Below are 575,434 nucleotides of genomic sequence, written 5' to 3' on the forward strand. Positions count from 1 at the left end.
ACTCGCTCCATCTGCACGGAACTTGAAATAGGCCCGCCTATCCTGGCATCTCGGCAATGTTTCCATCTTTCATGTATTTCTGGGCTGCATCCAGCTGAAAATAGTAAGCACTCACCTTTGACAGTTACGTAAAAGAAGGATGGTGGCCTCAGTTCAGCCTCCCTGGAACAGCGAGCTGCAATTTGCAACCACGTTTCATAACAGTACCTTTATTGGCAGGATTGCCAAAGAGGCCCGGGACAGGTGACCTTTGCAAATGAATAACCAACTTTGACTTTAGAAACAGTCTTTCATAATGAAGTTGATCCCGGGAGCACACCCTCTGCCTACACTGAACTTATTTTTCAGTAACTTTAAATCCAAAACTATGTTTAAGCTATTTAAACTGGGCTTAAAATTGTGTGTTTCTCCCTGTATAGGATGCTAACATAATTAGGACTACGGGTCATCTGCTGCATTTTACTAGTTATATTGAATACAAACTCCTAAAAATGCGTGTCTTCATTGCACAAATGCTTATTGACAAAATATCATTTCTTAAGCATGTCTTTAGGTTTCAAATATAAGCTTGTTCAACTCCTGCTAAAAAAGAGGCCAAAACAATAAACCAGCTCAAATATTCAAAACCCATTAAAGTAGTAAGAATAACAAAATAAGTAAGAATAACAACCTACTGATTTGTCAGGTTCGATTTTTAGTTGCCATTACTCAAGACCTTTTCTTCCAGATCTCAAGGCTAAAAGGTAGCTACTTCTTGTTTCACAAAAGGATACTCACAAAAAATGCCATCTATCATGAGACAAATGACAAAGCATGAGTCAGCAAAATTGCCCCAAAGCTTTCTCAGGGAACTTGTATTTTCTTCCAGGTTGTTTTTTGTGTGACATTTGTGTGACATTGCCTGAAACAACTTCCTTACACCTTGGGAGTTTAGCTGAGAGAGATGACAATAGTCCCTGCTACTGAGAGTGAATTAAACACAGTAGCAAACTTAAAGAGGCAATTGCTCTTCCTACACTCTTCCTACAAAGGAGGGGAGGAGAGGGAAGAAAGGAAGAACTGAGGGAAGGAAGACTTTTATTTCCCTATTTATGCATCTTCTACCCGGTAGGATGGGAATCCAGGAGAAGATTCTCACTAAGCTTCCTGAAAAAGCAAAAACACTAACAGCAGAGACAGTAGCTGGGGAACAGTATTAACATGAAAAATATGTAAATCTGGATATATATGAAAAATCCATATATACACACTACTCTAGATTAAATATATATATGTATATATCTCCTACAGCCTCCCTGTCTGATTTTCAAATGGGGTACAGATTAACCTCATTCACATCCATACAAACCAGTTTTAGCAGATCCTTAGTAGTGGTTAAGGAACAAACTGAGATTGTGAAACTGTTTTAATATGTTGCTATAATTATTGGAAAATCTTTGATGGCCTTGGTCAGAAATCAATACTGAAAAAAAAAAGAACCAATCCAAAACCAAAAGAATAATTTAAAATCCAAAAGAAATGTGGAGAATACCAAAGGTTACTTTGTTAGTTCCTCCTTAGCTTCAGCATTCAGTCCTGTGTCACATATTCTTACCGGCTTTCTCCCTTCTAAAAACACTGGTGGAGAAGTTTAGGCCTACTGAACAAACTCCTGACTAGATCTTTGTAAGAGCTCAGCGAAGGCAGCCATTCCACTCAGAAGATACATTGTGGCTGCCTGTACACAGTGTGATGACACACAAGTACAGGTAACAGAGGCTCCTTGGCTTGTGCGTCTCTTGGTGTTCTGCACAGCTCATTGAACCACACTCTGCTGGTCACACCCAGGAGTAAAAGCAGGGCCAGCAGCTTGCGGCAACCAGGTTCAAAGAATGATCTACCAGTGAGGACAGAGTTTCTGCATCAGTGATGAAGCCTCTGTGCACTCAGGAGGCGTTGGGGCTTTGATAATCTGAACAGGGGTTATACTGCAGAGGTGAAAAGACAGCAGCCTGGGGAGTGTCAGGAAAGCCTCTGGCACTGTTACTGCAAACTGGCTGAGGCAGTGGCAACACTTGGACACGGCCTCTTGCTCCACGTGGCACAGTTCTGTCCATTGACCTGTGGTGCAAGCCCAGAACCCTGCTGCACTCAAACACCACTTCCCAGAGTGGGGGTGTGGGGCTCCTGCATGGGCAGCACTGTCCTGCCTGCTCCTCTGCTGCTCCATGTTGCGTCAGAGTTCATCTGGCTTTCAGCTCAGAGATTACAGACATGTTTTTCCCTGCAAGGCTCTGCCATGCTCTTTTGTATGTCAGCATGACTGTGGCCCAACAGCCATTAAGGGTCTGGGCAAGCTGTGCTTTTTTTTTTTTTTGTTAAGAAAATCAGATGAAAAACCCTCAAGGGCAGCTGCCCAGAGCAAGTCACATCTTACAGGAGCCTCTCCTGTTGTGTAGCCTGGTCAGTGTGCATGCATGTCCCCATGGTGTCCTTCTGCCATTCATACCCTGAGTTTCACTTTCATTTCTCCGTGGCACTTGAGTTTCAGTTCTCTTTCCACGCTGCTCTCTGTCTTGCTGGCACCTCCTCCCTCAGCTACTGCAATACTCACAAGTCCACTTGCAATATCTTTGTTTTCTTTTTGCTTTCTCATGCTATTCCTTTTACTTTTTCCTTCCCCCCTCCCCTTCCCTGACTTCACGTCTTTCACATCTGTTTTTCTCAAGTATCATAGTTTAAGCTGTTAAGAAAGAGTAAATTAAGAATGGATGAGTTAATTGGGTTCTTAAGCTTATTTGTGAAACTAAGTGTCAGCTTGGGAACTATCACAAGTATATTCTGGACTCGTGGAATGTTACTTTCAACTGTTCCCTTCATGCGTGTGCAATTTACCCCACCTTTGTGGATTGATGAATAAATCAGCAGGTCTTCTCTTTCTGTCAGCCCAGCCCCTTCCTCCCCTTCCGCCCAGATTAAATTCCTTTTCACTCTCCATGGTGTTATCTGTTTGGAACTATCATGCTTTATTTGAATCAGGTGCTGTTAAAGTAGGAAATGTTATTTCCAACATTCAGATCATTGCAATTCTGATCCTGCAAATTCTCTTAAGGCTAAATACCTGTTCAAATTACCAAGCAGAAACCTCAAGCCTTGTTTATGTGTTTCCACAGTTCCAGCTTGGCACATTCCCAGGGACGGTCACGGTGCTTTTTCTTTGAAACAAAAATATGTAATGCCAATAGGACAAGAACTGCTGTAGTTCTAGAATTGCTGCTTCATAACAATGTAAAATATCCTGGGGTGTTGTGATGGCTGCTTTGACTAATAACTGTGGGGATCTGGAACAATTCATGGGTACAGCCAGGCCCTAACCAGCACACAGCATGAAAGAAAATGGGTTTATGGGACTTCTTGGGTGGATTCTTCACCTTCCTGGTCATTAAGGGTCTGCAAAGAACTACTGGCAGTCTGGGATGAAAGGGTTCCCCACTACACACTACATGTCTGAGGGCAGTGATAGCGCTGCTGTGATGCTAATGAATAAGAGCTGCAGTGAGTCAGGCTGAAGTCCATTTCTGCTACTGCCAAGTGGCAGTGAGGTGTGTATAAACCTAACACATGCTAACTACAAGTTACTCCTTTTTTTAATAAAATACAAACATTGCTGCACATACACGTATATAAACCCAGGATGTGGTTTAGTCTATAACTACTGCTCAGGACTGCTCCGTGGCAAATCCGAGCAATGCATGTAAGATTGTTACAATCTGCATGACATTTACTCAGCCGTTTGATAAGCTCTTTCATGGTAGCACAACCGGCTTCTGGACACATAGATAAGAGCAAGTCAGCATTAGAAATTTGTACTTTGTTGCTGTAAGCAGTTTGGGGATGCTGCTTGGCACAATTGTAATTAAAACACATTTTCTTTTCCCGTGTTATTCTGCAAGCCACATGCTTGATTCTGTTTTCAAATACACTTTCTTTATATAAATGTGTGGGAAGCAAAGCAAGGAGCATTGCAACTTTCTGATTACTCAGAGTACTGCTTGATCTTATAATTATAGGCTCTTCATCGTCGTGGATCACAGCAGCTGGGGACAGAAGAGGGGCAATGAGAATGAAGCAAGCCTAGTATTTCATGATGGACTATCCCTTGGCTGTTTTACCATACTTTTTTTCAGAAATGTTCCCTGTATTTCCCTACCATAAAACAGCCTGGTAGAAAGCCACATGGCACTGTAACAGTAGTAATTTAAAAGTGAGGCATCTTACAACAGCAACAGTTTCAATTGAATTAGAAATGTAGAAGCTGGCAAAGCCATGTAACTAGCATTGGTTCACTTGCGCAGCACAGCCCTTCACCCGGCCCTGCCAGCCGTGCGTAAATCCACGTGCCCCAGCACTCCGAAGGCTAATCATCAATCCGGCACGGCCTTATCTCAGGAAGCTCTTTTAGCTACGAGGAGAGACGGAGGTTTGCTCCTCGACTGCTCTCTGGTGAGCCATCGAGCTATTCCCATTTGCGTGCAGAACTGTACTCATGAAGCAGAGGAGGCTCAGACAGGTGTCAGGCCACTGCCATGGGTCTGCCGGCTCCGCAGCCACATCGCCAAGCACTGCCCCTCCTCGCAACTCCAGCTGGGCCCGGGGAGCCGCACAGCTCCGCCCACTCCCACTCGTTAAGAGACGAGAACCGGCGTCGCCTCCCTTGCTCAAGGGCCCTCCCGAGTACGAGTGGTAGCGCAGCTCCAGGCCCACCCGCCGGCACGGAGCGATGAGTGGTGCGAGCTGTGCCGCCCCGCTCGCGGAGAGGGCAGCCTCCGCCTAAACACGACCCGGACGCGGAGCCAGCGTGACCCCAGCCCTGGCCGCCCAGTCCGGCCTCCAGCGCGCCGGCTGCCCCAGGCCGAGGCCGATGCCCATGCCCGCCGCGCACGGCGGCGAGCGCGCTGACGTTGTCGGCGCCCATAGGCGGAGAGGCGCGCTCCGCCCGCCCCCTGCCGGCCGCGTCTCGCTGCCCTGCCCCCTGCAGGGAGCTGGGGCTCAGTCCGCGCTGGCCGGGGCCGCGAGCGCTAACGGCCGCCTCCGGCTCTGTGCGCGCTCCCGGCCGCCGGGGAAGGGGGGGAGGGGGAGCCGCTGCGGGAGCCACCGCTGCACGCGAGGCCCGCTCTTCCCCCGCCCTCCCGCCCACTCCCCAGGCGCGCACCCGCCGGGACCGTTGCCCCTGCGCGCGCCTCTCCCGCGCCGGCAGGGCCGCGGCAGCATGAGCGGCTCCCCGTGAACGCCGGCCGCGACCTCCCGCTCCTGGCCGGGCCCCCACCCGCAGCTGGGCCCCGTCGGATGCTCGCGCCCCTCCCGCGCCGAGGATGCTGAAGATGAAGCTGCCCCTGAAGCAGACGAGCCACAAGGCAGCAGCAGCAGCGGCGGCGGCGGAAGAGGCGGCAGCGGCTGCCGCGGGGCTGGGGCTGAAGGAGCCCGGCGGTGCCTTGGACTGTCACCTCCAGCTGCAGCAGGTGCCCCGGGCGCCGGCCCGCGGGGGCGCCGCAGCGGGGAGGGGGTGCGGGCTGGAGAGGCCGAGCCAGCTGCACGGCCTGGGGCCGGGGCCTGGGCCTGGCCCACCGCCCCTCGCCTCCGCGCCGGCCGGCGGCGGGCCCGGCTCGGCGGCGGCACGCACTGACAAGGAGACAGTGTACGAGTGGTTCGGGCTGGTGCTGGGCTCGGCGCAGCGGCTGGAGTTCATGGTGGGACTGCTGGACCTGTGCAACCCGCTAGAGCTGCGGTTCCTGGGCTCCTGCCTGGAAGACCTGGCCCGCAAGGACTACCACTGCCTCCGCGACTCGGAGGCGAAGGCCAACGGGCTCAGCGACCCCGGGCAGCTCGGCGACTTCCGCGACCCGGCCGTACGCTCCAAGCTTATCGTCTACCTGGCCCTGCTGGGCTCCGAGAATCGTGAGGCTGCCGGCCGCCTCCACCGCCTCCTGCCCCAGGTGGACTCCATACTGCAGAGCTGCCCGGTGCGAAGGCCGCAGGCGGGCGCCGCCGAGGAGGAGGGGGCCGAGGAGGAGGAGGAGGACGTGGTGATGGTGATGGACGGAGCCGGGGAGAACGGGCAGGCCGGCATCCCCGCCGCACACGGCCTGGGCTTCAGCGCACAAGAGGAGTTGCTCCTGCTCTTCACTATGGCTTCGCTGCACCCGGCCTTTTCTTTTCACCAGCGGGTCACCCTGCGGGAGCATCTGGAGCGGCTGCGGAGGGCCTTGTGCGGGGACCAGGAAGAGGAGAGCTTCGGCCGCCACCAAGCCCAGGTAATGCCGCCTCCTGGCCTCTTCGCGCTGCGCCATCTCATCGGGCGGTTTCCTGCTCCTTCACCTCCTTTTTCCTTCACCGCCTCCCGATTTTCTCCGAGCTGAGGGCGGCAGCTTGCCTTTCCCCGAAGCCCCTCGTGGGATCTGCTCCCTCCCGTTTTGCCTGGTAGCTTGTCCTATTCCCCCTCATCCCCTCGGCAGTGTAGGCCCCGACCACCCCCACAAGCTGCTGTAGTACGAACTGGGGAGGGAGGGAAGACCGCTTTTTGTGCCTGCCGTGCTTTCTGGAGCACTGCTTTTTGAACCCTGCCTTGCTGGAGCGCAGGGTGCAGAGTACTGCCAGGCTGCCTCCTGTTCTGTAGGCCACTGAAGTAGTTGTACCATGCAGAAGGACAAGCAATAGCTTGACTAAACTTGCAGTGATAATAATGCTAGAGAGAAACCATACGTCCTAAGAGAGCATTCTCTAGGGGCTTAAAACAATAGAATGCCTTGAAATAATTATTACGTGGACCCTGTTCTTTCCCTCCTCTCCAAATGAGATTTGTCAGGGATCAAGGTAGCAGTCAGGGGTCATCAGCTCTAGGTCTGGTTCTGTGGAAGGCCACATTCAGTAAGGTGGCTGATGATGTCTGGGAAAGGGTGGTAATCATTCTACTAAAGCAGCACACTGAAATGTCACAACTGGAGCTTCTGTTCAGAGGAAAGCTGATTTTCTGTGTGGCTGTCAGGAAACAGCAGAGCACATCTTGAAAACAGATGTGCCACTTGTTGCTAGAAGGTGGCTGTCACCAAGAATGAAGACTTCAAGTGGCACTGAGGCATTCTCCCGTGCAGCAGCAGCTATGTTTAGACTGAGGTTTCCCCCAGTGCAATTCATTGCTGCCCTTTTGGTGAGCGTTGCCTTTAAAATCTGCCCCGTATTTATGCAGCCGAGCTATGGTGTTGAAGCTCTGCAGTTTCTGCTCTGTTGATGGCCTGTTATGCAAAGGGGAAGAAAGGGCTGGAAGATGGGGTGTTTATAAGGCTCTTCAGCCAAACACATCATAGTGAACTAATGTGAAAAGGGTACAAAGCAGTAAGGGTTCTGGTTTTGGAATTTACTTGCAGTGCTGTCCAATTCATCCACTCTGAGAGGACTGTTTTACATTGTCTGCCACACAAAACGAATGGCTCCTTTTTCTGAGTGCTAAAGACAGGATATGCTCTTAAGGAATACCCAGAAGAGATAGGCATGAATTTCTAAGCCTTCAAGTACATTAAGTGAATTCTTATATCATTTTAAGGCCAAAGCACATTTACTAGATAGATAGATAGACGTTACAGTACTGAAATAATAATGAATTCATAGGATAAGTCCCAAAAGTATTTATTTTGGCTCACTGGCCTGTATCAAGTGTAGCTCTATCCCAAAATGAATCCTAGAAGTCCATGTTGAGAGGGAGAAGATGAGTGGCAGGAATTAGTAAGACTGGACACTGTTCTTTCTGGGTTTGAAGTGCTGGTAACAGTCCTTGGCCAAAACTGGCACATCGGGGTAGCATCAGTGTGTCCCACCAAATACATTGGGAGATCAGGTTCTCATGGACTACTGGAGTTGAAGTCTGTTTTGTGCAGCATACTGACTCTGGTGTAAAAGCAGCCTTCCAAGTGGTGGTGGTTTTGTTTAGTCGGGGAGCACTGAGAGGCCCGAGTCAGCTTGGCTGAACATGCACATCACATATTCTGTAGTCCACACAGGACCAAAATGGCCCCCCTAAGTGCCTTCAGGGATCTGCATGTGTGAACGAAACCGGTTCATAAAGACATCTTTGAATTTTCCTCTGGCCTGCCTCGGGTCGAAAGGGCTGGGCTCCCTCTTGGGTTGTGACCCGCTCCGTGGCCGTGCCAGTAGCAGCTCTGCAGCTCCGACAGCTTCACCTTCCGCCCTCACCACGGCTGCTGTGCCGTGCCCCGCGGGGCCAGCCCGCGGGCTGCCGCGCCTCACGCCTGCACGGGAAATACCCGGAGCGGGCGGTTCCTGTCACGTTTTGGAGCGGCCGGACCTGGAAGAAGGGCTTAAACTTTCTCCTCCCCGTTACACAGAGACAGCCGGGCCCTGCGGGGGCAGAGCCAGGGATAAGCCTGGGCGGGGGGTGGGGGAGCGGCGACCGCACCCCGAGGAGCCCCGTAACAGCTGCCGATTTCTCCGCTTTCCCGGGCTGAGAGCGGCCGCGTGGGGGGGAGGAGGGGCGGCCTCTCGCTTTGTTTGCGGGAGGAAGGATCGATCATGGGCCCACGCCTGCCGGTGAGGGCGCAGCCGCTGTCCCCCTCGGCCCGTGCCCACCGTGCCGGTGGGTGCGGAAAGGCCAGTCTCCGGCAAGGCCCGTCCCTGGGCAGGGCTGCGGCGGCCGACGGTCACCGCCGCTTCCCGCCCCCATCCAAGATGGCGGCGGCGCCTGCGCTCCTGGTCACGTGCCCGCAGGGCGGTTTCCCTCTGTCCCGCCGGTGGGGGGGAGGGAGGCGCCCGGTGTTGCATAACGGGACCGCGCGCGGCTCTCCCGCACCGCCGTAGCCGCGCGTAGGCCTGGTCACGCGCGGGTCCCGCCGCCTCCGTATCTCGGAGGGGGCCTGCGCTCTCGGCCGCCCAATGGGAGGGAGGGCGGCGGGGCACCGCCACACGGCACCGCCACACAGCCCCGCACCCGCCTCCCCGAGGGTGCGCCTGCTGGGAGCGGGGCAGGGGCGACAACGGAGTTGGGAAGACCCCGGGGCTTTGCGGGAAGGTCTGTCCCAAACGGGGCAGTAGTGCTGGTGAACCGCGGGAGAAGTGGTGTGCAGCGAAGGCTCAGCGCTGGGCTTCCCGGCCTGCCGGAGCTCACCCTGCTGGATAGTCTGCAGGTGATAGCAGAGCTGTTGTGCACATGACCCCTGAAATACTCTGTACCTCTGGAGAGCACCGTGATGTGAAATCAGTCTGCACGGGTGGGGGAGTGCAGACCGGGAGTTGAACCACGTAGTTCATTGGTCAATTTGAGGTGCTCAGTTCCTTACGGCAAGGACTGGGCTACTGCATGTGGCATAGCTAACAAAATGGCCTGGCTTCAGGTTTTGAGAAACTATAATATTTAGCTACAGTGAGTTCACCTGTAAAGAATTTGTACTGAACAGATACCTACTACAATGTAGAGTGGTTTGCTTTCTGTCATGGTTGGGATTATGATTTCTGGGTAGGATCTGTGCCATCTGGTAAGATTAAGCTTGCATTAAAGTTACTTCTTGACAAACAATTAATAGGATTGTTGCTCTTCTTGGTCTCCTGTTTTAATGATCCTTTGAGAACTTAACATTTCTTAGTGATACATACAAAAGGTTTACTGACAATTTCAAAACTGTAGGAGAGAGGACTGTTGGCTCAGGATGGGCTAGGAGTAGGATTGCCTTATAATGGCATAAACTTTGTTTCTGTAAGAAATTTTTCTGATTTTTTTTTTCTTAAGGTAGAAACTCTACATTTTGCAGATTTTTAAATGGACATGTAATTTGTAATAGCACCTTTTGGAAGAAAGGTCAGTGGTACACTAAGCTGTGCCAAGTATGAACTTTGAATGTGAAGCTGAAGTGTAAGAATAAATCTGCAGTATTCACATCTGTAGTCATAAAACAAGTATTGTTCAGAGAGTCTGCTGCTACCACTATATATACTGGTTTAAGCAAGAGATCACATAGCTCAATTTTTGTGTTAATTATATTTGTTTAATAAGTGAATCGGTATCAAAGCTGTTTGTATCTTGCTCCATTTAATCTAAGATCTGAGATTAGAGCACTGAAAGGCTGAAGGAGATCTGAATATGTGCTAACATAATATATGTGGCTTGCATTAGACATTGGAACATTTAATCAGGCATACTTGACACTAATAGAACTAAGGTTCTGTTGAAATACTCGATTTCCTGGAGATAATGGTTTGCTGACTAGTGTTATAATTAGCTGGCTGGAGGATTCTTTACAGAAGTCTCTACTTATAAACAAAGGGAAAGTTTCTATTTGCAGAGTATTTTTCTTAGTAGGCTTCTAATTATAGTATACTTTGCAAATTAGAAGAGTGCTTTTATAATTGATCTTCAGTCATTTGCAGCAGAACAAGGTAGTAGAACTTGATTTTAGAATCAAAGACCTCTGTGAGAACAGAAATAAAGGCAATCTCATTTTGAAGTTGCAATATACTCTTTTTTTAGTGGCATAGAGTTAAGGAAAAATGCATCTTCAGAGTCTGCCTTAAATAAAAGACAGAAAGATAAAAAATGTCATTTGACTCTTGGCAAAAATCTTGTAAATGGTGGTACACTTCAGGAAAATTTAAAAGTTTTGCCTACTGGGATAAAAAATAACACCCTTGCCTCTGAACATGAATTTCCCTGACTCCAAACACAAGGATTTCCAGAAACATTACTGGAAGTCTTCCGGAAAGGAAGTAATAATTAGATAAAAGACAATGCTTGAAATGAAAGACTCCTGGCTAAATGTGCATGCTAATGTTCCAGGAAACTGTGGAGTGAAAACTTTCACTGCTCTCTGTTTTAGTCATTTCTTTCTGAGTATGAGGTGTTAGGACAAGTTTGTAGCCTTGCCCAGTCCCTTTATACTAGGGTTAATCCATGCCAGTTTGTTCTCCAACATTAAATGAGCACTGAGCACATATACCCATGACTTCCTGATGCTTGCACTTAGATTACTGTTGTTAAGCTGTGGTCCATTTTTGAGTGTTGCCCACTGTTGACTTATCTGTAGATAGCAGGATGTCCCTGGGCTTGGAGTACCAGGGGCTTTCAGCTCTTGGAGCTGCAGAAGAGCATGCAGACAGCAGCAGTAAGATGCTTGTATTTATGAAACCACTGAAGTCTGCAGGATTCTGTCTACTTAAATCTGTCATCTCATTGTGCCAATATCAGTGTCTAGCCATAGCTGCCCTAGCAAACACTACAGTTGATTTTCCATTAACTACAATTAATACTAAATGTTTGCTTTTCCTCCAAAACTCAGTGAATTTCTCTAAGTCTGAGGGTTTATACTTTCAGAGACTGAAGCTTACAGAGGACAAGCTCAAAGATCTGGCCAGAAACTGTATTCCTTTGTGAGCTTCTTGCCTTTCTTCAACCTCTTAATCTTGTCCTATTTGAGAAAGTAAAAATACTTTTAATAGTGAAAGGAGAATTAATGTCTTGGGAAGTGTCTTAAGAGCAAGATAAGAACATGACAGAGAGATTTTCTGTTATTCGGAAAGCCATGCATGAAAGAATACCTTTAAACTATGCTGCTTAGATCTCTTGAGTTCAAGGGTTGGACAAGATGACATATTACTCTCTACTGGTAGTTAAAAGTAGTGATGAAGGCATTGTCTTTTCTCAGTACTAATCATACTTCAGTGAACCACTTGTAAGGGGCAAATAATTTTTAGATCTTTCCATCACCCTAGACCATTGTGAAAATAATTTTTATATTAGTCTGAAATGACACATTCAAATAATTTTCTTCTTACTCAGCATAGAATTGTAACAGTACTGAACTTACACAAAGCTGTTGGATGAACAACCAACTGGTGATGCTGTAACATCTGAACTGTTGCATCGCTGGCTTTAGCTTCAAGTTCCCTACTTTATGATGAGCTAGATAGGTTGCACTGAAATTGTGTTTTAAACCCCGTTAAAAGCTTAGATGAAGATGAGACTTGGAGAAAGAATGTGCTGTGTTTCTCCCAGCACTGTAAATCGTTGCTGTAGCTGACATGTCTGGTACTTAAGTGTAATCACCCCAGGCCTTGATAGCTGAAGTTGTTAATGCTGTCTAAGAGGTCGGTATGTCCTTTGTCTTAGTCAGTATGTGATTGCTGAAGCTGTCATATGGTGTGCCTTTCCTCCCTGAATCAGCTGATGTTTTTTCAGGTTTCTGTCTCCCTCATAGTGTGTTGTTGCTGCCTCTTACAGCAACTCTTAAAATAGTTTCACTGAACAAATACGCCTTAAGGTACTCTTGGGCAACTGTGTGTTCTCTGCAGTCCAGCTTTCTTAGGTACAAGTTAATAGGGCAGTTGCATATTACCCATTTTGAACCATATGTTCAGCCAGGCAGACTTTTATTTCACATATTATGGGATTTTATGTTTGGTCACAGAACCACAAAATGACTGAGGTTGGCTGGGACTTCTGTAGGTCTTCAGAGGTCTCAGAGGTGGTGGACCATGTCCAGATAGCTTTTGAGTATCTTCAGGAATGGAGACTCTGCAACCTGTCTGCAAGTTACCCTCACAGTGCAAAAGTGTTTCCTGATGTTCAGAGGGAAACTCTTGTGTTTCAGTTTGTGCCTATTGATTCTGGTCCTGCTGCTAGGCACCACTGAGAAGAACCTGGCTCCAGCCTCTTTGCACCCTCCCTTCAGATGTATATGTATCCATTTTTATATGTGTAGGTGCTTCTCTGCAAAGCTACTTTATAGCTGGTTAGGCCTCAGCCTGTATGGTACCTATAGTTGTTCCTCCACAGGTGTAGGACTTTGCACTTCCCTGTGTAGAACTGCATGAGGTTCATGTCTGCCCATTTCTCTGGCCTGTGATTCCATTAACAAGTTAACAAGCAGCCATTTAAGTTGATAGTTGTCTGTGGCTAAAAGAGAGAATTTTTGGTAGGTCTTTGTGGTGGTAGATCTTGAGGCAGATTCCATTCTTAGTCTTGTAAGACAGCTCTCTGCATCTTAAGCCAGTCAGTGCCATTGTGTAGTTCAGAAGCTTGTGAACTGAAGCATAACTTAGCAGCAGTGTCTGTAGGGCAATCATCTTTTAAGTCTTGATGTTGCATTTAGCTAATAGCTTGTCCAAGACAGTTGTGGATTTTTTGCATGGAAGACAATTTGTTGCATCACAGTTGTCAGCATTAAACAGATTTTGAAGCATTGCTGCTGTGTATGCTTGCATTTGTGACTACTAAATCTGTGTGCTGATTTCCATTTAAGTATTACATGGTATGCATGTTCTATTCCTGTATCCAGGCAACAGCAAGAATAAGGTGGTGGGGTGCAGATGCAGTGGCACACAGTCCTCTGCTGCTGTTGTCGTCAAGAAAGGGTTTAGCAGCTCACAAGTATATGTGCAGTTTCAGCTGACTTGCTTCTTAAAAGGTGATGTTTAGCATTTGTGCTAACGTAGCTGCATAGCTATGTATCAGCATATCACAGCTGTGAAGCAGTAAGGGTGGTAGCTTATAAGGATTGTTTCAAGCAAATCATGGCTTTGGTCTTTGAACTGGCACCACCTCTATTAGTGGTTATTCTGACATCACTCAAATTTGTGTGAGGTACAGATGCTGGAGTTGGTAGCTCATGATCATGTGTTAGACATTGATTCTTCCAAGATGCCTTCTTTGATCTGGTTTTGTTTGCCACTTCCCACCTATAAAGGAATGGAAGAGCTGTGCTGGTTTACATCTGTACAGCTTGCAAGGCTGACTAATGCTCTCCCTAACAGCACATTTTCTGAAATCTTGCAGGAAAATAAGCTTTCATATTTGGACACATAGAACTAATCAAGTGATCCAGCTGCTGTAAGCAGGTTTCCCTTGTTAGTGGTCATCAGAGCTGCTGCATGAATAGTTCTTTTATGAAAGTGCAGTGCAAACATCAGAAGACTTATGTGCATCAATCATTTCCTCATGATGATTAGTAGGTTATTAAATAACAGATTTCATTACATATTGCCAAACCAATACCAGCATGACATTTTTTGATCAGCCATCTACATTAATAGAAGGCAGAGTCTGGGCATCTGTCATGTGTAGACTACCTGAGATTTGCTCAACTCACATATGTTAGTTATGCAGAGCAGCATCCTTCCGAGCAGGATGGCTCTCCACTTTAGACATTTAGGGCTTGCCTTTACAGACAAGCACTTCAGGAGAGCAGACTTTGGCCTCATCGGGGATCTACTTGATAGAATACCATGGGATAAAGCCCTGGAGGCAAGAGGGGCCTGAGAAAGCTGGTTAATATTCAGGGATGACTTTTTCTAAGCTCAGGAGTGATGCATCCCAATAAAGAAGTCAGGCAGAACCACCAGCAGGCCTGTGTGAATGGACAAGGAGCCTCTGGACAAATTCCAACCCAAAAAGGAAGCCTAAAGATGGTGGAAGCCAATGACAGGTATCCTGGGAGAAATACAGAGAAATTCTCCAAGCAGTCAGGAAACAGGTTAGGAAAGCTAAAGCCATGGTGAAATTAAATCTGACCAGAGACGTCAAGGGTGATGAGAAAAACTTCTATAGGTACATCAGTGATAAAAGGAAGACTAGGGAAAATGTGTGTAATCTCTGAAAGGAAACGGGAGACCTGGATACATGGGATATGGAGAAGGCTGAGGTACTTAATTACTTTTTTTGCCTCAGTCTTCACCATTAAGTGCTTCAGCCACATCACCCAAGTCACAGAAGGTAAAGGTTGTGACTTGGGAGAACAAAGGACCCCCTGCTGTGGGAAAAGATCAGGTTCAAGACCATCTAAGGAACCTGGAAGTGCACAAGTCCATGGGACCTGATGAGATGCATCCACAGATCCTGATGGAACTGATGGATGAAATGCCATCAAATTTGAGAAGTCACGCAGATCGGTGAAGCTCCCACTGACAAAAACGAAAAAAAAAAAAGGAAATGTAACACACATTTTTTAAAAAGGGGGAAAAAAACCCAAAAAACCTGGGAAACTATAGGCTGGTCAGCCTCACCTGGGTGCCTGGCAAAGTCATGAAGCAGATCCTCCTGAAAACTATGCTAAGACTTGTGGAAAATGAGGTGATTGTGAACAGCCAGAATGGCTTCACTAAGGGCAAATTGTGCATGACAAATTTGGCCTTTGTTGCCTTCTACACTGGAGTTACAGTGTTAGTGGACAGGAAAGAGCAGTAGACATCATCTACCTGCACTCGTGCAAAGCATTTGACACTGTCCTGCAGTCAGAAGAAAAGGCTCCAGGGACACGTTATAGCAACTTTCCATTACCTGAAAGGGTCCTACAAGAATGATGCAGAAGGAATTTTTCCAGGGGCATGTAGTGATAGGACAAGAGGAAATGGCTTTAGACTGACAGAGGGTAGATGCAGATGAAATATAAAGAAGAAATTCTTCACATCAGTGGCAAGGCCCTGGCACAGGTTGCCCAGAGAAGTTGTGGTTGCCTCATCCCTGGAAGTGTTCAAGACCAGGTTGGATGGGGTTTGGAGCAACCTTGTCTCACGGAAGGTGTCCCTGTCCATGGCAGGTTGTTGGAACTAGATGATCTTTAAGATCCCTTCCAACCCTAACCAGTCTGTGGTACAGTCCCAGGAAACATCTCAGGTGATATGTGTTTTTTAAAATATGGTTGTTACTCTCAACTGTCTGAGGAAAGAAGTCTTGGATACAAAACTCTTGTCTAGGCTCTGAGAGCAGACAATTTTTAGAGTGCTCTCTTGGCTTGTTTCAAGGACAAACACAGTTAATCCTCTAGCCTGCAACAAAGATCTATGTGATTATCTAATTATCTGGCAACTGGGTTGGGGCCACCCACATTTCTTGCTTCACTGTATTTTAATCATTAGAAGCAGCTCTGTGAGCTGCAGTGAATCCTTGCATGTGAAAGCTTTACAGCGGCAAAAGCTGATGCAAGAATTAACTTTACACTTGTATGCGTTGTGTGAATACATTTTATACATTGACAGGAAATGATTAGCACTATTAGCTCTATACAGCATGACCATCAACAGGAGCTCCTTGTCACCATCCCCAGTTTTAAAGGACTTGTGTTTGCAGTGTGACTGGCACAGGTAGCAGCCTGCAGTGTCATTCCTAATACTCATTGGCCCTCCAGGCTGCTTAAAACTTTCCAGTCACTTGTGTGCTGGCGTTGTCTGCTTCGACAATGCCACTTGTGGTTTTGTTACTTGGGAGTGTTTGATGTAGGACTGTCACAGTAGCTAACACCAAATGTGAAGAGTTGTAATACAGCTTAAGATAGGATCTGGAGCTGGCACAGAAACAGCTCTTGCAGGCTGTAAGGTAAAGCAATGACTGCCCTGGATTACACTAGTGACTCCTCCTGTTGTTCAGTTGGTATTGTGAAAGCTGTCATTCACAGAGTGCACACAGTACATATTACAGGTTTAACCTTGTAGGTGAAGCATTTTTCAAGTGAGTAAATCCTGATCTTCTTTACAGATATAATGATTTATAAAATCATTGATATCAGGACTTGTTTAAATACAGGTCTGAACCCTGTAATAGTTTGCAATTTAGAGGGAGGCTTCAAATGGCGATGTATTTTGCCTGATACAGAATGCTGCCAAAATTACCAAAAGTAACTATTCTGGAGTAATTGTCTGCAAAAATACCGGAACAGTTACAAAGGTGATACATATGCTAGATGAGAAGGGGTGTTCTGGTATTAGGAGGTCTAGAGAAATATTTAATGCTGCTTTGCCATGAGCGAAGTACCTCTTTGAAATCTCATTTCCACACCTTTCTTCTAAAAACTGCTTACAATTTCTTTGACTTCTTAACTAGCAGTTATTTATTGGAATAGACTGTAATTTATTTTTCCATTAATCAAAACAAATAGCCTGACTGAATGCAAAAGGAGGTCTGCCTTTACATTCTGTTGGGTTTAGATCCATTTGTTCATTTTAAAAAGTATTTGATTAGGTGGAGGTCTCAGCATGTTCCTTAAAATGAATGGAGCATTGCCTTCAGTGCTTATGCTGATGATTTCAGAGGTGGAAAAAGACATCTTAGAAATGTAAAAGAAATTGAATAGTTTGAGAGCCTCTGTCAGAGTTAATCCAAATGTCTGTTGTCTTCTGCATGCCCTGTGAAAGAAAGATAAGTGCTTTTGACAGAGTGTGTGTAGTTTTTAAGGAAGATCTTACCTCTGCCAAAGAATTGGCATTGATCTTTGCTAGAAATCTTGGTTTGGTTGTTTGATTTCATGTCGGGAAGACATTCACTCATACCAAAATACATGCTAAACTCGTTAGCTTATGTAGTTTGGGTACAGCCAGTTAATCATAGTAGTAGTGCTTTTTATGGACAGTCTTAAATGAGTCACAGTTTTAACAGGGTAATTTTAATGCTTAAATGCCAACAGTTTTGTGAATAATGCATGATCAGAAGTTAACACTTGAAAAGTGAAGTCCTTGGGTTTGGTTATGTCCACAGTTACTGTGAAACCTCTGACACAACAGTATCAGTGGGAGTTCTGAGGAGATCTGAAAATGCTCTCCAGAGCATGCTTGTGGGTATTTGTATTTTGTTTATTGAACTAAACTTGGAAGTGTGCTAAAGCTGTTAAAATGCAGTCTCACTAATACACAGCCATTTTCCCTTTTTATTCCATGTCTAACATTGTGCTGACTATATTAGATGTTTGAAGCATGAAATACTGTTTTGATAAGTTTGCTGAAACTGTTTACTGAGTGGCTAGGGAGTTTTATCTTGAGGAAATAAAGCATTCTCTATATTTTAAATCTGATTATTTTGAAACCTGAAATTGCTGACAGGTAGGATACAAACCATACACTGATTTAGATGAAACAGCTAAAGCGTCATTCAGTTCCTCAGCCCACTGCAATGTGATCTAAGGGCACTTAGATGTTCGCTTGCTAGATGTGTACTGCGGTTGATGTGACTGATGAAATTAACAAGATGCCAAGGGCAGAGTTGATGCCTGTGTACTTACTGTTCTAAATGAGTTGCATGTATTGTTAGGAGCTGCCACAGTTGTACCAACACTATAGAATCATAGAATCAGCTAGGTTGGAAAAGACCTTTAAGATCATCAAGTCCAACCATTACCCCAGGACTGCCAAGATCACCACTAAACTATGTCACTATAGATGCTAAAAAATTGGTTTATTAAGATGAAGCCGGCTTCAGCTGGTACATCTGTCAAACCTGAAGAAGTTCACTGAAGAACTCTGAAACTGCAAGGGGATTCCAATGTCTTTTGACACCTCTATGCTTCCTTATTCTAATGTGCCTCATGTGACAGTCTGAGGGACCTCTGTAGCAAACAATGTATCTAGTCTTGGCTGCTGGTTTGTCTGGTTATGTTGCAGAAGACCTTCAGAACCAACCCCCCCCCCCCCCCCCCCCCCCATGTATTCTTGGACTTATTTCCAAAATCTTAAGCTTCCTGTACTTAAAAATGAGAGAACTCCTTCAAGATTTGTGTTTTCCCCTTTGGTGAACATCTTTCAGTGGAGTCATGTTCTTCATCCTGAATGAGAGGAGTAGACTTTGAACTTTCAGTACACATCTACTCCAGAAAGTATTAATTTCTCCCAGGTATTTTATTTGTTGTATAGATCTAATAATAAGATAGATATTTATTGACCTTCTACTTTTCTTGCAGACCAGTTGCTAAATATTTGTGGTGCATTAAATGTCCTCTGTTTAACTTGCTTCTTTTGAAAGCTTTCCTAAGAAACCTACCTCTGTTTTAGCTTCCAGTGCTTAATAAAAACCAGCATTTGTGGTGTTAAACAGAAAACCACCTTCACTCCCCCTGTGTGTTGCTGCCACTGCTGCTGTCATTGATGTGGTATTTACATATTGGTGGCATTTAGATACTTGCTAAGCTCAGATGTTATGCTCCTTGTTACAGATAAATAGAGGTGCTTCACTTAAAATAGGTTCACTAGTAACAGCCAATGTTTCCTAGTTCTCTGTGGATACATCTTTTAAGGCAATCTGTCATTTTCTTGAAATGTGAATTGTACTGATCAGCTGGCAAACCTAGTTGCATCTGAAGTCTACAAGTATGGCAAAACAAGGTTGCATCGGACATTTTTAAACATACAGACTTTCGTTACTCTAGAAAAGACACTTGAAGCCCATGCTCATCTAATACTTTTCTCCAGTTTGTCATCGTTAGCCTAGTTTGTTCTTTTTTCTCTTATCTGTCGTACATGTTTTCTTGTTCTGGTCCCTCCTTATGTGCTGTGTTGAAACAGTAATAATATTTGGCATGTGATTTTGAAGTCTGCATACAAATGTGGGGGGAAATGAGTTTTCAGTCTGTCCTTTTCCCCATGCAAGAGAGGGTGTTGATGGCAACTGGTTGCATTACGAATGTTTAGTTAGTAGATAATGCATGGATTTAGCTGTTAGGACCATATGTCCTGATTTCCTATATATTAAAGGTGTCAGGCTGAAGATACGGTGCATGAATATAATTGAGGAAAATATGTTTAGAGTATAAGCAAGTAGATGACTTCACAGGTTAGTAATTGACAGAGGTCATACTAACTGTAAATTAGTAATGAGGTTCTGAGCTAATAGTATTGTCCAGCTTGAGGAACCCTAAAGGCACATGATTTGTTCCTCACTCTGTTCTGTTTTTAAAATAAGGTCAGTGAAACACTGGAGGTTAGAGCTGACATTTAATAAATAAATTTAAAAAGTAAGAACTGAAGTGGCTGATGACCACCTCTTTGCCACCATAAAGAACTTCATTTTTTTCCCCTGTAGAATACCAAATAAGGAACTTTTTTCTTTGTAATTTCTACTGTTTAATGCCAACTTTATAATACATTCCTAATAAGACTTTTTTTTCCCCCTTTTTAATTTAGAATGACTTTTCGCATACTGAGTGCATGTCAAGTAATGAGACCAGTTTGCTAGAACGAACCACGGCACCTCACGATGGACTGCCAATGGCTTCTCATAGACCTCAGCGAGAAGGTATATTTGAGATTTCTTTTGAAAGGGTTTTTTAATGTAAAACTGTCCTGGTAGTTGTAGAAATCTTGCATCTGTCTTGCTGTTGATTTGAATGAGAAACTGCAATGATTGGGAAGTATAATAGCTGCTCTGCTGCCTACTTGGTCTTTATTATAATGAGTTGTCATTCCTGTTTGCTGCTAACCTTTAGTGACTGCATGCATGAAAATGGATTTCCTCCTGAAAAAAAGAAGTGGGATTTGCAAGAAATCAAGAAAATTTTAATGCAATTTTATTAATGGTGTTTAGATTTTCTTTTAACCAAAACTTAACATGAAGATACTGTGAAATACTGGAAAGCTTTTGCCACTTGATTCAGTTGTATTTGATTAGTCTTAACCCCCCCCCCCCAAAATAAAACACACACTTTGGGAGATTTTGTAGCAGTGGTAGTTTGGAGAAGTGAGAGGCTTTCTATAGAGCTCAGTCGTCTTTTGGCTATGTTAGGGAGCATGAGAACAAGGCTTCTGAGAGTAAACAGAACTCTTCTGTGCAATTGCCAGCACAGTTTCTTCTCTTTGAAGAAATAAGCATTATTGAAAACAGATTTATTCTTTCCCTTTATTCTCCAACAAGATTAGCAAATCACCTCTCAAAATTAGTCTATGCTATCCTACAGATAGTGAAGAGCTGGCAACCTGGGAAAGCTATTGCTATTCCTTTTTTCTTCATATATGTTCTTTGTACTGTGGAGATTTAATTACACTTTGAAGGCAGGCAATTTGAGTTTTAATTCCTAGGGAAAAAAAAACCACTCAAACCCCAAAAATCCCCAAAAATAAAAAAAAAACAAGACAAAAACCAATGCAGAAGGAGACTGTGGCAGATGACATAAACCAAACCTGTTTCAAATCCTTTTAGAGAGTTCAAAGTGTTCGTACTCACAAATTAGAAACTCTCCTTAGCAGTTCTCTTGAATTAAGTAAGGGAAGGACAGAAAAGTTGAATTATTGAATCTAGCAAAGAGGTTAAATATTTCTCAGCTTTTGCATTATCATAGTTAGAAACTACAGTGAAGGATCAGACTAATTTTGTGGTATTTGATGAACATGTATGTGATAGAGAGCCCCTGCTACAGAAATCTTTACTGGGTTAGAAATAACCCTGATAATAAAATAGGGGTTTTATTTCCAGCTATCATGAGTACGATTTTTAGAAATACTGACTTATACTTACAGTGATAGCAGTGTCATGCATACATGCTTGACTTAATCTTCCTGAATGCATGTGTTGTGTCCAAAATAGTTGTAGAGGTATGACGTGCCTCACTGGCTTGTATACTCAAACATTTCTTCTCAGTGTAGCCATTTAGAATATTTAAAATGTGATTATGGAAACAATTTTAAAGCTGTCTGTTGAAACTGTGGAGCTGTGCAGCAACAACACTATGTAATTACCTCTTGTATCACTATGACAAAACATGCAGCAGCAACAAAAAGAAGTTAAGGAAGCTGAAGGTGCTACCATGTGTAATAAAATTTATTTATACTTGAGAACAAATACATTTAGCATTGAAAACATTGAATAGTTTAAAATAATCACACACTCATTAGAAAAGAAGTTTGTCTTTGAATGTTAATGGTGTTCGTTTCCATAATTATGTATGTTAAATGTATACATATAGTGAAACACAACTTCAACCATTATTCTCAGTTCCAGCCATGGGAATCAACTTTTTAATTACCTTACAAATATCAACTGAGTTGATAGTATCAATTTTAACATTGGCCATTAAGAAACTTTACCACAATTCATGTTATGCCATAGTCCTTTCCTAACAGTGCTTTACCAGACAGGTAAAAATTAAGGTCACTAATCATTCAGCTTTTCATGGTATATTGGTATATGTTATGGTCTTGCATTCTTAGCTGATCTCGGATGTCTGCTTTGTAATAATGGATCATAGAATCATAGTAATCTTCATTCGCTGATAAAAATGAACTGATCTTCTAGTGCTCTGACTCCCAGGTAGAGGGTCACAACCAGTATACACCAGCATACTCAATATTTGTCAGTCTTTCTACGGAAGGAACTGGAAGCTGTAAGAATATAATTAGGTTTATACACTGGCTTATTATTTCTTTCAGGAAATTGCCAGTACTTGCTTCTCTTAGAAATGGCATGTTTGATGGGGATGATACTTTGATAGTAACTTCAAAAAAGATGGTTAAGATGTTTAAGTTAGATGATATGGTAATTAGGTAATCTTCAATAATAAACTTTGTAACATGTACTTTTAGGAGGTTGATTTTTAATTGTTTATTGTTGTTGTTCTGAGTAGTTTCCATGTATGTTTATAGAGTTAAAAATTGAAAGGGAAACATTAGCTTGCAACAGCATTGTCCTCTCACCCTCCTCCAAAAAAAGAAGTAATTTTAGAAGCATGAGAAGGAAGCATTGATAGTGTAGGGCTGGTCAAACCATCGTTTAAATAATTTTTTTTTTTACATGTAAAGATGTGCTTGTAAAGGAATAGAATTCTGTTGAATTCTTAGGACAGCATAGCAGGAAAAGGGAAAAGGCTACATGAGAGTTTTCATGTGGAGTATTACCTAAACAATGTTACGTGCCCTCAAGAAAATCTCCAGGCCCTGAAAGCCTTAGGGTACTGCTTCATACCAGGTCACAGCTAGAACTTGCCTATTCCTGAATATGATAGACTTACGTGCAGGAAATGTTAAAGTAGCAAGTACCTTTCTTCCTTTTCAATTCAATTTAATGATACTCTTTGCAGTATAATTGTAGTAGCCTTCTGCTTCTCCTCTTCATATTCTGGCTGCTAACTCTCATTTCTGTTTCCTTCAGGCCTTCCCAAGCATTTCCTTCCACCTCAGTGCCTTTCAGAAATGTGTCTCTTCTCCCTCAGTTTGCTCTCATTACTACATAATATTTCAAATATGTGGATGTGGAAGCTTTTATCAGTGCTTTTTTACTTTCTTTTATCATCTTATAGTGGTTACATTCTTGTATTTATGTGACCTTTTGGCTAAGTAAGTTCTTAGTTAACGTACAGATTTCCGTTCTCTGCAGTGAGGGTTTTTAGTCAGGCCAGAAAAATGCTTTATAGAGAACAAGACTTCACCTGCCCTCTGCAGTTTGTTATAGAAAAATAGCATCTGAGAAAGAGTGGGGTTGTGTGAGTCAGTAAATACCATTAGTGATTCTCAAGAGCAGCTAGGAGGAAGTACCTACATTTTTAAACTGTAATTTTTGCATGTACAATAAGGTGTTTTTCTTTCAGCTGTACACATTGAGAAGATAACCCTGAAAGGAGTACCAAGGAAAAGGGCTGACAAACATTTGGAGTACACATTTAAAGTAAGCAAATAACATCCAGAATATTGAAGTAGTTGTCTTAGTGATATCTGTGTATTGTAGATATATACAGCTTGTTCCAACTACCTGCTTAGAAGGCAATTTTTATTTAAGTTAGTCTCTGGAGATTCTTGGAATTATCCAATAATTACAAATAATTCTAGAACTAGCGAATTGTTTGTTCAGGTGGCATAGGAATGAAGTTCTTGTGTCTGTAGCTATATATTGCTTGGAGTCGTATGGTCATCTTAGATCTTCATGAATGTTTACCATAAGAGGATGGCTCCTGTGTTTTTTTACAAAACCTGGGGTTGGTTAGTTTGTTAAGGTGAAAGCAAACAAGCTAAAATAATGTCAACAAACTCGAAGGATTACCTAGTATAGTCTGCATGTATTGTGATAGCCAGAGGCAACATCCAAAGCAATTATGTGAGTGAATTTTAAAACTGAAACACTGCTTCTTACTACTTGGGAAGTAGTAAGCTTTCAGTATTGAGGTCTGGTATTAAAGGCTGTAGGTGTTAAATAATAACTGCTAAGGCCTTTGGTGGTGATGTTCTAATTGAATCCAAGTAATAATTTCCTTAGCAAGGACTGACTAACGTTATGAGTCATTTGGCCAGTAGATGTGAGTGTGGTAATATACCAGATTTGAACAGAGAGTTAAATTCTACCTTTTTCCCTCAACAAAAGAATGTTTTAGATCAAATATTGTAACTAGTCGTTTGACATGGGGCTCTTTGAAGAGCAAATTAAAAAAAAAAGCCATTTTGTGCAGAAACCTGATGTATTGATCCCAAATTTTGCTAGTGTTTTGCCTAAGTGAAGGTAAATTTAAAGTTTTGTCTTTTCTGGTATTACTAGAAGTTTCTTAAAGGCAGTGTTTAATTGACATGTATACTATTGCTGATTTTGAAGTAAAGTAATGGCAACAGACAGTTTGTTGTTGATAGTGCCTGAAGGTGAAATTTGCAAAAACTTCTGCACTCTACTTTCACTGAGGACAATAACGTGGAATATGTAGCTGCCAAAGGCTTAAAGGTTAACTTGCCCAAGTATTTCAACCTTGTCCCTATAATCTGTGAGCTGAGTACTAGGTAAAATACAACAGTAGGTAGGAGAGGTTTGTACAGAATGCTCATATGAATTCTTAACATTTAAAGTCACAAAACAGTTTTGGAAATTCAGCACATAGACAGATTTGACAGTGGTTTTGAATTTCTTTATTAAAGGGGGAATGTGGAGATACTCTGGGAAGTATTTGAGTAAACTTGAAACTTCTCCACCTCAGTTCTTTGAGGAAAGAGTTTCCTCTCCTCATCTGTGCAGGTATATACTGTGCTCCTCACTGCAGATCATTTTGTGCTTGCCCAGACACTGCTTTTTTAAAGTATAACAGCAATTACAGTCATGGCTTTCCAACTGAGGGCACCAAGAGTAGTTGGCATTTCTGAGGACTAAGTTGAAGGCAGTTGGTGGTTGACATTATTCTGTCAAGTCTCGGGAGTAAATTAATGTTTATAATTGCCATATCCACTCCCATTAGACAGAATCTTCCCATGCATGTAATGGGAATCTTAAGCCCAAAAGTGGGTTTAAAGCCAGGCAGCACCCATCTAACCAAGCTTACTTATTTTTTTTCTCAAAATATGCATGTGAAGGTGCTGGTTCACTACTTGCATGTTGTGTCAGAACAATAAGCTACTGAAATTTTATACAAGCATATACCAAATGCTGTCTGATTCTTGAGTAACTTCTTCAGTAACTTGCAATACTTAATTGTACCTTACAGCAACTTCTGTATGAGCACGTAAGATTCAAGCCTGAGGCAGACAAAATTATTTTATAGGCAAGAGAAACTGAGATTTTTTTTTCCTCTTTCTTTTTACTCCTGATAATGGCAGCAAGAGCACAATCCAGTATATCTGACCTACAAGTGCTTTTTTCTCATACCTGTTTATTGCAGTTAATAATGTCTGATGATACAAGTCCCATACTTACAGAGCCTTCTGCCTGGCTTCATTCTGACTCACAAAGTCAGTAATCTTCAGGGACTTCATTGCATTCTTCTGAATTTGTTCGTATTCCCTTTAGCCACAAATAACATGAAGGTGGTCTTTAAAATGTACCCTCAAAATTAGTTTATGTCTTTGAAAAGGCATACCATTATCCCTGTTTTGCCTGGTATCTACTTACCTGCAGGTGTTAACTCTTATACTGAGATCATCAGATTTATGGAAATGTTAAGATCTAGCTGGTATGATATTTGGAAAAAGAAATTTCATTCATTCTCTTTTCCTTGCTTACTAGGTAACCTGGTCTGATCTGTCGGTAACATGTGTAACAAAAACACATCAGGAGCTTCAGGAATTCCTGCTAAAAGTATGTACTGAAATATAAAAGTAGTGTTTACACATCAGATTTATAACTTCAGAAGTAGTCTAAGAGAGCTGTGATATTTAGGATGTAATTACAGAAACAGAGGCATGTTACCAGATTTTTGTACTTCCCAATTGTATTAACCATTTAAATCATGTATATTGTGTGGTGGAGCAGCTTGACAGATGAAGAAACTCAGCAGAGTATTTGGGGAGTTTCCCAGGAAAAGATAGCTTGTCTCATCTGAAATTGCTCATATAGTTCTAATTGAACTACCATAAAACTACCAGATGACTTTTTAAAATTCCCTGCAGAGTTAATGTACAAGTACAAGCACTGCTTGTTTACTTATTGGTGTCCCTGTTAGAATGACCTCAAAGAGTACTATGTAGTTGTTTTGAATTAATGAGGCAGAGCCATAAGCATAATAGTTCCTAATTTTACTGTTGTATTCTTTAGTAGAACAAAGGCAGACATATTCACTGTCACAAGGAGTTAAATTTGAGGCAAATGTAGCACCTACTTGTGCCTGTATGTGTGTTGGAAAAAAAAAGGTAAAAGTTCTTCAAGTTTTTCTCCCCTCATCTCAAACAGGGAATGTATTTATGTGCATAGGCCACATGTAGGCCTCGTTAGTGTGATGATCTCAAACTGTGTATTTCATTGCCAATGTCTATTTTCAGTTCCACCTATACTGGGAAATTCTGTATTTAAAATCCTCACTGCTCAGGGCACTAATGAAAGATCTGGTTTGAGCATGTTTTGATAGCATCTGGTGTTCTTAACTGAGGTGTGAATTGCAAGTGGAAAGCCATTTACTGTACAAAGGTCATTGTCTTGTTCACTCTTTCAGTTATCAACATTATATTTTCCAGTGTTGTAAAAATGAAGCAGTGAGCATTCACTACTGCTTTAATCTACTTGAATGAAATACCTAGTTTGAAGTGATTCCAGAGCTTGATTTGTAAGGATTTGAATTATGGATGGCATGTCAGGTTGCAGATGGGGTGTCCCACAACATAGAATGCCTGCATCTGCTTCTGAAGAGAACCTTAAAAGCAGGACTGTCATACGGGATCCCATGCAGCTCTGAGAGGAGTGTTGAACTGCATGCCTCTGGTTCTCCTACATGTAAAGTAAAGAGGAGCACCAGTTTCTGAAATGGACTCTCTAGTACCTCCTTGCTGCTGGGAGGAAGGGGAGCCAGGAAAGCAGACAGGATACAAAATACTGCAGAGCTGTCCAGTTTGACCGATGTCAGCTCTTCAGATGTGAAGTGTTCCATGTGCTGGCTTGACTGCTCCAGCAGAGAAGATGGCAGGACAAGAGGAGGATGGCCACAGGCTACTGTGAGCTTGCTGAGGTGTTCTGTGGAGAATGTGCACAGCTGGAAAATTGATTTGGGTTGTGTTGGCTTGATAACCATAAGTAGAGAAGAGAGAGAGAATTGTTAAACAAATTTATTTACTGTTAAATAAATTACAATGCACAATTTTCTAGGGACAGAAAAGAATGATCAAAATACTTGATAGGAAATTCCAAGGTGATAGGAGTGATGTAACTGTAAAAGTTGCTTCAGGATAAGTAAGATAATAAATGGGATAACTTGGATGCTGTATATTTAAAGAACACCTTCTCTTAGGTGATAAATATAAAAAGATCTTTGCATGAAGGCAGTTACCCACACATGTGAAGGGACTAATAAGCTTGTTGATAACAAGGCTATCTCATTACCTGAAGTTAAGCACCTAATCTTGGGTTTGTATAACTAAATCTTTAACTGCAGAAGGAATTGAATTATTTTATTCATATTATTTTATGAATATGAATTATTTTATTTATATATTATAATCATAAAAGTTGTGACTGTTTCTGGAGATGAGTTTAAATACAGGACACCAGGCCAGGAAGCTTGCTTATTCCCTCACTTCTGCAGGAGCTTTTTTGGTACCTTTTGGTTAATACTGACTAATTCTTCAGTCAAAGTTCCTTAATTAAAGCTTATTAAAGCCAAAGGAGCCAGTTAAGAATAGCTGCTTTCAGCACATCTCTCTGGTTTTATATCTAATATACTTCAGGTGCTACAGCACTGTACTGTTCTAACACAGCACCTGTCTGTCTGCATTCCAGAAGTTCCTTTTATGTATGTTACCAAGCAATTATCTACATTAGACATAGTGTTTCTCTATTAGTAGCACTTCATTCAGTGAAAGAATTACTTTGTGCTTTGCTGTTGTACCACTTGCAGGATGTAATATCCAGCTGGCACTCTGGGTTGAGTGTATTCCAGATATGCAAGAGGAACATGCTGCTCCAGTGTAAATCACTTTGTGCTGTTGATCATAACTGATGGTGGATGTTAACCAGACTAGCAATAGCTTTTAACATTAGGAAAAAGCATTTTTGCCATGACAGTTTAATTGCCCCCAAATTAAAACACTTATATGTGCTAATGTATTTGGTCAGCTTTAACGTACTTAAGGGCATTATTTTGGAAGTTGTAAATATGAACATTTTTTGTTGTGGGGAATATTTTTCATTTGAAATAGACATGCTTTTTAGTAGCCAGAAGTTTGTCTTCTGAACTAGAACACTGGAAGATCTCACTTTGTAATAGTACATTGCAAACACAATGAATTTTTGTAAGAAGCTTCAGTATTAATAGCGGCTGGAGAAGGACTTTCTATTGATGAATGTCGGTGTTGCCCAGCAAAGTCCAGTGTATTATAAAACTGGAAAAATTCCCTTTCTACTCCTGTTTCTTTAAAATAATTTAATCTAGCTAAGTAATGATAGTGAGTACAATGCATTCAGTCCTCTGTGGTAATTGTTAATGTTATTTTCAGACTTACTTTCTATGTGTGAAAGATTCGAAGAAATATGTCAAAACAGGCAGTAAATTACTCTGGAAAAAGACATATTTTTGGTATATTTCTGAATGTAGCTCTTTCAAATAGAGCTTTAAGCCGTCTTAACAGCTGGGTTTGATGTGAGGATTTACAGCAAAGTGTTTCTTTAGCAAAACTAAATTATGATGATTTGTTCTACCTTTGGTCTGTAAATTACCTTACTCAAACTGGAACAACAGAGTTTCTTGTTGATGCCAAAAGGTATAAAAACTGACGGTGATCAAATCCAGATTTAAAATGCCAACTACTCATTTTTCACAATAACCTTTTTCTCAGCTCCCAAAGGAACCATCTTCTGAGGCATTTGACAAGACTATTTTAAGAGCACTAAATCAGGGGTTTCAGAAGAGGGAAGAACGAAGGCATGCTGATCTTGAGCCCATAATCAGGTAGGTATTTTAGTAAATAACCTGAAATGTATCACCTGAAAAGTTACTGAAGATTTTAGGGACTGGCAGTTCTGCTGCCTAAATACAGTTTGTGAAGAAAACGGGAAGGCAGTGATGAAATATATACTCCTGACTCTTTTTCTTCTTTTTGTCTTTAAATTAAGACTCTTACTAAAGCTTAATGGATTACTTCTTTAGAAGTAATCATACAGTTATGAAAACTCAGAGCCTGTATGTTCTAATTTTACGACAGGATAGAGTGTGAGAACAGAATTTGAGAAGAATAAATAGTAATAGTGAAGTGTGTATATAAAAGGTAGCTCACACATTTGTAAGAAAATAGCCTGTACCTCATAACCTACTATTTAGTGGTGAGAGTACTTGCTGCATGTGGAACTTGCAGGTCAAACCCTGCGACTCAGAACAGCAATCTGAATTTGGGTGTGCTTCCCTGTTCTTTCCTCACTACAAATGTCTACGTATGTTCTTTTCTGTCAGGGCTGTTGAACCTTACTCAAAGCAAGTTATTCATCAGATTAGGCAGCATCTCTTGAGTTAAGGTACTTGTTGAAATAACAGGCACTGTTTTTCTAGCTCCTGCTCAGAATTTACTGTGAGTCCAAGCATATCAGACCTTCAGGCTTTGTCTCAATAGCTTAGCTAAAAAAGATATGGAACCACTGTGTGCCTCAGTCTTCCACTTCTCAAGTTTTGTTTTGATCAGTAATATTATTTGTCTGTCTTTATTGGCTTGATTGTCAAGCCAAAAACTACATCTGTGCAAACAGTTTTGGCTAATAAACATTCTGTTCTTAAATAGACAAACTTGTTTAATAGAGGTTTACTGGAAAGGATGTGTTGAAATATAGAAAGGCTGTGAAGCCTTACTGCACAGTAATTATAAACCCAAGAGATTCAGTTTGAGGGTAACCTTTGAACATATTCAACCATGTTATAATATGGTACTAGAATTACAGTTTTCAAGTTATGTTCTGGCTATACTGAAATTCTGTGTATCCAGAAGGGGGTAGTGCTTCCTGGAAAGGAATAACTGAAAACTTGGTGTGGCATGTAAAAACCGTTCAGTCTTGGCCTGTTCTCTTATCTGAAGCTAATAGAGTTTGTGATGACCTGGGAGCACTAAGTTTGGGAACAGACTCAGACCAGTGCAGAGCAATATTGAGAATGCCACCTTTGCTCTGGAGATAATGATGAAACTCAAATACTGACATTATAGGTAAATTCATCTTTGTATGAACCAAATAAGTGTATTTAAGGAAGAGATTCATGGTTTTGGGAAATTTGTTATTAGTATAAAAAAAAATTCAAATATAAGGTCCAGTGCTTTTTGACTCAGTCCAGACTCTTTGATGAAGTGTTACCGGTAGCTAAAACATTTGAATTGGCACATGGCCTTTTAAATTAAAAGAAAATCAGTCATACCAATCTCTTGTGCTGGCTGTACTCCCACTGTGCACTAGCACTGAACAACAAAGCTCAAAAGTAGCATTTGACATTATTTATGCTAAACATGCAATTCAAAGTGTTTGGACTTCCTAAGAACTGCCTACTTGGCTCTCAAATGGTACTGTAGTAAAATTTTTTGTATTCTTCTTATGGAATATTACTTGCAGTTTAACAAACTCTCACTTAAATTTCAGGCAGCTATTTTCAAATACATCGCAAGCTTTTCTGCAGAATCAGAGAGTATACAACTTCTTCCAATCAATTTCATCAGAATCTTTGCACACTCACAGTAAGAAATATCCCAATACTGTTTTATATAACAAAATGTCTGTAAAAAGCTATTCTTCCTGTTGTGACTAATTACAGTATTACTAATTATGTGTTGTATTGTATTCCTCTGGTGGTATATGAACTCTCTGCCAATGAATACTCACTTCATCAGATACTTTTGGCAGTGGGAACATGCCACCTAGCATCAGCTTCTGTTTTTTTTAATTTCTTTCTTCTCCTCTGTACTATCAAGCTATTAAAATAGGTTATTATGAATTGAATCTCTGCAACAGTTTGGGACTTTTTCCTTTAAAAAAAAAATCTTAAACTTTGGAACAAAAAGCTTCAGCTGACCCAAACTATCACATCTGGTTTTTATTTGGTTTCTCTCATAGATGAAGCATTTGTCTTGATATTAAACTAAGATCTGTTTTGGGTACATGCTACATAAATAATGGAATGGCCCTAATTTCAGAACATACTGAATCAAAATTCAGAGTGCAGAATTCAGAGCATTTGCATTGCAGAGATTTCTTTGGTGGACCACTTACCTACTTGCGTATTACAGATTGTTTGTGTGACCTAAGCTTATCTTGTTTGTATGGATGCCTTAGGATGTGGTCTTTGTTTCTGTTGAGTCTTTCCTTCTTTCAGTGCATGCTCTATACCATAACAATTAAGGCACTGACTGTGGGGCCACTGCCTCAGAAGTTACAGAAGATACTAGTAAGGGTTTGAATAAGTTGGGAGTTTTCAAACAGACCGCTCATATGAGCTTGGAAGAAAATCATGGAATGAGGGCTGACTTTAATTTGATTGTATGATTGTGTGATTGTAACAAATGCATTCTTTCCATGTTGAGATAGAGGCGTTGTGATTTGGGTAGAAGCTGTAGTTCATTTTGTGCCCTTTTTTTGTTTAGTGACACTTAGGACATTCTTAAGTGGTGGTTTCTTGAAAGTGTTAAGCTAATGATGTCCAGTACGGTTGTGAAACTGGTTGGAATTTACTGCTGTGAACATTCTCACAACTATGTTGTACATAGAAGTCTACATGGGGATGAACAAGTTTCCAAAGTCCAGATTCACATTACTAATAGGTACACTGCACAGAGTATGCATATTTTAGTCTGTAGACTATGTCTTGGTAGGGAAGACTTGCAAATACATTGTTGTATCCGATTATAATTTGAAATGGTCTGAAAAAGAACCACTGCCAGGTTCCGTCACAATAGACTTGACTGGGTTAATGCAGGGCAGAAATGTCAGCAGGATAGGTAGATCAGAACAGTAAAATGGTCAAATGTCAGTTCTGTAGGAAGTCTTACAGATTATAATGTGATCATAAGTAGAAGCTAACTTTTATAATAATAAATAAATTGGGTACATGAAAGTTTGTGGGAACTTCTCAGATGTAGAATATGTGACAGACAGGGTGAGGAACTTAATTTTTTAGCAGAGAGGAGAAAGGACTCTAGTGGAAGATGACTTAAGTCTTCAAATACCAAAAAGTGATCGTGTAAAGAAGATGATCTGTTCTCTCTGATGGATAAAACAGAAAACACTGGGCTTAACTTGCTATGTGGGAGACTAGTACCAGGGGCAGGCCGAGAGTCTGGTGGTTACCAGACAAGTCCAGAGCACTGAGGCAGATCTGAGGTCAAAGCAGAAGTACAAGTCAATAGGTCAGGGTTAAGAATAGGATCAGCGAGGTACATGTCTAGGCATAGACATGGCTGCAGTGCACTTCAGGCAAGGACATGAAGTTACATGTGGATCCCAAGCAAAAGGATGTAGTCCCCAGATGGGGCCTCTTCCCAGTTCTTTCCCCAGCAGTCTCATCCAGAATTGCAAAACTGCACTATATCAGATTGGATCTTATGCACAGGCAGGTGAAGCTGTTGGCAGGGCAGGGCAAGAGTTTGCAAGCCTGTTGGTGTGGTTCAGGGCCCTGACATTGAGTTAGATATTAAAACAGCTGAAGACAAACAGTGTGATAAATTTAAGCATAGATTTTCTTTTTAGAAGGGGGACTGGGTGACTTCACTGGGGTAGCTCACGGTCACTTCTCCTAAGTCATCTTCCACTGGAGTCTTTCCTCTTCTCTGCTAAACAATTAAGTTCCTCACCCTGTCTGTCATGAGTTTCAGACTAACAGAACCTGTACTAAGATAAAAGTACTCATCCCGCTCATTGCCAAAATCACAGTTAAGTTGCTCATGAGGTGTTTTATTGGTGGCCTCTGTGTTTTTCTTGGTTTCCAGTTTGGAATTCTGGGATTCCTGCTAATACTTGCAATTGAAAGTTAGCCTGTGGTGGCATATTTTGACTGTGGTGACTATGTTGGGAGAGGGGGGAGGAGAAGGAACCAGATCTTTAAGAAAAAATCTCATCATGGTTCCCAAATCAGATGTGCAGAATTAATTGGCAACAAAGCATTTGTGGCTTAACTTGGCCTTCAGTCGCTATTTAGTTGGGGATAAAAATATCTCTTCACGGAAATACAAAAATATTCACTGTTTCTAAAGGATATGTGGAATCACATTCTGTGTTTAGCGAAGGGCATTTATACCTTAAATAATAGTTGGGATCTCACACTGAATAATATTTTCAGTAAGTGTAATCATGCCACCATGATTCCATTAAGGAGGAAATCAATTAGCTCCCCCCTGGTCCACATCAGTTATTTTAGACACTTTCAGGTTGGAGTACCCGTTTGATTCTGCAGGCTTCATTAGAGCATGATTTCTGGGGTCTTAGTATCTTCAGTGCAGACAGTATTCAGAAGGATCTTCCTAATAGTATTTCAAGTTCCTAAGCAACAGCTTTCAGATGCTTTTACCTGCACTAACTTGGAACTTCTTCAGAGGGAAAGAGTAGACTCCTAGAGCTAGATTAATTATACTAAATCCTTTTTCCAGGTATGGCAGTGGTATTTTTGCAACAAAACTGTATTATTGCCCCTTCTTTTTCCATCCTATCTGGCATAAAAAGGCAAAAATTATGCATGAATGCTGTGTTAAGGGCACTGGAAGGCTTTAGCCCAAATTAAGTCACTTTTTGCAAGTGAATGATTTGATAATGGAGGAGTGCAATTTGTTGCAGAAGAATTCTAGTAGCTAGAATTGGTCTCCTCCCATTTACCACTCTAACAAAAAAAGAAAAAAATATCTAAAGTGCAGGATACAGAAATATTTCTAACACTGTAATCACAATCCCAACCTTTGGGAATTGCATCACAGCTTTAAAATTGTTTTGCACACTCTTTAATAAAAATAAAAGTGTCTTCATGGAGCCTTTACTCCTGGAGATTGCCTGCTTTGAAGGAGGTGATGTTCAAATTATTGCCACATACAAACCAGTAAGTCCAGTCTTCCATTTCCCTAGCTTCCAGTTTACTGCAGGCATTGAGGAATTGTGTAGTTGCTCAAGATCTGTAAAGTTACTACATGAACTTTATTCTCTGCAGGTAACTTACAACCCTCTTTGAAGACGGTTAAGGCACCAGAACACTTCAAGGAGGACAGTTCAGAAGCTTCAAGTCAGGAGGAAGGTAGTTGTGTACCTAAAGGTGGTTTTTCTCAGAGAAATTTGACCACACTCAGTTCTGGAAATCATAGAGTTGACTCATTTCTTCGTTGGTACAAAGCTGAGAGATTTGAATGAAATCTGCTTATGTAAATGAAGAATTTTTGTATACTTTCAGCAGTTTTCTCAGGAGGTTGCTATATAATTCAAGGAGTGGGAGTGTTTATAGACAGCTCAGAAGCAGAAGCTCACAGCTGTGTTGAGCAACCAGGAAGATACACTTTACAGTTTACTTGAGCCAAGATTGTTTGTAGGTTTTCATGGCTTCACCTATTCTTCAGTTAGTGATGTTCAAAGTTGAGTGCAATGTTTCAAGAGTAGCAGACTGTTTTGCATTAAATGTGCTAAATTTGTCTAGCTTTTCCTTTGTCATTGGGTGCTCAAGCTTTCTTATTCTTAACCTGTGCTGCTCTTATACCCTGGACTGCTAGTAAGATCTGTTTGGGACTGTAGTGAGTGTATTGATTACAATTTGAAAGCTGGTGTATTCCAGATACCTTAAAAACAGTTCACATGCAGAAGCAGCAGCCTAGTGGCTAGTCAGTAATTTCATTCTGAAAGGAATGCCAAGTTTTGCATCACTTTTGGTAGTGAACAAGTATGAGCTCTTCTGGTAGGTGGAAAGGATGAGAAATGGGACTGCAAGGTGAGCACAGACCACCGAACACTTACAGTAGCTTTCACAGAATGACACCACTCTTATCCTGTCACACATTAAGAACTAGTAAGAAGCTTGCAGTTGATCTCATGTGCATTCAGTAGTGCATATACAGAGTCCAGACAGTTTTTTTCATATTTTAAAAAAATCATTGCTGTGTTCTTCTTCAGAGTTCAGAACACACCAAGTAAATACACAGCATATTCGGAAATTCCTCCAATAGTGTTTTATATACTTGTCCTTAAAAAAAAGGCAAATCTGTTCATCTGATGAACCTACAAATGCTTTTCAGAAAAAAACTTTGTCATTTTAGTCACGTACTACCAGAAATTTAAAAATTGTGATGGTGTGGGGGGGTTTTGTTTGTTTTGGTTTTGGTTTGAATTTTTTAATTCCCCCCATCATAATTTGGCCTTATGTACAGCACTGAGAGGAATTCAGGCAAAGTGAAAGCTACTAAGAAGATAAAGACAGTCAACAGTTGGAATCAAGACAAGCTACTTCTGTTAAAATTTAATGGTTGCCTTAAAGAGGGTAGACCATGTCTCTGAAGTTCTTGTTTCTTGTTTGAGGCAGTATCTCTTCTTATGTCAAAGTAGTTTGTAAAGCTTTACTTGCATAGTGAATTTTTGAGGTTCAGAATGCAATAATTCTGTGTAAGGCTTGTCTTCATTCACTATTCAGAATGTGCAAGACCATTCTGAGATGAATTTTAGCAGTTCAAAAAAAAAACCCCAACAAAATTCTGTACTTCTCTGACTGAATCATTTCTTCTCTCTCCATCCCTTAATTCTGGGTGATAGTCACACATTTAGTCCTTATGATTAAATATAGAGATGAGCAAACATAAATGGTTGTTATAGTGCCTATTTTTCTGTTTCATTCTACTGTGAGATGGAAGGTAAAGAACCTTGATTATACTGTCTGTTCACACTGATCTGTCCTCTATGCAACACCTGTTAATTTCAGCACTGTAAATTAAGCCTAGCCTATTTAATGGAGATGTTTTCTACTGAGTGTCTGATAGTGATGGGCAGATGAATTTATTGGATTGACCTAAAAGGAAATAGGAATTGCTATTGAAATTATGCTTTGTTTGTTGTTATTTTTTTCCAGATGTAATGCAACACACAGCAGTTCACAAGAAACATAATGGAAAAAGTCCTGTTGCCAAGTAGGTACTAGGATGTAATGTGACTGTGCTACGTTTCTGAACTTGCTTATATCTCTGTAGTCAGGGCCTTGTGTCTGAGACCTTGGGTTCTCACCATTTTCTTAAACTTGTTTTTTTTTTCATTTCTTATTGTACATCTTTTAAGTAGTTTGAGCACTTACTTCCAGACGTATTTGGTAAGTAGCTATTGGGCCTTCAGCATGTCACGTGCTTTGGAGTGAGCTAGATTTCTGCCATCTGGGAACTGAGAATCATTTCATATTGCAGTAACCTTCATGAAGCAGCTTGCCAACAGCCCTAAATTAAAAGGCACTTTGAATTATAAGCATAAGTATGTTGATAAGAAGTTGAGAGTGTTAAGTCCTCCCCCTGCCCCTGCATGCAGATAGTATTAGGGCGTGGTTTTGTATGATAGCTAAAAGGTTTATAGGTTCATGTGCCCTACTGACTCTATCAGAACCCTGACTGTTTTTCCAGCAGTCTTTGTTGACCAGTGCTCTCAGACCAGCTGCTGTTAAGAGAAGCTTCAGTGGAAGGCATCATAAGGTCCAAAGTAAATGCCAAATGCAACTGCCCTTTCCCAGCACTACTCAAAGCTAGCAATCCTGGTTTCCAAGCACTACTCAAAACTAGCAATCCTGAAGGTAAAAATACAAAGCAAGATGACTATTTTGAAATTCAAACAAACACAGCTGCAGTATGATCTGTAAGTAGCCATGTGCTCCTTTTCTTAAATGTCTCATGAATTGTGGAATAGGGAAGTAATTCCAGCTTTGTCATTAACAATAAGGAACAAAGAAGATGAATTCAGAATACATTTTTATCTGGAAAATTTCCCCACGTTTGGTATGAAAAAGGCAAACAAAACGACTGTGTGCAGAAATATCCATGGAAACTCTTCACCTAAGTAGTTTTTTTCACAAAGTCTGTTGTTCTGACTTTTGTGTCAAATTCTAGTAGACAAATGAAAACGGAACTCCAGTTACATTCAGATCATTAGCATCATTTTAGAGCACAAGAATCTCAGAAGCAGTGTGTTGAGAATTGCTAGGGTTTTCTGAATGGAAAGTACTGCGGTTTCCCAACATGATGCAAAACTGCAGTGGGTAAGAAAAGCCTGGAGGTTTGTTCGCATCAGTGTAACTTTTTGGTTTTTCCTTTCAGCAGCACTAGCAGTGCAAAATGTTCTTCACTGGATAGCCTTAACATGCAGCACTCTGAGCAAAATGGGGTAATGGACTGGAGAAGAAAAAGCTGTGTTGTCCAGCAGCACCCAGAGCACTGTACAAACCTACTTGACCAGGTGCGTTGCTGTTTTTCATTTAAAGCAATGTTCTGAGGCACTTGAGAAGACTGTCCACTACTCCCTTTTGATGAGATTTAGCTTTAAAGAATGAAGAGCCTTGCTGAAATTGTATAAACAAGTGTTGAAGTTCAAGTTGCTACTGACTTACCTTTATTAAGAAAAAAAATCATCATTATTACTACTCTCATAAAGTTGGATATTTTGTTTATGGATTTGTAAATAAAATTTTCCAGTAGGTTGTAAGTGATCAGAAAAAAATAGTATTTGTTTGTAATCAGACACAGAATCCCATTACTGTAACATAATTACCAGAGAGAGTTTCAGAACACCTGGGGAATTTCTGTGTTACTGCAAAGGACAAACTAGAAGCTGTATTAATAACTAAACCATATTAATGCAACAGTAGCAACAACAGGTTAAACATTGTTTCTCTTACCTGCATTATCTAAGTAATTTAAGCATTAATCTGCGTTGTAAAAAGTTAATAGCTAGGTGCATATACAATTTTTGTGAGATTTGTGTCTCTTCAATGATTGATTTTGGTGTGAATATAGTTGAGAAGAGTAATTACTTGTAAATAAGATCGCCTACTGAAACTGGGGGAAGGTTGTTCACTGCTTACATCTGAAACCTTGAGTGCTAGAATTGCTCAATAGTACTCCTATTCTACAAGCAGAATTTGCAGAATTATTGGTTATTATGTGGGGAATAGCAAGCCAAACAAAAGCAGTTTCCGTATTTCACAAAGCAGGGTAATGAACTGAGATTTGCTTCTGAAGATGAAATGGTAGACTGCATCAAAGCTTGACATACTGCAAGCTTGAGGCAAGAAAAAATTAATATGCTAAAGAAGAGGAGAAGCCTTTAAGTACGAATTACAGGGTGTCCAAATACAGCATATTCAGACAGAGATTGTTTCTGGGTTTTCAAAGATTTCACTCCTTTGCCAAATACGAGATATTACTAGCAGCTAGTAATAGTATACTTAAAGAATTACGCAGATGGTATGTTATTTCTTACGTGCTTCTAGGCTCTATTCTAGAGTTAAGTTTAGCAGCAACCTCCAATTTAAGGCTGGGTACCTGCTTTGTCACTATGTAGAAAAAATTTGCCACATGTACTTCCCATCCCTCAACATCAAATAATTCCACACAAATCAGTAAATTCTGTAGCCTCTTAAGCCTTGTGATTAGCCTTTTTGGTGGGTATGTGAAGAAACATGTTTGATTTTATCGTCAAGAGGGAAAACAGCATGCAACCAACCATGTGATTGATATCTTTGGCATATTTGCAAGTAGTGATTTGCTGAGTGTTTTGCTGGTAATGGCATAAACATAAACAAGATGCGTTATTCTAAAGTAGTTGTTCATATGGTTATAGCACATGTGAGCACACTAGTTTTGGACTCACAGATCTGTCAGTCTAAGGGTTTTTTTTAATTTGTTTTCATAATACAAATTCTTTTGTTTGACTGGCATCTTTGTATTTTCTGTCTAGCATACAGTGGAAAAACGAAGTCTGTCTACAGTAAGCAAGAAGAAAGGAAAGCCACAGCTGGAAAAGTACGTTTCAATGTAACTAGTAATGCAAAAATAGTGTAATGCTTTCACTCTGATAAATGGAGAGTCTACAATCAATTAGGTGCTTTGTTTTGCTATTGTGGAACAAGAGCTGGCATATTTTGAAGCCAGTCTACATAAAAATCCTTATTTTCACTTCTGAAAAGAAGTAGTTTGAAAAAACAGACTGTAATTGTATGCATTTATTTCTCAAAATATCAGTTGTCATTTAGTGACAAGATGAAGGAACAGGAATAGGTTCTTAACTTATACTGAATTGCCTTTTCTCTTTTATATTTATTTGAAAGTTAAAAGGTATAAAGCTGTCCAGAAAACAGTGAAAATCAAATAAGGATTGGCAGCAACCTTTAACATTATGCAGTTGGTGTAACTTGCTGAAATGTTTTATTGAAGATAATTTGCACCTCAGAGGGCTTCAGAACTTCCTATGGGCTACATAGTCATGTACTATGAGGAAGTGAAAACATTTGCACCCTTATCTAATACTCTTCCTATTTCCAAGTTGACTTTTGTAACTCCGTAGCCAGATGCTTTTACACTAGTCTGGTATAGGGCTGCATTACACATGTCAGCTTGCAAAGATGACTTCAGTGTCAGCTGCGCAATTACTTTTTTGCCTGTTTTCTTTTTTATTTACTGTTCAGTAACAGTGCTTGCAGTTTAGTTCCTGGTACCCTGCCCTAACAGCCTTTACCTATTTGCTTATTATATACATTTGTTGTTATAGCTGTTAAATATACATTTCTGGCCTGGAGTCATTGCCTTTGTTTACAGTGGCATTATATGTTCATTCATGTTTGCTTATTTGTGCCCATGCATTTGGAAAAACAAACAACAAAACCACCCAACAAAATCAAACATGAATATTAATTGCACAGGGAGAAAGCAAAGAAAACTGACTGCCGGCTGAATAACAGGACTAACGGAGTTAGAGTTGCAGCATCACAGCACATCCGTACAGGAACGGCAAAAGGTAAGATGTTTTTTCCCAAGAAACAGAATTTAAGGCTTTGCAGATTTATTCATTGTTCTGCTGTAAAGGGAAAATCACAAATCTGAAATCTGTTTCTGTACAAGTCAGCATGTTGGTTGCCTAGTCTGGGATGTGACTTGCTGTATGCTAGACTGAGTGTCCTGTATGCAATTGCTTAAGGTATGTGTCTTCATGCATAAATGGAAAAATACCAACAAAATCTCCATCAGGTTGCTTTATGTGGAGTAGTAGTTGCAGAAAGTTACTGTCAGGCTACCTCTATAGGAAATTTAGCAATTCAAGTGTGTGGAACACCAGCATCTAGTCCTTAGTGACTAGGCCTGAATGCTGGGAGCTGGAATGCTAGGAATATAGGAGACAGATGCAATTAAGTAGGAACAAACGAAAATCTGAACTAGCATGAGATGCGAGCAGACCAAAATAACCTCACTTCCATATACTGAGATTAAAAATAATTCCAATTTTTATTTTTAGATCTGAATTTGGATGCTGGATCCGGTCATGATACATGTGGAGAGACATCATCTGAAAGTTACAGTTCTCCTTCAAGTCCACGACATGATGGGAGGGAAAGCTTCGATAGTGAAGAAGAAAAAGACAGAGGTTGTATCTATGGCGAGTGTGCATAAACATCTTTTTTCCTAGACCAATCTCTTGTATTAATTTTAATTAGTTTCTCAGTTTTATTAGCTGCTTTTATTTCTGAACTAGCCACAGAACACATTTTGCTCTGTGGATTTCATGAGTCAGCAGAGGCATAGCTGTCTTGAGATATTTCAGCATTACAGTAATAGGAGAAACTTTTATCATGAAAAGGATTGGGTTTATATCAAGTTCTGTGTGGCATGTCCGAGAGGTCCTTCTCTTTGTATTAACAGTTAAATTTGCCACTTCTGCCACATTTGGGTAAGCTGTGTTAATGTTTTTCCAGGTAGATGAAAATTCATAATTCAGTCTGTGTCCTACTCTTCACGTTTACAGATACAAATCAAAGCACAGTAGCTAGTTGGGCAGTTGGGTATAGGCAAGTGGTGGGATTGACTTAGCTTGATCTGGGTGAATGAAATGAACCTCAAAGTTGTTACTATTCAGGAGGATGAAACTATCATTTGTGTCACAAAGCTTAGGAAGTTTTATGTGGATAAATGATTCCAGGGCATAACTACGTTGTTTCAGATTCATTCTTCTGACTGACAAATGCTTTTGTCTCCACAGATACAGACAGCAATTCTGAGGACTCTGGGAATCAAAATACAACCAGGTTTACAGGCTACAGTGCCGTCAGTTCATCAAATATGAACAAATCATCTGCTCAGATCTCTTCAGTGAATAATGAAAATGGAAGCCTTTCAGAAGATCCATTGAATGCAAAGTTTCAACATATTTCCTTCATGCCTGCCTTACACTGTGTGATGCACAGCGCTGCCCAAAAGCCTGAAGCAGTTGTCCCACCACCCATATCAGCAGATGGTAAAACTATGGGGATGCTTGTTACCACGCCTGTTGCTGTCTCGCCAGTGAGAGAGTCTGCAAATTCACCTCCTGGTGGAATGGGCCCAGTGACCTCTGGTGAACCTGAGAAACGCCTTGAGCTGATGCCTTCCCCTTTGCCAGTCCCATCCACTTTCCTTCCACATTCTGTCCAGCCTGGTAGCCCTGCTTTGCATTTGGCAATACACAGATTGAAAATGCCCTCTCCACAGGGATCATCAGAAAGTTGCACAGTTAATGGACCACAGCAGCCGACAGGAAACTTAAGTATTGGATCACCAAATACTGCCTTTATCCCAGTCCACAATCCAGGTAGTTTCCCAGGATCCCCAGTTCCTACTACAGATCCCATCACAAAACCTGCAGCCCAGGTGGTAGGACTGAATCAAATGGTGCCTCACATTGAGGGAAACCCAGGAGCAATCCCTCAGCCTACCAATCTAAAGGTAGTTCTTCCAGCCGCTGGTCTCTCCACAGCAGCACCACCACCTCCACCAGCTTCATACGCTTTGCCAGGCAGTCCTCATGCTACCAGTGTGTTGCCCAACCAGAATACAAATGTGCTAAACACTGTAGCAACTTCCTCACCACCTCAGTCTGCTGGTTTAGGTGTTGGTCAGGTCCAGTCCACTGTTCCTCCTGCAATACCTACACATACGCCAGGCCCTGCCCCTAGCCCGAGCCCTGCTCTAACACACAGCACTGCACAGAGTGACAGCACATCCTACATAAACGCTGTTGGAAATAATAACACTAACGGGACAATGTTACCTCCACAGCAGTTGGGATCTGGTCCTTGTGGTTCTTGTGGACGTAGGTGTAGCTGTGGGACCAATGGAAGCCTTCAGATTAATAGCTATTTTTATCATAACCCACTTCATGGACAAGTCTACAGAGTTCCATCTTTCTTCACTCTGCCATCACTTTGCAATGGCAGCTACCTCAATCAAGCACATCAAAGCAATGGAACACAACTTCCTTTCTTCCTGCCTCAGTCTCCATATGCAAATGGGCTTATGCATGACCCAGTGATGGGGAGCCAAGCCAACTATGGTATGCAGCAGATGGCAGGATTTGGGAGGTTCTATCCTGTATATCCAGCACCTAACGTAGTTGCCAACACAAATGGGTCGGGACCCAAGAAGAATGGGAACGTTTCATGTTACAATTGTGGTGTAAGTGGACACTATGCGCAGGACTGTAAGCAGTCATCCATGGAGGCCAGTCAACAAGGTAATCATGATAACTCCCAGCGGACTTGCTTTTGAGTTTAGCAGTTTCTCTTTACCTTTCTGGATGTGCTGTTTCTGGTCTTGCAGAAAGGTGTGCGTGTGTGTGTATGTTTTGTGTAAATGGTTGTGCACTAGTGACCCGCTCTAGAACTGCAAGTATCTTATCTCTGCCTGAAAATTCTGTAGAACAGTGCAAGGGAACAGGGCTCTCAGCGTGGAGTTGAAAATGGGTGTGATTTGGAGCTGGGAAGTCAAACTGTATCAGTCCTAAATTGTTATTTTTTCACTGGTTCGTTTTTGGCATTGTGTTGACACTTGCATGTTGTTTCAGTTTCTCTGTTCCTGATCAGCGGGGTTTTTAAGAGAATTCATTGGCAAAAAGTGAAAGATACTAATTACTGTCTATGGCACGAACTTGAGTTCTTAAAGCTTGTGGGAATTTATAAAAACACCCCACACTCTGGCCATTTGGTAATTTAACTTTTCTAAAGCTTACCTTTGCACAATCAGCTGTTCTCTTGTGCCCCATCATGCAATATAGAAATAAAACATGCTTTAACTTTTTGGACAAGTTGCAGCAAACAAGCAGAAACCAATTGGAACTAAAAATGGAAGGAATGGCTTCAGTCGTGTATGCCATTTCTCTCTCCATCCAGAAGAATGGGGAAGAGGCAGTGTTTGCATAGAGCATAAGCGAGTTTGATTCTTGGCCTGTGCCCATTCTGTCTTTCCTTGTTCGGTCAGACTGGAACAGGAAAGATGAACCTTGATGGGGATTGCCTTTCCTTTATGTTTTTCTGGTAAAGGTGAAGCCCTGTATCAGCAGTCCGTGTATTTTTTTTTAACTTAAGAGTTTTAACAAGCAGGTGAAAGGATGTAGTATAAAATCTTAGGACCTGCTTTAGAAGGACTGGAGGATGATAGTGCCTTTTGAAGAGCATGTCCATTTTGATACCTTGTAGTGGTTTTGTAATCCATTTTAATTGTAAGCAGTGACTTAGTAGTTCTCTTTCCCGTTTTAGGCACTTACAGACTGAGATACGCACCTCCCCCTCCCCCTTCCAATGATACCTTGGATTCTGCAGACTGAAACAAGTAAACATTGCCTACTTAAACTGAAGCTTGGGAAATTGGGGGAAGGTGTGTGTGGGAGCGGGGGGGGGTCGGTCTTGTGTTTTGGGACATTCCCGGTTTTATATTCTTTTGGAGTTTTTCATTGCTTTTGCACCTCTGTTCCATACAAAAGAAGAAAGCTGAGTCCCTGGTCTCCTCCTGGTTCTACAAAAGGCTTGCGTAATGCATGTAATTCAGACACACAGCCAAACAATCAGAAAGAGCATTTGAACCATGCTTTTGCACTGAAGACTTGAGACATGTGCAATGTTTACTGCATTTTTTAGAAAAAACAAAAAAGTCCTCTGACCTCTGAGATCACTGGTGGAGCAGCCATATGGTGAAAGAAGAAGCTTGGTCATGTTCCCCACCACAATCTTCTTCCCTCCCTCCCTCTTCTCCTTATGCTGCTGTTTTGTTTTCTTCCCCTGTTTGTCCACGTGAATTCGCTGGACTTGCATGAGTGTTTAGCAGTTCATACAGACCCTGCCCGTACTCTAAATTAATGCTCATGAATTGAGGGGAGATATTCCAGCGCCCTGTCAGGAGAGTCCAAAGGAACACACAATACTGTATGTGTACTATATCTGTTAATAATACGTATACACAGCTCTTGAGAGTCCCAAATACATGAAAAACACGTAGAGCAGGAAGGGGCTGAAACTGTGTGGACTGGAACAGATTTAGAAAAATGAACGAGCTTAAATTGACAGATTTTTCTTCCATTGTAGCCTGTATGTTCAGCATCAAAGGTGAAAACAAAACCTGGTATGAATGTTGTACTCAGTGTGTTTGCATTTGTAATGAAAGTTTGACAGCATTTTTTTCCTTTTTTAAAGCTATTCTACATCGTGTCAACTCAGAATGAACATTACTTGATTGAATATTTTTTTCCTAAACTATTACAGTGTTGCATTGTACTTAGAATGTAAATGTTTTATTTCAAACTGAACAAAAGCTATGGTTTTCTACAAAATAGTCAGGTATTAGTATTAGAACCTGTCTACCAAATAGCAAAGTCACTATTTTATAACAATTTACCACTATGCGTAATTACGGTATAATGTGAAAGACTGAAATGAGTGTTCAGATGGTATTAATCATGTCAGTATCATGAGTAAGTAAGTTTAATGCTGCTGTATTTTTTATTTTATTTTTAAAAGCCAATATATGTACTAAATTGCTTCCAGGTAATATTTGATTTCCTAAAGTGCACTGAGGTTATCTGGAAGATGAGTGTATTTTTTGACTGCTGCATTCAACACCGATGAACAACTACCACTGTATATCCATAGGGTTTGGCATTCCTCACAGTTCATGGCAGAGATGTTTTTTCTTAAAATCAGACCTGTTGTCGGTAGAGGGATGAAAGAAAATCAATCTTTGGTTCAGTCGTCTAATAAATCGCTAAACAGACAAAAAACTTGAAGAAAAAAAAGCTTGATTACTACATTTCTTCATAGGTAGCATTTATATTTATAGCACCAGTGTACATTTTGAAACTTTTTTCTTGGAGGGGGGGATGGGGAGGGAGGTAGATGAAAGCTTTAATTTAAAAAAAATCTAAAAAAAAAGTTTAAGTAGTAAATGAAAAATTATTTTGATTAAAATTTTTATTTGATCTGGGTATTTTTGGACCACTTGAAATGAATGAACTGCGTTTGAGTTGAAGTGAGGGTGTTAAACCACCAATGGACTTGTATTGTGAATTACCTGCCAGTTGTACTTTATGGAACTTATTTTATGATTTAAAATACTGTACTGTAAATAGGAGGTATGTTACCTTCTCTTTATTTGTATGTTTACCATATACTTTGATATTTGAAATGTACTGGAAAGGTCACTTATATTTCTAGAAGAGATTGGATTTTATGCAACCTTTTTCCTTGAATTAACAGCAATAAAAAAAAGGAAAAAAAATTACCTGTGTTCAAGTACTGTCCTTGGTCACTGAGAACAATGCAGTGAGTGTGATGCTCTGCTCTGGGTGTAGGGATGGGGTTGTGGAACCTCTTGCCAAGCCACCATTTTTGTTAGAATCTGTCACTTTTAAGACAAAGCTGAGATTATTTGGCTCAAGGTCAGTCCTGTGTCTGAAGCCAGGACACTGTCTCTTGATTTAAACTTCTTTAAGATGGTCAGATGGATCTCTTGGGGGAAAGAGGATGACCTTGTGTGACAGTCCCAGGACTTTGACCTAACCTCTTTCAGAACAGTTAAGCATTTTTTATATTATGATGATTCCTGGATTTGGGCTAAAACCCAGTTGAAACACACTTTTTTTGAGTGCAGTGTTAAGAATATGTGTGCTAAGGATGTAGTAACTGGAAAGAGAGATCTTTCTTCTATCTGGTAAACTAGGTGAAGAACAACAGGAGTTGCCAGGAGTAGGGAAGAAGCTTAGGAGCATGCAGGTTACAGCTCAGGTGTCTGATGTGAATGTAGTACTTGACTGTGCTCAGGCAATGCTGAGAAAGAGAGAGCACTAACTACACTGTCACCTTGCTTTACTGTATAGGTAGGGCTTCTAACTCCTGCTGCTTAGCAGCAGCTTATCTGCAGAGCTGAGGGCCATGGGCTTTATTTCAGGTCTTTATCCCAGCTGACTCCACAGAGTTTCTCACTTCCTGAGAAACCAACAAAGGTGATGGGAGGGCTCAGAGTTACCAATGAGCTGAACCTCTTCATGCAGCTCCCACAATAACTGGTGGGTATTGAACCCTGGTGTCATGCAGACATCGTTATACAGCATTCATTTCTGCAAGTACCTGGACACGAGGCAGTGCACACATGTGTCCAAGGAACTGGTGAATTACTGTGTTACCCTGAAAATGCACTCTACTTACCGTTCCATCCGAGCTGCTGATACTCTCGTTTGCCTTCATGCTGAAAGCAGTCCTGACTTTAATAGATCCTGGTTGGATATATCAATTCAAAAGTCTTAAAGCGCATACTCTCTGGCACAGCAAATGGCATAAAACGCCTCATCCTGCTGATGCTTCCTTGCCTGGAGACTTCACAGTCCCCACACCTAGCCGTCCTCTTCAGCAGCGCCGCTACTACCCGGACCATGGGGTAGTAGCAGATCAAGGGATTCTCTTTCCCACTGAGTGACCTGGAAACTGTTGAACACCCTAAAGATGAACGAGAAAATCCCACTGGCTTGTGCGGCCAAGCAGCTACCTGAGCTGTTCATCAGTGACTTCCAAGTACTGTACTGCTGCAGTGCTGCTGCACATGGAAGCCTGTTCATACAAACCATTTAATTCCTAAAGCTGGAAGAAAAAAGGAACGATGAGGAAAGCGTGGACAGGATTGGAAAGATGAGAGCATAAGGGAGTGTGATGATGCACACTGCTTGCCTGGGAGTGAACAGATGGCTTCATGTTCCCAGCTAAGCAACCTTAGGATGAAAGTGATGGCCTAAAGCCTAGGTTTTGACTTAGCTGATACTACTGAAGAGGTGAAGGAAGAGAGCCATGTGTCGTGCCAAGGCAGAGGGAAAGTGAAAAGTGCAGAAAGGTACACAGAACTGTGAAGCTCAACCAGTGCCAAGCTACCTTAGCTGTCAAGAGGTGACAAATGTCATTACCATTGTAATTTGTTTGGTTTGCTCGTGGCTGTCTCCAGAGGTGTGCTGACCCCAGCCTCCTGCAGCTGCTCTCCTGATGAAGTAAGGTTGCCTAAATTCTGCACGTACAAAAAGAGCAGCTTTGGGCAATAGTGCTTCCTAGTCTATTGGCTGGTGACTACAGCTGCTAGAATCAGGCATGATATATCTAAAGGGTATGTGGATTGCACTTGTGCTTGGGAGGAAGAAGGACAAGTCCTAAATGCATAGCCATGAGTTTATACTGGGGCTTGAGTGCTGTCTCAGCTACTAACCTACCATCCTTGTGCTCCTCTAACAAGGGAGGAAGGAAAAGCACATCTCAAAGCTTTGCTGCAGGGAGAGTGTGCTGCTGCTCCAGCTGTGTCTGTTGTATGCCTCAGCTGCTAACTGGGACAGAGAAACAGGGTTTCAGTTTTGATCCAGCCCCTGAGCTAACAGCAGCAGACAGTTGTGTTCCTGAGCCCAATTAAGCTGTACTGTGGAGCAGATCAGAGTTCAGAATGTATGAACAGCTGCATTTGGTCCGGCCGAAAATACACCGGTGCATGCATCCTGTCTCCATCAACCATCAGTGACAGATAGTTCAGAAGAAAGTACTTGTAATACAAAAAAAGAGAAAGACAAGTGGTAACTAATTATTGCACACATGTTGCCTAGCAAAAGGAAATGTCTTCCAAGTTCATCTTCACAATAGGTGGCAGCATAACTCTACCAGTGGAATTCATGGGTGCTGCTGAGGCACTGCGGAAGGTGCTTCAGTTTAATTTGGTTTTAACATCTTCAGGCCATCTAAGGTTACCTGGCTGACTTCTTTGACTTGCAATTTTGGAACATTAGTTTCTGCAGGGTTCGATGTATTTTCTCATATGAACATCATGCTACTTGTTGTCTCTCACAAAAAAACAAAAAAGCACCCTAAATGCATACCTAAAGTATTAACTACCTGGAGAAATACATATCTAAAGTATTAACTACCTAGAGCTAAAATAGCCCAGGTCCACAAGGAACATTGAAGACCCAGAGGATTGCAGGCACATGTGAAAGCTGTGTCTTAAGAAGTACTGAGCATTAAAATAGTTCAAGATACTTGTTTTCCTACAGTGAAGAATGCTTTCTGAGGACCACACAGCTTTTTCTGCAAACTGGAATAATTCCTGAGGGAGTCTGGCTATCTTTCCTGATAATGACATGTCTTATTTGTCTCTCTCTAGTTAGTCTGAAGGTCCACAGATCAGATATTTATCTGGGTTATCTCATGCTCAGGAACATGTTACCCAAGAGACGGAACATAATAAAACCATTATTTCTAATATCGACACATGCTCCCTGACTAGTGCAAAGGGTCACTGTTGTATGAATGGGTCAATAAAACAATGCACAAAAGCACAGGCTGATAAAAAATGTGCTGATGTTGGTAAGGACGGCATAGCTCTATCTTAACCATTAGTGCATTCTTTGTAGAACTTTTCTCTCTGATCCAAGGTGACCAATTTTTTACTGACTTATGAAGTATGTTTTTTTCCTGAGACAGAGGATGTTGGTGGTTGATGGAGAGTTAAGAGTTAGCTCCTACTGATGCTCATTGGTGTGACTAAGCAAGGAGAGGGATTGTTGCTTAAAAAAACTATTTGCCATTGAAGTTTGGTGTCCAGGTACTGGTTAGGACTTCTTAGGAAAAAAAACAGTATTATATATAATAAAATATTACATTAAAATAGTCTTATTTTACATAGTGTATAGCTTGAGAGTTGAAACCATGACAATTTCAACAGCTTCAGATTATTTTCTTGTTTTGACTGAAAGCAAGTTTTGAAACTGATGGCATGTTTAGATAGAGTAGTCAATGTAAGAGTAATTGTGTTGCTATCAAAATGTTCTTTTTCCTTTTGTTTTTAATGTTTTGTTGCAGGATATGCACACGCCCCAGCAAAAGAGTGGACAGCTTAGCAGTGTCAAGACTTCTGGATGAAAACATCATAGGACTTTAATTTCTCCTTAAAGACCAGATTGGCTGTGAGGTGCATGTCGACCAGGACTTGTAGGTATTTCACTGTGAGCGTGTAATCCTGGCCTCTCTCAACACCTGAAATAAAAATTGCCAATGAAAAGACCAGTAACGTGTCAGGAGGGAGGGGGAAAGGAACAGCAACACCAAAAAAATGCCAGCAGGCACTGGGGTGTGCTTGAGGTGAGGCAGTTTTTACCCATCACTCGATCTCTTACCACAGCTCACATCCATTTCATAGCAAAGAATCTCACAGGGCAAGGCATATATTTGGTACAAAACCAGCTGAATTCTGTGTTTCACCACAGTGCAGCTGACCATATCCAATTCATAACGGAGAACATAGGTGCTTCCAGCAACCTGCACAAGGTTATGTAGATTTGGAACAGGCCATAAGAATACATTTCAAATCTGAAGATGTGCATAATTTGTGCAGTTACACAGAGTTATCAGGTAGCTAACATGCCCTTTAGAGTGTTGTCTCCATTTGATTTTTCTCTCTTTAATTTATCTCTTTGCCTTTTTTTAATGTATCTTGCTTTTGTCCTGATTAACTGTTTAACCATGCACGTGATGGAGAGCCGTTTGAAATGCCTTAATCCAGGGTATGCAAACCCCCAAACAATAGTATTGGAAACTTGCTAATGCAAAACAAAACAACCTGTGCAAGAGGGTAACTCTTTCAGCATGAGCCTGTGCCAGCACCTGTCCTTGTAAAGGCAGCTAAAGAGGGACTGGCACTTCACATTGCACTTTGAAACATCACATTTTAAATCCTTCCTAAGGAAGGATCTCTTTTCTAGTGTGTTCTTTGGCGGAGGAGGCAAAGCATGGGATGTTTATATAAACATAGACAGGAAAAGAAATGTGCTTGGCTATTCTGCAACTAAAGCATGATGCCCAAAGGCTGTCAGGCCTCCAGTGCTGCTGCAGAGCAGCTACCCTGAGATGTGACAGAGCTGTCACTTCGCCCAAGCCAGAGCTGTCTGGCCAGGCTGCTTTGACAGCACCTTCCTAAATTCTGCTCTTGAAGAAGGGAATACTGTAACGCTTTCATTGCCATCTGTTGCCATCAGGTTCCCAATGCCAGTGCCTGAGCAGCACTCTGCCTTCAGGCTAAGGACAAGGGGGCTGCTGCCCAAAACCTAGTGCAGGATTTTAAAGAGGATGCTGATGTTCAGTTTCTGAAGTTTTTTTTCAGGCACCTGGGTGACCTGTGCTATCATTTGCACTGACAGCCCCTTCATTGCTGGCAAAAGCAGGAGGTGTTTAGCAGTTGAAAGATCAGTTCACTTCAGCAGTGACCATCATGTGGCTTACAGGTTACATAGAATGGAATGGAATGTGTAGAAGGGACCTTAAATATCAACCAGTTTCAAACCCCCCTGCCATGGGCAGGGACACCTTCCACAAGACCAGGTTGCTCCAAGTCCCATCCAGCCTGGCCGTGAACACTGCCAGGGACGGGCAGCCACAGCTTCTCTGGGCAACCTCTGCCAGTGCCTTATCACCCTCACAGTAAAGAACTTCTTCCTAATATCTAATCTGAATCTACACTTTTTCAGTTTAAAGCCATCCCCCTTTGTCCTATCCCTACACACCCTTGTAAAAAGTCCCTTCAGATTTCTTGTAGGCCCCCTTTAGGTACTGGAAGGCTGCTATAAGGTCTCATAGAGCCTTCTTTTCTCCAGGCTGAACAACTCAAACTCTTTCAGTCTGCCTTCACAGGAGAGGGGCTGCAGCCCCCTCCCTGATCATCTTCGTGGCCTCCTGGACTCACTTGAGCAGGTCCATGTCCTTCTTGTGTTGAGGGCCCCAGAGCTGAACCCCAGTACTGCAGGTGGGGTCTTGCATCTCAACAGGGTGACCTGCCCTGACCACCCTGCTCTTCCCAGACCACCTCGGATCCCCTCAGGCAGGGGCATGCCACCTCCTTGGCAAGCAGCAGGTGACAGGCACTGCTGCTAGTTAGTTTTAAAGCTGGTTTTGATTCGTGCATGGGTGGGGGTACATGCACACAATGGCAGAGGAGTGGGTGCTGGGGTCAGGAGCCATGTGTGGAACAGAGCTGCTCAGTGGTGGTCTGTGCTGCAGAAGATTTGTTCCTGAACTTCAGTGGTTCCTGCTTTTTGTTTGATTTTGAAAGCAGAAACCCTCCTATCCAGTAGTCATCTTGCAAGCAAGTACAGCAAGGGCTGGACAGAGTAGGTCAAACCAGCCCGACAGTATCGGTGGCGTGTACAGCCAGAGTGTGGGCACCTAGAAAGCTTAGCCACTTATTTGAGCCTGCCCTTCCTTCCCCCTTCCCTCCCAGCCTTCTTGGTTAATGCCGTAGAGTTTCATCTTTCAGCTCTTCAGCGCACATCTTTAACCAGTTTTAGACAACTCCCATATTCAAAAGGCTTCAGGCCTTGAGGCACCCTCAGGCAGAAGGAAAGCTGTGTGAGCCCTCTCCCCCACATTGTCATTCACCCCCTCCTCTTCAGCCTTTGTTTGGAATTGTATCTAGTTTCCTTCTGAACTCTTTAAAGCTCCTCAGTTCAATGATGGACGTGGGTAACGTATTCCATATGCTCGCTTCCCTTTGGTCGGCGAGCTCTTCCCGTCTCTGTCTCTGATCCAGGGCCATGCCAGGCTCCTCCTGTTGCCACTTGAAAGCTGGGAAGCGCCGTTGGTTGTTTAATGGAATGAAATGAAATTAATTTCACTTCAAACGTTCTCTCTTTGGAGCAGCACACAGCATTGCTCTGCTCTGCTGAGGTGTCTGCCTACCGTGCCCTAATTGTTTCATCTGTGCCACAATGGTATCTTTATAGCTTGATTCAAGGAAATGTAAGAGTTTAAAGGCAGGAGAGGGAGCTATGGCGGGGGAGCCACCACAGCTGCCTGCACCATCCCTAAGTGGGGGGCCATGCTTCACCGACCCACAGGCCAGGGCACCAGCGGGGTGTTTTTCCAATGAAGGACAAGGTAAAATGAGGCAAAGCTAATGCAGAAAGGAAGAGCTGGCATCATCAGGGCCTTGGGAGCACTCACAGGCTTATGGAGCCTGCCCAGCCTCCCATGGAGCCCCCATCCGCCCTGCCCTCCGTCCAGCAGCCCTGGCTCAGTGCAGCCGGGGCCTTGGTGCCTGCTGCAGCAATGCTGTCCCTGCACCGCATCCTGGCTGAGCAATGGACGGGTCTTCCCAGTGGGCCTCAGACCCATGCCGCAGGTGACCCCCTCCCCTGCTGCTCTTGCCTGGCCCAGGTCTGCAGCTGTCAGTGGACCTGTGCCCATCAGCATACAGGGGCCTGTGGCGTGGCCAGGTTGCTCTGCCTCATGGGACAGCCTTGCTCTCTGGCTCCCTGGCAATCATGGCCCAGTGTCTTGCAAAACTCATCTATTCACATTGCATGAGGTCCCTTCCGGGGTGTGCTGTCTGAAAACTGCTTCCAGGTAGGTAATGGTTTCCTTCTTACTGTATCAGCAATACACCAGAGGACAGTGGGTGGCAAATAGAGAGAGATGGAGGTCATCCAGTTTTCAGAAGACATCATCTGAAGTGCTTGATAATTGCAGCAAAACTGAAGAGCAAAACACAGCTGGGGAAAGGGAAGATGAAATGGAAAGAATCAGACTAAAATGTAGCTATTAGATCACTAAATATTGTTTATTTGAAGCTGGTTCAGGTTCAAATTCAGCCCCAGGTACTCTTGTACTAATTTCTGTCACGCAACAAATGAAAAGCCAAAGCAATGCACTGCTGATTGTGCCAGCTGTGTCTCTCCAGTGAAGCAAACACTTTTATGCAAGTACTTCTGCAGCAGTGTGGAAGCTGTTAAACTGTGTGGTTATGGATTTCACCACTCATTGGAGACCTATTAAAATAAGGTATTACATAGCGTGCCTGGGGCAGCAGGGACCAGTGAAAGAGGGCAGGTTTTGCACCAGACCGCCATGGCCTTATCAAGGAAAGCAAAATACATTAATTTGCAGATACCATAGCCTTAGCTAGAAACTCGTTTGCCAGTCAGGGTATAAAATGTCACTTGTCCCTCCTTAAGGCAAAGAGCAATAATAATCCCATGGCACTGCCTTGCAAACCTGAATGCAAATGGATTTTAAGTGAAGGTTGTTGTATTACCAGAGGTGTTTCAAGCCTACGGACTGTTTGTTCCCAGCCCAGGGCTCTGCCTGCCCGTTGTTTTATCTGTGAGGAGGCTCCAGCTGGGCTCCCACAGGTGGGGTGTGTGGATGGCAGCTGGGAGGAACAACCTGAGATCAGCTGGGCACTGTTACCCAAATGAAAGATGAGGTCATTTGTCCCTTCACCTCCATTTCCATTGCACTGCCACTGTTGGATCTGTTCTCATCTGATCTTTGGCCTCAAGTCCTCCTGTGCTATCACCTTCCGCGTCCTTCCTTGTACCTGTTTACATCCAATGAGGCAATGGGATCAGGTGCAAAATCCTTGCTTCCAGGCCTGCCACGGGGTATGTTGGACAGAACTTTCTCTTCTCCAGGTACGACGTTTTTCTGTGGTTTCTCTGTCCCATCCCCTTGTGAATGCTGGACTCTGCTGGTTGTCTGCCCTGTGCACCCACAAAGACCTCTCTCCGTCCTGGGTTTTTTTGGCTTTCACTAGCTGTAAGCTGTTTCTCAGCTGTCTTTTTGTATTTTTATGCTGTGTTGTTTAGTTTAGCATCGTATTATGTTAGAATGATGTAATTTCTGGCTCAAAGAGCTTTAAATTTCAGAAAATGTAATCAGGAACAAGCTCACACTCTGGATCAGTTTTCTTCTGAGCATCAAGGAGACTGGCCTTGTCAATCCTTGACAATTGTGGTGAGCACCATTTATAGTGGGGAGACAGGGCTTGCCCATGTCTGAGGCATAGGATGATGGATAGAAGCATAGGTGTCAGTTCTGTCCCTCATGGGATTGAAGTAGAAACTCAGGTGCAGGTGAGGTGGCCATTTTGGTGGTCACTGGAGCTAAGGGGGTGGCAGGAGAATGGCTGCCCTCTAGACTTGCATGGCACAAGGTGGAAGTGCATGTGTATTCAGGATCTTTCTGCTGCCCAAGAGAACAAAGCAGAGGGAACTTGGCTGTGGTAACAGCTCCTGGGAAACCTGAGGCTTCGACACGAGCAGCAATGGAGACCTCATCCTGCACAACATACAGATCTCAGTGGCTCTTGTCCTGCTTCCTCTGCCTGGAAACTGTTTCTCCTCCCCAAGGTATTTGGAGCATCTTCTTGGTGCAAAGGACCCCTGAAGCCACCACTGGTATGTGGGGTTGAGGCTCTTCTCCCTTAACAGGGCTTTACTCTCTCCTTTTAAAAACAAAACCAACTTGGTTTTTGAAGATAGGCTGAGAGTGCTGCTTCTTTCCTCTAAAACACTGAAGTGCCAGCTGAGAACAGAACACAGCTGTAAAGAGCTTCCAGATGAACATACACAGGAAAATCGCAACCTAAGAAACACACTTCACTCCTTCCATGCCCTGCCCTCAATGTGCTGGCTGGCTTTTGCTGGTATACCTCTTGCAGCTCCCAGTGAACACTTGTGAGGTGGGAATGTGTCTCCACCTCCTGCCCCAACACAGCCAGCATGGCTTCACTAAGAGGAAATCCTGCCTGACCAATTTGGTGGCCTTCTATGATGGGGCTACAGAACTGATGGACAGGGGTGAAGCAGTTGACGTCATCTACCTGGACTTGTGCAAAGTGTTCGACACTGTCCCACATGACATCCTTGTCCCTGAATTGGAGAGACATCAATTTGATAGGTAGAACACTTGGTGGATAAAGAACTGGCTGGATGGCTGCACACAAAGAGTTGTGGTCAACGGCTCAATGTCTGGCTGGAGACCAGTAACAAGTGGTATCCCTCAGGGATCAGTGTTGGGACTGGTCTTGTTCAACATCTTTGTCGCTGACATGGACAGTGGGATTGAGTGTGCCCTTAGCAAGTTTGCAGATGACACCAAGCTGTGTGGTTCTGTTGATACACTGGAGGGAAGGAATGCCATCCAGAGGGACCTTGACACACTTGTGAGGTGGGCTGATGCCAACCTCATGAAGTTTAACCATGTCAAGTGCCAGGTCCTGCACCTGGGTCGGAGCAATCCCAGGCACAGCTACAGGTTGGGCAAAAAGGAAATTCAGAGCAGCCCTGCAGAGAATGACTTGGGGATGTTGGTCAATGAGAAAATGAACATGAGCCAGCAGTGTGCGCTTATAGCCCAGAAAGCCAACGTATCCTGGGCTGTATCAAAAGGAGTGTGACCAGCAGGTCAAAGGAGGTGATCCTGCCCTTCTGCTCTGCTCTCGTGAGACCTCACTTGGAGTATTGTGTGTAGTTCTGGTGTCCTCAACATAAAAAGAATATGGAACTGTTGGAACAAGTCCAGAGGAGGGCCACGAGGATGATCAGGGGACTGGAGCACCTTTCATATGAAGACAGGCTGAGAAAGTTGGGGCTGTTTAGCCTGGAGAAGAGAAGGCTGCATGGAGACCTCATAGCAGCCTTCCAGTATCTGAAGGGGGCCTACAGGGATGATGGGGAGGGACTTTTCATTAGGGACTGTAGTGATAGGACAAGGGGTAACAGGTTAAAACTTAAACAGCAGAGGTTTAGACTGGATCTAAGGAAGAAATTCTTTACAGTTAGGGTGGTGAGGCACTGGAATGGGTTGCTCAGGGAGGTAGTGAATGCTCCATCCCTGGCAGTGTTAAAGGCCAGGCTGGACGAAGTCTTGCATAGGATGCTTTAGTGTAAGGTGTCCCTGCCCATGGCAGGGGGGTTGGAACTAGATGATCTTAAGGTCCTTTCCAACCCTAACTATTCTATGATTCTATGTCCCCCAGGACCGCGCTTCAGCTGGTGGCCTCTCATTCCCACCATGGATATATCCCAGTGCCCTCTGTAAGCATGCAGAACAAAACCTGTGGGACATCCCCCTTCTAGAATCATGACGATTCCTTAATAAGCTGCTGTCTTCTCCTCTCCTACTTAATGCTGTATCTGTTATGGTTGTAGACAGGGCTTGATTCAGTAGCTCACACATTGATGTCTAGTGTCATTTGCGAAAGCCTGGCACACCCCAACAGGCCTCCAGCTGCCTCTCCAGACATGTTCATGTCTCCTGTATGTCTTGAGCCACATTTTCTATCTCTGAGTTGCAGCCATAAGTAGCTATGAGTGCCTTGGGTAGCAGTGAGACACCTGAGTGCAGGCAGCTGAAGGAGGTCCTCACTGCACACCCTTTACAGTGGAAGCAATTGGCAAAAATGAAAGTTCTTGATTTATATCAATGTAATTTAAGGCTGCTGGCCCCTCTGTGCCCTAAGATACACAGTGCTCTGCACCATCCCTGAGGACCATTGCCTGGGTGGGTGCAGCTGGGGTGGCATGATGCTGCAGCATGTATGGTGGTGGTCCTGGGTCCTCTGTGCATTTCCCAGACCCATGTAGGTACATCCCTGCATCCTCAATGCAGTCAGGGGAGTGGGAAAGTCAGGGAAGGAAAGAGGGGATGAGAGCACGTGAGTCAGATGTCAAGTGCAAGGTTAAGGAAGGTCTTGGGAATTGCAGTTTGCAGGAGATAACTTCTTGTCACAGGTACTCAGTGAGGCAGCTAGGGATGCTGCCCTCCTAGACTTGCTGTTTGTGACTAGAGAAGAACTCATGGGGGATGTGACTGTAGGTGGCTGTCTTGGCCACAGTGATCATGAAACAGTTGAGTTTAAAACTGTCAGTGTAATAAGGAAAAGGGACAGAGTTGCTACCCCAGACTTCAGGAGAGAAAACTTTAAGCTATTTCAGGGGGGTATTTAGTAGAGTACCCTAGGAATCTGCCTTACAGGGTGTAGGAGTCCACAGATACTGGTCAGTTTTTAAGCACCACCAGAGCAGTGGCAAGAAAGCAGGGCAGTGATGGGGGATGAAGGGCCTGTGCTGAAGCCTGAAGGTAGTTTGGCACTGTGTGAGCTGCTCTTGTTCATCTCAGTGAGGTTTCTGATCAGAAATCTGCTTCAAATACCAAATTAATTAATTCCCTGCCTTAAATCTGCCACATGAACCTTCTTCCTTGCTGTATGGGTAGACACAGCTGCTGAGAGAGGGCCAGTGCACCCACTTCAGCTGCACCATGAGTAACTAACCCAGCACCCGCTCCCCAAACTTAGTCCCTTCTCCTCTCTCTGAAACCCAAAATAAGAAAAGCTCCTTTCAGTGACAAAACACAGAATAAGAAATCAGCTGCTTTGCAGACAAAACTGGCTGCTCTCTCTTAGAGTAAGCTGGTGGTGGCTTCTGCAAATGCTTCCCAGAGCTCTTCCTTACAGCTAACGGCTTGAGCCTATAGAATACATAGGCAGCTCCACCATGCGCTTAGTCTAAGGTGCAGCATAGGCTGAATGAGCTGGGTTGGCCAGAAATAGAGGGCAGGTTTGGCCGTGGCTGTGCGCAGCCATTCAGGATGGTGAAAGGAATGCACCAATAATTGGTTTCATTTCTGCACTGCCTCCAGCCTGCCTCGCAGAGGGGTTTCTGTGCTATTACTCATGGCAATGGCTCCTGCAAGCCCCGGGTTGGTGATTTTGTGCACAGGAGCCTCGGCTTTCATTTGCTTCCCATTCAGAGCCCCTTTGCCAGTGTAAACCCCAGCTGCTGGTGCCGCTTCCTTGGCTGCGTGTGGTCTTTTTGCCGAAGCCTGCCGGGTTTTATTTTTGGTTACCATCAGAAAGGAGCTGCAGAATAATTGCTCTTTCACTGTCCTCCTAAATAGGCCACGCTGCTCGTCTGCATAAACGTTCTCTTCATGCTTCTTGTCGCTCTGCCTCGCAGGCTTCCTTGGAGGGGAAAAAAACCCCAACCCACTTAATTTCTTAAAAAGATGCCTTTTCTTCCTCATGAATCGCCGTTGCTCTTTACGATAGCCAGCAATTGGCCCCAAAGGATGAATACTAAGCAGCTTTGCCAAGGTGCAATTCAGTTATAAGACATCTCATACATCCGGGGCTGTCCTGGAAGACCTTGAGGGCAGCGGGATTGAAGCCAGGGAGGAAGGCCACCTTGGCAGCTCCACCCCGCTCAAGCACTTGACCTCAAGCCAAAGCCAGGTTTTCGCCACTGGTGTGCAAATCCTGGTGACACGGGGGACTGCCCATGGGTGCCAGTCAGTCTGCTCCAGGATGAAAGCTTTTGCTGTCAAGCTATTCAAAGGGAAACATCCTGAGGCTGAATTCTGCTGGTGTGCACCAGTTCCTGCTCCGGAGGACAGCCTGTGCCTCGGCTTGCCTCAGACCTGCAGGAAGGGAGGGAGGGATTGAGGGAGCCCTGGGGGAAGGGTAGAGAGGAGCAAAACAGGCTTTACAAAGCTGCCCGCAGTGCCCCTGCCCTGCTGCTCCTTGCCTGAGCTCCCAGAGGCAAACGTGATCGTCTCCAATGCAATAGGATTTGGCCAGAGCATGCAAAGCTCCTGCTCCACCATGAAGCATAGCACTAAGGCATATTCCTTCCTTGCTGAACTATTTGTCTGGAGAGATCACACAACCGATTGTGTCTAATACCATTTACGTGACCTGATTATTTATCAGAATGAAAGCTGGCTTGGTGCTGGTTAGCTCTTATTGTGATTTCCCAGTGCACAGAGGCCACCCTGATGGAAACATGTGGGGAAGACTGGCCCATGCGCCATGCTGGGCTGAAGCCCATGTCATTCTCACAGAGCCAAGGTGGAGCTTGTTACAGAACAGAAGAAAAAGGTCTAAGTTGGGAAAAATGAAGCACGTGGAAGAAGTGGATGCATGTGGGAGCAGCACCCATGCCTGGAGGGGTGAGGAAAGTGGTGGGTGAGAAGCTGCTTGGCTCACCTTGTGTGACTCTGCATATTCAGAGGAAACAAGGAGTGGCACAAAAGCATGACTTGAGATCGCTGCCGCAGGCTGTGCTTTGCTTTACAGGCATTGAAGGAAGGGCAAGCACAGGTTTTATGTTCTAAACTGGTGAAGAGGAATGTAGGGGCTTAAGAGACTTCCTGAGATTCCACTCCAAGACCACAACCTATACTATCAGCCATAGCTCACTGCAGACTTCTGTTCCAGACTTCCCAAGCTCCATAACAGAGGTAATTAGGATGGACTTTGTCCTTCTCTCAGTAAAAAGTTGTTCTGGAGCCAACTTGCTCTGACAAGTAGAAACCAGATAAGAAGATGGGAGCAGCCACGTGGGGTCAGCTGAAGGATCCTTCTGAGTGTCATATGTCCAGCATTAGTCACCAGTGTATTCAAACAGCAAAACCAAAATCTCTCAGTAGAAGTTAGAATATAGCCAAACCAAACAAATTATCAGCCTCCCTGGCAGAAAATACTTGTCATTTAGGTATTAGATTTAGGTTAGATATAGAAAATAAGTTCTTAACTGTAAGTGTGGTGAGGCTCTGGCACAGGTTGCCCAAAGAAGTTGTGGCTGCCCCATCCCTGGCAGTGTTCAAGGCCAGGTTGGACAAGGCTTTGAGCAACCTGGTCTAGTGTGAAGTGTTCCTGCCCATGGTTGGGGGTTGGAACTGGATGAGTTCTAAGACCCCTTCCAACCCAAATCATTCTATGAGTTTATATGCTTCTATGATTATGAGGCTACATCTAAGTGTACTGTGTCCAGCTGTAGGGTCCTTAGTACAAAAGGAACATTGACACACCAGAGTGTGTCCAACAGAAAGATGTGGTGTACCAGGAGAGGATGAGGGAACTGGGTCTCCTTCCAGCCTGAAGAAGAGCAGGTTAAAAGGAGACTTTCTGTCTGTAATTCATTTACAGGAAATACAGAAGCAGGGTCATCTTGGAAGTGCACAGTGAAAGGATGAGGGGCTCAAACCAGAAGTTACATACAAGGGAATCCACAGAAACCAATTGCTCTGAATTCACTGCTGTCTGAACTCAGCTGCATCCCACTTGGTTAAAACGGCTATGACCTCCACACAGCCCTCTCTGTGCTGCTTTAACTGCATCAGGTGAAAAACATATATCATGGGCTCTAGGGCATAGGCAAGCCCTCCAACATAACTGTTCATATTGTTCTTTTTGCAGCCTGTCCTCTAGCCCTTTAATGCAGAAGGCAGCACTTAAAACACACAATCATACCGTACCTAAAGGACCAACACTATCACTTGTGAACCCTTCACGAACCCAGGAGAAAATCAGGGGTTTAAAAAGGCCAACAAAACCATATTTCACATCCTCTGTGTCAGCAGATCTGCAGGGCAGGGTTAGGCATTTGTGATAAAATAATAAATAAATAAAAATTGTAGTGTAGTATTCCCTGCAGGGGATGAGGTTTCATTTTAAAACTTTAACCAAGCATGGAAATCTTAGCATAAGCTTCTTGAAGATTAAGTATTCTGGCATGAATTTAGGAAGAAAGAGCATAAGCCTGGGCCTCAAGTGACTTTAGGATTATGGTCTTCCCTACCAGCATGCAGACTGCAGTGTGACCATCTCCTCCTTTGCTCTGCCTTCTCACTCCAGTATGAACTGAGGACATAAGTACAGTTTAAGGTCTATTTGTTCAGCTTTCCCTCTTTCATTGCTGCCTGCTCATCTGTGGGGTGTTTCAAGAACTCTGGGATGAGGACTGGTCCGTACGTGTTTGTAAAATGATGAGCTCTGATCTTTATTGCTCTTCTTCAAGGGACATTAGAAAGTGTCGAGTCACAATGTGCTGATTTGGCTTGTCCAGCACTGCTGGCCACAGCTGGAGGTCTGTGGCTGTAAAGAGAGATATCGGTGTTAATGACACAGAGCCCTGCTCCCTTCACAGCTCTGCATCCTTGTATGCACATCCACAGCACTCATGGGAGGAGGCACGGAAACTAGGCGTCCCCTTCTTCTTTTCAGCAAATAAAAGAGTTTTGAGCTAAGCTTGATTAGAATAGAAAACCCCTCACAATATCAGACTGTGTGCTCCCACCACCACAGTGAAGTGGCCACTCACTCAGTTCCACAGCCTGGCACCTGTGACCTCCATGTGCTTTTGTACAGCGGTGCCTGACTCACTTCCTTCTCCCTCATATGACCCTGGCTCCACTGCATGTGTGAGGGCAGCAGAAGCAGGTTTTCTCCTGCTCTTTGATGTGACATGATGTGAATGACCCAGGGTTTATGAAATCTGGGTGGAAAAAGTTGGGAGTGGAAAGCAGAGCCAGCCCAGTAGCTGCAGACGTGACAGGCAATTTGTGTTTCTTTTGCAAGACTCATTCTGGGTGCAGGGCACATAGGGATTCAGTACTGCAGGGCAAGGGCTGGCCACCTTTCCTGTGTGTAAAATGGCATCCATCCATACCGTTCAATACAAAATCAAGGAGGCCACAGGCCTCCTTCAGCTTCTGACCTAATTTTCCTCATACTTTGCGAGGAAAGGAGGATTGTTCCATTTGCCCAAACAAGCAAATAGTGTTTGGTGTGTGTATCTGTACACAGTCGGGCAGGGAGAGGTATGTATGGTGTACAAATAGGCTCGCGCTTGCAATGCAGCTTTGATTGCACAGTTGTATTGCAGATGGACGTGACACCAAATCATATTGTGTAACAACAGAAGGTTTTTCCAGAGTTACACAACAGCTGGATCCTGTACTGGAGATCAAGAAACTCAAACTAGTTGATTTCAGGTAATGAAGCACGCTCTAGGCACTGGGAGCTTCATACGTTACATACACACCCCATCCCTTCCGCCCTGAAACTGTCCTGATGTAGATGACAACATTTTGATTCGGTTTGCTTCAAGGTTAATGTGTTTGGTGTAATTGAGGGAACACAAATAACAATGCTGAACTAACACATGGTGTCTGCTGCAGTGGAAGATGCACGGTGTCTGATAGCCCTTCACGGAGACCGCAGCTGTGAGCAACAGGAAAAACAGTCAAAGCAGCAGCAGAACCCCAGCCAAGTGCATCAGGTGATGATGACAGCTCAATCAAGCACACTTGCACATGTGGTCACAGTGAGGCTTAAATTTACAGCTTTGAATAGCCAGGGGAAACCTGTTAAACCCTTTGCTTCCCCAAGATATATCGGACATATCCAGGGCCACTCATGCCACCACAAGAGCACATCCTAGGGAAACAAACGGGGGTGAGGGGGGTGGGGAAGTGTGCAACATGACTAAAACACACTAGCTGCTCCTATTTATCTGGCTTATAGAAAGAGGGGCATTTTAGAGGTGCCCTGGTGAGCTCTGGCTTTGAATCCTTTTTCCATTGCTGTAAATCCCTTGCAGTCACAGCATCTTGATTATTTCAGGGACACAGATGATCTTGCTATCTTCTGATGTGTCCCCAGTAAACTCTTCTAGCTGACAACCACCTCCAGGAAGAGATACTTAGATTCAGCTGGGAGCCCCACGAGGCCAGACTAGGAGGACTGAAGACATAACATTTCTCTGCATGACAAACGTTGCAAGGCTTATAGCAAATGCACCATAGATGCCTCAGTCAGTGTTTAACCTCTCGCTGCAAAAACACCCCTGCAAGGCGGCACTGGTGGCAAATACAGATTTGGTGATACAAAATACTAGAATGGTTTGGCTTGGATGGGATCTTAAAGCTCACCCAGTTCCAACCCCCTGCCATGGGCAGGGACACCTCCCACTAGACCAGGCTGCTCCAAGCCCAATCCAACCTGGCCTTGAACACTGCTAGCGATGGGGCAGCCACAGCTTCTCCGGGCAGCCTGTGCCAGGGCCTCACCACCTTCACAGTAAAGTTCTTCCTTATATCCAACCTAAATCTACCTTTTGTAAGTCTGAACCTACTACCCCTTGTTCTATCACTAAAATAAACCCCACACACCAAAAAACCAAAGGCAGTGTTAGTACAGAGACTCGAGTTACTGGCTACTCCAGGAAATGCAGAAAATTATCTCTGCCATACATGGAAGCCAGGGAAAGCTTGGCACTGGAGTCAGGTGAGGAAAATGGACAAGAAAGAGGTCACACTCCCAAGTGAAGCCTTCAGCTACCAAATGCCCTGCTAAGGAGGTGAGGTTCATGAAGATGGGGAAGTCCGCTGTTGTGATATGAGGTTTATTTGCCCCTGGAGCTATAGCACAACACTGGTGCATATAACATTAATTGAAAATGTGTGTCAGGACTTATGCAATACAGCAGCAAATACTGAAGTCAGGAGTTGTGCTCCATCACAAGAGAGGGTTCACATGGAGTCATGAGATTTCACCTCTTGTTTGCAGTCTATGCGTTTTATACCAGCTCTCTTTGATTAAAGTAAGCATACATCATGGTTTTATAGGACAGCAGGAGCTTTTCATAAATTGTCTTGGCGAGAAAGAATTCCTCTCAAGACATACAGTGAAAACAGCACGGGTTTTTCCATAACCACAAAATAATTGTTCTAGATAAATTACTGTGCCAAACAGAACCTGTTCTCTTTATATCTTCTGTTTCTTGGTAAACACAGTGCTCGCTGCAGTGAGGAGCATTTGAAAGGCAAAATTTTGTGACAGAAGATGTTATCAGAGGTATATTTGTGTTCACAGGGCACATTACTGACAGTTGCTCTGTGATTCATGACAAGCACAGAGAATAATAAATTACCAGGAAAATGTTTCTGTTCCATAAACCAGTGTTTATGCCCCTCTGTCAGAACCTGACCATACTCCCTACAGCTGGTCAAAAGAAAGAGTTTTCTGTGTATTTTGTAACAGCTTGGAATTGTTTTTACTTCCCTGCATTTTTTTAATCTTTTCTTAAAATACACCACAAAACCCTTTCCAGATCCTGCTGTCTGACTGGTTTTCAGAAGAAGCACAAATGTCAGAGGAGGATGTTACCAGGATTTACATTATACCAGTCCAGATCTGCATTTTGCCTCAGGTCTAGCTCCCGTGAGCACCTGAGGTTCAGCCAGTGATGCCATTCTTGTTTTCCTTTTTGTCCCTTTCTTGGAGCTGATTCACCACCTTCATCATCCCAACACACTGGGTCATGTTCTGCTGGGAGCTGGAAGCCTCACTCCTGCTGCAGAAGAAGGTACACAACTGCATGTGTTACAACTGGGATGAGAGGTTAGAAAACTGCTTTCAGACAGCTCTTGTTGCATGGGTACAGTGTATGTGGAAGCAGGTAAAACCCCTCAGGTTATAATTCTTCGTCTCCCTCATTTTTTTATTTTCAAACCCTAAATGACCCAGATGGAAAGAAAAGTGCCTGTGCTTTGCTCACCCGCAATTAAGGAAGGAAACAAGTTCAAACTCCGTGTTTGTGTGGGGTAAGGGGAGGACTCGTGCATCCCAGGCTGCCCCCAAAATTACTGCTAATAGCCCTAAATAGTGTTTTGCAACTGGGCTCTCGACAAGCAATATACTGCCGTCAGAAGGCACGCCTGCATACTACCACCAAAATGGCAGCGTGCTTTTGCATGTATCATGCTATTGTTATTATAATGGAAAATAACTAGCTGTAAACAAATTATATGGCTCGATACATCCCTTTAGTGAGTTCAGCTGCATACCTAGTGGTAGGTAAAAGGTAAAACAACAGCACTAGACAAATCATTTCTGGACCCATTACAAGTAATTTGCAAGCACAGGCATCCCAGTTTCACAATCTCACTCATCTTCATTTCCTTCAAACCCTGTGTCTTCTTGCCAGTGTCAGTGTGCTTCGGCTTCTGTTTCAAGAAGCTTTGCCTCTGCTCAGCTCTCCTGCTCTGCCTGTGCTTGCACAAGCACTGATAAATGTTTAACTGTATTGATACTCATAGCCTGAAGTAAAAGAGAAAAGCCAGTCTTCTATGGACACGGATTAATCTTTTCCCTTAAATTTGCCCGTTTAATTAGTGAGTGGATGAATTAGGGTTATGTTTGCCTAAAGGTGCTACTTTTGTTATGTGCTTCACAAGTGCCTGAAGTTGTGGCTCTAAGCTTCACCAGGCAATTTTAGCAAATCAGAGCATGTTTCTGAGCTGTGCCTCACTGCTTACCCCAGTGCCTCATGCTTTCGTAATCTGCCCTACATGCAGGGAACTGCCTGGCAGAGAGCTGCAGTGCATAGAGATCCTGATAAATGAAAATGAAAGCAAAGGGACACACTTTGTTGTGCAAAACCCTGCGAATCTGAGCTGTGGGAGCCAAAAGGTGTGCAGGCTCCTGGCAGGCAGCTCTATGAAGGGGGAGTAGGGGCATGAAGACAAACTGTGGGAGCCCTTGGGAGCCCCAGCCTTGCTGTAAGGAAAGAGGAAGCCATGTGCCAGCAAGCAGTCATCGAGTAAAGTGGCACACCTACACCTAGGATGCTGGGGGAAAAGCCCATCAGTGGCAATGGCACACTGTGCTGTTTAGGGGATGTGGCAAGGCCGTTGGTTTGTTTTGTGTCTATGGGTTCAGGACAGGCACATATCTTTGTACTGTAACACAGATCAGTGTAAAGAGAGACCTGTTCCTGTCTGTATGGGCACCACAGAGACCCCAGTGTAGAGGCACAGCAAGCCTGGAGCACGCTGAGTCTTGCAGGGGGTGGCATGAGAAAGCCTGGTGTGATGCAGTGCCTTCTGGCTTCACCTCCCTGGGAATGTTCAAACCTTTTTGAACTGATAGCCCATTCCCTGGCCTTTATAGGGTATTTTCTTAACATGTTTCCTGGTACTCTGGGGGAAAAACCCAACGCAAAACAAACCCAACCAAAGCCAACCCTCCAGCACTGTGGCTTAGAAGAATTACACTGGCTCAGCTGATCTTACCCTGGGAAACACTGGCTTCTCCCAGAGCAGTGTGTGCTACAGGAGGAAAAAACAGAAGAAGGAAAGGTTGATATGAATATAAACACACAGACATTTTACACTAAGAGCTTATGAACATTCATCTACAACAGCAGCACATGCACCAGCCCTGAGCACAGTGAAAGCAAGTGGGAGCCGACTGCTGGGTTTCTGCTTGTGCATGGCTGCAGGCGCCTCGAAATGGGAGCGAATCCCTCTTCAAAACTTGGCTTTGCTGTCTGGGGAAAGGCAGGCACACACGCGGTGCAGAATGTAGGTCAGGACCATGGGTAAGTCCTGGGGTGCTCTGCAGGGACTTGTGTGATGGACTAACCAAGTTGCACACAGCAAAAACATATCAAGATCCCGTATAGCTGGCCTCTGTTTGTACCGCTCGTTAAATATTTGATGAATGTTAACTGTCTAACCTACTTTACCCCTTTTGCCTACCATGGCATTGACTGGCTTCTCCGTTTTCTTCTGTTTATTGATGTGTTTTGAGGAAGGCACTGTCTTGCAACAAAACAGTGATCTTGGGTATAAGGAATGAAAAATGAGGTACAAAGGAGGAATGTAAATCAGAGACAACACTGGGAAGTGGGCAAAGGAAAATACAAACTGACTGGCAGGATGCTATCACCAGTCTACAGTTGAAAGGAAACCAGCAATGTCTGGGGATTAAAGTATATGGATCACACAAATTTTCTATCCCCTCCTCAAAAATATACACATGCACAAATTTTATTCATATAAACATACAGAGGAATTGCAGAAGAACTTCATTCCATATGAAATTGTTCACTGCAAGATTTTAAAATCCCATACTAATTCAGAGTATATCTAGTTTTGCCACCATAAATATTCGTGAAGGAGACAGAAAAGGGGGCGCAGGTAGGACTGCAGAAGGCAGAAAGGTTTTCATGTGACAGATGCCTCGGTAAGGTCAGTCGATGCATGGTTCTGCTTGTACTGCTGAGAGCCAAGGTGCTCTCTGGCCTTATCAATATCAGGAAAAACAGATGAGAAGCAATAAAAAATAAGCCCTGGCTATATTAGATGAAGCCCCACAATAGCCCTTGCTCCAGTGTTTAAGAAGTCAGGGTTCAGTTTAATCAAGCATAGGTCTCCTTAGAGGAGCTGCTGATGGCACACCTGGGGATGGGTAGCTGCAGCTCCATCAGCAAAGAGCCATTTTATCTTGTAATTAACAAAACATGGTTGGTTTGGGTTTTTTATCAGCTAAAGAGATGAAAGAAATTGGTGGGTAAGTGGCAAAGAGCAATCACTAGCCTTTTCCAAAGATGAAAACCTGGTCTGGTGGGAGGTGTCCCTGCCCATGGCAGGGGGGATGGAACTAAATGATCTTTATGTCTTTCCCAACCCAAAGCATTCTATCTGTGATTCTATAATGTCAAAAACCTGTATGTTGTCACTCCTGCTACCCACTCCCCACCTTTCCCTGTGCTGCCTCAGGAATGTCCTTGCTCACAGTTCAAAACACCACAACAGCTCCAAGTATTAATCGTGTGCCTGAGTGCTGAATTTCCTTATGGCTGATTTATGCTGCCATAGAAGAGCATTTTTCATTCTGAGACAACTCCTTTTAGTGCAAACATCACTGTAACAAATCAGCCTTGTTGGTCCTGTGAGCAAGGGTGGCCACTGCGTGCATGGGATGACCACCTTTGTGTGGATCTGTGGATGCATGTACCTGCTGTGCTGGCTCTGTGGGCTGTGTGCTTCCATGAAACCCCATGGTTTATTGCTTTATTTCTAGTGACAGGTCACAACACATGATTCACTTATTTTCTCTCTAAAAACTGCACCTTTTATTCCTTATTTGTTACCATCTTCCATCCCTGGCACCAAAGGGAAGTGCCCAGGAAGAGGAGACTTGGTGAGCCAACAGGCAGCACATACAAAGCATTGTCCTGGCATGCAGGGGCAAGAAAGGGCTGAGGCGTAAACCAAAGTGGGATTAGCAAGGAGCATCAGGAAGGCCAGGTATCTTTCTGTGGTCTCTACTATAAGGAACCTTTCATTGCTTTCCTTTCTGTAGGAGAAGCTTTTAATGCCTTGTAGTTTCTACTTCTCTCCCCCAGAACACCAGTTACATGTGGGTGGATAATGCAAATACCAACTGCACCAAAGGGTAAGAAAAGTGCCTCTAATAGGAAAGAGAAGGGGAAGACCTTGATGCAGACATTAATTATTTGCAAATTGGCAGCTATACCTCAACCTCAGATACTTGAAGACCTGGCTAATGACACCTCTGGTTCATGAGTAGTTACTTGTCCATAAGATTTGATGGAGAATCAGTCAAGCTGTCACAGTCAAGAAGGAAAAAATAGGGTGGCTGCCTTTGAAACTGGGGAGAAAGGAGAAAACTGTCCAACTTAATTTCAGTGCCCAGGAAAATATTGGAGCAAATAATCAAATGGATTAGTTCACACTTGGTGATGAAAAGAACAAGTTCTAAATGAGCAAAAGCAAATTTATTTTCTTTTCCAGCCAGCCACCAGTCTTACAGAAAGGAGAGAGGCAGCGAATGTCATGTATCTTAGCTTCTCAGTACTTCTGACAGCATCTCTGATGTCATTCCCATCATAAGTAAGCTCAAGAGAGGGATTTATGAGAGGGTGACACAAAGCTTGTTGGAAAAGCGTAGCAAGAGGGCAAGTGGCAGTGAGTGCGGTGGTGAGATGTACCAGGAACAATGGAGCAGGCTGGTGCCAAGGCTGGCACCGCTCAGCATGGTTGATGGTGCTGCTGAGGGCAGCAGGGACACCAGGGACACCAGGCTGGTCTGCACACCCACCCTACAGGGTGGAATAGGGGGAAACAGAGAGTGCAATTCAGAGTAGGGACAAGTTCATATGAGATGGTGCTATCAGGCAGGAATGACAGACAAACCCAATCCAGCTGGGCAATAGCATAGATGGCAGATGGCTGGACAGCCTGGCTTATGAACTAAAGCCTGGGAGCACCGTGTGTCTGAGACAAAGGCAAATGTCCTGCTGTGACGTACAAACAAGGATATGGCTCACAAGGTGCTGGAAGAGTCCTTTTTCCTTTACCCTGCAGGGGCAGAGCTGCCACTGGAGATGAGTTGTTTTTAGGGTATGGCACCCTGAGAAGCAGTGTACCCCAATCAGACACTGGGGGTTAAACACAGCTGTGGGGCTGACAGGGGGCTTGGAGAACATCACCTACAAGGAGAGAGCAAATGCACTGTAGTTGTTCTGCCTGAAAAAGGAAAGATTATTTCAATATGTGGGGCTGCAAAGTGGAAGGGAATTACTCTGCTCTTGGCCTGTGGGGCAGCACGGAAGTTTCTGGTTAGCCATTGGGAAACAGTTATAGTTGGTAAGGGCAGCAAGGCAGAAGACAGACAATAGCAATGGAGGCAGTGGATCCTCCGTCACTACATATCTTTGAAGACAATTGTCCTGGTTCAGCAGTAGCAGTAATTTTTCTCCTTGGTAGCTGGTGCAGTGCTGTGTTTTGACTTTCCGGCTGAGAACGTTTGCTGATAGCAAGCGTGTTTTGAATTACTGCTCAAATGTTTGGTCTTGTCCAAGGCCTTTTCTGAGCTCATGCTCTGCCAGGGAGGAGGAAGGCCGGGAGTAAGGAGAGACAGGACACCTGACCCAGGCTAGCCAAAGAGGTATTCCATACCATAGCACATCATACCCAGGATGTAACCAGGAGAGACCCGGGAAGGGCTGGAGCTCTGGGGGGATGGAGGAGGTATCGGTTGGTGCTCGGTCGGGCAGGGTGGAGTGAGTTATGGGTCGGTGGCTGGTAGGGTGTTGTATTCTCTTCACTTGTTATTGGCTGTATCATTATTATTTGTAGTAGTAATGGCAGTAGTGATTTGTGTTATGCCTTAGCCATTAAACCGTTCTTATCTCAACCCGTGGGGGCTACATTCTTTGGATTCTCCTTCCTAACTCTCCAGCAGTTGAGGGAGCAAGGGTGGGAGTGAGTGAGCGAACTGTGTGGATTTGGTTTAAACCACGACAACAATCTGTTGGAATAATGTGGGTGCAGTTTATATATTATTATTATTATTATTACTGCTACTATTTACATTATACTGTAAGTTTTTTGTATGACATATATAATACATTGGGTCAACAAGAGACAGTAAACATCCTAGTGAAGTTCCTTCTTTACTGAGCACAGCTTATGCTGAAATTCTACACGTTACATGTCATTTGTAGGAGAAAAATCACTCATATAGAGCACAGTGTGAATGCCAAGTGGGAAGTATCCCATTACAGTGCACTAGCCTGTGCTCTCCAGGCCATGAGACACATCCAGCTTTGGGGTGTCCATCAGAAGTTCCAGTGAGTTGAGTTCTGTACAGAATGAACCACAGCAGAGCAAACCCTGAACAAGTACTAAAGCTGCACAGGCCAGGCATGGTGCAGAAAGATTTGTGGGAGGTAGCAAAACTGTTACCAATAAGGGTTTGCAGGTCTTAGAGCAAGCCTTGTATACCCTTTCAGATGCATCCTCCTTTCTGAACAAGCAAACATGGAGTTTAAGTCCTTACCTGGAACTGGAGCTTTAACAGAAACAAAGTAGTTTGTGACTATAGCTGTGGCTGCTAGATGGTCTATAGTTGCCTCTTCTCCTGCTCACATGCCTTGGGCAGACCCAGTTCGACACCTGATTTGGAGGGGTGGCCTCAGAAGTTCAAGTTTGATGTTGGCAAGAAGAAATAAATTGGAAATCTTGTTAGCTGTGTGTACACAGCTGGTCTGTGCTGCTCTGATTTGTATGCTACTACAAACAGCAAACTCTCCCAAGAATTACGCTTTGAGCCTTCACGTTTTCACCGGCATTTTGATAATTACGTCAAACATAAGGGAAACATCTCTGTAGTTACTCAGTGACTAAGATACTTTGTCAACATAGAAGTGACAGGGTTCTTATTGCCTGGTTAGTTACTCAGAAAAAATGAACTATTTACAAGAGGCACTCAATATACTGCATTTGCTAATGCTGCATTTCAATGATACAGCCATGGAAATCAAGATGACTTAATAACCTTGAGTTTGAATCACGGTGGAGCCCCTTTAGAAAAAAAATAATGCTTGCAGGGAATACTTTATATTTGCAAAGCGTATTTTATTAGATGGAGAATTGAATTGATGTGGTGAATCAAAGGACACTGATACCATACAGCTACTGATCTTCGGCTCCCAATTTCCTTCTAAAGACATGCACTGCTGTGTGGGAGCCTACACCAGCAGGGGCACCTGTAGGCCCATGAGTTTATTTAAGGCAGGGCAAAAAAAGATATTTCTGGTAAATAGGGCAGAAGAAAGAATAAAGGTTATTCACAGAGGCCACCTTCTGTCTGCGGGGTCGGAGAAGGCACCTCCTCCTAAGCATCAAGAAAAGGAAAGCTCAGCTGAGAGAGAACAGCTATTTAGGAGGATCCTTTTAAACACAGATCCTGGCATACTGCTGGGAGGGTGGCTGGTTTTAATCTTTTGCTACTGCTTTTTGATTTATTATATGTACTGTTCTCTCTTCCCCTCTGTTTCAAAATGAATGAAAGAGATTAGCTGTGACAAGCAGTATGGGGGAAACGTGCACGGAAGAGGTGAACCTTTAAAGTATGAAGCAAACCACAGTATCCAATATTCTGCAGCTGGATTTAATTAGGATAATTAATTGTTGATCTTTTGCAAGTGGAATGAACTGTGCAAAGCCACAGGCCAAAGACAAGTGGCTAGATGGGGCTGGAGGAAGGGGGAGGAAGCCACCAGCTCCACAACAGCCTGAAGAGGAGATCTCACCGCAGAGGGTGCCATAAATCACTCTGCCTTCACAGAGCTCGTTATAACCACGTCCTTCTCAGACCACCCTGCCACACCGGGCCTGGCCTACAGCTTCCTGAGCTCACACACACCTTCCTCCACCCCGGCAGCTCTCGGATCATGGGCACAGTCTGGCAGCAGAGCATCTCTTCAGACAGTCGAGGGGGAGCTCCCTTTATTAGAACTCCCTGCAACTGGCAGCGAGCAGTATTATGTAAACAGATTTCAGTAAAAACAAGGAAAGGAGGAAACCATAGGAAAAGAAATTACAAGATCCCCTGCTGCTGTGAAGCAACTCCCTTGCTTTTTTGAAAGTAGGCTGCATAAATATTGATCTATCCAGGAATGCCCTACATTCATTTGCACAGGCATTATAAATGTGCTTAAGAATGAGAAATCAATCTTGTTTTCCTGCACAGTAAACAGCCAAGAATGTGCAGAGATAATGCAAATCAGGGCTCTCAGGCTTGCCAGTCAGAAAAGGTATTCTTAGGGAATGCATGAGAAAAACATCCTTTCTCCTACTTATTTCCAGGTATTTCCATTAATCCCTATAGAGACTGTTTAAAACACACTCCCATTCCACTAATTCTAGTTATAATCTATCATCCAACTCATTTTCTTTATTTTACTTGCTGAATTTGTTTAGGTTACTTTTTCATAACCTCCTCCAAACAAGGTGAGGTGTAACCGTGGGCATCCTATTGTTCCCTCCACCATCAGCCTTCTGTCTGGTTGTGCATTGCAACACCACAACTGGAAAAATCATATTATTAGGTTGCAAAAGCAGTAGAGTTCCTGCACTAGGAGAGCCACGGGGTGGCTTCTGAATCACTGGGTGATTAATAATTAATATGTAATTGTTGGATAATCTGTTTAGACAGTCACAGAGTAGGAAATTTCTTAGTATTTTCTCTGGGGAGCATTGCTACTGAAACAATAAAATTTTAACAAGTCCCCTCTTGTTACAATCCTACTGAACTACCAAAACAGTGCAAAACTGCCTCATCTTGCTATACAGTGTAATGAAAGATTCTGCCTTTTTACCAAGCACAGTGTATGTGTGTTTGTAACGATGAGGCAGACATTAGGCAACAGAGATAAGGATTTGCATGTTCACCTGGACTTTAAAATGATTCAGCTCTTTCTGAAGTATCTGATTTACCTTGTTTGAGCTGCCATTTGGCTGATTCCACTGCCAGCTTTATTGCCTTTATTCATTATTTTCAGTTATTTTCAACTTCATTTGCACATTCTAAATTACATATTCTCTTTGGAAAACACTGAAAATGTTCATGTTGGTAAAAAGAGAGAAAAAAAAGAAACTAAAATGCAGAGTCCCTTTTCACACATAACCCCAGCACAAGGTGATGCAGTAAATGAACGGAGTAGGCTTTAGACGATGAAAACGGTATGTTTAAAGACTTGGTGGAGGCAGGAATTAAAAATGAGTCAAGTGATCCCTATTTCTTCTAATTACTCACCATGCTGACAGAGCTCATCACCGTTGGCCTCAAAATGAAATAATTGTCATGCTGCATTTCAAGGCTGTGATTCAGGAGCTGCAGGATGTGTCTTTCTGTTCCACAATGTTGTTATATATGGAGATACATATACTGTGAGGATGCTGAACCTAGAATATTCCTATGTTACCTGAGCGTGGTTTAGTTGAACACTGACCAGAATATGCACAACTTGATAATTTATCAATTTACTCTTGGTGACTCATGATCTTGTGTTAAAATACTAGATATTCTTATAATGGGCAGATGCTCCATGTTATAAAATGCAATTTGTTCAGCTGTACATTCAAAGTGATTTGTAGCTACGGTGCAGAAGCAATCCAAAAAGATAAATTTGCTTACTGAAGGCAGCTGCGAGGCTCTACTACATGGAGGAGCAGAAACACCAGCTTACAGAAAGCAGTGTCTTCCAACAAAATGGTTTCAGCCAAAGAAATGGAGCTTAGAGAATAATGCAGTGTTACAGTTGAAGTACTGGGATAATTGAGCCTGTAACATCTGCTCAGATGTAGTGACACCAAAAATAAGCACTTCAGTCCTTGTTATTCCTTGTTAAAGCAGAGTGTAAACATGTGATATGACCCCAGCACATCAGGGAATTTGGGAACAGAAGCAGCTTGCTATCACAATTACCCTTCCCATGCCAAAGAAGGAGTTTTCTCAGCAAAACTTTTATCAAAGACATTGTTTGGGTTGCTTTCCAATAACTTTTAGAAGGAGGAAAAAGGGATTATGTACTTAATTAGACCCTTTAATAAGGGATGTTCTTGAGTCTGTTTTGCAGCTGGAACAAAGGGTTATGGTGCTTGCTTGATTTTTGCCTTATAGCAAGAAATTTTACTGCATCATTGCTGGAAGGAAGATAGGCAGTGGGGGAGAGAAAAGGGTAGGAGAACATCTTTAGTGTGTTATAAGGACTAACTTTCCTAAGTAATTGTTCAAGATTTTCCTTTTGTTTCAAATTACTATTGAGTTTGATGAAACAGAACCCTTAATTTGCTTATTTTACTATGTTGCAATTTCCCCTGGTTTGAAGCATTGGGAAGCCAATCCTAGCCTGAGTCCAGCAAATTTGCTCATAAATTCATGCTGCTACTTTCCCTTCCACAGTATGAACACAAGGGAACAGTCAATTAAGGGTAAAACTGGTGAAAAAGAAATAAAACTTTTGCACAACATGCAGTTATTCAGCTGAATTCCTTCCTTCCTAGTATCATCACAACCAAAATCTTAGCAGGAGTCAAAAGAAGGCTGGTAATATATTCATAAAAGTAAACAAGATTTGGAAGGGGTTTACACTCTCGTGCTTCTGGGGAGAAGCCATCATACAGCCACTGCAGTGTTGGGAAAAGGTTTCTGAGGCTGGTTGTCCCATGCCATCTACCATCACGCTCCTTGCATCTTTCCTTGACATGTGTGCTAACAACCACTTAGCAGCAGGACACTCTCTAGGATGACCACTAGTCTAATCCACTTATATTCCTGAAAATACGTGAGTAGGAAATCTCACAAATGATTTACGAATCATTTCTATACCTCAGCTCTCGTGAAAAAAGCAGTTAGGTAATTGACAACCTGTCATTACACTCGTTCAACAGCAACCACATCGACAATTTCTTGCCAGACGACTCAGCCAGCTAAGTTCAGCCTGGCAAGTCTTGTCTCACTTGGGTTTTGTGCATGATGAGGCGATGTGATCTCACTTTGACATTTGCCCTGCTCTGAGAAGGATGACTTCTGGACCTCCTCTGGAGGTCATCCACCATAATGTTCCTTACTTGTCCATACTTCCCCACTGCAGTGAGATGTGTTCATTGTAAGTTTCATATAGAAGCTTCCAGAATTCCTTGGCTTCCTTCAGTCCATTCCTTTGGGACTACACTTTGGTGCTGGAGCAGCCTGCCTTTGTGCCTGCCTGGCCGCTGTCACTACATGGTGACTCCAGAGCAGTATGACTGCTTCCTCTGACAGGTGGTAGGCATGTCAAGGATGAGGGAGTTATTAAGAACAGCCAACATGGTTTTATGAAGGGGAAGTCATGTTTGACCAACCTTATAGCCTTCTATGAGGAAGTAACTAGGTGGAGGGATGATGGTAGAGTGGTAGATGTGGTTTTTCTTGATTTCAGTAAGGCATTTGATACTGTCTCCCACAGCATCCTCATAGATAAGCTAAGGAAGTGTGGGCTTGACGATCAGGTAGTGAGGTGGATCAAGAACTGGTTGAAAGGAAGAAGGCAGAGAGTTGTGGTCAATGGCACAGAATCTAGCTGGAGGTCTGTGACTAGTGGAGTCCCTCAGGGGTCAGTGCTGGGACCAGTGCTGTTTAATATTTTCATCAACGACCTGGATGAGGGAACTGAGTGTACCCTCAGCAAGTTCGCTGATGACACTAAACTGGGAGGAGTGGCTGACACACCAGAAGGCTGTGCTGCCATTCAGCGAGACCTGGACAGGCTGGAGAGTTGGGCAGGGAGAAACTTGATGAAACTCAACGAGGGCAAGTGTAGAGTCTTGCATCTGGGGAAGAACAACCCCATGTATCAGTACAGGTTGGAGGTTGACCTGCTGGAAAGGAGTGAAGGGGAAAGGGACCTGGGGGTCCTGGTGGACAAGAGGATGACCATGAGCCAGCAATGTGCCCTTGTGGCCAAGAAGGCAAATGCCATCCTAGGGTGCATTAGAAAGGGTGTGGTTAGTAGGGCAAGAGAGGTTCTCCTCCCCCTCTACTCTGCCTTGGTGAGGCCGCATCTGGAATATTGTGTCCAGTTCTGGGCCCCTCAGTTCAAGAAGGACAGGGAATTGCTTGAAAGAGTCCAGCGCAGAGCCACAAAAATGTTTAAGGGAGTGGAACACCTCCCTTATGAGGAGAGGCTGAGGGAGCTGGGTCTCTTTAGCTTGGAGGAGACTGAGGGGTGACCTCATCAGTGTTTACAAATATGTAAAGGGTGGGTGTCAGGATGATGGAGCCAGGCTTTTTTCAGTGATATCCAGTGACAGGACAAGGGACAATGGGTGTAAACTGGAGCATAGGAGGTTCCATGTGAACATCAGGAAGAACTTCTTTACTGTAAGAGTGACAGAGCACTGGAACAGGTTGCCCAGGGGGGTTGTGGAGTCTCCTACATTGGAGATATTCAAGGCCCTCCTGGACAAGTTCCTGTGTGATGTACTCTAGGTTACCCTGCTCTTGTGGGGAGGTTGGACTAGATGATCTTTTGAGGTCCCTTCCAACCCTTGGGATTCTGTGTGGTACATGCCATTGACAATAGGAGGAGTCAGCAGAACCCTTCTAGCCACTGCTTTCTGCATGTTCCTGTGCAGCTCCCCTGAGAGTTCTTGAGCCTGGCTGCTGATTTTGGAGAGCTACATGGTCTGTCTGATTCGGAAGAACATTAATTCTCAGAGTAAGCAATGAAGAGCAGACATGCCCAAAGGTAAATGCTCCCTCAAGGCAGCAGATCTCTGGCTATAGCACCTGAAAACAAAGTGTCACATGCCGGGAATGAGCAGACACATTTCGCAAGCAATGCCACTATGTGGGGGAATGATGTGGTAAATGATTTTCTGCCAGTCACCTGAGAATCCACTGCAGGTTCCTGTATAGCGTGATATCGGATATGGAGAGAATATAAAAGGGCAGCCAAGAATGGTAGGATGCAAAATATCTGGCTATCACACAGGAATGTATGAAGCCCAGCTGTGCTAAGCCATGACAGATGAGCCCTGCCAGCAGCTTGCCTGCAAATGCTGTGCAGCAAGGTCTTATTTGCTATACTATAGACCAACTGCATGGAGAGAACATCACTGCTGTTGATTTTTGTACAAAGCCTGGTTGCTCATGGTCACAGGTACCAGGACAGCTTTCTCTCTCCACCTCTTCAACTCTACAATGGATGCCCTCACCATATGCTCCAGGCGACACCGTTGTCAGAAAACACATGCTTGAAAGCTTCAGTTCCCAGCAGTATTGAATCCCGGATCCACTACCGGTGCAGCACTGACCTCTTTGGTGTGGCAAAGAAATGTGTCAGGTATCTGGAAGCTGAAGTTTATGATACTATTATGAAAACAGCTTGCTGGTATCTGCTGGCAGTAGCAATGTTCTTAAAAATTTATCTGACTTTAAAGCATGACACTTCCCAGCTGCACAGGGGCCACTGATGGGTTTTCACTTGCTCATCACCTGTCTTCTTAAGAGGCTGATGAATACTTTAACCACAATACATATCTTGATCTGTGGAAGTGGGTCACAGGCACTGAGTGTCCTAAACAGCATGCTGGTCCCAAGCCAGTTTCTGCACTGAGAGGATGGAGCAGAGCCTTCCAGGGACCTGGGTTACTGTGTGGGGAGCCATATGGTCTGTTGGTGAAACTGTAGACTCATTTTCCTGGAAGTTTTGTTTAGCCTCACCCATGAATACTGGGCTCATTCCTATCATTCTAGTGTGTTACTAAAGCTCTCTTAATCTCATGCAACAGCATGGCACAGCCCTATGACTCCACAGTCACAGCTGAAATGGCCAAGCAAGTGAGCAAGGGAGGGGTGGAGATTTTAAGTGGAGGCATCTTTGGTAGGCATGCGCAAGTGCCCCTGGCATGGCACAGGAGGGCAGTTCTGCGCAGCCACCCACCTAGGAGTCAATGGGCATCTTGTCACTGCAGTAGCTAGTGAAAAAAAAATGTCTGCTCTCCTAGATTTAACTGCTTCTGGTCCTTTTCGTCAAAGACAGCTCAGGTATGTTCCCCAGTGATTTCCTGAAAGCCTCTTGAGAGGGCTGCTTGGGGAGCTGCAGATGTGACAGTGAGCTATTTTAGTATTAATGTCAAGGTTGATCCTGCCAGTACTTTAGTTGTATAAGGCTTTACTTTATTATTCCCCTTGGAGGATTTCTATGTTTACTCTTAACAAGATAGGTGTATCTATCTTGTTAAAGTTAAAAAGGCTCCTTTAAAGGGCATAACATACATCTTTGTTTATGCTTCTAGTAAATTACTGTATATGCAGCCACTGTATTAGGATAAATCATCAGTAACGTATCTTGAGAGTTTAGCTTCCACTATGCTATTCTCACTTCAGTGCTTATGCCATTCACAAATAAATAACATGTGTTTATGTGATAGATTCTTACTGCATTAAAGCAATACCCAAGATCCTTAAGACATAATTCATTTGAATACAGAGCATTTCCATTACCCAGCTGGAACGCTGGAACTCTTGAGTGGGCAACACACCCTGCAGAAGCGGCAAAAACAGATGAGTTAGGGTATGAACTGTCTAAGCCAACTTTGTTGCCAAACCTGCTGTATGGTGGAAACATATCCTCAGTCTTGCATGAAAGGCCTTTATGTACAGCCTTTTAACAACAGGCAGTACCCTCTAAGATATTTACAAGGGAATTAATGGGAGATGAATAACCTCATGAAAAGCTGATATCAAAAATGTCTGAATCTCTTGGGTCACTTCAAATATACCAGTCATGCTGTTTAGGGCTACATATTATGTAAAACCATTGCATTCAAGTCACTGCGTTGGCTGCAGCTTAATGAATCCACATTAATCCATCTCTATCAGTAGTGATGAATACTGTTCCTTGAGGAGCTGTAGGGTTCTAAAACAAAAAAGGCTTAAGACGCCATATGAGCATGAAAGATAAAAAGAAATAATTACAAGGATGGATTTACAAAGTTCTGGGAGAGAATCTTCTAGTGCATTAATATCTACAGGCTATGAAGATCTTTTCCTTAAAAAGAACCCCAAGAACAAACAAAACATGTAGCTTAAAATGGAAGAGCCAAAGACACAGTAAGAGGATTAGTGTATAGTCGTTGCTGAGTCTACTGGCAATTATAAGATCTGGCTTTGCAATTAGTATCAAAACAAAACAAATTAAAAACAAAATCTGTAAAATACTGCTTTAATTTTAGTACAGTACTTGATATAACACTAGAATATATAATACAGACCTGTAACCAATCTGGGTAACAAAGCTCATGTTTCTTTTCCTCAGATTTGTTTCCTCTCTGCATGGCTTTCAGCCATATGCTTAGCTCGGTGTCAGCTGCTCCTTACCTTCAACAGCAATGGAAATGCTGCTATTTACTTCTGTAAATTGCCTTCTCCAAATGTGGTGGGAACAAGAAGATTGTGCTGGAGAAGAAATTCCCAAATTTGCTAAGGAAGCTGCACATCCCAGCTGCTTAACTCCAGTGATAACACAACTCAGCCTGGGCATGTCACGATGGGAAACGTTTGTGTAATTAAAGAATCCCCACATCATGCTGCTGACAAAGAAAAAGATTTAAACTTAAGAGTTTCCTTGAATAAGCACCATCCTAAAAGCTTTACTACATTGAAGGCCTTTCACAGTTGTGCCCAGATGAACACAACTAGCATGGAACCAATACAAAATGTGCTCACAGCTGGAGCTGCAATCAACATAAATGTTCAGTTCCTTGTTATCTGCATGTCCAATGTGTTCCCACAGCTGTGACAATTGCACATACAGATGAGGGATACAGGTGCATACCTAGCATTTTAAAAAATGAAATTAATCCCTACTGATAAAATTAAGTATTATTCTGAGAACAGCTTCCATATGATAGCATTCAATTCCTCTTTACAAAGAAGGAGATTATTGTATTGTTTAATTTGAAATGGTTCCTTTGCTCATTCTTCTCCTGGTCTTTGTACAGTGGCAAATTACTTGTACAGTGGCAAATGTTTTGTCTTTTGCTTCAGCATTTGACATTGAAATAAGTCTCCCGCTTCCTTGTCTGTAGGGAAATTCTCCCTTATTGGAAAAACAGGCTACTGAAGAAGAGAGCTGAGTAAGCTCCCCAACATTTTTGCAGGGTTGAAGGACATTAAATTTCTCCTTTCTAATCTCCCTCCCCACCTTCACGTTAACTGGAATCACTGAAGTGATTCATACATCTTGAAACACAAATGAACATTGAACAGAACCATTGATGATGACTTACAGAAGCGAAAGTATAAATATAATCCTTCCCACACTAGTATTTCTCAGCACTCATCTCAGCTTTTGATCCAAAACTGACTTGTCAGTCAAGTTTTCTGTAGTCAAGGGCTGAGAATTAAGCAATTCCTGTTTAATGAGGGCATATTATTCTGAAATGATACCTCTGAAAAAAAAACTCAAACTAGGTAACAATTGCGTATTTGACATAAATAAAAGAGTTCTCTTTGAGTATAGTTCATGTTAAATCTGAGTATACAAAGGCTGTGTGCTTTTTTTACCTTCCCATGGCAGCAGACACTACAGAACAATTAGACAGTACAAATAAGTCATCGTTGTATTGCCCAGCAAAATATTAATTGTAGCTAAACCAAGCGGTTACATGAAACAAAGTGGTATAATGTTAACAAAGAACAGAACTGGCAGTTACACGAACAGAAGCTAGACCTGGTCTTCTCTTCTACATTCATAATGAAAAACTAAGGAAAACCACAGACATCAGCTGATGCCCATAATCTGCCCCTCTCCTTGCAGAAACATCTAATAACAGCAGAGTATCCCCGAGGGCTTTACAGGAATCTGTGAGAGTCGGGGGAGGCAGATCTCTGAAGCAGCTGAGCAGGAGCCAACATACTCCAAGCACCACTGCAGTTACTCAGTCAGCTCCACGGCTGCGTACGACAGCCTGATGCTTCCTTCTGTAGCTGTAGTAGCTGCCGGCAGAGATGTAGGCAGTGAAGATCACAAAAGCTCCAGCCTCTGAGAGGATTTCAGCTAAGCTTTGGCCTGCTTTGTTGCTCAGGGAAACCTTTGGTTCTGACAGCTCTGGATGTAACATCATCCACAAAAGTAATCTTGTGATTTCAAGACCTTCTGGCATTTTCCTGCCACTATCTGTGGGAGCGTATAATTTGTCCATTCAGTAGAAAGAGTTCTGGTCTGGAGTCATTTATAGTAATCTGCAATAAATTACCTTTCATCCGCTTATTTTCTGTTGACAACTCCTATAATCAGAAGGCTCATCTTCAAGATTGCCAGATTCTGGTTGGAAAACTGCAAATTGCAAAGCATCCTGTTTCATTTTACCTGTCATCCAAACAGCTGCCATCAATCAAATTTTAGAAAAGGGAAATGTGTGTTTCACCCTTGTACTTCCTCCTGACAAACATCAATTTCATAAGTTCCATTCCCATGTCTCACAACAGCAGTTAATCCCTATCAAAATTCACAATTCCAGAAGAGTTTAAAAGTATCTATCAGTTACTGGGAAACGGAGATTAGCATAGTTTTCTCATAAGCCTGAGAGTTCAATTTAAATATGCATATGCTTACAGATTGCACTTCCCTGCATAAAGCAAAAATAACCAGGCTTAGTACCGCTAACATTTGGAGATGCTGGGTCACTACAGAAACTGCCACCCTCATACTTGGGAAACTGAAGAGCAACAGCATGGTCCCTTTTCTCCTTCTGGCGCAACTCAGGATGCTGGAGGCAGTGTTCTGCTCCCAAATACATTTCACAGGGCAGTGAAAAACCCAACAATTTTCCCACCCTCAGGACTTCAGTACTGCTGCTTTGTGTTTTAATTGCACAAAGGCCTTCATTAGCGAGGCTGCTGGCAGTGGTGAGTTGGCCTGGCTAGAGGAGAGCCAGGTCAGCTTGGTCTCCAGCCACGTCTCCAAGTTGTATTGCAGATGGTGGCTGCTCTGTGCAGGCTCAAAAACCTGCAGTGTAAATCCAGAGCTAGAGCTACCCCAGTCTACCCCACAGAGGATCTGTCACAAGGCTATTTAAATGACCTTAACTGTGTGTTCCGACACTATGTGGACTATCTCACAAGAGAAGACAAAAAGAATGTGTTTAGTCTATCAAATGGCAAATATGATGCCTGCCTTGGGATACTATTGCTGATTATAAGTACCTTGGGGGTAAACATTCTGGAGTTAAAAAACAAAATATTTGAGTCAAAGGGCAGTACAATGCTGGCATGTGAGCAAATGGGTATAGGCACCCAAGTGCAAAATTCAGGCTGAAAACTGGAAGAAGTTCACAACAGCAAAGGCAGCTGGGACAGTCAAGGGCAGTTGAGACAGGCCAAAGTGGCCCTGGGACAGTCTTTCAGTGAGACTAGGGAACAAATCAGCTCAGCTCATTTCAAAATGATATTCAACTTGTTTCTCTATAGTGTTACAGAGACCCCACTAACATGTAGGATGTGATTATCTCCAGGCACAAGGGAGAAAACTGGATGTCCCACAAGTCTTCTTCTTGGTTCTGTGTTCCTATGTAATGCTGGAGAATCTCTGTGTTCTCGGAATTTTTCTGTGTGTGCATGAAGATTCAGGTATTTGAACAATTTGAGGAAAGCAGAGCTTCACTCTCCCTGCTTCCTCCAAAGAAGGGAAAAAGACTGGAAAACTGTTTTATAGAAACTCTGTTTTAATTTCAAGTAGTACTGTTAAAAATGTCCCTAGAGCTTGCTCTTTCCTTCTTCTGAGTGTGTTTGCACATAGAGTATCTCTCTTACATGTTTAAATAAGGAGAAGTAACCTTCATGAAGTAGGTGGCATGAGGGTGGTGCAAAGCTGTAGAAATAAAGCAGAATGTATGAAGCAGCCAGAACCAGAACTCAATATACTCAGCACTGCACTTCTGCTGTGTGCTGCTACTGGAAAAGCAGGTTTCGGGCATCAGTTTAAGTTTTAATGGCCAACTGTTTCCGTCATATTCTGTCAGCCTGTGCTCTGGACATGGTCCTGGCCCTCTCACACAGCAGGAATTCCAAAGATGCTCTTGCTCGTGATTGTAACTGTAGATACGGGCCAGTGAACTGCACAACCAGACCATAATTACAGATTGTTCTGTTCAGAAAGTGGGTGGTTTCCATATAAAAGTACAACATCAGCTTTGTTGTTATAGAAACTTTTAAAAGGTAGTAACATATTTCCATTGCAAGCTCCTTGAGGAATACCTGTTTTCTGTTATGTGTTTCACCTGCTTTTATGGGTACAATGACAGTAACATGGATGCACGGAGGAATGTTTTTAAGAGGCAATCTTTAGTTTTATTATGGTTCTGGCTTATTTTTATTTCATATATTTTATGTATGCTCTCATACCCCCCAATGACTAAAAATAATGCTTCTCTAAGGTTTTATCTCAGGGTTCTTAGTCATGATTTATCACCCCTGACATTGATGTAACTGGTTAATTGCCCAGAACTCCCACTTTATTGCAGTCTATAGCATTTCTGATGAATTATCTGGCAAGATGTTTCACTGTGATTTTACAAAATGCATTATAAAGGAAAGATCTCAGGCAGTTACAGCCCTACCCAGCCAGCATTACTCAGCTGAAACATCCCCAGGAGCATAAGAGTTTTTCCCAAATAAATGCTGTAGTGTGGTGTCCTTACAGCATGAAAACTCACGCTTCTGCACTGCTAAATTTAATTTATTCGATTGCAATTTCCCTTTTCAGAAATTAATTAAAAATCACGTCTTTGGGGCAAAATAGCTGCTATTTAATGGCTGCTTCTAAGCAATTTTCAAGAAGTAGTCACAGTAACTTTAGTCCCTGGAATACAGTCAGACTAATAGCTCTGAAACTTTCTCTGTGAGTCTGCTCACAAAGCAGCTCTTTCTCAGAGTGTGTATGTGTGTGTGTATGTATTTCCCATCCAGGTTTCCATGTCTCTCTCCATCTTGGATCTGAAGAGAGCATCTCCCTCCCTGGATGAGAAGGTTGCCCGGGCTCAGTGCCTGGGCTCTGTGCTGAGACAGCCAGCGGGTGAACACGTCAGATTGGAAAGAGCGGGATGGGTACGGTCACTGCCCCTGCAAAACCATTTCCTGTGCGCTGCCAGGTGGCCATTAGCCAGCAAGCGCTGCTGCCAAGCACGACGCTCCCAGCGAGGCGCCGATCGAGGGTCAGCATGCACAGGTCTCATCCTCAGCGCTCCAGGCCGCACACAGGGTTTCATTTGACCAGCGGGGGGTGTAAAACCCTCTGACAAGACTTCAGGAATATAACGCCCAGCACAGGACAAAGTCCTGCAATAACTTTAAACCGGGTGCAGCCGCATGCTGTAACGAGCGATGTCAGTACACTCCCCCGGGTCACGGAGGTGACTTCCAGCATACTCCGCGCTCCCACCCTCACGCCTGGCCGGTCAGCGGGCTCTCGCCCGGCCTTAGCGCAGGGCACGGTGGGGGCTGAGAGGCCAGAAGCCTGCTGAACAACGGCGCCGGGATACCCTCTCCTGAGCGAACCGTTCCCATCACCCCTACAGCGGCAGAACCGCCGGGCACGCCGTGAGCCGGCACTGCCGGGAGCTGTAGTCGGCTGGCTGCGGGGAGGAGGCGTGGCCGCCTCAGGACTACAACTCCCATCAACCCCGCGCGACCCCGCCATTCCCCAGCCCCGGGCGCGGTCACGCTGTGTTTATCGGCCGGACTCCTCCCCGCCGCGCGAGCGGTGTCGTCACCATCGCGAGCTTCCCCAGTTCTCCCGGCGGCCCTAGTCAGTGGCGAGGCGGGGGCTGATTAATATTCATGAGGCGCGGGGCGCGGGCGGGCGCGGCGGCGGGCTCGCTCACTCGCTCGCTGCCTGCCTCCCTAATGGCGCTCGCCACAGGCGGGGAGCGGGGCTGAGCCGGCACCGGCGGAATGCTCCCCGCCGCGACCTGACCCCCCATCCACGGGACGGGACGCGGCGCCGCGCTCCGCTCACCCCCCCTCTTGACGCCGAGCGGCGCTCCCAGCAGGGCGGCGGCGGTGGCATCCCCGGCCCCGCGGGCCATGGAGCCCGCGCAGCAGCAAGCGAGAGAAGCCCCGTCGGCAGAGGCGGCGGGCAGCGGGCGGGGGGAGCCTGAGAGCGGCTCCCCGGGCAGGAGGAGCCAGGCGGAGACCGGCGTGGAACCGTCGGGCGGAGGGCAGCTGGACGGCAAAGGGGCTGGCGGCCCGCGACGGAGGCGAGGGGTGGCCGGAGGCTTCGCCCCCCCTGCTACGCTGACGGCCGGCGGGACTCCTGCGGCCCCCGGCGGGGCCGGCAACGCTAACTCGCTGCTGCTGCGGCGCGGGAGGCTGAAGAGGCACCTCTCCGCTGCCGCCTCGCCCGCCGCCGCCCCCGCCGCTTCGCTGGGCACCCGCAGCTTGGACAGGAAGGCGCTGCTGCTGAAGCCGCCCCGGCAGCTGCAGCCCCTGCAGCCCCCGGAGCGGGACTGGGTGCGGCGGGACCTGCAGCGGGGTTGCGTCCACGTCTACGAGCGCCACATGAACTGCTACCTGCGCCCGGTGCTCTGCACCCTGGAGACCACGGCGGCGGAGGTGGCCGCCCGCCTGCAGCAGCTCGGCCACCGGGGCGGCAGCAGCGTGGTGCGGGTGCTGGGCAAGGCGGGCGCGCCGCCGCTGCAGCAGCCCCCGCCCGAGCCGGCTGCGGCCCCCACTGAGGTGCCGCCCGAGCCCGCTACCGAGGGGCAGCGGCCGCAGCCGGAGGAGAGGCCGAGGAGCCGGCGGGGGACACGGAGCGGGTTGGCCGGAGGAGACCGCGGGGAGGCGACGGCGCGGCCCGGCCGCCTGCCGCTGGGCGGCAGCGCCGAGGAGGGCGACTCGGCCGGCGGCCGACCGAGCCCGGCGCCCTCCGACTTCAGCCCCGGGGCGCCGCCGGCCGAGCTGTACCTGGCGGGGCCGCCGCTCTCCTGCCCGTCCCTCCTGGGGGAGCTGGGGCCGGCCGGCTCCGACACCGAGAGCTTCAGCCCCAGCGCCGAGAGCGTCTCTGACCGGCTGGATCCCTACAGCAGTGGCGGCGGCGGCGGTTCGTCCTCCTCGGAGGAGCTGGAGGTGGAGCCGGTGCCCCCCGACGGGGCTGAAGCAGGTGCGGGGCCGGGCCGGGCCATCCCTAGCCCGGGGGAGCTGTCCCCGAGGCGCGCAGCGGGGGCGCCGGCGGGCGCGGCCGGCGGGCGGGAGCTGCCAGCGGGGCCCGCTCCGCCGGGGCCGCCCGCCCTGTACGTGCAGCTCCACGGGGAGACCAGCCGGCGGCTGGAGGCCCACGAGAAGCCGCTGCAGATCCAGAACGACTACCTCTCCCAGCTGGGCTTCCGGGACCTGTGGCGGGTGCAGGAGGAGGGCATGGACTCGGAGACCGGCTGCCTCATCCGCTTCTACGCCGGTGAGTGGAGCGGGCGGGCGCGGGCCCTTCCACCCATTCCCGGCCGTGGATCAGACAGGCGCCGCGGTGAGGGGCGGCCGGGCGGGCGCTGCCCCTCTGCCGGGGCTGCTCCCGGGGCAGGTGACCCCCGGGTGTCGCCGCGCCGGGGGTGGGGAGGGCGTGCGGGGAGGTCTTGGGGGGAGCGGCGGGCAGGGCTACCCTGAGCCGGCTGCTGGGGATGCCGCGGGGTTATGGACGCTGCGGAGCTCCGGGCTGCCCCAAAGCAAACCCAGGCAGCCTCCCCACCCTTCAAGGCGTGAGGTTACGAGGGTCGCTTCTCTGTTGTTTTCCCTTCCCAGCAATGTCACTGGGCGTTCGAGGTTAAATCAGCCTTAATCTGCTGCTGTTCCTCAGAGCAACGCACCCGTGACGCTGCCCGGGCTGTGAGGCCAAAGGGTGTCTCAGGTGCTCGCAGGATGCGGGCAGCTCGCTCTCGGTTTGGGTTGAGCCCTGTGCTCCGAGACTGCCTTATAACGGAGCCCGGAGCAGGGCGGGCTCTTTCGGAGCGGGAAAGCTCTTCGTAGTTTTGCTCTGGAAATAGGTTGTCACCGTGCAGAACGTGCAGAATGGTGAGTTCCTGCCATCAGAATCCTATACTGAACTCCCCGTTTTATTAGCACTTGTGATCCATTTGCCCCTTTTGTTGGAGTAATGGGATGTCACCGAGAGACTAAGGCAATAAGTGCACAGGTACAGGAAGGACATAGCCTTTGGGAAAAAGGTAGTCGGAACCGTTGTAATGCTTTCAAATGCAGCTTTGCTGTTACAACTTACAGTACAGAATGTGGGGAGTATTGGATGGAAAAGTTAGCTCCCACGTTGTAATTATGCAACCTTCTGCAGTTTTAGAGGGTTTTAAAAATACCTTGTTTGTCAGTTGAGTTGGTTTGTATTAAATACTTAGGGTAATCTTGGAACTCCTTGGTTTTTAACTGTCCTGTCCATCTCTTCAAGAAAGAGAAACTGTTTAATGTCCAAGAGTTCAAATACCTATTAAGTTTTCTTATGGAGTAGATAGATGAATGTGGTATCCAAAGATAAGGTCATGTTAGCTAAGTAGCAAATGTCATCCATCCTCTTGCTGGGTTGGCTGAGCAGAGTGGGCCTTCACTGAACTGTGATAATTCGGTGCTTCAACTCTATAAACGATACCGAGATCCTTCTCTCCAGTGAATTCGGCTGAATGTCAGAGAGGCAGTAATGGCAGGGTGGGAGGGAGAGCAGTACACTGGATAAGTGCCCTTCTGTTTTCAGAAGGGAATGTGGGAGTGGTGGCTAGTGGTCAGTTCAGCTTTTCTTCACATTTCTTGGTCGGTTGTATAATGACCCCAGCATAACGAGTGCAGAAGTAGTATTTGTTCAAGGGATTGACAGAAGTAGGTTAGGTATGTCACAGTTAGAAATGAGCTCAAATATATATTTTTTTTGAGATAGCGATGTCTGTATGTTTCTCTGCTGCATTGTTGAAGGTGGAAGTCAATAGGTGATGATGGAAGAGATGTTGCTGCCCTTATTTCCAGTCCCACTGTTAGCTGGAGATGCACAGACATGTTTTAAGATGGGACAGCTTTGCCTCCTTTCCTAACAGGATGTGTTCTGAGGAAAACAGTCAACGTGGCCAAGTCTTACAGTTAAGCCCATTTGCATGTAGTTTTTATGCATTAGGTGATTAATTCTGTATGTTAAACATGGACTTTCCAACTGTATTTCAGTGTCTTAACTTGATTGCCAATGTAACTCCTGCATTTTGGACTTCCTTGTAGCTACTAAGTAAAAGGTATTTCAATAAGCATACATAAGGTTAAATTAATGCAAATTTCTTACGCAAGTTCATATGCTAAGAAGTATGTTTCTGTACTTCAGAAGTGCAGTGTTTTTTTGAAATCCTTATCTCTTTGAGGGGATCTGTGATCAACAACTGAGACACCTGTGATCAGGTGCTTGTAGCAGAATGGTTGCAGCATCTAATGTACCAGACCAACCCAAAACAGCTAAGAAAATATTACTGACATGTAATCATACTGATTTTATGTAACTGTCTTGGCAAGTTGTCTCTGCTTCCTTATTTTATACACACCCCACTCTCCCCACCCCACCCCCGAAGATGAAAGAGAGGGAAGGAGACACTTAAAAAGAATACCCATTAAATTAAACTGGAAAGGGGTGCGGTTTTTGGCCCCAAAGTGAGGGTGTTTTGCTTAGGAGAAGTGTCTTTTTTATAAATGATCCTTCAGGATCGTACCCTAAGGAAAGCTTTAAAACAGTGATTTCCTGTTTGCCTGGGACTTCATTGGTTTAAACAGCCTAGCTTGTCCCAGTGGGTAGAGAAAAACTAGCATCTCTATCCCTGTAATTTCCTGCAAGCTGTCTCAGTAGGATTTGGTGATCCTGGTCTTGTACTGATGCAAAGTGGCGTAAACCTAGGCTGGATTTACTGCATCGCTTCTGAAAAGAATTCTTTCACCTAATCCCCTTGGAGTGGGGAGAGAAGAAGAGAGCACAGTGGTGACTTGGGCTTTTTTATTTCTGGGGAGAGACAGTTTTAAGACTGGAAGATACAGTATGTAAACCTAACATTCCAAATTCCAAGTAGATAGGTGATACACCCAATGATTTTAGTGGTTACTGTAGGTTGGTAATTTTTCTAGTTGTGGGATTTGGAAAATACAGATGGAAAAAATATTGCTAGAACTGCAGAGAATCAGGACTTTTTTACTGTGGCAGCACAGCTTTCTTAACGAGTAGTGGTCCCCAAACATTCTGTAAGTGAGATAGCTGTACTTCTTATGCAGAATTCAAAATATAGAAAGATCTCAAAGCCAAAATGTGAAACTAGGAAGGTAAAACTGCTTCCTGTACATTGCCTTGGTTTGATTCAGAATGTGCATTAATGCATCCTTATTTTGGTATCTCCTGTTTTTCTTACTTGGAGTGTGAATGTGGTTGATTTCTCAATCTCTTGACTCTGAGCATAAAATAGATAATGTAATTGGTAAAACAAAGTCCTTTACAGCTTTAAGGGTCTGATCCTACTCCCTGTAACATTAATTTAAGCAAAATTGGGCATTAGTGGCTGGTCATGCATGTAAACTGTTCTCTGTTGAAATCTGTCTCAATAAAAGATACTGACCTCAAAGTTTGAAATACTTAATCTCTATTTAAAAGGGTATGGTTAAATAGCTTTCTGCTGAGATATTACATTACTGAGTTATGGAACTGTATAGGAATCCATAGTGCAATTACAGTCATGATACTGTCGCTGAGAGACCGATTAGGTCAGACTTACTAAACTATTCCTAAAACCATAAGAGTGGCTGTGATCCAAAAGGCTTCTCACAAACAAGTTATACTATTCCTTATTGCTGTGTAAAAATAATGTTTTGTAAAACACAAATAGTCCCAGTGGCCCAGACTTTCCTATAATTTGCATGTAGAAGGAAAAACAGACTAATACACTAGTACATGTTATTTAAAAACTGTAAAACTGCATATTTGTTTTGAGACTTGGGATCAGAAATGAACAGGGAAAAATATATGCAGTGCTGAGTTTTGGAGCATCTGCATGACAAGCAGCATGAGTATCATCTTCATCTTGAAGACTGGTTTGGTACAATGGACGCTTGAGGCTTTTTTGTTTTACTACTGAACGGTGATGTTGTTTGTGATTCTGGCACTTTCTCACCATTAACTTCTCTGCTCCTTGATGTGACATGGGGCTTCTGCACCTGACGGTGTCATCAAATATATCTCTTTTCAGTAGATGATTGCCTGTAGTCAGAATATCAAGAAATGCCAGATGTAGTTAGGGGTGTTGATTTTGCAGCTGGCTGTCAGGTTTTACTTGGGAAGAGATTCTTTTAGATCATGGGAGCTTTTAGAAAGCTGTGAGGAGAAACACCTGTGTAGATGTGTTCAGCTACCTTTTTGTAGTTCATTATGAGAGATTTCAGTCTGTCCAGTATGAAGGTAAGGGTAGGAAGATCAAGTGTCAGGATCAGTTTTGGTGGTCTAAGCAATTGTTTGGCTGTTTTAGGGTGTTTTAAAAAGTGCACTTGGATGGGGTCATGCTAAGACTTCCAGCTTTATGGATGGAAACATGGTGTTAGATGCTTATTTTACATGAAAACACTGTAGGCCTGGCAATGCTGGGCTTTGTGGAATGTAACGCGGATTGAATTGCTAGCTGCTTGTTTTGCTACTTGGTGAATAACTCAGTTCAGATTAAATGCATTGGTAAACTCAGTTGAAGATGACTGAGTGCCGCTTAAGAGGGGGAAATATGCCAAGGACAGACCCGCTTCTTAATGGAGGGTAGGAGTACAGCTATGCTGTGAAGAGCTGCCTTTGGAACACTTAGTTCTGAAATCCAGTATCTTATTTAACATGAAACAAATTAATTCACGTTAATGTGAATGTGTTTTTCTGCAGATGTGGTTGGACAGGAGAAGTCTCTGAACTTGCCTGAGACCAAAAGGAAAAACATCACCTAAGTCTGCCAGGATCTTTATTTGTTTGACTTTTTTTTATATTGCTAATGTGACTTGGATGTACATCCTTTTACCTTGTGGTCCTTTATGTGTTGGCATCTCCTGCAGAGAGAAGTAATACCTAAAAGTTGCCATTTTGGGGAACTGTCTCATTTCACTTACATAGTGCATTTACATCCAAGCTTGATCCTTGGCAGGACCAAAGTAGTGAAATGTCTAGTCCTATTCTACTGGATAGTTTAAAATGGCTTCAGCGCCTTTGGGTTGCTCCACCTGTTCATATGCATAGCCCTTTGCTTATCTCTTTGCTGTTGGAATGGGGTCTTTCTAAGGTAGGCAGCTTTCAGGGGCTCTGAGGGCACAGAGGCCTCTCCTAGGCAGGAGGAGCCGTGCAGATAATGCTGGAATGCTGGTGAAACCGCAGCTGAGCTTTGGTATGTGACAGCTGTGAAGTACAGCGGTTTCTGCAACTTTGAAATTCTGCTGTGCTCCTGGCTAGCATCCATAACTTAAGTACGTGTGAAGTACCAACATGGGAGACTTCACTGTGATGTGCATAAGAGTTACTATATATACTAAATATGTAGTACCTAAATTGGTACTAGGAGCTGAATTTCCTCACTGCTGGAATGCAGCAATCTCTTGTCTTCTCTCTTGATATATTTTGATACTATCCCTCTTTCTATATCTCACCATCTATTTTCCTAAATAGCTCTTTCGTTTTTTTGGGTTTTTTTTTGTGTTTTGCACTGTGCGTAAACATCCTGTTGATGACAGAACTGCTGGTATACCTAAAAGCCCTTCTGCAATTAAAACATCCATCTGTTCTGTGAGGACACTGACAGGCTGCTACACATCTGAAGCATTACATGCTTCTTGGGAAGATACTGCTTAATAGCACCTACAAAAATAGAGAAACGTTCATTTGAAACAGTGTTAGCAACTGGTATTTAGCTCTTAACTACTAAAAAATGCTTTGTAGTTTTTATAAAACAATATAAAGAAGGATTTCGTTAAGGGATCCTCTGGTAGAGAAGCAAATAAAAAACGCTGTGTCTGAGATCAGTTTGAAAAGTATATGCATATAGAATTGAATAAAATAGAAGCTTAGAGGTAGAAATCCCAGAGTGCCACTTGTTACACTCAGCCTTTTAACTTGGAGGGAGCCTGTACCTTGCATGCTTACAGCTCTGCATCCCTCTGTGTTTAAGGGGTGGTTGTTTTGAATTAGCTGTTTAATAAGCTGTTAATATTTTGATTTAGGGGAAAAAGAAACCAAAGACTGACTTTCTGTTTGACTTGGGCAGTAGAAGCAAAGACACTGACTTAGTCTTCAGTGTTCCATTATTTTACTGCCTGTGCAATGGGGCACACTGGCATTTTTGAGCAGATAAATCTGTTTTCAGCTTCCCTTGACTCAGTGTTATTGCTCTGTTTTAGAAGTTCTGCTCAAATGAGGATCTGCACTCTGGAAAGTTCTGTGTCTGAAATAGCCCTTTAATACTGTAATAACTGTATTCTTTGACCCAGAGAACTGAATGTTGCATTTACTTTCCAAAGACTGGATTTCAAGAGACTTTGATGCTTGGAGTCAGTTGCAGTTTGGGTGGGGAAACTAACCCAAGTAAAAGGGATGGGTGGGGTGTGCCAAAGTCTCTTGTTCTGTCTCTTGGCCATGCAATTTCAGCTTATTTTAACCTTCTCAAAGGTGTTTAGGATAAATGCATCCAACCTTTGTAAGCAACTAGAAAGTTTTCAACTCACTGAAAAATGGGTATCTAAATTTTTTTCTATTTGGCTGTAAGGCAGGAATTCTGACACACTCAGCTCTACACAAGATATTAAGAAACTTCACAGGAAGACAATATCCTAATTTGAAAAATAATCAATAGTGTCTTGCTCATGGTAATCATCTGTGAGACTGGAAATTTAAGTTAAAATTCCAGCTGCATGGCAGTGAGAGTGAAGGTAGTTAAGCTTTACAAATTCCATGTCAGAAAGTTCCTGTGAAAATTTTAGACTATGAGCTTCATCTTTTGCTCAAAAGTACCTGGTTTTCTTCTTTTTGTGACTTTTAGCTTTTCTGGGCTGTTGAATTAGCTGTAACGTTACTATTTGGGGAGGATGATTTTTACATTTTTCACTATTAAATAACTTGTATTTGCTATAAAATATTTTTTTTCCTATTAGGCTGGCATTTGCCCAGCATGCAACTTAACATAGATACCATTTTCCAAAAATAACTAGTGGCAAATTCTAATTGAACGTTTTCCTACTGATTGCTGTTAAATCCTGAATTCATGTTCAGTACTGGAGGGTTGTAAGCTGAAGTCTTTTTATTTCTGGTATCTTTTAGTTGAATCTTAATTTACTTTTCATCATATGTGTGTTATATGATAAAATCTTACATGCAAAGAATAGGCATCACTTGGAATGTTGGAATGGAGCAGCTGTCGTAACAGCATGGAGGGACGTATGTGGGTTATAAATGAATAACAACACAGCATCCTGTGGAAATTCTACCCGGGGTTGCAGGTAGGCAGAATGAAGAGTAAAACCAGTTTTCTGTGGTGCCTGTGCTAGCACACCTGCTTTGGTGTTTGTGTTTTCAAAAAGAAGCACTGGCAATGATTGCTGTTCATAGTCCTAAGTTACCATGGCTGTGGTCATCCCCTCCATGCTGCTGCCACTGCCACATAAAATCATTTAGTTATGTAAGCTGATAGTCCAGATTCTTTATACCAGTTGCCACAATTGGGATTCCTCTTGCTGCCCTGTTCAGCTAACTTAGTTAGTCCTGACCCTTTGGGTCTAATGGCTGAGACTTTTTGCTCCTATGATTGTGGTTAAAATACATGGAAGAATGGGAATGTTGCCGAATCTCTTGTGGGTTTTTTGTGTGCCTTCCCCTTACCCCCTCAGTTATTTAGAAGGCAAAAATTGTTCCTTGAAGAGCATTGCATTTAAAAATGACAACTGTTAAATTGGGAAGAAAGACCTCCTGGAGTGAAAAGTCATTTAATTTTGCAACATGGCATTCTATTCTTTGAAGCTTTTTCTGTGGATGGGGAAGTAAAATTTCTTCCAGCTGGCTTTGACTTGTTTGGAGGGATGCTGAAAATACGCATTGCCCAACTAACTGTGTGTTCCTCGATTTGATGGCTGAGAATAACTGTTTACATCTTGATGCAAAATACTGTGTTTCAGGGGATTTTTTTTCTCCAATTTCACCTAGTCTAATTCCTGGTGTGGAAGGAAAATGAAATTGTCTAAGTGGGGAAGATTTTTAGGGTTTAACTCAACATTATTTTTTGTGAGCCAGGGGTAAATTTGGCTCTCTGCAGGGTATTAATTGTTTCCTGGTCTTGTCCAATGATAACAGGGATCTTTGAACCAACTTCACTAGGCTCTGAACTGTATTAATAATTCTCCAAACCCCATAATAGCCACTTGAGCCGGTTCCTCTCATCTGCAGGCACTTCAAGTGCCGTGCCAGCTTATTTAAATAAAGACAAAGCCGTGGGCCATGATCGGAGGGGTAACGAGGAGCCGGAATGCCTTTGAAGTTCAGGACCCTAGGCTGTAGGTGCGATTTACATAAACCTCATTATGTAATCTGAAAGCAGGTTCTTTTCCTGTTTGTTCGATTTATGAAGCTTTGTGTCCAAAGAGAAAGAGATAGCAAGACCTGTAATTAAGATAAGTAGCAGGCCACTCCTTTTCTGAATACGTGCTCTGGTGAGGAGAGAATTTCAGATGCAGCATTGAGGGTAGAACAAAACCTGTGATTCAGGCACCTTCAGTTGATGAGAATAATACCAACTCCTTTCCTTTCAGAAAGCTGCATGCTTCTTTGAACAATAACTGTGCCTAGTCCAGCCTATTATTTGCTTTAAAAAAACATGGTACAGAAAAGCTGAAAGTTCTTGCAGGCAACAATTTTGCTTTCATATAGGTCACAGATGGTCTTTAAGCAGCTCTCATCAGTTTTAAAGCTACCATGAAACTCGTAAGTTTCCAGTGGACAGTGAGTTTTCTGACCAGAATTGCATATAGTGACATTTTATTATTCTCAGGCAAATACTTGCTTTTTCTTCCTGTCTCATCCTCCCTAACTTTTCTTCTTTTAAAGCAGGTAAGAAGTAGCAGCACTGGGTTTGTGATAAGAGTCCTGCAAGCAGCAAACCTAATTATATCTGCAGCCTGCTTGCTCAGAAGATGATTGGTCAGATCTACCAGTGATCTATTATCATCAGTTATTTTATGATTATTGACTCAAATTGTAAGTGATAGAGGATATTTTTCCTTTTACTGTGTGTTACTTAGTGGGAGACCTCTAGGGGCTAACAGTCTCTGTTAGCTGTCATTTTATTTATGAAACTTAATTATGTCTGAAACAACCTAGTACTGTGTGTCATTACTGGCTTTCTGCATCTACGTATATTTGCTTTCATGCTATAAACCTTGCCTGTTGGAATAAAAAAGTCAATGACAAAAACTAATGAATGAAGTGGTGGAACACCTGGAAGAAGGCTAGCACGTGTAATGTACTGAAGTTAACAGGTTTGGAGCTCTTGTTTTCTTCTGGTATTACATGGCTACAGACACAAAGGCAAGATAGTTTGCAGGTTGCAAACAGCATGTCTTTCAAAGTGAAGTTAATCACATGTGTAGGGGACACAATTTCAGAAGCATTTGAGGAAGACCAACAGTAGCTTGTGGAAAGCTGTGTGATGTGTAATTATACAAAAGGTGGGTTTCTTTCTTCCCTTTTCAGAGTTGAGGATTTTTTAATGTGCTTCATGAAAGTGTGGAGCTCCTAATGTGATTGTGTGGATTAAAATTTCAGTGGTTAAAAGTAGACCAGAGTTTGTCCTTTCAGAGCAAGCAGATAACTTTTTTGTCTTGGGTGTCCTAGCTAATTAAAGAAAGGACTGGCTGAAAATGGGAATCTGAACTCTTTCAAGTATCCGTCTGAGTTGTCTTCTTGTTGGGTTTTTTTTTTTTTTTGGCATGAAAATCATGTCCCTTGTCTGTATCAACCGAAATAGAATCTGTTGTCTTTATATTCCCTGTGAATAAACTGAAGATCAATGTGATAAATTTCAGACTATTGTATACAGAAAGTGTTTCAATTTCTTAACTTCCAGAACAATTGTACCATCTGTATTAGTATATGCATTCCCCTTAGATTAGACTGTATCACTGAGAACTGCTTGCTGTGTCTCTTCAATCTTGTTAATCAAATGACAACTTTTAATTCCTGCTAATGAGTGCATTATTTCATTTTGCTTTACAGATTCCATCTTGGAAGTGTCCCTTGTAAGAAAAATGTTTCGAAAGGTTTCTTTTCTGACTCCATGTGATAAAATATCCTAGTTTGTTTTGCAACTTTCAGCTTTTTCCTTCATAATTGAAACCTAGGACAAATATGTTGATCAGTATTGCTAGGTATCATAGTACAAAGATTAAGGTGCTTCGTAGCCTGCAGTGGACTAAGTCATATTCTTTCTGTCAATGTCAGAATAATTCTCTGGAGAAAATGGTGTTCTGGAGCCTGGGCTGTGTGTTACATTTACTTTGCAACCCTTGGTTTGGTGTGATCATTTGTATAGTGCTCTACTGGATGGTGAGCAGTTTCAGCACTTCATGCTGCTTCAGTTTTGCATTAACAGGAAGTGTATTTTGAGATCCTGGCAAATAACTGATTACTTTCTTACTCTGTGGAAGTGGGAGAATGTAGATTTGTCAACTTAGTTGTAAACTGCGCTGTCTTGAGACTGTCAGCAGATCTCAAAGCGCAGGTCAGCTGCAGGTCCTTTAAACATAGAATATGCAGCTGAATTCACTTCTTCCCTCGGCTTCTTGGCATTCTTGGTTGCGTTTTCCACTCATTCATTTTGTATAGTTTTAGTTGTCTCTTTGAAGATTTTGGAGTTTTCTCCAAAATGCCCATTTATCAGTAAAAATCTTTGGTGTTGTGTCTGTCTTCCACCCTGCCCATATCTAAAGGGCTATGTTTGAAACAGTACCACTGCATTCATTACTTGTGGAGAAGAGCATTCATTCTAACATGGCTGCAAGAACTGATAAGCAAAATGCTCTCCAGAAAGTCACAGCACATAGCTATAACAAACTGCCGCGTCTGTATGAACAGTGTAAGATCAGGCAATGGTGTAGTCAAAAGAGGTAAAAAGAGCAGACCCTTGAAGAGGTTTAAGGTATATTGTACCTTTATGTTGCAGAAACAAGCATCTGAAAGGTTTTTGGTTGCTTTGTTTGTTTTGTGTCTTAATAAAGTCCTGTGTCACATGCATGTTCTTCACCCAGCAGTGCATCTTTTACAAATGTAGGATTTTAAGAGGCAAAGGTTGTGGCCTGCATAATGTTCTCAAAGTCCTTGTCTATAATTTGTGAACTGGTTATGAAAGAAAAAGGCTAATCTTGCATAAGCTGACAGTAAAAGAGCCTTTGAACCTAGAACTGGGAGTACTGAATCTTCACATTAGACTGAACTGTAAACAGTGGTATTAGATGTGGCGCATCTGTAAGGCTTATGCTTTTTAGGAATATGCACAGCAAATGTGGAGGAGATTCAGCATTTGGCACTGCTTCTTGTCACCAGCTTAGCTAGACATAGAATCATTGAATAGGTAGGGTTGGAAGGGGCCTTAAGATCTAACTCCACCCCCCCAGCAGGGGCATGGACTCTGCACTACACTGTGTCACCCAGGGCTCTGTCCAACTGGTCAGGTTTAAACAAAAACAAACCAAAAGGCAGCAATCGTTGTCCTTTCTGATTAGTGAAGGATGGTGCTGCTAAGGAGATGGGTACAGGGCAAGTCTAGTCTTCTCCTGTAGCCCTGGAGAAGGATGGATTCCTTGTAGGCAGGTTCTGGGAACTCAGTGTGCAGACATCTGTCCAGCAGAGGAGTGTGTATGTGTACTTGTCACTCGTAAAATAAGAACAGCTGTAATTTTGATGAGGGTGCACTCTTCTTGTGCCTATGCATTGTCTTCATTCTTTGAGGTTCTTAACTGTATTCAGTTTTAAGAATTGATGAATTGCCTTTTGAGACATAGTATTGTGACTGCAAGTTTGTTTGGATGCTGTGCATACTGGCAAGCCTGAATCAGAGATGCTAATTGACACTCTTTGAAAAGTCCATTGGCCATTATCCCTTGGCTCTGTATGGGTTTTTTCGTTGCACTGGCTTTTTTCAGCCAAGTTTCACTTTTGCTTAGGTCTCTATTGTTCACATCCACTAACTTTTCTGAATGTCTGGGGCATGTACACAGCTGAAAATCCTTTCAGCCTTTCTCTGTAGACATGGCTGTACTCCTTTGCAACAACATGTGGAGTCGTTCAAAGACAGAGACTAATGTCTAACCTTCATACCTAGTGCAGATGCTGTCCATACCAAAACAAATGCTGTGCTGTAAAGTTAATACCCACTAACCTTTGTGTAGCAGAAATTTCTATCAGTATCTTCATTGACAAGAGGCATGGAGTTAGGGCAATATCCTTATTTCCCTAATGAAAGATTAGGCAAACCTTGTCTTACCATTTATACATAAACATCTTGTTTTGTCTTCTCGCATTCTCTTGGGCATTTGCCTGTCTGCGCTGGAGTTACTGTTGTTCTTTTGGCAACTGAGGCTTAGGAGAATATACCCCCATGGGACTGTCTGCAGGCAGGCATGCCTGGCTGCTTTGCTTTGATTGTGCATATTTGTTTCTCCTCTTAGTAAAGAGCATGGCAGTAGCTAGTTATAGGTCTCATTAAGCCACGTAGGCATGGCCACTAAATCTGAACATTTCACTGTGAGTTGAACTGATGGGGGGCTGTCACCTTTGTGGCAAGGCACAAGGATGATGAGGTGCTGGTATTGGTGGAGGTGGCACGTGTAACAGGCTGAGTGCCTGATTCATAAGTGGGGCTGTTGAGCTGTAAAAATGAGTACACTGTGCTGTGGGTCACTTTGATCTTTCCTTCTATGTGCTGTTCTCACCCCATCCATTTTCTTGCATGTTTGTCAGGCTGTTGAGAGGTTTGGTGAGCATCAGAATCCTCAATCAGAGGAAGCTGCTTCAGTTTTGTTTCCTGATGATCTCTTAAGGCAAATTGCTGAGTGCATTTGTTCCTTGCTAATTCAAGGGTTAGGGAAGGTAGCACATGATTGGAAAAAAAGTAGATGTTTTGTCATCTCACTTTGCTGGTGGTGGTTATTCTTTTTAACGTGTGTGCTTTAGTTTTTCCTGAAGGCAGCTGGGAGTGAAAAGGGGATTTGAATGCTGCAGTGTGAGTGTGTCTAATCAGGGGTTGAAGGTAAATACAGTTGTAGCTTTCTTGCAAGTGTCACGAGTTTCCTGATGAATGAATAGCAAAGGTAAGAAGAAGAAAGATGTGGTAGAGCAGCACGGTTTGTATGAAGCTGCGAGGGCTCCTGCCTCCAGGTAGAGCAGAGCTGTGCTGTGGCTGCTGTCAGCGTGGTGGTGACATCACCCCGGGGTGAGGGGGAAAGAAGGCTGGGCAGAGTCACTGGGGCTGCTTGTTCTGCACAGGCACTGGGGAAAGGGTTTCTTTCGTATGCTGTCTAATAGATTCAGCCTTTTATTTTATAATATAATTAAATAACCAGGCCTTTGTGAGGCTCCTGAATTCCTTTAATTTAGCGGCAGCACAGAAGCTGAATTCAGAGCATTCATGGGCCTGTACTATCTCCCTGACTACTTGCCAGGTCTATTCATGCTGTTCTGAGTGCAGGAAGTTCTCACATTCATTCAGGGTTGGGGGGTTGGGGTGGTTGAAGGCGTTGTGTGGTTGGCTTCTGGTTTTGTTTTTTTGTTGTTTTCTTCTAAGGCAAGGGAAATGGTTATAAGGAAAATTCTTCAGCGATTCCTGGGACCAATTTACCAACTGTTAATCTGTGAGTAAATAATGTTTATACACTTGGCAGCTCTTGAGAAAGAGCAAAGAATCATGAGAAGTTCACAGTCCACAGCCCCGAGATAGCTGAATACTTTGGTATGTTAGGATTTGTCTGAACAGGGTCAGGCCAATACTTTTTTGTTAGCACATGTAATCATATATTCTGGAGTATCGAGTTTGATGAAGAAAACTTTACTCTGGCATGTGGTAGCTGGCTGCTTGTACTTGCTCAGGTTAAATAATTCATCCTCTGCTTAACACTCCAGCCAATACGTTCATCTCCTTTTACAGACTGTTACTAGTGCTCTCTCGAGGAGGAGAGGAGGAAGTGTATTTACTGCCTGGTGAGGGGGAAACTGGTAACAGTGGCTTTCCTTTGGTTCAAGGGAAGGGTAGAGATAGGACAAGAGGTGAAACAAAACTGAGAAAGTAAGGACTAAATCAGAGTGAGTAGACAGGAAGTACAAAGTGCTTTGCAAACTTAAGCGTTCATTTTGCTTCCCAGGAACTGTTCCACATCTCTAATCTGTGGTATCTAATCTTTATAACTAGATACCACAGCAGTAGGCATAATTGACATGTGGAAACTGCATAGGAGAAAGGAAAGTGCGTTCTCGGTGTGGGTTTTCTTCTGGTATAGCTGATGTGTTGTGGGAAGTGTGCAGCCATCTAGGGTGAGTATAGCAGCTATTTGACAAAGTTGCATTTTCACACAAACAAACAGAATTTGGATCATACAGACTCTTCTTCAGAGTTAGTGTTCATTGTAAACTGTGCCTGATCCTCTGTTGCTAAATGGAAAGAGAGGTGCTTGACCCGAACAGTGCATATACACCATTTGGTAACTGAGCAGGAAAGTCCATATCTGAAAACCTTTTTATGTAGACAGTGTGAGCTATATCTAACAGATTTCACTTGCAAGCTGAATTGGAGGTGGGAAACGCAAAGTTCATCTCTCAGGTTCATAGGATGCACTGAAGTACATGATTTTATTCTGTGATATAAACTTGCAAGCAGATGTCCACTTAGAAATAATGTTTTAAACATAATTACCTTAAGGCTAAGTAATCACCTTTATAAGATTCTGCCTTTGTTGGGATTGTGGCATGAATAGGAATTAATGATTCCCTTGCTACAAGACTTAATTTGCTACTCTGATGTTGTCCTACAACTTCCTGTTCTGAAAACTGAAATGGGTTGTTGAGTAATGTTCCTTTCCTTTGTAATTTCTATAAGGAAAAGCATTGCTCTTATACTCTGACAGTGAGTATGAGTAGTTTTCTGAAGGTGCCATAGTTCTTGGAATCACAGTCTGTTAAGAACATTTACGTATGGATTTTATGGCACATGTTACTACACGTGCAACTGTGTGAAAGTAATGCCAAATGTCTGGATTGTTCTAGCAAAAACAAGGAAACAAGGAGTGTAAAATTACGGCTGTTGGATAACTCTTCATATTGCGATTTTTTTCCTTTACTGTAGAACTGCGTTTTGATTTGTTTTGTATTACAAGTAATGGTGCTGAATATCTATGGCAGATTTTTCCTTTTTGAAACAGCTTACTATTCGAAGCTGTAAAAGTACTGTGACAGCTTTGCTTTTTAGAGATTTATATGAAAAACCTTCTTGCCTGTATGTGTAATTAAAATTACATATCATATGTAAGTTTTGAAGGTCTTCAGAGTTTAAGAGGTTATTAATTAAAATTATTTTGTGAACCCACTTTAATAACAGGACTAAAAATGTATGGAAATGCACATTTGCTTCAAGGTTGATTTTCTGTTATTTTTTAACATCTTGTGAAAGTCTTCAGCAAAATGAAGATAAATAGCATCAGCTGTTTCCCATGTTCTTGAGTAGTGGAGGTAGGGCAATATGTCAGTTATGGGGAGGTTTACAAGTTAAACCTCCTGCTGCCAGGCAGCCCAAGAAGTGAGTTGGCATCACTCAGAAATAAAGCGACAGGTTGATGTTGGAGCAGAGTGGACAATGGAGAAATAGAGAAATTGGAGAGAAATTTAACTTCTTAAATTAGCTTATTTCTGCTTTCAGAATAAAAAATGTTAAAGAGAAAGTAATTATCTTTGAAAGTCTTTATTGTAAGAAGAAAGCTGGGCCACACTGGAAGTGTAATTGCCTTCCCTTTTTTTATTGTTGTAGCATTTTATGGTGAGTTAATGACTGCTGGTACAAAATGGGTTGTTTGAACATGCGTAATTATACTGTTGCTCCTCCTAGCTGTGAGTTGTGAGTAGACAAATGCTGAAGAGTCACCCTTTCTCCTGTAATGCCAAGTCTTTTTGTTTAGCTTCTGGCATATATAAGCAAGCTGAGCATTTGCCACAGCATGCTATGGAACATGCTACCACCTGTAAGTACCAGTCTCCATAAGATTGTGGTGTTCCCCCTGCCTTTCCAACCTGGTGTTAATGATCCATCACACAGGTAAACTTGCAGTCAAAGACTTCTTTCTGGATGAGCTTCACCCATAAAAATGTCTTGGTTTTAATGAAAGCCTTTGTTACATGTCTCCTTTCCTCACCATCCCTGGTGTCAGTTTTGTTCTGTTGAAACATATGCCTTTGTAAGATTAAACTTGTCAGTGTGCATGTGTTTAGCAGAATGTTGTAAGATAGTCAGTAATTAATGCTATAGCCATCATGTGAATGGAAAATATTTCTGCAAACATGTCTATATATCTAGATACTTAAGAGGATAAAATTAGGCTTTGGAATTTCCCTCTGCTCCTGTTTAACTTAGTAAGCTCTTAGACTCACTTTTATTATGGTGATAATGGCTATCTGCCATTGTTTTACTTTTAATGTCAGCGTTGCACTGTCCTTTGCAAGAGTGTAGTGTGCAAACCATTAGCAGTTGGTGCAAATCAGGACAGTCAGATGGAGGTTATGTTCTGTTATCTGGCAAGTTTCTTTAATTTCTTCAGTTTCCTTGCGAGATTAAAACCTTGTAGGTGTTGCATTGTACCTTTCTTGAAGATGTTTTGATATTTCTACTTCAACCTGAAAGCTGGAAAGTACAGTATTACAGGCATATATTCATCCACTGGTCTTCAGTATTCGCATTTTATGAGTATGAAAGACACCGGTTTAGTTGGAACTGTAATTTGGCCTAGGATTCTTGTGTCCATACAGGATAAAACTTAACTTACAACAGTGCTGTGTCTTTTTGGTCTACATGATTTTGTGGGGGGAAGGATTGGTGTAGGCAGCCCTAGTGGATGCACCATATTGTCTGCTTTTCAAATGATATTTAACTTTTGCTTAAGTATTTTGAGATGAGAAATTATTTAGTGAAGGTCTGGGCTAGATAATGAAGTTCGTGGTGCCTGGTCCTGTCCCCTCCATGTTGCTGAGAACTGTAAGCATGAATGTTTTTAGCACACACATTTCTTCCATAGTTCTGATCTTGAAACTATGGGGCGGAAATGGTGAATGGCTTTTTTTCCCCCTCTTCCCTTTAATTTTTGATGTTTCATCTCTAGCAGTAAGCATTTCTCAATAATAATAAAGAGGTAATTCTATCTTCATGAGCAATTGAACAGGAGAAAAATAGAGGTGACAAGGTAGTGTTTTTTGATGGCCCCTTGTGAAAGGGGAAACATGATGGTTTGACAAGGCAGTGGCAGCCACAAGCAAGGTAGATTCCTGATGGCGTTGGTAAAGCATGAGTGTGATGAGAGAATAACCTCTCTAGGCTATACACACTGTTCACCTTTGACTGTTGCAAATACAAGCACTGAAATCCATTGTCCCAAGAGTGCCTGAGTGCTAACTTCATTCTGTACTGAAGCTTTTCACCCAACCTATCTATGATGTGTCTTTCTGCACCTAGACAGAAGGATTCCTACAAGTCACAGGGATACTGATGAAAAGCCAACTTCCTTGCTTGCATAAAAAGGAGGAAAATGTTGTAAAAGCCTGTTCTGCCTTAGCTGACTTGCCCTTCGCAAGCTGTATTTGCATGGGGGGAGTGTGTGTGTGTGGTTTTGTGTCCTTGTGTCATGTTCAGTGCATCTGCTTGTTGCTTGTTGCATCATCACTGCTGCTGCTGTCCTGAGCTCTACCCAAGCTTCACCTGACTGGGGTTTTCTGTAGCGCATTCAGAAACCTGGTGTCCTTCTGTGGGGAGTACTCTCTTGGAAGGTGATGGAACCACATGCCTGTGATGTGGAAATCCCCCCACTGTGTATGACTCTTACATGATGGAAAGTCACAAGAGCAGCAGCGTTTTGATTTCTGCAGTGTGTGCCTGGGCAGTGCTGCAAGCAACAGCATCATCTGTCTTCTGAGTAAACCTTCCCATGAATCGGCTGAGCACAGTGCTGTGCTGCCACACAGTTGTATAAAGCAGTCAAGCATTCTTCTATTTTAATGGACTGTACTGTCAGTCCAGAGCTGCATTCAGGTTGAGAGTATTAACACAAATGCTTCATGTGGTCCTGATCCTGGAACCTCTAGTGTTAGCAAGTTGCTAGGCTAAATCATCTAAAACCTCAGTGGCTGCAAATCTTCTGTTTTAATAAAACCTTCTGTTACCTTCTAATCCAGTGTGTGATTAGTTGCAAGAAATCACTGGAGCACTTTTCCAGAGTCTTAATTTGCTGAGGAATCAAGTTGTTGCTTGAACCCTGCCCTTCCTTTCCCTTCTGCCTGAAAAAAAAAATAGATTTGGGTGCTTAAAAGAGTCTAAATGTAAAATTTAGAAAAAAAAAATGGAGGGGGGATGGGTTTGAAAGGCAGAAATTACATCAAGTCTTTAATAAAACAGAAAGGAAAGAAGTCCTTTTGTAACATCTTTAAACTTCGTTTCTGCCTAAAATCATAACAGGATAGGTAAACATTGCTGATCCAGTATGTTACTCTAATTTTTGTACATGTTAAACCTTAATCAGACTTCAGAGCATTGCTTTCATGCTCAGAGGCAATTATCTAGATTACTGAGATTAAATATTTCTGATTGTTGGAGTTTTAGCACAGCTTTTGGCACTGTGTACTTTCTACTGCGGAAGAAAAACAAATGCAGTCATAGGCAAGGGCATGACCATTGTAGTGGTTTTAAGGGCAGACAAGGGAGGATGCAGAGAGCAAATATAGAATTTGCTGGAGGGAAAGGTGGTGCAGGTTGCTCTGCCATCTCCATTGCCTTATTACCTGTTAAAAAGGTTTATCTGTTCTTCTATTTAATCAAAAAATAGTAATTTTTAATAATGGAGCATAGTTTGTGACAAGGTTTACAGCAAGGGAAGGGTCCTTGATGATTTGGGTGATATGGTTTAGTGTGAGGTGTCCCTGCCCATGGCAGGGGGCTTGGAACTAGATTATCTTAAGGTCCTTTCCAGCCCTAATTATTCTATGATTCTATGATAATGGTTGTTGTTATTATTGTAATTATTTCTGAAGAGATCTTGAGTGCTGTCCTGAGTGGCAGTTCTTGGAGGCTCTGGGGAGTCTGTCACTGTTCACACAGCTTTGGGGAAACCTGACCCTTGAGTGCCAAAGGGCTGGTCTGGGCAGCATGAGAATGAAATCTGCTTCCTTCCAGGGGATTTCTGTACTGAAGACAGTGCTCTGTTACATTTCTTACAGAAGACTTCTTGAAGCAACCGTTTTCCTAAGGCCTAGGTTTAGCTGAGGCTTTTTGCTCGGCTCTTCTGGGTATCCGTTAAAAAGAGAACACACTGTCCTGTGCTTACTAGGCTGCCAGGCATGGTTAAGTAAAATTTACATCATCTGTGACTTGAGGAATCTTGTTATTATTTGTTATTTCTTTCATCCTGTAGAAATACCTGGCAATGGGGTAAGTCTTCTGAAAGAGGGATTTTGGTATGTCAGACTCGGTGTTTGCGGCAGTGCTGGCTTGATTTTTGCTGTGGTGGTGATGTAATAATTCTGTGCTCTGTTAACATAGCTTTTTCCTCTCTGTTGTGGACTAATAAACAGTAATTTTTTTGTTTGTTTGGTTTTTTTTTAACTTAGATTTTGGATGTTAGCAGATTTACTTATTTATTTATTTATTTATTTTAAATAAAGGAATTCCCCCCCCCCCTTTTGTTTCTCCAGTTTCAGTAACAAGACCTTGCTTCAGAATCAGCCAGAAGTGGTACCTGGTGTTGAGCTCAGTGCAGTTGGTGTTGCATGTCATCATTTGTCTGATGCTGCTCACTGGGGCATGACACTTGTAGGGTTGCCTTCCATAGCCAAATTCTTCCATCCTAATGTCTGTAAGACACTGCATCTGAAAAGCATGTTTGGGAGGGGGTCAGATGTGTAGTGCTTAGCAGGCAGTGCTTCTCATCATCTCCTTTTTGCAGTATTGGTACATAGGGGCTATAGAGAAATTTTAAGGTAAATGAGTGTCAGTACTATTACCTGTGCCAGTGGACATCTTTAGCATAGCTGAACAATGAATAGCGGTGTCTAACTGTGCTCTATTGTGCATGTGCATTTTGTTACTAAAAAGGTTTTATATGATGGTGATTGCAAAATCAGATGGTACTGATGTGATGACGTTTTGAAAACATCTCAAAAATCTTATTTTTGAAGTTCTTGAGGGGAGTTTGCCTCTATCTACAGCAGTTGTTGAATTCCCACAGGTTTCTAACTTAAGCCTTCTTAAAAATAAATGTGTAAATATTTACATGATAACTTTTTTCAGTGAGTGTCCTCCCACATCTCCTACTGCATACTGTCCAATCCACAGGCTTTTAGTAATGCATGTACACTTATTCTATGTTAAGTATGATAATTGATTTTAGCACTAACAAAGAAAAAAGTTGTAACATAAGGCTCCTTCACCATTGTTAATTTTAAAGTGTGGGTGCTGAAAAAAAAGACAAGTTGCATGCAGTTCAGTGGCTAGCTCTTGTAGGATACAAAAGGGATAAACTAGACCTCAAAATTCACTGTCTTTGCTTCACATTTGAGATGCTTCTGTTGGTTGGGCTTTTTATATAGCGATCATATGAATGTGTATAAAGGTTGCACATCTAAAACAGAGGAACAGAGGGAACTGCATCAGTATGATGGGTGAAAGGAACTTGTCTTCCTACTGCTAAGAAACTCATCAAGGAGAGAGTTAATGTTTCCTTCTCACTCCAGGTGCTGCATTGTCACCTTGCACAGAAGGTTTGCTAGTTGTGTAGTTAGTGTTTTGCAATAAGTTTAACTCTACAGAAGATTTTGTTACTATAGAGTATTGGATGATGTGTTACACCTAGAGAAAGCATTTGCAAAATTATTAAATGACAATAAAAAATGAACTAGTGACATGGAGGAATTTGAAATAAAGAAGTCTGCACTTCTAAACACAAAAATTGAAGGTTAAGCCTGGATGCCCTCACTTGCATAACTTTTAAAGACTTAAGCTCCAGGCATAAACAAAAGAATCCATCTTGCTCTTCTCCAGAATAGCACTTGGTGCAGATTAGAGAATCGCTTCAGGGTAACTTGCACAGTAGTGGTAGTATCATGTTGACATATCTCCTGGCATACTTTGGATGCAGAACTCTGTAGAAAAGATTCAAAGGTAGGAGAAATTGGCATGATATAAAAAAACAACCAAACAGACAAGGAAGCATTTTGCACTGCTGCTGGTACTTGTACTTCTCACTTGTTTCTCCACTGTGCAGATGGCTGAAAAGTTTGAAGAAGGTCATTTCGCTTTTTGGTCTGTTTGTTTTTCCTGGGAGACCCTAAGAGGACAAGGTTCTTCTGGCCTTCCTTGCTGAAAAAGAAAGCAGAGAACCAGATAGAAAATTCTTCGGCAGTAAGAAGTCATCTCTGTTAGATCTATTAGATCTTTTGGAGTTACATATTTCAGTTAAGTACCTGGCTGGTATTAGTGCCATGGGGACTTTTTTTGGGAGGGATTAAAAACAGCCTAACTTTGGTCAGTATTTGTTAAGGTTTATCTAAAATTCATCAGCTTGTTTAAGTTTACTGGTTACTAAATAGTGTTGTATATGTAACACCTTTTGCGGCAGTTCTGTTTGACATGCTGATAAAATGCTCTCACAGAGTTGACTTCCAGAGCAGAAAGTGTTTGCTGTCAAATGCGTATTTTAAAATGCAAATTAAAAATGGTTTGTTATTATATTAATCAGATATGCTTGCTCACATTTAAGGCAGATGTATCCTGAGAGATTTAAGAAGGTTTTTCTTTCTTTCTCTGTCTGAACCATAGTGAGAAGCATGTTGGGGTACTTACATTTAGCACTGTTGGATATATTCTGTTCTGTGTATTCTCCCAGAAGGATGGCTAGATAGAGAAGGGAGAAGGGAAAGGCGGAGAGAAGGAAAGAAAAGAAAAAGGCAAGTATGTGTTATGTTGTCGTTTGTCCTCGCTCATCTCCATGATGAACTGTATTGCAAAAACTAGAAAGAAATGCTGTCCTAAGGCAGCATTGGTTAAGGTGTTTTATGTATAACAGGGCAAAGAGATGTGTAGTACTGATCCCCGCAGAAGTACTACATATACTGCTAGTTCCAAGCTGTTCTCTTTGAGTGTGGGTGACTCATGCAGAAGAGAAACTTTTAGGGTAATTGAGAAAAAAAATGTACAAAGTGGAAGGGGGGGGGGCTTTACTTTAGATGCTTGCAAATAGAGTTTGCAAGGATTTGATCTGAACCTAAATGCTTGTGGTTGAATACAGTCCAAAACTCAGAGTTCTTTCCTCTAACGCTGTGTTGTTTCAGCCATCTCTGAACAGTGAATTGAACTAAAACATAAACAAAATAGATGTGATTTGACTCTTATCTAAGTGAACATTTGTTAGGAGTATGTCTGTCTCAAAGTTTCTCAGCTAGTTCTCCTAAGATTTTCAGAATTAGCCTGCCTTGCTGACAGATGAGCTGTGCAGGAGAAAAGTAGACATTAGTTTGAGTGTGTTATACTCTCTTGTATTGCTAATGTCCTCTCTCAGTGATGCACCACTTAGCATTTAAGGTCTTTCCCATTTAAAAACATGATTTTCAAAGTTTTTCTACTAGGGAAGAAATGAATTTTGATGATACTCTGATGTCAGTAAGGACGCATTTTACCCCATTAAATGTAGCTGGGTTATCAGGTAAGGATTAGCAAACTCATTCTTGAAGGGAAAAGTTTCTTCAGAGGAGGATGTACTTTTGCCAGGCAAAGGAGTTGGATACCTCCACACTGAAGACTGAAGCAAAGGCATTGAGGCATAGGCTACCTCAGCCTTATGTTTGTATTCCCATTGGTCAGCCATGGTCCCACATTTTGCTTAGTCAGTCTTTTGCGAGATACATAGCAGTAGAACTGTACTTGTTGCCCTTGATGTCATAGAATCATAGAATAGTTAGGGTTGGAAAGGACCTTAAGATCATCTAGTTCCAACCCCCCTGCCATGGGCAGAGACACCTCACACTAAAGCATCCTAGGCCAGGCTTTGTCCAGCCTGGCCTTGAACACTGCCAGGGATGGAGCATTCACCACCTCCCTGGGCAACCCATTTCAGTGCCTCACCACCCTAACAGGAAAGAATTTCTTCCTTATATGCAGTCTAAACCTCCCCTGTTTACGTTTCAACCGGTTACCCCTTGTCCTATCACTACAGTCCCTAATGAATAGTCCCTCCCCAGCATCCCTGTAGGCCCCCTTCAGATACTGGAAGGCTGCTATGAGGTCTCCATGCAGCCTTCTCTTCTCCAGGCTGAACAGCCCCAACTTTCTCAGCCTGTCTTCATATGGGAGGTGCTCCAGTCCCCTGATCATCCTCATGGCCCTCCTCTGGACTTGTTCCAACAGTTCCATGTCCTTTTTATGTTAAGAACACCAGCACACAGTACTCCAAGTGAGGTCTCACAAGAGCAGAGTAGAGGGGTAGGATCATCTTCTTCGACCTGCTGGTCAAATTGTCCATTGCAATCTCGCAAGCTTTGGCTTTCCTAACACCATCTCTGCAAGTTGTCAGTGTTTCTTAATTCCTCCTTTGGAGCTTTGTTCAGGACTTCCCTGCTTAAGCAACCCTTTTTTATTTTGTTACGTCTACTTGTTTTCCTGAGTATGGGGATGGGGACTGTGCTTGTGCTTGGAGGGTGCTGCTGTTAAAGCCCTGCCAGCCTTCCTCAGCTCTTATGCCCTTCAGAGGTGCCTTGCCAGGGGATTCCACCTACCAGCTTCTTGAGTAAGCCAGAGTTTGCTTTCATGTAGTCTAGGGTATGTACTCTGTTCCTCTCCTTCCTCACTGCCTTCAGGATCTTGAACTCCAGTGTTTCGTGGTCACCACAGCCCAGCTGTTGGTGATTACTATAAGCCTAGTCATCAGCACTCTGGTGAACAGCAGGTTGAAACTTCCCTGAGGAGGCTGAACCTGGGAAGTCAGATTTTGTATCTGGGTTCTTCTGTGGGTGTTTCCAGTGTCGCTAAAGAAACAGTACTGAAAGCATTTCAGTACCTGATTTGCTTGTAGAATATTTCTCTTTAGGTTCTAGCTCCTGTTGAAATTTACTACATGCATTTCATAGTTCACTTCTGCTCTGTTTCTTTCTATGTATCTACAGGAAGTAATTGGTGACTAATTGAATGTTTTGCTTACTCTTCTCCCATCCCTTAGTGTAGTTTGTATCTTGTGTAACAGTGGGTTTGTTGGTGTTTTGTTTCTGGGTTTTTTGTTGGTTCGGGTTTTTGTTTGTTTGCTTTTGTGTTGCATGGTTTGGGTTTTTTTGGAGGTGGGCTGGGTTTTGTTCTGTTTGTTTTAACGCTGATCTTCACTAGCTTGCAGCCCTTGTTCAGCCTTTTCTTTTTCAATGGGTAGGGGAGGAGGAATGCAGTGTACAAAATTTCTTAACAGGTAAGTGTTGTGGGAGCAGAAAACTCAATGTTGTCTACTGCTTTGGTCTTGGGAGCAGGGTTTTGGTTTCTTTTACAATGTCTAAAGTCATTGAAACTTATCAGAACTGTCCTAGGACGGAGAATGGGGTGACTTCCTGAAATATAGTAATGGAGAGGAAAGGGAATAATGTGTAGTACCCTGCTAATGTATTTAAAAGAACAGATAAATAAAAATTGTGTGTATATGTCTGTGGAGGATCAAAATACAAGTATAAATCTACAATTTTGTACAAGTTGGGTTGCTTTCCTAATGCTTAGGTCTCTGATCTTTTTGAGGTTCCAAGGAACACACAATTATTCTGTTGCTGCAGAGATGGTCTTTTATGAGGAGTATCCTAGATAAAGAAGAACTTGGGATACCTTGGACATCAGACTTACAGTGAGGGTACCTAGAGGTGCTTTCTTTCAGAAATGGGGGAAAAGGCCTATTTTCATCAATGCTTCTATAGATGTTAATAATACTCTATGTAGTTTCTGGCTTTTATACCATATTTTGTCTTGTTTCTTCTAAGGTGACAGCCATCTGTAGATAGTAATGGGTTTGGTGACATAGACAAATATGTTGTTTACAAATACAGATCATTATTTATCTTACGAACAAAGGTTTAGTTGATGCATGCCTATTTAGAATAGAATGGTCTTAACTTAGGGAATGAAGGAATGCCAGGCCAGAGTCTTCAGAAACGTGTGGCAGTGATGTGGCAAAGCTGGAAGTGCTTTCTACACTCAGTGTCACTTTTCCTTTTCTTTCCTGTTTCTGTCCTAATTTTGTGGAGATTCAAGCACTTAACAGCATCAAGATTTATGTGTCATCATGCAGAATGTTCTCTGCCTTTTTCCCCTCAATCCAGCCAAGGATCAAGTGCTTCCTTCTTCTGGAAGCTGATTTCTTTTTAACCTGGATGTTCTAGACACCTGTTAGAGGAATATACCCTCATAGAGGCTGTTCATCAATGTACAAAATGTTGTGCTATAGGAAGGCAAGGCTCTGGAAAACCACATGAAGTCTTTATATGGCAGTGAATCTTGCTTGTCTAATGAGCCAGGTCTGCTTTGCTTCTTGGGCTAACTGTGCCTTTCTAGTTGCTTTTAAACAGAAGTTACATAGGTGCTTTGTCACTATTAGTGTTAAACTTGTGTGTTTCTTTCATTGGGAGTAAACAGACTCCTGTTCTTTCCCCTTATCCCCTAATGTTAAGGGTTTCAGGCAGTATGAGTGTGTACTTCTGTGGTGCTGTAAACACAGTGCCTGAACATTTTGTAGCTTAGCTGGGAAAGCTGAATTGGATTTGAGATTCAGTATCTTCCAGCAAGGTCATCTCTGACCTAAAAAACGTGTTTGCATGTAAGGTGTCTAGGACTGTTTCAATGTGCTTGTCCACCCTGAGTCATTGTGTGTGGGGTGGTAGTTCCTGGCTACTCTCCTAGAAAGAGAAAATAAAGTAAAAGGCTTGTAAGGATCTTTGCATAGTTACAGTTGCAAGTAGGAGATACCTTGCAGTAAACATCTCTCTAATGAGATTCTTGAATTTTTCTTCAAAGATGGAATAAAGTGAAATACATTTTACTATATTGTTTCTGCTGGATTCATTAGGTGCTTAAAATGTTATCTTTTATTACCAGTGTGACAGAGCAGATGTGTCCTTGAGGCTGTCAGTTCAGGTGTGGACTCAGGAGTGTTTCCAACTGGATTCTAAATTTCTGTTACTTCCATAAAGATTATTTTAAGGGGGAGGAAACTAAGTGGTGAATGAGTGATGACTTTGGCCAGCCAAAGGGATAAGCTCACTGTGTAGAGCCTGCATGAAAAGCTCAGGATTTTGAAGGAAGTAAATTGTTCTAATCAACATAATGTAGAAGGGGTACTGCACAGCAAAAAGAAATGAGTTGGGTGTTTGGGTTCTTGAAAATAGATTTACTTCTCAGCTAACTCCTTGCAAATGAGCTATGTGTGTGCATGGAAGTTGGCTCAATGTGGTGCAGAAAAAATTGGAGACAGAATTGGACAGACTGTTTTGAGGCTCTTCCAAGAATAGGAAGCAAGAGGAATACCATTTGTATGTGTGGAGCTGAGGGGAAACGGGATGCTGTATCAAACAGATCCAGCTACAAGGTGTCCTTGGAGTTCTAAGAAGTAGTGTCCTGTGGTGGATCTTCTACCTTGGTGCTATCAAATAATAAAACTCCAAGATTATGAAAGCTGCACGTTGGAGAGAGAAATCCCTTTCCAGGTTACTGATGTTTTTATTGTTGAATTAGATATTGTTTCTTGTGAACTGAAAGTTAAGATTCATTAGCATTTCTGCATGAAAATATATTTTATCATCCAAGTTAGTACATGTGTGTTTACGCACAACTTCTTTCAAGCCATTTTAAAGAAAACTTTCTATGTTGGTGGATTAATTTCTTGGTATTTTTAGAATACGTTTTTCTGCCTTTAAAAGAAATTAACTATTTCAGAGTTAAAGAACAAGTATCCCAAAGAGATTTGAAATAACTTTGTGGAACATTGGCAAACCTTGGAAATGCATTCTACTGCTTTTGCTGCAGTAATTTGAACTGCAGGGCTCATTCTCCAGCACGACTGTTGTAGGTCGTCTTTTGTTCTGCAGCTGTTTTACTGAAGTAAGGGAGTGGGGAGATACGTGGCAAGTCATTTGTATATTGAAGTTCACCATGGCTTTATCCATAGCTGTGCCTTCTGTAGAGCTCTTGTTCTCCATTTTTATTACTTAACAATATACATAAGAGGTGGGTTTTAATAGCAGAAGCTTCAGCTGGAAAATCTAGGCAAGTAACTTTGCATTCTCACAGGAAGTGATAAATCTGACATGACTGCTGTAAATGACCCTGTTCAGATAGTTTTTAATAAATAAGATTAGTAAGGAATTGCTATTTATTTTGATGACTTTGGTGAATAGTGTCCGTGTCAAAAATGGCTGTTAAATCAGTGTGGTCTGAGGTCACAGCATCCATTTCCTTCCAAGTAATTACATTTTGTTTTCAATTACAAATATTCTGTATGTTCTTTAAAAAAGCTTGCACAACTCTTAATAAGTGGTTATTTAATCTTTATAAGGACCTGTCTAGGATTCATCTTACCTTGGATACCATGAGTAAGCATGCTCTCCTTGGTGTGCTGTGGTAATTAAATCTTAGATAAACCAGTTGAGTTTTCATCAGTTTACAGCGTTGGTATCCACTGCAATAGAAATGATACTGCCTTTACTTGAGTATTTTTAAATAGTAATGATATTTAATCTAAATACAGGTGAATTCAGTATTCATTTACAAAAATACCCCAACAAAACAACAAACTCAAACCAACCCCAAACCGAAACTTGAAAATGCATAGCTTTGAATGGTTTGTGTGCTTGCTTTATCTAGCTAAAGAGCTCACACCCATATCTGTTGTCTTACAATGCACATGACTGACTTCACATCTGTGGGACTGTGTCAGGAAACACTTTAAGACTGGCACTTGCTGAATTTCATGACTAACAAAAATCAATTTTAATTTTAATATATGAATACAGAAACATATCTTTGTCTTTTAAATTTATTTTCTGAGTCAGGCAATGTATTCCATTAGAAGAAGTACAGAAAGTGGCATCAGAAACAGATCAGAAAGTGGCATACAGAAAGCCACCTAAACCTTTGCAGTAGTGGTTTGGTTTGATTTGTTGCTATATTCCAAAGTAATGAGACAGTATTACAGAAAACATCAAGGATTAAGCTCTAAAATACTACAAATCCATTAAATTTACAGTATTAATACTTTATGTATGATTAAAATCTCCCTTTTAGATGGGACTCTAATGTCTGAGATGATGACAAATTGCTGCTTGAATTTCCTTAAGGTTTTAGCAAAGGCTTAGATGTCAGTTTTAACTGATGCTGCCTTTAACCTAAGTGACTCCATCAGAAACTTAGTGTAAATTTCAAACAGGGAGCCCAGTTGCCTGGCCCTAGTGGGTTAAAACTTGAATGTGCTTCACTAGCTTGTGAGCTCATGAATTTCCAGGAAGAGAGAAGAGATTGAATCAAAGTATTCTTCTTTATTTAAAAACAGAAGAACAAACAGTATTTTGAAGGTGCCATTGCACAAATTTTAAGCTCTTGAGAGAATACTTAAGCTTGTCTGGTTAGTGGTGAACATAATTGATTCACCTTCTCATTGTGCAGAACATAACTCAATTATGGTAGGAACAAACAGTGTCTCCAGAGATACAAGGTTGAGTGGATGTATGAGATCCTGGCCTCCATCCAGCAAATGATGCCATGACTTTTCTTACTTCTGGTGCTTAGAATCTTATATTAACGTCCTTCTGTGGGAATTAATGCAAACAGAGAGGAGGGGGAACTCAGGCGGTGTCTGTGCAGTTTTAGCTGCCTTGATAAGACATTGCTGTCAGTTTAAAATGTAACATGGAAACTTGTTTTTATCTATGTCCTTTCAGGATGCTTACTTATCTCTGTTGGGTATGCCAACAGTCAAGCATGAAGGTTTTGTTTGGTGGCATTTTTGCTTTCTTTTTTTGTTTTCATGCATGAACACTGTTTTGGGACCTATTTCTATGGGGTCTTGACTGCAAACCAGGGAGGCTCTTTTTGTTCTTTTTTCTTCACAGTCTAAATGCATGTGACATACTGAACAAAATGGGCTTGTTGCAAGAGTCCAGTAAAGAACTTAATGTTATCTCTCCTCACAGCACCTCAGCTGCAGGTGGGGGTGAGGTGTTTGGGTTTTTTTGTTGTTGTTAATTCCTGCTAGGAATTGAATTGTGAAATTCTTTACTTGAGAATACATTTTTGAGGCTTGTTTCAGAATGACTTGTGAATCTTTTAAGCAAAGTTAATTACTGTCCTTTTCTACAGTTTTTTTTTCTGTTGTGGCTGTTAGTCCATTTCATCTGCTGAAACCAGCAGGGTGCCAGAAGAATGACCTAAAGCAAACCCAGAGTGCAACAGACCTTTTGTTTTCATTTATTAAGAAACCAAAGAAGACACCATCAAATGGTGGAATAATTTATGTCAGAATAGACCTCTGGGCCTCAGCTGATCTCACTTCCCACTCAGAGTGGGTCAGGTTCATTTAGATCAGGTTGTTGAAAGTTTTGCCTAATGAAGTTTGGAGTTATTTCCATGGAAATGGGACAGCCTGCATTGAACTTTATACTGTTGAGCACGAGCCTTGAGCCTGGTGGCATTGTTAACTTATTCAAGCCATATCTCAGGGAACTGCCTGAGGATGCCATTGGAGACCAAATAGAAGGTTTTGGTAAAATGGCAATAAACAACATCCGCTGCTCTCCCTTTGCCTGTACAGATCCTCCTCATGTCCTAGAATACAACCAAGTTGGTTGGGCACAACTTCTTGCTGTCTTTCCCAGCCATGTCCTTGTCCTTCACATGGTAGCCTCCAGGAAGATTGGCTCTGTAGTGTTTTGGGTTGTGCTGACTGATCCCAGGTCTTCCTTCTTGCAGATGGGTGTGATATTTGCCATCCAAAGAGGATGGTGGAACTAATGACCTCCAGAACTCTGCACCCAACCAGCATGTCTGGTCCTACACCAGTGGGGTTGCCAGTGAACGTGGGATTGCATATTGCAGTTTATGCTGCTGGCACCTAGAAATTCTGAATCATAGAATGGTTTGGGTTGGAGGGGGCCTTAAAAATCATCCAGTTCCAACTCCTCTGCCACTGGCAGGGACACCTTCCAATAGACCAGGTTGCTCAAAGCCCCATCCAGGCTGGCTTTGAACACTTCCAGAGATGGGGCAGCCACAGTTTCCTTGGGCAGCCTGTTTCTGTACTTCACCATATCTTCCTGATATGTTATCTAAATCTACCATCTTTCAGTTCAAAGCCATTCCTCCTTGTCCTGTCACTGCATACCCTAGTAAAAAATCCCTCTCCAGGTTTCTCGTAGGCTCCCTTTAGGTACTGGAAGGCTGCTGTAAGGTCTACCTGGAACCTTCTCCAGGCTGAACAAGCCCATCTTCCTCAGCCTGTCCTCACAGGTGAGGTACTTCCGCCCTCTGATGATCTTAGTGACCCTCTTCTGGACTTTCTCCAACAGGTCCAATGTCATTCTTAGTTTGGGGCACCAAAGCTGAAGGCAAGCTGAAGAATTGTCCTGCCTAGCCTCCAGAGCTGAGGTACCTTGTACACTTTTTAGGCTTAGTTTTTTTCTCCAAGAACTGATTCCAAAGTAGCAGAAGTTTTGTCTTGGGAACATAATTTTAATGGTGTTTTGGTTCACCAAGTAGATAAACCTTACACAGATTTAGTAAGGAGCCATAGTTCTCTCATAACATGTCTGGAGTTGAGTTACTGCTAAGTACAGAAGTAGTCTTGTTTTGAACCTACAATAAAAGGTATAGAGAGTGAACTTGATTAAAGATCTTTTATGTTTATATACTTCGGCAAATGCTAGCTTGTCCTAGATAAAAGTACAATATGGAAATTGTACCTGTTTTATAGGCCCTAGCAAGAGCTGTAACTGCAGGTGATTTAGCTTGAAGTCTGTGCTTTTGTTGGAAGAACCAAAATACAGACAGTTGTCTTCCAGAGCTATGGGTGTTCTCTGGCAGGAAGTTGTGAGGAGAGCGTTATGACTTGTTGGGATTTTTGGAGGAACCAAACTCTCTGGGGAAGACTGACTTCTACTTTAAAATAAACTACACTGTGATGCAGATAAAATGGCATAATTGTCCAGTAGTGGTACAGTTGTTACGGTAGCCTGCTGAGAAGTATAAGAAGAAAAACAGCAGTTTATTTTCTATGCCTGAGGTGAATGCAGAAATAAGCCTTAACTAAGGGTGTTCTGATTATTCAGGATTTGTAAGCTTGCTCAAACTTGTGTTTGTATTTCTGACTGTTTGGAAAAATTGGTTCTCCTTTGTGAATGTCCTTCTGGCTTCAGGGATCAAACTTTCAAGGCTGAGCATGAGTAACTTGAAGAGTGCTTGTTTAGTCTGTTTGTACTGTTGGGGTTTGAGCTTGTAATAACATGTTGAATCCAGTGTTCCCTTCTGGACAAGTATGTGTTGCTGTTTTGTGGGAGTCCAAACAAGTATTTGTATTCGGCTGATTGCATTCCTTCAGCCAATGCTCAGCCTTTAAAAGTAAAAACTAGAGACTTAGATATACTTACCCCAGTAAATTAAGCAGAGCAGTTAGTCTCCTCATTTGGAACAGAGTACGTTTGGAAAAAATACTGAAGACTGTTAAGCTCTGGGTGGGAGGCTACCCATGGATATCTGGAGTAGGTATTTCTGAAATTCCTCATTTCTGTTGCTCTCTGAAGATGGGACAGGAATCCTTGTAACACAGGATAGATGATGCTTTTTTTCATTTCCCACGCTGTATCTTGGTGATGTTAAACTGCTCTCTTGAGAATCTTATGCGTGGAAATACTGAGGGGACTGGCACCTCACACGAGTTTAACTAGTGCTTTTCAGTCTTACTCTTCATGTAAACAAGGTAGCTTTTAAAATGCTGCATACTGCTTTAAAATACTGAGTCTGATGCTTCTTAAAATCTGCCTGGTGACGTCGGGTAACAGTTTTCTCAATTTGAACCCTAATGTGAGTGAATTTAGCGGTGTTTTTATAATAAAGTAGATATTGGGGCCGGATTTGTGTGACTGTGTAAAAGTCTCTGAATTAGGAAGTCTGCTGTGAGATGCATGGTGAGTAAAGGAATCTGAACTTCTCACCTGGGAAGGGTGTGGGGAAGTACCGCGTTAGTAAGTGGTAAGCGTTTCAGCATTTGAGATGAGGCTTCAGTGTGGAGGAATTTGTGAGGCACCTGAGCAGAAGATTCTTGTGTAACCACAGACTTATATCTTTGTTTCTGTGGGTTATGGACTTCTGAGTTCATACTGAAAAGTTGCTTCTAATGTTTAAACACATGGGCACTCTCCCTCTTCACAAAGCCTGTGCTCTGCTCTGCATGATACAGCTTTCCTGACTCGCAGGCACTTAACAATGATTCAAATATTTTTCTGCTGCTTATTCTCTGACCAGCTATGCCTAATACTTCTGAATTGAAGCTTTGATTAAATGTATGCTCAACCAATAGATTCCTGAGTGGTTAAATTGAGTTGTGGGCCAAGCCTCAATTCTGGTGTTTGGGTTTTGCCTGTAATTTCTTACAGATAGTACATTTGAATTCTCTCTTTGAGCATTTCTTGCTGTCTGTTCTCTCTGTGATAGGCTTAGATAAATGCTAGATTGTAACACTGATGGTAACAAATAGCTATTGTACTTAGCTCTCCAGCATGAATGTCTGCTGTGTTCTGTAATTACTCTGGGGTAAAAGAGGACACTTGAGTTCTTAAAGTAAGCCATTTTCTGCTGCTTTGCTGATTGACAGCCATCCAGGCTGTAGAAAGAGCTTGTGTTTTGTCACTTCATGCAGAAGAGTATGATACAGGTTTATTCCAGCCTACTTTTCTCTAGCCGAAGGTGTAGCAGAGACCTTCATGTAATTGGATTTCATGCAAGTTAGTGTTTTGCTGTTGGTTTTGGGGATGTGTGTGGGGCAGTAAGTGGCATGTGACATGGCAGTAAAAAAAGCTATCTTTTAACTCCTACTGTGGCCTGAGACTGACTGTGTATTCCTGTCTACATGATTCTGCCCGTGTCTTCCTTATTGCTGTGTGGTTTCATCTGGAAGAGTTCTGTATTGAGGCAGTTGAGCATCCAGGCTTTGGGCTCCTGATCTTCAGTGGATGTTGCTAGTCACTATGTCCTCACTGACTGTGCAACAGCATGATGGATCTGTCTTCCCGGAAGTAGTCAAGGTGTTCAGTACATACATTCCTTTGATACCTTAAGTGGTAAATCATTTAAGGATACCTTAAATGAGCATTTGTTTGTGTGGTGGTGGTCAGGAGAATGGTTCTTGATAGCATTTACAACATCTATGTAACAGCTGGAATTTGGGTCTCTCTGTTCTGGTGCTGTGCTTTTTGCCTTAGCTGTTACTCTGTGCAAGAACTAATGGGTGTCCATATGGCATGACGGATGCCTTGCACATACCAGAAATGAATATTACATTATGCCTCCCAAAAGATAATGTGTAGTCTACTAAGCAGCTTTTTTGCAGCAAGTAGCTCAGCTTCCTGAGAATATCACAGCTTCCAAGTGTTTGTCCCTTGCAAGGAGGGAGGGCTTGGGATTCAGACTCAGGAACTGACAATCTGTGGTAATCTAATTCTTGCTCATCAGTCAAGGGGTGGTCAGGATAAGCAGTGGATCCAATTCTGAAACGATCCTTAGTTACTGGGAATACCTAAGCTTACTGCTTATGTTTTTGATATTAGTTATTTGCAGGCTTTGGCAACATAGCAGCATAACATAGAGGTAAAAGAGGTTTGTTGTGGGGGGCTTTTTTTTGTTCTGCTTGTTAATTGGCACTTTATTTTGAGGTGTGGTTTTTGTTGGTTTTTATGGGTTGTTTGTTTGTTGTGGTTTGGGTTGGTTTCCCCCCTCCTTTTTTTTGCCCCATCCTGAAATGTTCCTGGAAATCAGTAACATCTTTTTTTTGTCAAACTGCTTTGGGACAGGGTGAAAACACTGGGAGTGCACTCCCTGGCTATGGTCTCTGATGGGAGCAGCACTGAAGTGCTGATTAGCTGTTCTGTGAAGAAGTTACTTACCATTGAGTTGGAAGCACTGTTCCTTTAGGAATGAATACAGTTTCAGCAAAGAAGGGTTAAAAGAATTTCTGGCTTCTGCTGGTAGGGGATTTCAAGGCTTACAAAACTGGGCTGTTTTGATAGGTCATCACAGACTCTCCAGCCAGTGCTCTGGTTATAAAAAAGATTTTCTTCTGCCTTCCTTCACCTACTGGGGAAGTGCAAGGATTAATGGGAACAGTGGCTCATTTTTCCTACCTGAGTCCCCACTTTCTCCAGGCATCCAAGTGCACGGGAGCATGCTGAAAGGAACAGGCGCTGTAGAGTGTCCTCCCCTGTCGCTGAGCACTGTGGAAGAGCTGTGATGGAGAGTGTTGGGCAGTGCGGGACAAGGTCTGTTCCCCAGCCATGTGCTGAAACTGTCAAGTTGCTTGAAGTCCTTTCCAGGAGGAGTTGAGGGTATAGTATATAGGGCAATTCTGTTCTGATCTCTACTGTAGAGATCATGCTATGCAACTTCTTGTGATCAGCATTAGAGGCTGCTTATGTCCGTAAATGGTACTGGTGGATATGAGTTGCAGTCACTGTCTCTAAAGATGCTTCTGCTTTTATTTTAGGTAGCTAAAGGCTGACCCTCTCTTTAGGGTATATGATTCATAAGTACTTCTCTCTGTTTTGATTGATTTCATCTTGTAAGTTAAAAAAAGGAATGGAGAAAACTTTTTAATAAAACACAGACCACGATGTCTGGATGTACGTCCTCTGCAGCAAATAGCCAAGGCGGCAAAGGATTAAAAATGGGGTCTTTGAAGCAATTAAAGGACTAAAACTTTTCCATTTTATGACTTGTACAGTGCAGTAAAAACTGGTTGTGATCCTGCCTTTGTTTGCTGGCTTTCCACTGTAAGAGAGAGTGGTGCAGTTGATGTAAGTGTAAGATGGCCAAAGTGTTTGGATGTATATTTTCCATACAGAGTGTTTGCTTTATTCTGAATTATTTTTAGAAAACATCAAGAAAAATATTTAAACTACTTCCAGGAAAGATTAAGACACTTAAATTTTGTGCCTGTGGAAGAGATAGGGCTGTATGTGTGCGTGGTGAGGGGAGGAGTGTTAACAGCTTTAGCACTTTCGTGTTCTGGAGAAATAAAACATTTGCCAGACGGTGTGTATTCTACTCTTGCAGTGAAAATCTTCAAACTCCTATATCACTTTTCAAGCAACTGAAAATCTTTACTGTATACATACTTGGAGGGAATGTAGTTTGGAAACTGTGTTCTTGGAAGATAGCATCTGCCTTGAGCTTCTGGCCCCCTGAAATGCTAAGAGGATTTCTCCGACTGCATGCAGGATACAGAAAGTGTTATTTTTGTACAGGATGCAAGTGAAAACAAGGATATCCTCGTACTTCCTTTTTTAAAAACCATAAAACTTTTCAAAGGCAATATTGGGGGTTACAGGTTTGACTTTCTTTCAAAAGGAAGTGAGAAACCATCTTGGTATTGCCTGTAAATTGGAGACTTTTTTAGACATACATTACATTTCTGTGGCTGGGTTCCATTGTTGGACTTTTTGGCAGGTTGTAGAACTTGACTTCCCAGATGTATGTCCTATTGCTCTATTTTCATCTTTACTTGAACGTCCAGCAAAGGTTTTGAGGTGTAACCATTTTCTTCGGATGAAACGTCTTCAGTGCTGTGATTTGCCCATACTGGAATCTCATTAACTTTCATAGATATTTTAGCTTTCAGAAATGATTTGTGCTTCGTGCAGGCATCAAAAGGTGTGCCAGTGACAAACTCTTTCTTGTGCTACAGCTGTTGGGTTTTGTAGAGTAACGGATGTTTCATCCTCAAAGAAGAGGAGGAATCGCTGCATGATTTCTGGCTAAATGCTTAATGCAGTCTTACAAAATGAGTGAGCTTGACATGTGTTTATTGTGGGAGAGGCTCCCCTGGTATTTGTTATTAAAGACTGGAATGTAAGTCCAGTTTTCTCTACCACAAAAAAAGAGTCAGTTGCAGGCTTCAGATGAGTGAATTTTTAACAAGATTTTTTCCTAAGTTAGGCTGTTTCAGCTAGGCTGTTCCTGGGTTTTTATTGCTGCTAGTTTCAAATTGAGACCCATTTGTGTCTACCCTATCTCCTGTAGAGATCTTTAGACTGTCAAAGTGTCTTGAGATTTGGAGGAAAGAGGAAGAATTGTCTCACTGTCTCAAATCTTTTAAACAAATTTAACAAGTCCAGCCCTCTCCAAGACAGATGAGCCTGATGAACAATTAGTGCGTTCACTTCTGTGCTGTTTATAGCAACAGAACCTCCAGGAGTCATTTTCTTTTGTATGCAAACCTGGAAAAGTACTAGTGTCTAAGCCACAGACTGAGTGGATTAGGCTTCAGAATGTAACTGTGTCACTCGCCAGGACACACAAACCGAACAGATTATATGGTACTGTTTTTGTTAAACACTTGTGTGGTTTCTCTTTAGATGTAGCTTCTATAATTTAAAAAAAGGAATAGGATTTCTGTGAGAAATTGAGTAATGAAATAATGGAAAAGAGAAGGAATGGGGGGGGGAGGGAATAATTCCTTTCATCTTCTGTGCAGCTCTTCAATGAGAAAAGAATGGTATTTGATGTCCCTGGGATTCTTACTAGTGTGTGCTCTTGCTAGCAGTATACAGAGTAATGGAGAATTCTAGTAATTGGTACCTTTCCTATTTAGGCTTGCAAAGACTGACAGGTTTTTAACTCTAATTGCAAACCCATGTCTGAATGTTCTTAAAGAACTCGTTAGTACCACGAGCTGATGGGATGCTGGTTTCTCTTGTACAAGATGAAGTTTTGCCAGCAATGACGTCTTGACTGCTATACACAGTCCTCAAGATTGTGTTTTATGAGAGAAACTTGGATGGGTCTCAGCAAAATCTTCATCAGGCAGTGGAGAAAATCTGAGAACTCCTAATTTGCTCCCTGTTGTTAGACTTAAGGTCAATTTTCATTCCATGTCAAATAGCTGCTTCAGAGTTTGACACAATATGAAGACCAGATTTTGCTGAACTTGACAACATAACTAAGCCAGTATTTGGTAAGTTCTTAAGCTGCTTCTTGGTTTGTTTTCTGTTACTTACTGGGGAGACTGCTGTTCTTGAGAAGGGAAAAACTGTAGTGAGCTGACCAGTGTTGGAAAGTTGAAAAAGTAACTTTTTTTTCAGGCTGGAAAATGTGGGGATTTAAATAGATGTTCTTAATTGTTGAGTGAAAGAGGAATACAAGTCTATTTCACAGACAGAAGGAACGATGAAAATAGCCAGAGTTTGCATGCTTGTTCTAACCAAACTCTGCTTTGTCCAAAAAAATGTTCTCATTTCTGAAACTGATTTTTTGTAGTAAGGTGGAGGAACACTGTGAAGGTGGAAGATTGTGCTGTTTGCTAGTCCTCTTCTGGTTGTATATGTGGCTCTTCAGAGAGTGGCAGCGAATGGGTTCTTGTTCAAGCCATAGAGTTCACAGGCCTTGTGTAGCTGAGGCTCACCTTCTTTTAATTTTTGTCTGTTATTTCATTTTCTTTTATATATGCTTCTTCATTCTGTATTCAGCCCAGCCATTGTTTGCTGGAGCTGATTCTTACATCTTTCCAAAGGACTGCTCAAAGCAAGTGACAACAGGTGAGACCTTTTCTTGCTTTGAATTATTCAGTAGTGGGTCTCTAGTTGGCATTTCTACTATTAACTTTTAATGGAGGCTTCTGTCCTCGGGTAATCCATCTGGATTGCTTGATTGCGTGACAGATTTCTTTTTTCCCATGTAAGTCATGAAATCAGTTAGTAGGAAAATTTCTGCAGCCTTTTGTAAAAGGCTTAATTCTGAATGTCACCTAATTGCTCTTACAGCAATAAAGCACAGAGATTTTCTAACTATAAACCTGGCTGGTAGCTTGTAGCAGGTCACCAACCTTCTAAGGGAACAGCATGAAGTAACTACTAGTGATATTTATTAATCTGGGGAGTCTTCGCTACATTGGCCCACTCCCCTCTGAGAGCAGTTTTCATCTGGGTTCCTGGAGTAGCAAAGCTTCAATTCCTTCTACAGAAGTCCCTCTTAGTGAGGAACAGGCTGATTATCATTACCCCACTGGCTTTCTGTGCAGGGCTGGGTTGGCTTTTTTTGCAAATAGGAAGCATGTTTGTGTGTGTTTGCACTCCTGAGTTGTGAATGATGTCTGTGAATGTAAAGCTGAAGGGAGGAAATAAACTTAATAATGCCATCAGCCCTCTGGGAATTGTGGCTGGTATGTCCACTGTGTCTTGTAGGGCAGCTTTTAATTAATGAAGGAAAACCTTAATAGACTGTATATAAAGGCAAGTGGTATTGGAGCAATGCAGCTGACTTTTTGTGTAGCTTACTTGCTTATAAACATAGTTTGACTTCATCTGTTGCAAATAACAAACTTCTATGTTAGACAAGTAGCAGAAGTCTCAAGTCAGACTGTTCTATGAGACAATCAGTGTTGTTCTTTAGTGCATAGGGTGCTGCACCAATAGCAGATGGGAAAAACAAAGGTTGACAGTTATAGCTGGAAGACTTGGGTAACTTCTGGTGTTTCTCTCACAGCATCTGGGACTCTAGAAAGCAGGAAAAACTTTAGTGAAGGGTATGGAAGAGAAGAGACAGGAAAGATGAAAGAAAAAATATGCCTTTTGTTGTTGTCTTTGGTTTGGGTTGTTGTTTCCTTTTTTCTCCATTTGCACAAAATGTACAATTTCCATTAGAGCCACACTGCTATGAAAGCAACTGCTACTATTTCAGGGCAGTATTTATTAATATTGTTTTAATTTAGCTTGTCATTTGTGCCATCGAAGTGCAACATTTTGCTTGATGAGGAAAATAAAGCCTTTCTCCTCTTACTCTGGAGACAATAAAAAATAATTGTTACTTATTTTCAACTCTGTCACATCAAGAGGGAAGTAGTCCAGTGTGCGCTGCTTTAAATACTGTGTGCGCTGCTTTAAATACTGTGTGCACTTTAAACACTTCTTCGACTGCTGCCAGCAGAACAGTCTGATGGTGATGTGGAAATCCTACCATAGACACTGCAGTTTAAAATGGACCAGCCAAAGTGTGCAGCTGAAGGGGCTCTTGCTATTTCTGTCAGCAGAGATGTTGCACTGTGTCAGGGTAGCTTATAAAGTCTAATGAGCCACATCAAAGCTGTAAATCAGTAGGTAAAAGCTCTAGTGCTACATCAATACTGCAAGCCTTGTCAATCCAGTCATATGCAAAGCATTTGCCAGCTTAATGTGTGTTGGTGTGTCATCTTCAAAGAGTTGAAAGTATATTTCCAAAAGTAGCATATTTTACATTTTTAAAAAGAAAACTTCATTTTAAATGTGCAGTGCTGTCTAGAGCTAGGCTTTGCTACTTTTGTTTTTTAGTCTCCTGTTTCTCTACTGCAAGTGAATTATAGAGGTACAAGAACTGTAGAAGCAGACTTGCATGCAAATTGCCGTTAGAAAGGAAGCATTGCAGTCACCAAGTCCTGAAATGCCCAAGTTTCATCCATTCATTATGTAAGTTGTACTAAAAATAATACTGTTGCAGTCAGCACTTGGAAAACGGAAAGGGAAGCTAATACTGATTTTTTTTGTGGCATTGTGATAGTCCACCTTTTTCAGGCAGTATAGAAGACTTTCTGTGCACAAATCAGGCTTGTTATCTCAGGGGGACAGTTGAGTTGATGTTTTTTGTGATAGAAGTGAGACATGCAGTGAAATCTAAAGCTGGGACTGCAAATGAGAGTGGCTTTGTAGTTAGCTTCGTAGGAACAAATTCTTTTATATCCTTATTTTCTATCAAGGCACTTCCTAAGTTATGTAAACCACAGGGTTTTTTCAGTTGCTTTTCTTGCTTTCTAGATCTTTCTTTTAAATTAGATGCACTATAGCAAGTCAAAATACCAATTCTTAACATGGTGGGAGTATAAAAACTTCGCTGTCTGCAGGAAGGAGCTGAGGAATGAGAGATGATATCCTGCTTCTACCACTGACTCACTGTGGCCTGAGGCAAGGCTGTCTCTCATCTTAACCATCTGCAGAATGATGAAGATGATACTTGTCTCATGGTGGTAATTGGTAGCATGTGAGACAGTTAATGTGGTGTTGGAGAAGTGTTCAGTGTATCTGAGGAGTAAATAAGGCAAAGGCTGCTAACTAGAAGAATAAAAAATACTTTGGTCTCATTTCCAGAGCAAGTTCCCCCTTTCCTGAGGTTAGTGCTTTACAAATAAACTTCTTTCAGAGGTGTGAATGCTCTTTGCGGAGCAGAAGATTTGCCATGCAGCGTTTCTTTCCCGATCTCTCTCCTGTATACTTAAATTTTAGCTGATAATTTTCAGAACTTTGAAGGCCTGACTGATGCAGCCTCCAACATGTTAAATACTGCTCAATGTAGCATGTGACTTTTTAACTTCGGGAGTTGATGGTGGTAATGCTTGCAAGTGCAGTGTGACCTCTGCTGATACTTAGCAAAACTGATGAGCAGGCTTGAGTATGTGAGCTCCCATTCAGCACATAGCACATTAAGGTGGATGAGTAATGGAAGACAACAGCTATAATGCTTGTGGAAGGAAGGAACCATATGTGAGACATGGTGAGAAAAGACTTAATATTTCTTCATGTGTTGAGTCCTCTTGACATCTGGGTAGTAGGAAACTTCTGTTGTGCAGTTGCTCTTAGTATTGACAGAGTTGATCTAGAGCTTCTTCTAGGTGGCTGCTGCTTTGGCAATTCTCATTACAATGCCCTAACCAGAAATTAGAATTAATGTTTTCAGAACTGTTTTCAGGGAAACAAAGAACTCATGACAGACGTCAGCTTTCTAATATAGGCCTAATATGAATCTGACTTTCAGATCCTAGAACAGGCAATTTACTTGTGTGAAGATATCTTGGCAAATTCAGAAACTTGTAGTTGATGGGAGAAACTCTTGTTTTCTGAGAATGCTTGAGAAGTTGGAAAACACTTGTATGTAATGTAATGGAAAGTGTGAAAAGGGGTATGTGCTTCCGTTCTGCTGGATTTTGTGGAGTGCATTTGGAGTGTGCACAGTGTGATTTCAGGGGATATAAAACCAGTAACTACAAACTAGATTTGCTTTGATAGTTAGTTGTGTTATAGATGAAGATCCAGGTTTGTTATGTTTTTCATAGGAACATGGAGGAACTCAGGGAAGAGATGGCCTCAGTAGAAGCAAGGTGTTTGGGACAGGCTTGTTTTTTTGTGTGTGCACATGTGCCTTGGGGTTTTTGTTTTTGTGGGTGTAAGTTTGCTGCCTGTTTTAAGATGTCACCTAGCATAGAGGGTTCCTGTGCTGTAATGAGGATTCCTAGGTGTTACAAAGCAAAGTAAGTACATAGGAACGGTTGAAGCAGATGGCTCAGATGAGAACTGTTGAGAACAGCGGAGGCATTAGCAGTGTGGTGAGAGCACGGTGGATAAGAGTAGTGAGATATCTTTAATCATATCTTGCTGGCATGTGGCTTTTTCCTTCTTTTGCCCCTCTTTAGAGATCAGAAGAGTTCTGAGCTGATCTACAATGACTCATTTGAAGTCATTTATTTCTCTGGGATTCTGCATGTAGAAAGTACATCATTTTAAACCCTGTTAACCTTCCTTTTGCAGTCATTGGCAGTCTTCAAGAGCAGCCTATCCATGTAAAGATAATCAATGGAGTTTAGTCCTGTAGCAAAGAGCATTGTTTCTTAGCTTCATGAAACTAAATGGAAAGGTGTAAGACTTCCCTTGAGCTCCTTTTGGGTGTCTTCAAGGTTCCTGGCACTTTTGTATGCTTTTAATTTACAACATACTTGATAGGAGGGAGACTGAACGTAAGTTTTGTAATGGTAAGGGAAGGTAATATACTAATTTTGAATTAATTATCTGGAATGTTCTCTGATGGCTGATTGACAGCGTCAGCACTAATTGTACATTGTCTGGGTTACCTGGCTCTGCTGCTCTGTGTTTTTCTGCGTGCTAAAGCTGTTTCTGCTTTCCTAACTTGTCTTCTTAAACACCAGAAAGGATTCTATGTGGGACCATTTTCTTCTGCAGTATCCTTCACTGGAAAAAAATAAAAGAAAGCAATGCCTTGCTGATACCTGGAACGGACTGTATTTGTTCTTGCAGCAGTCCAGTCTGATATGAAAGTAGAGGAGATACTGCTGCTTTTTTGCTTGGTGGAGCAAGAAGCAGAAAGGGCATTGGATGCTGCTTAGATCAGAAGGTTGATAAGGAGATTAAGCGTTCTAAATTCTAAGAACATACCTGTGTGTGTTATCTTGTCCATAAAGATTTTCTTCTGCTTTTTTTTTTTATTAAACTGAAGGGGGAAACATTAAAATCCACATCAGCTCTTGGTTTAGGTGGAGTATTAAGTTCAAATCTGAGTAGTGTTGTCATTGCAGTTTCTAATGATGTAGGCTCCTGAAAGGAAACATATATTAGCAAAGCACATCTGGATTTTTGTACTTCTACAGTTGTTAGAACAGCCGGATGCTTTGGTGTTAAGGTATTACACACATGGGAGAAAGCACTTCTCTGTTCAGTAAATCTTTCTAGCATCTGTGTTAGAAATCATTATAACAACTTACTGTTGCTTTGGTTGGTAATGATTTTTGAGTTCAGAGTACCTGGGCTTGAGCACCATGTTTGCTTTAAGTCTTCATGCATTTTCAGTTCCCTGCTGATAAGCAAGGTTCTCTTCCATTAGACTGCAAGAACAAATGGTCAGATGCATAGTAGAAGGGACTTACTATGAACTAGTATACCTTATTGTTTCAGCTGTTCTACTCCTTTACATGGAGTTTTGTTTTGAAAGACTTTCTGTTTTAAAGAAGATCCTAGTACCCAGTCGAAATTGCAGTGTGCATGTGTGTGTGTAAAATGTACTTCTGTATTCTGTATGATCTTTAGAGGGATTTCAAGTAATTTTACCATTAACAAAGCACATATTTTGCTTTGTCTTGTAGTCTAAATATGCATAATTGCAGCTTCATCACTGTGTATTTTTACATATTTCCTAGACTCAACAATAGTTCTTGAATTTTTCACCTAGTGTGGAGGAGACTTGAAGACTGAGTTGCCCTTTTTGCCTTTTAATAGGCTAAATAGATCAAACTGTTCATGAATTGAATTTAAGGGTGGACCTTCAATCTTTTTTCTTGAATCAGATCTCATTTCAGGCTTTGAGCTGTGGATTTCAGACCTGGTCATAGTATTTCACTAGCAGTTGTACCAGTAATGCAACTCTTTTAATCCTATTTGCTATTGTCTATTTATATTCTCAAGGACAAAGTCAGCCCCTTTGACCTAGCAGCATGGAGCTTTTATGTGGGAAAACAGACCAGCCTCATTTACCTAAAATTCGTATACAGGGATGTCAAGTCTGACCTTTTGTTAAAACCACTGTGCGTCTGAGTCTAGCTACTATAAGTAAACTCTGCCTATCCTGTTTTTATTTTTCCCTGAACTGTCTGGAAGTAAAACGAGGTCACTCTGAATTAAATAGCTTCAAAATATTTCGTGTAGTGGCTGGTAGCTGACCATCCCTCCTTAGCCAGAAAGATCTGAATTTTGTTTGGGAATGTTAATAGCTTTGTGGAAGGCAGGTTTTGTGTTACCTTTTCAGAATTGCTGCTTTCAGCTACTTGCAAACTTGCCCTGCTGGAAACAATTCCTCCCTCCCCCTCATTCATAGTCTCCAATTATTAGGTCTTCCACTGGTACCATATCTCTCTATTTGGCTGAACTCTATTTGAGTGTTTACAAGATCACTTTTCCTTATGCTGCTATGTGGATTTATAGTGGTGTTCCACTAGAATTACCACCCACAAGACTGACAGTCACCAACTGAGGTAGTACTAGTAGTTGCTGATCACCTGTAAGGTGATCACCTGTAAGTTAACTGGATGTGTTATGGCTGTCCTCGGTACACTGGCCTCTGATGCCTATTCAGTGGGATCAGCTGGTTTGTCACCTGAACTTGTGTAATAATCTATGGCTTCACATTTTACACATTGACAATCACATGGTTTCATCCTCTGCAGCTAATCCAGTTGAATCTGTATTGATTACTAGTCTTTTTAGTTACTTGCTGCTCTCTCTGACTTCTCTTGTTCTAGCAACTGAAACCACACCCACTGGCCTGCACTAGATTTGCTCTCCTTGAGTGTTCTGCATCTTCTGTGGTCTCCTGACCAGTTGCTTGATGCTGTCTGCCTGCATGGAATGAAGAAACTATCAAAGGCCTGCTGGAAGTCTTACTTTAGCAGAATTACCATTTCCAACAACACATGCAAAAAAGATCAATGTTTCTAGAGGGATGAGTGTGCCTTTATTTTGGTTAAAGACATGTTGATTCAGTATGAATGGGCTTACTTTACTATCTTCAAAGTATGTTTGGGGGACTGTTTCAGCCTTGAAGGCTTTAAATACCTGGTTCACTTGGATAAAAATGCGGCTTTCCTCCAGTGCTGCAGAGCTTTCCTGTTTTTTGTTTTTGTGGTTTTTTTCCCCCTATAATTTCTTCTAAATCATTCGTATTGACATAAACAATAGCTATAAGATGGGAGTGAGGTGAAAGAATATTCAGACCAAGAGTATTATTTTTTTGAGGAGAAATTGAGTGTTTTGGGGTGTTTTTTTTGGTGTGGTGGTGGTTGTTTTAGTGAGTTTTTCTCGGGGTGGCGTTTTGTTATGTGGTGGTTTTATTTCTCTGTTTTTTAATTCAGGGTTTTTTAAGCCTCAAAGTGTAAGCTGGCGGTTTCAATCACTGGAGTCAGGAGCAGTGCTTTTGCTGAACTCTTAATAGCAATAAAATTGGTACGTATGCAAGCTGACATTTAATAACATATGCTGCTGAAGTGCTTATGAGTAATTGGGATTGGGTTCCTGCAATGTTAGGCATTGTACAAAATATTAATTCCTGCCCTTGAGATCTCTGTGTAGGCAAGACAAAAGAAAGGCAGTTGAAGCAAGCATAAACAAGCAGAGTGGTAAATGCAGTGGGACAGACATATTTGTTAGGCAAGCTGCTTTGCTTTCTGGCCTTGATTAAGGGTAGATTAACTTAATGGAAAGAGGTGAAGGTGAGTTGCAGGAAGGCAGGATTGAAGGTCAGGAGTAGTGTTGCAGTTTGATATGGAGGAGCTCGATTTGGAAGGAGTAGGAGAGAAGTCAGGTCTGGCATTAGGAACCAAGCCATAGTCTCTCAGTATGCTGGAGGGAGGGCCAGAGGAGGAAAAGGAGTGAGGTCAGGATAACTCATGAGGACAGTGACTTCCTTGCAGTCTGAAATGACTGCACTACAAGATATGCTCCTTTTGTCCTTTGGACTTTGAGAGCTGTTTCCCCAGCTTTGTTTACTCTTCAGTGTGAGCTGTGGCAGTAAAAACATTTGCAGTAATTAGAAAAACTAATCCTTTATGGAAGCAGAGGCAGTGATTATACCATTTACAAGTTGTCCTTATGCGCATCCTGGTGTGATGAAAAGCAATTGTTATGTTGTTCTCCTCAACCCTTTCTCAATTCCCTTGTTCTTTGATATTTGAAAAATAAATACTTTCTCCCCTGGCTATTTTACAAATGACTGTTTAGTCGCAAAGATGTTTCCGAAGAACTTGCTTCTAACTGGGGGAGGTTGATCAGTATGATGTGTATAAAGGATGAGAAATTGAGCTTTCCCTCCCTCCTGGCTCACCATCCCACATGGATGTGGTTCTGAGCAACCTGATTTACTTGAAGATGTCCCAGCTCATTGCAGAGAGGTTGGACTAGATGACCTTTGAAGGTCCCTTCCAACCCAACCGTTCTGTGATTCCATAATTAACAGCAGTGAATCTGGAAGTACCAGTGCTCTGCAGGACACAGAGATTCCCCTGGAGCCTCCCTTCTTTTAAGGGGCCTACATCTGAGTCACAGTTGTCCCTCTTGTGGTGCCTGTGAGTCATTATCAACTTCCTAATGATGGAACACTGGTCTCCTGTGGTTTACTACAATAAGATGAGTCACTGAGATGTTGTCTAATCACTACTGAAATGTCTTATTTATTCTAGAAGTGATGCTCATATTTGTCTTCTGTAACTTTGCATCTATCTAGCTCTGCAGAACCACGTGCAGTAGGTGCAGATGCCATGGGCTGCTCTGACTGCATTGGGCTCTAACAGCCAGTGTCTTACCTTTTACCTAAGAAGGTGACTGCTCAGAGTGGCCAGAATAATTTAAGTGTCATTTGCATTTCTGTGGGTTTGTAGGTCAGGCATGATGTTTCTCTCTCTGTGACTGTGGTATCCACACACTTCTGATGGGAGGTGAAGTTGGAACCTGTATAATTCTCAGGGGCAAGAAAATGATTGCAAATTGAGGATGTCTGTAAGGAATTAAAGGTCTGCAACAATAGACTGCCCACATACTCTTGTGACCCTTATTCTTCCCCTAAAATGGGAGACTGGATGTTATGCTACTGGTTGTATTTAAAGCAGTATTTGAAATAAATTTGTGCAAGCTACCTTGAATGTGACTGCCATTCCTTGTTGTTATTTGATGCTTTTGAGAAATGAGATGAATGCACAGAAAGCTTTTTGTAAGTTCTGTCAGACCTGTTCTTGGTTTGACGTGATTTTTCTGTACCCTAAGCTTATTCTCATGCCAAAACTAGTGGGAATAGGTGAGGTTCCAGGGCAGACTTCACTTGGTGTTGGAAGGCAAAGGTGATGAATTCACTTCTAAAGAGTAACTTTCTTCCTAGCAGATGGAGTGATTCTAGTGTAGATACAGTGAGCTAATTGTATATTTTCAGCTCTGAAATGCCTGGTCCATTTTCTATTGCTTCTGAGAGAATGCCATTTATTGTTCTGTTGCATAGTGGATGGAGAAGGCTGCTATGTATAATCTCACAGCCCTGTGATTTCTGTATTTTGTATTCCTGTGTTTTAGTTGCATCATCTCTTATAGATCAGTGATGGAAGAAAGAAGGCTGTTTCAAACACTCTGTGCTTGTCCAAAATATGCTGCAAATGCTATAGTTAGCAACTTAGTGCCGAGAGGAAACAAAGGTCTTAGCTATCAAAGCTGTGAATCTCAGAGCCTTGGTGGTTTTGTGGTTTTCTTTTATTTCTCATGCTTGTACCTTAGGATATGAGGGCAGGGGGTATCAACAGTGAGCAAATACATGGTTGCGTGAGAGGGCTCTTTTGAGGGATATTGTCTTCAGGGAAAGTAACAAATTGATTCCCCTTCATCTTGCAGCATAGAATTGTGCTGTGTGGCTCTACAAAATCAGAATTGCTGCAGGGTAGAAAACGCATTGTAGTCAAGGCTGTAGGGCCATAGTGCGTGAGGGGTACCCAGCTCTCTGGTGCAGATAATGCTGCTAAACCTGGTACAGTATTTTTGGTTTTCTTCACTCTGTTTTCTGCAGATAAGTCTGTTCCCTTTAGAAGACTCTAGTGGAGCATAATTGGCTCAAGACTAACTGCACCTGTAAAGCAGTCTCTGGTGTGTTGTGCTGTTGGCACTAGGCTAAATATTAAAACCCAAGCTTAACAAACAATGGGACGCAGCGCTAGGGAGCTGTGTCTGTTAATCTGACTCTTTGAATTAATTCTAGAGCCCAAAGAATAAGTTTGAGGGCGAGCAGCCTGGGAGATGAAACAATAAATTGCAAATGGAGAAGTGATACTTAAGAATTTTGGGAGTGTCGTGGTGAAGGAGTAACGTGCTTGAGGTGTGCTTGTGTAGATGAAAGCCTGGCTCTTCTGTGGATAGCTGATTTAATGTTTCTTAGTTTTGTTTTCATCTAATTTTTTGTTGTGCCTTGTAATTGGGTTGTGGAAGAGTTTTAAAATTTTATCTGAATTCATTGATTTTTTTCTTGTAATCCCAACAATTTGACGAAGGAGTCAGAGAGATCATGCTTTCATTTAGATTTTCAGGGACACCTTGTCAGACAGATACCATCATTTTGCACTCAGTATGGAAGAGAAGGAACACTTGTTCCAGATGCTGTAAGATTTCAAGGGGGGGGGAGGGGGGGGAAGAAGGCACTAAACACAATCAATGGGAATAATGCTTGAATTCATTGTTTTGTATATGACATTCAAAACTCCCAAAACTTTGGAAACCTACTTGTATCTTTTAAGAGGTTCTGTAAACTGATTGATGCAGAATAGTGAATGCAAAGTAAGGTGAGTATACCAGTGGAGGAAGTCCCCAAGGCTCCATCTGTTCTTAATTTCCATTATCCTTATTGCCTAGCTACTCAGGAGAATAAGGAAATCATTTGGGGGATACAGGAAAAATAATGAATTTAATATTTTTGCTGTTCTGTTTCTGCTCTTTGTTAGTCTTTCTTATTCCCTTGAGAGTATCACACATCACACACACCTAGTGTAATGTGTGTCCAGATTATGAAAGGCCTCAAACACACCTAGCAAACTTGCCACTGTTCCTTCTCCTTAGCCTGGACTAAAGCCAGTGTTAGTTTGCTGACCAGAATTGCGGGCTGTATATTTTGCCCTTAGATAACTTTAATAAATCTCTGTAAACCAAATAACACAACAAAACCAACCAACTCAAAACCCAGTGCCAAACCTACAGTGTAAGGTGTCCATGATTTTGGAGGTGATAGACAAATATGGCTGGTGCTTTTTTCTTCACATTAGTTTCTGTGCTAAGACCAGTAAGACCCAAAGTCTTTGCAAGGTATTTAAAATGAAAGCTAACTTGGAGTGAATGTAGAAGAGAAATGATGAAGGAGGAAGTGTGGAGGTGCTGCTGCTGACCCTGCAGGTAGAATGGGATGTGTCTGTTTACAGCAGTATAAAAGTAACCTGCCAGGGCACATGTTGCCTAGGCAGGAATATCCATGCGACTCTCCTTTATAGCATTCTTATGCAGAGAGTACAAACTTTATCTGTTGATCTGTGTGCTTATTAATCCACTATAAACTGAAGTTAAATATCTGATACCTGAAAGAGCCAGACTGCTGTGAACTCTCTGATAGAAGTACAAAGCTTCCACAACCTTGCTTTTCAGTGACTTTTCTAGCTGCTGTTATTTTCTCTTAGTCAGTTAATACAGTAGCACACTTTTCTGGCCCAGCATTTGTCGGGGCACTAAACCTATGGGCAGGGAGCCCACAGAGCATTCAAAAAGCAGGGCATGAGCTCCTTTTAGCCACTTCACGTAATGTAACTTTCTGCATTGCTATTCACTTCATCAGAGTGACCTCTTAGCTCGGCAGCCTTTCTGCCTCAGAGAATGGTTTGACACATACACTGCACAATAGCTTGCAAATTGAAGTATCAGCTGGGAGGGTTGTTTGTTTGAAAAGAGTGATACAGAGACTTTTGTTGCTAAGGAATAAAGACCTGCATTGGAATTGAGGTCTGGAATGTGCTAGTTTTAATGCTGCTACTTTCAGTGGTGCTTGTTTTGTAGGCAAGCTTCTTGTTGAACAAGTTTTCTCAAATAAAATCTGCAATATAATGAAGACTTGTGGTTGATTTCTTCCTTTTTGAAGCACTATCTTATGTAGGTTTTGTGATCCTTTCTATGGATAAGTAATTTTAATCTAAAGCGTCTTTTGTGGAAGTGTTTGGGAGTTTCCCTAGCTGTAGTTTGGAGATCAGTGTGTGCTTTGTACATGCCCTAAGCAGTGTCTTGGCATGGGAAAGATTCAGATTTAGCCCACATGGTTTGAGTACTTTACATGTAACTGGCTGTAATTCTTTACCTTTTTTAACTTTGTTCCTAGATCTTTAAGATTATTTCAGCTGTAGTTGACAGACTATGATTTGAATGTTGACATGTAGATGAACCTAAGACCGATCCCATATAGCTCCAGAACTTCTTGCCTGAGTGTTTTTCTGGTTAATGGAAGGTTCTCCTTTGTCATCTACTAGTGTTTCCTCTTAAAGCCACACATTTCTATCACTTCTGCAGACTGACTGCAGTGGTATGACTTTGTATGGTGGGAGGGCTGGAATGAAACTTTGTGTAGTGGTTACGGTTAGTTTAGGGATTTAGACTGAAAGTAGTTGGATCATGAGGTTGCCATCCGACCTGTTGTTTTCTGCCTGAATTTTTACATGCTGGGGAAGTCACCTGCGAACAGCAGGCATGGAAATTAAACATGGGAAGGAGGTGGACAAGGTGTTGGATTGCGAAAGGATTCAACGAGCAGTAGTAGCTTAGAAAAATTCAAAGGAAAAAGCTGCTCTGTAGCAGGAAAATTTCATAGTTTGACTGACTGTGTGTTCCCATAAACAACTGTACTGTCACAGCTATGGGTGCTAAGGGTCAGGAACACCGAAAGTGAACTAAAGAAGTAGGGGTAGAAGGGACAAGAATCCTTTCCAATGATCTGCTGGTGGATTGGATGCATGTTGTCAAGAAATCGTTGTCTAAAGGGAAGGCTTGCATTCTTCTATTTGGAGTGCAGAGGCAGTATGTAAAATATTTTTATAGGAAACGAATCAACATTTATTTTTTTGGGGAGGGTGGAGGGTGGTGTTGGTGTTTATGCTTGTTCTGTTTTGGTACTCTAAAGTTAATCATTCCCTTGAAATTTCTGCTTCTTGGTGAGCAACATGCAGCTGATGGCTGGGTGTTTCATGGAGAGATAAGACATGTAAAGAGGAGCAAACACTCAGCAATCCTTTGAAACAGGAAATAGGAGAGGGGGAAAGTGTTGCGGAGGTGAGTTTGGGGAATAGCAGCTCTGTGGTGGAACAATTTAAAGTGCTTGCATGGAAGAGAGAGTCAGACTTCAGTTACCCCTCTGGAGAGCTTGCATGACTCTGCTTGCCTGGATGTGAAGACAAATGACTGCAGCAGTTTCCAAACCTTGTATTAACACTCTTGATGCTGCTCTACCAAGACCTAGCTTAAGTGCTTTTCTATTGAAATACTATTAAGATATTACTTGACTGCTTCAGAAGTTGTCTTCAAAAGTGTTCAAGATAACTAAAATAACTTCTCTTACATAGGAAGATGAATTAGGCTGACTGTACTGTAAAAATTTCTGAGGCTCCTACATAGATAATTATTCATTATCAGACACAGAGGCTTTTAATCCTCTCCCTTAACTGCTCCTTTTCCACCCTCACCCTCCCAGTGAAAGTGACTTTCAGTTCAAGGGAAATGGTATTGTGGTTTATGCTGCAAGCTGTTGTGTGTACGTGGAGAAATGCTGGTATAATCCTAAGCGTTTGTGATCTATTGCGGTTTTAATTAGAAAAAATGAGACATGAGAAAGATGACAGCCCTTGGGAATTAAATGGGTAAACTCAATCTGCAGAGTGCAAAAAGCAGGAAATTTGTAATTTTTGAGAGGCTGGAAGTGTTTAGCAGTTACACACATCAAAGGACAACTGTTCAGCTCTTGAGAAGATTTTTTTGTTGTTGTTGGGAAGGTGGAATAATCTGTTTTACACCTTATTCTTTAGTCCTTTATCTTATAGTTTTCAATGTATATGACAAGGCAGAATAAACTTTGTCTTTTAAAGAAAGAATGTAGTATTGCAGTTCTCTTTCTGTTGTTCTTAAACTACTAATGAAATACAGTTCAGAAGGATTTTTATGTGTATTTTTTGGTTGGTTGGGTTCTTTTTAACTTCCTCCCATGTTATTTGGCTAACTCTTGTTAAATCTGCTGACACTTCGATACTTGCATACCTAACTTTCTCACCTTCTGAAAAAGTTTCTCACTGATACTGTTGTTTCTGATCTTTGCCTCTGTAATACCACTGATGTGTGCTGGATGTTAATGTGATTTCTGTAGTTACTTCTGTCTCCATTCTTCGCTAAGAGCTGTGGAAGGTGAGTGAATAAAAGACATCTCTAGCGTTTCACATGGCAGGTCTTTGGTAGGAAGGCTGAGAGAAGAGGCAAGAGGACTAGCAGACTTGTGTTTTAAACCCCACTTTAATTTTAGACAAAACAGTGAATTGCTGCTGAGTTGCAGTTGTGAGGTTTTGTCTTCACTGGTAAGTTGGCCCTGGTCTCCTGTACCATTTATGTGTTGTAACTATGACTGTTAAGGTCCTTGCATGCAGAGTCCTTTTGTTGCTTTGATATCAGAGGCTGAGAAATCAAAGCGATTAAACATCCTCAAGCTGTCCTCTGATCATGGAGTTTCATTGTTGGATTTAGGCTGCAAAAAGGAAACAATGGGCTATGTGACTTGGGTGGCATTTAATGTAATTTAAAAACTGCATCTAAGCCTTTTCAGTCCAGGAAAGCTATAGTCTGTGACATCAAGCCCAATATAGTTAAACTGAAGTTGGTATGAAGTACCAAAATCATTGAGGAAGATTTCCAAAGATAAGGTAGATGGACAGTAGCAACTCAAGCCAACAAAATTTCACTTGTGATTGCTTTGGAGTAGCTTATTTCCAGTTCAATTGTGACATCAATAAGGATTTTATGTATTTGAATTTATGTAATCTTTGGCTGCAATAGGTGTTGAGATTTTTGACAAGCATTATTGCCATTTCTACCTAGCTGAGAGCTCTGCTTCCTCTGCTGCTGAGTGGATCAGTTATTTCTGCGTGGGCAATGTTTGCTGATGCCACTTCTAAGGTGGCTCTGAAAATACTGAACATCAGCAGCTTTCAGCTTTTGGCTTTTTTTTCCCCTTTTAAGGTGGTGAAGTTGATCCACCACTTTGAAGTTGCCAGTGTGGTTTAGGAATCTAAAGTTATGGCTGTGACTCATTACTCTTTTTCTGGCTTAAGAACATACAGGAATTTGGGAGCAAAATGATGGTTTGTGAATGTGACAGAAGAACATTATAGGCAAAGATTTTTGTTTGGAACACGTCAAACTTGCAGGTGATTCGTTTTCCTTGTGTTTTACTGAATAAGTTTAGGTTTATGTCAGAACAAAAATGGCATTACTTACCTTGTCCTTAATACACTGTGCACCAGACTTTGAGACTGCGCTCTTATATAATCCCTAAACTTGGGGATGAGTTGGGCCATGTCCCCTATTCATCTAGACCATAAGCATTACAAATAAGCTGCTTTTGCTAAAGAATTGTGGTGGTTTGGGCTTTGTTTTTTCTTTATATATAGTTACTTTGAAGTTCTGTTGCAAGCATACTTCATGCTGAACTTTGAGGCAGCTTAGTTCAGGAAAAGAAGCATTATCTGAGTTGGATTTTTATCTGCGGAAGTTTGTCAGCATCAAGGCCCTTCAAAGGACAGGCTTATCTTTCTCCAAGTGACAGATTTGCTTTCTGTTCCTCAAAACCAGAAGATGTACTGTGGAATCTCATCAGTGTTGTCTGAAGTAAAGACATCTTTCATCTGAACATGGAGCTGTTCATTTAATGCTTCTGTCTTTCACTGCCATTTCTAGAGCAAGTAACATGTAGGAGCTGTTTACTTGTGTTTCCTGGTTGAGAAATAAACGTGGACAAACTGAATTTAAGCTTTCCAGCTTTGCATAATTCTGTCTTTTTGTGTAGGCTTTGCAAGCCATGAAGGCAGTCAGTCTCAAGAGCTTTATCTTGAAGCAGGTGACTTCTCATTTTCTCACCTGCTTGTAAGAGTTTAATACCTACTTCCATATGCTTGAAGAAAGAAGTAACACATTAGTATGCCACATAAAGCAGAGTCTGCAGCTAGGTCTTCATCTGTATGCTCTTCTGGTAGCTGAAATCATTTGGGCATCATTACCTGTTGTCTGAGTGCCACTTCTCTCATCCTGGTGTGCATCTCCCGTTGTGCATCATGAAGGACTGCTGTCTCCTTCACTCCTAAGAAAGAGCTTTGTGCCTTCCTGGTAATCTCTGCAGGACAGTGGCAGCATAACCTTGGACAGCAAAATTTATGCTGTACAGGAGATGGAGTAAGAAGCCAAAAAAAAAAAGCTCATGTAAACCAATATAGAGAAACTTGACAGAACCCTTCCAAATCTGAAGCAAGATCCTCAGAATAGATTTTCCTTGAGCATCTTAAAGCCTTGACAGCCGTATGGTACTTTGCACTGAGGTGGCTGGTCTTGGAAATTCATCTTAGTGCTAGAAAAATGGAAAAAAATGGAAACAGAGGGAGACTATGGTGAGGAAGGGTCTGTGGCACTAAGTTTTGGTCTATTATTTTCTCCCTCCCCCCTTTCTTGCTATCATGTGACCTGGTGTACATTTATATTCCAGGTGCTAGGCTCTGTCCCATGGCATACGGAAAAATAGTTTCATGTAGCTGTGAGAATAGAACATACCAAAAGGAATGATCTGGAAATAGCCAGGCTGGTCAGAGAATGGGTATTTAAGATGCCTGTCTGGATGTATGTCTGTCCCTTGTATTAAAGAAAAATAAAAAAGGAGAGAAGTGGGGAGTATTTTGGGGCTTTGCTTGCTTTGAGGTTTGGAGTGGGATGTTTTGGGATTTTTGAGTTTGTTTTTCTGCTTGCTCTGTACAGCCACCTGACTGAAGTTACTGAATTCACTGGGCCCATATTTGGCAGTACATAAGCTCTGGAATCTTATGCTTTAATGGAAGGATAGAAAATGTATGCAAATTGACAAATGAAATAGTGCTCAGCCCTACAGTCCTGAAGTAGTGTCCAGCAAAATCTGATGCTATCTCTTCTGTCCCCAAGTTCTTAATCCTAGGTGAAAAGAGCGACCATTAAGTATGGAGTCCCACTTCTGGTTTTAATATCACAAGTAGGGAAGTCCAAACTGCATGGCTTGCCTTTTGTGGATTTGGCTCTTTTACGAAAGAAGCCCAGGAATGCTAAATGCAGACACAGAATTGGAAGTAGAACCTTACTTCCAGGGTTTTTGAGGTCCAGTGACTCACACATTTGGGTACCACTAGCTCTGTTGTATGTATAAATGATGGTGGAAGCAGCACTTAGTGCTTCAAGAATGGGCACCCTTTGAAGAGCATTGCTTTATTACAAAATGTGATTCGCTGTTAGCTATTCACTAGCCTTTTTTCTTGAGCATTTTCTTTCTGCAGTAAAACTGAATTGGGAGGAATTACTTTCTTGAGTACTGGAACAAGAGTGGAACTGACTCTTATATTGCTGGCAGGGAGTCTTTGGAGGAAATACATCTTCACTGACAGTGCAGCCTCTTGTCTGTTTCTGCGTCTACCAAAAAAGCATAGTGGTCTTGATACATGGATTTGTGCAACTAATGTGGGGGACTTGAGGGTGGTTTTCTGATAAGCAGCACATATTCCTGCTCAAACACAAATGCATGGTTCTGCCAACCCCATCTTTGAACTTAAATAAATATGCACAGATATACATGCAAGGAACTCTTAATATAATAGATGATACTTTAAAAGGCCTGTAAGCGGGTAAGCAGGCTTAGGCCAGGTTTTGAGTCCCTGGTTGTCTTTGGGAGTCTCATTGTGGGGAGAGTGTGAGAGTGCTCTGGTATGTGGGGCTTTGCAGAGCAGCAGGGCCAGGCATCAGGGCTCCACCACTTGTGTGCGGCTTGTGCTTGTATTATGAATCAGAAGTTTCAGTGACCTTGAAAATACTGCTTGCTTCATAGATGGGCAAGAAGGGCAGTGACTTGGTTAGATTTGTTAGTGTAGTCTGACCCAGAACCACACCAGCTGCAGTTACGTTTTACAGTATCAGTAAGTGAAACAACCACAGAGCTGGTTTGCCATTTAGTTACTGTGAGACAGATATTTAGATATATGTCCCTATCTGTCTATATATATGTATGTATTGAGCGGTGGGAACCAAGTGTAGGATCCCAGAATTAAAACTATCACCCTATAAAGTCTTCCCCCCCCCCCCCAGTTCTTAAATTCTGTCTGGCGTACATACTGCTCCTTGTTAAGTGCACATCCATAACCTCTGTGGTTTCTCACAGGAAGCAAGTCCAGAGTCTGTGCTTGTTTTCTGTGGAAAACTTACCATCTTAAATAGGTACATTGAAAAAGTACCTCAACAGAAGAGCTCTGAGAATGTACCCAGCAGCTCAGGGAAGCCGCTTGCTTTCCTCAAATTCAAACAAAGGGCAGACAGTGTATATTTGAAAGCTTTTTTATCTTGAACCAGATCACTTGTCCTAGTTTCCAAAGGCTGACTCAATAATGTCAGCTTGAGACTTACAATGGGATATGTCAGTATTTATTCTACCTCTTCTCCACCTCATAGCATCCTGGTCCCATTATTTCATTTGTGCTCTCTTCCCATTGTTAAATAGCTTGGTTCTGTCAGGTTGAATAAGTATCTAAATTCTGTCCACAAGAGAATGGCTCAGTTTCATCAGCAGATATAAATGACGCACAATTTGTAGAAAATGGAGCAGCACATTGTTGCTGCCTTTGTCTGTGGGCTGCCCCTCTGCACGAACCCACTAAAACCGAGATGAAGTGATGAGAATTGCAGCTCCGGGTGGTATCCATGGGGTCTGCCTTTTGTGCTCTAAGTGAGCAGGCAGTTGTGTGAGCCTAGCACCCGTGGGCTATACTTTGGCCACCCTTGTGTTCATATATCATGGGTGATGGTAAAAGAAATTGTTTTAGCTGCTGATTACTGCAGACATGCTGAAGTAGCATGTTGCATTTTGTAAATATGATTTGGAGCTAATGAAGCAGATCAGAGAGAAGTAGCCTTTTACATAATGCCATTGCTTCAGCACTAATATGACTAATCTGTTTGGACAAGTAACGAACTTCTGAATGGCTTATTGCAGGATGCTTGAGTAACTGTTAGGAACAACAACAACCTTTGTACTGGAATTATAATCTTTTTATAATAACAAGTGGCTAGGTTCTCTTCAGAAGTGTACTATTTTTGTTTCAGAGCAGTGGGATGACAAGTCTTGGAGGAATGTATTAATAAAAAGGAGAAAAAAATCAACCAATCTTCATTATAATTGCAGGCTGGAAAATATTACTTGGATCATCGTCTGGATACAGATGAGAGGGGAGAATGGGACTGGGGGTGCAGAGTGATGCAGGACTTATGCTGAGGGACAGATAAAACTGCAAATGACTGTCTATAGAAAGTGTGCTCCTTTTGTTTGAAGAAAGCAGAAGTATTTCATAATTCACCCATAAACTAGGGAAATAATAAAGCTCAAAGTTTCAGTGGGTTTTCACAGAATCTAAACAAATCTGTGTTAGTTTCAGGTTGAGGGGTCCAGTGGCTGACTGTTTTTGTATTTGGTATATTCACAGGCTCCTTTAACCTTTCTGAGTGTGTACATCTGGCATTATTCTTCTAGCACAGCACATAACGTAGAAGACAGAATCTCTGATGATACTTAGACTGAATGCACTTTTCCTTCACAGATTGGTGTAATCCTGTTGACTTGTCTGCTTTAAAATGTTACTTTTGATGTGCTTTCCTGCAGTGCTGGCTAACTCTTAAGGACAGGAGACAGTAAGTCAAGTAGTTTCTATATTATATAGAGAATAAGACTTGGTTATATCTGTATAATTTTGATAAATTAAAACTGCCTTTTGTTGATAAGAGCAGTTTTGTGGCTCTGTGTTGCTTCTATTGAAGCTGGGTAGGTTTTTTTTTAGATGTGATAGCAATACAGTGTACCAGAGGCAGAAATTCTGGTTAGTTGGGAATTGTACAGCAGCAGCAGTGCCTGTAGCATTCCCCGTTTTTCCAGCCTGAAACAGCCTTTGCTTTTGATAGGGCTACATCTGCAGCAAGAAGCTGTCTATACCATGTTGGGTAAGTCTTGTACTTGATAGCATCTCTTTCAGTAATATACCTCTGAGAAATGTATTAAATGTGTTTTGTTCCTCTTTTGTTTTCATTAAATAATACATTTAGAAATCCCTTGGAGCGTTACTGGCCTTCAGCCTAAGGAGGAAGTTAGAAGAGTACACCGAATAATGGACTTATTCAACAGGACTCATATTATTTGCTTAAGAGTTGTGTAGATAAAGCTGAAGGTGACTTGATAAGGAGTCCTGATCTTCGAAAGGACAGATTTCCAGAGAGTGCTTTTTTCTTCATTGCAATCTCTTGGCCTGATCTCTCTCTAAAACTGCTGCTGTCACATTCTTACCTTTCAGCAGACTTCCTTTTCAGAAGAGTTATGAGCCTGTCTGGTGCATCTCTGGGAAGATGATTATATTTAGTCACAGGGAATCTGTCTGTTGCAGCTATTTCCAGGAAATGTAAGAGCAGTCCTGCGCTACTGTACTGAGGTTATCATTGTGACAGTACCTAGTTAGGGCAACCAAGTTTGCAAATAGATTTTGAAGCAAGTCTGACTTGATGTATTGAATTGTATTAACTTTGCTCCCAAACAGATATTTTTTCCACTAATGAGAGTTGCATGAACACAGCTGCTCTGCTTGCAGCTCACATAGAATGCTGTAAAAGTAATTTTGTCTGTGTGCTTTTTTCATTCATTTTACTTTCTTATTTTTTCCCCCTGAAATGGTGAACAAAGCATAAAATTTAGACAGCAAGAAAAACTGGGGATAGAAGTTCGTATTTCAGTCTGGTATCCTGAGGCCTTGCACAGTGCTCTCAGATCATATCCATGATCTGCACAAGCAGACTTTACTGAGTGAACACGAGAATTTTCTTTCCATGCATTGAATCTTGTGTGGTGAAAGCATAATGCTATGTGTGGATTCAAAATGTCTTCTTACATTAGCTTAAAGAGCCTTGGAAAAGAACACCTTCATGTTCTTCAAGAAGTAACTACTTCTAGTTTAAAAAAAATGTATAAAAAATGCCTACACAATTTTTGCAGAGGTCTTCTTATTTTAAAATTACTGAGTTATGTAGATGTGGCTGTTTCAAACTGAGCTGGTAAGACCAGTCAGTACCTCTTTCAGCTTAGATTTTGAAGAAACAGGTTTCTCAGTTAAGAAGGAAAGAAATTAATCCAACAAGAAGTTGTGTTTCCTCTGATCATTGGGTTCTGTTGGACTGATAAGTTTATTTTCCAAAGATAGTAAAAGGATTTGAAGCCACGTGAAGTCCTCAGACTCCATGATGCAGTAAGACAAGAGCTCAGTGATAGCTGCTAGCTCATTGCCTCCTTGGAGCTGGAATCTCCAGGTCCAAATTCAAACAAAGCCTATTTTTTGGAGGAGAATGGGCAGTTTAGCTTCCTTAGCAAGCTCTGGTTGGCTTGCTGTGCTTGTTTCTGACTAGTAGAATATGCTAGCCAGCTTTCCTCAGGTGTGTCTTAGAAATGAGTGCCTTGCTTCCAAAGCTTGTTAGGACAAGCTTTCAATTGGTTATTTCATCTGTAGAAATCTGTTGAGCCTCTTTGACTGATGGTATGGTACTCTTGGTTCCTGCTTGAGCCTTGGTCTAGTAATGTGCTTTGCATCTTTTTTATCATGAATTAAAGGTAATATCAGGAAAATGATCTGTGCCATGTTAAGTAACTGTGATCTTGGTTTATGTGATAAACCTTTCTAACAGGACTTTGGTCTGGTCATTTCATCCTTAGGGAACACATGAACTGCTGGAGTCAGCTTGTGGAAACAGTGGTGAGTTCTGCCCTGGAAGTAACAAAACGTAAGGCGAAGGAATAGTGAAAGCCTTTCAAGGAGGGGATAAAGAAAGTATTAACTAACAGTAATTATAGGAAAAGGCCTCCCTGAGAACAGAGGCCAAGAAACTCACGGGAGTGTTTTTTGTTGAAATGCTAAGCTGCATAAATGTTTGAGTACAGCTACTATGCTTGCTCAAAGCCTCTCTGTTTATGAACAGCCAAGACAACGGTATGCTTTTGTAGGAAAAAGAGACAAATAATTGAAGTAAATGCAAACCGAAATGTTTTTAAGCTCACCTCATGAGTTCTCACATTGTATTACCAATTCTAATGACAAATAGTCCAGTGGAGCAGCAAGAAAAAGTATTTCTAAACAGCTTTTTATATTATGAGTTAGTATGCATAATGCAAATGGGATGAGGTGAACTGCACAGTTCTTTTCCCTTAATTACATTCCAGGTCACTGGCTTACTTTGCTTCAAAAACTAGTGGGAAGCCACTGCAAAACCTCAGATTTATGAGTGGGGGTTTGAACAAGACAAACTGGGGCAACTGGGGAAAGTGTTTCACTTTTTCACTTGGAGGCATATTTCTCCCCCTCATCCCTCCTTCCCATTAAACCTTTTCAGATGTTCCCCTGGTGTGTGACTGTTTGTAAGCCTTCCTCTCATCATCTAGATTTGGTAACAAAACAGAAATGCCGGTGTCCCTTGCAGCTGAAAGCAGTTGTAGATGACCACAGTTCCTTTTTCCTGTCTTGCTGAGCAGCTGGTTCCCCAGGCTCTTGGAGCAGTGCTTTTGCTGGCGGTAGCAGCACGATGTCCCTGCTTAGTGCTCCAGCCAGAGGGAGCCTGCTTTCTGGGCCTCATCCTTCTCCCCATATGCATGCGCAAGCAAGCACACAGGCATACAACCACATGGAACAATGACAGTGGCAGTTCCCAACTCCCTTAGCACAGACTCAGTTATTTGGGCAGCAGTAGCTGACTGGGCAGCTGTCTCCCATTTTCTTGCAAACCAACATTGGCAGGGGTAATTTGGCAAGCTTGGCCTGTTGCCTAATGCCCTGAGATGTGTTTACCAACACCAGTTTAGGTTTGTGAGGGCAGGGTAATGGACCCACTGTAGGGACTTACGTGAGTTGCCTATATTCTGCAGAGTGCTGTGAGTTTCATGAGCCATTGAGCAACAGGCTTAATATGAATTGCTGCTGATAGAATAATTATGTCCCATTCTTGCTTTTGCAGTATCCTTTCTTAGAGTGCCATCTCCTCATGTATGCCTTCACACTTAGTATGCTAGCCAATGTACGAGCTTATGGTTTTTCTTCTATTCCTGCTTGGTTTTGCTGAAGACTTAAGGGAAGCTGTTTTCAAGCACACGTGTTCCAGTTTTAGGTTTGTGCATATCCAGAATATGCATCAAATAGAAAATAAAGCTGTTCACTTACTTAATATTTTATGGGGTTTGGTAAAAGACTTTCCATTGAATAATTCTATGGTGTTTCAGCTTAAGTCTCGTGCTTTAAACAGCCAAATGTGATCTGTCTAGCTAGCTATAAATCATCTACTACTCAAAATGCCTAGAAATTAGAGTAGCTATTAAATCAGCTAATGTGGGAATACTGTAGATGAAACTTCCATTAAAGAAAGAATAAATTATCAATATGAATACTGCTGATCTGTAGCATAACAGAATATGTTTGGAAGTTGGCAGTGTTCGGTGTTTTGCACCCAACATGCTTCCGTTGGGCAGAGTAAATAGCTTGGCTGTAATTAAAATTAACGATTGTTTTTCTCCTAATAATAAATTTCACTGAACAGATTTTTATTTCTGTGATATTATATATGAAAGTAAAGTGCTGATAATTCATGGAGGGTTAAAAACCAGCTTGCAAGTATAATACAGCCTTGACCTCTGCCTTCCCTTTCTTACCGGGGTGGAGATGAAGATATTTGAAGCATAAATAAACAGTGTCAAAAAAAATAGAAATGTTGAGGAGCCTCAAACTTTGGAATAGAAATAGAAATGTTGAGTTCTCCCCCAAAGGAGGGTGAGTGGGCAGAGGAATCAAAAAGATAGTGTGTTTGGAAGGAGTCTTTTAAAATAAATCTGTCCAGATTTTTTTTTTAAACTTAATCCTGCAAATGCTGGTGAATGAGAGCACCGCAAACTTTCTCTGCTTTTCAAGGCCAGTGAAGCTTCATACGTGGTTTAGAGAGGTCAGCTCTAGAAATTATCTCTGAATAATGCCTTTGTGTTGTGAACCTGTTGCTGTGTCCAGTCAGGCAGTATGTCTCTGATAAGGGGAGGCAAAGGAGGGAATTGTGGTACACCTTCTCTTGTTCCTCCTCTCTTCAGTTCAGTGAAGTGGTCAGTGAGATGGCACAGGAGAGGGTTTCTGCTATTTGGGGTACATGGTCATAGGCTCCAGGCCATTTGTATTCCTCTGCATGGAAGTGATTTGTGAAATGGCTCTCAGAAAAACAAACATGATGCCACCACTCCTTTGGAAGGACCAAGACACTTCAGGCCAATTAGAGGGAGTAGATCAAGATGGAGAGCCTGCTTAAATAAGATTTTGCATGTTGTAGGGTTTTGCCCGCTGATTACAGGGTGGAGGGTTCACTACAATTTTAATAAGTTTAAGATGTGCTGAATTTTAAAATGATGTGCATTGAAGGGGAGTGGTTTTGGTTTTGTTGAGGAGGTTTTTGTTTTGTTTGTTTCTAACTGCTAGTATTGGACAAGGATGGAGGGTGGAACACTTTCAGTTGCTTTGCTTTTTTTTCCAAGTAAGCAGTTTAAATACAATGTTTCTCTAGCCACAGTGTTTTTGTACAGTGATAGAGAAAGCATTCATTTCTGTTGCAGAAAAAATGAAATACTGTTACGGTCTAACCACAATTTGGATGTCCTTGTGCTATGCATTGTACTGAACACTGTCCAATTGGACTGTTCTCTCTTGGTATTGAGAGGTCTTGATTCAAATTCCAATAAAGAAGGTGCTCAGCTTTCAGGATGAGGTCCTCAGTTAGATGGGCACTTCACTTTTCTGGGTATTTTCACATTACAGCAGAAAGCTTTGACAAGTAGCCCCAGCTTAAAGTTGATCCTACCAGTGTTGTGCCAAATACGTGTGATGGGTATTTATGGATCCCATTCTAAATTACCATAAACCAAAGTGGTGCTCTGATGAATTTTCAAGTTCCTGGGGTTGCTTTTAGCACACTCACTCCCCTGTCAAAGCTGAATTTACAAATTTGTTTTGATTTCTCCTAGATAGCTTCCTGACTCAAAAGAGGCTTCAGGAGCTCTAAATCAGACTGTATACTTGAGAAACTGTACCTTTGCACAGGCTTTTCCCCTTGCTATGGATGTGGAAATTTTCAACATTTTTCTTAAATGGATATGTAGCGTGGAACAACAGACTTGAGTGTAGTCAGCCTTATGAGCTAGCACTTGTCATTGTCTTTTTGCAGACCTTTGGAGTGCTTTGGACAGAAAACTGATGGGTTCGAGGATGACTCAGATGTGTGATAGCTAGTTTAATTTAAAAAGGGAATGGAAAAAGCCAATCTCTTCTGTTTTTTCTTCTCCTTTGTAATAAAATTGCATGACATGCTCTCCTAGACAATTCCCATACGCTATCCAGTTACTTCTAGTCTCTGTGGTAGAAAAGAGAAGAAACAGTGTCAAACTTGATATCTGTGGGCATGAGATAAATCTTTGCCTCTCTGTCCAGCAGTAGAAAGGCATTGGGGAAAATATTCTCTTTCATGCTTCTTCAGGATATGTATCTCTCACTCCCCACTGTTTCCTTCTTCTCACTTTATAAAATCAGCTTTCCATCATCTTCCCCCCCCCCCCAACTGTGATCTGTAGTACAGTTTTGATGAAAGTTGCCTCTTACTGCTGTGCGTTCTCATGCATTGACGTACAAGTTTAACATATGTCAACACAATCCAACCTTTGTCATGTAAATATTAAAAAAGCAAATACTTGAGTGACAGAAGTTGATTTAGAGCAAATCAAAGAGTGCACATTCTTGAGCAGCAAAACAAGGTTGTCTGCTCTAAGCAGGCAGAAATCAGGGTAGGGAAGCTTTCCAAAGGGTAGCTGCTGATCCTGTTTTTTCCATCATCCAGGCTTCTCTGATTCTTTGAAGCTGCTCTTGCTGATAAGAGAGAAATAAAAAAGAAAGGGCTGTAACGGGTGTTGTTAGGAGCAGTCTAGCTATGGAGTCATAGGAGAGAGGGGGAGAAAGAGGCAATGGGAGAGTCCTCCAGGCTTGCTGCAGCCCATCCTTTCTGCTGAAAGGAAGAAATATCCTGTGCTACTCATTGAACTCAAATCTGCAAACCAAAAAGATACTTGCTTTGATTAGCTGTTTGATAAAAGAGGTTTGTATAAACATACTACATAAAATCACACGCACTCACAAATGCTGGCTTCTGTTATGTGGGGAAAGCATCTGAGCTATAGACACAAAATGTACGAGCTAAGCTTACCTAGCAAGTTATGAGCAGACTGGCTGATACAATGAAGTAAGGTTGGCTTATGGGGACATTGCACAGCCAGAATTCCTTCTACTCATAGCATAGAAATCTCATGTTAATGAAGCTGAATGTGAAACGTTTAATATTTAAGTTTGACAGATAGCTCTCTCTGACTAACGTGCTGTTTCTTACGGGTTTTGTATTTTTTTCTTTGTGCAACTTAAAGCAGGCGCTTAGTTTTTACCTACTAGTTCCTTTCCTTTTTTATTTATTTACTAGGTAATGTGTCTTTTGGTTGTAGGTATTGACAATTCCAAATCAAGCATTCTGGCCTTTTTACAGTGCTGAACTTTGGAGGGACTTGGTCAGATAGGATATACATCTTTCAGTATTGTTCCGTATCACAATTATTTGGGATTTTTTAAACTAGACCTAATTGAGATATGCTGGGAATAGCCTTGCACTACTGTACAGAACTGTTTTGACATAAGCTGCTTATCAGCTGGGTCCTATGATAAAACTTGAGTTTAGGTTTTGTTCTATACGGTAATGCTGGTACAGTAGTCTACTGTAGGAAGTATCATACTTAAAATACCTTTACAAGGATTTAGATTACTGCATGCTTTTAGATATGTTGTAGAATATATGACTTCTTTCTTCTGATGAAAAGGAAGCAGAAAATCATTCTACTTTGAACTTGAATACATGTAACACGCAAAATAGTTGTCATCTTGCAGTTGGTGGAATTTTAGTCTAGAATATGTTGAAAGGTGGCATTTGTGTTATATATAAAGTTCAAAGAAACAATCCTTGATCTAGTGTGCATAGTTGTTCCTCTGTGGCCTCATTTTTGTTTTTATTTTGTTTTAAATTTGACTTCCCACATCTTCCATTCCCAGGGCAAGGCAGGTAGGTGCAGGGCTCTGTGGGGGGTTTGCTCAACTTTTGCTGGTAAGGCGCATGGATTTCTGTCTTTCTATCATAGTACTACAAGACTTGGGATGAACTTCTGCCAGGGGCTGTCATTGTTCCTTCTTGGAGAAATGTGTGTTCAAGTAGCTATTTTGAGCTTGCATTGCTGTGCTTCACGTTGAGCATCTAACACTGATAAAACCTGAAAGACCCTGTTAACTTCAGTGGAGTCATCAATGTGATTTTGCTTTTGAATTCCATCAAGACTCCAGCTTTGCCTAAAACAGTTGGTTAGTTCAGAGCTTTTGCCAATACAGCAATTGCTTTAGACAAAACAAGTACCCTTTGGGATGCCAGGGGTTTTACTGTGCTTGTGGCTTCATTGTGCATTGGGAGCATAACAAAATTCAATTTTGCATGACTTCCTGAAAATAAATGTCCAGTTCCAGCATTCTGTTCAGCTGTTTTATGGGGGCTGAGTTGGAGAGAAAAGGGAAAGTTCGTTTGAGCACTCATTAAGTTCCATCTTACAGAAACTATATATGTTGTTGTGCAAGTGGTGGTACTACTGCCAAGTTGGTAAGGTTTAGTGTTTTAGCCCATTTCTGTTATATTTTCACCTCTTTCATGTGAGTGTATACAATTGTAAAACTATTCAGAAAGTTTCCTGAGGCCATTTTAATAAGGGATCATTTAAAGTGCATTGCTTAAAGTATTCTTTGTAATATATATATGTAAGGGATGTGATCAGATACTAGCACACATCTCTGTATGAGACTATTTCTGTTTTAAATTTACCTTGAGCAGAAATACTTGGTAGAAGATCTCATTGGAGAACTTCAATAGCTTCCTTAAATGAATCCTAAGTTCAGGAGGAGAGAGTTGATTTAGATAGTACTTTCTGGAAGCCTCTAGACCAGTACTGCATTTTTACATTTTTACAGCTTTGGTAATGCACAGGAAGATGATACCTTTTTTTGATAGTTCCTTCTCAGGATATTTCAGTTATTTTTCCTTGCAGAGGTGGCATATGGTGCTTTCCCAAAGGAACTGGTGTTGAGTTTTGCTAGTGAAGAGCAGGTGACTCCTCTCATCTTTGAGCTTCCTTCAAAATGAAGTATTTGAACATAGCAGCAGCATTCAGTCTGCATCTTATTATATTTTTAATGCAGGCAGAAGCTGGGACATCAGGGGTGCCTTGAGAGCCTTATTATTTTGCTGAAATAAACAAACCTGTCTGAATGTAACTTGCTTGGATTTCCTGCAGACATATGAGAGAGATGGGAATGTGTAGGGCTGGGGGTTTGAATGTGAAGGACCTGTGTTTCAGCTGCAGGAGTAGTCTGTAGGGATAGATGGGATGAAGTGTTTGAGAGGTGGAGTTTCAATCTGTTTTGGGGGGAACAGCCTGACTTTCTGGGGTTTTGCTTATACATGCTGTACTCAGCTGTAAAACATGTCAACATATATCAGAGCACCTGGACATCAAATTCACTACAGTTACAGTCACAACAATTGGATTCCAGGGTTTTGGATTTGCTGCCTCTACGTAGTAATCCAGATGAACTTCCACTGTGCTTGCTTACTTTTAATTGTAAGTAGTGTCCTCCTCACCACTCTATATCCTACTTTAGCCTGTTGCCTTTATTAAGTTGTTATAGTGTAGGAATCTGGTTAACGATGACTCTTAAATGAATTCTGCTGAATCACTATTAGGTTTTTCTTCAAAAGCTTATTAGCTTATGCTAGTTGATATTTAGCTTTTGACAGTAAAGCTGTTGCAGCTTTTTTTCCACTGATAAATATGTGACACTTGATAGAAAAGCCTTTTAAACAAAGAAGTTTATGTTAAATTTTGCTTACTGTATCTTTAAAGTGTTGATACCCATGAGTTTGAGGTTCCTGTGTGAAGATGGTGAGTTTTGTAAGAATTTCACCATGTGAAAGCACATGGAATTATCAAGTGAACAAACATTGAACTGTGTCTCATTGGAGCAAAAAGAGAGGGATGTTTGCTGTATTATGAAATTCATACAGACCTTTTCTCCAGTGAGGATTTAGTATAAATGGAAGGCAGGATCATTGCTATAAAACTAGTAATTATGTTTTACTGTATCACATCATATAGTGATGCTTGTCTTTAAGAATGTTGTAAAGTGGGAATATGTTTCACAAAGGCTAAAAGCTTGTTTTTCTTTTGTCTTATAGTGAATGTTTCTTTTAAGAAAAAGACAGCATTGTTCAGTAAAATCCAATACTTGTGGTCTGCTTTTGTTTCTCAGGTGACAAGGTAATAGCCTTCAAGTAGTAGAGCTTGAACTGCAAATTTCTGAAAGAAACTACTTCAGAGTTTCCTCCAGCCCCCATATTAAAATGGGGTGCAGCAAAATGAGTATAATGAGCAAAGTCTATGCTAATAGTTACATGCCCATAAGAAGAGCCGAATGGTGGCCAAGTCCCTCTTCCACAGAGTAATACAAAATCAGTTGGCAGCCATGTGTTAAACCTCATGGGAATTTTTAAGGGTCTGAGATACTAGTGCAAAAATTCAGCTGCTGGTTTTGGAATAGCTGCCAGATGGAATTTTGCTATATATGTGTTTCATCTGTTCCTTCACAAAAGCATCCTCAGCTGGTTGCTGGTAGAATCTACAAGGTGATCCTTGAACATAGTTGAACATAAAACCTGCTAATTCTGTGCCTGTCCTTAAATTATGACAGCGTGGACCTTTACAAGTAAAATTACTCCTAATAATCATGTAACTGTAAGTAGTCTTTCTTCAGAAGTTTAAAATAAAAATGAGAGCATTATAGTTTCAGACTTTACATGTGCTTTTCTACTTCCTTGGCCACCCTTTTTTTTCCTTCTTTTTTACTAATCCAATGTGCTGTTTTATTTTTATACATCTCATTGCGCTGAGCCTTGCCTTGAGGTCATCACCAGTGTCCTTGGTTTGACAAGAATGCAGGGGGAAGCAGTCTTACATGATTGAGAAGCTTCAAAAACAGTAGTTTCATCTGTATTGAATTGAAAGGGTTGGGCAAAAGTAGAGATCTGCAGAGTGGTCTGGCAGTAAAAGTTCAGCAACAGCTATTGTGGCAGTTTCTCGAAGGGTGGCCAAAGACACTCAAAGGCTTTCAGCATTTTGAGCTAATTGAGGCCTCTTTGCACTTACATTCAGGCAATACCAGTGCTGAGCTTCAGTTTCCAGTTTTTGCAGGTGAGGGGAGTGTGAGGTGTTCCTGATTTTGGTTCAAAAGGATGGTGGAGGCAGGGCTCCAGTTGTGAACTGGGAGGCTGCCACCCATCCTGCTGATTTCACCTGGCCATCTAGGAAACAGTCCAGCTTTCCAGAGTGGATTCAGAGCAAAATCTTCAAAACTGACTGGGTGGTTTTGGGGTTTTCTTCTTCTTCTCTGCATACAAGACTTGATGTTCACAGAATGTTGGTGTGTGAAATAATGTGTCTGAAATGACTTGCTGAAAGCTGTGGGTGGGTTTAATTACATATCCTTTTCGGCAGCAGCCACTGTGTTACAGCCCTGGCCCCTATGTGCCATTTCTCTGTTCTCCATGCTACTCTACTCACCGTGAGCTGTCCCTAAGGCCTCTCAGTCAAAGAGGCACAAGACATTAAGGCAGCCTGTTTTGTCTGAAAGGGCTTGGGGACAGCTTAGGAGGAGCAGCTGATGCAGTAGGCTTGATGCAATGCTGGCCTCAAGCCAGGGACCCAGCAGCGTGCAGATGAGGATGACTACCTCTGTAGCTGGCCCAGCTGCAGCAGGAAAAGGACAGCCCTAAATTAGGCACTCAGAGTCATTCAGTCACTTCTGACAAGCCTCAAACTTAGACTTTATTCTTTCTGAATAACTTAAGCCTCTCCTAGGCCTGGTGAATACTTGAGATGGCTCGGGGTAGGCAGTCTCTCCAGCTGGCTGGGCTGGCTGCACCAGGCAGGTCTTGGAGAATTTTTAGTTTTCATTCCATCAGACCAATATTAGTAATAAAAATAAGACCTGCTGCACAGAAGTGAATGCATTTCTTATGTCAACACTTTTACTCGCTCTTATTTTGGTAATGTCTTAAGTCGTTCTTTAGAGGCAGACTTTATTGGCTGTACTCTTCAAATGGGGGGGGAATAATAAGTACTTGCAACTTAATCAGCCATATAGCTGCAGAGAGGTTTTTTTTTTTTTCCCTGAGCACTTCTATGTCCCACAGTGAGCTGGAATTTTATAACTTCTGATGCTAATGTATTCCATATGACTTCCATTGCTGGGATAAAGAGCTTTACTCCAGAATCCAAAGCAAGTGGCTGTGGGTATTTATTTAATAGGGTTTGAAGACTTTGCACTAGGCAGGATGGCAGTATCTTGCATACCAGCATAAGGCTGCTCACGATGAGGTCTTACTTCTTTAACATTATGAAAGATAACTCGTGTCCCATCCATGCTTCCTGTGAAGCAGGGTAGGGTTCGTGATTCCAATGGCAGTCCCACCGTTTCAGTCAGGTTCCCCGCTTTTCTCTGTCCTTGTTCTAAATACCACTAGTTTCCCTCCAGGACCTGGGACAAGCTAAAAGTGAGAGGAATTCAGCCATGAATGTCAAGATAGCCAAGTGAGTGGTCTGCTCATAATTCCTTGAGGCATCTCCTCTGATGCCTCATGCAGAACAAAAGTCCTGTTGTGGGAGTGCTTAAGAGTTGCTGTGGTCTTGGAGTCCTGACAGGAACAAAAATTAATCTTTCTTTTTATGGTTTCTTGCTAAAATACTCAAACTGCTCTGGTTGGGCTCTTAGCATTTGAAAAGCATTTTCTGGTATGCAGCTCTTCTAGATGTTCTGGCATATTTGCCTCTGCTCTGATCACAGCAGCAATAATTATCTTAAAAGTTTTTGGCAGGATTCAATTTTAAGTTTCAAGTCACAAAGGATCATCATTACTATCTTATCTGCACAACTGTCAGCTTCAGTATAGTATCACAGGCTCCTCTGAAAACTCATCTGCTCCCTGTGGGTATAGTTAAAACTGAAGAAAATTCTGAATGTGAATCTTATGCAGTCTTCTAAATCTTGAACAGGAGGTCTGTGAGACAGATTGAGGAATGTAATTTTAGAACTGCTGATGCATTTTGCTTAAAAATGGTGCTTCCGCTGGCATTGGTAGGTTGCCTTAAAACCGACTGATTTTTGGTGGTGATGCCATGGTTATGCCATAATTTATTGTCTTAGCCAAAAAGTACTCTGGTGGAGCCCAAATTGTCCCATCCTTCCCATACACTTGAAAGAAAAAGATCATTTGCCTTCTTATTTGATTATTTTCCAGGCCATAGAAAAGGCAGGTGCACCTCTGAGCTGCTTCCTTGTCCTCTGCTACCCACCATGTCAGGGATGAGCCCTCTTGCAGGAGCTGAACTGTGGGGTGGTGTGAGACCTGCTGCTTGCCACTTTCCTCCCTGAAGGGAGGAACAGCCAGTGTTAAGATCACTTCACACAGTTTGTAAGTCCCATCCCACTTCTGCTGAGGCAGAGCTTGATGTCACTTAAACTTTTCCTGCCTTTATGCTCTCCTGGCAGCAAATATCTGAGCTTTTTAAAGATGCAGTCTGTCCTAGCTTGTTATTTCAGTAGGCAAGGCTGCTTCATGTCAAACAGCTCTTGCTCACAGTTACCTGCAGAACTTCTACGGACTTAGGAAACTGGTTCCACAACTAGTCAGTATGTCCTCAAATAACCTCTACGTAAAACAAGCCAGCGGCTTTTGACTTCCCATTCTCCCTGGCTTGCGTGATGATAGAACACTGATATTATCAAATCTCAATTATTACAACCCTTTAGCAGGAAGAAAACTGAATATGCAGGCAGATTGTGTCTCAGACAACAGCATGCAATCCAGTATTATACATGAGATTTCCAAGTTATAGGATCATAGAATTGTGGAAAAGCCCAGGTTGGAAGGGACCTTGAAAGATCATCTGGTCCAACCAGATGGCTGGTTATGTAGTGGAAGTAGACAAGAATAGGAAGAGAGGAACTATTTGCTTTAATGAAGTAGGCTCAGTATTTCTGTTTGTTCTCATGAGGAACCTTTTAGCTTTCATGTAACAAAAGGTAGTAGTTCCTGGGAAAAGGAATCTTAAATCCTTGGAGTTTGAAGGGGCTGTTGGTTTATTCTTTTATATTTATAGGAATAACTGAAGATTTTTATGCTGGTAATTTTCCCATCAGATCTGAAGTTTGAGAGAAAGTGTAGTTCATATCTAGCATGAATACTTCTAGTCATAGCTCTGTTCTGGCTTTCCCAGTAGATGTTTACTGATGATACTGATTGTTACTGCGACTTGTGACTTACACCCTCTGTGAATTTATATGAAACTACAAGAAGTGCCTTTCAGAGACTTCTGAGTAGCTTTCTTTATGGGTCCATCTGTGCCTAATGTCATGTAGCTAGGTAAAGAGAGTCTGGTCCTAGAAAGCAGGTTTCTCAAGCTTCTGGGTTTTTTTTTTTACCTCTGACTTACCTAAAGAGTCATTTTTCACCACTGTTTGAAGTGCATGCACCCAGTGTGATAGTCGTTTTACCTCTAGCCTAGGCAGGGTAATGTTACTTCTCTGTTGCGCCTGGATGCAGTCGTGTTTATTGCCAAGCCTCTTGGCCTCAGCACTGTAGTAGAACCTCATCCTCTTTGTTATCTACCATAATCCCAAATAAATTCTAAGGTTTGGTGTTTTCCAGGACACAGGTCTGCCCATATTAAGTGTGAATTATGCCCATTGTTCCTGCATGGGTAAAGTTGCATTTGGCTATATTAAGTGCTAGATGAGCTTGGCTTCCCAGGGGATTGAGGTTGTGCTTTGCCATCCTGAGGGGTTCAGTCAGCAGTTGCTTGTGCTTTTCCAGTGAAGTCAGAGGGCATACAGCCAGAAACAGGCACTGGAAGATGACTATAAAACATAATTTTTTGGGGTGAAACTGCCCACAACCCTGACAACTGTCCCTTATGAAGTGTTCTAATACTTACTAGCACTTTTTACTCTGTCACAGATTTTATTGTTTCTTTGTGTAGTTAGCTCTTCAATCAATGCTTTGTGGCATGGAGACCTTCATTCTGCAGAAGTTAGGTAAACTGTTAGTTACTTCAATAACCACATTTTTCATATTCCAAATGTTAAGTTTGATTCTGCGTTTGTGTTTAATTAAGGCTGAGTTGCTCTGTTTTAATCACTAGTATACCTTATCAGTCTTTCTGTAGCTTTGCATAGAATGGATGCCGCCTGTTTCTCTGTATTCTGTTGGGCAAAATGTTTATCCACAGCTTCTGTTGTTGGATTGAATTTGCTTGGCGGTGAAATCACTGCTTTCTTGGGGCATTTATTTTTGTATAAGATGCCGATACCCTGTGGGCATTAAAGTTTCAGTCTTTTAGCTTCAAGCAGCAGTGATGTTCCTGCAGATCCAAACTGGCAGACATTGGTAGCCTAAATGCTAGTGTTTATTAGAGCAGAGCAAGGCTTGAGGCTGGCTGTGCCAAATCTTGGCTCATTAAACTGGCAGGAAGATTCAAGAAGGTTGCTTTTAAAGATAAGAGGAAGAATTGGCACAGGGTAGGCGGGGGTGATAGAGTGGCAGTGGGTAGGCCATGTAATAGGTGTCTTCTATCTTCCCATAGATAATTTGAAGGCAAGTGCAGACTCATTGAGACAAATGAGCTGTCATACAAACAGGAGTAATAGCAAGTTGGAGTAATAGTGTGCAGCACTTGTCACTGTTGCAGTTTAATTGGCACTGGTCTGAAATGTTAGTGTTAGGAAAAGCATTAACTCTCTGCTTTCCTGGAGTCCTAAATAGTTGTTAATTCTTTGTTTTTTTAAGAATTTGGTAAAGATCGGGTTTAGGAAATTGAGTTGTTTATCTTTTATTACGATGGGGAAGCTACTTGAATTAACAGTCTTTGATTTGTTTATCCAGTGGAGTTCCCTTCCAAGGTTTCACCAGTATTGTTTTTCTCACAGAAATGTGAACTGGTTTAGCTTGAACATGATGAACTCTTGTTTCCTTTTGCAAAAGAGTATATTTGGATGACTCAGATCTGGGCTGGGCTGGACTGTTCAGGGTTTGATAGTGTAACTTACAAATAAATACTTCACGTTAGAATGAGTAAATTGTGCTTCTTCCATCTATGTTCTAAAAGAATGTGGTCCTGTAAAAGCAGAGATGAGAGATGCTTGTCTTTGTGCTGCCATTGTTAATGATGATTTCTATAGACTAGAATCTTATTAATAGATTAGATTAGTAGACTCTGAGCTATTTAAAGTAATTTAACAGATCTGGTCTAATTGGTAGTCATGCTAATCATCTGAATTATTATAAATAGTGACTTCATTGTAATTACAGACAAAAGAACATTGCTTTTTCCAAAGCTCTACTCAGACTGAAGCAGGGTCTTTGAGGGGCCTCATCTAGCTTGCATCTGTTTACATTGTGGCTGAGTGTACTACCCTGCTTGTAGGGTTTGCACTGAACAGGGTGGGCTGCTGAGAGTAGGAACTGTATTCTTTGGGAAACTATTGAAACTACTCAAACCAAGACCTTAGGGATGGCCAGAAGAGACATGGAAGTGCAGAGGTGCGGGTTTGCATGCAGTACCATCACCCCCTTTTGCAGTTACCAAATGGTCAATGTGAACTCAGCAGTAACTAGTTACTTACTGTTGATTTGCAGGTCTCATAGAGAAGACTGGTACCATTAACTGGTGCTTCTGTGACTACTGCAGATTATTTAATGTGGTCTGTTCTCCATGATCCCAACCTGTCTTATACTTATCTATGAAAGAAGCCTGTACTGGAGCTGATACTAATTCCCTGCTTGCATGGTTTTGAAGCTGTTTCATTTGCCCCGCTGCAGTCTATAGCTTGAAAACTTGCTGATTAAGTCTCAGGATTACTTGAGTGAAAGAGGAAAAGACTTTCTGTGATTAAGTGGATGCTTTTGTTTCTGTTTCAGGAAAGCCCCACAGCATTGGCAGCTCTGAACGGATTCAGCTCTCAGGAATGTACAATGTTCGAAAAGGGAAAATACATTTGCCAGTCAACAGATGGACAAGACGCCAAGCTATCCTTTGTGGAACATGCCTAATTGTCTCATCAGTAAAAGAAAGCCAGACTGGAAAGATGCATGTTCTCCCTTTAATTGGTGGAAAAGTAAGATATTTCATTTTATGTATTTGCTTGCTTACCTCATATCACTTTATGCAGAGAAGATTGCATTCAATTATAGTGATTATGACCCACCCCAAAAAGCTTGTTTCTGTAAATGGGATTATCAAAGTATGTAAATTACTTTTGATTATGGCCAGAATCATATTTAACAATTTGCAATGTTTGGATTAAAATGCTAAAGAAAAGCAGAGCAAACACAATCAGATTCTTGTGTGCAATGTTAAATGTGCAATGCTTTATATGTGTGATAGTGCACATAGTACACAGGCAAAGGGCACATGCATCTGTATTGTGTATGATCAGTACCATGTCTTCTCATCCAGGTTTTATCCTTCTGTGTTACTCTTAGAATCTGAAAATTAAACACTAAGGATATGAGCTTATTTTGAACATTGGGTTGTTTTTTTTTTTTCCAGTGTTCAGCACAGTATTAGTAGTAGTCTGTTGTAAGATAACAGCATCAAATATTTTTACTTGCAAAAAGCTGAAACTGGACTTTTTCTGATGGATTGAACCAAGGAGATCCAGTGTGAACGCGATGAAAATTTGTTTTGCACTGTGAGGATGACTGAGCACTGGCACAGGTGACCAGAGAGGTTGTGTAGTCTCCTTCCTTAGAGAGATATGTAATATCTGTGGGGACACAGTCCTGGACAACTGGCTGTGCGTGGTCCTGCTTAAGCAGTCAAGGGTTGGACCTGATGACCTCCAGAGATCCCTCCTCACCTCAGCTGTACTGTGATTCTGAGGTAGTGAAGACAGTAAGATTACAACATGACTATTTTGACCTATGTGGTGTTTTAGAACAGAATCATTAGCTCATTTAGCCAAGGTAATGGGAAGATAATTGTCAGCTTGAGGATGAATTTACACCTGAAGTAATGCTTCTTTACTTTGCACACTGGTAAGTTTGATTCTTGAAAGGCACTGGGAGAGAAATGAGCTTCACAATGTTATATGTGTAGTCTGAAGTTGATTTGTTAATATTCACTACTAGCAGTGTGAAAAGTAGTGCCACCTTCTAGAAGCTGTTTTTTCTTACCTCCTTTCATGATTCTTCACATGGTTCTTCAGCTCTTCCCTGGAGGCACTGAAAGTAGGGACATTGTCCTCTTTTAGCAGCAGTGGGTGAACTCTGATAGTGAATTGTATTCCTGGCTGTAGCACAGTGGAAAGGACAGGATTCAGGTCCCCATTGATTTTTCTCTTTGAAATGAAAAATATGTATTTTTTATTATATATTTTAAAAGAGAAAAGGTTGTGCAACTTTTTTTAATTCTGTAGCATGAAATTTCTAAGCTGTTTTTTGCACGGAAATGCCCTGTGCCATGTAAAACATGCAGACTGCATTAAGCTGAAAGTTGACAACAAATTTTAAAAGAAAAGGAGAACCAAGCTGAAGAAAATGTACTGAGGGCTTCTGCTGACAAAGCTTGGGAGGAGGATGCTTGGCACAGAATGAAGTGTTTTTTAATTATCACTCAAAAAAAAAAAATTCTTCCTCAACCCCATAAATACTCTGCTCTTCCTGGTGTGCAAAGGCTTTCCAGAACGCAATGCTGAGACACTGAGACCATAAGTTGTGTGGGACTTCTCGTGTATGGTATCAGAATGATGTATTCTGGGTGGGTTTTTTTAGCAAGTTGAGAAATGCCAAAGAATTTAATTGGGTTGTAAGAGCAGCGTTCTGTTAAGCCTGTTTTTAATAACCAGGAGTATAAATTATAGTTATTTAGGTTGTGTAAAGGCAGCCTTAAATGTATTCACTGGGAAGCCTTTCATGGTCTCTTAAAATGTTGATGTTCTTGGTGTTTTTATCCTTTGCTTCCTTTGTCTTTCTGTTCTCATTCCTTGCTTCTGTAGATTTCCCAAATGCTTGACAGCCAAGATGCACGTTCAGTGTTTGAGAGGGTTGCCTAACTCTGATTGATGAGCTCCTCTTAGGCACACTTTAACTTTGCCTTGGGGAGGTCTGCAAAGAGACTTTTCATTCTTGTTCATTAACATTTTTGTCTCTACTGTAGGTGGAAGAAGTGAAAAAGCACCAGCACTGTTTAGCATTTAGCTCCTCTGGACCGCAGAGCCAGACCTATTACATTTGTTTCGATAACTTCACTGAATATTTACGATGGCTTCGACAAGCATCAAAGGTAAGAACAGTGATCATTACTGCCTGAATGGGTTGTTTGTAACATCTTTCCCACTTCTGTCTTGTTGATGCATCGCTACAGTCCCTTTTATGGGCTCATTGTCATGAATTGCTGTTGCTGCTTTTAGGGTTGCACAAGAAACTTCAAAATTGAGAGCTCTCGGTAACAAGCAGTAGGGAACTGAAGTTTTCAGTGTTTATACTGAGACTTGTATGGGTTGCAAAGATGATCAGAGGGCTGGAGCGCATCTCCTGTGAAGGCAGGCTTGTCCAACCTGGAGAAGAGAAGGCTTAGGAAGAACTTACAGCAGCCTTCTACTAGCTAAAGGGGGCCTACAAGAAATCTGGAGAATGGTGAGGCCCTGGCACAGGTTGCTCAGAGAGTGTTTAAATCCAGATTGGACAGGACTTGGAGCAACATGGTCTAGTGGAAGGTGTCCCTGCCCATGGCAGGGGGTTGCAACCAGATGAGCTTTAAGATCCCTTCATACCCAAACCATTCTGATTCTATAACGATGAATCTACCATGGTTATGTAAGCAAAGCGTTGTGCTGGAATTTCTCTGTCTTCGCATCTTGATCCAGCTGGATGGATGGAGTCAGACTGTTAGAACAAAAAAAAGATGACAAACGTAACTGCCAATATTTAGTTTTTAAAGTTTTGTTTGTGTTAGTAAAACCTAAAATAACGTCATTTTTTTTTAAAATTCTTTCCTTACACAGACCATAAAGATTAAATGGCTAAAATTAAGGATCTTTTTTTCTTGTTTGGAAATGTTGCTGAATCTCTCTTCAGTTTGATAACTGTTTGAGTTTTTTGGTTTTGTTTTTTTTTTTGGGGGGGTGTTAGTAAGCAATCATTCTATGTCAGTAAAAAAAAATTACTAACTAAAGCATTCATATACCAGATTTTATGCTGTACTTAGAGCACAGTTTAATGTAGGATTTTAGGGCCTGCATTATTTTGAACCTTCTGTTCCACTTTGATTTTTTGAAATGTTGTTTTTGCAATTACTTGTTTTATCTCTTAATCCCTGCCACTTTTTTGATAAATCCTCTCTAAAGTTATTTACATATCTTGAACAGCAGAATTTTTATTTTTACCATGCAAGTTTTATTCTGTGCTGTCAGCACTCTCTTTGGTTTTCTAGTTGGGCCTAACTATCCATCAGTTTTATATACTTGATAGGGCTGTCTGTTACGCTCTTTACTACGCTGAAACAACTTGGGTTTATATAGTACTACTTGGAGATATTTATGGCATGGTAGATTTGTCTTTTTAGATTGCAATAATGTGTTACCCACCCTGTTGCCAGTGGTACAGCCTGGACTGTGGGCTTTTTGAAGAGGTCTGATTATTATGTCAAACCTTCTTCTAGCAGCAAGTATTGCACCTCCCACCACATGCATCTTTTAAAATGTCCTATAGGGGTTTTTTTTTGTAGCAAGTTTTAAAATTCTTCTAAAGCTACTGTTCTGGCTTCCCTGCTCTGGGCTGTTAAGCCTCAAGGTAAAAGTCCCCAAGGCACATTTTATGAGATGGTGAGACATGGCCTGATAGGTTTTTGAGTTCTTGCCGCTTTGCGGCTCTCTCTGGGAGAGTAGTGCCCTTTCATCTCCAGAGGCTTTGACATCAGATAAATGAAAGGCAAATCTAATGAGTGAGAAAAACAGCGGAAAACAATGAACTTCAGAAGTAGAGATAAATGGCCAGAAAGCCCCTCTGAATTACTGGCAACACAAGCTTGTTCTGTGCCATGCTGTGCTTCTCTCTTTCTCTCTGGTTCACCCAAATGACTAACAGCATCGGGACGATAGCCAGCATGAGAACATATCCCCATGCACTCATGATAACCTCCCACTTTTCTTATGTAAGAGTAGAAAGAAAATACATAGTTTCAAGTGTCTTTTGGGGCTGTGAGAACTAAAGAAACTCGCTGTGCTACTCTTTTTGTTAGGAAAACATGCTTCAAGGAAAAAATGATGCTTCATTTTCCCCAACTTCCCACCTCCCAGCCCCAAAACCTGAGACTTGGGATTCTAGATTTGTGGATTTTGAAATAATACTTTGCTACTTCAAGTTGTTTTTTTAATGTTTGGGTTTTCTATCCTTAGATGGAAAAAGAGAGACAAGCATGATTGTATGCAAGGCAGTTGTGTGGGAAGTATTGTGCACTAACACTGTTTCTGAAGAGAAACTAGTAATGCTGCAGAAGTAACTCAAATTTCCTCCAGCTGATGCAGTTTGTGTCCAAGTGCTTAATTGTAAGGTGCATCATCCCTGATTTACATGTGGAAATAAATGAAAAAATTCCATCTTCAGCTCTGTAGCTCAGGCAAGCTAGTGTTCTCACGCAGGATCTATGAGGTACTCTGCCTCAGGTGTTTGGAAGCTACTCAGGTTCAAAGAAGTAGAAATATTCTTTCTAACCAAGAAAATACTGTGAAAAGCATTGGATGTCTAAAGGCATGCAAATTCAGGAAGGGAGATGTTACAGCTTTATAGCTCTGAGCTTCTAGTTGCTTGTTACAGGTTAAGTCACATGGTGCTTATAGTCTTCCTTAATCGTGGTGGTATATATAGTTCTTGCACTTTTGTGAATTATTATGGGTAATATTGAAGGCTATATTTTAAATATAGATGCTATTTAATTGCATTTGTTTTGAAACTGACATCCGTGTTAACTTGTGTGGTGGTAGTTTTTGTGCAGTCCTTCATGCTCCCGATGTGTCTGCTGAAAATTGAGTCTTCCAGTTACTTACAAGTGTAATGGAAACTTTAATTATAAATATTAATGTAGATGATGATCCCTGGTAAAATATTTCAATGAAATTGCTCAATTCAGTTTAACTATAAAAAAATTTCATGTCTGTCTTCTGTATACTTCAAAAGAGCTAGAAGATTATTATTTTAACTTTTAAATAATAAGCTTAATTTTGAAAGTAGACTTTGCAGAGAATGCTTGCTTTGCAGTCTTTCTCCCCACAGAATATTGGCAATGTTGACTTTTTAGTGGTGTTCCAAAATGAGGCAAATCGTAATGCATCACTTATGTAATAAATATATGTATGCTAGAGATTTGAATTCATGTTTGCAGAGACTTGGGCTCAATTTAATTAAAAAGGAGCATCACTCCTGAATAATCTGATTCATTCTAACAGTAAAATCTATCTTAGCCAAGACAGCTCTTGTGCTCTGCCCCAGTAAATTTTTGAAAGGGATTTGTGAATTGGTGTTAGAATTGGTTATCCTGTAAGTGTGTCCTGAGCTGAACAGAACTCCTGTTTTCAGAAGTTCAGGGCTAGAATTACTGCACAAATACTGACCTAAATATCAAACTTGGTGACATACTTACTGCAAATAGGTCATTTTTAGATATGCTGATTTAGCCTCAAACAGAATATTTTTGAAAGTGGGAGATGTGGCTTGTTCGTTAATATTGATAGTTCTATACCACAGTGCATTTCTTTCCTTTTACTTTCCAAATACTGGAGTCCTAATTAAGGGAGCTGAAAAGAAAAACAACAACAAATTTGGTCCTTTGTGTCTGATATGTTCGTTCTGTTGCCAAATGTTGAAAAATAAGCTTATGCAACTGGGAGGGGGCACAGAGAGGGAAGAAAGGGATATCTCCATGGCCTTAAGGAATTCTGTCTGCATAAAGCTGACATCATGGTTCTGGAATTTGCACAATTGCAGGGCGATTCTAATCTGCCACTGTTTACTACTAGAATGTCAAATTCAGAACAACAGGCAAAGAACATGCAGTTAACAGTGAAGAGGACATGAAGAGGGCTTTCTTCATGTGCCAGTTACAAAGCCTAGAAAGCTACACTCTTAATGTAGCAGGAGAGAGAGGTTTTGTGTATAAGGTGTTACTGGGTGGGTGGAACTTGCTGTCATGAGGCTTATATTTGAGGTATAGTGGCAAGCACCTGCTGCTTGACACTTCTAACAGCTGAATGTTGTTGAACCTCTTTCAACATGTGAAATTGCTCTGTACGTGTTGACTACAAAACAACTCATGACATGGATGGCTTGCCTGGAGTAAGATGGGTTATCAGTCCAAGGCATACAATTAAATTGTGAATGCCCCATTGCTGTCAGTGTTCAAGGTCAGGTTGGACTAGGCTTTGAGCAACCTGGTCTACTGGGAGGTGTCCCTGCCCCTGGCAGGGGGTTGGAACTGGATGATCTTTAAGGTCCCTTCCAACCCAAACCATCTGACTCTGAAAGTGGGATGTTAACGTCTGAAATTCAGTATTGCAGAGCTTAGGTAGGGATGTGTTACACGATTTTGTCTTCTGGGAAATAGTGTGCATCACTGCATGTTGTGAGAGGGGCTATCTGACCCAGAAGAACTTCTCCCTCTCAGCTTTAGAAGAGCAGGAAGCATGTTGACAGCTTCATGTGACAATTATTTCCTGCCTTAGCGCTTGGCTCAACTGGGCAGGTAGAGAAAGGGAGTTGATGAGATACAAGAGCTATAAATAATGCATGACAGCCAAAAGCACCTATGCATGTCCACATTAGACATGTAGATGTACAGGCACACAGCATATGTGGGCGCACACCATTGACACTTCCTCCAACTGTGGCTGTAGTGGCAGCGTGTTTAGAGGGGAATAAACTGTTGTGTGGGGCTTAGGTGCCAAGGTGGGTTTGCATCTATACAAGAAATAACCCTCCTGTTTAAAATACAAGAATGTCCAAAAAAAGATTATTGATTTAAAAACTAAAGAGTTTTCTCCTGTGTAGCTCTTGATTTTCCCTCCCCTGTTTCAGTCACCTTTGTCTTCAAGTCTGCAGTGGAAACGCATTACTAAATTATGATGTCAGTGTACATTATGTTTAAAAAGTGCTAAAAAAAGCAAGAATAGCAAATCCAAGGGAGAAGGGTGTGCTGCTGTCTTGGTCTTATTCCTTTCATGTCAGTTCAGAATGCTCTCTTCATGCATTTATTTGCACCATGAAACTAGCAGAAAATAGCAACAGATTTGAATTTAGTTTATGCTGTACAAGTGAGTATGCAGGAGCCTGTACAGCAGTAGTCTCCATCTTTTGTCAACGTGTACAGACCTACCTGAAACAGCAGTGTAAAACCAAGTTGCTAGCTTTCTTCTCTAAAGTTACCTAGTTGTGACCAGCTGCCTCAGTCTCTAGCTATTTTTTCATTACAAGTTTGACAGGTGTGTTTGGAGTGGGAGTCTGAACTGTGTGAAGAGGATGAAGCTGATCTGACTCTAGTAATATGTTTTTTATTTCTGCTGAGGAAAGAGTTGTGACTGCACACAAGCTAGGTGTTACAGACCATATTTATATACATAAATCCTGTAGATTTTAAACAGGAATTCTGGAACTTGATTGGAGTTCTGCAAGTGTATCTCCAAAATAGGGGACCAAGATGATCAGTTTGTGCAAGAGCATTACAGAAACTGTGCTGAGGAAATGCAGTGAGAAACAATTAAGTGCTACTGCAAGAGATGTACCTGCTTTTAGCTGTGCTTCGTCCATCTTTGAGCTAGTGAAAGATAAGCAGCTGCAGGACTCTTCCTTCAGCACACGAAGATTTTGCTCATTGATTGCTCGCATCCACTTCTGCACATACCTTCATCTTTATTTCAGATACTGTCAGATGCTAATGCCTGGCTTTCTTGCATTAGGAAAGGTCAACCAGGAGAAAGACCAAAGTGCTGCTTCCAACTTCAGTGTAGAACATAGACTTTGCAGAGTTTTTTAACATAAAATACGGCCTTCAGCCTATAAAGAAGGCTTGAAGCCACTAGTCTCATGGTTAAATTAGCTCTACATTGTATTTGCCTTGGCTTGCCTGCTAGCTGATTGACCTGTCTCATATTTGTTTCTAGATATTATAATGAGCTGTAACATCTTTACAGAGTTCATCATTGCAGGAATTTTTATTACTGAGCCTCAGTTGTCTCTGGAGGCATTAAGGACAGGTTTTTCTAATGGTTACTGGTCAGAACCAGCTCAGAATATTTTTTTCCAAAGCCTTTGACCACAGAGCAGTTCTGTGGCAAGTATAGAAAAAAATCTTCTGCAAGGGTAAAGTAGTTTATTTGAAGTTATTTGGAATTTTACTTGTTATAGTGCTACCAATTTATACTTCAGAGCCACTGGGTGCATTATCTCCTCTCCAGGTGTCTGTTCAGCCTCCTAAGCAATGGGTATCACTCTTCTGGAGAAAAAATATGGAGAACTTTTATCTTAGTTTCCATGAAATCCAAATTTCTAGATGAGTATTTTTGCTTTTATCTTTGGCTATTGGTTATCGCCTTTGGAAATTCTACAGAAAATTGTTGTGTGCAGCAAGCACAGTGTTGTAGTTAACAGTTTCAGCTATTTTCTTGTAAGTTTGTGCATGTGTTTAGATGTATGATTGTGATTCTGGGTTGTCATGTTGATGTGTGTGTTGGGGACAGGTTGGATGTCAAAGATACGCTGGTCATTGAGTGTGACCATGCAGTAGTTGGTTTATTTCTTTGGCAGGTAGCATTTGGAGGCTTGAAAGTGAGTCTCATACTAGTATGACCTAAAAATGAGTTTAGTATAATGCCAGCATCAGTGGCATCTTTTGAAAATAGCCTTTGACTAAATGCAAGGCTCTGCGGAAAGCTTGTTTTCTTTGAGTATAAATACTGTCCGGGTTTTTTCCCATTTGTGAAACTAAGAAGCACCATTAGCCTGTTAGCAACAGTGGATTCAAAATCTAGTGAAGAAAAAGCCTGAAAGGTTTTCTCATTTTTCAGTAGGGCTTTTTTTGAGCTGATTCTTACTTGCAGGAAACGCGATGACTCTAAGTTTAGTACCAAGGAAACCTTTTTTCTGCTAATACCATAAAATGACAATATTGAGATAATGTTTTCTCTAAAAATAGATCCCTAAAAATAAACTGACAGCTTCCTTTTGGCAGTGTTTACAAGTATTTGAACATAAACAAACCTCTGGTTTCCACTTGGAACTTGACTTCCTTTTTCATGTGTGTGAACTCTTCAATATTTTGGACCTTTGCTCTGAAGTCATATCTGGTCATCCTTGATGTGGGTGGCTTCTTGACATCTCAGGTCTGAAAGTAGAAAGCTGGACAAAGCAAAATTGAAGCCAGTTTTGTTTCTCTTTTGATGGTAAGACTTAAAAGTGTTCCTCTTCCTCTTTCGCCACAAAACCTATTCTTTTGCGCCTTTTGTTGTTAGAGGCTAGTTGATGTTTTGGAAGTGAACTTCTGAGTGTGTTTTGGTGCAGCCTCTTCCCTAGCATTTCGGGGGGGAAGCTTGGTGTTTTGGCTCAGCTGATTAGTTTTCCATGTTACCAAAATGCTGAAGTTGGTGACTTCAAGTTTTTCTCTCAACTTCTATTCTAGAGAAACTATAGCTTCACTATTTTTCACTTTTTTTCTTGCTACAATTTAGAGAGTCTGTGGCCCTTGGTTTGGACTTGCTGCCTTCAGTTAATAATAAAGTAGTTATTGAAGCATTGCAGCCAAGAGTGAGAATGGAAAACTAGCTATCACCCACACATCTGGAATAGCTTTCAAGTAATGTCTTTTGAAGCCTCTAAGTCAGGTTCTGATGTTATTGAAGCTGAATTTGTGCAGCTCTTGCATAAATACAGGAAATCATCACTGTGACTTACAGCTAGAAGCTCAGTAAGGTGTTGCAGCTGTTACCTTTTAAGGTGCATTCAATCCAGGAGGATCCCAAAGTTTTTCCAGTAATCTCTGGGGGTAGAAGGGTGGGAGTGAGTGTGGGAATATAACTCTGCTCTTAATGCATCTCAGGGGAACTGAGTGGTGAGCAGATCCCATGAGATTGAGATTGGAGGGGGCTGCAGAGGCTGACATATTGCACAGTACTTTGATACATATAAGGGGATAACTCAGCCAGTCTTGAAACTGATTGGCTGTAACACATAGAGCATTTCCAAGCAAAGTTTATTGGGGAGGAAAGAAGGAGAGGAATTAGCAAAAACCCATTTTAGGGACTTTTGCTCTCCTTAGGCTTCTTCTGTACTGGAGAAGGAGGAAGGTCTGCAGGGAGAAGAGGGAATGAGTGCTGCAGACCAGTTTTAGGCCCCAGGCCAGCAGAGCTATATTCATGATTGTATTACGAAGTGCTTGGGTCAGAAGGCCTTTCTGAGTTACTGTGAAATAACGGCATGGAAAGAGTTCATCACATTGTAAAATTAATCCGTATGATGCAGTTGTGTAGGAGAATGTAGGTCAGAAACTGAGAACCTAGCATAACCTCTTACTGAAAGCAAACAAACAGAATCTGACCACCCTTTCTATGTGGGACTGGGAAGACTAACAAATCGGGAAGTTTAGATTAGATATAAGGAGGAAGTTCTTTACTGTGAGGGTGGTAAGGCACTGGAATGGGTTGCCCAAGGAAGTTGTGAATACTCCATCCCTGGCAGTGTTCAGGGCCGGGTTGGACAGAGCCTTGGGTGACATGGTTTAGGTGTCCTTGCCTATGGCAGGGGAGTTGGGACTAGGTGATCTTAAGGTCCTTTCCACTCCTAACCATTCTGATTCTATCTATATTAAGTCTTGCTGGCAAGAGTCTGAAATCTATAGTAAATGCTGAAAGGAAGTCTTTGCTGGAGAGCTGCTCATCATGAAGTCTGCCTGCTGGCAGTATAGTGGCTTATCTTGGTGAATAATTAAGTCTAACACAAGTTGTAAGGAGAAAAAGGAATATTTCTCATTTTTTACGAGACTCGCCTGTTTTGCCATATTTCTAGATTGTTTCAGTCAAGCTACTTCAAGGATGCTACTATTCCTTGCTCCACCAGGTGGAATTACAAGTATATAATGTCTGAATTATAAGTAGCGTAATACTACATCTAATTACTGTTCCGTAACTCCAAGTTGCATCTTAAGCCTTGTCTTTGGAGGAATGTTATCAGTGTGAACATCCCAGTGTGACTACCACCAAGATAATAGTGTTGATGTAACTTCCTGTGTAATATTGATACTAGTACCTAATCTCTAAAAGAAGAGCACAGAAATACTCATATTCTAGAAATGACTTCAGGTAGTGTGAAACATTTCCAAATGACAGGTGACAAATGTAATTTTTTTTTTTTTTTCTGACACATTCTCACTTTTGAGATCTTTACTAAATCTGGGATACTCCCTTTCAAATCTGTGGAATTTCTTCTGGACTCCTGTCATGAATGGTAAAGGAGCACAACTTCTGCTGAATTATCTGCGCATTTCTCCCTCCGCAAACACACTTGCTACTACTGTTTTCAGTTATGTTGCTACAGCTTTGCCAGAGGGGCAGAATTAGAATTGAGCAATTTCTGCATGCTATATAAATCTTCAGAGCTAAGAAGAGGAGAGAGGGCAGGGTCAAAAAATAGTCTTCATGCCCCCATGTCTTGCTGGCATGAGGTGTTTGCACCAGACGCTTTTTGGCTGCGTTGCTTGCGGAGGAGAGATGGGGCTTGAAGCTTGTGCCCTGTGAACGCTGCCATGCTGTGTTTGCTCCTGCCCTTCATCTTGGTAGGCAATTACAGTTCTTACCTATTGTGTTGCCTGTTGGGTTTGTGAATCTGAGTGGCATGTGTTCAAGTGTCTGAGTTTTCTCTCTTCTTTGCAAGGCCCTTAGCTTGAGTTAGCACACATCTAATTCAACATTCAAGAAAACAAAAAGGAGAGGATGGAGAAGCCATTACCTTTCACCCTTTATACTGCCCGTTTTAAATACTGTCATTTAAAGGTGAAAATATATGGCTTTAAAGAAGAGTTTTGTTTCTTTTTCTCCCCCTCTCATTTAGGTTTTTGGCATTAGCTTGTTTACCAGTCTGAACAGTTCTTCAGCTCTTGGCTGTGACTGAGGGCACTGATGTGTTTCCTGGCTGTGGAGTTCAGCTCAGCAGAGGGAGGCCTTTATGCCAAGCGGGGCTTTGATGTATGAATAGAAAGGAGGATTAGGATTTAAAGCAAGGTTATCTCTGAGATGAGGAGAACCTGTTTGCTCTAAGTGGTTGGTTTAGATATTTCAGGTGTATGTACAGCTGTTAAGCCTTATGCAGGCATTGGTGGGATGTGGTGATTATTTAACTGTTTAAAAACAAATCCTAAAGGAGAAAAATTATACTGCCTTTGCATTAGCATGTCTACAGCAGGTGTAATTTAATGTTGTCAGTTCAGACAGACTGGGAATTTGGCTGCCTGCACATGTGGGCTGTTTAGTCGCTTTAATTGTCTTCTATTGAAGTCCTAAATAGTAATTTCTTATCTGAATAGAGCTATAGGGAATGGGATGAGGGTAAACAGGAAAAAGACATAATTACGTTGGTTTAAATTCATACCACAGGTCACAGCAAAAGATGTCCTTGTGTAAACAAGGCTTGTGTTTGTCCATACAGCTGGGTTTAGCTGTGTCCACTGCTGACACCCATTGTCAGCAACACATCATTTTTGTAGTATAGCCAAGGCTTTAAAACAAAGACAGTAATCAGTCTTGTTGCATAGCTCAGTGACAGAGGTGGCATTATAGTGATGGACAAAGCAAAGTGGATTTTAGGCCTGTATAGCAAGAATATTGGCTGATACAAGTATTTTTCTGTATTTTTGTTGCCACCTGCTTGAGATTTACAGTGAACCCATACCAGACTTTCACCAGTCTTGAAATATTGTTTACTTTTTAAAACTGAAAATAATTAAGAAAATTGAAACACCTTGGCAAAACCTTTTTTATTTAAGATAGTGCTGGCTTTTGTGAATTGTTGTTTATACTTGTAAAGACTGTTGTTTATACTTGTAATTAACATGTTTAAAAGTGAGTTTTCATATCTGGGAGACTCCTAGGTCTTTGCCTTGGGTGCCGCTCTCAGGTGGGAGTAGCAAATGCTATACTAACTGAAGGAGGGGCAGCTCTCTGGTATTAGTTGTGGTAGTATTTGCAGAATAAACTCCCTTTTATTGCTGCTGGAGGAAAATTCAAAGCACAGTGGCAGCTGTTTGGTGTTTGCAGAGGATAGATCCAGGTCTCTTTGTATAACATGTGCTATAGTTGTATACCACTTCTTCAAAACTGCACTTCAGTATGCCTTACACGGAGACCAGAAAAAAAAATGTGAACCCACTGTAGACCATGGCTGCGTAGCTGAGGTTGCAATAGGAACTGGAAAAGACTCTTCTATTGGACTTCACAGTTGGCTATGCCAAGTTAAATTTGGCCTTACCCTGTTACAACTCCTGTAGTATTACAGTGGGAGACATTGCAATACAATGTTTGACCATGAAGTGTTGAAAAATCATATCCAGGCAACGGAGAAGGCCGCAAGCTTCATCTTGTTTCTTTGTGATTAAAAATCCTCAGTGGACTTCAAAAAGTACAAGATCTTTTTGTGTTTTTTGAGCTACCCTGCTGTCAAACTGTTTAATGTCTTGCTTCTCTGGCAAAGAAAGAAGCTGACTCTACAGCTTATGCTGTAGCTACCATAACTGAGAGGAAGTCATGCACCATCTTCCAAGAAGGTCATTGCCCCACCCATTTCTCCACGTGTCATTAGTATAGGAAATGCAACAGGAATTTCTTGTGAAAACAAGTGCTAAGGATGTATGCAGTTTAGGATGTGATGAGAAGATGTTCCAGGGGGATTGGTCTGGGCAATGGCTTCTTCTGACTGGAGAGTCATGAACTATGTTGCTTGTGTTTTATATTCATATGTAAAGCACACGGAACAGTTATACTTCTAAGTTTTCCAAATGAAAACACCAAACAGGCTATAATGAAAGCTTGATGCAGGTTCCACATGTGTCTAGAAAGCCTTTCCCTCTAGCATTGCTGCCATACTGGCACTCTTAACTATTCCTGTTGGAATCATGGGTCTGTTGAACCCAGCCCAAATAACTCATTGGGGTGTTTATTTACAGCAGAATGTCTTGGTTTGCTTTGTTGTTTTACTTGGAGTATTGTGTTCAGTTCTGGTGTCCTCAACATAAAAAGGACATGGAACTGTTAGAACAAGTCCAGAGGAGGGCCACGAGGATGATCAGGGGACTGGCGCACCTCCCATATGAAGACAGGCTGAGAAAGTTGGGGCTGTTCAGCCTGGAGAAGAGAAGGCTGCATGGAGACCTCATAGCAGCCTTCCAGTATCTGAAGGGGGCCTACAGGGATGCTGGTGAGGGACTATTCATTAGGGACTGTAGTGATAGGACAAGGGGTAACCGGTTGAAACTTAAACAGCAGAGGTTTAGATTGGATCTAAGGAAGAAATTCTTTACTGTGAGGGTGGTGAGGCACTGGAATGGGTTGCCCAGGGAGGTTGTGAATGCTCCATCCCTGGCAGTGTTCAAGACTAGGTTGGATGAAGCCTTGGGTGATATGGTTTAGTGTGAGGTGTCCCTACCCATGACAGGGGGGTTGGAACTAGATGATCTTGAGGTCCTTTCCAATCCTAACTGTTCTATGATTCTATGATTTTTGGATTTTGTTTTTTCTTCCAGTGGAAACCCTACTTTCTGCAGATAATGTCCTTTACTCCAGATGCTTTTTATTCTTGTGTCTGTGAGGGATATTGTGGACAGCATTTTCTTAGCCTTTATCAGCTTATCTCTGTAGTGATACCTCACAGTGATCCAAGGGAAACCCAGTGCTTTATTAAATACTGTATCAGCTTTTGGAAAAACACGTTCATCTCAGTAAACAATAACAAACACACACATGCACAGTCTTAGTGCATTTAAAATCAGTTGAAGACGACTGCAAGATTTCAATATCCCTTTGTTGTTCCTTTTTGTAGTGGTATCAATTGAGAACTTCAGTACTCAACTTCAAAACAACTGATGAAAGTTTCTGGCGAACCAAAGGAAGTATTGTTACGATGATGTTCTCCTTTGTCACTCTTCTTTGCTTTTCATCTTGTTCCTCTATTCTCTAGGAATTTATTACAGAGCAGTATTGAGCAATGAAAAGAGAAAAGTCTTTATCCCACCTTTGAGAATAACTCTGTGTATTTATATGGGTATTCCTTCAGTAACAATTCAGAAGTTAATTCGTAGAGTACTGTTTTGCTAGCAAAAAAAGCTTCCATAAAATTGTTTACAGAACTCCCACCTTTTAAAATACAGTTTTAACTTTTACAGTTCTCCCTCTGGTAGAGGCATCATTCAGTATATGTCAATTGCACGAAAAGTGTAATTAAATTCTTTGTAGAACAAAGTGTTTCCTGTAAGGAAAAAAATAACAATAGTAAAACAAACAAGCAGCAAACAAAAACCGAACCGAACATAAACCCTGTAAACCAATATTACTTTGGATTTTTTTTTTCACAGGGCTTGATGATATTAAGAAGGATTTGCATCCTTTTTTTGAGATCAGAATAGAATTTAGACTTGTTTGGCTGCTTTATCGTGATTCACATTCAGAGTTACTGGTTCTGGTACTTTGGATATTTTTAGGGTAACATACCTTGCTAATCCCTGCTAGGTTGCTTATTACTGTTCATATCACGTTCCAAACAAGTAGTTGGAGCAACAGTGTATGTAAACATTACACCTGAAATTACACATTCTCCTTTTTAATGTAACGGTTGTCAGCGCTTTTTCATCTCTTGTGTTTTCGGTGTGATGAGAACTGTACCATGCCAGGCAGGGTCTGGCAGCATAAACAGAGTGAATACCTAGCTTTCAGAAATAACTGCTCTGAGTAGCCTATGAATAATTTTTGTCTAATACTACCAGGGGAAGAAAAATAGTAGGTACAGTAACAAAAGGACTAAATTAATTGAGTAACAAATTCAAGCGTTTTAATGGATGTGGGAGGACTGGATTATTAACGGTCACATTAGAGAAAAACACTGCACCGTCTGTTCTGTTTGAAGCTTATGGCTGTGTGTTTATAATAGAGACCACTTATCCTGAGGCCCATGTAGCTTGCATTGGAGAGGAAAAAAAGGAAGGAAAAATTCCTTGGCTGTCCTTTCAGTGGCAAGTTGCTTCACTTCTGCCAACAAAACCTGATGTCTCTAGTTTCAGGGTACTTTATGGCAGGGCTGTACCTCTGCCGAGAAGGTTGCATGGTGTCTCCTTCATCAGAGTTCAGAAGCTGTTATAGACTGTCACTGGGCATCGATTACAAGTTGGGGGTTTGGTTTGTTCTTTTTAAATAAAGACTAATAAATAGAAAAAAAACATCAGGATGTTGTTCACCCAGCTGAATCCTACGAATTTCCTAAGGAGTAGAGTTGCTGTTGCTGGAATTTGTTGGCTGTAGTTTTCTGTGCAGTCATACTAGCTATATGTAGTGCTAGGTGGTATGATTTCTTCAGCCTCTGTAGACTATTTTACCTTCCCCTTTCTAGAATACAATATTAAACCCCCAAATCTCAGTTTTGTTTTTTATCACTTTTCTATTTTTTTTCCTGTTTTTTCTGAGTCATTGAGAAGAGATCAGTGCTTGGTGTTTTGCTGCTGCTGTGATATATTTTTCTCCTTTAAGATTTAACTGGGATAGGTCTTTCTTCTGCCATTTAGTACCTGCTTTTGATGGTGATAATTGTTATTCCCTTGCCTCGACTAACTGAGTCTACAGGCCCATCACGCAGCAATATGGAAGACTTCTGCACTTCGTTTTTGCTGGTATTACTTGCTAACTAAAGACTGAAGTTTTTGTCAGATCTCTCTATCTTTTTCTTTATTTTTTCTTTTTTTCTGGCCATAGAGTATCATGTAACTTCATTGATGAAAATTAATCCATTTCACTTATTAGTTTGACAAGCCTTTGTGCTTTTCCTGCTGCTAGCCATCTGTGGACCTGGTTTTGGCACTGAGGCAAAGCAAGAGATCATGACGTAGCTTGCATGATATAAATTGCATTAGATCAGCTGTGTATGTGGACACTGATTTCTGCTGCACTTAAAACAGTTTATCTTGTGCTAGTAGAGGTGAAGGAAATGTTCTTTTTTGATTACAATATCTAAATATTGGTGTACCTCTTGACTTCCAGATTGCATCACAACGCATAAGCTCAGTGGATCTTTCATGCTGCAGCCTGGAGCACCTGCCTGCCAACCTGTTTTATAGCCAAGACCTCACTCATCTCAATTTAAAGCAGAACTTCCTGAGGCTAAACCCCAGCCCATCCACAAGCAGAGCGCTTAGTGAATTACAAAGGTAAAGTGCTATGGTTCTGTTAGTCTTCCTCTGCCCTCGGAGCCAAGTGACCTCTGGTTTGCAGGAACTTTCCTGAAAACTTACTACCTCCTCTTAGGGAGGATTGTCCTGGTTGTAATGCTTCAGGAATTGGTTAACTCTGTTTGCTAGAAAGAGACTAACTTTTGTAAGAAATGTAGTGTTTTTCTTGTAAATAGAAGGCTATTTTCAATCCAAATGCAGTGTTCAGAATGAATCGTTTTTGCCTACCCACTATAGTTCTTCATTGATACCTGTCAAACCAATGTGAGTTGGTGAGTTGTATGTGAAAGGGCCAGGTAGAAACAGTACTATGTGTGACTTTACATAGCTTTTTGTTACCCCCAAGTAAAGCCCCTGATTTAATAAACTCCTGTCTTCTTTCTATTCTGCTCAGCCCAAATTCTTCCTGGTAACTGTGACCTTCCAGTTGTTCTTTCTACTGTAGCTCACCCAAAAATGTAACAAATGGATTGACCGCAGCACAATTGGTGATCTGAATGATATTATATGTGGAATCAGCAGCCTTTCTGTATTGAGAAAGATGAATGTTTCCATACTGAATTTCAAACTTTGATTTTAACTTCGGTGGTAACTGAATTGCAGAGTAGCTCAGGACTGTATTTGTGGATGGCCCTGTTCAAACAAAATGTTTTAAACCACATTTCTAAATCCTTTCCTCTTTGACAAACAACTGAAAAATAAAGATGGATTATGTGCAATGTTGTATTTTTATATAATTACGATTGTGTTTTGGAAAAAAAAATAAAATTGGCATGATGGAAGATGAATTAACCCAGCAGGTCTCCTTCACAAACAGAGCAAGCAACTTCCAAGAGCTTATGAGCACAGTCTGGAGAGGAATACTGGGTTAAATATTCTGTGAATGTCGGTATGTGTCTCCAGATAGCAAGTGGAATTTTAGCATAAGTTAGATGAGGAACATGGAGAAATAAGGAATGTCTTTGTTTTAGTGAATTTTAGTAATTTTTCTTTTCTAAATGTAAGAAAGTGTACAGGACGTACTTGATTCTGTTTTGCATGTACATACAGCTAATTCTATTTGTGATTAGAAAACATTTATTGATCATGTGGTGGGTAATGTTCATTGTCTGTGTTTTCTTGGTACTGCAGTTGTAGGAGCAGCTGAGGAGTCTTGCTGAAAGTTAAATTTTTTTCTCACTAATATGAGCCTGAGCGTACAGGGGTAAGGTGACCAAATAAAACTCTCCTGGTTTTTGAGATTCTGCATCAGGAAAATCTAGAGAAGTAGCATGTACCTGAGGTGGTACAAAATTGATTGTCTTGTTCTTCTGAGAGCTGGTCCTATTCTGTCAGTGAATCATAGTTTGCTCTGCCTCCTTTGCTTTAAGCTTGTCAAGAAGGCACAGGAAAGGTCTATGAACCTCTGGAGCTAAACCAAAAAAGAATGATTAGGAAGGTTGCACAGCACTGTTTCAGTGGATCAGAGCCAGTGCCTTCAGAACTCCTGTCCCTTTGTGCTAATGTTCTCTTTGCCACTGCTGATGTCCTCCATCCTTCATCCAGCACAGGTGTCATCACCCAAGCAGTGAGTAGCTGGAAGCTGCTGCCACTGTTCCATTGCTGTGTTAGTGGAAAGGGCTGCATGATGTGGTAGATCCTACTGAGGAGGAGCAGTGTCCTGATGGTTATCTTTTTGCCTCCCAGCAGCAGCAAAAGCACAAGCCTGGCCCTGGAGTGCTCTCCCAAGCCATGTTGCTTCCTGCCCTAGGAAACACAGTGCTAGTTTCTCCTTAGGGTGGGCAAACTTGAGTTTTACTTGTTCTGGCAAAAAGCCTTGAGCCAGCTTCACTGCTGCTGTAAACCTGCTTTTCTGTAGTGAGTAAATACATGAAACCAAGAATCTAGCAAGAAAGAAACCACTCTATCTTTTTGAAATTATTAGTGAATCCCAGTGTGAAAGCATGTGTGAAGGTAAGGGAAGATCAGTCATTCCTGGGAATACAAACTGTCATTTGTCTGACTTTTTTCATTTTTTTCCTTTTATCTTTTTTTCTTCCTTTTTAATCCAGTTTCATAAAACCATTTTCAGTACAAAATCTCTGCTCTTCTGATTTGGTCCTGTTGGCTTTTATACCAAATTCTCAGTTGCTAAATTGTAGCTTTACACAGGGCACAGCACCAGTGAATCAAGCCCAGAAGTATTTAAGGCTCCAAAATAATGTACTTGGATGTTGTGAACAAAATGCATTGGCATTTGCATAGCTACCCTTCCTGGTACAATTTTTGATTAAAACCTGGTTAGGAAGGTAGGCTAGGAAAATTGCTATAAGCAGCTTCTGGCACTCTAAATAAATTACTTTAGGTGGTAATTTGACAAGTGCTCGTGAATGCTGGATTTCAAAACAAGAGGTATGTCAAAGGCAGAAGACAATACCAACTTTTCAGCTACCCACTGAGTAGACTTTGAAGCAGCTGGCTTATAGTAATGAGATGCTGACATATGCTCTAATTTGGCAAGTACCATCAGGAATCAGTTGGAGAAAAAACAAGAATTCCAACTTTTGCTTATGCAGTTACTTCTTTCAGTTGTTAACATTATGTCATTAATTGAATTTCTGAATAAAATGTTTAGAACTAAATTGCTGGTAGCATGTGAGATCTACAGAGCTGTAGATTCACTGTTTTTTCCTAGTAGCTACATTCACTTGCTTTACTATCCACTTACACTTTGAATTCTGTTGCTGTAGATAATTTGCAGCTGTGAACTTGTGGAACTGAACTGTTCAAATGATGAAAAGTTATCTAGAGTTACCTGCATTTTTTTGCCTACTTACCAGGGAATACACTTTTCACACTAAAGTGTAAAATAGGCAGTCTGAAAATTCATCTGTTTCAAAACCAAGCAAACAAACACCCCCCAGGAAATGCTCGTACTTGTTCTTCCTCACAGTAGTGTTTCTAAAATTATAGGAAAGGGTGCTGTCCTTTCGGGGAAGAGGGGATATTTGCCATTTGAAAGATTGTCCAGCTGTTGCAGTATTAGAAGTGGCTGACATGTCTTGTGATAATACCCCCATTGAGTCAGAATTTACCTTAAAACCCTTTGCGTTTTAGCTCCTGTATACTGGAAATGGAGTGACTGAAGATATGCTTTTGTCTTAAGTTGGCTAAATTTCATTGCTTATATTCTTTAAATGTTGGTTGGTAGATATTTTTATTTCTTTTAACTGTAAAGAGATTCATATGTACAGTGTGTTCCCAAGCCTCACTTTCCCCTTATCTACAATGCAACTTCATGGCTTTTGTTCTGAAATGCAAGGAAGAGTTTAAGCTTACTAGTTTTGCAGAGTACTATTGCTCTAGGTTTGAAGCAAATAAATAAACCGTAGTCTTTATTTACTGTTGGTCTCTTTCCCTGGGCTAAGCATGCTTTATATTTATATGTAGTTGTTTCAGTCAGTGCTATTGGAAAACTGCTGGCATCAAGAATACTGTTTGCTTGTTAATACTGAAAAGTTTTCAGTATGTGGATTTTTAATATAAGCCTGTTGCAGATTAAAATAAAAAAAGGAGAAAGGAGGGATTAATAAACCACAGGGTTTCTTTTAGATAAACAAAATGATGCTTGCCAATTTTATCTGAAGAACAAGGTGTTATTCTGATTGTGGTTGTGATTATTATTGGTGATTATATGGATTTTTATTGTAAGATCAGTTGGTATTTTTTCTTTGCCGGAGCCTCTTTAGAAATTAACTGCCTTCTCTGGCATCTCAGCTCACACTGTTCTGGGCTAGTGGCAGTTTCTGGAAGCTACATCTGTAAGGTATGAGAAGGCTAGAGGACTCAATTGTTGATGTGTTTTTGAAATCCCTAACTGTTGGATAGATGTTTTTATCTGAAAATCCAGAATCTAGGGGGAATCCTCAGTCTAAAACCTCATTAAAAACCCATTTGGAGGTTTCTCAAGCTAAACCCTCCTTACAAACCTATTGTGCAACAAGTGTGTAATTTGGCTTGAAGGATACTGAGATTCCCAGATAGGAAAGGGGGTATTAACAATTCAGCTGTGTGAACCCAGCAGACAAGCTTACTAGAAGTCAGGTTGGGGTGTAGTTTGATTCCAGCTTGTCCCTAGAGATTAGGGAGCAGGGAGGGAAGTCTCCAGCTTGACATTTGGTCTCAAAGTACCTTGAAGTGCTCCTTGTAATTATTGCTAGTGTATCTAACTGAGGTTAGTGGAGAAAGTTGGATGGATGGATGGATGTGTCAGATGTACATCTTTGCCCTTGCCAGACCCCACAGAGCACTGAGAGTAGATGCACTGGCAAAGATAAGAGCTTTCTTCTTTTGGGGGGATGGCTGTTTGGTTTGTTTGTTGGGTTTTGTTCGTTTTTTAGGATGCTCTTCTGGAAAAGAATTTGCTTTTAGATGCACACATTTATTGAAGTTATTTAAATGAATCCAGCTAACGTGAGGAGTGTGCTCCCACAAGGTACAGAGTGCCAGTGCATGCTTCTTGGTGTGGGAAGGTGCTGGGAGCTTTCTCTCACACTGGTGGTCTCAGGGAGCCTTGATTTTGTAGTCATTTCTTCTCTTTTGCTCGGAGCGGAAGACTGAAGTGTAGCCGTCTTAGCAGTAGAGCAAGAAGTTGGCCTGCTATTGACAACCAGAGGTCTACTAGAAAGGAACTCCTTCCAGTGTTTTTTATATTCTGGTGCTATGTTTATTTTCTAAGTTCTGGAGCCTTGGACTTTTTTTTTTCTTTTTTTTTTCCTGGTTTTAATACTAAGAAGAAACTCAGAGTACGTTCTTTATGTAACTTCACCGCTTTTGTTTTATTCAGCTTGTAAAAGACGTTGAAGGAAAAGTTTGGTTTTGTTAGTGCATCTTTCCAGATCTTCATGACTGGTTGCATTCTACATAGCTCCTGTGTACCTTTCTGAACTCAAGGAAGTACCCCCATATGAATACTCAGCAAAAATCAGGGACATTTGATTAAAGAAAAATAAATTGCAAAATCATGTCACTACAAGTGACTGAGTGGGGAATGCAGCAAAACTGGTTTAATGCCTGAAACACAATGGAATTTTTTTTAATTGTTTAAATTGAAACAGTGCATGCCTTAATAGTGCTAGGAGAAAAATAGATGGCACTGAGAAATATGCTATAAAATAACATTTTTAAAAATAGGGTAATCTAAAAGTAGAAAATGCAGTTATTAATCAGATTCAGTTTATTGGAACTATTAGGCTAAGTACAGCAGTATCTCTTCCAAATAATGCTTCAGAAGTAGTGAACATATTTATGGAATTTAGTTATTATCAGCCTACTCTGATTTACTTGTCTATTGCTTTCTGAGATAGCTTCCAGAGGAAGGGTTTTATTTTTATGTATTGAAAATTGGGCTTCAGTTTGGAAGCTCACCTCTAGCTAATTTTGTATTAAAAACATAAACTTCCAGTATAGAGGAGAATATTTTTTCCCTTTTCTTCTAGAGATTGTTCTTCCTCTGAGGATAGTCTTTCCCCCCTAGTGAACCAGTGTGCACTAGGTATGTGCAGAAGTGGAGAACTTCAAAGTACAGCAATGTGGGTTCAGTTAATTTCCACTTACAGAACATACATTTTATTTCTTCTTGTCTTTATGGTCATCTTACCAACTATGTAATAGGATAAAAGCTTTATTGATGTCTCAAGTTTGGAGGTAGTGTGAAGAATTTGACTTAACATCTTTGATTATTTGTGTATTTTGAAAAATAACTGTCTAGGTTTAAGGTTATTCCTTTTTGTGCAGTGCAGTCTGTTTTCTTCTTTCTTTTTTTATTTTCCACTTTTCGGTATAATCTAGCAATTAATTTTGGCATATAGACTTAAGTCTGCCAGAATTGTTTTGCCTTTTATAGTTTTATATGCACATAGAGGGGAGAAATACCAGGATGACTGTTCCTGGTGTGTTGGCATAAAGGGTAGTGAAGATAACAAAACTGAAGCTATCAGTCTGCCTTTTCCTTTCTCTTCTCCTCCCCTTCTCCCCTTGAGGTTTAAAGAAAGAAAGGAACAAAATTACATTTTCATGTATTCGTTCGTGTAGTGGAGAAATTGATAATTAATGGATGAATTTATTCAAGTTTCTTCTGACTTGACCAGAGTCAAACTTCACCCTCAAACTAAGTGACCCTTTTTCCTGCAATGACTTTACTCCATCTGTTTTTTGTGGTATGACATGAGTTACTTGATGAACAGGAGTTTTATCAAGAAACAGTGGAAAGCATCAGCAGAGCTCCTCCTGTGTTATCTGTTGAAAACTCTCATGTCCTCAAGCTGGTGGGTGCTGCTGTTAACCTCAGGTAGTCAAAGTCATCACCTGCAGCATCCAAGTGAATCTCCCTAGCTGTTGCAGAAACTGTCTCAACAAATTTTGCAGGGTAAGAGGGCTGGAGTAGTTCATTTTAACTAACTAACTTCAGGTTTTCACAACACCACCATTCTGGGAAGGGAAGTACTATGACAGTATTTCAGGTGCTAGGCTAGCTGCTCCCTTAGGCAGTAGGCCTATGGATGGGGGATCTGATGCAACTGCAAGAAAAGCAGTAGATTGGTCCTTCTATTTCCAAGGAGGAAATTGGTGTGTCAGGTTTACATGGAAATTCTCTTCATGATTAAGTTGCTGGCCAAAGTAGTAGGCTTTCATGAAGGTGGCAAGTTGTAGTTAAGTTCCAGTTCATCACAGTGCTGCTAGGCAAGTGGATCTGCTCAGAAATGGTACTGCAGCTGAGAGGCAGCTGTGCTGCTGCTTGAAGTAATGTTCAGCTGCAACCACAGCATAATCATGAGGCAGCCCAAATAGTGGAGAGAGTATTGGGCAAGTGATTGTTTTCTTTAAACTGAGTCCTTTATTAAGCCATGTCACCTGTTTTGGGTGTAGTAAAATAATGCTTTTTAATTGCTTTTGGTAAGAGTAGGGCATGTGTGGCTACATCAGGCATGTCTGTTGTAGCTGTATTTCAACGATGGTGCATGGCCAATTCGAATATCCTGTTCCCCCCACTCCAGCCATAGTGGAACATAAACGCTGTACAGTGTAATGGAAATTCCTGTGCTGTGCACATCAGGCAGGTCTGAATTTGAAATTAGCACGTCAGTTCATTGCTTTGCTGTGATACAAACTTCTCTTGTTAGTCCCTCTCCTCATTTTGTGTATGTCAGACTAAAGCCACTCTTGGTATGGCAGCTTCAGGATTTTTTTTCAGCATTTAAAAATTGAGCGTTTTTGGCTCAATTATGGCAGTTAGTGTTCAGTCATATTGCATGTTGAAACCCAAGCGTTGACGTGGCAACATTTTGCTCTAGCTTAAAGTAGGACTATTTTTAGCCAGACAAGTGAGTGTTCATATATTGGTCTTTACAATAGAAAGCTTAGTAAGCTGAGTGTAGTGTGTTGAGAGATGCTGTTCTTCAGGTTGACTTTTTTTAACAGATAACAAAGTCTAGAACCAGGGAAGGAGGGAGAAGAGGAAGGAAAGCATATGTACAGATTTGATATGAGTTTATTACACTGTCATGCCTCAAACAAGCAATTTTGTGCCTTTTCTTTCTAGCAATGCCATGGGGACGCATCAGTATGTGACCATGCTTTTGGTAGAAGTAAAGAATTGGGTGGGAGAAAACAGCAAAGATCTTGCTCAGTAAAATCTGTTTTAAAAGCCCAACACTGCAAACTCAGCAGCAACAAAAAACTTGAGTCTGTAAAATACTTCTGCCTTATTTATGTTGATGTTTCAAGTGTTACTGACTGTAAATCTAGATATAAGAAGCAATATACACAATTCAGCATTTTAAATATGCAGTATGGCAATGCTCAGTAATGGAAGTTCACTGACCCATTTGTGATGTGCATAGTAGGGAGTGGCCAAAGATGATAGGTAGGCTTAGACTTTAAGCAAATGCCTCCTAGTTTGGCTTAGTGATGTTCTCTACTAGCATTTTGTAAATGAACACGTTTACAAAGGAGGAAGAATATATATGTTTCCTGCCAGTTGACTTAAATTAATCTCTTAACTTGAATGAAGCTTACTGTATTTGTCTCAGCTTTTCTTTAAATGCGATTAAACAATGAACGTTCCTTTCTGGATTATTTGACATACATTTCTATGTGCATTTCCAGCTTCTGTATGAGTATATCCACTGGATGTACTATTACTCATCCTTCATTACATACTATGTACCCCTGTTAACCAATTCAGTTTCTTTTGTTAGTAATTAGATTTACTCACAGAAGCCCTTAATATGCACTCATTAAAACATACATTAGGGTAGTAGAGATGTGACCCAGATAATCTGGAGGGGTGGTGTGGTGTGTGGCAATTCTCCCCCCCTCCTTTGCTTTTGACCTAGGACAGTTATAGACCCCACACTTCAGTCCTCTTTCCTCTGTGTATTAGCTTGATCTGCTGTGATTTTGTTTCAAGATTGTATTTACGGTCTTCTAGTAGATTGTAATTTTCACTTGTTAATTTTTTTTCAGTGTGAAAATTGGAATGGTTGCCTTTTGATGTTTCTCCAGCAGTTTAGTTATTTGACTTAATCTTTCTGTCTTCATCACTGTTTTTGCACTTACCTAAATACTTGGGGGGGGTGGGGGGGGGAGGGAGAAGTAACTTCGAAAGGCCTCTCCTCAAAAGGAAATCTGCTCCTTAGAGCACTCTTGTTTGTACTAGCAGTTGACTTTGAGGAAGATTTTTTGAGCAGTTGACAGCTCAAAGTTGACTTTGAGGGACAGCTGTTCGACCACAGAATCACCCTGTATTTCAGAGCAGTATATGTATGGTACAAATCTACAGCTGTCTTCAGGATAAATGCAAGGCTGTGCATTTCAGTTCTAGGTTCAAGATTTTTAAGTTGTTTATCTCTAAATAGAAGATTATGAAGGTATAGTGTTTAAAATACGCTTTTTTTTCTGTCTAGCAGCCCTCGTTAACATCAGCTACCTTACCCTAGCTCCTTTTTATTTTACAGATGCATTAGTAGTTGTTTCTGCATAGTATTTTTTCCCTGCAGCAGTAATTTGATTGCAAGATTTCATTTAGTCTCCATCTAACTCTGTTCCAGACTTCTCCTGCCTCAAGCACTGCACAGTGCGTTCAAAATCAGTGATAACTTTGGCATGATTTTTCCTTTTTTTTTTTTAGTTCTGCCACCTTTGCACCAAAATACCAATAAGCACAGTATTGCCTTGCTTGCTGCAAGCCTCTGTAAACATTAAGTGTGCTCACAGCCTGTCTTCTGTGGCAAAATCCATATTTTACTTACAACCCTCATTGAAATATGACACAAATGTGCTACTTACATTTTCATGTTGAGTTTTAGTCAGTGACATGAGTTTGATTTAGGCAATAATAAAGGTGTGTGCCAGTTGATTGCAGTAGCTGGTAAGGACTTTTAAGAGCCTTTCAGTGTTAAAATTCTTTAATCTTTTAATGGTTGATGCATTTTCCGCCCATGTTTTATGGTCAGGGAAGGGCAAATTGTTTTGAGGTAAGAATGTGCTGGGCCAGTGCAAAGGCTATGTATGGATGCACTGGCACATGTTGTCAGATATTGCTTTCATGTGAAATAGCAGCATTCATAGGTGCAGTTTTCCTTCCATCACCTTGTTATATAAAGACCTGCTCTCACAAATAAAGGACTTGAGCATTAACAAAGGGAAAATGAAGTCCGAATAAAAAGCCAGAAGAGAAACTTCCTCCCATCTATAGGAATCTGACAGAGATCTTTTCATTCATCCTTTTACTTGCCTTTAGGCGTACCTCCCAGTGGTTGTTAGGCAACGATAATAATGTTGCTGAACATGCAGGCTGACTAATTGGATTGTCCCCTTCTTGGGTTTTTTTTATTCAGACGGTCTTGGGTGTCTTTACTAAGGCACGCACATGCAAGTTGCTTCATTTGCTGATGTGATAAACCAAGGGGCTTTTAAGAGTACCCTGACATGTCAGGGACAGAATTATGAAATCTATGTGAGCTGTAACATTGTGCTGAAACAAGAGCTGAAGAATTTGTCAGTACAGAAGTTTTGCTAAATTCTGCTTTAGTTCATTACATTTCCCAGCTGTATTCAAACCAGGCTATTCTAATGAGAATTTCTGGTTGAAAGGTAGTATCTACTCACATAAATGGAGCTGAGCTGCACCACAAAATTTGTTGTTCAGAATTTTCTGCACCTTGTAACCCGTGTCAGTAAGGTAGTCTTACTAGCAAGAAACATGTTCAGAAAATCAGTAATGCTTTACTATGGGATGAGATGCTGCAGAAGAAACTGTATATATCATAAGGATGGCAAGGGTTTGGTTCTTGGTTACACTCACAGGAAAATCATTTAGTGTGTTGTTCAGGAGGGCCTGTTTCTCTTTGCCAGCTTAATGTGGGTGAACTCTTGCTACTGGTGTTGAACTTGAGTGTCTAATAGTTTCCTTGATTGTTCTGAGTACGTAAGCTAGAAATGCATGGGATTTGCATTTACACAACAAATCTTGTATTAATTATTGCAAGGTAACTTGGGGTGGTTTATGCTACACTTATTTGTCTCCTTTATTATTTTTTCTTATCTCACTTTAGATTCACCAAGTTGAAGAGCCTTAACCTTTCCAATAATAATTTAGGAGACTTCCCACTGGCAGTCTGCAGCATTCCAACCCTGACTGAGCTCAACGTGTCCTGCAATGCCCTCAGAAGTGTTCCAGCAGTTGTAGGCGAGATGCACAAGCAAGTACTTTATTAAAACTTAATGTGGACAGCCTGAAAATAAAGGCAACAAGCAGTTTCATGATACTCTGTACATAATCTTGCTATGAGAAACAGTTTGAACTTACTGGGTTTTGTTAGAGCAGATTGGCTTGTAGATCTGTATGGGAGCAGTTGTAAGCTGTGGATGGAGGCGAAGCACACCTTATGTGTCAAAGTTCTTCCAGTCGCCAGCATTTGACACAAGCGTCACCTAGTTGGTGAAGAAAATCCTTAAAAGTCCTTGCTTATCTGCTTCAGCCGTCATACAAGTTGCAGTTCTGAAGTTTCTTCCAGTACTTAAAGGGGGCCTAGAAAAAAGCTGGAGAAGGACTTTTTATAAGAGCAAGTAGTGATAGGCCAGTTTTCATTTTAAACTGAAAGAGGACAGATTTAGATCAGATAAAAGGATTTATGAAGATTGTGAGACATAGGCATAGGTTGCCCCAAAAAGCTGTGGCTGCCCCATCTGTGGCAGTGTTCAAGGCCAGGTTGGATGGGGCTTGGAGCAATCTGGTTCAGTGGAAGGTGTCCCTGCCCATGGCAGGGGATTGGAACTGGATGGTATTTTAAGTTCCTTCCAACCCAAACCATTCTATGGTCCTATGTTTGAAGACAAAAGTGTCTTAAAGCAGCCCATGTAATAGTTGCCAAGGCTTTTTAATTATTTGGTCTGTGTCTTCTGTAGCAGATGTTAAAGTGTTATTCCTTAAAAATTTTCTTTCTTCTGCCCTTTTGTTTATTTTTGTCACACTAACTTCGGCAGATCTGTGTATTCATAGGAAGGAAACGTGATTTATCAGGTCACTCACTTTCTTCACTGTCCCTTCTTCTCCCCTGTTTTTAATAGCTTGCAGACATTTTTGCTAGATGGCAACTTTCTCCAGTCCCTTCCTGATGAGTTGGAGCATATGCGTCAGCTCAGCTATGTGAGTCTGTCCTTCAATGAGTTCACTGACATTCCAGAGGTGCTGGAGAAGCTGACTGCCATGGATAAGCTCTGTATGTCAGGAAACTGCATGGATACCCTGAACCTACAGGTGTTAAAAAGGATGCCTCATATCAAACATGTGGATTTAAGGTAGGTATTTGGAAAAGGTGAAGAATAAGTGGATGTCAGTCATTGGTGTTGAAAGGTGATGTTTAGGGGGATCAATAGGATAATAAAATTAATATTTAATATTAATTAATACTAAATTAGTATTTATACTGAAAGATTAAACAAGACTGTATAGGACACTGGTGATTTCCTGCAGTTCTTGTTGCTGCAGTGTTAATATAATGTAAACAATAGTCCCTGACCTAAAAAGCCTTGGTCTGGTATGTTACAAATGCATGAGATGAAGAAAAAGGCAGTGAAAGTTGAAGGACAAAAATATAGATACCTTAATATTTCTAGGTATGTTAAGAAGACTAATCCACCATGGGTAATGTTATTTTATTGATACTTCACAGCGCCTAAACAGATCTTTACTACAAATGGCTCTGATATGAGGTGGTTCTTTATTCTCATGGTCTTCTGCGATCACCTGAGCAAGGCACAGTTCAGAGCCTGGTCCATGAGGTCGAAATAGTTATGAATTTTGGAACTATTTAATTATGCTGTTCAAGCAAATACTCAATGTATTGTACTGCTGTGTAGCTGTCAGTGTAAGTTAAGAAAACTGCTGAAATGGATGAATTCTGAAACGCTTATGGTGGGTTAAAATATGCTTGCGTGTTTATATGTGCTAAAAGCAAATAAAGTGGATTCGGAGTAGGGATGCTGTGGCTGAGCTCCAGCAGTGTGGCCTTGAGTTCCAGCAGTGCATTTTCAGCTTTCTCATTGTCTTCTGAGCAGTGGACAGTGGTTCTTGGTAGCAGTGTCTGGAATAGTGAACATCAAAGGTGTTCATAAACTGTACTTGCCGCACAGTGAAAGGATTTGCTTAAGTGAAATCAGAAGGAAGCACTGTTTGTAAATTGAAAATGTAAAAAGTAGTCTGTGGCATTACAGGGGAAATAGTACCCATTTTCTTTTACCTGGAAAATGTTACACAAAGGGAAACTCTTTGAAAGCAAGAGCAACAGTAGAACTGTAGATATTTGCCCTTCTCCTCACTAGGGAGGCTTAACGGGCCAGCAGAAGTTACTATACTGATTTTAGTCAGAGCTGGGAATTTGAAACTGAACACTTTGGAGTGCTCTGCAGCCTCAAACACTGCAGGGTTATAGATAATATCATTCAGTTGAAACTTCTGCAGAAGTTGTTGAGTATTGGCAATGTCAGTGCACTGCAGTGAAGATGTGATTAAAACCTGTTCTCTTTATTTGACAGACGCACTTGTGCTGGGGTTTTGCTTTGTTTTCTTTCTACACCCATTTTCAGGTCTCTGAATTTACTTGCTGCGGAACATGGTGATGTGGGAGGTGAATATATGGGAATTCATAAATCTCAATTTGGCCTCTCAGTAAGACAAGAGACTTCAATATCTGTAGGTTACTTGTATCTGCCAGGCTGTTCCAGCAGATGCTCATGATAGGCCAGCAGGAACTGTAGAGATTTTGTTCTTTTCCAAACTATTGGGCACAAATAACAGCCAGATCATCTTTTATTTTTATAGACACAATAATAGTAATACACCACCTTGCAGAGCTTTTTATCAGTAGTTTTTGAAGTAGTTTAGAAAGGAACTTGGTGTCATCATTCCTTCATCATGATGGATAAAACGAATGGATCCATCCTGCTTTTAAAATACTGTAACAAAGAGGAAAATATTTAAATCAACCTTGATGGTGAACCTGGAGGCGTGCTAGTTTAATCCCATGCACCTACGTGTAAAGTGAGCATTGGTTTGTCAACAGGAGCCTGCCATGCAACTAACTTTGTCTCCTTTTTTTGTCTGCAAGATTGAATTCAATTAGGAGATTGGAAGCCGGTGAAGTAGATTTTCTGCATCATGTGACCCAACTGGATCTCAGAGACAACAAACTTGGGGAGCTGGATGCAACAGTTTTTAACAACGTCGAAGTGTTACACTGTGAACGAAATCAGCTGGTAACCCTCAAAATCAGTGGATATTTTCTCAAAGCACTGTACGCTTCCTCAAATGGTAAGTGCATTTTCAGGGCAGCTCTGGTGTTATCATCTGACTTCTGGATTTGTATCTAGTTCTCTGTAGGATGCTCCTGGTGTAATCAGGAGGAATTGGGAAGTTCTGGGCATGCCGCTTGGATAAAAGGGTTTCATATGTGCTGTGTCAGTTCTGACTTTCAGAAGTGACTTTCAAATAATATTGAGCTACTGATTTGGAGGTGTGAAAAACTTGGCATTTGGGCTGAAATTCTATTCTCTATCAGCCGTGAGGGGTCTTGGAGTTGTCAGTCTTTGTGTTGTATTAATGTGTTGCTTTACTAAGGTAAATAAAGAATTTATTGCTTCTCCCTGGAGCTGAGAATTTTTGAAGAAGTAGCCATTTGTGAGACAAGCTAAAACAACATATATTTTTGCTATTGTCTCTAGATGCTTACTCTGGCCAGAAAGCTACAAAAGCTGAGTAACTTCATTTGTATTTTATAATAAAAGTAATGCAGGCTTTTCCAGTTGAATAACTTGTGTTCTGTGAATGGGATTTGTTTGATCTGTCTCTGGAAGCTGCTATTACTTAAAAACCTCGGTTTTCGCTACCATTATTATTTTTTTGGAGTAGCTTGGTATGAAATAAACAAAATGCAGGCTCAGAGAGCAGTGAATTTGGTGAGCATTCTGAACTGCCTTTAAAAGGCTGTAATCTTAATGATATTCAATCCTGTGCCTTCATTAAGTATTTATGCCAGCATCTGAGAAAAGTTAATATAATCTGAGCATGTGCTGTGCAGTTAGGGCTGAGAACCCAAGTCAACTGGTATCTTGCAATCAGCTGCCTTATTCTGTCTTGCTGCTCCTCCTGGCTGTCCTCTCTTTTTATCCTCAGCCACCTTGTTTTAGTCTCATATTCCAAAGGAATGGGTATGCTTGTTGTTACACTTTCACATCAGTGGATTTCCTGTAGACTTAAATAAATGGCTGCTGGTTTTGTTTCAGCCTCAATGCTAAGCACTGGCTACCTAAAAACCTTAGGATATGAAATACTTCTAAAGCATCCAAATTATAACATTACTAGCACTAGTTGAGGTGATAGGAAAGGACTATAAGGCTGCCTGAAATCAGGAAATCCACAGGCATGCCAAGGCCTATGTAATCTGTTGAAAAATACTCTGGATCTTGCCATGACCTGGAGGACCCTGAGGTATTCTGTAGCTTGCTGTTCCAGAGTGGGAGGTCTCATGTCCTATGCCTGTGCCATTTTCACTGACCAGTGAAAAAAGTGGAGCAGGTTTGTGACTGACTATTCTGGGCAGAGGGTGGCGGAGGTGAAGTTGCAGCTCTGGGACAAAAAAGGAAAAATGAGAATTTGCCATGCAACTTTGAAAATTCTCCGGTTTCTCTCACTGATCAGTTATGCAGTGTGTCCTAGCAAGTACAGCATAATATAGCAGATGTAATCAGACATAATGAAGAATGAAAATTCAGTTCACAAAGGTCCAAATCCTCAGAAGTTTTTTAGGTTACTGACTTGTTCTGAAATCTCTGGGTGTTAGCTGCTTAAAGTAACTCGCATGGAACAGCCATTTACGTGCAAAGCTCTATAATAATTTTTTAAATATATTTTTTTCTCCTAGAACTTGCTCACCTTGATGTGTATCCAGTTCCTAATTGCCTGGCTTATATGGATATTTCTAGGTAAGAGTGTGCTTTTCTTGGGCCTGTTAAATATACATCAAAGTAGGCTTATGGAAAAATGACAGGAATTGGGCCTTGAGATATAAGAATGATTTTCAGAGTTAGGATGGGCTTTTTTCTGCTGGGCAGTTCTTACCTCTTTCCTTTTTACAGATTTACTTTTATATTTTTTTAATACTAAAACATGCCTTTAAAGTTTCCCTAATTTAATGATTTCTTATAGAGACATAACATAATGTGCAACAATGACAGACATGTACAGAAGTTCCTTTCTGGGTATATCTGACATGTCACAAGCCCAGCAGAGGTGATGGTGTGATAGTTTACTTCTCAGTTCAGCAGCTCCTGCAGCTCATGGTTGTTCTTTGCATCGTGGCTGCTGTAGGAATGTCTTCATTTGCCATTTGAATGCATCCATAAACCTCACCGTAACAAGGGAGATAGGATAAGGAAAGAAATGGTAAAAGGAGTGTTCTAGTTTCTTTTACAGATCAGTAAAATACTTTAAACATGTGCTTAATGTCTGTCTTATTTAAGGAATTACTCATCTGCACACTGAAGGGATAATCTCATTAATTAAAAAGCATGCTTAATGCACTCTTAAGCTGTTGAGAGTGATTGTAACGATTAGTGAGTTAACTTGGGCAAGTGGCCATCAACTTCTAAGTTTCATCAACCATGAGTTAGTTATTTGCATTGTGCACCTAAATGTAACATACAGGTGTGACTAAGTGTGGGTTATTGAAAAGTGTTCTCGTAAAGCTGTGTTCTCCATTTAACTGTAAATGAAATTGGTGCAGAATGCATGATTTTGATCACAAACCCCTTTTTGTGCCTCAGTTCAGTGATGGCATGCTAACTAAATGAGCAGAGTGTCTTCAGCTTCTTGGCTGACTTGAAATTAGGGAAATCTGAGATCAAAAAGGAAGTTATCCAAGGATAAGAGGGGTTGGGTTGCTATCACGTATTTTGGTTAAAAGCTATTTCATGAATAAACTATAGGATGAAAGTACATGAATGATAATGAACATTGATTTATTTTCATGCTGTGTTTACAGTCCTGTTTCCAAATGTTAAGTCTTTGAGTGCCTGGATATTAGTGGATGCCCAGTTTTGCATCCATGTATGGTAACTTAGGTAGCGATTACATGAATACACATGCACATAATCTCTTCCATGCATTTTGTGCTGCTAGTTTTTGTCTTTATGGCAGGATACATGGGTGCCCCACTGTGCCTGGCTGCATGTTTTCTGTGCACTATTTGGTAAAAATTACCTCTAAGAACTTAATTTTTAGAAGGGTTAGTTTTGTGAGGACAAATGCGAGAAAAGGAAAACAGCTTCAAAGATACACACAGAGAAGATTTTGCTCTGTTCAGTGAGACAGCTGAAGAGTAGTAGAATGGTTTCAGGGCTGAATTTATGGTGGATCGAAGAGGTGTGTTTCAGCTGTGTAGGGTGTGAATATGAATATCTTCTGAGGAGTATCTCCATGGAGAGACTTCTTCAGCCTCAGTACTCTTGATATGCTGAATACTTCTTCCCCAGGAATTTGGAAGCAGCTTTTTCCATTTTCTTTGTGGCTGCACATCTAGGGAGAAAATAATGCTGTTAGCTTTATTGCCTCCTCACTCGACCTCGCTGCACTTGGTAGTGCCCTCAGAGAAGGAGGGGTGATAATAGTCTCATAGGAAACATACTATGTAGCAGATTTATTTCCTGCAGGTATCTGAGTCTCTCTTGAGGCTGTATTATTAATAGCCTTTACATCTTGATTATCGTTTAGTTACACCTCTTTGTGCTTTATTCATAGGAATCACCTGGAAAACCTGCCTGAGTGGGTGTGTGACAGCAGGAAACTGGAAGTGTTGGATGTTGGCCACAATCAGATACGTGAGCTGCCTGCCCGGTGAGTCTTGCAGACCAGTTGCACAATGTGGAACAGGATAAGCAATTCAGAAATAATTGCTGATTCAGTGTTTAGCTTGTTCCAGTGACTGTCAGTCTGTTTTATCTTTTGTTTGATTTTATTTTTACCTTGTGGGGTGTCATCATGCCTCAAGCTTCCACCCAGCCTTTCTTCTTTTACTTTCACGCAAAGAAAGCAGTGCCTTTGAACTCCATGTGGAAGTTTAGAAGCTGTTCATGTGTCTGTTCAGGCAGGAAGCCCTTCATTTTTAATACTGAATATTAAATATTTACAGCTGTATCTTTGCATGACAGATCCAGAACTTGTAATTCAGTTTAACTGGAGTCTAGAGACTCCAGTTCACAGTGCTGTTTGAAGGATAAAGGGTTGAGAGGATAAAGCCTCATCAAGCAAGCAAACTCCTGCAAGTAGAGCAATCGCATTCACTACAAAGATGATCCTCTTTGCCAGGAGTCTGAACTTAAAATTGATAAATACAACTACTAGGAAAGCAAGTGAACAGGAAGGAAAAGAGCAAGTTTAAATAACAAATGGCTTTTATTAAGGTTTTTTTTTATTTTATTTTCTACAGAGACTTGTTCCAGGGAGTATACTGGTCAGGTGCTGGTATTGAGAACTTTAAAGTCTCCGATTTCACTGTCAGCTGTCATTCTTGGCTGCTCTATATGCTGCAAAAGAGATGTTGTAGAAGGAGAGCATGCTAGACACAAAGAGAAAAATTATGTGGAGATGTGCAGAGCCCCTGAAGACTGTAGACAGCTAGTATGTGATAAAATATTACATATTTTCCTTAAAGAGCTGTACAGAACAGAAGAGCATCAGAAACCAAAAAGGATAGTTTTGTCTGGGTCAGGTGAATGTGCCATATGGTGCAAACCAGCAGTTTTAGTGTCAGAAATGAGGAAAGAATAGATTTCAGAAATGTGGGCAGAAAAGGATGTGAAGAGATTTACCAAGTAAACTAACAGGCTAACATGCAGACTATTTAGTCCCTCTTTTTTTCACACAAAGTGAAACTGTGCCTACTCAAAAGGTGGGGGGGCAAAAGTTCACTTGCCTTTCATTTGCACTTCATAACAGCAAGGACTGTCAAGGCACACCGGATATCTTTGGGAGATTAATGATTAGCTGAAATGAGGTACAGTCAACATCCCACTTGTCTCTCCTGCCATCTTATCATTAACCTCAGGAAATAGCTTATCTTGGAAACCTCTTCTTTGTAGTATGTGTCTAGATAGCTTAGCTCCTAATAACTCAATTTTAAGGCCTGGTCCAAAACATGGTCTTTGAATGTCTGTAAAACTTTAGGGAAACTTGCGTCAGGATTCAGATGCAAATGGCTCAGGTGTATGGACCTACTGTTGAGTGTCAGGCAAACACTAGTGCCCAGTGTGTTTATGTGCACTGCCATGTGCTTTTCCTGCTACACGGAATAGCATTCTGAAAACCTGTGGAGTGAGTGAGCAGGACTCTCCTAGGAGGCTGTCTGCAACTCTAACCACAAGTTCAAGCCTTGACTGACAAGTAGTTTCCTCGAAGGCTGAAGGTTGCACCTAATCTAAACAAGCTACAGTTGATGCTCTGTGCATTTACCTCTTGAAACAGAAAAACGATCCTTGAAGACAAAGAGTTGAAGCAGTTGAGATAGAGGACCATGTAGTAATCTTTATCTCAATTAAAGAAATGTGAACAATGTAAACCAGTCTATAATGCAGTCATTTCTCCTTTAAAAGTACTGAAAAATAACAAAAGGCTACTTTAGCTATGCAGTTGAAATTCAGTGTCATAAAACTGATGTTGTCAAAGATTCCCCAAAGGAAACTGAAATGCTTGAGTTAGGAGCTGACTGAATGACCTTTCTGCCACCAATGAGCAGATGTCTGTACGTGTTTTTGTTCCTTTCTGTGTGTGGTTTTTGTTGTTTTTTTTTAAGATCTGTTTGTATTCAACATTTTGTTGCTTTGAACAGTTGCTTATTAAAGGAATTGGTTGAATGCTTTCACCAAACCATGTTTTCTCAGAAGATGTTTATACTGAGTGACGTGCGTGTCCTCAGAACTTTCAGTCCCTTCAAAACTTGCAGTGTCTGTCCATAGGGAAGAGCAATCCCAGCATCCTGGTTCCCCATCCAGCTTGAGAACTAGGTGTCCCAGGCTCATCAGGCACTTGCTTAGTTAAATGTGTGGTTCTGATTTCTTCAGGCAGCCCAATTCCTTTGGTGCTTGTGTTACTTGGAAAATAAGAGAAAACAAACAAACAAATCCCTAAAGACGTACTTAGTTCTTCTGTATTATTTATAAAATAACTTTTCATGGAAAAGCTAATTGCTAAGGTTTTGGCCATGATTTGAACTGGTCTTGTTTTAAAATGCACTGCTCCCACCTGCCCAAAAGAAGCTCCAAATAGGTAATGTTTTTTTGGAGACATTGTCAACCAGTTCTGTTTTTTCTCATAATACTTGGTGGTGATGATACTGGCCAGTCTTGGTTTGGAAAAGCAATAGAATAAAAAGGCAAATCTGTAACTGAAAGAGATTTTTACAAGTAAAAGTGTAGTGAAACAAAAATGGTGAAATTATGAAACTTAATAGATACACTTATCATGGTATGGTTAAGCCTTTTCACTGTGTTGAGCTCTGGAATGATAACAGCTGGCTGTTGACTTGTGTCCACGGTCATAATGCAGACAATCCAGCTAACTGAGATAACTGTTAACACTGGCACACAGATACAGAGTATGACTGTATCTGTCAAGGGGAAAATACTTCATTGATTATTTTGGCACAATAATCCAATGACCTGATGTATTGTAGGGAAGGGTCAGGGAGGTTCTTTATGTGTATTTGGGTCATTGTAACAGGGAAGAAGATTTTGCTTTAATGCTGAGTAATTTGAGAGTCTTTGAAGCAGGTCAGCCTGATGCACAGGCTGCCAGGTTAAACAGTACAATAGTGGCAATGTAAGACAGGTGGCAGATGAAGAATTATCTTTTCTTAATTTGCTGAAAGTGGTTCCCCTTCTAATTCAAGAGTTGCTCTGTCTTTGAGGTCTTTAGGTGCAGATTTTAAACTCCTTATGACATGGTTTATTGTATGAATTTTAGCTTTAGAATTTGATCAGAACAGCTGTTTGTTCTTGTGTTTTTACATTGTACTCTTCTCCCCCAGTTGTGTCCATCCCCCTCCTCTTGAAAAAAAAAATGGAGCGGGGGGATGGGACTACAGGTCATCTATTGCTTGTAAAAGCTCAAGAAAGTAAAGCCGATTAGATAAATTTCATTTGCTGTAGAACTGGAAAGGAGGCTTTATGTTAGTCTGGTATTAACAGAAAAGGAAAATTGGGGGTGGGGAATTGCATTGGATTATGAGTCAGCACATGATGAGCACAGCACTATGGAGCTTGTGGGGTGACTGGTGATTTCACCCACACTCCTTCAGTTCTTCCATTAGCTAGGGGGATCTCACCCAAAATGTGCAGTTTTATTCAGCCTTTGTTAGCAGTTACGTCCTTCACTGTCATGCTTCTATATTCATGTTTTATACAGTGCAATAAGATAACCCTTTCTCACTACTTTCACTCATGAATCATCCTAAACCTCCTTTTCCCTGTCTCTGAACAACCTTTTCAAGAAGTTGGTGGAGAGTGGGAAGATATTCTTGGATCTGTGCGTAATTAATACCATGTCTGCTAATCAGTTGGCTGAATCACTTTCTTGTAGCGAACTGTGGGATCGCACTTAAATTCTCAAAGCAACTCTCTGGTTTAGATTTTTCTCATTTTTGGTACTTTTTGTTTCTCTCAGGTTGTTTTACAATAGTAGCTTGCGGAAGCTGCTGGCAGGACATAACATGTTAGGACGGCTACCAGATCGACTCGAGCGAACACAAGTGGAGGTCCTGGACGTGCAACACAACCAGCTCCCTGAACTGCCGTCTAACCTGCTTTTGAAAGCAGACAGGTAAATACATAAAGAAATTTGATTATCACTTGTATGTGAGAAATCTCGCTTTATGTGTTACTTCCTGGCTGAAAGGGTAATCTGAGGTTCCCCTCCTTTGAAAGTTGCCAAGCCTTGTGTGGTAAGAACAGATGTCGACCCAACTCACCAAAACACATTCTTTTTATTCTGGTTTTATTGCCTTATATGGTTGCTTCTTTTTCCCCACCAAGCTCCTGCTGAACACCTACTTCTTGAAATCTAGCTGTAAAGTAAAGCACATGCTATTTTCTACTACATACACTGAGATGGGTTAGTGGCAGTTTCTTTAAATACATATTTCTTAGGCTTGTTTGATGGAGTGTGAAAGCTTTTTTTCCCCTTTCAGTCAAAGGCTAGAACTTATTTATACCTGTCAAATAAAACAAAATCTGTGCATAAGGCTGTCAGAATAACTCGGTTATTGCCCTGTCCTTGCTTTGTGAATTTTTTATGTTTTTTAACTGTTTGCCACTAATTTAGTTTGTGTCGCCACTTGATTTGTTTTCTGGATTCTTATTTTTATGCTGCTCTTTCTTTAGAGTCTTCATAATCCTTCTTCCTGGATACGAATGTATCCTGTAAAGTGGCTGTGATTGAAATACGGGATGTAGCATAGTCTGGGGATGGTGGATGGGCTTGCCCTGCTTGATGTCAGTGTTCTTTGCAACCCTGCACTTCCACATCTAATCATGGGATTTCTGAGTGCTCAACCCATACATAACTTAACAGACAGCGAGATTGAGTACGGTGGGGTTTTATTTTGGATCCTAACTGTGATGAAAAGAATGTATAGTTCCTGAATTTTTGAGAGGTGGAGAACCAAAACTAGTGGTGATCTCACTGTCACAGCTCCTCTTCCAGTTATAAGAGTATTGCAAAACCCTTAGTTTTATACTGTTATTCATTCTGTCATAAACCTCTGGTTAAATTTATTGGGATTGACAGTGTTGGGAGTTGGAGAATTAGGTTGGTGGTTGAGATGGTTTCTAAATAAGCTCTTAACTCGAATTGAGCAGTAATGTTCTTAGGAATTTGTAATTTAGGTTAAAAAATATCTTTCAAAGCGTTAGGGTTACTAAGACAGGGTTTTGGTTCTGGAAGCCAGTATAACGTTTCAGCCTTGATTTGCTTTAAAGAACCTTTAGAATATTTTTGTACCTTGATTATTTTTTATTTTAACCACACTTTTACATACCTGTTCACATTTAAGTCTGCATAGGGTACCACCTTTAGAATAAATTAATTTTCAGCAGAGTTATTCTGATGTTAATTTACTATTTCAGTTGAGACTTTACATAAAAGTGCAGTCAAAGCATTAAAGCTTAGCATAGTTACTACTGTAATAATTGCAATTATCTGGCACATTTCTAAGTGGTGAAATTCATAGCCTGTTCATGTAGCAAGAATGTTTCACATCAGCAGCTCTGACAGTCTTGTGTATGACTTTTCAATCTATTGTACATTAGCGATTGTATGAACTTCAGAAGTGAAACCTTGCAAAAAGCCTTTTTTATAGGAAGTTGCAAAATTAGGCCAAAAAAGTGCTTTTTACAGGTCCCAGGTTGAAACTCCCATTTATGTACTTGGAAAGGAAAGAAACCCTTAAGTAAGTTTCAGAAAGCTACTGGCATCTTTGAAAGCAAAGAGAGAAGTTTTGTAAAAATTCTACAAAAATCAGATTGTAGGTCTAGGATGTAGTTTAGTGCAGTTTTGGCAATGAGAGAGAACCTGAATTTTTTCCACTGCAACTCATTTCTGTATCAGCATGAGTGTGGCCAGCAGGACCAGGGAAGTAATCCCCTGTACTCAGCACTGGTGAGGCTGCAGCTCAAATACTGTGTTCAATTCTGAGCCACTCACTGCAAGAGACTGGAGCAGGTCCAGAGAAGGGCAATGAAGCTGGTGAATGGCCCGGATGACAAGTCTGATGAGGATTGACTGAGGGAACTGGGGTTGTTTAGTCTGGAGAAGAGAAGGCTCAGGGAGACCTTATCACTCTCTACAACTGCCTGAAAGGAGGATGGAGCAGAGGGGTGCCTGGCCTCTTTTCCCAAGTAACAAGCCACAGGACACGAGGTAATGGCCTCAAGCTGCACCAGGAAAAGTTTGGATTGGATATTAGGAAAGTTTTTTTCACCTAAAAGGTGTTCAGGCATTGGAACAGGCTGCCCAGGAGAGTAATGGAATCACCCTCTCTGGAAATGCTTAAAAACCATGTAGATGAGACCCTTAGTGAAATGGTTTAGTGGTAGACTTGGCAGTCCTGGGGTAATGGTTGGACTTTATGATCTTAAAGGTCTTTTCCAATCTAGTTGATTATCTGATTCATCTATTTAAACTGAGCTACAAAGCTGTAGACAGCTTTCCTTTCTTTTTGTGTGATGCCAAAACAGGAACAGGCTAAAGCCAGGACTGGGGGTAGCTTTCCAAAAGTTTGCTGAAAGTGTGCTACTAAGAACTGGAGTTAAAAAAATATACTGAATAACAGTATAAAATATCTGATTCAGGCTAGGGGATTTTGTTCCCCTCTGCAGCTTTGATGTTGTGCAGCTTTTGAGCAGTACAGGGCAAAAGTTTTCACTCTTCTATGAGTGCCAGCAGTGTCATGTACCATCACAGGAGATGAGCAGAGCTTACCCATTCTGGCATCTTATCAGCACTGCAGCGTCCCTCGCTTGTGAGGATAATAGAAGCAATTGACTTAGATGGGCTTTTCCTCCTTTTTCCCTACCCCTTTACTGTCTTGGCTTGCAAATGGCTTGTGCATGCTGGTGCTTCTATGACTGCGGCAAAAGGGGTAACTGGGAAGAAAAATAAGATTAGCACACAATGTCAGAGTTTTAAATTTGGAATTTCCTACAGGAAATGTATTTTATTTTGTTTCCCAGTGTTTGCATCTGTCAGCAGAAATGGGTCTGGACCAGGGAAGGTGTTCAGAGGGTTTGTTTTGATTTAAAAAGGTAAAATGCTTCTCATCTCCAAGCATTCCCTGGGAAGCACAATCTGCGCTGCCAGACATGCCAAGAGAACTGGGTTTCCTGAGTGGTCTGCCATGGTCTCTACCCAGCGTGTGATGTTGGACAAATTACCTTATAGAACCTTTATCTCTCCATAAAATCATTTACCTTTTGCAGCCTTAAAAAAAAAATTATCTTTTTTTAAAGATACTCAGGTCTGTGCTACTGGCAGATGAGATCTTGTCTGGATATGAAGTCTCATGCTGTGAATGATAAACTTTCTTCTTCTCAGTCCTGCATATCTGACAAAGTGGGTGTGAAGTGCCTTGGGTGAACTTCAGCACAAGCACTGCTGGGCTTTGACATCTAGAACATCCGAGGAAGGGAGTGAAATCTGTGCATTGGTGCACAAAGAGACAATATCACTTTCACCCCAGAAACAGGAAAAATACTGAAAAACTTCTTTTCATAGCAGAAGTAAAAAAAACCTGCTTTTCTGCCTTAATCCTTCAAAAAAGCAATGGGAAGGTGTGATTCTCTGCTGAAGAGTATAATTTTGTTGGTCTGGTTTTAGATTAATTTTCTGTTTTAAACTGTTACTTAAGGAGAGGTTGAGGACCACCCTCTGAAATGTTTCTCTGACCAAGACAGAACTTGGTTCTGTTTATTGCACTGAAAGTATGCACATCTTGATCATGTTAGCAAGGATTTCTCTTGTAGGGTGGGGATTTTCTTGGCAAGATGAGCGCCACAGAGGCAGCCAGATAATCTCTTCATTTCTCATTACCAGATGCTGCAAAACCAGAGAATTCATGCAAGTGCTGTGGCTTATGGAGAAAACTCCCAAGCTGAGTCCTGAACCTCTGTTTCATGCACCTGCATTCCTCCAGCCTTCCATTTCTGTCCACAGCTTCCTCTGTTGTGATGCCTTTCCTGATTTGTCTGATTCTTGTACAGGCTTTTTACTGCTTTCCTTGACCAATTTGCAGCAGACTGCCATTTAATGGCATGAAAATTGTTATACAAAATCCTTTGTGAATCAGATGAGCAAGAATTCAAAAGGTTTAGCTGGCTATGGATGAAAAGCAATGGCAGTGGTCAGGGAGGTTTAAAAATGGAGTCACAGTGGTGAAGGGTGATGGTTTCCCTCTTGCCCAAGCTTTCTTTCCAGTTAGTATGAATATTTTCATTATAAACCCTTAAACAGCCATTAGACTATTTAAACCAGTTGTGTGGTGAAGATGTAGCTGAGATGTGCACAGCTTAAACCTTGGGCTTTGTTTTGTAGTGTCTGGTGGTGGCCAGTGTTGGTAGCTAAAACAGTGTCAGCTATTTGCCTGTCTCCTCTGCATGAATCTTGTTTTCGGCTTTGTTCGGTTGTTCTTATCTGTTCTGATTCTGTTTATTTGGTTGTTTTGATTTGATTTAATTTGTTTGGGGCTTGTTTTTTTTTTTTTGCTGGTGTTCTGGAAGGTGACCCAGTTAAACTTGCTCGTTTGATATTTGCCATTTCCACCTTTTGTGGCTGCTTCTTTTTGATGAAAGTATTCAGTCCTATCATGCATACAGGAGAAGTGAGGGAGGAAACAAAGTCAAATGAATGCAGACAGTTATTTGAGTGTTTGATGCACATACTTTCACTGCAGAAATGCTTAGCTGCATTTGTTTCTTTGCTGGTAAGTTAGGTTTTACAAGCACATATACTAGAAATTGGGGAAATCCCAGTTAATGAAACAGCTAAAGATAGGTTAGAAAGTAAGAGCTGAGGAGACAGCAGCAATTAAATGTGTTTTTTTGGCAGTCCGTCAACAGGAAGGGGATTCACTTGAATGTTTCCATCCTTTCTTTTTTTTTAAGAGAAGAAATACCCTCTTTTGCAAGGCTGGCAAAACTGCCTTCATTTTTTCTCTTTTCTTCCCCCTCCAGAGCACACTTAGCTTACAGGATCCTTCCTCACCCACCTGCTACCACAATTATAAATTATTTTAGGATTAAGCGATCAGAAATTGAGGGCATGTCTCTGCAGAAGGGACTGAAGAAGAAATTTTGTATTTTGATTGCTCTGTGCTGATGGGGATCTTGGGGCACAGGCCAAACTGGAGATTGTGATTTCTCTGCATATTCTCTTCTTGCAGCTGCAGTATTCTTTCCACTTCTTATCAGTACTTTCAAGCTAAGCACAGTGATTTTGATTTGCTGCTGCTTTGCCATTGGATGCAGTTGTCTGTGTTCCTTTTAATGTTGAACATTCCTAAGCTTTTTGAAGGACTTGCATTTTTCAATAATGGCTGTGTCAGTAGAAGAGTTTCTTCCTCTGCATTTGAAAGTTCAAATTGAGATCAGAATCCTCTGGGTTTAGATAGGGAATGCATGTGATTGCATATTGAGTCTGTTTTGTTGAATTAGATCCATGTCCTTGATTATAGCCTATTCTCTGGGACAGTGTTTTTTCTGATTTGTTTCCTGGAGAGGTTAAATCCAGCAAGGGATTGTACTTCAATATTCCATAAAACTGAAGGTGACTTATTCCGGACGGAGATGAGTGTTTACATTAATACCCCAAAGGAGAATTTACACCTTGTCAAAGCTGAAGAATTCTGGCATCTTCCTGCTAGCGCCTTCGTTTCTTCCTTAATCTCCGGCACTCTTTTAGTACTTGTTAATTCATGCTCTCCCTGCTATATTATACTCTGGTATGTGTGCAGGCTGCTGAATGCAGGTTTTTGTAGTGATGCTGTACTTCTTTTCATGAGCTTGTGGTATAGTGTGTGGGTGGAATTGGGAAGGGAAACAATTAATTTTGGACTGAGCTTTAATACTTGACATTCTGCTTCCATCTGATAAGCAATATGAGTGGGATATCTTCAAGGAATATGAATCAGTTTAGGTCCATGCGCTAGAGAAATGGAAACAGTTGTGCCCAAGTAAATTTCCACTGCTCTGGAGGGCATCTGTAAGATGTACCTTCTAAGGTAGCAGCTGGCACATTTCACAAGGATGAAGAAATAGGGGAGTGGAAATAACCTGGAGGAGGACTTCTGTGTTAAATCAGCATGAGGGAAAACCTGATGGGCAAGTACAAATAGATTGGACTTCTGTTTTTTTTCTTTTGACATAAGTTAATAGCACAGAATTGACAAAACATTGGCAGAAGCAGTCTCCTGGTTCGTTGTGTTCTCTGCCCAGAGAAGGGTGTCCCTTTTTGTTGCATTGTTGTTTTTTTTAATCCAGAGAATATCACGAAAGAATTATCGTTTCAGAATGCTTTCACCATTTTAATGCAACAGCTGGTCAAAAGGAACATATAAATAAGTAGCATACTCTTTTCTAAAAAGTTAATTTAAAGCTAATGATGTCAGCTACAGACAGATTAGTATGTGACTATCCTGAACTGACTATTGAGTGTTACCCAGCTATGAGTTATTACACTGGGGGGATAGGTGAGATACACTGCTACCACAGGGTTCCCGTTCAAGACTTTAGGCAAGATTTTGCTAACCACCTAAACCCTGTTCACATCAAGGCACTAAACTGTGTGTCAGGATAACAGAGATTTATTTCTGCCATTGGCGTATCACTTTCTGGAAGACTTGGCAAAAGGATAGAGATACAGAACAACAGATCTCCTCTCTACTTTTCCCCATGGGAAAATACATGCATTAAAACTGATTACTGGCAGGAATATGCAGATTCTGGCCACTCTCAATACCAGTGAGGGAACAGCTTGAAACTTCTTGTATTCCATCAATTTTGAAAGTTTATTAAAAACAGAAGAGCTTTTGTTGGATTAATTTTTCTTCTGAATATAAAATGGCTTCAGTACAGTAGGCTGCATTAACTTCAGCTTTATCAGAGCAATGTACCTTTTCTTACTTGAAGCTTTCAGCTGTGTTTTGCGCTAGCTGTACCTGAGTAAACTTATGTTCTCCTTAACTTCATAGCCACAGGGTGCTCTCTAGGTTATTTTTGGCTACATTTGGTTCTTAAAAGAAGGTACCTGTGAAATGCTCCAGGTTATTCTGCTGCAGCTTGCAAGAAATTAAGAAAAAAGTAGTTTCCTCTTCAGGGCAGAGGAGCATGCCCTTTCTTGGGGAATATTTTGCTGCCACTTCCTCATCCCCATCGTATTCCTGTGAAAGTTCATTTTCCCCAGCAGCCTTAAACTTTTTTATTATTTAAGCCTTTCCAGGCTGAGCTGAAGATGGCTATTTTGTACTAGGAGTGGTGCAAAAGATATTGTGGCTTTAATGTTAATCGAAGTGCCTTTTTTTGTGGAGAGAGACGACCATCATGCATATTAGAGTGAAGTTGCCAAAGTAATAATTGTCTGTACTTTGGTGTTTAATTAAGTACAGGAATCGTTGATGTGGTAGGCTTCAGTTTAATAATCCAGCTTTGAATGAGCTTAATATATTTTTAGTTTATAGCTAAAGGGTGAAATTGAGCAGCATCTTTTTTAGAATAAATAAGTAATTTTAAAACCCCTTTTAGCTGCTTACTCCCTTCCCTGAATTTAATCCTCCCTCTCCTCACTTCCTCCTCTGGAGTTCTACCACCCTTGTGAATAATGAATGAGCCTGAGGATTACACTGTTTCTCTGAAGCAGACTCCTCTGTGTAAAACAGCTAACCTAGTTTCGGTTCTGTGCAGTGCTGAGAGATTTCTGCTTCTAATGGAAATAGTGGGGGTTTTAATCTTTTGGCATTCCACGTGACTCTTCTGTAGCATGTCTGACACTTAATTGCTGCCAAGCAAATTTCAACCAGCTGCAAATCTTGCAAATCCATTTCATTCATTAATAGACCTTAAAGGTCAGTGTGGATTCCTGCATGCAAGGGAGAAGTTATCAATATTTTATCACTTTAGATTGATGACAGGAGCACGCCTACCTTTTGTGTCTCAATCAGTGGCTTTATAGGCCTCAGCCAGCTCATTTCCGAGTTTTGATTTTTGAATGCAGCTTTGCCCATTGTAGCTGCCCATTCCTGTTAGCTGGTAGGAGCAGTATAGCCCAATTTGAACTCGGTCACTGCAGACTGGCAGGCACACGCTTATTTCTGTATCGCAAGTTCTCTAAGGCAGCTTTTCTGAAAAGGGGAGGAAGGAAGAGAGAGGTCTTATTTTTGTTGAAAAGCCATGGTTGTGCCAGAGTTGGTTACTAAAGGATAAATAGCCTTATTTTCGCATTTCTTTGGCATTTCTTGTGTGAATTCTAGCCTTCAAGATGCCTACAGTGTTTATTTCTCCAGTGCTAGTGATCACCAAACTCCCTTAACAGAAACATGAATCCTCTGCCCGCAAAACTTGACTTGCAAGAGTGGGCAGTGCCCATACCTCAACAGGTCTTGTCCCCATCCTAGAAAAAGTCCTTTAAGGGAGAAAGAAAACCTGAATTCCTGTGTTGCTTCAGGCCTTGCTGCTTGTGGCAGGACTGCAGAAAATGTTGACAAGGGTTTCTGCTACTTTGAGGGGTAGGGAAAGGGCACTCAGGAACTACACAGAGGTCTGGCTGTCTTTCTGGATACATCAGCAGGCGAGTGTGTGTGTGTGTGTCTATATATACATATAACCCTTTTTAATTTAGTATACTAGTAGTCCTGTCTTTTAAAAATCTAAAAGCAAAGGACTGCTTGGTGTCAGGTTGGGGTTGGTTTTTTTGGTTTTTTGTTTTTTGTTAGTGGTGCATCTTTAGCTATCCAAATACACAAAGGGTACTTGTTCATATTTTGTAGTTGCTTTCAGGCCTGCAGGTTTAAACAAAATACTGCCTGAACCCTAGCTAGTATTTAAAATACTGAAAAATTGACTGGCTTTTTTTACCAGTGAATTCTCTTGAAGGGCAGCTATACTTTCACGGCTTGTTGGTGAATCAGAATTCATTTTCATGTGGAATGAATATGGAAATTATGGTAGTTTGTTATTGCTCTTACCTGTTGGAAGTACTGAGGTCTTGATAAGGGGTTGGAGGCATTTTGGCGTACTCAGTTTGCTGATGTATTCTTTTACCAACGTGATCAGAAAGTTTGTTCATAGAATGCAAGACTTTAAGCATTTCTATTTGTGTTGTGAACTTACTGCCTTTGACCTTTGCTTTATAACTATCTTAACTCTTAAAAATAGAGATTTTTATTTATACTTCTAGACACAAAACCTGCAGGATGTTTCACTGAATTCCCTTATGTAACTTCTTCTTGCAGCCTGAGATTTCTTAATGCCTCTGCCAACAAACTGGAAATGCTTCCTCCAGCCGCTCTTTCTGAAGAAACCCATAGCATCTTGCAGGAGTTGTATTTGACCAATAACAACCTCACAGATAAATGCGTACCCTTGTTAACAGGCCATCCACACCTGAAGATACTGCACATGGCTTACAATCGCCTACAGAGCTTCCCTGCGAGGTAAGTCACTGGTTTTGCTGCCTCTGACCCACCAGTGGGTGGGCATTATGAAACATTTCCATAGCAAGGGCTAAATTGCACAGAAATGTGGTGGCACAGGCTGTGTTTTGAATGTGGTGATACTGCAGTGAGTAGATTGACCTGCTATGCCCTCTTGGACATTGCTGCCTTCTTATGCATGACACAGACAAGTGAGTGCTAAATTTTAGTTGGTGTGTTTTGACTGGACTTCAAGCCCCCTTCCCCTGGACTAATTCAGCATGACCACAGTATGCTGTTGAAGTCAAGCAAGAAGTCATCTGTTTTCTGTGGTTTGGTTCATTTGCTTACACCTGGTGGGCTTCTCCTTACAAGAGGTCTGTGAACATAGCAGTCTGGAAATGTCTGTGGAAGTGGACTAAATGTCACTAGGGAAAAATCCTCTCATTCCAGAAGGAGATTCTGCCTTGGCAGCAATTTCTGTACCTCCAGTTCACCCTGTTTTAATCAGAAATCTTTCAAGTGTAAGATGTTCTGTAAAGCTGATGAGGTACAACCTTGAAAAAGGCATGCCAATAAATAAAGGAAGAGACATCTCTGTCCTTGTGTGATGTTCTGAGCAGCCGGTCTTCAACAGCAGTGGGTAGGGAGGGAGATGAATTAGGGGGAAGAGCTGAGTGGGATGATAGAAGGTGGGAAGGGAAATTTGGGATGAAGTGAGAAACTAGGGATGAAAAAAGGGGAGAGAATGGAGGAAAAAGAGTGAAAGTGAGCTGGTGACCAGGGGAAATGTAAGCGAAATGAGTAATTTGAAAGGTAGCATTAACAAAACATTGACAGAAGCAGAACACATTTTGTTCCACAACTGTGTTAGTGTCTGATGTGAGGAGAGGTGACAGGCATTGCTGTGAACATGGATCAAAGTCTGCAATTTCGTTTTCTTAAAATAATGAAAACCACTGCTCTCATCATCACTTCAAAATAAAATATGCATGTCTATTAAAAGAAAAATCCTTAAACTTGTTTTCATAGCAAAATGGCCAAGCTGGAAGAGTTGGAAGAAATTGATATTAGTGGGAACAAACTGAAAGCCATTCCAACAACCATCATGAACTGCAGACGTATGCATACTGTAATTGCTCACTCGAACTGCATTGAAGTCTTCCCAGAAGTCATGCAGCTTTCTGAAATAAAGGTAAGGAATGAATGTGCTTTAGGGGAAGGAAGTATAATGCAGCTTTACCAATTCTATTCTTCCCTCGGGTCTCTCATCGCTACAGGCTAGTACATTTTTGGAAATAACAGAGATCTGGCAGCTGCTTTCTCCTCTGAGGTCATATGCAAAATGCTCACCCCTTTGCTGCCTTGGAGTGGAATAGAAGAGCAGCTTCAAAATCTGATTTTATGCTCACCTTGACTAGTTCCTGTCTTTTCTGCCCAATAAGTGTTAATTGTCTTCCTGTGACAGTCTGTTTTGTTATGACTTAAACATTTGGCAGGAGCTATGCGTAATTAACTCTCGTGCCTTGGCAATTGGTTGATTGTGAAGGAATGGACTTTGTTTAGACCGTGTGTTATAAACCACTGAAGCTGCAAAATAGGATAGGCCTTGGGGACAGAGATAAATTCCAGGAGCGCCGGATTTGAGTATTTAAGCAAGCTACTTTAATTTTCCTAATTGCAGTCATATTTTGCACAACCAGAGGAATGCTTAATCTAACTGTTGTATGTGTTTCCAGAATTAATCCTGTACTTTTCCTGACACTTCTTTCTGTGGGCCGCATTTTTTGCTTGACCATGCTGAAGAGCACTACTGCTGACTTCTATCTTTCTGTGAATCAAATTCCTGCTTCTCACCTGGCTATAGTGCAGAATACTTCATGCTGTTGCTGCTGGCTGGAGCTTGGAGACTGTTAACTCATAGCATACAAATCTTGTGATAGGGCAAGATTGTCCTTCTCTGAGGCTGAGAACTGATTACCTATTCATGAACTCAGAACAACTTAAGGGTCCTTCCGGTGCTCCGAAAAGTCAAAAGGCTAAGTTCCCAGACTGCTGTGTTTGCCTCAGTGCCTGGGGCAGGGAACGCAGCAGGAGCAATAATTCTGTTGGATAGTGAATGCATGTAAAGATGAGCTTTGCGGTTTTAGCCAGGAAATCTCAAGCAAACTTGTGGGGTTTTGAATACTCCTCCCTCTTTGGAACAATGGCCAGAGGAAACAGAGGGCCATTTAGAATCAATCAGAAGCAGAGCCATTTTTCTTAGAGGAAGAATTGGGGTGGGGGAGCAAGGCTCTGCACTATAAACATTTCTTTAAAAATATGACAGTAGTGTTAACTAATACAAAAAGTGGGATCATGTAAACACACTGTCAGGGAACAGTCGACTTTCTCCTTTTGTTCATTCATTTTGGGGAAAGCTCAGTGTTTTATAAAAGCATCAGTATTTGAAGTGCTGCTCTGCTACAGTGCTTAGCAGAAAAAGGCTCTTGGAAGACAGCAGTTTCTTCCTGCTGGTTCCCTAGGTTGTTTAGTTCTCTGTAGCAGAAGGAGGAGGCACGGAAGTCACTAACTGTTTGGGAACTGCAGGGGTAGTATGTGTGACTTCATCTCGGAAGGTACAGAGTGGTCTAGGACTCCACCTTTGTGAAAGTGCCTAGTATTTACTTCCATTAAGGGAGTTCATGTAGTTGCTAGATGGGAGGGTGCTTCGTTGGGCATATGGGTTCTTTTGGCCTCTTCATGATTTCTCTACGTCATGGTTGGGGTTTGTCAGTTTGGAGGTCAAGTTTGTGCTACCTGCCTGAATCTGTTACTTAGCTTAACCAGAGCTTCTTCTCAGGTAGGTGAGAGCATTAAAAATGTGCCAAAGTAACTTCAGAACTTACTGCTGAAGTACGGATTTGGTCATTTGGTGACATAAGCTTGCTTGTAGCAAAACATGAAGTTGTATAGTCTCATGTCACCTCTGTGATTGTATCATAGCTGATGATGAGTTTTAATTAAGGTGGCATTCAAATACTAAACTTTTTGGGGAAATTGCTACCTGTGGTAATGTCTGTTTTGCTTTGGTATTTAATTAGCCTGAGAGGCTCGTGTGTTACATTTTGGAGTCAGTGATACTGGAACAGTTAGAGCAGCGGTTACTGTGCTGCCTGAAATAAGTTCAGAAGGAAAGCTAGTGTGAATGCTGATGGTTTTACTCTTGCAATAACTCCAGGATTTCCAAACACAAGGTCATTTTTGTGATATAATTGTCTCTAAGCCTTTTTTACACAGTACAGTCAAGGCTGCAGAAGTTATGTGTGGTCCTCTTTGCTAAAGAGCCTGGTGATGTCTCTGAGAGATCTTACACAGTACATTTTTTAGGAGTTTTATTGTGTTTTATGTCAGTTATTTCTACAGTCAGTTAGGTTTATCTGTGCACACTGCAGTGTCTTCTGTGAATGGCTGAGCAGCTGGAAGCGTGCACACCTGAGTCAGTGCTCCAGCAGACTCTTCCTTACAGCCATTGTCTGACATTAATTTCCTTGTGTTACAATTGGTATCCAGGATGCTGGTGTTTTTTCACAGTCCAGCAGTTGAGTACTTGAGCAGAGCTCAGTGGCCCAGGCTTGCTTTTCCCACCTGGGACCTGACTTTACTTCATCGTCCAGTTTTTGTTGACCGATGAGTTGCTTCTCTTCATGGCTCTCTGGCTGGGCCGCTGCGGTAAGGGTGACATGGAGGCTTCTTGTTGCAGTTCTTCATCAAGCTTGTATTTTACAGGAGCATTACCTTGAGATCTCAAATAAGTGAAGGTCTAGTAGCAGTAACATCTTAAAACAAAACTCCCTATCTTTGGTAGTTTTTCTCCTAGTTAGATAGGTTAATATCTGTGTAGACTTCTTCAATTGTAACTAGATGTAATTCAGATCTCTTCCAGCCTTGAAGAAAGTAGGTACAAAGATATGAATGCAGCGTAAGCAAATACTGACTGTTAAGCCTTGTCTTCCAGCTGGGCCATCCAGTACAAAATCCTGTGAGCAATTGTAGGAGTTGTTCTTCTGATGCTGCATAGGTGGGGCTAAACTACCTTGCATTAAAATAATGCATGAGGAAATTAGGATTAGTTAGGAAATAGGCCTTCCTGCTTTGTCTGGGGAGTAGAATAAGGACTAAATCTAACATAGATATGCAGAAAGTTCCTCTTAGTCTGTTCTTCAGACAGTACAAATAAAACCTGAGAAATCCTAAACTGATAAATAAGCTATCTTCACTAGTGGCTAGAGACCAAGGCTTCTGCCGTAGAGTGTTGCTTCCTTTGGCATATTGGGCATTTAATCAGAGAAATGAAATTACTTCACTGATTTTTGTACTTGTTATTCCAGCACTCTCTTCCATCAAATTTGTAATGGCATTGAGGTGTTGAACACAGCAAGGCCTCCTGGCAGCTCCTTTAATCTGCAAAGTAATTACTGGCTCTCTGGAAGCAGCACGAGTTGCGCAGAAGGAAAAAAGCTCACTGGCATAACTGTTTTGTTAAGCTGTCTACTATTTTGTTTGCGTGACAGATTTAAACTCTGATTTCCTTATCGGGCTTAAATAACGTCAGCAGTTTGTTCTTCATAATAGTAATGCCTCCATATTAGACAACCTCAGGAGTCAAGATTTGGATTAGAAATCTGTTATTTCCATTGCTTGTATTTAATAACATGTGAGGAGATTTTTCTCCTCCAGATTTTACTAGGTTACCTTATGCCTTCTTCCAGCTCAGAACCCAGTTTCTTTGATTATACCTACAAAAATGAAAGCGTCTCACTTGTGTCAATGGAAATTACATAATGGTCAAAATATGCAGCTGGGAAAAGCCTCCCCCAGCCCTTTTCAACTTTCTATTTTATTGAAGTTTTTGAAGTCTTTTTGCAGGTTAAAAGCAGAAACTGGTCTGAGAGATGTGGACAGCTCTTCTGTCCCCTGCCTGCTCTGTCCTAGTGAAAATAAAGGTTGATTCCCCAGCCCCAGTGTTTGGTGCGTGCTACACCGTAATGCTGTAATAACATTTAGAGAGTGGAGTTTGTTCTAAAATGGAATACTTTTCCTTGTGTACAGACTTTCCTCTAGATGTGTAGCTTTAAACACTGTTTGGGGATTTTGTCATTCCAGTGCACTTGTTCTAGCTAATTTGCGCTTCACTGGTGGATAGCCAGCAAGTTTCTCTGTTGTCTTGTATTGTATTTTTTCTGAAATATTTAAGCTTTCATTTTTTTTTCACTAATTTTATTGACATCAGATTTAAATATTAATCTATCTAAGATGACACAAAACCATGTTTGAAACTGCTCCAGTATTTTTTCCTTTCCTTCTCTACTCCTCTTTCCCTCCACATACACTTATAACCCGGCTTATTTTAATGTCCCTCAGTAATTACCGAGTTCCTGAGAGCCTGCTCATTCTCGTACTGGTTTAAACTCTCTTTGGAAGAGGGACTGCTGTGCCAATGGCTTAGAAGCTCCAATTGTATTTATCTCCATTTTCTTTATCTATTAAAAGACTGGTTTCATCAATAAGACTTTTTGTTAAATACTTGAAAGTACATTGACCATCTTTGTCTCTCTGAAGAGCAAACAAAACTTAATAGTTTTGTAACAAGATGACACCTGGTCAGATGGAAATGGAAGGAACATATTTCTAGATGTCCCAGACATCTGGTAAGATGGCTGAATGCCATATGAATTTCTTTGTTAAGAACCACTTGCTTAAATGAATGATCTTAGTTGCAGCCTTTGTTGTTTATGAAACATTCATTACTACATTTAAGCAAAATTTGTGTGATCTTGATAACGTCTAAATTCTCTTGCATCCCTTTTACAGTGTGTGGACCTAAGCTGCAATGAACTGAGTGAAGTCACACTGCCTGAAAACCTGCCTCCAAAACTACAAGAGCTGGACCTGACTGGAAATCCCAGATTAGCCTTGGATCACAAAACCCTAGAGCTGCTGAAGTGAGTTACCTTACAGAGTAGGGAGGGGACAGTGACTCCCGTCACTAGGATGTGACAAACCACAATACACGGAAGTGTAAATGTCTTTTAAGGAGCATGGCTCCTTGTTATCAGTGGATCAGAAAGTAACAGGTTATGTGGCTAGGTCAGAAATTGATGCTTTGTTAAAGAGGATGACTTTGCCCACTCCAGTGCAGTTACTTTCAGCTGTAACTTCTGCAGGGGTCTGCTAGTCTGGTATAACCACTGTTTGTCCAGTTTCATCTCCATTTTACTTCTGACATTAGATTTAACCAAAATACCTATTGAACAGCTGAGATGCAAAATGTATGCTTGCTACATTTTTTTTTCCCTTACATTCATCTGTTTGGATCTGTCTTTGCCATTGTGCTGCTTTTTATCTGTTCACATACTGTTTCTTGTTACCCTTCATGCCTCTCTGCTTTTGTCCTAGAAATCCTTGTTTTTCCCATATTTAAACGTCTCTTGAAGACTTGCATCTCCCAGTCTGCTTGCAGCACAGCCAGTTGCCTTGCCATGGGACCCTCCTTTTCCTTCCTGTCTACCTGTTTGTTTCCTGCGCTAGAACTTGTCATCCGCAACTGAAATTCACCAAGTGCCTTGTGCCTCCTTCTGCAGTTGTTGGGAAACTGTTGCACTAAACCAGATCATCTGTGGACAGTGGTGCTGCCTTTAACATTTCTTATGTCCTAAGGGAACTGCACCAGTTCTGAGTTTTCTTCTCAGTCTCTTTGATTCTTAAATACTGAATTATTCCAAGAAGGGTTGGTTGTAAGGGTTGAGTGTTTGCCTTGTGTGGTTTGCTTTTAAAATAGTTAAGATCCAACACTGGAATAGTAAACCTCATCTGTTGTACAAGCAAGGGAAACTTCCAGTTTGAGTGTGCTTTTAGCTTGAATTGGCAGGTTTATCAAATTAAATAGAAATTTGGATAATTACGAATTTTCACATATAAAAATGAGTCCATGTTCTTGAGTGGACAGCAAAAAAATAAAAGAGTGCTCCTCTATTTTAGGAGCTGCTTTATTGTATTCAGGATACCTTCCTGAAGAAGCAGTCTGATGTTACTCTGGTTCATAGAAGGAGGAAGAAATACATATTACAATGCTAGTTAAATTCTATCAAAACTTAAAAGTGGAAGATCAGCTTTTCTATTGTATAACCCAGCAGACAAGGTGGGCAAGCCAGTCTCATGCCACTTCAGTATTCATGCATCATGCCCTATAGCAGTATTGTACAAATAAAAGTCCTAAGTAGCAAAAGAGTAGTGTGGTCCAGTTATGTGCCATGTTTTCATTGGCATATGCATTGTGTTTAATTCCCAGGAAACTTTTTCCCTCTTACATGGAAGAAGTTCCTTGGTTATTTGTGGGTTTGTTTGTTGTTTTTTTAAAAACCACAAATTATTCATAAGACCTAAGGTTCTCTTCCCTCATATTCCGTAGCCACAGTCAGGGTGTTGAGGGGCTTCTTAGTGTCTGTACTGATACCCCACGCTAACTTCTATGATATACCGCAATAATTGACTGTGAGGGAGGAGGTGATCCTTTCACTTGTTTTTTTGTAGCAGGCACAGAAATACTTGTACGCTTGGTACTTTTTATATCTTCCTTCTGCATGTGAAAGGCAGCTCTCCATCTGTGCCCTGGCAGGATGCAAGCAGGTAGTAGGTTAATATGTATTTTCAGTGCTGGAGAGAAGAGACCTGTCATGCATGCTTGCTTTTTTTAATATGTATGGAGGTCTTAAAGGAGGCTTGCATGGTTAGGAGGATGTTACCAAGCAATTCATTGGATGTAAGAATTTTCAGTAGGAATTAAAATGAAAAAAAAGAAAAAAAAACAACAACCAAAATAAGCCCCCCAAAAGGTGTTGCTACAGTGATTCTTAGGGAAGAACATGTAGTTCAATTTTAACATTAATTAACATTAATTAAGGGGAAAATAAACCATGCTGTCCAGAAAGCCCTAGCCCATATTGCCTGCATAGAGTGTGCTGCTTGATACCGCTCCTTTCTGGGCACATGGTCTATCTGTAGCAGTGCCACTGCTAGCAATGCACTGAGGTAGCTTTTTTTCACCACTGCTAGGAAGGTTTGAGATGGCTCTTGGCTCTTGGCTCTTGACCTGTCCAGGAGTGAGGGGTCAGTCAGCCCAGTTAAAAAAGAAACAAACAGAAAAACCTTTCTGATCCAGGTTCCTCTGCCATGGAGGATAAGTGCCTTGTATGGGAAGTCTGCAAAGAAAGTGTGTTTGCTCGTGTGTGTAGTATAGTGCAGGTGCAGATAGCATTAAAATCTCTGCTACTTCAGAAGAAACCCAGGTTTCCAATTTGATCTGGGGTCAGATAATCTTTTCCAATGCTCATGATGCGTGCCTCTTGTTTGACACACAGAGGGCTGCAAAACCAAGGGCTTAAAAACAGGTGGTTTTAATGTTATTTATGTAATTTGTTTGCTTTTTAATCTGCTCTTGCTGATGCACACATCCTGACTATTAGTGTAAAAAGAAATTGAACTGGATGTGACAGTACTTCAGGTTATTTGAAGAAAGCTGTGCAATGCTGGAAAGACTTTTCTGTGTGTTCAGGTCAGGTGGGGGTTTGGATGGAGAAAAATGAGTGCTCAGGGTGAACAGTTAAACCTTTCTGCTTGTGCTCTTTTATGATTCATTTGGTTCATGAAAGGTTCGGATGCCTTTGAAGTGTCTGTGGTGTGGGGGGAGCTCCCTATCCCTGCCTTTGGAAGAAAGCAGCAGGGAGCAGGGGGCAGGTCATCTCTCCCCAGCAAAGCAGGGCTCTGAAGAGAAGGGAATAAACAGGGAGGGCTGGGCCCTTTTTGAATCTGTATTATGCTCTGTGAGGTATTTGAAGGTTGGGCTAAAGGCTACGTCGGTAGTAAATTGGAGGGTAGAGGATCAAGGGCCTAAGCAAAATTTGACCTGCACAACTGGGAAGACAGAAGGGCTGTGCCTGCTGTCTGCAGGCTGTACTGTAGGCTGGCTCTTGCAGGTTGATGCAAGACCAGGAGGGAGCAAATTTGTTTTGTGGGCATTTTCATGGAAGGCTGTTATTACACATTGCTAGTTCTAAGTAATTAAATGTTTTCCATACTTACCCCTTTTCTCTCTTCCCCCCCATATAGAGGATGGTGTGGGTCATACAGGAGGTTTCATTTGGGTACAATGAAAAAAGCCCAGAGACTTGCTGTTAAAGTGGGTAGGAGAAATGTGTAATTTATGAAATCACTCCTGTGTACTGGCTTTCATCAAGCTAGTGACAAATTTGCTTTGTATTCTGACTGGACCAGGTTTGAAACAAATAGCTTAGGGGTGAGGGCAGGGAAAGAAAAGCTGGCTAAGCAAAACAGTGCAGCTGACACCCTCATAGAGGCTCAGTTATTTACTGCTTTTTTGTTCTTTGTATACAGACATTTAGAAGTAACCACTTGGAATGTCCTGGTTCATTTTCTTTTATTAAATGTATTACTAAGAATGGGGAGGGGAAAAAAAGGTGTTATCTTGGCATTTGAATCTGGGTTATATCAGCACTTTGATCCATTGCATCTTTCTCCTTTCTTTTTCTCTGCAGCAATATCCGTTGCTTCAGGATCGACCAGCCCTCGGCTGGTGATGCTTCAGGAGCGCCAGCAGTGTGGAGTCACGGTTACACAGAAGCATCGGGCGTCAAGAACAAGTACGACCTGGCATGGTTCTCGTTATACAGCCATCATCCTAGCAGCAGAGTGCCTCTGCGCTGATGATACAAAGAAATCCTTTTTTCACTCAAAGTTTCAGGGAGGTTTTGGGCCTCACAAAGCCAGGGGCCATGCCATGACTCTATATTTGTCTACTGGGCCCCTGGCTAGCTCTCTACTTTGGTCTTTGTTAAGGAAGTTGCTAAGATACAAGTGTAACCAACACATTTTGTCTATGCAGGACTCCGGTACTTGCAAAAGATCTGAGTGTTTAAAAGCATTTTCCTCTTTGCAAAGCTGCTTTATCTTCAACCAAAGGATGTTTACCAAGCAAATCAGAGATACTAAGGGAAGAGGTAGAATGGCCAAAACTCTGAATATTCATGGTGTACAGAGCTCCTGTGACTAAGGCAGCACTTGACAAATAAAGTACCAAGAGTCTGCTAGTCTCTGTGTTGCTGGCAATGTGATGAATCTTTCTTTGTTCCTTAAATACCTTTTTAGAAATCTGCTACCTAGGTTTCCGTTGCAAGTGCCAGCATGTCTTTACTTACCGTTAAGGGGTAACTTGGTCACTAGCATGTTAAATCACAAGGATGGCTTTTGGAGGAGCAAATGCAATTTAAACTGATGTTATTTCAGAGATACTTTTCCCAGTCTTTCTGCAAATAAGAGAGTTGTTCACATGCTGAAAAGGAGGAAGAATCCTTACGGTTGGGCTTGAACTACCAGTGTAGGTCTCTCCACATCTTAGCACTGTGATGGGCCTGACTCTTCTCCACAGCTCAGAAAACAGTCCTGAAGCATGTATGAACAGAAGTGGTTAAAACTAGGTCTCGGACTGGGCTGCATCTGTCTGGTCAGAATGACAACTAGTCATAGGTAACAACCTTGATGTTCTCCTCTTTTGTTGTTTTCACTAGGCTGTGTGTGGCAGCACTTTCAGCCAATAACTTCTGTGACAACCGGGAGGCGCTTTATGGTGTTTTTGATGGTGACCGCAATGTGGAAGTGCCGTATCTGCTGCAGTGCACAATGAGCGACATTTTAGCAGAAGAGCTGCAGAAAACAAAGAATGAGGAGGAATACATGATCAACACTTTCATCGTTATGCAGAGGTGAGTCTTGGATTTGAAGCTTCTTTTATCTTGTGTATGCTCACTGGGCAGTTTGTTCACTTTCAGGTCAGACACCTGCTCTTGCTTCAAAAGAATGTGAGAGGGGAAAAAGCCTTGGGATCTGGCTGTGGTGCTTCCTTTTATTGCTCATTTTGGGAATATTGCCCTCTGTTCCTTCCGGGGGTGGGGAGAAAATCTTCAACACCTCCCCACCCAAACAAAAACAAAACAAAACACCTGCAAAGTTACTCAATACTCATGACTAAGTGGTGCGTGGAAGTTTACTCCTTTCTCATATCTTCTTTAAGTCTTACAATTCACAGTTGCTGTAACCAAGTCAGTGGTATAAATCTCTTGATCATGTTTTAAACTTCCTTACTATTACTGGCTGCAAAGCCTGGGCTTATCCTTTCTGTTTCTCTGTATGAATTCAGGTTATTTAAAGCTACACAAATATTGAAGGCTTGTAGTCTGACTCCTTAGAAATATCTGTATGCTGTCATCCCTTTCACCTTAGAATATTATTTGAGCAAGACCTATCTAAAGAGATTGTGATATGATAGCTGTGAGTATAATGATAGCTCTTTATAGTGGTTTGGAAACCTGTGTGCATGCTGGTCTTGACAGAAGAAGAAATTGTGCCTTGGGAGACACTGAGTGAAGGGGTATGAAGGGAATTGAACAAAGGAGAACAGAGAGGTCAGGGAAACAAAGGAGAAAGCAAATAAGTAGCTTAGAGGCTGAGGAAATGGATCAAGTTAAAAGTAGCATTGTTTATTGTGGAGTTGTACCTTTGGAAAGGAAAAATACTGAAGCTCTGGTATCAGGAAAGATATGGAAGCAGTGGGGTGGTAGAGAACCTTACAAACAGAAGAGAGAAAATGCTCCCTTCCCATAATTGCTTATAACAGTGCTTCAGACCGGTAGCTGAGAAGGTGGTTGCTATATACTTAAAATGTTCAAACATAATAACAAATTTGCGTATTGAAAGTACTTATTACGTGGCTTTGTTTACTACTAATGCAGTTTCACAGGAATGTGGCTTTCCGACAAAAAAACTGCTTTTGGGGTTTTTTTTTTCTTTCTGGTTTCAAGTCAAACTGACCACTTCTTTGGAGAAATAGTATTTGTTCCACTTGTGTTTAATCATTCACTGAGGATTATTACAGATTATGTGCAATACTCCTGAAGCGTATTTCTAAAAACCAAAATGAAGCAGCACATTGAAGCTTGGTTTCAAATTCAGTGGTGCATTCTCTCCCTGGATTTTGAATTGAAAGTTCTTGCCAGCTGTATCTAGCTTTAATACAAATGTTAGTAACCCCTATAATTTGCTTTCTAGTTGCTGTAATTCCTAAATTGTGTAGGACAATGTCCTGATAAACAAGATACTGGGAAGGATGGATGGTTTTTCAGAGTCTAGTATTGAAATGAATTTACATTCTAATGATGGGACTCTGAAAACTTCAGTTTTATCCATAGATTTTAATTCTTTCCCCACTATAGCTCCTGTTAAAACAGTAGGCTTAAATATTTCAAAGAAGCCTATTTAACAGGTATATGCCCTCTTGTAGCAGAGTAAAAGCCACTGTGCTTTCTTGGTCATCATTTAATACTTTGAGAGTATTATTCTAAAGACATCACAAAGAGGTGAACTTCTGCCTTCTGATTTTGCTCCAAAATAGAGTTTTTACAATTAGAATTACTATTTTCATAATAAAATCTGTAGCTTCAGAAGTCAGAAAAAACAGCTGGATAATATGAACCCCCTTTTGAGGCTCTACGTATATTAAATTAATAGTCCTCAGTGCTTTCTGACCCTCTCTGTTTCCCTCGGTCGGACATTTAAAACAAATGTTTTTAAGATGTAGAGGAAAACATCTGTGCAACTCTTAAAAGTGTAAAGATGTTACTGTTCTAAAATTGAGCAGATTTGAGTATCCGCATATGTGGATATACCCCATATATGCGTATGTGTAAATAACCCCTTGCCTGAGAGTTGCACATGTCTCTGCAGCAGTGCCGTTGTGTGACAGTCTTCAGTGGAGACTTTTGTTTCTGTCCCAGTGATCCAACAGTCAGTGCACCCAGTGCATGTGGTTGCAGAGCAGCGGCTGTTTCTCCATAGTACCCGTAGCACTTGTTTTCCAGTTAAAGGACAGTCACTGTTTTGTTTAAATTCCAGGAAACTTGGAACAGCTGGACAAAAACTTGGAGGCTCTGCTGTGCTTTGCCATATAAAACATGATCCCATGGACCCTGGTGGATGCTTCACACTAACCTCAGCAAACGTGGGGAAGTGCCAAACTGTTCTCTGCCGGAATGGGAAACCTCTGCCTTTGTCCAGGTGTTACGTGATGAGTTGTGAAGAAGAGCTGAAGAGGATTAAGCAGCATAAGGCCATTATTACAGAGGTTAGAGAACAGTTAGGGACTGTTGCAACTTGCAGCTTTCTTGGGGACCATTTGCACAGCAGTGCATGAAACTACATGTTGATATTAGTGAAGCTGTAGGATGTAGTGGGAATGGTATGTGTTCCAGAGTTGCACTTTTCCTTTCAAGGTGATTCATATCATGCAATCAGGTTATCATGTGATAAAGTTGCTTTTCTATCCCATTGCCATGCTGGATTTTGGTTAGCTTCAGAGAGTGAGCAGCTGTGAGCATGTTGCACTGAAACAGGAAAGCAGACACCCTCCTCCTCGTGGGGAGAGGAATTGCTGTGTTGAAGCTGTCATGAAGAGCCTCTGCAATTGAAAAGGATGACAGGGCAGAGCACTTGGAGCAATGCTGTCCTTCCCTTAGGAGGCTCCTTGCTCCTGGCAGGCTGACTTTGCTGTCTGAGCTCCTGCATTCACGGAGCTGTCCTTTGAAGGGCAACTGTCAAAGAGAGCACTTGCCCAAAGGAAGCCCCTTCCTGTGCTCAGCTGAACCATGAGAGAGAAGACTGTTTGTTCTCGTCTTAGAAGCTTGAAGCTACAGCTGTCAGTTTTACTTTGCCTTGTGTGACACATGCACAGGAACAGATAAATATTGAATCCTCCTAATGGTTGAGGAAAGGGCATAAAACTCATTCCTGTATGTCCATGAGCAGCGTGCGCATATGTGTGTGTGTGGTGGGGAGGTGGAATAAGTCATGTGCCTATTGATCGAGCCACAGAAAGATGGCAGCTGGGATCTCAAACGTGACAAGTTGGGAGTCACTCCAACATAGCGTGCATCACTGAGGCACGCTTGTTGTAGAGGAAAGGGGAAATTTTTGCGCTGAATCTGAAGATGACTCACTGATTTCATGCGTAAGTTGATGGCTTATCACTTCTGTCAGCCTTCTAATGGGGAAGTTAACAAGGTTTTTTGTTCTTCCGAGTGGTTTTAAAGGGGAAGCTATTTTTAGTCGCAATTCACATTTCTCTGGTTATCTGCTTTATAATAATCACTGCAGTCATCAGCTGGACCAAATGAGTGTAAATCTTCATATTTGTTGTTCTCAAACGCAGTTAGCAGGGTGCAGCTATCCCTGTCAAACTGACAGCCAGGCTTGCTGGTTCAGACACTTGCACTGCCTGTTCTGAGAGCTTGGATTCTAACCAGGACGGGATCCTGGGATTTGGACGCGCATGGGGTTTATTTCTCAAATACGTCCATTTTTACTGATGTTTTCCCTTCATATACTACTCCTCCTCCCCTTGGAAATGTCACATCTAAGTGGGAATGTAGTAAGTAATTGGGGCATGTAAAACATTTCACTACAGCTCAGCAGACTGAGAAATGCAGACTTGCTCTCTGCTGCATTTGACTTGCATGCTTCATTTAAAGTCATTTTGTTTTGTTTTTTTCTAAATGAACTTTTGTTTCTGAAGCGATGAGCCAAGATGAAACCTACGAATGTTACAGCTGCAGGAGAAGAGTCATAACTGAATGACCTGCCCCTGTGTCAAATGGAGCTGTGTGTGGCTTTGCCCTGTATAAAGCCAGATATCATGGGTGGAGGAGGGATAAGTCTGACTCACTGGTAAAACATCAGTCCAGTTGGCTTTCACAGCTGCAGGAGCAGAATAGGTGGCTCTTTGTTGCAGAATTCTGCTTTGTTGGTCTGTGCATAGGTGATGCTGATGATAAATCAATAGGGTGTAGGAGGTGTAGTGCAGGATTGCAAACCAGCCATTGCTGTGCTCTAATCCCAGCTATGTCACGTCCTTGCAAGTCAGTTTGCTTTTCTGTCATCTTGTCTGTAAATGGCAGTGTTGGTACTGCAGTACCAACCATCAGTAATACACAGGGAGATGCAGATTCTGTGTATCCTTGTCTGCTGTGTTTCCAATTTCCTGTCTTGTCTACTTTCAGGATGGCAAAGTGAATGGTGTGACTGATTCAACAAGAATCTTGGGGTACACCTTCCTTCACCCAAGTGTTGTGCCACGTCCTCATGTCCAGTCCATCACCTTAACTCCGCAAGATGAATTCTTCATTCTGGGAAGCAAGGGGCTGTGGGACAGCCTCTCGATGGATGAAGCAGTGGAGGCAGTCAGAAACGTGCCTGATGCGCTGGCAGCCGCAAAGAAGCTTTGCACTTTGGCCCAGAGTTACGGCTGCAACGACAGCATCAGTGCTGTTGTGGTTCAGCTCAATGTGACGGAGGACAGCTTCTGCTGCTGTGAACTTAATGGGGTCCCACCCCCTAGCCCAGGCATTTTTCCCCAGTCTGTCAACGTGGTCATCAAGGACAGGCCAACAGATGCGCTTGGGATGCCGTCCTCCAGCAGTGGCATGGCTTCGGAGATCAGCAGTGAGATCTCCACCTCCGAGATGAGCAGTGAAGTGGGGTCCACGGCATCTGATGAGCCTCCCCAGGTGGCCATGAACGAGAACAGCCCAGCCTACCCCGGGGAGCAGCGCTGCATGCTGCACCCTGTCTGCCTATCCAATTCTTTCCAGCGGCAGCTCTCCAGCGCCACCTTCTCCAGCGCCTTCTCCGACAACGGCCTTGACAGTGACGATGAGGAGCCAATTGAGGGGGTGTTCACCAATGGCAGCCGTGTGGAAGTGGAGGTGGACATCCACTGCAGCCGAGCGAAGGAGAAGCAGCTCCTCCAGGTGCCGGTGGAAACCAGCGATGAAGGTATTGTCATCAGTGCCAACGAAGACGAGCCTGGCCTTCCCAGGAAAGCTGAATATTCTGCTACGGGCACCATAGGGCGCCGGCGAGGCAACGGTTCTGTGGCTCCCCAAGAGAGGAGCCATAACTTAATTGAAGTTGCAACAGATGCGCCGCTCAGAAAAACTGGAGGGTACTTTGCTGCTCCAGCACAGCCTGATCCCGACGACCAGTTCATCATCCCACCAGAGCTTGAGGAAGAAGTCAAGGAGATTATGAAGCAGCACCAGGAACAACAACAGCAGCAGCAGCAGCAGCGGCAGTATCCGATGGACCACCTGGCAGACTATTACGACACACCACTATGACCCACTCTATTCACTGCTCAGAAATAAACTAACAAGGAGACTTGAGTGCGGGACCCAGTGGGCTCGCATTACAGCAGGGGTTTTCCTTATCCTTTTCCTTTATATACTTCCTTTTCCTTATCCTGCCACTACAGATAACTGCAGCTTTTCAGTTTGTTAGGTTTAATATTCATTGACTTTCTTCTAGAGACGCTTGACCGGTAAAGTTTAAAATAGTTAACCTTCCCTTAACATATCATGTGTAAAAACAAAAAATAATAAAAAAATAATAAAAAGGTTTAATATATTGCTGAGAAACAGATGATGATGTAATATTTTTTAAAATGGCTTGTTTGTTTTGTTGAAAAGCAGGGCAGTAGCCAGTGCTAAATGATTTAAGTAATATTGTAATACTGTATTTCTTTGAGAGAAAAGGCTTTTTTTGGTCTTGAAAATGATAGACATTTGTAGTATATGGAGACTAACTCCTAGGAGTTGCTTTACTCTTTCAGGTGACTTAAGTCACTGAGATTCACTAATTTTCTCTGAGAGAACAGTTGATTGGGGAATTCCTGTAAATAGCTCAGTGTTGTATAGTGATGCTTACATGTTTTGTAGCCTTGGCATTAAGGACACAACCTGAAAAACTGACCTTTTTTCTTAAGCGACTCTTTGGGCCATGGTCATTAAGCATAACGGACTGAGTGGCTGTGTACAGGTTAGCTAGAGCTGAGGTGGTGTCGACCATTTAAAGAAAAACACACTTTTTCCTCTGGTCTCTCCTTACTTTTACAGACACGTTTTGTTTGTGTTCCTTACTGCTGCCACAACCAGCATGATTGTATAGAGCTCATTTGCTGTAGAACATTTACATACCAAGAGTTATATTAAAGCCGAATGCACAAATGAACATGTCATAATTTTTGTTATAATAAATATGAAATTTACACCTGATGTCTGCTTCTATGTCTGGATAGCTGAGCAACAGCTCCCAAACAGTAGCTTGCTGTTGTTCATCAGCATGCTGCTCAGTTTAAACCGAGTGTGGAAACTCCTTTAGCTCGATCACATTTTTACACTAACTGCAAAAGCTCACGTGTACTTCTAGAATTTAAAGGCCATGCAAAATGGCCTTTAAAAGATACAAAACAACTCTCTGAGGAATTGACCTGTTTCTGTTTTCCTTTCTCAGCACTAATTCAGCACTATTGATTTGCCCTTTGCCACAGTACTGACAATGCCACAAGACTGAAGAGGAGCGGTGCTCTGGCTCTGTCCCACTGGGACCAAGTAACTCAAGATAGAAGTGATGAAGAAGAGATAATGTAAGCTCTAAGAAAAGGGAGAAAAAACAAACCATTGGGTGTGGAGAGAAGAAGGGAAAATGTAAGGAGAAGGTGGAAAAGTGAACTCAAAGCTACCTACATAAACTCAAACACATTGAATGAACATGAGTTCAATGGCAGTTTGACTTTGGTTACAAAAGGGTATTTTTGTGATTCCTGTGGGAAAGGAGCAACACCCTTTTCCACTATTTCCTCCAACCAACTGCTCCATTTTACTTGTCATACTTTACAAAGCTGAATTAGTGTGAGATCCTGACAGCGTGGTGCTCCTGCTTGACATTTGGGCTGTATTTTGGGAGAGGTGTGTGGTAATAGACTGTTGTCCTTATGCTGTCTTAGGGTGAAATAGCCGAGTTAGGACAGGATTGCTGTTAAGAGCTTTGGAGTTTCCTTTCCTTTAATAACAGCAGAGGAGTAAACATGAAAATACCTGGTTTGGTAAACATTTGTAGTGCTGTCCACTGTAGATCTACAAGGTTGTACTTTATTGTAATTTGAGCTTCAAAATATCTCTTTTCTTAAAGAAACCTCATTAAATAATGCATTTAAACAAAAAGTTTACGGCTTGCTGGCTAGTAACTCTTAGGTGTTCCTTGGTAAATGGTTTGTGTGTTTCAGATTTTGTTGAATGATTCGTGTCCTTTGGTGCCCGTGGAGATTGTTACCTGTTTTTAAGTTATATTGCTTGAGGGTGAAGGTGATAACTTGCAAGGACACTGCCATGGCCTAGGCAAGTGAGTACACGTCTAGAGTTTCCTGAGGAAGCTGGAAAATTCTCTGTACCTTAAAAGAAAAAGGCCATTCTCTTCCATGTAGCATCCACTGCTGCGTGGGGGTGTAGAAGGGCTTCACTTCATTCAAGCAGAGCAGTCGGCTTCAAAGGAGTAAACAGCAGCTTTAGCCTGGGCAGCCTGATTTTCCTGGACACTGCCTGTTGTCAATGGAGACGAGCTTTTCCAAGAGGAGAAGGCACTCAAGCCCTCAAGCAGTTCTCAGCAGTGCTGTACGGTTGTGTCCCTCAGTGCTCTGGCTGCAGGGGGAGCTGTGTGATCAGAAGTCGGTAAAACACCCTTACCTTTTGGGCTCAGCTGGAGCCAGGGTGTCTTGGTGTCTGTTAAATGACTGTGCTTTGCTTTTTCTGCTTTAGCGGCCTGCTTTGTTAATTCAATTGACTTGCTTCAGAGCCAATTCAATCCAATTCCGTGCACTATTGTTGGATTAATCGATTTGTTTCTCACTGATTTGTTTAACGTGCATGCTTGCACTCCTTGCAGTGAGGATTTCATGGAGTGCTGCACGAACCAAGCTGTTCCTCTTGATTGTTTGCATTGTGGTGAGGGGTGCACTGTGCCCTGCACTGAAGATGTAAGTATTCAGATGACCTATACCTAACAAGGCTGCTGCTTCTGTGCAAAGATGAAAGCTAAAATCCATCTGCTGCTTGAGAGCAAGTAAAACCTTTTGCACCCATTCAAATCAAAAGATCAGGATGGAAAAACTAAGTATCTCATAGACTAACAGCAGACCCAGGGCAGAATCAGGATACCATTTATCTAGGACACTAGTGGGGGGAAAGGTTCCTTGTTAGTTTCATGTCCCTGATTTAAATGATGGATCCCTTCTTTATCCCAGACCTTTTATTTATACTTCCATTCCTGTCGAGTTCAACAGTTCATCCTTTAGGTCATCACTTCCCAGGCTGACCAATTGGGATTCACATGCAGTTCACTTGGATGCCTCATTCTACCTTTTATCTACTGCAGTGAGCTAGGCTTGCCCTCTAGGTTATGACTGAGGCAGGATCTGAATGCGGCAGACGCTGTCTCATCTTTTTCCATATTTCCTTAATATTGTGAGCTGAAGGGAGATGCTTAATCCACAGGAGCTCATCAGGAGCATGACAGCGCTGCGGCACTGAGGAAGCTGTCGTAACTGCAAGGTGACAGAGACTGGGATGGGCAGAGCTGGTTTGCTCCCCAGCAGGGAGACCTGGCACTGGATGAGCCCCTGAGGCTTTCTGCTGTAGGAGAACTGGGCAGCTCGGTTTCCAGCCACAGAGGCTGCACCTCAGGTCGAGGAGAAGGGGATGAATTTGACGGTACCAAGGCTGGGAGGTAGTGCCTGCCCATGGATGAGGTTTGGCTGGCTCTTACTGCACCCCGTAAGTTCAATTCCAGTGTCCTCTTGCTTGTTACAGCCCCAGTGTCTCTCATGTCTTCATCTGAGCTTGTTCTTCCTTGTCAACTTGTCAAAACCTAAGCAAACAGCCAAAAAGAGGATCTCCTACCAGTGGTTCTATGGGATTGCCTTTGGAGGCCTGTGTTCAGAGTATGTAGGTGACTTGGGGGTCCCAGGGACCACAGGAATGGGGCTATGGAGGCTTTTTGGTGCCCCTGGTGTCAGCTGGGATGCCGCCCTACAATGAAACCTGGGCACTAGACACAATGCACAGCAGGCTTTTCTTTTTCCTGTCAGATTAAGCACAGCTGCACCAAGAGAAATATGTGTATTTTCACAGTAAAGTTGTCAGTATTGACTCACAGAACAGATGGAATTGTTTTGCTAATTAAATGTATGCTGTTGAATGTTTCAAAGAAACTTGGGATGCAGAGCTAGGAAGGAAGGCTGGTGTAGCAGAAGTGTGCAACTCGGTGACTTGTGAGTAAGATGCTTTCTAAGGATCCAGCATCTTGTAAAACAAAGAATCTTAAAAATAATTAAATATAAAGAAATGTTGCAGTAGGTGCACATGCAATTCGGACTTACCTTGGTCCTGAGAAACAGAGTATACCAGTAGAATTATAGAATACATAGTAACATATTGCGCATAAAATAGTGCATTGGATAGAATAGAATCACACAATGGTTTGGGCTGGAAGGGACCTTAAAGCTCCTCCAGTTCCAAACCCCTGCCATGGGCAGGGACACCTTCCACTGTCCCTGTCCAGCCTGGTCTTGAACAGTGCCAGAACTCACCTTTCTGCGATACCATGAAAATGTGTCCATGGCCCATCCTGTTCCCTGGCCCCTCTTCAGGAATGGGGATGTGTGGGGAGGGCATCTGCAGCAGCCAACCTTCCCCCTCCTGGTGACCTGCGGTTTGCACTTGCTTGAACCGGGAGCAGTCTCCTTGTGAAGGTGAGAAATGGCTTTCAGGCCTCCTCTTTTTTCCGATGAAGCACCGAGCCTTTACGTTTGGGGTAGAAAAGGGCGTATTGCTGCTGTCTGCGCTAGCTGAAAGCTGCAAGGGCTCCCCCTCGTGTTACCGCAGGACGGGACCAGCACTGCTTCATCTTCACCCTTGACGTTAAAGGAGGGCGTCTGATGCACTCGCGCACCCCATCGTGCGAGTCAGGCAGGAACAGCAGCGGGCTGGAGAAGCCTTCCTTCCGCTGAACAAACGGCAGCAACCACGACATGGCAAGTACCTGCTTCATACAGGCCGTGCACACCCCAGCCTACCTGAGCCTTAGAAGCGATTGCCACAAATCTAAACAAGGAAAGGAAGGCAGAGGGAGCCGTGGGAGCTACATCTGCTACTGCTCATAGAGCATCTGCAGTGCTGGCAGGTGAGGAGATAGTCTTGGCGAGCTCTCAAGTAGTCTTAGTGACTGGGCAATGAGATCTCGATCAGATCATGCCTTCTTTATTTGGATCAGTAAATTGACTAATCTTCACCATCTGAGCTGAGCCACCACAGTGTAAACAGCTGAATCTCCTTCAAGCTGCTCAGGGACACAGGGCCATCTTGTTGGGGAGCTGTTTTTGCTGTGTGAAAGAGGGCAAACTCCCTTTTTTACTGTTTGTTTATCCCATTTCCCCATGGTGATCAGGAATGCTAACCAACCTCCACCTAGAAAACCTTATCCTCGCTACTGTCCTGCCACCAGCTCTTCCAGTGACTTCTTTCAGCCACTTTCAGTGGCTTCTGTTGTTCTGTGCTGAGGATCCTGCACTCACATGGTGAGTGTTTGGAAGTCACTGTGGTCTTTCATGCTTGCAGCTTTCAGATTGCTGTGGTGTGAGTGAGAAGTGACATGGATGTGCAGATGATAGTACAAGGCTCTGCTTATATCTATAAATCTGGGTATGGTGGGAAGCCTATGAGCAATGTGTATGTAATGCGCAGCTGAGAAATGCAGATTTTTACTAAGCAGCTGGACAAATTCAAGCCTCTTTTTTTCCTCCTGCACTTCCATTATCCTGATTTATTCTGGAAGTCAGTACAGGATACAGAAAAATAAAGTTTTTCGTATAGCTCTAAATGCCTAAACACCTCTGTTATGCAGTTTCTCTTGTAGTAATGAAAGTAATATACCCATTTTGAAGCCTGTTTAAAACACATAGTCTTTATCTGTGTGCATCTCTCACAAACCTTTCTACATCCATCTGAGACACCAATTACCTGTTAAAGGTGTGCATGCCTTTCCCTCACTTGGGCTCTTCAACATGGCCTGAGAGTTTTGGGAATTCAGTAGCAGGTGCAGGTTTGTGCACAAACAGCATCACAGGAAATGGATAGCCCATTTGTAGCAACGAAGGGCATCCTGTGATCTGCCCATTTTGCTCTGTCACACACCAAAGCCAATTACATCAAACGCGCTGACAACCCACAGACCTTGCAAGGAGCCTCATGTTTTATTTATGGCAGGTGATGGTGAGCATCTGTGACACTTTTTGTGCTGTGCTGGCATTAAGCTGCTGCGATACACTGAGCACCACCTTTCCCTGGATGAGTAATGATGAATGTCTTGGCTGTCATAAGCAATGCGGTCACAGTCCCCTTCAGTAACGTACTTGAGCCTTGGAAAAGAAAAGGAGACGCCCGAGTTCTGCAAATGTAATGGAGAGATCGGGGCTACCAAAGGCCTGCTGTGTATCTGTAGCTTTATTTAAGTTATGGTGAATGTAAGTTGTGAAGAAAACCTACCAGAAGAGTAACTTCAGTGAAGATAAATCTGAACTGGGAGTAAAATACATGGATTATGAAAGAGCAATTTCCATTCAGGCTGTTCTTTGGCACTGTAATCCCTGTTTGTGCTCTCACCACTTTAAAGCAGTTTGTCCTGTAAACGGCGATCCCAGTTTTTCTCAGCACTAAGCCTTTAATTCAGTTTCTGCTGTTGCACAGCCGGTTTGTGATCCTAGCTGTTTCACCGCATCACATACACTCGAACTCTCCTGAAGAACTAATGGGAAAAGCTTAAACTGTGATAACATATAATACAGTCCAGGAATGTTTTCTTAAACTCATTCAGAAAAATGGAAAACGTGTTTGTGCTTATCTGAAAACTTCCTTTTGGTGGATGGTAGGAGGGTGCTTGGCAGCAGGAGGGCAGTGCCCTGACACATGCAGGTCTTCCAGCAGCGCCAGATATACAGTGCCAGACACCTGAATCATTTGGTGAATGTGAAGGTTATGTTAAGCCTGTTTGGAGCAGTGAACATCCTCTCTGCTCTCCAGCATCACCCTGCTCAATTTTGCCCTGAGACACCTGTGCCTTTAGATGCTGATTTGCTCCATTCCAGACAAGATTCCCCCAGAACTGCCTTTATGAACCCCTAGAATGAAGTTTACTCAGTGGTGGGATGCAGAATCAGGTGATTGTTAATTGTGTTTCTAAATGTAGTCACATTAAGTGTCTTGTGCCCTGTTCCCCCTCTGGAACGGGGCATGGACACATGATTTTTCAAAGAGCAATTGTTTTTCTCCAAGGCTCTTGTGTGCGGAGGGGTCTCTCTGTGGACAGTAAATGGCAGGGGAGCTCAGCTGGAGGGTTTGCTCTCAGACTAAAGCTGTTTGTTCCCGTGTTGCAGGACACAGGTGCAAATGGATGGTTTAAATCCAGAGGGGCTGGCTGAGCATCTCACAGGTAACTCAGATAAATGAGCTGCTCAGCTCACCCCAGCACCTTGCACTGCAGACCCACCATCTGCAGTGGGGCTTTTCTCCTGCCAGGCAGCTCCAGTTCACCCTGCCATCCCCCTCCATTTCTTACCATCTCCAATCTGCAGGAATAGTGGCCATTTTATTCTTCTTTTTGAAGGTTCAGAATAGGCTCAGTGTGCCAGAGGGTTTCCCACTGCGCCAGTGGTGGGGCCCCTGAGGCTTTTATGCTGAGAGAGGCCATGCTGTCTACTCACAAGACAACCTCCCAGGGAAGCACAGATTTGACATTTGCTATCCCCATTTCCCTTCCAGTTGGTGGTAAGTTGATGGTGGTCATAGTGGGCAAGCTGGGTACACCCAGAGGATTCCTCTCACCAAAGAGGGACTGAGGGTGCTGATGACTGTGTGAAGTGCTTTTGTTGCAGGGGCTGCTTCAAAGAAAAAGGTGAGTTTATGTTCAGTGATGACCTGCAGCATTACATGCTTGCACAGAGCAGGCAGCAGGGAAAGGCTTAAAGAAATGGCAGGGCTGATAGAGCCATTTGTTCTGCCTCTGTTTGCTGATCCCACTGCGGATTATTGTCCCGTACTAAGCGGCAGCCACTGTGCAGAGGTATCGGTGGGGCACAGCCATCTGCAGCAGAAGGTGGGAAGGCTAATCTGCCCCGGAGGGTAGGACCACCTGCAGTGGCAGCTGGGAACGGCAGCCTGTTGCAGCCTTAGTCATTATGTGTGTGCCAGAAAATCCCTGCTTTTGTGTTACACCTTTGCAGCTTGCACGGTAAAGGTTTTCAAGTCAGCTACAGGATACCAAGCATGATCTTTTTACAGTTGGAAAGCAGGGTTGTTTGGATTGCTCTGGTGGTATATGGCTTGCCCTGCATCCTAAAGGGAAGAAAATCTACTTCTTCCCTGCCCTATGCCTCTGAGGAGTATTTCTTGGATTTTCCCTTCTCCTCTCCTACACTTCCCTCCAAGAAGGCGACTGGAGGAAACAGCACTGATGTGTATTTCCTCTTTGCAATTCTTTTCTGGTGATCTTTCTTCATGGTGGCAGGGAAGGAAACAAATTTGAGGCACAAAGTTTGGCAATCAATGGGCTTTGGCTTTCTTTGTGGTCCCTGCAGAGCTTCTGGACCTCAGCATGTAGATGACACCAAGCTGAGTGGTGCAGTTGGCAAGCTCAAGGAAAAGGATGCTACCCAGAGGAACCTGTGTCTCAGGACTTAAGGAGCTGGCCAGTGTGGAGCTCACAGAGTCCCAGCAAGGAAAAGCGCAGGGCTCTGCACTGGCAATCATCAGTACAGGCTGGGAGATGAAAGGATTGAGGGCAGCCCTGCAGAGAAGGACTTGGGGTACTGGTGGATGGAAAGCTGGACATGACCCATCAGTGTGTGCTCGTAGCCCAGAAAGCCAACTGTGCCCTGGGCCACATAAAAAGAAGTGTGGCCAACAGATTGAGGGAGGTGATTCTCCTCCTCTACTCCACTCTCATGGGACCTCACCTGCAGTACTGTGTCTGACTCTGGAGTCCTCATTACAGGAAATATGTGGTCCTGTTGGAGCAGATCCAGGGGAGGCTCACTAAAATTATCAGAGAGATGGAGCACTTCACCTATGAAGACAGGCTGAGGGCGCTGGGGTTGTCCAGTCTGGAAAAGAAAAGGCTCCAGGAAGACTTTACAGTGGCCTTTTAATATCCTTTAATATATAAAGGGGGCCAATAGGAAACAAGGAGAGAAACTTTTTACTAGAGCCTGTAGTGACAGGACAAGGGTAACAGTTTTTAACTAGAAGAGGGTAGATTTAGATGGGATATAAAGAATAAATGTGAGGCTGTGGAGGTTAGAAACATGAGGGGATGGTGAGTGTAGGGGGGCAGCTGGGTGAGGAGCTGAAAGAACGTAATTGGAGCCAGACAGGATGCTCAGGGCAGTGAGTGTGCTCCAGAATCTCCAACTGGGCTCCTTTAAGTAGCAGCTACTTTTTGGCTCTCTCCATATAATGTGTAAAATTGCTTCTGTTAACAGGAAAGGGACCCAAAATGGATTGACTGTGAGGAACCCAAGTGTCCAGAGATGGAGCACTATAGCAAAAGTCCACAGGGAAACTTTGTGCACCTTTTTCTAAAGACTGAATTACTTTGCAGCAAACAAGGCCTTTACCACACACACAAGGAAAAAAGAGAAATGACACTCGCAGAGGACTATTGCTATTGCACAGTGATGGCAGGCAAGCATTTGAGAATGAATGGGGCAGAATAAGAAGCCTTGAGGTTGAAATTCATATTTCACATCTATTTAAGGACTGAGTTAAGATCTATACACTACCCGCAGCCTTTGCTTACCTTTTGAATGTTTCACTTCAAGGAGCTGCTTTTTGTTGTTTGTGTAAGTTAATAACAGTGTGTCACCACGTAACCAAGCCTGCATTCAAAATGTGCAAGCTGTAGAGGTAGCGCAGGAAGAAGCATGCAGGCAGAAATGCCTAGAGAGTGGTTAGCTTTAGCTGTAGCTGCGTGACAGACATCCCTGTAGCAGACCATCAGCTGGTTAGAGCATACCAGTGAAGGTCTGGGTTTGGCCAGAAAGTTGGAAATCTTAATTCCATAACTGGATCAGTACTGTGAGCCATGGCATGTTTGGAAAAACTCTTCACTCTGTAAGCATAATAATGCTGAGAAGCTTGTTGGTGTTCGAAGTGTTAAAAAGATGCTTAAGGTATTATGTACATGGAAAATACTTATTGTAAAGCCTCATGTAATCACTTCTAGTAGAAGTATGCTTTTGTTTGTCTTTATATTACCTTAAACATAATCCTTTGAAATCCTTGTGTGTATATATATATGTATATGTGAAATACACAATAAATATCTCTATTGTGGTTCAAAAAAGCCTCATCTGGGCAACAACTCTAAGCCAGATAAAACTAAATGGAGTGAGCACAGCCAGAATCAAAATTGCCTCTTCCCTTCTCTCAAGCTGACAAATCTGAAGTACTTTGAGCAGCCTTTTTCCTCACTCCCTCATCTATGAAGTTCACTGATCTATTTCATCTGCCTCAAACAAAATACTTTTGAAAGATGTTCTCTTAAACCTATTTTCTCAACCCTGGGGGCACACAATTACTGCTGTTCACTCATGCTTTGCATGTTTAGGTATTGGAAGGATGTGTGTGCTTTCTGTCATTGTTACAGCATTCCCATGGAAAAGACATGTGTGTTCCCAATTCAGTCTCTGCCCATCACCACCTATGGAGTCAGCAAGCCCAGCCTTGTCTAGATGGTTACAGAACCAAGCGATAGTTTTACAAAGCTGATAGATGACCAGTGCACTGCCTGCCAGGTTCTCATCTGTGCTCAATGAGGTGGAAAAACCGTAACAGGGAACTGGAAGAGGACCAAAACGCTGCCTTTGAAACTGCAGCTAGTTCCTGTCAGCAGCATACCCCAGGGAGCACATGATCGGCATATACCAACCCCTGTGACTCAAAAGATAGAATGCTTCATTAGCCCAAGTGCAAAAGGTCACAAAGGTACCTTTGGCTGTGATTCAGAGAAGCACTTGAGTGTCCTTTGCCTTCTGAGCAGTGTGGCATAAGGCAATAGGCTGAATTGACAGGCATGAGGACTGTTGAAGGCTGCCCATCCTATCTGTGTATTCAATTCCTTATGTCATGGGAGAGGAAAGGAAGTGGTTGTTAGCACAGGTTTGGTAGTGCTATGGTTGCAACCTGTTAACAGCCCATTGCAGTTTGGATTGCTTTGTGCGGGATGAAGACATTACAACCAAACACATTTTAAACGCAGGAGTCCAGCCTGAGAGACTGATGTAAAACCCTTGTTAAAACATCTGCTGAACATCAATTTTATTACATCATGTGATAGCAGTATTGTTATATTTGGTGATTTGATACACACTTCAGCAGCTTGTAGAACAAGACATTATGGTCTGGTCACCAGTTTGGCATGTGAGACCCAGTGTCTGTCCCTTCCTGAAGCTCCAGCTCTCTGGCACAGCCCCAGAGCTGACTTCACACTAACGTGGCAAGAGCCTGGACATTGTGGGACCTTTCTGAGGTTCTGTGAGCGACATGGTGGTTTCTGACACTTCTGTCTCTAATGCCACTTTTGGGGCTGTGCTGAATCTTGGCCATGTGGCTCTGGAAGGCACGGACAGTTCTGATAGCGAGGACGCAGACCGCAAAGCTGGCAAAGTACAAACAGGCAGCAACGACACCAAAAAGGCCAACAGCTGCATCGCCGCCCTGGACCACACAGTTCATGGAGGTGTAACCTCGGCGTGCATACAGCCTCTCGCGCCTCTTGCAAACCTCTGTGGCATTCACCTGGCTGACAAAATGCAGGTAGAGGCCAACCGCTGCGATGTACGCCACGCCAGCCAGCAGGTTGAAGGCACATTCGCCTGCCAGCAGCCCTGTCCTGAGCTGCTGGATGGGTTTTGCTCCCACGACAAGGAAGACAAGGGTAAGTGCTGCTGCTGTTAAGCTGAAGGCTACTCCGCCATACACACACGGGGCTCGCATCTGGGTGAACTGCATGTCGAGCTCCCTCACCTCCCGGAGCTCTGTGCCCTCGAAGGGACTATAGGCTGAATTCAGGTTAAAGGAGCTGGTGCCAAAGCCACCAAAGGACGTGAATCCTGCAACAGAGGCTTGGGCAGCGCCCACACAAATCAGCACCAGGAGGCTGACCATGATTTCCACAAACTTCAAAATGCCTGTAAGGAGCAGAAGGATGGAAATAGGTGTCAGAACCACATCTTGTGCAAGCTGGATGTGACACAAATACCCCAAACCCATAGACAGAGAGTACTACTACTGAGATAGTCCCCTTGGGTACAGCTGCTTTATAAAACCCCAAACAAGCACAAGCTGTCATGGGTACATTTCAGAGGCTGGGCAAATTACTTTTTTTAATTTGTCAGTGTGTTGATAAATGGATCTTCACACGGGAAAAGAAATCCATAAAAAATTTACTGTGCTTGTGTTATTGCCAAGGCAAGCGCACAGTGATTGTATTTTGGCCTGTAACTGCTTGGCATAAACACACTGAGCAAGATACAGCCAGTATGAACAACATGCTGAGGTTAAAGCTGACAAAAACATAGAAGCTTCTAATAGCTTAAAAAATTAAGCAAGTTATTCAGGTCCTTTAAAATGTCATTACTGCTTTAACTTACACCCCTTCTTTGTCTTACTGTTTGTTAATTTAAACATATCTAAACAGATGCAGCTTCCATTTCATCTCCTTCAGAGAGAAAAATCTCTTCATAAATCTTGAGAAGCAGCTTGAAATTGCCCAGAAAATGAGGAGGGAAGGAGGCAAAACCCACTTTATATGCAAAGGTAAGCTAAGTGAATTTGCTACTGGGTCATTTTCTCTCTTCCTCACCCACACATTCAGAAGAAAGAGTTATGACTTCTGAACTGATTCTTTTTCTTATTTTATCCTACTGATAAAGGTAACCAAGGTTTTCTAAGATGGGGTTGGAAAGTAGATAGATGACTTCTTTCTGTGGTAGCTACCTATCTGTCAGGAAGGTGCAGCATCTGTTAGATAAATCTGATTATTCTGTGACAGCTCACTAGGGGTCAGACTAAGATTAGTAAACATGACAGATGTTGAAGTGTAGCATAGCTAGGGTTGCCTATTTGGAAACTGAAAACCCCTAGTGTATCACGTGTGCTGCTCCTCAGGTTCTGAAATTAATTACAGCATTGTAAATCTTTATTCTCCCAATGCAGTCTGACAGCCAAGAACATAAGATGCTCAACACAGCATCTTTTAAGTTGTCTTTAAAGTGGGGCTGGATCTACAGTTTGCATACAGACTTTCATTTTATGCCACTAACATTGATCAGCACAGCATTTTCCTCTTGAGCAATGGCTCAGTTGCTGTCAAGGCTGTAATAGGCTTGAAAACAGAGGGATGAAGCAGCACACAAGACAGTTAGACAAATTCCTCTCTTGCTTCGCCAGATGCTTATAACCGTGCTAGCTAGTGAAAGCCACAATGAAGGATTATTGGATATTCCCATTCTGCCTCTTCTTATTTCCTCCACAGAGGGCTGAGGTAATGAGCACCCTCCTGCTGCTGTTTGCTCTTCACGGGAAGATGCTTGCACTGGTTTGACAAGGGTCTTTGGCCACTTCAGGAGTTCCTGCTTTCCCCTGTACACAGACTAGTCCCCTTATTTCTCCTAATACAACAGGTAGGTACCTCCTAAGTAGGTAGGTACTGAGCCCATTCACACTGGGGCCTGGCAAACCACCCGAGAAGCACAGAGGGGAGCAGTGATAATAGGGGTAATACCTGGGAACAGCATATCCTGAGGCTCACTCAGCATGTTTCAGTTTGTATGTGTGTGTATACAAGTGCATATATTATAGACTTCATATCCTAAAAGGAATTAGGTAGAGCAGGCAGAGAAGGCGAAATACTCTTGTTGAGAAGGAACTAAATGTGCAGTTCTGCATATGTGTTCTTCAGAGGTGATGCTGACTTTTGCATGACAACATGCCTTTTCCTTGACCATTCCACACAACCATTTCTGTGAAGCAGGTCAGTAACAATGCTGGTTACCAAATCTGGCTTCAAATATTTCAAAGGAAATATTTGTGAGGCTAAATGTAAAGAGAAATTTAAATCTCAGTCCATGAGGCAGGATTTGGAACTCCTTGTACCAAATTCAAACAATGCAGCCAAATGACTCAACGTTTTTCACAGGTACAGAATCATCACTTTACCAGGACTGTTCAAAATATTTTGAAAGAGTAATAGCTGCACAGGACATCCACTGGAACTGGATCAAATATTTTTTGTTTACTCATTTGAGCTGTATAATATGCCTTCCAAATACAGGGAGTCAACGCAGGCCCTCAGGGCCCTTGGACAGTGTTGCACCCAGAAGGCCACTTCCCTTTGTAAGGGCTGACTACTGATGTCATAGAAACTGCTCCATCAGGAAGCAATTCTTACAAGTCTACAGGGAGGAAAGACCCTTTGATTAAGGGAAACATAAATTTTAAGTATGTTTGGGAAGTAGGGAATTCATGACCAGTGCAGCTTTCTTCTACCACTATCTTCAGAATTTCCTTTTCCTCTATGACTGGTGAGGCACTCTGACTCACTGAGCATCAACTTTTCCTGTACATCACCTTGCTGAGCTGTAGAAAAGGCAATTTTCTCTTGTCAAAGCAGTCAGCACCTGCTGCTAACCTCCCCACATTTATAACTGTCCCCAGTCCTCAATGATGCAGTTCCAAAGCTTCCTATGTGTTCACACAAAATCTGCATTCAACCCCTTCATTTCACTGAGCTGACTGCTGGTACCACAGTAGGGCTGTCTCTCTTCTCATACAATAACATATGATCAGTGTAGGTCCCCTGTATTTTTAACTGCAGCAGTAGATGCTTTAATGGCATGCTTGGAAAATTCCCTTAGACTGGGCGTTCAGGTTGGACAGGTTTTGCACGTACCTGAACAGTTTTCACACATGCCTGCTACAGAATTGATTAGAGTAACTAAACAATGGAGAGAGATTCATTAGCAGCTACTCCACCAGTTATTTACATTGCATGTATCAACTTTAAAAAATGCCAACATCACCACCACAACAAAAAAAGTGCAATAACAAAGCCTCCTATCATGGTAATCAGTGTGTAGAATGAAGCTATAAATTACAGGTCTACAAAGAGAGCCACCAGGGCTTGCAGAAGTAGAAGACAATTAGTGGAAATCCCTAAACCCTTGTACAACCATCAGGGCTTTGACGGAAATATTAACGTTCAGATCTTGACCCAGCATCCCAAAAGCCTCATGCATCCCTGATCTATGATAGTTACAAGCTGATACTTAATCCTAGTATACTAGTATAAGCAGGATAAACAGACTTGAGAAATAAGGAATAAAAGGACAGTGAAGTTTTAGATCTTAGCTCTGTCAGGGTATTCTAATGCACATTTATTGGCAGTGACGTCAAGCAGTGAACTGCTGGCAGAAAGGGCTGAGTTAAAAGCCACACTTGAGTCTGTTGCCATTCCTGCTTTCACATGCCAGTTAGCTATGTCATCTTAGGAGTTACAGTTGCAGAAACTAAACTGCCAAGAGGTCTTCCTGCAGGGAAGTTACTTGCTTTGGGCCCTACAAGGATGCTGGAGAGGGACTCTTAATCAGGGACTGTAGCAGTAGGAGAACTAACCCTCCCCACACTGAACAAGTAACAAAGTCTGGGCTCCTGGATTTCTGTTTCCTTTCCTATGCTTCTTTAATGCCCTGACTTTCAGCACTGAAGGTGAGAACGGCTGCAATTTAAAAGGCAGTGGTTGTTGCCAGAACTTTCCAAATAATTGTTTTATTAATTCCATAAAAATCTCAATCTTATGGATAGTGATGGATAGTAACTTCAATGTATCATATTTGTTAACGTTGCTTGAATCCAGTCTTTTTTTTCCTGAGTAGGTTTCCTGCTATGAGCAATTGTGCTGGCATGGGTTTAGCAGGGGAAATAACAAAGCCAGAACCAGGAAAACACCTGAAACTCTATAGGTGAGGTGAGCTGTTAAATCCCTACGCTATCTCATAAAACTACACTGTGGCTGACTGTGTGGTATCCAGTACCTCAACTGTGTGCTCAGGTCTCATGCAATTTTTATCGAGGCACTGGGGCAGGATGGTGCCAGGGTTCAGGTGTCAGGATCACAGTGTGTGTACATGAAGTAAAACAGCCAATTGATGTTTGTTCCTGTATTTCTGCAACTGTCAACTTTCTGGCTGTTTGTGTCAAGCTCTCCTCCCACAAGGACCTGACTAATAGAGGCTTTCAAGCATCTCCCTCCACTGTGTCTTGGCACAGCAGTCACTTTTTTCCTTTGTTGACTGCACATGGACTCTTTTCTCCTGTCTCTTTTGGTATCATTCCCCTTTGTCAGTTAACACTCCTGTGTCCTTCTAAGATAATTAATGTCTTTTATTCTCCATTCTAGTTTGCTTTCTCCTTCTGCTTCCTTTGCAGTAACACTGGGAGCAGCAGTACCCAGCCGGCAGCCCCAAGGGGTGACCGTTTGCCACCTCGACAGCAGTGGTAGTGCAGCAGCGCTGGTCAGTGGTGCCCATGCTTCATCCCATTAGGGGTCGCTCCAGGAGAAGGGATAAAGAGAGTTAGAGGCTGAACACACAATAAAACTCATTCTCTCAGCCTTCATCACTGAAAATTGTCTTTTGGTTTATTTCTTAGTTTGGGTAACTTTCTGCTTTTCAGAGGTAGTTCTTTTTTTACCCCCAAAGGCACAGACAAGTATTCTGGCCATATATAGTGACTTACAAAAGCATCGGGCAGTCCTGAAAAGGATCTCAAACGCTGAATTTCTCTTGGCAGTGCAGGTTTGGCATTCCCCAGAGAGTAAAGGCACAGCTCAATGTATAGCTTTGGTCACCTCTCTGCTGAACTGAGTCAGTGGCGGGAGGAATAGATAAGAAGGAAGGGGGAGAAAACACCAAAGGGAAGAGAGGTTTTGTTCTGCTTTAGGAAGGGGACAAAAAATGTGACAGAAGTGGGGAGGAACCAAAACAATGCAGGAGAACTGAACAAGGGGTATGAAACAGGGACAACAGTTGCAATAGATTAAAAATATTAAACCTGGATGCAAGGCATTAAAACACCTTGCTAACAGTATTATTCCCCTTATGGATACCAGTACAAATCAAGATCTTACTGAAACTAGTTACAAGAATTCAACGTTCAACCACTTCCACCCATGCAGGATCAGGGCAATATACAGCTTTGTCATAAACAAACAAACCTCCCCACCCCAAACTCCCACCCCACCATTGTTTCTGTAGGTATCTGTGTTCTTCAGCCAGTGGTGGATTCAGCTTTCACTGAGTTATGTTAAAATCTCCCTAATAGAGTAATGTTCAAAGGCAGAAAAAAACCACAACCCATCCCTAAAACACAACAGTTAGGCAATGTAACACCAGCAGAATCTTGGCTTTTCAAAGGACCCAAGGGAACTACATACTCAGAGCCAACTGAATTTAAATGGCAAGAAAATGCCCAACGCATTTATGCGCGTTTGAAATATTGATCTTACTGGAAATTGCTGGAAAAGTAGTTAAAACTGGGAGAATTAACTGATTTATGGGCTTGAGAAAGAAGCATTTTTATTATCATTTAACAAGTTATCCCTCTTTAGTCAAGATAATCGCTTCATTAGGAAATCTCAAAGGATGACCCGCCTTGGTTTTAATGATTCAGAAGAGCAGTACATTCACAGAGTGCTGAGATCCAAACATTGTCCTGTTTTTTTTCTGTGTATCATCTTCCCTTAAAGACCTACTGTCCCACCTGATCTATTCCTTCTGCTTAATTCCCTCCCATCCTCTAAATAGTACTGTTCCAATTTCCACAGGAAAGGGTGGACTTCATTTGCAGAACTACTGCATCAGCCTCTATCCCCATGGCTTCCCACCACTGTATGACACTAATATTTACTTGCCATCACGGCACAGTTTCAGCACAACCCAGCCCCTGTCTGGGAACAAACAGCTTTGGTTTACTTGTTCCCAGTAGTTCTTTAAAGCATCACTTCTAGCATGTTCTTGATCTCTCTCCTGTTAACAGAGCATGAGTCATCTTCCATAATTTTGGAGAGGGTGGGAAGCGAAGTCTTGCATTAAACTGTAACATGTGGCAATACTAATTTAAATACAATGGCTCTAAAAAGCTGTACATGTATCTGTAACACTGGTAGGTTTCTACAGTCACCTCTTATTCTCCCTTTCAGGAAATGGCCTTTCTTCTTCCTAATGTACTCATAATTCTTTCAAGCAGTAAACAAACACCTTGGTATTGAAACAAACTTGGGGGAGGTTTGTTTTTTTTTCCTGAAGAGTTCAGAAAACAATGAAACACTCTCGTTCCTTATGCCAACTTTCCATAGCCACTCCCTCCGTTTGAACTGAAACTGAGCCGCCTTTAGAAAGCACAAAGATTGGGGTGTTATTGCTCTTAAAGCAATTATAGTCTGTCTTAAGGTAGGTCAGGTTGGAGGCACCTGTGAATCTGAGCTTCTCATTCACTGTAACAGTTGTGGGTTGCCACACTTGGTGAGCAACATTCCTGACGGGGTGGTTTTTTCTCCTTTAAGTGAGCCAAGAGCAACTGCTCAAGGAAGAGAGCTACATGCAGTAGGTAGTCAGTGTGCTGTATCAATTAATCTTGAGAGCCACTTATTAAAGAGTTTTTCTTAGTTCCCAGAATTTGGGTTGGATGTGGGGAGACAAACCCAGTGGTCTTACAGGAAAGATGATGCAGCTCCAGGTTCAATGCTGGTAGAGAGCTAACATTTCCCAGCAGGGAAGCACAGGCTAGAATCTAACACATATCCAACAGCTATCATCAACTTTGACAGTATCTTCTCCTGCCAATTTAAGTGGGTCTTCTCAGTTATAGCTCTCCCTTCTCTAAAAACAACAGTGTACATGTTAGCACAATGACAGAAATCAGATGAAAAAAAAAACCTTGATATAAAGATATGGGCCTAGACAAGTCACATACGTTGGCAGGACAACATTTTGCTAAAGGTAACATTTGGCATCTGCAGCACGTTGAGCTCCCCTGCATGTTTTCATATAGCTAACTGCTCATGGCCATTTGTATTTCACAACAGACAGGACTTTCCTCTAAGTTAAATACTTTAACTTCAGTACAAGAAGGATACCTGCAGCTTTGCCATTGCATCTTGTTACTGCACAATTTTAATTAACCTTTTTGTATAACTGGGATAATTTCAATCTGTACAGTTCCATCTAATTCCCACTACTAATATCCTCTGTCTTCACAATTACAAGATTAAAAACTTATTGGCAGATTCAGTCTGTTAGTCACACTGTATTTAAAACTACTTTGCAACAGATAGGAAGGGGAAGCCATCTAATTACAATGAGACTATAAGGGACCTTAGTGTTCCCTTCTTACAGAGAAATACATTCAAATTAACTCCTGGAGGAACAGTGCATGACAGCTTTGAGCGCACTGTAAAGAAGCTAAGCATGGCAGATTTGCAGGTGCAAAATGTGAATATAATGGGCTACAAAATACACCAGTTTCTAATTCTATGGGTGCCTCCACCAAAACGTAAGTATCCTGCTGACCACTCCTGGAAAGATCTAACATGTGCTGTTGAATGTGCTTGTCAAATACTTTTTTTCATACACAAAGCAGGTTACTTGCATTATGCACATTGAATGACCCTTCAGTGGTTTTGAACATAATGTCACTGAAGCTACAGAAGGTCTTCTACTCCAGTCCAATGCCTCCTGCAGACCATTATTTTTCCCCAACATCTCCTCAGCACTGGAAGGGATACAAGGGCTGTGCAAAATATTTCTCCCCTCTGCTCCCATATCTGAGTCCAAGAAGAACACTATCAGGACATCACAGAGCAACACAGAAGTAGTATAACAGTTACGAACAATGGCATAACTCAAACCAAGTGTCTACTAGTGTGAACCCTGTATTCACAGTGACTTTTCATCTCAGTATTTTTTCCAGTCTTTGAATATTTGCCAGCTTTCATAGCTACAGGAAAAACATTTGACTTTGTTTTGTAAAAACAAAAGCTTATAGATGTTTACATTTCAATTAATGGTGGCTTGTTAATGCATGAATATATCCTGGAGAAAGTAATTGTTACTCCCTAATTCTATTTCCTCCTCTAAATAAATTCAGTTTGATATTTCCTCCCGGCTATGTTTGAAATTGAAGATTGTTCTTCTGTTACAAACCGTAATGCTGTCTCTTTCTGAGAGGAAATTGGTCTGAAGGTTTTAACAATTGTGTATGTTAGAATGTAGGCTAAAGGCCTGATTGTTTGGAAGTGCCTACAATATGCTTAAGAAATCTGACACTATTCATGGTGCAAAGCTGTATTCATGGCAGCAAAGAACAGGGATTCAATTATACTTGCTCTCCCACACACTGTTTTCTAACCTTTTTAGTGCTTTCTCCCTTAAATGCCAAGTGGGTTGAAGAACTTCTAAAAAATAAAAAGTTAGTAGCTCAGAAATTATGACCAGCACAGTACAGTTCTACACAAGGCAAAAGTGCAGGCATTTCCTGAGTCACATACTGACTGAAGATGACAGAAACTTAGTTTACCTTCACTGTTTGAACAAAACCAGAGGAAGCATTATCCTGGAATTGCATTATCCCACCTGTTTCACACCAACATACACAATAAAAAGAAAATGAAAAGTTTTCAAGGTCAAGTGACCAAGTATCTATGACCAATTTAAGATCAACCATCCGCTCTTCTGTTGACAGCTCACTCTCTACTGGTCCAAACTCTAATGGTCCTCCTAAATTTGTACTCAAGTATATTATTTGAGAGGATGCATAATTAGGTGGCTTGTATGATCCAGCCACATGATCCTACCTGAATGGCTTTGCATAAGTATTGCTCATAAAATTTTAACAGACTTTTTTCCTTCTGTTTTCAAGAAAAAAGGATTAAAAAAGAGATGAATGTTTTGACATATCCTAGATGGTATCAAATGTTCCTGCCAGCAAAAGGGCTCAGTATCAGTTGTTTTTTTCATTATATTTGGGTTGGGTTTATTTTGTTAATGTGGTTGTAGGAAAAAAAAAAAAGGAGGTGGTGATTAGGCAGGGAAGGTGGCAATAACAAAGGCAGGAGGACGTCCTTTTTTCTGCTGCTGCTTGCAGCTAAGGTGTTCAAAGGATCCTTGCAAAAATAACTGCCTGTTTCTGAAATTCAGCTTTAGCTTTTTTGGGCTGTTGCTGGTGGAAAGCGTGTATGAGGAGGGATGTATTTAGGTGAAGCAAATGCTTTTCAGAGCTCTGGTTGTTTAGAATGTCTAATATGCCAAACTGGTCAACATGGACAAAAAGCATAAACATGTTTTCTGGGCAGAAGAGAAAAAGAAACAACAAAACAAACCCATAGTGAAAGTAGAGTGATGTACAGTCAGAAACTAAGGATCATTAAACATTTCAGTTGTTGCTTTGGAAAAGACTGTGGTACATCACTTGATTTCCTGGCCTTGTTTGAAGTTTATTTTAGAATTATGGTTATTGGGAAGGGGGAATTTCACCAGAGTGCTGATAAATCACTGGCAAAAGGCAGAAATGGTTAAAAAGTACTTACAAGAACTTTTCTTGCTATAAGAAGTTGCCGCTCACATAACCTGACTTTTTAGTAAACAATTCATGTAGCTTTTTTTTTTTATAACATTTACTATGCCTGCAGGGAATACCAAATTCTGCAAAATGGCTCTAGAAAATTCTGCCAAGTCTTGATACTTTCAAAAATTAAACAGGAGAGTAAAGTTCTCAGAATCTTAATAACCTCCAATATATTTTCATTTTTTGAAATAAAACTGATAATTAAAGGTTTTGGGTTTTTTTTCCTACATGATCTCTTTTCCCTCCTCCACTGCAAACTTGAAACATTCAATTTTTGGAAAATTCTGAGCAATACTTGGGGGAAGGGTGGGAGTGAAATCATCATTGTCAACTGATGCATCCAAAACTACGACATTTTGAAAATGTTAATGATGCACTGAAATAATGAGAAGCAAATGCAGGGGGAAAAAACCCAAATCAAACCAAAACAGCAAATCACATTAAGCTATCCGTAAGTCTAAACAACCAGTGAAACTGTAAACTAAATATAACTTGCCACTTCATTTTTCTAAAGCTGTGATAAAATAAGGCATGGAGCTTTCCAGAGTTTCTTCAGTTTAAATAAATTAGTAACGTTGAAGAAGAAACTGCCAATAAAATTCTACCAGGGATATATATCACTATGGCGCTGGATGTTTAAATATGCTCTACTAACTATTGGAGTTAAATCTAGATGAAAAGCAAATTGCAGACCAATACACAAATTGTGCTTATAAACAACAGTGGTTCAGCTCACTCTTAAAATTGTTCACATATTCACATTCAGAGAAATATTTAGAGCAAAGCAAGTGTATTATTCAACTTTCATTCATGGAGCGAAGAAATAATCTGGCATCACGTATTTTAATTTACTTTCAACTAAACTCTTAATTTGTCTCTCTACTGAACACTGAAAGGCTGTTTGTAGACTTCAGCCAAAGACTTTGCACCTAATTGCACATTTCAACTCAGACTGTAGTGCGCCTTTCCCAAGGTGAGAATGGTCATTGTCCTGGAAGAAGGAAAACTTTAAAGGAGTAATACGTATTTTAGCGACTTTCTTTTCCGCCAGTTTAAGGAACAAGTTTACTAAGTGTTAAGGCTGATTTCCTCTCACATTAATACCTGTTTCTCTGCTTGTTGTAGTCACTTTCTAGCTATAAAAAAAGAAGTTATTTCTCAAGAGCTGTTTTATTGCATTCATGTCGATAAAATAGTTTTGTCTCCCACAATGTAAGTGATCACTGGATTAAATCCAGAGCTGATAAAAAGTCTTGAGAAGAATGTGTCAGAAATAAACTAGCATCAAAGCTTCAACAGCCATCTTTAAATTGCCTACAGATGCAAATATCTATTGTATTCCTAAATCCGAAAGATTAACTCTTGCTGCATAACTTGGGTGATTACATACATGACCCACTGATCCTCTGAATGCTATTCTGGAGATGCATTTTCAAGGATCTAAGTACCTCTATAAATCTTACATTTAGATGTCTAAAACATGCTAGTAACCCTCAGTTATTTCATTCATTAACTCTCCCAGTTTGTTTGGAGGCTTTTTAAATAATTCTTTAGCTTTACTTTGTTGTGCTTCTAAAGACAGAAACCAAAATCAAGACTAGTCCTTGGAAGGAGAGGGATGGATGGCAGGCAATAAGAATCTCACATACCTCTTGTTGTGCATACCTTTGAACACTTCATTGAGAAGGTTTCCTTGGGAGAGTAATAGTCTGGTGGTGGGCCAAAGTATTCCAGTGCTGCTCCTGAGGTTTTAGAGTAAGGCTCTGAGCAAACAGTAGAAGTCCTTGAGTGCTGGACATCTCGGATGTCTTCTGTTGATCTACAATAAAGTAAATGACTAATACCATTAGATGATGCTCTCTCCTGAACATTAGAACGTAAGAAATTAGCAGATGCCCCTGTTAGAGGAACCAGCTAGCCTGCTTTACAGGTATCCGATCTTTTTATTGCTGCATGTTTTGAAAGGAAATATCCCAAATACTTGCACAAATCCATGTTCATATGGACATTCGCACTTGATCATTCTTAGAGAAAACTGTGGACTTACTGAGTAGGCTGGCTGAATTTTTTAGGCTACTTGTGAACAGTAGCAAGGAGGAGGGTGTGTGGGGGGGAGTTCTTTTTCCTATAAAAACAAATAACAGCTTTTTAATGAAAAAGAGTTTAGCTAGTCCATAGCAACCCAGAGAATAAAAAAAGAAAAATATTTTCACACAATACAGATGTAAAATAGCACACCTATCATGGGTAAGCATTTTGTTGGAGTTTTACTTCCAATTACCATGTCTCAGAATTATGCCTTTTAAAAGAATGAAAGCTATTAAAAAAAAAACCCAAAAAAAACAACACATAAAGATTTTAAAGTGGGGAAGAAAATCCTTGCCTATTTATGTTTCTTTTTGAGGTATTTGCTGATATTTAAAAAGGAATCTAAAATTGACCCAATAAAACAATTTTCTCATGTCTCCAATAGACTCTTCACTAGTATGTCCACTTTGCTGCAATGATACACAACTCCACATCTGAAGCCTGATGACTTTTAAGGTTCATGAGATTTAGATTATTCTATGGGAAAAGTGCAATTTGCCCTTTTTAAAGCAAGGTAACACTCAGGTTAAAAGAAACGTCAGCTGTAAATTGTTTTGCATCTGGTCTAATCTAAATGTCCTTGCTCATTTAAAGGAGAACTGGAGCTTGTCTTTTTCAAGGTACAGCTGGACAATCTTGCTATTAAAGGGTATTTCAAGTCTCATTCAGCACTGCTATTTTTAAGTCTTCTTCCTATTCAGTTTTTATCTTGACTTTCTTATCCACAGATCAGCATTTTCAACTGTAGTTTTGTGTCCCAGTACTGCTGCGCTTCACTAGGGTTTATCTTCATCCAATTCCGGATTCAACTTAGAAATATTATCTCATTCATCCACCTTAAATCATGTTCTTTGTAGTTTTTACATTTTAATTAAGACATTCAATAACAAGACTAATGCTAGCATCTCTGTGTGCAGTTGCCAACAGCTCTATTTGGCTGAAACATTTCTGATTTTTCTGACCTTTGTCCTGTGTCTTGTGCAACCACCAAAGCATCCTGCACAGCTGTGTCACATAAATTAAATAAGCTGTGTGATTTATAAGACTTCCAGTTAACTTGAAAGCAATCCCTTTGGTACTTCTGATGCAGCTGCTTCTCTCTATTGTATTCTGCTACTTGCCAGAAAACAAAACAAAGCAAAAACTAAACCAAAAAAAAACCCTAATGTTCAGCAACAGAGCACAATTAGGGAAATAAAAAAAAATTCTTTGTTTTAGATGCTTTTTTGTTTTTCTTCTCTCACAATGGCCTATTTTGGCCACCTTTGCTTCTGTTTTCCTTCAGGACTTTCCAGTTCTGGGTAATACAACTCTTTCACCTAAGCAATGAGATGAAGGTTACTGTAAGAGCTTCAGAAAGAAATGCATTTGTTAAGAGAAATACTCTGTCTAGAAAGTCTTGCTTGTAAGGGATAAAAGCATTAGGCACCCAAATTACAGTTTCCACAAAACTCTTTCTATTTCGTTACAGAGGAGGTCTTTTGGTCAATCAGTCTTCACCAAAATACTGAAACATCCTTACAAGAGCAGCTGGTTTTGTCATGAGAGCTAAGTGGGGGAAATGCTGATATGTTAAGTTAAACTCCATCAAAAAAAACTGATGGGAAAGATTTTGATTAGTGGTAATGAAGGCTGGTGACCCGATTCTCAGCTTGACTCTTATTATCTCCATGGCTATTACAGACTCTAGCTGTAGCTTCCTCTAATCCTCTATGGATACAGGGATGGGTTGTTGTCCTGGGTCTTTACATTCCATCCACCAATTTTCAGTATACATGTCCAGTCATTTCAAACCAACAGCAAAACCAAGAAGTCCAGAGAAGGGCTTTATTAAGAAGTGGTGGTTTAATTTATAGCTATCCTTTCACACATTGCTCATATGACACTATATTTGAAAAAAAAAAAGAAAACCCAACCCCAACCCAAAACAAACCATGCCCAAAAACTCATCTTTTTTTTTTTTTTTTTCTCTCCACAGTCCAGTGAATATATTCCTGGCATCTGCTGCTTTCACTTCTAATATATTCACTCAAAGAGTTGTGGTCAATGGCTCAATGTCCAGTTGGAGACCAGTAACGAGTGGTGTCCCTCAAGGATCGGTGTTGGGACCGGTCTTGTTTAATATCTTTGTCGCTGTCATGGACAATGGAATTGAGTGTGCCCTCAGCAAGTTTGCCGATGACACCGAGCTGTGTGGTTCTGCTGATACGCTAGAGGGAAGGAATGCCATTCAGAGGGACCTTGACACACTTGTGAGGTGGGCTGATGCCAACCTCATGAAGTTTAACCATGACAAGTGCAAGGTCCTACACCTGGGTTGGAGCAATCCCAGGCACAGCTACAGGTTGGGCAAAAAGGAAATTCATGGTAGTCCTGTGGAGAAGGACTTGGGGGTGTTGGTCAATGAGAAAATGAACATGAGCCAGCTTCAGTGTGCGCTTACAGCCCAGAAAGCCAACCGTATCCTGGGCTGCATCAAGAGGAGCATGACCAGCAGGTCAAAGGAGGTGATCCTGCCCCTCTACTCTGCTCTTGTGAGACCTCACCTGGAGTATTGTGTGCAGTTCTGGTGTCCTCAACATAAAAAGGACATGGAACTGTTGGAACAAGTCCAGAGGAGGGCCACGAGGATGATCAGGGGACTGGAGCTCCTCCCATATGAAGACAGGCTGAGAAAGTTGGGGCTGTTCAGCCTGGAGAAGAGAAGGCTGCATGGAGACCTCATAGCAGCCTTCCAGTATCTGAAGGGGGCCTACAGGGATGCTGGGGAGGGACTATTCATTAGGGACTGTAGTGACAGGACAAGGGGTAACGGGTTGAAACTTAAACAGCAGAGGTTTAGACTGGATATAAGGAAGAAATTCTTTACTGTTAGTGTGGTGAGGTACTGGAATGGGTTGCCTGGGGAGGTGGTGAATGCTCCATCCCTGGCAGTGTTCAAGACCAGGTTGGATGAAGCCTTGGGTGATACGGTTTAGTGTGAGGTGTCCCTGCCCATGGCAGGGGGGTTGGAACTAGATGATCTTGAGGTCCTTTCTAATCCTAACTATTCTATGATTCTATGATATTCAATATAATTTAACTATATCCCCTCCTGATCTCTGCTTTTGCCAAGGACAGTCATTCAGCCTCTAAGGATGATTCTTAGGCTGACCTTTGTTTGCATTTCTCTCAATTTTTTCGTGATTTAGGAGAGACAGAAGAAAAATTCATTAGCTATTTCCATAACAAAATAAGATACCACCATCCAAATGTTTTATACTTAGCCATAAGTACTCCTAGTCTACACAGTACTCTCCACTGCTGCTTTTATTCTCATCCTGTTTTTCTTGCTAACATGCGTATTATCAGGGCATAGGTCTTTATTTCAGCTTTTCAATAATCTTAATTATATTTTATCTCCTCTCCCTCTTTGTCTCTGTTCTTAAATTGCCCTACAATCATGCCCCCAGAGACTACATAGGCATGATGAACATGTTACTGCCATGGCTAATTTGCCAGTACCATTTAGAGCTACAGACTTCTTTCCTACAATGCAGGCACTGTCATGCCTTAAAGGAAACAGCCTAAGCTCACACCTAATATTCTGTAGGCTGGCCAGGCTGGAAGGAGAAGAGTTTATTTGTCACTCCAAACCCATTAGTTGATCTGCTTATTGCGATGATAGGGGCTGACCCACTATCAAGTGCTGTTGTAAACAGCCTTAGACACTTAAACAAATACTCATTTATCAACTGCAAGTACTGAAAGTAATTTTGGTTTAGATTAATATTAACTTGTTCACAGCTAAAATAGAGCAATCTGAGACTACAGAAGGTCCCTGTGCTTGTCTCAGTCATGTAACATTCTCATTTAAGCAATGCATACTTGGCAAGCCATGGCTTGTTGTCACCTATTGACCAGCCTCCTAAGGAACAGTACTAAGACACATGGCCATATTTCACCTGCTTGTGACCCAACTTGATCCAGATAACACAGGAAATGCACATCTCTGCCTGTGTTACATAGCCTTTTTGTCCCTTCTCTTTACAAAGAAAAGGAATAAATTTCTAAGTGTAAAATCGCTCTCTCATTCCAAATGTGGCATGCTCATGCTTTACAATTTCAATGCTGAATAAATGCTTTCTTTAGTATTGTAACATGAAGGTACAGAAAAGCAAACAAAGTTAAAAGGCATGTTAAAGACATGCTGTGATGTGTTTAAGGTGATAGAGACATACCTTGTATTGTATGGGTATGGTTTTCTCACTCTTCTGTCTTCCTCATATCTATCAGATCCATGGCTCTCATGGTGCCTGTACTGCTTATCTTGGTATCGTCTCCCAGCATGAGGCATCTTGTTTCTTACATGTATTCTTTCTTCCTAAAATAACTTCCTGAGCCAGAGAAATAAAACGGGTTCATTTTACAGTTTTACTTAGTTATTCATTGACCAGCACTTGCATCCATTTCATGCAGTTTCAAGACTTAGTACTAACTTCCTTATAAGTAAAGGAAGTAATACCCTTTAAACTATAGGTGAAGTAACTTCATTAGTTTTTCTTTACATTTTCCTATTCACCAAGTAACTGTAATACTTTTATATTCAACATTTATTGTGCTTAGCTTACTTACTAGGTCAGCCCTGACTCTCCTACATTTGCTGCAAGGATAAGGCATGGTGTCCACTAAGAACCTGAATCTTGGCTTCTCTAGTGTTGTCTTAATAAAGTATTAAACCCAGCAGACACTGGTATGTTCCATGAGCATGCACACAGCTGCCACTGACGGCAGGGCAAACTTGAAAGCGCAGGCTGTGACCTTTGTCCTGCAAGTTTCTAAAAGGAGGGCACCCTTAGTGTCCTCTCTGGATAAAAGGTACAGGCAAAGCTGTACTGGGAAGAAAATCAGTTGTTGAGAAAACACACCCTTGATTAGCTGGTATTTAATATTACCGGGATGTTATTTCCTGAAAGTGTCTTTACCCTTTCAAGTGCAGTACTCTTAAGCCCTGACCTGTAAAACACAGAAACACAGAGTTTAAGTACATAAGCAATCTTTATCCTTATTTGCCTTCAATGCAGCTTTATAGCATTACCACAGAAATGCCTGTGGTCAACTTAATTTTGACTGATCAAACCGAGAGCGCTTCCTGACTTCCATCTCCTTAGGGTGTCACTACAGAAATAAATCAGGTTTCCGTTTGTTTACAGCTACCAAAGAGGCCGAGCCTTCCTCCGGGGGAGCTCAGCTCCTCTTCTCCGGCAGAAGCCAATAATCAAAGCTCAACCCCGCACCTTTCCTCACGGTGCTGGTCCCGCTGCCTCAGCACCAGGCCACCAAACCGAAACCCCGCTTCGCCCTTCCTGCGGCGCCCCGGACCTGAGGCCGCACACCAGCCACCCCTTCCACACCCCTAGGGAAGGAGCCGAGCCCCTCGCTCCCCACCCGCCGGCCACCAACTGCCCCAGAGCCCCCGGTGCCGCTCCGTTCCGCTCCTCAGCAGTCCCTCCACCCCTGCCGTTCCTCACCTGAGCTCCAGCCCGCCCAGCTCCGGCACGGCCGGGCCCGCCCTCCCACCTGCACCGCGGCCCGGGGCAGCGGCGGGCCAGCCCTTGGGATCGTCCTGCTGCGGGGCCTGTGTGCTTCCAGGACACCGGTGCCACGGGGGGGAGCAGGGGTGGGTGCTGCTTCCCGCCCGGCCGTGGGGAGAGCCGGTGTGGGCCAGGCTGGGCTCAGGTTTAGTTTAATAAGCTGAGGTCCCCGAGCACGGCGGTGCTGAGGGAGAATCTGGAGGCCCTGAGAGGATATAAAATTTGTGGGTTAATAAAGTTACAATTCAAAGTCTCTGCTGGTTGGGGTTTTTTGTTTATTAAAGCCAACATCACTGACTTGCAGTGCTCAGGGCAGGACAAGATGTATGGAGGACAGGAGGTAGAGGAAAATGGAGGAAACGTCCTACCTTAGGAGCAGGTGGGTAGGAACAGGCAGTGAGTGCTATGCTACACGGATGGGAAGGGGAGGTAAGTGACTAAGCTCCCCTCTGGGGTAAAGCCACGTTTTAGGTAACTGATTGTTTGAATGGATGCAGTCTCAGTGCTTGGTACTCTGCAGAAAGCCCCCACTGTGCTGGGTCTCCAGGGGCTTCTCGCTGCCAGCCTGTAGTGTTTCTCTTACAGAGGAATAATGTGCTGGTCCCCACGGGATGCTTTTTATTGGGGGAAAGAGAAGGCTGCGTGGAGACCTCATAGCAGCCTTCCAGTATCTGAAGGGGGCCTACAGGGATGCTGGGGAGGGACTATTCATTAGGGACTGTAGTGATAGGACAGGGGGTAGTGGGTTTAAACTTAAACAGGGGAGGCTTAAGTTAGATATAAGGAAGAAGTTCTTTACTGTAAGGGTGGTGAGGCATGGGAATGGGTTTCCCAAGGAAGTTGCAAATGCTTCTTCCCTGGCAGTGTTCAAGGTCAAGTTGGAGGGGTCTTGGAGCAACCTGGTCTACTGGAAGGTGTCCCTGCCCAGGACAGGAGGGGTGGAATGGGATGACATTTATGGTCCTTTCCAACCCAAACCATCCTATGATTCTATGTACCTATTTCTGTAGAGAGCTTGGGGCAGACCCATGAAGCTGCATTGCAAGGAGGGACTTGTTCATTGTGCAGTCTTACACACAAAACCAATCAGTGCCTGAGAAGCAGAACAGTGGGGTTAATGTGAAGCCTTGCAAAGCTTCCCTAGTCTCCGGCACTACCCTGCAGAAGAGCTGGGACCAGAAAATCCCTTTCCGTCCCAGGCAACACACTTTGGGTACCTGTGCCTCTTGAATTGGGGTTTAAGATTTGTAATTGTTAGTGCAGTTCCATGCTAAGGCTAGATACAAAATCCTCTTTAACAACATGCAGGTATCAGAGGAATTGCTGTCCCTGAAATGAGATATCTATGGGAACTGCGTGCTCAAGATGTGTTTTGTAAATTGCTGTACTGTGGTAAGACTGTGATTCCCTGCTGCTGCTGAGCTGTGTTAACTCTTTTGCTTCTTACCATTCCCACCTCACCTAGACCTTTTCTGCTGTTCCTGCCTTCAGCTGTACAGTTCATCTTCTTTCTGTCTTGCACCAACCCTAGTGCTTGCTTGATCATGTAGTAAGCCAATTCAGCTTGCTTTCTAGCCAAAACCAATTTACTTTCTGCTGGTTTAGTAAGTTGAATTGGCTTTGTGCTGTAAGCAAATGTGTGCTGGAGCAAGGACTTGGCAGAAGCATGTGTCCCAGCGGGAAGAAATGGGGGGAGGGATAGGGGGAGAGGGCTACCTCTCTTGGCAGCAGCAAGTGGTGAATGTAACTGAAGCTTTAATGTGAAGTTGCAGCTTGAGACACTACTACCCATCAGTTAGTCACTATGCCTTCTCAGTTTGGGGCTGTCATCCTGTTAGCAAAGGCAGTCTAACAGCAGGAGTGTTTTACTGCTTTGTAGTTCTGTTCCTGATTCTTACTGTTTCTATTTAAAGGTAGTTTGGCAGATTTTACCCTGAGGAAGATCAGGGTGCCTGCATGAATTCCGTTCTCCTGTCTAGATGATAAACATTTGGGAAATGCATTCCTCACTTGCATCCAGCAGAGGATGTTGCTCTTGATGGGGGGTGAAGGAATTATAGGTCCCTTCAGGCAGGCAGGTTTCATAAAAACAGTAGAAAAATCACAAGGAGACATGGCTGGAAACAGAATCTGGGAGGGCGGAGTGTGTAGCTGAAGTATGGAAGTACCTTGACAGCAGCTATCAAGCGAGTCGTTTTGTTAAACCATTTCTCTTGCTGGGCTGGAAAGGTTGGGGTGTTGCCATTTTGTTTTGATGGAAGACTGGGTGGAATGGAAGGGATACAATTTGGACTGGGCAAAATTCAGTGAAGCTGGCAGGCAAGGTAAGTGTTTAAAAAGTGGTTCAAGTCATGATGGAACCCGTTAGTTGAAATAATGAGGTTGCAACCAACCCAGAATTACATGGTGAGATCTACATTAAAAACTTAACTAGGTGACCAAAGGAATTTTCCCTGGGAACTCATAAAGCATTGAGCTAGTGATTGCTGGAGTTGCCTATGTATGACATAAGAACCAGTGAAACAAGCCACAGAAAACTGTGTTGATTATGGAGAAACAGCCAGAGGTAGCAGTAAGAATGTGTCTCTAAGGAGAAAAAAGTAGAAGCTCATGAATGGACTGGGTGTGGTACAGGCTAATTTTGGATGAGAACCATCATTTGTTCTTACCTTGTTGCAGGTAAAAGGATTCTGTGTTGTATGTAAGCAGATGAGTTTGTATCAAAGATACACGTGATTCCGTCATCAGTTTCTCCTTTTAATAGAAATAACTTTGGGGACTGGATTTTGGCTAGCTACTGAAGTCCAGAGGGACTGATTTGCAGAAAACAAAGTGTGAACCATTTAGACTTATTCTTTTTCCCCTGGGAATTTACTTGAGTACATCACATCTGTGTCTTGGATCAATGCAGTCCCCCAGTCTAGGTATAGGCTACAAGGTGCCATAAATAGACCTCCAGGGACGGATTTCGCCAGCCAGCCAGCCAAGCAGCCAGGACACCACTGGAGTCTGTTGAGTCTGACAGGAACACAAAGCTCCTGAGATCAGCAGGACTAAAATTAGCTTTGGCATATTTTTTTCTACCCTCTTAGTGTTGCTTTTATATCAAATCTGTTTTTTATTGTTATGAACAGCAATAAAAGAATTTGGGTTGAAGGCTTCCTTTTATTTTTATATTTTTTTTTTCTTCTTAAAGAGATCTTGAAATCCCTGGTCTTTGGAAGGGGAAGTAAATTGAGTTTGGGAACGAAGTAGTTGGTTATGTGTTGGTCAAGTTTTTTCTGTCCTAGTGGAAAAAAAACCCATCACAACACCAAATACTGCTTCAGCAAAAGAAATGCAAACAATCTTAATTGATTTACTATTAATGTTGTATCCTTGGGGTGTGATATAACAAATATTTATTTTTAAAAGCAATGGAAACCATCCTAAGGCTTCTTTTATTGTTGCCTTTGGTAACATGTAAATTGTTTATTTGGTAGTTGTTTCTTTTCCAAGGCTGAGTCCTTCCCAGCATCTTCCGAGCAATTGCCTAGTTCTGATTTAAAAAATCCTACAACATGGATTTCTGAAAAGTGGAATTTTGTCACACTGAATCCAGACTCTGGCTGCGGAATAGCCAGCTTCTGGAACATTTCCAAAACAGGCTGAAGGCAGAGACAATGTCTCTGTCAAAGCCTTGAATCCCAAAAGAGTGTTATCTGTGGGCCCCTTCGTATTTATATCAGCTTGAAGTATGGAGCGGTAACACCAGCCTCACTAATGCTCTGAATCACCACAGCTGTCACTTCCATGCTGACTTTCCTCAAGTTCTGCTGTTGCTGGCCACCCAAGCTGTATCTGAAACCTTATCGTTCATTTTCTTTCTCCCTGTTCTTAAGCAGAGTTGTAGTAGGCTGAAGCCATTTTTCCCTAACATGATGAGCAAAACCAAAACGGCCTTTAAAAATCTGAGGAAGTGTTAGCATTAAAATTTCTCGCTCAGTTCTTAACAGTCCTTTCTCCCAAATTCCATCTGTGTCATGCTGAACTTGGGGAAAACCCTGCCTGAATAGATCTTGGAGACCATCTGCAATCCTGTACTTGGTTTTCTGTAATAATTTACCACTTAAATGTAAACGTATTCAGGACTGAAATCTGCTTGCAGAGGGCATTTAGACCCTGTGCAAATCTTAGCAGTCTTACTGCTCTAAAATTCGCGCTGGTGGAGCTTACACTTCTGGGTGCCTGCTTGCAAAATGCACAAAATAGCAGCAAAAGCAGCTACCTAGGAGCTCACACCACTTCTCTGTCTCCTGGCATGAATGCATCACATTCCATTTTATGTTAGTAAAATATTTATGAAGTTTTATCAACATGATAGGAGCTCTTGCCTCTTTTACAAGAAGTAGGAATTACGAGCAGTCTGCCTTCTCTCTCAGTTAATCTACTCTTCCATCTAGTGTTTTTCTTTTCTCATCTGGATGTAGATACAATCCAATAACAAAGGATATTTGTTTTGCGGTCAAAACTATCAGGGTTGGAGTCAACACTCCTGGCAGATTTCTTGTGCATAGAAAATTTATGAAAGCACGGAGATGCTGGGTTCAGTAATCTATCCTTAAAAGGTAACCAAGCATTTTGTTACAGATCAAAACATGTAGCCGTGGGCAGCTCTGAGCTATTTACATCTGGTCTTTCTGGGCTGTAACATTGGCAATTGCATGCATCAAGAAGGGAAGAGAGGCATTAAATTTAGGTGTCCAGTTCATGGAAATGGTTTGTCGCAGTTTCTTTTGGCCTTCTGAAAAGAAATGCAACAGTGGCATCCTGTGGCCTGAGAGGTTCATGGCAGGTGGGGCTGGCCTAGGGCAGAATCCACTGCTGAGGTCTTCCTGCACCCGTGGGAAACAGATCAAGTTATTTCTGAGTTAGCATCATAGCATCATAGAATAGTTAGGGTTGGAAAGGACCTTAAGATCATCCAGTTCCAACCCCCCCTGCCATGGGCAGGGACACCTCACACTAAAGCATGCCACGCAAGGCTTCGTCCAACCTGGCCTTGAAAGTTAGTTTACAAAAGAAATCCACGGTATTTCAACCCGGTGCACATCTTCTGCCTGAAGTACAAAGCTGCTGTCTAATTTTCCACAGGTTCTCTCCACCAATTTATCTTACATTCTGCTGTTTATTTTTGTACCAAACATGCCAGTGTTTGGGAAAGAGAGGATGACTTCAGTTATCACCTAGGAAAGAGGATTTCTATGTTGCTGTCTTTGTGCTGCTGAACATTTACTCAGAAAAAAAGGAATGGAGTAGAGACTGTGAGTGTTCTGTTTTCAACTATCCCAGGCTTTAGTGCCACATACTTAGTTTAAAAATGAATGTTTCAGGAAGTCCAATGAAGAGAAGGCTAGTAAGAGTTGTTTTCCCTTGTGCCTACATCATACCTGAGTGCTCACTCCCACAAACCATGTGTGTGTGTCTCTTGAGTTTCTCAAAATCCTGGCCTTTACTTGTTTAACTTGGACAGGCTGTGATTTGCTTACCTCCTCACCAGCAGATATTGGCAGCTGTGACCACCAGGCTCTCTAAAAGCTTGCAGGAATGCCAGAAAGCATGTTAATGAAGAACATACTGGCTTACCTGCAATCTTACAGGCAATTGTCAAGGAAGCTGTTGATGGCCTCGTTTTTTTGCCCTTCTTCTGTTTTCCATTGTCTTCTCTTCTGTAAGAAAGGAGATATTAAGGTGGTCTCTTTTAAAACCTCTTCCTTCCTTCTTCTTACCTTCATAGATGGAAGTGTAAATGTTACTGCACGCTCAAGCATCAGAAAGGAGTGGGGGGGGGGGAAATAAAACAACTTTGTTAATTTTAATTTTTTGTTTTCTTGTATCCAGAAGGCTCTGCATGTTTTGGGTTATTTACCTTGAGAACTGGAAAAGCAGTTATGGACAAGGGTGTCCACTGCTGCCTGTGTGTGGAAGAACTTGTGATCGCTACGTTTTCTGTTTTGCAGGAAAGTCATCTTGGGATGGCTGAAGCAGGAAGCATGGGAACAAAACCAGCAGCAGACAGGGGCTTAATTGTTGCCTTTAATAATGAGTGAGTACACTTAAGACTTTTGTGAAATTGCTTAACTGAGCTTGCACCACAGTTTCTTGCCAGTATTAATCCCTGGGCTGCCTCTTAAAACACGCACATGCATGAAAACAAACAAATGTTAAGACTGGCTGTGGCTCCAGTGATGTTAACCCTTGCTCCTTTTTGTCAGTTAAACTGACAACCAAGATAAGAAGAGCCGGTGTTGGTATAGTCTCTTGCAAAACAAACCACTCTTGACAGAAGAAGCAGCCTCCTGTCAAACGAATTTCCTTTACAACTGCCGAGGGGACTATTTTTAGTTCCATCTGCCATTCTTTACTCCTTAATCATCTGGTTAATTTTTCTCAGTTTTTCTCTCTTTTTTTCCCCTTCCCCACCAGCTCTGATACCAGGTACTGCTGATAATCTGCAGAGAAGGAGGGCACTGGGCTCTGATAGCAAGTACCTGCACCAGGATGCCATCAGCCACACCACATCCAGCTCAGCTTCTGTGTGTAAAGGAAGGGAGCCTTCAGAGAAAGGCAAATAGACCACCTTGAATCTAGATGAAGGATATCAAAGACCAGCAAGTGAATGTGATCAGTTCTTGTCAGGCAAGGCTTTTTGCTAAGGCTGAGTTGAGAAAACATGCTTTAAGTTGCAGGAGGGGAGCTACAAATGTCCACCACTGAAGCAACATCACAGGTATACGGGATCAGGCAGCAAACTCATCATATGTAATTTGCAAGGCTGAGCCTGTCTTTTCCACTGGAGATAAAATAAAAGTGCTCTAGGAATTATGATGTTTATTCCATAGGTCTTGACTTTGTGGTAGTGGCTGCCTTCCCTTTTCTTCTATTTGACCCGCTGCATGTTTTTAGCCACTTGAGCAGCAGAGTGATTCTTGTCTTCTGGCTAAGATATAAACCAGAATTCCTGCCTATCTGTAATCCATTAGAGATTTTATGATGCTATTTGCAAGACTAGGAATGTCTTAAGGCTTTGGTAGCTCAGGAAATAACACTGCTTTGCTTGGCTGCACATAATGGTTCAGTCAAATCCATCATCCTCTGCAGCATCTTTATAAAGCCTAATTCACATGGGTTGTTATATATTTTATACCATCTTCCTCCACAGTATGCAAAAGCTTCACAATCAGTGGTTTCATGCCCACGGTACTTCTGTGAGGTACAAGTTGCTATAATGTCCACTTTATAACTTGATTTAGAGAGCACAGAGACAAAGGGAGTAGTCCAAAGTCAAGAGGGAAGTTTCTGGCAGCAGAGGGAATTATGCCTCTGTCACCTGAGTTAAAGTAACAGTCCTGGGGTTAGTGCACTAGCTAACGATTTCCATGGAAGTGGCACAGTTCTTATGAAGAAAGAATTGCTAGAAATGGTCAAAATTTCCTAACAAAAATGAGTTTTCAGATGATACAAATGCTTGCAGGAAATGCATGTATTTTGAGAAAGTGAAGTAAAATTTGTTGTATTTAAACCAAAATGAGCTAGGCTTAAAAGATAAATATTCCAATTGATCTCTTTTTCCTCAGTGGGCGAGGGAAAAAAAAGAAGGAAACCTTCTGGGGAGGAAAACATAAAAGGGATTTCCTAGTTTCTCAAATGGAGTGAGAATACAAATGCATTGTTGATTGAAATATAAAAACTATGTTGCATCTTTTCTTCAGGATTTACCCTCTCCAGTCTTAGTTTTTTCTTTTTATCTCATGAGTATAACTGACTAGTGCAAGAGTGACCATTCTTCTTAACCCTAAAAAAAGTGTACCAGGACTTCAATCAAAATTCCTTAGCGAAGGAAAGTTAGAGTGAGAGAGCTGGGAAGAGGTTTTGTGGCTGACAACAGCGGCTCCTTTTGTCTTTGGCTGCTCTACTCTCTGATAGGACTGAACAGGGATCTTCTTCGCAGTTCTGCTGGCTCACCTCCTTCCATTGCTTGGGTTTGGACTGCACAGCAGCCCCACATTCATGTATCTGTGCTGGGAGACATCTGGTGTAATCCCAGCCTATGCACAGCAGAATTATCTGTGTGCTTCTCAAGGGCTGGTTCCCCTGCTGGGTCATACACCACTGTGCAGGCTACGGCTGACAAAACTGTTCCTGCTTTGCTTTTCACCTTTATTCCATTGCTTTTGACACTGTAACTTTTTAGTTTCAGCTTTCTTTATCAGGACATTGGTGAGCTCTAATTCTTACTCTGCTGTTTTCAAGCCCCTGAATTAGATTTTGGTTTAGGAGCTGGAAGTGGGAAGAAGACTAGAAGCGAGGCTGGTTTTGTATTTTTAAAGATGCTTGAAAGTCTGCCAGAGAGCTGTCAGTTTAGTGATGGTTTGTGACATATCAAAGCAGACAAGTGAGAGTTCATAAGAATTCAAGTTCTGTTGAAAACCAGATTGAAACATGGCTAGCAGTGAGGGCTTTATGGAGAGAAAATTATTATTGTGGATATTCAGACTCATAAGTGTATTTCAGACTGTGCTGTGGAAAAAAAAAACCCTGTCATTCCAGCTTCATATGCATCCTTTGCATTTTACCTCTATTACTCAGATGTCCAGTGTTTTCAGACCAGTCCCTCTGTCACATCTCTTGCCCGGGTGCTTGGTGGGGACACTGCCCTTACATGACTGCACACACAGACTCTCAGTTTCACTGCCATCTCTGCAAGTGGAGCCTTTCTTTTAGGAATTTGTCCCCTTTCTCAGTAGTCCAGTTCCCTGCCTCTGTAGTTTTTTGTTGTTCTACAATCAGGGGCAATTGCATCTTCTTCTGGATCAGTGGCGTGAGAAGAAGCAAGAAACTTCTTGGCAGAGGACCTAGAAAAAAATCATTTTGGTTCCACCAGGTGAGGAGGGTCTGACCGTCAAGATTTCTCATGGCATGTTAGGAGTGTTTGAGCAAACGTGTCAGAATGAAATGAGAACACTGCTTTCAAAATGGCTATGAAGGGAGAAAGCCAAACAAAAAAGAATTTTCCTCTTGCATTGTGTAAAGGGCCTCTGTGCTGAAGACATCACCAGCTGAATGCATATAAGAAGTCGCCGGCAATCATTAAGCTCAATTAATCTTATTCTTGAGCCCATGATAACATCTGTGGATTATTTAAACAAAGAGATGGTGAGCAAGCAGGAGAAGAAAATCAAAGAAAAGAGGTTCTGCTGTGAACACTCGTACCACTATCACCCAAGCGACGCTGTAATGTAGAAACTGGGTCAGAGACACCCTTCCCCCTCCACGCTGTCAAAGTTATTTGAGTGTCTATTGAAACCCTCACAATAGAAGAGTTTGGCTCCTGCATTTGCTAAGCAAAACTGATTTGTGTTTCTTCGCTCAGAAAAAGCTGCTGGGTAATTTTCCGTGAGAGTACAATGTGGCTGTTCAGCTGATCCCTGAAAGCTGATTTCTTGGTGATTTGCTTTTCATTTCATAAGGCACCACAGTTTTTATTTAGCATTTCTAAATGGACATGCTGAATCTGTGTTTAGAAGACTTACACCTCTTTCTTGCCTGTATTAGTTTTAGGAGCTGCACTGGTAGCCTTCATTCAAAGTTCAAAAGATTACTATAAGTCTCTGTGAGATGTTGCTGGCTCTGTCGTCTTACTGATATAAATCTAAGTTAATTAGTTTATTTGCTTCTAGGATAATATAATTAAAATATATTAATTTGGAAATATGGCTTGGATAGATTCAAAACCAGCTTTTCTTGACTCTTCCCACTGCCCTTTTTAATCCTGTATTTGAGTCTTTCATCCTTGTTTACAGCTGTCCCATTAGCAGTTCCAGCCTTCTAATGTGCTGTGTCTGCTTTGGAGGTTTTTTGTTCTGTTCTTCTGGCTTCTTTCAGAGGGTCCCAGTGCCTCTACATCGTCCTGAAAGAAAAACCAAGCTACACTTCATACTCATAATGACGGTCTGCTCAGGTTTTGCCAGTGAGCACGGAGCCCTGGAGTTAGGCTATAAGGAGTGACATTGCTTGGCAGTGGTTGTAAGCACTTACTCCAGAGGAAACATGAGTGAAGTGAAATAGCAGGGTCCAGAGTCTGAACCTGTTTTCCAATATTCAGTGAATACGTTCTCTAATTTCACTTGCCCTCCCCGCTGCCCTCAGCAAGCACTTCCACAGAGTGAGAACATGCCTTCTCACACTTTTCCCCTTACATAAAATGTCTTTTGTTTCTTGAAAATTGCCTGGAGGTGTCTGGGAGACCTACTTGGCCATGGAACCAAGAAGGATGTTTGTGACATGGCTGCTGGGAGTTGTACACCCTAAGTAGTTGTAGCATAGTGTTAAAGACGCATGCTTGGGGGTGATGAAAGAAGAAGTATTGACTGTTATAAAGCAAAAGTGAGAACTTTTCTGCTGATTCTTCATCTTATTGTGTGTTAGTTTCAACAGTGAACATTTCTTGGGCTACCTTTCTTGAACAAGCACAAAATGGTCTATGTCAACATGTCTTCCTTGCTATGAAGAAGAAATACAAATTCTTGTCACTCCACCCATTTTGGGAGAAACTAAAGAAGGAAAGGCATTTGCACCTGATGTTTGAGGAAGAATTACTTCTTTTGTTATCAATGCTAATCACTATCCAGCCCCATCTCTGGCACATGGCTAATCTGTAATAATCAAGTCAGTGCATATGACATAGTTTTTTGACAGGACAACATTGCTTAGTAATTTACTAGCATCGCACACACACACAAAAATAGAGTTATAATTAGCTCTCATCCCTAAAGTTGGAAGAGCTTTTCAGTTCATTGGAGGCTGCTGGCCAATTCTCTTATCTAATTGGATGACGTTCCTACTTTCTCCCATTTGTATGATGTCTGCTTTTACACAAACTCATTAAGTGCAGCTGTACTCAAATTTTATAACAACAGTCCCAGTGAAGACTAGGCAGGAGTTTAATAGCTGTTCTGTTCTCTCTTTTTCATCTGATCTTAATCCATTTTGGTGGTTGATATGTGCCCAAACATCTTTCCCTAGCACCTAATTCTCCCCCTCCAGCTTTTTATTATAAATCATCTTAATAACTAGAAACCAGACAAATTGCATAAGATTCATCTGTCTGTTTTGAAACTGGACAGTTTACAGCCTGCTTTCAAGGATGATGGATATAAAGCAATTGCATGTTTCTGTGAGGCATATAGAAGTAATTTTTTTCCCTTAATTTTAAAGCTGGCATTAAGGTGTAATACCATAATTGCTACACTATTCTTTAAATCTTCAGAGGCATTAGGCTGATTATACAAGTAGAATAGCAGCACCATAGTTAACATTATATGAAGCTTTTGCATTTGGATGGAATTTTTGGCAAAACAAATACATTTAAGAACAACCCCCTCCCCTTTTGTCAATATTACTGCTTTTTTCTCATGTTCTTGTGTGTAATTCTGAGTTTCTACTGAGTAAAGCATACATGGTAATAGAAAGTCTTCGTTTGTCAGAACTTGAATTTGTCTGCTGTTATTGCCTACATATATTCAAATCACATTTACAAAGAAAGATTCACCACATGCTTCCTGCAATGTATCAGATATATCAGTATTGGACGTGATTTTAGAACTTCCATGGATGTTATTTGGGTTTGTTGCTTGGGTTTTTTTTTTTTCCACCAGAGAACTATTCCAAAGTTTCCTGGGGAACTTCCAGCTGTAAAATTTCCTTCCCATGTTGCACCTTCCCATCAAACAAGGTAGGGGAAGCTGGAGGAGAGAGGGAAAGAAACTCTGGGAAAAATCTGTCTGACAATGATTATTTTGTGAGGACACATACCTGTGGTGGTAAATGCTTTCTTTACAGCCCAGTGGCGGAGAGACCATGTCTGACAATAAGGAGGATGGGGGTCTTAAGTTACAGCTATGTATGTGCACACATCTGTAGTGCAAAAGAGGGGAGACAGCAAAGGAGCAGAGTGAGACACTAGCAGAGAGATTCAAAGGGACTTCCTCCTGAGCCAAATTCCAATAGAAGGGGAATTTTCATCTGCTGGTGCCCCACCTCCTACACCAATATTCCTTTCAGGTTGTAATGTGCTCCTGACTCTGAAGGTCATCAAAGGATTGACTCTTACGAGATGCACAACTCCCTTACCTTCATCTAGGATTTGTGGTCTTGTGAAATACAAAGCCTAATATGAGCAGGGAGGACTCATGAGTAGGAGGACCTACTGAAACCTTCTTGAACTTGGTCTACCTTATAGTTCTCCCTCAGTTCAAGTAATCATAAAGAGGTGCCAGAGTTGAAGATTTTGTTTCTATTCCTATGAGAGTATGAAAAATGAGCAGTGTTGTAACCAAGTCATTGGTTACTGCTGTCAATAGAGCTTTACAGCAAAGTTCATCTGTGCAGGTGGATTATCAGTCTTCTCAATGATGACACAAACAGGTGGTTTAATTCATTGTTCTAATATAAAGCTTAATTTCATCATGAGTCACAAGTAGTTTTGACTGATAAATGTCTTTATTCAAAAGATGAAATTTGCTAACATCTCTTATTTTCAGATACTCGGCTCCATCTATAGACATGTTTCATCATGTACTCAGCTCCTGCTTAGACAAGCATAAAATACAGGTATTCTTGTTTAGAGTCCCATAGTTTTGTTTTTTCCATTTGGGGCTGCTGCCCCACCTCTGCATAAGGTAAGCTTTGCCTGGTGTTCATAAGCAAGAACAGTTAGGTCTCTTCTACCCAATAAAGATAATTCTTATAATGGAACTCCAACACCATGTTGTCTTCTAAGTATATAAGCTGATTTTCATAGGAAGTACTTTATGTGTTAAAAGAGCTCATATAATGCTGGAATGTTTGTTTTGTCAATTACAGTCATCATGGGCACATCACTAAAATGACAACAGTGGCTGCTCTGTGCTGATTTTGCAGCGTTTTGATGGAGTTTAAGACATGAATGTATGTGCTACTAGTCATTGGTGAATCATACCGCTTAATTGCGTGAGCCAACAAGATAAATACATGTGGTCTTGGGAAATGAAAATGGCTTCTTTAATTTGTGACTTTGAGTTTGTTTGTACACTGCTTGTGTTGGAAGCAGCATTAGTTGATGGAGACTATGGAAAAAGCGGTGACTTATTTCCCTAACACTTGAGTGAGTGGTGGTAGTTGTTGGAAGATGCGATGACAGAATAAAAGCGGGGTTTAATTTTGGTTTTGAAATGGGCAGGGGTGGGCAAATGGATACTCAAGGCACATTAATGAAGTTATGTTGACAACTGTTATGTGTAAAGTCTGTCATGTATCTCATTGCAATGAATGTGTCTTTATGAGCAAACTGCATTGGAGACATCTCTGATATTGTCAGCTGTAATTAAAGAAAAGGATGATTCGGTGGTGGGCATACAGTTGAAAACGAAGGACAGTTTGGTTTTTTTATGTGGGTGTGTATACTTGTGTTTGCCAAAAGTAACATATTTTTTGACTAGCTATTTTTTTTCCAAGTAACTACTACATAAAAAAAATTAATTTGTTTGGGTTTTTTGTTGTTTTTTTGCTTTGTTTTAATAAATTTTCTCATAAAGGAGAGAATTTAAACATTTTGGAGCAAGCAAATGAAGACTTTTTGATCATGTCTTTGTTGGTGGCATTCTGAAGATGCATAGAGAAATTACTTCCGGGAAGACTTGGGAAAACATGAGGTAAAATGTCACTTGTCAAGCATGCAAAATAAGCAAAGAAAGAAATAGATACCACTTAGAGCAGGGTACGTCTGTGTTTGCATGTGTTGTGCTCACTTGTGATGCATGTTGCAGCTGTGTGTCATGTTCCATTTTCCTAATACCTTTCTGACTGTATCACAGATTTTGGTGTTGCTTTCAAAGGGGCTTGCAAGTATGGGAAAGGGACAGCTGGGGTTTTGTCTGCATAAGGGATGAGCAGTACTTGGGATGGCTGCCTGACTTTTTCCGGCCATGGAGCTTCCAACCACAATCAACTTGAAATTAGGAGAAATTAAGATATTTGGAGAAGGATCCATCCTTTTCTCAGGTAGTTGAATAACCCTGTACAGAAGTTAAAACTGTTGTGCAGCTACCAATGGCTCCATTTCCAGCAAAAGTACTAAAATATCTCCTCCTAGCTCCAGTTGATATTAATGGGAGTTTCCCAGTGGATGGTGATGTGAGTAGTTCTGAAGTTGGTAGCATGAATCATAGAATAGTTTGGGTTGGAAGGGACCTTCAAAGGCGATCTAGTCCAACCCCCTTGCAACAAGCAGGGACATCTTCAACTAGGTAAGTGTCATGGGTTCAGCAGTAGCTCATGCTCTGCCAGGGAGGAGGGAGAGATAGGGTGCCTGGTCTGGGCTAGTCGGGGAGGTATTCCATACCATAGCACGTGATGCCCAGGATGGATACTGGGAAAGAGAGAGCTGGGGAGGAAAATGGAGGAGGGAGCACGCGGTGCTCAGCCGGGCAGGGTGGAGTGAGTTATGGGTTGGTGGCTGGTGGGGTGTTGTATTCTTTTCACTTGTTGTTTGCTGTATCATTATTATTTGTAGTAGTAAATGGCAGTAGGGGTTTTGTGTTATGCCTTAGCAATTAAACCGTTCTTATCTCAATCCGTGGGGGCTACATTCTTTGGATTCTCCTTCCTAACTCTCTGGGAGTTGGGGACTTGGTTTAAACCACGACAGTAAGGTTGCCCAAAACCACATCCAGCCTGGCCTTCAATGTTTCCAGGCATGGTGCATCTACTGCCTCTCTGGGTATGACTTATCTTACCCAGTATCTTACCACCCTCACTGTACAGAATTTCCCCCCCCATTCAGCTTGAATCTCCCCTCTCTTAGTTTAAGTGTATGATGTGAAGAGAAGCCTAGACCCATGAACTTGGAATGCTGTCTCATCCCTTGTTGGAGGTAGCTGTATAGGTTTTTTTTTTTTCTTTTCCACTTCTTGAATATCATTTTGTATGATCTCTGGACCGGCCTTCTTTTCCCCCTCCATTTTGGCAGAAAACAAGGAAGCAGCCATAACGTAACAGGCTTGATGGCTAATTCCAGAACTGGAAGCTGTGACTTGGATGTAAGTGGAAGCAGTGCTATTTGTCCTTGGTTAAAGATTGATTTTATGTCCCTAATGAAAACACCGGGACAATTCATCGTGCTGATTTAGCTGATCAGCAGTGAGGGTGAAGGGCTTATTAGGTACCTTGTCTGTAAGGCAGAGGAATGAGGAGGAGCTGAAAATGAGCACCTTTGTTTAAAATACATCTGTTTCTTTTCCATAGCCACATTTCTAAAGTGTAAAATGCTTCAACTTCTTTTAGAGCTGTGTGTTGGAGGAAGCTGTGCCTGCTGCTAGCAGTAAATGAGTTATTTAATGGGAAGAATGTTTGCAAAACCCAGAGAGAAATAACAGCTGCTTTTTTAAGTGAAAAAAAAACTATAACATTTCAAAACTGTAGCAAGATCAGGGTTTTTTTTTAAAGGCCTGGATGAAAGGAAATTAGTAATGTGTAGGGGGTGCTGAATGGCCCAGGCACCTCACCTGTTTTATTCCTAGATGTAGAGGGAATTCAAAGTCTAATGCCAGATGGAAAGCAAACCCAGAGCCACATGAACTACTCGCCAGTTTCCTTCAGCAACATTAATTTACAGTCTCATGAGAACACCTTGGTTTGCTGCCAGTTTTGCCTTCAAGCAAAATGATCGGAGGACAGAGCAGTGCAGGCAGCGGTCCCTTTCAGGCAGTACAGGCTGCTGGCTTGGCTCTGCTCAGAGCATTATAGGGTAAGTCTGTGCCCTGGCACAGTGCTGAAAAGCAACATTAATTATACCACAGCACCGTGGTTTCTCCCCCGCCTGCCAGGTGTATTATAGGGTGCTGGCATCTTTATGCTAGGAAAGGGGCTTGCCAAAACTTGTGCTTGAGGATGGTTGATGTGTTTTGTATTGCTGCTTCCCACTGATGGGCTCCTCGGTTGTTTGGTGGGAGGGGGGCAGTGGAGGTGGTGCAGGTCAGGAAGAGGGGCTGTCTAGCCAAAGTCACTTTGATTTGCTGTTTGCAGTGTTGTGGGATCACACAGTAATAGGTATAGAGGTGTGATACCTCTCTGCATATGCCAGAGCTATTGCCTTCAAGACTGCCTTGGCACCTGTTAGGGTTCCTCATGTGGCACATGGGTTAATGTTCCAATTTCTTGCTGGTTTCTTTTCAAACTAGCCAGGAGTCACAGTGTCTTTTCTTTTTTTCCTATTGTTTAATTCTATTTTTTAGAGTTCTGAGGTGCTGTTAAGATCTGAGATGTGTAAGGTTGTGGCAGGACAAGGGCAATAGTTCAGACTGAAGCAGGGTAGGTTTAGATTGAACATAACAAAGAAATTTTTTATGATGAAGGTGATGAGACACTGGAGGAGGCTGCCCAGAGAAGCTGTAGGTACTGATGGGCTGCAGCAGCTCCATCTTGGAGCCAGCTGGGATTGGCTGTATTGGACATGGGGGAAGTTTCTAGCAGCTTCTCACAGAAGTCATCCTGTTAACCCCCCTAGCCAACAAAACCTTGCTATGCAAACCCAAAACAACAGGACAAAGTGTGTTTGTGCCATTCAAGCCAATTATGCTGGATCCTATGTCATTCATTCCCTTACAGCCTGAATAAACACCTTAGCATGGGTCGTGGCTGCTTTGACAGAATAGCATCAGGTGTCTCTTCATAATCTGGATCAAACTATCTCAGCTTGGTGGTCTAGCAGTGCTGAGACCACCATGGTATTTATGCTTGCAGTAGCATAGCCTGAGATATGTACATTGGGGCATTATTGTTAATAATCCACTGATAGTATCATCCACATATATTGCACCTTGTCCACCAAAGGGTCTTTCAAGTTCCCAGATAAGTGAAAATAGTAATATTCTGGAAGGCAGAGGTAGAAAAGGAAAAAAAATTACTTACTGGAGGTAAGTTGTTATGTTGAGGATCAGTAATCTTTTTAGAGTGGGAATGTACAGGTGGGGAGACATTTAAAGCTGCATAAAACTCCAGGTGACCTTAAGAAAATTACCAACTATACCATAGGGACATATGACCACATTGGCAGGGAAGTGTCCACAGCTTATCAGCTGAACAAAGAAAGGGAAGGAGGTTCCTTTCCCATTTCATGTCCAAATAAATAGCTTGCCTGGCTTTTATTCCTGTTACCTGTGGCTTCACAAAACTTTGCACCAGTACTGTCTGATCCAGATGCACATTTTTATCTGCATGACCAGGCCCTTGTTTGAATTTGAGTGCAGATTTCAGAGCTTCTCACTATAATCAAGGCATTGCATTCCCACATTTGTGGCTGTCTGGAGGACACAGGCAGAAAAGGGCACACATTTCTCTGGGATATCCAAGAAGTAACTCAGTACATATTTTAAAAGATTTGCACTGGTCTGTACTAGAATAGGTATTCCCATCAGACAGGAAGAAGCATCTTCTGGCTGAACTAATCCAGAAACACTTTTCAGTGTATGGCAGGATAGCAAGGAGTGTGCCTGCACCTTGAGAAGTCCTGAAGAAATGTGAACTCCAGGCTATGGTGGGATGGATGCTTCAGGAGCTGCTTTGTTGTTTGTCCATCTGCACAAGCCACTTTCTTGCAGTGCACAGATCTCAGGTCTTCCGCCCTGAGTAAGCTGTCCTCAGAGGCAGTTCTTGGTACCAAAAAGTTACTTACCAGCAGAAGGCTAACTCCTCTTAGGGTCAGGTGTTATGCGGAACTTAAACGGCATACAGGTATTTGGCCAACCATAGTGGAGTAAATATTACGTTGAATCACCTGCAGTCTCCCATTAAATATTTTGTAAGCACTGAGGACAAAAGCAGGAGCTATGGGTACTATGGGGCCTAGAGCCTGCTGCTGCAGAGGGACTGCAATGCGCTGCCAGCAGTGCAGCTTCTGTGGAGACTTACAGTGCTTGAAACTATTCAAGTATATTTTGAGAAGGGAGCTTCCTGGTTTTGCCCCAGAAAAAATAGTTTCAAAGGTGCTCCTGCCTAGTTTTCAGATAGCCAAACCCCACCTTAGTTATCAGGTCAAACATTCAGTTTGTCTTTAGACCTCTTCTGTTCTCCCCATCTGTTCACTGTGCTGGGTCCCAGTGGTAAGGTAGGCATTGAATCATGGGTGCTGATCTGTTAGCTTTTCAGAAAAACTGGAGTAATCTGAGTGGGCAGAAAGAGAAGAATCACTGAACTAATTTACCTGGGTTTGCTGAACTTCGTTTGTCTCCTTAGGGAAACTCAATCCCATCTTCCTTTCTTAGGTTTTAGCTAAAAAAAGACAGTGCTGAGGTTACTTTCCTGCAAGTCGTTTCTTCCTTTTTTTTTCAAGTCTTACAGAGTAAGGGTGAGGAACTAGCAGGACTTGCAGAATGGCAAATTTGCTTACCTTCTGCCTTGCAAAGGATTTAGTAACGTTGCTCTCTGCTGGAGGGTTTGATCCTATAGCCCAGAGTCTGTTAGCTGTGTTCTGCTGCTGTTGCTTCTTCTTTTGGTTTCAGGCTGGCTTCCTCCACCTTCTCTGTCTTTAGGGACATAGACAGAGGGGTAGATGTTTTGCATGTGTCTGAATTGTCCTTGAAAGGCATTAAACTACTAACTTCGGGTACTTGCAAGTGCATCCATTACAGCACAGTGCAAACTCTACGCTGCAGAACCCACTCAAGAAGCTGTGTAGATTCCCACTCATTATCTGAGCACATTTAGCTACATTCTGCATGAACTCAAGCCACAGAAGTTATGTGGCAACAACTGTGATTTGAGGGCCAGTTAATCTGAGCCTTCAAGAAGCAAAATACCTGCTGGAAACCAATTGTAACTGTGACAAACCTTCAGCAGAAACAAAAATACTTCTGTATTCCTGTTGAAATTTGCTAATACGCTTTTCCACCTCCTTTCTACAAGGACAAAACTAGCTTAGGCAATCAAATAGAATAATCTTGCTGCACGTTCCACATCAGACATCTTCCATACATCAGATGTATGGGAAAGCAGAATGGGTGACACTGTCCTTGGGTCCTTTGGGCACATGGTAAATCTGCGGAATGCATTTCACACAGCAGCAGCTTATCAAACCTGGGTTCTTCAATCTCCATGCACGGAGACCTCTGAGGATGGCTGATAAATACTGGCCAATGTTGAGTAGAACATGTCAACAGAACTATCAGGAAGGAAACATGTTTCATTTATGCGACTACAAACAAAATGCTTTGAGTAGTTTTTTATCAATAAATCCTAAACAATGCAAATGCAAACCAAGTAACTCACAGTGTGCTTTATTATTTTTTCACAATAATAACTAGACAGACATGGAAAGTTTAATGGCAGCATGTTCTTATAACATTTTAAAGACAAAGAACAACATAATCATATTAAATGATGATAAACTGACAAACTACATTACCATACATACATCATTCAAAGGTACTGGATAAACGATATCTGCTTATGTACATTTATGCTGGTGATAATTAAAATTCAAATATTCAAAAGAAAAAGAAAAAATATGCTATTTAAATTATAAAAATATACAGGGTTTTTGTGGAAATTTTAATGCTGTATAACTTTTTGAAACAGATTTCATTGTGTGATGAAGCTGCATTAACTTAGTATAGGAGTGTGATTTAAACCAAATACAGATTAAAATAGCTCTTTTGTCTTCCTTGTATTTAACCTTGTTTGAAAGAGAGATAGGAATGAAAAACAAAGCTAGGCTTTCCCAATGAGGCAGAATTTTTATACTCATAAATCTAAAGATGTTTAACTTTTCATATAGTAGTGAGCCATAAACTCATAATACAAATGAATCATTTTGCTAGCTTGTTTAAAAGTAGAGAGAGGAAAAAAACTGTAGGCTTTAAACATGCTACTTCACTATACTTTTAATCAATAGGACATGTAGGTTTGTGGAGTGGAGTGCAGGTGCACAGCTAAGCAGAGTGTCATGCTTGAGGGTCAAAGCATGCAGTCGTTACGTATAGCTGACTCCCACTGCTTCAGATGGGGAAAACGCATGCATGCAAGGACTGGGGTACCAGGTCTGTATTCTTTGAACTGCATCACCTTCATGTTTCCTTGCACATCTGGTTTCAGACAAACATTTATTTTTCACCCATAATTGTTCCTTTTTAGTGCAACCCTACTGAGGCTGTGTAATACCCACTCAAAACAGCAAATCAACAAACTTTTATAGGAACCAGATAATTTTATAATAGTTTACATGTAATTTTGTAATTGAAAACTTTTAGTAATTGCAGTTATGTAGTGCACACATTTGTAGCTGGTTTTAGTTAAAAGTTATTTTCAGACTATCTTGAATAACTCCTGAATCCCATGAAACGCTAGATTTTCTTACATACCAATGTCATCCTCCATATCTTCCAGCCCCCTTCCTTATCTGTATATTCTGTGTTACCTTGACAGCCCCATTACTCCTTTGGTGGATCCAGTGACTGTTCTATCAAGAAATGTCCTCTGTGTCAGCTCCAATTTCAGAATACTTAACTCACAGTTTTTTTCTCCTTGTTTTCCATCTGTTCCTAAATTACTGATCTATAACAGATCTTAGGTGATCTTAGAGATTATTTTTTTCAGAAGCAATATATTTTCTTCGTTATTTTTTTAATACATGGAGTGAAAAAGAATTAATGACATAAACTGAATACAGAAAAATAAAGTATTTATCTTAAATTCCTATGGATTTCCTATTCTGCAAGAGACTGCCTTCAGAATTAACAAAGTTTTATAGTAAAGAAAAATTGTGGAGTCTCTGTAATCTTTTATTCTGCCCTTATATCATCCTTTTTCAAGGGAAAGGATGAAAGATGGATGAATTCCAGGTAGCAGTTCTCTTTAACCAAGGAGATATTTCAGTCATGCCTTTGCTTCCCACCACTTTTTGACCTCTTCCTTTGTTGTCCTCTGATCTTCCACACCAAACCAGCCTCAAAAATGTCCCTCTTTTTTATTTTTTACTTTCACAACTTGGATATGCTGGGAGTGGTCAGCTGTGTGCGCGTACATAGTGACAGAGAAGGGACTTCGACTGAAGCATAGTCTTGGAGCATGGAAATCTATAAGGCATTTTGTGGGGAAAAAATCCTATGTAGAAGTGTGATGGAGAATAAGAAAGACAGGAATTATTGCAAAAGAAATGCAGGAGTGAGAGGAGAGGATTTTATTAAAGAAGTTCAAGCTTTTATATACATTCAATGTTTCTAATATGTTTCTTAATAAATGTATTATCAACTATCATTATACCTAATGCAGCCACAATACTGTACTATTCTGCAGTCAGAATGCGAAAACTCCATTAGCTCTTTAATAAAATAAAATCATCAACAGTCATCAGGACTCTTCTTTTTGCCGGGAATTAACTAAGACACTGGGAAGTCCAGTGAGCAGACACAACAGAACACAAAATCCTCAGTATTTATTTCAACGTGTATCATGTGTCTTCTTCATATTATTTCTAAAGCAGCTTTAAAAAACTTTTGCCATTGGAAGGTATTAAAAAATAAAACCCATTCAAATTATCCTGGTAGTATAGCAGCACTGGAATTGATAGTTACTCTTTTACTACTTTTGACAATGTAAACCTTTAATAAAATAAACAATATTGAAACAATTTGAGGTCTAATAGTTCATGAACTTTAATGGGCATATGGGCACAAATTGAAACGAAGACTAGGTTGTGAAATGAAACATTAGCTTGATACCAGCCAATTCCAGTTGTGAAACTGGCTGCAGACAAATTCGGCTTGGAAGCTGAAAAAAACCAAAGCCCACACTCAATTCACAATATTCAGTTCCTCCCATTTCAAATATTTTTCACATGAACCCTACATGAGCATGCCCACTTCTGACAGAAGCACTCTGAAAACATTACAGGTGCTTTTTGTTTGACTGAGATTTTTCATTTTTCTGTAATCAAGCATAGTTCACATTTTTGTGTTCTTAGAAACATTTCTTTTCTATGTTTCTGTAAAATCAAAAGTCATTTCAAATTTGAAATATAAGCTCGCTCCATCTTTGCTCATACAAAGTGTAGGTGCCCCAACTAAATAGCAGTAAAAATGCTGAGATGTACAACTCTTAAAAAAACAAACAAACAAAAAAGCAGCTTTGAAGACACAACATCAACTACAGCCTTAACATTGAACATATTACATTCCCAAGTTAATGGAGATATTTTGCATATAATGCCACAAAGTTATTCGGCTGAAATCTTGAGGTTGAATCTACAGTTTACTCACTGTATTTTTTCACCCTTAGAGCACTTAAGTATTGTATAGTACGTTTTATCCAGAGCTTTGCAACCTTTCATGTCTGGACATCCCTTTACCCCCAAATCCCAGATTTCAAAAGTTTCATAGAAAAAATAGGCGCGCTTGACAAACATTTGAAGCTGAACATTTCCATGCCTCGGAGCAGCCCCTGGGACATGCTTCAGACTCTTCGTTCGGCTTTGTCAGGACTCCTGGCCCCCTTCGAGTGCACAGAAAGCCCCGCTTTAAAATGCATTGACACATCTGGTTTCAGAACACAGATCTGTTTATAAAACTGTATACTGAGTACTCTGCATTAATTTTACTTGAGTTGCATTTTGTAACATGAGCAGATGACTTCACTGCCCCCCTTTTCCTCCACCCTATTTTCACTTGAAACGACAGTAGGCACCTGCGTGATCGAGGTGTCAAAGGCTCTCTGTCCAGAGAGAGGATTTTGAGTTTCATCATCTTTTCTGCAGACAGTCTTAGGAAATGATTAGCATGAAATAATTTTGAGGGCGAGGGGCAGGAGGATAAAGCTCACTTTCTTTTCCTGTTATGAAAATGAACTTGATTTTGGTGTCCAGTTTGATAAACAAGGATAGTCAGAGCTAATCTGTAACTCAGCTGAGGTCTGCTTCTTGCCAAATAAAATTAAGATCTTTTTCAACTTTCAGGGATTTAGAGACCACATCTAATTGGTTTCAAACCCCTGGAGGAACTCAGTAAGTAAACAGGATTAGTTGCAGATATGAGCCCACTAAAGTGGGACACAGGTCAGGTCTTCAGACTCCAGCTCTGCTCTGTTGAAGCAGGCACTTTAGGTCTCCTGATGTTTCTCTGTCAGTAGCCACAAAAAATGTTTTACTGCTGAGAAAATCATTGGAACAGAATTTTTTACAAGCCCCAAAGATTTAACTTCACACTTCTATTAAAAAAAAAAGTATTTGAGTTGACATGTATCAGGGTACTGTGATTATGACGTGATGGTGCAACCGGTAACTTGAAAACGCATGTTTACAAGGCATAGGCAATTGTATTTCCAACTGCTGTCCTGTAGGGATAGCCAGGTGTCCTTCAAGAAGCTGCCATCCTGACTCCATGTATGTACCATGTTGAATCGATTACTCCGTCAATTCTTGCCGGCAGGACAGGGTGAGAACTTTGTTCACGCTGACCTTGTCTTTCAGATCCCTCCCAGCCACCCGAAAAACGCAAGGAAAATCAACACAATTACGCAGCCTTTAGCAGCTCAAGTAACTGCCCTCATAAGTGTAAGCAGGTAGGTCTTTGTCAGTATATTTGCTCTTCAAAGATAAAATAATCCAGCCAGCTGCATTAATTGAAAGAGAACCTAAAAGACTTTGGGGCTCATTAAAGTTAAGAATAACAACATGACGTGATGACAGATACAACTTGCAGAGTTTCTGAAAATAGCAGGTTAAAATGTAAATATCTTTTAATAAATAATTTTCCTGCAATGTAAAAATAAATGATATTTCCTTTGGCAGTAATAGCTGATTTAATCTTTAGCTGGGAAGTTGTTTTGCTCATAAAATATCATTGTGCTACAGAAAAAAAAAATATTATTTTGTTATTCTGAAAGACTTTTGTAATCCACGATAAACTGGATGACTCTACTTATGTCCAAGATAAGCGCCAAGAGTGATGCAAGCTCCTACCAGAACCAGACTCAGGATAGTCTTCAGAGAGATCCAGGAGAAATCAAACAAAGGCCTCATATTGTTGCCATACAACTCCACGAAGGCATCCTAGAAAGGGAAATAACGGAATATCAGAATTGCAGTAACTTTTCCAGAGAGGGAAAACAGCTTCTTCAAGCTCAGTGGTCACCCAGCAATCATGCCACCAGCAACCTCCCACCCTCTCCGAAACCTATTAAAATAGTGATTTGGGAGCTATGGTTCTGTGCAGTGCTTGTCACAAAGTTATGCTTATTTCTTTATAGATATTGCTGTACTTACGGTTGTGACTTCTCCTTTAGGTATGCCTGGTCTAATAGAAAATATAGAGGCAGCATTTTTAAATACAAGTACCACCATTTTGGCTCCTGAATGTTGTATATACATACACAAAAGAGGTAAATAAACCTTCATTCTTCAAACCTTTCATTTCCACTGGACATGGGGCATCTATATTGCAAGTTGGCTTTGCTGAAAATAAGGCAGTATTTATTTGGTTTCCTTGTGATGCGCTCAGAAGACTGCATGTAACACCCACAGATGTTTCTTCCATATGAAACAAAGCTGCTAGACATGTGTTACACACCCTCGTGGTCTTTCACAGCTGTCACCAAAAGGTCCCATGCTTCTGTTACTCATGCCTTGGATGTGGCAGTGGTCTGGCTGTCAGGTCCATTGGGCTAACCAGCTGATATGACAGTCCTGAGAAAGAATTGTTTTACCACGGGATTGTCTTGTCAGACTGACTTGCCTTCCAGCCAAGACAATCAGGTAGAGGAAGAGGAGGAGGAGCATACAGTGACGCCATGTCTCATGGCTGACCACAAACCACATGGCGTGAGGTGTACGGGGAGTCATCTCCCTCAGCCCAGCACAAACCACCCTGGGTTTCTTCTTTGAGCTGCAATCCTCCACGTATGGACAGCTGTTTTGTAAAGCTGCTCTGGGAAAGCCTGGAGGTACGTGTAGGCACCAAGTGGAAATGCTGTTTAAGTAGCAAAGATAAAGTTTTTGTGACTCACAAATACAGTGGGATTTGACCGGACTAGGGATGAGACTGGTGATATTCTGCACGTAATGCCTGTCTTTCAGGCTGCAATTCCTAACTAACATGAAGCTTCAGAGCATTCCTGAGACACAGATAAATCATACTGAGTAGCATGAAAGCAGTAAATAGAGAAGCTGATGGCTTTTAAAATGTGACAGAACTGATAGCATCGTTTAAGGCAACTCTTTTATTGTGCTCCCAAACTACTGAGATAAACCCATTAAAGAGCTATCTAATGTGGGGGTCTCCTTCTCTACCTTTACGACCTTGTTTTGTAACGTTACGATGCTAGGAGGTAACATGCCTTCTAAAAATGCATATATGTTATGTTTCCACCATGAATTAAGGAGAGAAAGGTCTCTATTATTAATACAAACCTTCCAGCCAAGTTAATTTGCCATAAATTGTGTAGCTGAACTAGCCTCCATCATTTGCCATCTCTTTATTGTCAGAATAAGAGAGTTTGTGGTTTTACCACGAGAGGGCGTGTAAGGGTTTTTAATATTTTGCCATTTTGACTCCTGTTCACTGAGGCACTGAGTGAGATTCAAAAAAAAGAATAGGCATTTGCTTCCAGAATATGTTATTACATTAAGTAATATTGCTGCACATTGTAGGCAAGAGTGGATAGCAGTAGGTAAGACTCGGTAACAGAACTGCTACAGGCTTTGGCCAACAGATTGACCTGAAAATACATCTGCCTCCTGCTATTTCTCAATGCTTCTTCCGCAAGGCAATAATTTTCAAACTTGGGTTTCCAAAGATATATTCTTAAGTGAAAGCAGCTTAACCTTTGTGGGGGAACGTTTTAATACAAACTCTTCATTCCGGAGGAAATTTGGCAACTTTTGCTTAGCTGCCTGATCTTTCAAATAGACATTTGCAAACTCTGGCCTTAATATTCTGCTGCGCTGTTGCAGAGCTGAAAAAGCATACACAGCTTGCTGTGCGGCTCTTTGTAAAGCTGCTTTTATTTCTCCTTAAGGCTATGATGTAACACAATATCCTAAAATGTTACAGACTGGGCTAAATCCTGTTGTCGCCAGTGCAGACTCACTGACTTCCACAGGAGCTTTGTCTGTATAGGGAGTTCAAGATCAGGCCTTATGAAAATACAACAGGGGTAAAGTTCAACAGTTGGTGATATTATTATGGGTAGAAAAGAGAGGAAATGAAAAAAAACAAACCCAAAACCATGGAAATGCAAGTCATGTGAGTACATTTTAACATTAAGATTTTCATGGTTTCTTTCTGTGGGAAGGTCTCACTTCTGTATATTCAGGAAAGCTGACGCATACCCAGTATCAATACCAAAATGAACACATTTTGTGCTTCCCTTCTATTCCAGTTAGGAACATTCCTCCCAGTCTGTCTGAGAGGCTATTTCTAATGATCTGGTAGAGCTCCTGGTATGGGTATGAAAATGGACAGAGGGTTACAGTAAAAGTCAGACACAAGGCAAAAGTACGGTATAACCTATGGCTCAAAAGAGGAATGTTAACAAAAACTGTGCAGCATGCACTACTTTTCTGCATGAGAGTATTACAACAATAACATGAACTCAACCTAATGGTGTCTGCACTATATATTACAAGTAGCTCTTTATGATCGTTCCCCCTCCCCTTCTCAAACATCCTGATTAGGCCTATTTCCGAAGCTTGTTTGAACAGCCTGTCACTATTTGTTTAAGTTTCAAACCTGTTTTAAATAAACACATGTCCATTTTATGTACTAAAACAAGGAGAGGGGGGAGGGAAGTATGACCCCTTGCTGAAAACTGTTTTAGCACAAAGAGAACCCTAAACAGAATCTCAACTGTTTCGTAAGGTTTCTCTCCTTCTGTAAACCCATGTATTTGTCACTGGATTTTTGTCGCCTAAAACGGTCTGTTTAAAATAAGAGAATCTCTGCTAAAATAAATAAGATTAGGAAAATTGCTTGAAACACTTGATGTTCTCTGAAAAGCACTCTTTATAATGAAAGCAAGGGTCCCCTTGGCAAATAGACCGAGGCAGGTTCTGGCTTGGTCAACCTTTCTTACATAAGTCTTACATAACTGGAATGAAAATGGTTGCAGACCTTGCTTTTAAGACCTTCAAAATTTAATGGAAAGTCATATCCTGGATATAAAATTCTATCAGGGCAGTTAAAATTATATGGAAAAGAACTCTTCATTCAGCTCTGTAAGTTTTTAAAAAGTCATTTCTTAAGAAGCTTTTATTAAGTCAAATCAGTCCATTGCTGGTTTACTATACAACTTTACAATGACTGTTTCTGAGAAGCAAGGAAAGTGGCAGTGAAGAAGGGAAAGAAGCTCTACCTAAGCTCCTTTTAGCACCAAAGCACCTAAGATGCCTGTCTTTGCCTACCTAGGCTTGATTTGTCAGGCCAGGAAGATTGCTCTGAGGGCACCCTTTGCTGTCCTCTTGCCTGTTGAACTATATGCAGGGAGGACATAGCATTTTCCTGGCCAGAATTCCTGGGATTTGCAGGGAGCCCAGGGCAAAAATTACCCCTGGAGGAGTAATAGTGCACTGAGACAGGGCACTCTCAAAACAAAGCATCCACATCAGATTGTCCTCGTCTTTCACTGGCCCAAATTTGGCAGCTCTGATCCAAGAAACAAATGTCATTTTTAATTACATGGGCATTCTTTGCCTGTGCACTCAGCCGAGTTTGTTCCGTCTCAGTTCTTTTGCAGCTCAGCCTTCACCCCTGCTTGAGAGGCAGGGCATAGCTTCTCGTCCGCAGAGAAGTACGTACTTCCCATAGGCTGAGCCCAGCAAAGCGTTACGGATCTGATGTCTCCCTGCTGAAGATAGGGAGGGAGAAGGCAGTTTCAGCCTGGCTTTTCTGACCGAGGGGGTGGTGGGGAGAGCAAACATGAGGAAGTAAAGGCTTCCTTTTTCTACCTGAATCAAACAGCTGGTGAGGAAGTGACTTTATTTCCCTCGTTATCATTGGGTTGGCAGGATATCCTCTTGAGCCACATTGTATTGAATGAAGAGCCGGTGAGACTTGCATTTTACTGAACGGCAATTGCCTTGCAGCTATTTTACGCTGCTCTCTCTGTGACTCCAAAACAAACAAACAAACACACACTAGCTCCCGGCTTTTGAAGAAACTTGCACAGGTCTGAACAAGGCATCTTTGCTACCAGGAGTAAGAATGGCATTTGCCCCAGTGCCAAGGCTTAGCAGCTGAATGACTTCCAAAACTCTTGCCTGCATACAAATGACATAAATCCTCATAAAAGCTTTCGTTCCTGAATGGTAACTCATTTCAGAAACAGTCTGGGGAGGGAAGGAGGGAGAAGACAGAGCTGCTTAAATCGTCCCATGTTTTCTATGCAGCAAAACCTCATTAAAATGTCATTATGAAGCTAAAGAGAAAAGTTCTTGGAACACAAAAAGTAGGCAATCTGTAGTTGTTCTTTTCCCAAAGAGTTTATGGGTCTTTTACGCAAGTCTAAGTCATGAGTACATGCCAGTCAGGATAGCTCAGGCCTTGACTGTGGCGTGCCAAGGTGTGGTGTTTCATGAGGTCGGTATCTTTAGAGAAGCCAATATCATTTTACACTGGGGAGTGCCAACACACTGGCAGTCGTGCCAGGTGCATGTTATCGAATTATAATGGGAAGGAAAAGAAGGTGTCACCACACAAACCCTGCTGACCATGGGCACAGAACCTGCCTGGGGAGTGCCTTTGGCATGTGCACTCCTGATCAAATCCCCATCCCAAATATTTCTTTTCCTCCACTTTTGCCTGTGGTAGATATGGCTTCTGACTTTGGGCAAAACTGGTTCTCATCACAGTGGTCTTACCAACTTCTCTGTTCCTTGTCCTTGCTATCTATTTGTATAAACTCTTGCATGGGTGAGCCTGTAATCTTGGGGGCATATCCCGCAGATCCTAGTCTTGCCAGGCTCACACTGAAGTCTGTGTGCATTGAAATCAGTGGAAATACTATTTGCATAAGGCTGACTAAACATGGCACTCAGATGGAGATATTGAAGGAGCAAGGACTAATCATGGTTAGGTTTGTTCGTAAAACCTGATGCATATGCTTAGCAATACATGAATGTGAGTGGTTATAGTAACAGGTATGACTATTCCTCCTGTCCACACTCCTAGAGAGTGACCCTGCTGGAAAGCAGATTTCCTCCAAACCTCTGAGCCATGAAGCATAAACTGGGTAATGGTCACGACATCTCTTTAAACACATGATTTGTAAGGTGTTGATCATTCAGCTTGCATAGAGACCCATGCCATGTTCAGACTAGGCTACGTTCTTGTTAAACTAAGTCAGCCTGAGAAATGTTTCAGTAATTTAGCCTTGGCATCTCTACTTAATTCAGTTAGACATGGCTCTGCAGTATGCAAAAGCCCAGACCCAGTGGAGGCTGACTTGTTTTCTTATTCCTGGAAAGGCCCACACTAAAATGAGATATTTCTGGCATCAGCATAAGGCCTGTAATGTCACTACAGCAGCTAGCTGGTGGTATTTAAGGGGTGCTGCTTTTGAGGAAGCGGTATTAGCATTAATGAGAGAAAGAAAGTGGGAATGCCTTTTGGACAAAATCCTTGATGTTCAAACAATGTGGTCCAAGCTGCTCTACTTGATCCTTCACAATTTTCATATCTTTTGTGGGTTGAAAATCCTATTCAATTAATTTGCTATTTGTTTGCACCAATATTTAGCAATCTTAGTTTTATTTGCTGAAGGTACCCTACTTGGGTAGAGTGCTAGAAGCTGTGTGCAACTCCTACCTAGAAAACAAGCATCTCCCTGCACATATTTTCATGACTCTCAGTTGCACTGAGAACTGTTCAGTTTGAGACTACCCTCTTCTTGTTCTACTCACATTTATCAAACCTGTTCTAGAGAGTTTTCATTTACATACAACAGTAAACTTGGGAAACTCCGATTTGTGGATCATTTTGGAGGACAGAACAAGTGATGCTGAGTTGCTGTGGGGACTCATCTCATGCTGTAACATTGCTCTTACACCTGCATCCTGAAAAGAAGCTAGATACATTAGGACTCTTGCCAAATCTTCGGAATGACTTTAGCATGAAAACAATGACAGAAAGGGTCTTTATGACAACAGATACATGTTCCTCACAAAGTCTTGCCTAAATTTCTCATCTTGCTCATAACTTACTTCCAGTACGAGTCCTCTTATACTGGAAACAGCCTACCTAATTTAAAAGTCCGAATGTGAAGATGTGGCTGCAGCAGATACACCGGTAGTAGAGGGAAATGTGAGCACATCCCCCATTATGTTCCCTGCCTGCTCCAGCTGCCCATGTTGTTTTCGGGCGGCTGCAAAAAGAGTTAAATCACATAACTGCCTCAGAAATGGGAACCGAAAGTAGCTGCTTGTAGAAATGCTCAAAGTGCTGTGGCAGTGTTTGTCATTGAGGCCATGGAGGGTTTTATTTAACAAGTGTGTCCAGCTGTGCTGGGCTGGCGGCACAGGTATCAGCAAAGGTAGTGAGAGGAAAGCAAGACAGCAAGGCTGTCAGCCTGGTGAGGAGGGCCTGGCTTGAGGTGGCCCCAGCCAGAAAAGCCAGAGTGTGCATGCAAACAAGTAGGGTAAAATCAAACCAGTCTGAGCAGGTTGGCCCATTGGCTGAGCCACGAGGGAGCAGTCATGCATTTTTCTGCTTCTTGTTTTAACATCCCTCAGGGAAACACTCGATCCCGTGTTTGTTGTCTCAACACTCCATTCTGATCCAAATCCCTTTGGCTTGACTAACTCGTGCTCAGCATTGAGCAAGAGTAACACAAAGCTGGGGCGGCGGGCTTGGCGGTCCTTGGTGCAGGTCACACAGAGCCACCAGCACCTTCTGCTGATGTGCCACCCACTCCTCATGTGGCTTGAAGCAGGCTCTCGTTTATTTCTATATCTTGTGACAATCAACTGATTTACAGGGCCGATGAGACAACACAGCTAACACTGTGATAAAGTAAGCTCATGATAAATCTGCAGTTCAATGAGTAAGTGCAAAAAAAGCTTGTGCTGTAACTTCAATGGACAGTTACACTTCTACCAGCAGCCACCTGGAAAATATGAATTTGCGCATGTGTTTTCTTTGGCAGCCTACACCTCATTAGCAGCTCAAACCACTTCTGCTCACCTGTAAAAGCCTTATTTGAGGCAGAGAAGAGGCAGCATTTTTTGGTCATTGCTTTCTCTTGCCATTTCCTAAATCAGCCCTTGGGTGCTGTAATCCACTGGGAATGGTGTCAGTAGTGTTCAAGGCCAGGTTGACAGAGTCTTGGGCGATATGATCTAATGTGAGGAGTGCCTGCCCGTGGCAGGGGGTTGGAAATAGATGATCTTAAGGCCCTTTCCAACTCAAACCATTCTATGATTTTTATGATTAGCTGTAGGGGAGGCAGACATGTCCTGGCAGTCAAGCAGCCTGACAGAGCAGGCTGCGTGTGCCCCTCTTTCAACACAGTGGACACACGAGAGGTGGCCTCTTGGTGGCTTGCTCCCTGTTTTCATCATTTCACAGCTAAGTGATAATGGGAAATTAAAATAAGGGGAAGTTCCCGGTCTGCATCTGTTCAGAAGAGATTGGTTGTGGTTTGGATGCCTCCCCTCCACTCCTCTTTCTTGTCCTTTCTGGCCTGTTCACCACTTGCACAAAAGCACAAGAACCAAGAGACAAATGGAAGGTGAAGGAGTGGGGAAAGGAATGATGAGAGTCTGCACAGAGGCAAGTGGGAATTTAGACAAAATGAATTGTCTAAATAGGACAGCCAAAAATTGCCTGTTGCCACAATAACCTGAATCCTACTTTAAAGCCAAGATAGTTTCATGAGTAGCCTTGCCTTCTGGGGGCTCATAGGTTAAGGTTGGCTGGTAAATCTTCAATTTCTGGGTTCATCCAGAGAGCCCTTTGGCAAATGTTATCAGGTAAAAGCTAACAGAGACCATATGAAAAAAACAAGGAAGAGTCATAATGTAAGAATACAAAGAATACAATTCACAAAGATTTGGAAGGACTTTGTTTTGTTATTCCTAACAGCTAAAACTCATTTGCATACACAGTTGTAATCCATTAACTATGACCTTAGACTTATTCAAATGCCACCACATAAACCCAAAGTATAAAGACTTAATAAAATGCAAACCACCTCTGCCCCTCCACCTTCAAAACCAATACCAAAAGAAGCAACAGGCATCCTACTGAAGTGGGATCTTTTCCCATCCAAAAGCAAGTACCACTGGGATGTCTGAAAGCAGCATACCTCCTACCCTTATGTATAATTTAATTCCTCTGTAAAACAAAATGATACAAGACAAAGCACAAGTTCTGTGTTTCGCTTTAGCAGGAAGCTTTAAACTGAGAAATATTAGAGACTGGTAAGCAGGAGAAAAAGGGTTATTCTATTCTTCAGGGGCTTTGCTGGTGTCACCGTTCTGGCCAAATCCCTCGATGGACACATGGCTTATACCAGCTCCAGGAGTGTGCCAGCATGGTTGAAGTACCTCCCAAACAATGTGAGTTATATTGGCAAAAGGACTCCTGTTTGGTGTAAGTCTACGTAAGTCTACATAGTGGGGAAGGGAACAACGCCAAAATAGTTATCTTTGTAGACTAGGGATGTGATTTTTTCCCCATGAGATAGTTATGCTGGCCAGACTTTGTCATGTAGACCCTAGGAACTTTTATTTGCAAAATAAGACTGTAATTTATTTTAACCAGATGTTCAGCACTGATCTGTGTCTGTGCATTCACAGTGCACTCCAAGTAATTTTTACTGTGAAAGACATACACCTTGGACACCGGTAAGATGTTAAAAATATAGCATTGAAACTTAAAGGCTGGGGTGAGCTTTTCTTTCTTTTTGGTCGTGCTGGGTAGTTCCCAATGAAGTAAGCTGGTGTTCCGGGTATTGAGTTTTGCTCCCATCGATTGGATCTCCTACATGTCCTGTCTCAGCTCTCAGATGTTCACATCAGTTGCTGGAGCAAGTCGTGCAATTCCTTACAACCTATTGGCTGCTGGGAGCACAGGGTGAGAGCTGAGGTGACCAGGATCTCAATTTTTTCAGTAAAGAGCAGAAGCTATCAGTACAAGTCCTATGAAAAAAAGAGATGTCTGTTTTCTTTTGTGCCTGGTGTTCTTGAGATGAAGCAGAGGCTGGTTCTGCTACAGGAGAATGATCAGCAGAGTGGTCACATAGCTGTCACTGGAGCCTGATGTACCTATCACTGTCAACAAGTTACACGTACACAGTTTTGGGAACAGCTGAAATACAGCTTAGCTTGCATTCCTATGGCCAGTCATTCAAAGCAGAAACTAAAGGATTTGGGTAACTGCTGCTTTTTTTTTTTATAAGCCTGCATGTCCTTGCTGATCATTCACAAAGGCCTGAGCATTTCTGTTTCCTGTTGACATCCTTTGAAAGGGAGAATGCCAGTGGAAATTGGATCTTTTAATGAACACTTTCTGTGGGCAGCAAGTCAGATGAAAATTCACGAAGGGTTTACATCTATCATTGTGACCTTGAACTAACAGCATGAGGAAGGATAAAGCTGTTAACTTAGGCAGGAGAGATTGGTAGTTACTTCATGTGTTGGTGCTTCCAAGGGAGTAGAAATTAATGCAAAATTTCAGATATTCAAAGGAAATAATAAAAACAAAATTCAGAATATCAGCCAAGAAAAAAAATAAATGCATTACCTATGAAATCAGTTTTGAAAGCTTTCCCACTTTCTAAATTAAATAAGACCCTGCAGATTGGAAACCGCAGATCAAAATTTATATAAGTTCCTAAACTTCATAATTTACAATTTTCAATACTTCTCAGTGCAGGTGGGTTCACATAGCAGAATGCAGTTCTATGGAGAGGAAGAGAGAGTTGACCTTGCACTGAACAAGACAGCTCAGAGGCAGGTATAGGGCTGCAACCGCTTATAGGTATATTAGAATCCTACTCCAGGTGGGCTAATTATTCCTGCTGTGAAATCAGCGCAACCACTGTTCAGGGACACTTCAAGTATCCCTGTGCAGTGCTGTGCTGTGCTGTGTAGATGTGCCCTGCAGCACTACTGGAGAAAAAATGAAGGATCTGGCTGTGCATAGAATCTTACAGCACTGCCTTCCCGGTACAGCAATGTGTGCTGTGACTCTTGTTCCAGCAGCTGCTGCTGAAAGGCCAGTCTCTCTTGCCCAGTCACTTCCAAGTAGTCTCAAGAATTTAATTAAAGCAGTAATCTGCAATTAAAGACCTACCCTTGCTTAAAAACCAGAGGATGTGATTACAAGAGCTAAGGGATTCATGTATTGTAGAAGGAGAATGACTAAATCTGGAAGTAGGTACAGTAATCATCTAGAGGATGACCACAAATAATTCCTGTGTGCAAGACTTCCTGGGTCTCTCTGGGTGATGGCCTGTGCCCATTTTGATGCTCTCTTAATGGGAATTTTGCCACTGTTGTCATCATGCTACAAGCATTCACCCCCAGGTCTTTCTTCACTGATATCTGCTGCTTCTTCCCCTGAGTGGGAAGGCACAGGGATGGTTTCCATCAGCTTTTTATGAATAGGAGCTTCCTGCCACAGGGAATTCTTTCCAGCAATTCTCTCTTCCAGCAATTTATGGCTGGAACCTAATGCATAAGTGACATAACCCACCCATGAAAGCAGCCTTCAGAGCCTCCTATAATCAACTGTTGCTGCTATAATTTTAAACAAACTCAGGAAATCACATGCAAAATTCTGTCTGTTTTGGTATCTAATCTTCTTCTATCTAGGTTCTTGTACCACACACATTGCTGTGGTATCTGAGCATCTCGGTGCCTGGATGCAATTCAGTTAAACCCTTTTCAAGCTAGCAGTCTAAGCTGCAGTCCTAACACTTCTCCTACATGCAGCCAACTGTTTTGCTATGAGCAAACTGTGAAGAAGCTTCTTCAAAGGCTCCCTGAATGTACCAGCGTCTCTTGTCTTCTTTTCCAAGATAATGTAAAGTTGGGAAACCTGCCAAGCATCACACTAGACCAAAAGAGACATTCAAATTGCAATGCGTACAAGAGCCAAGGGAGCCCAGCCTGCCAGAATGTTATTGTAGCATTCTCAAGAAGCTCACAGCATTAAGACTTCATTTTGTTGTGTGCCTGTCTGTCTAGAAGATGCCCCACTGGAGGCCAGAAAGTCATTGCTTCCTTGATATTAAATACAAGTGTCTTAGCCGACTACAAACCATTTGCTAGTTTCAAACTTTCAAGTCAGTTTTCTTTAAGATTTGAGGCATTTGATCTTGCAGTTCCTGTTGCTTGAAACAGAACTTCTGCTTTCAAGAAGAGTTTAGATATACTCTTTTCTGATGACCATACAATCAAAGCAAGGCCACAGACAGGGAACAGAAGTCAAAAAGGTGTTGAAAAGAAGCTGTATTATTTCTGAATGAGAAATACTAGATAAGGGCTTGACTGATTAAAGCCCAAGAAAGAGAAAATAAAAAGATCAGAACTTATCTATGCTTTAACAGTAAAGTGGCAATCCTCCCCCCAGGAGGAACCATTTGTACCATATTTTGGTATCATATCAAAGACTATTCTGACTCATTAACTGAAATACGTTGTGCTGGTGGAAAACAGTTATATCAGCAAGATTTTGTCTACAGAAGGGTTTGCAGCAGTATAATTTATATCCATTGAAAAAGTCAAATGCATAGCCAACATGGGTGTACAACGGAATGAAAAATGGGGAAATTCTCAGTCTGATGTTTTGGGCTAAAATGTGTTTGATTTTTACAAATTTATGTTTTAAGAGTTCCTGCATGTCTATATTGACAGCAGTTAAAAATAAACCAAACCAAACAAAAAACAAAATCAAGAAACAATCTAGAGCAACACAAGCATCAAGACACTAAAAGAAAACTAAAGGCCATCCCTTTTTTGGGCTATTTATTCCCACAGCTTCAACCATAAAGCTGGAAGGAAGGGGGAGAAGCTGAAGTCTGTGATCACAGCATTAAGTTGATTTGACTATTAGAAAACTTTAATTTAAATGTTCCCCGCGGGGATTCTGGTATTTATTTCCTTATTTGCTTCTTGAGCTTATTTAATGCTTTGACCTGAAGGAAGAAGAATTTGCACAAGCAAGAGGATTAAAGGTTCAAATTAGTTAAAGATGAAACAAATCTATTGATTCATTAAAGCCTGATGTCCTCAGTCTCAACAGTAATACCATTGTATATTCAACTGTTAATATGCTTGAAGTGAAGAAAGAATTTTCAGCATAGGTGACAGATGGCTTTTGATTGGAAAAAACACACTGCTTCTTTGCACCCTTTTTCTGTCCCATCCAAATGGCCTTCCTATGTAGGTAACAACCATGGGAGGGTTAATGAGTCTCTTCTCATGCCTGCCTGACCCTGTTTTTCAGCTATTCCTTGTTGTGATTCCTTCTCTCTATGGGTGTGCAACCTTCCTTCATTCATTACTTTTGTTATCACTATTCACACATTCAGTACTACCTTGCACAGTGTGTACACAAGTTATGCCTTTCCTTGACGGCATATTGCTTATTCCTGTCTATGAAGTCGAAGTTAGTGGAGACGTGATTGTCATTGTGCCAGCTAATCATTCTTGAGCTGTGGTCCCAGCAGGTTTTAACTGCAGCTGGCTGCCACAATGCTGAGTGAAGCCTAGGTGGATGTAATTGCCAAGTCACTGTGGGCATTCTGCCAAGGGGACTCTTCAGGGTTGTGTTGTGACATAGTGGTAGCTTGCAGTGAAGACCAGCCTTGCCTAGCATTTGATGAGACTATAATACCCAGTTTGTGTCTCAAATAAACCTAAGATGAGGCGGTGTTCCTCTAGAAGCAAGCAGGCTTAGGTAGGAGCATTTGAAACAAGACTTAGTACAAACACCAGTTGTGTCTGTTTTGCTGTGGGGCCAACACAAAACTGTGCTTGAGATACCTGGGCAATGTATAGCTATAGTTCAATGAATCCTTTCAATGAATCCTAATATGTGGAAAGTGCATGGTGTCTATGTGCTTTATCAAGATGCTGGTAGCTGGTGAGCCGCATGAAAAGCTCTCTGAAAGCTTTCACACTCCCAGGAGGAAAAGCAGCTCATAAAGTTGTGTTCAGTACTTCACCTCTGGCTGAATTTTAAGAGTAGATTTAGGAGAAACATGAAGTTGCTCTTTGTTGAATTTCCTAGATATTAAAATATGTACTTACATTACAGTTTTTAAAGAAAATGAAACAGCATCCCCTTGAAAAGATAAAAGGTACGACCCGTGAACACAGGAGCTGCTGTATTGAATTAGCCTTGTGGCCTACCCACCTAGACATTAAGAGTTAGTGAATCAGGTACAATCAGTTTGTGATTAATACCTGACTTAAGACTAGTTTCTTTCTTTTGTGTGTCACTTTTCCAAGATGCTGTTGCATCAAGTGTCAAGAAATCTCTCCTCTGTGTGCCTCCCAATCTATTTGGCCAAGCATAGGGGAATATCCAAAGTCCCTATTGCAACTATTTTGTTAATAGTTTTTTTTGAGTTCAACACTGCTCACTCCATTTCCATTTCTTAACCTGGATATTAGCACCAAAGATCTGCTAATGTCTTAATTTTCCAAAAGTTGTTAAAATGCTTTGGAATTTCTACTTTAGCATTTATTTATTTGTCTTCAGAGATTCAGTTTCATAGCCCTTCCCACTTAAAGTTCAGCTAAATAATGTTCATGCTATTCTTCTATACAGTGGTATCTCCCCTGCCTCTGTTGCCAGTCTTTCTTTGCTGAATAGTTTCTGTTGTTTCATTACATTTCCCTACTGCCCACTGTCATTGAAATCATCCTGCACAGCAAAGTACTTTGTTTTTCTTTTGCTTTTAAGCTTGTTACATTTGTCTAAATACTTACACTTATTCAAGTCCTTTTCTGATACCTTCCCAGTTTTATTGAATTCCCTTTTATGCATTTACCAAAATTACAACTCTCTGATGGTCGTAATTGGCATCATGTTCTCTGAATTCACAAGATTCTGCCATATATACAGATGTCTTTAATAGACATATCTGACTAATATGTTCCCCAGATCCTCATAACTTCTGGCTTATTTGCAGTATCTACTTCTGTTCTGGTCCTCTCCATTTTCTAGCCTCTCATTTCCCCTGAAGGTTTCCTCACTCCCTATCTAACAAACTAAAACGTCTTCTTGAACAGTCTTTTCTGGCAACACTCAGACTGGCATAGATCTCACTGCCTCATCAGGCTTGCATATGAAGCAGGGAATATCTGAGTCAAAACCATTAGCTTTGTCTCAGACCCAGAGTTTTCTATCTAGCCAAATGATGTTAGTTCCCAGACAGTCTCTCTTACTTACTGGTAAGAAAAGCTCATCCCGTGTCTCATGACATTCATTGTTTTGGCTGCAACTAAGAAGTTTGCTGAATTCATGTTCCTCACAACTGCATTCCTGGAGATAACTGGGGTTATTTATCTTTCCAGTCTCATTCTGACCGGTAGCAAAAGCCATCTTCAGTTGCAAAGAATCGCATTTTCTGCCAGAGAAGCGTGATCTGTCCCTCCATTCTGTAGCCGAGTTTCTCTTTCACCAGGAGGCTGGCTTCTTAAAACTAGGCATTGGCCAGCATGTGCCTAAAAGTCACCATTCCCCTCCCATCTGACCTTTCAGCTTCTGAGTTTCCTCAATTTTTTACAGACATCTGCAGAATTTCAGAACATTTAAAAGTAAAGAAGCAGAAACTTTGTAAGATCAAGGGTCCTTAACAGAAGGTAAGATATTTTCAACAGTCACTAGAAGAGTTACTATCTTTTTATCTACTTGCTTAAGTTTTAATAAAAATGGTGGGCTTTTGGTTGGGCAAATAACTGCCAGAACTGTATTGCCCAAGAAAGTTCTTTCTCATTCTCACTGTAATGTATCACATTTCCCTGAATCTTCAAAAAATACCCTTTCAACTTAAATTCCTAAACGCATGAGGAGACACCTAAATAAATAGACTGAGTTTCACAGGGGGAACCTCCTGTAGTCTGAAGTTAAGTAGGTACCAAGCATTGAAAGCCTTGGGCCAAGTAACACATTACAAAGCTAAAGTCTGAATGGAGACAGAGGAAGTTTAATTCCTGATCCCTTTTCTAATTTTTTAATATTATTCATTAATCATTATTGCATTGATAATAATTTAATTAAAATTGATGAGAATTAAGAAATCTTTCCAGAAAGTTGTATTTGAATTTTCTGGACTATTTGACAGGGATCAGAGTGGAGCAACAAGACTATAAGAACAGAAAAAACTTTCCAACAGGAAGGGCACTGAAACTAGCCATATTAGTAAGTAAGCAACTAACTGAATGAGGAACGAATGTGTGACAGGGAGAGAGAATGTAGGGATGGAACTCCCAGTCCTCAACACAAAAGAAATAGAAGTATTTCAATTACATAAGGAAAAACAGTAAATTTAAAGCTGGTAAGAGGACATATTTTTGCATGGGATCCACAATTAGACCATTTTATTATATAAAGAATTTAAATTAGATTGCTACAGGATGATGAGAAGGCAGTTCACCAAGCTTCAAAGAATAATTAAATGTTTCTAAAAGCTGTTAACAGTTATTCCAAAATAATAGTAATAGTAAAAGGAGTAGGAGTAGGGGTAATGGTGGTTATAACAACAATAATAATAATAACAATAACAATAATAATAATGGAAGCTTTATGCCTGAAGGATTAAATCAGTCTCTGAATTCATGGGATTAGTGTGAGGTCTTCAAGGGGACTATGCAGGACAGTGTCAAGGATGGGAGAGAGAAGCCATTATCTTATATCCACCACTTGTGGCATTTCTTTGCCTTCATCTGAAGCAGGTGGTGCTGAGCACAGGCACAGTCTGTGCTGGGTGGATCATGATTTTGGTAAAGACAGGCAGTTTTTAATACATGTGTATTAGCTGAACAGGAGAGTATTTTTCACTGCCCTTCAGTGTTTTATAAGGATTTTTTCTAAAGTTTCTAGTGTTCATCTAACTAAAGAAGACTTTGATTAAAAAAACCCATGTATTCCTAAAGTAAGATTTGTGTAGAAATAAAAAAAAAAGGCAACTGGTTCCTATCTGACTGAAAATAAAGCTGAATAACCTGCTAATGATGCTGAATTTTGAGCTATGCCAGGATACAGAATGCTACTGTTTATGTACAGCTGCCTTCACTTCTTTGTTCAGGTATAGATAACTGGACAGTTAGTTTTGGTTTTTAACTGAATTAATTACAGCAGGGGAGCAGGCTTTCTCAGGCTGCTCTGAGGATCATCCCTTGCTACCTAGAGAGACATCCTTGCACTGCATGTGGCTGAGGTGGATGCTGGCAGAGGCCACAGAGGTACATAGGGCTGATGGCACTGGGGCTGGTAAGGCTGCACCAAGCATAAGATGGGCAATGTGTCCTGCAAGCTGTGCCCAGGAGCACAAGGGCAGTTGTAGCACAGGTGTCCCCATTGAGGGTCACCTCCAGGAGCAGGGCCCCAGACGATGGCGCTGCAGAAGACAACAAAGCCACATTACAGTCTGCAAGGCTGTATCAGTCTTCACTTCTCTACTCTCCCTAGAGGTCTGCTCAGTTTATTTTTATTTTTCAGCCTTCCTTGAATCTCTTTCATTTCCTCCCCTCCCTAATTATACATCATTATATCATGTATTTTTGGACAGAAGTACGTGAATATTTTTAATGACATCAAGCCTTTTAAAGCTGCATTCAAGGAAGAGAATACAGCATATACACCTGCAGTGCACCACGGGTAATGTAGCGGTGTCTTTCTCACCGTCAGCCGTGCTTCCCAAACTCACTTCCCCACCCCCAAGTACTTTCACTCATCTCTTTTCAGACCACTAAGCAACCACTGTCAATCACCCTTCACGCCCCGTCCCACCACTTTCGCTCTCAGTCATTTGCCCACTGCCATGACTCTGTCAGGAAGCACCTCACCAAACCATTGCAGACACCCACCCTTTCTTACTCAACCCCTGAACCCTTTCATGCGGGCAGGGATATTCAACAGTAGTTCAGCTAGAGCTGTTAGTTTTGCGATAAATGCAGAAAACTCAAAGCGAGAGAGAAGAGGTAAGTGAGTGATACAGGCACTAGGTGGGAAGTTCCTTAGACAGAAGATTTAGCAGGTATGACTGTCTTGGTGGGACTGAGGAGTGCAGGACACTGGTCTGCTTGAAGCACTTCTGCAATGAAACAACTACACCCAGAGGCAGGTCCCCTTAGGTTCAGTAAGTACAACAATCTCAAGAAAGGTGATTTAGGGAAGAAGCAGCCTAATGTGGCTATTCCCAAGTTGCTCTCCTGAGAAACCTCTCTCCCCTCTGTTGAGCACATAGGGAAAGTCCTTGCCTACACACCCGAGCAAGAATACCTCATTTAATCTCTGTATCTTGGTGCATCATCTGTGGATGGTGGTAATGAAGTGCTTGACTGGGGCATGTGGAGGAGTGTTCCTGGAAGGTGAGTGCAACAGCAGCTGTGGAGAATTGCCCACAGTGGGAAATTATGAGTGGCTCTGCATGTGCACAGAGCTGGGAGTCCCCCACAAAGCAGCTGCCCATGCTGGCTGAGATCAAGGATAGATTCTCTTCTCTCTGCTACTCTTGTAGAAAGGGTCATGGTATTTCCCTTTGGGAATTGTGTAACATGGCAAGTCAGTTTTAGCTGTGTTTATCTTAAGTGGTTTTATATTCCTGCATAAGCTTGCTGTAGTAAAAGAAAGGCTGCCATTTGCATATCTCTTCAGTTTTTGAGTGGAAAATTATTACAAGAAGAAATTTCTCAACAACTCTTCAACCTGTACATAGCTTATCTTTTCTTTCAGCCTACTGCTGAATGAAATATCATTTCAAGCTAAGGGAGGCACTATTTGACAGAACAATAGATATCTCTCCACACCTGTCAAGTTAAAGAGCTATTAGAAGATACTATATACAGATCTATTATCTTACATAAGTAGTATGCAGAATCTAAACATATTTTCCTCTGTAAATAAATCTAAAGGGTAAATTTTGGCAATATACATATACGCATATGCATATCATGTACATATGTATATTATATATAGGCATATATATACATCAGTACATGTGTATGTATGTATAATATTGAATGGTTTGAACAACTATGTGAAAAATCAAGACCCATGTAAAGAAATTAAACACCACATTCCATTGCTGTTTTCCCAGCTAATGTTTGTCCTCTGAAATAGTTTCATTTATTAGCAGAGTCCACCATTGAGTGGTTACAGATGCAAAAGATCCATCTTAGACATTGTAAAGGCTGAGCACTAGGCCCTGCACTTACTTCCGTTAAGCACCTGCTTCATCCACAGCCTTGACTTTGGGCAGGTACTTGATGTGCTAAACTGAACTTTCCCACAGTTCAGAGACGAATCTCTCATCTACAAAAATGATCCCAGAGCAAAGCTGGCTGTGCTACCAGAGGTATGAGGGTAGTGTCTGCACAGAGACTGGGCAGATCCTGGAAGAGAATGGCCTGGACCATGCACTTAGGGTTTCAATTACAAGGTTCACTTAATGCAAAAAGCCTGCTGCTGCAGAAGGCCACAGATGTTTTGTTACTCTTCCTTGCTTCTTCCTATCTTTACAGACATCACAGAGACACCGTGCATAATACGGGTTTATTCGAGCTTTCTGCTCAGAACTGTGACCTGACCCCAGATTGCTGAAGATCTTATCCCAGCTAGCAGATGCCTGTGTGAGATCTTACAGTTCTTGTCCTTCACAAATACTTTGTAGCCCTCTCTATTGACAATTAAATCTCCTTATTGTGAAGCAAATAATGATAACAGCTTTTTCTGTGTCCACATGTTCCCTAGACTGATAAAATGCTCAGTATATATTGAGAATATAATAAGTGTGCTCAGTCCATTCACAACACACAGTAAGTGCGCAATTCAATTAACTAATGCAATTCATATTTCATTAGGACAGAAGCTGTTTGTGACCTTAACCGGACAACAAATTCATGACAGAATTGCAGAATTTTAATTAGACAGGAAAATAACAAAGACAAATGAAACAGAGGGAAAACGCGCTGCCTGGCAGAATTGTTCCAAAGAACTTAAAAACAAAAGATGTGGTTGTTCTGCTACGTCCTTCTCCTTCCCCCTTACTAATGATGCAGAGAACAAAACATTGCCTTTCTTTGCCTCTGATTAACCATTTGTAGAGAAGGCTATCCCAGCACTGCTTCTATGCACCTGGTATGGTACCGAAGGACACAGGAAAGAGAAGTGTAAGGGCCTGGTTTACCATTTTTAAGGGGTATCTAAGTGAAGAACAGCTTCCCTAAGAAGAATCATTTTTATATCAGTTTTTCAGATTTGTTACAAAGGCCCAAATATTGGACCCTAAGATCATTTGTGAAGGAAAGTGGTAAACCAGCATCAACAGATATGATTAATAAGATTACTTGTTTGCATGATTAGAACAAAATAACGCACAAAATCACAGTACATAAAGGACTGTGCTTAAAGTAGAGAAGGATTCCTGTGTTGAGCTGCAATTGCTGTAATATTTCTTTTTGTGATACTCTTAAGAAAATAGGAACAGATTAATACGGTTAGTTATTATGGTCTTATAGTAATTTCATCCTTAATCCAAAGTATTACCATGTATGCTGAACCCATGTGAGAAAAACAGCTCCTTACTGTTTGTAATTCAGTTTCATTATTTTACTACACATTGACAAAATGTGTCTTGTATTACAGAAACATAAAAGGATGAGATCCTTTGGTTTTTAAATAGTACATTTAAAGAGACGACAGAAGGATGAAACTACTACATCAGAGTTCACGGTCTGCAAAACATGCTCCCTCCTCCTGCCCTTCTCCCAGACCTATGTTTTGAAGATAAAATCAGTAAATAAATTTTGTACAAAGCTGGCCAGGTTTTGTATTAATGGCAAGATGCTGTATAGGAAGCAATTGGATATGCAGCAAGATGTGTCTGTTTAATCAGGATATTTGTTGATCTGGGTCAGTAACAAGACAGTTATTTGTCCCTGGCCAGTGGGTGGCAATGGCAGCAAATGGCTTATAGTAGACCAGGATTGATTTTGATAACATGTCCAGATGGGTATGATTTAAATAAGTAAATATATTGCTTTGTATAAGGAGATATTTTAAAATTAATTTTAAACCAATGTTTACATCTGCCAGTCACTAGATGCTACATATACACTCTTAATATCTGAATCAGGAATATAATCGGTAAAGAAAAATAGCCTCCCCTTCTCTGATCCTAAAACCTCTGATGTTTTTCTTCTTTATGCTGTATTAGGTCAAAACATTAGATCAAGTTCTCTGTATACTCATGTTATTTAGTAGTGCTTTTATCAAACTTATTGTGAGCTGAAGATAATTTTACTGGAACAGATGAAGTTACTTTATTGTCAAATATGTTTTTAGTGCGATGAAAGCATCAAAACAGTACAGCTGCTAAAGGAGATCATGAAAAGGGAGTTTCCAGAACTCACTGATATTAGCTGATCACCCATACATTCTCTTCCTCTCAAGTTTCAAGATGAGATTATTATAAAAAAAGGCTGATCTGTCAAAAAAAAAAAAGGAAAAAAAAAAGAAAGAAACTGTCTGAACAAATCTGCAAATAAACCAACTTGGGGGAATTCCCACGCCTGTGTCTGACCTCCATGATCAAAATAAGGCATCCTCAACCCGATGAAAGATTCTGCTAATTTTTTAGTGCTTAATCAGATACCAATTGGGTTTGTGACCATCACAGCTCCTGCTTCAGGAAAACTGCACTTTAACCATGGCTGGTCTAGCCTCTTCCAGATCTCTCACAGATCAGCAGATGACTGCTTGGGGATAAGCAGGGCTATGGGGACCAGCGTCGTGGCCATTGCTGGTCACAGCGGAAGTGTCTCGCCTGGCCCCTGAGCACTGTCCTGAGTCCCCATACCATGGAGGAGCCAGGCCTGGGCTATTTATTTGTAATGAGTACCATTGTGCAGCCAAATTGCTGTGTACGGCTTCCTTTTAATTTTTTTTCCTGTTAAGTTTTTGGCTTGGCTGATGGAGGACAGGGAGGAAATGCATCCCAGCAAAACTGCCTCTCATCAGACTTGCGGGGGCCTCATCCCAGTCTGCGTGCTGGCCTTGGGCTGACCGTGTTACAGACACTGTACTGGCATTATTTTAATACTTTTTTTTTCCCCTACACTTAAATTTACAAATTTGATGCCAGATTTTTTTTCTTTCTCTTATAGTACTGCAAAACTGCAGTCACACCACAGCTGTGTTGGGATCTGCTCTGCACTGCCAGTGATACCACCAACAGCTTTTAGATAGAAGGAAGCTGAGGCTAAAGAGCAGAGAATATTTCTCACCCCACATTGTTCTCACAGACTATTTCTGGCACACAGGAAGGACTCGCAAAATCACCATCAAACTTATTTTAGCCAATTCCATACACGATTTGAAGTATTCCAGAGGTGTGCGTCAAGCCTCAGAGAACTGATTGCAAATTTTGTTCCCTGGTTAGACATAGAACTAAAAGTATGACACTCTAGGGGCTGCCGGGAAGTACTTTCTTTAAACAGCAGCAAAAACAGCCTTCAAATGATACATGAGAATATTAGCAGGAGTGGGTCCAAATACTGCATTCTAAAATGAACACTTTGACAATCATAACAATGTGGTTTGAAAAGCATCACTTTAAAAGGTCAGCTATACCACCCTCTGACTCCACATTGAAAGCATAGCGGATATATTGAGTCATACATATTGTTCATTGTCATTTGCATTTGGTGAAATCCCTGTATTTTACTCAATTTAGTAAGCAAGCACCGCCTTGGGCTCCCTTGGCAATACTCACCTCTAAATGCAGTTACTGTTTGTTGGGCTAAAACATCTTGTCCCATCCTGCAGTAGTAAATCACTCTTTGGTCTTTTGATCAGTGTTTGTCCTTTCAAGCCTGTGAGTCATTTCACGTTAATGGAAAGAGAGGGAGCGGCACACTAGAGCAATGCGGGTATTTTGAGCTTCACCTCTGGGATACATTCATGCCTGTTACTCTGAACAAAATGACCATCTGTATCAGTCTGAAGACTGCCACTAGTGCATAAAGATCTAACTTCATATTTGTGTGGACAAAGACCGGCTTAATTCTACAAACACCATGCAGCATCACCGGGCTACGTGTCATGAAAAGGCCTTACTGAAGCTAAGTGCACCATTTGCATTCCAGCCTTTTTCAAAACTGTCCTTGGGATTTGACCTCATGGCCTTTTCCCTATTTTTTGCATATCACTTATCACTAGTAGGGACTGTTTGACTTTCCAATAGTCACGTGAGTGACATATCCAACCAGAATATTGCGGAAGCTGTCCTCACCCTTCCGGGGGCTACATCTGAAGAATAAGCAAATTCTGTGGGTATTTAAACCTTTTCTTATTTTCTATGAGCAATGTAAAAATGACTCATTCGCTCTTCAGCTGGAATGTATAATTGGTAAACACTGGGGGGGAGCAATCGCATTTCTAGATTTGTATATCCAAACTGTCCATACTGGATCTGACTCTTGGGTCCTGTTACTGATGTGAGTTGTAGGTGGGAAGGGCAGGGCAGGGGCTCAGCTCACGCAGCTGGACAGGTCCGGTACTACAGCAGCTGATGTAGGAACCAAGAGCTGTCCAGCAACAGAGATACCAGGAAGATGTGGAGGAAAGGAACAGAGGCACCTTCCCATCATAGCATGGATGGAGGCTTTCAAACCATTTCTGAAAATAATAATTAAAAATTAGAAAAATAAACCCCACAAACATGCATGGATATGCAAAGCAACATGGAGCCCAGTCCAAAGACCACCAAAGGCAGACTCCAGTCACAGATGTTTTGGATTGAGCTCTGCATGGAGGGTAGTCAAACACATGCCCCTGCCACATGCACACACTTTTATTTTAAATCTAGTTGGTTTGCTGACTGCATATATCATGCAGAAACTGATCAGGACAGAAGTCACCTCAAAGTGCATTCATAAAACCTAATGCTTTTATAGTGCCCTGGAACCATAATGCTGTTTGTAATGATTTTTGTAAGGGATTGATGAACATGCTCCACCCAAGAAGGTATGTATGTCTGTAGACAGCCACTTACACCTTCTCCTTGATATGGACAGAAAGACCAGTGCTCAGAGGGTTTCATTTAGAACCCTAACACAATCTACACAAGCAAACAAGATGGAAAATTTGGAATGGGAACCTCCTGACTTGCTCCTTCTCTCCATTAGCCACCAGAAGGAAAGCACAGCAGTCTTGCTGGGGCAAATGCTGAGTGTCATCTCTGGATCCTTCCTGTTTTCCTACTCCTGTTGGACGGGGGCAGATGGGCTGCCATGCCCCATAGGAACATGGTCCTCACAGTTGTTTGCCTGTTGACTCCCCAGTCCCCACTAAGGCTGCAGTTCATGCAGCTCTGCATGGCTCCCCCACTGCTGTGAAGTTTCTCTGAGATTCAGCACATCCCTTCAGTGACGCCTGTTCGGGGTTACCCGCTGATAAGTAATAATATGTAAAACTCAATTACATTCATATTCATAGCTGGCTGCTACTTAAAATGTTAACGATGGGGAAACTTGCCCTACAGGAATGAGGATGGGGACAAACTTTTATTAGCCCCACATGGGCTTTTATCTGTTTTAAATGTTACATTGTCCCAGGGAAAGAAGAGCCATTGTTAACAACAGCATTGGAGGCAGTCAGCTGCACTCAATTTAAAATTAAAAGGGTAAGAAAAAATAAATGAAAAGGAAAAAAAAAAAGGTCTGCCTGATGCACTGCAGTATGGCAGGCTATGGTAACTTGCCCCAGAAACTTTTTATTGAATCCAGCCCTTCAGTACAAAAGAATTCATTAACCGCTTCATGATGTAAAGTCTGTTAAAGACATTACACTCACTGGCCAGCGTGAGTCTGTTCCCATATGCTGTAGCATTGCCTTCACTGATCAGCATCATGTCAAGATTGCATCTACGTGTCAATATTACCAAGTCATGAGCACAAATGTTGAGTCCCTGGTTCTGACTCGAGCCCATGCCACATTCTTACAGTAATGCTGATGAAGTCAGGACTGACAAAGCTCAGCTCAGGCAAAGGCACAGGCTGGGAGTGTTAAGTGCAAAGCTAGTGTTTAAAACCAACTGGTTTTGGGGCTCTTGTGGACTGAGCTTCCTCCTGTGTCTGCATAAGGACTACTGGTGCTGCAAGACATCTCTTCTCCTGCCTTCCCCAGCACACCGCCTGTGCCACACAGACAGCGCATGGATGCCATGGAAACCGCTGTGCTGACTCTATGCACCAGCCTGATCCCACACGGCTGGGTACACCTCCCCTTGGGGCAGTGCAGGATCCACTCCAATAAAGTTATCCCAGTGTGAAAACTAGCAGAACCAGATGCCTGCTGCTCGAAAAACAATATGACATGAATGTAATCTCTCTGTTACTGGGGGAACCTCACCTTTGAAAATGTTCTTTTATTGGCTTAAAAAGGCTGGGAGCAAGAGACGCCAGTGCAACACCGGAAACTGCTAGAATCTCCACATTGATTTAAGATTTCCATTCACTATCATAAATTTTCCAGTTTGCACTTCACTGACGCACTCAGTGCTGAAAGAGATGCACTAGTGGATCTTTATTATATTTATCGACCAGGTGGCCTTTACTGCCCAAATTACACTTGCTGCCTTCTATTCATCACGTGGACTTAATGAACAGAGAGGCTGGCGGATGTCAAACAACCAGGAAGACAAAACAAAAGAGAAGCCAGGTACGGTGTCACCTAGGTTGAATTAGCCTACTGGTACGTTTCACGTGGCTGTATCCATTCAGCTCCCCGGCAGTCCCCGTGTGAATGAACCAGAGTCATTGCTAAGCAAACAGATAAGAGTCTGGAGGAACTGATCAATATATTTAGATAAGGTGCAACAACAATACAGAGCAACCTGTGTCTTTGTCCATGCTTGGTAAAGAGAAGATGAGAGGAAAATAAAAATCCCTGTACTGCCTGTTTCAGTCTGAATTCTTCTTTTGACACTATGGTTAATCGACACCACCGTAACCATGGAGTTAGTCTAAAATCAGGATAATGCAGTGGCTTTATTACGAAACAAGCACTGAAATACAGTTGGAAAGTCCTAGGTCTCCTTGGTAAATGAATCTTTTGAACTCAGCTCAGCCACCTGCACTTTCATGCACACTGTTTTAAAGAGAAGATGCTGTAAGTTTAAAAATAATTCAAAATATGTTAGTCATGCTTGAAATGGCCAAATGAAGGTTAGAGAAAAGCTGCAAAAAACCCCAGCAACTTCACTGAATGTGAGGTGACATTAAAGGGTATGTAAATATTTATATGTAATTTTATAGTAGTATGCTATATACTGTACTTTTTTTGCTTGCACACAGTGATTCCAGCACTCACTAATTGGCATTTTTTCAACTCTGAAAAGGACCTTTATGGGCTTGAGAAAAACTAGGACAACATTGAATATGAACTAGGCTTTGAGACAAGAGCCACTTAGGTGACCAAGGTTGTATTTGATTCCTTTGCTGTTTTCTTGCAGAGAAGCAGCTGAGCAGTTTTAAATAATGGAAGAAAAGAGTCTGTTTATAGAACAAACTGGAAATGAGACTCTACCTGCAGAGGCTGAGTACACAGTCAAAGTCTTCCTCTGGATTCACTTAAGTTTGAGTTTATTACAAAGCTAAAGAGGGCATACTTCATCTTTTTCTTCTTAAACTATATAAATATATATGTAGGCACACACAGGACAGAAAGAGCAAGACTGTCTGTATAAAACCCCTTCTATCTTTAGCTGAAAATTTTTCTGCTGTGTCAAATTCAGAACACAGTGCAAAACCAGAATCTAGAGAAGAGTATTCTGAGACCTGTTCAGTTTTCAGGGGATTTTCTCCTTATTGATAAAATTAAGACTATGAGCATACCTGTGTCTTATGTAAGAATCTCTTACCCTTTTTTGACTACATGTTTGTAAGACAAAGTGTTTAACACAGGAAATTCACCAATTACACATTATAAATGATCTGTTGCTAATCAAATTTTACAGAAAAACTTACCAAATAGCTTATGGGGAAAAAAGCAACCGAAAACAAACCCCAACATTAACCTTGTGTAGCATCCATGTTTGTCCAAATATATTCATCATAAGCACACGCTGTATTACCCACTGGGAACAAATTCAACCAAGCTGCCTCCCATCACTGAAGTGCAAGGTGTGTGGACAGGATTCTTTAAAAACATTTTCTTCTCAGTTTGCTTGGGTACTTTATTTATAGCCTGGCTCAAACTTCCAGCTGTGGTTTTAGCTTCAGTTTTCATCCACTGAGTCCAGTCGATTTCAAGTGTTGTTTTGGCCTGAGAGGTGTTGATCACCAAGCCCTTAGGAAGGCTTACTGCTTGGCAGCTGGCAACGCTGAACCCTTCAACACTAGCAGCATACAGGCGGGCCCACAAAATGATTCATACCTTTAGCTGTCATTTTAAGCATGCCTGTCCCAGATTTAGGCAACCCCTCTCAGTTCTACAAGTACTGATGTTCTACTTTTGCACCAGTAATATTTTCCTAGGTCTCTGAATACTGGCTGCCTATTTGGCTTTGCTCTGGCTTGATCTGGTATGCGCCTACACAGATCACTGTCAAGATCAGGCCTTACAAAAAGAGGACTTGTATTATCCTCCTGCTACTACTCCCCTTTTGGGAGGTTCAAGGTTTGTTCCCTCCCTTGCTGATTATAAGGACTACAAGATGACCTACAAGACTATAAGAGTATTCCTTTTAAGTGGGTCTCTCCCCTTTTGAAGCTTTTCCATTCTGTTTTAAGTACTTAAAATTAGTCCCTGGAAGAGGATGTATCCCACATCTTATGCCTGGGCCAGCATCAGGCCGTGGAGTCAATCCACAATGGTGTCTAACACAGTTATTGCAGGCAAAATGAAACAGTATCAAGAGGAGACCACAGAGATGAAGGCTTGCGACATAACTCGGTGCGGTGGGAAGATTCCTCACAGATGGCCACTGCAGCCCTCAGCAAGTTCTTTGTGAAGACCAATCCAATGCATGTTAAGCTTATGCTTTCAGATTGCAGGATTCACAGTAATTATAACCCTAGCATTTGGATTCATATCAGAAAGAAGCAGTTCATGGCCAAGTGCAATTGTAAATACCACTTACATTTTAGCAAAGCCTAAGCCAACAGATAGATTTCTACAATTCAGAAAATGCTGAGCTACAATGTTCCTGATTTGCCTGCTAGAGCCAGGGATGCTGTAATAACCATGACCTTAAGCTGCAATCACGCACTTTTTTCCCTTGAACATTTGTTTTAAAGAATCCTAAATTAACTGCAGACATAACAATGATACAAACCGTCTTGTGATCTCCTAGGACAGGCACATTATCACCTGTCTAACAGTGTGCATAAGGTTTTTTTCCCCCAGGTGAAAAAGAAAATCTGTTCCATAGCAAAAAGCATTGTGGAGTGACCAACAGCTGTGACAGGGTGGTAGCAACACCGTCTAGTTAGTAAGGACTATCACTCAGCTTCAGAGGCATTATTTCCAGGGAGGTGGAAATATCTGACTTTGAGATACTGGTTCCTTTGAAAGGTGAAAGTAGCATCACACCAGCAAGACATCAGGGACATGCAAGAGCAAAGGTCTTGCTGAGAGGACAAAGTCATCCACTAGCCCCTCTGCGTCTGAGCCACCTGAAATCCTGAGAATATGCCCAATGCCTGTTTCCCAGGGCAAACATTTGAGGAAAAAAGAAAAAGAACAAGAGCCTGGGAGCACACTCAGCTGTATCTTCAGAGGCAAAGGGCATATTGTACTCAGACACGCCAAGAGCAGCTTCCCTTGTGCAGATACAAAATGCCCCCCCGTCCTGCACATGCTGGAAAATAATTTTCAGCGTGGCTACCCAGGTGGCTATGTGTTACTACCTGCAGATAAAGAACTCCATGCTAAAGTGTATTTTAACTGCATATCCAAAATGCTCTACATCTGTTCAGCTTGGATGCGTTCAGTGGTTCAGTTAATGTAAGCTCAGACTAGTCTGAACCTGTTGAGTGCTTGATTAAGCCCAATCCACTGCACCTCTTTATTTTCTGCATAGCTGGATACTGTTTTTTCCATGACACAAACATTTCCCTAGCCTTTTGGAAAAGGCATTTAGCTGAGAAGCACGGAATAGTAGTAAGTTGTTTGTTCTCAATATGCTATGACAGAAATAAAGTCAACATGATAGATTAGTACTGAGTGGAAGCTATTTTTCTCAAGATGTCACACTTGTGCTTCAGAAATGAGTGATCTTGAGAGGCAAAGTACCAGCAAGAGCACCAAAATATACATCATGTATAGCAAAACAAATACCATTTAAAAAATGTCTTATAAGCTCATGCTGAGCCATATGAAGTCCAATAAACATTTGCTTGTCATAGTGCAAAGCAATGGTTGTGCAGGCAGACAAAATTATATCTACACCGCAAGAGTGTGTGTCTGGGCTTAAAACTAGGTAAATGGATCATATCTTCATCTGGTGTAAGTCACAAAAGCTATGGAGATTTCAGTCAGTTTTTAAACGATTATTCCTAATGAGCTCTTGCTCCACAGTGTCTGCAGAGACGCTTGGCTTACAAGGCCACAGCTTTGAAAATTCATAATCTTCCTTTTAGGCTTCTCCATCAGGAATTCCTCATACAGATTTGTTGTTTGATCCTCCACAGGAGGAAAAAAAGCTAATAACTCCCATCTTTTTTGGCTACTGTCAAATAGACAAATAGACATAGGCACCGAATTAAAACTCTGCTCAATTCAATTTGGGAATGAAAGAAGAACATGATTGGGGCGGGGGGATGGGGGGTAAAAATTAAAGCCTACAGAATAGATTGCCTCCATGAGCTCTCATGGGTCCTATGAGTTCCTATGACACAAACAAACTGTGCCTCCCAAAGCACAGATGACGGGGAGTTTCCCTTGAGGGCTGTAGCTGTAGTTTATGAACGTGCAACTTCATTAGCAGCCGGTGACGCCATTAGACAGGGCTCTTAATTTCTTGGCTTGGACAGAACTCTCCAGGGGCCATCACAGCTGTATGCCACGCACAGAGACTTCATTGCTTAGGGTGAGGGAGATGGCTTTCAAAGTCACCCTGAGAAAAGACTCGGGAATCCAAAGATCATTCTTTGAACTTGCAGAAAATAAAGTATTTTGTTTCAGGCTTTGCCGAACCAAGTTGCTGTAACTTGTAGAGACACCTATTCTGCAGTATGGAAACCCACTCACCCTCCCAGGTGAGGAGCTGACTGAAAATCACGTGTAGCCTAGCAAGGCTCCTCTTTCTATTATTAGGGGAGAAGCACAAGCCTATTTATTTCTAACATGACTTCACACTGTGGTTATTTTCTTTGAGGAAAAAAACTGAAAAACAAAAAAAAGGAAAGCTCATAAGCAGCTGATGACCTGCTCCATGTAGATCAGTTACAGAGGAGCAACTGTACTCTTCACAAAGGACTTCTGATGTAGACAGCAAGCACACAGTGATTTCAGATGGGCTGGGCTTGAGGGGTGGTGATGGCAGGGACATTTGCGGCAGGCCTGAACTCTTTTACTGATTAGGTCAAGCCAGGACAGACCTCAGAGTCCTGATCGCTGGGGATGAGGGTGTTTGGGAAGCCCATGACAGTGTCTGGCCAGCTGGGGGATGCTGCTGAGGCCCAGAGCTGCCTTCTAATCCCTTTACAGAAGCGATGGAATAAATGACACTGCAAATAGTGGTTGTGGTGGGATGGATGCAGGCAACTAAGAGTGGGAAGATGGTAGAGATTCAAACATCTACTGAGAAGAAAGGAGCTGTGAGAGCAGGGAAGGAAAGGTCACGCTGAATGTCATGTTTTTCACTATTCAAATCTGCCAGGTCACAGATGCTTTCAAACTGCCCATAAAGCTTTAAGTTGGTTCATCCAATTAAGTACTGCTTAAATTTTGGCCAGAGACATAAAGCAACAGTAGTAGCATTCAACAAAAGCCTATGGTGATAACAAGATGTGATGAACGTTGTACTAATAGAATTCCCACAGTGTGCTCTGGCTGCTCCTGTAAGATTCTCACATGTATTTTGGAGAGAAGTGGGATATATATGTTGTCATTTGTACATGCCGTATCAACTGCTGTTCCTAATGCATTTGTCTGGCATGATTTTCTGTTCCTTTCCTTAAAATCTCCTTTTATGGCTGCCATGCAGTAGATCTGTTATTTTTAAACTACCGCATTTTTTTTCTCTTAATACTCATCTGATTGTTCAAAGCCTGACCATGGACTCTCAAAATATACATCTGCATTTTTCCACAGCTTCATGCTGAGTTCATTCTAGATTTTTATCAGCAGAAGGATTTCAGCCTGGGAGGTTTTGAGGCTTCAGCCTCAGTGCCTACAGGTGGGAAGTGTTGATTCATTAGCAAGCAATGCTCCGGAGGCTGAAAAACAACCTTCTGCCACGGCACCGAGGCTGAGCAATGAGCTATCTATCTGATGTACTGGAGTTTCCAATGCAAGGCGTTTTCAAGAAGTATCAGCAGTTTTGAGCTGCTGGTATGAGTGAAGTGTAGTTTTTTAAACTGCCCCAGACTCCCCATTCTTCCCACTTTTTGCGCTGCTGTTCTACTCTGGAAACTTCTTTTTGGTGTTGATTTCTCAATGCTTACGCTTTCATTTAGGAGAGCTGCTCTTCAAGGCAGCACCAAGGCTGATGTGAAGTGGTTCAGCTCCACTGACTTTTCACTGGAGTTGCGCCAGCTTGTACCACCTGAGAGAGACCCCTCCCTGCATTCTCAGAATCAGATCTGCTGTATTTAGAAGCAAAAATCAATTTCAACAGTTTCTTAATCTCATTAGCTCTATAAAATCACGCAGCAGGGCAGGGAATGGCAGCTGGCAGGCATCTGTTACAGAACAAATTTTACCAGTGAATGGAACATCTCCTCAGCCATCTGTTTGTAATGTGTAGAAAGAGGAATTACCATCGCTGGTGACTTCAGCCTCGGAGATATTTGCTGGAGAACTCATGTGGTCATTCAAAAAATACCTTAGACGGTCATGCACCCAGCATACTTGAGATGAGCACTGACCTCATTCAGATAGGCAAAAAAAAAGGAAAAGAAAAAGCTCTTACAGATTTACAGATTGAAGGATTAGCAGGTGGCTGTGCATAACGATGACCATATTAGGATCAAGTGGAATAAAGCATCAACCAAGGAAATGCATGACAGAAATTTAAACGCATCGCTGTCCTCAAACTTGACACACTAGCATAACTGACTGGCAGCAAAACTTAGCAATAGAAAGAACTGACAAAACCATGGTTTTATAAAAAGACATCTACAGTTCCACACGCAAGTTCAAAACAGAAGAAGCCTAAAACTAAGTCTAGATAGGACACTTCTACTAAAGAAGGAAATACAGAAGCCGTGATAAACCATACCAAGTACAAAAGATGGGGGAGAGCCAAAAGGACATATATTCAGTTAGTAAACGATCTAGAAATGAGCATAGGAGCCTGGTGCAAAAAGCCTAATGCCTTTTTCCATGTTACAAACCCAGTGAAACAAGTATGAGGCTTATCCAGTGGGGAAGAACCACATTTCAGAGCCACATGTGAGACTACTGGGGGTAACATGGCTTGGTCAATATCATGTCTGTCTCTGTCCTGATTTGCTCTTGCGTCTGTGGACCCATAGCTAGCTTGGAGCCACAGTAGTGGCACAGCATGGTTTAGAAAAGTCCCACAGCTCAGAGACATGTTGGAAAACTCGAGAGAGAATCATAAAAATGATCCAGGGCCAGGAGACAAGTCTACCACTGTAATCCATCTACCTGATATGATCATCTGATCTGTATTTCTGGAGCCAGTTTGTGACACTTTGTTTTGGCCCAAAACACTACAATATAAAATCTTTCAGGTTGAGTGAGACTTTTGCATGACACGCATGCTACATAGCAAGGAGGCTAGACAAGTTAATAGCCACTATGCCCTAACCTCTACAAATCTAAGGAGAATCTTTCCCACAGATCAGATACACATTTAACTATGTTCCAGCAAGGTCTCTCCTGGCCAGTTTGCAGGTGGCAATGCAAGACTTGCTCTTCATCTCAAGGCATAAAGCACGCAAGGCTGCATTGATTTTGGGTCCAGTAGCAGAGGAACTGCACCAGCCAACTGATGCACCAGAGGAACAGCACCATTCTCCAGTGAATGCTACCTGGTAGGTATTTAGATACATCTCCAGGTATCATATCATAAGCAGATAACTTTTAGGTGGCTGTTTTGCAAAAATAAAGTCCAGTCTTTACAAAACTCTTTGTGAACTTACATGGGCACTCCAAGGAGCTTTGCTGACTCACAGAACCTTTGCAATGAAAGGAGACCTCAAGTTCTTAAGGAAAGGTGTATGTGTGGAAGGAGAGCTCTTGGGAGAGCAGATGAGGATTTTTATAACTATTAGAACTACTGTCATTAGAGCTGAGCCTCTTTTCACCCACAGCGAAAAAGTCAAGGGCAAGAGAGTGTCATCACTGACCATCAAGAGTGCCATTTATGTGAGGGGGGAGAGCCTTCTGGGTGCTGTTGGAAGGGTACTGCTGCTGGGCTGCTGAAATTTTAGGGTGGGAAGCAGGAAAGAGTCATATTTTAGCACATGAAGGCTGGAAGATTTTGCAATGAACTTGAAGGTTCACCAGCTGTAGACACAGCACAGCTTGCACTGGGCCTGCAGCTAGAAAAATGAAATCCTGTGGCATGGAGATCTTGAGAAAGACTTCTTATAACTAAGGACATCTTTACATATACAAGGAAAGCTTTCTAATCAGCCTACAAGTGCCTACCCACTTTGCCCTGGGAGAGGCTTAACCCATGATATCCCCGAGCCTTGCAAGCACCTTGCTGTTAGGGTTGAGTCTGGTCAACCCCATGTATGACACCAGAGCTTCCCTGCTCAGAGCAGAGGGAGTTTTAAACATTTAAGAAAGGCCTTAGTGGAAATCAGCTGTCTGAGAAAGGAGCTAGCCCAGAGAGTATGTGGTAGACAAACCATGACCTCACCCCAAGGCCAGAGTGTGGTATTAAGTCAGGATTGCAGAGCAATGCCTCTATCCTCGGGCAGTTTATAGACACTTACATTTGGAAGCACTTACTTTCCTTCAAATTAAAAAATAACCCAAAGGCCTGTACATTCTGCTTCCTTCCAAAATTACTTCTCTGATCTAACCCAGCGGGTCTGGGCTCACCCCACTCTGCAGGCATATGGGAAGACCCATAATCATTCCTCTCCCACCCGAAGGGATTGCAGCCCACTGTTTCACTTTGTTTCAAACCCAACATTGTGGGTTATCCCGAGGTGAAAATGCAGCAAGTCCCTCCTGCTGTAGGGTTTCCACAGCTCACAGCTAATTTATTGAGACAGCAGGAGGAACGAGCCCTGTGATGGAGCAGCAGATGCTCTCACCCAGGCACAACCACGAGATCCAGCATGTATGGCACCAAAGGGCTGTGTGCCCAAAAGTGCATCTGTTCCCCACCACCACCCATTAGATCGGGACTATTATAGAGATTCCACCTGCCCTGCCTCCCTCTAGCATTAGTATTCATTGGGGTAGGCAGCAAACTGCAGATTCCCACACTCCCTGATGGTACCATAGGGCATAAAAGTGCTGTATTATCACTGGACTGGTTTCTTTAGAGGCATGAACACCGTGCTTTCCTTCCTTTCTTTGAAAAGCAACAGGAGGATTTAAAAGAATGTAATTCCTTTATCCTTTGCTTTTGCAAGTAGGAATTACCTTGTGTATCTAAAATTTCTGGCAGAACAAATGTATGCACCGATTCCTAAAACTGTGAAGCAAGCAAGGCATGTAAAGGAACTAAAGGGTATGAAAACCTCTCGGAAAAATTAATAATTTTCATGTGTCTTTGAAAAAGATCATTTAGTGTGTTTGTTTCTTTGTGCAATCACAAACATGTTAAAAGCCAGTACAGTCAAGCAACAGGGTTGGCTTAGTTTTCTATTTACCAATTGTTCTGGATTTGTTAGGTCTCATGCTCTATATCTCCTATTGCTTCACTTGGCATAAAATTGGAACTATTGCTCTTTGACCTAGTACTGATTAGTTTTTCTAGACTGTTGCCCTAGATGTTCGTAATACAACAACCCAGGTTATCCAATATCTAATTAAACACAGGTGGAGCTTGAATTTCCTTCAGGAAGACAGCAGAAACCATTTTGAGCTGTCTGAAAGGGAAAAGAGAATTGGCAAGCAAGTAAAGATAAGATGGTGGGGAAAGCAGATCGCCTTTCCATTAAAGTCAGTAACAGTGGTTTTATCATCTTCTGCAGAGGTACCAGGTAGATTGACTTTGTCTTCTACTAGCAACAATAATAAATAATAAAAAGTATATTATAATACAAAATAAATATTAAACCAATCTGCATGTGAAATTTTGTGGGAGTTTTGCTAGTAATCAGCTTTATCTGCAACCTGGAAGCATCCATACAGCCCTCACACATAAGTTATAGCTAACCAATTCTCATCTATATCTGTTTTTTTCTTCTGAACCTTGAATGTATTTTGTATTAGGTTACTGCTCCCAGTAAAAAGTATTAGAGAAAGCTGTGCTCCAAAAACGATCTCAAACTCTGCTGCAGATTAATGCCTTCAGCCTCAGTTCTGACCCAGATCCTGCATTTTTTAGGTCTGTAACAGCCTTAAAGACAATTGATTAAAGATGTGGTGCTTTCCTGCTGCTGGAGTATGGAGACGGACACCAAATGAACAATTCCAGTACTGCATTGTGAACCATCTTCCCTGCTTCCTCATCAAAAAGGTACCAGAGTGCTGGATTTATACAGATTACCATCACAGGTAAGCAAGACAGGTGAATGCCCATGTCTGTTGGCTAGCAGTGGGTGCCTAACACACAAATCCCTTATCAATGTTACATCACTTGCAGTCCCAGACTTGCCTGTGCTACAGAACTGAACCCCCTTTACTTGGATTGCCTCCTTAGCACTCTCCTTTTGAGTGTAAGGAAATAGCAAGAAGTAGGGGGGCCTGGGGTCAGCAAGGTGAAGGCTCTACTCTTGGCATGTCTTTTGCTGGCTGATGACTGCAAAGGTGATGCATGAGATGAGCTGGGGGATGGAGCTTACAACCTCACTGCCAAGTGTTCCAGGAGATCACCCAGTCTATGCCCTTGGGAGAGGGGGAGGCCAGAGTGACATCATCCTTCTTATGGCAGTGGGACACTGGTGTCTGAGCCTCTGTATGGTCATTCTAATTAGCTATTGTGTTTGGAACATGGAAAACAAGGGTGATGTGAAGCTGTATTTCTATAAGAAGGGAGTTGTTCAATACCCATGGGCATAAGTATGAGCACACGGTATGGACATAAAGCTTGCCCATGTTACCCTGCCAGTGGCTATGAGCCACGAAGCTCCCATGAAAAGATGTCTCTACAGCTCCAGCTGTCAGCCTTCTGTGACCTTCCCTGCTCTGGGTGCTGGCCAAGGCACAGGGGCGCCTACCTGTCTCCAAGGGCACTGGCATCACTGCGGCTGCCTGGGATGCAGAAGTGAGGGCGCACTCTTTCTGCAGTCAGGGGCAAGGTCACCATCGCTGCAGAGGTTTTTCCTTCCACGCTCTCCCCCGCCCGCAGGAAGCCTCTCCGATGTTGCGGCGTGATGCAACGCAGGGCCAGCCCGCGCCTCCCCTGCTTCTGAGAATCCCCAGCTCTCACCACTACCGGCCTTCCGCGAGGCTGGGTGCCGCAGCTGGCACGGCACGGCAGCACATGACACCCGCCTGCTCTTTTCACTGGAATCCCTGGCTTTTGTCTATTTACATCCTTTTCTTAGAGAGAGGCAGGATGTCAAATGAATCAGAAACATCTATGGTTACCTCCGCCCCGGTCCTTACCCACACCTTGATGAAGATACCTCCGGTTGCGTTCACACTCTGTTCACCCAGACGGGGCAGGAGGGGACAAGAAACAGCAGTGGCCCCAGGGGGCAGGGAGGCCAGGCAGGCACACCCCTAGCCTCTCTAGCTGCAACACCCCCTCTGGCATTTCCCACAGGAGGCTAAAGTGGAGCTGTCCTCACAGAGGCACCTGCAGGAAGCAGAGAGAGAACAGGTCCTGGGGCAAGCCTGTAAAATCCCCGCTGCTGCGGCCTAAACCCTAATCCCGGGTGTGCAGAGGTGTATATGGGTGGGAGGGAGGGAGGGAGGATGCAGGCAAAGCACTTCATGGTAAGAGGGCCAGTTCCACAGAAAACTAAAAAGCAGACTGTTCCTGTGAACAAGCACACCGTGTACAAAAACACCCCATCAGAGGAAGTATATCCTTTGCTCTTCTCTCGCAATACCTGGCTCACACATGGGATTAAATGCTAGTGAGCTCTGCCATGTATCTCCTGCAGAAAGGTTTTCTTCCCTCTGAAACCCTGAAGAATAGGTAAAGAGCAAGGCAGCAGTTTAAACTCACACTTCCCCAGCAAGGAAGCAAACTCCAGTAGCAAGGATGGGGTGCTTCCTTTGTGTGAGTGAACAGGAGTTACAAACTCTTCTGCATATCAGAAGTAGGAGGCTGCCCCTGAATGCAAGTGAGGCATCTGTGCACTCATCACTGCCCTGTCTTGCTCTAGGGAATCATATTGGCTACCAGAAAACTGCAAGGAGAAAACAGACATGGAATTTGGCCTACCTTTGTCTGATCCTCCTGTCTAAGGCCTTACTAGCTGAGGGTCAGTGTTGTAAGGGAGCTCAGCCCCTGTTGCCCTGAGTGCACAGCGTATGGCTGCTGGGATCCCCCCCAGCTGCTGGGAATCCTGGCCCTGGGACAACTTTCCCACTGTCTCACAGAGACAGATCTCTGCTGCACCAGACTTGCTTGTGAAATGTGCATGGGGTCTGGGACACTAAACCAGGGCTGGTCATCTTCAGCTTTAGGGCCAGACCTTGGCGGCACAAAGGTGAATCGGGTGGCTTGCTACGGATACACAGGGTACTGCAGGAAAAGTCAGATGACTGCAAATGCCACTTGCAGATCCTCAAATATTTCCTATAGCGCTCCGTCCAGTGCCTAACAGGCAGCAGCATTCAAAGAGGGGAAGTGATGCTGCCATCCCAAGAAATGCTCCGTCCTGCAGGCTGCTGGCTCCCTCTTGCTCTGCAAATACAGCTCCCAGACTTTGCGCTGGCTCATGCTGGAGGCCCCAGCTCCTGCACGGAAAACCAGAAGTGCTCAGGACTTCTGAGGTCCAGGTCCTTTTTGCCAACATAAAAAATTTACCGGCATGCTGGGAGGGCCAGAACAATGCACCCTTTGTGTCTCTGCTGAATCTGCAAAACAAAGCGTATGTCTTCTCTTTTCCCCTTCTTTTCATTGAGGGAAAAAAGCATCCATAAGTTATAGGGACAGAACATCAAAAAAACTCTCTCCAATCAAAAGAAACCTAAATTTGCAAAGGCAAGTACTTGAAAGATTGGAGATGCCAGAACTGAGACTGCCTGCTCAGCACAAGAAGCAGCGGGCAAGTGAAATAAAGGATGTGTGTCGTGCCCCTCTCATGGAGGGAGGACTGCATTCTCTGGCCACGTCGCACTGCCATAAAGTACCTGGAGAGAACAAATGGAAATATTTTCTTCAGCAGCAGGGGAGTGACAGGGAGAGGAGAAGCCAAGCAGCTCTGAGCCAGGGAGCTCTAGCCTGGCCACAGTCCCTCCTGCACCCAAGCTCTGTCCCAGCACAGGTCGCAGTGGAGAAAAAATGAAGCTCTGAGCCTGATTTAATATTGCCCTGTTCCAGTTTTACAGTTCAGTTCCCATTATTTGAAAACAAGCAAGCCCTTAGCTATAAAAATCAGATTTTTTTTCTTTTTAAGGAAGGGAAAAAGGGAAAAGAATAAAAGACTCTCTACTAATAATAATATGGAGGCATTTCACAGGAGTTGCATTGCATGAAACTCTGCAACAAAGCAACGGTTTTGGTCTTTCCTGAACAGATACAATGTAAGATACCTTTTACCAGCATTACCACTACCAAGCTATGTTTTTTGGAACTTGCACTTGGATACATTTCTGCACTGTTAGGTAGTCATAACAGCTTGGGTTGTTAACTATTCAGCCCCTATACTAATTCTGAAACTAAGTATCCGTGCTTACAAACAAATTAGAATATTCTGGCAGACCAAATTCATGCAGCTATACAGGATGCACACCCTTTATTTTCTTAATCTAGCCTGCCACTCAATAACCAACTACCTCATTAAAAAGGTACCTTGTTCAGAAATTCAGGCAAACTCTAAGAACCTTACGTGTGCCAAATGAAAGGTTTTGTTTTGAAGTTTCATTTGCTCCATGGTTTCACTCATACAGTTTATCAGAGGGTGTGATTTATTAGAAAAATACAAATGGCAAATAGAAATGAAAAATCCAGTGACCTTTCACTGCAAGGAACAGTGGTTTCATGATGCATTCCTGATTAGAAAAGAACATCAAATGACCCACATGCTGGTAGCTGAGCAACTACAAAGCTGACTCTTTGCAATCAGCAAAATCACAGGATCTTTTAATTTTTCTTTAAAAAATAGTCAGTGTTCGGGTTCCCAAGTGCAAAAAGTGTCCGAGGACCTTATTTACAGGCTTGGAAGGACAGGCTAATCCCTTGTCATTGTAGCCAGTTCTAGGAACTTTCACATTTTTCTTGGCAAATACTCAAATGCAACATTGATGTCTTGCTCTGGGTAGCTTTAGTCAACATGATTTAAACTCACCTGCAGCGTGAATCGGGCAATTGTGTGGCCTTATTACTACCAAACAGTTATTTTAAAGAGTAATCCTTACGGTTAACAAATTGACAGCAGAGGCTTTGGCTTAGATATGCACCAGGAAGAGAGCATTTTCTTAGAAAAGCATAGTTCTCAGTAAATGATAAACCACAGAGCTGTGCACATTAAACCACAAAGCTATATTTATATAGAATTAAGGGTCTTAAATCCCACCTCCATCCCACCCCCTAGCTTCTACCATCCAAAAGCAAAGATTTTCAGATGCACATCTAGCATTTTGACCCCCAGCACAACCTCCTGACCCACCCTATTAGGCATCCATGTTACAGCCATGGGGAATACAAACTCTTTTTCCATATGACTGTTTAATTTAAGGCATCTGAAACGCTTCCACCACTTATTATTATAGATCTTCTGGGTTACAGTGTTGATGAGAGGCCTTACCATGCCAGCTTCATAGCAAAGTAAGAGCGTAAGAGTCTCTCCCTCACAGAGCTGCAGTCCAAAGAGAGACCACAGAGACACCAGGAGTCAGAGGAAGCAAGTGCTCTGATCCCAAACACGTACAGGAGGAAATAAATCAGTCTCCAAAACAAGCAAGCATCCTGATTCAGAAACACTTTAAAACCACCCATGCTTAACCCTTTGTGAACTCCTCCAGCTCCTGCTCTCTACACTATGGCCCAGCCTCAGCCAGTGCTGCCACCAGCGCTACAGGGTTGGCAGGGCCACCCCAGGCTCACTTGGTTTTTCCAGTGGAGAAGCATGAAGAACCATTACAGCATGCTGGTATCTGAAGTTAGGTCCACGAGAGATGTGAGGTTACAAAAAGAATTTGGCAAAGCAGCTTCCTTCCCAGGGCAGAGGAGGGCAAGGCTAGTGGAACAGGACAGCAAAACAACCCATGGAGACATTTCCTATGCTTAATGCAACAAACTGCCAGCAATATTACTTTATAGGACTTTTCTCCCACTATTTCAGATAGACAAGAAGAAACCGGAATTAACAGTGCTGTACCTGCACAGTACAACCCAAATCTGCACTCCAAAGATGCAGACTGCCCTCAGGAAAGACTTGTGGGGCACATCCTGCAGTCCTCTGGGCTTATGCATGCCTGTCCCCTTTCCAAGGAAACCAGTGGGGAGGAGGAAAAGGGCACATGGGTCTTGTTGACAGCACAGTCTTCAGCCATTGCGGAAGCATCTGCTTGAAGGTGAGAATCAGAAGGTAGAGGGACTCACCTGAGGCACTGTTAGTATAATATAGCATTATGAGAGCAACACACAACTTCCTAAGTAACATGAAAGCCTTCTATTCAGTCTAGGTGTAATCCTGCTGTCATGCAGGATAGGTAACTGAAAGGAAAGAGCACCTTTCAATGAAGCATTTATTGGCAGGGCTTCTCAGGAGTTCAAGGGCTGTATGTTACCATGAACAAGCCCCACTGTCAATCCAAGCTTACAAGGACTTTGTTTTCCAGATGACAAAGGGAAGTCTAATAAGACCTATTTGGCAGAAGAAGCTTTAGGTGACCACAGCCAGACAGTTTCTGGCCTTCACTGTTAGGTGCATCAGGATTCAGCAATAAATCCAGCAGAACTGAAAGCTGTCTCAGTACCCTAACAATGAAAAACAAGATGGTCTTCACAGAGTAAGATGGCCATGGTTGTACCAAAGCCTTAGAGCGATTGATGAGATTTTCCCTGAATATATTTGCTATTTTGTGCTGAATTTGCTGTAAAATGACAACTTCCTGCATCGTATTGGTACAGACTAGTGCAGCACATTCAAGTATCAGTGGAGTAGGGCCTTTGAAAAGCAGTAAGCAATAGAAAATCTCCCTGAGCCTTAGAGGGAGCTAACAGGAACATGATCACAAAGGACAGTCCTAGGGTAACTGCTGGACTTGATGTTAAAGGTCTTTTTCAACCTAGTTGATTCTATGATTCTATGACAGAAATTAAAATGTGGCTATAGGCAGGACAGGGGCTGTGTAAAAGCAGGATGTGCCAGCTCAGCCTGGCAGTGCCTGGCCATGGGAAGAGCTGGCTCAAGGCACAGCACTGAGGAGCTCTGCAGTAGTTTATACCATAATCTAAATAGGCTCTGGGCACCATGGAACCAGAAAGTTACCAGTTAACTACCCTATTTGGCTTGAATTGGGCAAAGATTTCATACACCCCCCTGTGACCCCATAAGGCTGACAGCTCTGGAAGGGAAGTGGAAAGACTCTAGTGCTGCCTAGGAAAAAACCAAAACCATTGAGTGACTCAATTTTCCATATCAAATGTGATTATTTTGTATCTGTAAAGATACTTAATTCCAGAGAGACTCCTACATCAAGCTCACTCACTTCACAAAGCAAATAGTGGTTTTCCTTCTCTTAAGACAGCTGATTTGGTGGGGCACCTATTATTGAGGAGAGTCAAAACACATGAAGCTGTGTTGAAGGTACAAACAACAAAGGTTGTGGCTTGGTCAAATAAGGTTGACCAAGCCAGAACACTACGTACTGCAATTTCCAGGCTGCTGAGAAAGGAGGCAAATGTGGGTTAAAAGTAAGCAAATGACCCAGAGTGGAAATACAAATACAGTTCTGGTACCAATGAATTCTGTACTAACAACACATTCACTGGCAGGAGGAGAGGAACATTTCTGTCACATCTCAAAGGCAAGTGGGAAAGCAGCACTGAAAATGCTGGAAATAGAAATACTGCTTCAATAACCTTTACTATATCTAAAGGGGTTTCTGTTTGGGGATAATTAACTTTCTGTCCCTCCAGGCACTGCCTTATGTGTTTTGAATAACAAGGAAAACAAGGACTGAAGTAGCTGCTGTGCTCTGTAAGCTCATCTGCCCCACTACTTTCTAATGGGAGACACTTTCAACAAGTTTTATTCCCTGATCTACCCATGCACCTTCCACTGAAGTCAGCAACAGGCCTGCTTATGCTTCTCCAATACGAATTTCACCCATAACATTTAACTACTGTGAGCATGAAACAAATCCATCTTATTAGATATTGGGTGGCTGGAAAATTGCCTTAAGTATTTTTAGACAGCAACCTGAAGGACACTTCAGATCCCTGGGTTTACCACAGCTCAGGTTTAACTTATGAAGCAAAAGTCTGGCGAGAAGAACAAAAGTACGCAGCTACTGCACATCTTGTGATCAGTTCTTTAATGGAAAAATGGCTCGTAAAGGGAAAAATGGATGGGATACCTGAGCTTGGAATAAAACTGTTTCAGCCAAGGGCATACAGAAACTGAGCAGGTCTTGAAAAATTTCAAGGCAGTAAGATAACATGAAGGTACGACTCCAACACCACACCAGTATGTATTACACAACTGTAACTGTAAGAAGGAAAATAGCCTCCTCTTTTTTTTGGGGGGTGTGAATCTACTGAGCAAGGGAATCCTTGTTTCGTTCATTTAAAATAAATCAGAAGGGGAAAAAGCCCCACAAAAGAGACCAGCAATTAAGAGGTGGGGAGAGGAAGAACAGAATCTCCCACTCATGGACGCAAAATAATGTGTTGGATAGAGCAAGGCACATGAGCAGTCTCAGATGAGGGACCAACCAGCTGATGTTTGCTACTGGGATTATCCGACACCTAAGATGAAAAGTTTAATTGCTGAATAAAATTTAGGGGGTGAGAGTGGGGGGTGTTCTAGTTTATGTCTCTACACTAGCTGATGATGTACTCTTGGCATTTCTATAACCTCAGAAACCTGCAGATATAAATTTAAAAGAGTGGCTTAGATCTGCAGAAACTTTAAATTATGAGTGCCTAGGGAAGTGAGGAATCCCTTTTTAAAGGAAAGGGATTAGGCAGAAGAAATGTGAAGAACTGTAAAAGGGAAAACATCAATGGAAGCGTAGTGAAAGCCTTCCTGATGAGATCAGTTTAGCTATAGAAGGAGTAAAAACACTATCACTGGATGCATATAAAATTTTACTAGGGTGTCTTAGATGTCTTGCATCCTTGCTTACAATCTTTTTGAGTTAGAGCTTCCTTTGTAACAGATGGGTAGGCATGAGGGAGCAAAGAGCTGGTTCCCAAACACTTCTATTACCAAAAAAGTTAAGGTATAAGACAGCAGTAAAGCTTTTCACTCTTGAAAGAGGCGTACTGAACAAAATCTGCACTATCACATGCCTTTTCAGCAAACCATACCTGTTTTGCATGGAGCAGTGAAGGTAATTTTACCTCTTTGTTCAGGTACTAACAGATGGGAAGGCTGGGAGGAGAAAAGCTGCCCAGCTGTCTCAGGAAATTTTAGTGACATCAGCTTATGTTTGGTTTGATTCCCCCTGATATCCCCAGCTTCAAATAATCCTTCCTTTACTGTGCCACTGGAGGTTTGGAGAAAATCGCACCTCTTTGCAACCGCGGTAATCGAAAGGACCTTATTTGGATTCCTCCCCCCAGCTCCACTTTGCACAGAGAATACATGGCTTCAAGAGCATTCATGAAGGGATTTTTTTCCTCCTCTGGCTTAAACAGTGAATGGCAGAGCTCCGAGTCTGAATAAACAGTGTGGGTGGTGACTGCTCTGTGAGGCCCATGTAAAGGATGCAATCATTTTCTGACTCTGTTCAGCATTAAATCATGTGAAACTAGCTTGATTACCACACATAACATTGACTCTGTTACAGACTATAACGTACCGTGTATCCTTCCCTAACTTTGCAGGGGAAAAAAATAACAATTAATTCTCCTAGCTTCAAGTGTTTAATTGTGTATAAAGTTCATTGACCTCACTAGTTGCTGTCAGATGATCTTGCTAAGGCCTGTGAAAAACATCCCAGGAATGCAGTGATGTGGGCAGAAACAAAGTGAGTTCATGCCACAAAATGCTTTAAATGGAACAAAATCAGCAACCATCCGGAGTGCCTGCACTGAAAACAGGACTTCAGAATAATCGCTGGTTTAACCTCACCTAAGCACAGGCAGTCCTTGAAAAGGGGCTATCATAAATCATAGCCTTTAAAAAAATAAATCCTTTAGGGATCCTGCATGTGACTACATGAAGTAATTTTGTTTACTGGGAAATCTCTGCAGCTGACTGGGAGTCAATGTTTTGGAATGACTGGAGAAACTGGGACATGTAGGAAATAAGCTGGGAAGCAGGGAACCTGGATCTGCACCCTGTCCAGTTCCCATTAACAGTGACCATAGATAAGTCGCTTTGCCACTGTGCAACTCAATTTATTGCTCAATAAAAATGGAAATAGGTCTGCTTATCTATATGCAGACATGTGAAGCTAGGCAGGGAGGCCACTGCTAACTGGAGGAATTATCAGGTTTGACACATACATGAGTACTCATGCTGCATCGTTTTTAACATCTCTCTAAAATGCAGCTTCTGAGCCATACAGGAAATTTTTCCCTGAATGACCTCAAAGAACGGTGGTATGCTGCCCATTTCATATGCTGTTACCAGATGAATAAAATCATCATGAATTCTGCTGGTAATGCCCATTAAAATATAAACTGCTCCCCTTGCGTACTTTTCACAATTGACCTATGCAATTTCAGAGGGATGTCAAGAGCCCGATTTTCTAGGGAAGTGATGCATGAACCACTCATCAGATGGCAACTTTCGTTAAGCCTTAAATCTTAGCACAAGTTGAAAGTGTATCTGCCAAATCTCTGTTGGACTGTGAGGCCTCTGGGACAGAGACCAAGACTGCCCATGGGCATGGATGGCATTTTGAAGATGTTGGGTCTGGCCTCAGGGTGATGCAGGCAAATGAGTCCCGTATCTCACCAGGGCTTGAAGCACTGCCATATAGCTCATCCTGCTTCTAGTGAAGCAGAGGCTGACCATGTCCATGAAGTGTGATCATGCAAGCATCATCACAGGGCACTTCTTCATAGGCATTTATTTCCCATCCTCTCCCATCCTTCTGCCTCCACTCCCTCCTTCCTCTTCTCCAAAGGCTGATGTACATGAGGAGGGTACAATACTGCTCGTAGACAGTAACAGGGTAATTGGAAAGGTGGTCTGAAGTGATGACCTAGGAAATGGGCTTTCATCACATCCCTGTTGCCTGACAGCAGCTCTCAGTTTGCTGGGGGGCACTGTCTTCCAAATCCTTTCCAATATACTTCTGAAATTTTGCATTTCTGATGGCAGCTACAGCAGGTAAGCTCCTGAACAAGTAATTCTGGTGAGACCATTTTTCATTTGGCTATTTGGTTCATTTTGGTGATCATAACAGGCTTGGATTATAACTTCTACCATCTGGAATTTAATCTTCTTCACAGACAGATAAAACCAGATAATAGCCATATTAAATTGTGGATTATGATTTCTCTTGGTATTAAGTTCTAAAGTCTTAACCCAGGAGGGTAAAGGATTAAGACAACCTATACTATTAAGTGCACTGGAAAAGATGTAGTTCATAATTTCTCATATTTATTTTTATCTACTTATTATCAATGATAATGGCCTTAATCTTTTAAGAAAAAACACCAAACTCTAACCAAATCAAAGCTCATGGAGGAGAAGGGGGTTTAATTATTTTTTTGCTTTCCTTTGCCCAGTTGCAAGTATTTGGGTTGTAGGGGAGGGGGATGGAAGAGTGTGATGCAACTTCATGTTTATGGGAAAAATATTCAGAGGACAAGATATCTATGAAATCAATGGGTTCCAGACCTCAGCCAGCATTTCATGCTTTTCACAGATGGTGACATATTGGAATGTTTTCTCAAACAGCAAGAAGCTAAAATGGGGTTTCTGCAGCTGCAAATAGGTAAGAGAAGACTAACCCAGTTCATCAGAAAGCTACAAAATATCAAGTAATTTTAAGGTACTTTTGAAAAACTGTAATACACAGTGACATATCATCCTTCTGGATTGTATTTTTGCTAATAACAGAGCAAAATACCTAAGCACTAATAATAAGAAATAGGCTTCTGAGCAACACCCACATGTTTAAAGGTACTATGAAGACTTGGTTTTAGTTCAGTCATTTCCAAAGTTCAAGATAAATAATCTGTAACAAAAGGCTTAATGTAAGTGCAACCCTATTTTATTACCCAGAAAACTATGCTCTACCAGAATAAACTGAGAGAGAATTCATGAGGTTTGTAGCTTGTAAAAAACAGAGAAGGCATTAAACTTGCCTTAGGGAAAATACACATATATATTATATAGTATACAAAACCTAGGTGTTAAAGACTTCCTCTTACCTGAAAATGCCATTCTCTTTTGCTAGGACCTGAAAAATACAACACTAGTAACCCAAGAACAGCTGGCAAAACCAAATAAGCTTAGGAAGCCATCTGCATAATGGTTCAGAAATTCTTGCCACATCACTCCCTTTCTTCAATTTTTATTTCAGGAAAACTAACGGATCCCAGAAGCAGTTTTAGCTGAAAAAAATCATGTACTTCAGTCATGTTTGATACTAAATAGCACCTTAAATCCTATCCTCCCATTTCATGTCTGCTGTTTAAATCCAAAATTATTTTAGCAGCCCAATAGCTAAAATTTCACAGGACTAGCAACCTGTGTGTTACACCACCTGAATGCTACATTGCTGGACTTTATGAAGAAGGGGACTGTTATGTCTGAACAGCTCCTGACGCAATGGACAGCTAAAGCATGTTGAAATTTGAATTGAGATGACACGTATTATCTATATATACACAAATAAAGACTTTTATTTATATAAGCTTAGTAACTTCAGATAGTATAGAGCTAGAACATGGTTTGGATACCATTGCAACAGTATAATCCTGGCATTCCTGCGGGATACGGCATGTGTTTCTATCCCTGGTGATTTATGAGCTATTGGACCTTAAAACTCTTGCTGCTTCTTTCTTCTAGCAACATTTCACTGGCATGGGTCCAGTTCTGAATATAGCCAGTCCACAGCCTTTGACTATTAAGAGTATGTGGTGCCTATTCATTTCAAGATGAGGGTCCACACAACCCTCTCCGCAAGGCCAACTGTGGGACTTGCAAGGTCTGGTAAAACCCCACCGGGTTCAGCAGCACCATCCTGCTTTACATCCTTTCAGTACCTCATCCATGATCCCCATTGATGTGGGATCATGGAGGAAGATTTAAAAGCAAACAAACAAATCTACCCCACGTTTCCATTAAGACAAAAATGTGAGATGAACATAAAATGAAGGGAGATACTGCTGTCACTTCAAGGAGTGAGGATTAAAGGACTCCAGCCTCATCAGATAAGACGCTGGATTTTCTTGTCTAGCACTCTTGTTTTAATCCATTTTCCAGTTCTATATGAAATGAATTATGGCTAGATCTGCATAGCATTTAAGGACATAAATCTATCCTACAGTGTATTTGAATTTAAAATACACACAGCCTAATACCTTTCATGCCTGAAAAAAAAATGGAAGAGAAATCTCAGGGGAAACAGAGCAATTACCTATTTCAGTCAATGTGTGAAGATTAGTGAAATAAATGGGCTAACAGGCCCACCAGCTGGAAAAATTAAACTGAAAGCCTGCTTCTGAATATATGCATTATATCACCCTTAGCCAGAATGGCTTTAATTATTCTTAAATATAGCAGGAATGAGAAATAGGAAAATCTTACAGCCCTTTTCTCTCACAATGGAGAAAGAGCCAAACCCCGCCATCATTATAATTTTTATTACCTTTAGATAGACGGGTAGTCTTGCGGGTCATGTTAATCCTTCGCTTTTTATATAATCTATTTAGCCGCAGAATCTAAAGATATTTTTTTAGGTGCTTGTGAATTCTGTCACTCATCTGTCCTCTGCTGGGTATGGAAATAGCATTGGGCCCATTTTGCAGATGGGGATAAACACTGCTGCGTCAGTGACAAAGCACAACCTCTGGCTGAGCCTTCACTGTCCCTGCTTGGACTATCAAGCCACTCAGAGAAGTGAAGAAATGTAGGGTGAAATGTATTTTACCTAGCTTGATTTGTCTTAGAACTGCAAGTCTAGACAGAGTTGATCATGTTGATTTTTTCCCTGGATGAGCCATCTCACTTCACCCTACCTATTTTAGGACAAAATGAATCACCTTCTGAAAGTATCTGTCTGCTGGAAACCTAATTTTTAAGTTATCCTCTCAACTCCAGCCGATGCAGAAAAACACAATCATCTCCAACTACTAAACAGTTAATAAACTCTATAATGAATCTATCTATGGCTAGTAACCTAAGTGTTTTATATAGTATCCTTTGACAATAATTACAAAAATACTGAATTCTTAATTTTCATAAACTCAACCATTTCTCTTCACATAAAAAAACAAACAAAAGAGCTACTACATTTCAGAAAACACTTGAAGAAATGATTACTTTGTCAGGCACACTACACAACTGAAATAAAGCCAGGATGGTGAGGAAGAGAATACATACATTTACTCAAACTTTGCAGCAAACATGCCTTTTTCTGTAGTTCTAGCTTTATACATCTGGTTGAGGAGAGGCTAAGTTTACATTTGTGTTTCCTCACCAGTCAGCTGCTAGATGGTTCCTCCTTGAATATGTGCTGTCATGAGACCCAATTTTACCTCAAACAATAGAGAGCTCCTGGCTCAACCCCACTTTGATGTTACAGCTGGACACAAATCTCTGCTGCCCAAATAAACCTGTGTCTGTTGCTCATTCTGCTTTTGGCTTCCAGTCCCAAAGAAGATGGTGGAGCTCAGTACAGATCTAGCTGCAAGAATTAATTGCGTTAGGATGACAGAGATGACAGAGAGTTTCCCCTCTTGGGAAAACTCCCCAGTGAATTCCCACGTGAGAGCCAAACCCCATCCAAGCCACCAGCTTAAAAATAACACATTGGGTTTCGGAAAAAATGTAATTCTGGGGGCTTTGTGTAGCCTCTGTTTCTGACCCTTTAAGGTTGCACTGGTGTTGAGTTTTCAGAGAACTTCTCCACAATGGAGAAACTTCTCTGCAACCAACTCCAGAAGCAGAGGCCTTAAGAGCATCAGAGTGAGACTCAGTGCCATAAGACTTGGCAATGCTGCCAGTGTACGTGGCAGCCCAAAAGGCCTCCGAAACCCAAGAGGCCCATGTGAGCAGAGCTACAGACAGACAAAAGACATCCACTCTCCCACAGTGATAAGTGACTGAGATAGCAAACAGCATTTATAAAAGCAAGTCAACAGATAGACTGCCTCAAATTCAAACTCATGAGTATTTCATGACTGATTTCACCTTTATGGGTAATCCCCAGGGTAAAAGCTTCTCCCTGTTTCATGCCAAACTGCTACCAATGGGTTTTAGGGAGGTTCTGTGGAGCTTGGGGATTTTTCTTCGAGTGTTTTAAAGCCTACATGAGGAAAAAATGGTGACTAAAACTGAAAGCCTGGGCATTCTGCACCATATGTTGCTGCTTTGCCATAGGAAACTTCAGGGTTTCAGAGTTAGCAACTGGGAAATGATGACCTCCTGCCCTTGAAGTTCTGTTTAGCACTCTGTAACTACCATACCATTAGTTCTTTGATTTCATAGGCAGAAGGAACAAAAGTTTGAGGGTTTTTTTCTTAAATCCATATCCCTAAAAAAGTATCTTTCAAAGCATCTCAGCAGAATTGGATTTAGTAGATGTGCAGAGATCACAGGACCTCTCCCACAGTGCCAAAGTGTTCTCAGCATGTCCATTCCAATGCCAGGCTTGTGAACTATGCCACACCAGTTAGAAAAACTGGCAGTAAGCACAAGTTATTGCTGAAGAAGTTACTCATCTAAAAAAAAAACCAAAACAAACCAGCAAGGAGAGTGTTACAAACTCAAAAATATTGTAGCACAAATTCTACTAAGATACATACGTAAGCAAAAAGTGAATAAAAGGTGAAAAAACTGAAGGCACTTTCCCTATTCTGGGTGACAAGATTATTTGGGATTAACTTCTGTATTGGATGGATGACTCTGAGTACACTGTGGGTAAGAAGGAAATAATACACATTTTTGTGGCTACAAACACTAAACCAAAAAACTAAACTGTCTGGCTTTATATTGATAAAACACAGAGTTGGGAAAACACTGCTAAAGTTTTCTTGGTACAGACCATGGTACTGATCTTGTCTCTTTCTCAGTTTCTTTATCTCATGCTTTATCTTCCCTTTGCTTTCTACTTTTTCCCCCTTTTTCCTTTTCTCCCCCTCCTTCTGACCCCCTCAGTGTTCTGTTTCTTTCTGTCTCAGGTAGAGCAAGGTCAGTTAGTAAGGAAATCCTGATGCAGTTGTGATGCTTTCCTGCCACCCTTCAATGCTCACTAAGGATACAGAACCATAATGAATGATATCATTATTACTAAATTATTTCTTCCCCTTTTGTTTAATTTTTAAAATAACACTTCCGTTTTTTCAGTACAGCACACAGGGGGCACAAGAACATCTACAGCTGCTCTCTGGACATCCTCTTTTTTTTTTGGCACTGCTCCGGATGCAGCAGTGGCACCCCATGAAGCCACCTCAGAGGCATAGGATGCTGTAGGGTACACCAGTGGGGCAGCCCACCATCCTCCTGTGCTCCATTGGCACTGTCCTCTCTGATGAGACACTAGCCATTGAGGTGACTGGCTGCTTCCTGAAGATACTTGAGATGATGGACTGCCTCCCTCTGTACCCATGGGGCGAGTGGGAACCTAGCTTTGCTTCCAGCAGTGTGCTTCTGCACTTGAAAGGAAGGCAGTGATGTCCTGACCCCAGGAGGTAGATAGAGATGGGCATTACCACACTTCTCTGGGACATTCAGCAAATAACCCAGACTTAAATATCCCAGACCTTAGGGGGAGCTGTGGGTGGAGAGGGTTTTGAAACTCAGCCCCAGGTTTGAAAAAGCAGGTCCTAACATCTCTCCATTTGTCTCCTGCATTCAAGCTGTAACCACACTAAGGTCGTAGAGATAAAGGAAGAGAGATATACACGCTGTGTCTGCTGCTTCCCCGTTGGCACTCTCCTATAGCTTCCATACTCATTTCCATCTGTGCAAAGTGCATGTAAAACAACTTAACCCATTGCTAGCCAGATATTGAACCATGGGATTTGAATTGTTCTCAGTCCCTTAGGTACATAAAAGCATCCGCGTCTGCGCTTCAGGAGGCAGCTGAATTGCAGCCTTTGTGTGCTGGGTGCAGAGGAAACGGAGCCTGGTTGTGAGCATGTGCCAGCCCCGCTGGGTAAGAGCTGGCATTGTCTGCCTAACGAAGTGTCAATATTTCTACCAAGCATAGTGAGTAAATTTTCAATGGTATATTCAGGCTGTACATAGTAAAATGAATGAGTCCAAACTTCATAAAAGCAGGAAAGCCTACAATCGAAACATAACAGAAAGACCTGGATTTCCCAGCCTTAGCAAACAGCAGAGAGGGCAAAACTTTCAGAGCATCCTTGAATGCAGAGATTTAGAGCATCCTTGGCTGTAGCACCCAGCACCTACAGAAAGACACCAGGTGGGTGTGAAGGATGCTCTGCACTGCAGGACATCACCCAGGGGAAGCTCAAGGGGGACAAGCTGGGCAGTCAGACAGTTTTGAACATAGCAGCTCTATGCAAAACAGTCTTCACTGTGTCTGTTTCCATCGGTCATACACGTCTCCCTGTCACAGAGCTGTAAGTGGCACTGTTCACACATCCCATGGCAAAACAGAAGCAGAGAAGGCTTACAATACAGCAGTAATTCCAGTATACATCTTCCAGAGAAAGAGGAGAAAATAACTTGCAGTCTGCTATGTTAAAACGTCTTTCAGTAAAGTTTTTCCACCTTCAGTGAGATACATTATACTACGTATTTACAGTTAACACACCAGGGAGATAATCTATGTACACGTACTTCCAAAGTACTCTTGGACGAGAACTGGAATTTTCCCCTGCAAGTAGCATAACAACTAAATATTTAAATGGTTAGAAGGCCAAATGATTGCAAACAAGTCAGTAACAGCCATATTTCTCTCAGTTCTTGATATCACCCACTAAGAATAGCTCTAAAACAGGGCCCAAGTAAGCCCAAAATTAGTCCTTAAAACTAAGCATCATCATCATAATAATTACAAGTAATAAACAGCTATATGGAGTAGAAATATGCATACCTCCCTTGGAAAATCTACAAAAAAGCCAAGGGCAGTGTTTTAGAGAGCTCACTGCTTTTTCATGTACCAATCACCAAACACTTCTCCAATAAGCCATTCTGCAAACTGACACTTGATGGAGTTTGGACTAATTAAATAGTCATATGTCAGAGACAGATTCATAGAAGAGCCTTATATGGGTACCCAGCGTTTTGGCAAATGTGCCAAGTTCTGGCTATTCAACCACTGATGCTGCGCCCTGCAGACAATTTGTGGTTGCTGGTGCCATACCAAGCCCACACTTCATGATGACCAACCGGGATGATTAGGAACAGCCAGTGATGTTTTGTGGTGAAAGGCCGCTGTCCTCTCCAGTGCAGGAGGGAGATGGGTGCAAAGGGCATGGAGATGGAACACCATGTGAAGGAAGAAGCTATGCCCTACAGATGTCCCGCCAGGACAATGCCGCAGTGTTCCTGCTACATCCCGGCAAAGAGGAACACAAGCACGAGCGCAAACAGGGTTTGTGTGCATTCAATGAAATTGTTTTTGTATACAAAGAGGATTTCAGCTGCTGTGAGGCAGATGGAAGGCGCTTTTGGTTGCACTGAAATGTCTGGTACTGCCTGTGTTCGGAAGCATGCGTGGGGCACGAGCAAAACACACTACTGTGCAATGTAAGTTGCCTGGTAAAAATTAATTCAGCACAGAGCTATCTGAACTACAGGAAAACAAACTACAGGAAAAAACGTACCCTGCCACTCTGCTCTTTCCTTTCTCCTAGAAGAAAGTGAGTGTTGGTCATGAACCCAGGCAGCTCAAAGGAAGAGTGAGGGCACAGCAAGTCTCAGAGAGCAGCAACAACCACAAGAAACTTCTTTTTCAGAGGAGAGTGAACAGGGAGCAGCTACAAATAGGGAGCCTTTACCTTTGGAAGGGCACCATTCACCTCCTTTAGTCACTGACAGCAGCTCTGTTCTCTGGATAGGGTGTGAGGTGAGCACCTCCAGTCAATGACTACAGCTCACCCACTGTCCTCTCTCCCCTCCCTCAGGAGCTGAGCTGCTTCTGCATGCTTTTCGGGGTGCCATGGAAACAGGTGAGCCAAAAGGGAGTCCCACTTCCCAAAAGTTTGAGCAACTCTTTACTAGACCAGCTAGTTCATCCTACTAGGGTGATTGCATGGCTTAAATATCTGGTTTGCTAAGCTCTTTAATTGGGCAAGTGTTTTTCTGTTGAAATTTGCAGGTCTCCATAGATCATTTACCTTCCAGTACACCACGCCTGTTTAAAATCTTTCTCCCAGCCTGGTTTTGTATGGTGCTAATGTCAATCCATATCAAAGTCCACAGGAATTCTACACATGTGAATCCAAGTTTAAGCAAGGGGGAAAAAGGAAAAAAAAAAAGGGCTCAGATTTTTATTACGTGAATTTTATTGGAACATTCCCTTCATGTCCCTACATACAGAAGAGCGTCTGGATTCAGTTACAGCTGCATTTACTCCCACACATCTGGTCCCTTATTGTTATAGTTACCTTTTCTCAGGGGATTTAAGAAACTAGCCCCCCAGAAAAAAGCCCTTCACCTTTAGGCCCATGATGATGAAGATCAAAAAGCTTCAGCATTCCTGTACTGTGACATGAATTATGCTTTGAAGCTGTTTAAAAATTGCTCTTCTAATTCAAATGCTGCTGTTCAACCACTGGGTTTCCAACACTGGTGTGCAGCAGGGCTGGTGCCCTTCCTCTCTGTGTAGGGGTACAGCTTTCATTTATAACACGTAACCTGTCTGTGAGTGGCATTTCACTGGAAGAGATGTAAGGCGAGGTATAGCCAATCTCCCCAGCAACAAACATAGGGCCTTCAAGACCAGATCTTATCATGGTCTCACTGCAGAGACAAATTCTGTTCTGGCTGAGGGCAGGAGGAAAGTTCTGGGTTATTTCAGGGCTAACAAGGGTGGGCACTAAATACATATGTTGATGAACCTTGATGCTGGAAGGCAGACAAGGTTGCCAGGGCCGTCAGGGATGAAGCAGTGCAGCAGCACACCTAAACATATAGCCTGCCAGGGAGGGAGTTTGGGCGAAAGGGGTAGATAGGAAGAACCACTGAGCCCTTGAAATGACTACAACTGGGATGGCTATTACTGACACGAACAAAAAATCACAGTCCATTTTGGATTGCTCTCGTTAGCTGGAGAAGGAAGACAGTGTGTATCTGGGGCTGGAGTATGACCTGATTCAAAGACAGATATTGTCTGCATTTTCTATGCAGGAAAACATGAGCTAGGTTCCAGAAGGTGTCATTTTTCAGGGAGACAGTTTAAAGCGATTCGATTTTAAGTACAGATGGACATGATTTGGAAGAACCAAACTGATGTATTAAGAAATGTGTGCATGGCAGAGATAAAGGTTAAGATAAGGGGAGGCATAGCTTATCTGAACTATCTCCTAATAACCTCACTCGTGAGCTGACATGACTGGGACCTGAAATGATGTGGGCAGACAGTGGTGCAGGCTGCAAGGCTGCCCTTGCCCTGGCCAACATCCTGACTGCCCTGGGAAAATGCTAGTTAGTCTCGACAGCAATGTGCGCATTATCCTCCCAACCATACAGTAGCAGCCCTATCTGAGACCTGTAAATAAGGAGAAACGGCATATTCTTCAGCTTGTAAATTAATTTAATTCCTGGAGTGCACTTACAGAGTAATGCCTGAGGCTTAAAGGCAAAATGGAGCTAGAGACAGCACATTAGTCTCTGGAGAGACATACCAGCTGTTTCACGTCCTGATGGGGGTAGGGTGGAAAACAGTTGTATACAGTCTGCACCATCCACTTGAAATGAGAATATTTTCTCCTTACTTTCCCATACTATTTAAAAATCATATACCTGAATAAATATAGGAAATCAGCAATCCCCAGAGATGCATTAAGTCCAAATCCTGTGGTAAACCTCTGAAGTGATGAAGTAGAAACAGCAGCCTCCTCCTCCTATAGGGCATTCCCAAGGAATAATGATGCTTTTCCAATGAAGAAACAAATTAAAAGGGAAATTAAACTGCAGATTTAATTTCAATAGTAGTACACCCTGTAAATAAGCCTGTAAATAAGCCAATCTCACCATCCAAATCAGGCATCAATAGAGAATTAATTTAACCTCAGGAAAATGTTAAGCTTTGAGAAAAGGGTAATGAATGTTCCCCTTTCAAATATAAATCTATAATCAGGCCCCTCAAAAGCAAAGATGGTTAGGGGCTGATAGCTGGCAAATTCGCTTTAATAAATATGTAAAGGGTTTTCATCCTACTGAAGGGGCAAGGTTGGCCTCAAGGCTGAGATCCAAATGCTTCTAAATTTTATGGAGGTCTAAATTTATATTCAGATATTGTAACTAGCCCATGTCTTTTTAATAAGCTACATCAAGAACCTGCATGCAGATAGCATATCATCTTGAGACACCTCAGATGCAAAGTTCTTCTCTAGATCCCAAGCCTCAGTTTCCATGAGAAATCCCCTTCCAAAAGCTTATGGCAAATGCTAAGAGTTTCTGTTTTGGCATCTTCATTTCTGACTCCCAATGAGCAGTGGTTTGCACAGCACTGAGTCAGAATATCATGTCTCCAGCTCAGCTTGAATCAGGCAGGTAAGGCACAATGCAGCTGATCGCTTGGAGCACATAATTATAGCATCCATGAGCTGCTCAGAGGATGCTGGCACTGACAAAGTGGGAAAGGCTAAAAGCATCATATTAAAATGTCATAAAACATTCATTTTGCATGATTAGAGAAACCAGTAATTAGCATTTTTCTTTTAGAGCTTGACTTTTTATTCCAGCTACTCTAACCCAACTTCTTTCTATGGCAATTATTGCCAGGAAAGCAGAATTTGCCATTCTTTTCCTGTCCACTTTAAAACCTGCTCTGCAATCTGTCAGCTACGCAGGCCTCATATGCAATAGTTGAAGATAAGTGAGGGTTTTCTTCCCCTTAGTCAAATTACATTCATAATAAGCTTCAATTGCTAAAGACAGATTTGGGGGAATATGTCCATACTTTATTATATGAACATGTTTCTTCTCCGATAGTCTAGATTTATCTTGCCAAGGCTGTAGCTATGTGTAAAAGGAGTGACCGCAGGAGCGCATACATCAAGCTGAATTAAGGAAAAAAAAACCAAAACAAAACCAAAAGCAGAGCCATGTCTAAACTTCCTAAGAATAACAGGATGTTGATTAAATTGTGAGAAAGTTAAATAAACAAAAGATTTTTTTTAACTGTCTTTTGAATGCCTCAGACTTTCACTCGCCCTGGCTATGTCTGAAGGTAAGGAGGACAAACAGTGCATTGCTAGATTGCATGCAGATTCAGAAGGCAGTGCTCTGCCAAAGCTTTCTGAGCAACACTGGGTAAGTCACTGAAGCCTGGGGCATTTTGACATCTCGTTTCCATCAGACTAATTGAGTTGTTGTAGGACTAAATACAGGACAGAGCTGGAGAATTCTGCAGCAGAAGGGCAAGCTAATGTCTGCTTCGATGGGTGAGGCAAGCAGCCATGTTGCTCTAGCAAAGAGCCGTGCATGGGTGATGGATGGGCCTCTTGGAAAGCAAAGACTAGCACCACCCTGGTAGGAGCATGACTAGAAAACCCGTGTCGGGAATCACTAAGAAACAAGCCACTGAAGTGCTCTTGCTGTGTGCCATTGATGCTGATCAAAGGAAAAACTCAAAAGCCATTAAGAATCCCCAAATCTGGTGGCTGCTTCTGTCCATCAGAGGGTCATACACTACTTGGTGCGCACTGGGATAACATTGCCATATCCAGTGCCTTCCTGCCTCTGAAGGTTTTTCACCTGGATATTGCTTTCACCTGGCTTTAGGAGAGAAATCCATGTTTGTGATTTGCAAAAGGTTTGCCACCTTTCACTTCCCTGAGGAAACAATGCAAACCCTAAAAGCTCTTAATCCAACAGAGAAACATTTCCTTGGTACTTAAGCTAATTTTTTTGCTTTTTTCAAGCAAAGGGCTTTGTGTCCCTGCTGAGCTCTTGCCATCAGCCCTCATTACACTGGTTGTGTTTGCCAAGTCAGTCACTCCGGTTGCCCATGGGCTGAACTGCCTCCATGCTGCTGGAAAGCCATGCAGCTGCATAAGCATGGCACCATACTTTACCCACTGTCTCCAGCTTCCCAGCAAGTGTGTTACGTTGGGGACAGCCTCACGTTCACCCATTTATATAGATTTTGACTGGAATTCTCTTGAACTTCAAACTGCCTTTGGTGGGTAAGTGGGGATTGTCTGCATTCCCCTAACATGACCCGTAGCTACTTAGAAAAACAATAGGCATCTTTCCTCATACACCCCTTTCTAACACTCCCTCCACTAACCTGCTTTTGTTCTTTCCCAAACCCCTGCAGAGCTATCAATCTCTTTCTGACAAAAAGTGTCAATTTTTCCAACTACACCAAAGCTGTGCAGAAATGCAATAGCTTTTCTCAGCTCATTAATAATTTCAGAGAAGTAACGCTATTTTCTCTCTATTGTATGATTTACAAGTCGGTTTTTCATTTCATATTAGATATCATGGGTAGACATTAAATAGCTAAACAGAGATACTCTTATTCCCCTAAACCGATGATTTAGATATTTCAAGTTTCAATCACCTTTCTGGTGCCACTTAAATTCCTGATAAAGACAGTAATTAATAAATGCTCTTCTTTGATATCATAGAATCATAGAATAGTTAGGGCCGGAAGGGACCTTAAGATCATCTAGTTCCAACCCCCCTGCCATGGGCAGGGACACCTCACACTAAACCATGTCACCCAAGGCTTCATCCAACCTGGCCCTGAACAGTGCCAGGGATGGAGCATTCACAACTTCCCCGGGCAACCCATTCCAGTACCTCACCACCCTCACAGTAAAGAATTTCTTCCTTATATCCAATCTAAACCTCCCCTGTTTAAGTTTTAATCCATTACCCCTTGTCCTATCACTACAGTCCTTGATGAAGAGTCCCTCTCCAGCATCCCTGTAGGCCCCCTTCAGATACTGGAAGGCTGCTATAAGGTCTCTATGCAGCCTTCTCTTCTCCAGGCTGAACAGCCCTAACTTTCTCAGCCTGTCTTCATATGGGAGGTGCTCCAGTCCCCTGATCATACTTATGGCCCTCCTCTGGACTTGTTCTAACAGTTCCATGTCCTTTTTATGTTGAGGACACCAGAACTGCACACAATATTCCAAGTGAGGTCTCACAAGAGCAGAGCAGAGGGGCAGGATCACCTTCTTTGACCTGCTGGTCATGCTCCTTTTGATGCAGCTCAGGATACGGTTGGCTTTCTGGGCTGCAAGCGCACACTGAAGCTGGCTCATGTTCATTTTCTCATTGACTAACACTCCCAAGTCCTTCTCTGCAGGGCTGCTCTGAATCTCTTCTCTGTCCAATCTGTAGCTGTGCCTGGGATTGTTCTGGCCCAGGTATAGGACCTTGCACTTCATAAACCTGGCATCAGCCCACCTCACAAGCACGTCAAGGTCCCTCTGGATGGCATTCCTTCCCTCTAGCATATAAACCAAACCACACAGCTTGGTGTCATCTGCAAACTTGCTGAGGGCGCACTCAATCCCACTGTACATGTCAGCAACAAAGATATTAAACAAGACCAGTCCCAACACTGATCCCTGAGGGATACCACTTGTTACTGGTCTCCAGCTGGACATTGAGCCACTGATCACAACTCTTCGCATGCGGCCATCCAGCCAGTTCTTTATCCACAGAGGGGTCCACCTATCAAACTGATGTCTCTCCAATTCAGGGACAAGGATGTCGTGTGCGACAGTGTCGAATGCTTTGCACAAGTCCAGGTAGATCATATCAACTGCTCTACCCCTGTCCATCAGCTCTGTGGCCCCATCATAGAAGGCTACCAAATTGGTCAGACAGGATTTTCCCCTAGTAAAGCCATGCTGGCTGTCACCAAGCACCTTGTTGTTTTTCATGTGCCCTAGCATGCCTTCCAGGAGAATCTGCTCCAAGATTTTGCCAGGCACAGAGGTGAGACTGACTGGTCTGTAATTCCCCTGGTCATCCATTTTCCCCTTCTTGAAAATGGGGGTTATATTTCCCTTTTCCCAGTCATCAGGAACTTCACCTGACTGCCATGATTTATCAAATATGATGGCCAGTGGCTTTGCAACTTCATTTGCCAGCTCCTACAGGACCCGCAGATGGATCTCATCAGGTACCATGGACTTGTGTACATTCAGGTTCTTAAGATGGTCTCGAACCAGATCCTCTCCTACAGTGGTCCCAAGGTCTAGGTTTTCACAGTCCCTGTGTCTGCCTTCCAAGACTTGGGTGGTGTGGTCAAAGCATTTGCCAGTGAAGACCAAGGCAAAGAAGACATTAAGAACCTCAGCCTTCTCCAAATCCAGGGTAGCCAGCTCTCCTGATAGCTTCCGGAAGGGGCCTACATTGTCCCTAGTCTGTTTTTTATTCACTACACACCTATAGAATCCCTTCCTGTTATCCTTAACATCCCTAGACAATTTTAATTCTAACTGGGCCTTTGCTTTCCTAACCTGGTCCCTAGCTTCCCAGACAACATGCCTGTATTCTTCCCAGGATGCCTGCCCCTGCTTCCACCTTTTATAAGCTTCTTTTTTTCCTTCAGTGTTTCCTCAGCAGCTCCTTATTCATTCAAGGGGGTCTCCTGGCCCTCCTGCTGCACTTCCTTCTGGTCGGGATGCAACACTCCTGAGCCTGTGGCAGGTGATCCTTGAATATCAACCAACAGTCTTGGGACTCCTTGCCCTCTAGGGCTATATCCCATGGAACCTTACTAAGCAGGCTCCTGAAGAGGCCAAAGTCTGCTCTCCTGAAGTCCAGGGCAGTGAGCTTACTGCACGCTCTTCTCACTGTCCTGAGGATCTCAAATTTGATCATCTCATGATTGCTGCAACCAAGGCTGCCCTGGAGTGTCACATTTCCAACCAGCCCTTCCCTTGTGGGGAGCACAAGGTCAAGCAGGGCACCTCTCCTCATCGGCTCCTCTATTACTTGCAGAAGGAAGTTGTCTCCCACACAATCGAGGAACCTCCTGGATTGCTTGTGCCGGGTCGTACCCTCGCTCCAACAGATGTCAGGGTGGTTGAAGTCTCCCATGAGAACAAGGACCTATGAGCGTGAGGCTGTTCCTGTCTATAGAGTGCTTCATCCACAGATTCCTGTTGGTCAGACTGTCTGTAACAGATACAGTAATGTCTCTCATTGCTGTTCTGCCTTTAACCCTGACCCTCAAACTCTCTGTTGACTGCTCACCTGTCCCCAGACAGAGTTCCGTACTCTCCAGCCTATCCCTAACATAAATAGCAGCTCCCCCTCCCTGCCTGACAGGCCTGTCTTTTCTAAAGAGCCTGTAACCTTCCATTCCAACACTCCAGTCATAGGAGCCATCCCACCATGTTTCTGTGATGTCTATTATATCATGTCCCCATAGTTGTGCACACAACTCTAATTCTTCTTGTTTGTTCCCCATGCTAAGGGCCTTTGTATAGAGGCATCTGAGCCAAGCTCCAAATGAATCCGGCTCATTGGCTGGAGTGGCTGAAATATCTCTACATTGCTCCGAGAATTTATTATAGGTGCTGGCAACTGTATAGGAGTGTTGGGATTGAATGGTACCTCCCTCCCCTGACACATCTAGTTTAAAGCATCCTTGATGAGCCTGGCAAGCCTCCTACCAAACCCCCTCTTCCCTTCATTTGTCAGACCAGCTCCACCAGCCCCAGTAGTCCTGGCCTCCCAAACTGAGTCTCATGTTCTAAATACCCAAACCCCTGACTATGGCACCACCCTTCTAACCATTTATTAACCTGGCCAATCCTCCTGGCCTTTTTAGGATCCTCCCCTCTACCCTGGAGAATTGACAAAAAGACTATCTGAACTCCAGTGCCCCTAACCACCTCTCCCAGAGCTCTGTAGTCCTTCTTTATACTCCTCAGGCTACTACTATCTATATCCCTAGCACCCACATGTATCACTAGAAGTGGGTAATAGTCCGTGGGACTTACTAGAGCAGGCAGCCTCTCTGCAACATCCCTGATCTGTGTCCCAGGTAGGCAACACACCTCCCTTGCGACCGGGTCAGGTTGACAGATGAGCGCTTCTGTCCCTTTCAAGGCAGAGTCCCCTACTACTACAACCTGCTGCTTTTTCCTGGCAGCACCAGTAGAGATCTTCTTTATCACTGCACCAGCCGGTCATTCCTAGTGCGAGTGTGTTTCCTCATCAGCCCCCTACAGGACAGCAAAGTGGTTCTGGGTGGGAACAACAGATTTAGGAGGAAGCCCCTTGCTTCTAATTGTCCTCTTCCTCCTTTTTTTGTTGTTGTTGCTTTTTTTTTTGTCACTATTTCCTGGCTTCCTGTGTTTACAGCTTCTTTCTTTCCTCCACAAGCTACAATGGACGCTTGAGGCCCCTGTACAGATTGGGCCTGCAGCAAGCAGTCCTGCTTCCTCTCAGCTTCCCTGACATCTTGCAGTCTATTGACAGCGTTCCACAGCTCAGCCCCTGCTGCAGGAGAACCTCCACCAGGGAGCACTGAGTGCAGCCCTGCCGTTGTGCATCCTCCCCTCACAAGACCAGTGCAGGCACTTTCTGCACTCCCAAGCTCTGCACCGCAACCTCCCCTCTCAACAGCTCTATCTGGGTGCCTACGCTGGGCAGCGCCAGGGCAGCCAGAGCAGAACTCCCAGACCGGGCCCTGGTGGTACAGCAAGTGCTCACCATCCCGCACAAACTGCCTGCACAAACTGCCTCGACTTGCCCTGGTCGCTTACACTCTCACTCTCTGGGCAGGTTTTTAACCAGGCAGGGCTGGTGCTGCTCCTCCTGGCTCTGCCCCCTGTGAGTCCCTGCTCATGTCAACTGAGCTGCCGGCTCCTGGGCAAATCCTGTTGAGGGTTTGAGGCTCCCTCAGTGAGTCTTGCTACTCTGAGTTGGGGCTCCTGGACGCTGAGCTTCACCCCGCTCCGGTGTTGAAGGTGTCCTCTCTCGAGCTACTCACCTCAGCAATTATGTTAGTAAGCATAAACGCTAGTAAGAAGCCTCAGTATGTCCATACATTGGCATAGAGCTCTTCAATACTAGAGAAATGTAAAAAGGTGCTTGTATAATTTACTTACAAAAGGATCTTAATGGCATTTGAGGAAGAAAAAGTATGTAAATGAATATCAAGAAATGTAAACACCAACAAGGAAGATATTAAATTAAGCCACAGTTGAAAAGTTCCTACTCCAATGAGTACATGATGTGCAGCCAAAAACCTATTTTTATACTGCAGAGAATATTTAACTGAGCACATCTGCAATAAGCTTCTCTGGGAACATATATCATGGATCTTGTTCACACAACATACACAGGTGGATTGACACACCAATGTGTACCAGGTAGTGCAATCCACCAGAGACAGTGGACCCTGGAGCATTGTAAGCCACCCATGCCTTCTGCTCACCATACCCATTATACACAGCTATGGAAAATTAGTTCAGCCTGACTTCTCGGCATTTTTAAGACTTCTATACATACAGCTGTGGACTTTCCTATTGCCTCTCTGGTTTTGCTGAAAGGGACTGTGATTTCCAACACATCATTTTCCCCCCACTATTTCTCTGCAGAACACAGGCAAAAGTATTTGTTTTTGTCAAACCAAATGTCCTTGCTCTCCTTCCTCTCCTTTCAGGAGCCCCCAGCCTTCCCGCAAGCAACCTGGCACCCCGGATCAATATGAAGGGCCCTTGTGTCGCAAACAGCTTCCTGGCAGCTGAAATTATTCCAGCAGAGCCAATCGCAACACAATGCCTGGGGAAATGGCAATTCCTGACAGATATAATCTTCTGTCTTAGAATACAACATCAGCAGCACACTTCGTTTATCTTAGCGAGTGATAAGACAAAGTGGCAAGGTAATGTTGGACCTCACAGGGGAAACCTGAAAAGCAAAACTTTCACAGTTGAGCAAAAGCAGTCCTTTTCAGTCACTATTCTCTTTAGCTCACAGAAATGGCGAGCTCTGTAAATGTTTTCAATAGGCTGCAATTCCTTTTTGTGCAATTATAAATATTTTAACATATGACATCAGTACAATATGTTTTCATTGTGTTTAGATCTCTTTAATTAGGATGGGGCCCAAGTTCTCCTTGCTGCCTTTGGTACTTGGACTTGGCAACCAAATTTGTTTTGTCTCAACTTACTGTTCTTTCTTCCAGTGCAGAAGGAGCAACGCGCGCCTCTTTTTTATTTATTGTTCTTGATAATTGGCTTCATTTTCAGTCGGAACTGATCTGATCATCATGGAAAAAGAAATAAAACACATAAAAAAACCATTAAGGGATATTTATCTCCAAGTTAGAAGGGTAGTGAAAATAACCAGAAGGATGAGATAAGTGGTATTTCTAATCTAACGGATAAAATCCCCACTTAAACATCTACAGATGATGATACAGCTTTCAGACCCAACTATTTACGTTCTTTTATTTCTGGACTTTGCACTTCATACAGTGGTTAATTTATAGCAAGCAAAGGCATAATTTACAGGACTGCAATAAACTAGGAGCCTAATCCTGATACGAAAGAAGTCAATGACACACAACCCTCCATCACACGGACCATAGCTGCATGCTGGATCACACCTGGACAATGTCACCAGCCCTGGGTACCGAACAGACCAGGGCCACCCCAGGTACCCACTATCCCTTTTCCCTCAGGTGAGGAGGACAAGAAGAGGGTCCCAGCTGCTCCAAAAAGCTCTCAACACCGTCCCAGTGCCAAGTCCCACCACCCTGCAGCCATACTGGGATTATTCACTACACAGCTGGAGCCCCTGTGCACCGCTTAGTAATGCGAAAAGTGCTAGCAACGGGTACTTTCCATAACTTGGTTAATGTTTCCTGGTAATCAACAAGCAGGCCCAGAGGCTGGTCAGAGGGGTCTGCTTCGCTGGGGCTTAGGTGAACATTGTGTAGCAGGCTGGAAGTGTCTGTTTGGGTACGTCCAGCTACCAGAATTAGTCTGCAACTTTTGCTTGCTTATTTGTGGTCATTGAAATTGTGCTGCTACACCACACTATTAGTCAAGGCAGATACTAAATGACCAAATCGCTAGAAGATGGAAACAAGCTACTTAGAGTGAAAGACTACAAATTAGTAAAGTACATGGAGTAAGAATGCAACTCCCTTTGTCAGCCAATATGGCAAAGACAACTGGTTTTTTTCCCCCTAAGTAAGCTAATAAGAAATGTTAAGCAGGGCTCCATTTACTCTTGAGAGAGAGAGGCTTTTTAAGTAGATTTAAATGTATTAACTAACATACCAAAATGCTTTATGAGAAATCCTGGCAATAGAATTACAAAGCTTGACAGCATATTTGAAGTGAAAAATTAAATCATAACTGGTGTGCCCTGTCTAATCCCACTCATTTCAATCAGTATGAGAGCAAAACTTGACATAGAAAGAACAAGAACTAAATGAACAAGATGCTTGGGGACTTTCTGGTTCTTTCCTTGATGTCTCCTAGGGGCATATAGAGGGAGCTTCATCCTGTGATTCAGCCACCTGACCAAAGATTGCACGTATCTGGGTTTGATTCTCTGCTCCCTACCTGACTCCAGGCACATCAACTTACGGATGGATCCAGAAACGGCAATTGCAGGCATTTAAGCAGCACACATGTCTCTGTAAGACCTACAGCGAGACCAAGAGAGCCCAGCATGGCACCATGTAGCCCAGGAGCCAGGGGAACTTGTTGGGCCACCACAACTTTGTGAATCTGCCCAACTCAAACAGATAGGAACTATTGCCTATTGAGTCAAGCCAGTATGCTTAGCCCATGCACAGGACCAGCTTCTCCCACATGATACATCTACTTTCTTTTCTCTAAACACATAACGGTAGCTGTCGCCAGGCCAGTAGTTAACACTTACCTAGGGAGTAGTTTGCTTTGCCTTCAGTCAGAAGCCTTTCAAGGCTTCCACCACCAAGGAAAGCAGCCTAACCATCTGAACAGGGGTGGGGAAATACCCCAAGTAGGGAAAAAAGGAGACAGTGCATTACAACCACACATGAACACTGAGCTAAATTCATTACATGGTACACAGTGCCTGCGACATCAAAGCCTACAGTGTGTTCTCCCAGAAAAAAAAAAAAGAACAGCACTGCAGATGTAACAAAAATACATGTTGTGGCTCACTTTGAATGAAAAAGTGTTCTACTTTACATCATTAAACACAAGAATACGGCATGTGAAAGTACTGAAGTAGTCACATGAGAGAGATATTTATGTTAAAAATTCTCCAACTGTCATGCAACTCAGATTATTATGTTTTTCTTTAAGGATAAAAATTTGCATAGAAAACAGAGAAAATATTTGGGGGATAAAAATAAGGAGGAGAAGCAACACGATCCTCAGTTCAGATCTTCCCTAAAGTTTTGAAAGAAAATGGGAAGCAAAGCAAACGCAAAGCAAACGATACTGCAAGTTTCTCAGCAAGTCTTCAGGAGCACATGTCTTTGAAGTACCAGAGGGAAGGCTCAATCCTATTACAGCCCTCCTGAGGAAGTGTTAATCTTCTAGACAAAGAAACCAAGGCTCACTTTTTATGAACTCACATGTATTTTTGATTGCTTCTGGCTTGGTTTATTTGTTTCTTTAAGGCTCATCAAACCTGATTTTATTCTGAACCACTAAACCTACAGTTCAAACAGCAAGCAGAAGCTGCTGTAATATATCAGAACACTTTCTTTTAGGAATGGTGAATTTACAGGGCTATATTTAACCATTATTGATGACATGCTGGCATTGCAGAAACCAATAACATAGCCCATTGCCAAAAATGGCACTAGGATTTTATTCCTGATTTAGAAATTGCTGGTCATGGCCAAAAAAAAAGACTAAAAGATGTTTTGTGGGTTCGTAAAAAAGGATGCAAGAAAAAAGGCAGAGTTCTAGAAGATAAGCTATACTGATAAAATGTAATCCATTTATGTTAGAATTAGAAAGGATTCAAGGTTTTCTGGTGCTTTAGAGTATATTTATCATAAATAAGTCAAAGTTAGTACAACATCATGGCACTGTCTGTTGGGAGAAATTTGCAAATCAGGCCCTTTATTAGGATTACTGTGATTACTTTAAGGGAAGGCAATCAAATCCAAACTCTGGGCTTTTTTATGTTTTTATCTTCCAGAGACAAATGAATAGCTTTCAGTTGGGGATTTTTCTTTTTTTTTTTTTTGTTTAAGTATAAAAACCAATTATTGGTCTTGACAGAAGCTGAATTCAATTCCTTTCTTGATGTTGTGCAGTGCACTTCCGAGCAGCTTTTGCAATCTCTGACTAGCATACAGCATTTGCAGTCCCTCCAACAAAACAGAAAATGTATTTGCAAGCTCATTGATTGATTGATGGCTTGGCTTCACAAGTGAAGATTTGGGAAGGGCTTTAACCACGCTTACTACAAGCACGATGACCAAGGGCAAGTGGGATATGCAAATCTGGTTGGAAAAGAGTGCTTAGGCAATCAGGAAGTGTCCAACCAGGACTGTCATCTCCAGAGAAATCTCAAGCTACCCATGCGCTGGTCTGCCCGCATGCAAGGTTGGATCTGCAGCTTCCCATGCACTTTGTCACCCACCATTTCAACCCTAATCTGTCCATACCGACAAGTGAGAGCAAGGCCTTCCAGCCTGTGCAGTGGATGTTTTAGGTGAGGCACAGCTTGTGCAGAACTGGCCCCACCCTTTACACCTGAGGTTTAACTGCCACAGCCTAGCTAGCTAGGACGTGTAAGCTCATTACTACTAGAATAACAGCACAGACTCGACTCCCAGTTTGTTCTTGCAGCAATGACAAAGAAAATTTACATTATTAACACGGGGAAAACCACTGTGATCAATTTCTGATTTATTTAATCAGATTTGGGGTTTTTTATGTTTCTGTGTGGATTCATCACATCAGATGTTTTTCATCAACTCCACCTTCTTGGAGAAAGGTTGGCAGGTCCCAAAGGCGAGCTGTCCCAAAGGGGACAGTATGTGTCTTACACAAACCCACACCCCTGCTCAGGAAGCCTTCAAACTAGGTTTAAAGACATTTTGCATTTCTTTTTCCTTTGCAAGGATCAGTGATGCATCATTTGCCATGCTCACCGTTGCTCTTCTTGACCAGGAGACTGGCTGCTTGTGCTGTCCCTGCTGTTTCCCCTGGAGGCCAGCCTTGCTCCCAGGCCATGCATCATCCTGCCCACCATTGAACAAGAAATGCTGTGAGCAGCCAACCCTTGGAGAAGGAGAAAGATTTCCAACCTCCATGTGGGCTCCTGCTGGTATCCCAGATGAGGATCAAGACTTAAAATGCAACAAATGCATTTGCTGTGGTGCTAGTACTGCTCTGCTTGTGCACTGCAAGCTGCTCAAGTCAGATATTGAGGAAAAACTGCACCGTGGAATTTGGTTATTACATTAATTTGACTTTGTTAAACAGTAAAGGGGAATAAAAAAGATATACGAGAGCAGCTTCAGACATAAACAAGGAGTGTATTCCATTTTGGACAGCCTCACTCGCTGTGTATGGCACAACATGTAGTTTTCTTCTTTTTGTTTGTTGTTTTCAGTTCAGGTTTTATCCAATTATATATCTATTGTGTGACAGGCCTGGCATGAGCGATCCCATTTACAGGAAATATTTCTGAGATCACAGGCCCTGCAGGCTAAATGCAAACACTGGAGCAGATGGTAACTGATCCAGTAGAGCTGTACCTAGGGGTGCTGGAAGGGGGAAAAGACTTGGAAAGTAAAGCTGCTAACAAAATAACCTCACATTATTAAAATCTACAACCAAATCAGCCCAGTGAGCAACTAGGGACCTCATTAGGGATACCTCTGACCACTGCTGCCGACCTGCTCATAGCAAGAGTATGGGGTGGGAGGGAGGACAGGCAAAGAGGGTGCCTGGCTATAAAATGACTTCCTACCTGCCTGAGAGGAAGGCAAAGAGGGCAAAGGGGGGTGATTACCACCAAGTAATTACTGTTCAATAGCAGCAAAACTCTTGGAGGAGAGACATGAGAGCTAAATGTCAATCCACCCTTTAACACAGTCATTCCCAGGCTCTCCCTCTGGCATGGCCAGAGGATGTTGAGACTAGCGCTGTGAGACAAGTTCCCTCCCCTTCATAACAACATGACGTCTGCGCCTGGGCTGGGCCTGCTGATGCTCTTATTCAAGAGGATGCCCTCTAATCTGTAACGCATCTTGTGTTTACAGCAGCCTGGGCTGAGGCCAGGTCGGCATGAGAAATAGCCGTTCAGTGGAACGATAGCAGCCTAATCACACAGACATGCTCAGCCAGTGCAAATGCCGTTTATCCTGGGGGAGGGTGGGGATTAAGGAAGGAAACTTGCATCAATATGTTCTCTAGCACTTTCTTGCTGCAAACCCCACCCTTTTGAAGATAAATCTGTATTTATGCTGAGGTTATCAAAAGTGCTGTGATGAGAAATCACAGCCTGAATGAACCATACTATAGCAGGAAAGCAATTCAACCACACACCTGCAAAAGCAGGTAACTTCCTCACTGTGTATTTAAGTTGCATCTATCACAGTGAATTTCCAACCTTGACTATGATAGTATCCCAGTATAATGACAGTAACTTTGTTTTTAAACACATGAGGAGCTCAGGGAGCTTGCATGATAAAAGTGAGATTCCAGACCAGTAAATGGGAACAGCTGACCAAAGCTCTTGAGAAACACTGACTCATTCACAATCACTATTTTAAAGGTTGGTAAAAGTTACATCACTTCATAAGGCAGAGTGCAATATATCAACTTAAGTTACTTTACCTAATTTATTTGCTGGAGAGGGACTAATTATGTCCACTTACCTATGTTAATTGTATTGTCTTGTTTTTACCAAGCAAGGTTTCACTAAGCTAGAGGTGGTCCCTCAACTACGCTTATATATATTTTTTTATACTTCTGCTCTTGTCCTACCCCCTTCAGCATCTGTGGCTGCTTCTTGCTCATGTAGAAGATTTATCTTGCCATCCCATTGCCTTCTGTGCTCTTTCACAGACCAAACACATGGTGTTTGCTCCGATTTTCTTTGTGGGAGATGTTTCCACACCACAGGGCAGTCCTCTGGACTCCCTCTCAGACTGGTCAACTGCTTTCTGTTGGAAGCTGGGCACAGCATCCAGCTGAGACTTCACTAGTGCAGAGTCTCTGTATAAAGGTTGCTTCACATGGTTTGTACCTCACTCCCCTTTGGAATGCAAAAATAAGCCTTGACTTACATGAGCAGTCCAGTTTTACCAGGATCCTCTAACATAAACCCCCCTGCTGCTGCGGAGCTCTGTTTAAATCAAGAGGCCTTCACATGGGTGAAGATGTCTTAAAGAAAGATCGGGATGTAACTCTGTCACAATTATTATGATTTGGTAACATTTAGCAGCTGTGTTTTTTTTTGCTGTAGACATCAGTTTTATAGCTGAAACTGTTCCTTTAATTTTTTTGCAAGAATGTTTCGCTTTTTTTTGGTCATTGTTGTTTCCTGGACTCCTAAATATAGCCAAGTGGAATAACTAGCACCTCTGTAAACTGCTGGTTAAATGCCATGCTGAGTTTCATTTTGCACTCTGGAAGGCCATTTAAAACACATTAGACTTGCAGAGCCCAAAATTTAGGAAATTATTTACATTCTGGGAATAACTTCTAACCATTTCCTCAGGCTTTTCTGCTTTGAATACACGTTAATGCTATTCCCACCAAATAAAAGCGTGGCCTGAAAAATACCAGGTATCAAAATAAATGGCATGTCAAAACTGAAAAAACACAATTGAGAAAAACTGGAAAGGTTGCTCTGCTGTCACGAGCTGTTTTGTCGCTGGGATGTTAAACAGCAAGTGGACCACTTTGAGTTTCACGGGAAATTTCAGGCAAAGCCAGAGAAGCAAACTCACTGACAGCAAATGAAGCCACTGCTGCACTTAACCTTATGGAATGAGGTTCATTAATGTCATTATTTAGTATAAAGGCACATTACTTCAAAACTACTACACAAAACTTCAAAACATCATGGAATTGAGTATTACATTTCTGCCTGAAGGGGAAGTAGGACGTCCATCTGTCTCGTTTCTCCACACCACAAGGTGTAAAATTGTGAATGGCATGGTCATTGGAGGCAAAGCATGAATCCTTCACTCCACCCTGAAAAAAACCCCACGCACGTAACAGAAAGCTGAGGTACAGGGCTCAGTACTAGAAAACACGGTAAGTGCTTGGTGATCCACAAGCCTGTGCTACATCCATTGATTCCCAAGTCATTTGAAAGAATGCAAGCCCTGATGTCCCTTTGAAAAGAAGACTGCCTGATCCACAGAGAGTAAAACTTGCTTATTTATTCAATTTTTCTGTCAACATTTCAAAGGAATTATCATCCCCATTTTGCAGTAACTAAGCTGTTTGCCTAAGGTCAAAGAGTGAATTAACATTAAACTAGATTACGGAGTATCGTGGTTCCCATTCCTGTGGTCAACCGGCTAGCATCTGATTAGGTCACCCCAGTACATTTAATTTAAAAAGAATGTTGAATCTAACACTCTGCCTATGAAGTGTTCGGGCCTTCAAAAAAAAATCATGTGAAAGTGAGAGAGGGAACAATAAACAAGGTTTCTATGTCTCAGTAACTTGCAAACCCAAAGCGACAGAGCCATGCAAAGCACTGCACTGAAATACTGATATTTGCAGAGAAAGTCAGATAAATACTCTCTCACGCTTTTTGGGCACATATGCAGCCTGCTGGGTCTGACCATTGCTGCAATCAGGGGGCAGAGTGAGTAGCTTTGGAGAGGCTCAGCGGCTGCTCTCTGATAGCCCCAGCAGTCTTCGGCATCTGCAAAGGCATCACAGCCTGGTCAGAAGGAAGGTGTAATGAAAATTAGGTAGAATGAATACCACTCAAAAGGACTTCCTGTATTTCTCAGCTTTAAAACAGAAGATGGGCTACAGGACCTGTTCAGACACACATATGAAAGGAGCCTCTTTTAGAAACACCAACTGGCCTGTGCTGGAAGGCAGGCTGGAAGGGTCTTATTTTATGAACTGCGCTCCTCTTCCAGGTGCTGATGAAATCCGTAACATCAAACAATGAAGATCTTTGCTAATTTTTCGCATTTGCTGAAAGGGCTGGAGCTTCTTGGGAAAAACACGTATTTTTTTCAAGGCACAGCTATTGCTTCTGTTACCACTGGCAAGCCGCAAACAGTTGCTGGCCCAAACCAAACTGCAGCACCTCACACACAAGCACTTGTACCCCTGTGAATTTAATATTCTCAAACAAAACCTGATCTCAGAATTTCTACTTTGAAGCAGCAGGAAACTCACAAAGATTTCGTTGAAAATAGATATCCAACATAATTTGTTGATGATTCCAAACATCAAATAGCCTCCTGTACCTGTTTGGTTATTTAAACAATGCTTCTTCAGTTTGCCTGCCAAGCTAAATGTTTCTGAAGTCACAATTCAGACAACCACTAAATAACATAAACTGTGAAGACAGGTCTTCAGAAGCCCAAAACCAAGCCCTGCAGCACATCTACAGCGGAAGAATAGAGCTTGCCTTTATGTGGGACTACTGAACAGCAACTATTTCTGAAGTCTTCCATGAGTTGCCACTCTTCTGCAATAAGAGTGCATTGTTCCTCTTTCGCCAAAACAAATACTGCAATACCCTAAAGACTGTCCAGAAGCAATGTGGCCTCTTTCCTAAAAATAAGATTACTGGTTCATGGACTTGTTCAGGAACAGCTGCTCTTCCATACCTTTTTCTGAATAACAGGTGCTTAGAGAAATCCTGGGAAATCTCTCATCAAAAATGTCAAGCTTTGGACATACATAGATATGTTAGTCACCCATATGCAGGTCATTGGGTACCGAGATATAAGCAGTGGAGGTTAATTAACTGACCTAGATAAACTATGAAAAGCTGCAGGGAAATCTGAAGAATAATCACTACAAAACCTTAAAGGTCAATGAGAAGAGTCTCTCCTGGCAGAACCACCGGCTTTCCAAAGGGTTTCTGTGGAGCATTCCCTGTGGTACCACCTTCCAGCTTGGATACAACCAAATCACTGGTGATTTTCATGGCCTATTGCTCTGCATACATGTGATCCCCCATGAACGTGCCTTTTCATGCACAAAATGGTATTCCCACATGGAAAATAAGCAATTTATCTTGCATATAAGTTTAGTCTTCATGTACAAAAGTTAACATGCAAACAAGTACATGAAAATTAGGGTCATGTTTTCTGAATTTAATTCCAAGAGCACACTCCACAAGGAACAGCAAGAAGACATACTGATCAGCTAAATATAAGTCATTAAGATAATGCTTTCTCTTCCTACTCTTGCCTCTCTGAAGACCTTTCTTAATTCAGCAGTTAGCTACATACTCACTTGCCTTCAAAGCATCCCACAAAGGTTTGCAAATGTGTAATAAATGAACAAGACATGCCTCTCATAGGCTGCATTAATAAGGGTAGGGTTGCATTTCAATCAAAGGAATGATAATTACATTCTTAAAGAAACTTTTCTTAACGGGCAAGCAGCAGTGAAAAAGTGCATTTATGCATCTATGAAATGTGTTCTCTGTCCATGAGGCTTAACAGTTGCATGAGGAGGATGCGGGATTCCTTTTCTCCTGTCCCCCTCCCCTAGCTCACACACCTCTAAAAGATCCTACTGTTGAAAGTCTACAAGTCTGTTGGTAATTTCACCAACCAGTTTTACCAAGCCTCTCCTCCAAACTCCCACACAGCAGAAGTATCCACCTTGCACCCACATCTTGTATGCTAGCACGGAAGAAAGCTTGGGAGCTACCACTATACTCACAGCTGTTTTCCACGAATCTGAGGAACACAATCAGCCTAATTGTTTCTTTGAAGCCAGATTATCCTTTTCCTGTGGCCTAATTTAGATTCCACATTAAAAGCATGTAAAGCTAATAATGGAAAATCACTCATAATTGAACTTGCAAAATATTGAAACTATTTTTTGCTAAACAGTCTCAAATTCTACTTCATTTTTCTCGCACATGCAGTTTGCTACTTCAAATGGAAAACACTATAGTTATGATCTACTCAGTTACGAACTCAAGCAGTTCTGACCTGTAGCAAGTAGGATACAACCTGAGATGAAAAAAGAGAGCTCTGGTATTACTCAAAGTGTACCAAGGTCAAGTAAGAGTCTTCTGGGACTCAATCACACCCACAAGTACTGCAGACCTTCTGAGACAAAAGCAGTACATGACAGAAGAGCACAGAGGCAACAGCAGGAGGCCCATAAACATTGGCCTTTTACTGAAAATGAGCAGCTGTTGGGTGTTATGATAAGCCACTAAAGTAATGCTCTCTACTGCCAGTGAGTAAGCAGTTTCAGAGCATGCTTAGTGGTAGGAATGTTATACTATCAACACACCCAATTTTGAAACATGAAGCATTTTCAATTTAGCAGGAGAAACTGAGGTTACAATACACTCAGTAGCCTGTTTGGCTCAGACCTCAGGGCCCAGGTTGCACCCAGCTGATGATTCAATGTTCACACATGGACTGGCACGCAAAGAGCTAGTAAAATGCCACCAAAGAAAAACTCTTAATGGGTCCTTGCGTAACCCAGGACCTATGCTATCCATTCTTCAGCACCATCTACTGGTACCGCACCTAGCATCAAACTATTTGCCTGAGGGCCATGGCCAGCTGTCACTTGCTTATTCTTTCAAGAAAGCCATTGACCCCACTACATCCAGGGTCATTGCATCACTACCAACAGCCTTTCCCACATGGCAGATACAACCCAATGACACTTCTGGGACTTACCAAACTCTGTCCCATGAGGAGACACCTACAGCTTAGGCTTGAACCATCTCATATAATACTGGGGGCCTGGGCTGAGGCTGTTCCAGCTGAATAAATGAGATGACATATTTCCATGGCCAAGACGTTCTTGACCATACATGCAAGATTGACCTATAAATTTTCTTGCATCTGCTGACCACAGAGTTCTATCTGACAAGTGCTATCTTTCTTCCTCTTCATGCCTCTATCATCTTTTGGGCTTCAGTCACATCTAAATGGCATCATCACATTCGAGTGACTCAGACAGCACCCCTTCACTCATTCAAGTGTGGCTTCAGGAGGATGAGAGACAAAGTGCAAGGGACGGCAGCATCCCCAGGAATGGTATGTACACTAACCACACGCAAGCATACTGGCTTTGCATGGGAGAAGTGCAGACCATCCCTGCTGAGCCCCCACCAAAATGGAAAGGTACTTGTGTCTCACCATGCAGGGTCTGAGCAGCACTTGTACAATCAGCTCCCCTGCAAATACTGGAAACATGGGTTGCAGCTGGTTAGGCTGCTTCTGGAAAGCAAAGCAGTTGAAGAGAATGCTCTCATTACTAGAAAGAGCCTTTCTGGGGCCACATGGACAGTTCTGGAGACCAGAATGAGTACAATGCACAGGCTCTCATCTCTGTTTCAGCGTCCTCATGCTGTTGTTTCACTGTTTAGCTGAATGCTGGGAAAGTGTTGACAGGGATTTCAAAGGGAAGTTTCAAGTCTAAACACACTCCTAAATCCAGGCCCTTGGTAGTTATTTCCTTGTGTATGAGAAAGGAGGGGAAAAATGAAACAAAAACCCCACTGCAAGCCCTTTCCCAGGGCACAGAAGCAATCACCCAAAGAGTTGAAGCCCAGCCAGTCCCATGCCCTGCCCAACATGCCAAGTCACTCTCACAATTCCTCAGCCTGCCTCCAAATACCACGCCACCAAATTGGTCAGCACCGTTTAATTTGGGTAAACGGTGGTCGTGTGGGTGCTGATCAGCATCTCCGATCTCCTGGAATGGACGTCCCGCTGCCGCTGGTCCTGCCCTACCTAATTTTTAAGCCTGAATATGGAATTTAAATATACCATGCATAATGTAGGCAGAAGTGATTTTCATCCTCTGATACCCATGTTTTTTTCCTGTTTGGCTCAGTCATTTAAAGGAACAACTTTCTCCCTGAACTCTAATCATTTGTGAATGAATTATTAAAAAGCCTGACTTTACAAGCAGATTTTCTTTCATATACAACAGCGCACAAATAAAAGAGGAAACTGATTAAACAGGGAACATGACAGTATTCACTTGACAGCATACTTTGTAAAAGCCAAATTGGGCATGTGTGGTGCACGTGTGCACATCTGCGGGCGAGGAGGGGTGGTTTCTTTCTTCAGTCTTTCTTCTCATTTAGAATAACAGTGTGCTGTTCTGGCACTTTTAATTTTAACATATCCAGCTAACTATGATTTTTTTTATAGTTGGTATTTCCTCTTTAGAGAGATAAAATATTTTAGCTTGCATTTATTATTTATTTCTATAAATTTATTTTGAAGTAATGGGGCTTCAGTTGCATTCTTGAATGGCTTGCATTTCATCTCCAAAATCCTAATAACTCTGGAATATATAACTTACTCCTTCTTGTTGCAAACAGACTCTAGATTATATTCATAATAAAAACCGAGGGATGCTGCCAGCTCTATTTTGAAAAGTCATGGCGGTAAGATGTCTGCATTTTGCAACTTCATGTATTTATTCAAGACCTATAAAATACTTCTTTTGAAGTAAATTACAAGCATGCAGTACCTTGAAGTTATTAAAAAGAAGTAAAATAGCTAAAAATGCCCATTTTTTTGTGTGAAAGCAACCATGTTTATAACAGCAAGAATGTACCGTGAATGGGAACAGTATTCAAGTATCTCCATGCATTAAAGCAAAGCTGTGTTTGGGGGGTTGGGCACAGGGTTTTCATGTCCAGCCACTGTATATGCTTAGGCTCCCACTGATGACAGGGGGACCATAGCCATCTGCCCTTGGTGCCCCTCACTGGGGTGTTTCTCACTTGTGTTACCCTTGCACCAAAGACTTTGCCTTCAAAGAACAACTTAATCCAAAACATAGCTGGCAGAATTCCCTTAGCTCTGTGCTACTTTCTGCAAGACATTTTTTTCAGATCCTCTCTGTCCATTTCTGTGGCAGGCATACAGATTCAATAGCTTACACTTTTGTCTGCATTAGATACTATCAGTTTTCTATATGAATCTCATTGAAAATAATAATAAAAAATATTAATGAGGAACATGAACATACGAGCTAGTATGCTTTCAGAAAATTACAAATCCATGCAAGAACATGATGACAAGATTATCTGAATTAAAATAACACTCGTATAATCCAAGCCTAGGAAATGATTCCTCTGATACTGCCATCACAAAACACTGAGGCTGATTTCTTCAGTACAAAATCAGACTGTGAATCTCAATCTATACAGCTACCCAGAATGATAACAGTTATCTCTGTAAAACTTTCTTGCATTTAGAGAACCTGCATGAGTCTACTCATCACCCAATGCCAGCTGAGGCTCACCAGGAGAAGCACTGTGATGCCAGTGCCTTGCCCTGACCCCCAGCACTGAGGTGAGTTCTGCCCACAGTGAGTGGAGGGGACACGCTGCCAAAGGGATACACCCGATACCAACCAGCCAGATCACGTACCCAGTTATCGGCTAACAGCACAGAGTAGACAGCGTGTATCTTTTCCAGCGTGCGATCCTGCAACCTCAAGTGATGCTGACGTCCAAGGACTGCTTGCCAAGATACTGACTGCTGCTCTGGGCCCTGGGGTCATACATCAAATGTTCACATGCACTGACAGATGTTTATGTTGGTCATCCTGATTTAACTCCCATTACATCATTTACCAAGCTACTGATGTTATCATAAACGACTAAACAAGCCAGCAAGGAGACTTGAATACGAAATTGATTCCCTTGTGATATGAGGGCATTACACTCCAGACGGCATCCTGCTCTTAAATCAAATTGAACAACTGTACAGATTCTTTAATTCATTGAATTCTGTATGAAAAAGAGCATTTTTGCTTTATTATTTTTCCTTTTTTTCCCAGGAGACTGATTTCATTCATGATTTGACCACTGCAGGATGAATGAAAGGTATGAAAAGATAATGGGAGGATGGTGGGGGGACAGACTTTGAATCACAAATTATTGGTATAAAACTAAAACCACTTTTGTACGTTAATTAAGGAACCATTCAGGATGGAGCTCATTTCAGCTGTCTTAATTCCTGAATGTCTGCTGCATTATTTAGTGCTTCTAGTCCCTTCTGGTTTGTGTCTGGACTATTTTAACATACCGAAAATAACTAAAAGTTTTGAGGGAGCAAAATTAATAAGCAAAGGAAGTCCTCAATCTAATGTGTACATAACACGCTTGCTGCCTGCCACTGAAATACAGTCTTACTCTCAAATACAAGGGGTTAAATTTAAACTCCATGACCGCCTCCCTGCTCACTCGGTTGTCATTAAGTGTGGGGAGGGAATAGGAAACACTTCACACATCTTGTTTTCCGCTTCTAATATATTTTTGAGTTTTCTAGTACATGCTTTGCTTGGATGTGTAATAGCTGTGGAATGGCTACTATACCCTTGCTACACTGCATAATACTTTCCCTTCCTCCTTCTGTAGGATTCCTCATGAAAATAGGCACTTTGTATTTTTGGCCCTAAGGACAGAACATAACGTACTGTCTGTAGGAAAAAAAAAAATAAAAAAAATAAAGAAAAGCATCAAAACATTTTCCACTAGTTAAAAAAACCCAACACATGAAGTACTACTGTATTTCTTTTACACACATGACCTCATAGATAGACGTGTGCATACACACACATGCAAATGCATTCAATTTTCAATTTAGCTATTTATAGAGTTCTATAATTTTTCCTGGTTCAAGTTTTAGTAAGCCTTCCCTGATGGGCTTCAGTTCACACAGTTTTGCAGCCCTTCATTTTGCTTCGAGTTCATATCCGCGGAACACCCTTGCCCCATCCCCACCTCCTCCTTGAATCCCATTTAATGTTTTGCCAATTAAATTGGACAGTTGCTTTATTGAACTCAACACAAAAACCATTGGGTTTATTTTTTCCCAATGAGCCGTACATGTCCTGTCAGTTTTTCTTGCAATCTCCTAGCACCAAAGCTCATGGATGCAGTTGCATCCATCTACAACCACTCTTTTTTTTTGTTGCTGTAACATTTGACACACATCTACAGGGTCTTGGCAAAGTGCCACATAAAGGTCCTACAGCCATGCTGTTGCTTCCTTAAGTAGGAGCAATTAAGGTATTGGGAACATAAGAGAGTCATGGAGCCTTCCAGCCAAGCTGGCAGCAGCACTAGAAGGTGGGTATCCACACAATGCTGTTTGTTTGCTCCAGTTCCAGTGAGATGAGCAACAGGATTGAAGTGCTCAGAGATCTCAAGGCAGGGAAAACCTTTTCTCACCCCGGAGTCAGTGTATTCTTCAGTCCCCTCCTGTTTCAGCAAACTGGCTTGTCCCAGGGTGAAGGATACCCCGGGCTGATACAGGACACTTGGGTCTGGTGATATTTCATCTCTTCCCATCGTCTTTCCTGCCCTCTGGACTAGGAGGCAAGGCTGAACTGCACTGAAATCCAGCAAGCTCCTGCTGTGTGAATGCCCACTGACAGCTAAATGCCCATTTGTGTAACTTCCAGTTAAGCTCTGCTTTCTTCTGGAAAGAAATAACCCCCTGCTGCATCAAGGTGCAGTGCTGAAGCACACAGATGTGCAAGAAACAACAAGAGCGAAACAACTAATTGCCCCTCTCTCCACTTTACATAGCTCAGCTTACTTGGGCCAGAGGCATACAGCCTGCATTAAGGACCGAGAGGTAGAGCTCAGAAAGCAAAAAGCTATTAAAGCGAAAACCCATGAGGCAGATAACAGCTTGCTGCCAGACTTTGCAAAATTTAAGTGTTGATTGTTCAGAATTTATGCCTAGATTTTTCTTAAGAATGCAATTTCCTGGCACATGGTACAAGTTGCTCTAGACCTGCATGTCAGCACAACAGGCATCCTGTTGCAAAGGTTATTATGGAACTATTGAATGTTTTCATGCCAAATTTGTCCAAATTAAACCGAGGGGAATGGAAATACTTTCCCTGGATAGGTGGTAGTTGCATTAGGTGGATTTGTTTATATGCAGAATAAAAGTTAAAGCTAAATATAAAAGCAGATATATCATAATATTGTCCGAGAACTTGAATAACATGTCATTCAGCCTGCGTGCTGTGGAAAGAACATGAAGGTCAAGTCTAAAATAAGATCAGTGACTGTTTGACAATAGAAACATGTAGGAGGTAGAACAGGAGAATTTTCCACATTTTTTTAAAATACTTTTTTTTTTCAGAAAACACTCTTGCCTTCCTTGCAATGTGTCTGATGCAAAACCCTGTTAACTTCATGCAAAACATACTGCTGAATTCAGCATGCTTTTGAACATCCCCCTAGCAAACCTGCATTAGTCATTTGTGCCAACTGCTTACTTTTTGCATTATGCTCAGCTGGGAAAATGAAAGAAGGCTGCTCTGTTGCATCTTTGGTTTTAGAGTTTCACTTTCTGCTTCAGCCCTCTCATCCTGCTTCCCTGGAAATCAGAGAGTTCAGTTAGGCCCGTTACCTCTTAAAGGTAAGCACATCAGGGTTCGCAGCACTGGGGAGCTAACAGAATACCCAGCAAGATTAAAAAACCCCAAACCACTACTTTGAAGTACTTCATAAAATTAAAAGCATTCCTTTCACCCACTAAAACCTAAAGTGAAGACACAATGTTGGGGATCTGCCATTTCCAAAAGTGTAACCAAGGTGGGGATTTCAGCCCTTGCCCTGCACTGGCCTAACACACCCCTCAGCAAGTCTTGCAGGAGAAACAGAACTCACAACCCCAGCCTTGACAGAGTCATCCCAGGTACTTTAGTTTTACTTCAGTCAGTGATGTCGGAGGTACATTTCTCTTTCCTCTCCCATATTCACTTTAATAGAGTCACAACCACCTCCCGGTAACAAGTGTTACAAAAGGAGCCTTGCAAATGCCCTAAGCCGCCTTCTCAACAGTCCCACTGACAAAATGCCATGACTTCAAAGCAGAGGCAGAGACAGAAACTAGCCCAGGGCCAAGGTCTGAAGGCAGCTGCCCTACCTTTCCCCCTAAGCTGTAGCAGACAGCCCATGCAGTTTATAGAGCTGATGCTACAACATGCATTGCCAGCACGTCACTCTGCAGGAGGACTCTCAGGCCTTCCAGGAGGAAGGGTCTGGGGCAGAGGAGGGATATATGGGAGTAGAGCAGCCTCTCCATAGCTCCCCCAGCCTATCTGTGCTTTCTGGAGACTCCACATCAAAGCTCAGGAGAATAAGGGTTGCCAGCTGCCCTCTGGCCATCCTTTTGCCACTGTGCATTCCCGTATTTCAAGTGGGAGCTCATGTCAAAATGAGCCATGTGATGCTTCTTATTTCTCAAGCACAAAGATGCCTCTCTGGAGTAGCAGAGGGCAGAGGGAGGGAAGGAAGTGGTCTGCAAGGTCTCTGTCCAGGGGAGGGTTTGTCTCCTCTGAGACATCTGATAAGGCAGCAGGAGAGGTAGAGCAAGGAGCCAGTGCCTTGTGGCCCACCAGTCTTGCTGGTGGGTCACAAGAGCCGCCAGACACAGCCTGGCCAAGAGCCTGCTGTGGGGCAGGGGGGCTGCAGGGACAGGTCCTGCTTGGGTCCATGCTTCCTGGCCCCCTTCCGCCTGACCTCCAATCCCTGGGGCAGATACAGCCAAAATTAGTATCATGCTGAGGGCTGGCACGCGTTATCTTTGACTCTAATGATCCCATTGGGAATGCAGTATTGTTCCAGCCCTATTAACAATAATTTGCATGTTGTCTAATGGCCCTGGGAGGAAAAAAGTGGAAATAAAAAGGGTGGCAGGCCCTGAGGGAGGAGAAGAGGAAATGGGAGTGTTGCCATTTTCTTTTGAAAACTGGCAAAATAAGAAGGCTGAGTTTCTGACAGAGCCAGAGGTAAAACTAGTCATTGCAAAATTATTTAATATCTAACTTAATCATCCAGCCTTCATCACTTCAGGGCAGGGTTTTGAGAACCTGGGCCACTTTGGCTATGCTGAAGAGGTCTTGTCAACCAGCCTGGTAGGGATGCGTATTTTAGCACGGCTCCAAGTCTCTCCCAAGGCGCTGGTGACAGCAGCCTTTCATGATGAGGAGCTGCTCTCAACAAAACGGTCTGAACTACAAAGACAAGGGATGTCTACACACTGCCTTTCTCCATCATACTTGGAGACTTACATATAAAGATACATACTTATATATAAAGTCAGTAACACCAAGCTGTCACAATTCCAGTCTTTTTTTTTCCTTCTTTTTGAGAGAGGTTTCTACAGGGATCAAAGTGTCCTCAAAACCAAACAAGCTGGCTGTCCATCCCTTCCAAGAGAACAGGTAGTTTATTTCAGCTGTCAGCAACTGCAAACCAAACAGCTCCTCTCTCACTGTCAGTTTTAACTCTAGGCCAGTTATTAAACAGTTTTGTTTGTGAGAATGATGTATTTTTGTATTTTTGTCTGCAGGGGGGGAAAGAAAGGAGACAGAGAGGGGAAAAAAAGAGAGCAGGTTTTCTGAAACAAACCCTAAGCCCATTTATACAGATTAACAGCATGCCAGTGCTGTCTCTTCCATCAGCCCATTAAACTGCCATAGAGGTCCCTGCTTGCAAGATGTATTACCATGTCCCAAGCATCCTTCTTGCTGGGTTGGGAAAATAAAATGAAGTAATAAAAGTAAAAAGTCAAAAATTTCCAACTGCTTGCAAAATAAATACACTATTCTGCTGTGAAACAATCAGCTTCAACAGATGCAAAAACAGGTACAAAGAGATGCCTTGACAGGCTTCCCCACCACTCATGCCACCCAGGCTGGAGAGCAGAGCGGGAAGCTGCCCCTCTCATGGTGTCATCCCTGGGTCTGAGGCACGGTTTTACTGGACAAACCTGAGCAGCCTGGTGTCCCACCAGGACCAGCTTCTAGAAAGCCACTGTGGTCCTGGTGGGACAACACCATCCCTGGCCCACACAGGCACTGTCAGAGGGCCGTTTGTAGCATGCTGGGCCAGGTTCCCCTTACAGCAAGGACAGATAGGGAAGCTGAAGAACATCCTCAAGGCAAAACCCAAGGCAGCCTTGCTCTAGTTTTCCATCACTGAACAGAAATGCCCAATCATCCACTACAACCAAGGTTTTGTACAGCACATTATAGATCCCTTTTTGGGTCTGCCCACATGCTCACTCTGTATGAGGCTGGATACTGCTGGTTTTAATGTCCATAACGGAAAAAAATAGCTACTGACTATAATCAGTCAAGGATTTCATGCATTCAGTCCTGAGCCAAATACGTGAATTTTCTACTGCAGACAGCCATGAGCTACTGTAGAAGCTTGAACAGACTCCAGGCCAGCTCATTTACTTGCAGCCTTGATTGCCACCTGACATTTTGAGTGACCAGTTTTATTTCCTCCCTTGCCGGTGTGCCCCGCTGCCATGCTCCAGCCGCACTAGGAGGAAAGGCTTTCCCCTGCCCAGGCTTCACGGCAGCACTGCTATTTATGGCAGATCTTGGCAATGGAACAGGTCAAGCTGGAACCTGAAAATAACACAGGTGTAAGGCCTCCTTTTTGGTTATATTCGAGACCTTTTGCAGCAGATCACAGATTTTATATTTAGACAGCGTGATTTACTGTGATTTGCCAGATGATTTCAGGATAGGGGCTTTGGATATGTCTACTTGAACTAAAATCTGCAGATATTTAGAGCATGATGTAGGATTTGCTTCTGTTATGCACAAGGAGGTTTTAGGTTTTTTAATGTAATTTTTACTTGAGCTATGCATACTTTCTTGAGAAGTTAACAGGTTTTACTAACGTACAACATTGACCATCTTATTCTGCTAATGGAAATGCCAACTCATTTACTGCTATATTCAAATTTGTCTTTGAATTGTTTTTCATTCCTCTTTCTCTAAAAAAAAAATTAGAAATAGGGTCCTCTATTGCATTTTATAATACATTGTTTGAACATGTGAAAAATATTCTTAAGAAAGGAGTTCTTTCCTTTAGAGACAAAGCTGGCAATAGTTATTCCATCATGAAGACATGCTAGAGGATCATCCCAAACCACAGAGGAAGGCATTTCAGCAGCCTCCCATCCAAGGCCTTATCCTGACTTTCCAGAGACTCTTGCAAGTCCCTCCAGAGTACACAACAGGAATTTCATCTCCTAAGCTTCAGTTCAGTAAGATAGTTAAAAGTAACTTCAACCTCATGGTCAAGCCCGAAGACTTGATTACTAATTTCTTTTCCTAAAAAAGAAAACGTTTTAAATTTGCTTTTTCTGCCTGTATCTGAATCCTCAATGAAGTTTGCAAATGGAAGCAAATGAATACATGTGCGTGAAGATGCCTCTTACAGGTGCATGTAATACAGCTTATTGCTCCTTCTCCTAAAGTGCCACAGACAGCTTTTACATATGGTGGGAATGGGAAAGGAAGGACAATTTCCTTCGTGAAACCCCCGATGAACTGTGCTGGTACATAAAGGAAAACACTAGCATTGCCTTTTGCCATTTCTCAGACTGTTCATACTTTTCCTAAACAAAAATTAGAAATCAGCTCCTGACACTGATCTGTTTCGATCAAAAGCCTTGCTTAACACATCTAAACAGTGGAGCTGAAAAAGTTTAATCCTAATTTCCATTTAACTTTTACTTTCTTCCCCCTCTCTCCACTCAGGTCTCACCCCCAGGTAGTTTCACGATCTGACTCACTTTGTTCTTTCCCAGGCTAGTAAGCTCCAGCAATGACAAAATGTAATGCTGCAGAACTGAATTTTATTCTAAACCCCAAATTACAATGACACATTTTGTTCAATACTGGACCCTGTATGACTTCTTTTTTCTTACCAAAAAACATCAGCCCAACTCATGCTAGCACGGTAGGCGATGATACTAACAGGAATACTGATTTCATATTTGGTTAACTGAAAAAGAGAGATATTAACGATTTGTCCCACATCCTATTATGTACCCAGTACTAGAGCCAAGAAGAGGAAGTTAAGTTTTGACTCTCAGTTGCTTTCTCAAACAACTGTGTGACAGCCTCTTTCAAGCACTATGCTGGAAAAATGTGCTTTTTGATTTTGACCCATGTAAATAAATTACTCACTGAAGTACCCCAAAACCCACTGAGTTGCCTTGTCAGTCAACAAAATGGAATCACCCTTTTTATGCTTCAACAAAATAAAATAGCAGTAAAATTATGTATGTGGTGAAGGATGCTGACTCTTTCTTTAAATGTGGCAGTTCATAACAGATGTTCAAGAAGCACAGGAGTAAATTCAGTGACGGGGGTGCTCTTAGCAACACAACAAGCACATTTACAATTACCTTTATAAAACACATGCAGAAAAAAGGAGTTTTCCCTGGATGGATGAGACAGGCAGACCCATCCCAATATTCCCAGTCACCAACCAGCACCAGGTGCTCTGGGGGAGAAGCAATGTAAAAGAGAATTGCATTCCTTGGAGAAAGGTCTACCCTCAGCATCTGGTGATCTCATTTCACCAGCTGATGTTAAATTTACCCCAAGGTGTTTCTGTATGCTCTTTCAAGCAACTTTATTCAAACATAAGCATAGATGGGTTTTGTACATTTATAAATCCCTAAGCCTTTTCTGAGTGAAGCTTGGTACTTCCACTCAGCTCTCCCATGAAAACAGCTCCCAAAGGTTAATCATGCATTGCAGAAAAGGCTGTGTTTCTCCATTAATTGAAAACCTGTAGCTTTTCCATTTGATCTTATTTTTCTTGCCGCATGTACAAAGTAAACATAACTACAGTTGTCCAATCAAGTGCCTCTTGCTGTTCCTATTGAAATCAGTGACAATACTTTCTAAAATCAGATTTGTTTTCTTATTCATTAACTGGAAAATCCAGAAACATGAAAGGAACTTTCCAGCGAGGACAATTTAGCAAAATCTATCAATATACAATAATTACGACAGCAAACTAACATTAGGATAAAATAACAGAAAATAAATTCCAGACTTGTAGATACATTTGGAAAAGTTATCTGGTTTCATGGTCTTTTAGGAGCCAAAAAAATAAAGAAAAAAAAACACCAAAAAACACAAACCCATCAGATTGTTAATGAGACTGAATGCCAGAGTAAAATAAAAATCCCTCAAATCTGTCATCGGCATTCATGTTTGCCAAGAAGGCCTGGATGTTATCCTGCTGGGGAAGAGAAGATTTATGGCACTGCACACCTTCATCCATCCTATTATTATATATGAAATGGAAAATGAAACAGGCCAGTACTGCCCTCAGAAATAACCACTATTTTGCTGCCACCAGGTAACAAGTGTTGTTGTTATTATCACTAAACCAGCAGGAGAGCAGCTAGGAGGTGCTCATAAATAAATGATTTTTAAAAAAACAACAAACCAAACAGGCTGGGCTCCATCCTACCAAGGGCATGAAAGAAAACAGAACAGGCCAGGGAAGGGCCAGACCTGGCACACACCACAGCTGATGGCCAGGCAGCAGCACCCAGGGCCACATCCAGCACCCAGTGCCTGGTGCCAGCAGTGGTGATGGCAAGGGAAGGCCTGCAGAAAACTGGGGATCACCAGCCCTCCATGAAGCAGAACAAAACAAGCAAAGAACAAAGCACCCACCAAATACAATCATATTTGGGAATGGAGGGGGAAGCATGCCTCACCATCGTGCCATGGGGTGCATGGCTATGTGCTTATCCCTGCCCAGCCACAGCCTTCACCATAACCTCAATAGACAACAGGGATGGAAATGCAACCGCCAAAACATAGAAATTCACTTTGCCACAAGAAAGTTGTTATTTAATTGATCTATCATGCTGGTTTTTAGCTACAGCTGCTCAACTGCCAAAAGTGCTGACCTGCTTTGTGGCTGCCCAGACCCCAGGCCATGAGCCAGCTCTTGCAGCCTTGCTGGCAGCCCCAGGGTGCTAAAACACTGCGGGCTAGCCCAGTGAGGCGTCTGTAGAGTGAGAAGAGTGACAAGGACACAGCCAGATTGCTGGCAGCTCATGTTAGTGAGCAGAGTGGCATGTGGATAGCCATCATCCACCTCCCTCCACCATCCCAGGTCCAACCCACTGAAAGATGGCCCTGTCATCAAGGACACCTGCATCGCGCATGAGGGCTTAATGTTTGCTGGGTGCTGCAGGACAAAGTTCCCGTGCTGCCTTAGGAAGCCCAGGCCCTGGTATCTGGCTGCTGAGAAAATGCTTCTGCTCCACATGCAATTTCACACATCACTGCGTAGGTCTTGTGATTCTCCAGCTAGAGCCGTGCTCTGCCATCAGAGAAACACTTGTGCCTCAGCAGAAAAATTCAACTAGATTTTCTTCGTGGATTACTGACTCCAAATTTCAAGCTACATACTCAAAAAACTAAGCTACTTACTGCCCAACAGAGCTAATGCAGCTGCTCGGGAGAGGCCTGTGTTAATGCAGGCACAGAACTAACTTCTTTCTCAATATTGAAAGTAAAGTAAAACTTTTTAATAGGATTGATGTTTGAACCTTACAGTTCTTTGTAAGATCAAGGCAAATGACATCATCTCTATAACCAAGACCCCTGGTTCTGAAATTTTAAAGGTCACGGTCAATACTCTTTTTTTTCCTCTGTTTTTTTCAAGTGAAAAAAAAAAAGATGAGATTTCTGAGAAAACACACAACCCAAAGTTGCTGCATGTCACAGAGAAAGCTATTACAAATGAAAGGGACTAGAGAACCACAATCATTTTCTCTTTCTGACCTAGCTCTTCTCCCCCTTGCTTTAGCACAGGTTCTCTACAGAATGGGTTTTTTGCTCTCCAGCAACAGCAAGAAGAAAAATATTTTGATAATATTTTGAGAATTCGATTATAAACCCACAAAGCCACAAAAACTGGCAAAGGACCCAGAAGGTGTAACACTTGAAACTACCAATTCATTTATCTAACTGAGAAGATTTCAGATAGTTTCCTTTTACCAGTCAAACAGTGACTTGGGGTTAGCCCCACTGGGGATTAAGTCGTTACAAGGCCACATGTCACCGGTAAAAACTCAAAGCGCCTCTGCTCCAGCATGGGGCATCCGGCTCCAACCAAGACACCGTCCCATCCCACACAAGCGAGGGGCTTTTGCCCATGGCTTGCAAGAGAAGCAACATGCTGTGCAGGTGGGTGCCTGGCTGAGCTGCAGGGAGAGTAGTTCCAGAGCCTGAAAGGGATGAGGTTTCGGTCAGTGTCCCACACACAAGCATAGGGAGGCCCTAGCATCACACTGATATCCATGACCTCCAGAACTGTCCTGGAGGCAGAAGCATTTACCATCCCTAACCTTCCCGCAGGGGCTCTGGACTGTTGCAGGGCACAGTGGCTCTCCACACTTCCTCTCCAAGGCATGCTAACGAGCAAAGAGAATTAATGATTTACTAGGAAAAAAAAGAAGAGGAAACACAGTGATTAGGGCAGCCAACCCAGGAGAAGGGAAACCTGGGGTCTAGTGCCTGATCCAAGAAGCATTTATTCATTTGGCTGTAGACAGCCACCTGAGAAAACGGACTGTGGGAATTAGACACCCCGGTTCTTCCTTCACCAAATGAAATCTCACCCCTGCAAAAGGAGAAAGAGCCTTGTTGCCGAACGGGAGGACACCTCGGCAACACCAGCAGCCATCTGGCAGGCAAGGCCTCCCGAGATGTCAGAGATGAGGGTGTATACACCCCTGCCATGCTGGAGAAGGTCTCGTAGGCAAACCTCCTGTTACCTCAGGAAAGGCCTTGACCAAGGAGCCAACAGGAAAAGCAGGGGCTTCTTTCTCCTTCACGGTGTTTGTGCATGAGGATGGTATGTGAGTGACAGCAGACAGCCCCAAGGATGCCTGCTGGCTCTGGGACATGGAGGTTCTTGGGAACAGTGTTCTCTACAGTATGCTGAGCAGCTCCCCTCTCTCAGGCAGGAGCAGCTTCCAGCTGGCTTGGGCAAGAAGCAAAGAGAAGCCAGGGACTTCCGCCACCATTCTGGCTAGGCAGGCACTCAGAGGATGCAAGCACTTGTCTTTCACCTATGGTTGACTTTAGGTATTTAAATCCTTCCCCATGTCTGGCCATAACTCTCAAACACAACAAAGAATCACAATAAAAGAACAGAATTCGATGAAAACTGCACATTCCTGGTTCAAACGTAAATATTGTAAGTTTAACTAATGCCTTTTTGGCTGAATTTTCAACACAATGCTTCTTCTCTCACCTGGGCTTCTTTACATTCTTTACATCAAAAATGTACTCATCTACATGTACATTATAGTGCCTGTGTCTCCTATGGCTCTCATGCTCTCGCTTTTTCTTGAACAGCTCAGGGAGGAAGCCACATGTTGGGCTAGAAGCATCCAGAGCTGAGCGTAACTCCCACATATGTTACGTTGTGTATCCAAAGAGGGAAGCCATCACTGCAAGACCAACCCAGTTATTTCCCCTGCTCCGGCTGCATCACTTCACTATTCCCTATGTCAAAGTCAAAAGTCGCCAAGTGCAACAGCCTGCTGCCAAGCCTGTCCTTCCGCAGCTCAAACACCAGGCTCTAAAACATGAAATGAAGCCATTAAGTTGTCAGTCAGAAAGCATACATTACACCAAGTACCATGGAATCGCAGAGATGAGCTGGTTCTCCTCTTATTTCTTTTGTAACACAATTAAGATGTTATCAGGCCAAAGTACAATATTGTGGTATCCTGGCCTACGTGAAAAGCTTTGGAAGCTGCACTTATTTGCTACCAGAACCGCAAGTTAATAATACAGCCTCAGTGCAGGTAGTCCCCATATGTTGCTTTTTCTGAGTTTCTAATAAACCCATGACGCTTTGTATTGTAAGGGTATTAACAGTTCCCAGACAACATTAACAGCGATGTCTAGAGCCTAAAAGTTATACTCCAGCAGCTATAACCCCTCCCAACCTGCCCCTGGATATGCTTCTTTCCTTCTTCATTCTCCTTGGAATCCAATTTTCCTTGGAAAGCATTCACGTCCTGGAACTATATTGCCAACTTACAGAACCAATTCAAACCAAACAGATAAATAAGACATGCTGACCAAACTTCAGGCTTGAGTATAAGACATAGGCCCACACAAGAGGCCCAAAGCACATGTTGTCCAACACATGCTCATGACTAACTCCGATGCCCTCCTCTCTACTACTACACAGGTTCTAATAAACTCTCCACTCCACAACCTACCAGGGAGCCACAACATGAAGGAGAAGACTACAACAGCCGTTGCTCCTGCTTGTTATGGCAGACTGTGTGACAGGGAGATCTCACAGGCAGCTGTACTGAAGTCCTACAAAGCCTCACCTCCTACAAGGTGATCAGTTACTTTGGAAGAACCACTTATGATGCTTTAGTAAGGTTCATATGTGGGGAATGGTGCAAGTGCCAAGCTGAAGATTGAGTGCATATATTAAAGCACCCTTTCTCACTGACAGATCCCGAAAGCTAGAAAAAAGAAAGAAAAATCTAAATTTACTACCCCGATGCCATTCTATTTCTTCCGTCTGAAGAGAGGATCCTAAAAGCTGTGTTTGCAACTTCACATTAGTCTTTTACTCTTTGTAACCAGCTAGAATTTTGCCTATATTTAATAATCCCATGGCTCAAAGGTACCAGACAGTTCCCAGACAGACAGGCAAAAGCCACCTTAGGGTAGTATTTTGCACATCTTCTTCCATGTGTACATTACAAATAACACGTGGCAGTAAATGGCATCACATGCATCCAAACTCGGGAGCTTTTGTTTATAGGAAACCTCAATAAACAGCTAAACTGCTATCAATAAGAAGCATCTTTTCCTTTTAAAGGCAGTCAGTGCTTACAGTCTGAGTTTCTTGCATTTCTAACCGTCGAGAAACAGCTCCAGCACTCTCCTCGTCTGGCCAATCACGCCTGGTAACACCTGTCTTTTCACATTCTCAGGTTTATTCATTATTTATGTTTCTCTTTACACAATACACCCGCAGGACAATACATCTCCAGCATGCTTACGGATTTCATCCAAAGCTCACTGGAGTCAACAGAATGACTTCACTGGCTCTGGAGTGAACTGAGGGCCCCAGCTCCACAAACGGGCTTCCAGCCTGAGGAGGGACTTACGCACAAGTTAGGCATCCCAGCCCAGAAGTGCAATCACAAAATCCCTAACCCTTTAGCTGCTCAGTGTTTAACCAGCCAAGGTCTCCAAAAGCCTCAACTCTTTGCAGATTTTTCCCCCCCCCAGTTATGTGTTTCGTGAAAACAAAATCCCAACAAAACACTGACAAACCCTCTGCACTGATCCATGAAACAGGGGATCAGGAGATAGGTCTCCCTCTCCCAAGTGTGGTCTTAACCACTAAGCACTTGGAGTCACTCTCTGTGCGTGCGTGTGTGTGTGTCTGTATATATATATATGCATATTTGTATATCTGCATATAAATACATGGACACACACATGCACACACACACATTTTTTGCTCTGCCTTCTGGTCCCTGAACCTTGAATTTTGTTCTCCTTGGTGGGAGCAGGGGAAAGCAAGAGAATGCTCCTGCCTCCAACAAGCAACCAGGGGTCTGCAGCACTCCTCAGGGGGTTTCCTGGGGAGGGTTTTCAATGGGGATTCCTGGGATTCCCATTTCAATGTGGAGCCTTACTCCCTCCATTACAGCAGCAAGTAGATGTCCTCTGGATCCCCAGACACATACATCTGTTAGTCAGGCACATTCAACAGTGGGTAGCAGCATCTTCGTTTTTTAACAGAGGTGGTCAAGGCAGGTGGCATGTTACCTGGCCTGACAGTGCCTTCACAAGGGACCCGAGGCTAAAAATTTAGTTGAGTGATGCATCAGTAACACCAGGCTTTCAAACCACGTTAACTGGGAAACACATACATTCCTTTGCACACACCTCTTAACGGTGTGCTGTGTAACTGAGTCAGCTCTCCGTATTTCACAGGGGACTGGACCTGGAATTCCCGGTGTCCTACCTAGCCAACCTCCATTTCCAAGCGACTTATGCCGGCTCTCAGAATATACATAAAGTCTCTTCTTCAGTATAACTTTTGCCATTTCTTCTTCCAATGCCTTAATATCATAAACTTTACAGGTACAACAGGCTTGGTTTGCTGGAGAGCAGCTGGGACCACATTTTGTTACAGTGTATCAATTAGTACAAGAAAAAAGGAAAGAAATACCCTTCCAATTTTGTGTGGTTATTCATCTAGTAAAGAGAGAGAGCGAAATGAGAGGCTTTTGATTGACTACCAGTTTCCACACAGGGAAATCCTCCCTTTCTGGACAATGCTGAAGCCAGCCCTTGCCAGAGGTGATCTGTACCCCAGAAACACAGCCACCCATCAGATCACAACAAATGCCCATTTTCCAGAAGAATCCCATGGACACAGCTCCCAGAACCTTTGTTTTATCTCAAGACAAAGACAGATTTTTACACTAGACATTTCCTACAGCATGAAACCCCACTCCAGTTGCAACTGCAGCTGCAGACACCAGCACCGATGGCCACCTGCCTGTCTGCAGCACCAAGATCCTGTGTTTGCTGCCTGGCATGTCACCCGTAATGGGCAGGGATGCCGGCACACACACACACACACATGTGGTCCCCACTGCCCCCATGCCTGGGACCTGACACGATGCGCCTGTGCCCAACAGCTGGACAGGTGCCTCTGCTGCACCTTCTCACCCTGCTGCAGGACCCTGCCTTGGTCAGGTGAGAGTGCACAGAGGTAAGAGAGCAGTGCATGACGAAGAAGAGTACCTCTCATCCTTTTCAATCTCCCGAGCTGCAGCTGCTTACCCCATCCCAAACCACTGCAACCCCACAGCGAGGTGAAACTTGACAGCTGGCAAAAGGCCTATGCTGATTCGGCACACACCAGTGCGGATGCTCCCCAGGGAAACCTTCTGGCCATCCCAATACAAGTGCAACCTCCGGGGCACTGCCCACCCTGGAGCCCACCGGCCACAGGCCGGAGCTGGGAGCAAGAACAAGCAATTGGGGGACGTACCCAGCCTCCGTTGTCCTGGATCCAGTTGTGCAGGTGCCGGTTCAGGTACTCGGTCATCCAGGCGGCGATGCTGCCTACAAGGGTAGACATCTCCCGGTTGACGCTCTCCACGCACATGACGCCGCCGAACTCGAAGAAGGCCACGATCCTGCCCCAGTTCACCCCGTCTCGGAACAGCTCCTCCACCACCGCCACGAAGCGGCCCCTGGCCGTGAAGGGAGTCAGGTGCAGCTGGCCGGACATTTGGGCAAAGTCCCTCTGGTAGCGGCGGGAGAACTCGTCCCCTGCCTGGCGCAGGGCGAGGTGGACGACTTGGGGCACGGGGCTCAGCCCCTCGGCCAGGGGCGTGTGGCTAGCAGCAGCCGAGCCGGGGGGCTCGGGGTGCGGAGATACCAGCCCAGTGTGATCAGAGGAAGTCCCAGCAGCAGCAGCAACCGCAGGAGCAGCAGCAGCAGGAGGAGAGAGACCCGGAGGCAGGGGTGCCCTGTCCTCACCCAGTAGTGCCCAGTCATATCCCCTCTGCGAGAGTTTATAGTGGATGTACTTCAGCACTATCTCCCGGTTATCGTAGCCTCTTCTCCCCGGATGAGCCATAATTCCCAAGAGGAAGCAGCAAGAGGGAGGGAGAAAGGAAGAAGAGGAGCAGGATAAACCCCAAAAAGTAAAGGAGCCAATAATAATAAAATTAATAACACCAACAAAAAAATTATAATCCAGTTACTGTATCGGGCACGGTTTCATTCATGGTGGTGTGGGGGAGTTCTTGGAGGTACTTTTGTCTTCTCAGTGTTTCCTCCTCGGTTTGAGATGCACGATATAAATAGGGATTAAAATGCTGTAAGTACTTTACTTCCAGGTGCACATTTACTACCTATTATAAATTTACTTTAGGACCATCTCCTCCTCGGTGTTGAAATGCATCTTAAAAAGTATTATATGGACTAAAGATCAGGTGCATTCTCCCCTCGGTGCTGAACTACACGGACGTGAAGGAGCGGACAAACACGCACCGTAAAAGCTGCAATTCAATACTATTTGCTAAACAGCCTCAGATGGACGTTAATCCAACGCACTTTAGGCTAGAAACCTCAACACTGCGTTTTGTTAAGTTACACAAACTAAATTTCCTCTGTAAAGTACTTACTTGGACTATAAATATGTTCCTCTGTCATGTTTCCTCTAGAAAAAAAAATAGCAACAACAGAACCCAAACATCGCAAGTGTTCAGAAACGTTAAGTTCTGGTTGCTCGGATGCTTCAAGTCACCAAGGGGATGGGAAAGGGACACAAAAAATATCTCTCTCTAGGATTTCAAATGTTTTTTCCCAGACTCCTGTTTAACAGCCATCTCCAAAGATGTGTCAAGGCTCAGAAAATCCCGCCTCGCAGCCCGGGAAGGCGAACAACCCCACAGAGACGGAAAATCCTGGAGACCAGATGAATCGCATTTGAATCCAAGCTCGTGCAGAAGAAGTGCTCCGTTTTTCCCTCCAGTGCAACGTACAGACATATGCATTTACGTAGTTTCATTCAGACACCGATCGCAGGAGAGCCCAGCGCTTCCACACACACGCACGCACGCACCAAAAAAAAAAATAAAAATCAAAATTATGTATTTAGGAAATTAATTCTTTTTCACAAGAAAGAGCGTGGAAAAAATCATGAAAAACGAAAATAAAAATGAAGGAAAAAAATTGCTTTTGACTGTGGCTCCGGGGCGAAGTGCCATTTGCCGAGCGAGCAGCTTTGTACCGCAGGAGGAAGAGCCCCTGGCGCTGCCGAGGAGGGGCGCGGACGGGCCGCGTGTGCGGTGTGACCGGTGCCGATGGGGACCGCGGCCGCGGAGCCGCTGCCCGCCCGCCCGCCCGCCCGCGCACCCCGCCGGCTCCGGCCGGCTCCTCCGGGCGCTCCGCGCTGCTGCTGCCGGGGGCGGCGGCGGCTCCGGGCGGCTCCGGGCGGCGGCGTCTCCGAGCGGCGGCGGCGGCGGGCGCGGGCGGGGAGCTCTCCCGGCGGCGGCGGGGAGCGGAGCGGCGGGGGCGGGGAGAGGCGGGGAGGAGCGGAGCCCGAAGGGGAGGCTCCGGCTGCGGCTCCGGCGCCGGCCCCGCGCAGCGCAGCCGGGCGCGGTGCTTGGCTAGAGCTCCGCCTCACGCTTCATTCAAGAAAAGGGGGAAATGGGGAGGGGGCGGCTGCCAGCAGCCCCGCGCACACCGGGACCGCCCTCCAGCGCGGCGCGGGCCTGGGGCCGGCAGCGGGGCGGCGGCGGGGCGGAGCGGAGCGGAGGGGCGGCTGCGGGCGGAGCGGGCCACCGCCGGCGCGGAGGAAGCCGGCCCTCCGCGGAGGGAGGGAGGGAGGGAGAGGGACCCTCTCCGCGCCTCCGCCCCCCGCGGGAGGCTGCTGCAGCTGCGCGGCTCACATACATACATACATACATACATAAGTAGATAATAATCAAATATAAAATGGGGGATGGAGGGGAGGAAAAATCCCGAATCGCCCTTTTTACAACGAAGAATTTCCCGCTGCAGGCTGACAGGGTCGCAGGCGGGGCGGGATGCCCTGGCAGCAGCTGCTGCGCGGTAGCGGAGCCCGTGCGGGGCTGGGGATCAGGGACAGGCCGGGCCCCGCGGGTGACCTCCCGGCTTGCGGTGTCCCGCACACCTGCTCCAGGCACAGCCCGTGCCTGTGGGGCAGGAGGGAGTTGGATCCCGCCTGCAGTGCTGTGTTCAGCTCTGGGGCCCCCAGCACAAGGAGGCCACAATGATGCTCCAAGGGCCGGAGCACCTCTCCTGTGAAGGGAGGTTGAGAGAGGTGGACTTGTTCAGCCTGGAGAAGAGAGACCTTTTACAAAGGCGTGTAGGAATAGGACAAGGGGGAATGGCTTTAAGCTGACAAAAGGCAGATTTAGATGAGATGTAAGGAAGAGATTCTCCACTACAATGGTGATGAGTCACTGGCACAGGTTACACAGAGAAGCTGTGGCTGCCCCATCCCTGGCAGTGTTCAAGGCCAGGTTGGATAGGGCTTAGAGCAACATGGTCTAGTGGACAATACCCCTGCCCATGTCAGGGGGTTGGAGCTGGGTGAACTTTAAGGTCCCTTCCAAACCAAACCAGTCTGATTCTATGAAACAAGACACAAGATTTGTCCCTGCACCCAGCCCAGAGATTCTTTCTTTTTTCAATTCAAGAGCAGGAGTAACACTGTTTAGGGATTAGATTAATCTGGAGCTTGACCAAAGAAGAGTTCACCTTCAAAGTAGATTAAACCCAGAGTGGGAAGGTAGTGATGCCTCAGTTGCCCTGTTATCTTGACAAGCGGCATCAGGGCAGGGATGAGTGAGACTGGGACAGCCCCAGATGCAAGCAGCCACCCCAGAAAAAGCCAAGCAAAACAGGAGCAGGGGGACATAATTGGCACCTTTCCCTGTCTACTATGAGAGAGGAAAAAAGATGTTTGATAAATTCTGCAATTTTTTTGTCCCTATGAGGGTGACTGGGATGATAATCTCAGATAAACTACCCTGAAACTAAAAGGAATAAAATGCATAAACAAAGCTGTGAACTTGGGGTTTTTTTGGCAGGGGATATAGGGAATGAAAGTGTGCTTCCCTGCAAGTGTCCATTTTCTTCACAGACTCTCCCATCATGAGTGATTTGCAGGTGGCAGCTCACCTGCTTGAGGGAAACACACACTGGAGTGGGGAGGAAGGGAAAGTCCTGGCATCCAAGCTGGAAGGATTCCCCACTCACAGAGCTCGCTTGTGCTCTGGGTGATCCAGGGATTTGCTTTGAGGCCACACTGAGGAATTTGTCTCTAACCTGTACAAACCAGCACTTTTGGAGCAAGTCCAGAGGAGGCCACGAAAATGATCAGGGAGCTGGAGCACCTCTCCTGTGAAGACAGGCTGAGAGAGTTGGGGCTGTTCAGCCTGGAGAAGAGATGGCTTTGTGGAGACGTTGTAACAGCCTTTCAGTACCTAACAGGGCCTACAAGAAAGCTAGAGAGGGACTTCTTACAGGGGTGTGTAGGGATGGGACAAGGGGGAATGGCTTTAAACTGAAAGAGGTAGATTTAGAGTAGATACAAGGAAAAAGTTCTTTACTGTGCGGGTGGTGAAGCACTGGAACAGGTTGCACAGAGAAGTTGTGGCTCCCCCATTCCATTCAAGGCCAGGTTGGATGGGCCTTGGAGCAACTAGCCTAGTGGAAGATGTCCCTGCCCATGGCAGGGGGGTTGGAACTAGTTGATCTTAAGGTCTTTTCTAATCCAAACCACTCTATGTTTCTATGATTCAAGGTACTTGAAGAGGCATTCAGGATGTTTAATTGTTCTGGCATCTCTTAATTTAGGTGGGCACGGGAAGGTGTTTGGCACCATACACAGTGCTAGCAATTTCCACCTCCCTTCTCCTTCTCTTTCTCCTTCGTGTCCTCCCCTCCTCTCACCTCCGGGGAGCCCATGCAGGCCCCGCAAGGAGCGACGCTGAGGTGTCGGCCGGCGGTGCTGTGCAGTCAGTGCCGGCAGGGCCTCTCCCTCCGCCGCGCCTCCCCGGCGAGCTGCTGTCGCCCCCCAGCGGCCGCCGCTGGCCCCGGGCTCGGCTGCGGGCCCCAGGGCCCGTTCCGAAGTGCGAGCTGGCAGGAACCGAGCGCTCACCCGGCACACACAAGCCGGGGAGCTCGGGGAGTAGCCTCCGACCCGAACTGAGAGTGTTTAAAACGGGGCCGATTGTGCTCTCGGGGATTTGGAGGAGCAGAGGCTGCAGGACGGCAGGTGAAGTGAGATCAAAAGAAGGCAGAGGATGCTCTGTGCAGCCATGGGCTAAAGGCTGCACCCCATCGGGATGCGTGTAACACACATCTCGTCTCTGCCTGTACAAGGCTTGAGAAAGTATGGTGTTTGCCATGAGCTGAGGGATCGCTTCTGATGGCAGGAAGGTACACGAGGGATCTGCCCACCAAGTAAAATCACTGTCTTCAGTCTTGCACCAAAAGTGAATGAAGACAAAAGTGTCCTCTGCACACAGAAAGTAACCTCGCATTTCCATTAATATGCTATGGTTTAACTGGAACAAGTGATACAGAAAATTGGAACAGCCATAACCAACTAGGCGGCTGTGAAAGTCTGTCACTGTGCTAGCAACTGAATCCAATGCAGCTGGTCCCACAACTGAAAATACATCAGACACCAACATTAGCTAACACAAGAAAACTATCTGGGCAAGCTGCACAGCAATGGCATAGCAGGATCGATTTTAAAGCCCAGAGGATAAACCAGTGCAAGTCTGGTGCAGGAAACAAAGATGCATATAAAATCAGTGGGCTTTTGTAAGGAGAAATTGAAAATACCATTGACTATGTGTAGGGTTGTATGCAGAAATGGAAGTAAGACCGACTAAACGAACAGAGTGCACTGAGGGCACATAGTAAAATAAAATAGCTTCAAAATTCATAACTGATTTCTGATAGTAAGGAATACAGCAAAACTTTATGAGGTTTTCTGTTTGCTGGGGGAAAAGCATCATTACTAAATCCATTCCAGCTTTACATTCAGCACTTTGCTATAGGAATGATAGATCCCAGCCTTTGTGAAAGTTTAATAGGAAAATAGTGGTCATGGTTCACAAGAAAGCTTGCTAATACCAAGCACAGCTGAGGCTGTACCCAAAAAAATTAAAAACACAAGGCAAAATCCTAGGCACTGTTTGCTTTAAGCAAGGGTATGAGGGATGAGTCATGGGACACAAAAACTGTGCCTTGAAGAATGGCACATTGGGCCTCTGGAAAAAAAGCAAAACAGAATTACATGCACTAAACAGTCTTTCTTGTTCTTAACTTAATGTGTCAAATGCATTGCATCTGACCCACATTTATGGTTGCAATTGAAGGGAGTGGCATCTTTAAGCCAATTACAACACACTTGAACAAGTGATTAAAGTGTCACACGTTTCTATCTTGGTACTGCTTTTTACCTTGCTTTTCGTTTGAGCTCAGCATGATAGAACAACAGTTTAAAAGACATCCAAAAGAAAGGCATATGTTTGGGGTGGCAGATAGAAGGAACTAGCAAGAAAGGCTCATGGCGTATCAAGCAACATGGAATAAGGGCCTGGAGTCAGGTAAGAAATCATTACCGTGCTTTCAGGCAGCAGAATAAGGTGTTGATTACTCAAGATATGATCCTGCCTTAGAGAAGTAGGAGCATCAGTCAGGCCTGGCAATGTAAAGGACAGATTATTTTCTGGAGATGGCTTTCTCATCCATGCTTGGGCAACTGGCCAAATGGGCAGGATCCTGCACAGCTTGTTTCTTTGATGGCTTCCCAGCTGCCCAAGGTGCAGTAGGTGCATTATTAACACATAATCCAGGAAAGTTCGCAATGACTGGCAACGCTGAACTTCCTGACAATTTGAAAGTGGACACCTTTTCCCTGTACCTTTGTATTAACTTCAACAGGCTTTCAATAGCAAGCCTGGCTCCTGGTGACCTGCCCACCCTTTTATTTCCTTGGCTCAGGAGCAGGCATGCTGAAGAGAAGCAAGCAATTGTTCAGAGCCCTGCTTGAGCGCGCATGGACAAGTGGGGTATGTTGTGCTGTGTGACAGCATGCAAAGAGAGAAAGGGCATTGCTGCATTTTTTTGCTGAGCATCATAGAATGGTTTGGGTTAGAAGGGACCTTAAATATCACCCAGTTCCAACCCCTCTGCCATAGACAGCGACACCTTCCACTAGACCAAGTTGCTCAAAACACCATCCAACCTGACTTTGAACACTACCAGGGATGGGGCAGCCACAGCTGCTCCGTGGACATTCCAGTGTCTCACCACCCTCACAGTGAAAATCTGCATTTTCTATTCCAGAACAATCATATCCCCCAAAGGAAAAAAAAAATAAAATCCAACAAAAACCTAAATTTATGTAACCCCAAATTAATATTTTGAGTGCCATAGGCAAATACAATTATGACAACTAAGGAGGTCCTTTGCCTTACAATGTTGTGGCACAGCTTAAACACTGGTTTTATTGAAAGAACTCACTAAAATGGTGCCCACAGGTGGGTAATTTGCACTGATGCAGATTAGCAGGCTGCCCCTTGTACAGCCAAAGGCTCTGTAAATGTCTGTAAGTGCCAGTGGTTCTGTAAATGCTCACTGGTGCCCTGTCCAGGAGGCATTTGCCTGCATCACCCACAGCTGTGCTTCCCTGTGTCAAGACATTCAGTGCTTTCATCCTTCCAGGCCAGCATGTCTTCGCTCTGTGTGCCTTTGTGCCTGCAATAGCTTTCTAACTTGCCCTAATCAAAATGACTAAAACTGACCACCCGCTGTGATCTTTCATGTTCTGTGTGTTTGAGGGACCATGCAAGATACCCACAGACCTGTCCCAAGATACACAAAATGCCTTGAAAACAACGCTCTTTTAGAGACTTGCACTGTGTATATAATTCTCTGCTACCAACTGCATACCACCATTTATTGCTGTCTCACCTGTTTTTCTCAACTTGTTGCTCAACATTGCTATCGCAGCAGCAGCTAGCATCTGTCACATACAATGCTTTAAAAACAGTGTTCTGCGTGTAAAAAGCATAGGAAAAAGCAGCACCCAGAAGCCTGGACAAGTATTTTCCTGATTTTTAACCAGGATGGTGGCAGCTTAACCGGAAAAAAACTTTCTCACTTCTTCAGAGTGCATTTCTGAAATGGAAGACTGCCTTTTATCCTGCCAGTGTTGCAAATGCTCCAGCTATGGAGTGCATCCTTTTTAGCTGGAAGCACTTACAGAGCAGAGAATGCTACTGTAAAATGCTTAAAGCATGCTCAACCTGCAATTATGGCTTATTTCATGGAGCTTAATTGTGATCATCAGGAAAGGCAGTTGGGCAAGATACTCAGATAATATCCTTAGGGTCCAACATAGCAAACAGTTCCTGACTTTCAGACGCCTTTTAGTGTACTTGTTCCTCAGCTACCTTCACTTCTTGTTGAGATAGAGAAACCCTGTGTTTGGATTGGACGAAGATGAAACAATAGCATCCAGCTCTGGAAATCCTTCCTTGCTATGAGGCAACAGAGTCTTATCTATACAGTACCCAAGCTGTCTTCTCCACCTTTCACAAGCTACAAGCCTGTTCTTGGAGTCTGGGCAATGTCACATATGCTTGCTCTTCTTTATTTCTGCTATGGAAAAAGGAATCGGCCACAAACTTCCAAGTTGAAACTGCAGGCGAGTGAAGGAGATGACAGTTTCAACCTGGAGGAGTATGACATAGGAAGAATCTGCTGGACAAGTAAGAACATCCTTCTCTGATCCATCAGCTTTTATTACACCTGTTAAAATTTCTCAGACTAAAAAGGGGAAAGCATTTTTTGAGTAAATGCTTTGAAAACAACCAACACACCTCATTCTAACTGCATTCTTTGATGCACCTGTTAGCTTTAAAAAGGATATTCCCCTCTGCTGCAAGTTACCTAGAACATTTAAAATTTGGTTTTAGACTTATATACATCATTGGCAGCTGATATGGTTACAGATCTAACACCTTATTTTGGCCAAGGCAGCTGTTTCTCAGTGCTTGGTAGCATGATTTAGTGTTAGTCATGTATACATTGCTTTTGCCCCTTTGTTCATTTGCATTGCTCTAGCAGCACTACTACAGAACGAACATCATAGTTAGAACTCGAAAGGTTTAAAATTAACACGGGGATTCCCCTCCAAGCTGAAAACAAACTTGTTTTCAACTTAGAAAATATAAAATTTCAGACTGGCTTGGTGGTATTCTACCACACAGGAGGTTTGGGATTATATTCCTTTATCAAGGTTTCCCCAAACAGCAAACCTTCCCAACCAGCTTTATGAAATGCCTCCCCCCTTCAAATTAGATGTGCATCTTTGGGGGTTTTTAATAATAAAAGTATTTGCACTTTCCACTTCCTTCAGTGCAAGTTTCTGTCCAAAAGCTTAACAGCATCACTTCCCCGCACTGCAGACCACCACCACCACAAGATTAGTCCGGTCACCTTTTCCACCAATTTGGTGCAGCTAGGTTGAAAGAAAGGGAAAAAAGGGGATGGGAGGTGTGGCAACACAGACACCTCACTCAAAGGCCTCTCTCTCCTGAGAGTCTCCCCCCAGTGACCGAGGAAAGGAAATGACTTCATGAGGTTTTACTCCCAGCTTTGACAGTCACACTCACCCCTACTCTTCAGTGCGCTTGGTGCTGGCTGGGCAGGAGGAAAAGAGAAAAAAAGGAGCTCCCAGGTAATTTAGCATTGTAGCCGAAATCCGATTACAAGGAGGAATGAAGAGCAATCTACTCTGGCCTGCTGCTTCTACTGAAAAGTTAAAATCAGCAGCTCCAGTTGCACCATAGCTTTCTATTTCAAAACATTTATTCTCCACCATTCACAGATTAACATCAGCCCCTCAGCTTTAAAACACATTTTAGATAGCACATACTTTCCTCAATCAGTCTTTGATTCTGTCTCTCTGATAAGTCAGAAAGAACGTCTAAGAGACTGAACTTTTGCGATTTTGAATTTACTGAGAGGATGTACCTTAAGGCTGTCTTTCCCCAACTATTATCCTGGAGCTAGCTATCTACTTGAGCCCTCCTGCCTCAGAACTGAAACATAATAATTTTCTAGACAGCTGCATGCCCAGTGCTGGTACAGAAAGACAGTTACCCATAACTATTATTTTTAGTGCTTTCTGCTAGGAAGAATGAGCATCGCTTGGCTCACCAGGATCCACAAGCACATGCAGAGAGCACAATCACTAGTTACATCAGGCAGCACCCCTGCAATAATGGCAGATTTTGTGAATTTAATCCCACTTTTATCATGGTTTGATGACACAGGGTGTGCTGGCAAAATTCAGTTGAACTCCTTATGTGTTTCATCTGCTGTACACCTCTGTCCTGAACTGCTAAAATGAAGGGATATATTGCCCCCTCTGCTGTCCCACAAAATTAAGAAGATCCTGCTGAACTAATCCCAGATTTAGATTCAACCCCCCCCCCCCCAAAAACAAAAAAACAAACCAAAACCAAAAACTGAGCCCAAAACAAAACCAACTAAAAAACTGCACCAAACCCTGCAAATTAATTTATCTGTCACTCTTCAACCCCTCAAAGAACTTAGAAGTTACAGGCTTTGTTGATTCTCCATTTATTTCGAGAAATATAAAATATGAAAACTAGTTTACAGTTCTGGCACAAAAATGATGAAGCAATAAGCACAAAGTTTCTTTTTACAAATAATGCTATATATTTTTACGATTTAAAAGTGCCTAGAGTTCTTCACAGCAAATAAAGTTTATTTACCTATATCTTTATTTCTTAGTAAAATATTAGATCTATTCAAATTGCACAAGAACACCTTGGTGAAATAAACTATATGAAAAGATACAATGAATCTGTATTTTAAAGCAGACAGTCATTAGAAACTACATGGAATGGAAAAGACTGTCAAAAAGCCTAAAGTGAATCTAAGAGATTGACCAAGAAAACAACAGACAAGACAGTGACTGATATGGCACAAGTGATTAAATTACTGCCAATATGACAAAAAGTAATAAAGCCTATTTGAAGTTCTTCACGGATCTAATACATTGCTAAGACATTTCAATTCAGAGGTTTCGTAACATTTAAACTGGCAAAATAGTTTTTCAGCTGCTAAACATTTTTCCACAAGGTGACAAGGCATCTCCTTCACTTAATATTGGACCTTAAAATGAGTATATTGATAAAGAATGTGCATAAGAAAACAAAATTTACACCAAAGGCTGTTGTTGACAATTCACTATGTTTTGACAATAAAACAGTTGAAAAGTTTATCAGTTAAAATTAACTGCATTAACTTGCAACAGCAGAAAATAGAGCATTTTAGAAGATGATTCTTCACTTATTCCTTCAAAAACTTGCCTTGTTCCAATCTGCACAGTTGCTGAGGAGTTCAACCTACAGTTTTATTGTCAATACAACCACTTACACTATGCAAGATGTGAGCTGAAGTGTCTACACATCAGTGCCATAATTTTCACACAGAATTCTTATTCCTCCTTCACAGAGACTTGAGTTGAAATTTTATCAGTCATGACTGGGAGGACTCTCTGGTCAAGAAACAGTGACTAGTGATATCCAACCTGAAATATTTTAAAGAGACCCAGCTGCCATAGTGTCTCGTGTGTGCTCTGACATTCTGGATTATATTTCTTAAATGCAAACTCTTTAACACTCCAAGCTGAAGATCCAAAAATTCAAGTATCCAAAGTCTTACTGGTTGTAAGTCCTGACCTTCCAGCTTGCGTTGCTGTCAAGTAATTTACATAAACATTTCTTTCAAATTACAGCACAACTGATTTACCCATCTTAGTATCTCCTGCAGGTGGCAAAGAATATTTGATTTTCATCAAAATAAGAATTAACACAATTAATAGGGTCCAGATAGCATTGGTCTGTTGCTTTAAGAAACACGGCAATGTTGACAATGGATGTGTGATAAATGCTCCATTATGTCATTCACATTAAGCAGCACAGGAAACATATGCACACTAGATTTCTTTGTATTGAAGCCCAGCTGTTTAAAAATGCAGGAATATGCCCTATTCTCAGAACTAGTATAACACAGGCATCCACAGCTTCACGTGTCTTAACAAAATCAAGAGGCAGGACCTAAAACACCGACTTTGTGATGAATTCAACAATGCCTCAACTAAAGTCTAACCACTTAAAATGAGAGTGCCAATGTGACCCTCCCCCAAAAATATGTTTGTAAACCAGATATTAAAGCAAGTTTGGTCTATGTGAAGAAAAATTGAAAAGTGATCAACCAAATTCAAAGACAGAAAATAAACAGCCACAATAAATTACATATTAAAGGTTTTCCAGTTAACCAACTATTATTTTTCATCTCAGCTTGAGTAACTCTTCTGAAGAAGATGTAGAGAGTATCTTAACAAAAGCAAACATTTTTTCCCATTTGGTTGTTAAATACTACTTTCAAGTAAAATTTATGAGTAATTTTAGATTCAGAGTACTGACTGAAAATGAAAAATATGACATTGAAAGCACAGCAGTGCTAACAAATACAAAATATGCAGCTTTTGAAAGAAAAGCAGCTCACAAGGCACTTGCTACAGTGGTCCATTAAATAAACAGTATATATAGTGCACCCTTAAAACATTGTTATGCATCAAGTTTTTTCAGTGTTAAGATTTATCAGCAACAACCACGGGGTTCTGTGTATTCTGAAGCAGTTACTGAGCAGCCTTGTTTCATATACTGTAAATGAAACAAACCAGAACTGAGGCATAGAAGGAGAGTATTTTAAATGATTTCTTGCCATGCAAAAGTTTTTCTGTGTAATGACAAAATGAATGTGGAATGCCGTTCTGATACACAGCCCTCCCCCTCCACCCCAAAGCTACATTCCTGCTACTGGAAGAGCCTGGCATTTTAATTACAATTGAATCTATCATCAACTACTAGTTTGGCTCATCATTTGCAGCTTTGAAAAATAATGTGCATAACAGTAGCACTACGCTACTTTCCTTTCCAGAGCAAAAACTGGTAGATAGGAAAGTACAGATAAGTATCTGTAAAAATTGTACATTATTTCAATGGCTTAAAATGCTTAAAGTCATAATCAACACACTTGATACTGGTTTGATTTTTTTTTTGTTCACAACATACACCAAAGGCCAGAATAGTTACAGACCCGACCACATCTCCTAGCATTTCTCTGTGGGAATGGGTTCTTCATCTCCCTTTAGAAAGTATGCATATATTAAACCATACTTTTTAATTACTCCCAGACTGAGAAAGCTTGGATCATACAAATGGTTCTGCCATTTTAAGGTTTCCACAGTTGCATGTTGACTAGAATAAGGAAAGCTGTCATTGACAGAAGGACCTGTAGACTGGCCAAAGGAAAAGTTAACATTCTAAATTAAAAACAGTCCCAGAACGTTAGCAAAACGTACCAACTTGCTCAGGGGACTTCAATTTAACTTCAGCCCAGTCTGTCATGGTACTTATTTTGTCCATTAGCACAAAGTGAGAAAACTTAAGCATCTGTCCAGAATTACCGCACACAGTACGTTCTGAAATTCTACTCTGCAGAATCACAAGTTTCCCAGATTCTCTCCATCTCAGATCACCCCCAAAAAATAATCTAATCCTCATTCACACTTTTGCATAGTTTGGCATTTTCTGGAGTTGTACTTCTGTTTTCTTTCATAGCTTTTGAGGGGACTCATCTGTCACATACGCAATTACTTCCAGTCTAAATCCTTCAGGAGAAAAACTGAGTCCCACTTAAGCAGCAAGCTGTCCAGGGCTGTTTGACATTCTTCTTTCAATTCAAAGTAAAGATTACTCAGTTTTATCTGCACTTTCAGATTTTTCCCTTTGCATCATGCAGCGACGCACTATGCTGTCAAAACTTCCTAGGTAAAATAAGCCAACGATGCGAAAAATGCCCATGCAAACAACCTAGAAACAGAGAGAAACATCTTTCAATTCATTTAAAATCCTGGATTACAGCATATTATTTATTCATGAAATAAAAAAGTTCCAGGGAACAACATCATATAATCTCCAGAACACAAACTCATGAAAACCATCATAACTATGTTACTTCAGGACTGAGTAGCAGGTAGCAATCTTAGCTTTCCCAACAACTTCCTGCTTCCACTTGAAAATACTACTTCAGTTTTCTAAATCCAAGTCTCTGTGGTATTAGCAGCCATTTGATGAAAAAAAATGATCAATGCTCGCGAATTAAAGCATTTTAAACTATAAGAAATTACGACTACAGGGCCTTCCCAAATCTTACCTGCTGAAGACCTTCAGTAATAGAAGTGACTGGTGACATTCCACTTGTCAATATAGATAACATGTAACCATCTGATCCAACTGAGCTGTTAAAGTTCCCTTGCTGGATGGAATGAAAACAGCAATTAGGAAAAAAATAATTTACCCAGTTGTAGCAAATCGTGATTTGCCATATTTCAACAGTTATTCTTTATGAATACAGCTGACTGATGTCACTAATAACAAATATTTTTATGTAAAAAACTATTAACACAATTAATATTAAAAATATTTTGTGCTATACGACAACATTCCAAAAGGCATTCACTTGAAAATGGCCAAGGAAGCTAACATCTCTTTAGAGAGAGGTGTGCTACATTACTGCAGATTTCTTTACAAGATAGAAAGGCACTAAATTTCTTCTTGAAGCATGCTTACTGATTGAGGAAACGCACAACAGACTCTCTGGTGGCAAATGCACTTCAGAGCCAGAATTACACCCTAACTCTGTCACGTCACCAGATCACCAATCACTACAGTAACTGTAGAATTAATCAATGCCTGCCTTTTGTTCACTGTCACATGAAATTTGGCGGGGGGGGGGGGGGGCATTTCAGATGCTAGGTAACAGGTCCTCCATCTATGTCAAGGATTTTTACCTTGCCCTCCTCAAAACCATGAGATACACAGCCTCCTAAGCAATTCAGCTGGCAGAAGATGGAAGACAGACACCAAGTTGTTTGGTTGGCTGGGTTTTGACTACTCATAAGGAAAATTGCAGCTCTGCCAGGCCTCTCCCCTTTTTTTTCCAAGGAGACTTTATGCTGGAAAACAGACTTTCTGAAACACTGCAGGACTAAATCTATGGAATGCGGAACTGAAAGTAGGTGGTAGTGCTCCTGAATCAGGGTTAGGAGTGAATCTATGCTAGAGATCTGGTTATTTCCCAACACACAACCAAGAGGACCATCAGCTTCTACAGTACAGACTTCTCCACTGATAGCTTGAGTACATAAAGACCATGCCTGAACTAACATTTCACTCAAAGTGCTGGAAAGCATGGTGTAGAAATACTAAATCCTTAAGATTAGAGAGGAGATTAGTTTTCCTTAAGCACCAAAGCAGAATGCTATGAAAGGTAGTGCTTGCTTTTAAAACTCATCCCCTAAAAACAGACATAATTTTGTTCTTGTGCTGTATTTGTGAAAATATTGTAAAATCTTCACAACTGAACACCTGCTGTAAATATAAATCATGCTGAAGATCAAGAGTATTTTGAACTGCAAAGTAATTACAGATTTTAGGCTTAAATCTTGGTGCTTTAGGAACATGAAATTTCATGTTTGTTTCCATTCCATGGTATTTAATAAGCATACGGGCATTCCATAGGACAAAACATTAAAAAAGAAAGCCTCAGAAAGACAATACACTTTTAACCTCTAAGAGCAGCATTTTATATATTTTAATCATCCATAAATCATATACTTAATACATTAAAAACCAAAAAGGCTAGACTGCCTTCATTTTTGTAAAATTATTTTTATATGAACTCATCTTCAAGGAAAGTAAGATAATTCAACAAGCTTTTGAGGTTAGACAAATGGTATTTCATGCATAAAAACTAATAGAGTTTAGTGCTCTAAAGTCAGTCATAATCTGCCTTTGAGACATTGCATCATACTGATGCATCATTTTGTTCTGTCTGATGTACAACTTCAGACACTTTTTAGTTCCAAGAGATTGTATAAAGGAATTTGTGGGCACATAGCAAAAGAATAAAAAAAGTATACTTCCTATTCAAACTAACTGAAGAGTATAGTTTTGTGTAAAGTGATTCTGCATTTAGCTTAGCAATTGTCTCACAGCCTTGACCAAGTATTACGTACAATCCTTGCCTCTCCTGTGAGAGACTTTAAAAAGATAATTTTACTTTAAAAAGATAATTTACTTACTATGGCATCTTTGACGATAACTCTGGCGACTTGTTCTGCTTGACAAACAGATGAAGTTTCAGAAATCAGCTTTGTCTCTAAGGGCTTTAGTAAAAAAACACCAGTGTAAGTTTGACTAACAACATACGAGACCGAAAAATATGAAGGTCAAATTTTGGTTTTGAATCTTTTATCATGGAGGACATCACTGTTACCAAGTGGTATCATACTGTCACCTAAACATTCACTTAATTATTACCTTCATAGGTTTTAGCCTATTTTTATGGAGGGAAATGCAAACTTCTTCTTGTAGTAGTAGTACTTTTTTTTAATAGCTCATTACTAATAAAATACAAAAAAGTGCTTCCCCCCAAGTATTTTATTTTCAGTAGAATAAATCAAAATGCTTAAACTATGTCTCCTCAGCACTTGGTATTAGTTAATTTATGGTTCTTGCCAGAAATTAAGATAGGCCTGAAATATTTTGAGATACTAGAAAACAATTTATTTCATTTATTTTATTTTTTTTTTAATTTCTCAAACTCCACACACTGGTAACCACAAAATCCATCATCACATTTTATTTCTTCATGTTTTAGAGCACTTATGCTACTTTGCCTCGCTAGAAAAAAGCAATTAGGGCAAACAATTTTAGCAAACACATTTTGTTTGGGTTTTTTTTCCACAAAAACAAACAAAAAACCCAAAACCAAACAAACAAAAAATTAAACTCCCCCCAAATAAAAAACAACAACAAACCACAAACAAGCAACAAAGTCTGGTCTGTTACAAAAACAAACAGCAAAAACTTGTTTTCAAGCATTTAGAAGCATGCTTGTCTTCAGGTCCTTTTAACAAACCAAACAACGGTGCAGCTAACTGCACAGCAGCTATGCTCAGCATGTTGAGATACATGGTTCTGTTGATGAATTAAAAACCAGCACCAAGTTAGGGAGAAAGGAGTACTTGGTCAACACAAGTTGACTTGTAATGGCTAATTCTGTTACATTTAGTAACAAAATTTAATTAATCCATTCAAGCCTAGTCAAATGCTGTGACTAGTTTAACCCTGAGATCAATACTTAAATAAAAAAAACACTCCTAGGGAAGAGCTGAGCAACTACTGGTTCCTCTGTCATTATCAACCCAAATTACTACAGAAATTAAATTTCACAGAAACCCTATTTCCAAATACCTGTACAATTACAAACTCTGATTTCACACACCAGGCTTGCCCAAAACTTTTTTTTTTCCAGTGTGTGTATTTTAAGAGGGAGCAGAGAGGAATATCAGTGTTTTTGCCAGCAGAAATCACAAACACTTTTCACACACTTTCCTACAGTGATATGGCTTACACCATCAGATCTTCATTTCATAACCCCTATGTACCTCTGAGCTTACTGGCCAGTATCAAACACAGGAAAACTGTACTCCAGTTCCTAACATCTTCCCAGTTCCTTTTACTATATTCAGAGTACAGTGAAAAATAGTCCTAAAGAGATGCTAACCCCAGAAATGTTGCAAACTAAGTAGTGTCAACTAAATGCAACAATAATGGACAAGCATCTGAATTGTCAGAGCAAGGCAGTACTGCATAGATTTAAGATACACTGTAACAACAGGAGCAAGTCACCTGAAGACTTCACCTATGCTAAAACATAGGAAAGTCTTTGATTGAAATACAATATCTTTTTGACTAATGAGATAAATCTCACTGAATCTCTTGTAAAGAAACATCTTGGATGAACAGTGCATTTTGCTGGTGATTATGTATTTTCCTGAAATAGGCTATTACAAAGGAAAACAAAAACCCAGAGAATATGCAGGCTATACAAGTATTTGCAGATGTCTGATTCTGGCACATTTTGTTCCATAATACAGAATACCTGTATCAAGAATGATGAAGTAAGAGTGTTACACCATCCCTACTGACTCCTACACAAAGAGCATAAGACAAAATGGGATTCAACCCCAATCTCATATTATACATGAAGAGACATCTTGAAAAGACTGATCTCCTTAAAATCAGGTTTCTGGTTCACAGTATGCAAATAAAAAAATAAGACATTTTTCTCTGGTTACCTGATACTTCAGTCTCAAAAGGAGGCCTGAATGTAATTTTTGGAATTGTGGGTCATGTGTAGGGACATGTCACATGATGAGAAGCAACTAAATTTGCTAAAGTCAAAACTTTAAAGGTAAGCCCAATGGAAAAGGCCTTACTGCTGACACTCTTCTGGAAAGTGATGTCATTTGCATTACAAACACAAAAAGTTCACTTCCTACTTTAATGCTAGTCAACAGTCACTACTGAATTGTGTCATTACATATATTCATAAAGCATGGACAGTTTGTAGACTTTACTGAAGGAACTGAGGTTTATTTTGATCCATCACATCTACCAGAACTGCATATTATAAAAGACACAACATAGGGAAATTATTTTTGGCTTGTTAGCTATGATATCCAAACAAGTAGTGATTTCACAGTTTGCCATTCCACAACAATTTCATTGTGTACAGAAAGATTTTGCAGTGATTCAGCTATTAAAAGTAGGTAGTTCTTCCCTTTAAAGCCAGAACAACATGCAATATTATCCTACAAGGTATTTAACTCTGAGTAGTTAAGCTGATAAAATTTAAGTCTTCAAAAGTACTTCTTAAAATGTCAATATGCACTGATTTCAAAAGTACTATGAAAGTAAATGAAATCTGAAATGCATTACTTACTACAAAGTGAAGCTTTAAAAACATTATAGTATTACTGAAGGACAATTTACCTTTGTTTTACTTTCTTCTGCAAAGCCAGGTGTGTCAGTATCTGGAGGATAGGCCACCGTTACATAGATATTATAAGGTTTTACCTGCATGTTACAAAGTAAATGTTATTTTAGTACTTACAGCCTTTACATGTCCCTCAACTTCATTAATTTCTCTTGCACAGAAATACAGCAAGCATGAATTTAGATTGCTTCTAGGGTTATGTATTCAGCACTTGCAAGACTCAGCTTTGACAAACATGCAAAACAGCAAAGATTTTAAAAGATGGTTGTTTTGTTTAATAAAAATACTTCAGTGCTTTGCAGTTGATGTAAATCATTTGGCGAACCTGAGTGGTTTTTAAGGCATTTAGGAGGAATATGAAAGTAGTTTAGTTCTATGATTATACCAATTTCAATTTTAAAATGAGACTAAATCTTTGCCAAAACCAATACCCAACATTTATAACCACAAGGCCAAAAAGGCTTTCACTGAGGCTTATTAGCATGCTTTTTTGCTGTTGTCGATGTCAAGGTATTCTCACTGCTGGCTGGATGAGGGCAAACCAACAAAAATGTAAAAGGAAAATTTGGTATCTTTAGGATGTATACTCAAGTCACAAGGCTTTTCAACCCATGGTATAAACTTTCAAGGGCTCAAAGTTTAAGGATGCAGAAGGAAAAAAAATGCAGAAAATTAGAGGAAAAATGTAAGGTCTCATGTCAAGGATTACATTTAGTTATGTATTTGTACATATGTGTCACAGAATTACATCACTTACTGCGCTACTATTCAGAAACTGCAACAATGCAAATCTGTATTCCAATACAAATAAAGAAGCTTTTATATTCAGAGAGCTAAGATAAAGCAAAACATTGTACAGAGCTAAGTATTTTTATTTATATCATGAAACATTCTATATTGAAAGCACTTACTGAAATACCACATCACAGGTCCATAAACACACTAATTTTAGTTTTGTCCAAGTCAGTTTTCACAAGAAAATATCTGTCACCAGTCTGAAGGACCCTGCAGTCACGTTGTTCTATTTGGCAGGCCAGCAGTGATTAGAGGCAGTTTCACCCCACATTCAGGATCAAGGAATATAGCTAGATTGAACAGAACAGGGTAACAACAGGGACTATGCAAGGGTCTAGAACCAAACACCAGCACTTAATATGTGAACAATTTAACAACCAAAAAAAATATATATCTTCATAACAGAAGAGTAAGGGAAGTAATTTTCAAATTAATTTTACCTGTCTTACTACAATGTACTTACCAACCTTCTTCCACTGAATAATGAAAACAGTGTTTGGCTGGTTTTCAGTCTTGACTTAAGCATAAGTTTAGATTAAGCTCACACACACCAAAACTGAGAAGGGTGAACCACTGTCAATACTGTTAGGTTTTGGTTTGGTTTTTTTTGGTGGACAACCCACAAATTCTAGCTTGCAAGTTCTGTTGTTGCATAGGGTCCACATACCACTTACCGTGGCCTCATAAACAAGCTGGGAAACATTGGCCTGCCCCTCATGAATCCATGGAATCTTCAGCATCATTCTGCACTTAAGAGCCTTGAAAAAGACCTTTACTCAAAAGATTTAAAAACCAAGTCCTTTCAGTTAAAAGATTAAAAAAAATGCCTGTACATGTGGTCACCTTCAATTCTAGGAATGGATTCAATCTATTCCCTGTTATGCAACTGAAATCAGCTTTGCTTCTGCAACCCCATGCAGAGCAATAGGACTGTACTGCTGCCAAAAAAAGGGGCAAAATAGCAGACAGACAGAACTGCACAAGACAAAGAAACCTATTTAGATGAAAACATGTTGTGCTGCTAGTTGAAAGAAAAATAAATTGTTTACAATCTAAAATACTGAAATTATTTCACACGTACCTCCATTTGCAGGGCTTCAGCCAACCCTCGAAGAGCAAACTTTGTTGGAGAATAAGCTGTATAACCAAAGAGGCCCAATTGTCCAGCCTGAGATGATACAAACACAATCCTCCCCATTCTTCGTTCCTTCATGGTAGCAATTACTGCTCGACTCGGGTAAACGCTACCCAGATAATTGACTGCCATTAATCTCTGTACAAACGATATTAATATGGTATTTGAGCCACAGATTCAGAATTCTTCAGCTGTTTGGTATTATTTATCAAAACGCCTTATTTCAGTTGGCTTTAATAATGAGGTTCTCTAAATTTGTTGTTCTATCACCTACCAAAAGAAACTGTTTTATAGCTAAAAATCTTACTTCAAGCCAAAAGAAACCCAGTCTATCAACAAGTCTTAACAGCATTCAGGATACTGATAATACTCTGAACCATATGGCCTTCAAGGAAAAAAGAATATTTGAGGGAAAATCTAACCTAAACAATGTCCAGGAAACAATCCACTTACACATGATGTATGAAAAAATACTGAAATAAAAGTTTAAAGGGCTTTCCAAAACAAGAAAAATTCTATATATTAATGCATTTCAGAGATTTTAATCTTTGGCAGGATACGTGAAAGTATTTACTTTTCACTCTTAGAAGACCTAAACCATAATTGATAGCCTATACAAACAATAGAATGGATTATTCAAATTCATTGTAAAATTATGCCTATTTAATGTTTTCAGATTATTCAGCATTATTTGTAGATGACCCAGGGACTGAGGGCTGTGAGTATAAAGTAATCAACATACAGGGATATGAGGTGAGAGTTTTTTTGGTCTTCTAATCAGAGCAGCAGCTTTTTAATCTGCAAACAAATTGTGCATCTCAGAACTGAACACTGATAACAGCTAAATTTTTCTTAAACATGTTAAAAATATGTAATAAAAAAGAAGAATCTTCGTCAGAAAAAAAAAAGTGAGACCATATGAAATTCAGTGCCATTCACAGTACATTAAACTATAAAATACATGCCAGGCCTTGTGCCATCTTGAGGTTTGACACTCCCCTGGACGGAGAATTCACTGTTTTGCCTTACCACTGGACCAAATTAGAGAAATTAGAGGCAATCCTCACAGATCTAATTCTGGCAGCTACCACAGATCAAGCATGCCACTATTCTTAAAAAGCCTTCGAAGACATAGGAATGCAAGCTAATTGTTAGAATGGTTGAAAAAGAAATCATACAATATAAATACAATACAAAATAAAAAAAGCATGCTCACTCACTTCAAAACAATTCACTTCAATATCCTCAAATTTTCCTGTAACTGATGTTCCTGCACAGTTTACAAGCATGTCCACTGGTCCAAGCTTCTCCTGAGCCTGAAAGAGGGGAAAGAGGTTAAGATCTTTAGGAGGAAAATCTTTCCTTTAGTACTGTATCATTATAAGAAACTATTTCCATTAGAAATACATTACACAGAGATAAGCTTAAGACACATAAGCAAATCAGATACTTCCTCACCTGTTTTAGAACATTCTCCACCTGTTCATAGTCTTTAGATACATCAACAGAAATACAGAGTACAACCTGGAAAAAGAAAGTGAAAGAATATTTTAACACAGTAAGTCCAGTAACTGTTGACTCCAAGCCTTTCAAAATGAAACAAAACCCAATGACATATCTTTTCCAGACAAAAACAAAACAAAACCAAACAAACAAACAACCCAAAAAGTCTTTTTGACAGGACAGTTTATACTTCTCCCACACTGGAGAACACAATCCCTGCCCCCTCCAAGCTCCTCTCCCTCATACACACACATTCTAGTATAATAAATGTCACATTAAGAATATAAAAGCATTTCAGGATCTTCAAAGCAGCTACACATGCATAAGGTATCATTCCTAATTTACTGTATAAAAGCACACTACGACTTATTTACATAAAGCTTAGCAAAAACTATTTGAACCAAGGCAGACAAAATTTCATAGTGCTACATTTAACTTTCATCAGCATTAAGCACAAGTCAAACCATTTGTGTGCCCTAGTCTACCTTTAAGAACAAACGTTTTCTTCCACATCCTAGAAAGGCATGGCTGCAGAGTGTTACTCTGAAAACTACAGCATCAACACTGGGAAAAAAAAACCCAAAAACAAAAAACCCAAACCAAACAAAAAAAAACCAAACAAACTTTTCCAAAATTTATAAAGCAAGTGTTAAAAACCTCAACTTCAGTACTGGCAACGCACACTACCCATCTTTTTCATCATGTCTTTATTTTTGTAGCAGTAAACTTAGTTGCACACTGTTTAATTGGGACATGTCAAGGACAAAACTAAAATAAAATTGTGAGAAACTGACTAGTTGCAGTGTTATATTATGTAAAAAGTGAAATAATATGTATATATTTACTCCTTCTCTGGAAACCAGAGACTATGGGGTTTAGTTTGGAAGCTACAAAAGCCTGAAAATAAGCATTGGGCTGAGGAGCAGGGTGGGCCAGGCAGGACAGGACAGCAATACCCAAATGACTAAATCTTATTGCAGCTAAATTTTGTTGGGCCCTGTTCTTCTTAAAGTCACTGATTACTTTCAGCAAGATGATCTCAGAATCCATGTTCGGAAACACCTTCACATCAACTTCATCGAATCAGATAATGGTTAGAGTTGGAAGGGACCTTAAAGATCGAGTAGTTCCACCAGCCCTGCCATGGGCAGGGCCACCTTCCACTAGACCAGGCTGTTCAAGACCCTATCCAACTTGGCTTTGAATACTTCCAGCAACAGGGCAGCTACAACTTCTCTGGGCAACCTGTAACTTCTTCACACAACTTCTTCTGGCCAAAGGAAGCATTGCCTTTGGGTTACCACTTACAAACTGCAAGACGTAAATTCCAGCTTGGCCAGGTATTGACAAGCTATGCTTTCTGCTGAGCAATCAGCAGAGCTTCAGGAAAATTCATCATCTTCAAAAGAAAAGCAATATCAATAAAAGGAGGTACTCCTGTATTTTTAATCAGATTTCTATCCTTTCTGTCACTTCGGTCAATTCATTTAAACTTCATTTAAGTTTGAGGTGAAATAAAACAAAATCATCACCAGTTTGTAACAAGTATCACCATGACCACTTAGGTGGAACATGTGGACACATACACACCAAAAAAGCAGCTTACCACAGTATAACTAACTGCTTTGGCAGATAGTCATTTGTCAGTTCTGCCTCTGGTCAGACTGCAACACTTCTTAGCTACATAAACAGAATCTGCTTGCCATTCCTGCATTGCAGGTTGGCTATTCCTGCCTCCCAGCACTGTGTGTAACAGGACATCAGAGTAAGTTTGTGGTGTGAGTTATTGCATGGTATGCATGCATCTCACCTTAGGGCATTTATTCCATTTTAGAAACATTATCTTTTACAGAAGTTTAAGAACACAATCCCATTTTTGAATGGAAGTTACGTTGATTTATTATCTAGATATCGTCGCAAGATCAGTGAGGAGGGTTAAAAAATCACAGCTCTATATCAAAATTGGAGCAGTTGGTCAATATATCAGATCACACAGATTAGTTATTCACACTGTGAACACCACACTTAGGAACTATCCCAGCTTTTATTTACTACTATTACATTTTACAATTTACCTCTCTGCTTGTATTATTTTACATTCTTTCTTTTTTTACAGTACACGGATTACCTTCACTGCAAAGCACGTGCTACAGATCCATGCCTAAGACATGGAATATCTTGCCAGAAATAGTCTTATACCCGCAGCCATTTTCCGCAACTTTTGTTCCAAATATTGCATGGTGGTGGATCATTAATAAAGCTTTCACAACAGAAGATCAATTCAGCTCCCAGCAAAGTAACTATTTCATATTAGGAAAGGGATTAAAAAAAAAACATTGCAAAAATACCTAAAGGCGAGGATTTTGTTCCATTGCACACCTATACCCATAATGGCCACATTGTCAGTACTCTAAATAAATTGCATGAAAATGTCAAACACTAAAATGTATGTAGATGTCAGACCCCGGTTGTCAATGCAGCCTGGTTTCATGCATATATCTGAGCTGAACGGTGACAGCATATGCTCATGAAAAAGTAATCTTTCCTGAGGATCTCTGCCTCTTAGCTTGACATTTAGTAAACAACAGTCTCTGTGTGCATGATGTGGATCAGATATCTTTCTCTATGCTCTTTCAGCAATCCTTTTCTACAGCTTCTCTCACTTCTGCTATCCTTGCTTCCCAGTTTCTGATCTGCTGTACTAGTGTGAGCACTGCCTCAGACTCCTTGCTTTTTCCAGTTCTGTTCTTTGCATTTAGATCAGGCAGGTTCACCTGTGACCTTTTCTACAATCCAACAATAACTACAGAAGAGCCAGCCCACCTACCAGTCCCACTGCCTACGCTTACTTAAGCTGGCTACAAGTCTAAAGCTGCTCTTGCAAAAGCAGTCCTGCTTAGTTCACACTGCAGCTTGCTCAACCTTGAAGGTACTTTTTGGAGATTTTAAATGAACCTCTTAGGAACACGTACCAAGTAATACTCTTTTAAAAAGTTTGCATCTATCAAGCTTAGACAGATTTCAACAAGAACACCCTAACACAGTGTTTGGCAAGGGATTAACTTCAATGCTACATTTGGGAAACTGCTAGAGCAGCTATAAAAAAACAGGAGGATTTATTTATTTATTTTCGTAACTGGGCAAAACATAGCTTCTCCTCACCTCAAATGTCTCAGTTTTTCAAATAGCTGATCTGAGTAAGGCAGCATACACAGAAAAAGAACCAAAAAAATCAGCTTGGGCCATTTGACAAAAAAAAAAAAAGATGGAATCTTACATTATAAACTGAGGTACTACAAAAATTTATCACCTAGTACTAGCATTATTGCCTCCAAATATTTGGCTTTTTCCATTGCTGCTTTTCAACAAAACATGCAGCTTATCAATTCAAATCCCTTTCCACAGACACATAAATTGTTCATATTTGTAACCATGAAAGTAACAAAAAGGTTCTGGAACAAGAAGGGAGAAGTCAAATACATTAACAGTCTCAAAACTGTTTCACCTCTACCCTTGGTTATTAGTACTGAAAAAAAAATAATTTTAGCATGTCATCTTGAAGTCGCACATTTTAAATGTAGCAAGCTTACCTATTCTAAGCTAGTACCTCTGCAAGCTCTATTACAGTGCCTTTATGCATGAATGCACTACCTATTCACTAAGGCAGCTTCAGTGTTCAGAAGTTTCAGAACTTCACAAATTTAACTTGTGTATCTGTTACAATTCTTTGCCAGGAAAAACAATGTATGATGAAGTAAACTAAACCTGGAATCAAGTACCTTAACTTCTTTCCCAAGACAATTATTTTTTAATTGCAAAAAGCAAGAGATCTGGAGAAAAAAAAAAAATTGGTTCTTCCACTTCATCTTGAAGCATGCAAGCACTTAGTGAGTGACAGTAAATTGCAACTATCCACACAAACATACTACACCTACCACTAAAGACATCAATCTTTCTCTACGAAAATCAGACTAATGCACTAGACAGGCAATATCAAATACAGCAGAGCTCAGCATATCTCATGTAAGCATATTTTTCAATTCAAATACTGAGTCCTTGCTCGTGTTTGTCAAACAGCTTTGTTTTAAAGACAGGACTACTGAACTATGTTGTAGTAACGGAATTAAACAAAACACATAACACTCACTGTTAGCAGTGATCTTACCTGCTTGTCATTAACAGAATACTTTTCTATTTCCTTCTTTGTCTGCAGCAGCTTGTTCTGAAATGGACACAAGAACATTGCAGTTCTGAGAGCAGTATTAGTCTCTGGTATCTGAATAAGGCTTAGAAATAAACCCTAAGCCCCGAAGAGTTACCTGTAACTAGTTGTAACTCCTTAATTTTGTAATTTTACAGATTTATAAATATATTATGAATACACAAAATCAATAAAACTACCAGAACTCACTTTTCTGATTTTCACTTCTTCTAATGCCAGTAACAATGCCTATAACAGATATAATGCTTTTGTTTCATACAACTACACAGAACACCTAAGACTGTAAGTACTAATTCTTCATCTGTATTTCGGTTCTATTTTATATTCATGCAATATTATATAAACTATTCTGAAGTATAATCACTGTCACAGAATTATAATAGAAATAAACTAAAATTTGGTAAATTCAAACTGTCATACTCCTTTTTAAAAAAAATGTGTTCATTCTGGATGCATTCAAGAGTAAGCAAACTAAGTTCTCAAATTAAAGAAAATTATCGAAGACAGCTGGGACTCAGCCCCCCAAGTTAAGTGCTTTTGTTTCCTGAATAATCATGTTTTTCTCTACAAATAAAATAAAAAAAAATATGAAAATGGTCATTCCAACCAAAGTTAGAATACTTATTAGTAAAAAAAAAAACCCCAAACAAATACAAAACAACACTTTTTCTTCCAGCACTGTCTTGAACAGTTTTTCAGTAGTTAAAAGTATGATATAATGCTGATTAGACACCAAAATATTCAGTGAATTCTAAGAATTGTATTTAATCCCCAGTTGTCTCTTACTTCAAGGTAATTCTATGGTTTTAAAGAATATGGGAGTTTTCCTGCTTTTGTCCTCTGCCACAGATCTAGACAGTAAAATAATGAATACCATTAACAGAAGTGGTAACACTAGCAGAGTTTTAAGACAAGCTAATTCCATGTTGAGCTACACTCCTTAAAAAGGCAGCCACCTCTGCTATTCAAATGCATTAACTTGAAATGCTTAAGATCCCCTTAAAATATACACTGAAGAAAGTATGAATAATTATACATGCTAAAATTATTCTCCACCTGCATGGATTTTGTGAAGAGAGTTTAGCCAGTAAAAATAAACATACACTTACCTCATCCCTTGCAATCAGTGTTATGAAAGCACCTTGCTTGTAACATTCAATAGCAATACATTTTCCAATTCCGCTGGAGCCTCCAGTTACCTAAAAGTTATTTGGAAATGGCACTGTTAGTCCACTACCCTCTCACGTTCCCCCATATGGTGAGTCAAATCAAATCAAAATTCTAAAAAGATACTGAGATTAAAATATCATTCAATGAGGTGTGAGTACAGAAGATACACTAAAGCTAGCTTACTGATTGAGTATGAATGAAAAATAAGATCTGAGCAGATCAATGAGCATTTGCTTCTACCCTAAAACCAGTTTTACTTCAGTGGCATTTTTTGCTCATTTCTTACCTCAAGCACATTTAGACCTGCACCCACATGGGCTCTCTCACATGCTTTTGACTAAGTACTAAATGTTATTTTTAAAAGCAGAAGTAGTTACAAGTTTGAAATCACTATTCGTGTTAGTCATAATGATACAATTACATGCTGCCCCTCCATACCCAGTCACTGTAGAAATTATTTGCAAAATTAAGAATTACAGATTGTCTGCTTAAGATATCATGCCTGCTTAAGATACCACAATATAAACATAAACAGAAAATAGCTTCTTTCCTATTACAATAAAATAAAATCCATTAACTCAACACTTGGTCCTCTGTAGAGTATTTCTGAGTCCCCCAGTCTGGACTTCTAATAGTTCATACCATCCCACAATTCCAGTTTTGTGGGGATGCCAGCACCTAAACTTCCATTACCTTTTCTTCTTCCTCTAAACTGTAGCACTGAGTAAACCTCAACACAAACAGGAAATTAATAGTTTGTTTATAGAAAAATGCAGGGTGATGCATCACATGTTGCAGAAGGATACACTGCCAAATGTTACTAATATACAGGTTAAAGTCAACACCTCTCTCACTACTCTCAATAAACCTACTTACAAACCCCATGGGGAACAAGGTGTAGATGACAATCCTGACGCCTCTTTTTGAGTAAAATAAAAATGTCTGCCTGTCTGACACTGCTTTTACATGATTTGTTCATTTAAGTGCAGTCTCAGACTACATGTATGTTTGATCCTTACGTAAACACGGGTATCTTCCTTATATACCCAAATCTTTCTTTTAACAGCATATTAAGAGACTCTAATCAGCAAGATACTGGAAGAAAATGCCCAGAAGCACTTATTGTGAAAAAAATCTGTTGATGAGGTGAGTTCTGAAATACAGATTTCCTAATACACAGAAAAATATTTGGATTGCTCTGGAAATTACAATTTTTTTGTTCTTTATCACATCTCAAAATACTCTAAAATACTTCTCTAAAAGAAGGTAAAGTACCACCTCCATTTTAAGTATGAGAAAATTAAGGCATTGAGTTAATTAGTGTCAAAGCAAAGATCCTCAATCTCTTACAGACATGCCCTATCAAAAGCCTTGTGTTTGCTATTCATCTGCTAATGCCTCTGGTTTCAGAGATGCACTGTCCTTAAAATTCTTTCCACTCCTGGAGGCAGTAAAGTCAGAAGAGTCAGAAGTACATCCCCATGAGTCACTAAATTCTTTCATATGAATATTTTATCACTAACCTTCAAAAATAGTTTAGTGTAAATCAAATAATTCCAGCAAAGGTTTATAACATGGACCATGGCTTCTGACTGGCTTGTCTGAAGTCACAAATAAGCCAAGAATGGGTGAAGCACTCACAAAGATTAATTTCAACTCTTAAGGCTTTCTCTATTATTAGAGATAGCTACTTCCGATTAGCTTCACACTGCACAAATCTTTGAGGATGATTCCAAGACACATGTCTAGAAATGTGAAACCTGGTCTGTGGTGTTGTGAACCAAGGATGACTGCTTTCAAAGTAAATGATGTCAGTAAGAGTGAGAGTGTTAGGTTAATGATTTGGGACTTTGGCAGAACCCAATTTAATGTTTTATGATGGAAAGAAGTTAAACATTTTAAGGTATTTGCAAAATAGGCTGCAAGATTTCAGTACATCTCTGAAAAGATTAAAAGACTCAGTTTGATACATCCAGGCAGATCACAGTTCCACAGCACTCGTGAGCTACTTCTACTGAGTTTCAACAGTAGCATGTACACCAGCACATAAACTAATCAATGTGCACGGAATACTGCTCCAATTTCAATTTTAGGCATACAGCACTGAGAGACAACTGCTTACTAGCTGCACATACTGCTGAGTACCATGAACAGGTAAACTACACCAGGAGCTGTGCAGCAACTAGAGGAATTATTTGAAGGTGAAGGTACTTGCACCAAGCCTCTGGCTTCTCAAACAATGCTAATTTTATTTCAAAAAGACAAGGTCTGAAGTCAAGCAAAAAATGGAAAAAGGAAGTTTTTATTCATAGTCACACCCAAGAACACTGGATAGGGTTATATCAAAAGGCAATATCAATTAGCTGAGAACTTTAGCATTTAGATGGGAAGCAGTTACTGATACATGGGAGGTTAGCTTTCATGGTGAATGCTCCTGAAACAGCAAAAAAAATCTGTAACACTAATGAAAACTGCTTTGTGCTACAATGAAGTGAGCCTAAGCAAAGCCATGAAGCCTGTTAGGTATGTAACTTACTAATGTAGATTCTCAGAATTAAAAGACCACCACCCATCCGCTACGTTAAACAAGATATTACAGTTATCTCACCTTTGTGGCCAATAGTTCTACAGTGCTACTGCATTTCATTAGGTCCAGACATTAGAAAAATGGGATCAGTAGCAATTCAATTTCACTGTAACCCAGCCTCAGGAGTCAACAAAACTCATCTGGTCATAGGGAATTCAATTCACAGACTAATTTCTGAACAGGAAGGGAGAATTAAATCCGTTACTAATTCAAATGGTCAGAATGCAATACTACCAGCCCTTGAGCAGCATTATTGAGCTGTTTCTGTGTTTGAGAAGAACAGGTACCAAATTAGCTCTTCCAGAAAGGCTGGCTCCAACTTCTCTAGCTGTGATCCTTAATAACGTATCCTTAACTTTCCCCCCTGATAAATGCAAATGTTGGTGTGAGATATAGAGAATTGCTGTGTGCTTGAACTGAAACCCTGGTGAAAACTCTGGTGAAACGCCTCCTAGTTCTGCATTCAGCTCTGGGGCCCACAACACAAGAAGGACATGGACCTGCTCAAGTGAGTCCAGGAGGCCACGAAGATGATCAGGGAGGGGGCTGCAGCCCCTCTCCTGTGAAGGCAGACTGAAAGAGTTTGAGTTGTTCAGCCTGGAGAAAAGAAGGCTCTATGAGACCTTATAGCAGCCTTCCAGTACCTAAAGGGGGCCTACAAGAAATCTGGAGATTTTTTACAAGGGCATGTAGGGGTAAGACAAGAGGGAATGGCTTTAAACTGAAAGAGCGTACTTTCAGTTCCATCTTTAACTGAAAGAGGATTGATTTAGATCAGATATAGGGGATAAGTTCCCCACTGTGAGGGTGGTGAGGCTCTGGAACAAGCTGCTCAAAGAAGCTGTGGCTGCCCCGTCTCTGTCAGTGTTCAAGGCCAGGTTGGACAGGGCTTGGAGCAACCTGTCTAGAGGAAAGAGTCCCTGCCCATTGCAGGTGGTGGAATTAGATGATCTTTAAGTTTCCTTTAAAGCTGAACCACTCTATGATGATTAACAGATAAAAGAATGCTGACTTGAGTTGAAAATTCAATAACTGATATGTAATAGCCTCTGAAACTGGCCAATGACCTTCCTCCAGAAATGTAGCAGATACCTTTTCAAGATACTTTGAACAAATCCCAGAAGGAAGAGTTTCTACCCAAGACTGACTTTTTCTGCTTAAAAAGCCCACCAATATATTCTACTGTATCTTGAAAAATTGTATTTATTGTGCAAGGGTAATGACTGCACTGTTGAGAAGGGTTAACCAGCTAAATACACAATTTGCAGATCTTTATTCTTTATTGCAAGACTAGATTTAACTGAGGCCTAACAAAGATGGTACATTAACCTGAATCAAGTAATAAACTAAAAAGAATGTACATATGGAGAGCACAGATTTTGATATTTTTCTGTGAGAAGACTTCAAAGTCCTTAAATAGTGTTACGGACCTTACACCTGCTTCACCTTTGCTTTTACACAGTATTGAAGGGCTCCTCCTTAACAAGCTTTACATCTGTGGGAAGAGCCATAACCAGAGAACTTCAGTGCAAGCTCCGACACACCTCATACACTATATGATGCTGTAAAGCCAGTTGCAGCATCCAAGTAACACCTACTGCATAAAGCAATTTGGGAATACTGTTGCAACTTGGACAGGTCTAAATTATCCTGGGGACAGCTCCATTCTCCAAAGGGGAGCTCCAAAAATAACAATCAAAAAATCCCAACCAAACCAACAAACAAAAAAAAACCAACCCCATCACCACATACCAACAAAACAAGGCACCACACAGGGATCAAAAGAAAAACACCACAAACAACCTGTAAAAAAAAGCTATAAATTCACCTGCACCTAAAATGCCTACCTTATGGATCATCACAAACTCCCACTGTAATAAAGGACATCTGCAAGTGCTACTCCCCCCTTAAAAGCATATTTAATCAACAGTATACTACATCTTCTCTACAGAGAACGTACCTTAAGAATTTAACGAAAGTGTAATAAGCTGATTCTAGGACCCTGATTCATTCAACAGCTCTCATGTGTCCAAATCCACTGCTTTGTGATACATCAGAAAGCACATGGCAGGTATAGTTTCCTTTCCCTATTGCTCCCCAAGCTACAAACACATACAATTTCTAGTGGTGCCCTATCCATGAAATCTTTCAACCATATGTCTTTCTGAAGACTTCCTCCTAAAGCCTTACATCTACCATCTTGACTAGTCAAAATATTGCTCATAGACATCAGTATCTATGTGCTTAACGATGAAGAGATGCATGAATGTCATCTAACCACTTCCTTTGTATTAGTCTTTCCATTTCCTCACATTTGACTTGGTTTTTTAGACCAAGGAAACAACAGATTTTGCCTTTGTTTATAAGCACACACCCCACAGAAATACCGTGGGAAATGCTGTAAGAAAACAAAAACTCGAGATATCTGGTAACTTCGAGAGTACACAAGGGATGTCTCAAAAAGTAAACATGAAGACTAAAGACGGTTGGCATTTCTAGTGACTCAGAAGATAACCTCAAACCAACCGAGACAGACAGCGGTTGTCAGGTTCATCAGTACGGGTCATTTCCTTATCACCCGGGACCTGTGGCTCCCATGCTTTGGTAGCTCGGGGTGCAACAAGCAGCGGGGGCCCCCAGCACCGACACCCTCCCACCCCCCGCACGGGACTTCGCCACCACCATCCTACAGGGACTGACCGTCCGCTCGCTCCCCGAGAGCCCCCACCATTCCTATGAATGGCAGCCTTCCCTCCGCTCACCCTCCAGCGTATTCCCTAAAGCCGCCATACCCCCGCCGACAGTGAGGCACCCCTTCCCACAGAGCTGCGCGCCCACCTCAGAAGAAGCGGCCTCCCTCCTCCCCGCCAGCCCAACGGACAAAACGGCACGGAAGCCGCCACCCTCCCTCCCCCCGCCGCGGCGGGGAAGAGCACAGCCAACGGCCCGCTCCTTCAGTGCGGGGCGGAGAGGGACGGCGAGAGGGACCCGTGCCTCACTCACCACGACGTGAGCGCCGGGCAGCTTGAGAGGCTTGGGGCTGATGAGCGGCGACACCATGTACAGGAGGAGGACGAAGGCCACGATGAAAGCGGCCGCCAGGAACAGCATGGCTCGGGCAGAGCTCGCGGAAGGGCCGGCGTCAGCGGGGGGCCCGAGCCCCTCAGGCGGCGGTGGCGGCAGGTGCTGCGGTGAGGTGAACGCCAACGGCGGGGCGCTGCAGCAGCCGCCAGCCTGCGCCGCGGCAGAGGCGGGGGGAGAAGGGTGGAGGAAGACGAGAGAAGGCACTGCTACGGGGCAAGCGAGGCGGAGGAGGGCCCTGCCGCCGTTCCGCGACCTGATTGGCTGCTGAGGGCAGCGCTGGCCTGCGCACTCGGATTGGTCGGGTTGAGGCGAGGCACGGGAAGGTGCCCGTGGATTGGCAGAGGGGAAGGACCGGGCTCGGAGATTGGAGCCCGCGGGTGTTTGTGGGGGTCAGCATCGGAGGCAAAGGGCGGCTGGGAGGGGATGCCCCTGGCGGAGGCAGGAGGGGTCGGGCGCCCCCTGCCGGCTGAGCGGCAGCTCCCCCCTGCCGCCCCGCGGGGTCTTTGCTCGGGGCGGGCGGGTTTGAGGGGGGAGGCGGGGACCTTGTCCTGTCACGTGGGGGTGGAGGCCGCTTCCCGCCGAAGGGGAGGGGCGGGACCAAGCTAAGCCGGGCCTGAGGCAGTGTGAGGTGAGGGGAGCTGAGGGATACGGGGGTGGCTGTCCGGACGTAGGGAGGGCTTCTTCTGAAGTGAGCGATGCAGAACTGGGCCCTTGTGCAGGTACCGGGTTTTAGCGAGAGGCCTAGCTCGGGGCATCCGCTTGCTACTGAAGATACGTGCTCAATGTGGACCCCGAGTGCCCCTTTCACCAGGCACTAAACGCCAGTTTGGAGGAGGAAGGGGAAAACAAGTAGGGATGGTTAAGTATGGCAATATTAAGCACTTATCTTGGCTTCCTCATGTGCTTACAAAAATGTTCTGAATAATAAGCACCTCTTTGTGCACAGACTTTGTAATACGTTGCCCGAGGTTACCAATTGACGCAACTCAAAACGGTGGAGATGTGTCAGGCTGTTCCTGCGACAGACATGCACTGGGAAGAGGGACGAGGGCAGAGGGTACTCTCTTCTGTGGGAAAACAAAAACCTCTTATGAAAGATAATTAACCGACTTTATCACAGGCGGGTTTTAAAGCCTAATTTACATCATCGCCTCCAGTAAAACCAGACGTGGATTCTGCCAGACTCGGTTTCCTGGAGCAGTTGAGCTCCACTGTTTTCTGCTGGCTGCGGTTGAACTTAATGCTGCTACCTTCTAAAATCTAAAAATACGGTATTTTTTCAGCATGCTGTTCCCTGCTGGGAAAACTACAGATTTTTTTGTGTTAGTTGCATGAGAAAATAAAAGTATGTTTTTAAGCTGTTAGGTGCAGTCATAGAACAAAGGTTAAAACAAACAAACTAAAACAAACCCCTTACAAAGCAGTCCAAATAAAATAATTCTATATATATGATTTAGATATTTACGTATTTAGTTAGTATGAATGTTTGAGTTTGTTGGTTTTTTTTTTAATTTAGGCTATAATTATGTGTAACTTTAAAGCTCTCTCAAAATACTTTTTCTCAGTAGTTACTATGCAGTCATTGACTTACACAAAACAGTTCACAAAAAAGCCCCACAACAAAACCAAATCCCCCTAGGCAAGAGGGTGTGCAGAAGGGTGTGAAAATAATAGTGGAGAGATTAGAAGTAGTGAGTAGGTGGAAATGGGAACACATGTGTAGGCAGGGATTATGCAGTTTTCAGGGTGAGAACAAAGAATTTGAGCTTGATGCAGTAAAAGGATGAGAAACCAAGAATTAATCCCCAAATGGGATTCACCTGGAATATGTCTTTGGTGGCATTTTGAGTTCAGCCCTGTAAAGGCAGAGGTATGAGGAAGTAAGAGTAAAAAAACGTGCATAATTGGATGCTAGCTGCTGCAGTACCAACAATGGAAATTGATTAGCAGTCCCTCTACTAAAATGCAGGATGTTAACTGTATTGTTAGCAAAAATCAAATAAGATGTGAATGGGGGAAAAACAACAATAAAATATGTTAATTTCCTCTTTTACACATAGGACAGCCTATATGTATTATCTTTCCAATAATACTGAATTAACATAAAAGAGGAGATTAATCAGGTAATAACTATAGACTATTTATAGACTTCCACCATGGAAGACAGCAAGGCTTTCAAAGTTTAAATGTCAGCAGTATGAAGATAAAGCAAAGCAGGCAGAGATAAATCCGTCTTTCACAATATAGTATCACCCACAACATCAAGGTGAGGTGAGGGCACAGGTGCAAGAAATCGTCTGCAATAAACTCCTAGTAAAACGATGGTTAAAATGGATTGGTCGGGGGCCTTTAAAAGCCCTGAGTGCATGATGTAGTCCCAATCGGTCACAGTTAAAATCAATGACATCTTACAAACCACATTTTAAAAGCCCTTCTAGACTAATGTGGAATTCCCTAATAGTAGACTTTATGGTGAAATCCATACTGCTTGGTTGTTTTTTTTTTTTTGCTAAGAGGCCACCTTACAACCTTGGGGGTGACTGTGCAGCTCTGATAATGTCTGCTCCTGTTTTGTTCTCTGGATTGCAAAGTGTTATGTATTTCTATGTGAAAAATATAATCAAAGGTGAAGGAAGACCTTATAAACTGCATATAATTCACTGGTGAATTCCCCAGCAGATTTTTTTTTTATTCTTTTAAAGTACACCAACGGAAACTAACGTTTGCCCTAAGTTGCCTGTTTTGTATTCATCTCATATGACCTCATTCACGAAGGAAATGCAATCCTGGCACAAGGGAATTGTTTACTATAGAACTGTTTTCTCAATGACAGTGAAACTAGAAGTTGAATGCTAATCATTGCTCTCCATTCCAAACTGAGGTTGCACATAAAGCAGTGTTTAATCTGACCTTCATAAATAACATTCACAAAGTGTATCATTTTAAAGAGCAAGCTCACCAATGTCTCTGCATACCCCGAGGATGAGGAGGGAAAAAGAATGGATAAAACATGCTTATTGCTTTGATAATTAATCTCTAGAAGAAGCTTCATGCAACAGTGATGTGTTTAGAGCAGGAGAGGGAATACAATACAAATAGATGAAAATAGACTATGAGAATTGTTGCAGCTGTGGTTTTCTGCTTCCTCAGTTTTGTTAATTTAATCTTTCAGTAGACTTTTGCAACAACAGTATTGTGGGTTGAGATATTCAGTATGAATCAAAGCATGCCAACTAAAGAATCAAAGTTGTCATTTGAACGTGGAAACAAATTTGTGAGTTGGTAATATTGCAGCACAAATGGCTGATACTAGAAATGTCCTTTTGATCTTCTTCAATGCTCCCAAAACATATCAGGTACACGTAAAACAAATATGTCTTAAGACTCCTTTGGGAGAAACGAGAAGAAAGGAGAAGTTTTAGAAGAGCAGGTAGCCAGGTTGCAACTTCCATCCACTGGAGTCACTTGTATTGTCCCCAGCTATTCATCTGCTGAATATTCTGGTTGTCTTTTCTGCGTATTTTGAAAGGGGAGAAGAGATCAGGAGCTATAGGCTATACTGCGATAAACCTAGGGACTTATTGATGTGATTTCCATCCAGCCTGTCCTACTGCATTTAGAAAAAGAAAGTGTCATGAAAGAGTAAGTTTCATGGCCAAGGGAAACAACTTTTTCCTTTTATCCTTCCAAATTAACTTGCTTTCTTCTCTAGCTTTCTGCCTTTTTTTTTTTTTGTAGGAAGCATTGTATGGCATCCAACAGCACTCTTTAAGAAGTGAGCATTAATGGTTACAAGAGCTTAGAGCCACATCAATAATTCTGTGAGTCCTGTGAAGCTCCAAGTTTTAGAATAATGGCAGCCTAGATGAGTGGTTCCTGTCAAACAACTTTCTTCATTAGTAACTCTAATTGTGAATCATTATCTATTATAAGTATTCTTAATTTTATGCTGAAGAAGTAACCGTATTGCTATTTTGCATATTGAACAATAGATCTATTGAAATAAAATCAATGACAGTAGCAAAAGGAAATCTTTACTGTCTATAACTTAAAAACACATAAATCAAACTTGGGACCAAGATGATCTTGAATTTCACTTATTATCCATATTTATTCTCCTTTGGTACACCTGCTTATGTCAGACTTCACACTGGAACAATCTGCTATTCACACTTGAGCATAAGAGACTGTTAGCTTGCTGACTATTCCTAGGGATGTTGCAGGTTGGAGGAGAATGCCTAGTGGACTGCTTCTCCTCGGGTGGCATGGAAAACATGCTGGAGCAAGCACTGCTGGAAACAGGTGGGAACAGGCATAGGAAGGAACAGGCAGTCCTTTGTATTGGAAGGCTCAGTGTTATAACTTTTAAATATCTGTAAGCAGTGAACACAGGTGTTTCACATAGGGACACCCATTTTGGCTCTTGACATAAGAGCACCCATTCTCCATTGTTCTAATGACCTTAAAAATTATATTTAAGCAGATAAATACAATTAAAGTTAATATTCCAAATAATACATGTAGCATTATGGATGTTGTCTGAGCAGAAGAAGTCAGAGATACATAGTGTGTTTGTTTGACCCAGAAGCCATGACAGACTGCACAATATCCACATTGCCATGCTGCATGTCACACCATTTTGTAACCAGGCCCCAGGAACTCACTATTGGGCCACCATAACTGAACATGTACAGGAAAATGTGCTGTTCAAGTAGAAGCAACCTGCTGGCAAGTTTGAAAATGTAGTTCTACCACAGTTGCCTTCCTGCCAGGTATAGTAAGAAAGATTTTCCCCACTGCTTATGCCACCTTGAATGCTAGGTAAGAGGGGTTTTTTGTTCCTAATAAAAAGTGACTGCTTCACTAGTAGCAAACACACTGTTGCCTTTGCTGCAGGAGGCATAGTCCTTGTAACCTGTAGGTCTCCATCCTACATTTGGTCTGCAGAGCCATTCTTACAGTAACAGTAATTCAAGATATGACACATCAAGGTTTTCTGGAGTTGCTCTGGCTTTCCATTCTTTTCCCCTGCAACATTCCACTTATCACCACTGCTGCAGAGCCCTTCCTCCTTTACCAGTAAAATCAAATGCCGCAGCTCCTGTCCTGGCTTACAGTTCTCCACTCTGGTGGTAGCTGCCCCCTTTCCCTGATGTGCTAGGAAAGGCCTGAACTGCCAAGTGCATAAAGCAAGGATCTACCATGCCAAAGGCAGCAAAGAAGTTATGCTTTGATGGAAATCTATGCTTAAGGGGGATGAAAGAGAAGGTAGGACTCCTGTGCTTACAATGGGGTGGTGCCTACCTCCCAAGGGAAAACTGGATAATGAGAGCCAGGGAAGAGCCTCAGAGGCTTAGTAAAGCCCCCTGGTCCCTTGCGTAATGAACTCCAAGAACAGCCATGTGAGGATTACCACATCTGCCCTTGCTCCCTACCTGTCTAGGAAATCCGCAGCTGCTGCAGCCTGCAGTTCCCATCTCTAAGCTCATGTTGTCATACTGTGTCAGAGCGAGCTTTAATACAGAATTTCATCTGTGGAGAAGTTAATTTCTAAGTCACTTGTCCTGGGTTCAGCAGTAGCAGTCACTTTTTCTCCTTCTTGGTAGCTGGTGCAGTGCTGTGTTTTGACTTTTGGGCTGGGAATGGTTGCTGATAGCAAGTATGTTTTGAGTTACTGCTCAAATGTTTGGTTTGTCCAAGGTCTTTTCTGAGCCTTATGCTCTGCCAGGGAGGAGGGGAAGCTGGGAGGAAGCAGAGACAGGACACCTGACCCAGGCTAGCCAAAGAGGTATTCCATACCATAGCACATCATACCCAGGATGTAACTGGGAGTTACCCGGAAGGGCTGGGACTCTGGGGGGATGGAGGAGGTATCGGTCGGTGCTCGGGCGGGCAGGGTGGGGTGAGTTATGGGTCAGTGGCTGGTGAGGTGTTGTATTCTCTTCACTTGTTATTTCCTTTATAATTATTATTTGTAGCAGTAGTAGCAGTAGTGATTATGTTATACCTTAGCTATTAAACCGTTCTTATCTCAACCCATGGGGGCTACATTCTTTGGATTCTCCTTCCTAACTCTCTGGGAGTTGGGGGAACAAGGGGGAGGAGTAAGTGAACAAGCTGTGGAGACTTGGTTTTAAACCACAACAGTCAGTGTGTGTTTTTAGGTTTCCAGATAGTAATTCTAAGTGGACAGCTGCAGGAAAAAGTCTTTCCTGGCTGTTTTCAATTAAGTCCTTCAGGAATTACCCTTGAAGACATCACATCACTTGAGCAATATTTATATAATGTTTTGCCTTTTCTTAGAGGCAGTCTGTCACCTATTACTGTCATTAAAACCTTCCTGGATGTGTATTTTCATTAATGTTTTTATTTTTTAGCCAGATAGGGAACATTTTTGTAATTCTACTTCCACCAGCTGCTGGCCTGTTTCTTTCACTGTACCTGATTTCTGCTCAGCAGCTTGGTGGTGATGCTGCTCCCAGGCAAGCCACTCTTATAGGCATCATTTTGTGCTTTATATCATGCCTCTGGAAACACATACCTCTAGGTAATCTTTAACATGACAGGTTCTAAACTTCCACGACTTCACTCTGCTTCAGGATTAAACTACTAGTTATACCACCCCAGTAATTCAGTCAAGCCTTGTCTATTATAGGCATGTTCATATTACTCAATCTGATTACAAAAGATTGAGTTAATTATTTGCAGTGTTGGTTTATCAAAAACTTACCTTTGAAGGTGATCTTAGGTAGCTTCTGTGCTTGTAAAGCTACTGCATTGCTCTCCAGATGTTCTTTGTGTCTCTTGATGACAATGTTTAATGTTTCTAGAGCCACTTGCCTTACCCCATGTTGCTGCATGGGAGAGCTCTGCGTGTACTCTTCCATGGCCCTTTGCTTTGTAGTTGCACTCTTAAAAATACTGGAAGAACTGAAACCTCCAGCTTCATGCCACTTTCACTTTCAAAGCAATTCAGAGAACTTTGTTTGCTCAGTCTTTTAACAGGAATTAAATCTGTTTCCAGTTCCAGGTAACACTGGATATCCACAGCACTGGCAAGAGGCTGGTGTTTATTTCTTGGATGCAATTACGCAACATCTGCCCTTCTATCAGTGCCTGATAAATTATCTTTGGCACACACTGCAGAGAAGCTACTGTTACACAATGGGAATTTAGAAGATGTCTTGTATGTAGCTCAGGTCTCTTCTCAGGGGAGAAATTACTACAAAGTAGCTGTCTAAAAGCAAGCATTCAACCGTTTCTCCCCCTTGCACTGCTACGAAATACACCATGTTGTTTGTGCTTCTCTGAGTCTGTCTCCATCCTCAAACAGCCCAGCCCATTGCCATCCTGTCACACAGGGAAAGGACAGCATGTACAGATGGGTCCTGTTGCTTTGAAGGGAAAAAGGGAAATAGCAGACATTCTGTCAGCTTGTTGATGCATATAAGCTTGCTTTGGTATAAACACTGAAGAAATACAGGGACACAAAGAGCTTTTAATTAGGCTTTAAAAAGGAATCAGTGCCACATCTTCTAAGAAAAAAAAATGGTGTGAAGGACAGAGGGTAAGTCAGACAAAAAACCAAGAAAACCTGGTATTATCACAGCAAGAAAACAGGGAATACAACACAAAAGCAACAGGGAAATGGCAGATGCCAATTAACATTTCACATCAAAAGAAAATTCTGATCAAAACCTTCTTCTTGTAAGCAGCAGCATCAAGCATTTCCAGTATCTACTGTGGTGAAGTGAGCATGCTTTACACAAAAAGCAGCCTAAGAGAGTAAGTCTGATGGCTACAAAGCTTGTGGAAACCATTTTACGCAGCTGACAACTAGGACAAAGGACAAAACCTCACAGGAGCTCAGAGCATCAGCATCACTGCCCTTGGTCACCTGTTGATTTCCACCCTGTGCCAGCCCCAGGAGACCCAAAGACCAGGGTCTCTCACCTTGCCTGTGTCTCTGTAAGATGCATTTACTCCATGTACAGTCTCCAGGTGCCCAGGAAGAGCACCATCACTATGCCTCCAACACATTTATTCCCTGCTGGACTGAGCCCACCTAAACCCAGAACAAGCAGGCACCATGCAGTGCTCTAAGTGAAGTTTGCAGTGACTACCTGTTGTACCTTTGGTGGCTCCTACCTGAGGGGTTTGTAACCAGTATTTGTATATATGGATATGCACATCTACCACAGCCCTCCATGTGCCTTCAGGCAATGATGGTATCTATTTCTACGGGTGTCCCTTCTCTGTCCTGAAGCTGGTGCAGGAACAGTGAAGCTGAAGGGCAGTGGGAAGATTTTAGGCTCTGTCAGAAGGCCCTGAGGCTCCTATGGAAACTATCACTGTGCTGCAACTAGCAAGGTTTGCTGTCAGGCAGGCAAACTACCTGCTTGTTTCCATACTGACAGTGGACACGTGCATGAGGTTTTTGGGGCATGTAACAATGAACTATAAAAGAAAACCTTAAATTACAGAGAACAAGGCTAGACATGAATGCACAAGTGCACAACAAAACGAGCAGGTGTAAAGGTTAAAAATAAATAAATCACTAATTGCCTTGCTGTTTGGTTGCATACAGAGCAATTCATGTCTGTGATTAATTAAAACATTAAAACTCCAAGTGAGCTCAGAGTAAGCAAGGCAAGAGCATGAGCATTTCAGCTGGCATTTTACATGGCACATTTGAAAACAGTAGTCAGCTAATGTTCCTGATTTTCTAAAATCTTACCTAAAAAGAAGGCCTTGACAGGTCAGAGCCTCCCCACCACAGCCCAAGCTCCAGCCATTAAGGAGAGGAGGGAGGAAAAGTGATCACTTGAATTCATACAATTTTTGTTTTTTTCCTAGCTTTCTATTGGGCATACAATTCACTTAACTCTTCCAGAGCCCAGATCACAGCTGTTAATAACAGTCCTCATTTGCCATTGTATTTCCCATATGAGATGGCGATATTTATAGCAACTTTCTCAGTCTCTCGTCTAGCTGACTTGTTATTGTTGAGACATTGACAGAGAAGCAGCAGAAGGGCCACTGGGTCCAGCTGAGATTTTTGTAACAAATTACCTGTGGACGGTCATCGGCTGACAACACAATGAGTCAGAGGAAATTACTGTTTATAGTTTACAGAACACATGTGACACTGAGCATGTTTGAAAGCAAAGTTCCTGCCTTCAATAGCTTTGATTTAAATTAGCTGAGGCAGCAGAAGAGGGAAGGCAAGCAAAAGTAAGTCTTGCCAATTCATGGCACAGTGCCTGCTAGTAAGTCACCAAGCAGGAAAGAAAACCTTGGCTTTATTATCAGCATCAGCCCTGCACTCAGGTGTCGGTGACTTATTTCCTGAAGATGTCTCAAAACATGACCAAAGCCTTTATAGAAGAGAATTTAGCTCCTGCTGTGATGCAGATAGGACAACATATTTTGATTTCATGGCCAAGTCCAAATAAATGAGCCCTAAGTATTTCTGCAAAGGACCAGCAGACCAACATGCAGCAGGTAGTCTGGCACAGGTGGTACAGATAGATGGACTCTGGCATCCCCAAACGCTGAATCTATGTGATGAAGGGAAGAAGTATGCCTGAGCACTTATTCATCAAGTTGGAGCCTTCTATGTAGGACAGAGGATGCAAATGTGAATAAACAGAGAATGACACAAAAAAATGGCCTAGTCAAAAAGCTACCAGCAGAAGGGCGTGTGTGAGCATAAGTCTATGTAGAGGTGGGGGAGGGAGAGGAAGAATTGTAATTGGGTCACAGCAACCAAAAGACAAATAACAGGACATGCTTATCTAATACCTGGGCTGCTATTACACAAATGCCAGGACAGAGGATGAATGAACAATTAATAGTTTTTACACACCTAATTATGATGACAGAGGATTTGTGGAATAAAATCTCTAGATTAAAATGCTGTTAATAAAAAGCTAAAGAAAAAGGGGAAGGCACTGGCACTATGACACAAGAGCTACAACAAAACCTACCTGGTCAAGAATAAAGGGAACAACGTTCTGATAAGAATTAAGTATCTGTTGGAAAAGCAGCACAGTAGGAAACAAAGTCCACCATGTTCTTGCAACAGTTTACGTAAGTTACAGGAATGGCTTTAAGTCAACCATGATTACTAGGATGGGTCTGGTTAAGACCAAAAACATGTATGGAAACCAGTCGTGAAACAAGCTTGTAATTCTGGAGGAAGGAAAGAGTAAACAGCACAATAAAGATGTTCCTGCATATATCAACAAATTCAGAACTATTAGCGAGCTTCCTGCCAAGATAATCCTCAGAAGTAATATGAAAAAAGTTTAGAATATTCTTATTAGGAAGAAGACTAAATAAATACAAAAAGTAGATCAAAATGCCTGATTAGGGAACATCCAGCAGCTTCTTTGCTTCAGTTGACAGAAAGAGCAAACTGATCAGATGCCCCTGACAGACAGGAGCATGAACAACAGCGGATTCAAGAGTATCTCCCTCAGATACACGTTGTGCTCTGCTAACAAAAACAAAAGTGTACTTGAAGACCAGCAGATAATTCAAAACCAAAACAAATTAAACAAAAACCTTGAAAGAAATTTGCACAGTTTGGTTGTGCTAGAGAATGACAAAACAAAACTGACAGGTAAATTAGTGAAGAAACAAGACTGGAATTTAAGGTTAATCAGGCAACATGGGAAAAAACACACCAAGAATTTACTGAGCTTTTGTAACCCTTTGAGTGTATGCATTGAGATGTGTGCCACAAGTGCCAGGAAATCCAAGAAGTTTAATGTCAATGTGAAGAAAACATCAAAACAAACAAAGAACACCAGCAGCACACACACAACTGATTTAACTGACCAACTAGTTTACCCACAGGAAGGAAAATGGCATTTTTTTCATATTACAGTCAGGGTAAGCAGTAACATCAGAAGTTAGGAAAAAAATGTGAGCTAACTAGCCAAAGGTGAGTCATATCTCAGACTATATGAAAAATTTACAACTAATTTATCCAGTATTTAAAGAGGGTTTGATTCTGTAAAGCAAATACAACCTTTCATAAATTATTTAGAGTATTTTCAATTAATTCTGAAAACTAAGAAGTGATTTTGCAGTCTTCACCTCCCACTACGCTATCATCTATTCTGGGATAACTGAGCTAGGTATCTCTGTGATATTTATTAATTATTTCTACCTTAAAAATACAGCAAACCATAAATTTGTCATTGTAGCTGCAATTCTAAGCAGCAATGTTTATTTGGAATATATTTCTAAAAGCAACTTTAAACATCAAACATTAGTGCTTCTGTTACAGATGTCATCCCACAACTGAGCAAGCAGCAAGATGTAAATTTAAAACATACAGTATACTTGCCTTCTACATTAAAGATAAGAGATTACACAGTTCAGCTTGTGGAAACTCGTAAGACAAATCAGCCTACCACAAACCAAAAAAAAAAGTTCCTGAGAATTTTAGGATTGCAATAAGGACTCTCATTTAAAAAAAAGGTGAAGAGACAAGTACTTCAGATAGTAGCGTCGAACCTCCAAGTGAAAGCCCTGACAGTGTATGGCTCATACACTTGTGAATACTTCAGAAATATTCACAAGAGGCAACTATGAAAAAGCAATCCTACTGCAAAGCTGTAGGATTTTACTCACCATAGTTGCCTGCACCTACACTGGAATTCCTGCCCCTTTGCCTCCAGAGAGGTCCGTAGAAAGATTTGTAGTCCACTGATTCACATTTACACATTCCAACATAAGACAAAGGTAAAGCTGTGTATATTTGAATGATTTTGGAAAGAATGTTTCATCATGTTAGTAAATAAAAGCTCAGCACCTTGCAGATCAAAGAATTTTTAACTAAATATTTTGTTTAGCTGTTAAACATAGAAACCAAAGCCTAAAAAAAATACCACCAAACATAAGCAGAAAATACTTGAACATTGAAGAAACACTCAAATAACATAGCTGGTGTTGTACTCTTAACATTTTACTTAAATGAAGTACAGCAAATTTCACCCATCCTATGATTTATAAAGTACATAAAATATGTACATAAAGGAAACAAAACCCCATTGAAAGATGATCATATATGTGTATATGTACCTATAACATACACACACAAAATGTGCAAATTTCTTTTAATGCAAGTTAAACAAAGCCTATACAAGATAAGAGTTGTACAATGATCCTGGAACAGAGTATCCTAAGGATGTCTTGTATCTACAGCCAGTGCAAACTTACAAGGCACAAACTCAATGCTGACGCGGAAGTGTTGTAAGTCACATTCAGGCACATCTCAATTTGTATTTCTTCAGAAAGAGACCAGTGGAAGTGCTACTACTGTACTAAACTGCCAGCTTTCTCTCCAAGTTTAAGCACTAAATTGATGTAACATGCAATAGTTATCAGTAGAGTTCTGGCTTAATTTATCATCCGAAAGTCTGTAGCTAAAAAATCTGTTATACTTTCCTCGCAAGTGAAAGCATGCTACTTCCCAGAATACCTCCCATACACTCTCCAAAGACTACCTACACCTTGCCAGCTTTGACATGTGGACTCTTACTGGATATTACTAATGTTTTTTTCTAACTTCAGTCAAACTCCTGCAGAAAGTAAATTAAGATTTAGAGACAACAACAATAAAAAAACCACAAAACTCCAAAACAAGAACAGCCAGTAAACACCTTCCCACATATTTGATTTTAACAAACTTTTGCTAAATTGCATAGTGACAGTGCGTATCAGCTAGTAAAGAGTTAAAAACAAAACCTTCCTGTTTAAGGCAAAATTCTGACACAGTATAGCAGAAAAAGCCAAATACCAGTTCCATCAGTATTTAAACAAAGTACTGGCCCATGTGCTCTTACCCTCACAGTGTTTTCTCCTTACTTTAATAGCAAACCCACACTTGCCATATGCTTGATTAGCAAATTTTGATACATTTTTCTATATGAAATGAGAGCAATTAATATGGAAACTGATTGACTGATACTGAAAACACCCAAATATGTTCTCTTCCACCTGCAAAAAAGGGGTTTTTGAGCTTACTGGGAGTTTAAAACTCACTTGTACCCAGGTTTAATATAATACCTAAAATTGAACTAATGATTTAAGGTTTTCTAGCATTTAATAGACATTACCACATCACTTTGCTGTCTCACCCTAAAATTGTATTTTCATATTATTTTTCAATAGAAGACATTTAATAGACATCTGAGGAAAACAATACAATACAAAAGCTTAAGGGTCTTTGCGAAGGTACTTTCTATTCCTTCTGCAAAGTCAGAAAGGAGTTATTTTATTGGCATTTATTTGAAGTGCCATCAGTAAAGACACAAGAATACTTAAGAAAGGGAAAAAAAAGTTCTAATGCTCCACATATATCTTTGGTTTAGCCTTCCTGACCAAAGTCTTCTGTAAACTTCTTTAACTTCTCCAGGTCCTGTTCATTAACTGTTGGCTTTGTGCTAGCTAGCGACCTGAGCATATCAGCCTGTCAAAAAACAAACAAAAAAGAAAACAAGTGTTTTTAGAAACAAGTACAGTATCACTGCTAACAATCTGGTTACTATGACAAATATGCATTAAAAATGCCCATTAAAACAATATTGCCATAGGAGCTCCTATTTACACAAGGCTTTAGGTAAGCCTAAACACTCCTACACAGAGGCAACGTTTTAGCTCTGCGAAGACATACACAATCACCAAGTTTTCTAAGAATGAAGCCTCAGATTTAGGTTTATGCCACTCATCCATTCAAGAGTTTAAAAGTGGAAAATAATCAGATGTTCTCGTGTGCTCTTTACAGTGCAAGCATATAGAATATCAGTTTGTGATTCATTTCTAGCAAAGTTTTAGTGTTCATAACCAGTCATTTGTCTCTTCAATTTCCTAAATAAATAGATACTACAAAATGAAGTGCAGAAAAATCACAGATCTATAAAGTTGAAAGCAGCAGTTAGAACACTTTATGACTAAAAACAGACAAGAAAACTAATCAAGTCCTAGCCAAGGCAACTGAAAAAAAGTAATGCCTAACACCTCATATTACTATAAAATTATGGGTAAAAGCAAAAGTTAGTATTATGACTAGAGATACCCTGCTTAAAAAGAATTAAAGCCTGATCTTTTTAAGGACACTTAAATACCTGTGCAATTATAGTGCATCAGTCAGAGCCCTGGTACCATTAGGAGCACACTATGTATTATGTGGAATTCCAGGAAAGACTGATTAAAGAAATCCAGATAGACCATGCAGGCAGAAGCTCCAGGGCAGGCCTGCACCTGCCTATTTCCTTTTGTATTTCCTCAGTATGCAAATATGTACAGAAAATGATTTTCTGAAATATAGTGATGGTTATAGTTACAAAGTAATGCCTACTGCTTTAGAGGTTTGTGATCTCCATTAAATAAACTCATTTCTTTCATTCATCACAGAACTTTGCACACAAGTAATGGCAGCAGCACAGATCTGTTTATGAAGTCCTTCCCTCAAATGTAATACTTAAATTCAGAAGCTTCTTTTTTTCCCCTCTTAGGGAAAAAATACAGAATAATTGTCCAGCAATTATTTTTTAAGGAGTAAACTACAATTTCAATTTGTCTAAAAATGACATATTTTATTCCCTAGACCAAAGCAAGGATTTTAAGGTGCACAAAGAAAACACCTAAAAGAGCTGTATCACCTGTGGTGAAATTTAACCAGAACTACCATTACATCCACAATTTCCTTATATTTTATTGTTTATGCTTGCATTTATTTTATGGGCAATATTTACCTACGGCACGTCACCTCCCAGTTTACACTGAATATAATTTTGCATTTCCCAGTGTTGATATTAATGCTAGAGCAGTGGGAAGGAAACATGTCCTGGGGCTAAGTTCCCAAATGTTTTAAATAAAAAAAATAAAAATAAAAATAAATGGGGGTTGGAACTAGATGATTTTAAGGTCCTTTCCAACCATAACCATTCTATGATTTTATGAATAAAAGACAAGTGAAAGAACAGTGGAAGAGCCAGATGCTGTCTATGGATAAAAAGCAGCTGCATGCCAGCAGACAAGAACAATAAGAAAGAAATGCTTATCAGGGATAGAGCGCTGGCTTTTCCACAGGCTTGCCATACTATAGTACTGCGTGTTGGGAATTCAGATGTTACCTGGTATGTCCAGCATCTGTGAAAATAAACAACTCCAACTGCCTTGCATAACCATTTGAAAAAGGTTTTAAAGTCTTTTCAGAGTTCTGCAAAGCAAGAAGAAAAGGGTACAAAAGAATACCTACCATGGAAACTTGAGGCTCCAGTAATTTATCACCAGGAACCTCCATCCATGTCATTTCTATGGCTCCAGGATCACCTGGGGAGCAAGGGGTGAACAAATCTACCATTGTATTTGGATTAGACACTGATGGTCCTTTTACCTAAAAATAAGAAAACAATCAGTTTACAGGAGTTAAAATTTTAAAGACAAAACCCAGAAGCTGAACAGCATCTTTAGAGCAAAAATATTCGTTGATTTTATACAGATATATTTTTATATTGATTTTATATATAATTTTATATATTGATTTTATACAGACCCACTTGGAAAGACCTACCCTGTGAAAAATAAATGGTATGAATACCCTGACATCATTCCCTTTGATAATGTGCAGCTGCAGCCAGATACTTAAATTCACATCAGGTCAAATCCCAGAAGAAGCTTCGTCCTAAGGTTGAGGATTTCTGTGGAAAACTAACATGCCAGGAAATCTAGCTAGAGAAGACCACCTTTCTGAATCCCCAGGCACTTTGGGAGTTCATTCATTGCTGGTTAACAGCTTTCTCCTCAATAATTACCCTCGAGTGTCCCTCAAGTGAGGAAGCCAGAAACAGCTAGTCAATCTTTGACATAATGCACCACAAAGCTCTGAGCACCTCTGACACCACCTCAGCAGCACTCGAGAAAGAACAGCACCATCTAGTGGGAGAACAGAAACCATCCCTACCCCCATCCCTGCAGATCGATCTGGCGGAAAAGGTCTGACATGCAGCTCCAGAAAAGCAGCACCCGGAATCTGTTACCTTTCTGCAACACGTTATCTGGGTCCCACTGTTTTATTTTCCTTCATCATTACCTGAAGCATCATACATCCACGGGAACGCAATACATATACAAAGGCTGAAGGATACAACACTTGCTGACTATTTTTTAATAGCAGAGAAATAGATTTGCTACCCCAAACTGCTATTAGAGCACAATGCTGGAGAGCACATACTGCAATATTCAAAATGCACTCTGACAAACCTCTGTCATCATGTGGAGCAAGGAATGTATTAGTAATAATTGAGGAAAGCACTGTTTAACTGGGCTGAGTAGTCCATTATGATGCAAATAATTAATAAACCTAAGATTCTGCTTCTAAAAATAGGAAACTGAATGAAATTGAAGTACTAACCACACACTTAGCTTATGCAAAACCACTCAAATTACTCTAGTTGTGTGCTTTTTCCCTTCCTTTTTAGGGGCAAAAGGAGGCCAGAATTCCTTTTGGCTTGCTCCACAAACTGGGATAACCAAGGTGTTATTTCATTGTTCCATGGTAATCCAAGATGTGCCTCAGATTCATCAAAATCTGAAGAAAACGCTAAAAGGTAATAGCCCTTTAGCCTGAAATGTCATTGTCACTTAGAGTGAGCAGTGGATAAATGCTTCGGGTATTGCTGCTTATGAGAAGGAAGCACCTAGAAAATCCTTGAGAGATCAAAACAGCTGCTTATTTTTAAACAAATACAGTTTAAATCAGTGTTACTGCCCAGTTGCACCCAGAATAAACTTATCAAATCAAGTGTTTCAAAATACATATTCTGTTTTTAAACTGGGAAAAGCTCCCTCAAAAGCCCTGTAAAATCTGTTTGCTTACTTCTCGTGTATCTTTAATACTGTAACAAGTAACAATGAATCAATGTTTTTACCAGAACTTTACAAGAACCTTAATTTGTCAGTTTGAAAAATATGCCAAGCAAGCAGAATGTGCATAATTATAATCCATCTGTTCCCATGTGGATGAGGAATACATGTATTTTAAATATGCTAGAAAAATCTTGAAGAACCATGTAACTTGATCCAAAAATAAAGTACCTCTAACATTCCCATTTAAGTCAAACTTCAAACTGAATACTTTTAACACTACCTAGAGACATGAAGAGTCATGAATACCCAGAAACTAGCTCCACCAGATATATGGCAGCACTGGGGGAGGTAGAGAGAAAGAAAAAGAGAAATACTCAAGTTCTCCCACAGCTGATAAAAAGGACACTCATAAGCATGCAGTATTAGCCAAAACCAAATCCAGTTTACTTGCAAGGAACTTTCAAATTAAGATAGTTCTGAGATGAAATAACTGAAAAAAATATGATTCTTACTTACTTTTTTAAAATGAGTAGCTGATTGCACTTTTCTAACAGGCTGCATCAGTGCATCACGTACAATGATGCTTATATCTGCACCAGAATAGCCCTCAGTTTTTTCTCCAAGTTTTCGATAATCTGCTTCTGTTAGGAGATTTGGAGTTGACCCAAGGTGAAGTTTGAACATTGCAGCCCTGGCATGGTCTTCAGGTAAAGGAATATAAATACGCTTCTCAAACCTGGTTTAAAAAGAAAACCCAAAATGTTCTACAGATGCTAGCTCATGCAGGTGCATGGTGGAAAGAAGCTTATGCAAATAAATATAGTTTGGTCCTAAGAGTAGTAGAAAGAAGCAGTTTCAATATTATAAACCTTAAAAAAAACACACACTTAAGGCCAATATTCAACAATCTGTTCTTGTAAATAAATCCATAGCTAACATAAGATAACATCCAGAGCAGAGCAACGACTTCATTTCCATGACAAAGATCTCTTCAGACTGAAGTTTTTCTAGATTCTCTCCAGTAGTTTGTGTTTTAAAAGAAAAAAATGAGAGGAAAAGGTCTTCAAGTGTTGAAGTACATTTGAGCATTTTCACACTGAAAGAACTGTCTGATAGCAAGCTAACACAACCACTTTCTACAGTCTCCAATTAAAGGAAACTCATAGTTGGAAGCAAATTTGAAGTCATATTCTGAATAGTTATCAGTACAATATGTTGATAACTGCAGTTCTTCCTTTGAAACAGCTTTTGTTCTCACTATGGGGATTACCTCCCACTAATGAAGTAAGAGTGACTCCAAAGTCTAGAACACAGTTAACTTGATATACATGACAAAACAGGTGAAATTCATGAAAAATTGATTATTGCCATTGCTGCCCAAGTTCCTTTAAGTCTTATGGACATGAGTTAGAGAGCTACTTTTTCAGACTGCAGAGAATCCTAAAATGATTTGGGTTGGAAGCGACCTTAAAGAAGATCTACTTCCAACTCCACTGCCATGGGCAGGAACACCTTCTCCTAGATCAGGCTGCTCCAAGCCCCAACTTGGCCTTTAACACTGCAGGGATGGGGCAGCCATGGATTCTCTGGGCAACCTGTGCCAGTGCCTCACCACCCTCATCATTAAGATTTCTTTCTCCAACACAGATCTATGCTTTTTCATTTTAAAACTGCTGCCACTTCTCATGTCACTACAGACCTCAGTAAAAAAAAAAAAAAGAGGAAAAATCAACCAATTCCCTCTCCCCCAGACCATCTGTCCATCTTCCTTAAAAGCCCCTTTTATATATGGAAAGGCTGCTCTACTGTCTCCCTGAAGTCTTGTCTTCTCCAGGCTGAACAAAGCCCAACTCTCTCAGCCTTTCTTCACAGAATAGGTGTTCAGCCCTCACTGATTATCTTCATGTGTACTATCTGTCTGTCTTCCACTGTGGATCCCAGTGCTGGAATTTCAAGAATGATTTGAAATTTTACGCAACATATTCACCTCTAAATCTGTCTCACATAAAACTACAGTCATACAGATTGGAAGCAACCTCTGGGGGTCACCTGGTTCAACCTCTAATCAAAGTGTGATCAGCTTCAATGAAGTACACGAATAGTCAGTGACAGTCACAAAAAAAAAGGTAGTATTTCTTTAGCCCACAAAAATTACCATTATCCAAGCTGTGTCCCCATCAATAGCTGTATTTGTCACATAGCTGTAATTTTTCCTTTGCTGCTCTGCAGCTCAAAGAAATATCCAGCTAGTCAAATACACATATGGAAGCTCTTTATCTACAGAACAGCAGTTAAAACATGCACTGAAAGATCGCAAATTATGTCTGACCAGCAGAAAACCATGGTGTTTCCATGTAACATAAAAGTACATTTCCATGAAAGAACTCAAGCTACACAACAGTTTAACAGCTGGAAAGGAAAGCTTTACTCACTCTTGCCCTTCTGAAGTGCCTTTTTTGTAACTTGTCCCCCAAGCCCACCAGAAAACCAGCCAACAAGGAAACAGAATAGTTTTCTGCTTGCTCATGCACAATCATCTAAACAAAGAAAATCAAATAAACTATAGGGCCAATATAAGAGTGAACAACCTACCTCTTTAAAGGGGTGAGGGGCTATTAGTTTTGCTCAGTCCACCTCATGGAATTGAGTTGTAGGACATTAGCCACGTCTGCAAACATGAGCTGGATTACTACCTGAAGCAGACTCAGATTGAACCCTCACAAAAGCTGCAAATTTCCTACCATAAAAAAATGCCATCATACCTTCTCCTGATAGCAGAATCCAAAACCCAGGGTATGTTTGTTGCTCCCAAGACCAAGATTCCATCATTGTCAATACCAACGCCTGTATCAGGGCAGACACCATTTTACAGGTTAGATAATAAACAGAGACTGGTTTAAAATGTCATGAAAACTTAATAGGGTGCAACTGCAGAACTTTTTCATGTTTTCATGCAAGCTACCCTTACCATATGTATCTTAATTCCTCTGACCGATTCTGAAAACCAAGTAAACTTACCTTGCATCTGGACTAGAAATTCTGTTTTTATCCGTCTTGCAGCCTCACTTTCATTTTCACTTCTTGACCCGCAGAGGGAATCTATCTCATCAATGAAGATAATAGAAGGTTTGTTTTCTCTGGCAAGCTGGAACAAGTTTTTCACTAATCTTAAAAAAGGAAACAGCTTCAGTTATCTTAATGATTACACCAGTGAAAACACATAACTTGAGATTATGATAAAGTCACTTCCTTTAGAGAAAGCTGAAAAAAAAATGTATTAATATAAAGTTACTCAAACTATATAATATTCTTCCAGCTCAAGTCTCAGCATTTTACTGAGTGAATAGCTGAGCATAAAGGTTTTGAAAGAAAAAGCCCTTTTTCAGTTTGCATTTGTACAAGGCTGCCTGGACTATACAAAACCACTGCTCCAGGCCGATTGGAAAGAACACTGCTTTCTCTTATTTAACATCAGGGGCTGGAAGTAGATGATCTTAAGGTCCTTTCAAACCCAATCTATTCTATGATCGTAATCTAATGTTATTTACCTATCTTCCCAAGTTAAAAAGGGAAATAGATAAGAACATGCTGGGAAATCCTTCACATTACCAACACTGAATGTCAGGCAATAGTCTCAAATGAAGTTAAACAGAAAAAATGCCAAGCTGGATTCAAGTTCTGTATTCCTTTCACAGGAGAAAAGCAGCTTAAGCTTTCCAGTTTTGTGGGAAAAAACACAGTTCAAACACTTATTAACAGCCTTTCTTCCTCATCCTATCAACTTCAATGTTGCTCAGTTGTCCACACTTCAAACTGTCAAAGCATGGCTTTGACAAGTATTCTTATCATCATATGGAAGTCCTTTTTTTACAACAATCCCAGACTTCTTTTCTAGTCCAGATTTCTTTTCTAATTCAGTAAGTCTTCACTGGAAGCCTAGACTTCTAGACCACAGCCAACATGTCACTTTAGGTTTCCTGGTGGTCTTAACGTAATACATAGTAACAAGTGAAGAGTTGGACACCATGAAATTTTCTTTCATGGCTGCTCCTCTTTTCCAACCTATTTTTGCAAGTCTCTTAGATTCCTGATACTGTTTGAAATCAGAATAAAGAAAAACTCCTCCATATGGACAAAAACATGTCACGTGTTAACAGCACAGCTGCTTGGACAGATGAGTGGGGAGATGCCAAGAGGCAGAGTACCTCAACACTCCAGACTGATTGAGTGTGCATCAGAGCCAAGCACAGGAGAATGAGCTCCACAGTGCTCCTGAAACCTTTCTGAGCTAGTTTTAAAAAACTGTCTAGAGCACTGAAGAGAGGTCCAGCTGCAGCAGTACAAAACACAGAACATGATGTCTTTCCATGGCACTTCAGCATGAAACAGAAACACATGAAGTTTGTTTTTAAAGACATCATCCTCCACTCAAACTCAATTTCTTCATAGCAACTTATCTAGCTTTATGTTTATTTCTTCTTGCCAGTGATTTCCTGGACCTCTGGCAACTCCAACTTACTTTTCACTTTCACCTAACCACTTCGATACAAGGTCAGAGGAAGATACTGAGAAGAAGGTAGAGTTGTTTGCTTCTGTTGCGACAGCTTTTGCTAAATAAGACTTTCCTGTTCCTGGTGGTCCAAACAGCAGAATCCCTCTCCAGGGTGTTCGTTTTCCTGGAAGAGAGAAAACATCAGCCTTCAAAATACTGAAATACTAAAAAGACTGAAACTATTTTTCTGATGAAGTCCTTTTAATTTACTAAAGAGATTTTCCATATCTACCCATGAAAATTCTGTCAAATTGATCACAATCCCTTTGTGAACTCAGTTTGAGTCTCTGATACATTGGTACAAAACTCCTCTCAGATCCCAGTGCTACTCCTGACTGGCCAATAGCAAATAAATGCTGTAATTCTGACCTGTAAATAGGTGTGGAAATTTAATGGGCAAGATCACTGCTTCTTTAAGTGCTTCTTTGGCACCTTCGAGGCCAGCAACATCACTCCATTTGACATTTGGTCGCTCCATAACAATTGCTCCTATAAGAAAAGATTCTATAAGTTAGGGATGCACATACCTTTTTACAACTTCAATAAATTCCATTCTGGGGAAAGAAGAAAAAATTATTAAAAAATTAAGAAATCTATGCCCATGTCCATACTGAATAAAACAAGGCACTTCAAAGTAGATATAAACACTGAATGCTGTAAGTCAAATAGATGTTATTTCTACAGAAACCTACATGTTGTTTTACCACATTAAGCCACGGATAATCAAAATCCTCAAGAATTAGTAGAGGTCCTACAATGGCTAAAGCTAGTCTGTAACTGACTAGCAAATGTGCATTTAGTAGTCACAGAGGAATACCTTCTCCAATAGGTACACAGGCACCATCTCCTCCCTAAACCACCATTGTACTCCCAAAAAATTTGAAATTTCATTTTGAACAAGGGAAGCAATGTAGCTGCACTAGCCCAGGATTTATAAGACTCTCCAGCAGATGAAGTAACTTGTTGGGTACCTCCAGATACGCAGCAAACAACTGGATCATCTAATGGCAAAAATCTTCAAGGGACAGGTCTGAAAGAATAGTAAAGGTTATATGCAGCCTGCTTAGCTACAGAGTGTCGTAGTCTAGCCACGCTCTCTCAAAGTTTATCACCAAGTCCCATCTTGCTTAATCAACAAGGTCAGTTTGACTTTAGCCAACTGAACTGTAATTTAGCCTTCTCTTCAGACTTCACATTCGTTAGCCTGACATACTAAAAATTGTTTTGTCTTGATTACTTTTAGATGGGAAGATGGGACAAGGCAGCAATATTAAATACAGGAAAGTTCTGTAGCTGTTGCGGGAAGGAAAATAAAACTGAGTAATCTGAAGGCTGCCCAGAGCTTGTATTACCCAAGTAACAGACTCCTGTGTTAAGATTCAAGGTACTAAGGATCTCACCTGTCAGGCTTTCAAGCAATCAAATGTATAAGCAAGAAAATTGTCATTTTATAGGAGGTATCAAAAAAGTGGTGGATGCAAGAAACTGTTTCTTGAAGTAAGAACTGAAGGTCAGCTTCATGTGTGAAGAAACAAACCCCTTATAGTGAGAGGCAGCTCATCATTTTACTGTCATTTTAAAGCATAGGAAACTGTCCCACATAGCTATGCACAGGATTAAGTAAACGTGTAGAGAAGCATAAAAAGTATGGTGCATTTTCTAAATATGATACAATAGCTCCTGAAGGCTATTACAAATATTGTATCAAATATGATACAATAATTCCTGAAAATACAGAGGCAGAGAGATCTGGTAAATGCATTTGATCTTTGTTACACTGAAAAACAGAGTGGAGAACAATGAAGTTCCTTCAGATCCATAAGCACTTTCTGGCAGGGAAGCTGTGAACAATTCTTCACCATTAAAGGGTAATAAATACCAAATAAAGCCTCTTTTTTTACTGTGTACAAAACAGCTGTTAGCTGCTATACATCAAACTCAAATGCTGCATACAGTCAGTGATACAGAAACACCAAACTATTATTTACTCAACTAGAAGAACATCAACACTGCCTATGAGAAAATGCTGCCCATTACTATAGATAGGCAAGAATCCATGTTCTCAACTCCTAAACTTGAGCATAAGCTTTTGTGAAAATGTTCCTGCTTATACTGTTTTATGTCTGTTACCTTAGCCTCTGGCAATACTCTAATGCACTTAAGAGTAAAAAATACTGCTTCAGTTTAGCCAATAGCTACATGGAATTTTGCAACTTCTCCCATTGGAAAATGCTATCCTGATAAATGGTACAATTTTAACATGAAGTACAGGGTACAGGAGATACATTTCAACATAGTCACTTTATGACTTCATAGCATGCAAACCCATACTTCCAGAAATATTATGCTTTTGTATGTGAAAAGTGCATACTAGTTAAGCCACTTACAGACAATTAGTTAATCCATAACATTTAGGTGACAAAAATATCAGAACTTGTTTGACTTAAGTCCCCACTATTTGAAGAAAAGGATACTTCAAAATCACCTTGAAGTTGATTCTGTAGCTTCTTTTTTTCAGGATCCCCTGACTCCCCTTCCCCATCACTGTCATTCCTGATTTGAAAGAAGAAAAAAAGTTGAAATACAATAAAAGAGATTGCTGTCTTTGGATAAAAATCAGAATGCAAATAGGAAAACCACCAGGCTAAGGAATGAAAGAAACCTTGAGAAGCCTTCATGATCTCTACAAGTTTACATCATCGTACTACCGGTTTTCTATACCACATTCTTCCTTATCCACCCTCCTCACCGTTTCAACTTCCTCTTACCAGTCTGAGCCCTCTTAACATAACTTTACATGCTTTGAGCCAGCCATTAGAAAACAAAAGCCCTTGTAGAAAGCAATATGAGAGTGCTAAAATGGTTTAATTTTAGACATTGGCTCTTGTCCCCTATCTGGAATGGCAACAGGACTTGGTCAATTCCATCTGGTACTATTATACCATCTTTTCAGAGCAAAGGAAACTAAAAGTTAAAGAAGGATAAAAGAAGACTAGATAATGAACAATTGGAGAGGAGGTCATGAAATACATGTAGCCTCTGTGATGTTATCAGCTCCTTCGATTATAAACCAGCAGAACACAATACAGCTCAAAAAATTAAAACTGATGAGACAAGTAGACAATGAAGGAGACTGAAAATCAGGTGAAGTTTCAAAGAGACAACTTAGTAACTGCAGCTGTTCAGCACTGCTAAAAAGGGCAATCTGCTAGAAGGTATCATCCTGAACCCTTTCTCTCTCCTATCCCCTTAAAGGCAGTAAGCAAATGCAAAAGAGGCTTTGCTTGTTTAGGTGGCTCTGCTTGTCCAGCTCTGATATGCAAAATGAAAAACAAATCTAATACAAGGAAAGCAGCAGAAAGCCTGGGCAGCGGCAAGGCATTAGGGTGATTCAGCCCATCTCACAGAACTTCACCCTACATAGAGTTTTGCATCTGTTATCAACTGTGAGACACATCTAACTCAGGCCCCAGTAATCATGAGTCTGAATTTATTTCCTAGCAAGCATTTAAATGCAGAAAAAAATTAAGAGACATCAGACTCTTTGCCTTTAAATCTAATAATTATGTGTTAGTCTGAAACAGCTCTTAATTCTTCACTGAATTTCCTATGCAAATGATCACACAGTTTAGTAAACAAGCACAGAAATCCCTGTGATGCTAATTCATGTTATTTTTCTCCTATTAGCTTGCTGTATTTCAGCATTAGTAGCCATCCAATGCATTTCAAAAAATACTAATTAAAATTATCTTTGAAGAGTTGAATTTTAGCATAAGCTGAGTTCAGGAAGTATTTTGCTTTACCTTCTGCAAAAACATACCCTTTTCCATCAGCAGGACCAGACTCTTTAACTGGTTTTGGTGCAGCTTTTTCTCTCTTTTTCAGATATTCTTTCAGCTGTTCTGCTCTGTCCAAGTATTCTCTACATTTCATTCTAATGCTCTGTTTTGCTTTATCACCCTGTGCTTCATCTAAGAGTTTAAAGAGAAACAACGCCTTGTTAACAGCAAAACACATGTGTATCAATCAGAAAACAAGACAATCTCTGCTGTCTTTATGTCTTATCAATATATCTCTCTCAGGACTCACCACATAACTGAACACCTCAACTACTTACTTTGCCACTACACCATAGAAAGAAATGACAGGAAGTCATCACCTACCAGAAAACAAATATACACCTGCACATTAAATTTGACTGTTAAGGATTAAAGATAATGGCACTGGGAGCTTTACTGTAAACCTTTAAAAGTATACATCATCTTAACTCATTTCTTAAAGTACCTCCTTAAGAAGCTGCTTGTACTAAGCAATTTTTCTTTAGAATTATACTTTATTTTTCCATAACCTACTAATTTTAAAAGTTGTTCATGTCAAAGAAAAAAAAAAATTACATAAAACATCTGAAGGAGTTAAGTTCAACAGCCACACTTTTCTCTTCATCATTATTATAGTATTTCAAATCAGCAAGCAAAAATTTAACATGTTGTTTGTGTTAAGTTTCAAAAAATACATCAGTATCGTCAAAAGCACAGCAAGTGACACTCCAATAAAAGTCTGTAAGATGTAAATGGACAGGAACTGATAAACACAAATTACCCAAGTGATTATAAAGAAAACAGTGGTGGGTTTTTGTTTTCCTAATCATGGGGATCTGTAAGTGCACTTACGTGATAAGAGTTACCCTAGCCCACTTGGATTAGGGCTGTACCTACATTAAGAAAGCTTATTCCTTGCATACAAATACTGGACATGACACAAAAGATACAGAGAAGCATGAAGAGGCATAAAATAATGAGAATATGGAAACTGAAATAAAAATACAACATACAAATCCATCTCATACATTTTGCTGGCCAAGGCAAACGGCTGACTATAACATTAAGAAAAAAGCCAGCAGAGAGGTTGTAGAAAAGCAACCAGCATGAATTAGGGAACAAAAACCCACTCTGTAGATACAAAGACTTCTTGTGTAACACGTGTTTTTTCAGCACAACAAAATTCAGCGATCCCTGTACTTATTACATTTCCCTGTGCAAAAATCCAGGAGACAGAGCAATCCCCTGCCTCCCTGTCTAAACCAAAACACAAGTAAAAATAATCCAATTTCTTACAAGAATGGAGCAAGCACACAACATGGTAAAAGCAAAAACTGCAAAATATACGACCTCAGTCAAACTACATTTACCAATTGACAATGATAGTAAAAATTTAAGTAGTTATATCAACATAAGAGATTAGCCTGTACAATGAGAGTACTAAACTCTACTTATCTAATACATTACACTTACATTTAATAATATGGAGAAAATACTGCACAGCATGTTGGTACAAGAGGAGGGCTTCCTCATAGTTTCCTGCTTTATCTTCTTGCGCTGCCTTGCTAGCAAGGTCTATTGCTTTCTGTAATACAAGCAAATAATTAAGTACTACATGAGAGCACACTGCATGACCAAAGAGACATTTTAAGGTGTTGCTGTTTTTTTAAGCCAGCTTTTCCGCTTTTCAACATCTACCCCAAAAAACTTGAAGGCAAATGACTGCAAGTCTTACATGTGCTTTGTATGCGACACAATGTTTCTATCCATTTATAACACTGATTAACAAACTAATGAAATTTACTAGCACAGGAAAAAGTGTGAGGAGAACAGTGTACTAAGCTGGAACTACTACTGGTTTGTCTATGCAATTTACCTTATCAATCTCTTGCATTTATTAAAGATTTGGACATCCATTATAAGGGTTTTTTTTAATCACAGACCCAGACACTTTGAACTATTACTGACAACATCAGCAAACTCTGTCAACAGAGTCAATACAGGAAGTACATGATTACAGTGCACTATCACACTTCCAGTCCTATACTGGGAGACATCTTCAAATACATTTGTTTAGCTTCTCTAGAAGGACTTAGTATCTCTCACTTGGATATCAAGAACCTAATTAACACTACAGTCGGAGGGGAGAAAAAAACCCCACCAGACAGAGGACGTGTCCAAATCACAAGCATCAAGAAGAGTTCTAGAAGTTACAAATGGATTTTTAATTTATTTGTTGGGCTAGTTTAAAATAAAACTGTGATCTAATCCATTCAGTGTACTGCATACACTGACCTGTGGATTTGTTGGTATCACCGTTACTCTTTTGCTCTTAAGTGCTTATTACCTTTTATTACACTTTCCTCCTTGGAATGCCTATACCACTTCAGGACAATTAAAACCGTCGGTGTGAATGACTAGTTCACATAAGTTTAAAACAGGCAGTCATTTAGCCAAAGTTAGCCAACACTAACTAAATTTTCTATAGCCCCACAAATATTTTTCTACATCAGGTCAATTTATTTTCCTAAGCATTGTTAGTATGCTCAGTATGATTATGGCAATGTCCAGGAGCAAGGTGGAGAGCTTCAACTACAGCAAGGAGTACTCATTACACATTCCAGTACAGATACTCTTGCAGCTATCTGGACACTCGGACATGCTTCAGGCAAAACAAAACTAGTAAACAGTAGCCATTAAAAAAGAAACAGCAAAATTTCTCATTCTATTGTTCTGTGTTGTGTCTTGGATGCAAAGATCATCTCAACAGATCTATCTGAATTTATAGAGCAAGTTATTAAAAAACAATGCTCCACTAAAGCAGACTATACAGCTCTGTTGTGGCAAGTGCTGGAACATTGTAAGCATCTGTTTCTTTGGAACAGAATTTCAATCTTCCCTTTTGGGGGAAACCATGAGTTGATAAGCAGCTTACCCCATACAACTGGGCAATCCCCTCCTTGCTGCTCACGCTGTGCTGGCTCTGTCTGTCCCCTCTACACACCATTCAAATCAGCAAAAGAGCAAAATTTATTCCAAAACCAGAAGATACTTTCTTAAAATTCTTAAGTACCTTTGACTACCACAAAACAGTCCAACAGTTCCTGGCTACAATACAACAAAGTGATGCATGTGACAGTAAATCCAAAAAAAAAAAATGGCAAAGACCACCTGCTAAAATGGAAGTGTGAGAAAACAGAGCATGTTGCAGCCCTCTGAAATAGAGGAAAAGTCTATGTGATGTAAGGGCTGGTTTTGGTATACTCTACTTTTGTAAACACTGAACACTATTACTTGGATATTAGATTCTTAGTTCTAGTACCTGATTACATCAGCTGGCATCTTAGTCTGCTACTAGGAAGCTCAACACTGCTATCAAATAGGAAACAGTTTGTTAGAAAGTTGTATGAACCACAGCATAGATGTCCAGCTCTAACTATCCATGAGGCACAAACTCTATTTACAAACCAAGCTGTGGTATGATAGCTTGATGAACATCATCATCAGAAAGAACATGATCTTAAACAGGTTTCATCCTCCTGTTTATTCTAGACCCTGCAGGACCACCCCTAGCTTTGCCAGTGTAAGCACCACATGGCCATAATGAGCTTAAGGAAATGATCATGGTTCAGAACAGCTGAAGAGACAATTACTATTTCTAACACAGGTCACTGCTGTCTTGCCAAACAGCCACAGAACAAATTATACAGCCCCACCGAGGGCTGGCACAAACAGTAAACAGAGCAGGTAAAAACTTCCTACAGTCGGTAGCCTTAGAAGAACCCTGAGCCAAACTACGCACCTAGCTCACAAAAGGCAACCGCGTTTCCCAGGTGGACACCAAACCCCGCCGCTCCAGCGGGGCCCATCGCCCGCTGTCAGCGGAGGCCGGTACCGACCAGAGGACTGATCCGCAGCCTCCATTACTTGCGAGCTCCACGCCGAGTCCCCTCGACACCTCCAGCGGCTGCCAGCTCCGACAGCTGTGCCGTCTGCGCTCCCTATGCCCCCACCCCTCCCGTAGGCCCGGCGCAGAACCGCCCCCAGCCGCCCCAGGACCGCCGCCAGTGCTGGATCCGCCCCAGGAAGTCGCGTCGCTCTACCTGCATGTTGGCGCTCGCCATGGCGCAGCGGCGGGGGATCACTGGAGAAGAGAACGCAGGCCCGCGGCTGCCGGTGGGGAAGCTCCCCTCCTCCCACAGAGCCGAAACCGCGGCCTCCTCCACCAGACACTTCCGCACACCAACACCCACCGACGGACCCGTTTCCGCTTCCGGGCACTCCCCTCGCGTCATGACATGCGCCGCACTGTGCGTCCGGGTAGCTCACCCCCGCCGCGGAGAGCTTTGTGCGCATGCGTACCCCTTTTCTAGCGCTGTAGGGTTGTGTTGGTGGTTGCATTGGTTCAGTAAAGCGTTAAAAGGCTGTTGCTGGTTTGGCGGTAGTATTAATTCTGCTTTGTTTTGTGAAGTTTTTGGCCTATCCCGCGATTTGTTGCCCTGAGTGGTGCTGCCTTTTGCACAGCCCAAGTTCTGAATGCTTTTAGTGGCAGAGCCAGCTCTTAATGGGCGCGGTGATGAGCAGTCGGTGTTGCTCACCCGTGTGTTAGTAATAACACTCAGGTACGGTGCGATGCCCACAGAATATGAAGGAGGAAGTGATGCAGGACATGTAGCAAATAATAAACCAGTTTTGTGAAGTTCCTTTGGTGTGTGGATGTGTGAACCTCTTCTGAGTGCTATAGGCTTCCCTGTGCTGCTGTCATTCCTTTAGGGCAAAAAAAGAGAAAATCTGGGAAACTTCCCCAGATTAATGAACCTCATTCTTCCAACTGCCTTCAAGTGACTACAATGTGAGTTTGACTTGGCATCATAGAATCAGATAGGTTGGAAGAGACCTTTAAGATCATAAAGTCCAACCATTACCCCAGGACTCCAAAGACCACCATTAAACCATGTCACTAAGGGTTTTTTGAACTCTTCCAGGAATAGTGATCCCTACCCCTGGCCAGCCTGTTCCAATGCCTGATCACCCTTTCAGTGGAGAATTTTTTCCTAATATCCAATCTAAACCTCCCCGGGTGCAGCTTGAGGCCGTTATCTCATGTCCTGTTACTTGAGAAAAGAGACCAGCCACCTCCTCCCTTCATTCTCCTTTCGAGTACTTGTAGAGAGCTAGAGTTAGAGGTAGTTGTAAATTGGAGATTTGTAGCGGTAGCTATAGATTAGTAAGTACAGTTACAAATTTCATTGTCACTTCTTGATTTTGTTTTCTAATATGATAGTTCAGTGAACCTGTTCAATACTGTCAGTAGGCTGCCTGTTTTGGACAGAGTATAAAAAGCACCCCCACAGTGACCCCCATATCTGGGAAGGTTGTGTCAATCTTTTCCTCAAGTCATCTGATTGGCAGATTATTTTGGTAAGTGACTTCATATACCCACATACTGGAGGATGCTTTGGTTGATTTTTAGGCATGGTCGAAAACAGCTGTTTTTCTTGGCTCAATTGCAAATGTGGGACGATGTGATTTACCAAAGATAAAGTCATGTAATCGGGCTTTGGGAAGTGAGATGGTAAAGAGAGGTGGTTCAGAAAATACGGTTTATTGCATTTGTCACAAAAGACAACTGAAATTGGCCAAGTGATGGAAGAGCTGATGATGTCTAAAGGAAACTTATAGCTGCATTGGCAGCAGGATTCAAGCAGAGCATCCATGGTCTGAAGTGCTCAAGAAGTTCTGTGGCTTAAATCACATGTGACTGCTTCTTTCTTATTACAACTTCAAAGCATGAGGCAAACCCATCCTTTTTACACTTTTACTGTTGATTATACCATCTTGGAGATTTTGGTCTACTTTTAATCTCCTTTTTAAAAAAAAAAAACACACTGCTTCCTTGGGGATTTAATTTCCCCTCTGCCTTTACCTTCTCATTCTGATTTGTGTAATGCCATATTCTCAGATACATTCCTGTCACTAATATTCCTGGCTGTCTCATCTGTACCTGTGATTTTCAAATCTGTAATGTTGTATTTAGCTTTTAGATCTAAAGGCCTAAAACAGTAAGTATGTCACAAGCGTTTGAGTAATAAATGCCACCCTAATAGCACTGAACTAGCTTCTGAAACTCCACAAAAAAAACCAGCTGGTTTCTGCAAATCTGAATGAAATTTAAAAGAAAGCAATCAGAAAGAGAAGGAACCTATGTATGCAGATAACAGGCTAAATCTTGCACTCCTTGCATAAGTCTTACTCATACAGTATTCCTACTATAATTGCACTTTGCAGCTAGTTTTGCCTGAGGAAAGACTGGCTGAATGCTGAGTAATGACATAAAAATTAATTCCTGAGAAGCTAATGAGTTGTCACATAAAGGATATTACTTCAATTTTAGGAACAAGCACAGTCACATTATCAAATACTTCCCAGTACAGAAGTTCCTGTGTTACCATATTCTAAGAATCCGTATCACAATGATTGTGTATAACAAAGTGTAATGAAAATTAAATGTTTTGAAGATGTTCATATAGGTACCTATAGGCCTCAGTGAAGTCCATCTCTTAATTCCCTGGGGTGCTGTTACTCACATTGCTGTGACTTCAGGTGGGTGGCACAGGCATTTATGATCTCCCATGTTAAGGCTGAGTAAGCTACTGTGGAGAACACTTCCTGCTGCCACCTCTTGATATGGAAGGAAGGCGTCCACACTACATGCTGCGTGAGCACCTTGGGCCAAGGATAGATGAGTATAAAACAAGTCATGTCTACAGCACAGTGAGGCCTTATAGCTGTGATTTTCCACCATTACGGCAGCTGAGAGGTAGCTAGAGCTGACTAATACTAGTATCAGAGACTTCATTATTAACTAGATGACATGAGAGCTGTCCAGTTAAGAGAAATCACTGTCTCAGAGAACTTAACTGAAAATAGGCAAGGCAGAGAGGAAAGGTAGGAAAACATAACCTCTGTTTTTCTGTATTTTTCTCCCTGGTGAAACTATGCAGAAAGATCACTGTGACCTAGGTAACAAAGGCTGTCACTAACAAACCTAGCAAGTAAAATTCAGGTTGTCTAAATCCCATTATGTTACCTTGATCTAGGTTGGTGTAAACACCGTAAGCTCATGCACCTGAGATTGGACCTCCAATGGATGTGTGGTGAAGCAGTGCTGAGCACAGACTGTCAGTCTGGCTGTGTGGCCTGCACAATCTGAAGCCTCTGCCTTTGCACCTTGAAGCATGAGGGCCTCAAAAGCAGGAGCACTGCTGTTCTAAGAGATCCAAGCCACCAGCTGTCATTGGGAATGTGTCTGCCTCTAACACAGTGCCTTTGGGAGTACTGCTGCTATGATATTCCTGGGTGGATGGCTGCCATCCATAATCATTTTAATAGCACTGAAACCACACCAGCATGTTGGAAGAGAGCTGTATCCTAAGAGCCCTTATTTTTAATGCTCTCAGGACTTGGGGTTCAGAGAGGGTGTTTTATGCTATGGTGTCCAGGAGGAAAAGAGTTAAAGCTGTACTCAGGACCAGGAAGACTGAAGCCAAAATAAGGCCGTGTTACATCAACGGTACTCAAAGCAAGGGTGAGCTTTGGTGCAAATCTTGAAGGACTGTTTTTTTTTGGGAGTAAGTGGTCTTCAGAATCTGTATCACATCCCATGGCTCGATTATTTTTCTTAGCTTTGCCTGTGTTATCTTCAAGGGTAATATTTTCCCTCTACAGCATAAGTCTGGTGATTTCTGGTGAGGCTTTCCTCATCATGAACTCACCACACAGGAACTGTGTGGCATTCTGTATACAGGCCAAGGACAAACATTTCACCTAGGTCTTCTCTGCAGAGCATTTTGTATGCTAGGTCTTGCTAACTCATTGAGATTAAATGAATTAAATGGAGTAAAATCTCTTCAGTGATGACTTCATGCACTATTGAGCAGATGTGGCTTCAGGGCTGTATTGTTTGACTCACGTTCATTTAAGTACCCAGTTTTGCCAGCTGGAGCTGCCAACTCCTAGCCACCCATATATGATTATGTGCTATGCATTGTTGAGTTTGGTGTAGCTGCATTTTACTTTGAAATGTTTCCACAGTCACAGCATTTAGCAGGCTCACAGCCTGAATCACTTCAGAGATTTTATTATTAAAAACATTAAAAGATGTCCCACAGCCAATGCTTCTTTGAGTTTAGAAAGCTTCAGGTTTGGATCATGCACTTTGGATTACTTCACGTTGCCTTCATTTAATACTTCAATGACCTGTAGAATCTCTGGAACAGCTCCTAAGGATAGTGTAGACGTTCTCATCATCTGGGGTCTCTTTTTAATCACTACCATATTTTTTAAAAATATATGCTATAATCCAAAGAGAAATCATGGGTCTCATTATGTCGGTAGATCAGGTTCTACAGCCCATGTTATGCAAAGGTTCAAGCCAGCTGCTTGTCACAGCTTGTGTCTCACTGTCTTAAAAAGGCACAAATCTGTGAGTTGACCCATTTTTTCTTTCTGGGAATTTGCTCTCCTGTGCAATAGAAAGCCTGTAGTGTTTACTGTTGCCAGGCTTCCAGGAATCTAAATTGTTAGGCAGTGAGAAGCAGAAAAGCAGTTCTGCTCAAGAAAGTATTACCAGACTCCTCTACACAGATGATGGCGGAATAACTTCTGCAGTTCCAATGTGCAGCAGAATAACTGAACTTAGCTGTTGCAAAGCAGAGAGTCACACTGCATGAATACATTTTAAAACTGATGTGCTGGTTCTGATATTTCCAGCGGGCTTCATTCTCATGCTAAATTCAAAGTGGCTTTTTCCTGTGTGACTGTAGAGAGCAGTGTTTGCAACATTACTGAATGACTTGTAGTCTGGATGAATGAGGAAATAAAGGATAAGAGACCCGTTCTGAGAGTAGACCATACTGCAGCTCCTTCAAATAGTTTTTCTTCTGAATGGTGGTTTGTCTTGTAATTTTCTTCAAAATAGTGTTTTAAGAAGTGAGAGTCTAAACATCTCCTCTGCTTTAGATCTGAAGTCTCACAGTTCTTTAATTCACAGAAGGATAGGAATAACTTGAGCCATCCGAGGTGTCTTCAAACCAGTATGTTCCCCCTTTCCACAGCATGGGAGATGCAATGGTGGTGAACCAAGGGATGTGCATCACAGGGATAAGACACTTGCTGTTGCATCTCTCACTTATGCAGGCTCAGGGGAGCACAAGAAGTCCCACAACCACCAAAGGCCAGCAGCTGTACTAGGAGTAGCAGGCTGTGTAGCTACTGCAGTCTAGCCTGCACTAAATTTCTGGGCTAGCATTTTCTTCCTGGATCCCTCTAAATTTTAATTCCTCTTTTAATTCCTAAGCCTTTTAATTAGGTCTTGTATGGAAAGGAGCAGAAACAGGATAGAGAAGTAATTTAACTTTCTCTTCATCCAAGCCGCTCAGAATAATTTTCATTTTAAGCAGGAAGTTCTTTGAACCAGGCTATTACTCTGTCATGAGCTGTCTGTAATCCTTCCACATGCACAACACCTTCTCCACACCTTTCAATATGATTCTCGCTAACAAGGCTGTTGCCCTATTTTACTCAAAATCCACTGAAGTCAATAGCCACCTTCACAGTGGGCTTTGAATCCTGACCTTAGGCAGACGGATAGGTATTTGCATTACCACAAATTTCTGTAGACCTAATTACATCTTTACGTCCTACTCCTATTATATAAATGTTAATCTTATTGTGCTAGTAAGTTTGTTAGCTTGCTGGGATATACATGCAGTATCGTCTGAAATTTCCCCATAGAGCTTAATGGGAGCATTAGATCTCAAAATGACTGAAGAATGCTCCTTCTCCATAGGTTACCTGTTGTCTGGGCAAATGTAACTAGGAAAGCGAAAAGGAAGCATTCTATTATCAAGTCCTAACACTTTACTTTGTAAAATATAGAATATTTTTTCATGATTTATAACTTTTTTTGTATTTTCCCATTATAGGCTAATACAATATTCTTTTATGTGTTTTGTGATGCCAATCTAGTAGTCCTGCATTACTGGTAGTAGTCCTGCTACTGCTCAGCATGGGAATAGTTCCTTTGCTATCATGGACACTAATCAGTTTACATTAGCTGAGAAACCTTTCTAAACTTTACATCTGGAAGTCAAGATGGTTTGCAGCTATAACTTCTATAGTTTCTGGATCATCCAGAAAACTTGCAGGGTGTGTTCCTTCAAATACTGCAGAAGAATGCATACTATGATTTGGTTGCCTTTAATAGATCTGCCAAATACAAACAGGAGAAGCAAGAATTAACATGTTCATACCTCAGCTGCATTCAGGGATAAACAAAGTCCTTTACTTCATCCTCCACTGAAAACAGACAACAGGAGAAAATTCAGCCTGTGAAGGCTGAATTTCTGTTTCCATTTCCAGTGAAATCTTTAACAAATATTGTTTCTAAGCCTTTATTTTCCTGTAATACACATATATTCAGGCTATGAAACTGTACTGAGTAACTATGGGAAAGTGTGTGCCTTAGCTTGCATTAATCACAGTCACACAACTACTGGGATTACAGAAGAGAGTGACTCATCTACTGATGACATTAGGTAAAAAAAAAGGGGTTTGGGGGTGTGGGGGTATCCCTAGTTCTCATACCCACTTAAGGGAGTAATACAAGCACAAAGCTGGAAGGGAAGCTGGCTGTCAAGAGTTCAGGTCTACTACAGAGGGCAGTGAAGGTCATGTAACCTCTTCCAGAAACTGCTGAAATCCTGAGTTAAAATTAGTCTGGTGTCTGAGGGAGAGGGCTGGCTGATTGGTCCCTCCCTTTACTCCTCTTGGGAAAGGTGTGTCTGCTAATTTAGCTTATGCCTATATGATCTCCTCTCTCATTAGAGTTCCTACCTTGATCTAGTCGCAGGGGCAGTCCTATCCCAGTACAGATTTTATTTTGTTAGGTGAAGGATGACAATTCTAAAATTGCTCCAATGCTCAGTTAGGAACTTACTGATGGATTATTATGCTGACAGTAATTCAGTAGTTGAGGTCCTTGAGGTTCCGCTCTTTCACGGACGCCCCCTTGTGGTGGGGAAAGAGCTTGTGTGCTCTTGTGAGGTTGGGAGCTGTGCTGGTGATGGTATATTCCTCCGGTAGGGTCTCCCATGTCAGACAGATCTCAACTGAAGGGTCAGACAAAATGTGTCCATGGGCAGGATGGGCTCACTAGCCTTCGGGCAACCATCCTAGGAGAAGGACGACTAACTTCAAACCCGGGTAGATGAAGCTCACTTAGCCCTGTAAGGCCTTCCACCTAAGAGAAGGATACTCTAATCAAACCTACGACCTGAGGACCTTGGTGTCACTGTCCTAGCTTGCTAGGCTGGCAGATAAATCTCAGGTGTAAAGGGTGGGGCCAGTTCTGCACATGCTGTGCCTGCCCTAAAAACTCCACTGTGCAGGCCTGAAGGGTTTACCCACACTTGCAAAGCCCTGTAGTGACAGGCGAGGGATGAAACAGCAGGTGATAAGGTGCAATGGAAGTTGCAGACCCAACCCTACGTGCAGGAAAAATCGCACCCTACCTATACCACCCAAGGAGACCTTTTGCTTTTTTGCAACTGGATTTGCCTATCCCACATTGCCCTTTTTAGTCACCAGTGCACCTGTAGTAAGTGTGGGTAAAACCCTTCCCAAATCTTCATTCACAAAGTCAAGCCATGAGTTGAGGTCCTCCACAGATCTATATTTGAGCACAACAGACTGCATATGTAGAGGAAGCATCCTCAGCAGCAGTACTCCCATGGTATGGTGGTTTCAGTCAGGTGAATCCGTTCACCTAAACAAACCATCTCTCCGATGAAGACAGACTGAGAGAGTTGTGGCTGTTCAGCCTGGAGAAGGAGAAGGCTCACAGGAGACCTTATAGCAGCCTTCCAGTATCTGAAGGGGGCCTACAAGAAATTTGGAAAGAGACTTTTTACAAGAGCATGTAGAGATCGGACAAAGGGTAGGACAAGCTTTCAACTGAAAGATGGTAGATTCAGATTAGATATTAGGAAGAAGTTCTTTACTGTGAGGGTGATAAGGCACTGGCAGAGGTTGCCCTGAGAAGCTGTGGCTGCCCCATCCCTGGCAGTGTTCAAGGCCAGGTTGGATGGGGCTTGGAGCAACCTGGTCTTGTGGAAGGTGTCCCTGCCCATGGCAGGGGGTTGGAACTGGATGAGCTTTAAGGTTCTTCCAACCCAAACCATTCTGTGATTCTATGAATACTAGGGAGTGGCACTTCAAAGATTTGAAAATATTACTAAATGGGAAGAAAAAGAGCAGACTTGAGGAAACATGACAAATGTGAGAACATTTGCATTTTTTCAGACATTAAGGCAGGTGATGTTGACTCATAGTTCCAGCCTGGCAAAGGAAGATGGTGCAGTAACTGCCGGCATTGGTGACAAGGGATAAAGGATATTATCTGTGTCCCCATGAGATGGCACCCTGAACCAGCAATGCACACAGGGATGCATTCGAAATATTGTCATCCTGGACAGAGCAGATCATAGATGTTTTAGTGAGAAATGATTAATCCAAAACATTGTCTCTCTGCTTTTGTTTCACGGAAGTTGATCTTGGTCTTTGTAGTGAGAAAAATATGAAGTTTCAGAAAAATGTGCCATGGGATTTTTTGTCTCTTTTATATATATACATTTCCCCTTATACTTTGATTTCCTGGTCATATTAGGAGGCTTTTTCACAGGCTCTTCCAAGCAGTCAGTCAAATCTATCTGTTAAGCTGATTTATTTGTATTGCACCAAGCATTATGCCTGGTGCTAAGTGCTGGGAGCAATGCCTTTAGGGAAAGTAGTCAGATTCTCAACAGCCTAATTCCAGAACATGGGATCATTCATTTCTGATCACCAGATTAAAGGCTTTGTTCTCACTGAAAGCTGTCATGTATTTGGTTGCCTATTTCAGTTTTTTTCCCAGTGAAATGTACACCCCAGTCCAGAAACAGCCTCACTAAAAAAAACCCCTAAAGTAAGTAGGTATGAGAAATTAATTTCCAGTCTGTTGTTAGAAATAATCTCCGGTGAGTAATACTTCTACGTCAGCAGACACGTCTGAAGAAAGCTCTGTTACTACCATACATGTTGAATCAGCGTGTTGCTATGTGACACCATCACTTATGTGTAACAGGGCATACACCTTGGAAAGAAAGAGAAAATAGAGCCAGCTTGTTGCTGTTCAGTTGTCTTTCCCAATGGAACCAGAGAAGAACACTTTATTATTGCAAGTGTTATTCTAATTTCAAATTACCTTGTGGTTTGTAACTGTCAGTCTGATCTTTGATAGCATTTCTTATGAAAATTAAAAATATTTGGGCTATTGCTTATTCCTGTTGCTAAAAAGAAATCTGAACTCATGTTATGTGGGGTGTATTAAAAGTGCTGCTGTGTGTACCTGTTTACAGACTCTGCAATCTTACCCTTTGAATTTTTCTAATTGTGTTAAAGTTGTAGGTCACTGAATCAAAATAAAACATACAAATAACCTCCTATCATTGGCTTCCTTGCAAGATCCACAGCTTACTGTGAAAGCTGTAACTTGATTAGGAGACCTTTCATGACTGGCAGCATAGAAAGAATGCACCAGTTTGTTCTATTTATTGTTCATTTCCACTTGTACATGATTTCCCATGTGGTCTTTAGGGCATAACAGCATTAATTGCAATCAAGTATGCACTGAGCATTAGTGAGTTTGGGGAAGGAAAAAACAAACAAACAAAACACTACAGTGGATGTTTGCATCTTTGAAATAGTTAGATTCTCCATGTGGTGTGGAGCAGCAGGAGTTTCCCTCCTCCCAAAAGAGCTTGCCCTAAGAGTGGAGAGAAGGTGGCTGTTTTTTGTTCCCTTCCAGCAGCATGTAGGGACAGCATTCCTAGGAGGTGTTCAGAGGGAGTGGCAGGGAGAGCTGGGGGAGTGAGGGCTGAAAGCAGGCTGAGTAACAGGAGAGTCACTTGGCTGGTTGCATCCCTTCTGCAAGGAAGTGCATCCAGCTTGCCAGTTCATAGATGAAGACACACGTATCTAACTGATGGATCCCAGCATTCAGCAGTGTCTTCATGTTTTTCCTTGGGCTGTTGAAGACCTGCAAGAGGTACAAGAGGAAAAGAGCTGAGTTATTACTTTGTCAGTAGACTGTGACTTGTCTGCGTTACAAGGCTTTAATATTCGAAGTGTTCCACGTCACACACCCATTGTTTTTCCCTGATTTACTTAACTTATTTTCTGAGATAATATCACAATAGGTGTCCAACTAACAGCAGGCTTAAAAATAGTTTTGATTTTTTTATAAGGAAAAATTCTGTTATTTGTTTTATTCTCTCTTTTTTTTTTAACTTGGTGATAGAAATACAGGCCATAATAGATGTGTGTTGAAAATGCTTTGATATTAAACTGAAAAAGACTGATTTAGTGGAAGCTAAATGCAGGACACGAGGAAGCTGATGCAAATAGTTGTTATTCAGTCAGACCAAGAGAGAGTGTTCCTAGACTGGGAGGGAGTGGTTTCATTTCTTGTCCCTTGCAAACCTCAACTACCTGAGGTTAAGCATGTTGTAATTTTCAGGTCAGCATCTTCTACTTTTCCACATCCCATCCATGGCTGGGCTATAAGTAAGACACAGTCATATGTAAGGAGTTCTCATAAATATGAGTAAGAAGCTACCAGGAAGTCACAGTTATTTTAACATTACCTCCAACAGAAAATAAGCCCAAAATACTCATTCTCAGGGGAAGCAAGACTTCCCTCTGAGCTGCTCAGTTACCAGTGTCAGTGTGGACTCCATCTGAAGCATCACAATTGGAGCAGTGATTATTAGTTTTGTAGCACCATGACCAGAAATTACAGAATCATAGAATCACAGAATAGTTAGGGTTGGAAGGGACCTTAAGATCATCTAGTTCCAACCCCCCTGCCATGGGCAGGGACACCTCACGCTAAACCATATTACCCAAGGCTCTGTCCAGCCTGGCCTTGAACACTGCCAGGGATAGAGCATTCACAACCTCCCTGGGCAACCCATTCCACTGCCTCACCACCCTAACAGTAAAGAACTTCTTCCTTATATCCAATCTAAACCTCCCCTGTTTAAGTTTTAACCCATTACCTCTTGTCCTATCACTACAGTCCCTAATGAATAGTCCCTCCCCAGCATCACTATAGGCCCCCTTCAGATACTGGAAGGCTGCTAGGAGGTCTCCACACAGCCTTCTCTTCTCCAGGCTGAACAGCCCCAACTTTCTCAGCCTGTCTTCATATGGGAGGTGCTCCAGTCCCCTGATCATCCTTGTGGCTCTCCTCTGGACTTGTTCTAACAGTTCCATGTCCTTTTTATGTTGAGGACACCAGAACTGCACACAATACTCCAAGTGAGGTCTCACAAGAGCAGAGTAGAGGGGCAGGATCACCTCCTTTGACCTGCTGGTCACGCTTCTTTTGATGCAGCCCAGAATACAGTTGGCTTTCTGGCCTGTGAGTGCACACTGCTGGCTCATGCTCATTTTCTCATTGACCAACACCCCCAAGTCCTTCTCTGCAGGGCTGCTCTGAATTTCTTTACCCAACCTGTAGCTGTGCCTGGATTGGTCCAACCCAGGTGTAGGACCTTGCACTTGGCATGGTTAATAATTAATTTCTCAGCAGTAACTAGGTCAGGCTGAAGGATTCAGTACAGCTACATAGTGCCCAACCTCATCCATCACAGAGCAGTTATCTAATAGTGGGTCATGTTTATACACCTCCAGCTTGGCAATGTAGAGTCCTTTCTCTTTTCCCCTGTCCAGCCTTTAAAAGAAACTTCACAACATGAACCCAAGAGTCCCCATCCCGGAGGTGAAGGGATGGGACTTTCTGCTCCCCTTCCACCTCTGGGGACAGCAGAGAAAGCTGCTGTCTTGCAGACGACCTGGCTGCCTGTGGGAGGAAGCTCTTGCTTTACAGCAATAAGGAGGGCAGGTATTTTTCCTGGAGTGTTAACTCCAGTCTGGCCTTGGGCTTTTAAGGCAGCCAAATACAGACCTGTGCCCCTTACAGAGTTAAGACACTGTTTTGATGCATATACAGATGCTAGGTGCTCAGCCACACACTCCTACATGTTTTGTTTGTTATCCTGAGTGTCTTTTTCACAATTGCAATTTTTTCTGCAAATAGCGGAAACTCCAGAGTAATTTGGAGTACTGTTTTGCTCAGAAGGCCTCTTAATTGCTCATCCACTCCTGTATTCTCTCCTTCATAGTCTTTCTTCACTCTTGTCTGGTGCCTTTTGTACTGTGCTTGCTGAAGGCAATTCACAAAGGCTGCTCTTTCCTGCCAGAGCTTGTTGTTGTCTTGAGTAGCTGGGCAGGTAAAGACAACTCGGGTGTGAATCATTTTGCTCCTGCAATGCAGGAGTTGCTATGAAGCATGATTAAGGCTGGGGGAGGGAAAAAAGGGAGAGTGAGAGGGAGTGTGTGTCTGCACAAATTAAGGTTGGTAAAGTGGGAGTGGTGTCAATGAGCAGGCAAGGTAAGAGTCTTCTGCTCAGCAAGGTTTCACCACGGGTAGCTAGTTCTTCGTGCTGTACTGATTCCATTGACTTGTTTATCAGGATTATAGCTTTGCAAAGTAAGTACAGCTTTTCTTCCTCTTCTGATACTTTAGTTAATGCCTAACTAAGAGTTAAAAAAATCTCCATAGTGAAACATAATGTTGTAGAGGGAGTGGGATAAGGAAGTTTGTTCAAAAAGATACAATCTGAAATGAAAGGAGCAAAGATCCTCCCTAAACTGCAATGTTTTGGTTTTGTCCCAAAATTGCTGCATTGCTATGCTATATTTTTTCCCTCTGAAAAGATTTATTGGAAGTGGTGAATAGGATCTGGCAGGTAAGACAGTGGAGGGCATTACGAATTATTAAAATATGGTGGTTTATTGCAAATGGCTTTCCCCGTATCAGAAAAAAACAGGTTGTGTATGATACCATGAAACATGCTCCATGTGTCAAAACAGCATTTGGACTGTCTTGTGAGTCTCTGTTATAAAGGAGTATTCCTTTCATTTTATGCAGAGGTGTGTACACTGCACTCCATTTGCTTTATTACTTGAGTGATTAACCCACACTTGTGAAGGGCAGGAACTTCTGTCCAGTAATTGCCAATTTATTTTCAGTGTGAGAGTTTAAAGAATTCACTGGCTATTGAGGTACAACAAAGCGTATCGTGGTGGCTCATCCCGATTTCCTTCCTGGAGTTACTTTTCCTGCTGTATTGCTGACAGTGCTTTTTCCCAGCCATACAAGATGTTCTAGTCCAACATCAGTCTGATGTCTTGCGTTCGTCAAACAAATGTCTGTTCAGAGGAAATTGTGTCCTTGTTGCATAGCCAGGCATTCTGCCAGGTAGAGAGTTGTCATTTGTGTAGAAGTAAGAAGAAGAGGCTCACAGAAGTCCCTTATTTCCTTTATATTTTCTGTTTGCCGAGTAAAAACTAAAGTGGGTCATGTTCAGTGCTTGGGCTAATTTCAGATATTAATGCCTCACTTGTGAAACATGCATACATCTTGTTTCATGTGGTTTCAGACAGTGGAAGTTTGTTTGAACTGGAGAGACTACAGCACTGGCACTCACAGCTCCTGAGCTATAAACCAAATACACTCCCCCAGCACTGAATGGCCAGCACTGGCTATGCTATATCTGTCACAAGTGACTTCTCCTGGAAGGACTGCTTAACCAGGACAAGAATAAAATAAATACTTGCTCTGCTTTATCAGATTATCCCTACCATAAAGTTAAAATGACTTGTCAGACATTCCCACACAGACATTCCTATTCTCCTGGTTATGTTTTTAAAAAATAAGCTACATTTAGCTTTTCTCTTCGTAAGCAGGTAGTAAACAAAGCCTCTCTCTTGGTTTGGGAGGGGAGAGTGTTTGTTGTTGTTGTTGTTGCATTCAAGAGTGACTAAGCAAAAATGGTGTCTTAAACTTGTTTAAATCAGGTTTTTCCAAACTGGTTCAGTAGCCTTGTGGCTCCCTTCTGTACCTGAAAGTGCTTCTGTAACTCTGTGACAGTTTTAAGAAAAGCTGGGTGGATCACAAGCTGCCTGTGCTTAGAAGATGCCCCAGTGCCGCGGGCCTCTGGAAATGCTGACATACCGCTTTCCCAGGAAAGGAGGGACTCAGCAAGAATCAATGCAGCAGGCCTTTCTGAAATTTCATTTTCAGTTTTTTTACTCCTCCCTGTTTGAGGGTTCCCTGTGATTACTGACTCAGGAGCTGGGTCTAATTTCTAAGACTGTTAATGGGCAGCTAATGGGCTTTCCTCTAGATGGGAGCTTCAGCCCTTCTCACTTGACAGGAACTGGCTTTACTGGACTCCCAAGGCTTGGGATGCTCAAGTCTTTAGCGAGATTTAACATTTTGAAATGTTTACTACAATATATTTTTTTCCAATAATGTGAACGTCACATCATGAATGTCCTAAATATCATACATCATAAATAAATGGAGCATAAAAAGCTGGATGACCAGGTGAATTGAAAAAGTGATATAGAGATTTTTCTTCTCTATGAAGCCCATTGTTCAAGGTTAAGGATGGGACTGAGCTTTTCTCCCAAAAAAATGCCACGAATGCCACATTCTTTGTTACCTGGGTAATTTTTCACCAGATTCTCAATAAGAAATACCTGGTAAGCTGCTACTTGCCGCAAATCTTAAATTTTAGGGGGCTGGGGAGGGGAACAGAGAAAGAGAAAAGGAGATAAGGATTACGTATTCTGTGTTCATTGTGAATGGTTGAGTTAATGCACTGCTTGTGCAAGGCAGTCTATTTAAGACATGCACAGGCACAAAAGTGCACATCTGGGATAAGCAACTACAGATAGGCACTTTAAAGGATGATGATACATTGCTGCTTTGCCTCTTTTTCCAAGTTACTTCCCCATCAGCAGTCTCAGTCCTTCAAATTTGTTTTAACTGACTTTTGCCACTGTTCTGCCCAAAGCTATTGTCCTTTAAGGTGCATGCTGAGCCCACTTTTCCGGTAATTAGTTGCTTTCATGCATGATAAGTTGTAACTACGTAAATCAGATAGATGGTTGCAGTGCTGCGCTGGTGCTTTAAATACATAAGATCTCTGATATATGTTTCCTGAGCCTCACTCTGACATCAGCATGACTACCTGCTGACACTGTAAAATGGGATCTAACATGGATAATCTCTCTTTACCTAGCAGCTGCTGGGCACTGCCAGGCTACTGGCCCCTAGATGTTGCAAAGCATACTCTTCTATATTTTTATGTAGGGATACTTTCTTCAGTGATATATATTTAATGTTTCCCCTCTTCAAGACAAATTCCCTTTTTTTTTTCCCCAGTGGAAGGAAATTTGTTAGCAAACAGTTTGTTGCTAATACCAACAGTCAGGACATTTTGCAAGAGTGCAGTGCTGGTTAGGTGTGCTTCTCAAATGTGGTTTTAAAGAGCCTTGGTTTTATGCCAGTACCTTTGTGTTTTTTTACTTAATTAGATTGTGCAATGCATTTCAATAGCCTTTTATACTGCATCTTTTAGCCCAAAACCAGTCAGTTGCCAAGTAAAACAGTTGCCTTACCAAATAGATGCAAGAACATTTGTAAGTTAATTAAAATAAAAATAAAGACATTTATTTTAGAAGAAGCCTTTTCTAATCAAACAGGCCTTACAAGTAAATCAAAAGTGTTTCCCCCTACTGTGTCACAGGCAAATTGTTCACCAGTTCTGTTACTCCCATAAAAATGTTAAATACCCCAGATTATTTGGAAGTCATTCGCTAGTGTCAAGTACCACAACAATGTCTCTGTACAGTAGTGTCAGATGTTCAGCTACATTTGGGCAGTGTGACACATGCTCTCAAATAGGAGAAAGTTCTAATTCAAAATGCCTTTCCAAGCCAGGAGGAGGGGAGCAGTCAAGAAAGGTGCCTTGCTGGAGACAGTTGCCTGCCCATATGTTTCCTCTTCCCCTTTCTGTCTTCTCATACCTTTCTGCATCTCCTTTCTCCCAGGAAAGTGAGGTCTTTCCTGGGCTAAGATGTAAACTATATGAACTAGGTAAGTAAGTGAGACTGCAGTATTAAGTAGTTATTGGAGAGAAATCCTTGTCCTTAAGGTGTTTCTCAAAAGATTAGCAAACCTTCTACCAATGTAAGAAATAACTGACTTTCCTTTTCATGATAGGATAAAATAGGGCCCCTAGATCTTCACTGTTAGAGCCTGACGTACAAATGTAAATAGGTATGTGTCTGGATAAGAACACAGCTTTTAAAATCACCCCTCCATATTTATTCCACTATTTAGCCATTTTTTTTTCTGGAGAGAGCAAATGCTGGAGATATCCTTTATGTTCTGTGTGAAATCTTAGGCTCAATATTTATCTTTTCCATTTCCTTTCTGTTTCTGTTAGTAGCTTTGATGGAGCTGTTTAACACCAGTTTTAAGAGATTGCCTTTTTTTTAGGGTTAGATGACACTAGGGGCAGAGTAGTGTCAAATTCACTATGACAAAAGGGGTTGTCTTTTTTGTGCTTACTGGTCTAAAGTCAGACTTGTGCTATTGACTGAAATTCTGTGGTTCAGCCTTGTCAGCTTGAACCTACACAAACAGGCTTAGACCAAAGCAGGCCTATGGTATGTGAAAGCAGTCTAGAAGATGGGAATAATCTCTGGCTTTCCCAGAACATGGGCTGCAGCGGCTGTCCCTTGGGCTCTACTCTTCCCATTTCTGACTGCACAGATCAGCTAACAGCCCTGCGGCAACTTTAGTTATTAGGAACAACTAGGAAAATATTTGCAGGTGAAACAGTGTAATTGGTGAGTAAGCACACAGCAGTATTTATTTAGGAGGCCTCCTTTAGGTTTCTAGAACAATCTCAACCTACAGGACCAGACAGCTTTCTGAAGACTTTGAGCAAGGCTAGGGAGAATGGGGAATCATCCCTCAGAGGAAGGACATGTACCAAAACTAAAGCCTTGATGAACAATTAGCCATGAAGCAAGAGACAGGAGCGATTATGAGACTATTAAAGGCCTGTCTGAGAGCCAGGAGAGCCCAGAGCATAGGCAAAGTACCTTAGAAGTTGACACATTCTAAGAGTATCAATTAAAAACAGATTAAATTCATATGTGATCCAATTTGACCATGTGCGTGGGTCACCCTGACCTACCCAGATTTCCCAAAGTGCTTCTGGCAATACTGGCTCATTTAATACGTGGGATTGCTGTCTGTCACTTGAAGATGATGGCTGTTAATGAAGCACTCTCATTTCTTTGGTTGGATATGGATGAGACCTCAGGAGCTGTCAGTGTGCTGGCAAAAGCCAAATAGGCTCAGTCAGGCCCTTCGCTCTTTTCCCTGAAGGTTCAAGCTGCTCAGTCCCATGCTGGTGTCCAGCCTTTTTCAGTGATCTGACACAGCCCCACCACAGCAGGAGCTAGTATTACACCGAGTCACCTTTCTTTTCTCTTTTCTGTTTCAGGATGACAATGGATGCTCTGCAACTAGCAAACACTGCTTTTGCAGTTGATATGTTCAAAAAACTATGTGAGAAGGACAAAACAGCCAATATTATATTTTCCCCACTGTGTACCTCAACGTCTCTGGCTCTGGCATATAAAGCTACAAAAGGTGATACTGCAGACCAAATGAAACAGGTAAGGTGTCAGCATTTTGTTCTGTGGCTGCAAAATTATATGGCAGTTGGAGGTGCTTTCTTATTTATTCTCATGAATATACTACTAGACATCTGGTTCCTGTGTAAGTCAGGCTGCAAACCATCCTTCCAATATTCCAGGAAGTTTCCCCACTCCATAAACCCGCACAGAATAAGAGGCTGAAGATCTGGCATAAAGAAAAAGCTTTCTCAGTTGTGTACAAGGTGCACATGGCAGAATCCTCAACAGTTGCATTGAAACTTTGTCTCCTTTTAGCATGGTATTGATTGTGGCTGCAAGTCACAGTCAAGATCACTCAATTTTCTGGATAATTGTTTTTGAGGGTCTTTTTTCATTTTTCAATAATGACTAAGATTTATAGAATTGGAAAGAATTTTGCCATTGTCTGTCATCAGCAAGTATGCTTAGCAGCTCTGTCACTGACATTTCCCCTTCTGCAATACTGCTAAGAGGAGGCAGATGCAGTAAAAGAAGGCACAATTTCAGCCATGTTTCTCCTTAGAAGCAGCTTGTGGTGTTTGCAACATCATGATGCAGTATGGCAGTTTATCAGCCTTGCTGCCCCTTCTGCTGCCCCTGTGTAAGCAGAGATTTGCGTAGCTCCTTTTTATCCTGGTGAAGGTGCCCATGGTTTCTCCAGTGCCTTAAAGGTGGATCAGAAGCAAATTCCATATGCATTTGTGTGATAATTATCACCTGCTTTTGATGGATATTCTACATATTTGGATATATTTTCCCTCCACAGGGAATTCCTCTCTATACCTTGTCATTCACTGAAGGGAGCCCCACTTGCAGCCCCCTGTGCTCTCACTCATGTCACAGGTTTACAATGAATTTTGTGCTATTCACAGAGCTGCATAGCAATATATCCATGAAGATCTTCTAGGCATTGTAGATTTTTCCACACAGCATTGGGGGGTATTTTTTCTTTTTAATTAAATTAACTCTAATTATTTATTTTTTTTTTTTTAATTTAGATGACCCCTGCAGCTTCCTCACCATTTCAGAATTCAAGCATTTTCTTCTTAATGGGAAATTTCAAAATATTAACCTGCTCTTAATTTTGTTTTCACTTATGTCTGTAATTTGCTTTGAACCACCCCATAATAAATTAGCATATACATCCATAAATGTAGCTCTGTTACACAAATATGTTTATGCTTCATATTTCTCAAGTGGTATATAAAAAGTGCTGACTGCAAATACTCAGGAGAGCTTGGTATGTTTTTAAATGTAACATCTCCTCTTTCCCATGTCTGTTCTAGCTTCTGCCTGCCCCTGAGTTCATGCTTGGTTTTTAAATACTAGATACAAAGGGAGTCAAGCTGGCAGTTTTACTCTGGAATATCAGTTAACAAACTTGTGCCAAAAGCTCTCCCAGGTAAAGAAGTAGCAGTAGTGTAGCTTTCTCCCCAAATAATTTCCAGGCACAGAAGCTTTCTGCACGTAACATGCTAAGAAAACTGTTGGAGGAAAAAGAAACAAGTGGAGAAAGTTGTTTCTGAGGAAATGACTATGGAGTTTGGCTATGAGCCCTGTGTGATGCTTTACACTTGGGAGCTTATTTCCTTCTGCTCCTGCTGAGCAGGGAGAGGGAAGGATACAGAGGGGTGGCTAAGGCAGAACAGCAGTTCGCTGTGTTTGTGAAGATATGATGCGTTCAGGGAGAAAGAGCAGTAGTGAAGGACAAAGGGAAAAGGAGGTTGCTAGTGCCTGCTATGCCTCATGTGGGAGTTTGAGACATGTGAGAAGGGTTGGGCAAGCTGCCTGTAATGAAACAGCCACCATCAAAGATTCTGTAATAAGCAGACATTAGGAATTCAATTCATATTTACAGGGTTATTTTCAAGCAAGACCAGCAGAAACCTCTCACCTCTGGTGCCTAAAAGCAGTAAATTTTAGGTCACCCCACCACGTCCTAGAGCTGGACTTGTCTTTCCCAGGTGGCCACGTGTGGGTCAGCAGCCCTACCTCCAGCTCATACTTTGTCTACCAAAACAGACTTACTTATCTGATAATTTTTTGCTGAAATATCACATGATGTCATAGGATCATAGAATCACAGACTGGTTTGGGTTGGAAGGGACCTTAAGATCATTTATTTCCAACCCCTCCTGCCACAGGCAGGGATGCCTCACACTAAACCATGTTGCCCAAGGTTCTGTCCAACCTGGCCTTGAGCACTGTATTTACCACTTCTCTGGGCAACCTGTTCAAGAGCTTCACCGCCCTCACAGTAAGGAATGTCTTCCTTATGTCAAATCTAAACTTCCCCTGTTTAAGTTTGAACCCATTACCTCTTGTCTTATTGCCACAGTCCCTGTCATGTATCAGTCACAGCAACCAGAAAACTTGATGAGCTGTTAAGCATTTTTAAAGGTGTAACCCACTTCTAGAAAGGAGATTAATTGAGACCCTCATTTATCTGGCTTAAAAGCTCCAGGTTTTTGAACAGGAATATAAGTTAGGTGAAAACATGACTGTATACTACAGCATTTTAATTGAGAAAGCCACATCCCCAGCATGAACAGCTCTATTGATTTTCTTGGACTGCTCACAGGAAAGATACGCAATTGGTCAAAGTTCTGTTAGGATCAGATCTTTAGATTTATGTGAGGATGTCAAATAAATGATTTTTGAGTAAGAACAGTGAGAGGTTGTGTTGTTAGCTTAAATACAGAAAGCCACAATTCTGGTCACAAACGAGCATTACTTTTTTGCAAAGCTGTTAGGAATATTTAGATAATAATAATAATAAAGATGTTTAGTGTTTTATTATATTCATTTTACAGGTACTCCATTTAAAAGATGTCAAAGATGTTTCTTTTGGGTTTCAAACAATAACTTCAGACGTTTCCAAACTCAGCTCTTTCTTTGCACTGAAAATGGTCAAACGGCTCTTTGTAGACAAGTCTCTTAATCCTACCACGGTAAGTACTCCAGAAAAGCCTGGTGCTATGAATTGCTTGGCCAGCTTGTTCATGGGTTATGGTATCAGACTGCAATGTTATTTAAAAAAAAATCTCTCACTTTTGGCTGTTAATTGGGTAGACTCAGATGATGAACAATGTAATATGGTCTGATGCCATGAAAGTTTGCAGGAGGATGGATGAGTGTTCTGCCTGACCCCAAGCTATGCAACTATTACAACATTTCTAATTCTTTCATTAATATGCTTTATGTCAGTAGCTCAGTAGGTTTTCAATGTGACCTAACTTCTATGCCACATCAAGGTCTTTGCCTTGTAAGTATGAGCAAAAACGAGTTTTAAGAAAAGCTGGTGGGCCAAGAGTGTGTCCAGTTCACACACCCAAGTAATTACCACTTAAGCTGCCTGAGGAGGCAGGATCCTGGGTATGGAAACACCACAAGTGGTGTTTGGCCTTATAACTTATGGACCTCACAAATACCTGGGAAAAACATGGGTGTTTTTTTGTTTGGTTGGTTGGGGAGTTTGTTTGGTTTGTTCTGTTTTGCTTTGTTTTCTTTCCCCCTAAGTTGCTTTTTGCATAGGGCCCCAAGCAAAGACAAAATCAGCCTAAAAGCGGTGTTTCAGAAGCTTCAACATGTTTAAATGGTGCTATAATAGTTTAATAATTTTATAATCGTATTGATAGTAATGTTCTAAAACTGAAAGAGGATAGATTTAGATTAGACATTAGGAAAAAATTCTTCACTATGAGGGTGGTGAGACAGTGGCAGAGGTTGCCCTGGGAAGCTGTGGTTGCCCTATCCCTGGCAGTGTTCAAGGCCAGGCTGGACTGGGCTTGGAGAAACCTGGTGTAGTGTGAGGTATCCCTGCCTGTGGCAGGGGTTGGAACTGAGTGAGCTTTGAAGTCCCTTCCAACACAAACCATTCTGTGGTTCTATGAATCAGATTGCCTGCTGTTCAGCCTCTGCTACAGCTAAGGTCAGTACCTATCCACAGCAATAAACATCTCATCAGATGATGACAGACATGATATGAGCAGCCTGTGGCCTTTATCTCAGTCTTCTCTATTACCCAGGTCTGGACTGAGGGTTGTTTTATCCTTTCAAACTCTGAAAACATACTCACTCCTGCAATACCAAAGTTACTTTAGCTGCTGATGTAACACCACTGGACCGAAGACAACCTTAGGAGCAATGTGCTGAATGTAGCTGTGCATCCTGGTTGTCATCCACTGTCACTCATAATAAACTCCCCAGCTACCCCGTGGTGAGGCTTGGGATGCTGATGTTGAAGACTCTGTAAAGAGCCATTGAGGGGATGGCATTTGACCTAGGATGACTTTGGTACCTTGTGTCTTTCAGGACTTTGTCAACTCTACAAAGAGGCCTTTTCCATCTGAACTGGAATTAGTGGAGTTCAAAGAAAAACCTGAGGAAACCCGGCAGAAGATCAACAAATCTCTTTCAGAGCTAACTGATGGTGAGTACAACTTAACCTTGGGGGTGCTCTTTACCTCTTTGGAGAAAGATCTTTGTCCTTGTGACACCTCTTTATTAATGCTTTTAGAAATAAACACCTAGAGAAAGCAAGGAGACTAGAGCTACTATTTGGATTCATGAGGATTAGCAATGTCAGGCTGTTTTGGAATTATACTGCAACACTTCTGAAGGTGGAAATGTGGGACTGACCTTGCATTAGCCTTGGGCAAAGCTGCTCACACTAGACTGCAGCAAGACAGTTTGGGAGGATGACAGCTCCTGGCTGTGTTGCTTCACAAACATCTGACATAGATATGCCAAACACCTGGGCCCTGGTTTACTTTAAACATTTTACTGTGATGGGAAGTACTTGCTGAACTCTGAATTTCAGGCTGTTAATTAATAGCTTGGCTTAGTTCAGCTCAGCTGCTTTTGCCAGCAAGGAAGCCACAAGCAGATGTGCATCTCTGATTTGCCTTCCTGTGCGAAGGGGGCAGCAGGAACTTTTCCTGCAGTGCTGCTGAGCCACCAGCCACAGGGCTGAGTTATGGGAGATGCCCCTCAGTGACCATGAGGTTCCCTGGAGCAGAACCTGCCCAGTCTGTTGGGGACAGAGGTCTGTCCCTGGCCCAGGAGATCACCCAGGGCACATGACCAGCCTGTTTGCAGCCTGTATCTTTGGGGTATCTGGTATCTTTGGAGTCTGTTGCTGCCTGTTTCCCTTGTGTGGTGCAAATATGAAAACATGGGTCCACAACTGTTTTTTCCCGGGATGGCACAGGTGCCCATGTGAAATTATCTCGACCTGTGCAATTCAGGCATGAAGGCAGGACTTGCCTCTACTGTCCTGTGAATTCAGTGTCTTTTATGGCAGTGCTTGCACAGGTCTAAAACAGAGTAAAGCACACAACATTTCCATATTCTTTTTGAAGTCTGTAGCAGTATTTGGTTATGAACTGTAACCAGAGCAGCATTTTTTGCTATTCTGTTTAATTTATTCTCATGTATCAGTCTAGAAGTGAGAGGCTGCTAATATGGAACTTCCCTTCAAGTCTTGCCCTCCAAACAACAAATACTTTTTTGCTTAAACCTGGGGAATTTCACTGAAAATTCAGTACCTTCTTTAAGGTACTGAACAAAAGCAGTAAATGTAATTTTGATAACATGCTATATAAGCCAATAAAACCTGTCATTTGGAAGATCTGCCTTGATCCTAAATCCACTTTCAAACATTAAGCTGCAATTTTAAGTCAGTGCTTCTTTTTGGAATTTTTTAGTAGAATTAAAATATTTTATTTGTGAGGTGCAGGACACAGATTTTTTAATTCAGTGAAATGTTACCATATATACTGATAATGTCTTGTTGTATTAACAACCATCTTATACCTGTTCACAGGCAAAATGGAGAATATTTTGAATGAGGATAGTGTAAGTGACCAGACTCAGATCCTCCTCGTGAATGCAGCTTATTTCATCACAAATTGGATGAAGAAGTTTCCAGAGGCAGAGATCAAAGAATGTCCTTTTAAAGTCAACAAGGTATGTTATGTTCTGAAAAAAACAAAGTTAAACTAAAGAGTACAGTTTTCACTCAAGAAAATGCAGACTTTGAGCTAAGGAAACCCAACAATAGAAAATGAGAAATATTTATTGTTATTATAGGATTCTTAGACTCTATCTAATTATATCTATATGCTATTGCAAGGCTCCCTAAACCAGTTTGCTTGTTGTGTTGTTTTAAAACTTTGCTGGTGCATTCACATACATCTTTCAAAGGCCTAGTGTGAAAACAGACTGTCCTGTTAATATGTTTAGACAACAGGAGCTGAGTACAAGTGATCAGAAGCAGACATTGCCTACAAGGAGGTACACATTCTCATGGGTAGCTTCTTCCAAGAGCTTGCAGCCTGTACCAGAGGCTGCATCCCAAACGCAGTAGCGGCAAAGCACAAAACATTGCATTTCTCATGGTCACAGGGCTAGTGAAACACCTACATCTGAGGGGTCTCTTTAAGAACACCCCTTATGTGCCTGGCCCTGTGCTTGATTGATTGATACACCAAAGGCTGGTGTCCCATTAATCTCCCTCTTTCCAGTCAGGTTGAGGACTACAGCCTTTGGTGTATCTGCTGTGCTTAGCTATGAGGTCCAAGTGTGTGCAGTGCCTATGGCCATTGCCTTGAGGAATCTGTAACTAGAGATGAATGTTGCGATCATACATTCTGCTTTAAATGAAGATATAAAGCTGGGCAACATTTGTAAGATAAAGAGGTTATACTCCAAATACATACATACCTATATACATGCATGAGAAAAGTTGGAGTTTCAGGTTCATTGAAAATATACCTAAATTACCACATAAGCAACAGTTTCGGCTAAAAAAGTTTAAAATTATATAATCAAAACCAAAATTAAGGAAATATCTCAAGTTCCTTTTTCTATTTTTCAAAAGTAACATTTCAAATTTTAACATTTGAATTTTAAATGTTTCCAGATTAACAGTACAGTTTGTAAATCTTCCTTATAAAATAGTTTTGTTTTGGTTTGTTGCCTTCATGAAAGGCAAAGACATGGGCTTTAGGTAAGCCTGAAATTTCTTCTTATTCTGTTTTAGCTCCTGAAGAAAATATTAGTTATTCATATGAACAGCTTGACCTTCATGGCTGAGATGTGTTCAAGTACTTGATACTGGCATTAAAATGTGTAATTGTATAGACAGTACTGTTTGTAGCACTCAGTGAAATAAGCATAAAGGGCCACTGATATTAGGTGAATTTCTCTTTTAAGGCACATCCCCCATATATTGCTGTTGTATTAAGTAGAATTCTGTTCCACTTTTCTTTGTAAAGCTGCCTACTGTAAAAAGACAACAGGGTCTCTTACAACTGGTTTAATTACCTGTGAAAGCCAACAAATCCTGTGATGTTAACTCAACATACCAGTTCCCTGCAAGCTTACAAATTTTCCAACTCTCACCAACTTATTTGTGAATTAAAAGAAATGCGTGATTGTTTTCTCTGTGTTTTGCAGACTGAAACTAAACCAGTGCAAATGATGAATCTGGAAGCTACTTTTTGCCTCGGCTATGTAAAAGAATTAAATGTTGCCATCCTTGAGTTGCCATGTCTTAACAAACATATAAGCATGCTCATTATGCTGCCCAAAGAGATTGAAGATGAGACCACTGGCTTGGAGAAGGTGAGATGGAAAAATATAATTGGTATGATGCTTCCCCTGGAAACAGCCCGCTTATAATAGTGTATGCTTAGGGAAGGTTTTTCTTATTTAGATGCTATATAGAAGGAAACGAAAAGTATTTTTCCTGTGAATTTACCTTCCTATTCTGCTTCTCTGTTCCTGATCTCCTGTCTGTGATGTTGTTTCCACTGTGGCCAAGCATGAGGTTGTGAACAAGAATTTTAGGTATGGTGAGCACAGAGAATAGTGTGAAGTGCAGGAGGTGCTCATGATGCACTTTAAGAATCTACTCCAATTTGAAAATCTGGACTCCCAAAGTAATTTTCATCTAAAGGTGTTTATTCTTTCTATAATAAAGTGCTGAAGGTCATGCTTACTGAGTACTCAGTACTGCTAACATTACTTACTCTGGTGTCCTCATTTTTTTTCAGTGGGCATGTATCCACGATTTATTTTACTGAGGTCTTACAGTTAATTCTAATTTTGAGCAGAGGTGCTTGCAAGTGAGCCATTTTTTATTACAATTCCACATAAATTTGAAAATAAATAAGACCTTTCCTGAGGAACAATTATTTCTTATGTCATTTCTCTATGAAAATTTTAGGACATATTTTCACCTCTATTCAAAGCTTAAGGATTAATAGATAGATGATCATGCAAGTCTCCTTTGTAATTTGCTACAACTGGCCATAAATTGTAAAGGCAGGAGGAGTCTGCCTTTGCAGCTGTAAGGTACTTTTTTATGTAGGAGTAAATTACAGAACTCATATCTGAAAATGCAAGAGAGGCCTTTCCTGATAGCAGTTTGTTATGGGCCCAAATTCTGCCTCATCACTTCCCAGTTTTTGAAAAATTGCTCAAACAGCTTCATGTTTGACTGAGATCAGGCTCTGGATTTGGAGTCTTTTTCTGTCCCAAATACAAGCAATTTCATTACTCTGTAGGGTCAGGAATCAAAACCTTTGGATCTGCCACTTGGCTGGGTGTAACCTGAGTACAGATTGTCTTTCTCAGGTTCCTTCACATGGTGGTTGAAGTGCTTGCTTGTCAAATGTTTGTAAAGTGGGTAAGAGTCACAGCATGCACGTAAAATGGACTTGCTCCAGCAGCGTGTTCTATGGATTAAGTTGTATTTGCAACAGTTGTGAATTCAAAAGCAAAGGTCACCCTTTGGACTTTAATTTTTGGGGGCTTGATAGGACTGGAAAGTTCTGGAATGGTCTTTTTTTTTTTCTCTTTCACTGGACTGCTCAGTAACTTCCATTGTTCCCTTATGTCTTCAGCTGGAAAAGGCACTCACCCCAGAGACACTATTACAGTGGACCAATCCCAGCATGATGGCTAACACCAAAGTGAATGTATTTCTCCCAAAGTTTAGCGTGGAAGGTGATTATGATCTGAAGCCACTTCTGGAAAGCCTGGGAATGACAAATGTCTTCAATGAGAATGCATCCGATTTCTCAGAGATGTGTGAGACCAAAGGTGTGGTTATGTCAAAAATCATCCATAAAGTCTCTTTGGAAGTAAATGAACAAGGTGGCGAGTCACTAGAGGTACCAGGATATCGGATTCTGCAACACAAAGATGAATTTAAAGCTGACCATCCATTTATCTTTTTGTTTAGGCACAACAAAACCCGTAATGTGATTCTTTCAGGCCGGTTCTGTTCTCCTTAATCAGGGTGTATTAATTATGAAAAAGCACAATTACATTTACAGTGGTGCATTTTCCTATACAGCCTGGGATCCTGACTAGCACCTCTGAAAGGAAATTTGGGAGTTTCATATATCAGCGGGGTAATAACAATGTACTCTACATATGCAGCAGGACCAGATTATCTTCTTGTGTTTCCTCCCCTTAATTTGAAGGATTCTCACTTTGAAGAGCACATCGTGTTTTACTGAGAAGTATGCCAGCCTCAGCAATGAATATATTTTGTTCTTCTATGACATCTTTTTCCCCAAGCAAAGTGAACTGAGAGCCTGTTTTAGATAGACCACGAGTTGGAAAGGGCTCTGGACGGAAGGGCTACATTCCTGCTCCGTAGCCAAACTATTCCTCCTTGTGACCCATGCTCTGTGGATTCCTACTGCCTAGAAGGGGGAAATGTGGACATGTGGTGTGACAGCCCTCTCCTTGTACCTGGCTACACCCTGGTGGCCCAGGGTACCCTGCTGGACCCTGCCAATGCCCAGTGAAACACTGCCCAAGTTTGGCAGCCTAGCTAGACTATTCAGGCTAGCATCAGAGTTTGCATCTGTGAAACAGCAGCAGCACTGAGACCTATGGATGCAAGAGGCAATAACCATGGGGACAAAATGTTTACCCAGAAGACTCTTCAGTATCAGCTTACGTCGGTTTGTAAATTGGACTCTGCTGTGTGGAATTTTTTGACTCTTTGCCCTTTTGACATGGAAGATGGGACCATTTCACTGCAGCTACAAGGAGTCCTGTTGCATATATCCCAAGAAAAACAACAATTATGCAATTCTAGGATACAAACCAGTTGGATTAATACTGGAAATGTCACACTTTTTATGCACAGATTGTCAGCAATTTCTAGTTCTGGACTCAGCATTAAGGAGACTCCATACAATTACTTGATGTCTGAAAGAAATAAGGACTTCAACTTGAATGTGATTAACATTGTAATTACCAGTCTCCAAATTCCATATGAAGTCATGGTAATCAGATTTCATTTGTGTCTAAAGACTGCCTGCTGCATATGTTCAGTACTGGTTTACCTAATTACTGTTCAGAATAAAGCACTATAAAACCTGTGTCAAATGTCTGCAATACCTCCTTCGTCAGTTGGTGTGTTCACTCTTGTGTGTTCACTGTCAGTGTTCACTCCTGGCCTCCAATAAATGATAGCAATGAAAATGAACCCATTTACTTAGCCCACAAAGTCAAAGTAAAAACTAAATCAGTGTCTGGATTGCCCTTCTGGACCACATAACAATAGTTACCAGTAAGGACTACATTACTAGCTGGTCCTAATCTACAAATAATTTATGTATCCTTAAAAAAGGGGAGCATTTTACTTGATAATTCCTCTTGGTACTTCAAGTCTGAAAGAAACTGGAAGGAGATTTCTAAACAGGAACATGCAAACCCTAATTTGTATACTTCTGACACCAGAGAACAACACAGTGGTTATTGTGAATTTGGAGGTAGGGTTTCTGGTTTGATTCATGGATAACCCATGAGATACATGGATACATGTGTCCCAGTACATGGATAGTAGTCAGAAGAATGAAAAATACAGCAATTACTTTGCAGCCCGTCCTGTCTGAGAAGGAATTGCCTGCAAAGATCTTTACCAGCTCAATATCTTCAGTGATAGCTGAATGTCTAGAAACTGTCTTACACACCCAGTCATTGTCTGATCTATTTTGGAGACTGGGGTTGGACTTACTGCAGGGCTCTTGTCACTGTGGTTTCTACTGGTTCTCCTGTACATGCTGGTCAGCATGTGAGATTGCACATGGGGTTACAACTGATTGAGCAGCTGCAGAGGCAATCCATACATAGGCAAGATGGACTAGTTACTTATAGTCAGTACAGTTTGTGTTTGGGCACTGACTCTTTGTCAAGTAGTTCCAGTTGTCCAGCAGAGCATATTACACTTATTGCTACATCTTTCATAAGCCTGCTAGACTAATGAAAACCTCTGGCAGATTGCCCCATCCCGCTTTTTCTGCCTGGATGAGATTTCCTGAAGGAGAAAAGCTCAGACACCACTCTGTCAGCCTTTTTTCGCTTTCTAAAAACATTCCAGTCCCGAAGCCAGTCTTCATTCAATGGAGATCATACTCTGTTAAAATGCTGGTGAGAGCATTTAGCACATGCACAAAAGTTTATGTAAGCATGTCTTCTCAGAGAGTTCCTTGTGATGGCTTTGCTAGGAAGGGTTATCCCATGAAAGCAGAGGCGAACACTGCCTCAGGGTGGGGCTCATCTTTCTCCACCTCCTGACTAATGCCAGGGTATCCCAGCCTGTGCAAGGTAAGCAGATGACAAAGATACAAAGCTGTTTTAGTCAGCAGAAGGCAAACCCATTTACTGGTCATTTATAAAGAGGGTATCTTGTCCATGAAAGCTCAGGTTTGTTTTTTACTTCTGCCTCTTGTCTCTACCAGTCCAAGAATGACACCATTCTTCTTGCAGCATGTGAAGGAGAAGCATCAGTAAGGCTCCTTCTGATGTGAGAGAAACGCTGTTACAGTCTATTGTTCAGTCCCACCCTTGTTGGCCCCTGGGCCTTGGGCAAGGAATTGCATGGGAGGACATGGGAAAACGTGTGTGGGAGCTTGTGTATAAGAACAGTGACGTGCTGAAAGGTGTTGGTTTCAATGGGGAAAGTGAACATAGCTGAGGGCTTGCTCAGATTGCCAAGCTGCTCCACCTCACCTTTCAACAGAGCATTACTATGTAGTGATGGGTGATGGCCCCAGTGGAAAAAAAGCAAGCTGTGGCTGGCTTTTGCAGGCAGTTGCAAACTGCAGTGTTATGTGCCTAGTCATCTCATCACTTGCTCAGCTGCACAGTCATTGCCCACTTCCTGCTCCCAGCAGTTTTTAGAAGAGAAGGGATACATCTTCATGTCTTCTGGCTACAAAAGTTATTTGTGAGGAGGAGAAGTTTGGTTTTGAAACTTGAAAAGTGCTGCATAGAGCAAATTTGCCCCACTGGAAAAGCAGTACAGATTTGAACCCTGAATATACTGTCCTAAGGGCCTAGAAAAGGCAGAATTTACACATACATTGACATTTCCTGAGGCAAAGCAGTTAAACTGATGTCAAGGAAGTTCTGAGGGAATACATGTACAGAGGAAATAAATTGTTGGAGGAATGATGTTAATATAGTAAGGAGCCAGAAAAAGCTTGAAATTTGGAAGAAGGAAAGTCTTGAAAGATACTAAAAAATGCTTAGACTGAAAAGAAGCTAGGACTCATGAAAGCAGCAGAAGAAAAGGTATTTGGTAAGGCAATGTGCAGAGATAAATTAAAAAGCAAACCCAACAGATAAAGAGACAGAAAGAACTGAGGAGGAAGATCAAGGAACACTACAGAAACATGCAGGAAGGAAAACCGGAAACAGAGAAGTGAATTGCAAATGGAAGGACAAAAGCGAGGAAAAGAACAGGGGTAACAAGAGCACTCATTTCATCATTGTATCTTGCATTGTTTGCAAACCTCTCTTTTCAGATGGGCACTGGAGCACTGGAGCCAGGCCAGCTGGGCTGAGACCATGGCAGCAGAGCAGGAAAGAACAAAGCTGGTGGTCGCTGAGCCTGAGGAAGTGGGTTGCCCAGCTTCACACTAGAAGGGAAGTTTGGGAAGGTGAAAGTGGCGCTGAGAGACTTTCTTCCTCTTTCCTGCTTTCTCCCCTCGCTATATCCGATGCCTCAAATATCCTGTGAATCCAAAGTCAGTTTTATGCTTTGTAGGAAGACAGAAGAGGTGACAACAGAAAGACTGAAAATTTGCCAGGTTGCAAAGCCACATACAACCCTAGAGGACTTAAGACTTACCCCTGAGTCCAACTGCCATAAGCCAGTGTTACACCTGAGCAACCTGTGCTGGTGCAGCTCCATGCTTCCTATCTCTTTATTTCCATCTCAGTTTATGCTGGAGACATGACTTATGTGATAAAGCACTCCTAGCCCTTTATTCTTAAGTCCAATGATTTCAAAGAATACCCCCTGGCTGGGAATTCCTGCTACAGTTCAAGGAAATACTTCTTCCCCTCTCTAATTGAGCTTCTTCTATACACATAAAGCTGACTCCTTACCTGGGAGAGATGGCTGTAGGCAACATAAAGCTCATGCATTTCCCATTCATTTGCTCTATCTCTGCAAGCAAGCTCAGATCCAACAAGACTTCTCTGAATCCTGGGATGAGCCCTGCTCATCCATGTGTCCAGGCCAGACCCCATGTACTGTGCAGCAGTACAGCCATGGATCGTCAGGGTTAATGCCACTTTTCCGGCTGAAGGTGACTTGGCATTGCAATCAGGAGATGTTGCCAGCAGATATTGCCTGACAAACTTGTTGGGCAGCTTTGAAAACAATGCTATTAGCATATTGCTAGATACAGGTTTCCCAGTCTTCTGTAGGGAACTTCGTGTTGATGGCATTTGCATTAAATTGCAACATGCTGCTATCATCAGCAATTGGTTAGAGGCTGAGCTTTCCCACAAGAGAGTGGGAGATTTTTGTAATACAGTGTTCACAAGAACGTGCTCCAGAGCTCAGCTGTTGTGCTCTCCATTTAACCTCTTCGGGCAAGAAGGTAAATGATTCTAACAATTTATTTATTTTATTTTTTAATAACTTTTCTTGTTTTCCTTTTTTTGGCAGATCTAAAGTATTCTGCAGGTTGGTAAAGTAAGCATCATGTTTACAGATGGGACAGAGTGGGGATACCTTTTCAGGCTGCAGGCAGAAAAAAACACTGCTAAAATCCAGGTAGCTCAAGAGCTCACACAAAGGGAGCTGATCTTCAGTTGGATGTAGATGGGGAATTTAGGAGGACATGGCCAAAGCTGTGAATATAAAGATTCTTGCTGAAATTTCAGAGGGTTTTGAATTTGAAATTTCACTAGGACCTCTCTGCCCATCCAGAAAGCTATAATTGCCACAGGACTGATCAGTTCAGTAGCTGATCTACTGAGGAGAGTAGAGGCTTTTTCACCCATATGTCAAGAAGGGCTGAAGGGTAGGCTTTTTCAGGTCCACTCTACACTCACAGGTAGAAATGGGCTTTACATAAAGTAATGGTACTGATGACCTGGGGAAACAGACCCACAAAGTGGGAGATACCAGTTAACTTCCCTTCTTTACCCAGCTTTCCATTGTACAAGGAAAAGTCTTGAAAAGTTCACTAGATGAGGGAGAGAGCATGCAATTCTTTGGCTGCATGCTTAGTTTCCCCTGTACCCTGATCCTCCCTGCTGGGGGATTGTTTCTGTTCTTAAACAATGACTATTTAAAGTAGGAACTGTGGAGTGGTATTCAGATTTTTGTTGTTATTGTTGTTAGTGGGGATGCTAGTCTTTTCTATCAACATATTAGCTCTTGAGTTTGGCAGTGATGTTTAGGAGCTTGTTAAGAAACCTATGCAGGTGCACATAGACACAGCAAATAACTTGCCACTGTGCAGCCCATAACAGGGCAATGTATATCCATGTCTGTTTATGCAGGAATAACTGGCTTAGAAGAAGGTAAAAAATACACTGAAGTTACTGATGCAAAATAATAAAAGCAGTCAGAAAAAGGCCTGTATGGCATAGAAGTAACAGCCTGAGAGGCTAAGTTGTTTGGAAAATGAACTTGGTAACATTAGCCTTGAAAAGTTATTTTGTATTGAAATGTATTGGGTTTTAATTTAAATCATGCTATTTTGAAAATGCTTTGTGTCACTTAGGGGTGTCTAGAGTTTCTGTGTTGCAGGAGATATCATTTTTCTTATATGTCGTTCCTGTCACTCCAAATCAGCACAGAAACACTTGGAAATGTCTTTTTGTATGAACAGTCATGAAAAAGAAGAAAGTCATTTCTACCAATCATAGATTTTTCATGTGGAGAGACAGTACTATCTGGCATGTGCTCCTTTTCTAGGGTAGACACACGTCATTTCTGCCTTTGTGTATGAGAAATGAATGTGCATTAAAGCACCTTAATGGGATGCAGATTGAATAAGTAAAACATGTAATGGGAATTATTATGTGACATCAGGGAAAACAGGTTCCTACTTACTTACCTTATATTAAATACAGAATTACTTTAGAAACAAGGCCACAGCTGACTTACCCTCCACACTTTGTTTACTGCCTTCTCCTGTTAACTGCTTAATATAATCTAATACACTTACTAATTATGACAGCTGTGAGCACAGCCTTTTATTTGAGAGTTTTTGTCTCGATTTCATCTACCCTTGGCCAAAAGCAAATGGCAAATAACGAACAGAACATTAATAGTTATAGAAAAGGAGTGTTCATCATTTCACACAGCCATGGAAGAACGTAATCTTTACAAGGTCTCTGGTATGCAGTGTTTTTTTGTGAACATGGTTCTTTTTCTAGGTAGCTGCTTGCTCATTTGTAACAGCACCAGTGATTTCTATCTGCTGTACGACATTAGAAGTTACTGAACCATCATGCAAAGTATCTCCCTTCATCAGCTGTAAAGCCCCAGCCCTGCTTGCACTATTGCTGACATTCAGAGCAGATACTTTGGCTAGTGCAGAACAGCAGCTAGGATCTTCCTAGAACACTTCTTTTGATCTTATATCTTCTCTCTTTACCACTCCAAAATCTTTTAAAAGTAATGTTACCATTTATTGTCCACCATATAGGTGTTCTCCAAACTCCACTGTCCTTGCAGTAACTCCAAAACTCTCACTGATTGAGTGATTACACAGATTACATACATGGCTTTATAGCATGGAATCATTCATACACTTGTGCCCACACAAATTTGGATTCAGAAAGTTCATTAAATTATTCTGCAGTAACCAACTTCCTCCTCCAGCCCACACCTTTCCTCCCTTGCTTTGGGCTTCCAGGGCAGTTCCCTACATGGTTCCCACTCAAAAAACCATGGAGTTGGCCACAGTGTTTGCACCTGGACATCTCCCTGAGGAGCCTGCTCCTATTTCTAAAGGAGTGGCCACCTTGGTGTACCAGATGCCTGCTTTCAAAACCTGTTCCCAGCTCCTGGGCTTTCCCTCTCTCCTTAGCAGTCAGTCCTCTTCCTGCAAGGTGGGGCGGAGGTGCCTCCTTCCTGACAAGGAAGTTTATTAACTCTTTTCTTCTCCTTGACTTGTCCTGAGGTTTGGGCACACCTGCAGTATGCCTCATGACCTACATTTGATGTGAACAATCTCACAGCTCCATTTCAGGTCTTCCAAGAGGTGTGGAAGTGGAGCAATACAAACTTCAGCACTGAAGAAGCACTGAGTTTTGTTTTCAGAAGGTTCTGGATAGTAGGTAATGAATGTGGCAAAAAAGAGACGTGACTATGCAGTGCAATGTCTTTTTCTTGTGGTAAGGTGACTGTGTTATTAAAAGGAAATGGAAAATGATGTTTCATATAAAGACACAAATACCAGAGCTAGAACAGCTGTTTTCAGAATTAATGAGATACAACTCACCTTTAATTTGTTTGTTCAGGGATCCTTTGGGGTATTGCTCCTCTGTTTTGCCTATTAGTAGGGTCTGTATGTGAAGCACTTCTGTACTTAAGGAGATAATAAATGTCTCAGTATGAAACATATATAAACTTTTTCTTTCAGCATTGCAAGTTCTTTCCACAGAGCATTAGTCAGAAACACAATGAAGCACTGATTATTGCTGTGCTTTTCAGGCTAGTCAAAAGGCAAGAAACATCTGCATTTGCTACATGTGGCACTTTAATATATTCAGCAAGTTGACTTTGCAGCTCTTCCAATCTACTGCAGCAATCCTCTTAGGCTAAGCCTGTTTTCCTCTGGGCTGAGTTCACTCCCATTGTATGGCATTTGCTATGGGCTAAGATTGTTTGTGTAGATAGATGTGCATCTCAGCTGAGCCACATCAACTCTCAGCACCCTGGTAACTCTTCTGACACCTGCGCCCCAGCTTCTCATGCAAAGTCTGTGTCTGCCCCATGGCTGAGTGAGTGGTAGTGAGCGTTCTGCATCTTGAGGACAACACAGGAAGTGTTGTATAGCTCTTTGGGTAAAGAAAACTTTGAAGGGGAGAAGAGCTTGAGCCTTAGTGGGAGAGCAGGGTAGCAGAAGAGCATTGGTTGGAAGGGAATGGAGGTCCCAGCACCAGACAGCCCTTTCCCAAGAAGGCTGTAGACCCCTTGCAAAGGGGGTCGGGACACCAACAGCCCAGGACAGGTTTTACAAGGGCTCTGCTAATGAAAGATCCTGAAGTTCAGCTTTGCACCAGCCTCACCTCACCCTTACTTAGCCTTCTGGTGACACAGGCTTGTGCTTCTCACATAAATTGGACCTGCAGGCAGCAGCAGCTGGGCAGCACAGGGTTGAGAGTGTCTGCGTTGCCTTCTGTGGGCAGTGGGAATAACCACCCAGCTGTGCACTTGCCCATCTTGTCAATAGAGAGGAGCTCCAGCAGCTTCTTATGGACCCAACCTGTGCTTGTAGTAGTGAAGGCTGAAAGCTAAAGCCAGCCAGATCTGTGCCGCTGGAGACACAAGAGCATTCTCTCCATACTGTGGCTGAGTATTTTCCCTAAAAATATCTTTCTGGAACACAGGCCATAGCTACTCTATGTCTACAAGCAGGCAGGAGTGCATTGCTTTGCTTTTTCACAAGTTTTTTTTCTGGTGCACTGTCCAAAATATCATTTGTTTGACACTGAAAGTGATGTGGGTTTTTTTGGGGTATAAAGCTGATGTGATCCTACTGATATCCACACAACAGTTTTACGATTCTCTCCTACAGGACAGGAATGGAGTTTCAAGCCTCCTTTGTTTCAGATAGCCTCCTGCTTGGAACTTGTTCTTAGCAGAGTGGATTTAATGTAAATAACCCACACAAAAGGTATCAGACCCTAAGTTTTCCGGTACAAAACAAGAGAGTGACAGGGGTCTTGTCATATCCTTGAGCAGGAACTTACGGACTTCTTTTCAGGGCTGTTGAGCTATTGCTTTTTTTGGAAATTTTAATTGTGTATCCTGCCTGAATCTGTGTATCTAAGGCAACTTATAGAATAGTTTAAATTGGAAAAGACCTTTAAAATCACCGAGTCCAATCTCAAGAGGAGTGAAAAGGTGTATTTCAAATTGTTCATGTTTCTGTATTCAGCTTCCATAGCTGTTCATGACCCTTTTTCATATAAGAAAACATTTAATTAATAGTGATTTTATTTTCATAAACCTGTTGTTTGAAACCCTCATACATCTGGTTACCAGACATGGTTATATGCAGGAGTAGTTTCTGTCATCAAGTTTCTGTCACTAATCTTAAGTTGTTAGAAGAAGAAAGAGTTGATAGAACTGTATACATGAAACCAGTTTGGAGAAGTAAAATGTTAATCCACAGTTGACTAATTTCACCACCATGCACCATGGGATAAGACAGAAAAATGGTCCTTTCTCAGGAATTCACGTATGTTGTAAGCATGTATCCCTTTTCCAAACCTTCTGTGCCCCTGTTCCTGCTGGGTAGCATTGACCATCAAATGTGTGTGAGGATGGTTGTTTCTAACTGTCAGAATTTAGAAAACTTCTTTTCTTTAGCAGCTATGGGACAATCTCAGGGCAGGCAGATGTTTCACAGTGTGGTCTAACTAGGCACCAAATGCATTTAATTTCTTCTTTCTTTTGTGCTCCCAGCCAAAAACTGCTTCATGATGGGCTCCATTTCTAGATCAGTTACTGAGTTTTGCCTTGATCTCTACAATAAGCTCAACAGAAATGCAGAGAACACAAATATTGTCTTTTCTCCAATGAGCATCTCTGTTGCCCTGGCCCTGGTCCATCTAGGTGCAAGAAACAACACTGCTGCTCAGATAGAAGAAGTAAGTATTAATGAAACATGCTGAGATGCTTCCACATTGCTTGCTCTTCCTCTAACAAAAATGTTGGGCATCCTAGCATGACACGTGTGTGAGGGTCTCATAGGAAATGAGCAACGAATACAAACACAGGTGCTGCCTTCACAGTTGTGCTTGGTGCACTGTGATCGTTGCCATCTGCATATGTGAATAGCACCATGCACCCATGCAGATTCAGGAGCAGGGAGCAAGAGCTAAATGGGAGGAGGTGATACACCACAGTGGGGCACTCTTGCTTTTCGTGCAGTCAGAATGCCAGGCTTTGTTTCAGAATTACAGGCAGGTGCTTCCTCTCGTGGTTGCTATTGAGAATACTGAAAATGTGGATCCCTGTGGGTAGTGGGGAGAGTTGCAGAAACCTGAAGTGATAGCACCTGTCTGTCTGGAAGCATCGGCTCACTTACCACAACATTCAAGAGTCAAAATGTCTCACTGAGAGAGCTCACAGGGACCCAGGTGTTCAGGGAAGTGGTGAAGGCCACCTCTCCGACTGCTGTGCCTTTACTCCCTGCAGCACAAGTTCTTCTTTCTGCAATCCTCTTCTCTCATTTGTGCTCATGAGTGGTAAGAGAACAATAATCCTAAGGCACAGGTTCTTGCCAGTAGCTGGCTCTGTACTGGTAGATCTTCATCCATCATGCCCTAATGCTGCCATGTGCAGTCTGGCTGCTGGGTCACCCACAGCCAAGACAGATGTGCCCTTCTCATGAGGTTTCAAGGGTGTGGGTGGTTGATCTAGCTGGTGGCTGCTGGATGTCCCCACAGCCACGCTTTCACTCCCTTTCTTCAACAAGAAACAGGAGACAAAATAAGATGAAAGAGCTTGTAGGTTGAGATAAGGACAGGGATATCACTCTCCAATTACTGTCATGTCAAAACAGACTTGACTCATTTTTAAGCCAGGGTCAGTCCCCAGTCTCTACAGAGGCCACCCCTGCAGGCCCATGTCTACCATAATCTTGCCTCATAAACCAAATACACAGGAACTCTTGCTTACTTTAGGAAAAGTCCAGTATCTTCAATATAAAGATTGTCTATGTGTGATGTCATATTATAATGGAGAAGCTGCTGAACATTTTTCACATTAGAAACAAGGAATAGATTCCACTAAGAGCAGTGTGGTTTTGGTATACCTCCTAAACCGATGCGAAGAATGATTGCAAAAAACCAGTTCTGATGTTTTCAAAGAAAACTATTTTCATCTCTTTGCCTGAGGCAACTTTTTGTTTTGAAATTTAAGATAACTGTAGCAATAAAATACAAATCACATGTAAGCATTTTGAGGTAGTGGAGAGTAACAACTTGAGGGATTAAATGCAAACTCTTCCCGGTTAGCTGAAATAGAAATGTGAATTTGAACATTAATATATGAACAATTTCAAGCCTGTCACTTTAGCCTGGCAGAAGCTGAGAAAACATCTTTCATAAATCTACACCGTTTATGCAGGGCAGCATAGCAGACCTTTTAACCAAGGGAAATGCTTTTATCCTAGTTGCAGTTGCCATAATTTGCAGGTGCTCCATGTCAGAAAAACTACAGGAAGAATGAGCCTGGGATCTGATCCTGAGAGCACAGAAACAGAGCCAGAAGGGAGCGCGGAGAGACAGCTTTCCCCCTCACAGGTACGCCCTTGGGTGAAGGGAACTGGAGCCTTGTCTTCACGGTAGGTTTCTTGGTATAAAGCACTAGAGTCTGCTACTGGAGGGAGCCAAGATCACACTCACAGACTGCCTAATCCAGTGGGAAATGCCTGATACAGTGTGATATTTTATTAAGGGCCAAGTCTTCCATGAAGTGAATACCAAAGCCTTGAGTCTTCTCAGCTGAAGGAAGATCAAGCTACAGAGCTTAGACTAACTGGATTTAAAAACCAGTACAGCAGGAGTTAGCCCTATGGTGTAATCTAATTAGGATGTAAATTAACAGCCAAAGCCATATGGAGGAATTGTTATAGTTGCTGTGTTTGTAATATTCCCAGTGTAACAAGGATGGAGACCTCAACCATAAAGAGTTCCAGGCACTGCTTTTACAGCTACAAAACCTTGGCGAAAGATATATTTTAACCCTTGCCAACAATCTCTTTATACAACAAGGATTTGAACTCCAGCAGGTAAGTTACCTGTATCTGCTAACTGCTGTGGCCCTCACCTCAAGCTTCTCTGTAACTGTGAGCCTCGTTGATGTCCCGCTCATGTGTTAAATGGAGCACTTGGCATATCTTTTAGGGCTGCTGGGAAAGAGACAAGAGTGACAGTTTTTAGTTATTTTGTTTTAAAAACCCATCCTGTTGATATCAATGGCTAGAGAGCAAAAATAAAGCAGGAGTCTGTTTATTTTTGGCATAAGTCTACACTCAGAGTATGACTACAGCCAAATATGCCTATTCGAGCTGTCTATAAGTTACTTACTTCTGTGCTGGCAAGTTGGATGCTGGGGCAGCAGGAAGGTTGGAGAGGATTTATCACCTGAGATGTTATACCCTTCCATGTGGAGGGCTGCTGTGCTGAATTTCTTACTCCTTTCTCACTGAATGACAGAGCAGTCTCCAACTACCTAGTATGGATAACTTGCTAGTGACATCTTTGCTTTTTTGTCAGTTATTTCTGTGGAATGATTTGGATACTTAAGCATTAAACAACACACCTTGCATCTTCTCTAGTTTTTTTGTTTTATCTGTACCTCAGCTATACAGTTCTCCATGGGAAGACTCTTCTGGCTTTCTTCCTACTTATTTACTTCTTTTGCCTGTGCAATAGAATAAATATCTCTTTCAAAGATTCACTGAATAAACTTCAGATGGTTGATGCTTCCAGAATGAAATCTTGCCTTATGTAGTCAACAGGTCCCTCATAATTTCTAAAATAGTTCTGAACCATTGATTTCTTTCAAAAGGCAGTAAGTGCTTAACAGATTTGATCAATTCATGATCTTTATTTTGCTTTACAGCAATTTCTAACTTGCTCTGAGGAACTATATGGAGCAATGGTACAAACAGTAGACTTTCATGGTGCTGTTGAAGCTGCCAGAATAAAAATCAACACTTGGGTTGAAAGTGAGACGCAAGGTAAACCAAAGTAAATCAGTAGCCGTACTATCACTGACTTCTTACACTGCTTCAACAAAAGAAATTCCAGGGCATGAAGAGCAGATTTGCTCATGTTTCTGGGTGTTCAACCTTATGCTGTTTAAAGACATTATGTCTTCCCATCCACTCTTGAAATATTAGAGTAAGTTATCAGCTAAATTATTTCTGAATTAAATGTGTGTTTGTTGCCAGATACTTTTGTACTCCTGCCCTTATGCCTGGCATGATAATTGCAATAGAACCTGTAAGGCTCAGAGAAATTGCTCCTGTGCACAGCCACAAATGCAGAGACAGGACAGCAGGAGGTGGAAGCTATGAGCTTCATGGTGAGACTGGGAATAGCCTCGGGTGGGCGGGGGGAAAGGAGAAGGATGACTGAAGACCTGATTATATGTAGAGCAATGCCCGCAAAGATCAGAGATGTTACCACAAGCAAGACTCACTATCACAAGTGGCAATCAATCAGCTCTTGCACTTGACAGGTTAGCAGAGGCCATTTGCTCTTGCTGATTAGACTAAACATGACAGGTGGCATTTTCCTTTAGTTTTGCCAGAGCTGCAGTAGCAGCAGGATGAAAGTTTTCTAAACCTTGTGGCTGAACATAAACCAGAACTTAGAGGGGAACAGGCAAATAGATTTGAAGGCTTCTGTAATTTATTAGTTGCCCATCTCCTGACCAACCCTTTCCTTGTACTGGCAGAGCGGCCTGTGACTGATGTTGAAAAGAACTGTTCACTCCAGTTGGCTCCCAGTAAGAGGGCTGAAGGTTCACCAGGCACTATCCCCAGGGTTAGGAGCCATCATTGCTCTGGATGCTCACATGAAGCCTGTGAACCTGCTAACTCCTACTTCAGCTTCTGTGTATAAAGTCGGAAGCTTCACAGCCGGTTAACTGATGCGCTTGGCGCAAAGGGAAAGATTCCCTCATGTAGCCCAAAATAAGTGACTAATGTGCTGCTTCCTTCCTTATGGTTAATGTCACCTGGCATATATATACGGTCACTGACTCTGACAGCTGGCTAATTTGATGGCCCTCCCTGTCCTCCCTGAGTGGTAACAGTGCAGAGGAATCTACCACTTGTTTTCCTATGTTACCCCTTTGAATAAACCAAGAACTGGATTTCTAAGTTTCTCCAGAACTAAGTTCACAGACAATTATCTCAGTCCAGAGTCTTAATGGCAACTAACAAATACTGAAATTTTCTTTAGGTAAAATCAAAGAACTCTTTGCTCCTGGTGTGATTGATGTACATGCATTGCTGGTGCTGGTGAATGTAATCTACTTCAAAGCATCCTGGGAGCACAAGTTTGAGGAACAAAAAACAGTACAGAGAGACTTTAAACTGAATCAGGTAGATCTACATTCTATAAATCTTAACATTATTTACCCTACGTACTGTAAGCACTGCAGTAAGCATTACAAAGAAGCACAATGCCCAGGGCTCAGCTGCCTGTGAGCAAGGTGTGGGTGAGCTGTGAAATTAACCTGCCTTTCCTGTTGGGTAGAGGGGGCAGGAGGTTTTTTCATAGAAAAGCATATTTTTATATATTCTATGCTAATCAATACTAGCTGGATTTTTGCTGAAAACATCATTAGAAAAAGTTTTCTTTCACTACTCTGGAAGTCATCTATGTGAGCTAACTGTAAAAGGCAATTTGAGTCTTTATAAAGCTTTCAAACAACCCCATCACAAAGAGAGGCAAGATAATAAAACTTAGAAGAGGATACCTGAGAAAGGCTATGGTTTTGCTTTTAACCTATTTATTGCTTCCTGTCTAAACAATCAGTCTGATGACAACCTGATTCTTTCAGTGCTATTTCTTCTTTATCCCAGTCCAAGTTGGGACTCGCAAATCCAGCCAGTATCAGCCTGTTTGGAAGTGTAACACTATTAAGCAACTTCATTATCTGATCAGTTGCGGGGAAATGGTTGGTTGGTTTGTTTAGTTGTTTATTTTCCCTAAAGAATTATCCCCTTTATTTACACATGGCAAAGCTGATGTTTTGTGTATCAGTGTAGATGCAACAAAATGAAGAAAGATATTTAGCCTAACAGCAATTACTTCTGAAACCCTGACTGCTGATACTACATCTATAATAAGTTTAAATGTTAAGAGCAGCACTGACTGTATAATTCTTTTAAATAGAATGAGAAAAAACGTGTGCAGATGATGTATCAGAAAAGAACATTTAAATTAGGCTACATTGAGGAGATGGATGCTCAGATCCTTGAACTCCCTTATGCTCAGAAGTCACTGAGCATGGTCATCCTGCTGCCAAGTGGTACAGCTGATGGATCTACCACTGGGCTGGAGCAGGTAAGGCAGTATATATCATGTACTGTGGCTGGAAGTTCATTGTCTGAATTATGTCTGGATAAAGATCTAAATTTTTCAAAGCTGCTCACTATTTTAAGCTCTTTTTCCTCCTATCTTCTAGATTGAAAGCACAATGACTTATGAAAATTTAATGCTGTGGGCCTCTTCAGAGCACATGTTTGAGACAACAGTAGAGGTGTACCTCCCGCGATTCAAGCTTGAAGGCACCTTTAACCTCAATGAGGTATTACAAGAGATGGGGATGACCGACGTCTTCAGTGAATCAAAAGCTGACCTTTCTGCAATGTCATTTGCAAAGTCTCTGGTACTGTCAAAGGTTGTCCATAAGACATATGTGGAAGTCAATGAGGAAGGCACTGTAGCAGCAGCTGGTACAGCAGCTGCCATCATGGGGAGGTCTCTTCCTCTCAAGGAGGTCTTTATGGCTGATCACCCTTTCTTGTTCTTTATTCGACATAATCCTACCGATACCATTCTTTTCTTTGGCAAACTCTGCTCACCTTAAAATCAGGGCCATTTTCCAACACTGTGAGAAACAGTTGGATCAAAATGAGAAATTGTATTTTTTCCTCAATGCATTCTTAATCCTTTGGCAGCTAGTTTGTATTTCAAAGTGATCCCTAAAACCAGTTTAGTTTAGAACCGATCAATTGAATGCTCTGCCACTAGGCTCCTTGAATTGCAAATATTGATCTGAATCCAGAATAAGAGTAAATTTTGTCTTAGCCTCATTGGATATGAATAACATTTTGTTTCCTCAATGACCACATATGCTCCTGCATTCATATGCTTTCATATGCATATTAATGATGGTGACGAAAGGGTTGAGGTTAAAAGGGACCTCTGGAGGTCATCTGGTCCACCTCCCCTGCTCAAGCAGGGCCATGTACAGCTGGTTGTCCAGGATCATGTACAGATGGCTTTTGGATATCTCTAAGGATTGAGACTCCATCACCTCTCTGGACTGTCCCTCCTGTGTGCTCCCTAAAGTCTCAGATTACTCCAAAGAGAAATTTGTATGCACACTGTCTGCTGTAACAAGATCCAAACCCACATATTTCTAACGATGGTTAATTATTTACATAGTAAAGAAGTCTGTCTTTATATGGGGATAAACCAAGAGTTTTCAGTCTCAAAGAATAGGAGGAAAATGTTTTAAAGCACCCCATTGAAGTTACTGATGTGTGAGCTTTAGCCATGAACTTCCAATACATGTTTTTTCTTCTTTACATGCTGCTGTTGGTGAATTTTAACAATCTGAGATACAGACATGAAAGATGGGGCTCTCTCCATGATCTGAGAAATGAAGAAAAGGTTTGAAATAGGTTGCCTATAGAGGTTGTAGAGTCTCCTTCCTTGGATGTATTCAAGAGCCATCTGGGCAATCCTGAGTAATGTGCTCTAGGCGACCTGATTGAGCAAGAACAGACAGGAGCAGGACAATAAAAGAGTAAAAAAAACAGCCTACTCTTGATTGTCTAATTTGGAGTTGCAGGCAGCCCAATTTACCTATTAGATGATGCTTTTGTTAACTAAAGTTATCAACATAAGGTGTTTACATTCTCTGGGGAAGTTTTGAACACTGCAACCTCAAAAATCAACACTGCTTCTGAAAATACAGGGATGGGTATCTCACTGATGAAGTGGTAAATGCCACAAGGGAAAAAACTTTCCCTTTATTCCTATCTTTTCTCAGAAATGGGTATAGACACCCCAACCTTCAGTATATTCTATTTTGGCACTCTTGAGTGTCTGACGACACTATGGGTTAGCAGGGGGATGGATCTGCACTTGCTATCACTGCAGAATGAGGGAGGCTAGTCCTGGAAGTGAAAGAAGTAGAGGGGAATGTTTGCAGTAAAAATATCCATTTAATGCTGGCTAAGCAGGACCATTTCTGTGCTGCCAGAGCATGGATATGTGGAGACATGTAGTGAGCCCTGTTTGTCGTAAGGGATGCACCTGGGACATTTCTGGTACATGCAATAGCAGTGGTTTTATGACTTCCACAATCTCATGCACTATGCAAAGAAGATTAACATTGTGAAGAGGAAAAACCACATGTTTGTGTGACATATTTCTTTTGCTTTTTTCCCCCCTCAGTGCAAACTCTACCAAAGGCTGTGCCCGTCTCAGCCAATCCCCATCTGTGCAAACTATGTCCAATGCCTCTTCTCTCCCTGCAGTTCTCAGCTCGCCAAGGGAACACACGTTGTCTTTGCGAATATCAAGGTTCAGATGTGTTTGCTGCTCTGCCCTGAGCCCCCAGGGTTGGACTAGGTGATCTTTAAAGGTCCCTTCTTACACAAACTGCATTCTATGGTTCTGCATCTTGCACATCAGTTAGCTGGATTTGGCTAGCTTCACCAAACTTTGATTGGTTACTGATTTACAGCTGGTCAAACTAGTTTACAGTCACCACATTGTATCACAAAATATGTGAGCTGGTATAAACCCAGTAGAGTTATTAGGTATTGTGTCTTAGACCCAAACGTACATGCACATTGCAAAATCTCAGGTTCTCCTGACTTTAATATCCTGTGTTATACTTACTGAACTGTGTAGGATCTGCTTTTTTTTCCTACTCCTGTCTGGAACTGGAAGTAATTGGGAAAAACTCAGCTGTGATTGGAGTAATGGTTATTCTCAAAATGTAGATCTTTTCACCTATAAGCTGAAGAAATACCATTTTTCAGTGCTCGTGGACTGAGACTGAATTTACAGACACGATCAGTGTTGAAAGTTTCACTTTTACAGTACCATTCTTTATGTTTGTGTTCAGTCTGAGCTAACTTTGCGTGTGGTTTCCTTTCAAGGGGTGGTGGTAGAAATTTACACAGCAAGTCTCCACCACTCCTTGAAATTTGGCTTGATGCATTTGGGTTGCAATGTCTCTACTTCTCCAAGTTGCATGGCCGCAGCCCTTCTTAAGGATTCATTAGCAGCTGTGGATGTTCAGTCAAGTGGTGCTCACATCTCAGTCAGCTAGGTATTGCTTATTCCCTGGTGTCAGCTGAGGGAAGGGCCACAGTTTGGCCCTTAAATCACAAAATCAGTCAGTACCCCGGCCTTGACTGATGGTAATGCGCAACATGCTAATCTACTCCAGCAGCACAGTCAGTCACACAGCAATGGCAGCAGGGTAACCTAGACTTCTCATTTCCATATTTATTAAAAAAATGTCTTTTGGTAGATCCTTGGTTTTATTTTTTGGTAAGGTATGATCATTTTTAAAATGGACTTATAAGCACTTCTACATGACAGTATTCATAGGCTTTATGAAAACCAGATTCAGAAGTCACACTTCCTAACCGTACTTTTCTTGTGTCTAATAGAGAATCAGTGAATAACATGTTAAATGCACAGAAATATAGGTGGCTGCAGAAAGGAGAAGCAACACTAGAATAATGCTGTGGCTCTCCTAAAGAGAATACAGGCTGGCTTTAAGCATGTACATGAAAAAAGCCTCCTGAAAGAAAAATTTTATCTTCTTATGCATGTGGAAATATCTCAAATTTGTAGATATTTCATTTTCACCTTCTGTAAATTCTGAGCAGCTACTGGTTTTGTTTGCTTACTCTGAACTGCCTTGGGATTAGCAAGGAGGTGCTTTGCTCATGCTGAAATTCAGGAACGAGGTGCATCGAGATGCAAGTCCTTAGAGAACATCCATTGAGTGCATTCAAAACAGACCTTGTGCAGGTATTCAAATAGAGCTCCCTGAAACTGCCATTAAAGTGACTTCATTTTTTTTTTAAAGTGACAACAGTACATAACTTCTGTAGTGGGGAAATTCGTGTGGCTCAGGATGTGAAGAGACAGTCTTCAGTGTACCCCATTCACTTGCTGGAATTCAAGCCTGTGTCTCACAGGAGAATGCACCAAGCACGATCAAGCACTGGGTTTTAGCACAGGCTGGGTGGGAGAACTGCCCATCTTTCCTCTTTGAATCCCTTACACAAATTAATACAGCCTAATGGCACAAGAAGATAACTCAAGGATAACTTTGCAGTTCAACAACTATTGTAGATAAGTTCTTGTTTCCAGTCTCTGCTCCTGGGACTACTCTTGTTTTCATCTAGTGACACAGAAAAACCTCAAATAAAGTGGGCAGGTATTCTAACAATGATATTGAACTATTTTTGTCTGTAGCTTTCTGATAGCATGAAGTTTTCCCCACTTTCTTAATACCTGCCTTGAAAAGAAAACAGTGAATAAAGTACTTCAATTGTGAGCTTCTTTCCAGCTCTTTAGAGGGTGTGACTATGCGTCTTTTTCATCTGAACCCTCAGGCATGAAATTATATATTCTTAATTATAAGATGGTGTGTCACAGCGAGCACTACCACCTACACAGCTCCAAGATTGTTTCACACTATTCCCTCATTTGACTTGCAGTTTGAAAATGGGGTCTGGCTTTTCCATACATGTACTGTTGATTTTAAAAACACTGGAAGGGCACTGCTGAAGGAGCTCTACTGCATATCCTGACGGATGTCTTCCTTCCTTACACAATGCCTCCTGAGGCATCTAGCTTTCGGCAAAGCACTCAGTGTAGCCTGCAACCTCGCAGCAGACAGCTCTGCCTCCACTCACACCCCTGTCAGCTCCTTGTCCAAGAGGCCCCCACCGCAACCCACTGTGCTGCCTATCTGTTCTCTCCCCTGCAATCTGTCACCACAAAGCAGTCCCAAACACAGGGCAGCAATGATGAGTCCTGCCTTTTCCACAGCTGTCAGTCTGCTGAGTGAGAAATTATCTTACTAAAAAGTAGAGGGGTGACCACTGATGGGGAAGGCTTTCTCAATCCAGAGTTTTATAATAGGTGAGAGTCCACCAAATCATATTTGCAATCAACCTGTGATATCTATATGGGGTTTGGCTGCATTTTGATCAGTGGAGCCAGCTCCCTGTTGGCCTAAAATAAACACAGTGCTCAGCCCACCGCCTGCGACAAGACGAATGCCCCTTTGATCCACAGGGGAAACACTGTGAAAAACCTGACTGCTGCTTGTGAAGGAGAACAGCCTCCAGAGTCAAAAAAGAAATGCTTTGGCAGAGTCGTGCCCATTTCCTTGTTTGTGAATGCTTATGGATCCTGGCAGACATACCCAGGGACATTTGGTGTATCTCCCATGCCCCCAGACAAGAGCTACTCCACCGTATTGCCTTTTTTGCTTGTTTTGTGCAAGCCATCCAGAGGTGCCGGCTGACAGTGTCTGTGGAGCTCAACAAAAGCCTTATGAGACCCACATTCATTTCAAGCCAAAACAATCGATGCTTCAAGCTTCCCGCATAGTTCTGGTGAAATATGTGGCCTAGATCTAAGGGTTAAGAAACCAGATCCATAGCTGGAGTACAGTAGCAAGTATTCAGAGCTGGGGACCTCAGCTGAAAGTGCTACCATAGCAGTGTCTAACTCTCTGTGGTGCCATGGGTAAATTCCACATCCAGCCAAGCTTGTGGAGGGACAAGGAGCACCAGCCTGTACAAAGGAGCTGCTCTGGCTCAGTGCTTTTCCCTGCACATGACCAGCAGTGCTGACCGCACTGAGCTGGGCTGGTGGTGCCTTCACCTCCTCCTAGCCATTTTTTGCATGAAGCCAACGGAAAAAGCCCTAAAATTCTTACCATACAGAAGCATCCTGCTGCCAGGATCTGTTCCCAAAGCTGTGTAACTGGGATACTTTCTGCCCCCTGGACTGGGTCTCATACCATCTGGTTAGGCCTCCCACATCCTGACCTATAGTCTGGTAAATGCTCAAAGCTCAGGATGCAATGCTGAAGACCACCATGTTCCCCCTCCACCCCCTGGCTCTTGCTAGCACAGGAAGAAAAACATGCTGAGACCCCTGAGATAAAGTGCCCATGCTGAGGCAGCCCAGCTAAGTGTAGCCCTCAGGCAGAGAAGCTGCTGGAGCACAGGCTGGATGATTGCACCTCTGCAGAAAGCCCCAGGTTAAAGAAGAAAGAACATGTTGTGGTTATGGGCCCAGCTATTGTTGTCTGCTGCAAGGTTGTTAGTGTTCACCTTGAGACATAGGTTATCAGATGCACGTAGGTCCTTCAGGGAGAGGTGCTTCTCTGAACATGGTGTATCACTCTTATTTTCTGATTTGTTTCTGTTTCCCTCTTGCTGTTGTTGTATGCTTTCTGCAGATGCTTGCCACATCTTTGAGATGATGCAGCAGGGCAAGATAAAGAGAAGCAGCAGAATCAGCATGTGGGAATTCTTAAAGAGCCAAGGCCACGTAGTGAGCGATCCAGATACTCTGAGCCTTGTTACTGTAAAGTAAGAAGATTTTTGGCAGGCATAAGCAAGGTCAATTGTCTTGTTAGGCCTCTGTAATTTTCCACTGAAAATGTGCAGAGAATGATCTCTGCCAAGGTTGTATTTTCCCACTGTATTTTAGAGTAAGGTATTTAATCACAATTATAACAAGTTGTAAACATCAGCTCTGTAAACGATAGTAACCTCTAGACTAACCAATTAGAGCTCAGTATCCAAGGCTGTCACATAAGGGTGTAAGGGTATAAGAAGAGCACTGTATCTAATAAAGTTTGGCAATCGTTTGATCATATTGATCGTCTCCACATTGTCCGTGACTCCTGTGTTGACATCAGCAGGGTGCCTCCTTCCTCTCTGGGAGGGAAAAAGATGTATTTCCTTCTTTCACTACTTGTTTCAGAGAGAAAACTGGAAGAGACTGGATTGTATCTCCCACTTTGCAGCAGGATGTAGAAAGCCATTCTCCTGATACCCTGTTTCCTTCATTTCCCAGCCATGCTCCTTCTTCACAAATAAATTGGGAGGGGAGTAAGACTACTCAGTGGTAAATTTTGGTTTTAGATAGGGCAGGACACCACCCTCCATCAAAGAAGAAGCTGTGGGAGTCAGCTTTTCCTAGGAGAATGTAACTTCTCAGCTTTAGCTTTCCCCAGAGCAGCAGCAGTACTGGAAAGAGAAGCTGGAGGGGAGCAAAGAATGTTGTAGGCAGCAGTGTTTCTGCCTGTGGGGCTGACTTTCACATGTTGTGGGTGTGACAATCCCAGGATGCAGGATGTAGCCAAATCCTTTGCTCAAGTGAACAAGCTTGCTCAACAGCAGGATGGAATTTGGTAGTTCCTGAAAAATGCAAAAGGAGATAAATGGCAAGGCAGTTATCTTAGAAGTGCTGGGACATGCTCCATCCCTGGCGGTGTTCAAGGCCAGGATGAACAGAGCTTTGGGCAGCATGGTCTAGTGTGAGGCATCCCTGTCCATGGCATGGGGTTAGAACTAGAGGATCTTAAGGTCCTTTTCCACCCTAACCATTGTATGATTCTGTGATTCTATGGTTCTATGAACTTGCTACCTTTAATTCAGGAGGTAGAGGAAGGCCTTTCCAGATTGTTGTTTGGCTGTGTCTTGGCAGTCCAATTCACTAGTCTCTGTTATTTTCATGCAGTGTGCTTCATGTTTTACACAATACCCAAACAAGGAGAAAGGGTTTTATACAATGTACTTCAATGAAGTACAGTGTCTGAAGGTTAACCAATACTTCTAAACCATGTAGCAGCTCTTGCAAGAAAAACAGGACATTGTGACTATATGATTGTGTTTAAGGAGTGAACAGCTTTTAGAGAATAAACTGTGGGTGTGAAACTGAGCATGGAGCTCACTGGAGCAAAGAGGGGAAGAGCAAGAGTATGAATAAAGGGATGATTTGCCCAGAGGTGGTTGTTCAGGTCAGAGTGTGGGGTGCACTTTGCTATGAAGTGCTAAGCATGGTCTGAAACCTACTCCTCGAAGCAATTCATTGTTTGTGGTGCTGAGTTTCCTTAGAAAGGCTCTGTGTTTCCAACTGTGTATACTGTGTGCAATGTAGATATTTCAAGCAGGTTGATGCCATAGGGTTTATTACCTGCTTTATTTTGCCTATTTTTTTTCTGACTATTGATTGACCTAATGTATTTTAGAGCACAAGAAAGCACCAATGCTGTGTCACACAGAAGAGCAAAAACTAGCCATGAGGCAAGAAGAGCAAGTGACAGTGCTGGAGCTCCCGTACACTGTGAATGAGCTCAACATGTTCATTCTTCTACCAGAAGACATCTGTGATGAGCCTACTGAACAGGTAACACTTTACCGTATAACATGAAATAGTGAGCTGAGTGATTTTCTGTGCCAAACCCCCCTTCAGGTAAGGCTTTGAATCATTACATTTGTCTTCACTGATTTCCAGTGGTAATCTAACACTTGTTTTCTAAGTGTGCAGTTTGCCTCTGCATAGCAAAGCTCATTTTCTGTCTATGCAAGAGTGAGTGAAGTACCGCAGTACATGTAGGTTTTAGTGAATGTTAGTAACTCCAGAGTTTTGAAGCCTGCAGTCCTGATGGTTGGGATTCACACGTGGGGCAGAGGGAATGAAGCTGTATCACAAAATTAAATTGGGTCTAATTCTGGTCTCTTCTGCCTATACAAATTTCTGCACTTATACATTATCCATTTCTAAGCTATTAAATATTGGTCATCTGATACTGGGGCAGTTACAATAGTTTTACACTCATGCCTGAGAACAGAATTCAGCCCGGAGTCTCTAGCTGAGTGTGTCAGACACCTGAGCATACCAGAAAGAAATAAGACCCACCATGAAGTCTCATGAAATGAACTCACACTGCTGTATCTCTCCATGTAGCAGCTGGACAGACAAAAGGAGAATGTATTTATGAATACATCCTGTAGCTGGTTTCCAAATACAGGGGGAAAAAAAAAAAAGAGCCACATCTCAAATATAGTAAACTGCAGCTCTGCAGATGAGATGTAGTTAGAGGCTTTCCCCACTCTTAAATGAGAAAGCTTGTTGTCAGGATCAGAGCTTTGAAGTCACCCCACAAATATTATGCTGTTCCAGCTCCTGTTTACCTCCTGCGGTTTGAGGTAAAGCTGACTTTGCACAGGACGAAGGTTTAGGAAAACAGTTAAATGGTACTTTCCACCAGCAGTATCAGTGGTTGTGTCTGCTGCTATACCACAGGGACACTGTTCCACTGGCCCACAAATAGATAGTTGCATGAGAAATGTTGCATCATGATTTCCCAAACATCCTCAATGTCCTTTCATCAGCATTATGTTGTTAGATACCTGCCTTCATCTGGAACAGTGTAAGATGCTTCTCTGAGTGAATAGATTTCACATGGGTGTCCCAGGTCAAATACTACTGGACAACATGTTCTGCCAAGACATTCTCGTTCACATCCAAAAAGCATGCAAGACCAAAATAGCAGGGACTACTTTGCATATTATGCATAAAATAATGGTTCATGGAAGCATATTGCATTAAAGTCTGCTGTTTTTCTAATGTTTTATTCTGTGTAGTAAAAGTATCTTATTTTATGAAGGTTGTTAGTAAGTAATACTGGTCACAGGTTCTACATTAGATTACACATAAATGTTTACAACCAGCTGGGATACAAGTATCTGGTATTCACAAGGTGATGTATCTGGTTTACAGGCCAGCCAGAAATGAAGAGGCTGTCAAACTGTCAAATTTTATCTGGGATAATTTGAGAGCAACAGCTTTATCAATGGTAGAAGTCAGTGCAGCTGAGAGAAAGCAGAAATGGGGTGAAGATGTAGAGAGCTTTCTTTTCAGGACAGTTTGGTAGTCCTTGGTCATCCCAGGCATGTAAATAAGGAACTTGAATTGTAGAATGATGAAATGATATATTATACAAATTCCATGACAGGATGGGGAAAACATACCATTTGCACATCCACATTATTCCATGACTTGAAGAAGAGCCCTTTTTCCATGGAAACATATTCTCTTTTCACACCTTCTCTGGAGATGAACCAGTTTACACTGATTGAGAATTTGATCCTGTGTTTTCAAATTATACACCTTCCAGTTCTTCACAGGGCTTGGCTGCTTGGGAAGGGTATTTCCCAATTTTATTTTGTTTTCAAAATTAGTCACTGACCGTATGTGAGCAATATTGGTTATCACGCTCCATTTGTGGACCTCAATACATCTGATGTCACTAGCTGTAAGGACTGGCAAGGACAACTCCAAACTTTTATGCTAATAATATATCAGACTACGAAGCAACTGCATAATATAACTAGCTATGGAAATCAGACCACAAGGACTGTCATGGGAAGAACAATTACTTTTAGCATCCAGTCTGATAGTGAAAAGCAATATATTTCTCCTCAGAACTGTGAAAATTATGCAATGTTCTACAGGGCTGAGCAGCCCCAAAGGGCGTTTCAGGTTTCCAAGTCCATAACTTGTTGAAGTAGCTCAGTAACTAACAATACCCACAATGTTTTGGGTACTGTGATTAGTGTAGCCATAAGTTCTTGGTCATGAGTACATCTACAATAATTACATTTTACAACCTGAGAAACACTCCCAAACACTATATCTTGTGCAAAGAATAAATTGTCTAATGAGTATTTGCATGACTTGGCCAGTTAATGTATGTCAAAGTTTGAAAATGTCTAGATGTGACTGTTCTAATTTACAGTCAGGATGATTTAGGACAGAGATGAGTTAAAACTCCAGGGATAAGGAAGCAACCAAACTTAACAGAGATTTGGAAACTCCTTGTCTAGAAGCTTCTAAAATCAGGCTCAACAAACACCTATCAACTGTAATGGAGACATCTTTGATCCTGCCTTAGGGCAGCAGGTGCAACAGGCAGTCTCAAGGCTCCTTCCAGCCTGTCATGGTTTAAACCCAGCCACACAGCTCGTTCACTCACTCCCCCCAACTCCTGAAGAGCTGGGGAGGAGAATCCAAAGAATGTAGCCCCCACGGGTTGAGATAAGAACAGTTTAATAACTAAGGTAAAACACAAATCACTACTGCTACCACCAATAATAATAATAATAATAATGATAGAGCAAATAACAAGTGAAGAGAATACAGCACCTCACCACCCACCTACCAATAACTCATCCCACCCTGCCTAACCGAGCACCGACCGATACCTCCACCAACCCCCCAAGCACTAGCCCTTCCGGGTAACTCTCGATTACATCCTGGGCATGACGTGCTATTGTATGGAATAACTCTTTGGCTCGTTTGGGTCAGGTGTCCTGTCTCTGCTTCCTCCCAGCCTCCCCTCCTCTCCTGGCAGAGCATGAGGCTCAGCAAAACCTTGGCCAGAGTAAACATTTGAGCAGTAACCAAAAACTTAGGTGTTATCAGCACCGTTCCCAGGCCAAAAGTCAAAACACAGCGCTGCACCAGCTACCAAGAAGGATCAAAAATGACTGCTACTGCTGAACCCAGGACACAGCCACATGTTTCTGTCATTTCCAAACAGAACTAATTAATGGTTACATGGAATTGCAAAAGAACAAAGATTTGCTCAATGTATCTGTTCAAAGTTATTAAGAGATCTGTTAGTGGGAATGGATTTTGGTTTTGAAAGAAGGCTATGCAGACAGGGATAATTTCTCTATGTTTCGCCTTTTGAGCCACATGTGTCTTCCCACTTACAGTAGAAATATTAGGAATTCCCAGGAGAGGACCAAGACCCTCATATTTCCATCAGAAAAATGTAAGGAAAGGCAGATGATGCATGGGGAGCCCTGAACTGCAGTGTCTCAGCAGGAAGCATAGCATCTTAGGTCTACCAGAGTTAGTTCACTCATGAAATGTGGTTGAGACAAATGCACACAATCTGTGCCACATCACTGCAACAGCTGCAGAGTTCTCAGCGGCAGCATACCACACATACACACTTGGCACAGATGTGCCTTGTGTGCAACGTACCCACTAGAAGAGTGGATGTCACACAAATGAAAGCAAGCTGCTATTTGTGCAAGCTGTTGGATATACAACAAACTCTGCAACAAATGGACGAATTTCTCTTCTCCATTAAGGACAACATTTTCAACTGGGGAAGAAAACAGGTAGGGAAAGCTCTCCAAAAGGGGTCTTTAAGAGAGAAGTCTTCAGAAGCACAGAACTGGAGTAGGCAGAAGTAATTGTCCCACCTTTAATTCTGGGACCACTGCCTTATGTCACAATTGGCCAAATAGATACTTCTATATTTTTGTTTCCTTTGCTACTGTGCCATCTGCAGAGGTGTTAATAATTAATTTCTATAGCAAAGACATATGTTTGCGTTCAATGGTGACACTTCAGACAGCAACAAGCATCTAATTTTGTAGACTTTATTTTTTGTACATGTAACCGCCCTGAAATCTCCTTTATGTCTAGGAGTTTGCATTCTTTCTTAGGATTAGGTAGATTTTTTTTTTCCTCTTGGTATGCATTTAAAATTGTGTCTTCTTCCTGATCTCCTAGGGATAAGGAAAAATTCAAGATTCACAAAAGGTCCCATACTTATAATAACTGGTTGCAACAGACAAGAATGTGACTCATCGTAAGCAAAAATTATGCTGCCACTGGGAGTGGCAATGGCTTTATATCTCATTGCTCCAGAGGCCCTGTCATCAATCTCAACAGTCAAGTTGACACCGTCAGTCCTGAGGAGAAGGTAAATATCTCTCTGACCTTTAATTCTAACCTTTATGTTACCAATGGCAAAAGTATGAAAGGTCTAAAGATTGATATAGTGATGTACACATGGTACATAACTTTCTGAGGATGTGAGAATGTTGTCAAAATGCTGTGCAATGTTTTGGATTACACTGAAATGTATGGGCTGTGTGAATGAACTGAGCTTAATTTGTACAATGGCTTTACCAGGTATGTTTCTAAAGATTAAACCCAAACCTTTTCCCACTTCTGCATGACCCAGAGTGGTAATTTGTGAGATCACAGTCTTTCTACACCATTCCTTCTCTTAAATATTTATGCAGATAATTTAATTCTTCTTGTGTAATGAGAGAAAGGTATCTTCCCTACCTGTGCAGAAAGTTATTCAAGCACAGTAAGAATCAAAACAAGAATGACTTAGAATAGTGGAACCTCTAAAACACTGAATTGACTGTCTAATGAATCAGATGTTTCTACATCATTAGTGGATTAAGAGACTGGGAAAAGGCTTTTATAAGAAAGGAACTCTGTCCAAGCTGCAAGATGTGAGGAGTTTTGCAGAACATTCAACATCATCTGCTAGTAATACTTTTGATTGTAACTGAAGTATATCTGGGAAAAGTATTAAAGCTGCAGATCAAATAAATAATGTAACTATAGCTTTCCACTAATACACAGTGTGCCTTTGCTGAAAATCTTACTAAGTGAACCTATCTGTAGATCAGTTTTCTGTCAAACATTTGTTAAGGATCCAGCCTTAGAAGGACACAATATGTGAGACATATTAATACACACTGAGCTGATTAATACACACAAAGATTTTAGAGAGAAAGACAGAGAGTGCGGTATGATCAAGGGTTGTAGTTAATAAGTACTGTGCCTTATTAAGGACTCGAGGCAAAAAAGATAAAGTGAGCTGGAACTGTGGTTACAGCAAAGTTAGGGCTAAGTGACAAAGTCACAGCTATTGCTTGAGTTGGAGAAAGAGCTGAGCTCAGAACAGTTTCTGAAATCTGTTTCTCCTGCCATTCAGGGTGCTGGTTTTCAGACTCACTGTGAAATCCCAGACATGGTGAATCAGGAATATTCCAGAAAATGCTGAACAATTTACTGCAGAAAACTTTTCTGTGCTCTACCAAGGCATCTAAGCTTAGCAGGTGTAAGGACAAGAAGCCTAAATCTTTGTTTCCCTTGTTGCAGGCAAAAACAGTGCCACAATGTGCTCTCTCAGTGCAGCCAATGCCAAGTTCTGTCTGTACTTGTTCAGAGAGCTGAGCAAAGGAGAAAGAAACAAGAACATCTTCTTCTCCCCACTAAGTCTCTCAGCTGCCTTTGGGATGGTTGTCCTTGGAGCCAGGGGCAACACACTCGAACAGATTGAGAAGGTGGGTTTCCTTTGCTCTGAAAAGGGGATGCTGGCAAGATATGAGCCAAGAGGCCAATGGTACCATCTGATACAGTTCCTAAGCATCCAAGGGAGTGATGCACACAGTGGGCCCTCTAAAAATAGCCGCTCCTATGCTATTTCTAACACCAAACCTTTTCAGACTAAACATTATTACAATAATTGATCATGAAATGTATATATCAGTGCTAAAGAAAGTGTTTTGGAGGTATCTCTCCACTCGCTAGAGCTCAAAAATGGTGGTTCCCTTTCACACAGTCTTCTCTCTTCCCTGGATACCCAAAGTCTTCTTTCTTAAGAAGAAGAATTTCAAAGATTTAATGAACTCGCTCTCTACAAACCTTCATGTTTACTCGCAAGGACAAATGGGACTTACTGTGCCTAGCTGTGTTTTGGGGTAGGCTTGCAACACTGGTTAAGCTTTGAGGTACTGTCACTCCGTTGTTTTCACCCAGTATTTACATTTCAGGTGTTTCATTTCAGTGAAGTTTTGAGAAGTACAAGCCAAGGAAACACATGCCCTTCTGAGAAGGTAAGACACAGTTGCGGCTCTGAGATGAAGCCATAGGTGCAGGCTTGTCAGCCCTTTTACTTGCAAACAATCACTTAATCAGAAAGCTCAGCAGGGCTGAGCACACTCAGTCTAGATCTGCAGACCTGCTTATTACCTCTTTATCAGCCTCTTGAGATCGCACATTCCAACAGCTAAGCCTTCTCATTACAGGTTTCTAACCAAACCAGCAGTACCAATCTAAAACGTGGTAACTTTTGTTAACCTGCAAAGGTTTGTCTCCAGGGCATGCCAAAGGCACCTAGGAACTTACTCCTCCAAGGCTCTAATCCAGTAGACTTTTGGACTAGTGTGGCCCTGAAGGGGAATTGTTTTGTCATTCTGTACATCTGGTGCAGGGGTACCTGGACGTTGTGTCCTGACGCATTTAATCCAATGCCTGTATCATCTGGGTGGAGTCAGGCTTCTCATACAGGGAGAGCTGCAATTCACCCTCAGGTCCAGTTTTGCATAGTGAAAGCTCAAGCCTACCATGAAACTTCTGTCTTCATATTTGAAGTGTGAAGAAGATGGAGGAGTCCATTCCCAGTTTCAGGCTCTGTTGGCTGCAGTGAGTGAACCCAGACCAGGCTGCTCTCTCACCATTGCCAACAGGCTCTTTGGAGAAATTACTTACCCATTCTTCCAGGTAAGTGGCCATGGTGTCCATTTTGACAGCTCCTGGGAGTTACAAGCTCTGCAGGATTTCTTCAATCATAAAGTACAAAGGGAAAAGAAACACAAGGTATCCTTGACATGCACAACTGGTGTCTAACAGAGCTGATACTTGCTGTGTCATTTCTATCCAAGTAGCAAAGGTCTGTGACCAAAAGCAGACCTTTTTCTTCCCTTAGTGTCTAATCTGTTTCTAATAAGATGATTTTATTCACTCTTCCACCTTCCCTTCAGAGTCTATGTGAATATGGGACTCTGATTCCTGCTGCTTTTTCAAACAAGGCTTAGAAGAAAGACTTTAAGATATTTGTCAACTAGCCTCAGCACCATTTCAGAACATTCCTGACAACCCAGGCAGTGCAAGTGCATACAGATAATTTTCTTAAGAAAACAGGCTTAAGGTATTTATAAGAGTATTGCTAGAAACAGGGCTGTTTTATCTTTGCAACCGCCTTTCTCTTTGCAAGTCCAGATTTCATCTGGCATCCAAAACTTTGCACTCTGGGTAAAGAGAAATTTTCAGAGACAGAAAAAGGTGACCAGCAATTTAAAAGTTTTGTACTTAATAGAAGTGTTATGTTTTACTATGCATATATCTACACAGAATAGTATATATATGCAAACATGTATATATCTCATTGTGTTATTATCAATACCAGGTATTTGTTCAAAATAAGGTAACCTTCATTTGGTAGTTGGGGGAATACAGGCAGTATAAAAATGATACGTAAGCTTAAAGAAAGGTACTAGGTTTTGATAGATATCTTTTTTTTTTCCATGTTGAAACATTTCTGCTGCTTAGGACAGCTGGAAAATACAGAAAAGTGGATCTGCAAGAATTAGTTTTAATAAATAATATCTCTCTATAAACTGAATGCTTGAGTTATTTCAATGAATTTATTATATATGCCTGTTTTACCCGTTTTCTTCTTGCTGATGTACTACATGGAATTGTTCTGAAGTCATGAAATGATCTATCTTATAAAAGTCATCATGTTGTGATAAACTTATGTTATTTGTACTTTCCAGCAATACTTGGATTCCACAAAGAAATTCTACCAATCAGAACTGGAACCAGTCAATTTTAAATACACTGAAGAAGAAGCCACAGATAAAATTAACTTTTGGGTGGAAAATGAGACAAAAGGTGAAGAAGAATATGTGTGGGTTGTTTGGCTTACAATCAAACCAGTAGCAATATTATGACTAAATTTCAGTTTCCACCTATTTTTCCAACAGTAGATTTTTGCTAAATAGGAAATAAAAGTAGGAAGAAGCACAAAAACGCCCTGAGTTCCTGGCTTCAAAAGCTATACATAAAAGTTTTGTTATTTGTCTGACAGCATTATACTACTTTCCAGATTTACAGAAATAATTAGCAAGTCTAGTGCATCTGATTGCCTGAACAAAACAATAATACTTCTTAATTCATTATTTTAAAAGGTAAAATCAAAGACCTATTTTCTGCTGGGTTTATCGATCCCTCTACTGTACTTGTCCTGGTCAGTGCTATATATTTTAAAGGAAAGTGGGCAGTCGAATTTAAGAAAGAAGACACTAAGGAAACATATTTCCATCTGAACAAGGTACAGTATATGCAGGAACTGAGACAGCTGGGGGATGGAAATCAGATGACTGTCTCCTGCAACAACAGAGGGGAGCCATCCTGCTCTTGGTTATCTCAAGACAAACCCTGGTCTTCAGCTAGAACAATAGAAAGCTACATCTTCTCTCCAGTTTTATAACCAGATATGTAACTTTCTATCAATTCACATCAGAAGTGGGTCTCATGCAGCTGAGAACCTAGTCAAAGTCACTGAGCACATACATTAGCTTGGGGATTTTGCAACTAAGGATGCATCAGCTTCCTCATTTGACATGATAGAATAAAGAAAGATGTTTCATAGCAGCCTTCCAGTATTTGAAGGGGGCCTACAGGGTTGCTGGTGGGGGACTCTTCATTAGGGACTGTAGTGACAGGACAAGGGATAACAGGTTCAAACTTAAACAGCAGAGGTTTAGATTGGATATAAGGAAGAAATTCTTTACTGTTAGGGTGGTGAGGCACTGAAATGGGTTGCCCAGGGAGGTTGTGAATGCTCCATCCCTGGCAGTGTTCAAGACCAGGCTGGATGAAGCCTTCAGTGACATGGTTTAGTGTGAGGTGTCCCTGCCCATGGCAGGGGGGTGGAACTAGATGATCTTAAGTTCCTTTCCAACCCTAACTATTCTATGATTATATGATTCTAAGGGAGTTGTGAGTAAAGTAATCTGGCACCAGTAGAAATGGAAAAGTAGGTTTTATGCCCAAAAATGGATAACTTCCTTGGAGCTACAGTTAAAAGAGAGGAACTTGTCAATGCTACAAGTGCATGAAACCCATGACCAGTATAAATAATGTTTCTGGACTAAACTCTTATCTCAATACTGAAACCAATTAAACCCAGGGTGATAATTTCTGTATTTTCTCTTAGTATGTTTCATATGTTCCAGAATGAGAGGAAGACAGTGCAGATGATGTTTCAAGAAGGTTATTTTAACATGGCCATCATACAGGAACTCAAAACGAAAGTGATAGAGCTCTTATATTTTGACAGTGAAATGAGCATGTTCATTCTTCTTCCTGAAGTCTGTGAGGATTTTACTGGTCTGGAACAGGTAATACTTCCTTTTCTCTTTAGTAGCATACATAATGGGCTGCAAACAGAGCAATACTTTAACATTTTTTCCAGTGTGGTCAAAAGATAAGAATGAAAACCTGAACCTTATTATTTTTTCTTTCTGTTCATTATGGTCAATACCACCTTGCAGCTTGAACACAACCTGACATATGAAAAACTAGCAGAATGGACCAGCCCAGATAGGATGGAGCCGCTGAAAGTGAAGGTGTACCTGCCTCAGTTCAAGATGGAGGAAAGTTATGTTCTCAACAAAATTCTCCAGGAGATGGGAGCGATTAATGTTTTTGACTGGGGAAAAGCTGATTTGTCCGGAATTTCTAGGAAAGATGGTTTGGTTGTGTCCAAGGTCATCCAGAAGTCATTTGTGGAAGTCAATGAAGAGGGCACTGAAGCAGCTGGTGCCATGGGGCTTGTTGCAGTGCCTCTGTGTCTCCCAGTTACTTACGAGTTCAAAGCTGACCATCCATTCCTCTTCTTCATCAGACACAATGAAACCAATACCATTCTCTTCTTTGGAAGGTATTCCTCTCCTTAAGTGGAGTTTATTTTGAAAATTAGATCTTTCTCCCCACTAAGATCCCCACTGGCAAGACGAACACATTTTTCACTAGGCTTTATCCTGAAGTGTTATCTTCAGGTGTGTTTTAATTTTAGGAGGCCTCATTAAAATGACATCTACCCTGAAATACGCTATGTGATACTTGCCAAAAAGCTGTAGGCCTCTGAAGACATCTGCATATAAAATCTTGTTTTGAGTATGTAACACTTAATACTTAATGTAGTATGTCTCCAACAAACCCATGATTTTAGTGCCCTAAAGATGAGGGATACATTCTCCCACATGAAGGAGACAGGAGGGTAAGGATCTGCATTAAAATTATAAACTTGGGTCCTCAGTCTCTTTTAGATTTACCTACCCATGCTTGCTATAGGTTCCAAGGGAAATGCCACATTGTATCAGAGTAAAAAAGTATTCCTGTGGAACACCTCCTTTAAATATTGATTGGGGGTAATGGTTCAGGATGGAACTCTCAGTATTTGTACTCAGAAAGCAGAGAAAGTGAAAGATTTTTCTGGTGTAATTTTGCTCGTTCTCAAGCAGGGCAGACCCATTGCTTATTTTTTTCCTGCTGGAAACCCTGTATGTGCTAGGAAATTCACCAACTTCTTCATAAACTTCCACGGAATGAAAACAGGGTTTCAGAGCAATGGAACACCTTTTGTGACAAGGCCTACTCTGCAATGGCTGGGAATTGGACACTTGCTTACATAAAACTTTAAGCAGTCATCAGCCATTCCCACTTCTAAGAACCAGCTCTCTTTGTGCCCCAGGTACCATGAGACACTTGTTCCATCTATTTTTCATCAAAAATAGTAAAAAAAATCTATAGCAGTGGTATTTAGATGGCAGCCCATATTTGTTCCATTTATAACACTAAAAGCACTGAAAACTATACTATTGTGCAGTATTAAGTAGGTGGAGGAATAGTCTAATCTAGCAAGTAAAAATAAGGGTAATATTTTGATAATGGTGACACTGAAGTCGAACTCCTATTTTGAAATACCTATTATGCTAAGTCTAAGCACTGGACAACTTGACATTAGGATAGGTAAACCCTGACCCTTACTTACTGCTTCTATCTTGCATTTGATTTTACTAGGAAATTAAGAGTGCAGTTTTAGGACATGGCTGAGCCAGCCTAATGCCACTGAGGAAGAGGATGCTGCTCCCCTTATCTTCTTCCTTTCATGTGGTTCTGTTCCCTCCCCTACACCACCACTATTGCTTGCCTTACAGGCCGATGAACTCTGGGACATAAACCGAGAGGAACATTTTTGGTAAAGTGGATTTCCTTGCTGATGACCTAGTTCCCTAAACCACCTCCTGGATGTTGTGGAGTGGGTGGTGGGAAGGCATAGCAAGAAGTTACAGAGAAGAGAGCAGCCTGCACAGTTTGGCAGTAGGCAGTGTCCAAAACCACAGATACATGAAAAATACTTGGTTTTAAAGGAAAAAATATTCCACCTCTGGTGACACTCTCTCTTTTTCCTGTTGTTTGCTGATGGGAAGAAAGTAAGCACTGTGAGCATACTAGTGCTATTTCAGAACTGCATATTCAAAGGGCTCTTTTAAATGCTGAGGTCTGCAGGAAAAATCACAGTGAATTAGAGTATTCAACACAAATGCAGTTGTTAAGTAAAGCAGACTCATGATAGTCTGTGGAATTGTCTCAGATTGCTGCGTGGCAGGGCTCCAAGTGTTGTAGTGAATGGGGCTACATCCGGCAACTGTGGTCATCAGTGGTGTTCCTCAGGGATCAATTCTAGGTCTATTTCTATTCAATCTTCTTATCGATGATCTGGATACAGGAGTTGAATGTATCATTGGCAAGTCTGCAGATGATGTTAAGCTGAGAGGTGCTGTTGGCTCTCTTGACAGACCAGAGGTCTTGCAGAGGGATCTCAACAGACTGGAGTGTTGGGCAATCATCAATGGTATGAAACCAAACAAGAGCAGACACTGAATTGTGCACGCAGGATGGAGGAGTGCCAGCCACAAAAGTGCAAACTGGGAGAGAGGCAGCTGGAGAGCAGCCCTGCAGAAAGGGATCTGAAGGTGCTGGCAGGCAGTGGGCTCAGGGTGAGCCAGCAATGTGCCCTGGCAGCCAAGAGGGCAAACTGCATCCTGGGGTGCATCCCAACCAGCACAACCTGCCACTTAGAAGAGGTGAACTTCCTGCTGCAATCTGCACCGCTGCAGGCTCACCTTGAGTACCGGGTGCAGTTCTTGGCCCCCTTGTTTAAGAGACAGACAAAAGAGGGAGCATTCAGAGAACAAAATTACAGTTATAAATACAATACACAAAGGTTGTAACTGCTTTATAGACTGAGAGTGATTAGCTGGAAAAGAAGGGATCACCACCATTTAAGAAGAGCATGAAGGTTCTAGAATGCATCCAGAGGAGGGCAGCAAAGCTGGTGACAGGGCTGGAAGGCCTGTGCTGTGAGGAGCGGCTGAGGACACTGGGTTTGTCTGCTTTGGAGAAAAGGAGGGTGAGAGATGACCTCGTTGCCCTCTATAGCTCTCCTCAAGGAGGGGAAATGGAGAGAGAGGTGCTGATTTCTTCTCCTTGGCATCCAGTGATTGGATGTAAGGGAATGGTTCAGAGCTGTGCCCAGGGAGGTTTAGGGTGAACATTAGGAAACATTTCTTTACCTAGAGGGTGGCCTAAACCTGGAAGAGGCTTCCTAGAGAGGTGACCAATGCCCTCTGCCCATCAGTGTTGCAGAGGCATTTGGACAACAGCCTTACTAATATGCTTTAACTTTTGGCCAGCTCCAAAGTGGTCGAGCAGCTGGACTTGATGATCACTGTAGGTCTCTGCCAACTTCCATTTTTTTTTCTCCTTAGTGCCTTCTTTCCCAAACAGAACATGCTGAGGAAATACTGGATGCCATTTCTTCCCAGCCCTGCACTAGTGCAAGGGATTGAATGGGTAATTGTGTCCCGCCACAGGCATGGGCTCTGTCACTCTGTGGGAAGGAGGCCTCTGCCTTCTGATGGGGGTGAGAGATGGCCATTGTCTCTGGATGATTTGAGCATCTGAACAGGTTTGCAAAAAACACGTGTGAACTGGTTTCTGAAACTCTGCTGTGTTCATCCAGTTTCTTTGGGCTTCCACAGGATAGCAAAAGACCACGTCTGTGACAACAGGGAGGCTCAAAGATCAAGCCCTCAGCCTGAAGCAGGATGTGCTTCTGAACTAAATGGTTACAAATCCTGTTTACGTGGGCAATACCTTCTCATGTCCTTGTGATTCCCCCCACTCCCAACCCTACTCCTCCCCCTGATATTAGTGTCTAAAAATGCCTGAGTTGTTTCTTTTGGAGAAAAAGAACAAAACACAAGAGCCTGGGAACAGCAGCGCTCCATCAGGAGTCCATCTGGCCCAATGCAATCTCTTCAGTGGCACCCCACATGTGTTCACAAGAGAGTACATGAGGAGTGCAGGTCTGCTTGTGTCAGGGTCCAGAGGGTGTTCACAGGCCACAATGCCTCGGACTGGCCCCCCTTTGGACCTGCACTACAGATACCCCCTCAAGCCTACTTCAGAGCTTGTCCTGAAGAACTATGTGGATGACATAGCATAACTGTTCTGTTCCGTTCTGTTCCATTCCCTGCACTCACGAGGAGTTGTACAAGGATGTGACCATTATTTACCTGAAATGCTAAGGGGTTTTCAACACCAGAAACACTTTCAAAGACACAAATCAGACACAAATGAGGTTACAGGTGGGATGAGTATTTTATTTATAAATCAAGATTTTTTTATTTATCTCTGTTGAGTTAATTTCAGTCTAGTTTAGCTTAGATCTTATTTCCTCTTCCTGAATCTGTCAGAGCTGGTGCTCACAAGCCTGAAGCTGATGCACATGCGTAGCCAGCAGCAGGCTGACACATCCTTCAGTTTATGTGGAAAAAGGCCTCCCTTGCAGCGTGTCGTGGTTATGTTATGCCTTAGCTATTATGCCTTAGCTATTAAACCGTTCTTATCTCAATCCGTGGGGGCTACATTCTTTGGATTCTCCTTCCTAACTCTCCGGGAGTTGGGGGACTTGATTTAAACCACGACACAGCGTGAGAGAGGAAAACTGGGGCAGGAGTGGTGCCGTGGTGGGGCGAGAGCAGTGGAAGAACCCAGCCAGAAAGGGCCAGGGCAGACCTGACTCGGGGTGGTTCTCAGTGCTACAGAGGACAGCAGCAAGTCCAGGGGCCACGCAGCGGCCACCCTGGGAGTGCTGAAGGCTGCCGCCCCCCGGATGTGGGGCACAAGGGCCAGCTGCGTGGAGCATGAGCCGCTGCCTTTGGGCCACAGTGACCCAAAGGAGCCCTGTGAATGGGCTGTGCTCGGCTGTGGAGGAGGCAAAAAACCCTGGGGACACTTGCTAGTCCAGCCTGGGGGCAAAAAAGCCTTCCCCCCCCCAAGCTGCAGGACACGAGCGGCCACCTTCGTGGTGCATGAGCACCAGGCCATAACCCAGAGCACCAGGACCAGAGGAGCCCTGGCAAGTGGTCGTGCTCAGTGCTCAGAGGAAGGCAAAAAACCCCGGGGCCAGTGCCAATCTGCCCCGGGGGAAAATTCCTTCCTGACCCCAGCACTGGTGATCGATTGGCTACTCCCTGAGCACGCAGCAAGACCGGCTCCTGGTCCACAGACTGGTTATGCCAACAAGGGGACACTGGCCCTGCCTTTTCTGCCTCCACCTGGAGCCATCTCAGGGGCTTCCCACAACAGCAAAATGCTGCTGGCCTCATCTAGCCTGGGAGCAAGAACCCTTCCAGTGCCTGGCACTGCAGCTCCAAACCACTGCTGGAGGTCACTGGCCTTATACTGCCCAGGGCATCGTGATGCTGTCTTGGTGCATGCTGGCACTATGACACACAGGTGATGGGGGCTCCACAGCCCTGCCCAGTGCAGCCCTGCTGCTGCTGCCCCTTTGCCCAGCGTTCCTTGGAGAAACATCTTTGGGGTCTGGCCTTAGGGAAGTGACTGTGCCCAGGACACCCAGGGGGATGTCCCTGCCCATGGCAGCCACATGCTGGGCACCGCTGCTGGGTGGCCCTGGAAATTAATCCCTGTGGTCAGACTGTATCAATAAAGTTCTTTATATCCTGCACAGTCATTTGAGTGTGGCGATCCGAGTAGTGAAATATATACAAATCTGGGATTATTTTGTCCACTCATATGTCCTTTACATAAGTGAGATTTGTTTCTTTACTGCTCATTTAATCTATTATTCAATAAAGGCTAATATGTGTTTTTCAATTGAATTATATTTGCTATTGTGCATTATGATTGTGTAACAGACCTTGAATGTCCTGGCAGACATATTCTGTAGTTTATTCACCTGCCGTAGTAAAAAAGTAGGTTTGGAAGATCTATGAGAATGGCCTGTGCAGGTGCCATGGACTTGTTGGCATGACATGCTAAGAATGAAAAATTAAAAGCTTACCCTCAATCATTCTTTAAATCCTACTGGCTTGTTAAAACCGTTTCTGAATATTTGAATACTCTGGGGTCCAACTTAAAGCCCATAAAACACATAATTCGTTAGTTTCTCAAATCTCTCCTTCTGCCATGCCTACCGTCAGACCTCTAACTCATCTCAATACTGCTGTACTGAATATTTTCTTCAAAATGAACTCGTAGCAAGACGTGTTTTCTTCTCAGAGCCCTTCTTCCCTCCTCCACATGTATGCCATAGACCGTATAGTTTGACCTCAGGTAAAAAACTTTGGCCTTACTTAATTATAGAAGGAGATGTGACTGTGCTTTCAGCAAGTACAATCTATAAACCACACCAGTCCTTGGACTCCAGGTATGTACTTCTGCATTTTGGCAGACCAGAGCACCTTTCAGTACTATTTTGGTCTGGATAATAAACAGAAAGTTTTGGCTTGGTTCTAACATGGAAAAAGTCCACTTTAAAACCCTCTGAATAGAAGGCTCATCCCACAGCTGTCTCTGCTTGGAATTGCATTATTTTTGCAACTTCAGATGATCACTGTCCATGAGGAATTTCCCTCAGTTCCATTGTATAGAATCTGTGATGAGTTGTTGCATATATACAGAGCTTCAGCAGTTTTTTGCACTCCCTGGTAAATCTTTCCTGAGCTGTATCCACGGATAATCACTAATGGTGGACTGTGGTGGGAACTGTTTCCTTGCTCCCAGCTCACAGCACTGTGACTAGGTCTTATTTTCGTGTAACATTTTGGGATCATTAGCTTCACTTGACTATGAGATTCACCTGATCTGATGTTGCAGATAGGTGTATTTAAAATGTAAATCCAAAAGAACTGCATGAGACAGTTTAAGATTTGAATTCCAGTTGCTTTTGTACAGCCTTATAAGTTACAACAAAAGCTTAAATAAGTAATTTTTTTAATTGGGTAATTGGGTCTTACTTCAATAAACAAAGGTTGACCTGCTGTAGATAGAGGACAAGTCTAACATTGGTCTACTCAGTGTTTCAAAGTGTAATGAATCAAAAGATCCTGACGAAAGGTAGTAACTCAAAAGATGACTCCTTCAAGGCTAAGAGTGGGAGTGTCTCAAATGGTACAATATATATCACTAAGACCTCAAAGAGTCTGTTTAGGTTCAGCTGACAAGCTAGATTTTTACGTGCCTCTTTGAAGTTTGGGGGTAAGTATTTCTCCAAGTGAAATATAATTTCTAATTTGCATTCTTTAATATGGGAAAAAGGTGATACTATGTTTAAGAACTTTCAGGTAAGTATACGACAGATATGTAAAAAGACAGCATATACAATAATTTTACCTTGTCTTATCAATATATCTTATACTGTTTGACTGTAAAATACTTCTGGTGTGCAAAATAGGAGTGTTTGTACATCATAGCTTTGAGTAGAAATACTTCTTTTTCATTGAAAATCTGGTATCACATTAAAACTGTTATTTTTTAATTTTAATAATTAATTTGGGAATAAAGGCATTTTTGTTTTCTCAGTCTCACTCTCTGGATAACATAGGTGAGGCACAGTATGATGATTCTCAAAGTCTGTGGTTCCACAGTCATTAGCACCTGGTGTTTTCTCAGATTGCATAAATCAAACACACCTGCTACAAACAACGAATATATGCTGCTATTCCTCCAACTTTAACTGTTTTAGAGATATAAGAACAGTATACAACTTTATCATATTCGAAAGAGAGAATCACTGCAGGTTGCAATGAATATTCTTAGCATGTCACATTCCTTTGCATGTGCAGGACCTTCACCTGACTGAACAATTGCAGCTCTATGCTCTTTCAAGGTGTATTGCCAAAACATGTATTTACGTTGTATACGCTTATGCTTTTCCTCAACAAACAAGCATCAGTAGAGGTTAAATATCCACAATGGGACTACAGGAAAGGACCCCCCCTTAAATCTATAGTTCAGCATCTAAGCAACTGGCTGTGTTTACAGAGAAACTTATTCCTGCTATTCCCATAAACTACAGACAAACAACCTCCAAATTTCTGACTGATTGTACTAAGCAACAGTGAGAAGCAAGAGTTTAGTGAGTCGACTACCTTTGATTTAAAGATATCAAACATCATTCAGAGTCCTCTGGAAGGCCATAGGGACATTCATCCACTCAGTGTTACATTTATCATATTGAAGCAGGGATGAGACCATTTCCTAAAAGTCAAGTATAAGATATTATCTTGATGATGAGGTAGTAACTTGCTGAAAGAAAAGAAACATGTATTCAGAGATAAATGGGTCAGGAGTTACAATATTTCTAATGATTGCAGAATTTGTAGGCTTTATACCATTCATTGGTTCAGCACCACAAAAACTGCAAAAAACTAGCAGTTTCTGCACTATTGACAGTACTTTTTAAAGCAAGTGCTACATATGACCACTAGACAATCCTATTTCTGTTTATTTTAGACAGCATTAAATTTAACAATGGGCTCTATCAGTGCAGCAAATGCAGAATTTGCTTTTGATGTATTCAAAGAGCTTAAAGTCTACCATGCCAACGACAACATCTTCTACTCCCCCCTGAGCATAATTGCAGCCCTGGCCATGGTTTACATGGGAGCAAGAGATAATACTGAATATCAGATGGAGAAGGTAAGTGGTAATGGATTCAAACCTGCCTAGAAAAAGAATGGCATTCCAAACTGTGAGGTTTGGATCTTGAGCTGAGTTTTCACTTACCATCATTGCTCTTCTCAATTAAGAGCAAGAATGGCCTTTGGTTTCCATTAAGAAAGAACAGTCTTGAAGGACTGTTGAGACAGAATCTCTTACTTCAGCTTTTATTATTTCACAGACCTGATTTCTTCCAGGTGGAAAGGACAACTTGCAATATGCAAAAGAGGAAGCATTCAGAGAACAAAATCATAGAATCATAGAATAGTTATAAATCACAGTTATAAATACAGTACAATAAGGTTGTAACTGGTTTATAGACTGAATGTGATTAACTGGAAAAGAAGGGATCTAAGCTAATCATCATAGTCACAAATTTTCAGTGTGGCACATGCAGTAAAAAAAAAAAAAAAGAAAAAAAGATTTAAACCTCACATGAAATGTCTTAATTCATCCATGTGTTAATCAGACCTGTTTAGTCCAAACCCATAGTTTCAACACAAACACCAGTGACTCTCAGTAGACTTCGCATACTTAATTTTTTCTATTGCTGCTTCCAATTTCAGGCTCTTCACTTTGACAAAATTGCAGGGCTTGGAGGAGCTGCTCAGACCAAGGTACAGAAATCTAAGGTAAATATATTTCTTTCACATTTTTCTCCTGAGAAGAGACTGTTCTGATGGTGCTTCAAGTAGGTTCAATGCCTTTCCAAACCTTCGGTAACATTCTTAATTTAAGAGACCTCACTCCTACAGTTTCAGATGTATCCCTGAGGTTAAAAACAAAACCAACCAACAAATGAAAAAAAAACAGGAAAAGAAAACAGGCTGCACATGTAGCACTAGAACAAGTGAAAGAACAGGATAGGATGCTTTTGGCAACAGTCTACTTTCTTGTAGAGACAAGCATATGCACACCTGCAAAGAACATTTGAAAGGGGCTCAGTACCTAGAACCAGATTACAGTAGTCAGACTCCAAAGTGGGGCAGGAAGATGCCCCTTTGTCAGAAAAAAGCCCAGAGGCCTCAACGGCTGGAGAATAACCCCATTGTTCAAAAGCTGCAGGGACTTTTCCTGCCTCCAATTCTCACTGCTACCTGAAGAGCACCATGAGAGGGCCCAGCACCTTGATACCACCTGTGTGCTTTCCTCAATCTGCTGCCTCCACAAAGGTAACACCAGCCATGCTCCCTGGCCTGTCCCCATAAAACACTTCCTAGTCATCTAGCACTCTTATCCTATCTGCAGCTTCAGCAGAAAGCTGCTGTAAAAACACAAGCAGAAACTTGAAGCTAGAGGCTATATATCTATGACAATTTGCCAAATGCAGTCATTGACACCTGAATTTTTGTTTTTCTCACCTCACTTCTACAATTTCATGTTCATTACAGAAGTTTTCTGCTTGTTGTCACCTAGAATAAGTGTCATCATATGTTGCGAACTAACTGTACATCAATTGCTTATATTGAGCATCCCTCCCATGGAGATCTCAGACTGTAGTAGATCTTCATTTGCAGACATCCAAACACTGTGCATTTTTCCATGCTACTTGTACCTTACAAATGATTCTCTTCCTTGTAAAATAAGCTAAAAACTGTAACTTTTTATTTTCTTACCAACAACTTTCAGTGTGGCAAGTCTATGAATATCCACATACTTTTTAAAGAACTTCTGTCTGATATCACTGCACCAAAAGCCAATTATTCACTCCACATTGCCAACAGACTCTATGCTGAAAAGACATCTTCGATCTTACCGGTAAGTTGTACATCGTGGTGATTTTTTGCTAAACTCTGTGTAAACCTGCAATCCAGGAGGACTGCCCAGATTAAGTGATCTGTTAATCCACTGGTGTGGACCTCCATGGCTTTTCCCTTTGCCACATCACTGATGATAGCAATTCCAGGCAAAAAGATGACCCTGGTAAAAAATGGAGTAAAAGCCAAAAGTATTTGGTAATGTAATTCCTCTCTCTTTGCTTGCTTCTATTTTAATAGTTTGTTTGTTTTTTTTCAGGAAATTATTTGGTTTTAGCACATTTCTCCAATTGAAAACATCACCTGGAAACCAACTTCTGAAAATGTCCAAATCTTTCATTTGACATTTTCAAAACAAAGGATACAAATATTCCAGATCAAAGAAACTTCTTATTTTTAAAAATAAAGAAAAAATTTTAGAATAAAAAGAGTGGACATAATGATAATAAAACACTCTGAAATGAACCTAAACAGTGGTTTTGAATCAGTTTTTCTTCAAGAAAACATTTAAGTATTTCTAATATATATTCTCTTAACTGGTAAAGTAGTAAAATTCCCAGATCTGAAAATGTTGTGGATCAGAATAATAAAAACCAGTTTTAGCAGGTTCTTCCAGAAAGTAAGCAATGAGAACAGCCTAACCATGACATCACTATAAAAATCTTTTTAGCCATGCTTTATATCACTTTCATACTGTTTTTAAAAGAATGACTAGTTTGGTGGCTACAATTGCTGTCTTTACAGATTTACTTAAAATGTGTGAAGAAACTGTACAGAACAGGTCTGGAAATGGTTAACTTCAAAACAGCATCAGATCGAGCCAGACAGCTCATTAATTCCTGGGTGGGAAATCAGACAAACGGTAAGGTCAGACAAGATTTTGAAGTATACTTTCCTCTCACAACTGTATTTGAACCACTTCTGGAAAGACTGAACATTAGAGGAGAGATTTACCCTCCAATCCCATCCCCATTTGTAGATATTTCCTGTGGAAAGTGATGACTTTATTGCATCTGTGTGGCAGTGACTGTGTTTTAAACATATCTGGCAGAGGCACAGATGCCAGGATGTGCACACTTTATAGGCACACTTTCTGTATCTGGAGAGCTTAACTCATGCAAGGTTAGCCCTGACATTGGCATAATTTTACAAGGATATGCTGGATGGGTAGGTAACAAGTGGGTTTCCTGAAATGAAGCAATGCACTCACTAGGCTGATGGTGGGAAAGGAATGACTCATGAGCTATGTGCATTTATTGGGCTGAGATGGGAGGAAAAACAATGTGAGAAAGCACTGTAAGAAACAAAATCTGTATTGCTGTTTCCCTCTCCTTTTCCTTCTTTTATATATAAACTTTTTCTAAGCGCTGGAGATGTATACCGCTCCTGATCCTTCCTGTCTGTTTGCAGAAACGTCTGGCCAGGTGCCAGTCATTCTGTATTAAATCATCCTTATGAAAAGGAATTCCATGTACAGACCTTTTAAGGAAAGGAAGTCAAACCAAGAAGCAGCATGTTAATTGACCTCTATAATGCAAGACTACTGCTGTGAAACTTACCACTCTCTGCCTTGCTTCTTCCTTAAAGGACAGATCCAAGATTTTCTTGAGCCACACTCTGTTGATCCTGATACTCTGCTGGTCATTGTGAATGCCATTTACTTCAAAGGGATATGGAAGACAGCATTTAAACAAGAAGACACTCGGGAATTTCCCTTCAGCATGACAAAGGTAGGGGGATATTTTCTGGCCAAGAAACCAGACCGGGGGCTTGCACAGGCAGCAATCTGGGTGTTACTCATACAACATGATCTGGTCATTGGCCAGGCGATTTAACTAATCTCCTTGCTGTCTGGTTTGAGAGATATGTGTCTGACCTGAGCACAGCAGCAGGTAAGAGAGGAAAATGGAGACACAGCTCTTTTTCAAAGGCAGCATGGTTCAAGAGCGAATCCTGTCCTTTCAAAGAGCTTGTACTTTTGCTTGCTTAAAGACAAAAATCACTCTCCAGTCACATTATCTCACATTTGTGTTTCTGCAGCAAGAAAGCAAACCTGTGCAAATGATGTGTCAGAACAGTACTTTCAAAATAGGATTTGTGCCTTCAGAGAAAATTAAGATCCTGGAGCTGCCATATGCCAGTGGAGAGCTGAGCATGCTGGTGCTGTTGCCTGATGACATCTCTGGTCTGGAGCAGGTATGGTCCTGGCAGAGGAAGCAGAAAAGGTACCAATTCAGTAGGACCTGGCTGCCACCAGATCTTTTGTTATGCATTTACATCCTACCCGCCTACCCGATGGCTGTGTGCAAAAGCCCCCCAAGTGCTCAGGCAGAGACTGGCCTCCTAGGAGAACTTTGGATTCAGTGTAATAACATGAAAGTAATGAAAAGTAGTGCTGCTGTAGCCCTGCAGAATAGGATACATGCATGGGTAGATAGTTTTTTTTCCTTCGAGAGGTAATTTCACCTCCATCCCCAAAGAAACTGTTGAGGGAAATGTTGTTAAAACTGATGAGAACCAGACATTCTTTGCAGGAATTCTAAATTTTACATATTTAGTTATTTATTTATTATTTAGCAAAATCCTCATTAAACATCATATATAGGGCTGCTTTCAAAAATTGCTATGATTATGTCATCATGGAATAAAAAAACAGATTCAGCATGATCTAAATAAAATATTCTTGATTATGAAATGGTGAAACCAAGCTAAACTTACTGATCAATAACACTTAATCGATTAAGACCTCAGAGAGTTGTGAATATGGAGATGGAAAGACATAAAAGACAGCTGGAAATTACACACCGAAGAAAGAAAATAGATATAAGGATATAAGATATATTGTATACAAGACATATTATACACTAGATATAGGGAAGAAGTTCTTCACTGTGAGGGTTTTGAGGCACTGGAACAGGTTGCCCAAAGATGTGGTAATTGCTCCACCCCTGACAGGGTTCAAGGCCAGGCTGGACAGAGCCTTGGTTGACATGGACTAGCGAGAGGTGTCCTTTCCCATAGCAGGGTGTTTGGAACTTTGTGATCCTAAGGTTCCTTCAACCTTAACTGTTCTATTATTCTATGAAAACAGAGGAGACTTGAATCTAGCATCAACATCAGAAAGAATTCATGATCATACAATAATAGAAAATGAGAACAGAACAGTTAGTAAAAGAAAACATAAAACTGCTTTAAGTCAGGTTGAGTCAGCCATATGCATGAAAACTAGTAAAAGAAAATTTGTTAGGCTGTGTAACTGTTGGGTTGTGTCTCATGAGACATAAGTTGGACAAAAGGGGATGTGTCAAGTGAGTAAGAAACTGAATAAAAGGACAGTGACAGGCAGTACTGAAGAAGCAAATAATAAACTACGAGAAGGATGTTGATAGGATGCACTTTAGGAAACAGTCTGGCTTGTTTTCTGTACAATAGCCTTGATTAAAATGAATGGTAAGAAGAAGTTGTATTCACATCCCAGGTGTTTAACTTCCTGCTTCTTTTCACAGCTTGAGAAAAAAATCAACTTTGAAAAACTTACAGAGTGGACCAGTCCGAGTGTGATGGAAAAGAAGAAAGTGAAGGTGTACCTCCCGCGCATGAAGATTGAGGAAAAATACAACCTCACAGCTGTCCTAAAGGCCTTGGGTATGACCGACTTGTTCAGCTCTGCAGCCGATCTGTCTGGCATCTCTGCAGCAAACAACCTGAAGATATCAGAAGCCATCCATAAGGCATACATGGAAGTCAACGAAGAAGGCACTGAGATGGCTGGCTCAGCAGGTGTAATTGGAGTCGTCAAACATTCCTCTGAGTCTGAAGAGTTCAAGGCTGACCACCCTTTCCTTTTCTTGATCAAGCATAATCCAACCAACAGCATCCTCTTTGTTGGTAGATATTGCTCCCCCTAAAGAAAGAAAGAGCTGGAAATAAAGCTTGTCTTCCCCTCAGAAACAGATCCCCTTTACTGTAGGATTGTAGTATAATCTCATCTCTTCAATATTTTCTCCAAATGGAAAGCCTAATCTAAGAAATGCCTATTTGGGAAGCTTCCATACCTGCAGGTGAGGAAAAAACATGTTTACTACTTTCCCTTCTCATACTAATTCCAGGATTGCTTGAGCTGAAGAGAGACTGAGCCAACAGAGACTAGATTCTCCCATCAGCTGAGAAGCGGCCAAGTGATTTTCATTAAGGGAACAAGTTGTGCTCATTCCATGCCCTAGTATATTCCGTTGACAAACCCATGCTGTTCCTGAAACATGGGCTTTGAGATCTCCAGTCTGGTGTAGATGTTTGTGATTAAGATTCTGCAATGCAAGCTGTTGACTGGTCCCTGTGTACATTTCAACTATTTTTTTGCTTAGCTGTTGGTAAATGGTGTACATATCCATTCATCAGAGTTTTCCTCTCACCATGACTTACTCGCCTAACTCTGAATTTCAGAGGTTCTCCAAGGTCATGGAGAGTCTCCTTCCAAGTTCAGGGAGTGGAAAAAGAAGATCTTAGGTGCAATTATGCCTTCTCACAGAGTGTAGATTCAAAGCCTGAAACATGGATATATGGATGATCCATATGATCCAGAACTCAGTGAGAGCTATCAGACCAAAGAGCTGTCTGAATTCTTGTTGAAAACATTGCAAGACATGCCACATTTGTGCACGTTTTGATTCTTGTAAAAAATCCCGCAAGTGGTAGTAAAAAATCTGATTTCTCCATGGGAGTTCTGTGAAAAAACACAGCTTTCAAAATTATCCCTGTCTCTGCTGAGCTTGCCTATCAAGTAAAATTCAATTAGTTACTGGAAAGCCCTCAGGTGGAGTTCAAACATCAGGTACATAATTCTTCTATGAACGCAGCTGGGCTTCTTTGTTGCTCTGGTGGTTCAAGGCTACATCTCTTGTTTAAGAAATACATGAGAATCCTAATATTCTCTGCCTTTTTCTTTCTATGTGTTCATTGCCATCTGCAAATATGGGTATATTGGCTCAGTGCTGTGTCCTTTTTTCATTCTAATCATACATTACTGGTTTTGATGCATACAACTGATTTTTTTGTTAACATAATAAAATAAAATCACAAATGCTTGTCATGAGAATTACAGTCATTTTCTGGTCCACAAATCCTTAAAAAAATAATTACGTCTGTAACTGTTGGGAGTAAAATGGGGTTTAGTACAAAATCCTATTTTTAGAATAAATAAAGCATGTAAATATGAAGCTTCCTAAGCATTTATGAAATGCATAAATTCACACATCTGGAGTTTGATTCCTCTCTGTATTACAAATTACTAAGAAATAGTCCAATGGAATACTAATTTATTTTTATTGTATTGTATTTTTCAATGCAATTCCAATGGGTATTAAAAATGCACTGACAATCACACTGGTAAATATTTCAAGGAACAACTATACTAGCAGCTCTGCCACTTTAGATGATGAAGTTATCTGAAAATCACATAACTGAAAGATACAAGAAAGAATAAGTAGATTGACGACTATTAGGCAAAGTATTTTGCCCTTGAGTGTCTTGAAATGAGCAACTCTGTTGTTAACATCTGCTGTTTCCACATTAACACAGTGTGATGTGACAAAAGCGGATCTGTAAAGGGAAGCAGCTGCTGCTACGGGTCAGACATTCACATTATTTGAATATCATCAGGATATTTGTGATACAGAATAAGCTCTTTTTCAGTGGTAAAACCAACTATTTTACCAAGCATACTTTAATTTTTGTTCTTTGAAAACTAAAGCAATGATATAAACAGTTCCAAGAGATACAAAATTTTGACATCTTGAGGTTTATCATAAGCAGTTTATTCACCCCTTGCATCTCTTGTAGCCAGAAGCAGTTGATCCAGTCCCTTAATTTTAAAAGCCTGTACACTTAAACAATAAGATTTGAAAAGTGTTACATTTGCAAACTACCCTTCCTTCCTATGATTATTAAACTGGAAAGTGCTTAAAGTACAAATACATGCCTCAGTGACCAACGCTGTTTCCTGAACAAGAAATGTCAAAATGAAGGAATGGAAAAAAAAGCAAAGGAGCCGCAAGGCTTACAAGCAAGTACAATGTTTCCTCCTTCTCAAAAGAGGAAACGCAATGCAGCAAAAAGTACAAATTCAGCAATACTGTACCAAACCTGCAATAAAGTGCCAATGGCTACGACCTGGACCTGGTCACCACAAACCAGGCAGGAGGCACAATATTTAAAGGGCTGTGGAAAAGTATTCCCCAGGAAAGGGGTGTCAGACCTGGCCGGTGGGATGATGAATGCCTTGTGTGGCCCCTATACATTCCAAACCCCTAGAGATATTAGAGACAAGATATTAGGGACATCCTGTGTCCCAGAGAGATGGGGTTTGTGAGTCAGAAACTCTGCTCTCAACCACCAACCAACCATGCAGTGGAAAGATTCAGATGCTTCAGGAGCATGGCTGGACCCAATGCTCTGCATGAGAACCTCTGTGCTTTCACCTGGCAGGTTTCATTTCCCAGGCATGGTTCTGGTTCTCATTTTAACAATATTTTATTTTAGTAATTTAATAAAATTTTAACAATATTAAAATGCTCCAAAATGCTTTAGTTGAAAACAGAGAAAAATAAATAAACCTCTAAAACCTCCTTGTTGCTACTGGCCTTCCAAAGGCTTATGTTTTCTTTTTGTTTTCTGAAGAATTGAGACCCTTTTACTCTGACAGACTACTGTGCATCACCAGAGGGAAGGCTTGGCAGGTAACACATGGGGGCAAGAAAAAGTCTGAAACCTTCTGCACCTCTTGGTATAATTAACACACCTTTAGAAAACACAAAGAGAGGCCCAGGGCTCCCCAGTATGACATGATGTTGCTCCCTCTACAACATGGAAACAGTACTCTGGGACTTGCCAAACATTCCCATAGTAAGTGCCTTATCTGTACCATGGTACTTTGCACAGTAATGGGAAATAACCCTGCTGTCTCCATCTCCCTGGAGATCTTCCTCTACATATAACACAAAATCACAGAAAATGGACATGGAACTGTTGGAACAAGTCCAGAGGAGGGCCACGAGGATGATCAGGGGACTGGAGCACCTCCCATATGAAGACAGGCTGAGAAAGTTGGGGCTGTTCAGCCTGGAGAAGAGAAGGCTGCATGGAGACCTCATAGCAGCCTTCCAGTATCTGAAGGGGGCCTACAGCATTGCTGGTGGGGGACTCTTCATTAGGGACTGTAGTGATAGGACAAGGGGTAACAGGTTGAAACTTAAACAGCAGAGGTTTAGATTGGATATAAGGAAGAAATTCTTTACTGTTAGAGTGGTGAGGTATTGGAATGGGTTGCCCAGGGAGGTTGTAAATGCTCCATCCCTGGCAGTGTTCAAGACCAGGTTGGATGAAGCCTTGAGTGACATGCTTTAGGGTGAGGTGTCCCTGCTCATGGCAGGGGGTTTGGAACTGGATGATCTTAAGGTCCTTTCCAACCCTAACTATTCTATGATTCTAACACTTGAGATTGGAAATTACCTCTGCCAATTGTCTACACCAAGATCCCCTCTTCAAGCAAGGTCAGCTACAGCAACCCTGCTGGGTTTTGGATATTTCCAAGGATGGAGACTCCACAGCCTCTTTGGGCAGCCTGGCTTTATCTCTCTCCCCATAAGCAAATGTGTTTTCTTATGTTTAAATAGAATTTATGCTACTTCAAGTTGCATCCATTCCCTCTTGCCTAAAGCACTAGAGAAAGTCAAGCTCCATCTTCTTTTCACCCTCCCATCAAATAAGTTATGCACCTGGATAAGACTGCCCTGCACTTTCTCCTCTCCAGGGTAACAAATGTCATGTGGGCTACAAGCTCCTGTCTGAAGAAGCTTGACCAGACAACTAATTTTCTTCAGACTGGGGAAAGAACACAGTCCTACAGGACAATTGAGAGAGAAACCATCACTGATAGCTACAGCAACAAGGTCTGCGGTGGCAACTAACTAAACAATCACTGGCAGTCACACAGAGCCAGACAAACATGAAGCAACCAAAATGCACCTTTGTACTGGCAAAAGAGGATCAGAGTGAAGGGGAACTTAACTCTTGAGTTCTGTGTGGGTTCTTGTGATTGGACTGTGCTTTGGCCTGTGAGCTGACCTGGACTTCATATCCTTTTGGAAAGGGTCAGATGCCTGAGTCTGTTGGTTTAGGGACAGCACCACAATGAAATGCCTGTCAGAGTAAAGGACATCAGAACCTTAGCTGACCTCTTTCTTGGGACAAGCATTGTTGAAACTACATGTGGCAAAACACATCCTTTTGCTTTTGTGTGCATTACACAGCTGTGCTAGAAAGAGCAATCCATTGATTTGCCCAATAAAAAATAGAAATGCTAACAAAAACTGTAACCTGGCTTGTGTATTGACATGCTTCTAGAGGAGTGTACTGTCCCTTCTGTACTGCAAAACAAAAAAAATCCTTTCACAGAATCATAGAATCACACAATAGTTTGAGTTGGAAGGAGCCTTAAGTATCATCTAGTTCCAAAACCCCTGTCCAGGTCAGAGATACCTGCCAGTAGACCAGGTTGCTCAAAGCCCCAACCAACCTGGCTTAGAAGGAATGAATATTTTAGCATCAAAGTCAGGATGGTTATAACTGATGTGCACTCTTCCTTCAGTCTTCCTATGATTCCTGCATCACCTTTTCTCCTAAGGTGCTCTGCCTCCCTCTTTAACCCTTAAGAAAGATGTTGCAGGGCTCCAGCTCTCATCAATGAATGTATTCAACTAGGAATTGTTTAAAAAAACCACGCCATTGCCAACAATATTAATGCTACAAATTGTCTGCTGTGAAACAACTCTACTGGCTTACTGGGTATCTTTGTAGCTTCTAAGTTACAAGCTGACTAGGATGATCCAAATGTGATTCAGGTAGATGGTGCATTAATGCCAAAGTGACAGACTGTACTGCTAGTCAATTTGGTTGTCAAGAAAAAAGATTCAAGGCATATTGGAAAATTATAACTGACAGGGTAGAGCATATTGGCTAACCCTCTGACTTCTGAGCTGTAAAGTATGTAACAATGGACCATGGCCATGAGTGCTAAAGCCTGTTTGAACAGAATCAAAGCAGTCTTAAGCAGAAAAGGCAGAAGAGGCAGCAGCCACAGGAACAGTTTGCATTTTAGAGAGTTCTCGCAGTCGTGTTATTAGAAGTATTCAGCATTGGACAGACACATTCACCTATTTGATCTGTCTTTCTACCATCATGGTGATACCATTTTCAGATAAATGGGACTTAAATCAGTGGTGGTGTACCATTTATGTATCACTCCTGTGAGGGAATAGCTTACTGCCTTTACAACAGATTTGCAGTGATGGGTCAACAATGTGAAGCAAGGGCTAAACATCTTTCCTCAAAAGCACGTTTGCTGTATAACAACAGCTGTAGCAGAGAAGCCTGTGTGGGTGTCGTTGTGCCATGTAAAATACTACTGTTATGTAAGTGCACCAGTCCAGACTGAGCTCTTCACTGTTATTGCACTAGCATCTTCAGCTTAACAGGACTAACAAGGACTGCCTTAGGGAGAAAGGCAGGGACAGATCAGAGGCTTTCCACTTGTATAGACAACTAAAAGGGTTAAAGGGTTCACCTCTTTTTTTTTTTTTTTTTTCCAGGAGCATGATTTGTTCTAAACAATTTCAGAGGCATTTTGTGTATTGACTTTGGGTTTCTGTTTTAAAATCACATGGCATTCAGAGAGGTCAAAGCTGTTTCTTTTATTGTCTGTTCATTCTTTCATTTCAAAGGAATTATGTGACTTCTTTTCTGCTTGCTATTGTATATTATGACTGTCCTGCAGACCATGAATGTTTTTTCAGCTGTTTTGCTCACCTGAAGTGCCATGAAGTTACTTATGAAAGATCTGAAGAATGGTCTTTATACGCACAAAAGGCACATTTTGAACCTAGCATCTGGTGCTGTGACCTGTGGAAAAGGAAAAGAACAAACTCACCTTAAACTATTCCTCAAAATTTTAGCAGTGAGTTTGAATCCTTTTCTGGTTGCTCAGCCTGGAGAAGACTCCAGGGAGACCTTAAAACAGCCTTCCAGTACCTAAAGGGGTCTGCAAGAATGAGGGACTTTTTACAAGGGCATGTACTGACAGGACAAGGGGAAATGTCTTTAAGCTGAAAAGGGAGATATTTAGATTAGATGGATTTCAGAAGACATTCTTTTCTGTGAGGGTGGTGAGGCAATGGCACAGGCTGCACAGAGCAATTGTGGATGCCCCATTTCTGGCAGTGTTCAAGGCCAGGTTGGACAGGGCTTTGAGCATCCTGGTCTAGTGGAAGGTGTCCCTGCCCATGTCAGGGGGTTTGGAACTAGATGAGATTTAAGGTCCCTTCCAGTCCTAACCATTCTATGATTCTATGATACCATCTTACTGAGATTTAAATATCCTGATGCCCAAATTTGAAAAGCGACCTCAATCCTTGTTTCTCCAATACATTTTTCTTCAGCTCTGTAATACTTCTCTATACAGATGCTCTGAATACTACCTTTGAAATTAATTTTTATTCCCACAATATGCTCAGTGAAGGTTTTGTTCTACTCGTGTGCTGTACAGACTGTGACTATGTCTGAGTTCCCTGAGTTAGGCTGCTGTAGGATGAAAAGCTGTGAAACTGAGGTCTGTGAACTGTGAAACAGTGGTACTGGGTAATGGCATACATATTTTTGCAGAATAATCTTTTTCAATTTTATTAGATTTGGCAACTAACGTATGAAGCATGTGCTCTTTCTCAAGTAGCAGAAGTTTCCGCATTCTTCAGCCAGAGCAATGTGTTCTGGTTGGAAAAAAGACCAGTGATGTTGGTAGTCCAGCCAGCAACAGGAGAGAGAAAAATTGCAATAAGTGTAGTGTGGGCACACCACAGCAAGCAGTCCTGCAGATGCTGATCTTGATAAATTTTTTGAGTTAATAGAACAAAGACTCTGCAAGGGAACTGGCCTGTCAGTACTCGATACAGAGGAATAACTAAGAAATAAACTCAAAATTCCTTAGAGACATTCTGCAAGGCTCAATTTCTTACATTTTTTTTATTTTTATAAGCTATGCCACACTACTGCTGCCATTATCAATCATACTTACAATTCAAGTTCCAATGAATAGCTTTTACACTATTTTTGCTTCAGCTGTTTCAATATGATCCTTCCTTTTCTGCAAGGTTTCATGTGCTATATGAATAAATCTCCCATTCTGGACTTGTTAGGAATTTTAGTGGAAAATCCTTCATGCAGGCATTCAGGCTTTTTTTTTTTCCTAAAGAATGGACTTATTCCAAGTAAAAGTACACATCAGACATTGGGTTCCATCCATCATTTTATTTGTTAAACACAGAACAGGCAGCAAGGGGCGTGTCACAAAATTACACATATATTCCCAGGAGCTCAGCAAGTCTGCCCCAAGTACAGCTGAGAGCTGTACTATTACCTTTGCAGGTGAAGCTGAAAAGGTAAGCATCTCTTTTGATGATGAGTGAAGTTCTCTTCTGCAATTTCAGAAAAATTGTCTGCAACAGAACTTGCAAAAAGATTAATGTAACCTCATGTTTATGACTTTCAGAGTTAGTTGAAGAAACAAATGATTAAAGGATGCCTTCTGCTGAAACCTCCCCTCACTTTCACATGTGTTCTGCATTACTTTACTGTTTCATATTCTACCATGCATAAAAGTCGAAGTATTTGTTTGTATGAACTAAACTTTTGTGTAATAGCTGTTTCACGTTGAAAGCTGGTGATATGCTGTGACAGCCTTTGTTCCTTTTCCCTCTATCCTTTTAATTTTTCATTAAGAATTGAAGACAAAATTGAATTTGCTTAAATTCCAGAGGGTGCAACTAGAGCTCACTTGCAGGTTTTATGGAAGATATTCTCTGAATTAAATTAAGGAGTTCAGTGTGCTCTGGTGACCCCAGCATACTGCAGCTCTGTATTATCTTTTAGTCACATTTCCTAAGATTAAAGAAAAAACCCACCACCCTAGCAAGGTTCTTTCTGTTTGTGTCTATGTGGGAAATTGCAAGTGGTATAGATGTCATATGGTTGTATTAGACTTTACAGTACTGTATTTTCTATTCTGTGTTGTCTCCTTTATTGAAAAATAATTTCCTCCAGTGTTATACAAAAAGCAAGGTGCTGAAACTAGAGAGAAAATTTAACAAGGATGTGCAGAAAAGGGCAGAAAAATATTTAAATACAGAAGATGTGAAGACCTCTACAAATTAAACAAAAGGCTGAAAAAGCACTGTCTTATTAAAGGGGTATTTTATGGAAAAGGTGATAAAAAATTAAAGAACACTTTTTGAAAACAGTGAGATGCAATTAACGATATGCCTTTATAATCCTGTTTAAAGAAATAAAAGTAATGTTGCTAATTTTGGGGACCTCTGATAAAGTAGGTGGTGTAAGAATCTGGCTTCTCTTTACACTAGGCTGAAATTAGAATAAATCTAGCAAAACTTATGCGGTTTTTTCAGACATGTACATTGTATACTGAAATTAGCAGCAGTCTGGATTATAGAGGGCTGACCTGCTAATCTCTTTATTGACCTTAAAAGTGATGTTAAGAATGATAGTGAAGAGCCTGATTTGGAGTCTCAAAAAAATCTATGTTGATTCTTTTTTTCTTAAGAAACAAGAAAAAACGGTTAATATGCTTCTTTCAAGGTAACTAATATTCTTTGCAACATTTTCAACAATACGGTGTATATATACAGAGAGGGAGAAATCAAGTTTCAAATAAGCCTATGTATAATCGATACCTAGCCAGCACTCATTGCTCATGAATCCAAAAGCATGCTTGCCTTTTAAATCCACACCACTGTATTCTGTTTGTTGCAAAGAAAAACCTTGTGCACCAAGTTCAGGGATTCAAGTGTACCAACTTTCTTGCATTACTATTAATGTATTTCAACATAATAAGTCAGACTCTTTCTGTTTGCTTTAGACAACAGTGATTTCACAATGGGTTCCATCAGTGAAGCAAATGCAGAATTTGCTTTTGATGTATTCAAAGAGCTCAAAGTCCACCATGTTCATGACAACATCTTCTTCTCCCCCCTGAGCATCCTTTCAACCCTCGCCATGGTCTATCTGGGAGCAAGAGGTAACACTAAATCTCAGATGAAGAAGGTAAGTTACTCAACATGGGTGTAAAGTGACCTCTGCTTGTGCTTGTTGTTCCTTCTAAGTAATATCACTGAAATATACTAACCACTGATGAGCTTCTCACCTGTTTTAATATATGAGTAAACCATAGTCACAAAATGGAGAATTGGATTGAGAGTTATTTAGAGAAAATACTAAGGAAAGTTGCATATTGTCACTATAAGGCGCAGTTAGCTTTGACTTAGAAAAAAAAATCTCAAGAACAATAACAAAATAGATTAGCAGTCATCAAATTTTATATGATTTTTTTCTAAATTCTGATATCTTCCAGATAATGTGATCAGGGTAATTTTTTTAATATATAAAAACCACAAGGCCCAGGAAGAAATGAATACAATTAGCAGTATATATAACTTCTCATTTAATTTCTAGACATCCAAAGAAAAACTATCATCTAAGAAAACTGTAGTATTTACAGTTCCCAAGAAGGCCACAGAGGGTATAAACCAATTGCAAGCTCAGTTGTGAATTTTTAGGTTATCTATGTTTTCAGTTAGTATTTTTTTTTCTGAGACAACAGCTTAATGTTAAGCATCATGTGTAAATCTCAAATTCACATAATTCTTGGTCATGCTTGTTATTTCTACCACTGGCATTTTCTCTTGCAGGTTCTTCACTTTGATAACATTACAGGAATTGGAGACGCTATTGACTATGAGGTAGAAAAACAACTTGATATGCCTTTCTGTCTGATTTTCTCCTCAGAACAAAACAGTTTCAGACCCTGTCAAAAACTATGGTAATACTCTTAGACCAAGAGTGTCAGTGACAGGAACAAAACTGCACTCTTACAAAACACACATTTCAGTGGACTTACCTTGAGAATGATGAACAATGCACCGCCACAGCACCTACTGTCCCAGAGGTGACAGTCCTGTATCTGTAGGGGAGGATCCCATTGCAGAATGACTCCTAACTTATAGGGACAACCTTTTAAGGTTTTATGTCATAGCAGGGGCAGTTGGAATGAGATGATCTTGAGGTCTTTTCCAACTCTAACCATTCTATGATTCTATTTTACTATAAGAAGAAACTAATGCAATGTGTCTTCTTATTTTTATGACATCACCTCAGTGTGACGCTTCTGAATACATCCACAATGCACTCAAGGATCTTCTCTCAGACCTCACCATGCCAAATGCTACATACCTACTGAAGTTTGCTGACAAACTCTATATTGAAAAAACATACCCCATTCTTCCGGTGAGTTGTATTGGGATCTGATTTCTGCAAGATGCCCCATAAAGGCCCTGTGACTCCACCCTACAGAAGCACCACATCACCAACCCACTGTTGTTGGTGAAGAAGTGGTTGTGAGCCATAAGGGGAACTTGCTCAGAATAAGTTTGAACCTTCCTGTGGCTGTTATATGGAGGTTGGGCAAAAGCATAATGGCATGAAATACACTCATGTTGCAACAGTCGTAGAGAGTAATCAAGATGGCTGCTCATTTGCTAGAATATGTTTCTTAATAAAAAATTTAACTTTTAAGGGAAAGGAAAAATATTTTTTTTACTTAAAAGCATGAAGACTGAAATTGCCATATTTGCATTTCTTTTCAAGGCCAAATATCAAATCTTCCCAGTGAAAGAAAGCTTTGGTTTTGGAATCTAAGAATGTAAGACCACAGTATTAAAAATAAAAAGCAGTCATAAAGAAGAGGAAATTAACATTGTTTGTCCTTAAAAATGTTTATTAAACTGAACGTGTTTTAGTAAAATTATGAAAATATTTAAAAATTTAAATTTAAAATCCTGTCTTAAAAAAAGTGCTGATCTAAGTATTTGAAGTAGTCTTTCTTGTACAGCTTTAAGATTCAGTTACAGGAAGTCAGCAGTGACTGACATGTTCAAACATAGGGGCATAGGTTCACTGTTCTTTTAACCATTCTGCTTCATTTCAGTCTTGCTTTTCACATTCATACATTTTCAAGTACTCATCTGTCTGACAACAGCAATCCTTCTGCTTACAGGAATACTTAAAGTGTGCAAAGAAATTCTACAAAGCAGGAATGGAAGAAGTTGACTTCAAAACAGCTGCAGAGGAAGCAAGACAGCTCATTAATTCCTGGGTGGAGAAAGAGACAAATGGTAAGGACTGAAAAACGGGTAGCAGATATTTTCCCCCGCCTACCGTAATCTGTACCCTTGTCTTCCTCCCCTCATAATGTCTAGGAAAAAAAGGTCAAGCAAAAGCAGGTTGCTTGTTGCTATGAAAACAAAACTCCACAAAGTGGCACCCCTCCATCCCCATACCCTTTATTGCAGGTATTTGTGCACACCAGGTGTAACTTATCACTCTCTGCCCTGACTCTTTCTTAAAGGACAGATCCAAGATTTCCTTGTGTCAGGCTCTGTTGGTAAAGATACTGCACTGGTCGTTGTGAATGCCATTTACTTCAAAGCGATATGGAAGACAGAATTTAAAGAAGACGAGACTCAGGAAGTGCCCTTCAGTGTGACAGAGGTAGGAGGGCATGGACCTATCTTCTGGCCAGGACAGCTGTTGGCTTGCACAGCCAATCTGTTACGCATACAGCCTGTTGTTGTCACAGGTTGGGTGATTTAGCTAGGTCCCTCACTGCCAGAGCCTGGGCCTAAGCCCATGGGGTGTTTGCATGAGCTGTGTGTGACCAGTCTTCCAGGGCACACCAGCATACAAAAGAGGAAAATGGAGACACAGCTCTTTTTCAAAGGCAGCATGGTTCAAGAGTGAATCCTGTCCCTTTCAAAGAGTTTGTACTTTTGCCTGCTTAAAGAAAAAATCACTCTCCAGTCACATTATCTCACATTTGTGTTTCTGCAGCAAGAAAGCAAACCTGTGCAAATGATGTATCAGAACAGTACTTTCAAAATAGGATTTGTGCCTTCAGAGAAAATTAAGATCCTGGAGCTGCCATATGCCAGTGGAAAGCTGAGCATGCTGGTGCTGTTGCCTGATGACGTCTCTGGTCTGGAGCAGGTATGGCCCTGTCAGGGGAAACAGAACAGGTATCAGTTCAGTAGGACCTGGCTGCCACCAGATTTTTGCTGTCCATTTACATCCCAGCTGCCTACCCTATGGCTGTGCTGAGCAGGTGGGGAAGCACAAAAGGCCTCCCAAGTGCTACCAAGTGCTCAGGCTGAGACTAGCATCTTAGAAGAGCACTGGACTCAGTGCTCATAAAACAAAAGTAAAGCAGAATAGTGCTATTGTAGCCCTGAATCAGTTGTTATATGCATCGGTCTCCGTCAGGTACCAGAAACAGACATGCTAGCAAGATATTTTTAAAATCTTGAGTGACTTCAGTCTTCCAGGAAGGCACTCAAGAGTTTGCTAAGCAAGAAAAGCTTATCTGAGGGAAACTAAAACATGGAAGTGGTGAAGAAGACTGTATAGGAGCTGACTAAAAGGTATGTGGGAAAAGCAGTACTAGAAATGAACTAAGGTGAGGGAAGTGATCAATAAAATATATACCAGGAGGAACAGGTTTTTTGATCTGATGAGGAAATCTTCAGATGACAATGTTTTGGAGAACTTCATTAAGACAGATGATATATAGGCCATTGTCAGGAGGAAGCATACAATATAAGCAAATACATTTAAGATAAGTTCTACTGTGTACACAAAGTAAATAAAAATATAGTAGCAAGTGGTATTAAAACAGCTGTTAAGGCCCTTACACTTTTGTCTCAGGCATTTCATTCCTGCCTCTCTTTGCAGCTTGAGAAAAAAATCAACTTTGATAAATTTACGGAGTGGACCAGTCCGAGTGTGATGGAAAAGAAGAAAGTGAAAGTGTACCTCCCGCGCATGAAGATTGAGAAAAAATACAACCTCATAGCTGTCTTAAAGGCCTTGGGTATGACCGACCTGTTCACCTCTGCAGCCGATCTGTCTGGCATCTCTGCAGCAAAGACCCTGAAGATATCAGAGGCCACCCATAAGGCATACATGGAAGTCAACGAAGAGGGCACTGAGATGGCTAGCTCAACAGATGTGACTGGAGACGTCAAACAATCTTCTGAGTTTGAAGAGTTTAAGGCTAACCACCCTTTCCTTTTCTTCATCAAACATAATCCAACCAACATCATCCTTTTTGTTGGTAAATATTGTTCTCCCTAAGAAGAAAAATTGCTGGAAATAAAGCTTGTCTTCCCCTCAGAAACAGATCCCCTTTACTGTAGGATTGTAGTATAATCTCATCTCTTCAATATTTTCTTTAAGTGGAAAGCCTTCAATATCTAGTGAGATGTCCTTGAAGAAGTGTATGACTTTTCAGGTGTTTAGGTGCAGGTATTTCTGCTCACATCACTTGTATTCAGAACTTATATTCAAGATTGAATGAGAATTTCAGGCGGTAGTTTAGGAATATCTCCCCTCACCATTGAGTAACTTGAGAGACAGGCTACTGCTTTGATTTTTGTGTGAAATACTCCCACTTTAATTGACAATCTGGTTTCTCTATAGGAGGCTAGTGAAAGAAACACAGCTTTCAGAATAACCCAATTCCTTTCTGGACAGCCGCCATTGAATTGGTGCCTGGGCAACTTGCAGACATAGTTCTGTGCTTTAGCAAAGCATCTTCCAGAAATGCATGTGGGCTTCTTTGTGCTGCATGTTAGCATAAGGCTGTGTCTCTCTGTGCCTCTGTCTGTCTTTTTTGTTCTGAGGAAACATCTAGAAAGTCCACCATTTCTTCATAGATTATCATCTCCAAATACAGCATCTTCCTGACTGATATAATCTCCCACCTTCATTGCAGTGACATGTCATAGATTTTGTGAATGTTAATTGGTGGTCCTTCTATTTATTCTAATAAAAGCATTGCAAAATAAACATGTCATTGTCATTCTGGCTTACTGCATCACACAACCTGAAACATATGATATAGTGGGTAGTGGGACAGAAGTGGGCTAGAACAGGACTCGGATCTTATTTTCAAAACCAGAATGTACTCATATAGCCACTAAGGAGCTTTTGAGCTTAAGCAAGGTAAACCCTATAGCTCCTTTTCTAACCTTCAGCTTATGTCCATATGGCACATCAATAACTAATTTTGCTATTGTTTTCCAGACAGCTTTAAAAGATTTCCTCTGTAAATATATCAAAGTGATGCCTAAGAGATATAACTTCAAAAACTTGAGGAGAGTGTCTTAAAAGGTGGACTGCTCAAGCTCTCTATTACCCACAAGAATCATAGGAGGAAGTATTGCTTTTTGATTTAATAATCCAGGACATGTTATTTCCTATGTCACGGTGTTTCAGGCTACAGTTTATCCAATTGAAAAGATTATTAGTGTTAATTGCTGAATTAAGCACCCTTCCTTCTTCTGGGATACACACACAGAACTGCAGTTTACAGTATCAGTACTTCAAAAATGCTTACAAAAGGAGACACATACATGGCAGATTTTGGAGCTGCCTCAACCGTTTGCAAAGTCAGCATTAAATATAACTTGAAATCATGCTGGCAGCAGTAACACACATTGCCATAGCTCCTATGAAGTCTAGTTTATGGGACAATTGCAAATACTGGTCTTCCCAAGACAGTCATAAAGGATTAGCTACAGTTAACACAAGTACTGAAGCAAAACCAGTTTTCAAGAGATATGGCATTTCAAGGTTTACTGTGTACATTATGTTCTGCTTTCCTCATAGTCAAAAGCACTCAACATAATTTTGCAGCAATTAAAAAAAATAAAGGGGCAGGACTTGTAAAATATTGTAGCAGATTGTGTAAGTTCACAAAACTGTCCTTAAACTGAAATGAGCATATCTGTCATTCTGCATTTTCTATGTACAATGACAATAAAACTATCAACATTTATTATGGAAGTATTTATTACATTACATGAAGAAAAAAAAAACCCAGCTATTCTATTGTTCAGTTATTCTTCTGCTCGATGACTATTTTAAGGCAAAGAAATTGAGAAAATCGAGGCTGAAATGGTGGCTTCCGAAAATATACATAAGAGAGTTTTTCAAGGCACAGAGTATGCCTAATGTTCGTGTTGTGCTACAGAACTATTTGACTCGTTTTAATGTGGGCCATTAGGTGTCACTATGGGTATGAATTAATGTCTATCAGTCTTTTGAAAGACAGGCATCTGTTGAAAACTAGGTTTGGGAGTTCAATGTAGGTTCTAATTTTGTCCTTCTTATTTTATTCCTCCTGCAAGCAGATGATTCTGGTTGATATACTGAAAATGTAAAGCAGTGGCATTATACTTGGAACCTGGTAATTTTTAAGAAAAAGAAAAGTTGTTTGGTAAAAGTCCAGAGTAATTTTAAGATGTCTGTGTCCTGAATGGAAAAATAATATCATAAATACTGTAGAGGGGATAGAGTTATTTGGTTTATTAAAGAGAAAACTTTCTCCATAGGATCTAAAATGAGATGTACAAGCACAGATTCAGCAAAGTTGAATAAAACTACACCCCTTCATCAATGACTGGGCTCGGAACTGTGCCTGTGCATTGCTCGTCTAGGCCAGCAGGACTTGCTGTAAAGGCCCTGCCATGGTGAATGTGGCTGCTGCAGCCCTCATGGGGAGCAACTCTGCAAATGACAGGTGTTACACATGATGAGGGAATAGCAGCCATGAGGGGAAACACTGGCTTCTGCTTCTGAGCTCTGAAGTCCATGAGGAATTTAAGAACACGAATCCCAGTTCCCATGAAGTCCGGGTATTGTCCAGTAATCCTTTTTGTTCCCTGGCAGCATGACTGAATTTGGTACATCAATAAACTGCCATCTGTATCTCCACTGCACACCACTTCCATGGTGTGCTGCATTGTTTTAGATCCACAGCACTGCTAGGGGTCTGTGGAAAACAAGCAGCCACAAAGCAATCACACTCCTTTTAATGCTGCATAGGACAGCATTAGAAGTGCTTTGTGGACTAAGTGTGCTTTCCCTTATTATGTCATTTGGAGAAGATTCGGAGCTGACATACCTTCTCAGTCCTTTGGGGACTATAATTGCCTGAGACTACTCCACGCTTCTCTGCATATTTGACTTGCATAAAAGGCCTACTTTCTCCTAAGCAAACCAAAGCCATGGCTGAAGGCACAAGAGTTTGCAGGCAGTATGCTCTGATCATGGGCACCAGAGGAAGAACACACAGAATGTCCTGGACTCTGGGGGGGAAGTTGGCCAGGGCTCCCAAATGATATCTGAGAAAGCACAGCTACACACCAGCCCTACCTCCTGCCCTGCCTGCTGCTTGTTCACCAAGGGGACTGGGAAGTACTGAGTGTCACAAGAAAGCTGAAAAGTAGGAAGCAGAGAAAGAGAGGTTTTGGATTGAAGTTGAGTGTGGGGAAGTGGTATGAAAGGTCTGTTTCATAGTTTGTCACATTGTTTTTTTTCAATACCTGAATCAAACCCAGTAATTTTATGTTAATCAGCAAGAAATTATGTGAAACTCCTCGAGTCAAGACAGTTGCCTGCAGCAAAAGCTCATGTCGGCTGAGACCTGGCGTTTCAGTCTCTGCCAGAAGTATGTGCCTGTCTCCAGGCCTGCTTCCTGATGCACCTCAGATCAAAGCCTGGTAGCCTTGTCTCCAGGTCCATCTCTTTTCCTCCTAAGTGAGTGGGTACAGGCTCTGGGTGCAGTCATAAGCCTTTAATGGTCTTGACCAACTGCACCTGGAGCCTCTACCCACACCTATAGATGCAGGAGATCTAAGTTCACATGAACCTTTAGAACCTCTCTGTGCTGCATCAGAGGTGTTTCAGTCTCCAGCTCAAACACAGCTGTGTCCATGCCTAGCCAAGGACTCCTAGTGTGACCTTGGCCTGCCTTGTGATCACTGGACCTGAGGCTAGCTCTGACATGTGAATTGACTTTGATGATTGCCTTTGAACCTGTCTCATAGCCATGAAATTGCCTTATAACCTGGTCTCTTGGCTGGAGCTGTCTGTGATCTCTGGGTCTGCTCTACCCAGATCTTGTGGGACTGAGCCCTGGCTGGTGAGACTCCTGCCCTGCTGGTGGTGGGACGCCCTTGCCTTCTGCTTTGTCTTTCTTTGGAGAAGAAGATGGCCCTTGCTTCCCCTGGCAGCGAGCTCAGGCCTCCTTGAGCCCTCTGCTGAGCACCAGAGAACCTGGTCTCTGATCACACAGGTCCTTGTCCTTACAGAAGTTCCAGATCTCCCCACAGCACTCGCCCATTACTCAGACCCAGGCTCCTAAGTGAGCCTCCTTTCATCCAGCCAGACCCCACTGCTCCCTGGCTTGTGCCCGTTGGGGTGGCTTGACCCCCTCACTCAGCCCACACGCTCTCATGCCATGTCTCTTTCCAGTCTACTGTCTCTGCCCTGGCTCTATGTCCTTTGGAACAGCCCACTAATATCCCACAGCCACCAAGTGACTCTAAAGCAAGTCCCTCCTGCTTCCAGGTCTCTCTAAGGAGCTAGTATACACTTGCCTCAGAGGGGAGGCTGCTGTGTCTGAGGCCTGAGGGTGCTAAAGAGCCCTTGCTGGCCCTGACCTCCCATGGGGACTTCCACACCTACTCACAGCCCAGAACCCCATGTTACCCCCCGGGCCATCAGCCCTACCCCAGTGACATTGAGTCAGGGTCAATCTCTATCTCCCCACAGACCTACTCTGCCCAGCCATGGGCCTCTTCATTCCAGTGATCATAGAAGCATGAGGACTGATTTTCTGGCTTGATCTTAGCCCTGCTCTGTCACTGTAGACATGTCTGGTGGTCACCAGGCCTCATTCTGCCCTCACTTGTGGATTGACTTCCTAGACTGATTTTGGACCTGCCTTGTCACTATATTGTCTTATGACCTGAAGACTTGGTTGGACCTGTCACCATTTCAGGATCTCTCTTTCTCCTCTTGCCATGGGACTGGGCCCTGGTCAGTGCATTTCCCATGCTACAGGGAGCAGCCAGCTCTCACTGTTCCCTGGGCTCTGTAGAGGGACCCTGGTCCTGGTTCTTCTCTTGCAATATCCCCAAGGAAGTTGTGAATACTCCATCCTGAGATTGTGCAAGGCCAGGCTGGATGGGACTTTAAGTAACCTGGTCTAGTCTGAGGAGTCCCTACCCATTACAAGGGGCTTGGAACAAGATGATTTTAAGGTCCTTTCCAACCATAACCGTTTTGTGGTTCTATGATTCAATGGCTGTTGATGGACCCTGTTACTGGCATTCCCTTCTGCCTCCCTATGGTCAGATCTTGGAGTGTGGTACTGGCTGGTGAGGGCACTGCCCACACATCAGGGGGACCCTTGGCCTGGCTCACTGTCCTCACAGTAGCCCTGCTACTGCTGCTTTTGGAAGTCCAGCTAATTTTCCACAGTATCGTCTGTTTACTCAGTCTGTAGCTCTTCAATCTGACCACAAGGATATTCTAGGAGATCATTCTGAAGACTTTTCTAAAGCCAGGGTGTGCAATATCCTCTGCTCTTCCCTTGTTTATAGAACAAGCCATCCCATCCTACAAAACAATGTGGTTGGTCAGGAGGTATTTGCCCCTCAGTACATCTGTGCTGGCTTTTCACATTATGTATTTTTCCTTCATGTGTCTTGAAATGCTCCCAGAAGAGTTTGCTTTGGAGCCTTCTGTAGGGATTCAAACTTGAATACAACTGTACATCAAGGAGTTAGTGATCCACGTAACAGTTGACACAAGAAGGCACAGGCCTGTGCTGTACCAAGCATATAGGTTGGTTTCCCGTCCTGCGCTCTGCTGAACATATCCCTGGATTGCAGGGTAAACTTTGCATGCTAGAAGAAAGGAACCTGTAGATAGATCCTGCTTGGCATGTGTGAGTGCACCACCTGTGTCCTTGTGTTTATCATTAAGTGAAGCAGCATGTTTTCTTGCAAATATCCTATTGTTTCACACTAGAAATGAATTCAGTTCTTTTCTTCTTTAGAAAATTCTGCAAGAGCCCCAAAGACCAAAATGTCAGTCAACGTCTGTCTCCATGAATGGGACCTGCACCTTCATTGGTGCTCTGTCCAGTGCTGCACAACTTGGGGTTCCCTGCATCTGAGGGAGTGTAAGATTATCTACACTATCCTCTTTTTCTTTTTAATGTTCGCTGCAATAAATGGTATTTTAAGCAGTATCTTACAGAGTTGTAGTGCCTTTCTTAATGTAGATTGTGCTGAACACTAGCTCTAGTGCTTTGAAGCAGTGCACTACACATTTTCACTGACTGCAAACCTCCGTAGTCTCCTGAATTCTCCTCCTTTCCCTTTCTGAAAGTTAGTCACTTTTCCAAATCATCAGGAACCCTCCCTAATCATCCTGACTTTTCCTTAGTCTCCTTTTTGGTGTTCTTAAAGAAGCTTTTCTTACTGCTCTTCACATCCCTTTTCAGTTTTCCCTCAAGCAGAAATTTTGCTTTTCAAATTCCATCCTTGCATGCATGGGGAAAGCTTCTATACTCCTATCTGGTAGATTCTTCTTGCTTCTGACTATTGTATACTTTCTTTTGAATTTGAGCTCAATCAGAACAAAGGCACTCTCATCATTTAGAAATAGACTTTATATTGTTTCAGCAGCAAGATATGGTATGTATGGAAGTAAAAGGCTTTGCATGTAGGTGAGGCTAAAACTCCTTCAACTACAGTGAAGATGATCTTCAGGTTCAGGATCAAACACTCTCATCCAACCTGTTGTTGACTTGTGGGATGTGATCACTGAAAGATATACCATGGAGGATGCATGAACCTATGTCAGATCAAATATCCATGGGGAAGCATTAAGCAGTCATAGGCTGTACAATGAAGGCTGAGGCCATGTCAAGTTTAAATGAACTTAAGACCCAATATAGGATATCACAATGATAATTAAGAGCAGTGACAAATGCCCCTGTGAGAGATCAAGGCAGCACTGCAGGCAACAACATCCATCTCTTCAGAATGCCACAGTGCTGCTGTAGAAAGGTGCCAGGTGGGCTACAATCTCCTGTCTGAAAGAACTTGACCAGGCACCTCATTTTAATTTGTACTGGGGAAAAAACACAGTCCCACATAACAACTGAGAGAGAAACCGTCACTGATAGTTACAGCACAACAGCCTGCAATGACAGCCAGTTAGACAGTCAGCTGCAATCACTCAGTCTAAAATGATTTCTTTTTCTTTGAATGGTTGTTTCTGTCCCTCATGGAATGACAGCTTCCAGACTCACAATGTGGAATGAAGACAAACACGAAACAATTAATGTGCTTATTCCTACTGGCAAAAGACCAAGAGCAAGGAGGAGGACAAAAATCTCAAGTTCTGTGTAGGATTGTGATTGGATGAGAGGCTTTGGTCAGTGAGCTGACCTGGACTTCATATCCTGTTGGATAAAAAAGTGCCTTTTATACTCTCAGGTGCCCAAAGTTCATGTAGTCAGCAGTCTGTTAGTTTAGGAACAGCTCTACAATGAATTGCCCAGCAGAAGAAAGGGCAGCAGAGCTTTAGCTGACCTCTTTCTTGAGACAAGTATTGTCAGACACGGATGTGTAACAGAACTGTTTGTACTGCTTTGCACAGCTGCACCAGAAAGCAACAATTGATAGCTGTCCCTGATAGTCTTCCAACTGCAGGGTACATTTGCTTACTTTCTCTAGACCCCATGTCAAGCAGACTATACAAGACCTTCTAAGCTGACAGCCTGTTCTGATCCAGTTCCTTATCTGCTCATGGGTAGATTCTGTTGCTTACAACTGACCTTGCATTAGCTATCCATTTGAGCACAGAAAACCAGAACTTCCTTCCTCTGGGAAGAAGTGCAGCCTGTCTTTCTCATACACTATCAAAGCAGAGCTTCTTATCTTTCCATGTCTCTGCTTATTGCGGGTGTGTTCTGAACCTGAAACTCCAATTCTTTGAGACAAAACATGCTTTTTGTAAGAAAAACATGAACAAAGTTCTGCATCAAACACATACAAATTTGTTGTGCAGGTCTGGGACCAGGACACTACTCAGAAGTCAAATTCTCCATGTATAAAAAAACACCTCTGGGATGATTTTTATTCTATACTTCCTATGTGAAAAAAATAATCACTGGCAAAACTGGATATGTTTATAAGTCCTAAAATACAAGCCACCTGTGATGATCAGGACCTGTGACACAGATCTGGACACCGATGTAATTCATATACAATAAACTAAATTAAGGGAAGAAAAATCATGACTCCTCAGGAGAAGGGTTTGAGGGCCACTTGGAAGGCAGATCTGAGTTAAATGTTACTAGCCAACATGGAAGACCGGTGTGGTAGAAAAGGAAATAAAACCCTGTAAACACAAAGTGGCCCTTAGCAAAAAAGGGATTAAGAGCGACAATTATGGCACTGATCTGAGGTTCACTATAAACAGTGTGAGAAAACAGCTCATTAGATGTTGACACATAGATTCATAGAATCATAGAATATGTCAAGCTGGAAGGGACCCATATAGACTATCAAGCTCAACTCCCTCATCCTCATAGGACTATCTAAAATTAAACCATATGATTAAGAACATTGCCCAGACATCCCTTGAACTCTGACAGGCTTGGTGCCATGACCCCGTCACTGGGGACCCTGTTCCAGTGACTCACCACCGTCTCAGGAAAGAACATTTTCCTAATGTCCAATCTGAACTTTCCCTGACTCAGTTTCATTCCAGAACAATCAGCCACTGGAACAACCTCCCCAGGGAAGTGGTGAATTCCCCAGCCATGGACACTTTCAAGGTTCAGCTGGGCAGCATGCTGGGACATTTTGTCTAGACTTTGCTTTAGCCAAGAAAGGTTGGACCAGATGATCCTTGAGGTCCCTTCCAAACTGCTATTCTATGATCCTATGATCTCCTTGTGTCCTATCAGTGGTCATCAGAGAGAGGTGATCAGCATGTCGCCTTTTACTTCCCCCCTTGGAGAATTTGTAGACTGTGATGTGGTTACCCCTCAGCCTTCTCTTCTCCCACCTGAACAAACCAAGAAACCTCCACCACTCCTTATAAGTCCTGTTCCTGAGGCCTTTCTCTATCTTGGTCACACTCCTCTGAACACACTCCAGTAGTCTGATGTCCTTCTTATATTGAGACACTCAAAACTACACACAGTAATTTAGGTGGGGGTAACAGTAGTGCAGTGTAGAGTGTGACAGTCAGCTCTCCCAACCAACTGGCTATGCTTTTGGTTGCCATACACCAACTTTTGTGCCCTACACTAACTTGCCACTAACCCAGACTTCCAGATCTTTTTCTGCAGGGCTGCTCTCCAGCCACTTGTCTCCTAATTTGTATGTATTGCCAGGGTTACCTTATCCCACACAGAGAATCCAGTACTTGCTCTCTTAAACTTCATACAGTTGTGATTGCACAGCAATCTAGTCTATCCAGATTTCTCTGTAAGCTCTCTCTATCGTGGAGGGAGTCCACAACTCCCCTTAGTTTAGTATTGCCAGCTTATGCCCACTTTTGCATGTTCTCTCCAGCCTTTCTGTATTCAGCTTTGAAAGGCTCCTGATAACCAGTGTTTTTGTACATGAAGCTTAAAAGCAAAGGAAGCTGTGATACACTGCCTGTGACTCTCAGGATCCAGGCACACTTCCCAGTATTTTATTATATGCAAGATATTCTTCTGACCACATAGCACTAGGAAGCACTTCTGCCTCACCCTATATCTGTGGTACCGCTAGATCTCCTGAGTTACACAAATGAAATGGGGACCCACTCTGCCAGTGGATACAAAAGAAGGAATGTGGGTACTTACTTAAGTGCTCAGTGCCTTGGCACACTGGTACAATGAACCACTTGGTGAGAAACAGCCTGTTGTTATTCACCACTCTTAAGATACACTAATGTGATGTGTTAATAAAAAGCATTTTTTCATAACACCGAATGGAGGCAACACACTGAACAAATAATAAAATAAATAAATAAATAAAATTAAATAAAGCTTGATTATATATGCCAGGGTTACTGTGGAAACATCTTGTCTTTACTGACCTGACCCTGTGTCTGCTCAGAAGAAATGGCTGACAGTTTTGGCCATATTGGATAACTCCCTCTTTCTCTGTAGTGAAGACTCTCAGGAGATAGAAATTATTCAGGAACATGTATCTGGCAAGTTGGCCAAGGATAGAGCTTCTCGCAGAGAATTTTCATTAAGAAAAGCACCATATATTACCCTAGTTTCACAAGGCTTGCTCACCCTTACTGCTACTCTCCCTTTGAAAGAATGAGTGGTGAAAAAGGAGTTGAGCTGAACTACTGAGTCCCCCTAGCTGTATCCATGTGACATGGATAGGCTAAAACTGCCTCTTTACTGCCTCCCTCTCAAGTACATCTTTGAGGACATCATTATTCTCAGCTATGGTAGCACTGTATTAATGCTTTAAAGTGTCTGGAAACATCCCTTTGAGGCTGAATGTCTTCTCCAGTACCTGGATGGCTGATTGATAAACAGTTCATTGCCTTAACACCAGGATGTTTCAAAGTGGCAGGACCAACTGCTCTGCATTGGTTTCTATATTACCAAACAGATACGAAAAGCTGAGTAGAATACATGTACACAACTCTTTATCAGTGTCTGACCAGATGGTGGAGATTTTTGATTAACAACATACCTGTGAGACTCATTCTCTATTCACTCTCCATCTCTATTCACTTTCTCCATCAGCGTATGCTAGTATTAGCATTTGTTTTATACGTAGGGATAATGTTTTCTGAGAAGCACTTCTATCATCAGAAAAAGCAGACAAGAGTTTCAAGCTTTGTTAAAGGCTGAAACAGTACAAGCAGTAGGCTTGACTTTAAGAAAAATGAAAAAAAAGAGAAGTATTATTCTGTACGTAAGTATAGATACATATCTGTCAGACTATCTGTGGGAAAGCAAAAAACCCCAAACAAAATCAAACCAAAACACTTGGCTGACATCTGTGGAGTACAGACCTAACAAAAAATAAGACTTCCAGTACAATCTTGTCTTGCTTAAGTCCTCAGACTGCCTTGGAGACAACTACTCATCAAAGAGAATGTAGGTTTCTATGGTACATTTATTTTCACAAAGGGAATCAGACTGTGGCAAAGAAAATTGCAGTGTTTAAGCTTTTGACTGTAGTACAGGAGCCTACCTCTTCTCCTTAACAGAGATCACAGTCATGCCCCTGTGTTCTGAAGAACTATGTTGTATTGACTTTGGAATCCCCCTGCCTTATTTTAAATCACATAGTACTTTACAGAGGTCAGAATGGTTTCTTCACTGTTTGTCCATTCTATTCAACACAGCACAATAGCTTTTATACAGAACAAATGCTTTTATAACTCAAATATATTTGCTATTGTATATTATGATTGTCCCACAGACCATGAACACTCTTTTATCTGGATTTCACAATTCCTCTATCATTTGCCAGGCTATTAAATAACCCATGGAAGATCAGAGAGATACATTGCAAGAGCATACCACAAACATATTTGGAAGTGATTATATTTTTTCTTTGTCCGAGGCTTTGTTTTGCTATTACCCCCTGAAAACAAAATAGTTTGCTATGAAATCTTCACACTCACCAAAACATCTTTCTTAAATGTCCCAACTTTTCAAAGAAATTTGCCTACTTTTGACTTTCATCTCAACTGGTTTTCTTACAGGCACTCTTCTTCATTTGTCAGTAGAATAATAGGCCAAGTCCTGCTCTTACCTTTGGTCTAACATGGCTCAGTTGCATTTTTTACATTCAAAAAGGATCAGTTGAAAGACTTTTGATCAGTTAGTACAACCATAATAACAATTTGACTAGTTATTGACAGACTGACTAATAACTACTGATTATATATTCTATCACCAAGGTTTTCACATTCTTTGTTTTCACATTTTTTGTTTTCACTGACATCCTAGTACCTAGTTGCAAGTGAAACTTAAAGGAACATGAGCATTGTTTCCTGCTCTTCAATCCACAAATCCTGATGTACTCTTTGAGAGCACATTGTTATATGGAATAAAAACCTAATATTTGCCATCCTTTCAATCAAAAAAGGGCCCATTGAAACAAAAATCTGACATAATCCCATTAAATTATTTGTAGTGTCAAAGGTCAGACTTCTGAAGAGCAGCAATGGGTAGGTCACAATTCAGAATTGTATAAATTCCCAAGGGCTCAGCTAGTCTCTACATACAACTAGAAAGCTGTCTTGCCTTTGGTGTTGAAGCTCAAAAGGTAAGCATTTCTCTAGGAAAACTTACCTTCTCGCTATATGATTCCTTTTTTATGCCTAAACTTAAGAAGAGAGCAATTATTGTGTTATCTTTGGCATCTGCAAGGACAGAATATTTACGTGATATTCTCTAAAAAACTTCTCACCTGTGTTTATGCAATTTTATTATGTGTAAATCCTGAGTATTTGTTTTCAGACAACTTTTTAAAAGTTTATTCTTTGTGCTTATTATTTTACACTTAAAATACCTATTTCAGAGTGGCTTACCCTCTCGTTCAGTATTCTTGATTTTTGACAACCAAGAATAAATTTGCTTGGTTGACCTCTGGTTCAACAAAGTCTACTGAGAGCAAAACTGTGGCATTTAGTAAATATGCTAGGTTTAGTTTAGAGTGAAATTTCACTAACAATTGCATCTCTGGAAAATAAAGCTGGTGAACACCACGCAAGATAAAAGCTGTGTGGGTGTACAGCCTTATGTTTCTACCATAGTCTATAAATGTGAACTTGTATACAGAAAGGAAAGTAAGAGAAATGTCTGTGAGGGTGTATGTTTATACCCATGAACATGGTCACTAAAAACCTTGGTAGAGTTTAATGCTTCAAAACCAAACTTGAGATCCCAGCATTAAGCACCTACATAAAGGGCTGAATTTTGAAGGATATCAAACTTTCACAGTTTCCATAAATCACAGGAAGGAAACTAGATTCATACTGATTTAGACATTTATATAAGCACAGTTGCCACAGAGGACTTACACTGTCTAGCACTTCTAGAAACCCCAGACAGAAACAGATACAAAACTTTTGCTGGTCTATGCACAAATAAGTATTCATTTAGCAGTACTGTATTATGGTAGGCATTGCTATTTTATCATGTCTGCATTTCTATTCTATTTGAATGTCATTACCAGAATTTAATTACTGAGAAAGTTTATACTGTAGTATATATAAATGCATTCAGGCAAAGCAAGCTATATCTGAAAGCACAATATGGTGGAATATTAATTCCGTGCATCTGTCCCTCTCCTAGACAAATTATATTGCCTGTCCATGCTTCCACTATTAAAACAAGGGTAAAGATACAAGCCTTTGAAGATCTACTGATAGGAAGTACTTTGCAAAAAAAAAAAAGATATTTTACTGCACTTGTGAATTTTTAGAAAATAAAACCATCAACCAGCCTCTGCTTTTACTTGTAACTGTCTAAACCTAGAGTAAATCTACTGAAATTTGCACTTGAAATTTACAGCTTTGCAAGTCTGTCAAAGACAGATCATATTTTTTTTTTGTTTTCATCAAGGTACTACAGAGTACCAAGGAATTCTAGCCTTCACTGAATGAAAATAAGAACAGGCAATTGTTGTTTGACTGCTTTAAAAAGGTAAACATAAATCACATACAGATTTTAGACCACCAAGGAACTGTACTACCAAAAAAGCAACTGAATACAACTGTGACAGAAACAGATTTATGAGTATGGATTTTTTAACATGTATGAGAAATGAGCATAGCAATAGGCATGTTACCACAGAATGACTTCAAAACTACTTGTTTATATTTCATTGACTAAAAGCTATTATTAAAGCGCAGTGTGCTGTTTCTGTACAGTATTCTGTCCTTACATTGTCATTGTACTTCTTCTGTTTGCTTTAGGCAATACTGGTTTCACAATGGGGTCCATCGGTGCAGCAAGCACAGAATTTTGCATTGATGTATTCAGGGAGCTGAGAGTCCAGCATGTCAATGAGAACATCTTCTACTCCCCCCTGAGCATCATTTCAGCTCTGTCCATGGTCTACCTAGGTGCAAGAGAAAACACCAGGGCTCAGATAGATGAGGTGAGGACTTTGTGAAAGACTTAAACCTTCTTGCAGCTCAATAGACATAGCAAAAAATTATATGACAACATCCCTTGCATAGCTCAGAGGCTAAAAAATCTGGATCCAGATTTATAAAAAGCTGTGGCCACCTTTAACTCCCATAGTGTTAAACAAATGAATTAGCCAGAAATCTTGAAACTGGATTCAGATTTTATCATTGTTAGCTGTAGGATTCTCAAAGAGAAAACACATTCTACTGTCCTTTGTATAGAGTAAGGAGAGCAGATAAAATCTTCAGGGAAGAGACAGAACGTGTTCAAACTGCAAAATATTTCACATGAGTTTCCTATAGCTCTCACTTTCTTCACAGAGATTGCCAGGGTTGTTACCTGGAAGAAAGTTAGCATTATTAATGGCACACACTGGAAGTGATTTATAGATGCTCAACAGAAAAATATCATCTAAGCAGGGAAAAGTAGGTCCAGTTATTCACAGAGGTTGCAGATAGATTGCACCTTTTGAGTCACTCAGATTCACAGTTAGCAAAGAGGTTTCCTTCAAGAATCATGTATTAATCCCAGTTGCATAACTTTTATTTTTGTCATACCTGTTATTTCAACTACTGTTATTTACAATTACAGGTTTTTCACTTTGATAAAATCACAGGGTTTGGAGACACTGTTGATCCTCAGGTACAGAAAAAATTTCATCTCTTTCTTTATGTCACTTTCTCCTGTGAGCAAAATCTAGCAGATAGAACAGTCTCTTGCACTTCCAATACCTCTCTGATGAGCAGCTGGCATTCTGCATCTCCCAGTTTGGGAGAACACTTTGTTCGTACGAATAGAGAGAGAAAGGAGGTAAGAGAGGACTCAGAACAGGCATAGGATGAAACCCAGTACCATAATATTGAGCATATACGGAAAATTATAGATATTTGCATGTGTAGATGAGGTAGCTGGATGTTACTGGTTAAATAGGACTGGCTGCGAATGAAGGAAAGCCTATCTGATCTGCTGGAGCTAGATAATGTAGCAAGTAATTAAAAGTTCACCTGAGAGAGGTATGAGGAAATTACAGCATAAAACAGCACAGAATTTTACACATTAGAAAAATACATCAGTTATAACAACAAGATGTACAGGATGAGCAACAGTTTTGTAAGCAGAAGTGTCTGAACTATTCTACTTTTCTCATATAGTATAAAAATATTCTAAGTACTAAAACTAGAATAACATAATCTATCTTTTTATTTGTATTCATGTATCCTTTCAGTGCGGCGCCTCTCTAAGTGTCCACAAATCACTTCAAAATGTGTTCGCTCAAATCACCCAACCAAAAGACAATTATTCACTCAACCTTGCCAGCAGACTTTATGCTGAAGAATCATACCCAATACTGCCGGTGAGTTGCTCTAAGATCTGATCTGAGTGTATTTATTTTCATGTCAAAGCTGTACCATTCGGTAATGCAAGAGCACTGTCAGAAGTTTAGGTTCTGCTAAAGAAATTTTCTTCCGTATGAAAGGCAGGATTTACAACTTCTCTCTATCACAGCCTTAACCCTCTACAGTCTTAAAAAAACACATGCCTCACTAAAAAGATGTTTGTGCAAAGTACAATCATGATCCAATCCTGTCAAATTATAAATAATAAAGTTAACTTTACTTGGAAAGTGTTAACTCCAACCTTTTTCTCAACAAACCTGAAAAATAACTTCAGGTTCTCAAAAATATTTCAAGTTTTCCCTTTGAAAGAAACATTTAATATGAAATTAGAGAAAAATACCATTGCAAATAAGTTAAAAAGCTGGCAAAATGAATAAACCCCCATATTTCAACTGAGATTAATTCCATCTTTGATCGAGCTCAGTTCTGGAGAACATTTTTAAACATATGAGCATATACTCTTGTTTGAAGCAATGAATATCAGATCTTAAGAGGATTTAGAACTAGAATCATGTCTTACTGATTAGCTTTAAGAAGCACATTATTCATATCTCTTAATTTCAATCTTGTATTTCACTTTTGCAAAATGCTTTGACATTCTGATCTAAAAACTGCTTACTCTTCCTTTGAAGGAATACATACAATGTGTGAAGGAACTATATAATGAAGGCTTGGAAACTGTCAGCTTTCAAACAGGTGCAGATCAAGCCAGAGAGCTCATTAATTCCTGGGTTGAAAACCAGACTAACGGTAAGAGCAAGCCAAGTATCAGCATAGGTATTTTCCCTTCTATTACCACGTTTGAGCAGCATATGAGAATGCTTTGTCAGGAGACAAAACCCCCTAAACATTGCCCTCTGTCCTTCTCCTGGACAATAGCTCAGTTCCCAGATAAGGAACTATCATTTAACATTTTGGTGCTTTTTTTTCCCCTCAGAAGCATCTCTTTAGAGGACTCTTTATAGCAGCAAAAACAGATAAAAGATGCTGAATTTTAGCTGGAATGATAATATTCACAACCTCTGGTACGGTGTCACACTTTGAAGCAGAAAACCAGGCCATAATTAAGCTAGTAGTGGGAAAGGACTGAGGGAAGATCTTGCTGTGTGCATGAGGACAGCAGAATAAAAAAGAACAAGTATAAGAAGAATGTAGAGTGAAATTCTGGTTTCTTCCTTTTCTGCTACCTTCTTTAGATAGTCATGTCTTTTCAACTTTGGTTTGAAACAAGAAGTATTTATATTTACTGTTTGGGTTGGAGACCATCATCCTGGGATAAACAATTCCAATGGTTCTTCCTGTTGTCACAAAATATACAGTTTTACTCATTTTCTAACAAGTAAATCTCTGGATGTTACATCTTCCATTATAATTCTTTACAGAGAGAGGAAACAACAGCTATTGTCAACAGCAGCAAACAAATCAACCTCCGAAGTATAAGATTACAGCTGCCTTATACCCTCTTCCCTACAAATTCTTTACCCTTCATTTAACATTGTGATTGCCAAGTAAGATGTATTATACACAGATGTGTCATATACATGTCTCTTTTCCCATGCCTTCTTAAAGGAGTGATCAAAAATATCCTTCAACCAAGCTCTGTGGATCCCCAGACTGAAATGGTCCTTGTCAATGCCATTTACTTCAAAGGATTGTGGCAGAAAGCATTTAAGGATGAAGAAACCCAGGCAGTGCCTTTCAGAATTACCGAGGTGCGTGGACATATATAGAATAAAAAAATCATAGAATAGTTAGGGTTGGAAAGGACCTAAAGATCATCTAGTTCCAACCCCCCTGCCATGGGCAGAGGTGTTTTCTAGAATTGACTAAGAGAGTAGACAAGTTGTTATACAATCTTCCTGAGCAAGAGCAATTAGTAGCTTTAATCGTAAGTGGCCATTTCTACACTCTAAGAATAATCTTTGTGAAAAATTATATTATCTTGTTTCGTTTTGCAGCAAGAAAACAGACCTGTGCAGATGATGTATCAGTTTGGTTCATTTAAAGTGGCAGTGGTGGCTTCTGAGAAGATTAAGATCCTGGAGCTTCCATACGCCAGTGGGCAGCTGAGCATGTGGGTTCTGTTGCCTGATGAAGTCTCTGGCTTGGAGCAGGTATAGCCCTGGCAGTTGACTGTCATAAAACCTTAAACACAGTGAAATTTAGGTTCATCACAATAAAGCTATACTAAAACACTTAACCAGAACAGTTCTGAACACTAGCAGCATGGGATTGTTGCATAGAAGCATGCAGTTGTCTCAACAGTCCTGCAATAGTTTGTGCTGAGCATAGAGTGCTTAAGGAATTACTCTAGTGGGATTCTTCTCAGCTAAGCAGCTGCTACTTCAGCAGCTTGAACTCCAAAGGTTTCAATATCTGCATTCTTTCATTCTGTGGAGCATCCTGGGAGGTTCATGTTAGCTTTATGAGTTGCAATTACTGTTTGGTTTGGCAGAGCTCAACATGCTTCCTTTATACTTTCAAAAATTAAACTATCTAAATACTGAATATGAGAGGTACTCGAATGAAGAAAGCAATTTCAGAAAGTAAAATGTATGTGACATACTGTTGTTGATATGAACAGAAAATGGGCACAGGACATTGTCATTAGCAGGGTCATAGTTAGTCTGAATATGAAAAGTTATGTAATAAATGAGAGTGCATTGAAACGTTTGAACACTAATTCAAAGAGGTTAAACCAGAAAAATGAAGAGGCCTTTGAGCAAAGCTAAATGTCCTCAGTAATTAATGATAGTTCACATATTAGTGATTGGTTGCTATTAACAACTGGTTACTTGAAGGCCTTAAATATAGCTAGATCTTAAAATTCAAAGGCACAGAATGATCTTTGGAATATGTTTCACAAGAAAAGAAGATACTTATGGAAGAACTTTGGGTGAAATTTTCTGAGTAGACATTTCACTAATAAAATTAAGTGACAGTGAGACTATTAAAAATAGAAAGCAGGAAAGCAGGACAGAGAACAAAAAGTCATAGTTTGCTTTTCTCTCTTGGATACATTAATCTGTATATACCTAGATATATGTCATGCTAAGAACAGTCAGTATAAAAAGAAAAAAAACACCACTGGTACTGCATTGTCACAAAGGAAGTTGTGCTCTCATCCCAGAGACCTCATTTCCTTGTCTCCTTGCAGCTTGAGAACGCAATCACCTTTGAAAAACTTACGGAGTGGACCAGTTCTGATTTAACGGAAGAGAGGAAAATAAAAGTGTTCCTCCCACGCGTGAAGATTGAGGAAAAATATAACCTCACAGCTGTCTTGATGGCCTTGGGTGTAACTGACCTGTTCAGCTCATCAGCCAATTTCTCTGGCATCTCTGCAGCAGAGAACCTGAAGATGTCTGAAGCTGTCCATGAGGCATTTGTAGAAATCTACGAAGCAGGCAGCGAGGTGGTAGGCTCATCAGGAGCTGGGATAGAGGCTCCAAGTGACTCTGAAGAGTTTAGGGCTGACCACCCATTCCTCTTCTTGATCAAGCATAACCCAACAAACAGCATCCTCTTCTTTGGCAGATGCTTTTCCCCTTAAAGCAAAGAAAGCTGAAAAGAATTTCTGTCCCTCACAGCAAGACCCAAAGCACTGCAGTATCAAGGGTAAAAAGAAATACATACTCTCTCTTTCACCCATATTTTCTGAAACCAGAAGCTTTTCTTTATTAAGAAAAAAGAGAAAAGCTAAATCAGAGAAATTATATCAAGAAAACGGAGGCCCTTTGCATTTCCTTTCTGCAAGTAATATTACCTACTAATAGATGAAGAGTAAAGTGACTGAAATTTGGACCCAAAGAATGAGCATTAATGGAGATGTTTATGGTGCAAGTTAACAGTAGCAGTGCCAAATCATCACACTGAAACAGCACAGCCACAATTTGTCAGCAGAAGTTTTATGGGGAAAAAAATAATCCAGCATTCCGACTAAGCCAGGTTTCTGTATGGCCAGGCTTCACCATGACTCCTCTGGAACTAGTCACTCAAAAGCACCCACATTAAACTCTAAACTAGCACCAGCCATTCCTAATCCATTCCTACTCTGACACAGCAGTTGCTCTCTCTTCATGCTCCTGATACTGCAAGGCTCTTCCTCCCTTTCTAAAGATGCATGATATAAATCTTGTAATTCATATTTCTCCTTAAATCTTTTTTGCTCAATCGTCATGACCAAATATGGCATGTTCCTATTCAAACTGTGTTCCACATATCCATATGTAAAGGGTCTTGCAGATGTACTCTGTTGTTCCTTTGATCATAATAAAAACATGCTTAAGCACATGCATTTCATTTGGAGTATTTCAAGTGTACTCAGGATGGGGTAATCCTGGTTAAGTATGCAAGCCAAGGGAAAAGAGGCTGGAGAGCAGTCCTACAAAAATAAATCTGTGGGGTGGTGCCGTGGACTGGACTCATTCAGAGATCAATATGATCAGACCAAAAGCCATTTATTGCAAAGCATTAACTCCTTATATACTACTGCTTATACACACCTACAGCAATTTGGCATATTATGATTGGATACATGTCTTGAAGACCCTTACTGACTAACATATAATTGGTTAAGCACAGGTGTGAAAGCTTGACCACAAAAGCTTGCCAACAGTCGACAGTTCTCATAGCTTGGTGAATTCCAGCTTCTTCTTATCTTGCTTGCTTAAGCTTCCTCAGGCCTCTCATGGCCTTGCTGTATCTTTCAGAGTTCATGTACCAAATATCCATTCTCCTTTGAGAACACTGTTTCCACAGGGTGGGTTGGTAGCAAGTTCAATATGAGCCAACAGTGTGCCCTGGCAGCCAAAATGGCCAACCATGTGCTGGGGTCAATCAAGCACAGCGTATACAGTCAGTCAAGGGAGGTGACTGTCACACTCTACACTGCACTGGTGTTACCCCCACCTAAATTACTGTGTGTAGTGTTGAGTGCCTCAATATAAGAAAGAGCATCTGAGGTTTCTTGGTTTGTTCAGGTGGGAGAAGAGAAGGCTGAGGGGTGACCACATCACAGTCTACAAATTCTCCAAGGGGGGAAGTAAAAGGCGACATGCTGATCACCTCTCTCTGATGACCACTGATAGGACACAAGGAGATCATAGAATCATAGAATAGCAGTTTGGAAGGGACCTCAAGGATCATCTGGTCCAACCTTTCTTGGCTAAAGCAAAGTCTAGACAAAATGTCCCAGCATGCTGCCCAGCTGAACCTTGAAAATGTCCATGGCTGGGGAATTCACCACTTCCCTGGGGAGGTTGTTCCAGTGGCTGATTGTTCTGGAATGAAACTGAGTCAGGGAAAGCTCAGATTGGACATTAGGAAAATGTTCTTTCCTGAGATGGTGGTGAGTCACTGGAACAGGGTCCCCAGGGAAGGGGTCATGGCACCAAGCCTGTCAGAGTTCAGGGGATGTCTGGACAATGTTCTTAATCATATGGTTTAATTTTAGATAGTCTATGAGGATGAGGGAGTTGGGCTTGATAATCCATATGGATCCCTTCCAACTTGACATATTCTATGACTTTTGTCAGAGTTCGTTCATTGCTTACAGAGGGATGAGGAATGAGAATCTGTCCTAAACTTTGGTGAAGGTACAATGTTGAGACCGATTTTTCTGCCAGGAAGGGATCCATATAACAGGACCATATCAGGACCCATATAACCTCATGCATGCAATTCAAACTAGTCAGATATAACACTTCCAGCACAAACCATGATTCATTCAGTCTCTCCGAAACAAGAACTGATAAGTGTTTTGGAAGGCAGCTGCATACGTGCAGAATCTACATTCCTTCTGTACATCCTACACAGCACTGCCTTAGGGAGCACATGTGAATGGGAAATGGGAAGAAATTGTCTAACTATCTTTGTGGTGTTTATAAAGCTTTATAGATTCTTACTTTGTAACTGAAGAGAATAATCATGCTAAGAGAAGCACTGGTTATGGCAAGTTGTAATTTCTCTCTAACAAATTATTCTTCCCTTTGTCACTGAAGCAATAAAGGAAACAGATCTGTGAGAACTGTCACAGAGAAGTACCAGAAGAGTGAAAGGGTTTTAGGGATTAAGTTACTGTAAGAAAGCTGTGTTATTTCCTGGCATGGCATCAGTGCTAGGTGGTCTGTGGTAGAATGTTCTACTTGTTTTAATTCCAAGATAACACATACTTTGGCAGGACCTAGGGAGCATAGCTTGCTGGTAGCAAATATGATCTTGCAAAAGAAGGAAAATAACATGATAATGCCTTCATTGGTGTACAAATAGCTCAAATAATTTCTTTCACTTTCCTGTATATTTGTCAATTGCTGGTCAGAAGATGGCAAATGGAGAAATTTATCACATGAGAGCTAACGTGTTTACTTTGGTCCTGGAGTTTCTGTTGATGTGCTCATGGAAATAGGGCACCTAAAATTATCAGGACACTTAATTTTCAGTAGTTTTGTTCTAAAACTGCATTATTTCTTGGTTGTTGTAGTTCTTATCAATTAAAACCTACTTCTTCACAAATGGAAGATACAAAGAAATACATCTGCTCCTGTATGTAGACATATAGATTCAATGCTGCTTCCTGATTTCTGCTGACTTCTCTTGTCAGCAAAAAATGAGTAGTCATATCTTCTCCTCAGTAGTCACTTGCTTAACCAGCTGTGCAGTCCATCCATCTCTAGTATACAAATGAAAAATACAAAATCAAACCAAAACAGCCCCATGCATTCTCAGTCCTTTGTTTTCAGAGACTGAAAGCTTTGAAACTGTTCTGGGAGTTGGCAAATCACCAACTCACTCAGGCATGTAAATCTCAGGCAGATAAATATTTGTCTAACAGCTAAAAACTTCAACAGCCTTCCACACCTGAGGCACTGTAGCTTCTCTAACAGCAGGGCTGACCTGAAGAACAGGCTTCTTAAGGACAAGTCTGGATGTAGCCCCAGGTTGGGTGGCAGATAACAGACCTCCATCATGCCACATGGAAGAAGTCCTCTCCTTTGTGCCAACAGAGAAGACTACAACTTTTTCTCTCCATCCCCAAACAAAGTAGTTGCAATCATGTCCCAGAGACTTTGGTTCTCCACTGTGTCACGAAGTACAGGTGGATTACCCTTTCTTTTACCCTCAAGTGTGTCTTTCAGCAGAAATATGGAAGAAGGCTCAGGCTTACAGCTTTAGGACCTGTCGTAAGAGGCTTTTACTGCTTTACTACCACACTCCATGCACGCTTGTAATTTCACACGTGTAGAGACACAACTAATTCAAAGGACCAGTAGGTTTTGCAGCTACAAGACCACACTTGTTTGTTTGCCTGCAGTCATACAAGGGGAAGGTAATTTATGTAATGAATTTCCATAGAGATGACAGAATTTAACCCTAGGGCTCTACTATTTATTCCAGTCCTAATTCTTCTAATTACTTGCATAAAAATGCAAGTAATATTGTTCGGTTGAAAAAAGACAGTTACTTGTAAAACTCCTGAAGTTCACAGAGTCAGAGAGCAAGTCAGCCAGCTTAGCTTTTCTCTCACTCGATGAGAGTTGGCCACATGTGCGAACGAGTCCCACAAGTTTCTTCAACCTTGATTCTCCCATGGTTAGCCCACAAAGGTCTCAGTGTCTTTCATCACTTTTCATGCTCTTGAAGCCAAAGATTTAACTCTGTAAATCTCAAGCAGTGCTTAGTCACTTTGTGAACAGCAAATTCCTAGGATGGTCAATGCTTAGGAGTAACAGTGAGATAATGCATAGGTAGCTTCATGCTAAATGTTTTCAGCCCCAGTCCCATGATTTCTACTTTGTCTCTATTTTATTATATGTGGATATCAATGGGCTGTCACTGGTACCTGGCCTCCCTTTCTTCACTTTATACTCTTAAACATCACAAGATAAAGACATTAATACTATACAGTCTTAAACATGCTGTGACCTGAGTACTCACAATTGCAGGCTATTCCTGGAAAAAAAGAGATTCCAAACTAATTGTGAGCTTTGGTTTTTTCAACTCAGACAGCATTTTCCTAATTTTTCTAAATGCTAGCAATAGCAACCTGCAGTCTAAAATCAGTGCAGGCAAACAGTGAACTTCTATTTGTGGCACATTAGAGACAAGGAAATCCTTACAGTGGGAAGCTGACTTAGTCACACAGGTAAAATTCCAGTGTTGTGGATACGATAAGATGTCCTAAGGGAGAATAGTGAGGTGTCAGATTCATCCCTGTAAAAAAAAAGCATAGATATAGGAACTAAAGGTGAATAAAGGTGGAGGAGGAGGAATCATGAAACTTCACAAGGCTGTGTGTAAGAGCAGCTCCTCTTTCCTCTTCTTTTCTCGTTCATTCTGCCCCATCTCCCTTGGGCGCCTTAAGACCTGACATCCTTTTACATGGTTCAAGTTAGCAAGCTCTTCGGAACAATGACCAAGTAGAAATTGATGACATGATACATGACAGGTAAGACAAGATGATATCATGTTCCTTTCTGCTGTCAAACACAATTCTGTCTGAGACAGTTTCATTACTATCCAGTAGCTCACTTCCCCAAGATGCTGACTATCTCCACCCTCACCATATCCTCCTCTATCTTCCTTGCCCTTCAGCAATCTCTATCTGCTCCTTGGGGCAGTGAGGGAAGGGGGTAGGGCTGGAGTCAAGCCTTGTTTCTAAGAGGAGAAATGTCAGGGAGAGGAAGGTTTAGGACTAAGGAAGAAAGTGGGAGGAGTAGTACCACTCCTACTGCCTAGAGGGATCATCTGCCATGCAGTAAGGCTGTGTCAGCTTCAGAGTCCAAGCTGAATCTCAGCTGCACCTGCAGGAGGTGGGGTGAAGGCCCATTCTTCTAGCCACAGAGAGCAACTACTCTGCCTCTTCTTACACATACTCTGCTAAGTTTCCTTAGCCTGATGTTGCCTCTTTATCACTGAATTTAAATTTTCTTAGTCTATGGCTTGGTCTGTACATGTTCCCAGACAAGGAATTGGTAACCACAGAAGCAAAAGCTATAAAGAAAGCTGTGGAAGATAAACCCAAAGCTTCAAAATATGAAGGGAGACTAATCAAGAAGAAAGAAAAGTCTAAAGCAGCTGAAAAGGACAATTGCACTAGTTTTAAACTACACAAAGAGAGTTCTGCTTTTGGTTTTGAAAGAGCTAAAAGAGCCACAAATGCCAGTCCAGAAGATAATGGAGCTATGAAGATCTGCATACAGCTGAAATATAACTGAAAAGGGCAGCTCCAAAGAGCCTGGAAATGCTGTGGTAAAGAAGAGCAGATGACCATCAGGGTATTTTAAAAGAAAGTCCTCAGTTCAATACCATGCAGGTTCACATTACTGTATCTCTCACAAAAGCTTGAGGAACAAAATCAAAACTTTCCATCTTATTCTGTCTGAGAGCAGAAAGGAATGTGATAACATCTTGTGTTACCTGTCATGTATCGTCATTGATTTCTATGACCTAGCTTGCTAACTTGGACCATGTAAAAGGATGTCAGGTCTCAAGAGACTGAGCTCCTTTGTGCAAAAGGCAGAGAACATGAGAAATGGCAAGATGTAAGAATCTTGCAGTGGCAAAAATATTGATAAGACATGTTCTAATAATGCTAATGACACCCCAGCTCACACAGTGTCCTTGTCAGTCTGAGGGGGAAATTCCATTCCAAGCCGCTGTTTGGGAGTTACTCTCTTCCAGAACAATGGCTCACTGCCTTTGCATGTGCACTTGGTAGTTCAGATCAGTCTCAAGGATAGCCTAAGAAGCATAAAATTACAAAGAGCCAGCAGGTACCAAGCAGCTCATTGAACAGCTGAGATATCCAGTACACTTCCACAAGCAAGTATTGGGGAAATTCTCCTGATGCAACTTCTGAAAATACCAACTGCCCTATGAAATCCATGGTCATTCCACCAGGCAGGAATATTTGCAGTGGATCTGTACAAAACAAAATAAAAAAAAAAGCAAATGTTTAAATGGGTTTCTTAAAAGAGAGCACTTCCTCTATACCCTGATCTTGCACATCAGCACAAGGCTCCTGCTTAGGATGCATTCTTGTTTAGAAGTGCGGTTTGAAGATACATTGACTTGATATTCACATTGTTCATCCCACAGCACGGCACATCTTGCACTATAGCACTGCAGCCTGGGAAACTCCCATTAACGCAAAGCAGGAATCAGCTTTCTGATTCAGTAGCTGCGCAGCTGACGTACAGTTACACCCGTTGAGAGATATCTTTAAAAAAATGACAAGTTTCGGCTAAAGCGCATAAAAGCCCCGTGTCATTACTCACAATGCAGTACTGTGTATCACGATTGAGAAATTCTGGCCACTTTTCATATTTTTGTTGTTAGCCTGGGATACTTTATAAATGCTCACCACCTGCGTCATTCAAAGGAAAGCTGCACCCTTGTGCATGTGAAAACTGTGTGTGTACTCATTAACAGATAAACTATCTCTTTTCAGATATAGAGATCAGTCCTTTCTCAGAAGTGTTGCGCTTAACAGAGGCAGAGCAAGCACTACCTTCATTAATTACAGTGTCTAAACCAAAGCATGTAGAAATAATAGTAAAGTATGATGAACTGAGCCAGTACTGTCAAATATCACCACACCTTTGCTTTCTGCAGGTGTGGAGCAAAATGCCTCAATAATATTTATACAGGAACCTCACCACACCCTCTGGAAACTCATATGGTTTTAAATACTGTTAGAATATGTCAGCAAGGATTGCTTGGCAAGGGAATGCTTGCAAACTTACTCCTAGGAGGTACACAACAGATAGATATCTACTCTGTTTCAAAATAAAGACACGTGTATTCCCAACCAAAGCCTTAAAAGGAAATAAAGATATCCAAAGAACTAATCTCTCAAAAACTATTTGAGATTTCAGGGTGGTACAAACTTATCCTAAATAAACATCTGTTATAGCACAAACCAAAATCTGTTATAATCACTCAAGGTGATGCATAGAACTTAATGTTCTCTTTCTTTAGTTGACAAGATTAGGAAAAGCTTATGCCATGCACTCAGTTACATTATGACAGAGGCATCACCCAGAAGAGAGTCCTCCTCAGCACAGGAAAGTGTCTAGTCACTCAATACCTTACTAGTTTCTCAGTTACTGTGCCCCTTATAGTTTTTAAATTTAAATCACACAGAGATTTAGAGAAAAATACATCGGGGATTAATTTAATCAGGGACTAAAATATTCTCAGATTTCAAAGCCTTTCTCCTCCCCATTGTTGGTGTATCTCTGAAGTCCTTGTAAGGGTTTTGCGACATTTAAAATCCTTTCGTGTTTATAAACTACTGTCCTGTTCTGGCTGAGCCAAAAACCTGAATAGAGTGCTCTGCTGATTGAACCAGGAATTCTTCCCTCCTGGGTAAATAAACAATGCTTATACTGGTAAAAAAATATTTGAAGATGTCAGGGAAACTGAAGATTCAACTGTTTCTTCAAACATCACTTCTTCTTTTGATCTACCTAAATATAGAACATGTTAGTTTTGATTTAAATCAGATTTTCAAAAGCTATACAGAATTGATAGCTAAAATATGCTACCAATGAACATGAAAACCAACCATGGAAAGCTGTATCCTAAAATAGTGTGTGAAAGCAGAACCTACCATTTATCTGCAACTGAAAGCCTTTCTCTCAAGACCCTCAAGAGCCTTTATATAGTTCAAACATCAAGCATTTCATTTACTCCCAAATCTAGCTACTAATGTACAGGACAACACACTGTGTAAGAAAGTCACAATGACTTGTGCTAAGTTATACTGAAACTGGAGGAAAACAAAATGCATTTATATAGCTGGGATCTGGCCACGGCACTGATGTCCTGCCAGTATTTGTCCTGACCAAATATAAATGTGAATGGCTACAGTAAGAGAGCCCACAGGTTTACTTCCCTCAGGAAGGGTACTATTAATACAAATACAAGTCTCCTAGTGTGCTGATGTGTTGACTTAGTATGGAGTGGGAGTGAGAGTACCACTGCTCCTGAGTCAGAAGTAGCACCACCCATTGAATTGAGTCCTCTGGTAGTGTTACTTTAAAAGGACACTGGAAAACGTTATCAATTCATCACGTTGTCCTTTGAGACTAGTATAATTTTAGTTACACGGTATGCTTTTTTATTTTTTGCTAATAACCAGCCATACCATTCAAACAGTGTTTTAAAAATTAAGCTTTAAAATCCTATACAACGGCACAAGCCTCTCATTCTCTCTAACCCAACATTTCTGCATAAGCAGAACACCTCAGCCACTTCTTGCAAAGCAGTAAGCAATATTACAAGTTAGCAAACTAAATTCACCAATTTTAAAACCAGAAAAGCCACAGTAATTGCTCTAAGGGATAAAATCTATGCAGTATTATCTATCATTCATTCAACAATGTGGCTAAATATGCCATGATTACTCAAATCATTTAGGCTTTGGGAATCACTTAAGGCCAATGTAAACAGATAACAACTTTCCAGGCACAATGGATGCAATTAATTATGCAGAGAACACCTCTCCTACACTATGTTGCTCTGAAAAACCTAACAAAGAGATGCATCTAATTATAACTCACACTGAAACCTGCTGGTTTTGTGTATCTACAATTTCAAAAGACCCAAGGGGCAGGAAAACACCATCTAGACCCAAGGGGCAGGAAAGCACCATCTGATTAAAGTCATGCAGTTCTTCATAGGTAGAAAAGCAACTTTAACAGAGCCTCTGGTTCCCAGATTATATTGATGCAGAAGGGTCGCCACTGGCAAGGGACTCTTTGCAGTTGCACCTTCCTATGTCCTACACCAAATTTTGCAGGTACTCCCATGACTCATTCCTTATTACAGGGTCCTCTGTGCTAGCCACTGTGATTATAGTTTTAGTCCATGTTAAATGTATGCTTATAGGCAGAAGAAAGGTCTCAGAAAGTGATTTATGCCAAGAAGATAGAATTCATGAGTGAGTCTTGTTCAGTGTTGAGGAAGTAGCTGTGGAGAAACAAGTACCTCCTAATGAGGTCTTCAAGATGGTATTATCAACAGTGCAGAGAGGTAAGGAATGAAATAAAGGGCAAAGGTAAGAATACACAGGGGTTTTTTAAGTTAGGGGTTAGAGAGGGGATGGACAGCTACAAAAAAGACAACAGAGGAAAGGACAGCATGACTGCAAGGAGAATCAGGGAAGGAGGTGCTTTAGTAGCCAGAACAAGGAAAAAAAAAATAATTTGACAGAATATCCATTTATGGCATGGAAAATAAGGACTAGCTCTCTGAGGTGCTACACTGGTCAAACAGCAGCCTCATATTAGGGTGGGGAAACAGAAGAAAAATGAAGTCAAACCTAAGACCCACACCAGGTTCTAGTCATCAGTGATTAAAAAAAGCAAAGGTCCTGTGCCTGTTTCTCAACCTTAATTATCCCACAGTGACATTTCCCTGGTTGTACAGTCTTAGAATCCTCTGAGACTAACAAAATTCATTTTTCTAAAATAGAAACCCACCAGAAGTGACAAATACAGTCTCAATACGAAATAGACAATAGAAAAACTCAAACATAAGAAGTCACTGTCTTCTCTCTGTCTGTTCAGCTGATGTGTCTAATTTCAATAAGACAAATCATAAAAGAAGTATGTCAGCAACTGCAATTTTAAAACCCTCCAAACCACACAAAAGAAAAAGTTGTTTAAAGTAGTGTGGGTTCAAGTTGTTACTAGCCTGTTGCCAGAAAGGTGTTTATAGAAATACTTGTGCAGTCAGTTTTGAAAGTTTCTTGTGTGGTATCATTCTCACCATCACTTCACATCCTACTCTGAGATGATTCAGTTCTTCTGAATGTGGGATGTGGCTTACAGGGCATACAGTCATGAGTCATAAGAACTGTCCACTATAAATTTTCCCTACCCTTCATGTGAACTGCAGAAACCTTGGAGACAATCAGAAGAGCAGCATTCTTCCCTGGGCAAAATAAGGTACTGTAATGATTTCTGGAGATTATTTCATATACTCTTGGATGGTGTTGTTTTGCTGACAAATGCATAGAGAAGAAAGGAAGCAGAGATGTGAATTGGAAATTGAAAATGCTTGGGAAAGTGATTTACTTGCACAGGCATTGTCTAGAAGTTGGAAGTCTTATACAGGAAAAGCAATTTATTGTACAGAGTTCTATGATTTCTAGAGGTCACTGGCTAGCATATCTATCATAGCAAAGTAAGAACCACTGTGTTTGCTTAAGTCAACTAATTTGTTCTTGTGCTCTGTAGTCCTTATGAACATCAGGTCAGCTCTTAGTTTGCAACTTACTCAGGACACAAACTACCTTTATTCTAAGGCCATCTAGTCCTAGCCTAGTGCTCTCAGCTAAGCCTGCAATGCACATGACAAACAGCAACATTTGTGGTCTACTGAATTTTGAAACTTTGTCCTGCAGAACAACTGGGAAGCTAGGATCTGGGCTAGCACTGTAAGACAGAGTTTCAGGACATTTTTGAAAGTCAAAATGGGAATGCTTATCATGCAAAAGTCAGGGTAATGCTTGCCCAAGCATTGGCAGGAATATTTTGTCCTAAGAAATATCCTAAAGGAATAGTTTGACTGTTGCTGTTAACAGAGCATTTGTTCACTACAGTTATGAGCATCAAAAGGCTCTAGCAGAAACTGAAGCATAAAAATTGTCATAAAAGACAGTCTCTCAGTATCTACTAGCCCAGGCAGTGGTGAGTAATGTTACCAGCTGTGGCTCCAAGGTGCTGTAAAGGACAGTGCAATAACTGTCCTGGTGAAAAAATACAAAACAAGGTTGGAGGCTGATTTTCCCGTAGCCTAAATGATAGCTAATGAGTGTCATCAGTGAAACAGGACAAGCTAAACCTTGTCTGACTTTATAATGGTTAATCCTCCTCACTCTTAATATAGATAAATACTTTTAGAAATCCTTTAAATCACAAAAGAACATTCAAAAAAACAAACAGAAACTCGCAGACACATGTCAGTCATAATTAGTGGTTTGCTAATAGCATCTTTTCTCCCTTTCTGTGCAGGTTCAGAACAATGGAAGCTTTGAATAAAGCAAACACAAGCTTTGCTCTCGACTTCTTCAAACATGAGTGTCAAGAATATGGTGACAAGAATATTTTGTTCTCCCCTTTGAGTATTTCATCAGCCCTGGCTACTGTTTATTTGGGAGCCAAAGGTAACACAGCAGATCAAATGGCAAAGGTGAGTCTGAGCTTCGAAAGGTAACTGTCTGAAGGGGTTATCTCTTGGAGCAACTTTCTCCATGGAAGAAATTTATTGTGATGAAACAGAGGAAAGCCACAAGCAGAAAAATTAATCGAAACTCTACACACATATATTCTAGCTCCCGTTTCACCCGTGATGTGCACTGCAATGAATAGATCAGTTCTCTACTTACACAGGTCAAAAAAATAGTCTACTCTAGCCTCTGGAAACAGGCCTTCTACAGATGAAAGAAGTGGCACTGATGACATTGTTTCCTTTCACATCACACCAGTAGAAATAAGGGATTTTTATCCCAAAGATCAGTAACTTGAACACTCAGCAGGGAGCAGGAGACCTGGACTCTCCTACTCTACCACAGGCAATTTCCATCTCATGTCTCACCTCTTTGGAAATGACTTCCCACAGAAAGGCTCCCTCCTATAGCTATTGTAAGTTTTGCACTTTGCTAAACATAAATCCACTTCCACCAGATCAGAGAACAAATGTGGTGAGACTACAAGCCTTGCTTTGGGGTATGTATTTTACAGGCAAAATCTGTAATCTGCTGAAATCCATAAGTTGTATTTGTGCAAAGTTCATAGCTTCAGCAGGCGGCCGTGGGAACAACCTCAGTGCACAGTTGTCTAGCTCCTATCATAGGAGGTGAGGCTTGTGAGATGCCATCTGCTAAAGCAGAAGTTGTCCAACCTGCTAAGGCAGATCTAACTTCTGATTTACAGGACAGAAGATGGCTGATAGGGTAACAGGGAAAGGAGCAATCTTCTCTTAAGAAGAAGGGAAAACAAACAAAGAGAGGGAACATAGCTCTTCCAAAAAAATATTCCAAGGCTGGATGCACCCCTTTGTAGTCTGGGTAAAGTGTACATGCTCAGAACAAGGTATTTAAGGCATGAAACTGCCTGCACTGTTTTTCATGCTTTCTGACACATAGCAGCACTACATTTAAACCTGTGCTTTGGTAGCCTCCACTGGGAGATAATTGGCTCTTCCCAGGTATTTATTGGTCAGCCCAGGGCGTTCCTATCTATAGAAATCTACCTGCAACTCAAAGCAGATGGATTCCTCTATATAGGCCAGGTACATGAAAGTTTTGCCCTGCAGCCTTAGTGTGTATTAGTGTGCAAAAGCCATTTTGTACACATGGACCTTGAGACCTAACCAAAGATTTCATATTCAGTCAGGAATATGACTAAAATATGAGTTTGGCTTTCTTCATCACCACTCCCATGACATCACTGAAAGATTTTACTTCAATCACAGATTTTCTATCATTGAATTTATTATTGCTTTTCCACTATAGGTACTTCACTTTAACAAAGCTGAAGGAACCAAGAATGTCACCACAACCATAAAAATGCAAATCTTTTCCAGAACAGAAGAGCGTCTAGCAAACCGATGCACTTGTTTCCAGAAGGTATCTCATCAAGTCTAGTGATCAAACTATGGGCATGGTCACATCTTCTCTTGCTTGTATTTTCCTTCCACATTTGCATTTGCATATGTTTGCCTTCCTCAGACGTAGTGTGCACAATTAATTGGTACAGCATCCTGTGATACCTTCACCTAATGCAATACTTACTACATGCTTCCTCTTTTTAGGCAGAATTGCAAAAACTAACCTCAAATTTGCAAAATGTTAAATTTAATGTTGCCATTCTCTGTCAATAGATCTGATCTTTTTCCTTTAGCTCTGAGAAGATATTTCCTTCTCAAATTATTACTGTTCAATAGCTAGCTATTTAGCAATAACATGTTCTTTGAACAGGCATGACTCCCATCTCAGAGCTAATCACAAGAACAGAGCTGCTGTTACACACATTTGATTGCAGCATCAAGACAACAGAAACAAGAACATTAACTTTTCCAGGCTACCAGTGCTTGATATGTTTCAGAAATCAAGTCTCCATTTCAGCTGAATAGTTAACAAAATAAATTGACATGGAATTTCCAAGATAGAACAGTTGCTTGTAATAAGCCTTCATGTAATGTAAATTATATTCCTGAGATATTTCTTTGACATACTGGCAGGCATCTTGTACCAAAGTATACACAATTTAACATAGCAGAAAAATATGGAAAAGCCAGTGTAATCCTTCTGAGTTAGTAAAAGCTGGTTTTCCTCCTTGACAATTCAGCCAAGGTGGTGTCAAGCTCTTCTCCCTGCTTTTTCCTGTCATCCTTCTTCTTTGTGGGAGTAAGCCATTTCCCTGCAGTCTGCACACAAAGCCACAGCAGTGGCAAGTTCTGATGAATGGGCACTTGGATCTGCATCCCGCAGCCAAACCCTGTGGTGGGAAGATTTATTTTAGTGGCTATGTCTACAACCCATTTACACTGCATAAATAGGAGAGGAATTGCTCCTCCTGAGTAATGCATCCAAACTGTAAGAATTACAGAGTGCTGTGAGTAGGGCAAAGGAACTGTTCTAACAGTTTAGAAATGCAAGTGTCTGTTAATGCCTCTGATTCTAACGTAACGACAAGAATAATACAGCACAGGTACAGAGTTTTAGTTTACTAATTCACAGCTTAAGTTCCTTGAGTTCATTTGAGAGTCTGTGCCACATTCATTTAATCCTGTTACTTCAATATAAAGAATTTACTGCAACATAAAAAAAAAAACCCAAACAAAACCAAACACAAAAAAAACCCCACAAAATATTAATGTTAAGAGCAAGATTAAGAAATTTAGGGGCAAACTTTCCATGTAATACCTTTGACTTTCATAAATGAAAGGAGTCACACAGCCACATCTTCATGCATCATGTTACTAGATGATCTTAAGGTCCTTTCCAATCCTAACTATTCTATGATTCTATGTACCAATTACAGTCTGTCTCTCATTCACTAGATATACTTAATTGCACAAATCCACTTACAAAGCCTTAAATGTTTTCCATAGTTCAGGCTCTTAATGCTTGCATCTAGATATTTATAGTGTCAGTACCACCTCTGCAACTTCTAATACTTTCAAATGATTCTTTTAATAGCTGTGCAGTTTAGAACACCTCTTGCGTTACAGTACAGGTAACAGACCACCTGAATAAAAATACCTAGAGCTGTGTGAAGGAAAAAATTACAAATTTTGAACTATTTTACACAACAGATGGATAATATATTTTTTTCTTCTTTTCTTCAAGACAGAAATTGGCAAATCGGATAATATCCACACTGGGTTTAAAGCACTCAACTTTGAAATCAACCAACCCACTAAAAATTATCTCCTTAAAAGTGTGAACCAGCTATATGGAGAAAAATCGTTGCCTTTCAGTAAAGTAGGTAGCCCGTTTATTCAGATTATGCTGTGTCATTTAACCTTTATGATCTATCTATGACTAGATACCATACACCATATAATCTAAAATATTTTCATTACATCTGCAAGTCATGTTGTTGTCCTTAACATAAATGTTTTCTATGAGACTTTTCTCAAGACACTGGATAATAAATTTTAGTTTTATTGGATGTGTATCTGATTTCAGAATAATTTCCAGATGTAGTTAGGTGAGAGGGGTTTAGAATATAAATTGTGTATTTCGACTAAAAAAATATTTTTTCCCTTTGACAAAATGCTGTGCTTGTAATCTAGGTAATTTTTAAATGTTTTCTCCCTGTTTGGTTGTAGCTATTTATTAGCATTCATATTGGCAGGCAACAAAGATAAGACAGGTTTCTCTCTTGCACTGCAGGAATATTTACAGTTAGCCAAGAAATACTACAATGCAGAGCCACAGTCAGTTGACTTTGTGGGAGCAGCAGATGAAATCAGAAGAGAGATCAATTCCAAAGCTGAATACCAGACTGAAGGTAAGCTCCAGTCTCTCCCCTCACAATTAAAATGCTATTTTGGCATTGAACAAAGTCTCTGTATCCAAGGGGCCTAAAGCAGGCAAACAATTCACCTCAGAAAGGTAAGTCAGATCAGTTTTCCTAAAGTAGTCATCTACTGACAAGCCCTTACAAAAAATTAGTATCCTCCATCTGAATATTGGAGCAATGTGGCTTACTCTTCTTTACAAATCAAGATTATTCCAGTAACCACATATTTGTGAAGAATCTCAAACTGGATGCATGCCATATCAACACTTAGAATTTCCCTGGCTTATATCCAAAAAAACTTTGCCAACACTCACACTGAAACAGTAAAACTGCACTAATGTGTAAATGTCCTGTTTTCTCTAGGTAAAATTCAAAATCTGCTGCCTCCTGGATCTGTGGATTCACTTACCAGGCTAGTCCTGGTAAATGCACTCTACTTCAAAGGAAACTGGGCAACAAAGTTTGAAGCTGAAGCCACCAGGCAAAGGCCTTTCAAAATAAACATGGTAAGAGAATATACAGTCCTATAGCCTACACTGCAAGTGGGGAGAAAAAAAAAAAGATGGCGAGAGAATTTCTGTCAATCTTTAAAACCATGCAGCATTAAAATTATTTCATTTAAAGCATACAGCCCTATCGTTTGGAGCCATAAGGATGTCTTAGCACACTGGCAGCTTGTACAGTAAATACAGAAAACCTCCACTGTGCTACTTTAACTCATTCCTTTACTGTTTAATCAGAGTACAAATGGCAAGCATTTAATTTGATCTGTTGCAGCATACAACTAAACCAGTGCCCATGATGTACCTGAGTGATAAGTTTAACTGGACCTACATAGAATCAGTCCAGACTGATATTCTTGAGCTTCCATACGTCAACAATGACCTCAGCATGTTTATCCTTCTACCAAGTGACATCACCGTCCTACAAAAGGTAAAGCAACTGAGAACATAAGTAATCTGAAAAATCAAGAGCGTCATTATTTACTTTATGAATGTGCAAGGTAAAAGACCAGGGTGCAGTCATGTTTCTAGGAAAAAGAGTACTGATCAGGCTCAAGGAAAAGCAAATCCCAGATGTGGTCTAGCACTGTGAACTTGAACATATTGTAGCTCAGACCGGATTTCTTACTCTTGATAGCTGGCACTTCCATGGTTCCTAATGTTGATCAGTCTTAGAAACAACACAGACTCCACCAGACTGTCTCCTCTTTCAGCTGAACAAAACTGAGGACATTTAGCCAGCCCTGCTGAGATCCACTGTGTGTATCCATTCAAACAAACATGTTTTCACTCCAAAAAAAATCCCAACCAAACCACAAACTGGGCAGCCTCCATTACTTTCCAGGGTGTCCAGAGCAAATACGTATGGACACCGCCACCTTCTGTAAGGAGACAGATGCTGCCTTTGGATAACTAACTAAATTATTCACATTAGTGGGCATTCTGTAGATGAAAAGCACTTTTTAGTAAATTCTAAAATGTAGGGAATACAGAAATGTGAACAGACTACTGAAAAACTATCACAAATCAACCATCCTACTGTTACTTGATACTGGTGTTTTTGTTTTAGAACTATTTAACCCTGTCATATTCTGTGGCAGTTACTGAAAACAGTTAAAATACTGTATTGACCTGCTGTAGAACAACATACTCCTTCAGCCAGAAAGATCTCCAGATTGGTCTTTCCCTACTTTTTTTTTTACACTCTTAGAACAGCTTGTAAAGGTCTCCATTTAAGAGAAGAAATAGCCCTTAAAGAACAAGTGTTTGAACACAGTTTAATTGTCTGATTCTCTTTTTATTAACTGCAGCTAGAAAGAGAATTGACTTTTGAAAACTTGTCTGCATGGACCAGCCCTGAACTGATGGAGAAAATGAAAATGGAAGTTTATTTGCCCAGGTTCACGTTAGAGGAGAAATATGACCTCAAATCTACTTTAAGCAGGATGGGGCTAGAAGATGCCTTCATTGAAGGTCAGGCTGATTTTACAGGAATGTCAGAAAATGGTGATCTGTTTTTGTCACAAGTTTTTCACAAGTGTTATCTGGAAGTCAATGAAGAAGGCACAGAGGCAGCAGCTGCCAGTTCAGCAACACTGGCATCACGAAGTCTTGGTGCTACTGTTATTTTTGTGGCAGATCACCCTTTCCTCTTCTTTATTAGGCACAACAAGACCAAAAGTCTCCTCTTCTTGGGAAGATTCTCTTCCCCATAGAAACTCAACATTTGTTAAACAGACTCTTGCAACAACAATGAACAAACTGCACACCATGAAGAGCACCTCCATAGTCTGTGCACTTTTTAATTTTCCTGTATTGTTGACAAATTTCTCAATGTTAGAAGAGAGTACATATGGAAAATAATCTGGAATGTGTGCCTCTTGCTCATTTTCGTAGCCAAAGAACCCCAAAATGCTACCACTACACTATAAGAGCCAAACTGTGCAAGGAACAGTGCACTTTCTGAACAAGAATTGCCACAATGCAGAGCATACCAAGTTCTGATCTAAACCAGTAATTCCAAACACACTTGCTTTGGTACGTAAGAAGAAAAGAACCAGGAAAAACTCATTCCTGTGAAAGGCTATTGCATCTCCATTAGTTTCAGCTCACTGAGCTGGTCATCCCATGACAGCTACCTTACCACATTCTCTCTAATTTTATACCCACTTTGCAGCCTGGCACAGTTGACAATGAAATAAACCTGCAAAATCCTGTGTTCTGATGGTGCTTCTTTCTTGCACACGATGGGGCTAACACATGTACTTTCTAATCTCTGCCCCACAGATAGAATTCCCCACAATCAGAAAATATTGAACAACACTGTAGAACTGGAAGAAAATAAAACATGTGTCTTGAAACATTTTCCTTTGCAAATTTTTATGCATTTATGTTGCCAGCCCAGCACCCCACTGCTTTCCTCTCATTTTGCTTTGCCACTTTTTTCACTAGTTTGAGGCAAGATCAAATTAGACAATTAAGCCTTCAATACTGACTCCCTAAGAGCTTTCTGGAAGATTACATGCTGTCCTGGGTTCAGCTATAACAAGTATTTTTCTCCTTCTTAGTAGCTGGTGCAGTGCTGTGTCTTTTACTTTTCAGTCTGAGAGCAGTACTGATAACACCAATGTTTTTAGTTGCTGCTAAGTAACACTTGTCCTGATCAAAGACAAGATTCATGTTCTGCCAGTGATGGAGGGGCACAGGAAGCTGGGAGGAAGCAGAGAGAGGACACCTGACCCAAACTAGCCAAAGAGGTATTCCATACCACAGCATGCCATGCCCAGTATAACTGGGGGCAGTTACCCAGAAGGGCTAGATCACCACTCAGGTCAGGCTGGGTATCGGTTGGTGGGTGGTGAGTGGTTGTATTCTCTTCCCTTGTTATTTCCCTTATCATTATTATTATTGATGGCAGCAGTAGTTGTTTTCGTCATACCTTAGTTACTGGACTGTTCTTATCTCAACCCATGGGAGTTACATTCTTTTGATTCTCCTCCCCATCCCTCTGGTAGTGGGGAGGCGGGGGGTGGGGAGGAATGAGCAACTAGCTGCATGGTTCTGCGTTACTGACTGGGCTTAACCCGCAACACATTTCAGAACCTATTTGCTCCCATCACAGCCCTTTCTCCTAAGAGAGTGTCCTAATCAGTCATGCGTATTTCGAGGGGATGCTCCTAACTCTGAATCCACAACAGAGAGCAAAGGACTGGGTCTTTTACAGGACTTGCATACTGCAACAGCATCTTACTATAAACATCTCTTCTTGGAACGGCAGGACTCCCTTTTCCTGACAGAGAGCGGACTGCTGACTGCCACTGAGTCCTTTTTATTTTCTTTATGTGGCTAGCTGCTTCCAGGGCTCCTTCTAGCTCTGCTTCCCAAATAAGAAAGAGCATAGGAGAAGTGTTGTGAAGCAAGTGATTAATTCTATCCCCATACCACCTCTATAGCACTACCTCTGTCTCAGATGTGAAACATGATACAGGACCCCTTTGAGTTCAGATGCTATTCTGCCATGCCATGCTTCACCTAATAAAAGGGCTTCACGTTACCATGGCCAAGCCTCTTAAGCACTTCCTGATGTGCCTCAGGAATAAGACAGAAAAGCCACAGCTGGGAGGCCAAGGAGGAGCATAACCATGACAATGTGACAATGTACACCCAGACCAAATCATAGGCTATTAAAAACAATGGAAATGTGAGTCAACTTTTTTCTCTCCTTCAACTATTTTAAGCCTGGTTGCAAAGATGCCAGTTAATGTCCTCTTGGCAGTGCCAGATCATTACTAAGTGGCAATGACCACAACAATTGAAGGGTGAGCTGCACGTTAGGGAACAACTTTTTCCCCAGGTGAGCAGCACAGCACTAGAAAAGGTTGCCCAGAAAGGCTCCAAGCAGGAAATTGGCCTCTGGATGTCTCTTTCAATTAACATGTGTGATTTTCTCTATCTTGTCAACAGCCATTCTGCCTTGCCACCTCCCTTTTTCATCCTGCCTGGCGTTCTTGCACCTTGACTAGCAAAGAGAGCTACTAGCTTGCTTATCCTCAGCATACATTTTTGGGACTTAGAGCCTCCCACTTTGGGGCTTGGGCTTTCCCACTACCTAACCATTCAGCTGACCTTTCTCCTATCCTGATTTCTTGAGGACTTACTCATCATATAAAGCATTTGTTTAATTTCTGTCATTTCTTCACTGCCTTGCACAACACTGATTTCTGCCACTTTTTACAAGACTTGACCCACTCTGTTCCTGTAATCAGGCTTGCAGTAAAATGCTTAGCACACAGTGCAGTTTCCTTCCCTTCCTCCATTACCCTTCCCCTGTCACCCAGGGTCTTACAGTTGTTGCCACCATCTTCTCCTTCTTCCACCACCCACCAGCATCCTGTCTCTTTTCTGGGACTGCAGAGTGACAACTACTGTGTCATGTTTGCCCTCATTGTATTTTTTCACTCCATCCTTGCTCAAGCCCTCCCAGTGGGGTTGTTTTACTCCTTGCCCTCCTTCACTACCTGCAAGTACTGTGCACTAACTCAGTGCTTTGTAGAGTTTCTCTCAAATGATTCCCAGCCATGGCTGCAATGAGATTTCATCACCACATAATCAGTGGGGTGTCCATCCCTTACCTGAATGATCCTTCATGGCCTTGCCTCTGTCTATGTTCTTAATGATCTCCAGTCTGAATTTGGACTCCCTGTGTCTAAACCAATCATTAAGCTTGATATTTTATGCTGATGTACCACATCTGAAACCTAGGAGTCACAGCTGCACAAAGCTGCAGAGGAGAATCAGGCCTACAATACCTGCTTATATTCAGAAATAAAAAACAAGCATTCTAGTTGTGCAACTTGTTCACTAATCATTTATTTTAAACAACAGACCAGCTATTTTCAGTTATGTCCGCACCACCAGAAGACCATTGGAACAGTCGAACTGTTCTGCTATCCTGTCAATAGACTATTGTGGTGTAATGACAGAGCTGAGATCTTAATTCCATTGTCCTTTTGAAATGTCTAAACATGAAAAGTGACAAGGTCAGCAAAGAGGACAAAGTTACGTAAGGTCTTCTGGGGATGTGGTAAAAAGGAGCTTTGCTTAGGCGGAAACAACCTGGATGGAGGAGAGAAGGAAAGGGAGGTGCAAGGACTATAAGTAGTCCTTGCACCTCCCTTTTCCTTGCTTAACACACAAACACAGAACCTGACTGAGGACAAGACATAAGTCTTATCTCCCACAGGATCAGAGGTAAATATTTAAATCAATTTAAGTAACTTTTCTGATACTTTTAAAAAAGCAATCTGTGGCTCGTATGGTTGTATAAGTAATAATGCATTGTTCTACACTAATATTTGTCTAGATGTCATCCCTTAGAGAATATAGATCTCTGAGGCTAAGGAAAAATGCTAATTTGGGGCATAACATCATAAGAAGTGAAGTTTTCTTAGGGCAGTTACTGTCTTACTAATTTAAATCTTCAGTTTGCAATGGTTTGCAGCCAAATACTTGATAAATACCTGTAGATGTCAGAGATTGTCCCATAATTTCTGTTGCTCCATTCCATAGATATAAATCTCAATAATAATATTAACAACAACAATAACATCAATGACAGCATTTCTGGTCTCTTAACTGGAAAACATAAGGCAGACACTATTGAGCAGATATTTTAAAGTCTGAAATACTCATAACCTCAAGGAATCTTCCAGTTTCTGGGAAAAATAAAATTGCTGGGATGTACAGGAGGGGTGGTAGGTAAACATCATGAGTAAAACTCTATCAGTCTAAAAGCAAATACCAGAATAGGTAGCTGGGCAGAAAAAGCACATTAGCCCAAGAGTTATACCTAAATTCTTCCCCAGTTTCAGCTCTCCGTTCTGCACAGGTCAAAGAGGAACTAGTGAGAAAATCAGGCGTGTTGTGAGCCTATGTATTAAAATTGTATTTAAATTCCCCTGGAACATTACTTTGCTAAATTATTAGTTAAGGACAAAAAGGAAGAAAAATAACCAGCTTACAAGTCTGCATGTTTTTGAAAACCAAAAGCAGAAAGAAACATAAAGAAAATGGCAGCTCTGTAGAAGATGACATATGTAAAATCATAGGAAAATATTTGAATAACAGAAAAACCTAAAAGAAATTGCTGCTTCTAACAGATGGAAATCAGCATCTGTGTGGAAGATAAAGCATACAACTAGGCTATTAGTTTTAGTGGGTGCCAAGGCATCGTGTTGCACATGTAACATTTCTCATTAATATGCACTGCATATGTAATTTTAAACATTCAAATAGTACAATTCTGCCTCTTGCCTCTTTCCAGGTTGCAGCAATGGAACTGGTCTCAACATCAGTTGGCAAGTTTACGGTTGATCTTTTCAACAAGCTGAATGAGGCAAACAAGGGCAAAAACATTTTCTTTTCCCCCTGGAGTGTATCATCTGCTATGGCTCTGGTGTACCTGGGTGCAAAAGGCAATACAGCAATAGAGATGGCAGAGGTAGGTTGCTCTATGAAGCATACATCCCACATGATACCTGGCTCCTACAATGGCTTGCAAAATTTAGTGCTAGATAGAAAAAATTGCCACCACAATGACAAGGAACAAAAGCAGACCAGAGAATGAATCAAGTGAATGGTAAGAGAAAGTGTCCTGTGGGTATCACACACTGAGCACAGAGGCTCTCTGAACCTGACTTCTTCTAAATTATTCTACACCTTCTAATTCATCCTGTGATTCTATGATTCTGTCACAGACGGGATATTCCCTTTGAGAAGCAAAGAGTTGGTTACAGTAGCTCCTAGCTGGCAGGAAGTTGCAGATCCCAGCACCCCCCCCCTCTTCCCTGTCCAGGATGCACATTTCTATCTTGATTTATGCTTTCCTAAACAACTGCCTGACAATCCACCAGGAAAACAAGAATTGCTTTGGTATCTCCACATTCTCTGACCCAATCCTTCTTACTGCCTGGCATATTGCTGGCTCAAAGGGGATGTTCAGCACTGCCCAGGACTCTTCTCTGTGTCAGCACATTCTCATTCAGATGCCTTAGTACCGTTATCTTGGGTAGAAGCATTTTGGGTTTGCGTAAACACACTGCTATTGCTTAGAGCAACAGCTATGGAAGGGAGTTCAGCCTTGCAGCGTGCAGACAGAAGCACTGTGTCGATGGTGTGGAAGGGGTACTGTGCTACCCATTCTTACTCTGTGGGATTTATGTGCACTACATCTTCACCGTCCCTTTGATTAGTCACCTAAGCACCAGGTAGAGCAATGAATTATCATAGGGAGCAAAAGAAGACAAACATTTGATCCCCATTTGGCTTTAAGTCACACCAGTTCCTTCTGTTTCTCACCTTCGGAAACTCTGCTTGCAGGTTCTTCATTTCACTCAAACAGCAAGATCTGAAGGCTCTTCTTCTGTGGCCAGACCTTCTCGGGGGAGACCAAAGAGAAGAAAAATGGTATCTATCAGAACTGAAATCCCAAGATAAAGAAACTTGAGAATCAAAATATCCAAACAAAGCTTTAGAAGTCTTAAATTTCTTGACTGCCACCCTCTTTAAATTACAAACCCCAACATACTTCACAACAGACTCAGGTTCAGTTCCTTTCACTCACTCAGATTCTGAGAAGCATGGAAAGGCAAGTCATTGGGATAGTCTGGAAGGTTTGCTATATGACAGATCAGTTAATCCAGCCATAAAGAAAGCCCTGCAAATAGCAGTGATGGTAAACTTAGAAAAATAGAAAGGAAGAGAGTGAAACCCAAATCCCTCTCTCACATACATCACCCAGTGTGTTTTGAAAACTTCATAAAAAATGCAACTTCTGAATGTATGGTTTCTCTTTCCAAGGATCCTGAGTACAAGCAAGGTGAAGATACCCACTCTGGCTTCAAAGAGCTCCTGACTGCCATCAATAAACCCAGAAGCACTTACTCACTGAAAACTGCCAACCGCATTTACATGGAAAAAACTTTTGTGTTATTGCCTGTAAGTTAAGTGTCAGACAGAAGGAAGAAAAAGTGCAAAAAATATTTCTCATTTTAATTGCTTGCCATTAATAGATCAGATTTGAAGCTGCCCCTGAATACTGTAACTAAGAGCACTGGAATCCAGTGATATATTTATCTGTAAAATACCAGTCGGTTTGCTCATGGTATTTAAGGATGCACTGCCCTTTGGCTATAGGGTAGGGATGCCTTTTCATGCAACATGTCTTTATTACTGGAACCCCCAACATATACAATTATAAACGAGGCATTAAAATAAGCACATCTATGGGATGTGCACAGCCTTCTTCCTTTTTCCAAATGAAAGTGGGAAAAAAAAGAAGAGAATATTCTGTCCTTTGGTTATTTCTTAACTGTTAACTTGTAGTCTAACAGAGAGTAACAACTAAAAGCCTGCAGTACTCTAGGCCCAGAATCTATCAAGAAGTCCAAGAGCTAAAAAATTCCCTTTGGGACTGGAAAATCCAGTATATTATAGAACTTACTTTTTTTTCACATTGTGTGTTTTATTTTTCAGGTATACATACAGCTCAGTAAGAAGTACTACAAAGCAGAGCCACAGAATGTTAGCTTTAAGACAGCCATGGAACAATCCAGAAAGGAAATTAACACTTGGGTTGAAAAACAAACTGAGGGTAAGCTGAACTCAACCCAACATTATCCCTCTCTTATTAAAGTCAGCCTGCCATTTGCTTTGGGCAGGTGCCCTTGCTTTTCCACATGCTACTGCAGCAGCCAGGTCATGCCTTGCAATGCAGACAGAGAGCAGAGACGCAGTGGGAGGACAGAGAAAGAGAAGCACGCTTCAGCAGCTTCAGATACCCAATCCAGACCTCAGCAAGCTCCCTGGGGAGACTCCCATGAGTTCTGCTGTGGTCTTCATCAGCTGGTCCTCAAGCACAGCTGCTGCCCTGATGCTGCACCCATGCATCACAGGCAGAGAAGGCAGAGGAGAGAAACACCTCTGCCTGCCAGTGTGCTCCAAGGCAGGTGGAAATGCCTACCCAGCTGTACCACTCTGCACCAACCAGAGGTGCTGGCCTTCTTTTACCTGATGTTAACAAGCTGGTGAGACAGTATGTGGCTTCCTGCTTCTAGCTGCTTGCCATGAAGCTGTGATGTTTTCTGGAGAAGGAATCTCTGTCAGCTAGCCAGGAGAATCAAGCAGCAAACAGCTTTAGAAACTTAAACAAGCTAATTGATTGATGTCAGGGGAGTATTTTAAGAAGTTCAGCATTGAGGCATGGACTTTTTCACTAAGGAGCTGAATTGAGAGGAAAGCCAGTAAAACATGTCCTCATTGTGTTACACTAGAATAAAACCAACTCTTCTGATTTCAAAAGGCAAAATCAAGAATTTGCTGGGTCCACGAGATGTGACAACCTCCACGAAGCTCGTCCTAGTAAATGCTGTTTACTTCAAGGCAGAATGGGAAGTGAAATTTCCCGAAGGGAATACAGTTGTGCAACCCTTCCGACTGAGCAAGGTAAGCTCCTCCAGTAACCTTCTTACTATAAACAGGCTGGTGACAACAGCTACTGCTGAAATCTTTCCATTTCATAAGTCTTTTAGGTATCCCTGTAGTAACTAGGCTCTCTGTAAAAAGCTGGTTACAGCAAAATGTGTTATTGCTCAGCTCACTGCAACATTAAGATGCTGCTCAGGTAAATGTTAATGAGGTCCAGGTAACAGCTACCATTTCCAGAAACACTAGAGTCACTTAAGACTTTTTTAAAAACAGTGCTAAAAGGGCTAGGTTGTAAAAACATGATTTTGAGACTCCACACTTCACAGGGAGGAACTACATGCCATGTCATAGATGAGTGCAGTACCCAGGACTCTGCTGAGCAGCCTAGCTAGGCACACACATACCCTCACCAATACAGCTGCCACAGGGTACCCTGAATAGCGGTATGGTTGAACAAGACGAAATGTGAGTGGATGTATTTAGAAGAGGTGTCAATGAATTCTCATCAAAAGACAAGAGCTCTCTGCAATTTCCATGTAGTGTATAGCTTCTGCTTTCTGATTAGCATGTATACAATGGCTGCTACTTTGAATGAAGGGCTGCAGATGTTAAGAGAGGTTACATACTCCTGCAAAAGTGACTGCTTTCCAGGAATATCCCTCTCTATGAGCCCTTTTGCTGAGACAATAGTGTCACCTCCTGTTAAGGGCTGTGACATAAAGAGCAAACGGCTCTTTGTATTGCCAGAGAGGGGGCCACAGAAGAAGTGCACAAAACTCATCCTCTTAAACCATAGCTGTTTCCCTGTCTGCAATGTTGCAAGACTATATCCCATAGCTGCTCCATCCCCCTAATCCCTGCAGACATTTCTAACTCTCTTATGTGGGCTGCTGTGCATGTTTTGGGAAGAAAAGAAAAATCAGTCAGTTCAGCCCCCAGCAAAATATTCTAGCACAAACACCAAGATAAGAAATATTGTCTAGTTGAGAAAGGCTTTGGAAATGAATAACAAATAGCTGTTGTAAAAGCTGCTTATAAAAATGTCCCCTCCCTCCACTGCACTGAGTCACCATCATCCTTCCTTTCAAGAAATGATTTCTTACTTATAAATAAATACTTCACAGAACAAGACCAAGCCTGTGAAGATGATGTGCGTAAGAAATACATTTCCAGTTCTCATCATGGAAACACTGAATATCAAAATGATTGAGTTGCCATACTTGAAACATGAACTCAGTATGTTCATCCTCCTTCCTGATGACATCAAAGACGCCACTACAGGTCTTGAACAGGTAAAAAAGTATGCTACATCCATTTTGTATCACCACTCAGTCATAACATAAAAAAAAGGGCTGGCAGCTGTACTTTGCACTCTGAGGAAATGCTCTTTGATCTCCTCAATAGCTGAATAAATATCTTTTAATACCAAGATGGTATGTCAAAAAGGTCCTCCACAGTGAGTGCCCTTAGTTTGGTAATAACTGAAAACAGTCAACACTGTGCATAACCAGATGCTTAGCTCTTTACAGTCCCATCACTGACACCCAATCCCACGTGATCTGTAAGGCTTAAATCTCCTTTCATTGCACATTCAGAAGTAACAGTACTGTACAAGTACCCATAGCTTCCTCCTGAGATAACAGACACCTCTTCTCCATGACCTGGAAGTTTACTACCCATCTTTTTCTCATTCTGTTTGCCCCACACACATTGGTGTGATGCCTGAAAAACTAGGATTTCAATGTGACTGATTTGCTATAATAATGAGATCTGCCACTGTAGTTATTACAATTGCAAGACATTAAAATCCTTGGCCTCTATTAACTCAAGAATACCTGCCATTGCTCTCCTTCTTTTAATCTGAGCTGAACCCTGGTAACGTAAGAATGAGGACAGAGAGTGGCAGTGAAAGATTTTGCTGGAATCAGTCTGCTTTAAAATTGCCAAGGAAATAGGTGCAATATTATCACTTGTTTCTATGGAACTGGACCAAATCATTTGCTATACCGCTGGCAATATCCTAGCAATTTCCTTCACATCAGCACTGAATTTAAAGACAATGACATGGTTTAGTGGTGGACTTGGCAGTGTTGTGGTAAATGCTGGACTTGATGATCTTAAAGGTCTTTTGCAACCTAGCTCATTCTATGAAAGAGCTGCCTTAGGAGATGGCAGCTATCGAGTGCTCTGTCTTTCCTTTTGCAAGGAATTTTGGAGAAGTGGTTCTCAAAACTTTACAGCATTAAGTCTCAGGTATTTGTTGCACACCTTGCCTCTGATCATCAGAGAAACCAATCTATATTTCATGCTTTCAGCTAAATGCTAGATTTGCCATTTAATGATTGTTTCATTCATTAAATTGTCATGAAATTGACTAATTCATTGTTAGAAAGTTGTTTATTCCCTTGTAAACATCAAATTCCTTCTCTTTCTTAAATGATAGCTGGAGAGAGAACTGACGTATGAGAAGCTGTCCGAATGGACTGATTCCAAGAAGATGACTGAAACTCTTGTAGATCTGTACCTTCCTAAGTTCACACTGGAGGAGAGATACGAACTCAGCGATAAATTGAGCAGCATGGGAATGCACAGTGCCTTCAGCAGCAATGCTGATTTCAGTGGAATGGCTGAGAAGGGTGATATGCTCATCTCCAAAATTATTCACCAATCTTTTGTTGCAGTTGATGAGAAAGGCACTGAGGCAGCTGCTGCTACTGCAACTGTAGTACTAACAAGTGCACCCGTTGTCCATGTTCTGAAATTTAAGGCTGACCACCCTTTCCACTTCTTCATCAGACACAACAAATCCAAGAGCATCCTCTTCTTTGGCAGATTCTGCTCTCCCCTAGAATGAGTTATTAGTTGCTCCTAGACAGCACCCTATGTTCACTGTTCAACAGAAAAATAGGTAATGCAGTGTTAAAAGCTCAACCTTAAGCCATGTAGCCATATGTACTGAAAGTGTATGTTCTTTTTCTTCCTTCCAAAGTAAGGCAGCACCCAGAAACCACCTTGTGCCTCAAAGACCACCCCTCTACTGCTCCTAATTGTCCTAATCAGACAACCCTCCACAGAAAACAGAGTGCAGAGTTTTGCTCCCTTGCATCATACCCGCTCTTCTGGCTTTGTTATTTGGGAGTAAGGTGGAGCCATAAAAGCTCTGTGCACACAGGCTTTCACCCAGCCTTATGCCAAATATTACTCCAAGGGAAATGTAGTTTGCCCTCTTGAATCTCCCAGAGAGGAAAACCAGATTGTTGGAAATTAAAAAAAAAAAAAAATACAAACCTGGAATAATCTCAAAATACCCTTTAACTTCTCCTGTCTTACAACACATATATAGAAAAGTTACATTCCTCCTCTCCTGCCCCTGAAGCTTCATGAAAAAACAAGGCAGTGAAGGCAAAAACTCCAGCCTTTAACATTTAATTGCTGACTTCTAATCTTGCATTTTTCCTCATTTTTCTCAACTTTCTAGTTTAAGGTTGCTGAGAGTTCCAACCAGAAAAATGCTAAGAAAACTATGAGCAATATGCTTTTTTGCTACTTCTTATTGATACGCAATCTAAAACATCAGAATTCAAACCTCCTCCCTCTTCTTAATTTTACCAAATTATACTTGTTTCCTGGCTAATATCTGCATGGTTTCCTTGCTACCTGCATTTTTGACCAGTTTTAGTAACTTATGAGTGCATCTCAGCAAATATAGTCATAGCATTGATAGAAACACCAGTGAGGTTTTGCTTTATGCTTCACTTCATCATTTTACCATGACCTGCATTTAATACAATAAATTAACCCGGACTTGTGTTTGTGTTATTCAGGACACTGACTTATCTGGTTCTCTTAAAGCATCCTGTAAGGAGTATGGCTAGAGCATGTTTCCACTCTTGCCATTCCAAGTCAACCACCACATTATCCCAATTGACAAAACTGAGGCACTTTAATACAGTAGTGTCTTACTTCCACTAGGCTTCAAACAGCCTCCAAAACACTGTTATTCAACATGTTATTCTAGGCATTTACTAAACATATCTGTCACAACACACAATTAATAGAAAGTCTGACTAGAGTCTGTAGCCTAGAAGAGCACCTTCCAAACATCCCTTTTATTCATGTAAACAGTGAACAGGCAATGCTGTACTGGCAACACTGGTTTCTTCCATTGGCTTAAGAGGGCAGCAGTTGTGCTTTCCTGCAGCCATATGGAAGAGCAAAAAGTTTTGTAGCCATTGTGGGACTCTAACCACACATCAGATAACATTATCTAAGGCAAGATGTGAATACAGGAGGGAGTTTCTGTGAAAACATTTACTCTCAGCAAAATTCCACCTAAAATTACAACTCACTTCACCTCCACAAAAAGTATGCTATTTGAAATACATCTCCACCCAACAAAATATACCTGTATCTTCTTCCCTGTACAAAGTGCTGCTTCTACAATTAGTGCCCTCCCTTGTCTGCAACTGTCAGGTCAGGGTTCAGCTGTCTGTCACCAAGGACCTAACCTGATGCAGCCCAGTTTTGTGTTATTGACTCAGCTTTACGAAGAAGTTTGTTGTTTAAGTATGGAAAAGCACGCAAGTGAAGGCCATGTGAAACAGAAAAGTAAAACCACACAGAAGTTATTGTCAGGATAGAATACTAGCAAGAGCAAGGCTTCAGAAAAGGAAACACTTGCATAAGGAGGTATAAAATCTCAATTTTTTAAAAAATTAAATTTGAAAGGTAACAACTAGCAACATAGCTTCTTCTAGGGAGCAGCAAAGACCAGCTCTCTTCCACTTGAGTAATGCCTGGACAGCAAAGACTCACCAGGGTGGTAAGCATGTTAATTCTTAGACTTACATCACGTTAATCCTATCTCTCTGCTGTGTATATTCAACAATAAGTAATAATAGGGAACTCCTAAATTGGGTATAAGCAGTTTGAAAAGGCACTTCATGAAAGAGCAAAAGTTGCTCAAAGAGGTGAGAAGAGTTCCATGCCAAACTGACTGAAAGGTCTTTCTATGCTAATTTCTGTACATCCCCTCACTTATATCACACCGCAAGGCTCTGCAAAGCAATACCTCTGAATGGTCTCTGAGGAGCTACAGGACGGTGTCTGCCAGCTGCTGAGAATTGCAAAGGGTCAAACAGGCTGGTTTTGTCATCAAGCTACTCCCAGTTTCAGCTTTGCTTGGAAGATAATGCCAAAGAGCACACCTTCCAGTGGTCCTGTAGGATACAGTTGCATGGAACTTCCTGCAGAGTAAAAATCCGTAACTGGACTTAGTCTAGCACTGATTTTAAACTGTACTCGTTTTTACGCATGTAACTGGAAAATAACTGATCTTCAATAAATACCAAAATGGCCCACTCAGAGTGGACCATTTTCAGAGTACAGTTATGGGAGTGTCAAGAAGTGTCATCAGACAGAAAGACCTCACATCCATGCTGTGCAAGATGGGAACAAAAGATGGCTTTGAAAAAGGCCAAAATAATTGCTTCATCAGTATGCTAAGTTTATCAAAAGACTTTTTATGACCATTGTCATGGTTTGAGCATGTTTTGAGGGTGTTTTTTGTTCAAGGTTTTTTTTTTTTTTCCAGCCAGGTGGGAGGGGAGTCCGGGAGGAAAGAGAGACAGGACACCTGACTCAGGCTAGTCAATGAGGTATTCCATACCATAGCACGTGATGCCCAGGATGCATACTGGGAAAGAGAAGGCTGGAGGGGGGAGCTCTGGAGAAAAATGGAGGAGGGAGCACATGGTGCTCGGCCGGGCAGGGTGGAGTGAGTTATGGGTCGGTGGCTGGTGGGGTGTTGTATTCTTTTCACTTGCTGTTTGCTGTATCATTATTATTTGTAGTAGTAAATGGCAGTAGGGGTTTTGTGTTGTGCCTTAGCTATTAAACCGTTCTTATCTCAATCCGTGGGGGCTACATTCTTTGGATTCTCCTTCCTAACTCTCCGGGAGTAGGGGGACTTGGTTTAAACCACGACATTTTTGGCGCCCAACGTGGGGCCCGAGGGTTTGAGATAAGAACAGATCTGAGCGGATTTATGGTCTCTTGTCACAATGCTGATTTATTGGCTCTTAGAGGTTTTTCTCTGGATCTCGCTGTTTCGGGATTTTACCGGGTACTTGGTGTATGGATTGGATGTGTTTGTGTTTGTGTTGGAGGCTTGTAATACGGTGGGGCTCCGGCAGCAGGGGGGGATGGACGTGGCCGTGGACTTGAACTTGTACCAGGCCGTCCCGCTGCTCTTCGCCGTCCTTGTCCTTATCCTCGTCGTCGTCTGTGTGGAGCTGCGTGAAGCCAGGAAGGAGCGGCCCCGGGAGCTGCCGGCAGCTGAGGCTGCCAGGGAGAGTGGCACGGGGAGCCAAACGGCTGTGGCAGAGCAGCGGGAGCAGGCGGGGGAGGAGCGGAGCAGGGCGGTAGCTGAGCAGCAGGATAAGGCTGTGGGGAGGGTGAGTCCTGCGGCCGTTCCCGACCCTCCGACGGCCGAGAGTGTCCCCCGGAAGTCGCCCGCCGACCCCCAGCAGGATGCAGGAGACTACGCAGCACTTCCCAGCAAGGCAGAGGAGGAACCGAGTCCCGCCGCCGTTCCGAACCCCGCAGCATCCGAGAATATTCCCCGGAAGTCACCCGCCGAGCCCCAGCAGGATACAGGAGACCAGGCAGCACTTCCCAGCAAGGCAGAGGAGGAAGATCCGGACTCGGGAGAAGAGAAGCTGATAGTGGGAGAGCTGGCGGGCACGGCAGCTACATCAGCCCCAGTGACAAGTGCAGCAGCATCATTTGAGAGTTCTGACGGTTATGAATGGCTTTTGGGTGCCCTTGGGACCTGCCTGCTGATTGTGATGGTTTTCGGCATGTTGGCACACACACAGAGTGTGTTCCATCCACAACCATTTTGTCTGATCCCAAAAGTTAAGCAGAGTCAGGTCTGGGTCTTGTCTAAGTTTAGACAAGTACATAGGAGCACCAGTAGACTGTTCCCAAGGCTGGACAGTCATGAGTGGCAGGGCATGTGGGACAGTATAGCCGGGTATCTGATCCACTGGGCCCCTCCAGTGCTTTGGAAGCATTGGAGGTGGAAGGCAGCTGTATGGAGTCCCCAGCAGCAAGCTGTAGAACTGCTGAAGGGGACGGTGAATGATTTTGGTGGGCCCAGATACTTCAGGCTATCAGTCCAGAGATGCAACTTAGAGATGTCTCATGATCGAGGGGTGGACTTAAGAGTGATGGTGTATTGAAAATGTGGGATCTGGGCATGACGTGAATGGTATGGAATAAGGGGTGGATAATGTCATGGTTTGAGCATGTTTTGAGGGTGTTTTTTGTTCAAGGTTTTTTTTTTTTCCAGCCAGGTGGGAGGGGAGTCCGGGAGGAAAGAGAGACAGGACACCTGACTCAGGCTAGTCAATGAGGTATTCCATACCATAGCACGTGATGCCCAGGATGCATACTGGGAAAGAGAAGGCTGGAGGGGGGAGCTCTGGAGAAAAATGGAGGAGGGAGCACATGGTGCTCGGCCGGGCAGGGTGGAGTGAGTTATGGGTCGGTGGCTGGTGGGGTGTTGTATTCTTTTCACTTGCTGTTTGCTGTATCATTATTATTTGTAGTAGTAAATGGCAGTAGGGGTTTTGTGTTGTGCCTTAGCTATTAAACCGTTCTTATCTCAATCCGTGGGGGCTACATTCTTTGGATTCTCCTTCCTAACTCTCCGGGAGTAGGGGGACTTGGTTTAAACCACGACAGAGGTCAGTCCCTTGAGGTCAACAGGTCAGGTGTTGTGATGCTGTGAAACTTTGTTCCTACCATTCTGGTTGCAGAAATTCACTTTTTCTCTTGCTATTTCCATTTGGCACAGCAAAACCAAGAACACCTTTTATTCATTCAGTTTGCTCCTCTTCGAAACTTCTTGCTAAACAGGATCTTGCAGCAGCTGGAATATACCACAAAGAGCGTCTACACAGTTTGGGTACCCTTTCTTCATTTTCCTGTATTTTTGGCCAATCTTTGTAGCTCGTAGTACCACTAACTGATGTTCGGGTTTTTTACTTCTCTTACTCATTTAGCTAAAAAATAGACAACAGCAGTTTCAAATAGATAGCAGAAACATTTCTTAAATACATAACTGAACATAATAGTGTCTAATACATTTATAAAGAAAAAAAAAGATGGATATTCCAGGCATAAAACCTGCACACAGTTAAAAACAAAATGCATAAAAAGGAGGCATGTCCTGAACCTTTGTATGGCATACTTACTAGTCAGATTTAAAGGCAATATAAGCACAAAATTGTAATTTAAAATATGGACTTGTACACTTCATAATAATTCTTTTTACACATGACTGCATGCTGGTAATTGGTTTACTCTGTATGCGTCATACTAGTGGGCAGAGGCCATTCCTAACTAACCATAAATGTAGCAGAAAAGACATATAATGATTGCAAAAGAAATTCATCAATGCAGTTTTAATATAACTCATACAAATAAGAGCAGAGTAAACCTGGAGAATTGTTAATCAAATTTGTTTAAAAGAATAAATGATGGAACATGTGCATTAGTAAAAGGATAGGATGTAGAGAAGAAAAGGGAGGTGCAAATACTTCTACATTTCCAAAACTATTCATTGCCTCACAGACCACTACAGATCCTGACTGAAGACAGATCCTAACTCTTCTCTCCCTCAAGATTTCAGGTAGTGTAAATATTCATATCAAAATAACTAGCTTTACTTTGAAAGTCTTGCAAACTCATGTTAAATTCTTTGGAACTAAGTGGTTAAATGGTGGTGTAAAAGTCAGGGGAAGGGAGTGCTCATTTTTTAACACAAACTGTAGCCCTTAGGAAAACCCTCTGCCAGGGCACAGTGAGCAGAATACAAACTCAGCTTAGACAAAACCTACGTAGCCTGAGAGGGCAGGAAATTTCCTCACCTGTCAGAAGGTTACCAGTCAATTTAGGGTCAGAGGACTGCGAACAAGCTGCAGGAGACTATATCTTCCTACTGATCCTGGAACTGAGCACACAAAACAACGTGACTCAGTAGCACGGTGTTTTGGATGCTCAGCATTGTGTGCATTGGTTCAAGCCTCTACTTCACTAGTATCAAATAACTACTGGAACAGGCATCCAGACATTTCCTTCCCCAGACGACTGAAATGGCTAATAGAACCAGTGAACCTCAAAGAAACACAGACATGCTCTCTCTCTCAAGTCTGAGAAAAGCTTGATTGCAGATTCAGCTCAGGTGTTCTCTGCGAACAGGAGATGGAGAAATCAGTTTGAAATTCTTCAGGCAAAAATGTTCAGTTCAGCCCTGTTCCCTAGATGTGCTCTGGGAGTATAAGCTTTTCCAGGCACAGCAGTAAGAGAGATCTAATTTGAAGGTCCTAGAAGTACTTAGGTGTGAGCTAGGCTGCAGGGTATGCACCTCAGGTACCCCTGAGAAGGTTTCAGAGCAGTTGTGGAGCCATGGGAGGCTTTGAAATCAAAACTTAAGAGTCTTTGGACATCTCTAACACTGCATAGCGGCTGGCTTTGAGGACAGCAGGTTCTGATTTAAGCATGTAAATTGTGAGTGAAGATAGATTAAAATGTACAGTTGCTGTTGTTGTTCTAATGCTTAACCTTTCACCTGATGCTGTCTTACACTGACTTTAATACACTTTTTAGTAGTCCTTTTACTGGTGAAGATAACAGAAATGTCTGAATTTATCCTAATATTTGTCAACACTATTAGACTGATATAAAATGTGCTAATAAGACCTGGATCCACATGTGGAAAATCAGTTTAATCCTGTGGTTGGTTTGTTTTCATTTGCTTTAGTTTTGTCCTGTAAAATCATGTTTAGAAAAAGAAGTAAAACAAGGGTGAAAAAGGTTCTGATCAGAAAGCAGGAAAAAAAAGGGAAAAAATGTTGTTTAGAACACGAACTGTAGGGGGTTGTACATAAGATACGAGAGTTTACTTGAAAAAGAGTAAGCAGCTTCTAAATGTGGGTTTACCTACATGAAGAACATATAAAAATATATAGATCTCTAGTAGCCTTCAAGATACATGTACTGAATCATATGAATTCACCATGATTTTTCAGCATAAAATAATAGCACATGAAGTTTAAAGAAACAGAAAAAACCTCAAAGCAGCACAGTGACAAATGATTGTTTCACCCCCTCACAACTGAAGAATTCTGAAACTTAAGCAAATGGGGTTTTGAAACAAGTTGGGTCTGTGAAAATATTTCTAGCTAAAATTGTGCTCATCTGATGAAGCATAAACAAAAAGC

General features: G+C 41.7%; 14 protein-coding genes across 22 annotated transcripts; 10 read left to right on the forward strand and 4 right to left on the reverse strand.

Annotated features, from left to right (window-relative positions):
- Positions 1-5,234: 5,234 nt before the first annotated feature.
- On the forward strand, positions 5,235-45,847 carry ZCCHC2 (zinc finger CCHC-type containing 2). The gene is made up of 14 exons (XM_031049669.2): positions 5,235-6,290; positions 19,912-20,023; positions 23,304-23,380; positions 25,688-25,759; positions 28,942-29,054; positions 30,716-30,810; positions 34,260-34,343; positions 36,153-36,210; positions 37,375-37,513; positions 39,014-39,078; positions 39,975-40,069; positions 40,565-40,693; positions 41,306-42,814; positions 43,836-45,847. The coding sequence occupies exons 1-14, from the start codon at positions 5,352-5,354 to the stop codon at positions 43,901-43,903; spliced, it is 3,555 nt and encodes a 1,184-aa protein (XP_030905529.2). The 5' UTR covers positions 5,235-5,351; the 3' UTR covers positions 43,904-45,847.
- Positions 45,848-85,434: 39,587 nt separating this feature from the next.
- On the forward strand, positions 85,435-226,236 carry PHLPP1 (PH domain and leucine rich repeat protein phosphatase 1). The gene is made up of 17 exons (XM_034062961.1): positions 85,435-86,803; positions 160,721-160,917; positions 162,960-163,085; positions 178,072-178,238; positions 188,855-189,001; positions 189,870-190,100; positions 191,909-192,111; positions 193,721-193,781; positions 195,595-195,690; positions 199,513-199,668; positions 208,844-209,044; positions 210,056-210,218; positions 214,877-215,007; positions 218,617-218,721; positions 219,646-219,840; positions 222,026-222,254; positions 224,185-226,236. Exons 1-17 carry the CDS (start codon positions 85,435-85,437, stop codon positions 225,301-225,303), a joined length of 4,896 nt encoding a protein of 1,631 aa, XP_033918852.1. The 3' UTR covers positions 225,304-226,236.
- A 10,142-nt stretch (positions 226,237-236,378) lies between these two features.
- Positions 236,379-254,168, reverse strand: LOC101869334 (MARVEL domain-containing protein 3-like). Of its 3 annotated transcripts, none has more exons than XM_031049686.2 (4): positions 253,770-254,168; positions 253,056-253,211; positions 248,397-248,566; positions 236,379-237,257 (listed from the first exon to the last, which is right to left on the reverse strand). In XM_031049686.2, exons 2-4 carry the CDS (start codon positions 253,169-253,171, stop codon positions 236,551-236,553), a joined length of 993 nt encoding a protein of 330 aa, XP_030905546.2. In that variant the 5' UTR covers positions 253,172-253,211; positions 253,770-254,168; the 3' UTR covers positions 236,379-236,550. The 3 variants fall into 3 exon arrangements, with proteins under 3 accessions (XP_030905546.2, XP_030905545.2, XP_005150053.3); XM_031049685.2 differs by having other exon boundaries at positions 253,800-253,826; XM_005149996.3 differs by lacking the exon at positions 253,770-254,168 and having other exon boundaries at positions 253,056-253,383.
- Positions 254,169-273,739: 19,571 nt separating this feature from the next.
- BCL2 (BCL2 apoptosis regulator) lies at positions 273,740-372,483 on the reverse strand. 2 transcript variants are annotated; one of them, XM_005149937.3, is made up of 2 exons: positions 370,648-372,483; positions 273,740-278,523 (listed from the first exon to the last, which is right to left on the reverse strand). In XM_005149937.3, the coding sequence occupies exons 1-2, from the start codon at positions 371,239-371,241 to the stop codon at positions 278,389-278,391; spliced, it is 729 nt and encodes a 242-aa protein (XP_005149994.2). In that variant the 5' UTR covers positions 371,242-372,483; the 3' UTR covers positions 273,740-278,388. The 2 variants fall into 2 exon arrangements, with proteins under 2 accessions (XP_005149994.2, XP_030905555.2); XM_031049695.2 differs by lacking the exon at positions 273,740-278,523 and adding an exon at positions 341,758-341,836.
- An 8,311-nt stretch (positions 372,484-380,794) lies between these two features.
- KDSR (3-ketodihydrosphingosine reductase) lies at positions 380,795-403,872 on the reverse strand. Its single transcript, XM_005149936.3, has 10 exons — positions 403,587-403,872; positions 397,936-398,025; positions 396,770-396,826; positions 392,560-392,625; positions 392,322-392,417; positions 391,048-391,239; positions 389,168-389,251; positions 386,410-386,493; positions 384,480-384,581; positions 380,795-384,136 (listed from the first exon to the last, which is right to left on the reverse strand). Exons 1-10 carry the CDS (start codon positions 403,692-403,694, stop codon positions 384,017-384,019), a joined length of 999 nt encoding a protein of 332 aa, XP_005149993.1. The 5' UTR covers positions 403,695-403,872; the 3' UTR covers positions 380,795-384,016.
- Positions 403,873-414,870: 10,998 nt separating this feature from the next.
- Positions 414,871-433,234, reverse strand: VPS4B (vacuolar protein sorting 4 homolog B). The gene is made up of 11 exons (XM_031049665.2): positions 433,028-433,234; positions 430,398-430,509; positions 428,927-429,077; positions 427,592-427,659; positions 425,476-425,595; positions 425,074-425,230; positions 423,573-423,721; positions 423,317-423,398; positions 421,071-421,290; positions 418,945-419,082; positions 414,871-417,153 (listed from the first exon to the last, which is right to left on the reverse strand). The coding sequence occupies exons 1-11, from the start codon at positions 433,217-433,219 to the stop codon at positions 417,052-417,054; spliced, it is 1,491 nt and encodes a 496-aa protein (XP_030905525.2). The 5' UTR covers positions 433,220-433,234; the 3' UTR covers positions 414,871-417,051.
- A 12,189-nt stretch (positions 433,235-445,423) lies between these two features.
- Positions 445,424-461,045, forward strand: SERPINB5 (serpin family B member 5). The gene is made up of 7 exons (XM_005149935.3): positions 445,424-445,578; positions 450,461-450,635; positions 453,449-453,586; positions 454,950-455,067; positions 456,463-456,605; positions 458,097-458,264; positions 459,548-461,045. The coding sequence occupies exons 2-7, from the start codon at positions 450,462-450,464 to the stop codon at positions 459,938-459,940; spliced, it is 1,134 nt and encodes a 377-aa protein (XP_005149992.2). The 5' UTR covers positions 445,424-445,578; position 450,461; the 3' UTR covers positions 459,941-461,045.
- A 3,389-nt stretch (positions 461,046-464,434) lies between these two features.
- LOC101868995 (serpin B12) lies at positions 464,435-479,500 on the forward strand. 2 transcript variants are annotated; one of them, XM_034064587.1, is made up of 9 exons: positions 464,435-464,560; positions 467,160-467,258; positions 469,615-469,799; positions 471,351-471,458; positions 471,815-471,946; positions 472,783-472,900; positions 474,132-474,274; positions 475,071-475,241; positions 475,363-479,500. In XM_034064587.1, the coding sequence occupies exons 3-9, from the start codon at positions 469,629-469,631 to the stop codon at positions 475,765-475,767; spliced, it is 1,248 nt and encodes a 415-aa protein (XP_033920478.1). In that variant the 5' UTR covers positions 464,435-464,560; positions 467,160-467,258; positions 469,615-469,628; the 3' UTR covers positions 475,768-479,500. The 2 variants fall into 2 exon arrangements, with proteins under 2 accessions (XP_033920478.1, XP_033920472.1); XM_034064581.1 differs by lacking the exons at positions 464,435-464,560; positions 467,160-467,258 and adding an exon at positions 468,652-468,820.
- An 8,118-nt stretch (positions 479,501-487,618) lies between these two features.
- LOC101868830 (serpin B4-like) lies at positions 487,619-497,633 on the forward strand. 4 transcript variants are annotated; one of them, XM_031049678.2, is made up of 9 exons: positions 487,619-487,758; positions 488,961-489,145; positions 489,635-489,697; positions 490,236-490,364; positions 491,420-491,537; positions 491,834-491,976; positions 492,884-493,048; positions 493,202-493,590; positions 496,503-497,633. In XM_031049678.2, the coding sequence occupies exons 2-9, from the start codon at positions 488,978-488,980 to the stop codon at positions 496,510-496,512; spliced, it is 1,185 nt and encodes a 394-aa protein (XP_030905538.2). In that variant the 5' UTR covers positions 487,619-487,758; positions 488,961-488,977; the 3' UTR covers positions 496,513-497,633. The 4 variants fall into 4 exon arrangements, with proteins under 4 accessions (XP_030905538.2, XP_033920450.1, XP_030905536.2 ...); XM_034064559.1 differs by lacking the exon at positions 496,503-497,633 and adding an exon at positions 495,512-495,925; XM_031049676.2 differs by lacking the exon at positions 496,503-497,633 and adding an exon at positions 494,733-495,294.
- A 3,924-nt stretch (positions 497,634-501,557) lies between these two features.
- On the forward strand, positions 501,558-507,690 carry LOC101873078 (ovalbumin-related protein X-like). Its single transcript, XM_005149934.3, has 7 exons — positions 501,558-501,725; positions 502,313-502,363; positions 503,376-503,504; positions 504,248-504,365; positions 505,091-505,233; positions 505,544-505,699; positions 507,010-507,690. The coding sequence occupies exons 1-7, from the start codon at positions 501,558-501,560 to the stop codon at positions 507,409-507,411; spliced, it is 1,167 nt and encodes a 388-aa protein (XP_005149991.2). The 3' UTR covers positions 507,412-507,690.
- An 8,785-nt stretch (positions 507,691-516,475) lies between these two features.
- On the forward strand, positions 516,476-520,807 carry LOC101872909 (ovalbumin-related protein Y-like). Of its 2 annotated transcripts, none has more exons than XM_005149933.3 (7): positions 516,476-516,667; positions 517,312-517,362; positions 517,778-517,906; positions 518,676-518,793; positions 519,027-519,169; positions 519,509-519,664; positions 520,406-520,807. In XM_005149933.3, the coding sequence occupies exons 1-7, from the start codon at positions 516,500-516,502 to the stop codon at positions 520,805-520,807; spliced, it is 1,167 nt and encodes a 388-aa protein (XP_005149990.1). In that variant the 5' UTR covers positions 516,476-516,499. The 2 variants fall into 2 exon arrangements, with proteins under 2 accessions (XP_005149990.1, XP_033916942.1); XM_034061051.1 differs by having other exon boundaries at positions 516,491-516,667; positions 517,312-517,370; positions 517,771-517,906.
- Positions 520,808-534,456: 13,649 nt separating this feature from the next.
- LOC101872738 (ovalbumin-like) lies at positions 534,457-539,669 on the forward strand. The gene is made up of 7 exons (XM_005149932.4): positions 534,457-534,687; positions 535,311-535,361; positions 535,945-536,073; positions 536,749-536,866; positions 537,686-537,828; positions 538,075-538,230; positions 539,274-539,669. The coding sequence occupies exons 1-7, from the start codon at positions 534,520-534,522 to the stop codon at positions 539,667-539,669; spliced, it is 1,161 nt and encodes a 386-aa protein (XP_005149989.2). The 5' UTR covers positions 534,457-534,519.
- Positions 539,670-550,019: 10,350 nt separating this feature from the next.
- Positions 550,020-558,024, forward strand: LOC101872572 (serpin B10-like). Its single transcript, XM_005149931.3, has 8 exons — positions 550,020-550,071; positions 551,140-551,317; positions 552,642-552,755; positions 554,481-554,615; positions 555,030-555,147; positions 555,523-555,665; positions 555,937-556,092; positions 556,973-558,024. The coding sequence occupies exons 2-8, from the start codon at positions 551,150-551,152 to the stop codon at positions 557,375-557,377; spliced, it is 1,239 nt and encodes a 412-aa protein (XP_005149988.1). The 5' UTR covers positions 550,020-550,071; positions 551,140-551,149; the 3' UTR covers positions 557,378-558,024.
- Positions 558,025-560,853: 2,829 nt separating this feature from the next.
- Positions 560,854-568,426, forward strand: LOC101872410 (heterochromatin-associated protein MENT-like). The gene is made up of 8 exons (XM_005149930.3): positions 560,854-560,912; positions 561,985-562,161; positions 563,040-563,126; positions 563,520-563,657; positions 564,195-564,312; positions 565,021-565,163; positions 566,270-566,437; positions 567,589-568,426. Exons 2-8 carry the CDS (start codon positions 561,994-561,996, stop codon positions 567,997-567,999), a joined length of 1,233 nt encoding a protein of 410 aa, XP_005149987.2. The 5' UTR covers positions 560,854-560,912; positions 561,985-561,993; the 3' UTR covers positions 568,000-568,426.
- Positions 568,427-575,434: the final 7,008 nt, after the last annotated feature.

The sequence above is a fragment of the Melopsittacus undulatus genome, chromosome 1, assembly GCF_012275295.1.
Source record: "Melopsittacus undulatus isolate bMelUnd1 chromosome 1, bMelUnd1.mat.Z, whole genome shotgun sequence".
Lineage (NCBI taxonomy): Eukaryota > Metazoa > Chordata > Aves > Psittaciformes > Psittaculidae > Melopsittacus > Melopsittacus undulatus.

Bases quoted from the DNA above. Each gene is read 5' to 3' on its own strand.
- ZCCHC2 (XM_031049669.2), top strand. From the start codon at position 5,352: ATGCTGAAGATGAAGCTGCCCCTGAAGCAGACGAGCCACAAGGCAGCA. The intron at 6,291-19,911 runs GTAATGCCGCCT...TTTTTAATTTAG, and splicing joins TCGGCCGCCACCAAGCCCAG to AATGACTTTTCGCATACTGA. The intron at 34,344-36,152 runs GTAGTTGTGTAC...ATTTTTTTCCAG, and splicing joins AGCTTCAAGTCAGGAGGAAG to ATGTAATGCAACACACAGCA.
- PHLPP1 (XM_034062961.1), top strand. From the start codon at position 85,435: ATGGAGCCCGCGCAGCAGCAAGCGAGAGAAGCCCCGTCGGCAGAGGCG. The intron at 199,669-208,843 runs GTAAATACATAA...TTCTTCTTGCAG, and splicing joins CTGCTTTTGAAAGCAGACAG to CCTGAGATTTCTTAATGCCT. The intron at 219,841-222,025 runs GTGAGTCTTGGA...TTTAAATTCCAG, and splicing joins ACTTTCATCGTTATGCAGAG to GAAACTTGGAACAGCTGGAC.
- LOC101869334 (XM_031049686.2), bottom strand. From the start codon at position 253,171: ATGCCTCATGCTGGGAGACGATACCAAGATAAGCAGTACAGGCACCAT. The intron at 248,567-253,055 runs GTATGTCTCTAT...ACTTTATTGTAG, and splicing joins CCATACCCATACAATACAAG to ATCAACAGAAGACATCCGAG. The intron at 237,258-248,396 runs GTATGTGAGATT...TGCTCCTTACAG, and splicing joins AAAGGTATGCACAACAAGAG to GCATTTTGAAGTTTGTGGAA.
- BCL2 (XM_005149937.3), bottom strand. From the start codon at position 371,241: ATGGCTCATCCGGGGAGAAGAGGCTACGATAACCGGGAGATAGTGCTG. The intron at 278,524-370,647 runs GTACGTCCCCCA...TTCCCTTTCTAG, and splicing joins TCCAGGACAACGGAGGCTGG to GATGCCTTCGTGGAGTTGTA.
- KDSR (XM_005149936.3), bottom strand. From the start codon at position 403,694: ATGCTGTTCCTGGCGGCCGCTTTCATCGTGGCCTTCGTCCTCCTCCTG. The intron at 392,626-396,769 runs GTAAGATCACTG...TTCTTTTTCCAG, and splicing joins ATTCTGTTAATGACAAGCAG to GTTGTACTCTGTATTTCTGT. The intron at 391,240-392,321 runs GTGAGTGAGCAT...TCGTTTGTACAG, and splicing joins TTGAAGTGAATTGTTTTGAA to AGATTAATGGCAGTCAATTA.
- VPS4B (XM_031049665.2), bottom strand. From the start codon at position 433,219: ATGACGCGAGGGGAGTGCCCGGAAGCGGAAACGGGTCCGTCGGTGGGT. The intron at 421,291-423,316 runs GTATGATGGCAT...TTTTTAAACCAG, and splicing joins GATTCTGCTATCAGGAGAAG to GTTTGAGAAGCGTATTTATA. The intron at 417,154-418,944 runs GTAGGTATTCTT...GTTTTTTGACAG, and splicing joins TGGAGCCTCAAGTTTCCATG to GCTGATATGCTCAGGTCGCT.
- SERPINB5 (XM_005149935.3), top strand. From the start codon at position 450,462: ATGACAATGGATGCTCTGCAACTAGCAAACACTGCTTTTGCAGTTGAT. The intron at 450,636-453,448 runs GTAAGGTGTCAG...TTCATTTTACAG, and splicing joins CTGCAGACCAAATGAAACAG to GTACTCCATTTAAAAGATGT. The intron at 453,587-454,949 runs GTAAGTACTCCA...TGTGTCTTTCAG, and splicing joins AGTCTCTTAATCCTACCACG to GACTTTGTCAACTCTACAAA.
- LOC101868995 (XM_034064587.1), top strand. From the start codon at position 469,629: ATGATGGGCTCCATTTCTAGATCAGTTACTGAGTTTTGCCTTGATCTC. The intron at 472,901-474,131 runs GTAAACCAAAGT...AATTTTCTTTAG, and splicing joins GGTTGAAAGTGAGACGCAAG to GTAAAATCAAAGAACTCTTT. The intron at 474,275-475,070 runs GTAGATCTACAT...TCTTTTAAATAG, and splicing joins GAGACTTTAAACTGAATCAG to AATGAGAAAAAACGTGTGCA.
- LOC101868830 (XM_034064559.1), top strand. From the start codon at position 488,978: ATGTGCTCTCTCAGTGCAGCCAATGCCAAGTTCTGTCTGTACTTGTTC. The intron at 491,538-491,833 runs GTGAAGAAGAAT...TTATTTTAAAAG, and splicing joins GGTGGAAAATGAGACAAAAG to GTAAAATCAAAGACCTATTT. The intron at 493,049-493,201 runs GTAATACTTCCT...ACCACCTTGCAG, and splicing joins ATTTTACTGGTCTGGAACAG to CTTGAACACAACCTGACATA.
- LOC101873078 (XM_005149934.3), top strand. From the start codon at position 501,558: ATGGGCTCTATCAGTGCAGCAAATGCAGAATTTGCTTTTGATGTATTC. The intron at 503,505-504,247 runs GTAAGTTGTACA...CTGTCTTTACAG, and splicing joins AGACATCTTCGATCTTACCG to ATTTACTTAAAATGTGTGAA. The intron at 505,234-505,543 runs GTAGGGGGATAT...GTGTTTCTGCAG, and splicing joins TTCCCTTCAGCATGACAAAG to CAAGAAAGCAAACCTGTGCA.
- LOC101872909 (XM_034061051.1), top strand. From the start codon at position 516,500: ATGGGTTCCATCAGTGAAGCAAATGCAGAATTTGCTTTTGATGTATTC. The intron at 517,907-518,675 runs GTGAGTTGTATT...TTCTGCTTACAG, and splicing joins AAACATACCCCATTCTTCCG to GAATACTTAAAGTGTGCAAA. The intron at 518,794-519,026 runs GTAAGGACTGAA...TCTTTCTTAAAG, and splicing joins GGTGGAGAAAGAGACAAATG to GACAGATCCAAGATTTCCTT.
- LOC101872738 (XM_005149932.4), top strand. From the start codon at position 534,520: ATGGGGTCCATCGGTGCAGCAAGCACAGAATTTTGCATTGATGTATTC. The intron at 535,362-535,944 runs GTACAGAAAAAA...GTATCCTTTCAG, and splicing joins GAGACACTGTTGATCCTCAG to TGCGGCGCCTCTCTAAGTGT. The intron at 536,074-536,748 runs GTGAGTTGCTCT...CTTCCTTTGAAG, and splicing joins AATCATACCCAATACTGCCG to GAATACATACAATGTGTGAA.
- LOC101872572 (XM_005149931.3), top strand. From the start codon at position 551,150: ATGGAAGCTTTGAATAAAGCAAACACAAGCTTTGCTCTCGACTTCTTC. The intron at 554,616-555,029 runs GTAGGTAGCCCG...CTTGCACTGCAG, and splicing joins AATCGTTGCCTTTCAGTAAA to GAATATTTACAGTTAGCCAA. The intron at 556,093-556,972 runs GTAAAGCAACTG...TATTAACTGCAG, and splicing joins ACATCACCGTCCTACAAAAG to CTAGAAAGAGAATTGACTTT.
- LOC101872410 (XM_005149930.3), top strand. From the start codon at position 561,994: ATGGAACTGGTCTCAACATCAGTTGGCAAGTTTACGGTTGATCTTTTC. The intron at 565,164-566,269 runs GTAAGCTCCTCC...AATACTTCACAG, and splicing joins AACCCTTCCGACTGAGCAAG to AACAAGACCAAGCCTGTGAA. The intron at 566,438-567,588 runs GTAAAAAAGTAT...CTTAAATGATAG, and splicing joins CCACTACAGGTCTTGAACAG to CTGGAGAGAGAACTGACGTA.